We start from the raw sequence: 576,716 nt of genomic DNA, 5'->3' as shown, positions 1-576,716 counted from the left end.
CAGGGGGCCACCATGTTTTCCAAGTTAGACCTGATCTGTTTCACCTGTCCCTGTGATTGTCTCCACCCCCTCCAGGTGTCGCTTATTAACCAGTGAATTTATCCCTGAGTTTACGGTCTCTCTGTGCCAGTTCATCTTGTATGTTTAGTCAAGTCAACCAGCGTGATTTCCATGTACTCCTTTTCTATTCTCTTTTGCTAGTCTTCCCAGTTTTGACCACTGCCTGCCTCTGGACTACTTTCTCGCCTGCCTGATCATTCTGCCTGCCCTGACCTTGGACTCTGAACTGGTTTTGACCTTTTGCCTGTACACTACCATTCTCTTGCCTACCCCTTTTTGGATTAATAAACATTGTAAGACTCTAACCACCTGCCTCCTGTGTCTGCATCTGGGTCTCACCTTGTGCCTTGATACACAGTGGTTGTAGAGGGTGCAACAGGTCAGCACCTCATGAGTAAATGTCAGTTGGCTTTCATAGCCGATCATTCAGAGTTAAAGATAGCAGGTGCGGTAGAGAGAGTGAGTCGAATACAGCATGTTTATCTTCAAGCCTTCTTGAAGATAAACAAGATAATCTTGTTTGGTTGAACAGAAACACACACACACACATGCGCCCAAGCTGGCTGGCTGGCTGTGAACTGATAGGTTTGTGTTGTATTGCTTATGTGTTTTATTACTTATGTCTTTGCTGTTGCTGAAGCTGTTTTTATTAACCTTATTTGAAGGGGTTAGTCAGTGATACATGTTTAATATTGCATAAACATAACATGTCAAATGTGCCATGACTAAACTTGTTTTTTCTTTAAAAACTGCCTAGTCCTTGTCCGATGACGAGCATATCCAAAACATGATGCAGCCACCACCATGTTTGACAATATGGAGAAGAGTGGTACAGTGCCTTGCAAAAGTATTCATAATTTCATGTAATGGACATACACAAAATAGTCGGTGAAGAAAATTGGTGAAGTGAAAAAAAATAACGGAAAAGTGATGCATGCATATGTATTCACCCCCTTTGCTATGAAGCCCCTACATAAGATCTTGTGCAACCAATTACCTTCAGAAGTCACATAATCAGTTAAATAAAGTCTACCTGTGTGCAATCTAAGTGTCACATGATCTGTCACATGATCTCAGTATATATAATCCCGTTCTGAAAGGCCCCAGAGTCTGCAACACCACTAAGCAAGGGGCACCACGAATACCAAGGAGCACCCAAAACAGGTCAGGGTCAAAGCTATGGAGAAGTACAGATCAGGGTTGGGTTATAAAAAAATATCAAACTTTGAACATCCCACGGAGCACCATTAACCTTTCATTGCTACCCATCCCGGATCCGGGAGCATCCTCATCAAAAAAGCTGACTAGCATAACTAGCCTAACGCGACAGGGATATCATATAATATAGTTTTCATGAAATCACAAGTCCAATACAGCAAATGAAAGATAAACATCTTGTGAATCCAGCCATCATTTCCGATTTTTAAAATGTTTTACAGCGAAAACACAATATGTATTTCTATTAGCTAACCACAATAGCAAAAGACTAAACCGCATATTTTCAGCATTTTTCTACCGCATAGGTAGCTATCACAAAACCGACCAAATAGAGATATAATTAGTCACTAACCAAGAAACAACTTCATCAGATGACAGTCTTATAACATGTTATACAATAAATGTATGTTTTGTTCGAAAATGTGCATATTTGAGGTATAAATCATAGTTTTACATTGCAGCTACCATCAAAAATATCACCAAAGCAGCCGGAATAATTACAGAGAGCAACGTGAAATACCTAAATAATCATCATAAAACATTTATGAAGAATACATGGTGTACAGCAAATGAAAGATAAACATCTTGTGAATCCAGCCAATATTTCAGATTTTTTAAGTGTTTTACAGCGAAAACACAATATAGCATTATATTAGCTTACCACAACAGCCAAACACACAAATGCATTTATCAGCAGCAAAAGGTAGCGATCGCAAAAAAACAGCAAAAGATATAACATTAATCACTAACCTTGACCAACTTCATCAGATGACAGTCCTATAACATCAGGTTATACAATACACTTATGTTTTGTTCGAAAATGTGCATATTTTGAGCTGCAAACCGTGGTTATACATTGTGAATATGTAGCATCGATTCACCAGAATCTCCGGAGATATTTTGGACAGTCACATAATCTAATCAAAGAACTCATCATAAACTTTACTAAAAAATACATGTTGGACAGCAAATGAAAGATACACTAGTTCTTAATGCAATCGCCGTGTTAGATTTTTAAAAATAACTTTACCATAACAAACAGCTTACGTTATAGCGAGACAGCGCCCGCAAAAAGGAACGAAAATAGGACTAAACATTTTCCACAGAAATACGAAATAACATCATAAATGGTTCTTACTTTTGCTGAGCTTCCATCAGAATCTTGTACAAGGAGTCCTTTGTCCAGAATAAATCGTTGTTTGGTTTTAGAATGTCCTCTTCTCCTGTCGAATTAGCAACCTTAGCTAGCCAAGTGGCGCGAAGATGTCCATCTTCACCTAACGGAAAACTCCAAAACTCCCGATAAACGTTGAATAATCTGATAAAACTATATTGAAAAAACATACTTTACGATGATATTATCACATGTATCAAATAAAATCAAAGCCGGAGATATTAGCCGTCTATACCGAACGCTTTTCAGAAGCCAATGCTGATGTCCTTCCCGCGCCTTGGTAGACAAAGGAAATTGTGGTCACGTCATTCCAAGAGCTCTTGTTCGACCTCAGATCAAGCTAGACACCCCATTCCACCTCCCACTGCCTGTTGACATCTAGTGGAAGGCGTATGAAGTGCATGCATATCCATAGATTTCAAGCAATTGAATAGGAAGGCCCTGGAACAGAGCCTCGATTTCAGATTTTTCACTTCCTATCAGGAAGTTTGCTGCAAAATGAGTTCTGTTTTACTCACAGATATAATTCAAACGGTTTTAGAAACTTGAGAGTGTTTTCTATCCAATAGTAATAATAATATGCATATTGTACGATCTAGAATAGAGTACGAGGCAGTTTAATTTGGGCACTATTTTTTACAAAGTGGAAACAGCGCCCCCATATTGACAAGAAGTTTTAACTTCTCTGGGAGATGTGGGACGATAATGTCCCACTTGGCCAAAAGCCAGTAAAAATGCAGAGCGCCAAATTCAAATAAATTACTATAAATATCTAACTTTCATGAAATCACACATGCAATACACCAAATTAAAGCTACACTTGTTGTGAATCCAGCCAACATGTCAGATTTCAAAAAGGCTTTTCGGCGAAAGCAAACGGTGCTATTATCTGAGGATAGCACCATAGTAAACAAAGAGAGAAGCATATTTCAACCCTGCAGGCGTGACACAAAACGCAGGAATAAAAATATAATTAATGCCTTACCTTTGACGAGCTTCTGTTGTTGGCACTCCAATATGTCCCATAAACATCACAAATGGTCCTTTTGTTCGATTAATTCCGTCCAAAATATCCATTTATTTGGCGCGTTTGATCCAGAAAAACACCGGTTCCAACTTGTGCAATGTGACTACAAAATATCTCAAAAGTTACCTGTAAACTTTTCCAAAACATTTCAAACTACTTTTGTCATACAACTTTAGGTATTTTTTTACGTAAATAATCAAGAAAATTGAAGACGGGATGATCTGTGTTCAATACAGGATTAAAACAAACTGTAGCTAGCTTTCTGGTCACGCGCCTCTATCTAACAGTACACTTCAAGTTACTATCTTTCTGGATGGCCGTACTTCTTCATTACACAAAGGAGAAAACCTCAACCAATTTCTAAAGACTGTTGACATCCAGTGGAAGCGGTAGGAACTGCAAGAAGGTCAATTAGAAATCTGGATTCCCAATGAAACCCCATTGAAAATAGAGTGACCTCAAAAAAATAAAAAATAAACAGAATGGTTTGTCCTCGGGGTTTCGCCTGCTAAAAAGGTTCTGTTATACTCACAGACATGATTCAAACAGTTTTAGAAACTTCAGAGTGTTTTCTGTCCAAATCTAATAATAATATACATATCTTATCTTCTGGGGATGAGTAACTGGCAGTTGAATGTGGGTATGCTTATCATCCAAACGTGAAAATGCTGCCCCCTATCCTAGAGAAGTTAAATCCATTATTAAAATGTTTTAAAGAATATGGCACCACAATAAACCTGCCAAGAGAGGGACGCCCACCAAAACTCACAGACCAGGCAAGGAGGGCATTAATCGGTGAGGGAACAAAGAGACCAAAGATAACCCTGAAGGAGCTGCAAAGCTCCACAGCGGAGATTAGAGTATCTGCCCATAGGACCATTTTAAGCCTTACACTCCACAGAGCTGGACTTTACGGAAGAGTGGCCAGAAAAAAGCCATTGCTTAAAGAAAAAATAAGCAAACACATTTGGTGTTCGCCAAAAGGCATGTGGGAGACTCTCCAAACATATGGAAGAAGGTACTCTGGTCAGATGAAACCAAAATGTATATTTTTGGCCATCAAGGAAAACGCTATGTCTGGTGTAAACCCAACACCTCTCATCATCCCGAGAACACCGTCATGCTGTGGGGATGTTTTTAATCAGTAGGGACTGGGAAACTGGTCAGAATTGAAGGAATGATGGATGGCACTAAATACAGGGAAATTCTTGAGGGAAATCTGTTTCAGTCTTCCAGAGATTTGAGACTGGGACGGAGGTTCACCTTCCAGCAGGACAATGACCCTAAGCATACTGCCAAAGCAACACTTGAGTGGTTTAAGGGGAAACATTTCAATGTCTTGGAATGGCCTAGTCAAAGCCCAGACCTCAATCCAATTGAGAATCTATGGTATGACTTAAAGATTGCTGTACATCAGCGGAACCCAATCAACTTGAAGGCGCTGGAGCAGTTTTGCCTTGAAGAATAGGCAAAAATCCCAGTGGCTAGATGCGCCAAACTTATAGAGACATACCCGAAGAGACTTGCAGCTGTAATTGCTGCAAAAGGTGGCTCTACAAAGTATTGACTTTGGGGGGGGTGAATAGTTATGCACACTCAAGTTTTCTGTTTTTTGGTCTTATTTCTTGTTTGTTTCACAATAAAACATATTTTGCATCTTCAAAGTGGTATGCATGTTGTGTAAATCAAATGATACAACCCTCCCCCCCAAAAAATGAACTCCAGGTTGTAAGGCAAAAAAATAGGAAAAATGCGAAGGTGGGTGAATACTTTTGCAAGCCACTGTACTCAGTGATGTATTGTGTTGGATTTTCCCCAAACATAATGCTTTGTATTCAGGACAAAAAGTTCATTTCTTGGCCACATATTGTGCATTATTACAAACAGGATGCATGTTTTTGAATATTTTTTTTATTCTGTACAGACTTTTTTAATGTCATCGAGGCAAATTGTCACGCCTAGGCCATAGAGAGGCTTTTATTCTCTATTTTGGTTAGGCCAGGGTGTGACTAGGGTGGGCATTCTAGTTTCTATGTTTTGGCCGGGTATGGTTCTCAATCAGGGACAGCTGTCTATCGTTGCCTCTGATTGGGAATCATACTTAGGCAGCCTGTTTTTCCACCTTAGTTGTGGGTAGTTGTCTGTGTTAGTGGCCTGTATAGCCCTAGTCAACTTCACGTTCGTTTTTGGTATTTCTTGTTTTGTTGGCGACATTTATAACATTAAAAGAAATGTACGTTCACCATGCTGCACCTTGGTCCTGTCATTTCCGTGACGACGTTCGTGACATTAGTATTGTGGAGTAACTACAATGTTGTTGATCTGCCCTCAGTTTTCTCATATCACAGCCATTAAACTCGAACTGTTTTAAAATCACCATTGGCCTCATGGTGAAATCCCTGAGCGGGTTCCTTCCCCTCCGGCAACTGAGTTAGGAAGGACACCTGTATCTTTGTAGTGACTGGGTGTTTTGATACACCATCCAAAGCTAAATTAATAACTTCACCATGCTAAAAGGGAAATTCAATGTCTGCTTTTTTATTTTTACCCATCTACAGCACCACTAGCTGCCCTTCTTTGCGAGGCATTTGAAAACCTCCATTGTCTTTGTGGTTGAATCTGTGCTTGAAATTCGACTGAGAGATTCGACTGAGGGACAATTGTGTGTGCGGGGTACAGAGAGGGGTTAACCCCACTCCCCCCTCAGAACAGCCTCAATTCGTTGGGGCATGGTCTCTACAAGGTGTCGAAGCGTTCCACAGCGATGTCCATGTGGACTCCAATGCTTCTCACAATTGTTTCAAGTTGGCTGGATGTCCTGATCCAGAGTGTTCAGGACCTCAGACTGGTGTGAAGGTTCACCTTCCAAAAGGACAATGACCCTAAGCACACAGCCAAGACAATGCAGGAGTGGTTACAGGACAAGTCTCTGAATGTCCTTGAGTGGCCCAGCCAGAGCCCGGACCTGAACCCAATCGAACATCTCTGGAGAGACCTGAAAATAGCTGTACATCACGCTCCATAGCCAACCTGACAGAGCTTGAGAGGATCTGCAGAGAAGAATGGGAGAAACTCCAAAAATCCTAGACCACATTTAATCCACACACAGAGATGCATACAAAGCTCTCCCTCGCTCTCCATTTGGCAAATCTGACCATAATTCTATCCTCCTGATTCCTACTTACAAGCAAAAACTAAAGCAGGAAGTACCAGTGACTCGCTCAATACGGAAGTGGCCAGATGACGCGGATGCTACACTACAGGACTGTTTTGCTAGCACAGACTGGAATATGTTCCGGGACTCATCCAATGGCATTGAGGAATACCACCTCAGTCATCGGCTTCATCAACAAGTGCATCGATGACGTCGTCACCCCACAGTGACTGTACGTACATATCCCAACCAGAAGCTATGGATTACAGGCAACATCCGCATAGAGCTAAAGGCTGGAGCTGCCACTTTCAAGGAGCGGGAGACTAATCCGGACACTTATAAGAAATCTCGTTATGCCCTCAGACGAACCATCAAACAAGCAAAGTGTCAATACAGGATTAAGATTGAATCCTAGTACATCGGCTCTGACACTCGTGGGATGTGGCAGGGCTTGAAAACTATTACAGAGTACAAAGGGAAACCCAGACACAAGCTGCCCAGTGACGCGAGCCTACCAGACGAGCTAAATGCCTTTTATGCTCGATTCGAGGCAAGCAACCCTGAAGTATGCATGAGAGCACCAGCTGTTCTGGATGACTGTGTGATAACGCTCTCAGTAGCCGATGTGAACAAAACCTTTAAACAGATCAACATTCACAAAGCCGCTGGGCCAGACGGATTACCAGGACGTGTACTCAAAGCATGTGCGGACCAACTGTAAAGTGTCTTCACTGACATTTTCAACCTCTCCCTGACCGAGTCTGTAATACCTACATGTTCAAAGCAGACCACCATAGTCCCTGTGCCAAAGGAAACGAAGGTAACCTGCCTAAATGATTACCGCCCCGTAGCACTCACTTCGGTAGCCATGAAGTGCCTTGAAAGGCTGGTCATGGCTCACATCAACAGCATCCTCTCGGACACCCTAGACCTACTCCAATTCGCATACCGCCCCAACAGATCCACAGATTACACAATCTCAATCGCACTCCACACTGCCCTTTGTTACCTGGACAAAAGTAACACCTATATGAGAATGCTGTTCATTGACTACAGCTCACCGTTCAACACCATAGTGCCCACGAAACTCATCACTAAGCTAAGGAATCTGGGACTAAACACCTCCCATCTGCAAATGGATCCTGGACTTCCTGACGATCCGCCCCCAAGTGTAAGACTAGGCTACAACACGTCTACCATGCTTATCCTTAACACGGGGGCCCCTCAAAGGTGTGTACTAAATCCCCTCCTGTATGCCACACGACTCCAACACCATCATTAAGTTTGCTAACGACACAACAGTGGTAGGCCTGATCACCGACAACGATGAGACGGCCTATAGGGAGGAGGTCAGAGAACTGGCAGTGTGGTGCCAGGACAACAACCTCTCCCTTAATGTAAGCAAGACAAAGGAGTTGATCGTGGACTACAGGAAAAGGCAGGCCGAATGGGCCCCCATTAACATCGACTGGGCTGTAGAGGAGTGGGTCGAGAGTTTCAAGTTCCTTGGTGTCCACATCACCAACAAACTAACATGGTCCAAACATACCAAGACAGGCGTGAAGAGGGCACGACAAAACCTTTTCCCCCTCAGGAGACTGAAAAGATTTGGCATGGGTCCCCAGATCCTCAAAAGGTTCTACAGCTGCACCATCGAGAGCATCCTGCCCGAATGCATCACCGCCTAGTATGGCAACTGCTCGGCATCTGACCGTAAGGTGCTACAGAGGGTAGTGCGAACGGCCCAGTGCATCACTGGGGCAAAGCTTCCTGCCATCCAGGACCTACAATGACCTGAAGAGAGCTGGGACCACAGTCTCAAAGAAAACCATTAGTAACACACTACGCCGTCATGGATTAAAATCCTGCAGCGCACGCAAGGTCCCCCTGCTTAAGCCAGTGCATGTCCAGGCCTGTCTGAAGTTTGCCAATGACCATCTGGATGATCCAGAGGAGGAATGGGAGAAGGTCATGTGGTCTGATGAGACAAAAATAGAGCTTTTTGGTCTAACTCCACTCGCCGTGTTTGGAGGAAGAAGAAGGATGAGTACAACCCCAAGAACACCATCCCAACCGTGAAGCATGGAGGTGGAAACATCATTCTTTGGGGATGCTTTTCTGCAAAGGGGACAGGACGACTGCACCGTATTGAGGGGAGGATGGATGGGGCCATGTATCGCGAGATCTTGGCCAACAACCTCCTTCCCTCAGTAAGAGCATTGAAGATGGGTCGTGGCTGGGTCTTCCAGCATGACAACGACACGAAGCACACAGCCATGGCAACTAAGGAGTGGCTCCGTAAGAAGCATCTCAAGGTCCTGGAGTGGCCTAGCCAGTCTCCAGACCTGAACCCAATAGAAAATCTTTGGAGGGAGCTGAAAGTCCGTATTGCCCAGCGACAGCCCCGAAACCTGAAGGATCTGGAGAAGATCTGTAGGGAGGAGTGGGCCAAAATCCCTGCTGCAGTGTGTGCAAACCTAGTCAAGAACTACAGGAAACGTATGATCTCTGTAATTGCAAACAAAGGTTTCTGTACCAAATATTAAGTTCTGCTTTTCTGATGTATCAAATACTTATGTCATGCAATAAAATGCAAATTAATTACTTAAAAATCATACAATGTGATTTTCTGGATTTTTGTTTTAGATTCCGTCTCTCATAGTTGAAGTGTACCTATGATAAAAATTACAGACCTCTACATGCTTTGTAAGTAGGAAAACCTGCAAAATCGTCAGTGTATCAAATACTTGTTCTCCCCACTGTATATCATAGGCGGTGTCAGAGGAAAGCCCATAAAATTGTCAGATACTCCAGTCACCCAAGTTATAGACTGTTTTCTCTGCTAACGCACGGCAAGCGGTACAGGCGCACCAATTCTAGGACCAAAAGACTCCTAAACAGCTTCTACACCCAAGCCATTAGACTGGTGAACAATTCATAAAAATCGCCACCGGACAAGTTACATTGACCACCCCCCTCTCTTTTGTACACTGCTGCTACTCGCTGTTTGTTTGTTACCTATGCATAGTCACTTCGCCCCCACCTACATGCACAGATTACCTCAACTAGCCTCAACTACTTTTTATTTTAACCTACTTGGTAAATATTTTCTTCTTCTTGAACTGCACTGTTGGTTAAGGGCTTGTAAGTAAGCATTTCACGGTAGAGTCTACACTAGTATTCAGCTTATGTGGCAAAAAAAGTGTGATTTGATTTGAAATACAGGTGTGCCAAGCTTGTAGCGTCATACCCAAGAAGACTCGAGGCTGTAATCGCTGCCAAAGGTGCTTCAACAAAGTACTGAGTAAACTATGAAATAAAACATTAGGAAACATACAGTAACCAAAAAAGTGTTAAATAAATCTAAATATATTTTAATTTGTTTAACACTTTTTGGATTACTACATGATTCCATATGTGTTATTTCATAGTTTTGATGTGTTCACTATTATTCTACAATGTAAAAATAAAGAAAAACCATTGAATGAGTCGTGGACTGGTACTGTATATTTTAATGTTTTTTTTTAATCAATTAATATATTTGAGTTTAAACATAATATTTGTTTTATTATAGTAATGTACTAACCAAAAAAGTGTTAAACAAATCAAAATATATTTTATATTTGAGTTTCTTCAAAGTAGCCACCCTTTGCATTGATGACAGATTTGCACTCTTGGCATTCTCTCAACCAGCTTCATGAGGAATGCTTTTCCAACAGTCTTATGCTAAAAACTTGTTGCCTGCTTTTCCTTCACTCTGCAGTCCAACTCATCCCAAACCATCTCAATTGGGTTGAGGTCAGGTGATTGTGGAGACCAGGTCATCTGATGCAGCACTCCATCACTCTCCTACTTGATCAAATAGCCCTTACACAGCCTGGAGGTGTGTTTTGGGTCATTGTCCTGTTGAAAAACAAATTATAGTCTCACTAAGCGCAAACCAGATGAGATGGCGTATCGCTGCAGAATGCTGTTGTAGCCATGCTGGTTACGTATGCCTTGAATTCTAAATAAATCACAGACAGTGTCACCAGAAAAGCACCCCCACACCACAACACCTTCTGCATGCTTCACGGTGGGAACAACACATGTGGAGATCATCCGTTCACCTACCAAAAATCTCAAATTTGGACTCATCAGACCAAAGGACACATTTCCACCGGTCTAATGTCCATTGCTCATGTTTCTTGGCCCAAGCAAGTCTCTTCTTCGTAGTGGTTTCTTTGCGGCAATTCGACCATGAAAGCCTGATTCACATAGTCTCCTCTGAACAGTTGATGTTGAGATGTGTCTGTTACTTGAACTCTGTGAAGCATTTAGTTGGGCTGCAGTTTAGGGTGCAGTTAACCTCTTGAAGCTAGGGGGCAGAATTTTTATGTTTGGAAAAATAACGTTCCCATTGTAAGCTGCCTATTTCTCAGGTCCAGATGCTAGAATATGCATATAATTGACAGAGTAGGATAGAAAACACTCTAAAGTTTCCAAAACGGTCAAAATATTGTCTGTGAGTATAACAGAACTGATTTTGCAGGCGAAATCCTGAGGAAATCCAACCAGGAAGTGACTCTTATTTTGAAAAATCACTGTTCCATTGCCTGCCTTTCGTCCATTTAAAGGGATATCAACCAGATTCCTTTTCCTGTGGCTTCCTCACGGTGTGAACAGTCTTTAGACATAGTTTCAAGCTTTTATTTTGAAAAATGAGCGAGATTTATCAAAACGCGTCAGTGGATACACGGATGTCCCTCCATTAGTTGATGCGCGCGACACTCGTTGCTCGACATTTTCTTTCTCTCCAGTATTGAATAGTTTACAGTCCGGTTGAAATATTATCGATTATTGATGTTAAAAACAACCTGAGGATTGATTATTAAAAACGTTTGACATGTTTCTACGAACTTTACGGATACTATTCGTCAAGCCTTGATGACCTGCCTAAGGCTGTGGAATACGCGCCAAACAAATGGAGTTTTTTTTATATAAAAAATCTTTATCGAACAAAAGGAACATTTATTGTGTAACTGGGAGTCTCGTGAGTGCAAACATCCGAAGATCATCAAAGGTAAGCGATTAATTGTATTGCTTTTCTGGCTTTCGTGACCAATCTACATGGCTTCTAGGTGTTCTTAATGTTTTGTCAAGTGATCGATAAACTCACACAACGCTTGGATTGCTTTCGCTGTAAAGCATATTTTCAAAATCTGACACGACAGGTGGATTAACAACAAGTTAAGCTGTGTTTTGCTATATTGCACTTGTGATTTCATGATTATAAATATTTCTAGCAATTTGTTTTGTATTTGACGCTCTGCAATTCGGCGGTTGTTGGTGAAAATTATCCGTGCGTCAAGAAGTTTAACTCTAATGAACTTATCCTCAGCAACAGAGGTAACTCTGGGTCTTCCTTTCCTGTGGCAGTCCTCATGAGAGCCAGTTTCATCATAGCGCCTGGCGGTTTTTGCGACTGCACTGAAATTTTCCAGATTGAGTGACCTTTATGTCGTCAAGTAATGATGGACTTTTGTTTCTCTTTGCTTATTTGAGCTGTTCTTTACATAATATGGATTTGGTCTTTTACCAAATAGTGCTATATTCTGTATACCACCCCTACCTTGTCACAAAACAAGTGACTGGCACAAACACATTAAGGAAATAAATTCCACAAATTAACAAGGCACACCTGTTAAATGAAATGCATTCCAGGTGACTACCTAATGAAGCTGGTTGAGAGAATCCCAAGAGTATGCATAGCCGTCATCAATGCAAAGAGTGGCTACTTTGAAGAATCTCAAATATAAAATATTTTTGGTGACTACATGATTCCATATGTAGTATTTCATAGTTTTGATGTCTTCACTATTATTCTACAATGTAGAAGATAGTACAAATAAAGAAAAACCCTAGAATGAGTAGGTGTGTCCCAAACTTTTGACTGGTACTGTACATAAAACAATAGATACTTTTTGTGTTATTAATTAACTATGAAGATTGCCATTATTCTAGTCACTATAATGAGGGATTCTGTTTTCTACACACAATGCCTGCACTATCATTGTCGGCCTTAAACTTCTGTGGCTTCAATGAGAGGGTGCAGTCGTTGTCCCCTGGCAGCAACCAAGCCAATACTGTCACGATCGTCTAAGGTGGAAACAGTGGACCAAAGCGCAGCGTGGTGAGCGTACATACTTCTTTATTTTTAAGATGTCGCCAACAAAACAATAAACATCACCACGAAACCGTGAAGCCAACGTAGTGCTCACAGGCAACTATACATGGACAACTACCCACCAATACAGGTAGGAAAAGGCAACCTAAGTATGGTTCTAAATCAGAGACAACGATAGACAGCTGCCTCTGATTGAAAACCACACCCGGCTAAACACACAGAAATACAAATCATAGAAAAAGGAACATAGAATGCCCACCCAAATCACACCCTGACCAAACCAAAATAGAGACATAAAAAGCTCTCTAAGGTCAGGGCGTGACAAATACACTGGCAAAGTCAATGGTCACTTCCCCTTTCCCAACCTCATCCTCACAACAATGGATGCCTCCCTCACAACCAACTTTCTAATATGTCTATGTTTTTCCTCTTTTTCTCAATGAACACACTTTATCATGACTTTGGGAATAAAGCAGAATTATTCATGTCTTATTGAAATAAGTACTCTACACCATTAATCAGATAGTGGTAACTGCCACTGATGCTGGCACCGCCTATTAAAATGTATGTCCTTTTAATTTGGCTGCACAGAGCCGGCAAAGTGCAGCACACACCACAACATCCTTTAATAGTCTATCATTTACATTCACTGGGACTGGAGTCAAGGGCATCTGTCGCAGTGCTCAAACCCAAGGTCAGTGAGGCAGGCGTCACCCTGCAACAAGAATTAAGGAACCAGGTGCTAGATTGTAAATGGGTATTTGATCTGGCCAGTTACGCACAGTACTGTATTTAGGGCTGTCCCTGACAAAAAAAAATCTTGGCTGACCGAGAGTCGTCTGTTCTTTCGACCAATCGTCTGTTCTTTCGACCAATCAACATTTTTAAACATGTATCTTTCCATATATAGACACACCCTATGTTTGAATAAAATGAACTATATGTAGGCTACTGAGCTTGTCTGATGCTTTAAGCACTGCACTTAAAATTAAAGACACAAATTACTAAAGAGGGAGCCAGAGATCAATATAGCTAAACCAGAAGAAAGAAACCGGTTCCCGACCCTCCTCCTACTGCCCTTTGCTGCTGGCCTTCGCAGATTCTGAAGTTATGCTCCTGAATGTTGGTAATAGGCTACACCAGAGGTCGGCAACCTTTTCCATTTGGAGTGCCAAGGTATCGAACCATTTCTACTGATCTGCGTGCCAGCTATGATTTTCATATGCACATTTGTGGAAAAGTTGAATTTCAACTATAATAAAGTCTTCATATCTCAAAATCAATGGCATGTGGTTAATCAAAATTATATGTAAATTAAAATTATACAAATCTAAAAGTAACTTCTATTGCCATTGCCAATATGTAAAAATAGCCTACATAAAGCCAACAAATATAAACATTGCAGCCCACAGGTAGAAAATATCCGGGTAAAATATCTTATAAATCACATTGGCTATGCATTGCCATATGCAAGGAACTAGTGAGCTCCGGACAGACAGACACAGCTGTAGGCTATTTGCGCAAGGGATAAGAAGTAATCCGGTAGGCCTATTTTACAACGGTTCCACCGGATCAGGCATTACATTTGTTTCCCTTTTCATACTGAGTGGTTATTCAAAGGGAAAGAGCTGGAAATATTTTTCAAATAGGCTACATTGAGGAACTATTTTCATTCTCAATGTATGCACAAACAGATTTTGTTTACTTGCTGTTTGAGGCAAAGAAAAAAATACTTTGAGAAGCTCCACGGTGATGGTGAGTTAAGACAAATCAGAAGATTTGAAGTTTAACTCTAATGAACTTATCCTCAGCAACAGAGGTAACTCTGTGTAACGCTCTTCTACTTCGTCCTCAGACGAGGACGAGGAGAGAAGGATCGGAGGACCAATTTGCAGCGTAGTAATTTGACATGATATTTATTAAAGAATAAAGACAAATACGAAAAACACTTGAGAATTTACAAAATAATAAACGGAGTCAACAGACCTGAACAAACAAACTTACATAACACGAAGAACGCACGAACAGGAAAATAGACTACACAAAAACCGAACGAACAAAACGAAACAGTCCCGTGTGGTGCAAACAGACACAGACACGGAAGACAACCACCCACAACAAACAATGTGAAACCACCTACCTTAATATGGTTCTCAATCAGAGGAGATGAAAACCACCTGCCTCTAATTGAGAACCATATCAGGTCACCCATTAACCAACATAGAAACACATAACATAGAATGCCCACCCACACTCACGCCCTGACCGACTAACACATACAAAAACAACAGAAAACAGGTCAGGAACGTGACACTCTGGGTCTTCCTTTCCTGTGGCAGTCCTCATGAGAGCCAGTTTCATCATAGCGCCTGGCGGTTTTTGCGACTGCACTGAAATTTTCCAGATTGAGTGACCTTTATGTCGTCAAGTAATGATGGACTTTTGTTTCTCTTTGCTTATTTGAGCTGTTCTTTACATAATATGGATTTGGTCTTTTACCAAATAGTGCTATCTTCTGTATACCACCCCTACCTTGTCACAAAACAAGTGACTGGCACAAACACATTAAGGAAATAAATTCCACAAATTAACAAGGCACACCTGTTAAATGAAATGCATTCCAGGTGACTACCTAATGAAGCTGGTTGAGAGAATCCCAAGAGTATGCATAGCTGTCATCAAGGCAAAGAGTGGCTACTTTGAAGAATCTCAAATATAAAATATTTTGGGTTACTACATGATTCCATATGTAGTATTTTTTGTTATCCAAAGGTAAACAAATCATCAGCCAGAGCGTCAAGTGTGCGCTCTGAATGCTCAAAGGGCAAAACAAGATGGGTGGACAATGCTGAATGGGTGTAGACAAAGAAGAGCTTTTCACTAGATACCAAAACATTCAAAGGCCATTTTCTCAAAAGTGAGTTTACAAGTGTATCAACTTTCAAAGCAGAATTACTTCCCCATTGTTCCTCAACAATGCAGTTTGATATAACATGCTGTAGCTCTGAGTCTCTACTTTTATCCAATGTAAAAAACACCATTTCAAATTTTGCTACATAAGACCGAATCCAGGTGGTGAGTCACATATAGGCCTACATTTGCACGCAGACCAGGTAGCCTAGGCCTACTTCTATGCGTAATCAGGTGCGTGTCCTTACTCAAGATTGATAGGAGCTTTCCAAACAAAAGTCAATGAATAAATTGACAACTCGTAAATTAAATGCAATAAACCAAAACTTTTTTCTCACAAGTGTAGCCTTATCACAAGTAACAATGATATTTCAATTAAATGTACAATATCAAACAAGATAATATAAATCATAAGACAGTTAAGTATATTCTTCTGTATATCAAATTATATATACATTAACTTAATTTCCTTTAGACTCAGACATTAGTTAGAATCTAAATATTGCACAATGTCCTCATTTGTGGTTGCCTCAACAACAACGATACAATTAGTTTTTAGTTTGTGTCCTGAAAGTGATTTAACTTGGCAATGACAACATGCTCTTGTTCCCTCAGTCATGATATTTCAGCAAAACAAATGGATATTTGAAGACAGAAATGTAAGATATGTCGTAAAAAAACTGAAATGTAGAATTCCAACTATTCAGCACTCTCTTGTGCTCTCTTCAAACAACCTGTCCACTCCTACAATGACAACGGTAAGACTGTAATAATAATATATGAATGCAATAACAGAAATTACCATAACCAAACAAACACTAAATTAGAAATGATGGGAATTAATGCTAGACTAAATGTACTACTTGTGATACTGGTGTGCCATCCCTGGATTAGTCCACTCAGACAGGCGTGAATCAGTCGTCTCGTGTGCCATACATTTTTTTAAATATATTTGCCACTGCTCAACAACTAAAAAATCTTGGTCGACCAAGAGCCTATGGGCCAAACAATCGACCAGTCGACTAAATGGGGTCAGCCCTAACTGTATTACTGCAATGGTCATGCGGCCTTAGAAAGCATTTGAAAAGTCACTGTAAATGAAATACTGTGTCTGTCTGAACTGATATAAAGTCCTGATAAAAAACAACAAATTAATAAACAAGGTGGTGATACATTGCTCCTTAGCCCATGGAGTACACAGGAGAACACAGGCGAGGACAGCTTGTCGACTTCCTGACAGAGACTATCAGAGAGATCTCTGTGTTTGCAGTCTGGGTGAGGTCTGTGGACCCAGTGTGCAGAGAGGACTGAAGGTATAATATTATGTTATTACCAACACATCACTGTCAGACAGAAATTATACGTTAGGAGATGACTGGTTGAGTGGACAGGTTCAGAGATTGACAAGTCCTGAAGACGAGATGGGGTTCACAATCACAATAACTGTCAAAAAAATTAAATACACACAGTCAACAGAGGCGAGGGGGGTTTGTACTTTTGGGGTTTGTGCTTTTTAACAGATGCGTGCCACTTCAGAAAACAGATGTTGGGATGTCAACAGCCAGAACAGGCTCCACTTGGCTCCAGGAGAGATGGTGGCTTGGCCTTGTGGTGTGAGTGGCAGTAAAAATGAGAGGGTGGGTTTCACACTCTCCTCATCCAAAGCACATTCACAAATGTACATAATGAATACCAAAACATACAGTCTTCTCTTCTGTGGCTTAATGGAGACTTGACTGCATCCTGTATACCCTAAAACTGAAAATTGCAGACACATCCTTGATTAACATACTCCGTACAGTAGTCTGTCTACTTTCCCACATGTCATCAAGCATTCTGGAGAGCCCAGAGCTACAGTACTGTAGAGAGCTGAAGATGCCTCCACCAGAGCTGCAGTTCTGTTGAAGTGTTGATTTAAATGTCATGTGAAAAGCATCTATGTGTTTAACACAATCGGATATGACACACAAAGAGGGGCTGAAACTTCCTTCATAAACCACCACCAGCTGTGCCACGACAGGCCATGGTGACTCTCTGTGTGTGTGTGTGTGTGTATCGATCCTCCCCAGTACACACAGAACCCCCTACCGCATCCCACAATGCAGTGCCAACTCTCCATCACAAAATAGTGGTCCCTCTCAACAGACCCAGTGCACATGCTTTACAATGTTCTTTACGTCTGATTCTGTTGTATTTGTGAATGTGTGTGTGTGCGCATGCACCCGCGTGTGTGTTTCACCAAAGGAATGACAAAAAATGTAGGCAAATCTAGCTGAGAGCTCTGGTGTGTCTTTATCTCCGTGGGTAGGAAGAAGCAAAGGTCTAGTCGAAGACCTATCATTCATTTTTCATCTAAGGTTTTCAAACCATACAGTCCATGTCAGCAATAACACACGGGAGCAGATATTTGTTTTGTTTTCTTCCAAAAATAGGCCAAAACATGTCAGTCAACCATTTAGATGTTACCATCTACATAAACTGCTAAGGCATAAACTGAAACATTTGATAAAAAGGATATATAACTGATATGGTTGATGTCCTGTCATTTTGTTTGCAAATACCGTGCAGTTATGGAATAATATTTTTTTTGTCCAGTTCCATTTCTATATTTGCATGAGCGTATGTATAAATTTCATCATTTTCTTGGTCTCCTCTCAAGTATGAAACAGATTTCTTTCAAATGAATTGCATATAATGAATAATAATGTATCATTCAGATCTCATGTGAAATTCAAAAGCTTGTCCTTCAATTCATAGGAGGGCTCGGAACATCCTTAATGAATGGAATATCCAGTATACACAACCCCAAAACAACCTCAGAAACAAACTTTCTTTATGATTGAAGTAAAAAATTCATCATATCCTATAAAACAGACAAATCTCTCCAAAATGCTGCTTTGTCTCTTTCACTTAATTGAATTCCAGCACGACCTGCCTGGTATAATATTATGGCATTAAATCAATTAATAATCCTATGAAAAACATTCAATATCCGTCTTCTTAATATATTCAATTACCACATATTTGTTCCTTTTCAGTAACTTTACACTTTGAACAACTATTCTAATGCATTACTTATGATATTGGAATTTATTTTATCATTCTTGTTTCCCTATAAAGGATCTGAATAAAGACCGATATGTTTTAGGGCTGATGCCGATACCAATTTTTTGGGGGGCAAAGGAGACCGATTTTATGCCAATGTTCAGTATACTTAAATTATACTTTTTGGATGTCAAAATGTCCCAATGACAGCCATGTATGCAATAATGAATCAATTATACAATCAATTCGACTTTGTTTTTACCAATCTAACTACAAACCAAAGGTTAATAATTTATTAGAATGGTAAATCTCTATTGATAAATGGGGTAAATCAAGATGTAGCCTAAGCCTACTGACAATACAGGTGAATGCATATTTAATAGGAGTGTTTGCATTCAGTGGAGTATATGGGGCTACAGATGACAAAAAAATTGTTTCCTTTCCATTTGGGACTGATATTATACTACTGATCAACAACCTTTGCATAGAAGTAGCCAGGGGCGGACTGGGACCAGAATTCGTCCCTGGCATTTCTAACACACCTACCCATTTTTATCCTTGAGCCCCCCCACACCGACCCATTTCTTTCCGCAAGGCCCCCACACCGGTCATTTTTTCCCCCATGAGGCACCCATTTTTTTGGCCAGTTAATGATAGTTTAATGCTAAAACCCCAAGTTAGGCAGGCCCACTCTGCAAAAAAATTGACCAACCCAGATGGCCAATCCGCCCCTGGAAGTAGTCTAATTTCTTCTTTCATAAAATTGCGGGCTGTCCCTTTCAAAAAACAGCACAGACATTCTGCATGCACAGTCAGACTGAGTGAATTCGCCAAATGTTTTAACCAGTGAATTAACAAAGTTGTTGGTGATAACCAGATTTTAAATCATAATATTTTGCATTATGGTATCACAAATAAAGTTATAGGGTAGTGAATTGATGTTAGCCTCAGCTGTAAACTAGCAAGGAAAGATAGCTTTATGTGAAAGCAGAATGTTGTTTAGTACCTGGCCAGCCCAACTGTCTGCCAGATGGCACTATTATTCCTGACTGGCACTGTTATTCCTGACTGGCACTATTATTCCTGACATTGTTTGTCGTGGGTAACAACTAGGTACCTTACTGTGATTGTTTTCAATTAAAATGGTCAAAACGAAACAAAAATAGCAAAGAGCAATTTCTCAAGCAAAAATGTTGCTAGGACTGGCTGGGAGTGGTCTGAGTGGGAAGGGGAACACTGGAAATTAGCTGTTATTGGCAGAGGGGTTTGGAACTCTCTTTCTTATTGGTCTACTAACTAATTTACCACCTGGTGATTTCACCAGGCAGGCCAAAACTCCATTCCCCCAAAACAGGCAGAAATTTCAGGCGGTCTTTTCAAACAGCTTTTACACTAAAAGGCCATTATTATTAATTTCAGAGTATTATTTAAACCTCATAGTGTGGAAATATGTGACTTACCACCTGGATTCGATCTTATGTAGCAGAATTTAATTATATATATATTTTTTTACATTGGATAAAATTAGAGACTCAGAGCTACAAAATGGTATATCATACACAACATTTTTTGAGGACCAATGGGAAAGTAATTCTGCTTTGAAAGTTGATACACTTGTAAACACTTTTGAGAAAAGGGCCTTTGAATGTTTTGGTACCTACTGGAGAGCTCTCCTTTGTCTACAACCATTCAGCATTGTTCACACCCTCTTAAGCCAGCCCCACCCATCTCTTTAAGGATCCACATGAGGTCATGTGCTAAACAGTGAGTAGTGTAGTAAAGTTTAAGACTAAAAGTGGTAGTAGCCTACAACAAGGAAAAATTCCAGGTAAACAGAAACTGTCCAGATAATAATATTCTATAAATATTAGATGACGGTTACCCAGACACACTCTAAATTGATGGGTCATGTGAAAGAAATGCTTTAACCCCAGCCACATCCAGTGGTGGAAAAAGTACTAAATTGTCATACTTGAGTAAAAGTCTAAATCATTTCAAATTCCTCATATTAAATCAGACGCCACAATTTTCTCTTATTGACGGATAGCCAGGGGCACACTCCAACAATCAGACATAATTTACAAACGAAGCATTTGGGTGGAGTGAGTCTGCCAGATCAGATGCAGTAGGGATGTTCTCTTGATAAGTGTGTGTATTGGACAATTTTCCTGTCAAAATGTAACAAGTCATTTTGGGTGTCAGGGAAAATGTATGGAGTAAAAAGTACATTATTTTCTTTCGGAATGTAGTGAAGTAAAAGTAAAAGTTGAAAATATAAATAATAAAGTAATGTACAGATACACCCCAAAAAACTTAAGTACATTAGACCACTGCCCAAATGCCTTCACACCAGTACATTAGCAAACTTCATATACTGTTACACACGCACTTATCACATAGCATTCCATACATAAGTTAAGGCCATGCAACCTGAGTTGAAACCTGAGTGAAGTGCACATGTAAAGTACATAAACAGATGCATGCGCCATATATTTATGTGGATGCGCCATATAATTATGTGGTGGACACTTGATACGGTCACATGATATTGTTGTGGTATGTCACAAAATCATGTTACGACCACACATATCAACATTTTGCTAAGTCTTGCTAAGTGGATGGGTCTCTACAGAAGGTGTACAGCCAAATGGTTACTTGCATAGTAGCAATATCAGAAATAGATCGTGTCAAAATAAAATAATATACAGTATGTCAAAATAAATAATATACAGAATGTACAAGAACAATATCAATAACGTTTCTGTCTCGAAGAAAGCACCAGTTAGCCTGGAGCTAGCCTCGTGCTAGGCCCTTCTCCCGGCTAGCAGAAGAATTCCATCAGATAATTCCTCTTCTGCCAATTGGCCTGGACCCTTTGCTGCCAACACGGAGCCCCGCCGATCCATCACGACTGGCCTGCCGACGTAATCCGTCCTTGGGGGTTTCAACAGACCCTCCCGTTGCGACGTCCCCCTGAGGCCCATCTGCTAGCCTGCTGCTAGCCCCGGCCAGCTAGCTGTCTGAATCGCCGTGCCTCCAGCTCGCCTTGCTACTCATTGGACCCCATGATCACTCGGCTACACATGCCTCTCCCTAATGTCAATATGCCTTGTCTATTGCTGTTTTGGTTAGTAATTATTATCTTATTTCACAGTAAAACCTAAAGCCCTGCTCAATATTCCTTAGCTGGCCCTTATGTTCCACCCCCCACAAATGCAGAGACCTCACCTGGCTTAAATGGTGCCTCTAGAGACAAAACCTCTCTCATCGTCACTCAATCCCTAGGCTTGTCTGTACATTATGCCTTGAATCTATTCTTCCGCGCACAGAAACCTGATCCTTTTACTCTCTGTTCCGAACACACTAGACGACCAGTTCTTTTAGCCATTAGCCGTACTCTTATCCTACTCCTCCTTTGTTCCTCTGGTGATGTAGAGGTTAACCCAGGCCCTGCAGCCCCAGCATCACTCCAATTCCCCAAGCACTCTCATTTGTTGACTTATGTGACCGTAAAAGCATTGGTTTCATGCATGTTAACATTAGAAGCCTCCTCCCTAAGTTTGTTTTATTCACTGCTTTAGCACACTCCGCCAACCCGTATGTCCTAGCCGTGTATGAATCCTGGCTTTAAAAAAAAATCAAGAAATTTCCATCCCTAACTATAACATTTTCCGACAAGATAGAACTGCCAAAGGGGGCGGAGTTGCAATCTACTGCAGAGATAGCCTGCAGAGTTCTGTCATACTATCCAGGTCTGTGCCCAAACAATTCAAGCTTCTACTTTTAAAAATCCACCTTTCCAGAAACAAGTCGCTTGCCGTTGCCGCTTGCTATAAACCCCCCTCGGCCCCCAGTTGTGCCCTGGACACCATATGTGAATTGATCGCGCCCGATCTATCTTCAGAGTTCGTACTGTTAGGTGACCTAAACTGGGACATGCTTAACTTCTTTATGATAGGGGGCAGCATTTTTACTTTTGGATGAATTGCGTGCCCATAGTGAACTGCCTCCTACTCTGTCCCAGATGCTAATATATGCATATTATTATTACTATTGGATATAAAACACTCTGAACTTTCTAAAACTGTTTGAATGATGTCTGTGAGTGTAACAGAACTCATATGGCAGGCAAAAACCTGAGAAGATATCCAAACAGGAAGTGAGAATTCTGAGACTGGTAATGTTCAACTCATCGCCGATTCAATTCCCTGTAAGATATGGATCTGTTTGCACTTCCTACGCCTTCAACTAGATGTCAACAGTCTGTAGAACGTGGAATGAAGCTTATGCTGTGTTGTGGGGCCGGATGGGAGGGGAATCAGTGGTCAGAGTCAGTGGTCTGGAAGATTTCCAGTTCCTGGTCACGCGCTTTCCTCATGATATCGCCTTGCGTTCCATAACTTCTACAGACATGAAGGAATGCTCCGGTTGGAACGTTATTGGATATATATGACAACAACATCCTGAAGATTGATTCTCTACTTAGTTTGACTAGTTTATTCGACCTGTTATATAACTTTTTGAAGTTTTCGTCCGAGTTCGCCTGCATTTGCGCAAGCGTTTGGACATGTGCACTAAACATGCTAGCAAAAGTAGCTACTTAGACATAAGTAATGGACATTATCGAACAAAACAACGATTTATTGTGGAACTAGGATTCTTGGGAGTGCATTCTGATGAAGATGATCAAAGGTAAGGGAATATTTATGATGTAATTTCGTATTTCTGTTGACTCCAACATGGCGGAGAAATGTTGTTATGTTTCAGCGCCGTCTCAGATTATTGCATGGTGTGCTTTTTACGCAAAGTTTTTTTGAAGTCTGACACAGTGGTTGCATTAAGAACAAGTGTATCTTTAATTATATGTAAAACATGTATCTTTCATCAAAGTTTATGATGAGTATTTCTGTTATTTGACGTGGCTCTCTGCAATTTATCCGGATATTTTGGAGGCATTTCTGAACATGGCGCCAATGTAAACCGAGATTTGTGGATATAAATATTCACATTATCGAACAAAACATAAATGTATTGTGTAACATGATGTCCTATGAGTGTCATCTGATGAAGATCATCAAAGGTTAGTGATTCATTTGATCTCTATTTCTGCTTTTTGTGACTACTATATTTTGCTGGGAAAATGGCTGTGTTTTTCTATGGCTATGTACTGAGCTAACATAATCGTTTGGTGTGCTTTCGCCGTAAATCCTTTTTGAAATCAGACATGTTGGCTGGATTCACAACATGTGTAGCTTTAATTTGGTGTCTTTCATGTGTGATTTCATGAAAGATTGATTTTTATAGTAATATATTTGAATTTGGCGCGCTACATTTTATCTGGCTTTGGGCCAAGTGGGACGCTACCGTCCCACATATCCCAGAGAAGTTAACACCCCACCATCCTACAATCTAAGCTAGAGGCCCTCAATCTCACACAAATCATCAAGGAACCTACAAGGTACAACCCTAAATTTGTAACCATGGGCACCCTCTTAGATATCATCCTGACCAACCTGCCCTCTAAATACACCTCTGCTGTCTTCAACCAGGATCTCAGCGATCACCGCCTCATTGCCTGCGTGCGTACTGGGTCCGCGGTCAAACGACCACCCCTCATCACTGTCAAACGCTCCCTAAAACACTTCAGCGAGCAGGCCTTTCTAATCAACCTGGCCCGGGTATCCTGGAAGGATATTGACCTCATCCCATCAGTAGAGGATGCCTGGTTACTCTTCAAAAGTGCTTTCCTCTCCATCTTAAATAAGTATGCCCCATTCAAATAACGTAGAACTAAGAACAGATATAGCCCTTGGTTCACCCCAGACTTGACTGCCCTTGACCAGCACAAAAACATCCTACGGTGTTCTGTATTAGCATCAAATAGACCCACGATATGCAAACTTTCAGGGAAGTCAGGATTCAATATACTCAGTCAGTTAGGAAAGCTAAGGCTAGCTTTTCAAACAGAAATTTGCTTCATGTAGCACTAATTCCAAAAAGTTTTGGGACACTGTAAAGTCCATGGAGAATAAGAGCACCTCCTCCCAGCTGCCCACTGCACTGAGGATAGGAAACACTGTCACCACCGATAAATCTACGATAATCGATCATTACAATAAGCATTTCTCTACGGCTGGTCATGCTTTCCACAAGGCTACCCCTACCCTGACCAACATCTCAGCACCCCCTGCAGCAACTTGCCCAAGCCGCCCCCCACCCCACTTCTCCTTCACCCAAATCCAGACAGCTGATGTTCTGAAAGAACTGCAAAATCTGGATCCCTACAAATCAGCTGGGCTAGACAATCTGGACCCTCTCTTTCTAAAATTATCACCCGAAATTGTTGCAACCCCTATTACTACCTCTCTTTCGTATCGTCTGAGATCCCTAAAGATTGGAAAGCTGCCGCGGTCATCCCCCTCGTCAAAGGGGGAGACACTCTAGACCCAAACTGTTATATACCTATATCCATCCTGCACTGTCTTTCTAAAAATCTCTGTAAGCCAAGTTAACAAACAGATCACCGACCATTTCGAATCCCACCGTACCTTCTCCTCTATGCAATCTGGTTTCCGAGCTGGTCATGGGTGCACCTCAGCCACGCTCAAGGTCCTAAACGATTTCATAACCGCCATCGATAAAAGACAGTACTGTGCAGCCGTCTTCATCGACCTGGCCAAGGCTTTCAACTCTGTCAATCACCTCAGTCTCAAATGACTGCCTCGACTTGTTCACCAACTACTTCTCAGATAGAGTTCAGTGTGTCAAATCGGAGGGCCCGTTGTCTAGACCTCTGGCAGTCTCTATGAGGGTGCCGCAGGGTTCAATTCTCAGGCCGACTCTTTTCTCTGTATATATCAATGATGTCACTCTTGCTGCTGGTGATTCTCTGATCCACCTCTACGCAGACGGCACCATTATGTATACATCTGGCCCTTCTTTGGACACTGTGCTAACAAACCTCCAAATGAGCTTCAACGCCATACAACACTCCTTCCATGGCCTCCAACTGCTTTTAAATGCTAGTATAACTAGGTGCATGCTCTTCAACCGATTGTTGCCCGCACCCTTCCGCCCAACTAGCATCACTACTCTGGACGGTTCTGACCTAGAATATGTGGACAACTACAACTATACCTAGGTGTCTGGTTAGACTGTAAACTCTCTTTCCAGACTCACTGGGAAAATATGAGTAATCTTAATAAAACAAAAAATTTTCCCTACCATGCTAGAGAGGCTAATCCTACTTCTGGATGTTGCGTACCACGTTCAGCCAATCAGGTTGCAGCAGTCTATTGTTTACTACTGGTCTGAGTGCTGTACGCAACATCCGGCAGTAGCATTAGCCACTAGCAATGGTGAAATTTTGTATTTTTAAAATGTTTAATTTCGGCCTTTGTAGCCTGAATGGAGATTGTTGTATGTACAAGCCGGTCGCAAGGGGGCCACAAATGTATCACCAGCTGGGATCGTGAAGTTTGGACTTTAAATGACGTCGGGAATATTAGCGCCATCTGGTGAACATTTGGGCTCTTACCTGGCTAGCTAGCTAGCAAGTCACCGGTATCTTCTTGCTTTCTAAAGTGTTGTAGCCTGTATGGATTGTTTTTGCCCAACAGTAAATTAATTAGCACTTTCAACATTTCGACATGCCATGTTGCATTATTCAAGTGTGTTAAAGGATGAGCAGATATCAGCATGAGTGGGAAGCTATAGTGGTTCTTCCTTAAAAAGTTGCGGCGTACTGCAGCACAGCTTGCGGGGTGCCGCAGAATTCTATGGCACGTTATTTAAGTGTCACCCACTGTTGCCAGAATGACGCAATTTACCACAATCTGCCACCATCTACCACAAACGGTCACAGCATAAGCTCAAAACTTTTAAAGGAAGAACCACTGTAGCAAGAGATGCATTCCAGAGGTTCCTCAGGACAGGCAAGCTAGCAATGCAGTGAGGCAGCTATATCTTGTAGCAATTTGACACGAGGCATTATAAAGGGGACATCAGCTGCGTGGATAGCCAATAGACTAGGAAAGGGCTAATATCGGCCATAATTATCGTCCGGACCAATTATCGGTCGTTCTCTACTCAAAAGTACTTGAGCAACTGATATTGACAGTTACACACTCTAATATTTATACAGTACTCACCATCCTCCCCTCATGTACATAGCAACCCCAGCAACCCACTCATTGACCCCTCTTATTCAGGCAGTAGTGGAATATGAGCATATGTTCTCAGCCAACTTTCCTGGTAAAATAAGTGATAAATACATAAACAAATATATAAAACTATCTAAAAAGAGACCAACATTAGTCCTATATTGCTGTCTTTGACCCCCACTGCACCAAGCCAAGTCATTATGAGGTTTATTGTTATTTAAGTGCTTCAGCAGTGACACATTGGATTCTCTTTGTGTGGCCCAGCCCTTCAAACTGAGTCTCATTACACTCAGCTATACGCTGCATTCCCCCGCTACCATTCTTCTGCTCACACAGAAACTAATTTACTTAATGGATGACTGCCATTACTTACAACAACCACAACATGACGAAACATAACAAAGTGGGCCAGAGGTTCATTAAACTGATATTTTGTAGGGATTCACTGAATCATTGCGTGGCGTGAGATAATGAGTCAGAAAGACTGGCTTACCGAGAGATAATATAACTTCACCATGCCCGCTTTCCGAAAAATACATCGATAAACACATTTTTATTATAATGAAAAATAAGAACATAACAAGCCTCTATCGAGACTCAAGCTCAACATTGAATGGAGCAACTTGGTTATGGAATCGCACTAAGAAGAAGGAGCCCACTAAAGTAGGAGTGAGTTCATATGAAGCATTCTACTTCTCTGAAGCTGCTCTTAGATCATTTCCGACACCTGGGAAGCTGATGACCCTTTGGTCACTTTGGACGGGCCTTGGAGTCCTGGGGGAAAATAAGTGATTCCAGCTATGAGAGAGTGAGGCCCATGGAACTACTGTGTTCTGTACCTTTCCTACCCTTCAGCCATTGCCTCCACACTGACTATCTTAACTCTAAGTGAACTGTGACACTTCGTAGAAGTCGGAAGTGCTTCAAGTCTAAAGATGATAATTGCAGTAAAAGAGAGAAGACTGCTTTCACCTTGGTTCGGAGAAATCCAAAAGACATTTACAGTATCTCCAACCCATTTTCCCCAGAGTAATCAATTAATTGCGGGAAAGTTGTTGGCAATTACTGATCAAAGTAGGCACTGAATTGCAGACCTTAAGCTTGAGGAAGTTTAATAAGACACCTACAAGCCTAGGAGCATTGCCTGCTTATCAATTAATTTGGGTCTTAATGAGACACTAAGATTCTCACCTCCCCTCTTCGCTCCCTGGAGAAAGACAGAGTTTATGTGCAGAGCTCAAAAAGGACAGACAGATGGATGGGGTAAAAAGCACACCTTCGGTACAGTGGACCTCAACGGCTGCATAGCCACCACCCTACTGTATTTATCTCCATCATTACCTCTGCAGCTCCACGCCTCCCAAACCTTCTGCCATGGGAATGGTAATACCAGACACAGATTAGAAGATACAATTGCATGATGAGGCCTGGGAGGTCATGACAGAGGAGAGACAGAGGGAGAGAAACATCCTGGATGATCATGTCCCTTTCCCCTGGATTGAACTCTCCTTAACCCTTTAGCGTGACAGAGAACCTTATCCTGGTCTCAGAAACACAGTGGATAATTATTGATGTCACAAACAGAAGCTCAGATGGGAGAGGGCCATTAAATGCGACACAGTGCAAATTGCCAATGCTCCAGAAACCGTGGCAACATCAGTTGAATATGACATGTATTCAGACCAATTTGTTCAAGTCACATATGATTAATGTCGGAAGTGGAAAACGACAGCTTGCGCCTTATCATAACTGACAATGGCTAACTGAACAAGCTGACATGACTACATACATGTATTAAGACTAATTAGCAGTTAAACAAAATGGTGGCATATCTTGTGGATGTCATCTACAATGTGAGGTGAGTCATGTCTGTTGGACAGAGCTAAAGGGATGGGAAATGGCTGACAGCTGAACAACATATAGTTGTGACTGAGGTGAAAGAAATAATATCATAAACTATAACATGCGTGAAGAGTTAAAGCTAGTTCTGATCTGATATATGTCACCCGTTTCATGAAGCTATGCATATGTTGCACATCACTACTTCACAAGAGAGGCATTTGAAAGTGTTTTGTCAGAAATGCCTTCTGGAACATGTACCTTGATAACAAACTTGTATACCATCTGTAAATATGAATAGCATAGTTAAATTACAAGGCTAATTGGTTTAGCCAAGGAAAAATACAGGATACTTCCAGCTAGCTATGATTGGCTGAGATAATGGATGGGAGATGAGTTTGGATTGGTCTGCCATGTAGTACGCTTCTGTCTACAACATGAGCTGCTCAGTATGTGTAGATAATCCTTGCTACCGCAGCTTTTTTTTAAAGATATAACGTTAGCCATGGAGAACTGAAAAAGGGTTGCTACTGCTCTCAACAACATTGCGGCCCTGAATAGAGCAGGCTCTATCGGCAAAGATCAGTGGGGAAAAGATGTGATGGACTACTATCTGCACATGGTCAGTGTGAACTGGAGTGACTTGACAATTGTTCCTTACCATGCTAGAAAGGCTAATGATACTTCTGTATGTTGCATACCACGTTCAGCCAATCAAGCTGTATCTAGCTACAAACAAAATTGAAAAGACCCAGGACGTCTTAGTTAACTTGTTATGGCTGCAGGGGGCGTATTGAAAACTGGAAAATATGTGCCCATTTTCAAACGGCCTCTTACTCAATTTTTGCTCGTACAATATGCATATTATTATTACTATTGGATAGAAAACAGTCTCTAGTTTCTAAAACCGTTTGAATTATTTCTCTAAGTGGAACAGAAGTCTTTTTACAGCCCATTTCCTATCCGGAAGTGAGATTTCCAAAATCGATGTCTCTCTTCAAGAGCTTGTCTATAAAAGGGCATGTCACTTAAGACTGTAGAAACACGTCATACGCCTTCCCCTGGGTGTCATGCGGAAGTGAGAGCAGAAATGACTTGATTATCTCGTCCTGGGATTGAACACAACCTCTTGGAGTGAGAGCTGCGCACTTTATTTTTTTTTCTGGGCGCGAAGTAGGACCTGGACTCGGCTCCTGGAAAACCCTCGTTAAAGGTGAATATGATCTCCGGCTTCGATGTTATTTGATACATGTCACAATATCATCCTAAAGTATGTTTTTTCAATATAGTTTAATTATATTATTGAATTTTTTTCTGGACTTTAGACGTGATGCGACGCAAGAATTTTGTCAAGACGGAGAGGTTAGCTCCACACGGCCAGTGTACTTGCTAATTCAAGAGGGAAATCGTTCGTTCTGGATCCAAATAAAGACGGTTCTGAACAAAGGACCCCTTGGAGAACATTCTGATGGAAGATCAACAAAGATAAGGACCCAATTTGGGATGCTTTTTCATATATCTGTCGAACTGTGCTATTGCTACCGTTTGACTAGAATCGATGCTGCTGTGTGCTAGCTATTGTAGTAAGCTAATATAACGATATATTGTGTTTTCGCTGTAAAACACTTCAAAAATCGGAAATATTGGCTCTATTCACAAGATCTTTGTTTTTCATTAGCTATCCACCATATATTTTTCTGAAATGTTTTATGATGTGTAATTAGTAGTTGACGTTGGTGTCTGTATTTTCTCTGGCTACTCCCGTGCGATTTCTGACTGTAGCTATGATGGTAGCAGTAATGTAAAACTGATTTATAGCTAAAATATGCAATTTTTTTGAACAAAACATAGATTTATTGTGTAACATGTTATAGGACTGTCACCTGAGGTAGTTTTTTCTAGGTTATTTAGGTTGGTTCTAGGTTAGTTAGGTTGGCTTGTGCATGCTACTTGCATCCTACTTGTGCTGTGAAAAATGTCTGTCCTCTTTTTTATTTGGTGGTGAGCTAACATAAATATATGTGGTGTTTTCTCTGTAAAACATTTAAAAAATCGGACATGTTGGCTGGATTGACAAGATGTTTATCTTTCAAATGCTGTATTGGACTTGTTAATGTGTGAAAGTTAAATATTTAAAAAAAATAGATTTTGAATTTCGCGCCCTGCACTTGAGCTGGATGTTGTCATAGGTGTACCGGCGTCGGGCTGGAGCCATAACAGGTTAAAGTGGTTCCAGTCTGCCATGAAGCGTTCATCCAAGTATACGGGTAAGAGTCTAGCTACATTTTCAGACATTATACATTTCAAATTTTTTCAAACTCATTTTTATTGCAAGTTAAAGCGTCCTGTTAACTAGCTTGCAAACGTTAGGTTGCTGGCTCGCTAGCTAATTTCACGTGTATAATCTTTGTAGTAATATTATTAATATCTCAGAAATCCATTTGCATGTCTAGTTATAGCCTAATGTTAGCTAGCTAGCTAACATTGAACCTAGTTGGTTAGCTTTAGCTACCTGCAGATTCATACTACAGCATTTCATGCATGGTGGCTAGCTATGGTTATCCGATTGTACTTTAGCTATGGGTTGGGATTATGGTTCATTGTTTAGCTAGCTAGCTACATGTCTAAACAAAAGACTCCACTTCGCCAGATGATTACATGACCCATCAAGTTAGCCAGATGTGCCTGGTTACGACCATCTATTGTATTTCATGAACATGTGTACATGTCTAAGTGGATGGGTCACAATAGTGACCTATCAATTTGGACAAGTGTGTCTGGGTAAGCATCATATAATAATTATAAAATACTTTTATCTGGACACTTTCTATTTTTGATATTGCTACTATACAAGTAACCATTTATGTATCTTCTGTATATTTCTGTACCTTCTGTATCCTGTGCATGTGACAAATAAACTTAGATTTTATTTGATATAGTGTGTGTTTACCAGATACGTTAATGTGAAGAACTTTCAAAGCATTCCCATTGCTTTCCCATTGTTCCTCAACTGCGGTGTATGATATACCATTGTGTATCTTGGAGTCTCCACGTTTAACCAATGTAAAAAACACAATTTCAAATTTTGCTACATAAGACCAAATCAAGGTTGTCGGTCACATATTTCCTAACTACAGGATTTGTCAGATAATTATTGTAAAATGTTTTACACTGTGTGCAGACTTCTAATGTGTCTCCTCAGAACATCTTACCCATGCCAACTAACTCTCCCACCGGCCAAATCTGTCGCCCCCCACACTCACACTGAGTGGCCTCTGAGCAGGATAACTTCATCTCAGATCAGTCCCACTTTAAGACAAGATGTTAACCATACATCCCTTCCTTCTGCTGACTACCATCAGCTAAAAGCACAGGCATGCTTCAAATCAGGTCCTATATGTGTAGCATTTAGCTTATAAGTAGGACTATGGAAAAAGTCCCCAATTGTCAGACTTGAGTAAAATTAAAGATACCTTAATAGAAAATGACTCAAATAAAACTGAAAGACACCCAGTAAAACACTACTTGTGTAAAAGTCTAAAAGTATATATTTTTTAAATATTCTTAAGTATCAAAAGTAAGCGCCAAGCCTAGAACCAAAAGGCTTCTCAACAGCTTTTACCCCAAAGCCATAAGACTCCTGAACAGCTAATCAAATGGGTACCCGGACTATGCATTGTGTCCCGCCACCCCCCCCAACCCCGCCAACCCCTTTTTTTACGCTGCTACTCTCTGTTTATCATCTATGCATAGTCACTTTAACTAATCCTACATGTACATATTACCTCAAATAGCCCGACTAACTGGTACACCCGCACATTGACTCTGTACCGGTACCACCTGTATATAGCCTCGATACTGTTATTTTTTTACTGTTTTTTCTTTTTCTTTATTTATCTATTGTTTCCCTAATACCTATTTTTTTCTTAAAAACTGCACTGTTGGTTAAGGGCTTGTAAGTAACCATTTTACTGTAAGGTTGTATTTGGCGCACGTGACAAATAAACTTTGATTTGAAATGTAATTCCTAAAATATACTTAAGTATAAAAAGTAAAAGTATAAAATATTAAAAATTCCTTATATTAAGCCAACTAGACGGCACCATTTTCTTGTATGTTTTTTATTTACGGATAGCCAGGTACACACTCCAACATTCAGACATCATTAACAAACGAAGCATATGTGTTTAGTGAGTCCACCAGATCAGATTCAGTAGGGATGACCAGGGATGTTCTCTTGATAAGTGTGTGAATTTGACAATTTTCCTGTCCTGCGAAGCATTCCATTTTGTGATATCCAATTGGTAGTTGCAGTCTTGTCCCATCGCTGCAACTCCCATACAGACTCGGGAGAGGCAAAGGTCGAGAGCCGTTGGTTCGCAGCGATTCCTCCGAAACGCAACCCTGCTTCTTGACACAATGCTCACACCAATGTGTCATGACTGTCCTGTGAGGATCCAAATAGGTCAGATCAGCTTTGCAATTAATGACTTTCAACCAGACCCTCTCTCACCCATGGGGGGGGGGGGGGGGGGCGTTGACAGCTCACACCCTGTTGTAAATCAAGGACAAGAACCGCCCCCTTGAGTGAGGTCAGAGAGTGTGTCAGCCTCACAAACCGCCCCTTTTGAACAAACTGTATAAAACGATGGGTTAAGAATTAACGTATCAGACCAGAAAGACGTCGAGCTGCAGCGTCTAAAGTGGTTTAAACTTTGAATCTCAACACGAAGTAGAGACGAACAAGTCACCTCGGTACGGCTGATTAGCTATCCTAAGGAAAGTATCTATAAAATCTAATTTAAGTGGGTCCATTCTAATACTCATCTCAAATCACCGCAATACTCCACTCTCATCACCCAATGGGAACCATCGACACGGATGGCTAGCCTATCTTCAAAGAGGCAGCTTCAGGAGCGAATGGAAAGTAGAATAAACTCTGTAATTCTGTTCAGGACTACACGACAAGTCACCGGATACCGGACGACAGCAGAGAAGAACAACAGTAGAAGATTGGTGGGGACCCCTTTTGGACAATCAGAGCCTTACAAGCGTGCTGCGGAAAGGCCCAACCAACCCTCTTTCTAAGAAGGCCTGGTTCCGACAGAGATACACGGTGAACCAAGGCATTTACACGTAAATACATTTATGATTTCTTACTCCAAACGGGTGGTGGTTTGTGTGCAAAGTACATGACTACTGTAATGTGAGAGTAGATTCTAAAATGTACCAACGTTAAGTGTCCTTGTCTCTCTCTCTCGCCCTCTCCGTGTCTTTTGTAGCAAGCCGCCATACTGTGTAAGTCCGCTAGGGACCTGTTTCTAATGTATTAAGTGTGGTTGTTTATCCTGTGTTATCCTTTAGTTAGCTAGTAAATAAATAATTAAACCAATTTGTGTAGTACTGAATCATAAGTAAGGCTTGGTTTTTTGCAGATGCAAGGAAGCTGCGACTGTTCAGAATGATGATATGATACGAGGTTAAGATTAATAAGTTGACTGTTTATGGATGTAATAGGTTAAGACCTTTAGAGTTTAATTCTGGAGATGGTAACACTTTAAAGAACTGCTCTCGTGGTGCCCCAAATCCTAATGAGTTAATTGTTACATGATTAATTTAACCGGGTAACAATAAAACATTGTTATTTTATTAGATGAATAACAGTCATCGGGTTAATGAAAGTAGTCACAACAAATGTGCTAAAGAAACACCGTACAACTGGCGACATGAGTCAGCGTGCATGCGCCTGGACCGCCACAACAAGTCACTTCAACGTGATGGGACAAGGACATCCCGAGCCGACCAAACCCTCCCCTAACCCGGATGACCCTGGGCCAATTATGCACCGCCTCATGGGTCTCCCGGTCGCGGTTGGCTGCGACACAGCCTGGGGTCGAACCCGGGTCTGTAGTAACGCCTCTAGCACTGCGATGCAGTGCCTTAGACCGCAGCACCCCTCGGGAGGCCCTGTATTTTAAAGTATTTTTACTTAATTACTTTACACCTCTGTTCCTGCAGTAGTCCAGCTAGTTATGTGACTGTATTCTTCCGTGAAACCTCATGGAATAGATTGCTGTAATTGATAAGTGTGGGTATTTCTGCAGCGTTCTTTGGGCGTTGAGGAATAGTTAGCCATGTGTTTCTTTCCCTAATGGTGCAGGTTAACATCCGCACCAGTGAAACCTCATTAAAAAACTCCTGTCATCGCCCATCTGGTGAACATTCAGCCAACGCATCAGAGGAGAGAGAAGAACAAGCTGTCCACTAACTCACTCAGGATTTCCCTAAAAATCCTCTTCCTTCTCTCTCGTCTAGCTAAGCATTGTTTCAGCCTTTCGGCAGCTCATTCTGGGAGCAGGAGTAGGCACTGTTTGCCTTTTTCAGCCATAAAGACAGCAATAATGCACAGAGAGATCTGCATTATGATTGTGCCTTGTTTATGGCTGTGCTGAGAGCAATCCCAACGCCAGCCCTCCAGGAACACAATTCAGAGCAGGCTTTTTCCCAATAGACGCTTTAAAATTCAATTTCCTTTATCAGGTATGCCGTTGCATTATTGTTTTGCATTGCGCCCACTCACTTTCTCCCCCTGCAAGGCCCCTACCCCTTCCTCCCCCATCTACTCCTACTCCCCCTCTCCCACCACATCTCTCCATGATGGGCCATCAGCAACGTCGTTACCTGAGCACCATGGGGAAAAAAACTATCGCTCAGCCACATGTCGCCCCTACTGAATGCTAATTGCATTTCTCCCCCTGCCTTTCATCTCCCCTTTTCTCTTGCGCTATCATTTTTCCCTATCCCTCGGTTTTTCCCTCTCTCATCCCTTACTTTGCTCTGATTTCCCTCTCTCTCGCTCCCTTTTTCTTTCTCTCTACCTGTCCCTCACCACTTTCTTTTCCCACCTTTCTCCCACTCTCTCTCTCCCTCTCTCTCTTTTTTGCTCTCTCTCTGTGGTTGTGAATCATCACCAGGGAGACAGAGAGAGGAGATAAACTGGTTAAATCAAAGTTGTTTTGTACATCATTTCAATGAAATTACATTGAACCAACGTGGAATAGACATTGAATTGTGGTCTGTGCCCATTGGGTTACTTCTGTCAGCAGTCTTGACAGGGTGTAAATAGATGAGGGCAGTGGAGGGTCAAGGTGCTGGGTGAAAGCAGATCTCTAATCTGGCCCCCAGGGCCAACATCTGGGGGACCTGAGCAGTGTCAACCTCGGCTCCCGGGAGCCCCAAACATCCCCCGACGCCCCTCCAAACTTTTTAATGAGACAGTTAGGTCGCTGAGCGATTTGATGAGAGGGAATATTGATAAAGCTGTCAGTGTCTGTCCGACTAGCCGTGTGCTTAACAATCCCTGCCCTGAGAAGGCAGAGAGAGAGGAGCGGAGCAGAGATGTGACTAATGCACGTTACTCTTTCTGTTTGTTTCCCACAGACCCACGTAAACACAACTCACCCTGCTAATGAAGCTTGCTGTCAGCTTGCTTTTCCTGTGTGTGCTATGTTTGTTTGTGTGTGTGTATTTTCTGTGGGCTTGTCATTTCGAAAGCAAACAGAAAATGCAAGAGCAATGGACTGAGACCACCAATATCATGAAACTAATGAACATGCATAACAATCCCACAATCATTTAAATTCATGAGTTATTACCACTATCCATTTAACATACCAAATAACAACTAATGTATTTTGCAATCAATTTTGAGAATACAATTTAAATGGCCTATTTCTGTCCATGATGTGAGCTATGAATGCCAGCATGGTGTGAGGATTGACTATGCACACTACGGGTCAAAGGTTTTAGAACACCTACTCATTCAAGAGTTTTTCTTTATTTTTTTATTTTTTCCCCTTTTTCTCCCCAATTTTCGTGGTATCCAATCGCTAGTAATTACTATCTTGTCTCATCGCTACAACTCCCGTACGGGCTCGGGAGAGACGAAGGTCGAAAGCCACGCGTCCTCCGAAGCACAACCCAACCAAGCCGCACTGCTTCTTAACACAGCGTGCCTCCAACCTGGAAGCCAGCCGCACCAATGTGTCGGAGGAAACACCATGCACCTGGCCCCCTTGGTTAGCGCGCACTGCGCCCGGCCCGCCACAGGAGTCGCTGGAGCGCGATGAGACAAGGATATCCCTACCGGCCAAACCCTCCCTAACCCGGACGACGCTAGGCCAATTGTGCGTCGCCCCATGGACCTCCCGGTCGCGGCCGGCTGCGACAGAGCCTGGGCGCGAACCCAGAGACTCTGGTGGCGCAGCTAGCACTGCGGTGCAGTGCCCTAGACCACTGCGCCACCCGGGAGGCCAGTTTTTCTTTATTTTAACTATTTTCTACATTGCAGAATAACAGTGTAGACATCAAAACTTGAAAAAACACATATGGAATCATGTAGTAACCAAAAAAGTGTTAAACAAATCAAAATATATTTTATAATTGAGATTCTTCAAATAGCCACACTTTGCCTTGATGACAGCTTTGCAAACTCTTGGCATTCTCTCAACCAGCTTCACCTGGAATGCTTTTCCAACAGTCTTGAACGAGTTCCCACATATGCTAAAAACTTGTTAGCTGCTTTTCCTTCACTCTGTGGTCCAACTCATCCCAAACCATCTTAATTGGGTTGAGGTCAGGTGATTATGGAGGCCAGGTCATCTGATTCAGCACTCCATCATTCTCCTTCTTTGTCAAATAGCCCTTACACAGCCTGGAGGTGTGTTGGGTCATTGTCCTGTTGAAAAATAAATGATAATCCCACTAAGCACAAACCAGATGGGATGGTGTATCCCTGCAGAATGCTGTAGTAGCCATGCTGGTTAAGTGTGAATTCTAAATAAATCACAGACAGTGTCACCAGCAAAGCTACCCCACACCATCACACCTCCTCCTCCATGCTTCACGGTGGGAAATACACATGCAGAGAGCATCCGTTCACCCACACCGCGTCTCACAAAGACACGGCGGTTGGAAACAAACATCTCAAATTTGGACTACAGACCAAAGGACAGATTTCCACCGGTCTAATGTCCATTGCTCGTGTTTCTTGGCCCAAGCAAGTCTCTTCTTCTTATTGGTGACCTTTAGTTGTGGTTTCTTTGCAGCGATTCGACCATGAAGGGCTGATTCACACAGTCTCCGCTGAACAATTGATGTTGAGATGTGTCTGGTACTTGAACTCTGTGAAGCATTTATTTAGGCTGCGATTTCTGAGGCTGGTAACTCTAATGAACTTATCCTCTGCAGCAGAGGTAACTCTGGGTCTTCGTGTGGCAGTCCTCATAGCGCTTGATGTTTTTTGCGACTGCATTTGAAGAAACGTTCAAAGTTCTTGACATTTTCCAGATTGACTGACATTCATGTTTTAAAGTAATGATGGATTGTCGTTTCTCTGCTTATTTGAGCAGTTTTTGACATGAAATGGACTTGGTCTTTTACCAAATAGGGCTATCTTCTGTATACCACCCCTACCTTGTCACAACACAACTGATTGGCTCAAACACGTTAAGGAAAGAAATTCCACAAATTAACTTTTAAGAAGGCACACCTGTTAATTGAAATACATTCCAGGTGACTACCTCATGAAGCTGGTTGAGAGAATGCCAAGAGTGTGCAAAGCTGTCATCAAGGCAAAGCGTGGCTATGTGAATAATCTCAAATATAAAATATATTTTGATTTGTTTAACACTTTTTTGGTTACTACATGATTCCATATGTGTTATTTCATAGTTTTGACGCAAGGGTATCGTACTAAACCACAAATTACCTCTAAATCCCACAGCATAATCTCAAAACTTTTAGTTGAGAAACCACTGTAGTATTGATGTCTTCAATACTATTCTACAATGTAGAAAATAGTAAAAAATAAAGAAAACCCCTTGAATGACGACTAGGTGTTCTAAAACTTTTGACCGGTAGTGTAAGCCAGGTGTCTTTGTCTCCGTCTTTGTCAGAGCCTTCACCTCTCTCCAAATCACAACTCTGCTTCCCTCAGGAGAGAACTGGCATTTCACTGATCCTGGCTCCTCTCTCCTCTCATCTCTTCTGCCCATACAGGCTTTCTCCTGTCTAATTGTAATACATTAGCAGGGACTCCTCAACCATCTGGCCCAGCTCTCTCCAGCACAGATCTCTTACCTTCCACAGATTATTACTATAAATCTAGAGTTCACTCTGGGCCGCTACCTCCCGTATGTACACAGCACTATATATATTAGTTTCACACTGAACGTAACACAGCCCACAGACCAATGGGATCTTCTTTCATTAGGAAGCCCACAACCTTTGTGTTTAACAAACCCTGTTTCACTAATGGATGCAGTGGATAAGAGCTCTAATAGATCTGGATATGCTATCATACAGGAACAGGAAAACTATGCAGGGAGCATCTGAGTAGACGATAATCCAGTGTTTCTACCACAAGAGCATGTCACGTGACGATGTGTCTCCTTCAAATAACAACCTATGTAATTGGCTCTCGGAGTAAGCCCCTGTGCACAATCATGACACTTCAGACAACCCTGCTCCTGGTAGAAAGAGAGCATACTGTATTGTACCCCTGAAACTAATGTGACATCTCCCTGTGTTGTTGTCACATTAATCACTGTAATAATCATGATTAAGATAAGACTTTTTAGAATACATCAACATTATTAGTGGGATGATCAAGGCCCTGTGTGGATGTGAGGGACTTATTAATAATGTAGGCTCTCTCTGACTAGCTGGCCCATGGGGAGCTGTCAGATGACACACTTACCAGGTATTAAAAGATGCTATACAGCTACGTACCAAAAGTTTGGAGTTTGTCTATATGCTTCTCCTGCCTGAGCTCGGGGACTACAGGCATCTCAACATACATACAGGCTTTGAGAACAGGATTACAAATGAAGCAGGTGACATCACAGGCGCAGGTGGAAACAAGCACGTAGTTTGAATGATGGCTTGAGAATACCTGAAACTACTAAGGCATAATGAGATCCCATCACTTACAATGGCTTTCATAACATACCATGTGATTAGGAAGGGTCAAAATATTAATGACTACACAATGTTTTAAACATGAAAGCTCCTGAATTGAAAAATGTGGTTTTATACAGTTTCTGTATGAGAATGAGATATGATTTAATAATGTAAAAAAATATATATGTATATATGTGAGTGTAGTATCTAACAATGTTTATTTGTGTACATAATGAATTGAAATGAGAAGTCAGCATCTACAGTACTGTTCTTCACAAATTCTGGGGTGAAACTATTACTTCTAAACTGATGTTCCTGTAAGAAGATCAATCCGAGAGCGAGAGCGATGTCAGTCATATTTCTCCATTTCAAAAGTCATTTACAGTTACAGTATACAATGCATAATGTATGACTAATGTAATACATTTTAAACAAGGGATGACATACACTGAGTATATCAAACATTAGGAACACCTTCCTCATATTGAGTTGCACCCACACACCCTTTTGCCCTCAGAACATCCTCAATCCGTTGGGGCATGGACTCTACAAAGGCGTCGAAAGCACAAGGGATGCTGGCCCAGGTTGACTCCAATGGGCCAGTCTTGATACATATGGGAAACTGTTGAGTGTGAAAATCCCAGCAGTGTTGCAGTTCTTGACACAAACCGGTGCGCCTGGCACCTACTACCAAACCCCGTTCAAAGGAACTTAAATCTTTTGTGTTGCCCATTCACCCTCTGAATGGCAAACATACACAAGACATTTCTCAATTGTCTCAAGGCTTAAAAATCATTCTAACCTGTCTCATCCCCTTCATCTACACTGATTGAATTGGATTTAAGAGACATCAATAAGGGATCATATCTTTCACCTGGATTTCCCTGGTCAGTCTATGTCATGGAAAGAGCAGGTGTTCTTAATATTTTGTATACTCAGTGTACATTAGAGCTGGAGGAGCCTGCCCTCTATAGGTGAATCAGCCCTACTTTTCTCCTTCTCTTCATGGAAGCGGTATTCTCTCCTCCGCTCTCTCCCTCTATCCCTCTCGCTTTTATTCCCTACCCTTCTCTCTATCCTCACTCTTTCTCACTCCCTCCAGTCTCTCTCACTGCCATACATTTCTTTCTCACTCCCTCCAGTCTCTCTCACTGCCATACATTTTGTAGTCTTTTCCCTCATTCCAAACGCTTCCCTGGGAGTAGTCGAACCTGCACTACTAAAACTAGGAGCTATTACACTACGCAACCAAAGCAGCCATCAATCTTGATGTTCTCCTACAGCCACAAATTATTTGTATTGTCTCAGTCAATTACTCTTTCATTCATCTTACTGGGCTGCTGTGTGCTGGCCGGCCGGGCTCACGCTCTCTCCGTGCTCATTACCTAGGATCAATACCGGGAATGCAGCAGGGCTCAGCACAGGCTCTACCACACACCATACACACGTACCGTGTATCGTACCGCGCACCAAACCATTGAGGAGAGAGTGTGTGGAGCCCAGCCGGACTCCTTTAAATAAATGAATGCGGTGGACAGATTTACTCGGTGCCAGAGCTGGGGGAGACGGGGCAGGAGAAGGGGCTTTATTGTTTATGACTGAGCATCATCCCCAGGCGTGCTGAAGCCCCAAGAACAGAGACCATTGCAGGGGAATGGAGAGAAAATCAAATCAGGGGAAGAAAAACAGTCCTGCTGAAAATGTTATTGATCCATGGGCGGCCTGGGAGCTGCAATATGATCGGTTTGGAATGGATGTGAGTGGACTGGGAGAGGGAGTGGTTATTTATCATCCCTGCAATAAGACAAGGGCCATCATCTCACATCAGTGCAGCCATTATGTCTCACTGTAATATTGTGTAAATAATGTGTCCTCCTGCTAATGAACTATGGAATACAATGCTCCATCAACAATAATATTCTCTCTGTTTTCATCACCCCCCTTACCTCTCTCACACACACACACACACACACACACACACACACACACACACACACACACACACACACACACACACACACACACACACACACACACACACACACACACACACACACACACACACACACACACACACACACACACTAAAATATTAAAATAGAGCAGTTTGTATTATTTCTCACACTAAGGATGGTGGGAAAGGGAATCTGCAAGCCGTGCTTTGTCTGTGAAGTTCAAAGAGAAAAGGATAAATCATTCATACAGGAGCCCTGAGAACTCCCTTGTCTTTGGGTTAAAGCAACACAGAAAGCTTGGGACTTAGAAGAGTACAATGCTGTATTAATGTACTGTTTCAACACAAGTTCGAGGAGGTGGACTTACATTTAAGGCCACCGCTTGAAGGTACACTAAGATCATGTGAAATAACAAAATTGAAGCCTGAACCACCACTTGACACAAGCTAAAAAAAAAGCTATTACAAGCCAAATCCTCAGGCTCCTTTAGTATCCAGACATGGAAAATACTCTAGTTCAGCTTGAAGCAGTCTAGCTACAGTACAATTCTCACAGGTGTTCTGAGCACTTCAGTGCTTCTTTTGGCAGTTTGTAGTCTCAAACAATACTATTCAGGATTATTTTGTGCACTCACACACATCTGTGCATGTGTAGTCACGTGTATCGATACAAAGACACAGGGAATTGGGTTTTTCATACTGCAGACTAGGCATGCCCGTTGATTCAGATTCATTTCATACTCAGAAATACCCTTTAGCTAATATACTGAACAAAAATATGAACGCAACATGCAACAATTTCAAAGATTTTACTGAGATACAGTTCATACAGTGCATTCAGGAAGTATTCAGACCCCTTCCCTTTTCCACATTTTGTTACATTACAGCCTTATTCTAAAATTTTATAAATAGATAAAAATCTACACACATCAATCTACACACATTACCCCATAATGATGAAGGGATTTTTTTATTTATTTTTAGATTATTCTTCACCACAATGTCTGTGTGGGTGGACCATTTCAGATTGTCAGTGATGTGTACGCCGAGGAACTTGAAACTTTTCATCTCCACTGCGGTTCATTCGATGTGGATAGGGGCGTGCTCCCTCTGCTGTTTCCGGAAGTCCATGATCAGCTCCTTCATGATGTTGACATTGAGGGAAAGGTTATTTTCCTGGCACCACTCTGCCAGGGCCCTCACCTCCTCCTTGTAGACTGTCATCATTGTTGGTCATCAGGCCTACTACTGTTGTTTCGTCTGCAAACTTGATGATTGAGTTGGAGGCGTGCATGGCCACGCAGTCATGGGTGAACAGGGATTACAGGAGCGGGCTGCGCACACACTCTTGTGGGGCACCTGTGTTGAGGATCAGCGAAGTGAAGGTGTTGTTTCCTACCTTCACCACCTGGGACAGCCCGTCAGGATGTCCAGGACCCAGTTGCACAGGGCGGGGTTCAGACCCAGGGCACCGAGCTTAATGATGAGCTTGGAGGGTACTATTGTGTTGAAGGCTGAGCTATAGTCAATGAACAGCATTCTTACATGGGTATTTGTATTGTCCAGATGGGATAGGGCAATGTGCAGTGCGATGGCAATTGCATCGTCTGTGGATCTATTGGGGCGGTATGCAAATTCAAGTGGGTCTAGGGTGTCAGGTAAGGTAGAGGTGATATGATCCTAAACTAGCCTCTCAAAGCAGAAGTGAGTGCTACCGGGGCGATAGTCATTTAGTTCAGATACCATTGCTTTCTTGGGTACAGGAACAATGGTGGACATCTTGAAGCAAGTGGCAATAACAGACTGGGATAGGGACCGTATGTCCGTAAACACTCCAGCCAGCTGGTCTGCACATGCTCTGAAAACGCTAGGGATGCCGTCTGGGCCGGCAGACTTGCGAGGGCTAACACGCTTAAATGTCTTACTCATGTCAGCCACGGAGAACAACAGCCCACAGTCCATGGGAGCGGGCAGCGTCAGTAGCACTGTGTTATCCTCAAAGTGGGCAAAGAAGGTGTTTAGCTTGTTCGGGAGCAAGACGACGATGTCCGCGACGTGGCTGGTTTTCTGTAGAACCTGCCACAAACGCCTTGTGTCTGAGCTGTTGAATTACGACTCCACTTTGTATCTGTACTGACGTTTTGCCTGTTTGATTGCCTGTTTAACTACACTGTTTGTATTCAACCATATTCCCAGTCACCTTGCCATGGTTAAATGCGGTGGTTCACGCTTTCAGTTTGCGTGAATGCTGCCATCTATCCATGGTTTCTGGTTTGGGTAGGTGTTTATAGTCACAGTGGGAACAACATCCCCTACACACTTCCTGATGAACTCAGTCACCGTGTCCGTGAATACGTCAATGTTATTCTCAAAGGCTACCCGGAACATATCCCGGTCCGCGTGATCAAAACAATCTTGAAGCATGAATTCCGATAGGCGAGACCAGCATTGAATAGACCTTAGCACGGGTCCTTCATGTTTGAGTTTCTGCCTATAGGAAGGGAAGAGCAAAATGGAGTCGTGATCTGATCTGCCCAAAGGGATGGCGGGTGGGGCAGGGCCTTGTAGCCATCCTGGAATGGGGAGTAACAGCGGTCTGGCGTTTCAGCAGTGCGAGTCCTACAGTTAATGCGTTTGATAGAACTTCAGTAGCATTTTCCTCAAATTTGCTTTGTTAAAATCCCCAGCTACAATAAATACAGCCTCAGGATATGTGGTTTCCAGTTTGCATAAAGTCCAGTGTAGTTCCTTGAGGGCCGTTGTGGTATCGGCTTGAAGGGGAATATACACGGCTGTGACTATAACCTAAAATAATTATATTGGGAGGAAATACGGTTGGCATTTGATTGTGAGGTATTCTAGGTTGGGTGAACAAAAGGACATGAGTTTCTGTACATTATCACAATCACACCATGAGTAGTTAATTATGACAAATACACCACCACCTTTCTTCTTTCCGGAGAGATCTTTTATTCCTGTCTGCGTGATGTACTGGCTGTATGGACGGGGACAGTATATCCTGTGAGAGCCACGATTCCATGAAACAGAGTATGTTGCAGTCCCTGATGTCTCTCTTGAAGGAGACTTTATTGTCCTGAGACTGCACATTAGCAAGTACAGTTGAAGTCGGAAGTTTACATACACTTAGGTTGGAGTCATTAACTTGTTATGGCTGCAGGGGGCGTATTGAAAAACTGGAAATATGTGCCCATTTTCAAACGGCCTCTTACTCAATTTCTGCTCGTACAATATGCATATTATTATTACTATTGGATAGAAAACAGTCTCTAGTTTCTAAAACCGTTTGAATTATTTCTCTAAGTGGAACAGAACTCTTTTTACAGCCCATTTCCTATCCGGAAGTGAGATTTCCAAAATCGATGTCTCTCTTCAAGAGCTTGTCTATAAAAGGGCATGTCACTTAGGACTGTAGAAACACGTCATACGCCTTCCCCTGGGTGTCATGCGGAAGTGAGAGCAGAAATGACTTGATTATCTCGTCCTGGGATTGAACACAACCTCTTGGAGTGAGAGTTGCGCACTTTATTTTTTTTTCTGGGCGCGAAGTAGGACCTGGACTCGGCTCCTGGAAAACCCTCGTTAAAGGTGAATATGATCTCCGGCTTCGATTTTATTTGATACATGTCACAATATCATCCTAAAGTATGTTTTTTCAATATAGTTTAATTATATTATTGAAATATATTCTGGACTTTAGACGTGATGCGACGCAAGAATTTTGTCAAGACGGAGAGGTTAGCACCGCACGGCCAGTGTGCTTGCTAATTCAAGAGGGAAATCGTTCGTTCTGGATCCAAATAAAAACGGTTCTGAACAAAGGACCCCTTGGAGAACATTCTGATGGAAGATCAACAAAGATAAGGACCCAATTTGGGATGCTTTTTCATATATCTGTCGAACTGTGCTATCGCTACCGTTTGACTAGAATCAATGCTGCTGTGTGCTAGCTATTGTAGTAAGCTAATATAACGATATATTGTGTTTTCGCTGTAAAACACTTCAAAAATCGGAAATATTGGCTCTATTCACAAGATCTTTGTCTTTCATTAGCTATCCACCATATATTTTTCTGAAATGTTTTATGATGTGTAATTAGTAGTTGACGTTGGTGTCTGTATTTTCTCTGGCTACTCCCGTGCGATTTCTGACTGTAGCTATGATGGTAGCAGTAATGTAAAACTGATTTATAGCTAAAATATGCAAATTTTTTGAACAAAACATAGATTTATTGTGTAACATGTTATAGGACTGTCATCTGAGGTAGTTTTTTCTAGGTTATTTAGGTTGGTTCTAGGTTAGTTAGGTTGGCTTGTGCATGCTACTTGCATCCTACTTGTGCTGTGAAAAATGTCTGTCCTCTTTTTTATTTGGTGGTGAGCTAACATAAATATATGTGGTGTTTTCTCTGTAAAACATTTAAAAAATCGGACATGTTGGCTGGATTGACAAGATGTTTATCTTTCAAATGCTGTATTGGACTTGTTAATGTGTGAAAGTTAAATATTTTAAAAAAATAGATTTTGAATTTTGCGCCCTGCACTTGAGCTGGATGTTGTCATAGGTGTACCGGCGTCGGGCTGCAGCCATAACAGGTTAACCACTCCACAAATGTCTTGTTAACAAACTATAGTTTTGGCAAGTCGGTTAGGACATCTACTTTGTGCATGACACAAGTCATTTTTCCAATAATTGTTTACTGACAGATTATTTCACTTATAATTCACTGTATCACAATTTCAGTGGGTCAGAAGCTTACATACACTAAGTTGACTGTGCCTTTAACATTCCAGAAAATGATGTCATGGCTTTAGAAGCTTCTGTTAGGCTAATTGACATAATTTGAGTAAATTGGAGGTGTACTTGTGGGTGTATTTCAAGGCCTACCTTCAAACTCAGTGCCTCTTTGCTTGACATCATAGGAAAATCAAAAGAAATCAGCCAAGACCTCAGAAAAGAAATGTAGACCTCCAAAAGTCTGGTTCATCCTTGGGAGCAATTTGCAAACGCTTGAAGGTACCACGTTCATCTGTACACACAATAGTACGCAAGTATAAACACCATGGGATCACGCAGCCGTCATACCGCTCAGGAAGGAGACGCGTTCTGTCTCCTAGAGATGAATGTACTTTGGTTCGAAGAGTGCAAATTAATCCCAGAACAACAGCAAAGGACCTTGTGAAGATGCTGGAGGAAACAGGTACACAAGTATCTATATCCACAGTAAAACGAGTCCTATATCGATATAACCCGAAAGGCCGCTCAGCAAGGAAGAAGCCACTGCTCCAAAACCGCCATAAAAAAGCCAGACTATGGTTTGCAACTGCACATGGTGACAAATATCGTACTTTGTGGAGAAATGTCCTCTTGTCTGATGAAACAAAAATAGAACTGTTTGGCCATAATAACCATCATTATGTTTGGAGGAAAAAGGGGGATGCTTGCAAGCCGAAGAACACCATCCCAACCGTGAAGCACGGTGGTGGCAGCATCATGTTGTGGGGGTGTTTTGCTGCAGGAGGGACTGGTGCACTTCACAAAATAGATGGCATCATGAGATAGGAAATTTATGTGGATATATTGAAGCAACTATCTGATCTGAAGACATCAGTCAGGAAGTTAAAGCTTGGTTGCAAATGGGTCTTCCAAATGGACAATGACCCCAAGCATACTTCCAAAGTTGTGGCAAAATGGATTAAGGACACCAAAGTCAAAGTATTGGAGTGGCCATCACAAACCCTGACCTCAATCCTATAGAAAATGTGTGGGCAGAACTGAAAAAGCGTGTGCGAGCAAGGAGGCCTACAAACCTGACTCAGTTACACCAGCTCTGTCAGGAGGAATGGGCCAAAATTCACCCAACGTATTGTGGGAAGCTTGTGGAAGGCTTCCCGAAACGTTTGACCCAAGTTAAACAATATAAAGGCAATGCTACCAAATACTAATTGAGTGTATGTAAACTTCTGACCCACTGGGAATATGATGAAAAAAAAATAAATGAAATAAATCATTCTCTCTACTATTATTCTGACATTTCACATTCTTAAAAGAAAGTGGCGACACTAACTGACCTAAGACAGGGAATTTTTACTAGGATTAAATGTCAGGAATTGTGAAAAACTGAGTTAAATGTATTTGGCTAAGGTGTATGTAAACTTCCAACTTCAACTGTAATTCTTTTTTTTGCTTTTATTTCACCTTTATTTAACCAGGCAGGCCAGTTGAGAACAAGGTCTCATTTACAACTGTGACCTGGCCAAGATAAAGCAAAGCAGTGCAACAAAAACCACACAGAGTTACACATAAACAAACGTACAGTCAATAACACCATAGAAAAAAAAGAAAATCTATGTACAGTGTGTGCAAATGTAGAAGATGTAGAAGAGTAGGGAGGTAGGCAATAAATAGGCCATAGAGGCGAAATAATGACAGTTTATCATTAACACTGGAGTGATAGATGTGCAGATGATGATGTGCAAGTAGAGATACCGGGGTGCAAAAGAGCAAGAGGGTAAGTAATAATATGGGGATGAGGTATTTGGGTGTGCTATTTACAGATTGGCTGTGTACAGGTATAGTGATAGGTAAGCTGCTGTCATGACGTTGCCCTCTTTGGGTACAGCGAGCACCATCCCCCTCTCTGACCCCTACACTCAGGCTGCTGCGACATCAGGTCGTAAATTCCTGGAGGAGATTATCTCCTCATTGCCACAGTATAGAGAGAGAGTGAGTTTTCATAGAGAGAGCAAAGGAATTTCTTCCACCTCACAGAACTTGAGGTCCGAACAACATTGATGTTCTGGAGAAGGTATAAAAGATCGGTGAAGAATCCAGCTACGAACTGGTCCGTTTGGTACAATTTTGTGAAACTCATGGGAGACAATACGGCCACATTACCATAACGCTGTTTATATAATAGCCTCAGATATGAGGTTTACATCTAATTGTTGTATAAGATGAATGAGTGAGGATGATACTGTTTGTGAAATTGTGTAATGTGATTTTGGACTGTTTAATGAAGGAAACTCCAATTCCCTTCAGAGGACCGCCCATGTGCACAGTTAGGACCTGGCGTCATGAGACAGCCTTTTTCTGCTCTTCCGAATAAAACCCCCACCCGGGTTTTCTATCACCAGACCGAGCTTCCCTCAATTACGAGATGGCTAAAGGTTGGAGACCAGCTTTCCTCGATAACGAGGGGACAAAGGTTTGAGAGGAAACCATAAACCTAAGGTTTGAGTAGATGGCTGAATCTTTTAACCATACCACGTGGTTAAACTCTTAGACTATCAATACCGACAGAATAAGAACAAGTCTTTGATATTAATTACTAGTCTGCAGCTAGGAATTCGGTATCATTGAACGCGAAGACCGACAACCGCCGAAACATCTATTCTATAACGACATGAATGAATGTCACTCTGAACTATCCATTCTAACCACGAGAGAGAGAAAGAGGACGGACAGACTCTCCAACAGAAACAAACTTTTCAACAGAGATCCCGACGACACACTGAGCGTAAATATATATATTGATTGCAATTGTTCCCGAATTAGTGAGCGTTCATGTGCAAAGGATTAGCATTTCAATTGTTATAATTATCAACTGTGTGTTGTCTTATCTCAGTCAACCCCCACTTCCCTTTTGTACACCGGTTTATCCCACTAGGGAAACTCCGTTATCATTTCCTTGTAACTATCTACTGTTTGTTTATGTATTTCTGTGAATTACTTAGTTAGTAAATAAATTATTTAAGACAATTGATGTATGGATGACTCATAGTGAAGACTGGGTTCGTGCAGATAACCAAGAATTTACAACTTTCAGATGAGACTGAAATAAGGTGACGATTAATATTGACTGCTATTGATGTAAAATATTACTAGGTCTTTAAGAGTTTATCCTCTTGACGCTAGGGGTCAGATTTTTTTCTTTTTCTTTAAATAACGTTCCCAAGGTAAACAGACTATTTCTCAGGTCCAGATCGTAGAATATGCATATCATTTACAGATTAGGATAGAGAACACTCTAAAGTTTCCAAAACTGTCAAAACATTGTCTGTGAGTATAACAAAACAGATTTTGCAGTGATTTAATTTCCCGTCTTTCTTCCATTTAAAGGGGTATCAACCAGATTCCTTTTCCAATGGCTTCCTCAGGCTGTGACCAGGCTTTAGACATAGTTTCAGGCTTTTATTTTGAAAAATGAGCGAGATTTTTCAAAAGTAGTCAGGTGTCCTTTGATTAGTGCCTGCGCGCGAGAGGGGTAGCTCTCCATTTTCCTTTCTCTCTTTTATTGAATAGGTTACGGTCCGGTTGAAATATTATCGATTATGTATGTTAAAAACAACCTGAGGATTGATTATAAAAAACATTTGACATGTTTCTACGAACATTACGGGTACTTTTTGGAATTTTCGTCGAACGGAACGAGCCTGTAGTTTTCTGAACATAACGCGCAACCCAAATGCCGTTTTTTTGTTATAAAAGTAATATTTATCGAACAAAAATAACATTTATTGTGTAACTGGGAGTCTCGTGAGTGCAAACATCCGAAGATTATCAAAGGTAAGCGATTAATTTTATTGCTTTTCTGACTTTCGTGACCATGCTAATTTGGGGCTAGCTGTTCTAGCATTGATTGATACACTCACAAAAGCTTGGATTGCTTTCGCTATAAAGCATATTTTCAAAATCTGACACGATAGGTGTATTAACAACAAGCTAAGCTGTGTTTTGGTATATTTCACTTGAGATTGCATGATTATAAATATTTTTTTTAATATTTTTGAATCTGATACGTTTGGGAATTTTCTTCTGCCTTTCAGGACCGGAACGAGGCTGTGGTTTTCTGAACATAACGCGCAACCCAAATGGTGTTTTTTGTTTGTTATAAAAGTAATATTTATCAAACAAAAATAACATTTATTGTGTAACTGGGAGTCTCGTGAGTGCAAACATCCGAAGATTATCAAAGGTAAGCGATTAATTTTATTGCTTTTCTGACTTTCGTGACCATGCTAATTTGGGGCTAGCTGTTCTAGCATTGATTGATACACTCATAAAAGCTTTGATTGCTTTCGCTGTAAAGCATATTTTCAAAATCTGACACGATAGGTGGATTAACAACAAGCTAAGCTGTGTTTTGGTATATGTCACTTGTGATTGCATGATTATAAATATTTTTAGTAATATTTTGCGCCCTGCAATTCAGCGGTTGTTTAGGAAAATTATCCCGCTAAAGAGATCCTTAGCGCAGAGAAGTTAATCCAGCATAGCCAAAGACACGACACTGCTCTAACAGCTGATGCTTAAAGGTAAACATAATACTCCAGCTTCAGGTATTTTGCAATTCGTTCCAGTCTGTAAGGAGAGTTTACAGTCTAACCAGACTGACCACATAGGTATTTGTCCACATATTCTAAGTCAGAACCGTCCAGAGTAGTGATGCTGGACGGGCGGGCGGGTGCGGGCAGCGATCGGTTGAAGAGCATGCATTTAGTTTTACTTGCATTTAAGAGCAGTTGGAGGCCACGGAAAGAGAGTTGTATGGCATTGAAGCTCGTCTGGAGGTTTGTTAACACAGTGTCCAAAGAAGGGCCAGAAGTATACAGATGGATCAGAGAATCACCAGCAGCAAGAGCGACATCATTGATGTATACAGAGAAAAGAGTCGGCTCGAGAATTGAACCCTATGGCACCCCCATAGAGACTGCCAGAGGTCCGGACAACAGGCCCTACGATTTGACACACTGAATTCTGTCTGAGAAATAGTTGGTGAACCAGCCGAGGCAGTCATTTGAGAAACCAAGGCTGATGAGTCTGCCGTTAAGAATGCGGTGATTGACAGAGTCGAAAGCCTTGGCCAGGTCGATGAATACAGCTGCATAGTACTGTCTTTTAGCGATGGCGGTTATGATATCGTTTAGGACCTTGAGCGTGGCTGAGGTGCAACCATGACCAGCTCGGAAACCAGATTGCATAGCGGAGAATCTACGGTGAGATTCGAAATGGACGGTGATCTGTTTGTTAACTTGGGTTTCGAAGATTTTAGAAAGGCAGGGAAGGATGGATATAGGTCTATAACAGTTTGGGTCTAGAGTGTCTCCCCCTTTGAAGAGGGGGATGACCGCGGCAGCTTTCCAATCTTTGAGGATCTCAGACGATACGAAAGAGAGGTTGAATAGGCTAGTAATATGGGTTGCAAAAATTTCTGTGGATAATTTTAGAAAGAGAGGTTCCAGATTGTCTAGCCCAGCTGATTTGTAGGGATCCAGATTTTGCAGCTCTTTCAGAACATCAGCCGTCTGGATTTGGGTGAAGGAGAGGCGGGGGGGCATGGGCAAGTTGCTGCAGGGGGTGCTGAGATGTTGGCCGGGGTAGGGGTAGCCAGGTGGAAAGCATGGCAAGGCGTAGAAAAATGCTTATTGAAATGATCGATTATCGATTTATCGGTGGTGACAGTGTTTCCTATCCTCAGTGCAGTGGGCAGTGTGGTGGAAAATTGTCTTAAAAATATAACACTTACAAGAACTTGTGAATTCAACAAGGGCTTTTAATACAGAATATCAGAAGCCGTGCTGGTCCGCGGAACAACCGTTTTCCTTGAGCACTGGCTCTGCTTTTATACACATACAACATATGAGTTCATCCCACATGCAAATTAAGTTACTTCCCTCAGTCCTTCTGCCACCATTATCTTTTAGTTTAAGTTTCTTGTTTATTCACGCGCAATAACGCCCATATCTGCTTTTGGTTAGATTATAATGGTGGCGGGACCCTTTCATGTCCTAAAAATAATATATCTATCATGCTTATGTTCCATCTGTAGGTCAGTTGGCTGGCACCCTCCTTTGTGTGTCCTTCTGGCATTGATATGTCCAGCTGTCCTAAGTGCCAATGGCTTTGGCCTTTGTACTCATGTTCACCTTAATGTGATATTTGGTATGTTGCCCTTATCAGAAATAGCAGATGCACTAGGTGTCATCTTCTCCTCCTATTGTCTGTTTGAAAAAGCTAGCCTTAGCTTTCCTAACTGACTGGGTATATTGGTTCCTCACTTCACTGAAAAGTTGCATTTTGCCGGGGCTATTCGATGCTAATGCAGAACGTCACAGGATGTTTTTGTGCTGGTCAAGGGCAGTCAAGTCTGGGGTGAACCAAGGGCTATATCTGTTCTTAGTTCTACATTTTTTGAACGGGGCATGCTTATTTAAGATGGTGAGGAAAGCACTTCTGAAGAGCAACTAGGCATCCTCTACTGACGGGATGAGGTCAATATCTTTCCAGTATACCCGGGCCTGGTCGATTAGAAAGGCCTGCTCGTTTGACAGTGATGAGGGGTGGTCGTTTGACCGCGGACCCATTACGCACGCAGGCAATGAGGCAGTGATTGCAGAGATCCTGATTGAAGACAGCAAAGGTGTATTTAGAGGGCAAGTTGGTCAGGATGATATCTATGAGGGTGCCTATGGTTACGGATGTAGGGCTGTACCTGGTAGGTTCCTTGATAATTTGTGTGTGATTGACGGCCTCTAGCTTAGATTGTAGGATGGCCGGGGTGTTAAGCATGTCCCAGTTTAGATCACCTAGCAGTACGAACACCGAAGATAGATGGGGGGCGATCAATTCACATATGGTGTCCAGGGCACAGCTGGGGGCTGAAGGGGGTCTATAACAAGCAGCAACGGTGAGAGACTTGTTTGCGGAAAAGTGGGTTTTTAAAAGTAGAAGCTCGAATTGTTTGGGCACAGACCTGGATAGTATGACAGAACTCTGCAGGCTATCTCTGCAGTAGATTGCAACTCCGCCCACTTTGGCAGTTCTATCTTGTCGGAAAATGTTATAGTTAGGGATGGGATAATATACTCGGAAGCGGTGGATGGTGTGCACGCTTCCTGTGTCAGACTATAAGTCCACTCCAAGTACCTCCTCTCCGCCGGCAGTGTCTTGGAGTAGCCTCTAGGATAAGTTAAATTGCCCTGGGGGTACAAACAAAGGATCCAGTTCGGAAAAGTCGTATTCCTGGTCGAAATGCTGGTGAGTTACCGTCGCTCTGATAAAAGTTATTTCCGGCTGTATGTAATAACACAAAAATATTTCTGGGCTATCAATGCGGAAAATAACACACACAAAAAATACTTCAAAGTTGCTGAGGAGCTAGAAGCAGAGCTGCCACATCTGTTGCCACCATCTTGAAGAACCTGAGAGTGTGACACATCTCCTTCGCATAGAGTTAATCAGACTGTTGATTGTGGCCTGTGAAATGTTGTCCCACTCCTCTTCAATGGCTGTGCGAAGTTGGATATTGGCGGGAACTGGAACGCGCTGTCATACATGTCGATCCAGAGCATCCCAAATATGCTCAATGGGTGACATGTCTGTTGAGAAATGTTCCCTTCATTTTTGGGGGGCACTGAGCAAATTTCAGGTCTGCTGAGCGCAAACTTGAATGTTGTAAAAATTCTGTGCAACTTTCAGTCCGCGTTTACTATGAACACTGAGGCTGTACCCACTTTAAGTTACAGTTTTAACAGTGGCCATGTACGCATACTGTGGCTATTTGGTCATAATGTAGGCCTACCAGAGTGGCCTACCATCAAAAACAACGTATAACATGCATCCCATAACATTTTAACATGGAAATAGCTGTTCTATCATTCAGCCTACAGAGGCAGACAATGTGTGGTGTTCAATGTAGGCCTACATTTGACTTGAAAAAAACCATACAGGGCTTGACATTAACCTGTTTATCATTGTGTCCTTCAGACAAGGAGGTGACTGAAAATATTGTTGTGTTGTTTGATGCAAAAACCACTTTACAAAATAAAATGCATTATTATTCCCAAATAATTATTACAGATAATCAACCTCTGCCTATTGGCTACTTAGCTTATTCAAGCCTTTCTCAAAATACAACACTGACCCTTTAAGACAAAAAAAGCTCCTTGAATCATTGCTCTATTGCTGACTATAAATGATCTATAACTGGGCTAATAACTCACTAACTAGCAAAGGATATAAACAAAATGTGAACACGTGGCTACATGCAGCTCCCGGTTTGATCTCAAAACAAGCGCATCTACTCACGACCGCTCACGCTGTAAACACAGTCCAGTTCAAAGTAAACGGCACAGATCTACTGTATGTATGGCAATAGTCTATTTGTGTAGGCCATCATTGTAAATAAGAATTTGTTCTTAACTGTCTTGCCTAGTTAAATAAAGGTTACATTTAAAATAAAAAATACATAAAAAATTGCATATAGGCCTACAGTAGCTCTGATTGTTTAATGCCGCACCGGTCTGTATAGAGTACAGGTTGAGTAGTGCGTGTCAATGCAATAGAATCCTACTCTGATATAACAAAATCTCTTACATAGTTTGTTTTGTTTCGATATCTTGCATTGAAAGTGGCTTACAGTATATTGCGTTGATTTGATCGCAATTGCCACAGTAAAGAGACAAATTGATAGTGTTAACAGGGAAAACTGTAGAACAGTGGTCACCAACCTTTTCTGAGTCAAGATCACTTTGAGTCCAAATGCAAGCCGAGGTCTACCGCTCAGATTTTTTTTAACATGACAAATAAAACTTAATTTTATGCAACATTAACCAATTAAAAACAGTACTGTAGCAATGAGGTTTGTGCAGTAAGCTATAGGTCCAATACATTATCACTGCATATATCACTGCATATTGGCTTTGATTGATTTGCCTTGCCAATACATTGTTGTTCGGGACATTTAAAAAAAAAATATTTCAACATTTGAGGAAGGCTATATGATCACACTGGTAATAGATATGTTGAGTGAACATACATTTAAATTATTTGCTTTTTATTTTACTGGGCTGATGGTGCCTGCATGTGATGGTCAGTCTCAGCAGAGACAGAGAGCAGCAGACTGAGGGCCTGCCTCTCCACATCCCTCCGCTCTCGCTTTCCTCCACTGACACTGACCAAAAGGGGACACCTTCTTCCAGCTGATTGCGAATCTTGAGTCGCAGCGCATCATTTCTGCCTCATGCACAAATTCACCTTGTTACTCCTATGAACCGAGAAAGTGAAATATTGCTCGATATTAAAAAAGACCCAAGCCGCTAATAATAAGAAAAACGCAAGCCTATAGATACATTTTCCTACTCATTCATTACTGCTGCAGTGCTTGTTGTAGCGCTGAGTGGAAATAGGAAGAACGCATATTTTATGGCTTATAAAAGTAATACAAAGTGTTGACAGGGCTGAGTAAGAACTGAAACATGAACTCACTTATAAAAACAGCAGCTCTTTGCTGTATTCGTTGACAGTCTCTCTCTAGTCATGGTTTTAAACATTTTGAAATTTCACAGTATCAAGTTTGCTGTAGCTTTCATTTATGCCTTCTACGTTACTGCAGACACAGTCATCTGAGCCAACCGATTGGTCAGCGGTAGGCCTACAGTAAAGTGCACTTGATTTGCTCTCTGGCCCGCTGGGAAGGCATAGTTCGTACCTGCAGACACATGAAATGGTTCAATGTGGCAACAGTTCACCTACCCGGCGTGCAGGACAGCTGAATCGGGTGCACCTACCGCCAACAGCCTGAGACAATAAAAAAAAATAGGAACACAAGGCTTTATCAGAGTTTGTTTGGTGATCGGCTAGAAATGCCTTGGATATCATTGGTGACCACAGCTCTAGAAAGTTGAGTGTTCAATCTCGTGCTTCTCTCTGTGGGCTGAATGTGCTGCAGTCTAGGGCTACTGCGCGCAGCTTAAAATCAAATCCAATTTTATTGGTCACATACACATATTTAGCAGATGTTATTGTGGGTATAGCAAAATGCATAGAGGGCACATTGCTGGTGAGTATGCAGGCCATGGTAGAACTGGGACATTTTCAGCTTCCAGGAATTGTGTACAGATTCCTGCGACATGGAGCTGTGCATTATCATGCTGAAACATAATGTTGTGTCTTTGGCTATGCCGGATTAAGTGATATGACATGCTATTCTATAAAATCATTTCTCTGTAATTAATATTACCTGATTTAGCTAATCAGGTAAATAATTAACTAGAAAGTAAGGGCACCACGAAATAATGTTAATAGAGCTGTTATCTTCCGAATAAACTCTTAAAGACCTAGTAATCTTTTACCTCAATAGCAGTCAATATTTAATCGTCACTTTATTTAGTCTCATCTGAAAGTTGTAAATTCTTGGTTATCTTCACGAACCCTGGCTAACAAGTTGAATCAGCAATACAAAATTTGGTATAATAATTTATTTACTAAATACCTCAATCACACAGAATTACCTATACACAGAATGTATCATACATTGATTACAAATTATGTCATAAAGGAAAACGTCCCTGGTGGACGGAACAGATACGCGGCTGGTTACACAAAAAGAGGGGGTTGGGTTTGAGTGAAAGAGGGTGAAGACTGAGTAACAAAGGGAGAAGCTATGCTATCGTAAATACAGAATATTATGCATTCTAAATAACCGCCCATTTGAAAAAGAAGAATGCAATAAATATTTACTCTGAGCTGCGCTTCGGTAGATTGGTCGTCGATGGAAGGCCGGTTTGTCCTTTATGGATCTCTGAAGAATGTCTAGTGGTGAACTGGAGTGTGGTAGAATGGATACTCTGTCCGTCCTCTCCTAGCCCACGTTTAGCGGGCGGAGGGGGTAGCACTTCTTTAGTGAATAAGAGTTCAAAGTTCATACCAAGTTGCCATACTTATATAAATATATAACATACTTATATTCTGGCTGGTATAGTCGAAATTCATCCTTTCGGCGTGGAGGTCGTCACCTTCACATTGAAATTCAAAGCTAATTGCGTTAGGTTCTTGCTGATGTTGGCTTAGTTCTGTAGGTGGTCTTTGTCCTTTCAACGTGGGGACTGCCAGTCCGCACGTCCTTGGAACAGGTTATTATCTGAGCCCTTTAAACGTAGGACCGTCGCCCTAACGTCCTCGTAACAGAAAGTAACATTTTTGTCAAGGGGCTTATATAGGATTGGGAGAGAGGGCTGTGTTTCATAGTTTACAACCCATGTCTGTTCACTTGGGCCTCTGAGTGAGCAGAGTGGTGTTCTTCTGACAAACCGTTCTCTCATTAAGAAGCTAAAAATTACATTTAATCTTTTCACAAATAGTTTCATATTTAAACATTTAAATTGCACAACAATTCTATGTGAATCTGATAACTAGAATGTGTAGATTTTCCAAGATACAGTTTATGTCGTCCTATCATCAGTAATCATGTCTCAGACGCCAACTGAACTGACATCATATTCATTAAGTCCCAACGCATATTTTCAACTGGTTGGATTACCGGAATATGGTTCCGTTTCCCATCTTTTGATGTCACCAGACTCTCTCTCAATGTTAATAAAGGGATTTTCAATAGTCACATCGGTAGAGTAGAGAGAGGAAAAAGGGGAAAGGTATTTATGGGGTTCATAAACCTCCCCCCTCAGGCCAACGTCATGACAATGAGATGATGGCTGCTGATGAATGACATGACAATAGGCCTCTGGATCTCATCACGGTATCTCTGTGCATTCAAATTGCCATCGATAAAACGCAATTGTGTTCGTTGTCCATAGATTATGCATCTCATACCATAACCCTAATGCCACCATTGGGCACTTTGTTCACAACGTTGACATCAGCAAACCGCTCGCCCACACGACGCTGTCTGCCATCGGTAAAGTTGAAACCAGGATTCATCTGTGAAGATCACATTCTCCAGCATGCCAGTGGCCATCAGAGGTGAGCATTTGCCCCCTGAAGTCAGCTACGCGAAACTGCAGTCGCGTCAATACCCCAGTGAGGATGACAAGCACGCAGATGAGCTTCCCTGAGACGATTTCTAACAGTTTGTGCAGAATACAATACCCCATAATGGGTTATTCGGTTGTGCAAACCCACAGTTTCATCATCTATGTGGTTGGCTGTTTTCAGACGATCCCGCAGGTGAAGAAGCCGGATGTGGAGGTCTTGAGCTGGTGTTGTTACACGAGGTCTGCGGTTGTTGGACATACTGCCAAATTCTCTAAAACGACGTTGGAGGTGGCTTATGGTAGAGAAATTAACATTTTAGAGTAGCCTTTTATTGTCCCCAGCACAAAGTGAACCTGTGTAATGATCATACTGTTTAATCAGCTTCTTGATATGCCACACATGTTAGGTGGATGGATTATCTTGGCGAAGGAGAAATGCTCACCAACAGGGATGTAAAAAAATAAGCCTTTTGTGTGTATGTATTATTTCAGCTCATGAAACATGGAACCAACATGTTGCGTTCATATTTTTGTTCAGTGTAGTTACCGCAGTGCTCTTTCTGCTAGATCATAGACAAATGAAGAGGGAGTGATAGATATGCTGGACAGAGAGAGAGAAAGAAGCATGGACAACCAAACAAAGATATGAGAGAGCGAGAGAGAGAGAGAGCGAGAGCGAGAGCGAGAGCGAGAGCGAGAGCGAGAGAGAGAGAGAGAGAGAGAGAGAGAGAGAGGGGATTGTAAAGATGACCGTGGAAAGTCCTAACATCATGTCATCTGTATGTAGTTTTGAATTGATTTAAGAATCTGCTCTCTGAGTAACCAGTCGTTATGGATCCAACCCCCTTACTATTCTTTCATAGAGCTGGACAGAGATGCTGGATTCAGAGTCTAGATTCCACAGCCCTGCAGCTGATACACTCAGAGGCGTAGTGCTGGACAGGTGTGGTCCACTCCTGGCACTTTTTAGCCTCCTCTTCTCATAATGAGGGAATGTAGCAACACTTCATTATGGAGCTGTTGTCATTGTCTGTTCTCTCAATCATCCTGTCTCCAGTTAGCACAACTTGCCAATGTAATGTGCCAACCGTATATCATTTGGAGAGACAGTCCTTCTGTCCTTCCCCCATTTTGATTTCCCTTTCATCAGATGATCCCGGAGCAATTTATTTCTGAGAATTTAAATAGAGCTTCAGAGCCAGGATAATCAACAATGTCACTGTTGATAAAAAAAACAACCCAGCACAGCATGGACTGGACCATAAAGAGCCCCCATCCCCATCCCAGCAGACTCCCCATCCCCACCGGTTCCATGGCCCTCCATTAACAGTAATTAGCTAGTGCAAATTGTGTTTGTGTATCGCAGGGAGCCAATCTGTGGCTGGAGGGTCTGTCTTTTATGAGCAGACACAGCTGCAGGGCTTGTAGTGCTTCCCTCCTTGCCTGCCTCCCTGCCTCCCTCCCTCCCTGCCTCCCTCCGAGCCTCCGTGGCTGTTTCCCTGCCTACCAGCCTGAGTGGTCCAGCTTAATACTCTATCCTCCTGCTCCACCACTCCCCATTCCTCATCTCCAGCCCCAAATGCAGTTCCAGTCGCCTCTGTGCCTCCAGCTCCAGCCCCAAACACAACTCCAGTCCCAGCCTAATCCAGAGACAGGGGAGGGAGGGGGGCACCAGGCAGGCAGTCCATCATCTTCCCCTTGGCCCCTTCTGCCACACACTGAGGCTCAGGCTGAGGCTCCGGCTGTGTTTCCGGCGGCGGCGGAGGCCAGATAAGAGCCAGGGCTGTGGCGCAGGCACCTCCTGCATGTGCTCATCAATCACCAGCGCGTCCCCTCAGATAACGAGAGATCAATTGGACAGCCACCGCCGCCGCGCCTGCCGCCGTAATCAGACAGGGATGAAATGCTGTGGGGACACGGGAGCGGACATCCAGATGCACCCCCACTGCCATGTGGGGGAGGAGAGAGAGCACCTGGCCTGTCAACAATGCCAGACACCCAGGCAGTCTACCACACCAGACAAAACCATACCACACTCTCACACTACCCGATAGTGTGGCTCATATCAGGAGCTACTGAGGAAGCAGAGGCAGAGTGTGTGTGTGTGTGTGTGTGTGTGTGTGTGTGTGTGTGTGTGTGTGTGTGTGTGTGTGTGTGTGTGTGTGTGTGTGTGTGTGTGTGTGTGTGTGTGTGTGTGTGTGTTTGCGTGCGTGCGTGTAATCACATGTCTTCCTGAAAGGCTGTTTCTGTAGATTTACTGGCATCCATGTCTGACGTTTGTAGCCTGGAGCGATGTCCACCAGAAACAGACAGGGACAGGGGAGATGGTCTACAAGGACCAGACACAGCTGGGATACAGTACACTCCCCCCACCCATCTACCACTGTGGAACACTGAGAAAACATGGCATTCCAAGAGTGTTGTTCCAAGTGTTTCTCCCTGGTTTAACTACTAGATCAGTGTCCAGAAATCGGGAAAGTTGCTGCTCAATATGCAATATTTGACTAGAATGGCATTCCAAACAAAAGCCAACTTCCTGGGACAGAGATATGTCTTATATGGTCAGGAAGCTTAAATGGTGGTTAATCTAACTGCAGTGTCCAATTTACAGTAGCTATTACAGCGAAAAAATACCATGCTATTGTTTGAGGATAGTGCACAACAACAAAACACTTATCAAGGCAACTAATTTGATACATTCAACTCTGACGGTATATAATGTACTTACATTCAGTAATCTTGCACTGATTTGTCATCCTGAGGGTTCCAGAGATAAAATGTAGCATAGTTTTGTTTGATAAAATCTATTTTTATTTCCTTACACGATCCATGTTGTATACAGCGTTTCACATGAATTCCGACTCTGGCAACAAAACAATCTATGAACTCTAACCAGCTAAACCTCGTTTCACCCGGTCATGTTCGGTTTCTGTGAAATCCTCAGACACTCTAGAAGGCAAGCAAACTTTGTTTAATCATTCTACATTACGTATTGGCTACAAAACCCGTCAATTAGCCCATGAAGGACAGCCATCATTACGCACCAATGATACTTTTGTACCTGTTTCCTCCAGCATCTTCACAAGGTCCTTTGCTGTTCTGGGATTGATTTGCACTTTTCTCACCAAAGTACGCTCATCTCTAGGAGACAGAACGCATCTCCTTCCTGAGCGGTATGACGGCTGCGTGGTCCCATGGTGTTTATACTTGCGTACTATTATTTGTACAGATGAACATGGTACCTTCATGCGTTTGAAGTCTGGAGGTCTACCATTTTTGTTCTGAGGTCTTGGCTGATTTCTTTTGATTTTCCCATGATGTCAAGCAAAGAGGCATTGAGTTTGAAGGTAGGCTTCGAAATACATCCACAGGTACACCTCCAATTGACTCAAATTATGTCAATTAGCCTATCAGAATCTTCTAAAGCCATGACATAATTTTCTAGAATTTTCCAAGCTGTTTAAAGGCACAGTCAACTTAGTGTATGTACATTTCTGACCCACTGAAATTGTGATACAGTGAATTCTAAGTGAAATAATCTGTCTGTAAACAATTGTTGGAAAAATGACTTGTGTCATGCACAAATATGTCCTAACCGACTTGCCAAAACTATAATTTGTTAACAAGACATTTGTGGAGTGGTTGAAAAACGAGTTTTAATGACTCCAACCTAAGTGTATGTAAACGTCCGACTTCAACTGTATATATATATATATATATTTTATCTTTAACTCTGCATTGTTGGAAAAGGACTGTAAGCATTTGTGTTAAATAACATTTTATTTGATTTAGGCGCCACTAACAAAGAAGCATAATTTCAGCGGGAAACAATCCATAATAAGTTAATTAATCGCTGTGTTTGTGGGGAATTAATTAAATGAGCAGCCTTCTTAATGCTTCCCAGTGGGCATACATGTCAGGATCACTTCCTCCAGTTCGACAGACAGCACTGTTCTTCATCAAACCACATTGGCTCTGTCTAATAGACCCATTCTCATGGAGGAACAGCCCTGGAGGAGAACAGAGAATAGCAAGGGAACGAACAATGTGGTTGCTCTCGTTAATTTTGCAAAAACAATGGATGACTATTGATGAGAGACGTGGGTCTGTTTTTAAATCCCTTTGTCACAGAGGTGGCCGATGTCACGTTAAACCATTTAGAGAGAGGCTATTTGCCGTCTGTCTGTGACATCCCCAGATTTGTGCACTAAATTCCGGGCGTTTCCACAAGCAGGCCTGTCAGGAGACGCCACGCCACATTCCTCTCGTTACGTTCCATCTCGTTCTGTCGTGTTACACGAATTAGCGCACTGTCTCTCCAATAATGCCTGTCACACACACAAATGCACGCCCAACCCCTGAAAGCATCCGGGAGGAGGGCTGGCTCTGAAATGGGTCCATCTTCCATAATGCATGTTATACATTATCAGGCATGAACCCCTGGATGTGAGAGGTCACAATTAATAAACAGTGGCTCCTCAGAAGCGGCGCAGTCTCGCTTCATAGCCAACCAACCCATTAACCTCTACAGGCTGAGACAGAGCAGCATTCACATTTAACATTTACATTTAAGTCATTTAGCAGACGCTCTTATCCAGAGCGACTTACAAATTCACACACACCGCTTGTTAGACAGCAGCTGTTGTGGGTTGCACATTTTGCTTACCATGTTGGAGGAGAAAACACAGTCTCTCAGATACCAATTATCCTATCCTAGCCAGTCAGGGGAGAGACAGGGAGGTAAGAAAACAAAGCGAGTTTTGAATGAACACCTGTGAAAGATGATACAGAGAAAGAATACACACAGTCACACAGACACATGAGCAAGCGCATACACAACCTTCTTCAACATCTGACCCATTTAGTTGAACGAATATGCTAGAGAGAAGACCGAATGGTAGTCAAACTGCAAGTACAACCCTGTTTATGTTTTATTGATAAGCCAAATGGATGCTTTCATCACAGAGGTGGTTGATGTAAAACCGAAGTGTAACCTGTTGAGACATCATTTATAATGGGGTGTCTGTGTATCCTAACTTCTCATTCCTGTTAACACCACAGGATTATTCATTAACAGATTATACAAACACAGCCTGATCAACCAGGACACCAGTTCAAACATTTCTTTAAAAAAAATCTGCTAAATAAATAATAGCTATCCATAATACAAGTTAAAACATCTATCATGTATAAAAATGCTCAATTTCTTCCACTATAAGTGGATATATTGCAGTGCAACAGTGCTGCATGGATTCACACAATGCCCAGAGACAGTGAGGAAGGGAGGGTAAACAGGCTTCAACAGCCAGCCAGTCCCATGATGTATGACTACCTGTGGTGCTGCTGTCAGGAAGCAGCCTTTTTAAGATGTAAGCGATTATAGCTCTCTGACCTCCCTTCTAATGACAGTGCCTCATGACCTCTCACTGCTGCGCCACTTACCTCATCTACATGCACCGTGCAGCGGTGGGGTCAAGGGGACACGAGGACCAGACAGCATGCCAACATCCCACCAGCTGCTGACCATTGTAATGACCACCGCCAAGCACAATCTCAGCGCTCAACGCCCCCCCACCCTCCCTCCAGGGGATGCCCCTGAACCCCTCTGCCCCCCTCCCTGTCCCCCTCCGCCCAGCAGGCTGCCTGGCATGGAGTCATGTGGGCCTGACTCTGGGCGCCTCCACTGCACACCCATAAAACATCTCTAACAAGAGCTGTCAGGGCAATTAGCCTGTCAGACAGACTCAGTTAGAAATCTGGAGCTTTGTATAATATCAGCACTAGCAGTATGAGGTGGTCACCGTTGAGCTGGCTAACACTAGGGCGTGTCTCATTGTCAGCTGACAAGTGGCCTTTGTTTTGCATGTCAGGGTGCCAACCAAAATTGTCTATTTGTATTGATCAGTGATGCAATCTGTACTTTGTTTACACTAATCCTCACAATACACCCACCAAGTTTGCTAAGGATCTATTCAGCAGGTTAGATGCAGAGGACTGCAGTGATGCAATGTTGTATCCCACATAACGAAAACAAAAACGTGTAGGCTTTCATGTATGGAGGAGTGTCCTAAGTTTCTATACTGAACATTGTCAGAAACAAATGATTATCTGATTATTTTAACAGTCCTTTCACAATCTTCACAAAATCCCGCTGTGGTCGCTATCTATGATATATTTTTCTAAAATAAAAATACAAATTGTCTAAAAAGTCAGAAAATTATGGTGTCAGGACTAGAGGTCGACCGATTATGATTTTTCAACGCCGATACCGATTATTGGAGGACCCAAAAAAGCCGATACCGATTAATCGGCCGATTTAAAAAAATAATATTTGTAATAATTACAATTACAACAATACTGAATGAACCCTTATTTTAACTTAATATAATACATAAATAAAATCAATTTAGCCTCAAATAAATAATGAAACATGTTCAATTTGGTTTAAATAATGCAAAAACAAAGTGTTGGAGAAGAAAGTAAAAGTGCAATATGTGCCATGTAAAAAAGCTAACGTTTAAGTTCCTTGCGCAGAAAATGAGAACATATGAAAGCTGGTGGTTCCTTTTAATATGAGTCTTCAATATTTCCAGGTAAGAAGTTTTAGGTTGTAGTTATTATAGGAATTATAGGGCTATTTCTCTCTATACAATTTGTATTTCATATACCTTTGACTATTGGATGTTCTTATAGGCACTTTAGTATTGCCAGTGTAACAGTATAGCTTCCGTCCCTCTCCTCGCCCCTACCTGGGCTTGAACCAGGAACACATCGACAACAGCCACCCTCGAAGCAGCATTACCCATGCAGAGCAAGGGGAACAACTACTCCAAGTCTCAGAGTGAGTGACGTTTGAAACGCTATTAGCGCGCACCCCGCTAACTAGCTAGCCATTTCACATCGGTTACACCAGCCTAATCTCGAGAGTTCATAGGCTTGAAGTCATAAACTGCTGCTGGCAAATACACGAAAGTGCTGTTTGAATGAATGCTTACGAGCCTGCTGGTGCCTACCATCGCTCAGTCAGACTGCTCTATCAAATCATAGACTTAATTATAACATAATAACACACAGAAATACGAGCATTTGGTCATTAAAATGGTTGAATCCGAAAACTATCATTTAGAAAACAAAACGTTTATTCTTTCAGTGAACCACATTGGCTCTGTCTAATAGACCCATTCTCATGGAGGAACAGCCCTGGAGGAGAACAGAGAATAGCAAGGGAACGAACAATGTGGTTGCTCTCGTTAATTTTGCAAAAACAATGGATGACTATTGATGAGAGACGTGGGTCTGTTTTTAAATCCCTTTGTCACAGAGGTGGCCGATGTCACGTTAAACCATTTAGAGAGAGGCTATTTGCCGTCTGTCTGTGACATCCCCAGATTTGTGCACTAAATTCCGGGCGTTTCCTTTGTTAGGAATAAATGGACTTCACACAGTTCGCAATGAGCCAGGCGGCCTAAACTGCTGCCTATACCCTGACTGCTTGCACGGAACGCAAGAGAAATGACACAATTTCCCTAGTTATAAGAAATTCATGTTAGCAGGCAATATTAACTAAATATGCAGGTTTAAAAATATATACTTGTGTATTGATTTTAAAGAAAGGCATTGATGTTTATGGTTAGGTATATTGGTGCAACGACAGTGCTTTTTTCGCAAATGCGCTTGTTAAATCATCACCCGTTTGTCGAAGTAGGCTGTGATTCAATGAGAAATTAACAGGCACCGCATCGATTATATCCAATGCAGGACATGCTAGATAAACTAGTAATATCATCAACCATGTGTAGTTAACTAGTGATTATGTTAAGATTGATTGTTTTTTATAAGATAAGTTTAATGCTAGCTAGCAACTTACCTTGGCTTCTTGCTGCCCTCGCGTAACAAGTAGTCAGCCTGCCACGCAGGCTCCTCGTGGAGTGCAATGTAAGGCAGGTGGTTAGAGCGTTGGACTAGTAACCGGAAGGTTGCAAAAACAAATCCCCGAGCTGACAAGGTAAAAATCTGTCGTTCTGCCCCTGAACAAGGCAGTTAACCCACCATTCCTAGGCCGTCATTGAAAATAAGAATGTGTTCTTAACTGACTTGCCTAGTTAAATAAAGGTGTAAAAAAATATATATATATATTTTTTTTAAATCGGCAAATCGGTGTCCAAAAATACCGATTACCGATTGTTATGAAATCTTGAAATCAGCCCTAATTAATCGGCCATTCCGATTAATCGGTCAACCTCTAGTCAGGACTTCTTATGACAAGTTTGCTTGTTTTTGCCATCAACAGGGCTGACCAAAGGCCCTTATGTTGTATCTGAATGCAAACCAAAGGTATAAAAACCAGTCCATTTTTTGAATGAGATAATAATACAGCATTGCAGTAACTGGGTTAAGTGATTAACTCTGAGGAAGTAATGGATAGAAACATGCAAACATGCAGTAGGTACCAGTAGCTCCATTCGTGAAAACAGATTCACACAGCCTCAGGGAGCGAGTGAGACGTTATCGGCTTAGCCCTACATGTATAATTATATTACACTGCTCGTCTGTCTGCTGACAAAAAGATGATTTTGATTCTGGATCATTTGCGGTTTCTCTTCCTCCCGTATCTCTCCTCAATTCAGTAAATAAATCCGCTCCAAGCTCCAAATAAAACCAAGAATCATGTCATTCCCTGTCTTGTCAAATGCTACCTCCTGCTGATATACTTTAGAATGTTTTTTTCTTAAAATCTTCCACTCCCCATTATATCCTAAATAATAGTTGAATGAATAAATGCAGCTCCTTAATGTGGTATCATAAATCCCTCCATTTATGATCAGCTTATCACAGGCATACAGCTTGTGATAATAATTTTGCCCAATAGAGGCATTATGCTTCACCATGCCAAAGCAATCTACCCTGGCACCTTGCATCGGGCTGGTGGCTGAATGCTTTATGTTCGCCATCCAAACAAACCAGATAACACGCGCACAGACACAGACATGCACGCACACAGACAGACACGAACACACACAAAGACACACCCTGCGTGCACACACACGGGTGTCTGGTCAGTTCGGTTTGAAGAGTCCCCTAACTACAAAGTCTCCAGACACAACTCATGTCAACGTCGGTGGTACTTTGTTGACTTTCACAGACAGTGCTTATTAAGGAGTTTCAAAGGCAAATAATTCAAATGGTGTTTTGTATCTCTGCATCTCCCAGATGCTCATGTTTTTCTGGATGTATATCAAAGAACCCTCTTTTCTCAGCAGCTTGAAAGGAAAAGAGAAAAGCAAGAAGAAAGACAAATGAGAAAATCTATAATAAAGCACTTCATTATGGACTTCCATTCTGTTAAGTTGCACTGTATAGCACTTTGAAAAGCTAACTGATTAATTGGAGAGTGCTTGTTGCTGCACATAAAAATGAATTATACTGACATTAGAACAAAATAACATACATTAACAAGAACAGCAGACGGATAGAAATCCATACATGCGTTTTTCAAACCAGTGAAGAGCGAACTGCCAAAACTGCAATTCCTCCGGACTCATAATGAAGAGAGATTACCCTGCATTACACAACACAGTCACAAGCATTTGCATACGTACAATAAACAGCTCTTATGATATCCCATTCCATCTGTGTCATACTCTGTGAAAGGGGCCTTAGCAATATGAAATAAAAAATGACAGATGTAGAATCAGAGCATGGTTGAAAATGTTGCAAATGCACTACTGAAATTTGACAAATCATGCATCCCTGGAAAATGTTAAGGAAAAAGGAGTAAACAGCTAGAAATATTCAGTTATTCACACAGTGAGTTGAAATGCTTCTCTAAAGGAACTATGTTTGTCTGAGGAGAAATAAACCCAACCAGATTGATTTTAATATCCCAGACTGATTTTTATATCCCTGGCACACAGTGGAGCCAGCATGTCGCCCATGCGGTTCTGTGCCATGTGTCAGTTTAATTAATACACAGCCCAAAATACCATTGATTAATGCTACTGTTCCAATCGGCTCCTGCAAAATCTGCTCAGAGGCGAGGCCCATCTCTGGCCCAACACCTGTGTGTGACGGGAAGAGGTTTATTAACCATGTGTTCCCCCCTATAGGAGGCCAGTTTAAGGAGGAGAAGAGCACCTTTATGACAACTGAAAAGGTACGAGATAAGTCCAGCAGGAATACAGGTGGGAGGTTGTTAAACTTCAGAGAAGGCAGTAAAAAGTTTTGAGCACTCTGGTGTTCTAAGTTATGACCCACAACGCTGTCCATAAAAACCTAATTACACGCTGTCACAGTCATATTCATAAGTACTGTACATGGATTCTGTCAAGGGAGAGGGGAGCTTTCACCACTGAGCTTCCCTTTAAAGCTGAACTGGCATCGCAACCTGATCACTTTAAAGATTCTTCCCTGATTACTGGAGACAGGAAAGAGATAACATATAAGCATAGGAGTCACCTATTCATTCTTTCACTCTTTTGCTATAGGGCAATTCCACGGTAACATAATTATGCTGAGACTCAGATGTTTATCTTTAAAATGTATGTCAAACAAAAACCAAAGATTGCAAAGTCAAACAAACCATACAACTCTTTGCACAAGGATGACTTTTAACAATTTCCAGAATGACAGCACAAACCGTCATTCTGTTACCAAACTTTGCATCTGTTCAAGTAAATGTGTTTTTGTAACATTTTCATTGGGAATAGTTAAAACTAGTCCTTGTGCAATCGTTTTTGTTTGACAAACACTTTAAAGTGAAAAATCAGTCTCAGCATCATTCTGTTTCCGTGGACTTGCCCTATTCTCAAACCTTTAATGATAACAGAATGTTGGAAGCTTTTTGGGATTATTTGTACAGGCCAACAGTGTGCCTCATGTGAGACAGAGGGACTAACAGAGCTGGAAGAGTTTTGCCAACTGTGTCCTTTGAGCTTCTGTGTATCCTACTGGTTCTGCCTATTCATCTCAGTTTGGGGTTCATATGGAGCAAAATTATGAATAGGCTAACAGCTGTTCTTTTTAACTCTGATTTGTATGACTTTATTACTTTGCTTCATTATTGATGAATGCGATATCAGTGCTGGTACTGACTGACTCAAACTGACTGTGGCTGTATTAATAACAGGAATATCTGAGACCAGATGGACCTAGTGAAGGGAGTCTGAGTGTCTGAGTGGAATGGTGAAAACCCTGAATATTTAGAATTTCCTGATAAAGAACAGGGGGAAGTGATCCGGTCCTATTACACTAAGAAAATATGCCATTCAACAAAAATGTTGCTATCTAATAAAAAATCTGTATTTTTTATTTAATTTTTTATTTGTATCTAATCAAACATAATGCAATCAGCTAAAAAGCTGAGAGGTCAGATTCATAACTTCCCATCAATAACTGCTGTGACTGCCAAGACTGTCTGTGGCTATTAATATTCTAATCAAACATGGTAGAATCTGCTGGCCACAGGAAGAGCAGGGGGAGGTAGGGGTATGGCTCCACACAATATGAGTTTCACTACACCACACAGTTCTCACTGAAGATAGAAACCATATGCACATTTACTTTTCCACAAACACTAAAATTTGTCGTTGAGGACCGAAAATGTAATATTTACTGTCCATCAGTAAATATGCAGAGGAAGATATGTATTGTGCATTTGGAAAGTATTCAGACCCCTTGACTTATTTCACATTTTGTTACGTTACAGCCTTATTCTAAAATGGATGAAATTGTTTGTTTTTTCCTCATCATTCTACATCATTCTTCTATAATCCCCAGTTTACAATTGGCTCATTCATCCCCCTCCTCTCCCCTGTAACTATTCCCCAGGTCGTTGCTGCAAATGAGAACGTGTTCTCAGTCAACTTACCTGGTAAAATAACGGTAAAAAAAAAAGAAAAAAAAAAAAAAACACAATACCCCATAACGAAAAAGCAAAAACAGGTTTTCATAAATGTTTGCTAAATTATACAAAAATTAAAAGCAGAATATCACATCTACATAAGTATTCAGACACTTTACTCAGTGCTTTGTGAAGCACCTTTGGCAGCGATTACAACCTCAAGTCTTCTTGGGTATGACGCTACAAGCTTGGCACACCTACATTTGGGGAGTTTATTGCATTCTTCTCTGCAGATCCTCTCAAGCTCTGTCAGGTTGGATGGGGAGCGTCGCTGCACAGCTATTTTCAGGTCTGCCCAGAGATGTTTGATCGGGTTCAAGTCTGGGCTCTGGCTGGGCCACTCAAGGACATTCAGAGACTTGTCCCGAAGCCACTCCTGCGTCGTCTTGGCTGTGTGCTTAGGGTCGTTGTCCTGTTTGAAGGTGAACCTTCGCCCCAGTCTGAGGTTCTGAGTGCTCTGGACCAGGTTTTCATCAAGGATCTCTTTTTCTCCGTTCATCTTTCCCTCAATCCTGACTAGTCTCCCAGTCACTGTTGCTGAAAAACATCCCCACAGCATGATGCTGCCACCGCCATGCTTCACCGTAGGGATGGTGCCAGGTTTCCTCCTGACGTGACGCTTGGCATTCAGGCCGAAGAGTTCAATCTTGGTTTCATCAGACCAGAGAATCTTGTTTCTCATGGTCTGAGAGTCCTTTAGGTGCATTTTGTCAATCTCCAAGTGCCTTTTACTGTGGAGTGGCTTCCATCTGGCCACTATACTATAAAGGCCTGATTGCTGCAGAGATGGTTGTTCTTCTGGAAGGTCCTCCCATCTCCACAGAGGAACTCTGGAGCTCTGTCAGAGTGACCATCGGGTTCTTGGTCACCTCCCTGACCAAGGCCCTTCTCCCCTGATTGCTCAGTTTGGCCGGGCGGCCAGCTCAGGGAAGAGTGTTGGTGGTTCCAAACTTCTTCCATTTAAGAATGATGGAGGCCACTGTGTTCTTGTGGACCTTCAATGCTGCAGAAATGTTTGGGTACCCTTCCCAAGATCTGTGCCTCAACATAATCCTGTCTTGGAGCACTACAGACAATTCCTTCGACCTCATGGCTTGGTTGTTGCTCTGTAAACAAGGTATTTACTTAGATTTTTTTTTTATTAGCAAAAATGTATAAAAACCTGTTTTCACTTTGTCATTATGGGGTATTGTGTGTAGATTTTAGAATATGGCTGTAACGTGACAAAATATGGAAATAGGGGTAGGCCTTCATTGTAAATAAGAATTCATTCTTAACTGACTTGCCTAGTTAAATAAAGGTTAAATATATATATATATATCATTTTTTTTAAGTATCTATGCTAATTAGCATGAGGGAGTGTGTTGACAGTAAAGAGTGCCCAATCACCGGGTTGCATCTGCGAAGAGCTAAGAGATATGCTAGTAATAAAGCATACTGCTAGTCTCTCATTATGATCCCTTACCACCTCACGATTCTACTCTAAAGGTCACAGAACCAACACCAAAAGTAGAGCCGAGATGTTAACTTCTGCAAAAACGACAAATCAATGATACAATAAGGCTGTAGAGATTATTTTTCACAGACACATGTCTCAAACAAAATAGCTATACTGTGTACAGTACCTGTCAGGGTTGGGGTCAATTTCAAAGGCTCTAATAACACTCTTCTAATCTGTCAACATAGTTCCAAAGTAACTGTCACTTTTAGATGTCAGACAGTCTATTGTGACGAAGTCATTACTCATATTGACCCAACTCTGCTAAAATAAGACTGTAGCAGCCTGTAACAGAGGAGTTAGCTAGCATGATTAACGAACTACTGGCCCAGAAGGTCTGGGACTGAGAGATGGGTGAGGAGCCTATCCCAGTGAAAAGCTGAAGAGATATATTACAGGCCTTACATGCTCTGACACTATCAAAAAGACTCAATAACCTCAGGCCTCTCTGCTTAGTAGAATCTCCCTGCCGTTGACAGTTGACAAAGCAGACCAGTGGTCAGCTCACTCACTGTCTCATTGACGATAGCACCGGTAAATGGATGTCTGTTTGCACTGCACTGGAATACTGTATGTGAGGAGACATAATGGATCTGTACTACAAATGTTAATAAACTGTACATATCAATAGTAATTAAGTGTAAATCTATAAATGTTATGACATATGAATCGATGATTGATTCACATTTAATGAGTGTCTTGGTTGCGGGGTACAGTATATGGGTTGGATATACTGAGCCAAGTTGACCCCAACATAAAAATCAACACACTGGGTTTGATTCAAACAGCTGCTAAGAGAGACAAGGTGAACTTTCCCTGTGCTGTCCAGAGGGAGAGGAGTTTCAACAAGAGGGGAAGGTTGACATAGAGAAGTGGAGGTCACTGGGCCAGCGTGAGGTCCTCCTGAGGTCCAGCCATGACAGGCTGATGAAAGAGGAGCAATCAGCAGCGCTGCCCCCCACAGACAGAGCCCACTGCGGGAAGGGCATTAGACCATTGCCACACAAGAGCACGTGCAAGCACAACTTTCTCTCTCTCACATATACTAACACACAAACTCTCGCTGGACACACATAACCATTTCCTGCAGTTTCGAATAACACATTTTGATAATTGAAAAGACATGACACTATTAAAATTATTTCTTTCTTTCCTAGGGCTGTGTGCCATGTGCATCATTCTAATAACTATTCCAATGTTCCATTTACATTACAGAGAGAATATCCATAGGTCATTAGTAGAAATTGTCAGTCAAAGTCTTTATGCTGTGAATGTGATTGTTTAAGCCATTTAACAGTCTTGAACTGTAAGATAATTGCTCCGTCTGACCTGTTTATAGTTGTGCCCTGCTCATTAAAAAGCCTAATTACCAGCAGTATTGTATTTCAGACTTGCATTCACTGGCGAGATGTGCCTGCCTGGCAGAATGAATGCTGCAAGTAAGTCATTTAATTTGGATTACAAGAATAAAACATATAATTTGGGACTGTAGGGAGCCAACAGGAAATATATTTATTTAAGGTGCCATCTTAATAGAATTTGCATTATGGAACACATGAATAGAGTAATTTTCTAAAAAAAAATATCATATATTTTTAATTGTCAGTTTAATGAATATCTATATCTTTGGGGGCCTTTTGATTCTTTACAATATTTGTAAAAAATGAAATAACAACATCTATTGGAGCTTATTGTGTCACTCTCTCTTATTAAGAATAATACATGGGATACACCCACAATAACATCTGCTAAATATGTCTATGTGTACAATACATTTTATTTTTATATGGCAACATTCTACATGATAACCAAACGTTGTGGAAATATAATTTCTCAAGTTATTGTACTATAATGTGTTATATTTGGTGTCAAGACGGGAGGGAATAAAGACCCTAGGTATCATATTTACTGAATATATTTTTTTTTATCAAACTTGAGGCAGCATGGTTGGAATGGGGTGTATGACCTTGCTGTAAGTGAAAGGAACAATTAAATAAATATTCTTATACAACGGGTGGGTCTCATCCTGAACGCTGATTGGTTAAAACCGCATTCCAGCCAGTGTCTATTGACAAGTTATGACCGGCTAAATCTATGACATTAAAATGCCTATTTACTCTGTTCCATCTGACTGTGCAATCCACTCATCAGCCAAGCCAGGCAATTTATAGCCAAACCAGGCAACTTTGTTTCTACTATAAAAAGCATCTAGACATTATCTCACATTTCTTTTAGACCAACATTTAGTTTTCAACAGCAGAGATTTGTATAACCCTTGCTGTCTGTCCCTCTGACATTTGCAACATTGTTAATATTCAAATTCGATCTCCAGCTGTCCCATAGTAATGAAGATGTTGGGAGTCGGGAGGAGACAGACAGGCGTTTCTCAGTCAGTTGAACTCAAGAATCAGCTGGCATCGTTTTTATAAGAACGTTGCCAGTCAGTATGGCAATGGAACATTTAAAACGAACGAAAGAGTCGCGTCCATAGATACAGAACAAAAAGACAACGACTGGGACACGTCTCTGGCAACCGAACCGATAGAACGAATGACTAGCCGGCTTGGGTAGCAACCCTAGATTTGTGTCGGAACTAAATCTTGTGGAAGGATGAAATAACATTAATAAATTAATCAAAATAACATGATCATTAAAATATGTAAATCATTATTTGAATAGCTGGTAACCAGTTGTATAAAAGTGATCATGCTCTTGAAGCCGATGTTTGGAGGATCTACGTAAGGCACGGTTTTTCAGGCCCTCGACGAACATCCTCCAAACACCGGCTTCGATTGCATTATCACTCAATTATACCATGGCATTGTTGATACATGTTTCTGATCGGCTTGAAGGGCATTCTAAAGCGTGCATTATTTCCCTATAACGCACAGTATATTTGCATGGTAATTTTCAATGGCTATAGTTAATTCTAACATGTTCGAGCTCATTTTGAAAGCAAAAGTCGAATTGAAAACATCATTGGCATTGTTGAATTAGATGTTCATAATAACAAGCTAGGACTGATGGTTCGCTAAACTAGCAAGTCTGTTTGTTTGGTTACCAAGGCAACTACTGTCTCTATCTAGTAAACCTCCTAGCTACTTCAGTGGATGTTGAACACACTTTTAGAGACAAATTTGAAGTATAGCCATGGTATAAAAGGGATAATCAACTCGTGGCTCTATGCGTTCTCTGAAAAATAATGCAACTCTGTGGAAGATTAGTTTCACTCCGCTAGCACGTTGTGGAACACATCCACATCGTTCATTATTTTCCATTGAACGCATAGCCCCTCGTTGATTATCCCTTACTTACGTAGATGAGAATTCACCACAGCTTGTGCATATGGACCTTATTAGTCATACGCTTAAATCATTATCAGAATGTAGTAAAAATGACCATTGTGATCCTTTGTAATATTAATTTATTGATTACCAGTCATTAGGATGGTACTTTGATCCGAGAGATGGTATGAATACATATTTTCAATTAGCAATGCTTAATAAATGAAATCAACAGGAAAGGATAAAAAAAGCGAAAGAAAGTCATTCAATCAGCCTTAGAGTCAGTGTGGAGTGTGGATCTGTCACGGAGGAGCTTTGTGTTTAGACTGTCTTTAAACAACCAGCTTTATCATCTCCTGCTTTCCCTCGAGGACATCAAATGACACACAACCAGTCATGCAAAGGAAAGTGATCACTCTGGAAAATGTCATATTTTCCAGTAGAGAAAACCAGAAGATTCCATAAACCTGGCAGACAAAAGCAAAGTGTGGTGTGGGGGTGGGGTAGGAGAGTTAACATTTTGTTATTCACCACCACACCAAAGTAAACTTCCATAATTTCCATGAGAATAGAGTGTTTCATTTGCTTTCTGTCCAGGTATCTCCCACCCTTACATTATTTCTCAATTACTCTGCCAATGTGAAATTAAGAAATGAATAATGGAGTCACACAGGGCCTGTTTTCCTTTGTGCGAGCCAAGCACATAATGGGTCCTACACGGAGGAACAAAATCAGGAGGAAGAAGCATACTGTACTGCATGAGGAGAGACCAGACAGCTCTACGCCTCCAACTCTATAACAGATGACCCCACATTTCCTACATTAATATGAAACATTGGACTTTAGAGGACAGTGGAGTAGGGCTATTTTAATTTATAAAAGGCTGCACAAACACTTGGGTTCGATTGTAATGAACAGGCAGAACTTAACTCGCTCCTGCAGGATACCACTGGATTTCTTGATTGCAACGGACAATCCACAAAGATAAACCAGCAGATCAGTTGATCTCTCCAAAATGGTTCTACCTGGAACCACAAAGGGTTATCCCATGGGGCCAGCCGAAGAACCATTTTGGAACACTTTTTCTAAGAGTGTACAGAGGAAGTTGAATGAGGTAGAGCTGGCTCTCTGACACCATATCAAGAACATGCTAAACACAACGACCAGCTACAGTATACGATGCCACCAATGTATTCATTCTCACAGGGTGCATAATCTACATTTACATTACATTTAAGTCATTTAGCAGACGCTCTTATCCAGAGCGACTTACAAATTGGTGCATTCACCTTATGATATCCAGTGGAACAACCACTTTACAATAGTGCATCTAACTCTTTTAAGGGGGGGGGGGGGGTTAGAAGGATTACTTTATCCTATCCTAGGTATTCCTTAAAGAGGTGGGGTTTCAGGTGTCTCCGGAAGGTGGTGATTGACTCCGCTGACCTGGCGTCGTGAGGGAGTTTGTTCCACCATTGGGGTGCCAGAGCAGCGAACAGTTTTGACTGGGCTGAGCGGGAACTGTACTTCCTCAGAGGTAGGGAGGCGAGCAGGCCAGAGGTGGATGAACGCAGTGCCCTTGTTTGGGTGTAGGGCCTGATCAGAGCCTGAAACAGTCATACTGTAACAGTCATACTAATGAGTTTACATGTGATTAATTGAAGGCAAGGTAGGGCATACATCCACAGCAGAGTCTTGACCCTTAAAAAAAAAAAAAAGACAGTTATGGTGTTATGTCCATTGAAATGCATATTGTTTACTGTGTTTGCCATAACAGTTCATTTACTTTACATACTATTGATGGCACCCCTAAAGGCATGCTGTCCTATACAAATCTTTCAAAAGATCAGTAGAGGCCAATATTGTTCTCTGCTCCTACTCCCCTATTCTCTGGCAGTCATGTCCAAACATTAGTCTAATTCAGCCCTGACTGCCTATGGCTCCATAGAATAATAAAATAATCAGTGGTTTCTAATCCTGTATTCAGCCACTGATATGAATCAAAGTGAGTGAGGATGGCGGTACAGGCCAGTGCAGTATATCTTTCAGAAATGTGAATTTACAAGTAGCATAGTTAGTGCTCATAAATTCCTTATTGCTATTTCCACGGATAAGTTCCCAGCGAGACTCACTGAATCATCCGCCAACTACAACTGTCATCTGTCTCTGGGACTGTAATGTGAAGGAGAATAATAATAAAAAACAGCACTTTATCACACACACACACACACACACACAACACATGCAGCACAAACCCATACACACAAAGACCTGAATATATCACATACTGAACACACACAGAGATATGCTAACCACACACATGTGCGCAGGGTTGGGTCATTTCTAAATGTAATCCATTACTAGTTACCTGTACAAAAATTGTAATCAGTAACATAACTTTAAGATTACACAAACTCAGTAACATAATCGGATTACTTTCAGTTACTTTTTGATTACTTTTTCCTTAAGAGGCATTAGAAGAAGACAAAAAGGATCCATCAAACCCATTTGGTGTGTCATCATAGTGATCTCTGAATTGTGGTCAGACTTGCTCAGGTGGAACAAATTAAAAATTGCACCTTTTTCAATGCTGAATTGAATGTCATTGAGAAAACAGAAAGGTGTCATAATGCTTATTCCCCCCTGCAAACAGCTTTTCTGAATTTAACAGTAATCCAATAAATAATCATTTCATTTTTCAAAAGTATCTCTAATCTGATTACAATTTTTTTGTAATCAGATTACATGTAATCAGCTACTCCCCAACCATGCACATATGCACACGCACATATGCAATCACACACACATATGCAATCACACACACATGCAATCATACACACACACATACACACACAAACAATTGTCCCCCCCCCAAAAAAAAAAAGAACTTTGGAATAATAAAGATCGTAGGCACACTTTAAGTGCCTACTTGATGTAATACAAGTTAATTATGAATAATGATGCTTTTGACATGCTAATTGATTGGAACACTACAAGCACCAATCTGTTGCTTTTTAGAGTTCCTTTACAGTTACTGCACTATAGATACTAGACACACTCAAGTCAGATACCATGTTTATTTTAAGGTCCACATACATCTTGAGGGGGTTCAAAATAATTGAAATATGCCTTGGTACCAAGGCCTCTGTACAACATTTAAAGATGTCTAGCTGTCTCCAGCATCTCTCTCAGTGGCATAGAAGAGGCCAGCAAGTTCACTATCACATCTGGAGCAGGCCTATGGGAGAGTGCTTTTAATTATGAAACAAGTCTCTCAACTCAAAAAAGGAGGCCAAACCTCAATCTGCCTTGGCAATCAAAGTCTTTGGGATCCCCACTGTCCTGCACATCAACAAAACCACAGACACAGACACACAGTAGTACAGACAGAAAAAAAGACACACATACACACACACACACACTCATAATGGTCGGTCATGTTCATCTATATAAGAGTTACTCAGACATAATTATCCCCTGTTCTTTCCAGAGTCACTGGCAGTTGATTATTTGGATATTATTTTTTGCCCTTGACAAACTGATTATTTTTCACTTTTCTGTCCACCTTGTCTGAACAATAAAAGAGAGATCTTACAACATCTTGGAAACAAAACATGTGATGCTTTCTCGGATTCCAAGTCAATGCTATTTATGGAAGAAAAAAATTTACAGTTAAATTTGGCCATTTCACAGACTATGCCAAAATGGCACAAATAGATTTATGTTTCATAAACTGTTCCATAAGAGACATGCAAGATCTTCGGAGAAATGACAAAACACAACTGCATTTGTCCATGTCATTGCTGCCCAGCAAGAGAGAATCCAGTGGTAAACATGCTTCTCAAAATGCATCTGCTGAAAATAGGCTACAACTGTTTGATTATAGGCCTATAACCGACTGTTGGGAAAAGTAGCCCACACTGTCCTCTGCCCCACTGTCATCATCCACTCAGGTATTGTCCAATAAAATAATTGTTTCCAAAATGGGTTAAAAAGACTAATTACAGCTCTCAGAAGATAATTGTGCAGTTCCCAAAACAGGTTTTCATAATACACAGTGCCATTTAAGCATACGATGTCAATCAATTGTACTGTAGATATTTAGCAAAACATGTTGTGCAATGCTTGGCCTATGTTCCTGGAATATTGACATTGCAGTGTGGTCTACTTAAAGATGTTCACATGCACTATATTTGCAGCTGTTAGTTCTTATAAACAAATATTTTTACTTTAAGATGTTTACATGCAATACAGTGAACAAAAATATAAACGCAACATGTAAAGTGTTGGTCCCATGTGTCATGAGCTGAAATATAAAATCCCAGAAATGTTCCATATGCACAAAAAGCTTATTTCTTTCTAATTCTGTGCACACATTTGTGATAATCCATCCACCTGACAGGTGTTTTCTGTCTGTAATTAAGCCATTTTGTGGGGAAAAACTCATTATGATTGGCTGGGCCTGGCTCCCCAGTGGGTGGGCTAATTCCCTCCCAGGTCTACCCATGGCTGCACCCCTGCCCAGTCACGTGAAATCCATAGATTAATTCCTAATGTCTATTTATTCTAATAGACTGATTTCCTTACATGAAATATTCCTTGAAATTGTTATATGTTGCATCTATATTTTTGTTCATTATATTTTTTATCTTATAAAATCCTTATTATTCCCTAACATTCAACTAAAACCTGTTAGATTGAAAAGGGCATGTCAGAGGTCAGAACAAGCATGGGGGTGGTTCCATGTGAGATGAGAAAAGAGACAGAGCAAGTTACTACCTTTGAAGTAGTGTTCAGGTGACAAGAATGTACATATGCTGGTGAGACTAAATGCAATGACCACAAATGCATTTAGGCAATAACATCTTCATGTGGATAACAAACGGAAAAGTACAGCTGTTAGACAAACATGAAAGGAAATATTCAATCTAATGGGGCAACGGTTGGGTGGAAAACCAACAGAACAACCTACTTAACATTATGGCCAAACAACTCAGTGATCCTCCAGATGTCAAATGCTTGTTTTTCGAGGGAGAAGTCTTTAGGTGAGAACTTCATTTATTGATAACTAGGGCGGAGAAAGAGCAGAGGAGTATATATTGTGCATCGACCCTAAACAAGACTAAGGCCCCATAGAGAACCATGATGAGGAGCTAGACATGAAACCAGAGCTTTGTGTAAGATAGTACAAGGAATAATTTAGTAAGGCAAGTCATTTAGTAGTGATAATGTACATGAAATAAAACATCTTCAAAGAAAATTCAAAAGAAAAAGAACCTGTGCATACACATGTTTAATTGGAGATGTGTAGTGGCTTGCAATAATTCAGATTTAGTAAAAAACTAAAAAGTAGGCCATTTTTTGTTTGTCTAATATTATATTCAAGAGGCTGACTTTTCTAAAATGCAGGATCCAAAACAAGATTTTGTTTTATTTGTCCCTTCCAGAATCTTAACTGGGTCCCTTTGAAACTATATGTGAAACATTACCTTACTTTCCATGGACAAACATGCATGATGGGATAAATGTTTCATGACTTATGTGTGTTTCTTTGTGTGTGTGAGTATGTGTGTGTGAGTGTGTGTGTTGGATGAAAAGTGGACTGGGAAGACATCCAGACGAGCCGTATCACTGCAGGGTAAAACTCAAAAACCTCCATCTCCTGTCACACCCACCCCCATCCTGGCCTTGGCAGTGCCAGCCGTCGGGGTCCTCTGAGTGGGCTGTGGTGCAGGGGGTCCTGCTGGAGCCCCATTCCCACCAGGCTGTGGATCCCTGAACAGACATGGACGTAAACACGATAGAGATAAAAAGGTTGAGGCTTAGTGCCTCCTGCAGCTCAGAATACTCAATGACCTGATTTCTCTCGTATGGTTGCCGGCGTGGAAGCACAGTGATCCATGCAGCCAGCCGGCTGGACATGAGGGGCTACAGTCGCCAGGAGCATAGAATTTCGCTGCACTATCAGCAGAACATGGGCCTGGAGGAGGGAGGAAAGGAAAGGGGAGGAGAGGAGAGATGATCATAGAGTAGAGTATCAGTTAAGAGGGAGAGGGAGATGTTTTAAAGGAGGATTCTGACAGACAGTCGAGGAATGGGTTAGGAGAGTTGTCAAATGCCATCACAGTAAAGAAGCTACATACAACCCTTTCCAAGAGGAGGGTAGAACCAGATACAGCACAGTGCATCACATAAAACAGAGAAGATAAACCATGGAACCTGGTGACAAATGCATACAGTGATAGGAACTATAGCAGATCCACTATCCATAATGAATAATTTTATAGTCAACACTGTACATCTTCTCGACTGAGCTTACATTCAAATCAAAAGGCCAAATACGCTATGCGATAATGCAAAAGTCTACCTTGTCTTAAAAACAGAAGAGGAAAATGTAGGCCTAACACTCAATGAAGAAGTTGCTTCAACACTTTCACTTTTGTTCTAGGTAATGGAAAAGTTTGTAGAGGGTTAAAAACCCCAACAAGACTTTAATAAATCAATGTCTCTTGTTGCTGATGCATGTTTTATTTCTGGCTATGACGGAGAAGCTTAACTCGTCAGCAACACAAACTGGGGAAAGAAGGATGTCTTTTGAACCTAGTATCTATATTCCAGTATCAGAACATATTTTACGACCTGAAACAACACGTCTACAGATCCCAGATTCTGAACACATTTCTTAAAGCATCAGTGCTTCAATTCTATTCCTGATAACACAGTGAAATGTTCTCTGTCCTTACAAATCAAATTAAAAATCGAAATAGACTAGAATCAATCCTCCTTTTATTGGCTCAATAATGGAATTATACAGAGTATAAAGGCGAGCCAAAATGGTAGAAATATGGCAAATTGTCAAGTCAAAACTGCAAGCTAACAATATGATAGCATTGATTTTGGTCCCCAACGCCAAACCTATTTTATAATAATTATTTTAACCTCCAAACTATGTGAAGCTAACTCTCAGTTGGATAACATAATTGTTCAGAAAGGCAAATCACATCACAGTATTTTGTGAACAGAATAAGCGCTCATCCTGAAAAAATGTCCATTGGATTTTTTATGATGCTAGAAAACACAGGTAATGGGTTCCAGTTCCACAATGCCGGTGATCAATGAGTATACATATCATCCCTTATTGATGTTGTTAAATCCTCTTCAATCAGTGTAGATGAAGGGGAGGAGACAGCTTAAAGAAGGATTTTTAAGCCTTGAGACAATTGAGACATGGATTGTTTATGTGTGCCATTCAGAGGATGAACGGACAAGACAAAAGATTTAAGTGCCTTTGAAAGGGTTATGGTATTAAGTGCCACGTGCACCGGTTTGTGTCAATAACTGCAACGCTGCTGGGTTTTTCACACTCAACAGTTTCTTGTGTGTATCAACAATGGTCCACCACCCAAAGGACATCTAGCCAACTTGACACAACTATGAGACGCATTGGAGTCAACATGGGTCAGCATCCCTGTGGAATGCCTTCGACACCTTGTAGAGTCCATACCCCGATGTATTGAGGCTGTTCTGAGGGCAAAAGGCGGGGGGTGATGCTCAATATTAGTAAGGTGTTCATAATGTTTGGTATACTCAGTGTACATTACCCTGTAGGCCTACGCAACCTTTTGGATATATAGGCTAGCATGCCAAACGCTTGGGGGTGGCATTGGCTCAAAGCATTCTTCTATCGTTGTGACATTTAATGTGATCACATCAAAGACAGGGCTGTGTAGAAAGGCTGTCTGAAATTGGAAGAGATCATTTCAGACATTAAGAGCTCACTATTTGAGAAGGAGCTATATCAATGTACAGGGGCGTCATTGATTATTAGAGCGTGCATGATGTATGTGAGGATGGAGGAGGGGTGGTCAAGAGTGGGCCTGGGCACCTGGAAGTTGGAGAATTTCGAATTCTTTAGCTTTTTCCTGCAAGCTTTTTCCTGCGTAATCGTTATGCCTTATTCTATTCTACACATTCCAGAGGGGGTCATTCTGACTGTTGTAAATCACACATCTCAATATCCTACACTAAAATGCCGAGGATGTTATATCCATATTAAAACGCAGTACATTGGATCATAACACACATCATCAATACATCAATCAATCAACATATTATGGCACCATAATTAATACACACATACTGTAGGTATATAATGAGATCATCGTAAGGTGCCAGATTCTGTATCTTTCTGACAGGTGGTTAAATTGTTTAAGAAACTATGCTTCTCTGCATCTCTGCTAAAATCTAGGTAAAAGATGGAAAGGACTTTAAGTCTTATTCAGTACATCTAGTAATTGCTTGCTTTTCTAAACTCTAGCAACCTTGCCAGCAGGCATGCCAGCTAAGATAGTTAGACAAGCTACTCTAACTTTATTGATGGCCTGAAATGGCTTGTTAGCTAGTTATGACATTGGGAGATTGGGAACCTATCTAGCTGGTTAACTAAAGAAATTGCTAGGTGGCTAGTATTATAGAGAAACAAAACATAGATTTTTTTTTATTCATCAACAACGAATCAATAGGCTACATAGCTTGATCAAATTGATTTATAAACAGATATACCTCCAGCGAGTCCTGCCCATCACCGGCAGCTAAAATCAAAATGAAATGCTGTGTGTGTCACTCTACACTCTCTCCTCCTCCACTGACTATACTGCATTGGAGTATCTAGTGTATATTTTCTCTGTGCAACTTGTAAGGAACCACTTACTAGGGAGAATAGGGAGGAACTCTTTGCCTGGTCCAGTCAGTGTGTCCCCTTCCACAAAATACAGCTGACAAATTTTATTATAAATAATTATGAAAAAAAGTGGTCTTAAAAATGTTTAGAAATTAATTTACCATCTGAAAAAAAAGGATATATCTGAGGTGACATGTGCCCTTGTGCCCCCTATTGGCATCACTGTCAATGTACATGCTACGATCTGAGAAGATGGTGCTGATTGCAAAGACCTAAACTCAGCAAAAAAAGAAATGTCCCTTTTTCAGGACCCTGTCATTCAAAGATAATTTGTAAAAATAACTTCACATATCTTCATTGTAAAGGGTTTAAACACTGTCTCCCATGCCTGTTCAATGAACCATAAACAATTCATGAACATGCACCCGTGGAACGGTCGTTAAGACACTAACAGCTTACAGACGGTAGGCAATTAAGGACACAGTTATGAAAACTTAGGACACTAAAGAGGCCTTTCTACTGACTCTGAAAAACACTGAAAGAAAGATGCACAGGGTGCCTGCTCATCTGCGTGAACGTGCCTTAGGCATGCTGCAAGGAGGCATGAGGACTTCAGATGTGGCATGGGCAATAAATTGCAATGTCCGTACTGTGAAACGCCTCAGACAGCGCTACAGGGGGACAGGACGAACAGCTGATCATCCTCGCAGTGGCAGACCACGTGTAACAACACCTGCACAGGATCCGTACATCCGAACATCACACCTGCGGGACAGGTACAGGATGGCAACAACAACTGCCCGAGTTACACCAGGAACGCACAATCCCTCCATCAGTGCTCAGAATGTCCGCAATAGGCTGAGAGAGGCTGGAATGAGGGCTTGTAGGCCTGTTGTAAGGCAGGTCCTCACCAGACATCACCGGCAACAACGTCGCCTACGGGCACAAACCCACCGTCGCTGGACCAGACAGGACTGGCAAAAAATGCTCTTCACTGACGAGTCGCAGTTTTGTCTCACCAGGGGTGATGGTCGGATTTGCGTTTATCGTCGAAGGAATGGGCGTTACACCAAAGCCTGTACTCTGGAGCGGGATCGATTTGGAGGTGGAGGGTCCGTCATGGTCTGGGGCAGTGTGTCACAGCATCATTGGACTGAGCTTGTTGTCATTGCAGGCAATCTCAACGCTGTGTGTTACAGGGAAGACATCATCCTCCTCCCTCATGTGGTACCCTTCCTGCAGGCTCATCCTGACATGACGCTCCAGCATGACAATGCCACCAGCCATACTGCTCGTTCTGTGCATGATTTCCTGCAAGACAGGAATGTCAGTGTTCTGCCATAGCCAACAAAGAGCACGGATCTCAATCCCATTGAGCACGTCTGGGACCATTTGGATCGGAGGGTGAGGGCTAGAGCCATTTCCCACAGAAATGTCTGGGGAACTTGCAGGTGCCTTGGTGGAAGAGTGGGGTAACATCTCACAGCAAGAACTGGCAAATCTGGTGCAGTCCATGAGGAGGAGATGCACTGCAGTACTTAATGCAGCTGGTGGCCACACCAGATACTGACTGTTACATTTGATTTTGACCCCCCTTTGTTCAGGGACACATTATTCCATTTATGTTAGTCACATGTCTGTGGAACTTGTTCAGTTTATGTCTCAGTTGTTGAATCTTGTTATTTTCATACAAATATTTCCACATGTTAAGTTTGCTGAAAATAAACGCAGTTGAGAGTGAGAGGACGTTTCTTTTTTTGCTGAGTTTATAAACCTTTGTCTCTATAATATGCCTAGAAAACTGACACGGGAGAACATCACCATCCCTTCAGTCTTCCCTCTAAGTGAAGATTTACTGTAGACAGTATATGGTGTGTGGTCCATATGGTGTATGATTCTGTTGTCTTCAAGCGTGACTAGTGTATTCTCTCCACCACAGTGGTCTGTGACTGTCAAAGCAGAATCTCTGATCTGAGTGATTCTGGAGAGGCTGGCAAAAGAAAAGACAAAGCAATATTCAAGGGGATTCACATAAAAAGGTCTGAGAAATCATTGACCTTCTTGGTGCGACCTCCAATGTCTGTCACATTTGTTTGATCTCCTTGAGAATGCAATGTGAAGAACATATCTGTCATCCACTGACATTTACCTCAATGACAACACAGCTCTCAAACAGTTACCTAGGGGCTATTTCCAGAACTAAGCCATAATACAGTGGTAATCCCGGTCTGTGTGTCTGGTAATGTGTGTTGCTAGATTGAACGATAATGAGAGATCATTGTGCCGTGCTAATCACAGCTCTTTCTTTCCCTCCATTTTCTACCTCAGGAAGAGGGGGGGAAATGTTGCTAATTATGCATTTCAATAGGATTACTAGATCTATGTAATCAACTATTCTGAGTATCTCACTAATGACGAATTTATCCAAAAAGAAGATGTTTAATCAAAGGATGTGATTTGTCTTGTCAGGGAGATTTGCATGCCTGTGACGGGGGGATTTGAGCTGTAGCAGGGGCCCTAAAGGGCTTGGCAGTGGGCATGTTTAACGCTGATATGACAAGATATTATGCAGAATTTTAAGCTTGACCTTCAGCCATGTTCTGCCTGAGCAAAGTTACATGACACCAACGGACAACATGATTAGGCTGTCCTATCCGTGGCATACAGTAGAAGGCTGATACACAATTTGTCTTTGATGTTAATTTACACCAAGACTTACTGAGACTTATTCTTTGTAAGTTTGGTCCGGGTTCACTAGATCAAAAAGGTAGATCACTGGCACTGATTAAAAGGGTAATGATGTGTTAAAGGTAGTAACACTCCAATTAGAGTAATGTTGCTATAAACAGTAAACATCAAAAAGGATATCATGATAAATTGGGGGTCATATTGTACCAATTTGTAAACATCTCCGCTTTAAAAATTATTTAATTTACTGTACAGTGTAACTCAGGAAGTTTATATCATTAACGACTACTGTACTACTATGCTATATGCAGTGCAATGCAAAAGTGATTTACTATATGCCAAGCATACAATCTACAAACAGTATACTGTTATTCTAATAGAAAACATAATCTTCATGAGCGCAATTTCAATTTACATAGCTCTGCCTTGTTGAAACATGGTCATTAGAGGCACATTGATAATTTAACTTAGCACACATTACCCAGGCCTGGATGTCACATGCAACGCTAATAGGTAATTTTCCTCATGTTCTTGAGTAAACTTCTCATAGCTGGTCTTGGGTCTAGGAGCTCTGTTCTCCTTCACCTATGCCACTGTAGTTCAGTGTTGTTTACCAGAGCTAATTAAGCAAAATCAAATAATTTTATATTACCCAATACCTGGATCATGTTCCGTAAAAGGTAGTGCACTTTACGGAACATATAGTTCAGATTCAGACTCTTGGACAGCCTTGTTAATTTACCCAGAAAAACCATTGCCGGGAAGCTCTATCAATAACCACGACAGGTAGGGAAACACTGCAGGCCTGACGGCAACATAAAACACATTTTCTCCCTCAAATATCTCACAAAACTGTCCATCTCATCGACTGGAAGTGACACCTGCTTTCTCATTACCCAACATTATTGAAAAAGCAAAGATGTTCTTTCCAGAGTAACGGTGTGACCTGTATGTCAAGTCACATATGCAACGCAGCACGTCAGCTCTCATGGTGTTTGTGTGTGTTCGTGTCCATGTGTGTTTTTGAGAGTGTGTTGCCAGGGTTTCCATTAGGAAAATTTGGCGGCGGATAACGTGACCTGGAAGATTTTAATTTACAGGCCATTTGAGAAATTTCCAGGACCTACAGTACCAGTCAAAAGTTTGGACACACCTACTCATTCAAAAAAACAATTGTTGCTATTTCTACATTCTACATCAAAACTATGAAATAACACATGTGGAATCATGTAATAACCAAAGAAGTGTTAAATCAAAATATATTTTATATTTGAGATTCTTCAAAGTAGCTACCCTTTGCCTTGATGACAGCTTTGCAAACTCTTGGAATTCTCTCAACCAGATTCATGAGGAATTATTTTCCAACAGTCTTGAAGGAGTTCCCACAAATGCTGAGCACTTATTGTCTGCCTTTCCTTCACTCCGCGGTCCAACTCATCCCGAACCATCTCAATTGGGTTGAAGTCGGGTGATTGTGGAAGCCAGGTCATCTGATGCAGCAATCCATCACTCTCCTCCTTGGTCAAATAGCCCTTACACAGCCTGGAGGTGTGTTGTGCCATTGTCCTGTTGAAAGAAAATTATAATCCCACTAAGCGCAAACCAGATGGGATGGCGTATCGCTGCAGAATACTGTTGTAGCCATTCTGGTTAAGTGTGCAATGAATTTAAAAAAAATCACAGACAGTGTCACCAGCAAAGCAAACCCACGACATCACACCTCCTCCCCCATGCTTCACGGTGGGAACTACACATGAGGAGATAATCCGTTCACCTACTCTGAGTCTTACAAAGACGGTGGTTGGAACCAAACATCTCAAATTTGGACTCATCAGACCAAAGGACATATTTCCACCGGTCTAATGTCCATTGCTCGTGTTTCTTTGCCAAAGCAAGTCTCTTCTTATTATTGGTGTCCTTTAGTAGTGGTTTCTTTGAAGCAATTTGAACACGAAGGCCTCATTCACTCAGTCTCCTCTGAACAGTTGATGTTGAGATGTGTCTGTTACTTGAATTCTGTGAAGCATTTATTTAGGCTGCAATTTCAGAGGCTGGTAACTCTAATGGCCTTATCCTCTGCAGCAGAGGTAACTCTGGGTCTTCCTTTCCTGTGGCGGTCCTCATGAGAGGCAGTTCCATCATAGCGCATGATGGTTTTTGCGACTGCACTTGAAGAAACTTTCAAAGTTCCTGACATTTTCCCGGATTGACTGACATTCTTGTCTTGAAGTAATGATGGATTGTCATTTCTCTTTGCTTATTTGAGCTGTTCTTGACATAATATGGACTTACCAAATAAGGCTATCTTCAGTATACCACCCCTACCTTGTCACAACACAACTGATTGGCTGAAACGCATTAAGAAGAAAATAAATTCCACAAATTAACAAGGCATTCCTGTTAATTGAGATGCATTCCAGGTGACTACTGTACGTCATGAAGCTGGTTGGGTGAATGCCAAAAATGTGCAAAGCTGTCATCAAGGCAAAGGGTGGCTACTTTGAAGAATCTCAAATATAAAACTTTTTTGATTCCTACATGATTTCATACGTATTATTTCATAGTTTTGATGTCTTCAATATTATTCTACAATGTAGAAAATAGTACCAATAATGGAATCCCCAAAGATTGGAAAGCTTCCGCGGTCCTCCCCTTCTTCAAAGGGGGTTACACTCTAGACACAAACTGTTATAGACCTATATCCATCCTGCCCTGCCTTTCTAAAGTCTTTGAAAACCAAGTTAATAAACAGATCACTGACCATTTCGAATCCCACCGTACCTTCTCCGCTGTGCAATCCAGTTTTCGAGCTGGTCACGGGTGCACCTCAGCCACGCTCAAGGTACTAAACGATATATAACCGCCATCGATAAAAGACAGTACTGTGCAGCTGTATTCATCGACATGGCCAAGGCTTTCGACTCTGTCAATCACCGCATTCTTATCGGCAGACTCATCAGCCTTGGTTTCTCAAATGACTGCCTCGCCTGGTTCACCAACTATTTCTCAGACAGAGTTCAGTGTGTCAAATCGGAGGGCCTTTTGTTCGGACCTCGGGCAGTCTCTATGGGGGTACCTACCACAGGGTTCAATTCTCAGGCCGACTCTTCTCTCTGTATATATCAACGATGTCGCTCTTGCTGCGGGTGATTCTCTGATCCACCTCTACGCAGACGACACCATTCTGTATACATCTGGCCCTTCTTTGGCCACTGTGTTAACTAACCTCCAAACGAGCTTCAATGCCATACAACACTCCTTCCGTGGCCTCCAACTGCTCTTAAACTCTAGTAAAACCAAATGCATGCTTTTCAACCGATCGCTGGCGGCACCCGCCCGCCCGGATCTGACTTAGAATATGTGGACAACTACAAATACCTAGGTGTCTGGCTAGACTGTAAACTCTCCTTCCAGACTCATATTAAACATATCCAATCCAAAATTAAATCTAGAATCGGCTTCCTATTTCACAACAAAGCCTTCCCTCACGCCGCCAAACATACCCTCGTAAAACTGACTATCCTACCGATCCTCAACTTTGGCGATGACATTTACAAAATAGCTTCCAATACTCTACTCAGCAAACTGGATGCAGTCTATCACAGTGCCATCCGTTTTGTCACCAAAGCCCCTTATACCACCCACCACTGCGAAATGTATGCTCTAGTCGGCTGGCCCTCGCTACATATCCGTCGCCAGACCCACTGGCTCCAGGTCATCTATAAGTCTATGCTAGGTAAAGCTCCACCTTATCTCAGCTCACTGGTCACGATAACAACACCCACCCGTAGCACGCGCTCCAGCAGGTATATCTCACTGGTCATCCCCAAAGCCAACACCTCCTTTGGCCACCTTTCCTTCCAGTTCTCTGCTGCCAATGACTGGAACGAATTGCAAAAATTGCTGAAGCTGGAGACTTATATTTCCCTCACTAACTTAAACGTCAGCTATCTGAGCAGCTAACCGATCGCTGCAGCTGTACATAGCCCATCTGTAAATAGCCCACCCAATCTACCTACCTCATCCCCATATTGTTTTTATTTACTTTTCTGCTCTTTTGCACACCAGTATTTCTACTTGCACATCACCATCTGCTCATCTATCACTCCAGTGTTAATTTGCTAAATTGTAATTACTTCGCTACTATGGCCTATTTATTGCCTTACCACCTCACGTCATTTGCACACACTATATAGAGGCTTTCTTTTTTTTCTATTGTGTTATTGACTGTACGCTTGTTTATTCCATGTGTAACTCTGTGTTGTTGTTTGTGTCGCACTGCTTTGCTTTATCTTGGCCAGGTCACAGTTGTAAATGAGAACTTGTTCTCAACTAGCTTACCTGGTTAAATAAAGGTTAAATTAAAAAATTAAAAAATTAAATGGTGCTCAGAATGACAGAAATCAAATTTAGATGATTGCAATTCATCTTAACAGAACATGCAACTCCTGCAATGAAGCAGCCAATAAAACGTTGTTTTCAAACATTTGCCAAAATGCGATTTGCGGAAAACACACTTCTATACAGCGCACCTGATGCGTGTGGTTCATATGTGACAGAGATGAAAATCTCTGTTAGAAATGTAAAAAGATGGGGACACTAAAGATGCAACAACTAGGATGGTTTGCTAATATGACTAGGATCGTGCCGTTGGTGTCATGCCTGCTCCCGCTCTTCCCCCTTGGCGCTCGAGGGCACCAGGCTGCCCTGCATTACACACTCCTGCCACCATCATTACGCACACCTGCCTTCCCTCGTCACGCGCATCAGCGAATTATTGGACTCACCTGGACTCAATCACCTGTTTATTATTTCCCCTATATTTGTCAGTTCCCCAGCTCTGTTCCCTGCTGCTGCATTGACTGTCTTACGTCTGTGTATTACCCGGTTTTGACACTGTTCTTGTCCTGTTCCATGTCTGTTCCAATTAAATGTTGACTCCCCGTACCTGCTTCTCTACTCCAGCGTCAGTCCTTACAGAATGCAGCAGCAATGAAATGAAGCATCGGGGAATGCTGGCGCCCGTACCTCAGCCGGCCTGTCAGGCTGCCCTGCGTTACACACTCCTGCCACCATCATTACGCACACCAGCCTCCCCTCGTCATGCGCATTAGCAAATTATTGGACTCACCTGGACTCAATCACCTGTTTATTACCTCTCCTATATTTGTCATTTCCCCAGCTCTGTTCCCCGCTGCTGCAATGATTGTCTCTTGTCTGTGTATTACCGGTGTTCTTGTCCTTGTCCTGTTCCATGTCTGTTGTTGAACAATGACTGTACTTATATAAAAGCATGTTTCACTCCAGCAGCAACGAGCTGAGGTGATATTCTGCTCAAAATAGGCTCTGTACTGTATGCTATCCAATCCTTTACTTTAGATTTGTACGCATTGTGTGCACTGTTGTGAAATTGTTAGATATTACTTGTTAGATATTACTACACTGTTGGTGCTAGAAACACAAGCATTTCGCTACACCCACAATAACATCTGCTAAACACGTGTATGTGACCAATAACATTTGATTTGATTTAGTTCCACTAAGTAATGCAAATTAACTTATAGACCGATAAGCATGACGGTCAAGTGTGTTTAGATCGACTGGCATTTCCATCGCTGAATAAAAAGCATTATTTTGCAATGGGATTGTTTTTTCTCCCGGTCAATTTGGCCTGCAACAACTTTATTTATCAGCTTTTCGCTTTTTCATGTTTTTTTCCAACGTTAGCCAATTACCGGCTAACGGAAACCCTGGTGAATGCATGTGAGCATGTACCAGTGGCAGTCGGTGCCATTTAAGATGAGGGAGGACAAAAAACATTTTTGGGGGGGAATGGCCTTATTTCTATTACAGAATATTGGATGACTGTCATTCATATTCCATTCACCCAACTCACGGTAACATCGATAGGTTTAGACTATTACATGATACTAACATTTTCCCTGTACCCATCATCAGGTTGTTACAACCTAGCCTACGAAAGAAAGTTTACAACGAAGGTGCACAGGTTGAAAGATACTTGCCCGGTCAAGGTGACAGACAGTGACACATTCAATACCATCTTGCACACTCTTGCCTGCATCTAGCCTCTAGCTGATCTAGGTTGTAAACATCCAACAGTTGCAAACGAGAGTTTCAATTGAACAAATTCAGGTATGTTTATCCCTGTTTTGTTCCATTTGCTTCCGTTTAAGAAACGTTTTTCAATATTTCTTTATTTCACCTTTACTTAAACAGGTAGGCCAGTTGAGAACAAGTTCTCATTTACAACTGCGACCTGGCCTAGATAAAGCAAAGCAGTGCGACACAAACAACACAGAGTTACACATGGGATAAACAAACGTACAGTCAATAACACAATAGAAACATATATATACAGTGTGTGCAAATGTAGTAAGATTAGGGAGGTAAGGCAATAAATAGGCCATAGTGGTGAAATAATTACAATTTAGCAATGAAACACTAGAGTGATAGCCTGGAGTGATAGATGTGCAGAAGATGGATGTGCAAGTAGAGATACTGGGGTGCAAAGGAGCAAACAAATAATAATAATAATATGGGGATGAGGTAGTTGGGTGGGCTATTTACAGATGGGCTGTGTACAGGTGCAATGGTCGGTAAGCTGCTCTGACAGCTGATGCTTAAAGTTAGTGAGGGAGATATAAGACTCCAATAGAATCGGCAGAATGAATGCACCCCTGATCACATGCAAACACAGAACTAGCAGCCACATAAACAGCATGATCACTTTGCTCGTTGTATATATAATTCCTTCTCGCATCTACGCACTCTCCTCCTCTCACCTTTTCCCTTCGCTTGTGGACTTCAGTTCACAATACAACAGCTATCTATGATGAAAAAACCTTTCCAAGCCAAACCTTCAAACCATAACTGCTAACCGCTACACACAGCCTACATCGTTGTCACCATATTAACATCATAGTCAACATACACTATATATACAAAAGCATGTGGACACTAGGGATGCAACGGTACACAGTATGTTGTCGAACCGTTCGGTACGCCCCCTACGGATCAATACGCACATGTGAACCGCGAAATTACGATATGCCTGTCATTTTCCTATAATTTCCAAAACTTGCTTATTGCGCTGCAGACTACACGCACCTTGTACAATCAGATCCACAGAACCAGATACACAGTTTGTGAACAGGCTTGGCAGGCAACTGCTTGGGGCACAAGGCCGTTAGGGGTCTCCTGAGAGCTGACAAACTTTACTCCACAGCAATGTCTCAAAATGTGGCAACCGCAGTGACCACAACCCCCTCCCCCTTAAACATCCAATGGACAATTTGCAATGACATCTCAGTAGGAAACTTCCCTAAAGGGGACCCATGAAGAGATGGGAAACTAAAAACAAATATTCTCCCAGCTCCAACGTGACAATAGCGAGCACTAGCGAGACAGAGAGAAGCAAATTTTAAGAGGCATCGCCGTTTTTCAAATCCGCTGTGTGGGAACATTTTGGATTCAGCGTTCAATACGATGACGAGGGTAAGAAGACCGTAAACAAACAAAGTACAGTCTGAAAGCATTGCTTTGCCACTGTCGGCTACTCGAGTGGAAACACTTCTAACATGATGTGCCATTTACGTCGCCATCACCCGGCTGTATCCCATGCAGGTGGAGCTGGAGCAAGGAGAGTCCACTCGTTAGTGAAAACACAACAATCTCCCGCTGCTGCCTTCCAACAACAATTTGCGACAAATTCAGAAAAACATAAAGAAATAACGAAAGCAGTGGGAGTATTCATAGCTAAAGATTTGCAGCCCTATTCGGTGGATACTGACTCAGGATTTTGTCACCTGATGAAAAAAATTGAACAGTGTTAAATGTCCCCTCCCGCACACATTTCAGCAGCAAAGTAATTCCCAAACTCTATGAAACATCACGGAGAGAAATTGAAAACTAATTGACACAGACACCCTATCTAGCTCTCTCCACTGATAGTTGGACCTCCAGAGCAACTCAAAGCTACCTCACTGTGACAGTTCACTATGTACTGGAAGCTACCTCACTGTGACAGTTCACTATGTACTGGAAGCTACCTCACTGTGACAGTTCACTATGTACTGGAAGCTACCTCACTGTGACAGTTCACTATGTACTGGAAGCTACCTCACTGTGACAGTTCACTATGTACTGGAAGCTACCTCACTGTGACAGTTCACTATGTATTGGAAGCTACCTCACTGTGACAGTTCACTATGTACTAGAAGCTACCTCACTGTGACAGTTCACTATGTATTGGAAGCTACCTCACTGTGACAGTTCACTATGTACTGGAAGCTACCTCACTGTGACAGTTCACTATGTACTGGAAGCTACCTCACTGTGACAGTTCACTATGTACTGGAAGCTACCTCACTGTGACAGTTCACTATGTACTGGAAGCTACCTCACTGTGACAGTTCACTATGTACTGGAAGCTACCTCACTGTGACAGTTCACTATGTACTGGAAGCTACCTCACTGTGACAGTTCACTATGTACTGGAAGCTACCTCACTGTGACAGTTCACTATGTACTGGAAGCTACCTCACTGTGACAGTTCACTATGTACTGTATTGGGAGATGAAGAGCTACGTGTTGCACACTCTTCCCCTGTATGAGAGTCATACAAAGGCACACTTTTCTTAAATATAAAGATAGTGAAACTGTACCGTGGCCCACAAACCGTGATACATACCGAACCGTGGGCTCACTGTATCGTTGCATCCCTAGTGGACACCCCTTCAGATTAGTGGATTCAGCTATTTCAGCCACACCCGTTGTTGAAAGGTGTATACAATTGAGCACACAGCCATGCAATCTCCATTGAAACACAATGGCAGAAGAATGGCCTTACTGAAGAGCTCAGTGACTTTCAACATGGCACCGTCATAGGATGCCACCTTTCCAACAAGTCAGTTCGTCAAATTTCTACCCTGCTAGAACTTGCCCGGTCAACTACTGTTATTGTGAAGTTGAAATATCTAGGAGCAACAACGGTTCAGCCACAAAGTGGTAGGTCAAAAAAGCTCACAGAACGGGACCGTCGAGTTCTGAAGCGCGAAGCGTGTAAAAATCTTTGGTCCTCGGTTGCAACCCTCACTACCGAGTTCTAAACAGCCTGGGAGCTTCATAAAATGGGAGCTTCATAAAATGGGTTTCCATGGCCAAGCATCCGCATACAAGCCTAAGATCATCATGTGCAATGCCAAGCGTCGACTGGAGTGGTGTAAAGCTCGCCGCCATTGGACTCTGGACCAGTGCCAACTGTAAAGTTTGGTGGAGGAGGAATAATGGTCTGAGGCTGTTTTTCATGGTTCGGTCTAGGCCCCTTTGTTCCAGTGAAGGGAAATCTTAACGCTACAGCATACAATTACATTCTAGATAATTCTGTGCTTCCAACTTTGCAGCAACAGTTTGGGGAAGGCCCTTTCTTGTTTCAGCATGACAATTACTCCGTGCACAAAGCGAGGTCCATACAGAAATGGTTTGTCGAGATCTGTCTGGAAGAACTTGACTGGCCAGCAATGAGCCCTGACCTCAACCCCATCGAACACCTTTGGGATGAATTGGAACGCTGACTGCAAGCCAGGCCTAATAGCCCAACATCAGTGTCCAACGTCACTAATGCTCTTGTGGCTGAATGGAAGCAAGTCCCTGCAGCAATGTTCCATCATCTAGTGTAAAGCCTTCCCAGAGGAGTGGAGGCTGTTATAGCAGCAAAGGGGGAATGAGATGTTCGACGAGCAGGTGTCCACATACTTTTTGTCATGTAGTGTAGCTACTAGAACTAATGCATTAGCAAACCCGCTACAATCATGAAGAACAGTGTACAGCAAGCAGTTTAGCAGTTACACCGGCAGGCCCCAGTGGCAATAAATTAATAAAACCAAAAGTTTACCTTGACTTGGAAGAGTTCAAGTGTTGGATAGCCATAGCCAGCTAGCTAACATAGCATCCCTCTCTGTTTGTATCGGGTGTTTGAGTAGGCTAATCTAGCTAGCTGCATTTGCTAGCTAAGTAAGTGAAAGTGAGCATTTCGTGCAATTCTAAACAGTTTTCAATGACTTATGCCATGTCAATATGATATCTGAGTGAGAGTAACTAACAAAATCTTTGGTGGGCCACTGGAGAGACAGAGAGGAGAGAAAAAGGAAAGAGAGATTTTAGTTTATGTATGTCCGTTGGGTTTTCCCACAGACTTTAATGCATACCGTGTAAACACACAGGGATTGTCCTTTTGCACAAGAGACCCTACATCCCAGCATTCCCTGGAAAGATATCACATAATATCCCTGGGAAGTCCAAGTGCAGACCGACAACAATTTAATGTTTCAGATTTCAGCCAAGTGCTCTAAGTCCTATTTACCTCTCCACACCACAACATGTACAGATATGAATGCAAAGAATAGCGCTTTGATCTAAGCCCTCACACAGCCAACAAAACACATCTAACAGTAGAGCTATGTGCCAATGCATATACAACAACACGGACCCACTGTGGCTGTAGATTCACCTATAGTCACACAGACAGCGACTCAAATACACATGCGTAAAGACAGTAGTATGGCACCAAACACTCACTTGCACGCACACATACAAACACTTTAGGAAACAAAAAGTGCCCTTTAACACTGGAGTGATAATCAGTGTCTACTCAGTGAATTTGCTTTCTGGCATTATTATAATGTTCCCTGTAGGACAAAAAAGTGTATTATTAAATAATGCTAATGTATTCCTCATGGCCTGAGAACCTGAGAACATTTTTCCTTTTCTTTAGACTTAAGGATTATACAGCAATGCCCTATAATGCGGTGAAAAATCTCCCCAAGTCCAAAGTTAATCTAAACACAGAGAAGTTATGCAATGCAGAACAGCACTTGAGGAACTCAAGCACAAAGCCAAGGACTGATTATTATACCAAAAAGAGAATAAGCACATTATTCAAGTAAATCAGCGATGGAAATCATGCAAATTAATGCAAGGTTTGCATTTGCTGGTTGAAACGATGATTAATAGACAAAAATATTGCATTTTTCACCCAAAGAGAGAGGAGAGTGGATGCAAGGCAAGAGCTGACAAAGATTCATGAACCCTCTGATCCCGCTCTGCCTATATCCATTATGAGGTAAACATATGTTTAAAAGTTATGTCGTGACACACACAACTAAACTTTATACCATCTAAAAAATCCATTTGTCCACATATTGCGGGACACTGTTTTCTTTTTTATTCCTTCTGTTTTTGTGGAAAACAGCTGTTTACTTGGCCTATTGTTGAGGTCACACCCACCTTACTAAAGAGACAAACTGTTGAACTGCTAAATTGAGCACAGAATGTTCTTGTGAGGTGAGACAGCGAGAGAGAGAGAGAGAGAGAGAGAGAGAGAGAGAGAGAGAGAGAGAGAGAGAGAGAGAGAGAGAGAGAGAGAGAGAGAGAGAGAGAGAGAGCTGTGACCTACCTGTGTCCAGACTAAGGTTCAGGATGGTTCAGTCGTTTCCTCTCCTTCAGCCCCAGCTAACAAGCAGTGTCCCTGTTAGGGCCTGTTAAAGGGATAATTGAAGGATACGTCCAGGCACCACAGGCTTCCTGTTGACCAGGGCGAAGGACAACTCAGTTTGTAGAAACACTGCTGAGGCCTTGATGACGTGCTGTCCAAAACGGAATGTAGACATGGTGATGACTGCAGACCTGAAAGAGGGAAGAAGTGTTCAAATAAGGTGAACTGAGGCAAGACCGCTGCAGGGCTGTCTGTTAGGGTTCACTGGGTGTTCAGCAAATCACACTGCAGAAAGTATCTAAGGACAATACAAAGTACCACTTTCCAAAAAATCTACCGTTCATGAAACAGCTTTCAAGGTACAGAAGTCTGACAAACAAGCATGAAATGAGTGTCATCATCTAAAAATTTCAAAACGGTCTCTTCGTATCGAAAAGTCTCAATCGTAACAGAAATGAAAGAATACCCTAGTGTGAGAAACACAGTAATGAGCAATACTGAGATACTAAACCATGCGCTTCACTGGAGCCAATTGCTCATTTTGAAGCTAGTTAAAACAAAAAGGATTGTCACTATTTGCAGCAGTTCGCTTGGTGAAATTGCGTTTGTGAAATGATGAGTCCTCTCATCAGAGTGTGTCACAGATATCAAGAGCACTGCCAAGATGACGTCACATCTGACCAAGCCCTCTCTATCGGCTGTCACAGATATCCCTGCTGGAAAAATCTATTACTGCAAACATAAAATATTTGAAAGTTATCTGTCTATGTTTCTGTAAGTGTCTCGTTCTCTTTTCACTTACTTTTTCTTACCACACTAGAATAATTGTTCTTCTTCTACACAGGAATCCAGGTTTCAATTAGCATTGGCCAGTATTCAATTAGACATGGGGGGAAAAACACAAAATAATATATACTTTACCATGAACACTTGCACTTCCCAACAATGCAGAGTTAAAAAATGAATACAAATACAAATAGTAACAGAATAGGAATAAAATATACAATAATGAAGCTATATGCAGGGAGTACCAGGACCAGATCAATGTGCAGGGGTACGAGGTACTTGAGCTAGATATGAAGAGTTTCACAGACATGTACAATCTAATCACTTGATGATTTACTTTCAGAGAGACAAATAATCATGTTATTTGCAAAATGCAATGTATCCACCACACAGAGAAAAAATGTATACTTTTTTATTTTTGTTATTTAACCTTCATTTAACTAGGCAAGTCGGTTAAGAACAAATTCTTATTTACAATGACGGACTACCCCGGCCAAACCCTAACCCGGACGACGCTGGGCCAATTGTGCGCCGCCCTATGGGACTCCCAATCACGGCCAGTTGTGATACACTCTGGAATCGAACAGCCCTTACATAGCCTGGAGGTGTGTTGGGTCATTGTCCTGTTTAAAAACAAATGATAGAGGGACAAAGCACAAACCAGATGGGATGGTGTATCGCTGCAGAATGCTGTGGTAGCCATGCTGGTCAAGTGTGCCTTGAATTCTAAATAAATCACTGACAGTGTCACCAGCAAAGCACCCCCACACCATCACACATCCTCCTCCATGCTTCACGGTGGGAACAACACATGAGCAGATCATCCGTTCACCTACTCTGCGTCTCACAAAGACACGGCGGTTGGAACCAAAAATCTCAAATTTGGACTCATCAGACCAAAGGACAGATTTCCACCGGTCTAATGTCCATTGCTCATGTTTCTTTGCCCAAGCAAGTCTCTTCTTATTATTGGTGTCCTTGAGTAGTGGTTACTTTGAAGCAATTTAAACATGAAGGCCTGATTCACGCAGTTTCCTCTGAACAGATGAGGTTGAGATGTGTCTGTTACATGAACTCTGTGAAGCATTTATTTGGGCTGCAATTTCTGAGGCTGGTAACTCTAATGAACTTATCCTCTGCAACAGAGGTAACTCTGGGTCTTCCATTCCTGTGGTGGTCCTCATGAGTTTCATCATAGCGCTTGGTGGTTTTTGCGACTGAACTTGAAGAAACTTTCAAAGTTCTTGAAATTTTTCGGATTGACTGACATTCATGTATTTAAGTAATGATGGACTGTGTCACGACTTCCGCAGAAGTTGGTCCCTCTCCTTGTTCGGGCGGCGTTCGAAGTCGCCGACCTTCTAGCCATCGCTGATCCCCTTTCATTTTCCTTTGGTTTTGTCTTGTCTTGTCTTGGTTCCACCTGGTTCCAATCCCATTCATTATATGTTGTGTATTTAACCCTCTGTTCCCCCTCATTGTCCTTGTCGGTGATTGTTTGTTTGTAAGCTATGTGGAAGATATGTTCTGGTGTGCGACGGGTTTTGTACCCACTTGTATTATTTTGTATATTTTGGTTTTCTGAGTTTTTGAGCACTTATTAAACTGCTCCGTTTTATACCAAGTTCGATCTCCTGTGCCTGACTTCCCTGCCACCAGCACGCACCCTTACAGACTGTCGCTTCTCTTTGCTTATTTGAGCTGTTCTTGCCATAATATAGACTTGGTCTTTTACCAAATAGGGCTATATTCTGTATACCACCCCTACCATGTCACAACACAACTGATTGGTTCAAACACATTAAGAAGGAAAGAAATTCCACAAATTAACAAGGCACACCTGTTAACTGAAATGCAAACCTCATGAAGCTGGTTGAGAGAATGCCAAGAGTGTGGAAAGCTGTCATCAAGGCAAAGGGTGGCTACTTTGAAGAATCTCAAATATAAAATATATTTTGATTTGTTTAACACTTTTTGGGTTATTACATGATTCTATACGTGTTATTTCATAGTTTTGATGTCTTCATTATGTAGAAAATAGCAAAAATAAAGAAAAACCCTGGAATGAGTAGGTGTCCAAACTTTTGACTCATACTGTATATACTGTATATTATTTTTTATATTGATGTCACAAATGTATCATTTGTACAGTTCTTAATTAAGCATGTAGTTCGTTGTTTGTTACATTTGACTGTGTAAAACCTATCAGTACTACTTATATCTCCGAGAGTGTGGTGGATACATTGCAGACTGCAAAATAACATGATTATTATATATTATTCAATACAATATTATGAGATCTGTATGTAAAACATTTAAAGTTTTTGTCATTTAGCACATGCTCCTCTCCAGAGCAACTTGCATTCATCTTAAGATAGCTAGGTGAGACAACCACATATCACAGTCAAATATACAGGATATAAACCTTCCATTCCAGCTAAACAACGGATATATAGGATTTTATTTAAAAAAAATCTAAAACCTATTAACTACAAATATGAGAACAGTTATATTATACACGCTCATGAAAGTAGCCATAAGCAATCATTTCTGATGAAAAACAAACATAAAAAAATTGGTGTATATAGCATTTTGGAAATAAACTCTTCAAATGTACATAAAGGAAGGGTAAAGTGACTAGGCATGAGGATTGTAATAGCCTTGGTTATAGTTAAATATAAGATCCTTATATTTGTAGGTTCTTTTCAATGTGTGACCACATTTAGTAACATAAATGCCAAGTAACAAACGACATGCAACTGAATGCTAAGTAGCCATGTTCCCAACTTCCCTTATGCTCTTGCGCAGGTATTCCCAAACTGGGGTACGTCGGGGGTACGCCAAATAAAAATGTGATTCACATTTTTTTTTAATTAAACATAAAATCCAACGGGACTATACATGTGGGTGAGGTTTTTGTCTCACCTGAGTAGCCCCGTTTCACTGCCAAAAATAAAATTAAACCATCTAGTGTTCAGCGAAATAAGAACACGTCAAATACAGGTAGCCTAGTCAAATAATGAACCGTTACTCTCTCGTGGGAATTCCACTAACGGTCCGTATGTAGCCAAACGTAGCTGCAGCTCATTCCGTTTGCTCAAAATTGTATTAATTGTTTAAAAAAGGCCCCCGTCCATAGAGACACATACCAGCTCTACTGGTAGTACTGCTACAACCAGCAGTACTACACCTGCATCTGTCGACAACACAAGTTGTTCTGTTTCCACAAGCACATCCAATGCTAGCATCAGTAATTCTACATTTGTTGTTAGCCCACCAAGCATGAACACTTGACAGTTGTGAATCTGATGCAGCCGAAGAGCTACTGTCCCCTTACCCGGGAAAGCACCGAACAACAGACAGGGATGTTGAACTATCGAAGAGGCGCAAATATGATGAGAACTACAGTCGTGGCCAAAAGTTTTGAGAATGACACAAATATTAATTTCCACAAAGTTTGCTGCTTCAGTGTCTTTAGATACTGAAGATTTTAGATTTTAGATTTTTTTAGATTTTCAGATGTTACTATGGAATTCTGAAGTATAATTACAAGCATTTCATAAGTGTCAAAGGCTATTATTGACAATTACATGAAGTTGAAGCAAGAGTCAATATTTGCAGTGTTGACCCTTCTTTTTCAAGACCTCTGCAATCAGCCCTGGCATGCTGTCAATTAACTTCTGGGCCACATCCTGACTGATGGCAGCCCATTCTTGCATAATCAATGCTTGGAGTTTGTCAGAATTTGTGGGTTTTGTTTGTCCACCCGCCCCTTGAGGATTGACCACAAGTTCTCAATGGGATTAAGGTCTGGGGAGTTTCCTGGCCATGGACCCAAAATATTGATGCTTTGTTCCCCGAGCCACTTAGTTATCACTTTTGCCTTATGGCAAGATGCTCCATCATGCTGGAAAAGGCATTGTTCGTCACCAAACTGTTCCTGGATGGTTGGGAGAAGTTGCTCTCTGAGAATTTGTTGGTACCATTCTTTATTCGTGGCTGTGTTCTTAGGCAAACTTGTGAGTGAGCCCACTCCCTTGGCTGAGAAGCAACCCCACACATGAATGGTCTCAGGATACTTTACTGTTGACATGACACAGGACTGATGGTAGCGCTCACCTTGTCTTCTCCGGACAAGCTTTTTTCCGGATGCCCCAAACAACCGGAAAGGGGATTCATCAGAGAAAATGACTTTACCTCAGTCCTCAGCAGTCCAATCCCTGTACCTGTTGCAGAATATCAGTCTGTCCCTGATGTTTTTCCTGGAGAGAAGTGGCTTCTTTGCTCCCTCAATCAGCATGACAGAGTGATCTCCAGCCTTGTCCTCATCAACACTAACACCTGTGTTAACGAGAGAATCACTGACATGATGTCAGCTGGTCCTTTTGTGGCAGGGTTGAAATGCAGTGGAAATGTTTTTGGGGGATTCAGTTCATTTGCATGGCAAAGAGGGACTTTGCAATTAATTGCAATTCATCTGATCACTCTTCATACCATTCTGGAGTATATGCAAATTGAAATCATACAAACTGAGGCAGCAGACTTTGTGAAAATTCATATTTGTGTCAGTCTCAAAACCTTTGGCCACGACTATACATTGATTTGGGGTTCACTTATATTGGGAGTAGTGCCTTTCCTCAGCCACAGTGTGGTATATGTGCAAAAGTACTATCTATCTCTCAACTCGATGAAACCTTCACTCTTGCACAGAAATTTAGAAACAAAACATGCCAATTTGAAAAATAAGGCCCAGGAGTTTTTGGAGTGAGAATTAAGACGACTTTTGAGTAGTAAGACATGTATAAAAGCAACAGATACCATTAATACGAAGGGACTCAAAGCAAGTTATATGGTGAGCTACCAAGTGGCTAGGACAGGCAAGCCCCATACTATTGTGAAAGACTTAATTATTCCTGCTGTCGCGGATATGGCTGGGACCATGCTGGGGGAAAAGGCCCAAAAAATCTATACAGACAATGTCTTCATCAAACAACATCATTTCACAACGCATCAGTGACATGGCAGGAGATGTTTTGAAACAATTACTCCTTCGCATACAAGCCAGTGAATTATATGCGTTACAGCTGGATGAGTCAACAGACGTGGCGGGTCTGGCACAGCTCCTGGTATACATCCTCTTCTGCAAACCACTGGAAACCAGGACAACAGGAGAGGATATTTTTAAAGTACTGGACAGCTTTGTGACATCAAATTGACTTTGGTGGTCAAGATGTGTTGGTACCTGTACTGATGGTGCAAAAGCCATGACAGGGAGACATAGTGGAGTGGTAACGCGATTGCAAGCAGTTGCTCCCAATGCTGCTTGGGTACACTGCAGCATCCACCGAGAGGCTCTTGCTTAGAGTTTTCTTTACTGACCATAATTTTCAATTGTCTGACCGCTTGCATGATGACGAGGTTCTCACACGACTGGACTATCTGAGTGATGTTTTTTCTCGCCTGAATGATCTGAATCTAGGATTACAGGGACTCTCCGCAACTATATTCAATGTGCGGGACAAAATTGAGGCTATGATTAAGAAGTTGGAGCTCTTCTGAGTCTGCATTAACAAGGACAACACACAGGTCTTTCCATCATTGTATGCTTTTTTGCGTGCAAATAAACTCAAGCTTACGGACAATGTCAAATGTGACATAGCGAAGCACCTGAGTGAGTTGGGTGCGCAATTACGCAGATACTTTCCCAAAACTGATGACACAAACAACTGGATTTGTTATCCCCTTCATGCCCTGCCTCCAGTCCACTTACCGATATCTGAACAAAAGAGACTCATCGAATTTGCAACAAGCGTTTCTATGAAAATTGAATTTAATCAGAAGCTACTGCCAGATTTCTGGATTGGGCTGCGCTCAGAGTATCCTGCCTTGGCAAATTGCGCTGTTAAGATACTTACCTTAGAGATCCTTGTTATTCTCTATGTTTGGTTAGGTCAAGGTGTGATTTGGGTGGGCATTCTATGTTCTCTATTTCTTTGTGTTTGGACGAGTGTGGTTCCCAATCAGAGGCAGCTGTCTTTCATTGTCTCTGATTGGGGATCATACTTAGGCAGCCCTTTTTCCCTCCTTCGGTGTGGGATCTTGTCTTTGTTTGAGTGCATGTAGTTTGCACGACAAAGCGTTTCGTTTGTTGTATTGTTTATTGTTTTTCTTGCTGGAACATTTAAATAAAAGAATGTACGCCTACCACCCTGCACCTTGGTCTCCTTCCGACGACAAACGTTACAGTGGTGATCCTAACTGACCTAAGACAGGGAATTTTTACTAGGATTAAATGTCAGAAATTGTGAAAAACTGAGTTTAAATGTATTTGGCTAAGGTGTATGTGAACTTCCGACTTCAACTGTATGTGCATCCTTTCAAGCACACCCTTCTCATTAACCTGTGGTGAATTATTCACAATTTTCGATTAACAAATAAGGTTTTATATGTAAGATGGCTAAATAAAGAGCAAAATTATTGATCATTATTATGTGTGCCCTGGTCATATAAGAGCTCTTTGTTACTTCCCACGAGCCGGGTTGTGACAAAAACTCACACTCATTCTTATGTTTAATAAATGTATCGTATAGTGCGTGTGTTTGGCAGGATTACAATGAAGTCAAAAAAACAATATTTGAGAGTTCACTGACCCTGGTGTTAGAGCAGATACGCAGCTGGAGGTTGAATGTTTGAAGGATTAACCCATTCATCACCCATCTTTAATAAAATATTGCCCAATCGTTTATCAACGGTATGTTTACATTCAAACTCTGTATACTGTTATTACATAATGTATCTATCAAGGGGACAGTTTACAATCACAACTGAACCTTTACTGTGAGCATGACCCATAAAGTAACTTCTTATCTTCTCAAAACTATACCTGTAACTATGTTAAACACCACAGTTAAATTTAACTGTTCTGTCTTTGGCTAGCCAACAAGCACGCTCATAAACAGAATAAACAACATTCAATGTATCTTTTAACCATGTTCTTTTTTTCCCTTCTTTTTTTATTTTAGAGAAGTGATCATTCTTTCAAAGTTTTACAGGTCCAGTCTCCCTACTGGCTTTCTCAATCGTCCTGAACATGTGACGTTAGTCCCTATTCCTGTTTTTGGAAGAGTCACATCCCTGTGAGGAGAAACAGTTTGTGTCTCCCCTGACTCACCAGACACCTCAGAGGTCAGGGGCACATTCTTTGTGATCTGGTCTGGTGTCCTTGTGCTTGGCACTAACTGTAGATGGTGCCCTTTCCTTCTGAACTGCCCCCCTTGGGCAGTTTCCACCCGGTATGACTGTGGGGTGGAGCTGGGGCCTTGAACAACAGCTGGTGTCATCCAGTGTTTTTGTACATCAAGTTTCATGAGCACTGTGTCCCCAGGGCTGTGATGGAAGGTTTCTGACTCCATTCATGCGGTCGTAGTAAAACGCCGGCTTCCGTTTTGCAGCAGCGTCTGCCTGTCTGACCTCCTGGTCAGGCCAGTTTGGTTTCAGATTCTCTTCAAATGAAGGGAGGGTTGTCCTGATGCTTCTCCCCATCAGTAGTTCAGCCGGGCTGAACCCTGTCGATGTTGAGGGAGTGGCTTTGTACGTCAGCAGCGCGAGCAGAGGGTCTGTCTGCTTGAGCATCCACTTGGCTGTCTGTACAGCTGTCTCCACATGTCCATTACTCTGTGGGAAGTGGGGCCGCTTGTCAAATGTATGAAGTAATACTCCTTACTGAGTTATTTTAGCTCTGTACTTGCCAACTAGGGGCCATTATCGCTAACCATGCTGTTGAACTGGGGGCCATTATCGCTAACTATGCTGTTGAACTGGGGGCCATTATCGCGACTGGTTTCCAGTCCTCACCATGCTGTTGAAGGACGCCTCTACTCCGCAGCTGCTGGCATCAGTTAACATTGCTGTGGGCTTCCTGGAATCATATTAAGTTAACACAGGAGCAGTGGTTAGTGAGTGTTTAAGTCTCTGAAATGCTGCCTCCTGTGTGTGTCCCCAGGCCCACTCTACATTTGTTTTGAGGAGCTCGTAGAGCGGCTGTCCCACAGTAGATAGCACCGGAATGTATTTCCCCACATACTGTACCATCCTGAGGAAACGCTTCAGCTAGCATATGGTCTGGGGCTGGGGGAAGTTGCTTATCCCCATGACCTTTTCCAGGTCTGGCCTGATTCTGTTATGTCAATGATGTGCCCCAGGAAGAAAAGCTGGCTTTGTTTGAACTTACACTTGTCGTTGTTGAGCCCCGTCGCGGACCAGGATGTCTTGCTCCCAGACAGACTAAATAACTTCTTTGCTCGCTTTGAGGACAATACAGTGCCACTGACACGGCCCGCTACCAAAACCTGCGGACTCTCCTTCACTGCAGCCGACGTGAGTAAAACATTTAAACGTGTTAACCCTCGCAAGGCTGCAGGCCCAGACGGCATCCCCAGCCGCGTCATCAGAGCATGCGCAGACCAGCTGGCTGGTGTGTTTACGGACATATTCAATCAATCCTTATCCCAGTCTGCTATTCCCACATGCTTCAAGAGGGCCACCATTGTTCCTGTTCCCAAGAAAGCTAAGGTAACTGAGCTAAACGACTACCACCCTGTAGCACTCACTTCCGTCATCATGAAGTGCTTTGAGAGACTAGTCAAGGACCATATCACCTCCACCCTACCTAACACCCTAGACCCACTCCAAATTGCTTACCGCCCCAATAGGTCCACAGACGACGCAATCGCAACCACACTGCACACTGCCCTAACCCATCTGGACAAGAGGAATACCTATGTGAGAATGCTGTTCATCGACTACAGCTCAGCATTTAACACCATAGTACCCTCCAAACTCGTCATCAAGCTCGAGACCCTGGGTCTCGACCCCGCCCTGTGCAACTGGGTCCTGGACTTCCTGACGGGCCGCCCCCAGGTGGTGAAGGTAGGTAACAACATCTCCACCCCGCTGATCCTCAACACTGGGTCCCCACAAGGGTGCGTTCTGAGCCCTCTCCTGTACTCCCTGTTCACCCACGACTGCGTGGCCATGCACGCTTCCAACTCAATCATCAAGTTTGCGGACGACACTACAGTGGTAGGCTTGATTACCAACAACGACGAGACGGCCTACAGGGAGGAGGTGAGAGCCCTCGGAGTGTGGTGTCAGGAAAATAACCTCACACTCAACATCAACAAAACAAAGGAGATGATTGTGGACTTCTGGAAACAGCAGAGGGAGCACCCCCCTATCCACATCGACGGGACAGTAGTGGAGAGGGTAGTAAGTTTTAAGTTCCTCGACGTACACATCACGGACAAACTGAATTGGTCCACCCACACAGACAGCGTTGTGAAGAAGGCGCAGCAGCGCCTCTTCAACCTCAGGAGGCAGAAGAAATTTGGCTTGTCACCAAAAGCACTCACAAACTTCTACAGATGCACAATCGAGAGCATCCTGTCGGGCTGTATCACCGCCTGGTACGGCAACTGCTCCGCCCACAAACGTAAGGCTCTCCAGAGGGTAGTGAGGTCTGCACAACGCATCACTGGGGGCAAACTACCTCCCCTCCAGGATACCTACACCACCCGATGTCACAGGAAGGCCATAAAGATCATCAAGGACAACAACCACCCGAGCCACTGCCTGTTCACCCCGATATCATCCAGAAGACAAGGTCAGTACAGGTGCATCAAAGCAGGGACCGAGAGACTGAAAAACAGCTTCTATCTCAAGGCCATCAGACTGTTAAACAGCCACCACTAACCTTGAGTGGCTGCTGCCAACATACTGACTCAACTCCAGCTCACTTTAATAATGGAAATTGATGGAAATTGATCAAAAATGTATCACTAGCCACTTTAAACAATGCCACTTAATATAATGTATATTTATATATTGTACTCTATATCATCTACTGCATCTTGCCATCTTTATGTAATACATGTATCACTAGCCACTTTAAACTATGCCACTTTTATGCTTACATACCCTACATTACTCATCTCATATGTATATACTGTACTCGATACCATCTACTGCATCTTGCCTATGCCGTTCTGTACCATCACTCATTCATATATCTTTATGTACATATTATTTATCCCTTTACACTTGTGTGTATAAGGTAGTAGTTGTGGAATTGTTAGGTTAGATTACTCGTTGGTTATTACTGCATTGTCGGAACTAGAAGCACAAGCATTTAGCTACACTCGCATTAACATCTGCTAACCATGTGTATGTGACAAATAAAAATTGATTTGATTTGATTTGAGCTTGAGGCCTGTTGCAACAACGACTGAGCACGTTTCCCAGGCACTTGTCATGTTTCTGCTCAGAGTTGGCATAGATCAGTACATCGTCCATGTACAGTGGGGCAAAAAAGTATTTAGTCAGCCACCAATTGTGCAAGTTCTCCCACTTAAAAAGATGAAAGAGGCCTGTAATACACTTCAACTATGACAGACAAAATGAGAAAAAAAAATCCAGAAAATCACATTGTAGGATTTTTAATGAATTTATTTGCAAATTATGGTGGAAAATAAGTATTTGGTCACCTACAAACAAGCAAGATTTCTGGCTCTCACAAACCTGTAACTTCTTCTTTAGGAGGCTCCTCTGTCCTCCACTCGTTACCTGTATTAATGGCACCTGTTTGAACTTGTTATCAGCATAAAAGACACCTGTCCACAACCTCAAACAGTCACACTCCAAACTCCACTATGGCCAAGACCAAAGAGCTGTCAAAGGACACCCGAAACAAAATTGTAGACCTGCACCAGGCTGGGAAGACTGAATCTGCAATAGGTAAGCAGCTTGGTTTGAAGAAATGAACTGTGGGAGCAATTATTAGGAAATGGAAGACATACAAGACCACTGATAATATCCCTCGATCTGGGGCTCCACGCAAGATCTCACCCCGTGGGGTCAAAATGATCACAAGAACGGTGAGCAAAAATCCCAGAACCACACGGGGAGAGCTGGGACCAAAGTAACAAAGCCTACCATCAGTAACACACTACGCCGCCAGGGACTCAAATCCTGCAGTGCCAGACGTGTCCCCCTGCTTAAGCCAGTACATGTCCAGGCCCGTCTGAAGTTTGCTAGAGAGCATTTGGATGATCCAGAAGAAGATTGGGAGAATGTCATATGGTCAGATGAAAACAAAATATAACTTTTTGGTAAAAACTCAACTCGTCGTGTTTGGAGGACAAAGAATGCTGAGTTGCATCCAAAGAACACCATACCTACTGTGAAGCATGGGGGTGGAAACATCGTGCTTTGGGGCTGTTTTTCTGCAAAGGGACCAGGACGACTGATCCGTGTAAAGGACAGAATGAATGGGGCCATGTATCGTGAGATTTTGAGTGAAAACCTCCTTCCATCAGCAAGGGCATTGAAGATGAAACGTGGCTGGGTCTTTCAGCATGACAATGATCCCAAACACACCGCCCGGGCAACGAAGGAGTGGCTTCGTAAGAAGCATTTCAAGGTCCTGGAGTGGCCTAGCCAGTCTCCAGATCTCAACCCCATAGAAAATCTTTGGAGGGAGTTGAAAGTCCGTGTTGCCCGGCAACAGCCCCAAAACATCACTGCTCTAGAGGAGATCTGCATGGAGGAATGGGCCAAAATACCAGCAACAGTGTGTGAAAACCTTGTGAAGACTTACAGAAAACGTTTGACCTCTGTCATTGCCAACAAAGGGTATATAACAAAGTATTGAGATAAACTTTTGTTATTGACCAAATACTTATTTTCCACCATAATTTGCAAATAAATTCATAAAAAATCGAACAATGTGATTTTCTGGATTTTTTTTCTCATTTTGTCTGTCATAGTTGAAGTGTACCTATGATGAAAATTACAGGCCTCTCTCATCTTTTTAAGTGGGAGAACTTGCACAATTGGTGGCTGACTAAATACTTTTTTGCCCCACTGTATATAGCCACACCCTCGAGCCATGAAGAGTTTCCGTCATTTTCCTTTGAAAAATCATGGGGGCACTGGATATCCCAAATGGGAGAAGTTTGAAACAGTATCTCCCAAAAGGGGTGAGTAGTCAGTCAGAAAGTAGTCAGCTTGCTACTCTCCTCATGAAGAAGGATTTGGTAGAACCCACTAGTTGCATCTAACGAGGTGGACACTTCGGCTCCTGACAGTTTTGACACGATTTCCTTCTTTTCACTACTATGTTCAGTGGTTTTAGATCGACACAGATTGGTATGTTGTCATTTGGCTTTAGCACTGGCAACATAGCAGCACACCATTCTGTCGACTCTATTACTTTTACCGCTATGTCCTCATTTTCCATGCAATTTAGCTCCCTTTTCACTTTAACCATTAGCGGCACTCGCCTGTCTGCATGTACTGCGTATAGCTGGGCATACTCTTTTAAGACTATTTTCACTGGTTCAGTTTTTAGCTTCCCGCAGGACCCAAAAACATCACTGACCTCATTTATGCGTTTAACCAGGCCCATATCTACAGCAGTTACACGGCTAAGCAGATTCTTGACACCCCCTCCTGGTATCACATACACAAGGAAACTGTACTGTTGTCCCTTGTAACTAGTGTTAGCCTGAAACTGACCTAGACACTTTAACTCGGCCACTGGGCTGCAATTTTCTCCTCAGTGAGAGTTGGTTAAAAGTCTCTTCACTAATAATGCTTGCGTCTGCGTCTGTGTCTATTTTAATGCTTGTAGGGGTGCCCCCTATGTTGAGCAGTGCAGTCCAGTTTTTCTCACTAGCCTCCTTGCTAACTGAGCCCAGAACATGGACTTGATCTCTCTCTTCTGTGATGTCACAGATTGTGGTTTGCTTTTACACACACATTCCCAATGTCCTTTCTTATTTTAGTTGTTGCAAGTGCTTTTGAACGCTGAGCATTTTCCCAGTTAGCATGTCTGCTTTTATCACATCTTTCACAGTTCCTTGCATTGTGGCTTGTTTTAGTGCCACCAAATCCTTGACTCAAGACCCTTTTCTCCCCATAGCCTGCTCTCGTTCTATCGGAGATGCTACTAGCTACATACTGTATTAGCCCGTGCTGCGGTTCCCCCATCTGCAAGCTAATCTGCTCAGCAACATCCCCCGACTGCCGCACTTTTTGAATAGCCTGTGCTAACGTCAATGTCGGCATCAACTGTAACTTTTGAGAGAATTCTTTGTCTGTGCCCACTACTAAACGGTCTCAGATATGTTCTTCCCTTTTAGCACCGAAATCACAGTTCTCAGATAGCTCATAAGGAGCTCTGATGTACAGTACATTCTGCCTTTTCTCTCTCTCTTTGGCTGCGTTGGTAAAAACATGCACACTCGTTAATGAGATTCCGTTGTGGAATGAAGTAGTTGTCATACTTTCCCAACACTATTTCAAAGTTTGTTTCATCCTCCTCCTGAGCGAATTCAAATGAGCTGAGTATTTTCTCTGCCTCACTGCCCATTTCGTAGATTAGCGAACTGACCTGGACGACCCCATCATCTTTGTCCAGTTTTGTCGCTGTCCTGAAACGACAGAATCTCTGTCTCCACTCCAGCCATTCTGCGGGGCTTTCGAACTTGAATTGCTTTGGCGGGTTTAACTTTTTTGTCGCCCTCGTCGTTAGATTTGATGGTCGGCTACACAAAGTCTACTTCAGACACCATGTGATGGCCTTGGTTATAGTTAAATATAATATACTTTTATTTGTAGGTTATTTTCAATGTGTTAAGTAGTCATGTTCTCAACTGCACTCATGCTCTAGCGCAGTGGTTCCCAACCTTTTTCGGTTACTGTACCACTAACTGAATTTTGCTCTGCGGCTATGGAACCCTGACCTGTTCACTGTGATTACTTTTATTTTGATGCTGGTCATTTATGAACATTTGAACATCTTGGCCATGTTCTGCTATAATCTCCACCCGGCACAGCCAGAAGAGGACTGGCCACCCCTCATAGCCTGGTTCCTCTCTAGGTTTCTTCCTAGGTTTTGGCCTTTCTAGGGAGTTTTTCCTAGCCACCGTGCTTCTACACCTGCATTGCTTGCTGTTTGAGGTTTTAGGCTGGGTTTCTGTACAGCACTTTGATATATCAGCTGATGTAAGAAGGGCTACATAAATACATTTGATTTGATTTGATTTAAAAGTTTTACTCACATCGGTCATGGAGAGCGAGATCACACAGTCATTCCGAACAACAGGGGCTTTCATGCAAGACTCTGCATTGTTTTCCTCAAAGTGAACATAAAAAGCATTCGTATAGTCACTGTGGGGAAGATGTCATCTATGCACTTATTGATGAAGCCCGTGACTGATGTGGTAAACTACTCAATATTATCGGATGAGTCCCAGGACATTTACCAGTCTGTACTAGCAAAACAGTCTTGTAGCCTCGTGTTTGCTTTATCAGACCATCAGACCACTTCTGTATTGAGCGCGTCACTGGTACTTCTTGTTTGGGCTTTTGTTTGTAAACAGGAAGCAGGAGGATAGAGTCATGGTATGATTTGCCGAAAAAGAGGTTGAGGGCCTAGTATGTTGTTCTGTGGGTAGAATAATAGTGGTCTAGAGTTTTAGCGTCCCTAGTGGCGCAGGAGACGTGTAGGTAGAAGTGAGGTAGAAACGCAGAAACGCTGCCTCTGGGTGCGTGGTTTCCTGTTTGTTTATGGCCCAATACAGTTTGTTGAGTGACAAAGTGGTGTTGGCTTGTGGAGGGATGTAGACAGCTGTGATAATAATTACAGATAAGGACTCTCTTTGTAGGTAAAAAAAAGTCTGCAGCTTACCATGAGGTATTCCATATCAGGGAGCAAAAGCTCGAGATTTCCTTCACACTGGAAGCAGTGCACCAGTTGTTGTTTATGAAGAGGCACACCTCTCCAACTTTGGAATTGCCTGAGGCTGCGGTCAACTGATCATGCCGCTGCATGGAGAAACCACTGAGTACTATGTTCATAGATTGAGCCAGCCAAGTTTCTGCAAGGCATATAATATTGCAGTTTTTGAAGTCTCTCTAATAGCAGACTCTCGAACGAAGCTCATCCATCTTATTCTCGAGTAACTGGAGGGGATTGCAACTCTCTCTAAACTATAACTAGGGCCCAGTTATAGTTTCCTGTTTAGACCAGTATGTCAAAATCCTTGGTACACACAGCTGGCTACATACTGTGCTGTGGTATATTCTGCACCAATGGCCTACCTACACAAGTGCATGACTTTGAGGCTGAAAATGAAATTCAAAAGCACAGAGTGTGTAAAATTACCAGAGTAAAAAATAAACAAAAAATCCTCTAGGATGCATCCCTCTCTAAAAACGTTCTAACGTGACCGCTCAATTTAATTACACCTAATGACTGTGAGAAGATCCACTTTTGAAATGTGTGAATTACTTATTGTAATGAGGTTAAATGAGGCCTAAGCGATTACACGGGCCTGTCTCCGAGGGCTCTGTGGCCCAACAGAGGCTGCATGGGAGAGGAGACTAAGGAGACGGGCTGAGGCCTGGAGATAATCACGCCGTGTTTCTCTCTCTCAGCGTCTCCGTCACACTCTCTCCGTTTCCGCACTCTCTGAACTGCAACATGGTGCCTTTGGTACAGTAAGCACACATAGAGAGGAGAGAAGCAAAAGAGAGATGGAACTTGAGAAAGAGAAAGAGAGAAGCTGAGCCCTGGGTGGATTTGGAACTGGTCCCAGCAGATACATTCACACACAAGCTCACCAGCTGTCTCCTGCATTAATATTCCAAATGGACTCCAACAATTCCACAACTAAAAATTTGAATGAAGAATTGAGTTTATTGCACACAGCGATGACCCAATTAACATTAGCTTTCGACCATTTTCATCAAAGTTATTTGAAAATGCTATAGCCCTTTAAGTTTGGCAATATTGAAACCACTGTGTGTGTGTGTGTGTGTGTGTGTGTGTGTGTGTGTGTGTGTGTGTGTGTGTGTGTGTGTGTGTGTGTGTGTGTGTGTGTGTGTGTGTGTGTGTGTGTGTGTGTGTGTGTGTGTGTGTGTGTGTCAGTGGAGGCTCCTCAGAGGAGGAAGGAAATTCACTGAGTGAATTTCTGAAAAAGTTTAATAGTGTAACATTAAAATAGTTGTCAGTTTTATATAAAACTACACTAAATATATTCACGTCACCAAATAATGGATTCATACTCACTGCTTTGCACTGAAGGTCTATAGGTAGCCTCAAATAGTGTAGCCGGGGGACAGCTATTTTTCACCCTCTGGGTACATTGACTTATATACAAAACCTACAGTAGGAGGAGGCTCATGGTTCCCACCCCCTTCCATAGACTTACACAGTAATTATGACAACTTCCGGAGGATGTCCTCTAACCTACAGTATTAGAGCTTGTGCAGCATGAACTGACATCTTGTCCATCCAATCAAATGATCAGAAATTGAATAAGCTACGGCTAGCAAGCACTGCAGCGCATAAAGGGCCGGGTCAGTAGGCAGGTTGGTAGTCATTTAAGAACATTAAGGTAACCTGCCTAAATGACTACTGACCCGTAGCACTCACGTTTGTAGCCATGAAGTACCTTGAAAAGCTGGTCATGGCTCACATCAACACCATCATCCCAGAAACCTTAGAACCACTCCAATTTGCATACCGCCCAAACAGATCCACAGATGATGCCTTCTCTATTGCACTCCACACTGCCCTTTCCCACCTGGAAAGAAGGAACACCTACAGTGGGGAGAACAAGTATTTGATACACTGCCGATTTTGCAGGTTTTCCTACTTACAAAGCATGTAGAGGTCTGTAATTTTTATCACAGGTACACTTCAACTGTGAGAGACAGAATCTAAAACAAAAATCCAGAAAATCACATTGTATGATTTTTAAGTAATTAATTTGCATTTTATTGCATGACATAAGTATTTGATACATCAGAAAAGCAGAACTTAATATTTGGGACAGAAACCTTTGTTTGCAATTACAGAGATCATATGTTTCTTGTAGTTCTTGACCAGGTTTGCACACACTGCAGCAGGGATTTTGGCCCACTCCTCCATACAGACCTTCTCCAGATCCTTCAGGTTTCGGGGCTGTCGCTGGGCAATACGGACTTTCAGCTCCCTCCAAAGATTTTCTATTGGGTTCAGGTCTGGAGACTGGCTAGGCCACTCCAGGACCTTGAGATGCTTCTTACGGAGCCACTCCTTAGTTGCCCTGGCTGTGTGTTTCGGGTCGTTGTCATGCTGGAAGACCCAGCCACGACCTATCTTCAATGCTCTTACTGAGGGAAGGAGGTTGTTGGCCAAGATCTCGCGATGCATGGCCCCATCCATCCTCCCCTCAATACGGTGCAGTCATCCTGTCCCCTTTGCAGAAAAGCATCCCCAAAGAATGATGTTTCCACCTCCAAGCTTCACGGTTAGGATGGTGTTCTTGGGGTTGTACTAATCCTTCTTCTTCCTCCAAACACGGCGAGCGGAGTTTAGACCAAAAAGCTCTATTTTTGTCTCATCAGACCACATGACCTTCTCCAATTCCTCCTCTGGATCATCCAGATGGTCATTGGCAAACTTCAGACGGGCCTGGACATGCGCTGGCTTGAATAGGGGGACCTTGCGTGCGCTGCAGGATTTTAATCCATGACGGCGTAGTGTGTTACTAATGGTTTTCTTTGAGACTGTGGTCCCAGCTCTCTTCAGGTCATTAACCAGGTCCTGCCGTGTAGTTCTGGGCTGATCCCTCACCTTCCTCATGATCATTGATGCCCCACGAGGTGAGATCTTGCATGGAGCCCCAGACCGAGGGTGATTGACCGTCATCTTGAACTTCTTCCATTTTCTAATAATTGCGCCAACAGTTGTTGCCTTCTCACCAAGCTGCTTACCTATTGTCCTGTAGCCCATCCCAGCCTTGTGCAGGTCTACAATTTTATCCCTGATGTCCTTACACAGCTCTCTGGTCTTGGCCATTGTGGAGAGGTTGGAGTCTGTTTGATTGAGTGGGTGGACAGGTGTCTTTTATACAGGTAACGAGTTCAAACAGGTGCAGTTAATACAGGTAATGAGTGGAGAACAGGAGGGCTTCTTAAAGAAAAACTAACAGGTCTGTGAGAGCCGGAATTCTTACTGGTTGGTAGGTGATCAAATACTTATGTCATGCAATAAAATGCGAATTAATTACTTAAAAATCATACAATGTGATTTTCTGGATTTTTGTTTTAGATTCCGTCTCTCACAGTTGAAGTGTACCTATGATAAAAATGACAGACCTCTACATGCTTTGTAAGTAGGAAAACCTGCAAAATCGGCAGTGTATCAAATACTTGTTCTCCCCACTGTATGTGAGAATGCTATTCATTGACTACAGCTCAGCGTTCAACACCATAGTGCCCTCAAAGCTAATCAATAATCTAAGGACCCTGGGACTAAACACCTCCCTCTGCAACTGGTTCCTGGACGTCCTGACAGGCCGCCCCCCAGGTGGTAAGGGTAGGTAACAACACATCCGCCACGCTGATCCTCAACACAAGGGCCCCTCAGGGGTGCGTGCACAGTCCCTCCTGTACTCCCTGTTCACTCATGACTGCACGGCCAGGCACAACTCCAAAACCATCATTACATTTGCAGATGACACAACAGTGGTAGGCCTGATCACCGACAACGATGAAACAGCCTATAAGGAGGACGGTGTGGTGCCAGGACAACAACCTCTCCCTCAACGTGATCAAGACAAAGGAGATGATTGTGGACTACAGGAAAAAGAGGACCAAGCATACCCCCATTCTCATCGACAGGGCTGTAGTGGTGCAGATTGAGAGCTTCAAGTTCTTTGGTGTCCAAATCACTAACAAACTTACATGGTCCAAGCACACCAAGACAGTCGTGAAGAGGGCACGTCAAAACCTATTCCCCCTCAGGAGACTGAAAAGATTTGGCATGGGTCCTCAGGTCCTCAAAAGGATCTACAGCTGCACCATCGAGAGCATCCTGACGGGTTGCATCACTGCCTGGTATGGCAACTGCTCGGCCTCCGACCGCAAGGCACTACAGAGGGTAGTGCGAATGGCCCAGTACATCACTGGGGCCAAGCTTCCTGCCATCCAGGACCTCTATACCAGAGGAAGGCCCTACAAATTGTCAAAGACTCCAGCCACCCTAGCCATAGACTGTTCTCTCTGCTACCGCACGGCAAGCGGTACCGGAGCGCCAAGTCTAGGTCCAAGAGACTTCTAAACAGCTTCTACCCCCAAGCCATGAGACTCCTGAACATCTAATCAAATGGCTACCCAGACTATTCACATTGACCCCCCCTCCCTTTTACACCACTGCTACTCTCTGTTATTACCTATGCATAGTCACTTTAATAGTAACTCTACCTACAGTACATGTACATATTACCTCAATTACCTCGACACCGGTGCCCACGCATATTAACTCTGTACCGGTACCCCCTGTATATAGCCCAGCTACCGTTATTTTACTGCTGCTCTTTAATTATTTGTTATTTTTATCTCTTACTTTTTTAAAATGTATTTTCTTAAAATTGCATTGTTGGTTAAGGGCTTGTAAGTAAGAATTTCACTGTAAGGTCTACACCGGTTGTATTTGGCGCATGTGACAAATACAATTTGATTTGATCTCACCTGTTAGCTGGCGGTGAACTATGTGGCCATTGAGGACAGCAGTGTCAATCAGATGGAAAAATATATTCTTATACCACTTGGTAGTTTTCCAAGCACATTCCACAAATCTGTTTATATCGTCCCACCTTAACTAGTGGTTAAAGCATTGGGCCAGTAACTGGAAGGTTGCTGGATCGAATCCCCAAGATGACAAGGTACAAATCTGTCGTTCTGCCCCTGAGCAAAACAGTTAACCCACTGTTCCCCAGGCGCCAAAGACGTGGATGTCGATTAAGGCAGCCCCGCACCTCTCCGATTAAAAGGGGTTTGGGTTAAATGTGGAAGAATCATTTCAGTTGAATACATTCAGTTGGACAACTGACTAGGTATCCCTCTTTCCCTTTCCCACTGCCCCTATTTTGGGGTTATAGTCAAGTACACAGTCTGGTTAGATTTTTCTCTTTCACGTCAGGTGGTCCACCTTCCCTGTGGCCGACATGGTTACTGTATGGACAATGGAGAGGACATGGACGTCTTGTTTGTCATGCCACTTTACTACCAGCTGTTGATCGTTCTTCTTGAACTCCACCTCCCACTCTGCATCTTCCAGCTTCCGAATGCCGGCATCCCCTTACAGTTCGACCAGACTGTGCCAAAGGCCACTGTGCAGTTGGAGAGCAGAGTCTGGAAGAGTGTGGGGTGGCTGTACCAATTGTCCACATACAAAGTGTGGCCCTTCCCGAGATGAGGAGCCAGCATGATCATCACCATAGACCCAGACATCCCAAACCCCTCATAATGTTGGATGTCAGTGGTGGACCTTGTGTAGACTAGAATGTCCACGACAAATCCTTTCTTCACGTCGCACATAACAAAGAACTTGACCCCAAACCTGTGCCTTTTGGAGGGAATATATTGACAGAATGCCAGCCTACCCTACTTGTCAATGCTTAGGTCCTTGTATGGCACAATGACCCAACCAAATGCTGATGTCAGGCTGGTAAGAACATTTCTTATTTTGTGTAAGGAGTCATTTAGGTTAGCAGTAGTATTGTTGATTAAATGCAGGCATCACAGCAGAACTAGGAAGCGGTCTTGGGGAAAAAAGAGTGGCAAGGAAGGGAGTTGCAAACATAGTATTTCCGTAGGGAGTTCTTCTTCACTATTCACATGAGAAAGACTGTCACCAGGAAGGTACAGTGGGGAGAACAAGTATTTGATACACTGCCGATTTTGCAGGTTTTCCTACTTACAAAGCATGTAGAGGTCTGTAATTTTTTATAATAGGTAAACTTCAACTGTGAGAGACAGTTGTGAGAGACAAAAATGGCTGTGAGAGACAAAAATCCAGAAAATCACATTGTATGATTTTTAAGTAATTCATTTGCATTTTATTGCATGACATACATTTACATTACATTTTAGTCATTTAGCAGACGCTCTTATCCAGAACGACTTACAGTAGAGTGCATACATTACATAAGTATTTGATACATCAGAAAAGCAGAACTTAATATTTGGTACAGAAACCTTTGTTTGCAATTACAGAGATCATACGTTTCCTGTAGTTCTTGACCAGGTTTGCACACACTGCAGCAGGGATTTTGGCCCACTCCTCCATAAAGACCTTCTCCAGATCCTTCAGGTTTCGGGGCTGTCGCTGGGCAATACGGACTTTCAGCTCCCTCCAAAGATGTTCTATTGGGTTCAGGTCTGGAGACTGGCTAGGCCACTCCAGGACCTTGAGATGCTTCTTACGGAGCCACTCCTTAGTTGCCCTGGCTGTGTGTTTCGGGTCGTTGTCATGCTGGAAGACCCAGCCACGACCAATCTTCAATGCTCTTACTGAGGGAAGGAGGTTGTTGGCCAAGATCTCGCGATACATGGCCCCATCCATCCTCCCCTCAATACGGTGCAGTCGTCCTGTCCCCTTTGCAGAAAAGCATCCCCAAAGAATGATGTTTCCACCTCCATGCTTCACGGTTGGGATGGTGTTCTTGGGGTTGTACTCATCCTTCTTCTTCCTCCAAACACAGCGAGTGGAGTTTAGACCAAAAAGCTCTATTTTTGTCTCATCAGATCACATGACCTTCTCCCATTCCTCCTCTGGATCATCCAGATGGTCATTGGCAAACTTCAAACGGGCCTGGACATGCGCTGGCTTGAGCAGGGGGACCTTGCGTGCGCTGCAGGATTTAAATCTATGACGGCGTAGTGTGTTACTAATGGTTTTCTTTGAGACTGTGGTCCCAGCTCTCTTCAGGTCATTGACCAGGTCCTGCCGTGTAGTTCTGGGCTGATCCCTCACCTTCCTCATGATCATTGATGCCCCACGAGGTGAGATCTTGCATGGAGCCCCAGACCGAGGGTGATTGACCGTCATCTTGAACTTCTTTCATTTTCTAATAATTGCGCCAACAGTTGTTGCCTTCTCACCAAGCTGCTTGCCTATTGTCCTGTAGCCCATCCCAGCCTTGTGCAGGTCTACAATTTCATCCCTGATGTCCTTACACAGCTCTCTGGTCTTGGCCATTGTGGAGAGGTTGGAGTCTGTTTGATTGAGTGTGTGGACAGGTGTCTTTTATACAGGTAACGAGTTCAAACAGGTGCAGTTAATACAGGTAATGAGTGGAGAACAGGAGGGCTTCTTAAAGAAAAACTAACAGGTCTGTGAGAGCAGGAATTCTTACTGGTTGGTAGGTGATCAAATACTTATGTCATGCAATAAAATGCAAATTAATTACTTAAAAATCATACAATGTGATTTTCTGGATTTTTGTTTTAGATTCCGTCTCTCACAGTTGAAGTGTACCTATGATAAAAATGACAGACTTCTACATGCTTTGTAAGTAGGAAAACCTGCAAAATCGGCAGTGTATCAAATATTTCTTCTCCCCACTGTATATATTTCACTAATTGTGATTGTCACCCATTTAGTGAGTTTCTCCATCACTCCTGGCTCTCTTCTCTCCTGTAGCTCCAAGGCATAGTGATTGATCTCCTCCACTATCTCCCACCAACTCCTCTGTCAGAAACAGCTTGAATCATTCTGCCTCAGAGGGAGATGACAAGGGGCTTTGCACTCCAGACTAGGACTCATCAAAGCCAACAGCAGGTCCAGGAGGGGTGAAATGGCTGGCGGCCTTCCAGCTACTGCAGACCTCCCGTACTTCGCCTACTGTTGTCCTGCATCCATCGTCAGCATCTTCAGAGGGAGCTGGAACTTTGTCGGTGGGCAAGGAGTCCTCAGATTCAGGTCTCTCAATGGCCACAAAGTTGGGGGGCAGCTCATCACTGTCACTGTCAGAATCTGATTCCTGACTTTCATACTTAGACTTTACTTCTTAGGGCTAAGCCCCTTTTTTCTCCACTTCCTGTCTGAATGACGTGCCCAAAGTAAACTGCCTGTTGCTCAGGCCCTGAAGCCAGGATATGCATATAATTGGTACCATTGGAAAGAAAACACTTTGAAGTTTCTAGAAATGTTAAAATAATGTAGGATAATATAACACAATAGATATGGTAGGAGAAAATCCAAGAAAAAACAACCAGATGTTTTGTTGTTGAGGTTGACGTTACTACCCTGCATGAATCTGCATATAGCTAACCAACCAGGTTCAACCAGGTTTATAGGCTAATGTTAGCTAGCTAACATTAGCCTATAACTAGGAAAGCAAATGGCTCTAAGATACGAATAATATTACTACACAGATCAGCCAGCTCACGTTAGCTAGCTAGCTAACAGTACACTAAAATGAAATTAAAACTACTTTCTGACAAAATCAGAAACGTGTAATATATGAAAATGTAGCTAGCTAGACTATCTTACCCATATACACGGATGGCTACTTCTCACGCTCTGTCACGGATGCTATGGTTGCCCTTAGTTTGAAGATGTAGTCCGGAGACAGGTGTTTTCTACATCTCCTTAGCTATCATATTCTAATTCCACTGATTTAAAAACTTGGTCCTCCAGAAAGTGGAGAGCAACACTTATGCAGTTCTATTACGCAACATAATTTTTTAAAGCCTCATTAGACAGGATAACCTACACATACTGACCAGCTCAAATAAACAGAAGCGTGCAACATGGCAGACCAATCCAAACTCATCTCTCGGGATGTCCAGCCCACTCATTATCTCAGCCAACCATGGATAGCAGGAAGGTTGCTCCCTTTTTCTGTGGCTAAACCAACTAGGCTCGTAATTTAAAAAATGTATTCATATTTACAGATGACATACAAGTTTGTTATTATGGCAAATGAAAGTTCACATGTTCCAGAAGACATGTTCCAGAAATAAATAAAAAGTTTACGTCCTGTGAAGTAGTGATGCATGACATACGCCTAGTTTCCTGAAATTAGTCACATATGTGCTAATGCGTATCTATAGGTACATTGCAACCATATTTGAATCAGCAATATTTTTTTCTCAAAACCATTAAAGTTGTGGAAGGACATTTCCAGAGCACATCATCATTATTATTATCAAAGACAATTTTGCTTTCGACTCGCCAATCAACAACACAATTTCATTCAGAATCAAAAATATCCTTTAAGACATTCACAGAATACTTAATCAACACATCAGCATATCAACAATACTTTTATTGACACACTTCTTAATTTGCCTTTTTTCCCTCCAATCAGCTCCTATCTGCAAGAGTGTAGCTTTAGATCCCACGAGTATGATCTGACCTCTTAAGTCAGGGGGTCGACTCAATCACTGCAACACACAGTTTTACACACTGGCCGGGAAATGGCTATTGATTATCACACTGGAATTGGCTAGATTGGACCCTGGTGCTCATAACAGCAATGCCAAACAATTCAAGCCCTGTAGCGCAATGAAAAGAATGAAACAGACTTATTTCCACGTCTTCAAAAGATACACTGGGATTCAATGTATCCAAGGTAAAGGCAGTTTCAGTAAAGCATGAAATGTAAAACAAGCCTACCAGTGTCATCACAAAGGTATGAAGTAAAGACCAAAGTATTGACTGGTCTGTGTTAAGTCATTCTGGTTCAGTCATTGATATTTCTGAGGGAAATCCAACCTCAAGCATTGACCTGAATGAAATTGGCACAATCTTGAGTGTTACTATGCCCAATAGTAATCCATCAACAAAATAAAAACACCTCAATCTGTATTCTACTTGATGCTTACTAGGTCTTGGGTCCCATATGGGTGTATTAACAGAGGTAAGAGAATGGCGATGGGTTGTGCGTGTTAGTAATGGCGATTGGTGATTCAGAGGCTTTGGTAAAGAATGTATTTGAGACACAGGTGCTTTGACTTCCCTTACAGTAAATCCAGGGCCAGCCTCAATTAAACCCTGGCTAGTTTAAATGGTAGCCACAGCACTATAATCTCAAATTGCTTTTCACAACACATATGCCTCAGTATGAACTTAACACACACGCACACACAGACGCACACATAAAAACGACAATTGTCACAAATTGCTACTCTCTGTTATTATCTATGCATAGTCTAATAACTCTACCTACATGTACATATTACCTCAATTACCTCGACACCGGTGCCCCCACACATTAACTCTGTACCGGTACCCCCTGTATATAGCTCCGCTATTGTTATTTACTGCTGCTCTTTAATCATTTGTTGTTCTTATCTCTTACTTTTTGTAGGTATTTTCTTAAAACGGCATTGTTGGTTAAGGGCTTGTAAGTAAGCATTTCACTGTAAGGTCTACTACACCTGTTGTATTCGGCACATGTGAGAAATACAATTTGATTTGAAGGGGACTGGGAGTGAGAATGACAGCTCAGTTCTGTATCTCGTCTCTGCGGTGCTGTATGTTGCTCTGCGATTCCAGGCTACTGATAGGCTCTGGTTGTTTAAGCACAAGATCCCCACGCTGAAACCAAGGATGTACCTGTATCCATTCCAACGCTTGGCTAGTGATACTCAGCTCAACGCTGCCACAAAGCCTTGTTCCATTACAACAAAGATGATTATATCCAGATAGTTTATGGATTGCAATGAGCTTACAATCACAAGCATACACCATTATTTTTGTGGTTTCAGTTATATGCTGTGCCCTGATACCAGTCCTGATTTATTTTCCTCTCATTGCTTCTTACACCTGCTTTAAATCCACACAGGAAACTTGTTTGCTTTAACAGAATACAGATCAGGCCCTTCATTGTTTTATTTCCCTGTTTAACTTTGTTGCAGACAAACATGTGCAATTCAAGAAACTAAAGTTAAAAGACCAATGTAATCATTGGTTAATGCATGATTTGTCTGAGAAATTACAGAAAAGAAATGTAGCTTGGGCTAAAGCTAGACGGACTGCAGACCTTCGGACATTTGAGAAATACAGTGCATTCGGAAAGTATTCAGACCGCTTGACATATTCCACATTTTGTTATGTTACAGCCTTATTCAAAAATGCATTAAAACATTTTTTCCCTCATCAATCTATACACAATACCCCAAAATGACAAAGCAAAACAGGTTTTTAGCTACTTTTGTAAATGTATAAAAAAATTAAAAAAATAACATCAAATCAAATGAAGGAACTCTGGAGCTCTGTCAGAGTGACTATCAGGTTCTTGGTCAAATCAAATCAAATCAAATCAAATTTTATTAGTCACATACACATGGTTAGCAGATGTTAATGCGAGTGTAGCGAAATGCTTGTGCTTCTAGTTCCGACAATGCAGTAATAACAACAAGTAATCTAACCTAACAATTCCACAACTACTACCTTATACACACAAGTGTAAAGGGATAAAGAATATGTACATAAAGATATATGAATGAGTGATGGTACAGAACGGCATAGGCAAGATGCAGTAGATGGTATAGAGTACAGTATATACATCTGAGATGAGTAATGTAGGGTATGTAAACATAAAGTGGCATAGTTTAAAGTGGCTAGTGGTACATGTATTACATAAAGATGGCAAGATGCAGTAGATGATATAGAGTACAGTATATACATATACATATGAGATGGGTAATGTAGGGTATGTAAACATTATATTAAGTGGCATTGTTTAAAGTGGCTAGTGGTACATTTTTACATAATTTCCATCAATTCCCATTTTTAAAGTGGCTGGAGTTGAGTCAGTATGTTGGCAGCGGCCGCTAAATGTTAGTGGTGGCTGTTTAACAGTCTGATGGCCTTGAGATAGAAGCTGTTTTTCAGTCTCTCGGTCCCTGCTTTGATGCACCTGTACTGACCTCGCCTTCTGGATGATAGCGGGGTGAACAGGCAGTGGCTTGGGTGGTTGTTGTCCTTGATGATCTTTATGGCCTTCCTGTGACATCGGGTGGTGTAGGTGTCCTGGAGGGCAGGTAGTTTGCCCCCGGTGATGCGTTCTGCAGACCTCACTACCCTCTGGAGAGCCTTACGGTTGTGGGCGGAGCAGTTGCCGTACCAGGCGGTGATACAGCCCGACAGGATGCTCTCGATTGTGCATCTGTAGAAGTTTGTGAGTGCTTTTGGTGACAAGCCGAATTTCTTCAGCCTCCTGAGGTTGAAGAGGCGCTGCTGCGCCTTCTTCACAACGCTGTCTGTGTGGGTGGACCAATTCAGTTTGTCCGTGATGTGTACACCGAGGAACTTAAAACTTTCCACCTTCTCCACTACTGACCCGTCGATGTGGATAGGGGGGTGCTCCCTCTGCTGTTTCCTGAAGTCCACAATCATCTCCTTTGTTTTGTTGACGTTGAGTGTGAGGTTATTTTCCTGACACCACACTCCGAGGGCCCTCACCTCCTCCCTGTAGGCCGTCTCGTCGTTGTTGGTAATCAAGCCTACCACTGTAGTGTCATCCGCAAACTTGATGATTGAGTTGGAGGCGTGCATGGCCATGCAGTCGTGGGTGAACAGGGAGTACAGGAGAGGGCTCAGAACACACCCTTGTGGGGCCCCAGTGTTGAGGATCAGCGGGGTGGAGATGTTGTTACCTACCCTCACCACCTGGGGGCGGCCCGTCAGGAAGTCCAGGACCCAGTTGCACAGGGCGGGGTCGAGACCCAGGGTCTCGAGCTTGATGACGAGTTTGGAGGGTACTATGGTGTTAAATGCTGAGCTGTAATCGATGAACAGCATTCTCACATAGGTATTCCTCTTGTCCAGATGGGTTAGGGCAGTGTGCAGTGTGGTTGCGATTGCGTCGTCTGTGGACCTATTGGGTCGGTAAGCAAATTGGAGTGGGTCTAGGGTGTCCGGTAGGGTGGAGGTGATATGGTCCTTGACTAGTCTCTCAAAGCACTTCATGATGACGGAAGTGAGTGCTACGGGGCGGTAGTCGTTTAGCTCAGTTACCTTAGCTTTCTTGGGAACAGGAACAATGGTGGCCCTCTTGAAGCATGTGGGAACAGCAGACTGGGATAAGGATTGATTGAATATGTCCGTAAACACACCAGCCAGCTGGTCTGCGCATGCTCTGAGAACGCGGCTGGGAATGCCGTCTGGGCCTGCATCCTTGCGAGGGTTAACACGTTTAAAGGTTTTACTCACCTCGGCTGCAGTGAAGGAGAGCCCGCAGGTTTTGGTAGCGGGCCGTGTCAGTGGCACTGTATTGTCCTCAAAGCGGGCAAAAAAGTTATTTAGCCTGTCTGGGAGCAAGACATCCTGGTCCGCGACGGGGCTGGTTTTCTTTTTGTAATCCGTGATAGACTGTAGACCCTGCCACATACCTCTTGTGTCTGAGCTGTTGAATTGCGACTCTATTTTGTCTCTGTACTGGGACTTAGCCTGTTTGATTGCCTTGCGGAGAGAATAGCTACACTGTTTGTATTCGGTCATGTTTCCGGTCACCTTGCCCTGGTTAAAAGCAGTGGTTCGCGCTTTCAGTTTCACGCGAATGCTGCCGTCAATCCACAGTTTCTGGTTTGGGAATGTTTTAATCGTTGCTGTGGGTACGACATCGTCAATGCACTTCCTAATGAACTCGCTCACCGAATCAGCATATTCGTCAATATTGTTGTTGGACGCAATGCGGAACATATTCCAATCCGCGTGATCGAAGCAGTCTTGAAGCGTGGAATCAGATTGGTCGGACCAGCGTTGAACAGACCTGAGCGCGGGAGCTTGTTGTTTTAGTTTCTGTTTGTAGGCTGGAATCAACAAAATGGAGTCGTGGTCAGCTTTTCCGAAAGGAGGGCGGGGGAGGGCCTTATATGCGTCGCGGAAGTTAGTATAACAATGATCCAGGGTTTTACCAGCCCTGGTAGCACAATCGATATGCTGATAGAATTTAGGGAGTTTTGTTTTTAGATTAGCCTTGTTAAAATCCCCAGCTACGATGAATGCAGCCTCAGGGTGTGTGGTTTCCAGTTTACAAAGAGTCAGATAAAGTTCGTTCAGGGCCATCGATGTGTCTGCTTGGGGGGGAATATATACGGCTGTGATTATGATCGAAGAGAATTCCCTTGGTAGATAATGCGGTCGACATTTGATTGTGAGGAGTTCTAGATCAGGTGAACAGAATGACTTGAGTTCCTGTGTGTTGTTATGATGATCACACCACGTCTCGTTAATCATAAGGCATACCCCCCCGCCCCTCTTCTTACCAGAAAGATGTATGTTTCTGTCGGCGCGATGCGTGAAGAAACCAGCTGGCTGCACCGACTCCGTTAGCGTCTCTTGAGTTAGCCATGTTTCCGTGAAGCAGAGCACGTTGCAATCCCTGATGTCTCTCTGGAATGCTACCCGTGCTCGGATTTCATCAACCTTATTGTCAAGAGACTGGACATTGGCGAGTAGTATGCTAGGGAGTGGAGCGCGATGTGCCCGTCTCCGAAGCCTGACCAGGAGACCGCTACGTTTGCCCCTTTTACGGCGTCGCATAGGGTCGCCGGCTGGGATCAGATCCATTGTATTGGGTGGAAGGCAAAACACTGGATCTGTTTCGGGAAAGTCATATTCCTGGTAGGAACGATGGTGAGTTGACGTTAATCGTATATTCAGTAGTTCCTCCCGACTGTATGTAATGAAACCTAAGATTACCTGGGGTACCGATGTAAGAAATAACACATAAAAAAACAAAATACTGCATATTTTCCAAGGAACGCGAAGCGAGGCGGCCATCTCGGTCGGCGCCGGAAGTAGTATCACCTCCCTGACTAAGGCTCTTCTCCCGTTTGCTCAGTTTGGCCGGGCGGCCAGCTCTAGGAAGAGTCTTGGTGGTTCCAAACTTCTTCCATTTAAGAATGATGGAGGCCACTGTGTTCTTGGGGACCTTCAATGCTGCAGTAATGTTTTGGTACCCTTCCCCAGATCTGTGCCTCGACACAATCCTGTCTCGAAGCTCTACAGACAATTCCTTCAACCTCATGGCCTGGTTTTTGCTCTGACATGCACTGTCAACTGTGGAACCTTATATAGACAAGTGTGTGCCTTTCCAAATCATTTCCAATCAATTGAATTTACCACAAGTGGACACCAATCAAGTTTTAGAAACAACTCAAGGATGATCGATGGAAACAGGATGCACCTGAGCTCAATTTCAAGTCTCATAGCAAAGGGTCTGAATACTTAAGTAAATAAGGTATCTGTTTTAAATGTTTTATAAATTTGCAAATATTTCAAAAAACCTGTTTTCACTTTTGCCATTATTGGGTATTGTGTGCAGACTGATGAGAGAAAAAAGTTTTTAAACAATTTTAGAATAAGGCTGTAACGTAACAAAAGTCAAGGGGTCTGAATACTTTCCGAATACACTGTAGATGTCTATCCCTGGTTAAAAAAGCAAAATCAACATATTTCTTCAATTGTGTATCAGAGAGTGGTGTTAATCCAGCCAACTTCTGGAAAGTGGTCAAATAGTGGTCAAAGTGGTCAAATCTTTTCAAAACTCCACCCCCTCGTTGCCACAGCAGGTTTTGACAGCCTCGGGTCCATTCTAGACAAAATATACATTTGTGATGCCTATTATAAACATGTTGCTTCAGCTGGCCACCTGCTTGAAAGGATCATCTCTGAAAATTCATCTCATCCCACTAGAAGGACTCCTTTAGTCACCTCAGAACAGATTGTCGAAAAGGATGTACTAACAGACTGACATACTTTATTTTCCTTTCAACCTTTTGATGTCTATGATATACTAAGTGCTTTGCTAAAGATTGATTTAAAAAAAAAAATCATAGGGACTGATTCACTTGATCCCTTCTTTACTGCAGCTCTCTGTCCCACTTATTGCAGTGACCTATATTTTTTACTTGAAAATTGTTTCTGGTGTTATCCCTTCTGACTTAGATAACTACCGTCCTATTACCAAATGATCTTGCCTTTCCAAAGTTTTAGAATCCCTGACTAACTTTCAACTAAGAACTTTAACTTCTCACTCTATTCTTAACGCGCAACCATCCAGTTTTAGACCTTGACATAGCAGTTTCAGCTACTACGCTTGGATCATAAAAATCACTGTGCTACCTTATTTATAGACCTTTCCAAGGCCTTTGATACCATTGACCATCACATTCTTATTCAAAGGTTGACTGAAATAGGCCTGGAGCAGGCTTCTTCCAAGTGGTTTGAAAAGTATCTATCAGACAGGACTCAATGTGTGATCTCTGATGGTGTTAAGTCTAGTTTCCTGAATATTACAAAAGGTGTACCGCAGGGGTCGGTACTGGAACCTGTTCTCTTTGCTATTTATATAAGTATTGGTCTATCTGTTAAAATTTGTAATATTCATCTGTATGCAGACGACACTGCTATGTATGCCATTGCCCCCACTGTTGACTAGGCTATGTTAGAGCTGCAATCTGAGCTTGTTACCTTACAGAAACCCTGGTTGGTTTAAAACTTAATTTACTTAATGTGAGCAAGACTAAATACAACTTGTTCTTTAGTTTCAGATGGACTACATATTTATTCATTGGATGGTTCACCCATTGATCGGGTTCCTGCCTACGAATATCTGGGCATTTTGGATTTACAAACACTTCATGTTAAAGAAACATACTGATGAGCTAGTTAAAAAGCTAAGATTTAAAGTGACTTATTTTGTATTAATAGATCTTGCCTCTCCCTAAATAGCAGGAAGCAGATTGTACATTTAACTTTCCTGCCAGTTCTTGATTATTATGGTGAGACCATTTACCAGATTGCAGCAGCCACTACTCTAAAACCTTTGGATGCCGTCTACCATAGCGCCATTCGTTTTATCTCTGGTGACAGTTTTAATGAATCCTGTAGCAAAAGGTTGTCTGGTCCTCATTAAAGTCCTGTAGATCAGTAATCCCTTTTTGTTTACAAAGCCCTACTACACAAGTTTAGAACTTACCTAACTTTGTTGGCAAAATACATTGAAATTGGACATTCTGATGCCTCTTGGGCAATTTAAAATATTGACTGGGCGAACTATTCACTGAGGAATGTGGCTGTTTTTCTAGATATGTTTGTTGTGCTGTAATTTAGTTGTTTTTTGTACTATCTTATTTTGATTGGTTTGTATCATTTGATTTACACAATATGCCTACCAGTTCGAAAATGCAAAATATGTTTTATTGTGAAACAAACAAGAAATAAGACATAAAAACTTGTGCATAACTGTCACGTTCTGACTCTAGTTCTTGTGTTATTTCTTTGTTTTAGTTGGTCAGGACGTGAGTTGGGTGGGTTATCTATGTTTTTTGTTTCTATGTTGGGTTTCTCATTTGGCCTGATATGGTTCTCAATCAGAGGCAGGTGTTAGTCATTGTCTCTGATTGGGAACCATATTTAGGTAGCCTGTTTTCTGTTGTGTTTTGTGGGTGGTTACTTCCTGTTTAGTGTTTTTGTGTTTCACCTTTCGGGACTGTTCGTTTGTCCGTTTATTGTTTTGTTTCAGTGTTCAGTTGTATTATTAAAACATTATGGACACATACCAAGCTGCATCTTGGTCCTCTTCTTCTCCTCCAGACGACGAACGTTACAATAACTATTCACCCCCCCAAAGTCAATATTTTGTAGAGCCACCTTTTGCAGCAATTATAGCTGCAAGTCTCTTGGGTTATGTCTCTATAAGCTTGGCATATCTAGCCACTGGGATTTTTGCCCATTCTTCAAGGCAAAACTGCTCCAGCTCCTTCAAGTTGGATGGGTTCTGCTGGTGTATAGCAATCATTAAGTCATACCATAGATTCTCAATTGGATTGAGTTCTGGGCTTTGACTAGGCCATTCCAAGACATTTAAATGTTTCCCCTTAAACCATTCAAGTGTTGCTTTAGCAGCATGTGACTTGTTAAGCACATTTCTACGCCTGAAATTATTTTGCCTTGCCATAACAAAGAGGTTGAATACTAATTGACTTAAGACATTTCATCTTTTTATTTTGAAACATTTAAAAAATATATAATCCCACTTTGACATTATGGGGTGTTGTGTGTATGCTAGTGACAAAATCTCAATTTATACAAAAATGTGGAAAAAGTCAAGGGGTGTGAATACTTTCTGAAGGCACTGTACATGGAGAACTTCCGTATGGAGATGGAGGACATCTACTTCCCAGACACAGTCGAGGAGTGAATGAAGGAGAATATCAACGCTAATATGGATCTACTGAGAGAGAACGCCAGGAATGCCGAGCGAATCCTAAAACTGAACGAACAGCCCAAGTATCTGACTGCGTTAAAGGGACTGGTTTTGTACAATCTCCAGATCCGATGCTGTTGGGTTGGAATTTTGCGCAAAGTAGTTGCTGGTATGTCTGAAGGAGTTTTTTCTGACCATGTGACTTGACCAAGAAATAATCTGGGCCATAGTTATACTGGTGCTAGTTGTTGCCTGTAACTAGGTTCCACAATTTGGCTTCACAAGCCATTCACTGTTTGATTGCACTGAATAGTGACGTATCGGTATCCCCCTTTCCCTATCACATGGCTCGTATTTACAGTACATTGCAAATCATGCTCTTTATTACAGTATGGTAAAAGAATATGCACTGAAGTTGTTTGTTTGTAGGTTTGTTTGCCTGTTGCTTTGTGGTGGGGCGCTCTGTTTCGAACAACTTTCTGTTATAACACTGTCTGTATTGTATCATCTTCAATAAGTTTACTGTATATGTTTTTTTATTTCCTCCCTGTTGCCAGGTAATGATGCAACTAAGGCTTGAGCTAATAACCATGGCCTAATATGTTTTATCCTTCATGGAATGTTAGCATGAGTGCACCTGATGGCCTATTAGAGATATTAATTACCAATTATCCTTACTCATTGTATATTTATTTGTAATTGTTTTATTATGTGTTATTACTTTTCTATTATTTCTCTATCTCTGCATTTTGTTGGGATAGGGCCCATAAACATTTCACTGTTAGCCTACACCTGTTGTTAACGACGCATGTGACGAATACAATAGAATAAAGACGTTGGTTATGTAATTAGCCTTTTATCCAAGCATGTGCCTTATTCCAGAGGAAGATTTGCATGGGATTAATTTTTCCAAACTGCCCCCTGGAATTCTTAAATGTTTTCATTTATATTGAACAAAATTATAAACACAACATGTTAAGTGTTGGGCGTGTTAAGTGTTCTTTTTGTACACAAATTTGTTTACATCCCTATGAGTGAGCATTTCTCCTTTGCCAAGATAACCCATCCACCTGACAGGTGTGGCATATCAAGAAACTGATTAAACAGCATGATCATTACACAGGTGCACTGTGTATTTTTGCACAAACTGTCAGAAACCGTCTCAGGGAAGCTCGTCTGCGTGCTCATTGTCCTCACCAGGGTCTTGACCTGACTGCAGTTCGGCGTCATAACCAACTTCAGTGTGCAAATGCTCTCCTTCGATGGCTACTGGCACGCTGGAGAAGTGTGCTCTTGACAGATGAATCACTGTTTCAACTGTACCGGGCAGATGGCCTGCGTGTGGGCGAGCGGTTTGCTGATGTCAACGTTGTGAACAGAGTGCTCCATGGTGGCGGTGGAGTTATGGTATGGGCAGGCATATGCTACGGACAACGAACACAATTGCATTTCATGAATGGCAATTTGAATGCAGAGATACCGTGATTAGATCTTGAGGCCCATTGTCGTGCCATTCATCCGCCGCAATCACCTCATGGTTCAGCATGATAATTCATGGCCCCAAGGATCTGTACACAATTCCTTGAAGCTGAAAATGTCCCAATTTCATCCATGGCCTGCATACACACCAGACAAGTTACCCATTGAGCATGGTTTGGATGCTCTTGATCGACGTGTACAACAGTATGTTCCAGTTCCCGCCAATATCCAGCAACTTCCTTTTGGACCAAGTCCTAAAGCAATGGGACTCCATAAATCTTTCTCAGATTATTACCAATCCCACAAGGTATGACTCCAAACACCCAGAAAATGCTCCCCTCCTGATAGGTATCAGTCTGGTGTTTTCTGTAATGACCTTAGTGATCACTGTTTTACAGTCTGTGTTTATAATGGCTGCTTAGTAAAAAACTTTAATGAGCAAGCCTTCATGACCTGGTATAAAATCAACATGATCCCCTCTGTCGAAGACACTTGGACCTTCTTTTTTGATATGTGGTATTGTTAACAAACACGCCCCCATATAGAAAATGATCATTAAAAACAGGTTCGCCCTTGGTTCGACCATGATCTGGCAGAGTTACTCCACCTCAAGAATTCCATTTGGCGAAAGGCTAAGCACACACATAATCAGACTGACTGGCTCTCATTCAGGCAAATGAGAAATAAGTGCACTCAGGCTATGCAGAAGGCCAAAATTAGTTACTTTAAGAAGCAGTTCTCTCTCTGTGGGTCTAACCCCAAGAAGTTCTGGAAAACGGTTAAAGACCTGGAGAATAAACCCTCCTCTTCACAACTGTCTATGTCCTTTAATGTTGATGATGTGGCTGTTACTGACAAGGAGCACATGGCTGAGCTTAATCACCACTTCATTAAGTCAGGATTCCTATTTGACTCAGCCATGCCTCCTTGCCCGACCAACATTTCCTCATCTCCCACCCCTTCTAATGCGACTAGCCCCGATCCTCCTCCCTCTTTTTCCCCTGGCCCGCTACAAAGTTTCTCCCTGCAGGCGGTCACTGAGTCAAAGGTGCTAAAGGAGCTCCTTAAACTTGACACCAAAAATCCATCTTGGCCAGGTGGATTAGACCCTTTCTTCTTTAAGGTTGCTGCCCCTGTCATTGCCAAGCCTATCTTTGACCTTTTTAACCTGTCTCTCCTCTCTGGGGAGGTTCCCATTGCTTGGAAGGCAGCCACGATGCGTCCTTTATTTAAAGGGGGAGCTCAAGCTGATCCTAACTGTTATCGGCCAATTTCTATTTTTCCCTTTTTATCAAAAGTGTCGGAAAAACTTGTCAATAATCAACTGACCGGCTTTCTTGATGTCTAGAGTATTCTCTCTGGTATGCAATCTGGTTTCCGCTCAGGTTATGGATGTGTCACTGCAACCTTAAAGGTCCTAAATGATGTCACCAGTGCCCTTGATTCTTAGCAATGTTGTGCTGCTATTTTTATTGACCTGGCCAAAGCTTTTGATACGGTACACCAATCCATTCTTGTGGGCCGGCAAAGGAGTATTAGTGTCTCTAAGGGGTCTTTGGCCTGGTTTGCTAACTACAGTGGGGAGAACAAGTATTTGATACACTGCCGATTTTGCAGGTTTTCCTACTTACAAAGCATGTAGAGGTCTGTCATTTTTATCATAGGTACACTTCAACTGTGAGAGACGGAATCTAAAACAAAAATCCAGAAAATCACATTGTATGATTTTTAAGTAATTAATTTGCATTTTATTGCATGACATAAGTATTTGATCACCTACCAACCAGTAAGAATTCCGGCTCTCACAGACCTGTTAGTTTTTCTTTAAGAAGCCCTCCTGTTCTCCACTCATTACCTGTATTAACTGCACCTGTTTGAACTCGTTACCTGTATAAAAGACACCTGTCCACACACTCAATCAAACAGACTCCAACCTCTCCACAATGGCCAAGACCAGAGAGCTGTGTAAGGACATCAGGGATAAATTGTAGACCTGTACAAGGCTGGGATGGGCTACAGGACAATAGGCAAGCAGCTTGGTGAGAAGGCAACAACTGTTGGCACAATTATTAGAAAATGGAAGAAGTTCAAGATGACGGTCAATCACCCTCGGTCTGGGGCTCCATGCAAGATCTCACCTCGTGGGGCATCAATGATCATGAGGAATGTGAGGGATCAGCCCAGAACTACACGGCAGGACCTGGTCAATGACCTGAAGAGAGCTGGGACCACAGTCTCAAAGAAAACCATTAGTAACACACTACGCCGTCATGGATTAAAATCCTGCAGCGCACGCAAGGTCCCCCTGCTCAAGCCAGCGCATGTCCAGGCCCGTCTGAAGTTTGCCAATGACCATCTGGATGATCCAGAGGAGGAATGGGAGAAGGTCATGTGGTCTGATGAGACAAAAATAGAGCTTTTTGGTCTAAACTCCACTCGCCGTGTTTGGAGGAAGAAGAAGGATGAGTACAACCCCAATAACACCATCCCAACCGTGAAGCATGGAGGTGGAAACATCATTCTTTGGGGATGCTTTTCTGCAAAGGGGACAGGACAACTGCACCGTATTGAGGAGAGGATGGATGGGGCCATGTATCGCGAGATCTTGACCAACAACCTCCTTCCCTCAGTAAGAGCATTGAAGATGGGTCGTGGCTGGGTCTTCCAGCATGACAACGACCCGAAACACACAGCCAGGGCAACTAAGGAGTGGCTCCGTAAGAAGCATCTCAAGGTCCTGGAGTGGCCTAGCCAGTCTCCAGACCTGAACCCAATAGAAAATCTTTGGAGGGAGCCGAAAGTCCGTATTGCCCAGCGACAGCCCCGAAACCTGAAGGATCTGGAGAAGGTCTGTATGGAGGAGTGGGCCAAAATCCCTGCTGCAGTGTGTGCAAACCTGGTCAAGAACTACAGGAAACGTATGATCTCTGTAATTGCAAACTAAGGTTTCTGTACCAAATATTAAGTTCTGCTTTTCTGATGTATCAAATACTTATGTCATGCAATAAAATGCCAATTAATTACTTAAAAATCATACAATGTGATTTTCTGGATTTTTGTTTTAGATTCCTTCTCTCACAGTTGAAGTGTACCTATGATAAAAATTACAGACCTCTACATGTTTTGTAAGTAGGAAAACCTGCAAAATCGTCAGTGTATCAAATACTTGTTCTCCCCACTGTACCTCTCTCAAAAGAGTGCAGTGTATAAAATCAGAACATCTGCTGTCTCAGCCACTGCCTGTCACCAAGGGAGTACCCCAAGGCTCGATCCTAGGCCCCACGCTCTTCTCAATTTACATCAACAACCTAGCTCAGGCAGTAAGAAGCTCTCTTATCCATTTATATGCAGATGATACAGTCTTATACTCAGCTGGCCACTCCCTGGATTTTCTGTTAAATGCTCTACAACAAAGCTTTTTTAGTGTCCAACAAGCTTTCTCTGCCCTTAACCTTGTTCTGAACACCTCCAAAACAAAGGTCATGTGGTTTGGTAAGAGGAATGCCCCTCTCCCCACCGGTGTGATTGCTACCACAGAGGGTTAAGAGCTTGATGTAGTCACCTCATACAAGTTCTTGGGAGTATGCCTTGACGGTTCACTGTCCTTCTCTCAGTACATATCAAAGCTGCAGGCTAAGGTTAAATCTAGACTTGGTTTCCTCTATCGTAAGCGCTCCTCTTTCACCCCAGCTGCCAAACTAACCCTGATTCAGATGACCTGCCGATCTATAAAGTAATTTATAGATCGGCAGCTAAGGGTGCTCTCGAGCGGCTAGATGTTCTTTACCATTCGGCCATAAAATTTGCCACCAATGCTTCTTTATAGGACACATCACTACACTCTGTACTCCTCTGTAAACTGTTCATCTCTGTATACTCGTCTCAAGACCCACTGGTTGATGCGTATTTATAAAACTCTCTTAGGCCTCACTCCCCCCTATCTGAGATACCTACTGCAGCCCTCATCCTCCACATACAACACTCGTTCTGCCAGTCACATTCTGTTAAAGGTACCCAAAGCACACACATCCCTGGGTCGCTTCTCTTTTCAGTTCGCTGCAACAGCGACTGGAACGAGCTGCAAAAAACACTCAAACTGGACAGTTTTATCTGTTTCAAGCAGACCACCATAGTCCCTGTGCCCAATAACACCAAGGTAACCTTCCTAAATGACTACCAATCCATAGCTCTCACGTCTGTAGCCATGAAGTGCTTTGAAAGGCTGGTCATGGCTCTCATCAACACCATTATCCCAGAAACCCTAGACCCACTCCAATTTGCATATCGCCCCAACAGATCCACAGATGACGCAATCTCTATTGCACTCCACACTGCCCTTTCCCACCTGGACAAAAGGAACACCTACGTGAGGATGCTGTTCATTGACTACAACTCAGCGTTCCACACCACAGTTCACTCAAAGCTCATCACTAAGCTAAAGACCCTGGGATTGAACAACTCCCTCTGCAACTGAATCCTGTAATTCCTGACGGGCCGTCCCCAGATGGTAAGGGTAGGTAACATCACATCTGCCACGCTGATCCTCAACACGGGTTCCCCTCAGGGGTGCGTGCTTAGACCCCTCCTATACTCCCTGTTCTCCCATGACTGCACGGCCAAGCACGATTCCAACACCATTACTACGTTTGCAGACGATACAACAGTGGTAGGCCTGATCAACGACAACAATGAGACAGCCTATAGGGAGGTCAGAGATCTAGCAGTGTGGTGCCAGGACAACAACCTCTCCCTCAAGGTGATCAAAACAAAGGAGATGATTGTGGACTACAGGAAAAGGAGGGCTGAGCACGCCTCCATTCTCATCGACGGGGCTGTAGTGGAGCAGGTTGAGAGCTTCAAGTTCCTTGGTGTCCACATCACCAACAAACTATCATGGTCTAAACACACCAAGACAGTTGTGAAGAGGGCACGACAACGCCTATTCTCCTTCAAGAGACATGGGTCGTCAGAATATCAAAAAGTTCTACAGCTGCACCATCGAGAGCATCCTGACTGGTTACATCACCACATGGTATGGCAACTGCTCGGCCTCAGACCGCAAGGCACTACAGAGGGTAGTGCGTACGGCCCAGTACATCACTGGGGCCAAGCTTCCTGCCATCCAGGACGACTATACCAGGCGGTGTCAGAGGAAGGCATTAAAAATTAGCAACCTAGTCATAGACTTTTCTCTGTGTTACCGCACGGCAAGCGGTACCGGAGCACCAAGTCTAGGTTCAAAAGGCTTCTTAACAGCTTCTACCGCCAAGCCATGAGACATAAGACAGCTAATCAAATGGTTACCCGGACTATTTGCATTGACCGCACCCCCCCACCCCATTTTTACACTGCTGCAACTCTCTGTTAATCTATGCATAGTCACTTTCCCTACATGTACATATTACCTTAATTACCTCAACTAGCCTGTGCCCCCGCACATTGACTCTGTACCGGTACCCCCTGTATAAAGCCTCGTTACTGTTATTTTATTGTTGCTCTATAATGATTTGTTATTTTCTTCTTATTTATTTTTCTACTTCAGGTTATTTTAGTAAATACTTTAACACTTATTTTTCTTAAAACTCCATTGTTGGTTAATTAAGGGCTTGTAAGTAAGCATGTCATTGTAGGGTCTATATCTGTTTTATTCGGCGCATGTGACAAATACAATTTGATTTGTACTTCGCACAGCCATTGAAGAGAAGTGGGACAACATTCCACAATTAACAGCCTGATAAACTCTATGCAAATCAAATCAAGTTTTATTTGTCACACATGCGAAGGAGATGTGTAGCGCTGCATGAGGCAAATTGTGGTCACACCAGATACTGACTGGTTTTCTGATCCACGCCGATACCTTTTTTTCAAGGTATCTGTTACCAAAAGATGCATATCTGTATTCCCAGTCATGTGGAATCCATAGATTAGGGCCTAATTTATTTATTTTGATTGACTGATTTCCTTATATGAACTGTAACTCAGCAAAATCTTTTAAATTGTTGCATTTATATTTTAGTTCAGTGTAATACAGTCTATGATGGAAGCCTGGTGGTTTTTATTATAGCTGTGAAGATATTTCAACATAATGTCTCGATGATAAAATGCTACAATGATCACTCATGCTTGGCTGACAAAATAGGTTTCCCCATAGGTTTAATTTTTTAATTGAGGAAAAGTCATCGTGATCACTGTTTTAGCGATCCACGTTAGACCCCCATCCTGCTTATATGAGCTGCTGGACAGCGCACTTGTACTTGATATTCGTTAATGGATGAGAAAGTGAACTTGCCATTTCCAAAAAGGAGCTCAGTGGGGAATGGGGATTCTCTTTGTGATCTGTTTCTTACTTCAAAAGCCAGGTTTTTATTAAATAGGTTTTTATTTAAACATTTAATTCAACTGACATATTGGTGATGTTCAACATCAATTCACTGGCACAAAACGTGTCAGAAAACAAAAAAATAGTTGTCTCTGGCTTGCATAACACAGGTGGTGGTCACATATATTCATTGTAGTAGCATACTGTAGGCCTAATATATGGTATAGGATAGCATACAAATAGTGGATAAATTCCCAGTTTATGAAATAACTTCTAATTTATACATCTTTATCTTCACAACATTTCTCTTCTTGTGCAAATCATGCATCAATTTATGCATCTCTGATGGGATTTCCACTGGCCTCTCTCTCTTCCATCCTCTGCATTCCTCTTATAGCTCTTGAACCAGTAGCCTAGTCCAATGCATGTCCTCTGCTCTCCATGTACCCAATGTTTATGTTTACAATGAAATGTATTATGTCAGAATGAACAATGTTAGAATGTTTCCAACTAAATGTATGAATTAAGTTAGAACGTTTTCCTATCAGTCGTATTTACATAAACATTGTGATTGGATGTTGGGTTATCGAATTAGGATCAAATTCTCTGATCTCCTCAAGCTCATTAATGATAGAATGTTCAAATTTGAAGATTGCGAATGGATTAAATGAATGTTTCCCTTATCAATCTGCACACAATACCACATAATTTATTACAATAAAAAACAAAAATACCTTATTTATATAAGCATTCAGACCCTTTGCTATTAGACTCAAATCAAATCAAATTGTATTTGTCACATACACATGGTTAGCAGATGTTAATGCGAGTATAGCGAAATGCTTGTGCTTCTAGTTCTCGAAATTGAGCTCAGGTGCATCCTGTTTCCTTTGATCACAATTGAGATGTTTCTACAACTTGATTGGAGTCCACCTGTGTTAAATTCAATTTACTGGACACGATTTGGAAAGGCACACACCTGTCTACAGTTGTGGCTTTGACAATTACATTGAAGTTGATGCAAAGAGTCAATATTTGCAGTGTTGACCCTTCTTTTTCAAGACCTCTACAATCCGCCCTGGCATGCTGTCAATTAACTTCTGGGCCACATCCTGACTGATGGCAGCCCATTCTTGCATAATCAATGCTTGGAGTTTGTCAGAATTTGTGGGGTTTTGTTTGTCCACTCACCTCTTGAGGATTGACCACAAGTTCTCAATGGGATTAAGGTCTCGGGAGTTTCCTGGCCATGGACCCAAAAAATCTATGTTTTGTTCCCCGAGCCACTTAGTTATCACTTTTGCCTTATGGCAAGGTGCTCCATCATGCTGGAAAAGGCATTGTTCATCACCAAACTGTTCCTGGATGGTTGGGTGAAGTTGCTCTCGGAGAATGTGTTGGTACCATTCTTTATTCATGGCTGTGTTCTTTGGCAAAATTGTGAGTGAGCCCACTCCCTTGGCTGAGAAGCAACCCCACACATGAATGGTCTCAGGATGCTTTACTGTTGGCATGACACAGGACTGATGGTAGCGGTCACCTTGTCTTCTCGGGACAAGCTTTTTTCCGGATGCCCCAAACAATCGAAAGGGGATTCATCAGAGAAAATGACTTTACCCCAGTCCTCAGCAGTCCAATCCCTGTTCTTTTTGCAGAATATCAGTCTCTCCCTGATGTTCTTCCTGGAGAGAAGTGGCTTCTTTGCTGCTCTTCTTGACACCAGGCCATCCTCCAAAAGTTTTCGCCTCACTGTGCGTGCAGATGCACTCACACCTGCCTGCTGCCATTCCTGAGCAAGCTCTGTACTGGTTGTGCCCCGATCCCGCAGCTGAATCAACTTTAGGAAACGGTTCTGGCGCTTGCTGGACTTTCTTGGGCACCCTGAAGCCTTCTTTACAACAATTGAACCGCTCTCCTTGATGTTCTTGATGATCCGATAAATGGTGGATTTAGGTGAAATCTAACTAGCAGCAATATCCTTGCCTGTGAAGCACTTTTCGTGCAAAGCAATGATGACAGCAAGTGTTTCCTTGCAGGTAACCATGGTTGACAGAGGAAGAACAATGATTCCAAGCACCACCCTCCTTTTGAAGCTTCCAGTCTGTTATTCGAACTCAATCAGCATGACAGAGTGATCTCCAGCCTTTTCCTCGTCAACACACACCTGTGTTAATGAGAGAATCACTGACATGATGTCAGCTGGTCCTTTTGTGGCAGGGCTAAAATGCAGTGTCAGAATTTACAGAATTTGCATAATCATAATCATAATCTTTGCATGGCAAAGAGGGACTTTGCAATTAATTGCAATTCATCTGATCACTCTTCATAACATTCTGGAGTATATGCAAATTGCCATCATACAAACCATACAAATGGTGGAGGCAGCATCATGCTGTGAGAATGTTTTTCAGCGGCAGGTACTGGGAGACTCGTCAGGATTGAGGGAAAGATGAACAGAGCAAAGGAAAAAGAGATCCTTGATGAAAACCTGCTCCAGAGCGCTCAGGACTTCAGACTGGGTCGAAGGGTCACCATCCAACAGGACAGCGACCCTCAGCACACAGCCTAGACAACGCAGTGGCTTCGGGACAAGTTTCTGAATGTCCTTGAGTGGCTCAGCCAGAACCCGGACTTGAACCCGACCTAACAACTTTGGAGATACCTCAAAATTGCTGTGCAGCAACGCTCCCCATCCAACCTGACAGAGCTTGAGAGGATCTGCAGAGAACAATGGGAGAAACTCCCCAAATACAGGTGTGCTAAGCTTGTAACTTCATACCCAAGAAGACTCGAGGCTGTAATAACTTACAAAGGTGCTTCAAAAAAGTACTGAGTAAAGGGTCTGAATACTTATGTAAATGTGATATACACACAGTACCCCATAATGACAAAGCAAGTGTCATGACTCTCCTGTGAGGATCCAAAGATCAACTTCTACCAGACCACTCTCTCCCGCAGAGGGGAGGAGGGAACGGTGGAGGTTTTGACACCTCCGTACACCGGTCATACATTTTATGCAGCAGAGGACTCTCTGGCTCCTTTGTATCAACCAAAGGAATGTCTTTATCTCCAGAAGACTTTCGCCAGCCCAAAACTTTAACGTCCAAAAAGTGGATAATGGAACAATAATTCTATCATAAAGAATGTGGGAAATGGTCAGTGGGGAGATGTAGAAAACGAATGTCATATTGCTTTTCATTTAGTGATGTTATTAAAAACTGTACGAACCAAATACTGTAACTTAGGAAGGATACCCCATTTATCTGTCAAGTTTCCATCCAATACATTGTCATTGTCATTGTCTATGATATGAAAATAGATGAAAGTATTTTTGTTAAGACAGGAATGTGATTTTAATTCTCAACACGAGGTGAAGAAAATGAACTTACCAGACCAGGACACCGCCAGTCTGCAGCTGTGTGTGTAAAGTGATTTGGAATTCAGACTATCTACCCGAGGAAGAGGAGAAGAAAACTCCCCTCTAAGACAATCACTGGTATGGCTAAGTAGCTGTTTATAAGAAACAGCCCATTGGACACAGGACAACTAAGAAGAAGGACATTGTGACCTCTGGTGGACAATCAGAGCATGCACAAGTGGCCCACAGGAAAGGCTCACCAAAACAACTTTCCGAGGGCTTGGTTCTGACCGAGATAAACAAGGAACGAACGGCTTTCAACACGTAAATACATGATTTTCTTATTTCAAACGGGCGGCTGTTCGTGTGCAAGGTATATGATTAATGTGAGGACAGTCCTAGAATGTATCCACGATAAATGTCCCTTTTTTCTATCTCTCTATTTCCCCCACCCCCTTCTCCATCTCTGTGTAATAAGCCGTCATATCTTGTCAGTCCACTAGGGATTTTTGTCTCATGTAAGTGTATGTATATTCCGTGTTATTATTTAGTTAGCTAGTAAATAAATAATTAAACCAATTTGTGTAGTACTGGAAAATGCTCAAGGTTGGGGTTCTTGCAGATCCAAGAAAGTTATGACTGTTCAGAATGAGAATTGATATGAGGTAATGATTAATAAATGACTGTTGTCGATATAAAACATACATCTTCTAGAGTTTAATCCGGGAGATGGTAACTAGTTAAACAACTTATTCCGTGGTGCCCCAAATCCTAATGAGTTATTTGTTACATGATTAATTTAAATCGGGTAACAATTAAACATAGTTAGTGTATTACATAAATAACAGTCATCAGATTAATGAAAGTCACGTCACAAGGTATTTCTGTTTTTATATTTGTAATACATTTGCAAACATTTCTAAAAACCTGTTTTCACTTTGTCATTGTGCGTGATTGTGTGTAGATTGATGAGGGGAAAACAAACGAATCAATTTTAGAAAAGGGCAGTAACGTAAAAAGTGAAGGGGTCTGAATACTTCCCGAATGCACTGTTCAGTATATACAAGGAGTACCGAGTACCAGTACCAAGTCGATGTTCAGGGGTACGAGGTAATTGATGTAGTTATGTAATGTAAATATAGGTAGGGGTAAAGTGACTAGGCAACAGGATAGATTGTGTGTTTGAGTGAGTGTGTGGCGTCAGCATGCATTGGTGTACATGTTATGCGTATGTGGGCATATGTAGTGTGTGTGTGTGTTGGGGTATCATGTAAGTATGGTTGAGTGGGTAGAGTCCAGTGTGTGTGCATAAAGTCAGTGCAAGAGAGTTAGTGCAAAATATAGTCAATGCAGGTGGTCCGGGAAGCCATTTTATTAGCTATTTAGCAGTCTTGTTTAGCAGTCTTATGGCTTGGGGGTAGAAGCTGTTCAGGGTCCAGTTGGTTCCAGACTTGGTGCACTCGTACCACTTGCCATCACTCTTCTCTGTAGATGCTACCATATTGTTGCTAATGTCATTGGCATCATAAAACAAGATGTTTTCTATAAATCTTACAAGTATTATGAGTGATATGGTTGTTCAGTGGACAGAAATGTCACCCAGACAACATGTTTCAGGAAATGGCTGTTTGTCTGTTCAGAGGAAACTCCACTTCCCTGTAAATCAACAGGCTTCTGAGAGGGATGAAGTGCTTTGTCAATCTGATGATGATACAGCACAGTCTGTCTAGACAAACCCTGTCAGACTCAGACCTATGAGCCCAAGCTGTCAATCAAAAATCTAAATAAAATATGGGCTCAACCACTTCACAGAAGACCAACAGGAATAATAAGTGGCTTGCATACACCCATCCAAACGTGTAATTAGTGAATGAGAAGTTGTTGGGAACTGTCGAGTGGTCAGGATAATGGTCCTGTAGAGCTGAAAAGGCCAAGAGCACTTCTGCTCTCAACAACATAATAACTTGTCAAGAGTAATTTCATGTGGTGCTGACTATGTTAAAGGCCCTGGTTTGGCTTGCAAAGGGAGTGTATATTTTAAATGGAAACTTTCATATATTTTACGAGTAAACTACCAGCATTTTGGTAACTTTCAAATAAAAAACCAACAACATTATCCTAGATAGAGTATAAACCATCTTTGGCGTTTAATATAAGGGTTTCGGCAATAAATATCATTTATATTTTTTCCCACACACTTTTATGTCAATATTATGTCTTTGTTTTAAATGTTTTGGCACCAAACTGGTGGCAGTTGTGAAAAAAGTCAATAGTTGGAGGAGTTGCTGTTAATTGAAAATAATGACATTGTTGATCAGATGCTTTTTTCATTAATTAGGCAATTTTCTCTTGAACCATATTGTCTATCCACTAGAAAGTTATGAACAATATGGACAAAGTTATACACAATTAATACTATATATGAATAAAAAAAATATTTGAGTATAAATTACCAAAGTCACCATAGATTACCGGTTATTTAGCAAAATTATTTAAGATTCCAGGTAACTTTGGTAATTTACCGGTAGCTTTGCAACCCTGTTACAAGGTCCCTTTCTAACATTGCATGGTCTTTGCTTCTCTCTGTATTAGTCTTGAGGATGTTATCAGAGAACTAAAAGGAGTTCTGGACTTCATCTGTGTAAACTTTAAGTTCTGCATATTTGGGCATGCAGTGACTGGCATTATGTGAAGTAATTGCATTGTTTGGGTCTCACTCAACTCAGCTGTATCCACGCTGTGTGTCCAGTCAATGTACCTCACACCCTCATCTATATGACCCGAACACACCAAACTATTGACTGGTACTGGATTTCTCTCTCTCGGGAGAAAAAAACATAGCTTTATACTACAAAAAGCACATCATTTTTAAAAATGATTTATTTGTGGTGTTACAATTATTGGTTTACTGTATGACGTTTGGGTGGAGTTAACGTCTTATTTGATGAAGACCAAAAGTATACCTACAGTGTTTTTACATGGCACGTGACAACTTACAGTTTCTGAAAGAGTACAACACTGCATCTATTGGCACTGGTGCATTGTATATTTAAGCTATAAGGCACGGGGGGGGGGGGGTGGTATATGGCTAATATACCACGGCTAAGGGCTGTTCTTAGGCACAGCCCTTAGTTGTGGTATATTGGCCATATACCACAAACCCCCGAGTTGCCTTATTGATATTGTAAACTGGTTACCAACGTAATTAGAGCAGTAAAAATACATGTTTTGTCATACCTGTGGTATACAGTCTGACATACCACGGCTGTAAGCCAATCAGCATTCAGGGCTCAACCCACCTAGTTTATAATAAAAAGTAACACGGTTCCATACACATCTACAGAACCTCATCACTAGTCGTTACACATGCTGATTTAAAACCATTACTGTCAGCAGAGTTTCAACCAATTTTATCAAAAACTCCTCCCTAAGTCAGAAGTGTTTGAGAGATCCAATTCGGTTGTGTACATGAATCATTATCATGATGTGCCTTGTCAGCACACCATCTCCCGGAACAGGCATTAGCAGCGGAAATGAGATTAGGTGGGCACAGCATCTGAGGATAAAGGGCAACTAAACAAGCAGGGAGAAGAGTAAGACCAGGGCCAGAGCAGTCATTTCAGGGCTCCCAGCCTCCTCCCAGCAGCACTGTTGATTATGTGCCACTCTGACCTTTGCCATGATAGAGACTTGCTCTAAATAGTATTTTCATATTCAATTAAATATACTGTGCTTACATTAGACCAGAGAGCCATCTGTCATGGAGCAACAGATCCAGAACAGCAGCAACACTGAGACTCATCCATCAAACAAATGGATTTACATGGAACTGGGGTTTTTGTGTGTGTTCACTCTGATGGTGAGACTTGAGATGTAGTAGCATATGTCCACAACACATGGTATAATCGATTGTAAGTGAAATGTGATTCTTCACGAGGGAACAAATGAAAGAGTATTTCATCCCTTTAGTGCTACTGTTATTACTGGTAGGCCGCCATTGTAAATAAGAATTTGTTCTTAACAGACTTGCCTAGTTAAATAAAGGTTAAATAAAACAATACTAAAAGGCCTTGAAAACACAACTATTGTACAATTTCAGAGGCCAAGGCGAAAACAAGTAAATAAGAACTGGTATAACATTTCTTGGAAATGAAAAACAATAACAAATGTTGACAGCAAGCAGCAACATTTAGCCTATCATTGCTAAACATTCAAAATAACCCAAAGCTATTTTTATCCGGCCATAGTAGGCCTGTGTCATGTAGGGCTTCCCCAACTGGAGGTCAGCGTGCCGAATTTAGCTCACATTTGATTTGATTTGGCCCCCCAAGTTTTCAGAGCAAGAAAGTATATATTTTTTCAGTGTTGGACATAAAATACTGAAAAATCAACAGCAAATCAGCTCCAAGTGATTTGAATTAATTTGGGAAATCTGTTCCAAAGTATTCCCACGCATATTAGTGAGATATATTGTATGTGATCGTATACAAATGTAAGCAAAATTTAAAATTATGATGTTTTAGGCAAATATATCTGTTTGGGCTTCTTGCAGTACATTTTTAGTCTACAAATGATTTGTAATTATGTTCCGGCCCCCTGACTATCAGCTCAAGAAACAAATCGGCCCGCGACTGAATCTAGTCGATGATCCCTGATGTAGGGGATGATATACCTACATTCCCCAACCTCACTTTAAACTATTTTCATAGAAAACAATACTGAGTGAAATGATTACCAACCCTTGACAAAATAATTTCAAGCACCTCTCATGTCCATCCATCCCTCTGAGCGTCATTCCTAGTTCAATGCCAAGGAGGGGAAAATAATGGTAAAATATAGTAGATACAGTGCAATACTGTAATGGCCCAAGTTGTAAACGAGAAATGTGCACTGGATCAGTAATCTAATGGCTTGGTATGGCTGTGTATGTATCTGTCCACTCCCTCTCAACCTTTCCTATCACAATCCTATTAATTAATGAATGTGCTTCAGACCAGGCTCTCATTTAGTGCTGCTGTGTATCAATGTGCTGTGGTCCTCTTCATGCCTATACTATGAGAGGCCACTAATAGGTCTTTGAGTCTTTGAATAAACATCAACCTATGAAATATGTTTAATATACATAAGCAATTACCAAAGAGAAGAGCTCTTATGACACTGGGAGCAGTCACTACAGCAAGCTTAATGTGGGTCATAAATCCTAATGCAATGTACAGATCAGCAAATGTAATTTAATTACCATGTCCTCCAAGACATCCGGATGTACAGTCAGGTCCAAAATTATTGGCCTTGATAGAGATGAGCAAAAAATACTTTATAAAAGAAATAATACAATACTGAGTTATATTGTATGCTCCAAAAAATTGGGAAATTAAATCATTTTATACTAATACAATTGCTCAGGGAAATATTTTGTTCAACAGCACCCCTGTTTATCTTACCTTGCAATGATAACAGCACTGAACATTTAAAAAAAGAATTGTATGAGATTGGACAACACATTGGGAAGAATGGACCATTCCTCCATGTAGAACCTTTCCAGATCCTTGATATCCTTCATCTGTGCTAATGGACTGCCCTCGTCAATTCAAATCACCGGTTTTCAATGGGTTTTAAGAACAGAGACTGAGATGGCCATTGCAAAATGTTGATTTTGTGGTCAATTTATCATTTGCTCGTGGATTTTGATGTGTGCTTGGGGGTATTGTCCTGCTGGAGGATCCACTTGTGGCCAAGTTTCAACCTCGTGGCAGAGGCAACCAGATTTTTGGCTAAAATGTCCTGGCATTGGGTAAAGTTCATGATGCCGTTGACCTTAACAAGGGCCCCAGGACCAGTGGAAGGAAAATAGCCCCATAACATCAAAGATCCACCACCCTATTTTACAGTAGGTATGGGGTTATTTTCTGCTTATGCATCCTTATTTCGATGCCAAACTCACCACTGGTGTGCGTGGCCAAAGAGCTCTATTTTCGTGTCATCCAACAAATGTAAATGCTGGGAGTTTGCTAAATGGCATTGACACTTGGATTGGAAATGGTGCTATGATCAGGTGACATGAAAATAGAGCTCTTTGGCCACGCACACCAGTGGTGAGTTTGGCATCAAAACAAGGATGCATAAGCATTAAAAAAAACATACCTACAATAAAATATGGTGGGGAATCTTTGTTGTAATGGAGCTATTTTGCTTCTACTGATACTGGGGCCCTGTTAAGGTGAACAACATCATGAACTTTACCGAGTACCAGGACATTTTAGCTGAAAAACCTGGTTGCCTTTGCCAGGAGGCTGAAAGTGGATCTTCAAGCAAGACAATAACCCCAAACATACATCAAAATCCACAAAGAAATTGTTAACTGGCTACAAAATCAACATTTTGCAATGGCCATCTCTGTCTCCATTTTAAACCTGTGGTTTGAATTGAAAAGTGCAGTCCATATGAGCAGACAAAGTAAAGATTCTGTATGGAGGAATAGTGAAAGATCCCTCCCAATGTTTTCTCAAATCTCATAAAATATTTTAGAAAAAGGCTCTGTGCTGTTATCCTTGCAGGGTGTGGTATTCAAATGTATTGAAAACAGGGGTGGCAATAATCTTTACCTCTATATTTTTTAGAAAACATTTAATATTAGTTCAACAAAATCTCTTTCTCTAAGTAATTCTATTAGTATAAAATAATATACTTTTCCTTAAAGGAGTGTGAGATAAAGTAGGAGACGGGGAGCTTGTTCCAGTAACACAGCTGAACATAGCGCAGCAGCCAATTAAAAAAAGGACACACCTTAAAGACCGCTGAATCTTTCCCGGCAAGGGAGAGGAAGAGGGTACACTGTGAACTCAAGGTGAAATTGACTAAGCAATTATGATGGAAACAAGAATCGGAGCTGAACTTGGGAGGCACCCTGAGGCGCCGGGGTCGCTAACTGTTCCACTAATGAGAGGAGCAGTTCGGCACCCAGGGAGGAGGCTACTACACAGGGAGACAGGGAGAGCAGAGTCAAGGATGGCTCCACCACCGTACAACACCAGTCTAAACTGCTGCTGAATGCATGGTGTCGTCTCAAAGGAGCCTGACCCACAGCACCTATAAATTACATTGAATCAGCACTCAAAATATGAATCTCTATCTATCTATGCCTTTCTATATATATATATATATATTATATATATATATATATATATATATATATATATCTGTATAGCTCACTACCTACTGCATCTTTCTACATAATCGCAATAGTAATAAATGAAATATTACACCAAATCCAACGATGTGCCCTTAAGAAGGGAATTGAATTAGTCATTTATTTAAATTAATTCCAAGCTGAATACCAGCCTCAACCTTAAGGTGTGCAATCTAAATGAGTAAAAGCAATGTGTTGCCAAGGTGAGAATAACAAAGCGTGGTGGTATTAATGGGAGGTCTACTGCACAGCTATAGGAGATGCTCACTACTCCAGGTCCCATTTACTCTATTGGTAAAACCTAAATTATTATAAGAAGAAAGACATTCAAGTATTCCTTAAAACACAAGTCCTAACTCTAATGTAAGCCTATGTAAATATCTTAATGAACACCAAACTGGGACTGTGAACATCATTGATTACAATTCTAAATAAATACAACCTAATATATAATGACATTTTAATTTGCCATTCACAGCAAATGCCAAATGAAAATCAAAACTTGATGTTAACTGACAAGATCATAGACTTCTTGATTGCTGCAGTTTTTTTGTGAATAAGTTTCCCACAATTCATGATGTTTTACCATAATAGTATATGAGACAATTAGGCCTCACCAAATTACTGTGTGGTGATCATTACAACAGCTCAGTTGGTAGAGCATGGCGCTTGTAATGCCGGGGTAGTGGATTTGATTCCCGGGACCACCCATACGTAAAATGTATACATGCATGACTGTAAGTCACTTTAGATAAAAGCGTATGCTAAATGGCATATAGTATTACTATTATTAGAATGAGGAGTACACAACAACAGTATTATTCACTAAATACCTTTTTATTCTCAGTAAATCAAATTAAATGTCACAAAGGAATTTATACAGAGCGTGATTGTTGGCTCCCCTGTTATACAGTACATCTCATTCACACCTTTTTTGCACACAGAGTAAAAATAATAAAATGCTGGCATGAAACAGACAGACAGTTGTTTTAGTAGTTGATGTCACCCCAACCTTTGGAGACAACATTAACTTGTATTCATATAAAATTCTGATGAGATATTTTGACATGAGCACATTTATTCCAGACAGAGTTTGTCTGAGTACTGCTGGGACTGGGTTTGACTATTTTCTGTCTGCTTAAGTAAACAACACAGGTATCTTTAAACATTGTTTTTCAGTTGATAAAAAATGTATTACTCATCTCTGTGCATGACTACAAAGTGAATACTAAAAGCTAGAGAACTGTTTAGGACATCACACCTACATGATAGGGATATACATTATACACGATCATTTACAATTACATCGACCTCAATCACTAGAAGACAATGATGGGTCCCCTAAAATGATATTTATTATAACATTTGCATTATTCTTATTCATTAAGTCTTTGGTATGAGTCATAATTCATAATGTTGATGATGGTTTGCTCATCTTCTATTTGAATAAAACATTATTTAGGGATATAGAGAAAGAAAAAATACAACTCGAAATATTTGATTGTTCTAAAACATGAGGCAGGTACTGTATATCTCAAGATCAGTTGCATTGCATAAACTGAGGAGAACAAAGACTTATTTACACAAAGTGGGTGGATGTCAAGCCATCACATGCTAATACACAGTGTGGGTGTTTAGTTAAATCAATGACTCTATAAAAATAATAAGGACAAAACACATTGGTTTATGTTTCAATTAATTTTCTGAAGAGTGAAAATAAACAACATGAGTCATTCATTTCGAAAGCAATGACAAATCAATGCTGGTCATGGCCTTGGCAAGACTTCCAACAGGAGTCTCAAGTTTCACTGGTGGGGGAGAGCATCTGCTTAACTTGTTGAATATTAAATGGAGATATGGAGCGTGTCTCGGAGGGAAGCTGATGTAACTCCAGTAGTTTGCCAAGATGGAGAAAAGAGGGCCGAGTAACAGTGAAATGTGCTTGGCCAACAGTTTCCCATAGCTCAGCCGTCTGTGGCCTCCCTGTTGGAAGGAGTGTGTGAGCTCGGGGGGATGAGGGGATAGTGATGGACATGTGGGTAGAGTATGGATCCAGCTGCACTCTCTGTCAGCTAAAGCCTCAGTCCAAAGTCAATCCCTGCATCCACAGGCTTCGGACAAGCCTCTAAGGGATCCTCAGCTCTAACCTACAACCAGGGGAATCGGACTAGAAATCAATCCAGCCAACTGGTGCTCCGGACGAATACTGATGATTTGCATTAGAGAGACCAAATGTTTGCCAAGGTCACTTAAATCTAAATTCTACTAGCAACACAGTGTTACACAGTGTATATTGAACATGTACTGAAAGTTCTCTTCAGATACCAATATTAAACATTGAAGAGTTTGCGATTGCTATGGATAACAGCCAATGGAATGGACAAGGTGCACAGACATTCTTCGAAACATAACAAAGTTTGAGAAACTGCTTCCTGTGAATTTTGAATGGGGAATTTGATAGGCTGAAGGTGGTTGAACAAACCATTCTTCTGGGAGCGCTCAAAAAACTGGAGATCTGGACGTCAAGGACTCATCACGAAACATGAGATTAGAAGATGGATGTGTTGGGCAGAGGCTGGTCTTAAAAACCAAGCATAGTAAACTAGCGCCATAACCTTGGGCAGCTTGTTACTTCTGCCTGTTTGTTTTTGATGTTCACCTTAAATGTTTTTTCCATTGTTTATGGCTCCCGGGACGTCAACATAAACCTGGTGATTGCTAACAGCCTCCGTAAATAGTTTATTGCGCAACATCAGCATAAATTAGTCTTGTTATCACCTTGCACACCACTTTGTTCTCTAATATTTACAATCCCTCAGCCCTGACATGAATAATAGGGCCTTTTTAAAACCCAACAAACTTGAGTCTTGGATTTATGGCGCAAATAAAAGCCCAAAGTATTGAAGACCCAAGGAGAGACCCCTTTTTGAATATGGTTTGCTGCCACATGATATTAAATGTGCACCCACTTGCCTCGTAAATATCCATATCCTTGATGTCAGCATTCAAGGGCATGTACAACCAAGAGGGTAACTCCTGATCACTGGCTAGGATCATTCTCACTAAGGCAGGATGCTAAAAGGCATGTGTCAGTGCAGCTATTACAGATGTAGGATCTTAATTCGATCACCCTGTTGCAGAATAACTTTCCTGCAGGAAATGTGAACTGTGCAGTGTATTTGAGGTTTAAAAAAGCTTCTGAGGATTGTATTTTCACTTTGAAATGTCAGACTTTATTTTCCCTTACGAAAAAAATATCAACCTCTACAAAAATGCTCATTAATTATAATCCACATAATAATTAACATATCTTGTTGCTGCAGGATTATTTCCCTGCTGTAGCATGCTGGCTCAAATTAAGATCCTACACATGTACATCTCACACTCTCTTGGTTAGACTGCGATAGCCATGAAACTTGTCAAATTGCAATTATCAAGGTGATTGGTTGACTTTCGTTGATTTTCTCCCTGACTCTACTCTAGCATGAAATTACAGGCTTAAGTATTATTAATTGTGGGCAGTACATTAACAAAACACATGTCCAATAATCCACACACTGATGTAAACAACAACTAAAACTGTTGGTGCATTCCTTACTTTGTAGATATATTATTTATCAGTATACTTGAAAAGGCTAGAATGTCACCATAACACTTCAGTCCACATTTATATATTTTTTAATTGGCTTACACAGCATGCCTTTTGAGCCAGAGGCAAGATGAACAACACAATTAATGTGATTATAGGTCAACAAACCCACCAGGTCAAGGCCGTGGTCAGATTGCCATTGGTTTGTTCACATTGCACAGACCTATAGCAGCATGTTTATTCCAATGCTAAAATTTGTCCGCTTCCGAGTCTGTCCTTCACCAGCATTTGGACTCTGCGCTGCTTTACATAGAATTAGGCCCCATCCCTGTACACACCAAAGAAATGGATAACACGCTTCTTTTCAGTGTGGAGTGTACAAAGTGAAACTATTAAAAACCCTGGGCCCTTGAAAAAAAATTCTGCGTGTCCCTTTCAACAGAGCCCTGTATTTTGGAGCTGTCTCCTTTTCAGGCCTTTAGACAATGGCCATGTGAGCCTCCCATTGGATAGCTGCCACAGCACATTGAATGTGAGACAGAAATAATCTCCTCCTGGTGATAACCAAGCAATCTCTCAGCCCGGGGGAGCCAGAGATGCTCTATTCAGAATGCTGCAGAACAAAATGGGATTGCATGTAATGGGCGGCAGCCCAGGAAGAGAGGGTTACACAAATACACTCTCTCACTGAATACGAAGTATAACTGTGAGTAGATAAATGATCATCAAAATACCTTTTAAAAATAAAATAAAAATGTAATTGGTCACATACACATGGTTAGCAGATGTTAATGCGAATGTAACGAAATGCTTGTGCTTCTAGTTCCAACTATGCAGTAAAATCTAACAAGTAATCTAACAAATTCACAACAACTACCTTATACACACAAATGTAAAGGGATGAATAAGAATATCTACATATAAATATATGTATGAGCGTTGGCGTGCGGCATAGGCGAGGTGCAGTAGATGGTGAAGAATACAGTATATACATATCAGATGAGTAATGTAGGATATTTAAACATTATTAAAGTGGCCTTATTTAAAGTGACTAGTGATACCTCTATTAAGCCTGTTTATTTAAGTGGCCAAAGATTTGAGTCTCAATGTAGGCAGCAGCCTCTCTATGTTAGTGATGGCTGTTTAAAAGTCTGATGGCCTTCAGGTAGAAGCTGTTTTTCAGCCTCTCGGTCCCAAATTTGATGCACCTGTACTGACCTTGTCTTCTGGATGATATCGGGGTGAACAGGCAGTGGCTCGGGTGGTTGTTGTCCTTGATGATCTTTTTGGCCTTCCTGTGACATCAGGTGCTGTAGGTGTTCTGGAGGGCAGGTAGTTTGCACCCGGTGATGCGTTGTGCAGACCGCACTACCCTCTGGAGAGCCTTGCGGTTGAGGGCGGTGCAATTGCCGTACCAGGCGGTTATACAGCCAGACAGGATGCTCTCGATTGCGCATCTGTAAAAGTTTGTGAGTGTTTCAGCTGACAAGCCAAATTTCTTCAGCCTCCTGAGGTTGAAGAGGCGCTGTTGCGCCTTCTTCACCATGCTGTCTGTGTGGGTGGACCATTTCAGTTTGTCCGTGATGTATACGCCGAGGAACTTAAAACGTTCCACCTTCTCCACTACTGTCCCGTCGATGTGGATGGGGGGATGCTCCCTCTGCTGTTTCCTGAAGTCAACGATCATCTCCTTTGTTTTGTTGACGTTGAGTGAGAGGTTATTTTCCTGACACCACACGCCAAGGGCCCTCACCTCCTCCCTGTAGGCTGTCTCGTCATTGTTGGTAACCAGGAGGGTTACAGTGTCGTCTGCAAACTTGATGATTGAGTTGGAAGTGTGCACGGCCACGCAGTCATGGGTGAACAGGGAGCACAGTACAGGAGATGGCTGAGAACGCACCCTTGTGGGGCCCCAGTGTTGAGGATCAGCGGAGTGGACATGTTGTTTCCTACCTTCACCACCTGGGGCGGCCCGTCAGAAAGTCCAGGACCCAGTTGCACAGGGCAGGGTCGAAATCCAGGGTCTCGAGCTTGATGACGAGTTTGGAGGGTACTATGGTGTTAAATGCTGAGCTGTAGTCAATGAACAGCATTCTTACATAGGTATTCCTCTTGTCCAGATGGGATAGGGCAGTGTGCAGAATGATGGCGATTGCATCGTCAGTGGACCTATTGGGGTGGTAAGCAAATTGGAGTGGGTCTAGGGTATCAGGTAGGGTGGAGGTGATATGGTCCTTGACTAGTCTCTCAAAGCACTTCATGATGACAGAAGTGAGTGCAATGGGGCGATAGTCATTTAGTTCAGTTACCTTAGCTTTCTTGGGAATAGGAACAATGGTGGCCATCTTGAAGCATGTAGGGACAACAGACTGGGATAGGGATTTGTTGAATATGTCCGTAAACACACCAGCCAGCTGGTCTGCGCATGCTCTGAGGACGCGGCTAGGGATGCCGTCTGGGCCAGCAGCCTTGCGAGGGTTAACACGTTTAAATGTTTTTCTCACGTTGGCCACGGAGAAGGAGAGCCCACAGGCATTGGTTATGGGCCGTGTCAGTGGCACTGTATTGAACTCAAAGCAAGCAAAGAAGTTGTTTAATTTGTCTGGGAGCAAGACGCCGGTGTCCGCGATGGGGCTGGTTTTCTTTTTGTAATATGTGATTGACTGTAGACCCTGCCACATGCGTCTCGTGTTTGAGCCATTGAATTACGACTCTACTTTGTCTCTATACTGACGCTTGTTTGATAGCCTTGCGGAGGGAATAGCTGCACTGTTTGTATTCGGTCGTGTTTCCGGTCGCCTTGCCATGATTAAAAGCGGTGGTGTGCGCTTTCAGTTTCGCGCAAATGCTGCCATCAATCCACGGTTTCTGGTTAGGGAAGGTTTTAATGGTCACAGAGGGTACGACATCTCCGATGCACTTGCTAATAAACTTGCTCACCGAGTCAGCGTATAAATCAATGTTATTGTTTGAGATTATCCGGAACATATCCCAGTCCACGTGATCGAAGCAATCTTGAAGTGTGGAATCTGATTGGTCAGACCAGCGTTGTATTGACCTGAGCACGGGCGTTTCCTGTTTAAGTTTCTGTCTATAGGCTGGGAGCAACAACATGGAGTCATGGGCTTTGTATGCGTCGCGGAAGTTTGAGTAGCAATGATCCAGAAAGCTACCAGCTCTTGTCGGGCATTCGATATGCTGATAGAATTTAGGAAGTATGGTTCTTAGGTTAGCTTTGTTAAAATCCCCAGCTACAATAAATAAATGCAGCCTCAGGATGTAAGGTTTCCAGTTTACATAGAGTCCAGTGAAGTTCATTCAGGGCCGACGAGGGATCTGCTTGAGGGGGGGATATACACGGCTGTGACTATAATAGAAGAGAATTCTCTTGGAAGATAACGCGGTAGGCATTTGATTGTAAGGAATTCTAGGTCGGTTGAACAAAAGGACTTGAGTTCCTGTATGTTGTTGTGATTACACCATGACTCGTTAATCATAAGGCTTACACCCCCGCCCTTCTTCTTACCAGAGTGATGTTTGTTTCTGTCGGCGCGATGCGTGAAGAAACCGGGTGGCTGTACCGACTCTGACAACATATCCCGAGTGAGCCATGTTTCCGTGAAACAGAGAATGTTACAATCTCTGATGTCTCTCTGGAAGGCAACTCGTGCCCTATTTTTGTCCATCTTGTTATCTAGAGATTGGACATTGGCGAGTAATATGCTCGGAAGCGGTGGATGGTGTGCTCGCCTTCTGAGTCTGACCAGTAGGCCGCTCCGTCCGCCTCTCCTGCGGCGACCACGTTGTTTTGGGTCGGACTCTGGGATAAGATCGCATGTCCAGGGTGGAGGTCTGAACAAAGGATCCGCTTCGGGAAGACGTATTCCTGGTCAAAATGATGGTAAATTGACATCGCTTTTATATCCAATAGTTATTCCCGGCTGTACGTAATAACACTTGAGATTTTCTGGGCTAACAATGTAAGAAATAATACATAAAAAAACAAATAATTGTATAGTTTTCTAAGGACCTGAAGCGAGGCGACCATCTCTGTCGGCGCCATCTTTCTTGGGTTAGTGCTAAGATATTTTAGATAAATATTAAAAAAAAATTGTTTTACTATTTTTTCATAAACTATTTATCAGCAATAATTGAAAGCTATATTTGTATTATTTAATACTTTAAGTAACAGGAAAATTGTGCATAACGGTACTTATACCTTGCCAGATAGCAACAGTAGCGTTAAAATTGGCATTCAAGGACATTGCTAAACCATGTTACGTGAAATAATAAGGGAATCTTCAATGTGTCACTGTCTATGCGGGCATACTATTATTTTTGTTGGTAAGCTAAATCTAGTTGTACTTTACTATTAACAGACAATGTGTATGCAACATAGAGGCACAAATGTAGTACATTCTATAAGATGGGGCAATGCAAGTCCTGAGTAGGGACTAGGGAGAGTATCATTGCTCTGTGGCTGGACTACACAACCCATAATCCAGAGGCAACACCAACACCACTCACCAGGGCCAGGCTAAAACCCAGGATATCATGGGAAGGCATAATGAGTCAGAACCCAGTACATTAGCGCATACCAACTGGGTCAGTAGTGCCTGCTGGGCTATGGTCTAAGAATCTATACGGTTTAATCTGCAGTAACTCAAATTTGGCATGGTCTTGAGACAAGATCTAGACCGTTTAGACAACAAGCAACATTTTAGGTTAGTAAACATTCCAAATAGTTCAAATTATTTACAAAGGTCAAAAAGGGAGGACAACAGATAGATCAAGTAACGTTCATACTATACTGTATTTAATTTGTCAGCTCTGAGTGAGATCATGTTTTAGTGCTGCCAATCATGCATAATAGTATGCATAAACATAAACCCACAAAGACATTAATATGCACTGTTAGCACTGCTCCAACACACAGCATCAATAGCAGATAGATACTGGGAACTTGCTAAGCCTTCCTTTATCAGATCTCTATGTATGCATGCATAAAGTATAGCCAGCGTGGCCAATGCTATGAGTTGGTATAACATTTCTATATTGTGTAGCATGAGGCCCAGGGATTAGGGTGGAGAAAAATGTTTATGTGAAATGTCTGAATGTTAATTGCCTTATTCAATTCTATGCTGTGCGTGAAGTGTGAGAGAAATGGAGATTTATAGAGTAGGGCAATTACTCTAAGCCATACGCTATACCTCCTATTTTTGGATGGATGCTAAGCTTGTCTTGCTTGGAGGAGCACTAATTACTGAAGCTTATATGAGGGCTTACACTAATCTTGATGGAATTGATGAGTGTGATGTGAGATCCTAGCATCAAACTTTTTCCCATTGATACAGTATAAAAAACTGGGATATACAGTTGAAGTTGGAAGTTTACATACACCTTAGCCAAATACAGTGGGGAGAACAAGTATTTGATACACTGCCGATTTTGCAGGTTTTCCTACTTACAAAGCATGTAGAGGTCTGTAATTTTTATCATAGGTACACTTCAACTGTGAGAGGCGGAATCTAAAACAAAAATCCAGAAAATCACATTGTATGATTTTTAAGTAATTAATTTGCATTTTATTGCATGACATAAGTATTTGATCACCTACCAACCAGTAAGAATTCCGGCTCTCACAGACCTGTTAGTTTTTCTTTAAGAAGCCCTCCTGTTCTCCACTCATTACCTGTATTAACTGCACCTGTTTGAACTCGTTACCTGTATAAAAGACACCTGTCCACACACTCAATCAAACAGACTCCAACCTCTCCACAATGGCCAAGACCAGAGAGCTGTGTAAGGACATCAGGGATAAATTGTAGACCTGTACAAGGCTGGGATGGGCTACAGGACAATAGGCAAGCAGCTTGGTGAGAAGGCAACAACTGTTGGCACAATTATTAGAAAATGGAAGAAGTTCAAGATGACGGTCAATCACCCTCGGTCTGGGGCTCCATGCAAGATCTCACTTCGTGGGGCATCAATGATCATGAGGAAGGTGAGGGATCAGCCCAGAACTACACGGCAGGACCTGGTCAATGACCTGAAGAGAGCTGGGACCACAGTCTCAAAGAAAACCATTAGTAACACATTACGCCGTCATGGATTAAAATACTGCAGCGCACGCAAGGTCCCCCTGCTCAAGCCAGCGCATGTCCAGGCCCGTCTGAAGTTTGCCAATGACCATCTGGATGATCCAGAGGAGGAATGGGTGAAGGTCATGTGGTCTGATGAGACAAAAATAGAGCTTTTTGGTCTAAACTCCACTCGCCGTGTTTGGAGGAAGAAGAAGGATGAGTACAGCCCCAAGAACACCATCCCAATCGTGAAGCATGGAGGTGGAAACATCATTCTTTGGGGATGCTTTTCTGCAAAGGGGACAGGACGACTGCACCGTATTGAGGGGAGGATGGATGGGGCCATGTATCGTGAGATCTTGGCCAACAACCTCCTTCCCTCAGTAAGAGCATTGAAGATGGGTCGTGGCTGGGTCTTCCAGCATGACAACGACCCGCAACACACAGCCAGGGCAACTAAGGAGTGGCTCCGTAAGAAGCATCTCAAGGTCCCGGAGTGGCCTAGCCAGTCTCCAGACCTGAACCCAATAGAAAATCTTTGGAGGGAGCTGAAAGTCCGTATTGCCCAGCGACAGCCCCGAAACCTGAAGGATCTGGAGAAGGTCTGTATGGAGGAGTGGGCCAAAATCCCTGCTGCAGTGTGTGCAAACCTGGTCAAGAACTACAGGAAACGTATGATCTCTGTAATTGCAAACAAAGGTTTCTGTACTAAATATTAAGTTCTGCTTTTCTGATGTATCAAATACTTATGTCATGCAATAAAATGCTAATTAATTACTTAAAAATCATACAATGTGATTTTCTGGATTTTTGTTTTAGATTCCGTCTCTCACAGTTGAAGTGTACCTATGATAAAAATGACAGACCTCTACATGCTTTGTAAGTAGGAAAACCTGCAAAATCGGCAGTGTATCAAATACTTGTTCTCCCCACTGTACATTTAAACTCAGTTTTCACAATTCCTGACATTTAATCAGAGTAAAAATTCCCTGTCTTAGTCACTTAGGATCACCACTTTATTTTAAGAATGTGAAATGTCAGAATAATATTAGACAGAATGATTTATTTCAGCTTTTATTTATTTCTTCTGACCCACTGGGAATGTGATGTTTACATACACTCAATTAGTATTTGGTAGCATTGCCTTTAAATTGTTTAACTTGAGTCAAACGTTTTGGGTAGCCTTCCACAAAATTCCCACAATAAGTTGGGTGAATTTTGGCCCATTCCTCCTGACAGAGCTGGTGTAACTGAGTCAGGTTTGTAGGCCTCCCACAAATGTTCTATAGGCTTGAGGTCAAAGCTTTGTGATGACCACTCCAATACCTTGACTTTGTTGACCTTAAGCCATTTTGCCACAACTTTGGAAGTATGCATGGGGTCATTGTCCATTTGAAGAACCATTTGCGACCAAGCTTTAACTTCCTGACTGATGTCTTCAGATGTTGCTTCAATAAATCCACCAAATTTTCCTTTCTCATGATGCCATCTATTTTGTGAAGTGCACCAGTCCCTCCTGCAGCAAAGCACCCCCACAACATGATGCTGCCACCCCTGTGCTTCACGGTTGGGATGGTGTTCTTCGGTTTGCAAGCGTCCCCCTTTTTCCTCCAAACATAACGATGGTCATTATGGCCAAACAGTTTTACTGTTGTTTCATCAGACCAGAGGACATTTCTCCAAAAAGTACGATCTTTGTCCCCATGTGCAGTTGCAAACCGTAGTCTGGCTTTTTTATGGCGGTTTTTGAGCAGTGTCTTCTTCCTTGCTGAGCGAACTTTCAGGTTATGTCGATATAGAACTCGTTTAACTGTGGCTATAGATACTTTTGTACCTGTTTCCTCCAGCATCTTCACAAGGTCCTTTGCTGTTGTTCTGGGATTGATTTGCACTTTTCGCACCAAAGTACGTTCATCTCTAGGAGACAGAACGTGTCTCCTTCCTGAACGTTATGATGGCTGCGTGGTCCCATGGTGTTTATACTTGCATACTATTGTTTGTACAGATGAACGTGGTACCTTCATGCCTTTGGAAATTACTCCCACGGATGAACCAGACTTGTGTAGGTCTACAATATTTTTTCTGAGGTCTTGGCTGATTTCTTTTGATGTCAAGCAAAGAGGCACTGAGTTTGAAGGTAGGCCTTGAAATACATCCACAGGTACACCTCCAATTGACTCAAATTATGTCAATTAGCCTATTAGAAGCTTCTAAAGCCATGACATCATTTTCTGGAATTTTCCAAGCTGTTTAAAGGCACAGTCAACTTAGTGTATGTAAACTTCTGACCCACTGGAATTGTGATACAGTGAATTGTAAGTGAAATAATCTGTCTGTAAACAATTGTTGGAAAAATTACTTGTGTCATGCACAAAGTAGATGTTTGTTAACAAGACATTTATGGAGTGGTTGAAAAACAAGTTTTAATGACTCCAACCTAAGTGTATGTAAACTTCTGACTTCAACTGTATATCTGCACTCTGCATTCAGTTATATCTACTGTGTATGCAGAAAAAGTTCAGTATTTACATTTTCTGTTTTAATTCTAATCAATAGTAAGATTTTAGGTTTAACTCTTCCTTCCTTTCTTGAAAACCAAAAATGCATGGCCATTTGGGTTCAATTTATTTATACTGATTTTGCCTGAGATGTGGAAGTGAGTTATGATGCATGTTCCTGGTTGGTAGAGTATAGTCTGTGCTTGTGTCAGCAGTAAACCCATTCAAATTAGCAGCCATGTCACCATTGGCTCTGCAACTCTGCAATACAGTATCTGACTCTAATCTGAATAATAGGGATCTAGTGCATGCTAATGTATTGGTGGTATCCCAATGAATTGAATGACACTGGAGGATTATAAGAATGCAGTTTATCCAAAAAGCACAGTATCACAAATAAAACTAAAATTTGTATATAAACACACAGATCCTCTTCTTTACACCGTTGCCATGGTTATACAGTACATCAGTGTTTCCACTGAAAACCAAAACACTTGCCTTTCAAATGGTTATAGACGCAACAATAGTCTCCCTACAGTCATATCTAAACCAATATGAGACCAATCTCAATGAAAATTCGCAAATCAACTTGATTGGAGCTACGCAACACACTCCCCGCCTCTAGTCATGAGCCGTCCGTCCGTTACCGTGAACCACATACCATATATTTTAATAGGGTCGTTAGCAATTAAGTTTTATGAGTATTTCTTGCGGCTACCAAGCTCAAATTCTAGACGTCGGATTAAAAAGAGACTTTAGCATCAATAAAGTGACTACTGGACTTAAAAAATTGAGGAATGACTAAGTTTGTAGGTGCAACAGTTTTTAATAAATTGATAATTTATCACTTTCACGTGCACATTTCCATCCGTTAAGAAACAACAATGTGCTACCTTTTTTGTAGCATTTCTGACAATGCTAACATTTTTTTTTCAGCCCAGTTCTATCATACCGGGCCAGCAACTCGGTCGCTCAGCAACTAGACAACACAAACAGCTCGCTGCCTGCACCAGCCAGGCAGCAGCCAGCCATGATAAGAAGTGGTTAAGGACTCCATACAGTAAAATTGGTTTGCTTGCTAATGTTACGTGTGCAACCAGATTTCAGCCCATAACATACCAGCTGCTAGCTAGCTAACCTCGACCAAGATCAGCCATGCCTTTTACAGCACAAACTTGCAAAGAAAAACATTTGCTAGCTAGCACACTAGACAGACACTTTGCTTTTCGACCATACAAAGCAATTTAACGTTAACTAACGTTACAGACCTTAGATTATGCATTAATTCAGTACACTCACTCCTTTCTCAATGCAATAGTCTTCTTGTCATTATAATCAACATTTTCTCTGACTGATCAATGCAGTGTTAAGTTACTTTTCAGTGTCTTTCCAAAAATCTGAATTTGCCATCCACATATGTAGCACTTTGTTCGAGTGCCGATGTGCACCCAGTTAAAACAACATCACCATTGCTTGCTAGCGCAACCGAATCTGTGCACAGTCAAAAGAAAACACCATGCTTGCTAACTTGGTTAGAGCTAACTCTATAAACGACCTAACTGTATGAGACTGTTTAACTTTTTAGACAATTTATTTTTAACCAAGCAAGAGAAAAACACCCAATCAGTACTGAGTGAATGAACAATAAAAACATTGTGCAACGAAAGCTTTGTGTAATCACCACACTGTCCAGTTAAATAGTGTTTGAAGTTGACATGTTTATAACAATGTTCGTAGCATGACGGTAAAAAGCGCTGCATGGTCAGTCCGACGTCTGCATTGGCCGTGCAGCATTTACAGTGCAGATGTCAGGGCATTCATACTTCTTGCGCTCCTTGGAGCAGCGCAGAGCTGTTGTGAATTAAGTTGTAAAGGAAGTGAGTTTGTGTTTGCACAGGACCTCCCGCCCCCACCTACCGTCAACCAAGCATGTCAATGCGGGGTTATACGGAGCCCTCCGCATTGTTACAAAATTTGGGAGGCGCACGGCAATGCGGTACGGAGCCCAATTTGGCCTCTGCATGTCTCTGGATACTCCGCAATTCCATCACACCCTCCATACGGAGCCTCCGACCACATATTCAGATCAAGCATACATTTGAGTGTCTCCGCCTTTGGAACTAAAGGTTCTGGGTTTGAATCTCGGGGGATACATTTTGACCATTCTCTTTAGTGTATAGTTTTGACACATTGCTTATTTGCATTAAAATATATTTTAGGTTCATTGAGCATCATTCAGTGGCAATAGACAGGGAGTGTTGTGTGTGTACTACTGTGCACGTCTTGCTACTACTACGGGGGAGAGAAAGGTGGAGAAACCAACTCTCAAGGAATACATCGTTGCCCTCATCCGTCAGCTGCACTCCATCACTACGGTACACCCAGGGAAACACTGCTTAATGGCAGAGGGGCCAATTGTGTGCATGTCCCTGTCACCGAGAAATGCTTACACCAGCTGATTGACGGCACGCCGGGCCCTCTCTATGCACTTGTTTAACTTCTGGTCCCACTAGAACATCCGCTGCGCGATATCTGAGAAGACCACCTTTGTACCGGGGAACATTCGGATGATTACCTCTAAATCCTTGTGCATCTGCCGCACCAGTGCCATCCCCTTGATGTATCCCAAGCTGTTTCCACCTAGGTGGATGACTACGATGTCAGGGGGAGAAGTACCACAGGCCTTCTGCTGACGCAGAACACTGAGCAATTCATGCCACTTCATGCCTCGCTCTCCGAGCCGGCTAATGTGACAGTCAATAACCGACCCATAGTAGCATTTCAAATCGGTGACGTCACTTGTTTTGAGACCTTGAATTAGTTGTTTCCCTTGCTAATTTTGTGAAGCGATAGGTAACGATGCTTCGAGGGTGACTTGTCGATGTGTGCAGATGGTCCCTGGTTCAAGCCAGGTTGGGGTGAGGAAAAGGACGGAAGCAGCAATACTGTTACACTACCACACCTAATTCTACTACTCAGCTGTTCAATAAGACCTCAGCTGCACATTGAGACCATTAATAGTAGAATCAGATGTAGTAGAACTGGGCTTGAACAAAAAAGCCTGCATACACCTGTAGCTTGTCAAGAGCAATTGTGGCCACCCCGGAATTGTATTTAGCAAAGTTGACTATATCTGATGAATGTACATTTGGTTGCAAATCTTATATTTAGGGATAACTCACTTTGTTTACAGGTAATGTAGTACTAGGTCTTTCTTTAGTAAACTTGAAGGTACATTTCATGTAAATAGTTAATGGGTACATTATTTGTGTATTTTCCAGGAGATTGTTCGATTGTCTTAAGAGAGATCAGGGGGAAAATGTCCAGTTTACTCCATATTGGCTTAAATGGGTTTCTGGATTGTCGCTTTCCTCTGGAAAATCAGCTGTTAATATAGTTAAATACTAACAACTACATTACTTCTCTTGCCATTTGTCTTTATTGTTTACTTTTACTTAACTTTTATTGCTGTGTTATAATGCATTATAATGTTGTATAATAATGTTGCATAATCATTTTATGGTGTAAAAACCATGGAAATTAAAAACAAAAAATATGTTTTCAGTGAGAATCGTCATTGGTCTGGAGCCGGGAAAAAAAAGTTAATTTACATAAGCATCACAATGACTATTCTATTCTCCTTTGACCTACTACAGTAGCTATGTTGGTATTGTACTTCAAACTATGTGTATGCAGGTTGCTTAGGATTCAAACATTCTCAAAAGCCTAATTCATACTCTTCAGAGGGTATAATGGACTTTACAATATCCTGCTATTAAAATGATGTATACCGGTATATACATTACCAGTCAAAAGTTTGGACACCTACTCATTCAAGAGTTTTTCTTTATTTTTACTATTTCCTACATTGTAGAATAATAGTGAATACATCAATACTATGAAATAACACATATGGAATCATGTAGTAACCAAAAAACTATTAAACAAATGAAACAAATCAAAATATATTTTATATTTGAGATTCTTCAAAGTAGCCACCCTTTTCCTTGATGACAGCTTAGCACACTTCTGTTTTTTATTTTTAAAACATTTTCAAATAATTCTAAAAAATGGTTTTCACTTTGTAATTATGGGGTATTGTATGTATGTAAAATGTATTGCAACCATTTTAGAATAAGGCTGTAACGTAACAAAATGTGAAAAAAAGTGAAGGGGTCTGAATACTTTCCGAATGCACTGTAGGGATATTGCAAATGTATATTACTGTTGCATTGCAATCTTTATTGTAAAAAGAAATACAAGTACGAACATAACTTTAAGCTACACATTATTTTGACAGAAGTAATGAACTGTCCATTGATCAGCACAACAATTGATAAAACAGGACCATGTTTGAAACACAAGTGCTTCTGAGCTTAATTCAGTATTATGTAAGCTAACAGTTACATAAATCAGGAATGCAGACAGGCTCTAACTATCTGAGCTACTGTGTCCAACACACCTGTTGATATGTTGGGCACCTACTGACCAAAAAATGATGTTATTATGATACATTTTTGTCAATGATATGCATTGCTAAAATAAAGGTTTAAGGAAATACAGGCATGCATCACATTACTACAAGACAAACAGCTTAATCAAGCCTGATGGTCTTGATTAAGCACATCTTGCTTTCATTTAATACAAAAAAAATCTTGAAAATGTAGCATAATGGGATAATGTCTTACTGTGGTGTGTGAATAATTTAATGCTTTACCTTATATGCAGTACAAATTACATGATTGTGGAAGCACCTCCTCTAAGAGTATGAATTAGTCTGTTTGAGAAGACTTGAATCACAAGCAACCTGCCTACACATAGTTTGAAGTACAATACCAACATAGCTACTGTAGTAGGTCAGAGCTGTGTGCTGGAAAACCTTGGTAGAACATGGGTGAAAAATGCATTGTGGTGCTCATGTGAATTTAATTTATTTTCTGTCTCCAGACCAATGCTTATTCTCACTTAAAACATATTTTTGTGGTTTTTAATATCCATAGTTTAAATGTTTTCGGCTTCAGACTAATGCCTATTGTTACTTAAAACTTACTTCTTAGTTAATTAAAAACAAAAACTATGAAAGAGGATTGTTGATGATGCTACACTGACTGAATCCAACAGATCATACTAAACAAATCCTAAGTGTATGTTGATGCACATAAGGTTTTGGAAGGTGAACATGTGCTACTGTACCAGTGTAATACAGTAGACATGATCGACATGATCGTGCAGTGTTACCCTCAGGTCTTCTTTAACAGTCGCATGTTTGATGGCCAGACAGTGAACCAGTGGCCTTGACTTGTGGTGAATGCTAATATTCTCAAGGTACAGTTAGCATTTCCCACAGACGTCTCCTCCCTCTGGACCTTCGCACTGCTCAGAGAGAAACTCACAAACCCCAATCCCAACCTAAACAAGCATTCACCAAAATATGTGCCCACTACTGAATGCCTCCAACACAGTAACTTGCTTACTCATAAAGCATATAAACGCAGGCTTAAAAGTCATTCTAAAGACAATTCAGTTCAACCCATGAAGAAATCAACAAGCTTTGCAACTACAGTACAATACCACACCCTTTCAAAGGGTTAACTAGCAGTGAAATATATTAATATCCCTAATGTTCTACTATTTTACTATGTAAGCTTGATGCTTGCATCTATATTTGGATGGTATTCAATAGCCCCATCCACATAGGATTAATAATTAGTTCAGTTCACTGAAGGTCAGATGGAACACAATTATTTTTACATATTCCAACACAATTGTAATGGAAAGCACACAGGACAGAGCCCAAGGTTTGTTCAGCTATTAACTACATGGAAAAGGCTTTAACACAATATAGGCCTATGCTACGCAGTCTCAACCATATCCGCTTGAATAATTTAGATACTGAGAACCAAGATAGTTCACGCCTGCCACTTGAGAAATTCAACACAGACTTGAAAGGATGGCTAGAACTTAATTTGACAGTATTTTACCAGGTAAATAGCTGGCTGTACAAAAAAAGCAAAGTGATATGTTCTTATGCACTAGCGGCTGTGAGTGGGTGTTGAATTCTTTCACAAAGTAGGTGAGACAAATCCCTCCCACAAGGTCTGGAAGGAAAACTAATATTGAGACAAACATTCAGAGAACAGTGACATTGGCACTAAAGAGCAACAGCTCTCTCAGCAACAAATAGAACACTCACTCCCTGGTAAACCTGCTCTGCTTTGACACAGGAAACTTTCAATAGTCCCAGTTACCGTGAAAACCAAATCTGAATTCAGATCGGCTGATTCAATTATATGAAACGTTTAAGATATTAATGTCAAAAGAATAGCATGGGGCAAAGCTGTTAATTTCAAATAATAACATTTGTGGACCATTAGGAATTGGGGAGCGATTTAAAAAGAGACCTCTGGGTCGCTTGTTGCTGTTCCAAGTCACCCTGAAAAAATGGTTGAACCGAGTTGGGAGACATAACAATCGCTTGCTGAAAAGAGAGAAAGGATTCAAACAGGCCTTGATGATGCTGCAGAAAGCAGCATAATGACTCTGACCTCTTTGGGGGTAGAAGCTAGTGAGGGGGGGGGGGGGGGGTGTCAGTGAGAGCTGGCAGGATGTATCCAATGAGGATCTGACAAGGGATGAAGAGGCAGAGGGGATACAGACAAACTGCCCAGCACTCGAACAGACAGGTTTATGTGAACCCATCATCCCTATTGCGTCTCCTCTTTCATGGGTAAGGGCTTGATATTGAGTCACCCTGCCTGTTACTGAAGTCCAAACTAAATAAACACGGTGACCCCCTAGAAAATGTTTTAATAAAATAAGCACGCAACAGCCAGGGACAGGGTACTTTCCACGGCCTGAGAAACAAGTAGGCCTTAGAGAGAATACACACTTGTGTCTCAGCGTCTGTCCACATCTGCAAACAAAATTGCCAATTGATTTTGATTATTTTTTTATTTTTTTGATGGTGCAGTGGGTAAAGTAAACTTATTAAACTACAATGCATCTAATGAATAAGTAAAAGGCTTTAATTTCACATGCCTAGGGGCTTCCTAAAAGCATGTCACTGATGCAATTAAATAAATAATGTGTGTGTGTATGTGTGTGTGTACATGCGTGCGTGTTGTCCGTGATTGTATGTGCGTGGATGCCTGTGTGTGCGCGTGTAAATGAAATGCTGTCAGCTCTGAAAGCTGCTCTCTCAGGAGTTTGACTGTGTAAAATGAAATCTAGAGTACACCCACAGGACAACATAACTGAGCAAATACAACAATTCAATTTACTCTTAAATTATGTTCGCATTCAGGCTCTACTCCTCCTTTAATTAAACTGTTTTACACGTTGGTGCAAAGCAACCGCAAATATAATCAAATAAAAACCATCACAAGGGCCAATATGCTGTCTGACAAACTGAATGAAAAGTATGATATTGAAAGCTGTGCTTTAAGTAAAGCAAATCACAAATTGTTAGTGTAAAATGATGTTCAGCGCAACAAACTGAAATTAATTAACACATTGCAAAGAGTTTTTGATGAAAAGAAAGAACATGACATGCATACAAAGTTTTGAAATGTATCATACAGACATTGATTTTTCAACTGTATACACAAGAAGTGTATAACTCTTAGACAAACTCCTGAATTCATATTTTATTATCAAGACTCATAGATTTTCAATTGATTTAGGGTTATGAATGACACACATAGCATACACATATGCAGCCAACACTAGATTCAAAAACAAATAAACACCTGTCAGTGTCTAATTCAATAGAGCAACCAAGTTCAAGATAGGTTGTGAACTTTAGCAGCGCTTGTTCACATGTAAATACTTTAAAGGCTGAATGACATATGTCCGGATTCGGGTGAATTAGCACCATAGAATTAGATTTACATTATTCCCTTTCAAAGCAATGCACCATGGTCAATTGATCGGGGGGGGGGGGGGGGGTTCACTGATCGTGATGTGAAAATATCAGCTGATTTCGGTAAAACAGGATGTCAAGACGACTGCTTGAGCAGCGGAGTGTGTGTGTGGTCCAGTGAATGAAATATAATCCCCGAGCTAAAAGGGGTGAGAAAACGCCTGCACTCTGCAGGTCTGGGTCTGAACTCTTCTCTGCGAGCTTGAGGTGGTCATGGGGATATTGACAGTTTTGCAGTAAAGGTCACAGCAGAATACAAAAGGACGAATGTCACATGACGACGTATGTAATCTGTTTGTCATTGAGTTTGTTGAGGTGAAGCCAAAGACACTTTTCCATTTTACCCATACTGGTAAGTAAAGCTTTACTTGAACTTGTAATGTTATTTGAATCACAGCTAATGAGGGTTTTACCTTACTTAATGATCGTTATTTGACAGAGATAAGAACGCAATACAGCATACGCACAGGCAACCTCTACTGAACATCATATACTGCTGCTAAGTAGACAGATGAAGCACAACAGCATTTTGTCAGGGTGGAGGGAGTAGGTATAACCAAATAAATAAACCTCATCATTGCTATGCAAAACAGCCTTTTACCAAAATCTACCAACAAAAGAGGGGTGACACCTGGCATGAATATGCATGAGTTTATGGCAATTAAAAACTTGTCAGGGGGGAGTTGGAGGAGGAGGAGACAATAATAGCGGAGGTATAGGAGAGCTGCAGTCCATTCATTGGGATGGAGATGTAATTCCAGTCCTCCAGAGTACTTCACACGGCTACTTTATTGGTTTTGTAATTTAGCTTTTTTTTCTCTCTCTCCTCTCCTCCAAGCCCTGCACCTCATACAGAATTGGAGGAGAGTGTGGTGGTGCTTTTGCATAGAGCAGAACGGGTGATGGAGAGCCACACGTCTCAGTTAACTTGGGCTCATCTAATGGTATTCATTGATACACTGGAGTGTGGCACAGCTTGTGGAGCAGAAAATAATTAGTTACACTTTTGCAGAGCTAATCTCCTAGCAGTGTGCTTGTTGTTTCCTCCAAATTTTATGGGCAGCTTAGAAACCGAAAAGCATGCATTCATTTTATCATTGCCAAACCAAAAAGAGCATCTCCTCTTCTCATATTCTTTCCTTCATCCTCTATTCCCCAACCTCCATCTTTTTTTTCTTCTTCTAGCAAGCAGGATGTCAAATGATTAGCATGTAAAACGGGTCATCAAGGTCTGATAAAGTCATGGCTGTATCTGCATCCTAAAGCGCTATAAAACAAAGGCCAGCTAATGTCCAAGCACAGGCTCCGACGCCCACAACAGAGGCTGTTTACTGCCCTCTCATCCACTTAGACAGCTACCAGGACAAAGACATACTCTATTGTTCCCTGTAAAACTGAGGAATCAAAAGAAGGGATGCTATATGATATTATTTTTCCTAACTGGAGGTACAGTGAATTATTTTCCATATTGAAAAAGTGTGTACAATACATTATTCTTTGCTCATGTCTGTGACATACAGTGACCTCCAAAATTATTTGGACAATGACACAGTTTTAGTTGTTTTGGCTCTGTAGTCTACCACGATTATGGATAATCCTGAATGAATCATGAATAATGATGAGTGAGAAAGTTAGACGCATACCCCCAAGACATGCTAACCTCTCACCATTACAATCATAGAGGTTAGCATTTTTGGGGGGGTATGATATTTGTCTGTAATTTACTCACTCCTCATTATTCAAGATTCATCCAGGATTATCCGTAATCATGGTAGCATCCACATTCATGTAGAAGTGTTTAGAAACATATTCGAAATCGTATTTACAATAAAAGTGACTCTAAAATGACATTCATTTATATTGGCACAAAATAATCTGAAAGAAAACCAAAGCCAAAAGCAAATGCATCCAACAAATTTGTAGAGTCACAACCTTGATATAGTCATTGATCGCTATGAATATGGGACCAAATACTTCACTTTTTACTAATGTAATACACATAAGTGAATTTGTCCCAATAGTTTTGGTCCCCTAAAATGGGGACACTATGTACAAAAAGTGCTGTAGTTTCTAAAACGGTTCACCCGATATGGATGAAAATACCATCAAATCAAAGTTGACAGTATGCACTTTAGTCTCATAGTCATTCCATTTAAATCCAAAGTGCTGGACTACAGAGCCAAAACAACAAAAGAACTTGGCACTGTCCCAATACTTTTGGAGCTCACTGTACATCATTAAAATATACACTGTGCTGAACAATCAATTTGCAGATGGATACACTGCTGCCATGAAGGGATGCACCTGATTAGCAATGATGTTCATATATCCTGTGCCATTCAAACGTTGCTTCACTTTTATCAAGGAGCCCAATGTGTGCCATGAAAACACACCCCACACCACCAGCCTAAAATGTTAATACGCAGCATGATGGATGCATGCACTCATATGGTTTTCTCCATACCCTAGTCCTCACATCAGTGTGAAACAACAGGAACCGGAATTCATCAGTCCAGGCAATGTTTTTCCAATTTTACAGTGTCCAGTGTTTCATTCCTTAGCCCATGGGTTGCGAAACTTTTTTTGTTGTTGCAGTTTTAAAGCAAATTGTCTTGCAATTTTATACATTTCGCCATGTCTAATGTGTATTCATGTGATATTTGAGTGACTAAAAAATTATATCTATGGGCTAAAAAACCTAAATAAAAAAATGTTAGCTGACATGGGCTAGTTGATCTGGACATTTCTGACAAGTTACAAATAGATCTCTAAGGTGAGCAATGACTAACCTGACAACTGATGATGTACTACCCAATTTTGAAATTGTGCATTACAACTTCAAGAGTAAGTAAAGCTGGACTGAGTTCCTTTAAAAAAAAAAATTATATATATATATATATATGAAAAGTGGTGCGTACTGGCGGCAGAGAAGTCAGACGCAGGAGAGAAAACTGTGTTTCCAACGGCGCAGTTTATTAAACAAACAAAAAAACACCGGGAAACATAACAACATAATAATAACATAGGTACATAACCCTACGCCAAGACAAACGTGCACCAACACTTACAAAGAACAATCACCGACAAGGACATGAGGGGAAACACAGGGTTAAATACACAACATGTAATGAATGGGATTGGAACCAGGTGTGATACAAGACAAAACCAATGGAAAATGAAAAGAGGATCAGTGATGGCTAGAAGGTCGGTGACTTCGACCGCCGAACGCCGCCCGAACAAGGAGGGACCAACTTTGGAGGAAGTCGTGACAGTAACCCCCACCCTGACGCACGGCTCCAGCAGCGCGTCGACACCGGCCATCGGGGATGACCCGGAGGGCGAGGCGCAGGGCGATCCGGACGAAGATGGTGAAACTGCTACAGCATAGATGGGTCCAACACGTCCTCGACCGGAACCCAGCACCTCTTTTCCGGGCCGTACCCCTCCCACTCCATGAGATACTGAAGGCCCCTCACCCGGCGCCTCGAATCCAGTATGGAGCGAACGGAGTAGGCCGGGGCCCCCCCGATGTCCAGAAGGGGTGGAGGAACCTTCGGCACCTCAGACTCTTGGAGCGGGCCAGCCACCACCGGCCTGAGGAGAGACACATGGAATGAGGGGTGAATATGGTAATCGGGTGGAAGATGTAACCTATAACAAACCTCGTTCACTCTCCTCAGGACTTTAAATGGCCTCACAAACCACGGACTCAGCATCCGGCAGGTCAGGCGGAGGGGAAAGTTTCGGGTCGAGAGCCAGACCCAGTCCCCCAGTGCGAACACCGGGCTCTTACTGAGGTAGCGATCTGCATTAACCTTCTGGTGCGTCACAGCCTGCTGAAGGTGGACACGGACAGCTTCCCAGAACTCCTTCGCACGCCTGAACCAGTTGTCCACAGCAGGAACCTCGGTCTGACCCTGATGCCAAGGCGCCAGAACCGGCTGGTACCCCTGTACGCACTGGAAGGGAGAGATGTTAGTGGAGGAGTGGCGGAGCGAGTTCTGTGCCATCTCGGCCCAGGGCACGAACTCCTCCCACTCCCCCGGACGGTCCTGGCAATAGGACCGCAGAAACCTGCCCACATCCTGGTTCACTCTCTCCACCTGCCCATTACTCTCGGGGTGAAACCCCAAAGTAAGGCTGATCGAGACCCCCAGATGTTCCATGAACGCCTTCCAGACCCTAGACGTGAACTGGGGACCCCGATCAGACACTATATCCTCAGGCACCCCGTAGTGCCGGAAGACGTGTGTAAACAAAGCCTCCGCAGTCTATAGGGCCGTAGGGAGACCGGGCAGAGGGAGGAGACGACAGGACTTAGAGAAACGATCCATAACGACCAGGATCGCGGTGTTACCCTGTGAGAGTGGACGATCAGTAAGAAAATCCACTGACAGGTGCGACCAAGGCCGCTGTGGAACGGGTAAGGGGTGTAGCTTACCTCTGGGCAGGTGCCTAGGAGCCTTACACTGGGCGCACACCGAGCAGGAGGAACATAAACCCTCACATCCTTAGCCAAGGTAGGCCACCAGTACCTTCCGCTCAAACAGCGCACTGTCCGACCGACCCCAGGATGACCAGAGGAGGGTGATGTGTGGCCCAAATAGCTCAACCATTCACGAATAGCAGACGGGACGTACAGACGCCCAGCGGGACACTGGACGGGAGCGGACTCTGCATGTAACGTCTGCTCAATATCCGTGTCCAGCTCCCACACTACCGGCGCCACCAGGCAGGGAGTATGGGAGTGGGATCCATGGGCCGCTCCTCTGTGTCATACAGCCGGGAAAATGCGTCTGTCATCGCGTTCTGGGAGCCTGGTCTGTAAGAAAGGGTAAACACAAAACTACCTTGCCTGGTGAGGGTTCAACCTCCTCGCTGCCCGGATGTACTCCAGATTACGGTGGTCAGTCCAGATGAGAAAAGGGTGTCTAGCACCCTCAAGCCAATGTCTCCACACCTTCAAGGCCTTGAAGGTGTGGAGACACCTTGGTCCCCCACGCCATAGTTTCGCTCCGCCGGGCTGAGCTTCTTCGAGAAGAAGGCACAGGGGCGGAGCTTCGGTGGCGTACCCGAGCGCTGAGAGAGCACAGCTCCTATCCCAGCCTCAGACGCGTCCACCTCCACTATGAACGCCAAAGAGGGATCCGGATGGGCCAGCACGGGAGCCGAGGTAAACAGAGCCCTCAGGTGACTAAAAGCCCTGTCCGCCTCAGCTGTCCACTGCAAGCGCACCGGGCCCCCCATCAGCAGTGAGGTAATGGGAGCCGCTACCTGACCAAAACCCCAGGTAAACCTCCGGTAGTAATTGGCAAATCCTAAGAACCGCTGCACCTCCTTTACCGTGGTGGGAGTCGGCCAATTACGCACGGCTGCAATGCGGTCACTCTTCATCTCCACCGCTGAGGTGGAAATGCGATACCCTAGGAAGGAGACGGACTGTTGGAAGAACAGGCATTTTTCAGCCTTGACGTACAGGTCATGCTCCAACAGGCAACCAAGCACTCTGCGCACCAGGGACACAAGCTCGGCGCGTGTAGCGCAGTATATCAAAATGTCATCAATATACCCTGCCCATGCAGGTCCCTGAAAAGCTCGTCTACAAAGGCTTGGAAGACTGATGGCGCATTCATCAACCCGTATGGCATGACGAGGTACTCATAGTGCTCAGAGGTGGTACTGAAAGCCGTCTTCCACTCGTCTCCCTCTCGGATACGCACCAGGTTATAAGCGCTCCTGAGATCTAGTTTGGTGAAGAAGCGTGCCCCGTGCATTGACTCACTCGCTGTGGCTATGAGCGGTAGCGGGTAACTATACCTCACAGTGATCTGATTCAGACCTAGATAGTCAATACACGGGCGCAGACCTCCCTCCTTCACAAAAAATAAACTCGAGGAGGCGGGTGAAGTGGAGGACCGAATGTACCCCTGACGCAGGGATTCGGAGACATATGTTTCCATAGCCTCCGTCTACGCCTGCGAGAGGGGATACACGTGACTCCTGGGAAGTGCAGCGTCTACCAGGAGATCTATCGCACAATCGCCCCGTCGATGAGGTGGTAATTGAGTCGCCTTCAGAGCCAAATCGGCATATTCAGGGGGAATGCGCACGGTGGAGACCTGGTCTGGACTCTCCACCGTAGTAGCACCAACAGAAACCCCTAAACACCTACCTGAGCACTCTCGTGACAACCCGTGAGAGCCATCTGTGGCCAAGAAACAGTGGGGTTATGGCAAGCTAACCAGGGTAGACCCAGCACTACGGGAAACGCAGGAGCGTCAATAAGGAAGAGACTAATTATCTCCGTATGACCTCCCTGCGTCACCATGCCCAAAGGAGCGGTGACCTCCCTAATCCTAATGGTCGACTATCTAAGGCATGAATGGGGAAGGGCACATCCACGGGAACGTTGGGGATCCCTAAACTATGGGCTAAAGCTCTATCAATAAAATTCCCAGCCGCGCCTGAATCGGCGAGCGCCTTATGCTGGGAAAACTCATGGAAAGTGATAAACACAAAACATATGTGCAACAGAGGGCTCTGGCTGAGAATGGTGCCGGCTCACCTGGGTAACGCCAGAGCGCCCTGCCTACAGCCTCGATCCCCAGAGGAACCAACCCGGCACCGACCTGCAGTCTAACCTCTGCGGCCACGGATGGTGCACGAGCACGATCGGGTAGCCAGCAGGTTGTCCAGCCAGATGGACAAGTCCACCAGCTGATGGAACGTGAGGGTGTTGTCGCTGCAGGCCAAATCCCGACGGACGTCCTCGCACAGACTGCAGCGGTAATGGTCTATCAGGGCCCTGTCGCTCCATCCCGTGCCGGCAGCCAGGGTCGAGGCGCTAGGAGGAACTGCAGCCAGGGTGGAGGCGCTGGAAGAACTCTCTGTCTCTCCCAGCGGTCCATAGTCCGGACAACGCGGTCCATGGCGGTGCCAAGATGGTGAAGCATAGCTACGTGCTCCCGGACGCGCTCCTCCACCCCTATAACCGGGGTACCTGCTCCTGCTGACTCCATAGTTTTGTCGGTGATTCTGTAAAGGGGTGCGTACCGGTGGTAGGGAAGTCAGAAGCAGGAGAGAAAACTGTTTCCAACGGCGCAGTTTATTAAACCAAAAAAAAAGCCGGGAAACATAACAATAGTAACATGGGTACATAACCCTACGCACGCCAGGACAAACGTGCACCATCACCGACAAGGACATGAGGGGAAACAGAGGGTTAAATACACAACATGTAATTGATGGGATTGGAACCAGGTGTGATACAAGACAAAACCAATGGAAAATGAAAAGAGAATCAGTGATGGCTAGAAGGTCGGTGACTGCAACCGCCAAACGCCGCCCGAACAAGGAGAGGGACCAACTTCGGCGGAAGTCGTGACAATATACACTGCTCAAAAAAATAAAGGGAACACTTAAACAACACAATGTAACTCCAAGTCAATCACACTTCTGTGAAATCAAACTGTCCACTTAGGAAGCAACACTGATTGACAATAAATTTCACATGCTGTTGTGCAAATGGAATAGACAAAAGGTGGAAATTATAGGCAATTAGCAAGACACCCCCAATAAAGGAGTGGTTCTGCGGGTGGTGACCACAGACCGCTTCTCAGTTCCTATGCTTCCTGGCTGATGTTTTTGTCACTTTTGAATGCTGGCGGTGCTCTCACTCTAGTGGTAGCATGAGACGGAGTCTACAACCCACACAAGTGGCTCAGGTAGTGCAGCTCATCCAGGATGGCACATCAATGCGAGCTGTGGCAAGAAGGTTTGCTGTGTCTGTCAGCGTAGTGTCCAGAGCATGGAGGCGCTACCAGGAGACAGGCCAGTACATCAGGAGACGTGGAGGAGGCCGTAGGAGGGCAACAACCCAGCAGCAGGACCGCTACCTCCGCCTTTGTGCAAGGAGGAGCACTGCCAGAGCCCTGCAAAAGGCCACAAATGTGCATGTGTCAGCATATGGTCTCACAAGGGCTCTGAGGATCTCATCTCGGTACCTAATGGCAGTCAGGCTACCTCTGGCGAGCACATGGAGGGCTGTGCGGCCCCACAAAGAACCTTTGCCACTTGTGTGGGTTGTAGACTCCGTCTCACGTCTCAGTTTGATTTCACAGAAGTGTGATTGACTTGGAGTTACATTGTGTTGTTTAAGTGTTCCCTTTATTTTTTTGAGCAGTGTATATATACACACAGACACACATATACACACACACAGTCAAAACTTGACACACCTTTTGTGATTTATTTAGAATTCAAGGCACACTAAACAAGCATGGCTACCCCAGTATTCTGCAGCGATACACCATCCCATTTGTTTTTCAACAGGACAATGACACAAAACACACCTCCAGGCTGTGTAAGGGCTATTTGACCAAGAAGGAGAGTGATGGAGTGCTAAACTGGTCCAAGGTGGCTTAGCAGTTCAGACGTCTTTTTCTGTTCCGTATTGTCGTGTCCTGTATATATATATATTTACACCTTTCTTCGCATATCTTTTATTTATTTTATTATCCAAGAACTCAACTACAAAAGCTTTCCTGCAAAAGCTTTCCTGCAACCCGCTTCACCAATTACAAAAAGTATTATTTACCTCAATCTGAAAATCCATCGTGGAAACTAGCCAGGGGCTAATTCAGAAGCTAGCCTGAAAGCTAACCAGAAGCTACTCCGATAGCTAGCCAGAAGCTAATCTGTAGCTGCCCCGAAATTAGCCGGTTTGCTGGCTAGCGTTGGTGTTTCAGCTGCCCACGTTTAGTGGTCATCAGCTATTCCTTTAGCTCGATAATCTACCGGCACTTTTGTGCAACGCGACTCGGACCGGAGCATTCCGTGACTTTTTTTCTCTCAGTTTCCCCGGATTCCAGCCGCAGGCTCTGGACACTTGCACCTTGATTTCGCAGCTAGCTAGCTGCTAACCGTGTGACTATTGGCTTACGTCGACCCCGGAGCAAACTCAAATCATTCTGGAGCTAGCCAGCTGAGGAGTTCCATCACCATCCGGACCCGTCTCTTTTGTTGCTGCTGCAGATACGGAACCCCACCGGGCCTTCACGACTGACTGCCGCGACTGACTGCCGACGTTATCTGCCCGAGGGATTTATCCAACTGGCACCTCCGTCCCGACGTTACCTGAACGCTCATCTGAGGCCCGCTAATCGTTAGCTGTCTTATCGGCTGCTATCTGAACAAGTATATCAGACAACTATTATTATTATTATTATTTATGTATTTTATTTTTTTTTCCTTGGGTCACTATATCTATTTTGCCAATTTGGATTGATCCCCTCTACCACACGGAACCCCACTACACGGAACCCCACTAACCTACCGACGGAAACGCACGAGGTATCTACAAACAGACCTCCATCCTATGCTGCTACCGATAGCCATATACCCGGCCAGCTGTCTGGATCGCCACGACCCCAACCAACCTCTACTCACTGGACCCTTATTGATCACTCGATTAGCATGCCTCTCCTTAATGTAAATATGCCTTGTCCATTGCTGTTCTGGTTAGTGTTTATTGGCTTATTTCACTGTAGAGATTCTAGCCCTGCTCTCTATACCATATCCAACCTCTCAGTTCCACCACCCACATATGCGATGACATCACCTGGTTTCAATGATGTTTCTAGAGACAATATCTCTCTCATCATCACTCAATACCTAGGTTTACCTCCACTGTATTCACATCCTACCATACCTTTGTCTGTACATTATTCCTTTAAACTATTTTATCGCCCCCAGAAACTTCCTTTTACTCTCTGCTCTAGTAGCTCTAGGCGACCAATTCTCATAGCTTTTAGCCGTACCCTTATCCTACTCCTCCTCTGTTCCTCTGGTGATGTAGAGGTGAATCCAGGCCCTGCAGTACCTGGCTCCACTCCTATTCCCCAGGCGCTCTCTTTTGATGACTTCTGTAACCGTAATAGCCTTGGCTTCATGCATGTTAACATTAGAAGCCTCCTCCCTAAGTTTGTTTTGTTCACTGCTTTAGCACACTCTGCCAACCCGGATGTTTTAGCCGTGTCTGAATCCTGGCTTAGAAAGACCACCAAAAATTCAGACATTTTCATCCCCAATTACAAGATTTTCAGACAAGATAGAACGGCCAAAGGGGGCGGTGTTGCAATCTACTGCAAAGACTGCCTGCAGAGTTCTGTTATACTATCCAGGTCTGTTCCCAAACAATTTGAACTTCTACTTTTAAAAATCCACCTCTCTAAAAACAAGTCTCTCACCGTTGCCGCCTGCTATAGACCACCCTCTGCCCCCAGCTGTGCTCTGGACACTATATGTGAACTGATTGCCCCCCATCTATCTTCAGAGCTCGTGCTGCTAGGCGACCTAAATTTGAACATGCTCAACACCCCAGCCACCCTACAATCTAAGCTTGATGCCCTCAATCTCACACAAATTATCAATGAACCTACCAGGTACCACCCCAATTCCGTAAACACGGGTACCCTCATAGATATCATCCTAACAAACTTGCCCTCCAAATACACCTCTGCTGTTTTCAACCAAGATCTCAGCGATCACTGCCTCATTGCCTGCATCCGTAATGGGTCAGCGGTCAAACGACCTCCACTCATCACTGTCAAACGCTCCCTGAAACACTTCAGCGAGCAGGCCTTTCTAATCGACCTGGCCGGGGTATCCTGGAAGGATATTGATCTCATCCCGTCAGTAGAGGATGCCTGGTCATTTTTTTTAAATGCCTTCCTCACCATCTTGAATAAGCATGCCCCATTCAAGAAATTTAGAACCAGGAACAGATATAGCCCTTGGTTCTCTCCTGACCTGACTGCCCTTAACCAACAGAAAAACATCCTATGGCGTTCTGCATTAGCATCGAACAGCCCCCGTGATATGCAACTTTTCAGGGAAGCCAGAAACCAATATACACAGGCAGTTAGAACAGCCAAGGCTAGCTTTTTCAAGCAGAAATTTGCTTCCTGCAACACAAATTCAAAAAAGTTCTGGGACACCGTAAAGTCCATGGAGAATAAGAACACCTCCTCCCAGCTTCCAACCGCTCTGAAGATAGGAAACACTGTCACCACCGACAAATCCACTATAATTGAGAATTTCAATAAGCATTTTTCTACGGCTGGCCATGCTTTTCACCTGGCTACCCCTACCCCGGACAACAGCACTGCCCTCCCCTCTGCTACTCGCCCAAGCCTTCCCCATTTCTCTTTCTCCCAAATACAGTCAGCTGATGTTCTAAATGAGCTGCAAAATCTGGACCCTTACAAATCAGCCGGGCTAGATAATCTGGACCCTTTCTTTCTAAAACTATCTGCTGAAATTGTTGCCACCCCTATTACTAGCCTCTTCAACCTCTCTTTCGTGTCGTCTGAGATCCCCAAAGATTGGAAAGCAGCTGCGGTTATCCCCCTCTTCAAAGGGGGGGACACCCTTGACCCTAACTGCTACAGACCTATATCTATCCTACCCTGCCTTTCTAAGGTCTTCGAAAGCCAAGTCAACAAACAGATTACCGACCATTTCGAATCCCACCACACCTTCTCCGCTATGCAATCTGGTTTCAGAGCTGGTCATGGGTGCACCTCAGCCACGCTCAAGGTCATAAACGATATCGTAACCGCCATCGATAGGAAACAATACTGTGCAGCCGTATTCATTGACCTGGCCAAGGCTTTTGACTCTGTCAATCACCACATCCTCATTGGCAGACTCGACAGCCTTGGTTTCTCTAATGATTGCCTCGCCTGGTTCACCAACTACTTCTCTGATCGAGTTCAGTGTGTCAAATCGGAGGGTCTGTTGTCCGGGCCTCTGGCAGTCTCTATGGGGGTGCCACAGGGTTCAATTCTTGGACCGACTCTCTTCTCTGTTTACATCAATGATGTCGCTCTTGCTGCTGGTGATTCTCTGATCCACCTCTACGCAGACGACACTATTCTGTATACTTCTGGCCCTTCTTTTGACACTGTGTTAACAACCCTCCAGGCGAGCTTCAATGCCATACAACTCTCCTTCCGTGGCCTCCAACTGCTCTTAAATACAAGTAAAACCAAATGCATGCTCTTCAACCGATCGCTGCCTGCTCCTGCCCGCCTGTCCAACATCACTACTTTGGACGGCTCTGACTTAGAATATGTGGACAACTACAAATACCTAGGTGTCTGGTTAGACTGTAAACTCTCCTTCCAGACTCACATCAAACATCTCCAATCCAAAGTCAAATCTAGAATTGGCTTCCTATTCCGCAACAAAGCATCCTTTACTCATGCTGCCAAACATACCCTTGTAAAACTGACCATCCTACCAATCCTCGACTTCGGTGATGTCATTTACAAAATAGCCTCCAAAACCCTACTCAATAAATTGGATGCAGTCTATCACAGTGCCATCCGTTTTGTCACCAAAGCCCCATATACTACCCACCACTGCGACCTGTACACTCTCGTTGGCTGGCCCTCGCTTCATACTCGTCGCCAAACCCACTGGTTCCAGGTCATCTACAAGACCCTGCTAGGTAAAGTCCCCCCTTATCTCAGCTCGCTGGTCACCATAGCAGCACCTACCTGTAGCACGCGCTCCAGCAGGTATATCTCTCTAGTCACCCCCAAAACCAATTCTTCCTTTGGACGCCTCTCCTTCCAGTTCTCTGCTGCCAATGACTGGAACGAACTACAAAAATCTCTGAAACTGGAAACACCTATCTCCCTCACTAGCTTTAAGCACCAGCTGTCAGAGCAGCTCATAGATTACTGCACCTGTACATAACCCATCTACAATTTAGCCCAAACAACTACCTCTTTACCTACTGTATTTATTTATTAATTTATTTTGCTCCTTTGCACCCCATTATTTCTGTCTCTACTTTGCACTTTCTTCCACTGCAAACCAACCATTCCAGTGTTTTTTTAGTTTTTATTTTACTTGCTGTGTTGTACTCACTTCGCCTCCATGGCCTTTTATATTTTTATTTATTTATACATATATTTGTCTGCCTTCACCTCCCTTATCTCACCTCACTTGCTCACATTGTATATAGACTTATTTTTTTTCACTGTATTATTGACTATATGTTTGTTTTACTCCATGTGTAACTATGTGTTGTTGTATGTGTCGAACTGCTTTGCTTTATCTTGGCCAGGTCGCAATTGTAAATGAGAACGTGTTCTCAATTTGCCTACCTGGTTAAATAAAGGTTAAATAAATAAAAAAATAAAAAAATAAAATCAGATGACCTGGCCTCCACAATCACCCAACCTCAATCCAATTGTGATGGTTTGTGTCACGCCCTGACCTGAGATATCTCTGTTTTCTTTATATTTTGGTTAGGTCAGGGTGTGACTAGGGTGGGTACGTTAGTTTTTGTATTGTCTAGGGTTTTTTGTAAGTCTAGAGTTTTTGTAGGTCTAGGGATTTGTATGTCTATGATGGCCTGATAAGGTTCCCAATCAGAGGCAGCTGTTTATCATTGTCTCTGATTGGGGATCATATTTAGGTAGACATTTTCCTTTTGGTGTTCGTGGGTTCTTGTTCTATGTTTAGTTTCCTGTCTGCATTACTCATATTAGCTTCACGGTTTTGTTTTTGTTAGTTTGTTCAGTGTGCGTTCTTATAATAAAGAGGAATGTACGCTTACCACGCTGCGCCTTGGTCTCCTCCTTTGGGATGAGTTGGACCGGAGAGTGAAGGAAAAGCAGCGAACAAGTGATCAGCATAGGTGGGAACTTCTTCAAGACTGTTGGAAAAGCATTCCAGGTGACTACCTTATGAAGCTGGTTGAGAGAATGCAAAGAGTGTGCAAAGCTGTCATCAAGGCAAAGGGTGGCTAATTTGAAGAATCTCCAATATAAAATATATTTTGATTTGATTAACACTTTTTTGGTTACTACATGATTCCATGTGTTATTTCATAGTTTTGATGTCTTCACTATTATTTTACAATGTAGAAAATACAAAAAATAAAGAAACACCCTGGAATGAGTAGGTGTGTCCAAAACTATGTTTCCATTGAGCATCGAAAATCCGGTGCAAAAGTTTCAAATAGTAATAACAAAACTAACATTCTAATGATCCAGAGATGTATAGTTCCCCTGGATAATAGGGCTTTGAAAGTGAAGGAAAGTCCAAGGACACAGACAGGAATGTGCCAGTATGAATGTTACAAGATGACTATAACATTTTACTCATAGTCCAAGAGCCTGTTCAGACACACAGAATGTGTGGTGACTCAAAAGGTATGCATGTATACCAACGGAAGTGTGTTTGTATAAGCGTGACTCACTCACACATGAGCTATGGCTGAAAGTAACCTGGGCTGAGTGACAGTGTGGAATGACTGTGTGTGAGAGAAGCTGCAGTGACAGGGAGATGAGAGACACGTCAATCAACCCTGAGCTGAGCTCTTCCCTCTGCTGGCCCAGTCCGGTATGGACCCCAGACACACAGAACAGAGCTCTCTATGGACTTGTTCTAATAATTTACCATGCATCACGCTTCTTTCCCTGAAGTAATCATAGGTCTGAGAGATGTTGAAACTGTTAAATAAATACATTCTCTTTTGAAAATGTCAACACCTTCATCAGGTTTTCTTCATGTTCATCCATTTATTTTAATCCGTTTATATTTATATACTTTTCATTTTTCCTGCAAACCTTGATAATGCACACAATGGGGAATGTAAAACAGTGGCATGTATTCAGCTGGATTCAGATACATCTAGTTGGTGTGTATGAGGCAGGGTGACTAAATAGGTGAGTTGTACAGTGCATTACAGGTCATTATCCAGGTAGCCAGAGAGCCACTCCACATCCATTTGGCTGATTAGGGCTATGAATAGCCTAAATACTGATGGGCAGGGAAACTCGCAAAGCAAAGGAGGGCCTGCTTAGTCCAACACGAAAGAGTGAATAAAAAAAGTGTTGGTATCTACCTGTGTTTATAATCAGGGGTGTAACTTTCACTGGGGACGGGGACGGGGGACATGTTCCTCCCCACATTCTGAAATTTAATTTTTGCCCTCCCTAGTGTTATCATTGGAATGTGATACCAAACATTAAAAAAACTTTGTCCCCCCACTTCTAAAACCAATCAAAGTTGCACCCCTGTTTATAATGCATGCAAAGTGTATTTGATCCAAGGTTTATTGTGTAACTTGCTCTAGGCTAAACATTCAAGAGTCATAGTGACTTGAATGCTATACATGCAAACGCAATACAAACAGATTTGCTGTTCATAGAACATGGTGCTGCTGTCGCTAACACATACCTTCTTACTACTAAAAGTATCGAAATTGACCTGGTTAAAATAGATGAAATGTCATTGCTAGTCAGACAGTAAACAAGAGGCTAGACAGACATGGTTTATGAAGCCTGAGCATTAGACAATTAAACAGGTCACTAACCAACCTATGCATGTTGTTTGCTGCAGATTGCATCTCTGAAACAACCTTTTTATGGACGCAGTGACCTTGGTGAACATGCCCACATTCAATCTATGATACTTGTCCTGTTCTCTGATATACTAGGCAAGAGCGCATTATGTTGCACAATAAAAGCCTATTCATACCTTTAGAAAACTAACCACATAATTTTGTTGTGGCATGACCCATAGGGCTACTTTCAGTCCAACTATATGCCGGATCTGACGTATATGAAATACCATATTGACACCCTAAAGGGAACAGATACAATACACATGTTCCTGTATTGGTTTTGTCATGACACTCAGTAGTGGATTGATGAGCTTGTATGTTTGAGAGCATAAAAAGTGAATCAAATAAAAAGCATATTCCAGTAACCCTTCTATGAGCCTCTTGTTTATAACGCACAAACACGCTTGCGGCGCCTATCCTAGGACTACTGCCTATCACCTCACGGTGAACTATAAAACATGCTATAAGCATTTATAGTATATAATGGTTCCTTATACAATCACCACCTTCCGGAGACACCTTCAGGAGACACCTGAAACCCCACCTCTTTAAGGAATACCTAGGATAGGATAAAGTAATCCTTCTAACCCCCCCCCCCTTAAAAGAGTTAGATGCACTATTGTAAAGTGGTTGTTCCACTGGATATCATAAGGTGAATGCACCAATTTGTAAGTCGGTCTGGATAAGAGCGTCTGCTAAATGACTTAAATGTAAATGCAGTGAATTCGGAAATGATTCAGACCCCTTGACTTTTTCCACATTTTGTTACGTTGTAAAATGGATTAAACTGTTTCCCCCCACATCAATCTACACACAATAACCCATAACGACAAATCAAAAACAGGTTTAGACATTTTTCCAAATTAATAAAAATAAAACAATACTGATATATCACTTTGCTGAAGCACCTTTGGCAACGATTACAGCCTCAAGCCTTCTTTGGTATGACGCAACAAGTTTGGCACACCTGTATTTGGGGAGATTCTCCCATTCTTATCTGCAGAACCTCTCAAGCTTTGTCAGGTTGAATGGGGAGAACCGATGCACATCTATTTTCAGCTCTCTCCAGAGATCTTCGATCGGGTTCAAGTCCTAGCTCTGGTTAGGACATTCAGAGACTTGTCCCAAAGCCACTCCTACGTTGTCTTGGCTGTGTGCTTAGGGTCGTTGTCCTGTTGGAATGGGAGGTCCTGAGTGCTCTCTAGCAGGTTTTCATCAAGGATCTCTGTACTTCTCCGTTCATCTTTCCCTCGATCCTGATTAGTCTCCCAGTCCCTGCCACTGAAAAACATCCCACAGCATGATGCTGCCACCACCATGCTTCACCGTAGGAATGATGCCAGGTTTCCTCCAGATGTGGCACTTGGCATTCAGGCCGAAGACCTCAATCTTGGTTTCAACAGACCAGAGAAACTTGTTTCTCATGGTCTGCGAGTCCTTTAGGTGCCTTTTGGCAAACTCCAAGGGGGCTTTCATGTGCCTTTTACTGAGGAGTGGCTTCCGTCTGGCCACTGTACCATAAAGGCCTATTGGTGGAGTGCTGCAGAGATGGTTGTCCTTCTGGAAGATTCTCCTATCTCCACAGAGGAACTCTGGAGCTCTGTCAGAGTGACCCAGGCCCTTCTACCCCAAATGCTCAGGTTTTTCCAGGCGGCCAGCTCTAGGAAGAGTCTTGGTTGTTCCAAACTTCTTCCATTTAAGAATGATGGCGGCCACTATGTTCTTGGGGACCTTCAATGCTGCACACATTTTTTGGTACCCTTTACCTGCCTCAACATAATCCTGCCTCGGAGCTCTACGGAAAAATGGGTGTTGCTCTGACATGCACTGTCAACTGTGGGACCTATAGAGTTGAAGTTCGGAGGTTTACATACAACACCTTAGCCAAATATATTTAAAATAAGTTTTTCACAATTCGACATTTAATCCTAGTAAACATTCCCTGTCTTAGGTCAGTTAGGATCACCATTTTATTTTAAGAATGTGAAATGTCAGAATAATAGTAGAGAGAATGATTTCTTTCAGCTTTTATTTCTTTCATCACATTCCCAAAGAGACAGAGGTTTACATACACTAAATTAGTATTTGGTAGTATTGCCTTTAAATTCTTTAACTTGGGTCAAACGTATTGGGTAGCCTTCCACATGCTTTGCACAATAAGTTGGGTGAATTTTGGCCCATTCCTCCTGACAGAGCTGATTTAACTGAGTCAGGTTTGTAGGCCTCCTTGCTCGCACACGCTTTTTCAGTACTGCCCACAAATTTTCTATGGGATTGAGGTCAGGGCTTTGTGATGGCCACTTCAATACCTTGACTTTGTTGTCCTTAAGTCATTTTGCCACAACTTTGGAAGTATGCTTGGGGTCATCATGATTCCTTCCTCATGATGCCATCTATTTTGTGAAGTGCACCAGTCCCTCCTGCAGCAAAGCACCCCCACAACATGATGCTGCCACCCCCGTGCTTCACGGTTGGGATGGTGTTCTTTGGCTTGCAAGCCTTCCCCTTTTTCCTCCAAACATAATGATGGTCATTATGGCCAACAGTTCTCTTTTTGTTTCATCAGACCAGAGGACATTTCTCCAAAAAGTACGATCTTTGTCCCCATGTGCAGTTGCAAACCGTAGTCTGGTTTTTATGGTGGTTTTGGAGCAGTGGCTTCTTCCTTGCTGAGCGGCCTTTCAGGTTATGTCGATATAGGACTCATTTAACTGTGGATATAGATATTTTTGTACCTGTTTCCTCCAGCATCTTCCCAAGGTCCTTTGCTGTTGTTCTGGGATTGATTTGCACTTTTCGCACCAAAGTACGTTCATCTCTAGGCGACAGAATGCATCTCCTTCCTGAGCGGTATGATGGCTGCGTGGTCCCATGGTGTTTATACTTGCATACTATTGTTTGTCCAGATGAACGTGGTACCTTCAGGCGTTTGGAAATTGCTCCCACGGATGAACCAGACTTGTGGAGTTCTACCATTTTTCTTCTGAGGTCTTGGCTGATTTCTTTTGATTTTCCCATGATGTCAAGCAAAGAGGCACTGAGTTTGGAGGTAGGCCTTGAAATAGATCCACAGGTACACCTCCAATTGACTCAAATTATGTCATTTAGCCTATTAGAAGCTTCTAAAGCCATGACATCATTTTCTGGAATTTTCCAAGCTGTTTAAAGGCACAGTCAACTTAGTGTATTTAAACTTCTGACCCACTGGAATTGTGATACAGTGAATTCTAAGCGAAATAATCTGTCTGTAAACAATTGTTGGAAAAATGACTTGTGTCGTGCACAAAGTAGATATTCTAACCGACTTGCCAAAACTATATAGTTTGCTAACAAGACATTTGTGGAGTGGTTGAAAAATGAGGTTTAATGACTCCAACCTAAGTGTATGTAAACTTCCGACTTCAACTGTATATACAGGTGCGTGCCTATCCAAATCATGTCCAATCAATTTAATTTACTACAGGTAAACTCCAATCACGTTGTAGAAACATCTCAAGGATGATCAATGGAAACAGGATGCACCTGAGCTCAATTTCGAGTCTCATAACAGAGGGTCTGAATACTTATGTAAATAAGGTATTTCTGTTTAAAACCTGTTTTCGCTTTGTCATTATGGGGTATTGTGTGTTGATGGATGAGGAATATTTTTTATTTAATCAATTTCAGAATAAGGTTGTAACATAACAAAATGTGGGGGATTTTTTTTTTTATACTTTCGAATGCACTGTTTACTACACAAACAACTACTCTATACTAATATACCTAGTTACAATGCTTTATAAACTTTCTGTGGCTCACAGAAAGTGTTAAGCTAACCATGTTTCTTCAGTGTTTGCTTTTTCTACACTGAAATAAAATATAAACCCAACATGTAAAGTCTTGGTCAAATGTTTCATGAGTTGAAATAAAATATCACAGAAATGTTCCATACACAAAACGCTTATTTCTCTCAGATTTTGGGCACAAATTTGTTTACATCCCTGTTAGTGACCATTTCTCCTTTGCCAAGATAATCCATCCACCTGACAGGTGTGGCATATTAATAAGCGGATTAAACATGATCACAACACAGGTGCACCTTGTGCTGGGGACAATAAAAGGCCACTCTAAAATGTGCAGTTTTGTCACAACACAATGCCACAGATGTCTCAAGTTGAGGGAGAGTGCAATTGGCATGCTGACTGAAGGAATGTCCACCAGAGCGCTTGCCAGAGAATTGAATGTTCATTTCTCTACCATAAGCCACCTCCTACGTCGTTATAGAGAATTTGGCAGTACGTCCAACCGGCATCACAACCGCAGACCACGTGTATGGCATCGTGTGGGCGAGCGTTTTGCCGATGTCAACGTTGTGAACAGAGTGCCCCATGGGGTTATGGTGGGGGCAAGCATAAGCTACGGACAACGAACACAATTGCATTTTATCAATGGCAATTTAAATGCACAGAGATAACTTAACGGGATCTTGATGCCGATTGGTGTGCCATTCATCCGCCACCATCACCTCAAGGTTCAGCATGATAATGCACAGCCCCATGTCGCAAGGATCTGTATACCTGAAAATGTCCCAGTTCTTCAATGGCCTGTATACTCACCAGACATGTCACCCATTGACCATGTTTGGGATGCTCTGGATCGACGTGCACGACTATGTGTTCCAGTTCCCTCCAATATCCAGCAACTTCGCACAGCCATTGAAGAGGAGTCGGACAACATTCCACAGGCCGCAATCAACAGCCTGATAAACTCTTTGCGAAGGAGATGTGTCATGCTGCATGAGGCAAATGGTGGTCTCACCAGATACGGACTAGTTTTCTGATCCACGCCCTTACCTTTTTTTCAAGGTATCTGTTACCAAGAGATGCATATCTGTATTCCCAATCATGTGAAATCCATTGATTAGGGCCGAATGAATTTATTTGAATTGACCGATTTCCTTATATGAACTGTAACTCAGTAAAATCTTTGAAATTGTTGCATGTTGCGTTTATATTTTTGTTCAGTATAGCTCCCTCCCTGACTTTGCAGAGGCAGACAGCCCAGCTGTCGAGGACAGACTCAGACAAAAGGCTTTCACCCAGAAACCTCCAAGTCCAACACACAGACCCAGCTTTGTAATGAGATGCTGTGTGTGTGTGTGTGTGTGTGTGTGTGTGTGTGTGTGTGTGTGTGTGTGTGTGTCTGTGTGTGTGTGTGTGTGTCTGTGTGTGTGTGTGTGTGTGTGTGTGTGTCTGTGTGTGTGTGTGTGTGCGCGTGTGTATAGGGGCTTTTAAAATGTCACTGACAGCTTATAGTACATCAGCCCTCCCTGTGGATGGCCCACTGGCACCTATTTAACCAGGATACACCCTCAGGCACATTCACCTGCCTTTACACTGTCACCTCCTGTACAAGGGTCTGCTATCACAAAGGCTGACAAAACCTTGATGCAATACTAGAACAAAATGACATTTACACCACAACAGCCTCAGACAACACAGAACCTTTCATGGATAACATTGATGCCCAGGACCCTGGTTTGACAAACACTGAAAGTATCAATGATTTCATAGAGAGCTTCTATTCTAGGCTCAACAATTATTATTGTTTGTAGACAATATCACAGAATGAATTTATCGAGAATGAAAAGCATGAAAATGTGAACAAAGTATTCACTGTCACAAAATCAGAAGGATGACAGTTCAGTGGTGGTTAGAACTGTAGGGCAACTAAAGACATAAACAACATCAGTTCAATAAGACCTGTCTGTATGCTGCTAAAAGGCCTGAGGGTGCTTGATAGGGGGCATGGAAACCTTCACCCTCTGCCATAACATACGGTTGTTTACGTTATACACAATAGTAATTTGATCACAGTACTTTTTTCTCTATGAAGAATGAAACCATTGTCTTACAAATATAGAAAGCAAAACGTAACCATAAAGGTGATGCATTTTGAGATCCATTTCCTTTGTGTGTGTGAAGAGACGGTATGAAATGTGTGCAGCCTGGTCTGTACAGACCGTGAAATAAACAGTGTAGTGTGGTGATACAGTGATGCCGTAGGGAACTGGGCCTCAACTACACCTTATTAGCGACCTGTCTGCAGTAAATGTTGAACTTGATCTCCACAGGTTTGTTGTGGAGATCAAGTCAACTGGTCAATCACACCTTTCCCCCTTTAGGACTAGACAACTAAGTGTTTTAGAATCCTATTTGAAATGCTTAGTCTAATGTAAACAGTGCACTGAAATCAATCCAAGGCAAAAGGGAAGCTTAATGTTTGAATGTTCATTTCTGTGATTATCTCTTTCCCTCTGAGTTTCTATTCTCAGAATTCTCACAGAGAATCATGTCAGTCTCCATCTGAGGAAAACCACCGTGGGTCTAAGGGTGGGTGTTACACATTGTTGGTGAGGCCACTTTTCCCCTCACAATATACTATAAAGCGCTTTGAGACCATGTGAAAAGAGCTATATAAATGCAATCCATTATATAGATGCAACCTATTACAAGTGAGAGGCCTAGCGCCTTGACTGTGTGCCTGTGATACCCACTACTCTGTGGGAGGAGACCCTGGGGAACATTCCCGCCTGCCCTCTGTGTCCTTTCCCGTTGAGAAGAGGACAAGGTGGTGCTAAACTATCACCGCTGCTCTTTCTCTCTCAAGTTACTAAGTCTGGAATGTTGCTTTTTTTCTAATACAAATAACATTGCTTACATTGTTGTCCAGACATTACTGTAGTGTAAATTGTAGGGAAAAGCGCATTCCGAATATAACAAGATTCTGTCTGACTGCAGTCCATAGGCTGATACACATTGAGTGGTAATCAATCCATTGGCTGAGTCATGTTACTAAAGGCACACATTACATCAGACAAAGCATATTGATTTGACCTGAGCTGCATCTGTGGAGCAGACCACTCTCTTTACACTTTATATAATTACACATTCACGCTAATTGGAGGAGCAGTTTGGATATTAGACTGAAAGGATCCATATTTGACCATTAATGCAGAGTTTTAAAGCAAATTTGTTTAGCAAATAAAAAAGTGAATGGGAGTCACACAGTGCAAGAGAGACTAGCAGACACTGTCTGAAATGTAAAGATGTGCACTCCATTATTTCACATAGTTCAATAAACATAGTTTATTTCACATAGTTCATCACTGTTTAATTCAAACATGTGTAATGTAACACAGAAGTACCAAGTGCACCAAGAGTCCAACCAAACATAACTACAGTACATTTGAGCATAGTGAGGGATTGTCTCAACCCATCAATCCTCAACAACGAACACTAGAACTGGGTCTGTATGTCTTTAGTCCATCCAGTTAATGCCTAAACATTGTTTAAGTGCAACTTATAACAATACTTGTATTCCTTAAAGGAAAAGTGACATCTTCTGTAGAGTGGAATTCACAACAATGGTAAAAGGCCCTGCTCAAATGTGTTGCATTGAAACAACAGCCACGTCCTCGTCTGTTCTGTAACGAGGAGCTCTAGTGCTGAGGAAGGAACACATTGTATAGTTATCTGCTGAAAGCTGTTGTTTAATATTCATAAAGCCAGTCCTATTTTAACCGCAGCCAGTCTGACAGCTACAACTGCGCTCCTCTGCCAACTGTGCTTCTCATCTTCATACCTCAAGGCCCTGACTAGCAAAAGAGGAAGGACAACAGTGACAGCCTTGACATTTGATGCTAGCACTCAATGTAGAATTTAATCCATGGCATTGTTGAATACTCATTTATAATTGCCTTGAAGGGCATTCTAGAGCGTACATTATTTCCCTATATCACACGGCATATCAGCACGGTAGAATTCAATGGCTATAATTAATTCTTAGGGACAGATCAACATTTACTGGGGGGAGAGGCTGGTCCAACTCAAGCTGTCATAAAAACAAAATGCACCCTCCTCTCCAAAGTTACAAATATTTTCACATGAACCTCACCTTATACTGTAAAATGTATTTAACACCCTCCCCCCTCATATAAACTCAAAATAATGTTTACCATAAAAATAAAAAGTAGCGTCCCTGTGTTTATAAACGTGGATATAGACTTTGCCACTTCAGCATGCTTGTGGCCCAGTCGATGCCACGCAGGGCTACGGGCCAGAAGGTTGAGGGTTCACCGACCACCACAGACGAGCCGGCTGCAGACAATGATCAGCTAGGGGGAATCTAATTTCAACAATTTGATGCCATATTTATATAACTACATAAAATATATGCAACACAATTTCCACCAACAAGTTTCTGTGCCAATGTACCGCACAGCCAATAAACAAAGCATACTGACTTCGGGCACTTCAATATCATGGTTTGTGTTTTCAACACCAAAATAAATAGACTATGTCAATCTCGACAAACAGAAAATATATCCCTCCCTACCTTGTGGGCTTACCCAGTATCGAAGGCTTGGCAATCTCCGAATGTCATTCAATTGACAATCTCCGAATGTCATTCAACTTTTTGGTGTTTTGTAACAGATGTATTTTTTAGATTCTTCAAAGTAGCCACCCTTTGCCTTGATGGCAGCTTTGCAGACTCTTGGCATTCTCTTCACCTGCTTCAACCAGCTTCACCTGGAATGCTTTTCCAACAGTCTTGAATGCTGCAGAATTTTTTTGGTACCCTTCCTCTGAACTGTACCTACACACAATCGTGTCTCAGAGCTCTACGGACAATTACTTCGACCTCATGGCCTGGTTTTTGCTCTGACATACACTGTCAACTGTAGGACCTTACATAGACAGGTGTGTGCCTTTTACCCGCTGCCATCATGTCCAATCAATTGAATTTACCACAAGTGGACTCCAATGAAGTTGTAGAAACATCTCAAGGATGATCAATGGAAACAGGATGCACTTGAGCTCAATTTCGAGTCACATAGCAAAGGGTCTGAATACTTATGTAAATAAGGTATCTGTTTTTGATTTTTAATACGTTTGCAAACGTTTCTAAAAACCTGTTTTCGCTTTGTCATTATTGGGTATTGTGTGTCGATTGACGTTTTATTTAATCCATTTTAGAATAAGACTAACTAAACAAAATATGGAAAAGGTAAAGGGGTCTGAATACACTGTATACAGTGGGGAGAACAAGTATTTGATACACTGCCGATTTTGCAGGTTTTCCTACTTACAAAGCATGTAGAGGTCTGTAATTTTTATCATAGGTACACTTCAACTGTGAGAGACGGAATCTAAAACAAAAATCCAGAAAATCACATTGTATGATTTTTAAGTAATTAATTTGCATTTTATTGCATGACATAAGTATTTGATCACCTACCAACCAGTAAGAATTCCGGCTCTCACAGACCTGTTAGTTTTTCTTTAAGAAGCCCTCCTGTTCTCCACTCATTACCTGTATTAACTGCACCTGTTTGAACTCGTTACCTGTATAAAAGACACCTGTCCACACACTCAATCAAACAGACTCCAACCTCTCCACAATGGCCAAGACCAGAGAGCTGTGTAAGGACATCAGGGATAAAATTGTAGACCTGCACAAGGCTGGGATGGGCTACAGGACAATAGGCAAGCAGCTTGGTGAGAAGACAACAACTGTTGGCGCAATTATTAGAAAATAGAAGAAAATAGAAGAAGTTCAAGATGATGGTCAATCACCCTCGGTCTGGGGCTCCATGCAAGATCTCACCTCGTGGGGCATCAATGATCATGAGGAAGGTGAGGGATCAGCCCAGAACTACACGGCAGGACCTGGTCAATGACCTGAAGAGAGCTGGGACCACAGTCTCAAAGAAAACCATTAGTAACACACTACGCCGTCATGGATTAAAATCCTGCAGCGCACACAAGGTCCCCCTGCTCAAGCAGGCGCATGTCCAGGCCCGTCTGAAGTTTGCCAATGACCATCTGGATGATCCAGAGGAGGAATGGGAGAAGGTCATGTGGTCTGATGATTCAAAAATAGAGCTTTTTGGTCTAAACTCCACTCGCCGTGTTTGGAGGAAGAAGAAGGATGAGTACAACCCCAAGAACACCATCCCAACCGTGAAGCATGGAGGTGGAAACATCATTCTTTGGGGATGCTTTTCTGCAAAGGGGACAGGACGACTGCACCGTATTGAGGGGAGGATGGATGGGGCCATGTATTGCGAGATTTTAGCCAACAACCTCCTTCCCTCAGTAAGAGCATTGATGATGGGTCGTGGCTGGGTCTTCCAGTATGACAACGACCCGAAACACACAGCCAGGGCAACTAAGGAGTGGCTCCGTAAGAAGTATCTCAAGGTCCTGGAGTGGCCTAGCCAGTCTCCAGACCTGAACCCAATAGAAAATCTTTGGAGGGAGCTGAAAGTCCGTATTGCCCAGCGACAGCCCCGAAACCTGAAGGATCTGGACAAGGTCTGTATGGAGGAGTGGGCCAAAATCCCTGCTGCAGTGTGTGCAAACCTGGTCAAGAACTACAGGAAACGTATGATCTCTGTAATTGCAAACAAACGATTCTGTACCAAATATTAAGTTCTGCTTTTCTGATGTATCAAATACTTATGTCATGCAATAAAATGCTAATTAATTACTTAAAAATCATACAATGTGATTTTCGGGATTTTTGTTTTAGATTCCGTCTCTCACAGTTGAAGTGTACCTATGATAAAAATTACAGACCTCTACATGCTTTTTAAGTAGGAAAATCTGCAAAATCGGCAGTGTATCAAATACTTGTTCTCCCCACTGTATATAGCCTATATATGGGAAGAGAAGCTGAGGCCTAACCCCAGAGATAGAGATATGCCGGTGGCATGCTGCAACACTGACATGCATTTCTTTATGTCAGATGGATACTGCGTCTGCTATACAGATAAAAACGTACAGAAGGAGGGTAATTCGTTCATTTTTTTATAAAGATAAGCATTATATTGTTAAATTATAGGACTAAAAACAAGACCTGAAACAGTCTTCCTCACCTCAAACTCAACTGTTGGAGTCAGTCTGAGCGCCGGGACACATTGCCTTCGTATCATAGGGTACATATTAGGGTAATAACAAAAGTAAATAGAGCCATTGTTTACAGAGCTGCCAACTCTCACGCATTGGCTGTGAGACACACGCATTTGACCCTCTTCTCCCGCTCTCACGGCACGCCGCATTGAAAATTACTGCTTTTATTTTTCAAACTCATCCAACTTTTCAACTGTGCTCCAAATCGTTTTGGAATCGGAGCATTTGCGCTTGCAATTTAACATCACGAGCAAAACCTTTATCATTGTCCTGCACTGTGAACTGCGGCACACTGAAGCATATGATTGGTCTAGTTATGTAAGGGATCAATGGGATTGAATGCATGTTTTAAAGAAACACCACTCAAGATAAGAGCCGAGCTGAATGGAGAGCGAGAACGTTCGCTGTGGAGTTTATAGAACTGTAAAAAGAGTCGCATGGTAGGGCTGTTTTATTTACAATGTTGTCAACAAAATGTGGTTGCTTTTACTCCCGTCGCTATTGCAGAATGCAGCCTATTGACAGAATGTGCTAAAGTCAATTTAATCCACACTTACATTAGTCTACTCGTTTGGTGATTGGCATTAAGGTTGTGACAAAGAAACGGAAGCAGAAAGACCTACAGTATGTTTTATCAAGTTTGGTAAAGTGAGCTGATTTATAACTATGAAAATGATTTACTCAAATAGATTGTGAACCCAAAAATGTAAGTTTGATTCCATACAAAGTTTGATTCCATACAATAAATATAGTATGTCATCTTGTCTTCTGGAGATGTTATCTATTTACTTTATTTAGTCTGATCAGTGGAACAATTCTCATTCTTAATGGGGCTAAAATATATGGTAATTACTGTGCTTGTCAGCAAGAACACGAATGTTATTCCCCACACTTATTATTCCACTTCTTCCCAATGTTGCCAGTGTAATCACATATTTGAAATCTCATATGCCTACTTGTGTCTTTGAAAATTAATTATATGAGACTATGTATTTTTGCAGGCCTTCGTGGACAGTTTTGAATATATCATACACATAAGCATTGGATATTAAATTCTCCAGGAATCAAACAATTTTGGACATTTTAGTATTGTGCACATGCTATATATATATTTTGTCTTTGTAGAAGAAGACGATGTCAAGGATCTTTAACTAGTAGGCATAAACCACCGGAATATTGATCCATTAGATTTTTCTTCAAGGTTTGGTGACTTTGAGAAATTAATTGGTTATAACAAGAACATTTTCAAACACCCAGCACTTGGTAAACATAGACCAGGGGTGGCCAACCCTCCTGGAGAGCAAGCAGGAATTTCTTCCAGACCTATTTTAAAGAGATAGTTCACCCAAATTAATAAATACAAAATGTTGTGTCCTTACCTTGAAATCAGTCTATGGACAAGGAGATTGAAATCTATGATTTGGTGACCCTCTGCCATCAACTATTAATATTTCCTGTGCAAAGCACTTTCCACAACTTTCCACCTGAGAACAGGGATTAATCCCTGCTTCCAACCCTCCCACTGTTTCTAGCATTTGCCGGTATCTCCATCTCATTTCATTACTGTCTGAATAAAGTGTTAAACCACCTTAAAAAAAAATATAAGATTTTTGCATACTTTAAATTTCATTCCCCAAAATCGCAAAGCAACAAAGTTGTTCAATTTTGACTGTTCATTTAATGTTCAAAGCATCCTGAATACACCTGACCTGTGATTTTTTCTTTAAAAAATTTCCATCCTGGTCATAGGCCTAAGCCATGTAAAGATATGTAGAACGCATAGCCTCTCGTTGATTATCCTTTGCATAGTCCTCTCCTACAAATAACAACAGTGGGACAATAAAACACACCCAGGACTGTCACGCTCATTATAAGGAGTGGACCAAGATGCAGCGTGGTATGTTTCCATCCTTTATTTTGGAAGAGAAACTAAATAACAAAAACAATAAAGCGAACAAACGAAACGTGAAGCTCAGAGTAGTGCTCACAGGCAACTATACCTAGACAAGATCCCACAGAGCACAATGGGGAAATGGCTACCTAAATATGATTCCCAATCAGAGACAACGATAAACAACTGCCTCTGATTGGGAACCATACCAGGCCAACATAGAAATATAATTCACCTAGATAACCCACCCTTAATCACACCCCGACCTAACCAACATAGAATAAAAAGCTCTCTATGGTCAGGGCGTGACAAGGACAACACTTTTTTAACTGAGTTACAGTTTTCACAATTCTACACATCTAAAATCATCTATGCCACTGAGAAAGAAAAAGTGACTGAATATCAACTCACATCATATGCATGTCCAAAATTGTGGCGTATAAGACTGTATGGTTTCATACCATCTTCTAATGAGCTGACATGGAATGATGCACAATGCTGTCTTTGTTTAACTGCAATTCATGTGCAGACTACTTCTCACAGTGAGTGATCCATCCATATGTTTATAGGCCTACATTCCCTCCGAATACAGAACACAGTAGCTCAGTGGCCGACAGTGGGGAAGATGGAATGAGATGGATTTTGGCCGACATTCTGCAAATGTTCTCCTCAATGAAACATTTGATCTCAAAGTTCTGTTCACAAAACTAGAATCTGTTATGAACAGAGTGAACTAGTTTTGCAGACTTTACCCTTTGCCAAAGTTTTTTTTTAAATGCATTGTTTGTAAGGAGTGCAAAGGCGAATTGAGTTATTGCCCACGCGCACTTCAGAGTAGGCGTTCCCTAACGGAAATATGCAAATGTTTGCTAGAATGTGCCAATAGAATCTCCCTAGCTCGTGACTGGCTCTGCCCACCTACTTGCTTGTTCTGCGCACTATGACTAATATGTTCCAATTTGAAACAACAGGCTGTGGTTTATCTTGGTTTACTTACAAAAATATTTGGTAGTAGTGTGAATAGCACCTGAGGCTCAGTGGAGTCCGCCTGGCTCAGCTCCTTGAGGGAGATGGTACTGACAATGCCTCGCAGCAGAGGGGTGTCCTCACCGATAACACGCAGATGGCGAGAGGACGAACGCCCACTCCTGGCTCTTGCCATTTATCTGGACAGCTCTACAGGTGGGGCTGCGCTTGCATCCTCCACAAAGAGCACCCGCATCAAAGGCAAAGCAGAAAACAATGTGGCCGCTCATGAAAGGGAAGACAGTGATTTCACTTAAGCCGTGGTCAAGAGAGGATACTTCCCTCTGTTTATGAGCCAACGCACCAGAGTCCAGCAACAAAAGGAGACGGGGGGGGGGGGGGGGGGGGAACCACCTTTATGAGGCACAGCCTTGTTTAAAAATGAACCATGCATGCATTGCATGTGGGATGCACTTAGCAAGGACATTTTTATGATCATAAAAAGCTAAACGGAAACCTCAAGTGTCTTATGTATTTCCGTTTGTTTCACACAGATGAACACATTGTACACTAGTGCATGGTTCCCCAAATTTGGCCTGTGGGTGGTTTCAATTTCCCCCCATGTTCTTTGAGCAATTTATATATATATATACAGTACCATTCAAAAGTTTGGACACACCTACTCATTCAAGGGTTTTTCTTTATTTTTACTATTTTCTACATTATAGAACAATAATGAATCAAATCAAATGTATTTATAAAGCCCTTCTTACATCAGCTGATATCTCAAAGTGCTGTACAGAAACCCAGACTAAAACCCCAAACAGCAAGCAATGCAGGTGTAGAAGCACGGTGGCTAGGAAAAACTCCCTAGAAAGGCCAGAACCTAGGAAGAAACCTAGAGAGGAACCAGGCTATGAGGGGTGGCCAGTCCTCTTCTGGCTGTGCCGGGTAGAGATTATAACAGAACATGGCCAAGATGTTCAAATATTCATAGAGGACCAGCAGGGTCAAATAATAATAATCACAGTGGTTGTCGAGGGTGCAACAGGTCAGCACCTCAGGAGTAAATAGTGAAGACATCAAAACTATGAAATAACACATGGAATCATGTAGTAACCAAAAAAGTGTTAAACACATCAAAATATATTTGAGATTCTTCAAAGTAGCCACCCTTTGCCTTGATGACAGCTTTGCACACCCTTGGCATTCTCTCAACCAGCTTCATGGAGGTAGTCACCTGGAATGCATTTCAATTAACAGGTGTGCCTTGTTAAAAGTTAATTTGTGAAATGTATATTCTTCTTAATGCGTTTGAGCCAATCAGTTGTGTTGTGACAAGGTAGCGGTGATACACAGAGGATAGCCCTATTTGATAAAAGACCAAGTCCATATTATGGCAAGAACAGCTCAAATAAGCAGAGAGAAACGACAGTCCATCATTACTTTAAGACATGCAGGTGAGTCAATTCGGAAAGATTTCCAGAACTTTGAAAGTTTCTTCAAGTGCAGTCGCAAAAACCATCAAGCGCTATGATGAAACTGGCTCTCATGAGGACCACCACAGGAAAGGAAGACCCAGAGTTACCTCTGCTGCAGAGGATAAATTCATTAGAGTTAACTGCACCTCAGATTGCAGACAAATAAATGCTTCACAGAGTTCAAGTCACACATCAACATCAACTGTTCAGAGGAGACTGCGTGAATCAGGCCTTCATGGTCGAATTACTGCAAAGAAACCACTACTAAAGGACACCAATAATAAGAAGAGACTTGCTTGGGCCAGAAACACAAGTAATGGACATTAGACTGGTGGAAATCTGTTCTTTGTTCTGATGAGTCCAAATTTGAGATTTCTGGTTCCAACCGCTGTGGCTTTGTGAGACGCAGAGTAGGTGAACGGATGATCTCTGCATGTGTGGTTCCACACCTTGAAGCATGGAGGAGGTGGTGTGATGGTGCTTTGCTGGTGACACTGTTGGTGATTTATTTAGAATTCAAGGCACACTTAACCAGCATGGCTACCACAGCATTCTGCATTGATACGCCATCCCATCTGATTTGCGCTTAGTGGGACTATCATTTGTTTTTCAACAGGAAAATGACCCAAAACACACCTCCAGGCTGTGTAAGGGCTAATTGACCAAGAAGGAGAGTGACGGGGTGCTGCATCAGATGACCTGGCCTCCACAATCACCCAACCTCAACCCAATTGAGATGGTTTGGGTTGAGGTAGACCGCAGAGTGAAGGGAAAAGCTGCCAACAAGTGCATTCCTCATGAAGCTGGTTGAGAGAATGCCAGGAGTGTGCAAAGCTGTCATCAAGGCAAAGGAAAGCTACTTTAAAGAATCTCAAATATATTTTGATTTGTTTAATACTTTTTTGGATACTACATGATTCCATATGTGTTATTTAATAGTTTTGATGTCTTCACTACTCATTATACAGGTATGTTGTGAATAATGTGTAACCAAGCAAGACTTCAGTGACATCCGCAAAAATATGCATGCAAGGCATATGAAATGGCATGTTAAAGTTCGCCTCAGATCAAATGCCTTAAAAAATACAATGCAGAAACGGCGTGAGCTTTTTCTATGTAATGATACTCAGACTCCATTCAGCTCTCCAGAATGCCCCATATGAAGCTGAGGTAGAAACGCACCAGGGAAGCTAGTGACAGTCAACTAATTTCCTTGAACAGGAAGAGCCATCCATTCTAATGTCATCACACTCTGAAAACTCCTCCCCTCCTTGCGTGACAAGTGTTTTCCAAATGCGAGGCACTCTTAAAACCAGCCACCATCCTTTCACAGCAGACACAATTATCTCTAAAACCAATCTGTCTATGTACAGTGCTTTTCCCAGACCCCTTCTGCTCACAGTAATAGTGCTTAGGGGAACTGACTGAAAATAATTGATATTTCCCAGATCTGGCCAACAAAGGTTGGTTATTGTGTTTATACAGTGTCACTTGGCTTTCATGTTGCATGTCAGACATTCCTCTTCCTGGAGTCCTGGTGAGTCACTCCAGATGACTTGTGTATATGTGAGAAGGCTGTGTCAAGGCCATATTATCCTGTAATGTCCCGTCCCCTCCCTCTGCATCTCGCTGTTCTTCCCTGACTCGGCCTGACACTGTTGTATTATTGACATAGAGTTAATAGGATAAAGGCCACAGTTTGGACATTCTCAATACAATTATTCCCAAAACAAATAATTGTATTTTGGGCAGAGAACAGGGGCATTACTGTAACTGCACTCGCAGTGGGAAGGCAGAGAAATCTGATGGTGTCCTCGGTTACAGTACATGACAGAAAGAGACTACTTGTAGGCTTGTTTTTGAACAGATGGGTGTTCCCTGAAAGTAAAGGCTGCCTCCCTGAACTTCAAATGAAAACTGAAAGTATCCACGTGTAAAAGCCTACTAGTTACACATGGTTTAGTTTAAAACAAAATTGCTGAGTACATGCAGTATTATCCGTTCACTCATCTGCAAATACTGAAACCTCTTTGGTAAAATCCTCTACCTAAACTAAATCCCCCAGCTCTAATTTCATGGAAGAGTGTTAAAAATGTTGTTTTCACTAGGCGATGGACAGTTCTATAGAAAATCTGAATTTCTGCTGGAGTTGGAGAAAGCTTTTAGTCGTGATTTAAGTGCTGCAGCCGTTAATGCATAAACCACCTATTTGACACCAGAACCAAGTTTAATCTCCTTTTACTTAAAAGTGGTGATTTTAATAACTACACTTTAAGACATACTCCCGTTTTACATAATGACTTGGATGTGCTTTCAATGTATTATAAGGGAGGTTTAATGGAGAGAAAAAAAATAGATAAAAGTGAAGCCTTCAGAGATCCATTTGAAATAAGTGTGGAATTACCTGCCATAAAGCTGTCAAGCATTCTAATCTTAAGATTCCAAACTAACTTTGAAATAATAACATCTGAGTGAAGTAAAACGAGCCATTGACTGTCCCCAAGGATATTCTTTATCTCTTTCCTAAATGTATCATGACACAGAATAATGTCTATATATGATCTATCACCACTCCAAAAAGCTATAGTGATAAATAACACAACGGAAAGTGATTTTGAATCTGATCATATTCTCAAATGCCTGTGACGGCCATTGTACTACAGTACCTCTAAACACACTTTCTGCCACATCAAAAACACCCAACATGGTGCATTCATGGAATGCTGCCATTTCTCAGTGGTGTTGAATGTCTAGTGCTCTCATAACAGATTGTACTTGGGGCCTGAGTAGATCTATAGATGAGCCTTTTTCCATGCAGCATTACGTTAGAACAATTCGTCCTTACCTAACAAATAGAATTTAGATTTTGGAACATCTACTACTATTACTGACATGACATGCTCTTAAACACATACTTGAAGTACAATCCAGGAATAAAGAAATGGCAGGTTGTGTCAACATGACCTGTTGGAGCGATCAAACAGAACTGTGGTGCACTGAGGCTGCCGTCTAAGAGGTTATTCAAGTGGGTAAAAGTCCCCCTCGATTCCCAGATGTGGGTGTTGCATTAGTCCGGCCCATCACCCAGGCATGAGCAATTACCCAGACATAGTAGAGGGAAAATGATTATCCCCATCATCTCAATAATAAAGGTCAGAGCAGTCCATTCCAGTCAACACACACAGTGAAACAGATGCAAAACACACACAACCAATAATCAGTTAACATTCTGACGCTAACAGAGGTATAATAACAAATCCTTAGCCTTCGCCTTAGTCTCTGATATATATTGCATGGGTAAATAATAGCCTTGGACAATGTCATCTTTCTCAATGCAAGTTTACGTCAATAGACAGAGCGCAGCTCTCCAAAGGGGGATGTACTATAGACTAATCAAAATTAGTCAGGCAGCATTGGTGGTTCCTGGGTAAAGAAAATGTCAGTATGAGGTAGGACACCTTAGGATTATTTGAGCACCTAAACGTGAGAAAGGCAAGAGATTTCTACAGACATTCCAACACATACAGTATAGGCAAACATGTCTTAATCAAAATCTCTATGTCAACCCAAGCTGCACATTATGCTAATAATAATCATATTAATAAACTGCAGCCTATATGAATCAAGCAGTGATGGTTTTCAATCTGGGCAAGAGGAATTCATGGCTATAAAAACCCTAAATATTACAGTGATAGTTAAATGTTTCCCAGAAAGGCATTCCTGCATGAAAATGATTATGCCAATTATGATTTCAAAATGCACTAAATGAGTGATAATTACCCCAGTTAGGGCCCTTGCAGTAAACATTTCGAGAGCCCTCCAAATGTACCACAGCAATCAGTGATTAGTAACACAGGCTATTATTGCCCATTTTTAATCAGTTCTGCTGTGCAAAACACAACCTACAAGACCTAATCTTGTGCACATAACTCTGACTACATTAATGACAATGGTCGATTTGCTTAAAGTTTCTGATGGACTAAGTAGTACATTTTAATCTGTAGTTTAGTCCTGAGGGTAACAGCCTTACAGCCAGATGTGTTCATTTGCAGGTCTAGGCAAATAAAACATTGAGGGAGGTTAAGATACACTGCTGCAAGGGGCAGCAAATCAAACATCTGTTAACTGGGCCTACCCCAGCGCCACAGCTAGGCTTGGATCCACCAGAGCTAGTTTAAGAAATGGCTCCCTCTGGACAGGCATGGGATTGAAGACCAGCTGTGCAGTAGTTAGCACAGGCCACAGAGAGTGGCATATAGCACCACCAACAGACACCATTCAGATGGTGATTTAACATGCTATAGCACCCACCCTATGACACTATTCATTAATAACTTCCCATCCCCAACATCAGATATGCATCCACATTTCTCCCCTTTTTCCTGTGAGGGGAGAGAGAGCACGTTCTATTAGAGCCTGCTATTAAGATACAGGGCTTTGCAAAGCAGCACTGTCACCAGCATGCACATCAGCAAATAAAAGTAATTCAAAGCAAACTGAAACTGGTTTAGTTAAAAACATGTGATTCAATAAAGAAAAATAAAGCATTATTCTCCCTCCTGTGTAAGTGCTGTGTAACTCTACGTAGGAGGCAGCTGAGGCAGAGGATGACCAGAGACACATTGAGCAGAGCAAAAATCCTCTTGGCTGAACTTATCTAGCCCAGTGTTCTCTACATACAGTCAGCAACAAGAAAACAAGACAAGAGGCAACACAAATGTTGCTGTTGGCTTTATCTGTAATCAACATGCTTACATCCCCTGAAAAAACGGCAGGGGAGGAAAATCAATGATCCAGGCCAACTTTATTGTCAGAGAGAAGCAATAAATACACTTACCTTCAACCTCGCTTGCTTCTCACGGTCCCAGGGTCTGGTAATTAGAGAAGGGAGGGATGGAAGGAAGGATAGAAGGACAGATGGAGGCTGGAACACAAGGAGAAGATTACAAGATGATGAGTTTCATTACAGACAGCCTAGGTCTAATGATACTCCTCTGTCACTCAAAACAGTAACTCAAAGATGCCTGTAAGTAAACACATTGGCTGTGAATTGGGATACTGCAGATCTGAATATAGATACTGTATGTGAGAAAAAACACAGAGGTTGTTGGTCTGTATGGTTTGTTATAATAATGCTTATTCTCAATAAGGTATATAGGACTTGGGTTCATGGATGTATGCTTTACTGTCAATGTATCTTAAGGTGTCTGACATTAATTGCAATACCTCTAAATAAAGATGTTTCAAAGTAAATTGAAACGTTGCCATTATGACAATTTTAAACAAAAAACTGTAACGTATAGCTATTTTTTGACATATCATGTCGCAATGTTCAAGTGGTATGCCGAATGAACGCCATAAACAATTAACATTGGATTTGGTTCAGCAGTGGGGCAGATTAAATATTTAGTTTCAGCTACCTTAAGTGTTTCTATAATTCAAATTGCATCAAGATGAATGCATTGTGTTGAGGTTCTATGACAGATCAAACCATAAGGGCATTGGACTAAAGCTAAGCATGTTGGAAAGGACATGTGTAGGAATGCAAAGATAACCTTGGAATATCACTGTTTGTTTAACATGTTAATGACTAGGCAGGGGGTAGTTAAAGACGTAATAAGAGACAAGAACAATAGCTCATATCTACCTGGAACAGTGATGAGAGGGGATGGAAAGAAACAAAGATTATAAAAAGACCTGTGAGTAAAAGACATGTAATTGATGCACAAAATAAATTGTAAACTAGTTAGATGGTGTAACCTTTCCCTGGATGCCTGGACCCTATTTCTCTTTCTGTCTCTCAACTCGGCATACATTTTTAATGAAAGAGACGGCTCAAGCTTGAACTTTGTTTTTCCTTGTAAAAGATTAATTCTATTGGGGAAGTGTTGATTGAACAGAAGCCCAAATACCCTCAGTCTCTCCTCTACTTAAGGGGGCACAGTTGAGCTGAAGCGAACATCAATTTATCACGACATCTCTGGAGCTGCCCGGCGGGCAGGGAGAGATGGAAGCAGGCAATACAGCTGGCGGACCTGCAAAGGCCTGCTATTACCCAAGCACAGGCCTCTGACTCCCTTAGGAGTTTCCCCCTGCTTTGCCTTCGCAGGCAGAATGTCCCAGAGGTGACAATGAGGCGCAGGGCGACTGATAGTGACGGTAATTAAAAGAGTTGATTAAAGTGACGGAAGGCGGACATCCAGGGAGAAAACAAGGTTCGGGAGAGAGAGGGAGTGAGAGCGGTAGAACAGGAATCATGTTAGATCACTTCTAGGAGAGCCAGATAAATACCCTTTTCCGCAAGTCACTTCAATTGGGGCAAAATCTCTAGAGGGCTGCCATCACAGAAAAGCTAGAAAACGGTAATTCTGCAGGAATGATGGTTGCCCATTCGATTCAATGCCCACGAGGTAAAGCTGGAAGTAACTATCTAAATCTGAATATTTGAAGGTGAAGTTTGTCTATTGCATTGGACTCACAAACAGTCACTACCAGCAGTCTAATAACTCAATTCAAGTTCAAATGTATAGATGAAAATGCAAAAGCAACAAAGAGCACAACTGGATCCAGGGACAATTAGGCTATCGGTAAAGAGATTTCAAAGTCCTGGTGTTCGCTGCCCAGATATCTTGTTTATTACCACTGGCCAAGACTTCCCAAAGAGACATCAGAACCAGATGATAGCTTTACAGCCAAACCTGCAGGGGAAACTAAATGAACTCCTGGAGGTTTTTCAACTTAAACCCCTGGCCTCACACATGCACACTGACCTGAGGGAGCCTCACTCTACAAAATCCAGCACTTTTATACATTAGTCTAGCCGTCTAGTACCACTCGTCTAATTTGGGTTTGCCCAGAAGGGGTAACAACTCAAAGACCTGAACTTCAATTGCAATAGCATCCGAAAACTGAAGCCAAAAACAAACATCACTTTTAATGAGGGAGACACTCTGGACAGATCTTAGAGTTAAGTTAATTTGACATTGTGTTCTTTACGTCCAAATACAAACTGACATTCATTAAATTCATACAGAGCAGCTAATGTGATAACTCAAAATGTTAATATTTTGTTGATTCTACTGCTTGTAGTAAATACATTAGATAAAAGGAACTGCCAGTTGCTGTACCCTTGTATAATTCTACAATGACAGTAAGTGCTTTGTGAGATTCCTCTTGGCACACAAAGCATTATGATGCATTTCCATTTTTATCTCTCTGTACATATGCCCTAGCATACACAATGGTAGCTCGACAGAAAGACAACAGCATTTAACCATTTGTACATGATAAGGTTTAGACAGATGGAAGGAGAAGTAACAGCAGGATAACTTTTTGATTTGAACCAACAGAACTCAACCCAAGGCAGCATGAGTCATGTTGGATAGTGGGTCACGTTGATCAAACTTCCAGTCACATGAATGATGGGATGATGAAGGTTGTTTCGTAAACATTTCAGTTGATTGAAACCTTGTTCCTCTACAAGCTGTGAATGGGAATCCACACATTCCCACCCAAGAATCAGAGCACAAGACTGAGGACAGACAGTCCAATGTGTTGTGTCCTTTACTTCAAAACTACTGTAGAAAAGCTGTAGATTCAGAAAGTAGCCTCCCAGAATCAAATTCTTCATGATCTACTTGCATTATAATCCAATTAATAATGGTGTTCTCGCTTTTTTCCTTGTGACCAAATATAAGTAATGTGCACATGTGTACATGCTAGACAGGCTCCATTGTATTTATAGCTTCTGGTTAGGTGTTCCTGACGTGATATAAAGACGTGGCATTTACTGGGGCTAATATTTTTCTATCATTGCTCACGGCACCATGCATATCCACCAGCTGCTGGAGATAATGCACAAATATGATAACAGATCAATTCCCCGCCATAAATTCCCAAGGGACGGACGGCCTGAGCTAGGAAGTTGCAATGGACTGAGACACCAACACACATTACATAATTGAGGTAGGAGAGGCAGAGTGAGAACAATGCGAAGAGCATTAAAAAGCCTAATAGTTTTTGGCCATCATAAATGTCATTATTTATTTCCTAATGAATGACAATTGGTATTCTGCTCTCACTGTCTGTGAACCAACACTGACATTTGAGCTATAGGGCTAGTAAGCCTCCTTGGAAACCTGGGATAGTGGGCTACATATTGAAAATGCAGACTATTGTCAATTTAAGTCACTTAATGTCAAAGCGGGTGAGAAGCATCCAGCTGCAGATGGTGTGTTTTGAGGGCACCTAGTCTGCTAATGTCAAAGCTCACGCGCTCTAACACGCTGAGCCAGAACTATAATATGTCACTAGCTCTGGTCCAGGGCATACCCACTGAATTAGGAATTTAAAAGGATCTCTATGCTACTAGCTAGCTAGCTCTGGTCCAGGGCAAAGCTAGTAGCTCTGATCAGCAGTAGCTTTGGTCCTGGGCGTAGCCAAAGATTTGTATAACTAAGATAGAGCACAGCCTGTCATGTCCAATGGGAATGTTGTGGAAATTCTTACACAGGGACACTCGAAGTCAATCTTAATAGGAATCATTGTTTATTGTCAGTGCGCTGGAGAGGTTCCAACCAACTCCAGGCACCATAGTACCCATGTCAAATCAAATCAAATTGTAATAGTCACATGCACCAAATACAACATGTGTAATAGACCTTACAGTGAAATGCTTACTCACAAGCCCCTAACCAACAATGCAGTTTGTTGGGGGTACCGGTACAGAGTCAATGTGCGGGGGCACCGGGTTAGTTGAGGTAATATGTACATGTGGGTAGAGTTATTAAAGTGACTATGCATAAATGATAACAACAGAGTAGCAGCAGTGTTAAAAAAAAAGGGGGGGGGGGGGCAATGTAAAAAGTATGGGTAGCCATTTGATTAGGTGTTCAGGAGTCTTATGGCTTGGGGGTAGAAGCTGTTTAGAAGCCTCTTGGACCTAGACTTGGCGCTCCGGTACCGCTTGCCGTGCGTCTATGACTAGGGTGGCTGGAGTCTGACAATTTTTAGGGCCTTCCTCTGACACTGCCTAGTATAGAGGTCCTGGATGGCAGGGAGCTTGGCCCCAGTGATGTACTGGGCTGTTCGCACTACCCTCTGTAGTGCCTTGCGGTCGGAGGCCGAGCAGTTGCCATACCAGGCAGTGATGCAACCAGTCAGGATGCTCTCGATGATGCAGAGTTTTTTCCTCTGGTTGCACATTTAACATGCTGATAGAAATTTGGTAAAACGGATTTAAGTTTCCCTGCATTAAAGTCCCCAGCTACTAGGAGTGCCGCCTCTGGTTGAGCGTTTTCTTGTTTGCTTATGGCGGAATACAGCTCATTCAAAGTTGTCTTAGTGCCAGCCTCTGACTGTGGTGATATGTAAACAGCTACGAAAAATGCAGATGAAAACTCTAGATAGATAGTGCGGTCCACAGCTTATCATGAGATACTCTACCTCAGGCGAGCAATAGCTCGTAGATATCGTGCACCAGCTGTTATTACAAAAATACATAGCCCGCCGCCTCTTATCTTACCAGACGCCGCTGTTCTATCCTGCCGGTACAGAGTATAACAAGCCAGCTGTATGTTGATAGTGTTGTCGTTCAGCCACGACTCCGTGAAACATAAGATATTACAGTTGTGAATGCCCCGTTGGTAGATTAAAATAGATGACCTACGCGCAAGATTATTCTCCAAAGATTTCTGCTGGCAAACGTGCATGGATGGAAGTGGGTGTTTATTCGATCGCCTACGAATTCTCAGAAGGCAGCCCGCCCGTTGGCCCCTTTTTCTCCGCCTCCTCTTCACACAAATCATGGGAATCTGGGCCTGTTCCCGAGAAAGCAGTATATCGTTCGTGTCGGGCTAGTCAGACTCGTTAAAGGAAGAAATGGATTCTGCCAGTCCGTGGGGAGTAATCGCAGTGCTGATGTTCGGTCATATTGATCAGGAGCTCTGCTTGGGCTGTCCCAGCAGTTGTCTTAAACAGTTAAAGTCGGAAGTTTACATACACTTAGGTTGGAGTCATTAAAACTCGTTTTTCAACCACTCCACAAATTTATTGTCAACAAACTATAGTTTTGGCAAGTCGGTTAGGACATCTACTTTGTGCATGACACAAGTCATTTTTCCAACAACTGTTTCCAGACAGATTATTTCACTGTATCACAATTCCAGTGTGTCAGAAGTTTACACACACTATGTTGACTGTGCTTTAAACAGCTAGGAAAATTCCAGAAAATTATGTCATGGCTTTAGAAGCCTCTAATAGGCTAAATGACATCATTTGAGTCAATTGGAGGTGTACCTGTGGATGTATTTCGAAGCCTACCTTCAAACTCAATGGCTCTTTGCTTGACATCATGGGAAAATCAAAAGAAATCAGCCAAGACCTCAGATTTTTTTTTTTTTGACCTACACAAGTCTAGCTCATCCGTGGGAGCAATTTCCAAACGCCTGAAGGTACCACGTTCATCTGTACAAACAATAGTACGCAAGTATAAACACCATGGGACCACAAAGCCATCATACCGCTCAGGAAGGAGACACGTTCTGTCTCCTAGAGATGAACGCACTTTGTTGCGAAAAGTGCAAATCAATCCCAGAACAACAGCAAAGGACCTTGTGAAGATGCTGGAGAACACAGGTAAAACAGTATCTAGATCCACAGTAAAACAAGTCCTATATCGACATAACCTGAAAGGCAGCTCAGCAAGGAAGAAGCCACTGCTCCAAAACCGCCCCAAAAAAGCCTGACTATGGTTTTAAACTGCACATGAGGACAAAGAGTGTACTTTTTGGAGAAATTTCCTCTGGTCTGATGAAACAAAAATAGAACTGTTTGGCCATAATGACCATCGTTATGTTTGGAGGAAAAAGGGGGACGCTTGCAAGCCGAAGAACACCATCCCAACCGTGAAGCACGGGGGTGGCGGTATCATTTTGTAGGGGTGCTTTGCTGCAAGAGGGACTGGTGCACTTCACAAAATAGATGGCATCATGAGGCAGGACAATTATGTGGATATATTGAAGCAACATCTCAAGACATCAGTCAGGAAGTTAAAGCGTGGTCACAAATGGGTCTTCCAAATGGACAATGACCCCAAGCATACTTCCAAAGTTGTGGCAAAATGGCTTAAGGACAACAAAGTCAAGGTATTGGAGTTGCCATCACAAAGCCATGACCTCAATCCCATAGAAAATTTGTGGGCAGAACTGAAAAAGCATGTGCGAGCAAGGAGGCCAATATACCTGACTCAGTTCCACCAGCTCTGTCAGGAGGAATGGGCCAAAATTCACCCAACTTATTGTGGGTAGCTTGTGGAAGGCTACCCAAAACGTGTGACCCAAGTTAAACAATTTAAAGGCAATGCTACCAAATACTAATTGAGTGTATGTCAACCTCTGACCCACTGGAACTGTGAGGTAAGAAATAAAAGTTGAAATAATTCATTCTCTCTACTATTATTCTGACATTTCACATTCTTAAAATAAAGTGGTGATCCTAACTGACCTAAAACAGGTTATTTTATAGGATTAAATGTCAGAAATTGTGAAAAACTGAGTTTAAATGTATTTTGCTAATGTGTATGTAAACATCCGACTAACTGTAGACCGCACTAGCACTGGTCCAGGTCATAGCTAGCTACGGTACCAGTCATAAGTTTGGACACACCTACTTACTCATTCGAGGGTTTTTCTTTATTTTTACTATTTTCTACATTGTAGAATAATAGGTTAAGACATCAAAACTATGAAATAACACATAGGAAATTATGTAGTCACCAAAAAAGTGTTAAAGAAATCAAAATATTTTTTAGATTTGAGATTCTTCAAAGTAGCCACCCTTTGCCTTGATGACAGCTTTGCACACCCTTGGCATTCTCTCAACCAGCTTCATGAGGTTGTCACTTGGAATGCATTTCAATTAACAGGTGTGCTTTGTTAAAAGTTAATTTGTGAAAAGTCTTTCCATTTTGATGCGTTTGAGCCAATCAGTTGTGTTGTGACAAGGTAGGGGTGGTATACAGAAGATAGCCCTATTTGGTAAAAGACCAAGTTCATATTATGGCAAGAACAAATAAGCAAAGAGAAACGACAGTCCATCATTACTTTAAGACATGAAGGTCAGTCAATACGGAAAATTTCAAGAACTTTGAAAGTTTCTTCAAGCGCAGTCGCAAAAACAATCAAGCTCTATGATGAAACTGGCTCTCATGAGGACAGGAGGATAATTTCATTAGAGTTAACTGCACCATAGATTGTAGCCCAAATAAATGCTACAGAGTTCAAGTAACAGACACATCTCAACAGCAACTGTTCAGAGGAGAATGCGTGAAACAGGCCTTCATGTTCAAATTGCTGCAAAGAAACCACTTCTAAAGGACACCAATAATAAGAAGAGACTTGCTTGGGGCAAGAAACACAAGCAATTGACATTAGACCGGTGAAAATCTGGCCTTTGGTCTGATGAGTCCATGTGGATGATCTCTGCATGTGTGGTTCTCACCGTGAAGCATGGAGGAGGTGTGATGGTGCTTTGCTGGTGACACTGTCAGTGATTTATTTAGAATTCAAGGCCCACTTAACCAGCATGGCTAACACAGCATTCTGCAGCGACACCATCCCATCTGGTTTGCGCTTTGTGGGACTATCATTTGTTTTCAACAGGACAATGACCCAACACACCTCCAGGCTGTGTAAAGGCAATTTTACCAAGAAGGAGAGTGATGGAGTGCTGCATCAGATGACCTGGCCTCCACAATCACCCAACCTCAACCCAATTGAAATGGTTTGGGATGAGTTGGACCGCTTAGTGAAGGAAAAGCAGCCAACAAGTGCTCAGCATATGTGGGAACTCCTTAAAGACTGTTGGAAAAGCATTTCAGGTGAAGCTGGTTGAGAGAATGCAAAGAGAGTGCAAAGCTGTCATCAAGGCAAAGGGTGGCTACTATGAAGAATATCAAATATATAATATATTTTGATTTGTTTAAAAAAAAAAAATGGTTACTACATGATTCCATATGTGTTACATCATAGTGTTGATGTCTTCACTATTGTTCTACAATGTAGAAAATAGTACAAATACAGAAAAACCCTTAAATGAGTAGGTATGTCCAAACTTTTGACTGGTACTGTAGCTCTGGTCCGCACTTTGTCTGGTCCATAGCATAGCTAGTAACTCTGGTGCAGGGCGTAGCTAGCAGCTAGTAATATCTGGTTCACACTAGCGCTGGTCTAGCTCTGGTCCAGGGCATAGCTAGTAGCTAGCTAGCTCTGGTCCGACCTAGCTCTGGTCCAGGGCGTATCAAGTAGCTAGCTAGCTTGTTATGTAATTTCACCACCCGTGTTGTTGGTCGCGGTAACGCACCATCCTGTCTGGCACCCTTCGGCATCCTGTCTCAGCTCATCCTGTCACAGCATCTGTGCCCTAAGAAGGCATCTGCTGGATGCAGGTAGGCTTACCATGTCTCACTGCCAAGGGAGGCGATAGACAGAGAGGAAGAAGCAACCATCTTTGTGATTGCCTGAGTAGCCACAGAGGTAAGAAGGTGATTTCCTGAATAAAGGTGCAGTGTAATCACTGACGACTGCAATCATGTGCTCAAGACCATAGAAGACAAATTTGACAAGAAAATACACTTCGGCTCAATGTCAATTTGCACTTAAATTATCATTTTTTGGGCACAAATCTCACATCCCATATCATGCACGTCTGTTCCCTTCCTTCTCATCCGAAACACCATCACCAACGAACTTACATACCCTCTGTCAGGTGGCATCAGCAGGTATAAGCCTAAGCCTAGTAGTCTATGTTATTATCCCCACTTTTTTCTTACATTGCCATGTTGGCACAAAATGACTCAAATATGAATGTGTGCCTGACAAACGACATCAAGTAAGTATCAGGAAAGTAAAACATTACAATAAACACTATGATGACAATCAAACAAGCACTCCCTGAGCATGCACATGCCTAGGCAACTACCTGGAGAACAAAGAAGTGATACAGGTGTGAGAAGAGACTAACAGGTAGGAAACACATTTCTTGAATGATAACTCAAATTACTCAAAGTCAGGAAAAATATCAACATCAGCATTACTGTAATGAGCTACTGGAGGTATGGCTGAGGCAAAGATATGTTGCCTAATCGCGGACTGCCTGGATTTTTCCCAGCAAATCAATACAATCAACTAGACACCGCTACAAAACACTCAACAACATGTTTTCAGTGTGGGGCGTAAAGTACACATTTGAATAGTGAATATCCGGCTGTCTTTAGCAATGTGAGAGAGTTTGCATTAGGGAAAATGGCCCGCTACAATCAGAGTGCACACATGATGGCCTCATCCTCACACACATCCTCCAGAATTGTAACGTGATATGTGAATGCCTCCCTAGTTGTTACAGTTTAGCTAGTGTAAAGCACCGGCAGACATTTTTCAACTAACATTTACATGGCGATACTTCATTAATTCTCAATTTGGAAGTTACCTTTTTCTTCACAACTCCCATCACTAGTTGCAGGTGGGACATTGGAATTTAGAAAATGCTCCATTATGAAATGTATACATTTTCTTGCTCCATGAAGTGTATCCAAAACTGTGTCCAATTGTGATCTTCTCTCATTGATCAAGACAGGTTAGTGTTATTCAAAGTGACGCTTGATTTCTGAGTCATGATGTGCAGCACTTTAGGATGGACACTCACCTGTCTTGATCAATGAGAAAAGATCTGAAATAGACAATATGGCGGCATACATATTATATTGTTGGATTATCTCATGAAGCAAAAATGTATTTAATTTCATAACGTTCAACGTTCCTCCTGCAACTAGCAATGGGAGTTGAGAAGATACCAGTGACTTCCAAGGTGAGAATTAAGGAAGTATCGCCATGTAAAGGTTAGTTGAAAAACATGCTGCCAATGCATTACACTAGCTAAGATGTAATAGTATGAAAGCATTCACATATCATGTAACTATTCTGTACATCAAACATATAGGCCTACACAATAGTTGCCTACATTATTAGAAAAAGGGTATCCAAAAAGGTTTTTTGGCTGTCCGCATAGGAGCACTCTTTTGGGTTCCAGGTAGAACCCTCTGTGGAAAGGTTTCTACATGGAACTCCAAAAGGTTCTACCTTGAACCAAAAAGGGTTTTTCAAAGAGTTATCCTACGCGGACAGCCAAAAAACCTTTTGGATCCCTTTTTTCTAATAATGTAGTAAACTATTGTGTAGGCACCTTTTTTCTAATAATGTAGTAAACTATTGTGTAGGCACCTTTTTTCTAAGTAGCCGGATATATGGCAGGGGTATAGACAACCCTGTTCTTGGAGTGCCACAGGTACTCCTACTCCTATAATCCTGCAGTAGCCACACATAATTTAATGTTTCTGCATTGCTGTAACTGCTGTAATTTGAAAATTATTCAAAACATGTAACTATTGGAATATAAGGTAATGCATAGCCTAGAGCAGGGTTATTCAAATCTTACCCAACAAGGTCCGGACTACTGCTGGTTTTCTGTTCTACCTGATAATTAATTGCACCCACCTGCTGTCCCAGGTTTAAATCAGTCCCGAAATAGAGGTGAAGAATGATTTGGTAACCATGGCCCAGAATTGAATTTTAGGGGCCTACAGTGCCTAAACGTTTGAAATTATGTAGGCTATAGGTCTACAGCACACAGCATAAGTGAGAGACAAAATAAAAACAGTGCAGGCAGACATTAACACGTGTAAGCACATCTGTGTCAATTTCTCATAGTGTTTCTGTGAATGGTAATGAGACACATAAGAGATCCCTAGGGGTAGTGTGTAGTAACACAGTAGAGACACCAATTCCCATCACTGGTGGCTTTGGGTGGCTAAACTCTTTGTCAAAGGATTGAAGCAGCACATTTCCAGAGAGGATAAAGGAGATTGAAAGGTGAAATTAGAAGGTGAAATTGAACACATATCTCATTTTTGGAAGGGTGATCCTTTTACTTAGTGGTAAGGCAAAGAATATATCTAAAAGTGGCAGACACATCTCCAGAATTCAGTTCAGTTGTAGGCCTACCTGGTTTAAAGGATTGACCAACAATCGTTCATATCCCCAGGCAAGACGACTAACAAAAAAACAAGGAGCCCCATCATTGCTCAGATGGATCATTGCTCAACTCTCCTTTAGCTCATCCTACTATCTATCTCTTTCCCACCCACTTCCCTCACTTATTTTCCCCAACCCCCTTCCCCCAACTCTAAATGTTTTCTTTTCCCCGCTTCCCCAAATCAGATATGACCAATTATCTTCCAGTATCAGATTGCTGTTGTGCCCAATCAGATCAAGTAAAATTTTTGCTCTTATTGAATGGGATTAAGAGTGAAAGAGACTGAAGAGATGCCAACTGGTTAATGTGATTGGGAATGAAGGCCTTTGTCTCCAATCGGATTAACAGCAGAAATACAGAGTGGGGATAAATGTCATCCACTGGGCACCATGCATTGGAGCTCCGCTCCTTTGTTGCTCTGCCATTGACGTACACTAAGCCCCATGTTGAGACATGACCAGAAACAACACTAACAGGATAGGCAGTGTTGAAGTGCATCACAATAAGCATAGGGGATGATACATTTAAAGGCTTCTACCATGCAACAGGACATATATTGACTTACAATAATCAAAAGGTCATGAATGACTTGATTTATGCTCATTACAATTTTGCTGTCATTAACCAGGTTTCCATCCAACCTTTTTAAGAGAGTAATGTACACATTACATAAAAAAATGTCACGACAGGCCTGATGGAAACAGCAAATTTGTCAGCAAACTTTCCAAATGTCTACAAAACAAATATGCTAGTTGAGGTGGGATCTTTTTCTGTCTGTAAAATTAATTATGCAAGAAATGGCAATGGAATTTCCTTTCTGCACAAATATTGATATAATAACCATCATATCGAAGTAAACTTGGAGTCACGTGATGATATGTTGTGTGGTCCACCCACTACGACTAATTGGGAAATAATGCAGTTTATTAGGCTACAGATAAGTTACGATGAACTTTACAAGGTGGTGAAAGTACACGCTGTGATTGATGCTCCTCTCCAATAAATATCAAGGTTCTTATTATGGAGACATGATGATCATGCTTGGCTGCCTTTTGACAAATAATCTCGCTCTTTTGTCCATAATAATCTCATCACATAGGCTATTTTACACACACTGTATGTCAAGCTGTTGGCTAGAGCGCACATGCCAAGACCAGAGTGGTCACATGCACTATATAACGCACCATTTTTTTTGTTGACAAAACCATCAGTAGAGTTGGAAATGCCATGGAAACCCATTTAACTTTTTTTTATTTTATATTCAGTACATGGGAATTTAACCGCAAAAGGTGGGTCTCCCGAGGGTCTCCCGAGTGGCACAGCGGTCTAAGGCACTGCATCGCAGTGCTAGAGTCGTCACTACAGATCCAGGTTCGATCCCGGGCTGTGCCGCGAACGGGAGACCCATGAGGCGATGCACAATTGGCCCAGTGTCGTCTGGGTTAGGAGAGGGTTTGGCCGGCTGGGATGTCCTTGTCCCATTGCACTCTAGCGACTCCTTGTGGCGGACGGGCGCATGCACACTGACTTCGGTTGCCAGCTGTACGGTGTTTCCTCCGACACATTGGTGCGGCTGGCTTCCAGGTTAAGCGAGCAGTGTGTCAAGAAGCAGTGCGGCTTGGCGGGGTCATGTTTCGGAGGTCGCATGGCTCTCGACCTTCCCCTCTCCCGAGTCCGTACGGGAGTTGCAGCGATGGGACAAGACTGTAACTACCAATTGGGGAGAAAAGGGGTAAAAAGTATATATATATATATATTTTTTTTTTTATATATACACAGTCATCACGCACAGCCTTTTATTCACAACAGGTCAATTTGATGGAAACCCATCTCTGGCAAAATGCAGATTTTGTTATTAATGCAGATTTTTGAATATTCGCGTGAAAATCTGTCACTAATTGGATGGAAACCTAGCTACAGTAGTGAGTACATCCCCTATAACAGGTCACCATCTTAATTCATGTATTTTTAGACACAACCAAATGTATTGCCATTTTACATAACAGATATCCTTTCCCTATGCACTGCAAACTGTCCAAGAGTTTAGTCAGATACTGTACACTGTGTGTTTGTCTTGTTTAATCATATTTACCTGTCTATAAGTGTACCTGGACTCCAGAGCAGATCACAACTTTTAGACTTGATGCAGTGTGAACTCCTCTCTGATCTTCTACAGTACCTCACTTTTCTTTACCTGCAGGGGCAGAGACCAGTACGGACATGAGGCTCCATGTAAATGGAAGAGAAATGCAAAGAGAGTTGATATTCTACTGAGGGTCTGGGCACCTTCCACCGCACTACGGTGGTGACCTTTATGACCTCTCCTTGAAAATCATTCGGCAGGTCTTCTCTCTGCAGCCCTCACACACACAGCCTGACCTCAGAGTGCAAACACGCGCGCACACACACAGAATTACAACCGAGGAGCCGTTGGTTCTGTCAGCATCACCACTCTCTCTATTCCTCCTGCTCTTCTTTTCGGAAAGTATCAAGGACTCAAGGAACAGTCAGAGATGACTGGATGAACTCGGTGTGTTTTTGTAGGTCACTTGACTTTCAATGTGGGAGAACACTGACCTGAATACAGTACAGGGTTGCTTTATAAGACAATGTGAACATGTCATTTTGTTATGACTTTAGGAAGTGACAGTTGTGCTTGTATTCATATCCCACTTCCAGAACTATATTGTGTAACACTGCTATATAACACTAAATGAATGCCAATGAGGACAGGAATACATCCTGGAGCATGGCTGTTATATACAGTACTTTACCTAAATGCTTTTTTAAGTAATTTTCAAATCCTAATTAGAACTTGCTAAATAGATATAGTCCTGTGCATTCTCAACATGATACAAGAGCCTCTGTGTGTGTTAGATGGGCACAATTAATGATGCACACAACACACTGAACAACACGATACACGGTGGACATGCTGGGGAAATACAGCATACAGAAATTAACACAGGTCTATGGCTGTTTAGTTCAACATTAAGCAAAGAGAATCCAATCAATTAAGTATTGCTGTGGTATGAATAAACAAGTGTATCATTGATGCCAGTTCTCTTGCATTATGCATCCCTGTCCATAAATCTCCAAATTAAGTTTGGAACCAGGGAAAGCAGCAGACAAGTATCACTGATATATTGATCCACACTGGTTTTATTTTTTGTTAAAGTGCTATTGTGAAGACAAACTAGAGGGATGTATGGAGAGCCAGGAACATCAAAAGGATGCTTAAAGGAAAGCTCAACTCAAAAATGATATATTTTTCTATTAGTCCACTGTTGATACAGTCCCAAAATGTTTTGCATGTCAGCAGTCAAGTTCTCAAGATATTGGACTTCCAAGAAGCAAAGTGTCACCAACATTTTGCATCATAATGGCTTTTCCTTTAAGGAGGAAGTATTGAAGATATACAGTAGAAGGCTGCATGCAGTAGCATGTATAATTATTGAGCTATCTTGTGATTAAGGTGGGTGAAGTGTGTGTATGATTCATTGAGAATAATTCAAACCAAGCACATCCAAATCCGATGCACATACTGCCATGGACCCTTTTTTTGCATTTGTTTCGGGTTAGGGTTCAAATAACTTGCAGCTCCAAGTCGGTGTACTGCTTAGTTCAGCAGGGGTTCATAGGAGTAGGTGTACTGCTTAGTTCAGCAAGGGTTCATAGGAGTACGTGTACTACTTAGTTCAGCAGGGGTTCATAGGAGTAGGTGTACTGCTTAGTTCAGCAAGGGTTCATAGGAGTAGGTGTACTGCTTAGTTCAGCAAGGGTTCATAGGAGTAGGTGTACTGCTTAGTTCAGCAGGGGTTCATAGGAGTAGGTGTACTGCTTAGTTCAGCAGGGGTTCATAGGAGTAGGTGTACTGCTTAGTTCAGCAGGGGTTCATAGGAGTAGGTGTACTGTTTAGTTCAGCAGGGGTTCATAGGAGTAGGTTTCCCGTGAGTGTTAGACAAGAAGATTTCTCTGTTTATTTAATTATTTATTTTTGCAGACAGATGGTCCACATTAGAAGGAGGAGCCATGTGACATCCCTAGACAGCACCACTGAGAACCAGATCATTAAAATGTATTTAATCATATTCGGCATATTAAAAAATCCATCTGGTCACTTCTGGACTCCCACTGTTTCCACAACCTCCACCTCTGGATGGTCTGAGAAGACTAACGGAGGGTCAGAGGGTGTGAAGTGTCTGAAGTGTCTAGTAACATGAGTCCACACATTCAGACATCCACACATTCAGATGTAGTCAATGTAGTTGAAACTTAGTTAAGGTTAAAGCATAGTTCAAGCAATTACATACAGTGCATTCATAAAAGTAGTCATTTTGTTACATTACAGCCTTACTCTAAAATGGATTAAATTAGCACACAGCCAATACAACGCAGGAGTGGCTTTGGGACAAGTCTCTGAATGTCCTTGAGTGGCCCAGTCAGAGCCCGGACATGAACCCGATCTAACATTTCTGGAGAGACCTGAAAACAACTGTGCAGCAACTCTCCTCATCCAACCTGACAGAGCTTGAGGATCTACAGAGAAGAATGAGAGGAACTCCCAAAATACAGGTGTGTCAAGCTTGTAGCGTCATACCCAAGAAGACTCGAGGCTGTAATCGCTGTCAAAGGTGTTTCAACAAAGTCCTGAGTAAAGGGTCTGAATACTTATGTAAATGTAATATTTAAGTTTTTTATTTGTTAATAAATGAGCAAAAAAAATCTAAAAACCTGTTTTAGCTTTGTCATTATGGGGTATTGTGTGCAGATTGATGAGGGGGGAAACTATTCATCTATTTAATCCACTTTAGAATAAGACTGCAATGTAACAAAATGTGAAACAATTCAAGGGGTCTGATTACTTTCCGAATGCACAGTAGATTTGTAGTGTACCATGTAAATAGGTATAAATTGGCTACAAAGAGTTTACATTAAAGCTGTTATAGCAGCTGTTATATATTCTGTTATAGCTGGTCCTAAGTTGTATAAGATCATTTGTAAACAAACTCATAAGCCCAGTGTTTCTGACTAATTACATCAAACAGTAATTCTAGAGTGAGAGCAGGATTCAACATACTTAATCGAGCTTTATTGCAAATCTAATGTTTGCACTAAATATACATTTGTAAAGACAAACTGAAAACAGGTTTCAGTTGTAATAACTAGGCCTACTTGTACTGTGTTAGAACTGTACATGTATGGTCTATATGCAAGCTGTATCACAACCGGCCGTGATTGGTAGTCCCATAGGGCGGCGCACAACTGGCCCAGCGTCGTCCAGGTTTGGCCGATGTAGGCCATCATTGTAAATAAGAATTTGTTCTTAAATGACTTTCATAGTTAAATAAAGGTTAAATAAAAAAATACTTTGTAAGGACAGGATACAGTATGTTATATAGGGATAGGCCATGCCTATGTGACTAAGTTCATTGGGTTTCTTTTATAAAGACTAAGCTTAATTTAGGAATGACACCGCCTCACAACACAACGTCTACATCAGTCTGTCACACCCAGTAAAATACAATACAATCATTACTGTCCAAGCGTGTAGACTTCAGCATTCTCTCTGACTCTTCCCATACACTGAATGGTGGGACTGTGCCGCTGTTACACTGTCACTTTGTTTTCACAATCGTTAAAAGTGTGCATCCCAGGGTTTGACGCTGAACGAGAGTGAGAAGCCAACTGGGCCTTTTTGAGGAGTTTAGACTGAAAGTGAAGAGGAGGAGAGGGATTCTGTGTTTTTCTGGTTATTCATCATGGGAAAGGTATAGGCTAATATGGCCAGAACAGACCTTCAATCATCCATATTGGAACACATTATATAACCATACATGCTGATAGACTAAAAGCATGCAAAGTTCTGGTGGATCTTTATGATTAAAAGGACCTTAAAAAAAAGAATAATCCATGAAGTTGAGTTAAATATAAAAAAAATGGCAATGTCAAATAGACCTACAATTGTCTATTAATTTCCGTTGTACAATCCCCGTCTGCAATTTCATGTTGGATCTTTAAATAACACTACATGCCCATGAAACGTAACTCTCTGAAAAACTGTTTGGCACATTATTTCGCGCTAAAAATGTGTCTAGAATGAACGGTTCTGTAATGAAACAATGTTAAAGATACCACCGCGTAGCGTGGACAAGGCAACGCTCCATTATATTAGGTTTCACTAGATAGAAACGCATCCGTGTACTAAACGCACGTACAGTTTGCTTTCGCTCACAGCGAAATATTATGTAGGCCTATTTTCCGCAATCAGGTTGTCAGATCTTTTAACTGACCGGTGACTGTAGCCTAATGCACATGCATTGACATGTTTCCTATCAAATAAACATTATTAACGTCGAGTTAAGTTAAATATTTTAGATAATCATCTTCATTCGCTTACAATTCTTAAATCAATACATTCAATCAATACAGCTAAAACGTATAACAATATAGCTGCATTATTTCGTCCTCGTTGCATGAAATGAAAATGACTGGAGCACTCACCTTCCGTGTCTGAGACAGTCTTGATAACCCGAATGATCTATGGGTAGTGCAGTTCTGGTGTTGCACAAGGGTGCTGGAAGTGCCTCTCTAGCATGTTAATGTGACTACAAGTTCCACAATGAGTGTAGCCACATACGCTTATATGCACGTTCTGAATCCCTAAAACGTCATACATTGGGCGCGTTTGAGCGGATCCCTTTTGTCAAGTCATTGACCAACCTTTCAAAGTGGGTTGCATTATGGGGATAAAAAATCCGACTTGCGCCTACTTGTCGACTGCATGAACTTTACAAAATTCATGTGATCAAAGGTCATGAAATTTTGACTGCAAGTTCTGCAGTTGCTCTTCACCAACTTCTTCCTACAGCCATCGCCGCAATGTGTGAAGCTCTATTGTCAACCAATCACAAGTATGAGTAGCTGCAGCCCAATATGGCGACCAGACTATTGGGGAGTGGGTGTGTCGAAAGGAGTGGGTGTTTGGAAAGCGATTCAGATAATTGGGCAGGTTTGTTGGCACCCAAGACCGTTTGCTTGGCTGATTGGGCTGCACTACGAGTCGATAGCAAGCCGGCGACCAGTGCTGAGTGTTGACAAGTCCGCAGGCACATGGTTGTGTCGCCGGCGGTAGATATTGTGGCGATTTTTTTCTCTCACATGATTTTATTTCAAGTAGGATAGCAGTAGGATAGCAGCCTACACAAGAAATAACTAATATTTATAACCGTCTAGACGTCACACTGATACATATATCCTGGACTAACTGGTGCCCCCGCACATTGACTCTGTACCAGTACGCCCGCTATATAGCCTCCCTACTGTTATTATACGGCTGCTCTTTAATTACTTGTTTAAAAAAATATATATATATATATTATCTATTTTTTACTTAACACTTATTTTTCTTAAAACTGCATTGCTGGTTAAGGGCTTGTAAGTAAGCATTTCACTGTAAGGTGAAATACCTGTTGTATTCGGGCATGTGACAAATACAATTAGATTTTATTTATATACAGTCTACTACTCAATGGGGAGGGCATGAACGCAACAACACTGGGACACAGTGCCCTTTGCTCCCCATTGAAAAGCACTACTGTCCAGCAACCGGAGTGGGAAGTAGCTACCTAGTAGCCAATATCAGGGTGACAGTCACAGTAAGCACACGCATACAACGCATGAAGCAACAGTACACCCATCATCAATAGTTTTAATAAAAAATAAACAGTCATCAGTTTTACAACTGAACATTTAAAATTATCTGTGTAAAACTAACACTGAAATACGACTCAGACTCATCCTCTATCTTAAAAACATCAGTCCAAACTCTCACAGTACAGTAGCTCAATGTAATAGTTGTATGGTAAGAAACGGAAGACAAAAACACAGCTCAATCAAAAACGTCTAACCTAATAGCAGAGCACTTTCGACACAACTCCTTTCCACACACCCACTACTTTCCTTTCAACACACCCACTACTTTCCTTTCAACACACACACTTCTTTGCACACACCCAGTACTTTCCTTTTAACACACCCACTTCTTTGCACACACCCGCTACTTTCCTTTCAACACACCCACTTCTTTGCACACACCCACTACTTTCCTTTCAACACAGCCACTTCTTTGCACACACCCACTTCTTTCCTTTCAACACACCCACTTATTTGCACACACCCACTACGTTCCTTTCAACACACCCACTTCATTGCACACACCCACTACTTTCCTTTCAACACACCCACTTCTTTGCACACACCCACTACGTTCCTTTCAACACACCCACTTCATTGCACACACCCACTACTTTCCTTTCAACACACCCACTTCTTTGCACACACCCACTACTTCCTTTCAACACACCCACTTCTTTGCACACACCCACTACCTTCCTTTCAACACATCCACTTCATTGCACACACCCACTACTTTCCTTTCAACATACCCACTTCTTTGCACACACCCACTACTTCCTTTCAACACACCCACTACTGCCTTTCAACACACCCACTTCTTTGCACACACCCACTACTTTCCTTTCAACACATCCACTTCATTGCACACACCCACTACTTTCCTTTCAACACACCCACTTCTTTGCACACACCCACTACTTCCTTTCAACACACCCACTACTTTCCTTTCAACACACCTATTACTATGCACACACCCACTACTTTCCTTTCAACACAACCACTTCTTTGCACACACCCACTACGTTCCTTTCAACACACCCACTTTTTTGCACACAACAACTACTTTCCTTTCAACACACCCACTTCTTTGCACACACCCACTACGTTCCTTTCAACACACTCACTTCTTTGCACACCAACTACTTTCCTTTCAACACACCCACTTCTTTGCACACACCCACTACTTTCCTTTCAACACACCCACTTCTTTGCACACACCAACTACTTTCCTTTCAACACACCCACTTCTTTGCACACACCCACTACTTTCCTTTCAACACACCCACTTCTTTGCACACACCCACTACTTTCCTTTCAACACACCCACTTCTTTGCACACACCAACTACTTTCCTTTCAACACACCCACTTCTTTGCACACACCAACTACTTTCCTTTCAACACACCCACTTCTTTGCACACACCCACTACTTTCCTTTTAACACACCGACTCACCCATACTCCGGTCGGCATACTGGGATGCTGCTACCCCCTTCTCACCAATCATTAGGGTGTTTTTGTTTCACCCATGCGAATGTGATCATAGATATGACTGAAACAGGAACCAACATTGCTGCGATTCATGTATTACAGTGAATATATATACAAATGAATGTGACATTTGAGGCTCTCTTTCACGAATTGATTGTACAATGTACACATTGGATTTCAGTTTGTGGGTGTGTGATATTGGGGGTTGGAGATGTTTATTTTTGACATTATAAAGAAAAACATATAAACAATGGCAACACTGCCATGTTGATCTGAAACTTGCCTTACCAATCAAACGCACCCATAGACTATTCAAAATGTATCCTAACAGTACTATTCTATAATGATATTGAGAAGACCTACTTTATTTTACAAATTGATTGATTTACAAATTCCTAATTCATTGTAGGCTAATTGTAGATAACGTTTGAACTACAGTATGTAGGCTTTACTGTAGGTCTTTATGTACCTTTTTAAAACTGGAAATGGGATATATTGTTGATATGGATGATCCTTCCTGATGATTAGTTAGATGAGTAGCATGATAATAATTCAAAAGAGGTTTATTATTGGAAGACATATTATGACTGATATCTGCTGAAAGTATTTTAATTCACTACCACTAATATCCAATTAACACAGAACATTAACTGGTAAACAGCAAGGTAGACGAGAGATAACCAGGGAAGAGCCAGTCAGTAGAATGTAATATAGAATGTGAACCATCCCTCAAGGCCTATAATTCAACATTACAGCACTACTAATTAAACACTCAGTTAAACTGACAGACCAGGGTGATTTTGGGCTAATCTACATAGGTGAAAGAGAGAGTGTATTAGCAGCTGCAAAGTTTATGAAGCTTTTTATGTGGGTTTTAAATTGGTTGTTAGGAGACTAACCAAAAAACGCTTCATTGTCCATCAGATGCCACTCAGCGGAATACTTTTTGTCATAAAAGTCACCGTTTGGTTGAGTCCACTGTGTGCAGTTGATTGAGAAGAAATGTATTGATTCACTGTTATACAGATGTCAGTGGGAAGATGTCAGGCAGGAATGATCCAACATCTTGGCATGACAGACTGAAATACAGTCAAATTGGTACCCTAGTCAGCAGAGTTTGCTGATTCTCCAATCCAAGTGTCCAATATACTGCCTTTTCTTCCAATCGAACCACCAGTAGAAGTTGTCTAATAATTATATGAAAATATGTAGACTCTTCAGATGCTCATACATGTGTTAAATGAATTGCCAGAAGTTGACACCAGTTGTCATGAATTTTAGTTTCAGTACATCTGTTATGCAATTATTATTATGGAAGCAGGTTCAAGTAGTGTCACCTTTTTGCCTTTACAAGTCAAGGACCAAACAATGTTTTGCTTAACCCTCTACAATCGTGGGAATGGATAGTGCTAAATTTAAATGTTTCTTACAGAAGAAATATGAAATGCATATGCATAACCCTGGTAGCATTTGAAAGGAAACAGTTTGGAGATTATGGGAAAAGTATTAGACCGAAGGTGAGACCTGAGACAAGACTGAATCCAAACATAACACTGTTGATTTTATGTGCATTTTACATTTATTGTACTTTCCACCACATTTGTTGATAATGAAAATACTCTGGATATATTCAGTAACATGATAAGAATATTACTGGGAAATGTGGGGTAGATTCAACATAAGACAAAACAATTACAAGGGTTTGAGTGAGAGGACTAGCTGGTGTCTCCAAGTGGCCACACACCTCTCCAAAGCGTGCACAGTTCCTAAGTAATTTCAATGCACTTTTATGACTCAAAGCTCTCCTATCTGTGCAGTTGAGGAACTACCGCAAGCACACTTGTAGTTGTTTTGTTTGGAACACAAACCTGCATCCTGGCCATAACACAATTACTGTTGTTACCTCAATCCAAAAACAGTCAATTATAAATCACAATCTAGTTCAGGTGGGCATAATTTGAAAGCTTGTTCTATTGCCAACATGACTAGCTAAGTTATAAAATATGATATTACAGTGTTAGGCTTCACAGTTCAAATTCAGGGAAACACATTTTAATTTTGTCATGAGTACGTTCAGGTTTGTGTGCTGTGGCAAATTTTCTTCACAATAGACAAACACAGGCTCATTCTGTTCAGAACAACACAATGCCTTGTCATCTTGTAACGTTACATCAAACATAGTGATCAAAAACGTTGACACTGTATATGACATGAGTTTTATGCTATGAAACTGTGAAGTGCACATTTGGATTCACAGATGTTTGGCTTGTTTGTATGACATCAAAGTGGTAATCATGATAATCCTCAATGTCTCATCTTTCAAAATACATAGAGTCCTCTTCATGTTCAGCTTTTCCCTCACTCAGACAACAACAAATGTGCAAAAGTTGCCCAAGCGCAGAGCCATATCCATGACGTCATACATAGCATGTTACTGTACAGCCACTGCGTTCCAATTTAGGTGTTTATGAGTGCAAAGATCTGCCATTTTCAGGTACGAGTGTAAAGGGCTATGGTATATGTTTGCAACATAATACAGTTTGTCTTTAATGCATCATCTCTATTGTTTAGTCCCCTACATGTAGAGCTCATTGTGAATGAGAATGGTTTTCTACTGCAATTGGCATTGTATGTTGTTGACAGTTTGCCAACATAATCGATTATATGTCAAAGCTGAAGCTGTGTAGCCTTTGTCAAGGCCATATTTGTTTGTTATGGCTTTGTCCTGTGTGTGCTTGTTAGTTTTTACTCCCACACACCGAAGGGGTGTAGGCCTATAACATTGAATAACCAAATACAGTGGGTTTTTTAAGGATCTTTTTTTCAGGTGTGCATAATAATGTATGGTAAAACAGATAGACATATAGACCAATAGATTATAGAACTGTTTCCATTAATACATGTCAACATCAACAGTCAACATCATATGGTAATTCATATTTAATTCAACCTGCCTCTAAAACAGCTTTTTCAGATCGGCTACCATGTTCCATTAAATGGCAATCTGCAGTTGCTACATCCATCTTATAAATGAATGAGTATAGCCTACCCATTGATTCTTGAAGAATATAATGTATTTGTCAGGTTTTGGCCAGGACTGTTTGGTTTTGTTCACTAGATGTCCCCCTTGCACCTTTTTTGTACCTTTTGTTTTCCTTGCCCTAATTATTGTTTGCACCTGTAAGTCATTCCCTTGTTAGTATTTAAACCCTGTGTGTTCCTTAGTTCCTTGCTCAGTGTTTGTAAGTTAGCACCCAGCCCCAGCCCAAGCCTTGTTTTGTTCAGATATTTCTCTTGTTGGATTTTCCAGAGGTTCTCTGGTTTAGTTCTTGTGTATCATTTGAGTAGTCTTTTGAGGTTTGTTTTTCCCTGCTGTTTTTACCACTTTGTGGAGTTTCTTTTGTATTTTGGAGGATTTCCATTTTGTGCCTTTTGGCTTTATTTTTGGACATTGTGGATTTAGTTTCTTTGCCTGAAGATTTTGTTCTTTAATTAAACCACCATCTCTAGTACTGCTGTGTCTGCCTCATCTTCTGGGTTCTGACGATTATTAGTGACTGTTTCTCGCACCGGGTCCTGACAGTATTGATGCCTCAGGAGCTTAGTTCAACTGTCGTACCCCATCAGAACCCAAAATATGAGCTTGTTTTACTCCTTTGTTCATAAACAATTTAAATGTAAACAAACAATGTAGCCTATATCCTCAAAACATGGTTAAAACTATAATATCGATATCATGGATGATCAGTCCCTGTATCCATAGCTCTGTCCATGAGTTTGAGAGTGGGTACATTTTTTTAGCCCCAGCTGTTTACTAAATCAGTGGCGGGTTGTCACTTTCTTATTGTTCGAAGTGCAGATTGCCCCTTTAAACTGTTGGCTATTGGGTTGGGGGTTGATGGGTTGGCGCCCCCCCTTGGGTTGTGCCGTGGCGGAGATCTTTGTGGGCTATACTCGGCCTTGTCTCAGGATGGTAAGTTGGTGGTTGAAGATATCCCTCTAGCGGAGTGGGGGCTTTGCTTAGGCAAGGTGGGTGGGGTTATATCCTGCCTGTTTGGCCCTGTCCGGGGGTATCATTGTATGGGGCCGCAGTGTCTCCTGACCCCTCCTGTCTCAGCCTCCAGTATTTATGCTGCAGTAGTTTATGTGTCGGGGGGCTAGGGTCAGTCTGTTATATCTGGAGTATTTCTCCTGTCTTATCCGGTGTCCTGTGTGAATTTAAGTATGCTCTCTCTAATTCTCTCTTTCTTTCTTTCTTTCTTTCTCTCGGAGGACATGAGCCCTAGGACCATGCCTCAGGACTACCTGGCATGATGACTCCTTGCTGTTCCCAGTCCACCTGGCCGTGCTGCTGCTCCAACTGTTCTGCCTGCGGCTACGGAACCCTGACCTGTTCACCGGACGTGCTACCTGTCCCAGACCTGCTGTTTTCAACTCTCTAGAGACAGCAGGAGCGGTAAAGATACTCTCAATGATTGGCTATGAAAAGCCAACTGACATTTACTCCTCAGGTGCTGACTTGTTGCACCCTCGACAACTACTGTGATTATTATTATTTGACCATGCTGGTCATTTATGAACATTTGAACATCTTGGCCATGTTCTGTTATAATCTCCACCCGGCACAGCCAGAAGAGGACTGGCCACCCCTCAGAACCTGGTTCCTCTCTAGGTTTCTTCCTAGGTTCTGGCCTTTCTAGGGAGTTTTTCCAAGCCCCCGTGCTTCTACACCTGCATTGCTTGCTGTTTGGGGTTTTAGGCTGGGTTTTTGTACAGCATTTTGATATATCAGCTGATGTAAGAAGGGCTATATAAATAAATTTGATTTGATTTTGATTTGATATAGCTGAATAGTAAGCTAATACCCGGCGCTAGGATCCGGAGGAGTGAGCTCTGCATCTCTCGCGCTCCCTCTCCCCCATCTCTCTCCCCTCCTCTCCTCGCCTTTTCTTCCAAGCCTGTTTTAAAGTCTCTGCCAGACTTCGATTCACACGCTACTTCCTGGATGGAGGAATGGAAAGCTTCCAGTGCCGCTCCAACTATTCCCTCTCTGTTTTCGCCAGCAGAACCGTTGCAGCTCTCCGATGCATGGACTAGCCTACTGCCACTAGCGTCTTCTGCTCCTATCCCCTCGATTCTTGTTGAATGAACTGATTCAAGCTCGAAAGCTATATCTCTCCTAACTGACATGTTTTTCTTTGGGAGTATCAAGAAGCTGTTTGGAAGGAGGTTTTGAGAAGTCAAGACTGTTTTCTGGACGTTCCAGACAGCACTGAATATAATTCCACTGAACAGTCACTAGCCTACATTTAGCAGCATTTGCGCTGTTTTTACGCAGCGGACATTAATTATTTGATCAGACGGATAACTCAACAGTTGCCCTTTTTGCTCTCAATGTTCATTTTGTCATGCGGAGGCTACTGCAATCGTGTTGCTGGTGGATCTTGTCTCTGATCTTGTCTGCCTTCGTTCTCTTTTGGGCCGACTGTCATCCTGGTAAGTTTTTCGAAGTCGAACCTCTGTTTTCCAGGCTTGGTGATGACTTGAAAAGCCGTGGAGTAGTTCTAGGGAACATTAGTGCAATATGACTAAACTCAGCTCATACACGAGTGGCATATTAAGGACCTGTAATGTTGACGTGTTCAGTCTATAACATAATGCTGTGCAAATTTGTTCCATGCGCCTTTTTCATAATTAGAATACACATTCAATCAGACACTAACCACGGTCAACTATATTATTTGGGATTATTGAAATGTACATTTCTGACGCCAAATGATTTGCTTTTCCATGGCTATTTTTTCGTGAATCTATTATATCTCCATTAGGTTACAGTCATTCTAAGGTGGTGAAACTCCCTTCCACTTTATCTCCATCAACTCGCGACGCGCATTTATCACCAGGAAAGATCATGATAAGAATTAGTGTAACCAATATAGACTATTCTGTTCCAACAACTATCTGAAATGTATATACAATACTCAGAAATAGACTTGATAATTGACAGCGGATCGCCCATGCAACGAAACCGTTATCTCCCAACCGTGAGGCACACAGATCAGAAAAGACAAATCAACGGCGCTGCAAACATGTAGATTTATCTTTGTATGAGTCTATCTCACATTCCAAATGAGTTTAACTACAAGGTTATGGATTAACATATAAAGCAGATAAAACAATAATCGTTAGCGGGCAAGCAACAACAGGTATTTGACACCCAACTACCCTCATTTGCGGTCCAGTTGACCTCGATACAGAATTGTTTTATAACATATTATAGGTTTAGGCTACATCCTTGAGTCTTGGAACAATGTTCCTATTCTGACTTGCCTAAAAGAAAACGAGAGAGTAACGATGACTACCCGAATCAATGGAAATCTTGCTCGGGGAGAGCTTCGTCATTTGGAATGCTAAATAGAAACATTCCTATAAATACTTGTCGATATTTGACTATGCTCGGACTAATAAAGGTCCTTGGGATTTGCGAATATAGGCTATAACATACCCGCACGGACGCTTAGATGATTCGCACCGCTGTCCCTATGGTTTCTTTGTAGAATTTGTATTTGGGTGACCTTGACTGAGTGGCACGCGAGTTTCCTCAAGCTTTTTGAATTTGATCTGATGACTGCACGTCCAAGAAATGTATTTGTGCCTGCTTGACAGTCCCTTCAGGGGAAGGCGCTCCTATGGACGCTCCTGGCATCTTCAACACAGATTATTTTGTTTTATCATACGCATATATATAAATCCAATATGTGAGATTTTTTTTTTGTAGAATGAAATGATCACAACTTTGAATGAGATTAATTATACATTACGTCTTGTTCTGCTATATAGGCTTATTTGCAAGCCAAGAGACTAATTTTAATTCCCATGTAACCTTGATATGTAATTCAATTATTTTACATGGGATCCAATGTCTCTGAAGAGAGACGACGTAATATCTACAGGGAAAGTATGAAGTGCATTGCAAAGCATAATGGTAATTTACATGCTGGAAATACATTGTGTGTGTGTGTCACATTTTATCTCTCTCTCTCGCTCTGTGTTGGTGATGATTCATTTACCATATTTTCTCTAACTCTAAAATATGAAAATATATATATTACTGTGCTGTGTGCTCTTTGCAAATCCAAAACCAAGTCTAGTCCGTCACCCCTGGTCTCTACCGTTTTGGATTTTGTGAAACAAAACTTAGCCTACTTTACTGAGGAATCCACACTTCATACTTGATTTCTAACTTCTTCTGACATTCCATCATAAAAGCTGAAGGAAACATGGGGATGGATCCTTGTTAACCATTCTGATTCCTTTCATTTTGACTCGTCTCCCTTCTCACATTACATCTGATCACTAATCTAGAGGGAAATCAACCAGAGGGACGGGGGATCAGTCAGAAGTGGGGGTCAAACTGCAAAGAAGAAGGATGGAGGGACAGAGGGAGGGATGGATGTGGTACACACCCCTCCATTTTTCCCCTAAATGGTACTAGATAAGGGTTATTTGGCTTGTAACCATAGCAGAACCCTTTTTGGTGTTATATAGAACTCTTTTTGAAGGTTCAATAAAGAATCATGCTCATAAGGTTCTAAATGGAACCTGTATGGTGCTATAAAGAACCCTTTCCTATGGTTATATTAAGAACCATTAAAAAAAGTTATATTTGGCACCAAAAAAGGACTCCGCTATGGTTACAACCCTCTTTGGGGCTATATAGAAGCTTTGTTTATGGTTCTTTGTAGAACCTTTATGGTGAATGGTTCTATAAATAGTGTTTCTCAATCTGAAAGGTTCTTTGTAGATCCTTTCGAAGAACCATACAGTTTTACATTTTTTTACTGTGGTTAGCCTTGTTATATTGTTAAAATTCCATAGGTGTTATTATTGTGTTAATTGACAAATTGAATGAAGTGAGCTACCTTTGGAACAGCTGGGGGTCCCTGAGAACCACTGACTGATTGAGTCAACTGTTTTCAATTGAAACAAGGCCATACATGAGTCTTTCACAAGACACCATTACTGGCCATAGTCATATGCTGAACAAAAATATAAACACAACACGAAAAGGGTTGGTCCCATGTTTCATGAGCTGAAATAAAAGATAACAGACATTTCCATACGCACAAAACAATTATTTAGCTCAAATTGTGTGCACAAATTTGCTTACATCCCTGTTAGTGAACATTTTATCCTTTGCCAAGATAATCCTTCCACCTGACAGGTGTGGAATATCAAGAAGCTGATTAAACAGCATGATTGTTACACAGGTACACCTTGTGCTGGGTACTATAAAATGTGCAGTTTTATCACTCAACACAATGGTACAATTGCACGCTCCCTCAAGTTTTGAGGGAACGTGCAATTGGCATGTTGACTGCACAAATGTCCACCAGAGCTGTTGCCAGATAACTGAATGTTCATTTCTCTACCATAAGCCACCTCCAAAATTGTTTTAGAGAATTTGGCAGTACATCCAACCACGTGTAACCATGCCAGCCGAGGACCTCCACATCCGGCTTCTTCACCTGTGGGATCGTCTGAGCCCGGCCACCTGGACAGCTGATGAAACTGAGTAGTTTTTCTGTCTGTAATAAAGTTATTTTGTGGGGAAAAACTCATTCTGATTGGCTGGGCCAGGCTCCCCAGTGAGTGGGCCTGGCTCCTAAGTTGGCGGGCCCAGGCCCACCCATAGCTGTGCCCCTGCCCAGTCATGTGAAATCCATAGATTAAGGCCTCATGAATTTATTTAAATTGACTGATTTCCTTATATGAACTGTAACTCAGTTCAAATTTGTTGAAATTGTTGTGTTTATATTTTTGTTCAGTATATATAACATGCAATGGCATAACACAACACATTAGATCAACTGGAATGACACGGTTGCACAAAAGAGCTGTGAGCAAAGCACACCCCAAAATATTCATAAGAACCACCACCTCCACTACATTTTAAAATATCGGTAAAAGAGCAAAGAACCCTTTTGTGAACTGTAAATAAGCATTGAAGAGCTCAAAGGGTTCTTTGAGTCATTATGGTTCACATAGAACCCTCACCCTTCCCAAAGAATCCTTCAGGAATACATTTTTTTTTAGTGTGTAGCTCAGCAGTAGTGCCAGAATTCAGAACAGGAGGAGGATGGAGTTGCATTAGAGGAGTGATGAATGCTTGAGGAACAGGACATTGTCACAGAAGGGCAAATACACGCCCCAAGGACTGGGACTGTCTCTCTCTCTCTTTCGCTCTCTGCTGGTGTGCAGTGTGTCGAACATCAAGGTGTCAGCCTGCTGTATGCAACATTAGGGGTTGGGTGGGACGGGTAGCGAAAAGCTGACTTTTATCGCTTCTGTATGTGTTGCTGGAAGCCGTTGTTTGACAAAAGTGAAAGTTTTTAGTTATGACTATAAGTGATAGTAAGAGAGTGAAAGAGAATGCCAGTTCAAGGATAAAATATGTTATATTTCATCACCAATATTTTCTGTTTTGTATAGTTCAACTAGTTTAACTAGTTTATTGGACTGTAATAGTTTATTACAAACTGTGAACTTTACCCCCTGAGCATTAAACATGCTTTAACTGTTCACAATACTCACACTCACATCTCCTTCAATGTCATGTCAATAGGTGGCAGGTAGCCTAGCGCTTAAGAGCGTTGGGCCAGTAACTGAAAGGTCGCTGATTCGATTCCCGGAGTCAACTAGGTGAAAAATATGATGTGCCCTTGAGCAAGGAACATAACCCCAATTGCTCCTGTAAATCGCTCTGGGTAAGCGTGTCTGCTAAATGACTAAAATGTAAAATTACTTCTGTAATCTCGGTTAACCCAGAACTAAAGTCTTGCATAATTGGATAGCTGCTTGATTAAGTTCTGGGTCCATACATGTTAAGAGAAGAGATGCTAGAACGAGGAACGGAACCGTAACGAAGAGCTTCCCCCTTTCTCTTTGCAAGGTATGGGCAAGTATATGGACCAAATGCCCCCCCCCCCCCCCCCCCTTCCGAAATTCGAAAACCTGTTTTGTCTTTAATAACCGCTGCTCATTGTCCTGCTCATCTCATTCAGTCCTGGCAGATTATTCGGTTAATGTGCAGAATCTGTCCGGGAGGGATGACGTCTTCCACCAATACAGCCTAACACTGTAGACGGAGACGGACAACATAGCAACTCTATTATTCTTGTCAATATTCTGTGAAAGAGGCTTCTGCACTCTTCAGTTTCCCGTAAGGGCCAGTTTGCCGACTGTGCAGTGGGGCCGCACAAACATCTGTTTGGGATATAAAAAGTGCTGAATATCACTGCGGGGTGTCTCCTGCCATAGGGCACCGGCTCCAGCCTCCAGTCCCCAGCTTGGGTGTGAGTGTACTACTGAGTCTAGCCACAGCCAGGCTAGTAATGAAAGACAGAACACATTGCCCTGTCACTCAGTTCTCCACCATTCAGCCCAAGGATACTAAAAGTAAAGATGGAGGGGGAGAAAGAGATCAGTTTGGCCTTCGATCAGTCCCCTTGTCTGTGAAATGAATGTATGTAGTTCACAGAACAAGCTGAACAGAACAGTCATTGTAATCTTATGAGAAGCTCCTGAGCCAGCACATCTTTTCATTTTCCTCTCCTTTTTTATTTATTTATCTTCCCTTCATTGTCATCTGGGGAGAGTGCAATTGTTTGAATCTGATAGAATGAAATAATGTGTTTATTATCCATTCTGAGCCGGGAGCGCCTTCAATTTCAAGTCGCAGTGTGCGATAGTAGGCTAAAGGTTGACATTTAGGGAGGATTGGATATGCTTTTGGCCTCAGTAACAACATTATCATTATCATTATCATCATCATCATCTCTCCCAGCACTGGCTATTATCTGCCTCTCGCACAGGCCGGAGCAGCTCTAATGTCCGCCAGGTCACTTTATCAGTCACTGGGCCTGTCATCGTCGCCAAGCTCCCCCTAATAGATTGATTAAAAGATATGGGGGGAAGCAGACAGTTAACTGCGTGGGACGCTGTCATGTTGCAGTTGCTTAGTGATTTTCTGCAGGGTTCTTGATGAAAGTGTGGTTTGTGGAGAGAGATGCTGAACTGTACGACCACACACTACAATGTGTTGTGTATTGTAGTTATCTGAATTAGCTTTCTGTTAGTCATGCTGTTCATTTACAGCATTAGGGCAATTAATAATGCTGATAATACTATTAATTAATATTTTCACAATAATAGTAATAATAATGATACTTTGACTAAAACATAAGAAGAAGATTTAAAATCTGTGTTTAGAGTTATCATCAGCATTTCTGCTCAGTTAGCCATTCCATTTTTTTTCTGTCGCTCATCAGTTTTTCGCCTCATACTCTGAAACCCAGGAAGCTACTGGGAAACACGGTCTGTGCTGGGACGATTCCGGGCTGCCTTCCCTATTTCTTGCCATAGCGCTTGGGCTTAATGACCTGCTGAATATAAAAGCTGCTTCAGTCAACAGTGGGCTTCGGCGTCGCCTTTTCTATTGTTCCAGCTCATTGTTTTAATCAAGTCTTCACTGGATTATTTTCAATGGGAAGTGGTGGGAGTTTCCCATAATTATTTTCAAGTTTAAGGATTATTTACCGGTCTGCCCTTTGCTTCTTTAAAACTGCTCTTTCTGCTTTCCCTCTTTCTCCTTCTGCTTCACTCCCTTTTAGTGGGTTGGTCTGATTGGTTCCAGTGCGCTCCGGTTCAGTTAATGTGTTTCCTGCCCAGCTCTTTCTCTCTGTGAGAAGCACATCTCACGCTGTTAGATGCAGGTGGTCCATTAACCCTCATCATGCATTGAAGTAGACACTTTTTCAATCACATGTCTTGTGTAACAGTATAACTTTAGTCCGTCCCCTCGCGCGAACCAGGGACCATCTGCACACATCAACAACAGTCACCCATGAAGCATCGTTACCCATCGCTCCACAAAAGCCGCGGCCCTTGCAGAGCAACCACTACTTCAAGGTCTCAGAGCAAGTGACGTCACCGATTGAAAGGCTATTAGCGCGCACCACCGCTAACTAGCTAGCCATTTCACATCCGTTACACTCACCCCCCCTTTCGACCTCCTCCTTTTCCGCAGCAACCAGTGATCCGGGTCAACAGCATCAATGTAACAGTTTAACGTCCCCTCGCCCCGACCCGGGCGCGAACCAGGGACCCTCTGCACACATCAACAACAGTCACCCACGAAGCATCGTTACCCATCGCTCCACAAAAGACACGGCCCTTGCAGAGGAAGGGGAACCACTACTTCAAGGTCTCAGAGCAAGTGACGTCACCGATTGAAAGGCTATTAGCGCGCACCACGCTAACTAGCTAGCCATTTCACATCCGTTACACTTGCTAACTAAGGCTTAATTTGATGTGCACACTGTAAAAAAAAACACCTACAAATTTTGTTGTTTCAATAATTATTATTAAGTAACTGGTTCAACAACTATTTATTTGTTTACTCAACTTTTTAATCAAAGTGTTACCTGAACCTAAAATTTTTAGTTGACCCAAACTTAGCTCCAACATGAGAAAATGTATGCAACAATTCAGTCAACTTAAAATGATGTGTTTGCTCACTATGTCTCATACATATGTACTAATTCAACTAGAAATTATTATTTTGGTTAAAAAAAGTCTGTGGAACTATATTGACCAAAAATAAAACGCAGCAATTTCAAGTTACAGTTCATATAAGTGTCACGCCCTGACCTTAGAGAGCCGTTTTTTTTCTCTATTTGGTTAGGTCAGGGTGTGATGTGGGGTGGGCATTCTATGCTTTGTTTTCTATGTTTCTTTATTTCTATGTTTTGGCCGGGTATGGTTCTCAATCAGGGACAGCTGTCTATCGTTGGGAATCATACTTAGGTAGCCCTTTTTCCCTCCTTTCAGTGTGGGTAGTTGACTTGTGTTAGTGGCACTTAGCCCTCGTAAGCTTCACGGTTGTTTATTTTGTTTCTTGTTTTGTTGGCGTCATTCCATAATAAAGGAAAATGTACGTTCACCACGCTGCACTTTGGTCTCCTTCCGACGACAGCGGTGACAATAAGGAAATCAGGCAATTGAAATAAATTCATTAGGCACTAATCTATGGATTTCAGATGACTGGGCAGGGGCACAGCCATGGATGGGCCTGGGAGTTCATAGGCCTGCAAACTTAGGAGCCAGGCCCACTCACTGGGGAGCCTGGCTCAGCCAATCAGAATGAGTTTTTCCCCACAAAAGGGCTTTATTACAGACATGATTAGTCCTCAGTTTCATCAGCTGTCCGTGTGGCTGATCTTAGACAATCCCGCAGATGAACAAGCCAGATTTGGAGTTCCTGGGCTGGCGTGGTTACACGTGGTTGTGAGGCCGGTTGGATGTACTGCCAAATTCTCTAAAACAATGTTGGAGGGGGCTTATGGTAGAGAAATTAACATTCAATTCTCTGGCAACAGCTCTGTTGGACATTCTTGCAGTCAGCATGCCAATTGCACGCTCCCTCAACTTGACAAATGTGTGGCATTGTGACACAACTGCTCATTTTAAAGTGGCCTTTTGTTGTCCCCAGCAGAAGGTGCACCTGTGTAATGATCATGCTGTTTAATCAGCTTCTTGATAGCCAAACCTGTCAAGTTTAGGGATTATCTTGACAAAGGAAAAATGCTCACTAACAGGGATGTTAACACATTTGTGCTCATAATTTGATAGAAATAAACTTTTTGTGCTTATGGAAAATTTCTGTTATCTTTTAATTAAGCTCATAAAACATGGGACCAACACTTTATATGTTGCGTTTATGTTTTTGTTCAGTATAGTTACACACACAGTGCTTTAAACATACAATGTTTTCATCTTACACATGTTGACATACTGTACATGCTTAGGTTGTGCATGTTCATTTATACAGTAATTATTATTCAACATGTGAGATTTGAACTCGCAATCTCTTGATTAATGGCATTCCAATCTTCCTGCTATGCCACCATGTCTGTGTCAATTAGCATTTAATCTGACTATTCAATGATTTTCATTTACTTATTTAAGCAATTTTAGGTTCAGTTGTCTAATGTTGGTGGGGCATATTACTCTGTTTTTAATGTTACTTCTTAATCACTATGATAGATAAAATAGTTTTTCTTGGGTTTACTATTAACAGACCTTAGATTTACTTTGAAGTGCAAAGTGTGGAAATACATGGGAATTCAGTTATTGGCACAGCCATGGTGGCGTAGCAGGAAGATTGAAATGCTGTGAACCAAGAGGTTGTGAGTTCAAATCCCAGATGAGAACATGTTGAATACTAATTACTGTATAATAAACATGCACAATTTAATCATGTATGGGTCTGAAGCACTGCTTCTCAGTGTAATAGGCATCAATACAGATCCTGAGCTGTATCACAACTGGCTGTGATCGGGAGTCCCTTATGTCGGTGCGCAATTGGCACAGTGTCGTTCAGGTAAGGGAAGGGTTTGGCTGGAGTAGGCCGTCATTGTAAAAGAAGAATTTGTTTTTAACTGACTTGCCTAGTTAAATATAAAAAATGTCAACGTGTGTCAACTATGTAAGTTAAAAGCACTGTGTGTTTGTGTAACCTGTTCCACAGACTTTTTTTAGATAGATGCCAACAATAATTTCTAGTTGAATGAACATAGAGACAAATTGAGCAAACACATGATTTCTGCCTACGTTTTGGGCCAGTTACTTAATAATACTTGGTTGAAACAAAGTTTTTTTAAATGTAATTTTTACAGTGCATGGAATATACTGCCTGCAATGCTTTAATAGAATTGCCATGTACTGTTTCCCATGGATTGTAATACATGGATTAGTAACAATGGTCAAAATATTTTCCTCACAGTGGTTGATGGAGACAAAGAGCAATGCATACATTATGGAAAGTTAATTGCAAGAGTTAATTCCGCACATGTCAAGTAACGATTAAGACTTTGCTGTACATAATGATCTTTCATTCAAAGTACGCTATCCCTGTTTACCAGAGAGGCAGATTAGAGGTTTATAAAAGGCAAGTCACGGCTTTTCCAATGTCCTTTAGGAGCAGCTGAATGTTGGGCTGCAATAGAGTTGACGGCAACCTGCAAAGTAACCTCTCTCTCAGCGGTACTATCACAGACTATCTCAGGTGAAACAGCAGGGATGGGATAGAAACAGGAGGCCAGAGGGCGTAACATGAACGGGATAAAGACCAGAGGATGTACCACTGACAGGCAATACACTCCCCCTCCCATTCTCCCAAACCTTTCCACTACTTTCCACAGGCCTGGGATCTAAATGAAAAGGACAGCCCATTTCACCAGTGATGCCTGCTGTGAGAGGGAGAGAGGAGGGGGAGGTGGTAAGACAGAGAGAGGGGTAAACTCTCACCCCCTCTGTGGCTGTAACGCTGCCTGCCTGCCAGGCTGCCAGACCCCGGAGCATGAGGAGCAGTGTGGTGCCAGGGGAGGATTTCATCTCAGTGGATTGGTCAGTGTTAAAACGCCCAGGACTGACAGGCTGTCGGGTGAGGAGGCAGACAAGACTAACTGACACAGGAGCCAAACAAACACCAGCAGGAGGGGGAAGGAAAATAAAGTGAGCCTGTCACACACTCAAATGAGTAGTCTGTCCTGAGATGGCGAAGGCTAGTTATCTGTTTATTCTCACATATTTCGTTGTTGTTGCTGGATAGATGAAAAGTGGGGTTTTATCACAAAAAATGGAATGGAAGAGCTTAGTTGGAGCTCTTTTAGTTGTTTGCCCAGTGATAGATTTTCTGTCTTTACGGTTGCTATGACAAAAATCCACACACGTTACAGCTCTTATGTTCTCTATCAAGCCATTTGCTTGAGTGCAGACAATCCATTGAAACATTGATTTGTGTCTTCAAATATCTAATAGACTTTTCAGCCTTTTTGAACACTGAAAGTCACCCTTCACTCCGTTTCTCTTAACTGTTTTTGTGATCAAGAGTAGTTTGACATTGAAAGTGTTAAGCGATTAAACTTTCTTCTCAGATTTTTAGTAGACATACACTACCTTATAACATAACATAATATAACATCATATAACATAATATAACGTAATATAACATAACATCATATAACATAGCATAATATAACATAACATCATATAATATAACATAATATAATGTAATATAACATAACATCATATAACATATCATAATATCACAACATAATGTAACATTACATAATATAACACTGTTTTAGTCCTCTGAAAACTATCCCCCATTGGAGTTCTCAGGCTCAACCTTGTTCTCCCTCTCTTTTGCTCTCCTTTTCTCTCTCTGTCTCTACCTCTCTCTCTGGTCACAATTAGCATGGCTCTGTAGCCATGTAGGAGACATTAATAACACATTAAAGCAGCTCAAGCCAGTGCCCATGGACGTAAATGCCATTTTTTTCTGTGAGGTTGTCTAGTGATCTTCCTTGGCCGCTCCTCTAGCAACCATGGAATGCTAAGTACAGACGTCAAAAGGACACACACACAAACACACAGGTCTGAGTGCTCAATGCAGTGTGGTATAAGCAATGGGATAAATTAATGCATTAAACAAGTTAATAATTAAGATTCAGCATGAGCCTCAATGGCAGCATCAATATGCAAACTGCTGAGGACACTTAAGGATATCATTTTGAATTATGATCATCTCTCTGGGATTCTAATGACTAAATGAATACCTTTTGTTTGGCTACCGTACAGTGTGACTCATTATAGCACATTTGAGCTGAACCACTAGAGGGGGTGTTTTATATTGGGGAGGTTTTGTTTTACTTGTTTAACTTTTATTTTAGAAGGAGTTTGAGGGTGGAGTAAGTCTGAAGTTGTTTATACGAAGCTCAGTCAGTTTCCCAATGTGCTTACTTTGGATTATCACTGGCATTATTTCACAGTGTTTGTTTGGTCACTCAATCAGACCCTGGTGGGAGAGTGCTAAAATTCATCCATCACTGTTCCCCTTTCGCAGTCCCCCTCGCCTCCTGGCATGCCTGCCTGCCTCTCTTAAAAACATTTTTCTTTTCACCCCCTTCATCGATTCTGGACACTTTTATTCGCTTGCACCGGCAATTCCAAAACAAAGTCAAGGCTCTCACTACAATCTTCCAGCCACTCATGATTTGTACCCCCATCAAATATTTACAAAGAGAGTACAAACCTGCTGTGAGGCTAGACTCTTTTGGGAAAGCTTTAGGAACTTAACTTTAGCCTTTCTCCATTACTCACTGTGTGTCTGCGGTGCCAGGCTGTAATGCAGTTAAAACAGCTAATACTTAGCTTTTGCCCGAATAGAGTAGAATACATTTCAAGTTGCACGTTTTATTGTCAAGTGCACAAGTACAGTGAAATGCCTCTCTTGCAAGCACTTTCCCAACAATACAGTAATCAATATCAGTAGTACTATAAAAAAGTAAAGTAGAACAAAAACACACAAGAAATAGAAATAAGAAGAACACAAGAAAGTAAGCCACACTACCGGTCAAAAGTTTTAGAAAACCTACTCATTCAAGGGTTTTCTTTATTTTGACTATTCTACATTGTAGAATAATAGTGAAGACATCAAAACTATGATGTAACACATATGGAATCATGTAGTAACCAAAAAAGTGTTAAACAAATCAAAATGTATTTAATATTTGAGATTCTTCAAATAGCCACCCTTTGCTTTGATGACAGCTTTGCACACTCTTGGCATTCTCTCAACCAGCTTCACCTGGAATGCTTTTCCAACAGTCTTGAAAGAGGTCCCACATATGCTGAGCACTTGTTAGCTGCTTTTCCTTCACTCTGTGGTCCGACTCATCCCAAACCATCTCAATTTGTTTGAGGTCCGGGGATTGTTGGAGGCCAGGTCATCTGATGCAGCACTCCATCACTCTCCTTCTTGGTAAAATCGCCTTTACACAGCCTGGAGGTGTGTTGGGTCATTGTCCTGTTAAAAAACAAATGTTAGTCCCACTAAGCCCAAACCAGATGGGATGGCGTATCGCTGCAGAATGCTGTGGTAGCCATGCTGGTTAAGTGTGCCTTGAATTCAAAATAAATTACAGACAGTGTCTCCAGCAAAGCACCCGCACACCATAACACCTCCTCCTCCATGCTTTACGGTGGGAAATACACATGCAGAGATAATCTGTTCACACATACCGCTTCTCACAAAGACACAGCGGTTGGAACCAAAAATCTCCAATTTGGACTCATCAGAGCTGTGCCTGTTACTTGAACTCTGTGAAGCATTGATTTGGGGCTGGTAACTCTAATGAACTTATCCTCTGCAGCAGAGGTAACTCTCGGTCTTACAGCCAGTTTCATCATTGCGCTTGATGGTTTTTGCATCTGCACTTGAAGAAACTTTCAAACTTCTTGAAATTTTCCGTAATGACTGACCTTCATGTCTTAAAGTAATGATGGACTGTCGTTTCTCTTTGCTTATTTGAGCTGTTCTTGTCATAATATGGACTTGGTCTTTTACCAAATAGGGCTATCTTCTGTATACCCCCTACCTTGTCACAACACAACTGATTGGCTCAAACGCTTTAAGAAGGAAAGAAATTCCACAAATTAACTTTTAAGAAGGCACACCTGTTAATTGAAATGCATTCCAGGTGACTAACTCATGAAGCTGGTTGAGAGAATGCCAAGAGGGTGCAAAGCTGTCATCAAGGCAAAGGGTGGCTACTTGAATAATCTGAAATATTAATATATTTTGATTTGTTTAAGACTTTTTTGGTTACTACAAGATTCCATATGTGTTATTTCATAGTTTTGATGTCTTCAGTATTATTCTACAATGTAAAATAGTACAAATAAAGAGAGAGCCTTGAATCAGTAGGTGTTTTTAAACTTTTGACCGGGCAGTGTATATACAGGGCCAGTTCCAAGAGTCAGGGCCAAAACCATATTTACAATGTGAAATAGAATATACTAGAGGCTACTGGTGAACTTGAATAATGTTTTCATAATATTTCATTCCTACTGCTATTGCGGACCAAATCAGAATAATTGTTTCCTTTTGTTGCCCCACTTTATTCTCATAGGTGTTGCATTTCAGTATGCACATAAGGGTTGATAAACTGTGTAATGTGGCCTATTACCGGAGAATATAGTCACAGAGATGTGGCATGCCATTTTCACAGTCCTAATGCATTAATGTTGCACTGGGGTGACTGAGAGGCCTGGGCTGGGCTGGTTACAGCCTTGATACCCACTCCAAAAAAACTATGTAGAGGAAATTAAAAAAGAGAGAATATCACCACATGCCAAGAAGTGTTGTGTCATACAGTCAGCGGTGGGCCTGAGAGTAGAGAACAGTACATAGCCCTCCTCATTAAATTCTCGCAGTGGCGTTGGTTTTTACACTTTAATGCTTGGGAGACGCTGGCTTCCTCCTCTGAGAAATGGGGACATGGGCTGTGGCGTCGGCTGCACAACCTAATTTGTCTTACTTCTGGGGAGGCTGTTTAAACTACAATGCCCTCTCTCGTTGCCCATCTCTCCCCCCCTTTCCCTCTCTTTCTCTCTCTGGCCACTCTCATTTATGCACTCAAGTAATGCATGCAGAGCACCACCAGTTACCCAATGCTGAATCTGCAATGAAAAAGTGTGATGGTCAATGTTACACCACAGTCGTTTGTCATGGCTATAGTGAAAGTCAGCCAGATTAATCCATCACAGATCATTATAGCACAAACAGCCCCAACTACCCATTGTGAGTACTGGATGTACAGAACTTCTCACATCAAGAGAAACACGGCTGGATGGGTCTCTGGGGTGTGTCATGACACATCATTCACAACATCCCTCTCTGTCAATCAAAGTATGAGAGGACCGTTCCCAGAGACCACTTCAACCTTTAAAGTATGCATCACCTTAAAGGTGCAAAATGCAGAAATCGCTCCGCCATTTCCTGGTTGCTTAAATTTGAATAGTTTGCCTAATTTGAGTTTGTGACAAAACAAGTCATCATTGTGTATAGAATCATTGTACCATCTAAACCGCTGTGAAATATATTTTTCATTACCAAAATCTTTCATTTTCAGCTATTTGAAGCTGGCGTACAAAACCCGAAAATAAACAACGCAAAAACTAAACTTAAGAACGGGAAGCATATAAATAGCGCACATAGAACAGACCTACCACTTCTTAAACTTGCTTTCAATGAGAATGACAGATCTATAACTAACATTTCTATGCGAATTTGGTCGGGTTGCCCAAAAAGTTACATTTTGCAGCTTTAAGCGATCGATGCGGCTCATGTCTTTTATTAATAATCTCATACAATTCACTGGCTGGAATTCAGAAGTGGGATTTGAGAGTCAGAGGAGTGTTCTGCTTGTTAAAGTCCTTTTCTTAAGATCACGCTTGGGAATGAGAGGGAGACAATGAAAAAAGGAGGGGAAGGAGGGGAGAGAGAAATGCTTTACTTCTTCCTCAGAGCAGCAGAGCAGCACGAGGAGAGGTAGTGTTTAATGGGAACCCCATGGATTCTTTTGACATGCCACCTTTGGGTAATAAATGTGTTTGTTTTTTCAATAGAAACTTCCACTTCCCTTTCCTTGCGCCAAGCTTTAATTATCTGGCAATTTGAATACGGTGGCCTTTTCCTCTGACACGGCAGCGTTTCTGTGTAGTCATTCACCCCCACCATCAGCACCTGGTGTAGTCCACCACTATCATCAGCATTCCTGTGCTTACACAGTGGAAGTTCATATTACTGAAAAATATAGATTTAAAAAATATACACTACCGTTCAAAAGTTTGGGGGTCACTTAGAAATGTCCATTAAAATAAAATCAGATTGATCAGAAATACAGTGTAGACATTGTTAATGTTGTAAATTACTATTGTAGCTGGAAACGGCTGATTCTTTTTTGGAATATCTACATATGCAACCATCACTCCTGTGTTCCAATGGCACGTTGTGTTAGCTAATCCAAGTTTATCATTTTAAAAGGCTAATTGATCATTAGAAAACCCTTTTGCAATTATGTTAGCACAGCTGAAAACTGTTGTTCTGATTAAAGAAGCAATAAAACTGGCATTCTTTAGACTAGTTGAGTATCTGGAGTTTCAGCATTTGTGGGTTCATTTAAAGGCTCAAAACGGCCAGAAACAAATAACTTTCTTCTGAAACTCGTCAGTCTATTCTTGGTCTGAGAAATGAAGGCTATTCCATGCGAGAAATTGCCAAGAAAGTAAAGATCTTGTACAACGCTGTGTACTACAAAAGGGTTTTCTATTGATCAATTAGCCATTTAAAATGATAAACTTTGATTAGCTAACACAACGTGCCATTGGAACACAGGAGTGATGGTTGCTGATAATGGGCCTCTGTACGCCTATGTAGATATTCCATTAAAAAATCTGCCGTTTTTAGCTACAATAGTCATTTACAACATCAACAGAGTCTACACTGTATTTCTAATCAATTTGATGTTATTTTAATGGACAAAAAAATTGGCTTTTCTTTCAAAAACAAGGACATTTCTAAGTGACCCCAAACTTTTGAATGGTAGTGTGTGTGTGTGTGTGTATGTATGTATGTATGTATGTATGTATGTATGTATGTATGTATGTATGTATGTATGTATGTATGTATGTATATATATATATATATATATATATATATATATATATATATATATATATATATGTTTTGCAATTATGTGCTAAAATATGTTTAATTTGCTAGAGGTGAAAGGTATCAGTACTACCCTCTAACTTGTAGTTAGAGTAGTAGTAGTAGGGTGTTAAAATGACAACCGCCTACGGACTCCAAACCCCTCAGCTCAGCAGCTTGTTGGGACACTGTCACAGGAGATTAGCCACAGAAAGAGAGGTATGGATGGGTGGAGAAGAAAATATAGAAAAATGGCTTTACCTGACTCGGAGAAAAAACTATGCTGGCTTTCTGCTCAACTAGAGGCCGAAGCTCACCGGCGGCATGTTTTATTTTTTCAATCAGTCCTCACTCCCTAGTGTGGATATTAAAAACAATCAGTGTTGCAAAGAGTGGAGATTAAGCCCAAACACTGGCGGGGTGTTTTCAGATAAAAATCAATTCTAAGGTAGATCTTCTTTTTCATTTCTTCTTAACTTGACAAGAGATTGCCTCTCTGGTTGGCCTGATGACAGTTCACTCCAGATGGATGGACACGGAGTTGAAGATGTGTGTTCTTATCTGCTGCTACTACTGCTTCTGTCATCCCGTCTCTCTTGACCCCTTATGTTCTGGACTCACTGGGTGGTGGGTGCTGTATCTTGTGGTGTCACTCCTCTGGTCTCATTCAAGTCTCTTGTTGTCTGATATTTCTATGTCCAATAGCATTGCATGTTATGACCTCTGGTAACAGCTGAAGAACAAAATGTACTCTTAAAATGTAATGTGTTTACTCTAATCATATTTTTGCTCAAAGTCACCCTGATGCGTTTTATATTAATATCTATCTATTGCACCATCTACAATGTATCTCGTTCATCATGATCACAGAGCGAATGTGACACTCTACCCTCTCTGATTGGCTCCGCTGCTTAACTGGAGGTGTTTGGCTCCTCAGTCCAGATGTTAAACAGATGGGCCTCACTAACATTACCCCTGGGGCTCACAGGTTTCCACTCATGCTCTCTTTCCTTCTATCCCTCCTGGTCACTTACAGTTGAAGTCAGAAGTTTACATACACCTTAGCCAAATACATTTAAACTCAGTTTTTCACAATTCCTGACATTTAATCCTAGTAAACATTCCCTGTCTTAGGTCAGTTAGGATCACCACTTTACTTTAAGAATGTGAAATGTCAGAATAATAGTAGAGAGAATGATTTATTTCAGCTTTTATTTCTTTCATCACATTCCCAGTGGGTCAGAAGTTTACATATGTGGCCGATGTGAAATGGCTAGCTAGTTAGCGGTGGTGCTTGCTAATAGTGTTTCAATCGGTGACGTCACTCGCTCTGAGACCTGAAGTAGTTGTTCCCCTTGCTCTGCAAGGGCCGCGGATTTTGTGGCGCGATGGGTAACGATGATTCGTGAGTGACCGTGGTTGATGTGTTCAGAGGGTTCCTGGTTCGAGCCCAGGTTGGGGCGAGGAACGGAAGTTATACTGTTACATTGATGCTGTTGCTGCGGAAAAGGAGGAGGTCAAAAGGTGGGTGAGTGTAGCCGATGTGAAATGGCTAGCTAGTTAGTGGTGGTGCGCGCTAATAGTGTTTCAATTGGTGACGTCACTCGCTCTGAGACCTACAAGTAGTTGTTCCCCTTGCTCTGCAAGGGGCGCGATGGGTAACGATGCTTCGTGAGTGACTGTGGTTGATGTGTGCAGAGGGTCCCTGGTTCGAGCCCAGGTTGGGGCGAGGAGAGGGATGGAAGCTATACTGTTACACATACACTCAATTTGTATTTGGTAGCATTGCCTTTAAATTGTTTAACTTGGGTCAAACGTTTCGGGTAGCTTTCCACAAGCTTCCCACAATAAGTTCCGGGATTCTTCCGATGGCATTGAGGACTACACCACATCAGTCACTGGCTTTATCAATAAGTGCATCAAGGACGTCGTCCCCACAGTGACTGTACGTACATACCCCACCCAGAAGCCATGGATTACAGGCAACATTCGCACTGAGCTAAAGGGTAGAGCTGCTGCTTTCAAATTGCGGGACTCTAACCCGGAAGCTTATAAGAAATCCTGCTATGCCCTCCGATGAACCATCGGCCCAGTACATCACTGGGGCTAAGCTGCCTGCCATCCAGGACCTTTACACCAGGCGGTGTCAGAGGAAGGCCCTAAAAATTGTCAAAGACCCCAGCCACCCCAGTCATAGACTGTTCTCTTTTCTACCGCATGGTAAACGGTACCGGAGTGCCAAGTCTAGGACAAAAAAAGCTTCTCAACAGTTTTTAACCCCAAGCCATAAGAATCCTGAACAGGTAATCAAATGGCTACCCAGACTATTTGCATTGTGTGCCCGTCCAACCCCTCTTTTACGCTGCTGCTACTCTCTGTTTATCATCTATGCATAGTCACTTTAACTATACATTCATGTGCATACTACCTCAATTGGCCTGACCAACCAGTGCCACCGCACGTTGGCTAACTCGGCTATCTGCATTGTGTCCCACCACCCACCACCTGCCACCCCCTCTTTTACGCTACTGCTACTCTCTGTTTATCATATATGCATAGTCACTTTAACCATATCTACATGTACATACTACCTCAATCAGCCCGGATAACCGGTGCCTGTATGTATGTCCTCATGATGCCATCCATTTTGTGAAATGCACCAGTCCCTCCTGCAGCAAAGCACCCCCACAACATGATGATGCCACCCTCGTGCTTCACGGTTGGGATGGTGTTCTTCGGCTTGCAAGCCTCCACCTTTTTCCTCCAAACATAACGATGGTCATTATGGCCAAACAGTTCTATTGTTGTTTCATCAGACCAGAGGACATTTCTCCAAAAAGTACGATCTTTGTCCCCATGTGCAGTTGCAAACCGTAGTCTGGCTTTTTTATGGCGGTTTTGGAGCAGTGGCTTCTTCCTTGCTGAGCTGCCTTTCAGGTTATGTTGATATAGGACTCGTTTTACTGTGGATATAGATACTTTTGTACCTGTTTCCTCCAGCATCTTCACAAGGTCCTTTGCTGTTGTTCTGGGATTGATTTGCCCTTTTCGCACCAAAGTACGTTCATCTCTAGGAGACAAAACGTGTCTCCTTCCTGAGCGGTATGACGGCTGCATGGTCCCATGTTGTTTATACTTGCATACTATTGTTTTTACAGATGAACGTGGTACCTTCAGGCGTTTGGAAATTGCTCCCAAGGATGAATCAGACTTGATTTCTTTTGACTTTCCCATAATGTCTAGCGAAGAGGCACTGAGTTTAAAGGTAGGCCTTGAAATAAATCCACAGGTACACCTCCAATTGACTCAAATGATGTCAATTAGCCTATCAGAAGCTTCTAAAGCCATGACATAATTTTCTGTAATTTTCCAAGCTGTTTAAAGGCACAGTCAACTTGGTGTATGTAAACTTCTGACCCACTGGAATTGTGATACAGTAAATTATAAGTTAAATAATCTGTCTGTAAACAATTGTTGTAAAAATGACTTATGTCATGCACAAAGTAGATTTGCCAAAACTATAGTTTGTTAACAACAAATTTGTGGAGTGGTTGAAAAACGAGTTTTAATGACCCCAACCTAAGTGTATGTAAACTTCCGACTTCAACTGTAGCTCTCTCTCTCTCTCGCTCTCTTCTTCTCTCTCTCATTTGCATTCTCTCTCAGTTTCTCTCGCTTGCTCTCTCTCCCCATTTTCTTTCTTTTTCCTGAGTCTCTCACTCTTCTTTATTTTTCTTTCTCTTCCTCCCTCCCTCTTTCTCTTTCTTTATTCCTCACTCTCACCCGCTCAGATTTGATCTGTGAAATGGCAAGAGTGAGAACGGACTGAGGAGTGAGAGTAGAGATTTCCAGGCAGGATTGGGCCAGGCTCGGTCCCATTCCTCATCGGTAGACAAGCGCCTGTGTTCCACCTGAAACCCCTCTGGGTTTACGCTGGGACCGCAGCCATCTTTCTTCCGTTAATCACCCCGGGGATTGCGCTATCTCGCCCGTCCTAGGGCCGATGGATGACCCGCGGGGGAAATCGAATGGAACGTAGCCAAACCTGACGCTACAGATCACTTTCTAGGTGCCACACAGAGACGCATTCTGCAGAGACTCAGGAAGTTTAGTGATCTCAATGGAGTTTGTAGAATTAGAGCTGCTTTGATATGCAAAAATCATGGTCGGCATCCTTGAGCGAACCTTTTTCTTTTGCATCCAAAAATGGTGTTTAATAGACATCAATGCTTCGTCCAACATATCCGTCATTTTAGATTATTTGTACAGCAGACAATTTCATTCATGTGAAGCAGATGTATTCCTGTGATGTTACCAGAGCTGGGCCTTGAACCTCTAAATACTGAGAGGGCACCTAATTAAAAAATAATAATGAATAATTTTATAGAAAGACAATGACTTACAAAATTCTTAATTCAAAATAATAATGAAATATCTCATTAGTGTAGTTAGATAAACCCCTGAAACATTCCTCCAAACTCTCTACATGCATCCCTATCTCCCTCTTTTTCTCTCATCACTCTTACTTTCTTCCTGTCTACCAGCCTCTCACTCAATGAATCTATCCTCTGTACCTCTCACTCTCTTCTTTCTGCTCCTCCCTTTCTTTCTCTCTCTCTCTTGCTCTCTCTCTATTTCTCTTATTTCTGCTCCTCTCACTCTCTCTCTCTCTCTGTCTCTCTCTCTCTTGCTGTCTCTTTTTTCTGTTCTACTCTCTCCCCTGTGTCTTTCAGGGCCTTTGGTGCTCGGCCAATGAAAAGGCTCTCAGGCGGTGTCACTCTGAGGATCTCCACAGTGACAGAATGTTGACAGGCGTTAGGCGAACGATCCAAAAGGAAAATCAAATTACCATTAAGCAGGATCCGGGCCCCAGCCTCCACATGACTGCAGGGCCTATTACCTCAAATTAACGGAGACACTCAGAGACAGATCCCTCGCTTTCTGCCTTTCTCTGGTCACGAACACAAAGTCCTTGCCTCAAACGCTTTTCACACTTTGCCCAACTAACTTCTGATAGTTATAGATATGTGAATCTAAGCCTTCATCAGGCTGTGAGTCACCCATATGATCTGTGTTTATTTTACTGTGTGACTGGGTTTTTGAGTTGCAGATACATTGTACCAGATTGCTTGGGGACGTTTGTGTTTTCCATTATAGTGTTATGTTGAGGTGTAGGTGGATAAAGATGTAAGGTGATTGACAGGACTACAGAATAAGTGCAGTGCCGTGAAAAAGTATTTGCCTCCTTTCTGATTTTCAAAATGTTTGCATATTTTTGAAAGTGAATGTTATCAGATCTTCAACCAAAACCTGATATTAGATAAAGGGAACCGGAGTTTACAAATACCAAAACAAGTATTTTTAATTATTTTTATTAACCAAGTTATGCAACACCCAATTTCCCTGTGTAAAACAGTAATTACCCCCTTACACTCAATAACTGGTTGTGCCACTTTTAGCTGCAATGACTGTAACCAAATGCTTCCTGTAGTTGTTAATCAGTCTCTCAAGTCGCTGTGGAGGAATTTTGGCCCACTTTTGCATGCAGAACTGCTTTAAATCAGCGACATTTGTGGGTTTTCAAGCATGAACTGCTCATTTCAAGTCCTGCCACAACATCAATTGGGATTAGGTCTGGACTTTGACTAGGCCATTCCAAAACGTCAAATGTGTTGTTTTTCAACACTTTTTTATGTAGACTTGATTGTGTGTTTTGGATCATTGTCTTGCTGCATGACCCAGCTACGCTTCAGCTCACAGATGGATGGCCTGACATTCTCCTGTAGAATTCTCTGACGCAGAACAGAATTCATGGTTCCTTTTTATTAAGACAAGTCGTACAGGTTCTGGGGCAGCAAAGCATCCCCAAACCATCACACTACCACCACCATGCTTGACCGTTGGTATGAGGTTCGTACTATGGATCGCAGTGTTTGGTTTTGGCCAGACATAATGGGACCCATCTCGTCCAAAAAGTCGACTCAAGTTTGCCAAAAACACCTGGATGATCATCAAGACTCCTGGAAGAATGTTCTATGGACAGATGAGTGAAAAGTATAACTTTTTGGATGACATGGGTCCCATTATGCCTGTCAAGTTGACTGGGAACATGGACCCAAACAGGAAAATGACAGTACAGGGACAAAGTGGAGTTGCATTTCAACGGCTCAGACATGAGACATATGTGGCAGGGACTCCAGACAATCATGGATTATAAAGTGAAAGCCAGCCACATCAGAGACACCAACACCTCGCTCCCGGATGAGCGAAACACCTTCTTCTCCTGCTTCAAGAAAAACAGCATTGAGCGGCCGACGCGGGTCCCCAGCGCTTACAAGGACTGTGTGCTCTCATTCTTCGTCGCCGACGTGAGTAAGTCATTTAAGCATGTTAACCCTTGCAAGGCTGCCGGCCCAGATGCTATCCCAAGCCGCGTTCTTAGAGCATGTGCAGACCAGCTGGCTATAGTGTTTACTAACGTATTCAATCTGGACTGGACCCAAGAATACAAAGGTAACTCACCTAAATGACTCCCTGTAGCACTCACTTCTGTCATCATGAAGTGCTTTGAGAGGCTAGTTCAGGACCATAACACCTCCGCTTGACCCGACATCATAGACCCACTACAATTCGCATATCGTCCCAACAGATCCATGGACGACGCAATCGCCGTTGCGCTGCACATTGCCCTATCCCACCTGGACAAGATAAATACCTATTTAAGAATACTGTTCATTGGCTACAGCTCAGTCTTTGACACCATGGTGCCCTCCAAGCTCATCACTAAGCTCAGAGCCCTGGGTCTGAACCACTGGGTCCAGCTCTTCTTGACGGGGCGACCCCAAGTGGTGAAGGTAGACCTCCGCTGATCTTAACCCTTGTGTTGTTTTAAGGGTCAAAAAACGAACCGCCGCTATGTTCAACAGCAGTGACCCCCTAAATTATATTTTTTCAACTTGAAATTGTATGACTTTTCCTAGAATGACCCCCAACATTAGAAAAGTGAAACATCGCCTCTGTTCATATTTCCATGAAAGCTGTATACCACCAGGGTACAAAGATTGTCTTAGGGTCATTATTGACCCGGCAGTTCTAAAATCATTTACACACCACAAAAACCACACACACACACACACACACAATGAGAAAATGAGATGGGTGCTACTGATTGAACTAAACTAAAACATTCTTGTGCATGTGCAGCATCTCCCCTCCACGACCCCCCACGTGACTCAAGTTCATAGACAAAATAAAAACAATTTCAGACAAAATATAAATGTATTGAAAGCATTGTTTACTAATGGGGAATGCAGTCAGAGGCTATAAAGGTGCTGCAGATGACAGTCCCCCCAGTTCTCTCTTTGCTGAAGCCATGAGTGCACGTTTCAGTGCCCAACAGGTCGTAGATCTTTGTTTTTCAGATGTCCAGGAGGAACAAGAGAACAATGATTTATAAGAGGAGGAGGAATCTGAAGAAGAAGATTTTGGAAGAATATAACCCAGAGCGTGATGCATCATGAAGAAGAAATCCCCCAAGCTGAAAGAGAGACATTTTTGTCAAAGATAAGCAAAATAACATGGTCCTTGTCACCATATGATAACCAGGGCAGGATGGCAGCACAAAATGTCATAAGGATGACCCCAGGGCCCACAAGACATGCAGTTGCCCATGACCAGGACATCGCCTCAACATTCTACATGTTCATCACACCAGCCATCGAAAAAATAATCCTGGAGATGACAAATTTGGAGGGTTTCCGTAAATGTGGAGACAACTGGAAAAGGATGGCTGAGATTGACCTGCGTACCTACAAAGGGCTGCTAATCTTAGCAGGTGTGTATAGGTCCCGAGGCAAGGCTACATGTAGTCTCTGGGATGCAGAGAGTGGAAGGGTGATTTTCCGTGCCACGATGCCACTCAATGTCTTTAACACTTTCTCAAGAATGCTACGATTTGATAACTGTGAGTCAAGACCTGCAAGGCGTGTGAGAGACAAACTGGCGACCATAAGAGAGGTCTGGGAGAAGTGGGTGGAGCGTCTGACATACCTATACAACCCTGGGACTGATGTAACAGTGGATGAGCACTTTAGTAAAGAAAACAATTATGACAGGTGTGTTGTAACTACTGATTAAATGCAGTCTTTCTGCATTGTGAAGAGGGAAAACCCAGATATTCACAAAGTTTCTGATGAATGACAGGTTGTTTCTTCTTGCAAAATAGATTTGGGGTTTAAAATTCAATTAAGCTGCTTTATTTTAGGGGTTTAGTGAAGGCGGGTCATTTTTGACCCTTAGGACCCTTAGGACAGAATGTTAAGACTATACGAGGGTTAAACACGGGCACCCCCAAGTGGTGCATGCTCAGCCCCCTCCTGTACTCCCTGTTCACCCATGACTGCGTGGCCATGCACGTCTCAAACTCAATCATCAAGTTTGCCAACGACAACAGTGGTAGGCCTGTTTACCAATTACGATGAGACAGCCAGGAAAATAACCTCTCCCTCAACGTCACCAAATCGAAGGAGCTGATCGTGGGCTACAGGAGACAGCAGAGAGAGCACACCCCCCACCCACATCGACGGGGCCTCAGTGGAGAGGGTCAAAAGCTTCAAGTTCCTCGGCATGTACATCACTGACAACCTAAAATAGTCCTTTCATACAGACAATGTGGTGAAGAAGGCGCAACAGTGCCTCTTCAAACTCAGGAGGCAAAACAGATGTGGCTTGGCCCCTTAGACCCTCATGAACTTCTACAGATGCAGCATTGAGAGCATCCTGTCGGGCTGTATCAACGCCTGGAATGGCAATCGCACTGTCTGGAACTGCAGGGCTCTGCATCACCAGGGGGCACACTGCCTGCCCTTCAGAACATCTACAGCACCCGATGTCACAGGAAGGCCAAGAAGATCAGACTGTTAAACAGTCACCACGAGCCTTAGTCACTGTTCTAGCCGTCTACCACCGTTCTAGCCGGCTACCACCGTTCTAGCCGGCTACCACCGTTCTTGCCGGCTACCACCGTTCTAGCCGGCTACCACCAAGTGACACTGGTCACTTTAATAATGTTTACATACTGTTTTACCCACTTTATATGTATATACTGTATTGTAGGTAAGGCTCATCGTACATAACTATTGCTGTACACACATTTTCGATTCATATACTGTCTATACTGGCTTGACACATCATTATACAGTGCATTCTGAAAGTATTCAGACCCCTTGACTTTTTCCACATTTTGTTACCCTACAGCCTTATTCAAAAATGGATTAAATAATTTTTTCCCCTCATCAATTTACACACAATACACCATAATGACAAAGCAAAAACAATGGTTTTTATTTTTAATAAATGTGCAAAAAATTCTCAAAACTGTTTTCGCTTTGTCATTATGGGGTATTGTGTGTAGATGAAATAAATGTTTTTCCTCATCAATCTCGTTTAGACCATAACCTAAAACACAAGGCCAAATAAGTTTCTTAGTGTCCTAGTTACAGTTTTGAAAATCAATGGCAAGACTTGGAAATGGCTGTCTAGCAATGAATAACAACCAACTTGACAGAGGTTGAATCATTTTTTTAAAGAATAATGTGCAAATATTGTACAATCCAGGTGTGCAAAGCGCTTAGAGACTTACTCAGGAAGACTCACAGCTGTAATCGCTGCCGAAGCTGATTCTAACATGTATTGACTCGGGGGGGTGAATACTTATGTAATTGAGATAATTCTGTATTGAAAATTAAATACATTTGCAAACATTTCCAAAAACATGTTTTTAATTTGTCATTATGGGGTATTGTGTGTATATGGCTGAGAGAAAAAATATGTTTCATCCATCAGGCTGTAATGTGGAATAAGTTGAGGGGTATGAATACTTTCTGAAGGCACTGTACAGGGAGTACCATTACCAGATCAATGTGCAGAGGCATGAGCTATTTGACGAAGATATGTACATGAAGGCAGGTTAAAGTGACTAGGCATCAGGTTAGTGATAATTAGAGTAAAATAAAGAACAGAGTAACAGCAGCAAATGTTTTGTGTAAAAGTGTTTGTGTGTGATTGTGTGCGTGTGTCATTTGTGTATGTATGTGTGTTTGTGTCGGTATGTGTGTGTGTGTGTATGTAGTGCATGTGAATGTGTGTGGGTTTTGTGTGGGAGTGCCAATCTAATGTGTGTGCATGTGTGTGTATACACTGTATATGGTGTGTGTATATATAGTCTTGTGAGTGTACATAGGGTCAGTGCAAGATAGAATTAGTGCAGATCAAGTGTCTTGCAATGTATTCATCCCCCTTGGCGTTTTTCCTATTTTGTTGCATTACAACCTGTAATTTCAATAGATTTTTATTTAGATTTCATGTACTGGACATACATAAAATAGTCCAAATTGGTGAAGTGAAATGAAAAAAAGGACTTGTTTCAAAAAATTCAAAAAAAATGTAAACGTAAAAGTGGTGCGTGCATATGTATATGTACCCCCTTTGCTATGAAAACCCTAAATAAGATCTGGTGCAACCAATTACCTTCAGAAGTCACATAATTCGTTTTATTTAAGTTTCACATGATCTGTCACATGATCTGTGTATATATACACCTGTACTGAAAAGCTCCAGAGTCTGCAACACCACTAAGCAAGGTGCACCACCAAGCAAGTGGCACCATGAAGACCAATGAGCTCTTCAAACAGGTCAGGGACAAAGTTGTGGAGAAATACAGATCAGGGTTGGGTTATAAAAAATATCAGAAACTTTGAACATCCCACCGAGCACCATTTAAATTCATTATAAAAAAAATTGAAAGAATATGGAACCACAACAAACCTGCCAAGAGAGGGCCGCCCACCAAAACGCACAGACCAGGCAAGGAGGGCATTATTCAGAGAGGCAACAAAGAGACCAAAGATAACCCTGAAGGCGCTGCAAAGCTCCACAGCGGAGATTGGAGTATCTGTCCATAGGACCACCTTAAGCTGTACACTCCACAGAGCTGGGCTTTACGGAAGAGTGGCCAGAAAAAAGCCATTGCATAAAGAAAAAAATAAGCAAACACGTTTGGTGTTTGCCAAAAAAGCATGTGGGGGACTCCCCAAACATAGAGAAGAAGGTACTCAGGTCAGATGAGACTAATATTGAGCTTTTTGGACATCAAGGAAAACGCTATGTCTGGCGCAAACCCACACCTCGCATCACCCCTAGAACACCATCCCCACAGTGAAGCATGATGGTGGCAGCATCATGCTGTGGGGATGTTTTTCATCGACAGGGACTGGGAAACTGGTCAGAATTGAAGGACTGATGGATGGCGCTAAATACAAGGAAATTCTTGAGGGAAACCTGTTTCAGTCTTCCAGAGATTTGAGACTGGGACGGAGGTTCACCTTCCAGCAGGACAATGACCCTAAGCATACTGCTAAAGCAACACTTGAGTGGTTTAAGAAGTATTTAATTGTCTTGGAATGGCCTAGTCAAAGCCCAGACCTCAATCCAGTTGAGAATCTGTGGTATGACTTAAAGATTGCTGTACACCATCGGAACCCATCCAACTTGAAGGAGCTGGAGCAGTGTTGCCTTGAAGAATGGACAAAAATCCCAGTGGCTAGATGTATCAAGCTTATAGAGACTTGCAGCTGTAATTGCTGCAAAAGGTTGCTCTAACAAAGTATTGACTTTGGGGGGGGTGAATAGTTATGCACGCTTATGTTTTCAGTTTTTTTGTCTTATTTCTTGCTTTTTTCACACAATTTTTTTTTTGCATCTTCAAAGTGGTAGGCATGTTGTGTAAATCAAATGATACAAGCCTCCAAAAAAATCTATTTTAATTCCATGTTGTAAGGCAACAAAATAGGAAAAATGCCAAGGGGGGTGAAAACATTCGCAATCCACTATAGTTTGGCTACCATTAACTGACTATTTAGCAGTCTGGCTATTTAGCAATCTTTTGGCTTGGGGGTAGAAGCTGTCTTGGAGCCTGTTGGTCCAAGAGCCGATGCTCCTGTAATGTTTGCCGGACGCGTAGCTGGAGCCTTTGGCAATTATTTTGGGCTTTCCTCTGACCACCTGATATAGAGGTTCTGGATGGCAGGGAGCTCGGCCCCAGTGATGTACTGGGCTGTCCGCACCACTCGCTGTAGCGCTTTGCAGTCAAGGGGGTGCATTTGCCATACCAAGCGGTGATACAGCCAATCAAGATGCTCTCAGTGGTGCAGCTGTAGAACTTTTTGAAGATCTTTTCATTCTCCTAAGGTGGAAGAGGTGCTGCTGTGCTCTCTTCACGACTCTGCGGGTGTGTGTGGACCATGTTAAATCCTTAGTGATGTAGACACCAAGGAACTTGAAGTCTCGACCCCCTCCACAACAGCCCCATCGATGTGGATGGGGGCGTGCTGTCCGCTTTATCCTATAGTCCAATTGAATAGGCCTTTGTAGGATGTGTCTTTGTTTAAACAAACAGATTAATCAGAATCTTTAGGTATTCAATATAACAAGAGACTGAGCCCTGCTCCGCTCTCTAATATTAGAGATGGGAGAAGCACATCATAGTAAATCCAGAAAAGATGTATGGATTACGCATCAAAAGGCTGAACTGAGAACTTTTTGTGTTGTTGAAATTATTATAATATTTGTGAGTCATTAGAGTGTGGACTCCTTAATCTCTCTTGTGTCTTGCTAGATCACCAATGCAGAAACATCACCCAGGGAAGACAGAGTTATGGAATTTTTCACAGCAATGTTTATAGATTGTCGTTTAGTTATCCTGTTTCATACAGAGAGAGAGCAAGAGAGAAACATTATCCAAAGCTGTCGTTAAGTTCAGCCCCGGTTGCTGTGGATACAGACTTTATTTTTCATTCACCGTCACATACTGTACGTCTGCTCTGCTCTTTAATGATATTTTATGAGCAACACCTTTTTACTCAGAATCTCATTGTTCTTGGAAGCAGAAGTGATAATTGTCTGAATGCTAATGACAATATCACTTCTAAGTGATCCTGTAGCCCTTTTATTGTTTTGACATCTCACAGAGGATGTACTTCTTAATGGTCCTATATATTCCACTTAACCTTTTTACTGCAGTGGGCTAAATCAAGGTCACATAGTGTTTCTTGGTAGTCTTAAAAACAAATATTTGGAAACCAAAGTATACACTTCACACACATGGTTATGGGCTTCAAAAAAGACACCTGTACCATGTCAGATATAGAGTTGAAAGGTATTCCATTTTGAGTTTGCATCCCAATATTACACTTTATATACACCACAGAAGACTGAAACACTGGATTTTCTTTAAAAAATATATTTTTTAAATTAAATGTCCTAATTAATAATGACAAATATAAAATAACATTCCACCCATGAGGCCACTAGAGGGTGATTTAGTCATTTGACTGCAGGAACTACTATTATACATCGAATAGAGCACATAATGCATAAAAATTGATAATTGTACATCACATACAGTGCATTAGGAAAGTATTCAGACCCCTTTACTTTTTCCACATTTTGTTACGTTACAGCCTTCTTCTAAAATATATTTAATTGTTTGTTTTCCTCATCAATCTACACACAATATCCCATATGGACAAAGCAAAAACAGGTTGTTTGAAATTTTTGCAAATGTATAAAAAATAAACAGATCACATTTACATAAGTATTCAGACCCTTTACTCAGTAATTTGTTGAAGCACCTTTGGCAGGGATTACAGCCTCGAGTCTTCTTGGGTATGACGCTGCAAGCTTGGCACACCTGTATTTGGGGAGGGTCTCCCATTCTTCTCTGCAGATCCTCTCAAGCTCTGTCAAGTTGGATGGGGAGCGTCACCGCACAGCTATTTTCAGGTTTCTCTAGAGATGTTCGATCGGGTTCAAGTCCGGGCTCTGGCTGGGCCACTCAAGCACATTCAGAAACTTGTCCCGAAGCCACTCCTGCGTTGTCTTGGCTGTGGGCTTAGGGTCGTTGTCCTGTTGGAAGGTGAACCTTCGACCCCAGTCTGAGGTACTAGCGCTCTGGAGCAGGTTTTCATCAAGGATCTCGCTATACTTTGTTCCATTCATCTTTCCCTCGATCTTGACTATTCTCCCAGTCCCTGCCGCTGAAAAACATCCCCACATCATGATGCTGCCACCATCATGTTTCACCGTAGGGATGGTGCCAGTTTTCTTCCAGACACTTGGCATTCAGGTCAAAGAGTTCAATCTTGGTTTCATCAGACCAGATAATCTTGTTTCTCATGGTCTGAGAGTCCTTTAGATGCCTTTTGGCAAACTCCAAGCGGGCTGTCATGCCTTTTACTGAGGAGTGGCTGCCGTCTGGCCACTCTACCATAAAGGCCTGATTTGTGGAGTGCTGCAGAGATAGTTGTCCTTCTGGAAGGTTCTCCCACCTCCACAGAGGAACTCTGGAGCTCTGTCAGAGTGACTATCGAGTTCTTGGTCACCTCCCTGACCCAGGTCCTTCTCCCCCAATTGCTCAGTTTGGCCGGGCGGTCAGCTCTAGGAAGAGTCTTGGTGGTTCCAAACTTCTTCCATTTAAGAATGATGGAGGCCCCTTTGTTCTTGGGTACCTTTAATGCTGCAAAAATGTTTTGGTACCCTTCCCCAGATCTGTGCATCGACATAATCCTGTCTCGGCATTCTAGGGACAATTCCTTCAACCTCATGGCTTGGTTTTTGCTCTGTCATGCACTGTGAACTGTGGGACCTTATATAGACAGGTGTGTGCCTTTCCAAATCATGTCCAATCAATTGAATTTACCACAGGTGGACTCCAATCAAGTTGTAGAAACATCTCAAGGATAATCAATGGAAACAGGATGCACCTGAGCTCAATTTCGAGTGTCATAGCAAGGTGTCTGAATACTTATGTAAATAAGGTATTTCTTTTTTTATTTGTAATAATTGTGCTAATATTTCTAAAAACCTGTTTTTGCTTTGTCATTATGGGGTATTGTGTGTAGAATGATGAGGAAAAACATTTATTTAATCCATTTTAGAATAAGCTGTAATGTAACAAATGTGGAAAAAATTAAGGGGTCTGAATACTTTCCGAATGCACTGTATACATGCATATACATATGTAATTGACAACATGTCTTGTTCTTTCCTTTCACTCTCATGTCTGTGTGCGGAAGTTCTGTGCGGTCTTTAAAGGGAGAGTTACTCTGAGTTGTGTGTGTGTGCCCCCTACGTGGGCTGGATTTTGGGATTAGGGGTTAGATCCTGCCCCATGTTGTGTGGTTGGTGTCAGTCATCTGCGGGAATGTTTCATGCTCCCAGATTCTGGACATTGATAGACATGCTGCATTTGTCCCTTTGTTGGCATGATATGCTTTTCATTTCTCTGACTAATCTCTCCAGCTCACGCCTGTAAACTGAACGGCCCAAGACACAGTTATCAATCCAAACAGACAAATGTCATATTTAAGCTGCTTGTCTGTGCTGGATTGTGCACTCTGTCTATAAAACTGCGACCATTTCAGGTTTATCGTCTTAATCTTTGTTTTTCATTATCGTTCATTTTTCCCCTGGGCTCAGTGAAATGACCATTTCACAAGGGAGACTGATATAGGATAGAATCCTCTCTCATAGTAGGCTACATTCTGGAAGTAGAGCAGAGTGGATTTTGACAGCATATGTTGGAACACAAAATGGTGGAAATATATTTTGCTTTGGGAGATTTAAGAGATTTGGGAGTGTGTGCGTGTGTTCGTGTGTGTACGTGTGTGTATGAAATTGACATTTATATACTGACTTGGGTGGGTTTAACATTATCAGGGATCATGAATTGGACATCCATGTGACCAGATCAAAAGTGTGAGCTCATCTCCCCATTTTGGCATCCTCCACACTCAGTTCAGCTCGTCCCTCTCAGCCTTTGGAACTCACTGACAGTGTCTTATCAATTTAACCCAACCTTGGCCTGGCAACAGTGGGTTCCACCAGACTGGCAGAACAGAACTCTTTGGATGTTCTTTATAGAAGCTCTTGTTGTATGATGTGTGATTGAAGCTGTTCAGACACACTAGTGCCTAGCAACAGAGTGTAGCCTGCAGATATGAGGTTCTGGATACGGGTGGGGCACCGGCTAAGAGGGTCATAACTAAGAAGCAGACCAACAAAGCTACAGCCAATTGCCAGACTGCTTCGTGAACCAAAACACACATACTGTAGTTTCAGTTTCAGCTCAAAACACCAGGTTTTCTAGTCTGGTTCAATTGGCTTTATGTTACTCATGAAAACAAAAGCATGATGGCCAAGCTAATGTGTGATCATAGTGGCAGTGATAGAGGAATTTGAATGTAGCCCAGTTATTAGAAAAAGGCACAATGCCTAGTCTGTGAGAGCTTGTAGCCCAAGATAGGCAGATGTTATTCTAGCACTTCCAGCGTTGAGCTGGAGTAGAATGCCGAACAGCCATTTTATTGTGCAGTTTCTCAGCGATAAGACTGTGATTTAATTGAGTGTACTCTGTGGTGGAAATTGAGGACCTTTTGGCGCCACGTGTCAGCTTGAGCCCATTCCTTTCCAGCTGATTAAAAGGAGTTACTTGTTTAAACAAAGGTTTGACATTCTCTCTTAAGTGACAGGTTTAAAAGAAGAACAAAGGGGGGTAACTAAAATGGATGTGAATTGGATTAAATGGGCTGAGCTCAGCACATTAGTACTAGGTCACACCGTTATCACTGTGAGTCTTCCTCTAATCTCTTTAATAAGACATCATCAACAGCACGTCCAGCCCCTCACCGCAGTACTCAGCCCCTCGCCACAGGAACAGGACAGAGGGGACGAGGAGGGTGGGGGAGACGGGGGAGACAACAGAACTGCCCCTCGAGGGGGTGGAGGAGACAAAGGTGGGGAAGGGGAGACAGGGAGATGGGTGGAGAGAGTAAAAGGTTATGGGCCCAAGGAGAGGGTTAAGAAGGATGGATGAGATTGGGTAATAAATGGTGTGTGTGAATGTGGTAGTAATCAGGTGGTCGTCAGATGGTAGTTGGGTGGTGTGTGTGTTTGTCGTGTGTCATGTAAATGTATTAAGTAGTAATGTACTAAGCCCTTTGATCTTAATATCTACTAAGCTAACATATGGAATTGTTTTAAGATGGTAATAAAATTGATAATTTAACCATTTGAGTTACAATTTTAGGACCCCTGTAGGTATAACAAAAATGTATAAACAATTATTTGATGAAACATTGGATTTGGCCTTTATTGCTATAGCCCATAGAAACACATTGAATACCACATTTGTACAAGGCAAATCAGACAGTCAAAAAATAAATCATAAGGTTTTAATGTGTCTGTCCTATATCTGAAAGATATTAAAAAAACTTTAGACCCATGTTTGCTCACATTATTTGTGGCACTTTTTACCCCCTATGCAAATTTTTACAGCCTAGTACTGGGTCACCTTCTGACGACACCCCTGAAGCTTGTGTGCATCGTATAGCAAAACATCCGACACCTTTGTGTTCATGAGAGTATCCCTCTTCGGGAATATGTTTGCAGCTCCAACGGTTCGGTCTGGACAGTTGGTTTTGTGAGAAGACCTCTTAGAAATTAGGACATCCGCAACAGAGAGTTCAGACAACTGCCGTAAAGCTTGTGGATGTCGTATAGCGAAACAACCGACACTGTCGTGTTCTTGAGAGTCCATAGAGAAGGATAGAGTCCTCTAGTGGCAGCGCCATTCAGGGCTTCCACCATGCTTCCGCCATTTTAAAGTAGTCAAAGTAGTCAACTGAGTGGGAATTCCTATGGGTTGTAGCCTCAATTGGGCTGCCCATGCTGTCACAGACTCTACAATGGCACAGATATAAAGATGATTCCTCTATCTATCTCTATGTGAGAGTCTCATCTTTCGATGCTGGTGACTTATTAGTTTGTACCTCAAACGGTTAGTGTTTTACAGATGATTTTGTGATGATTTTCTTGTCCTGATCCTCTCAAGTGTAGAAAAAGAGGGGATTGAGCTCCAACCTCGACAATAAATGTTAAGTCTCTAACATAAACACACAGGGAGCTATTCAGTATTCACACTGGTGTGTCAACTGACTCTAGGGGGAAAGGGTAACAAGGGGGACCGTACAGACATAGGAGTAGCTGCAGATTGCACTCTGCCCTGTTAGATAGACAGGCCGTATAATAACTGCCGTTCTTCATGCCTGGAGAAATCTGTTCCCATGGGTGATTTAAGGGCCGTTACAGTTAATTTATATTATCCACCCACCCCATATATCCCTTCCATCCATCCTCTCTCTCTCTCTCTCTCTCTCTCTCTCTCTCTCTCTCTCTCTCTCTCTCTCTCTCTCTCTCTCTCTCTCTCTCTCTCTCTCTCTCTCTCTCTCTCTCTCTCTCTCTCTCTCTCTCTCTCTCTCTCTCTCTCTCTCTCTCTCTCTCTCTCTCTCTCTCTCTCTCTCTCTCTCTCTCTCTCTCTCTCTCTCTCTCTCTCTCTCTCTCTCCAACCCCATGGATAATAAAGTAAAGAGAAACTCCACTCTTTGCATGATAATGCTCATAGTATGTGTGAGTTTGTATACAGTTGAAGTCGGAAGTTTACATACACTTAGGTTGGAGTCATTAAAACTCGCTTTTCAACCACTCCACAAATTTGTTGTTAACAAACTAGAGTTTTGGCAAGTCGGTTAGGACATCTACTTTGTGCATGACACAAGTAATCTTTCCAACAATTGTTTACAGACAGATTATTTCACTTATAATTCACTGTATCACAATTCCAGTGGGTCAGAAGTTTACATACACCAAGTTGACTGTGCCTTTAAACAGCTTGGAAAATTACAGAAAATGATGTCATGGCTTTAGAAGTTTCTTATAGGCTAACTGACATCATTTGAGTCACTTGGAGGTGTACCTGTGGATTTATTTCAAGGCCTACCTTCAAACTCAGTGCCTCTTTGCTTGACATCATGGGAAAATCCAAAGAAATCAGCCAAGACCTCAGAATTTTTTTTGTAGACCTCCACAAGTCTGGTGCATCCTTGGGAGCAATTTCCAAACGCCTGAAGGTACCACGTTCATCTGGACAAACAATAGTATGCAAGTATAAACACCATGAGACCATGTAGCCGTCATACCGCTCAGGAATGAGACACGTTCTGTCTCCTAGAGATGAACGTACTTTGGTGCAAAAAGTGCAAATCAATCCCAGAACAACAGCAAAGGACCTTGTGAAGATGCTGGAGGAAACAGGTACAAAATTATCTATATCCACAGTAAAACGAGTCCTATATCAACATAACCTGAAAGTCCGCTCAGCAAGGAAGAAGCCATTGCTCCAGAACCGACATAAAAAAGCCAGACTATGGTTTACAACTGCACATGGGGACAAAGATCGTACTTTTTGGAGAAATGTCCTCTGGTCTGATGAAACAACAATAGAACTGTTTGGCCATAATGACCATCATTATGTTTGAAGGAAAAAGGGGGTCGCTTGCAAGCCGCAGAACACCATCCCAACAGTGAAGCACGTGGGTGGCAGCATCATGTTGTGGAGTTGCTTTGCTGCAGGAGGGACTGGTGCACTTCACAAAATAGATGGCATCATGAGGCAGGACAATTATGTGGATATATTGAAGCAACATCTCAAGACATCAGTCAGGAAGTTGAAGCTTGGTCGCAAATGGGTCTTCCAAATGGACAATGACCCGAAGCATACTTCCAAAGTTGTGTCAAAATGGCTTAACTTAACCTGGCTGCAGGGGCAGTATTGAGTAGCTTGGATGAAAGGTGCACAGAGGTGCCCATAGTAAACTGCCTGCTCCTCAGTCCCAGTTGCTAATATATGCATATTATTATTCGTATCGGATAGAAAACACTCTGAAGTTTCTAAAACGGTTTGAATTGTGTCTGTGAGTATAACAGAACTCATACGGCAGGCAAAAACCTGAGAAGTTCCACTTCCTGTTTGAATTGTTTCTGAGGTGGCAGATTTTCAACCAAGCTCTCATTGAAATTACAGCGAGATATTGATGAGTTTTCACTTCCTACGGCTTCCACTAGATGTCAACAGTCAATAGAACTTTGTCTGATGACTCTAATGTGTAGGGGGGCCGAAGGAGACAGGAATGAGTAATCACTGCCACGAGCTGACCATGCTTTCACATGCGCCTTCACATGAGGAGGACCTCCGTTCCACCGCTCTTCTGAAGTCAATCTAATTCTCCGGTTGGAACGTTATTCAAGATGTATGTTATCAACATTCTAAAGATTGATTCAGTACATCGTTTGACATGTTTCTACTGTGTTCATCTGAAGAGGAGGAGCAGGGATTTGACCAAAACGCAGCGTTGTGAAATGACATAATATTTATTCAAATGAAAATGACGAAACACGAAATAACACTTGAATAATATACTACAAAACAAATAAACGATGTAGACAACAGACCTGAACAAACGAACTTACATAACACGAAGAACGCACGAACAGGAAAAATAGACTACACAAAACCCGAACGAACAAACGAAACAGTCCCGTGTGGTGCAAACAGACACAGACACGGAAGACAACCACCCACAACAAACAATGTGAAACCACCTACCTTAATATGGTTCTCAATCAGAGGAGATGAAAACCACCTGCCTCTAATTGAGAACCATATCAGGTCACCCATTAACCAACATAGAAACACATAACATAGAATGCCCACCCACACTCACGCCCTGACCGACTAACACATACAAAAACAACAGAAAACAGGTCAGGAACGTGACATAACCCCCCCCTCAAGGTGCGTACTCCGGACGCACCACCAAAAGTCTAGGGGAGGGTCTGGGTGGGCATCTGACCGCGGTGGTGGCTCAGGCTCTGGGCGAGGTCCCCACCCCACCATAGTCAATCCCAGCTTCCGTATCCCCCTCCGAATGACCACCCTCCTATTCAACCCACCTAAATTAAGGGGCAACACCGAGATAAGGGGCAGAACCGGGATAAGGGGCAGCTCCGGACTGAAGGACTGCAGCTCCGGACTGAAGGACGGCAGCTCCGGACTGAGGGGCAGCACCGGGACAAGTAGCAGCCCCGGGATAAGGGGCAGCACCGGGATGAGGGGCAGCACCGGGATAAGGGGCAGCTCCGGACTGAGGGACGGCAGCTCCGGACTGAGGGACGGCAGCTCCGGACTGAGGGACGGCAGCTCCGGACTGAGGGACGGCAGCTCCGGACTGAGGGACGGCAGCTCCGGACTGGCTGACGGCTCTGGCTGGTCATAGCTGGCTGACGGCTCTGGCTGGTCATGGCTGGCTGACGGCTCTGGCTGGTCATGGCTGGCTGACGGCTCTGGCTGGTCATGGCTGGCTGACGGCTCTGGCTGGTCATGGCTGGCTGACGGCTCTGGCTGGTCATGGCTGGCTGACGGCTCTGGCTGGTCATGGCTGGCTGACGGCTCTGGCTGGTCATGGCTGGCTGACGGCTCTGGCTGGTCATGGCTGGCTGACGGCTCTGGCTGGTCAAGGCTGGCTGACAGCTTTGGCTGGTAAAGGCTGGCGGACGGCTCTGGCTGATCCTGGCTGGCGGACGGTTCTGGCTGATCCTGGCTGGCGGACGGCTCTGGCTGATCCTGTCTGGCGGTAGGCTCTAGCGGCTCCTGTCTGGCGGACGGCTCTGAAGGCTCATGGCAGACGGGCGGCTTTGCAGGCTCAGTACAGACGGGCGGCTTTGAAGGCTCAGTACAGACGGGCAGTTCATGCGGCGCTTGGCAGACGGACAGTTCAGACGGCGTTGGGCAGACGGGCAGTTCAGGCGCCGTTGGGCAGACGGGCAGTTCAGGCGCCGCTGGGCAGACGGGCAGTTCAGGCGCCGCTGGGCAGACGGGCAGTTCAGGCGCCGCTGGGCAGACGGCAGACTCTGGCCGGCTGAGACGCACTGTAGGCCTGGTGCGTGGTACCGGAACTGGAGGTACCGGGCTAAGGACACGCACCATCAGGCTAGTGCGGGGAACAACAACAGGGTACACTGGACTCTCAAGGCGTACTATAGGCCTGGTGCGTGGTACCGGCACTGGTGGTACCGGGCTGAGGACACGCACCATCAGGCTAGTGCGGGGAACAACAACAGGGTACACTGGACTCTCAAGGCGTACTATAGGCCTGGTGCGTGGTACCGGCACTGGTGGTACCGGGCTGAGGGCACGCACATCAGGGCGAGTACGGGGAGAAGGAACAGTGCGTACAGGGCTCTGGAGACGCACAGGAGGCTTGATGCATGGTGCCGGAACTGGAGGCACTGGGCTGGAGACACGCACCACAGGGAGAGTGTGTGGAGGAGGAACAGGGCTCTGGAGACGCACAGGAAGCCTGGTGCGTGGTGTAGGCACTGGTGGCACTGGGCTGGAGCGGGGAGGTGGCGCCGGAAATACCGGACCGTGCAGGCGTACTGGCTCCCTTGAGCACTGAGCCTGCCCAACCTTACCTGGTTGTATGCTCCCCGTCGCCCGACCAGTGCGGGGAGGTGGAATAACCCGCACCGGGCTATGTAGGCGAACCGGGGACACCATGCGTAAGGCTGGTGCCATGTAAGCCGGCCCGAGGAGACGCACTGGTGGCCAGATGCACTGGTGGCCGGCTTCATGACATCCGGCTCAACGCTCAATCTAGCCCGGCCGATACGTGGAGCTGGAATGTACCGAACCGGGCTATGCACGCGTACAGGAGACACCATGCGCTCTACTGCGTAACACGGTGTCTGCCCGTACTCTCGCTCTCCACGGTAAGAACAGGCAGTTGGCACAGGTCTCCTACCTGACTTCGCCACACTACCCTTTAGCCCCCCCCCCCAATACATTTTTGGGGTTTACTCACAGGCTTCCTACCGCGTCGTCGTGCTGCCTCCATTCGCCGGTATCCCTCCTCGCACTGCGCCAGAGAATCCCAGGCGGGCTCCGGCATTCGCCCTGGGTCGATCGCCCACCTGTCGATCTCCTCCCACGTAGTGTAGCCCAGATCCCTCTTCTGCTTCCGAGCTAGCTCCTCAAAACGCCGCCTCTCTGCTTTCGCTGCCTCCAGCTCAGCTTTGGGGCGGCGATATTCTCCTGGTTGAGCCCAGGGTCCCTTTCCGTCCAATATTTCCTCCCAAGTCCACGAGTCCTGGTTTTTTGGCCGCTGCTGCTTGATCCTTGTGAGGTGGGTGGTTCTGTAACGGCTGTCGTCTTCCTCCTCCTCGGACGAGGAGAGGAGAGAAGGATCAGATGACCAAAATGCAGCGTTGAAGGTAGACATAATATTTATTCAAATGAAAATGACGAAACACGAAATAACACTTGAATAATATACTACAAAACAAATAAACGATGTAGACAACAGACCTGAACAAACGAACTTACATAACACGAAGAACTCACGAACAGGAAAAATAGACTACACAAAACCCGAACGAACAAACGAAACAGTCCCGTGTGGTGCAAACAGACACAGACACGGAAGACAACCACCCACAACAAACAATGTGAAACCACCTACCTTAATATGGTTCTCAATCAGAGGAGATGAAAACCACCTGCCTCTAATTGAGAACCATATCAGGTCACCCATTAACCAACATAGAAACACATAACATAGAATGCCCACCCACACTCACGCCCTGACCGACTAACACATACAAAAACAACAGAAAACAGGTCAGGAACGTGACATACTGACTGTTACGGAACTTTTGGACATTTCGTCACGTTATAGTGGATGCGATTTGTGACTTTGGAATTGTTTACCACTAACGCGCTAACCAAAGTAGCTAATTGGACGTAAATAACGGACATTACCGAACAAATCAAGCATTTATTGTGGACCTGGGATTCCTAGGACTGCATTCTGATGAAGTTCATCAAAGGTAAGGAAACATTTATCATGTATTTTCTGGTTTCTGTTGACCCCAACATGGCGGCTAATTTGGCTATTGTTCTAAGCTCCGTCTCAGATTATTGCATGATTTGCTTTTTCCATAATTTAAAAAAATAATCTGACACAGCGGTTGCATTAAGGCGAGGTATATCTATAATTCCATGTGTATGTATTATCATCTACATTTATGATGAGTATTTCTGTTGAAACGATGTGGCTATGCAAAATCACTTGATGTTTTTGGAACTAGTGAATGTAACGCGCCAATGTAAACTCAGATTTTTTGTTATAAATATGAACTTTATCAAACAAAACATGCATGTATTGTGTAACATGAAGTCCTATGAGTGTCATCTGATGAAGATAATCAAAGGTTAGTGATTAATTTTATCTCTATTTCTGCTTTTTGTGAAAGCTATCTTTTGCTGGAAAAATGGCTGTGCTTATTGTGGTTTGGTGGTGACCTAACATAATCGTTTGTAGTGCTTTCGCTGAAAAGCATATTTGAAATCGGACACTTTGGTGGGATTAACAACAAGATTACCTTTAAAATGGTATAAGACACATGTATGTTTGAGGAATTGTAATTATGAGATTTCTGTTGTTTGAATTTAGCGCCATGCACTTTCACTGGCTGCTGTCATATCGATCCCGGTAGCAGGATGCAGCCATAAGAAGTTTAAGGACAACAAAGTCAAGGTATTGGAGTGGCCATCACAAAGCCCTGACCTCAATCCTATGGAAAATTTGTGGGCAGAACTGAAAAAGCATGTGTGAGAAAAGAGGCCTACAAACCTGACTCAGTTACACCATCTCTGTCATTAGGAATGGGCCAACATTCACCCAACTTATTGTGTGAAGCTTGTGGAAGGCTACCCGGAACGTTTGACCCAAGTTAAACAATTTAAAGGCAATGCTACCAAATACTAATTGAGTGTATGTAAACTTCTGACCCACTGGGAATGTGATGAAAGAAATAAAAGCTGAAATAAATAATTATCTCTACTATTATTCTGACATTTCACATTCTTAAAATAAAGTGGTGATCCTAACTGACCTAAGACAGGGAATTTCTACTAGAATTAAATGTCAGGGATTGTGAAAACTGAGTTTAAATGTATTTGGCTAAGGTGTATGGAAACTTCCAACTTCAACTATATGTAGTAATAGTAAAGTGTGACACTGGGGGATTGTGGGGATGGTGATGTATGGTACCTGGGATGAGGATGGAGTTTGTTGAGGGGGTGAAATTGGATTTGGGGGACAGTGGGGATATATAATGATGCAGTCCAAATGGATTTGTAATGGCTATTCATTGGGTGGCCAGCAACTTGGTTTGACACTATATTGACACTAATATTAATGCAGATGGAGTTGCGGGGAGAGAGAGAGACTGGTCCTAGGTACAATCATATATGTGCATATTATGTGTATGTGACAGATTCATACATCTGATACAATGTGTTTGTGTCCACAATAGTCAGCATGGCTATAGGCTTCTACAGGCGTAGGATCTTAATTTGATCACTCTTTTGTTGCTGAGAATTTTCCTGCACTGCAGGAAATTTACATGAGCTTCATGATTTACTTAAGTTCACTGAAAACCCACACTAACAAATGGTTATACACTGAGTGTAACGCTCGTCGTAGTGATGAGAAGAGGAGGACCAATGCGCAGCATGGTAAGTATCCATTTTAATAAGAGTACTTGAACAATGAACAAAACAATAAACTGACAAACGACCGAGACAGTTCCGTATGGTGAAACACAGACACAGAAAATAACCACCCACAAAACCCAAAGGAAAACAGGCTACCTAAATATGGCTCCCAATCAGAGACAACGACTGACACCTGCCTCTGATTGGGAACCATACTAGGCCAAACACATAGAAATAAGACAACCTAGACATACAACATAGAATACCCACCCACATCACACCCTGATCAAACAAAACATAGAAACATACAAAGCAAACTATGGTCAGGGCGTGACACTGAGTGTACAAAAAATTAGGAACACCTTAATATTGAGCTGTACCCCCTTTTGCCCTCAGAAAAGCCTCAATTCGTCAGGGCATGGACTCCACAAGGCGTTGAAAGCGTTCCACAGGGATGCTGTTCCATGTTGACACCAATGCCTCCCACAGTTGTGTCAAGTTGGCTGGATGTCCTTCGGGTGGTAGACCATTCTTGATACACATGGGAAACTATTGAGCGTGAAAAACACGGTAGCGCTGCAGTTTTTGACGCTCAAAGCCATTCAAAGGCACTTAAATATTTTTTATTTCCCATTCACCTTCTGAATGATACACATATACAATCCATGTCTCAATTGTCTCAAGGCTTAAAAATCCTTCTTTAACCTGTCTCCTCCCCTTCATCTACACTGATTGAATTGTATTTAACAGCTGACATCACTAAGGGACCATAGCTTTCACCTGAATTCACCTGGTCAGTCTGTCATAGAAAGAACATGTGTTCCTAATGTTTTGTACACTTAGTGTATTAACAATATTGCACTTTTCATGTAGCCTGCTAATAGCCTAACCACCGATCAAGCAACAGTATTGACTAAACTTTAAAATCTTGTTTCTGCAGGATTAATTTGCTGTGACAATATACTGTAGGTCAAATTTAGATCCTACATCTGTGTGTGTTATCTGTATGTGCTTTGTGCATCCATACAGTACGTGAATGTGTAAGCTACACATATGTTACATGCTCAACCTGTCTTCATACTCATTACTCATTCATCTCTGGTCTATTCTTGGCCACGCTTGTAGGAGGAGACACTAAACAGTTTGAGCCGGCCTTTAAGAGGTGTGGATAAGGCTTTGGCACTGTGACAGACTGTGCTTCTGTTTTTATGAAAGCATTTCTTAAATCTAGTTCATGGTTCCCTCCTGTACCATGATAGTGGCTCTACAGCTCCCATGTATTGATCCCAAAATAACATCAAAGGCTCTCTGACTTTAGAAGTGGTGAGGGAGGGACGGTGGAGACTGGGAGAGGGGGAAGGAGGGGGGGATATCTGGAAGGAAACGTAGCTCAGAGCTGGCAAAGGATAATACACTTCTTGAGAACATGTCTAGTGTAATGTATGTGAGTCTGTGTCTGAGCTTTGGATGCCATTGTGGAGATATCTTCTGTCTTTCTTGCTTCCCATGTCTGTTGGATAAAATTATGGCCAAGAGGTGCATGCTGTTCTTGCATCACCTGTGATGTGAAGTCAGAAGGCTCTGAGAAAGGGTTTCTGAATCTATCTCTCCCACACTAACTGACTCGCCCCATAAGGGTCTATTTGATCACATCTTCATTTCTCAGTCGTTGCCTCTGTGGCTAGATTTGTAAGACAAACTCCCTGTTTTGTTGAAAACTCAATGGAATGGTTTGAGTGTAGGTCAAATGGTGGTTGAGTTATGTTTGGTGCAGTTTTTCTTAGAGATTTGAAAACAATGTCATGTAATTGAGATATGCTTGTTAATGATGTCTTCAGTTGTAGCATTCTACAGCAGCTTTCTCAACCAAATGTGTGCAGCTGTAATTGAAGCGGCGGTGTTGATAAATGTGTTTATATTTTGGTCAATGTGTTTCTCCTAATGGTTATGTGAGAGTAGCAGACCTAGCTGACCCTGTATCCAGGTGAGAGTTGACTTTCCCCTCCTCTCCTCTGGCTGTGAGAAATGGCACTTGGCCTGCTGCTCAGAGGGGAACGGTTTAATCACAAGATAGAGTTTCAGCCGGCTTTGTCTGAAGTGAATTTAAATTTGGAATATGCCTTTTGTCAGACAGCACTTAGTGAGTGTATCGATCCACCAATGAAAGGCAACCGGGAACGATGGGTCGTATAAGTCATGCATAGGAGAGATCACCCATCCAGCTCTTCCCCACCAAAACAGCTCTGTTGTGACTCACACTTGTTTCCTCACTCTCTCTCTCTCTCTCTCTCTCTCTCTCTCTCTCTCTCTCTCTCTCTCTCTCTCTCTCTCTCTCTCTCTCTCTCTCTCTCTCTCTCTCTCTCTCTCTCTCTCTCTCTCTCTCTCTCTCTCTCTCTGTCGCTGTCTAGCTATGTAACTGCCTCTGATCCGCCTCGGTTTTTTTCTCCATCTGACCCCCCCCCCCCCATGTCCTTCTCTCTCAGTTTTAACTTTGTCCTGGTCCTGTCTTGTCCAAGCTGGCCAGAGTTGTATCCATCATGCTTATAATCCTGTGAAATACACGCTGCAAAATGATCCAGAATCGATGAAGAACTGAGAGAGAGTTCTGTTCCTACTAGCCGTAACTCCTCCTAATAGTCGGAGGAGCGAGCGAGAACCCTTCGGAAGGCCCAACCTTCCCTGGACAGCAGGCACATCTCCCCCATCTCCCCCTCCACATAAATCTACCATATGGCGGCCTAATGCATGCACTATGGATTTCTCTCCCCGCCAACGCCATTTGACACAGCACCGTAAATAGACTGTAAATGTTTTTGACAAACGCCCCTGCCCTTCTCTCTAGAGAGTCCTCTGTATAGGTAATCAGATGTTTGACTGAGTAGGAAAGACAGAAATATATGAACGTTGGGAGACCAGCAGTTATTTTACGCACATATGAATAATCCAGCTCGTTGGTCAGCCTAAGCCGTGATTGTTTTAATTGGCTAATGGTGCGGGGGCCGCAGCGGAAGTCCTCTCGCTCCACATCCCCGTCCACTGGCTCAGGCTGTGGCAGTAATGACTGCAGGAACCACAGCCAGCTAATGCCAGACCTAATAGCCCAATTAGACTGTGTGTATTGCTCAGATGCCTGAGAGAAATAGGCCTTGGTATGAAGTGTGTGTGTGTGTGTGTGTGTGTGTGTGTGTGTGTGTGTGTGTGTGTGTGTGTGTGTGTGTGTGTGTGTGTGTGTGTGTGTGTGTGTGTGTGTGTGTGTGTGTGTGTGTGTGTGTGTGTGTGTGTGTGTGTGTGTGTGTGTGTGTGTGTGTGTGTGTGTGATTTTATCCAGTCCAACTGCTTTATACTGTAGTTGGGTAGGTTTTTTAATGAGGTGAGTAGGCCTAGACTTGAGTCATACAAGCTATTCTTTAATAAGCAGGGCTTGAGCATCTCTCAAAATGGACTGGCCCCTGCAATTGTTTTGTCTATCAACTCAGTATCCAAGAAGGTAAAAAGGCCTTTGAAAAATAGCCTTTTTTATCCTATTGAATTTCACCACATTTTTTTATTCTATTTTCTATTATCATCACTGCATTTTTGGAAAGAGTACTGTACTGTTTTACACCTGTTGTATCCTGTGCACATGGCGAATAAACTTTGAAACTTTAAACTGAGTCGTGTCAATTTAATCTCCACCCATGTATCTTATCACTCTACAATGTCACCCGCAAAAATCAATCAGAAACCTTAGCTAGTCTTATCTCATTTGAAAATGTTTAATGCTTCCTCTGGCCGTTAGATCTAGTGGCATGTCAGGAGATTCTTCTGTGAGAGGGAGGGAGTTACAGGATGCACAACACCACCCTAAAAGTCACTCATCCTTCCTGAGACATCTGGATGAGCATGTTGTGGCCTCCTCTGTTAGAGGCAACAGGAAGCGATACATAGTCAGAATGCTTACTGTAACATCTGGATGCACATGTTATCCGTCCTTTCAGTTGGGGAAGGAGACGGAGACAATCTATTGTTGGTACAAGATGTGTAATCTTGATCTACACAACTGAATACCATTGGAAACCTATGGGTGTGAAATCCTGCTTTACATATACACTATATATACAAAAGTATGTGGACACCCTTCAAATTACTGGATTCGGCTATTTCAGCCACATCCTTTGCTGGCAGGTGTATAAAATCAAGCCCACTGCCATGCAATTTCCAAAGAAAACATTGGCAGTAGAATGGTCTTACTGAAGAGCTCAGTAACAAGTCAGTCACAAGAGCTCAGTTTCAACAAGTCCGTTTTTCAAATTTCTGCCCTGCTAGAGCTGTACCGGTCAACTGTAAGTGCTGTTATTGTGAAGTGGAAATGTCTAGGAGCAACAACGGCTTAGCCGCGACTTGGTAGGCCACACAAGCTCACAGAAGGGACCGCTGAGTACTAAATTGTCTGTCCTCAGTTTCAACACTCACTACCGAGTTCCAAACTGCCTCTGGAAGCAACTTCAGCACAAGAACTGTTAGACGGGAGCCTCATGAAATGGGTTTCCATGGCCGAGCAGCCACATACAAGCCTAAGATCACCATGTGTTATGCCAAGCGCCAGCTGGAGTGGTGTAAAGCTCGCCTCCATTGGACTCTGGAGCAGTGGAAACGCGTTTTCTGGAATGATAAATCACACTTCACCATCTGGCAGTCCGACGGACAAATCAGGGTTTGGCAGATGCCAGGAGAACGCTACTTGCTCGAATGCGTAGTGCCAACTGTAATGTTTGGTGGAGGAGGAATAATGGTATGGAGCTGTTTTTCATGGTTCGGGATAGGTCCTTTAGTTCCAGTAAACAGAAATCTTAAGGCTACAGCATACAATTACATTCTAGATGATTCGGTTCTTTCAACTTTGTGGCAACATTTTTGGAAGGCCCTTTCTTGCTTCGCAATGACAATACCCACCGTGCACAAAGCGAGGTCCGTACAATAATGGTTTGTCGAGAACGGTGTGGAAGAACTTGACTGGCCTGCACAGAGCCCTGACCTCAACCCCATCGAACACCTTCGGGATGAATTGGAACGCCAACTGCGACCCAAGCCTAATCGCCCAACATCCGTGCTCGACTTCACTAATGCTCTTGTGGCTGAATGGAAGCAAATCCCCACAGCAAAGTTCCATCATCTAGTAGAAAGCCTTCCCAGAAGAGTGGAGGCTGTTATAGCAGCAATTATGTGGACCAACTCCCTATTAATGCCCATGATTTTGGAATGAGATGTTCAACGAGCAGGTGTCCACATATTTTTGTTGATGTAGTGTATGTGCTGCCCTGCTACTCTGGTCAGTGAGACTGGGATCAGAGTTTATTGGGTCAACTGTGATTGAACTCATGAAGAGGTTCTTATGAGGTCACGAGGTCAGAAGGTATCGGCCATATTGGCCACCATGTGTAAAGAAATGTAGATTTAAAACTGAGGGGTCAGATCTAATGGTTTAAGTTGACTGTAAAGATCTCAGCAGTGTTTCTGGAAGACTTTGCCCTCTCAGGACCCTTCCTGCGGAAGAGCTCTCTCACCATTAACCCCTCCCTACAAAGACTTCCCAGGATATACAGTATGTTCACTAGATAAGTGCACGTTTACAGGATTTAGCTTTGCATTTCATGTGCTCCACAAACTCACACTATGGATCACCAATGAAACAGTGGCAAAGCCAGACAAAAAGAAAGATGCAGCCATTGACATATTGAACCTTTATTTAACTAGGCAAGTCAGTTAAGAACATGCTTATTTACAATGACGGCCTACCCCAGCCAAATCCGAACGACGCTGGGCCAATTGTGAGCAGAACGAATAATGATAATGATTCCAGTTGTAGTTTTGTATTCCAGTTTTTTGGCAGGTTTTCGTGTTTGACTAGCAGGGCTCTGAATTAAATAATGTCATTGGTATCACTGGTGCTCACAGCTTTAAAAAGTTAAGAACACAATCTAAAATTTAGGAGCACCAGAGCATATTTTTACATTGATTGAGACACAGCCTATATTGGGTCTAGCTACTTTGAAGCACTTGTTGTGCCATAGAAACAAATATTGAGATGCATTTTTTAGGTTTACACAGGAACATGACTCCCACAGGTATTGCCGGCACTGCGGAATTCCTGCAGGAACGGGAATGATATTCTAGAGTCATTCTAGAGATTTCTGCGCGTTAAAATGAGCGCAGGACGGGAGTGTTTTTTTATCAATCAAATCAATCAATCAAATGTATTTATAAAACCATTTTCACATCAGCCGATGTCACAAAGTGCTGTACAGAAACCCAGCCTAAAACAGAAAGCAATGCAGATGTAGAAGCACAGTGGCTACGAAAAACTCCCTAGGACAGGACAGGAAAGTTGTCTAGATTATAGAACTGTTGCGGGATCTGGACAGTATGTGAGAAAATTGACAGGACAGGAATACATTTTCACTACAGCGGCAACGCTGCATTACATAGAAAATACTTTACATAGAAACTTGTACACTGTCTCTTTAAGAGCATCAAGTTTGTGAGTGAAAACATGTAAGAGATCTGTCAGCTTGCTATAATCAGTAGGCAGGTTTCCATTGGCCCAGGTTTATTTGACATAATCAATGTCGCAAAAGAAATCTTTGTAACATGTGTAATGGAAACGGCAGATACAGGAGAAGCATTTTTATTCATTCGATGGGTGGATTTTTCTTTTGTTGAACTTCCTGTATTGTGACAAATGATGATGGCAACTGTTTTTCGAATAAATTATGATTGCCGAATCATTTTGAAGGTACACAGGGCACATGATGTCACCGCATAACTATAAAGCTCCACTCTACATTTAACTGTAAATGTCTGCTGTTTGCGAAATAAAACATTTCAACTATAAAAAAAAAAAATCTTTGCAGGACAATGCCTGTATTGTTTCACCTTGTTTTTCTGGTTGGCTGGCAAGTTTCACATTTTACATTCACTAAGCTTAACCTTTTCCTTTATTTCTGTGCCCCCAAATGTTTAGATATACTGGTGAAGTTACCATGTTGTTAGCCAGCTAGCTAATGACGTAACAAGACTGAACGAAGTGTAAACAAATGGTTAATGGCCTGTGAGTAGTTTTAGAACAGCCCACGACATGGTTTGTGAATGTAAAATGTGGCCTGCCAAAGTGTGATAGAAGCACTCGGAAACAGCGGTACAGCGAAGCCTAATGTCACGACTCCGACCGAAGGTGGCTCCCCTTCCCGTTCGGGTGGCGCTCGGCGGTCGTCGTCGCCGCCCTACTAGCTGCCACTGATTCTTTCCTCCCCCTCCTTGTCTGTTTATTGGTTACACCTGTTATGCGTTTGTGGTCATTAGTTGGGCTTTATAAGTCAGCCGGCCCGCCTGTTTCTTTGTGTGGGATTGTTTGTTGTAACATTTGTGTATGTTGGAGATGAACGTGTTTGTTCCTGTTCGTGGGTTTTGCTGGACTGTTTTAGTCCCCGTGTTTGGGGCATTTGTTTTTTAGCACCCAGTGTTTCGTGGGGTGGCCTATGTCCGCCGTGTGTGCGTTAAAGAGCACTACCTTGCACTCTCTGTTTCCTGCGCCTGACTTCACACCCACGACACCCAGATCGTTACACCTAATCATTACAAAAATAATTATCTGGGTGATTTTTTTCCCTAAGCAAACTGGTGCTCCCAAGTAAAAATTCCAGTTCGCAGAGCAAAATATTTAGGAGCATATGTGACCAGAATTGTCACAATTTAGAGCCCTGCTGACTAGTGAAGTCTGCACGACCTAACAGGTATACAGCTAAGCAGACCTGAAGGTGTTGCTTTGTGTGGTAGCTCTACCAATTTAATGAGTGTCTCCTGGGCAGTAGTCTCTGTGTGACTGACGGTGTTGTCTGGTGTTGGGTGATGCTCAGGGGACTCCAGGCCCCATCGGGAAGAGAGGGGAGAGAGGTGGAATGTGAGCGCTAGCTAGACTGCTCTGCGCTCATCTGGGAATTCCAGCCCTAGACCCAAATCCCCGGTGGGACTGAGGCTGCTACTGTGCCGTATGAAGGGTATTTAACCCGAGCTGCTTAAATGGACATTGATGACAGAGAAAAATGGAATCTGTGTAAGTTGACCTGGACAATGACATGTGCGGAATAGATGAGAAAAAAACATGCTAAGCAGAGAAACGAATTCAGAGAATACAACACATCAATACCATATACTGTATATCTCTCTTGTTCTGTCTTTCTCTTTCTATCTATCTCTCTTTCTATCTCCTTCTGCACATCTTGTGGAGATTTCTGAGGCCTGACCCCCAAGCTAATGGCACAGGTTGGCTCTCTGTTTACTTCCTGCCCTGATTAGAGCTCAATATGGGGTTTGGTAGAGTCCGTGTGTGTGTGTGTGTGTGTGTGTGTGTGTGTGTGTGTGTGTGTGTGTGTGTGTGTGTGTGTGTGTGTGTGTGTGTGTGTGTGTGTGTGTGTGTGTGTGTGTGTGTGTGTGTGTGTGTTACTTGTTCGTGCTTGCATGTGTGTGTGTGTGTGTGTGTGTGTGTGTGTGTGTGTGTGTGTGTGTGTGTGTGTGTGATTCAGTAAGATGTTACATCTATAGGATAAAGAGAACATCTGTTTACAGTATTATCAGTAGTATTCTGTTCCATGAATGCCCGGCCCTTCTTATGTGATTAGCGCTGTAAAGATTTGGGGTCCTTGCTGCCTTCCCAAAACCTCAAATAATTTGGGGATTTTAGGGAATGGTTGAAGAGGTGGTCAGAGCACCAATCTGTCTGAAGCTACATCCATACAGCCTCTCTCTGGTCTAGAACTGCATTTCAAACACAACCCACTCAGTCATGTAGAAGAGGCCCACTTTGATAGAAGTGAGAAAGAAAGATGAGATGTTTGTGCTTAAATGCCTGAGTGTGTGTGTGTGTGTGTTGTCTGTCTGTGTGTGTGCGTCATTCCTTCAGTCCATTTCAAGGTGACATTCTCAGCAGCAGAGCTAGAGCAGAGATCCTGGTTAGAGTATTGACAGCTGTGGGTCCATGATCTGACCTCCATGATGACAATTCCAATAAACATCCAGTCATCTATTGAATGCTGCTTGCTGCTCGGCAATGAGGAAAATCTCTTACCCATAACATTTCAATGTCAGTGGAAGGATGTGTGGATGGGTGTGTGTATGTGTATGTGTGTTTGTGCAAGTATTTAAGTGTGTATTCATGTACTGTATGTGTGATAATGTTTCACACTGCTTAATTTTGCGAATACATTTACACTAGTTAATTATCCTGTCTTCAGGTTTCTGCAGGTCTAAATGGACTCAGGTGGTATCCAATTATTTATTTCTGTTAGGTTGGCATATTTGCAGTTGAGGCTGCATACCTTCTCGATTACGTGTCAGCAAGTACACACTTTCATTAAGTGGCATTTCAAATGGTGAAATGGAAAATGCTACATTGATGATGAGTGCTGTGGATGTTAAATCGGTAGCTTTTGTCTGAGTCAAAGTACAGTAAAGTACTACTTAATCTGACTATAGGGACTATGGAATCTCTCTCCCGCTCTCTCTCTCTCTCTCAGTGGGCGGTGAGACTTACAATGGAGACAGGAAATTAGATTCCTTCCGAGAAGCGGCCCTCATTTCAAGTAGAAGTGAGCAAAGATTGTATCACTTAGTGAGGAGGAGTGGAGGAGGAGACTTTATGGATTTTCCCAGGTAGCAGGAGGGCAAGGACAGCAGGAGACACTGTCTGTATGTCTGTCTGATGGTTTATGTGTCAGAGAAGGAGTGCATGCACCATGTGGTGAAGTCTGAGGAGGTGTGTGTTAGTGAGACGTAGTGTTTGTTCATCTTGAGAAGGTATGTATTCATGAGGTGTGTGTGTGGTGTGTGATAAAGCTCCTGTAGCAATGTAGGATAGGTTTGGGTTATCCTGTGGTGATGTCTTAGGAGGTATGTATTTGTGAGCTATGTATTTGTAGATTAACTATGGAGCCCACTCTCAATGAGTGTAGACAGCCTGCTGCCGCTCTGCTAATCATCAGATGGGGGGAGGAGAGGAGGTATGGGCCCCACGTGGGGGCCTTGCCTTGATTGAGTAACTGATAAATAACATTTGTTAAATAAACTGCATAATAAATACATGTGACTGGTCAATTGTGTGAGTCGGGCCCAAGCCCGTAGGGGGTCCAAGAGGAAACATAATAAGTACAGCATTTTATCCAACCATAGGAGCCCGCTCTCAACACCAGAGAGCATCATTTAGCCACAGAGGATCAACAGTTTATAAAAAAGAACTGTAGATTAAGTTTTATCACAGTCACATACAGGTATCTGGCAAAATATAGGAAACACCAACATAAAGTGTCGTAAAAGTGTGTTGTGCCACCACGAGTTGCCAGAACAGCTTCAATGCGCCAATGGGCCTTGGTATAGATTCTACTAGTGGCTCTAAACCATGGCAGGTAAATGCACCCCACACTATAACACTGTGGTTCCCAAACTGTGGGGCGTTCCCCCCCCTAGGGGTAGGGAGGGGGAGGGCGCGTGATGTTCCCCGATGCTGGAAGGGGGGCCCCAAGGGAAAACGTTTGGGAACCCCTGCCATAACATATACTTTGTATCCCTCGTTTACTCAAGTGTTTCCTTTTATTTTGGCAGTTAATGGAATGCCTACAGTCGGGAAGGCCGCAGTTTGGGCAGCATTCGTGCCAAACTAGGTACAGCTTGTTGTGTTGTGACCATAGACATATAATCCATATAAGGGTTTTGTAACCTCTTACCCTATCAATGGATACCAGTCCTGACTTGAATGGGAACTGCCATCTATGGATTATATGTCTATGGTTGGTTGAGGCTGCTGGTTTGCCTTTTGCAGATTTTAAAATGCAATTGTGGGAAAAACGCACAGTTTGGAAAGCAAATGCCTACTGCTGGACAGAGAGGACTAGTCTGTCTGTAGAACTAAAATTATATTTTTCTCAACAACTCACAATTTGTATCTAACAGCAGCACTGTTATCCAAAGTAGCTCATCTTGAGATAGGCTATTGCCACAACGAGCGCATCGGTCATCACAGTGAGTAGCGTATGGCTTCATCATTAGGGGAGTCAGTGTGCCACTGGAAATTGTATTTAGTAGCCTACTGTAGCCTATGATATGTACTGTATATATATATTGCCTTCTAATATTGTACAATCTGTGTGTTGCTTCATTGGCGTGGGCTATTGTTTGTTTGAATTCAAAACCAGATTGATCTCAGTTTGTCACTCATGAGTAGTCACTCATTTTGGTTATTTGCCTATATAAAAAGAAACCCCCGAGCCTATGATTTCTTAATCCGGCTCTGTATGTGGATTTTAATTAATGGAATTTTTGTTGGGATTTATACATTTTTCGTTAGGAGAAATCAAGTTTGAAATTTCATGAAAATTACAGATGTTAGAAGCCTTTTTAAAACTGAAATACACTACTACTGCTTTTTAGGAAAATTCTCAGCAACAAAAGAGGGATCAAATTAAGATACTACATCTGTACCTGTGGTTGAGTGTACAGTAGATAGACAGGGCCTTGAAGGGCCTTGTGTACTGTGTTCTCCCAGAGAGAGGCTGAGGCTGTTGTGTGGCTCACAAAAAACCTCCCACATACACTTACCTTCTCATCATTCCCTGAAACATGGATTTGATTAAATATGCCTCCTATGCCTGCAGATCACATTTCTGGGTGGGCTGCAATAAAGTATGTGTGTGGGTAAGGAAAATGAATAAATATTGCATAAATGTATAGTACAGAAAAATACCTTTGTTAAATCATGGGATGTAGTTGTATTTATTCCTGCAGTCAAAGGTTTTCTACCCTTCAGCTGAGAAGTTAAATCATCAGTGTGACTGTCAAAACACAGCAGATCTACAGTCATGTATCTGCACAGGCTCTAATAACTAGATATATCCCCAGTGGGGAGCCAGTGTTACTCATCTTGCTACAGAGCTCTCTCTGGCTTCTCACATCTAAAGTCAGACCCAGACCCTGCCCTGCAAGGACACAACCCCAGGGGAGTGATGTCATTCCGGGTTGGGGAGGGAGGGGTAGGGAAGGAAGCGGGTAGTGGGGGAGAAGGGGGTGGGATGATTACAGTGGGAGAGGAGGATGAGGAGGAGAGAGGGGACTAGAGTGGCAGAGGGGAATTGGAATGAGGCTAGCTGGGGAGGGGAAGAGAGGGAGTTGGATGGAGGGGGAATGAAACAGGGCATTGTTGTGTCTGTTGTAAATGGTAGCGTTGTGCAGTGTGCTTCTCTCAGGGTTTTATAGGCATGGATAGGAGATGAGGACGAGCAGCTCAGCAGTAAAGAAATGTGCTGTGGTTTTAATCCTCTACATCCCCTTCGTCCTCACATCTGCCCCTGACTCTCACTTCCCACTTCTCTATGTGATTCCAACAATTTACTGCCTTTACACAGACACACAAACACGCACACACACACACACGCACACAAGAACGTACGCATGCGCACCCGCAAACACACACACATACACACACATACACACAGTCTCTCTGACAGAGTGGATGCCACTGTTCACTGCCAGCCCAGATGCGTATCTCTGACCATAACATCTTCAGAACAGGACAACCCGTTCCACCTGTCCCCAGTCTGACTGACTACGCTACATGAATCCCTAACATAGGATTTAGGAGGAAACAGACATTGAGAGATGATAGTTGTCCAATGTTGTGTACAGTATACGTCTTATATTTCATAGATGTGACACCTCCTGCCGACCCCCTGTCCCCTCTGATACCTCCTGGTATGATTGGCCACTTCTCTGCTTTCTGTTTGTGGTCACGCCTTGTGCCACTGTGCCAGCACTCACCAGAGGCCACAGGAAGTATTTGAGAGAGTTTGCACTTCCCTACCTCCTCCATCTGGCATGTCCCCTCTTCCTGCTCCAGTGCCCCCCCCCCCCCCCACCCCCCCCCCCCCCACCCCCACCCCCCACACACACATACAGTATACACCAGCTCCACACACCCACGCTAATCAGGACATGCTTGTTCTCGTCCATTACTCTCACCCAAGCAGCTGCTTCTCTTCCTGTCTTCTCTGTTTCATTAGTTTTTTCCTCTTTTCCTTCAATCTGCATAATCTCCAGTAGTTTACTCAATCTAATATAATTGATTTCTGGAGCTGCTTGGAAACGATAATCAATAGCCACAGCCATTATGGAAATCAAGTTAAATTAGGATTGGCGTTATTGCAGCTCTCTAACTGGCTAACTGTAAATGACGAGTTTTGTTCCAAAACGCTATATACACACATTTTTCACATTTGTGTTTTTACATCAGAAATTATTGTTTATGGGTACCTTTATGTGTGTGTAAAATATTACTGTTCTCAGATTTGTTATTCATAGATTTTAGATGTGTATTAAAATGGGTTTTGTTGCAAAACTACAGTATATATATTCATAATGTAGCTGGAATGGAATGTTAGTATCCTGTATATACAGTAATATTATTTACCCGGTCAAGTCACTATGCCCCTACCGCAAAATACCGCTGACATATATTTTTATCAGTAATTATGATAAAACATGGGCATAAATATAAAGTTTAGTAATTCATTTTTTAAAATACAGTACTAATCTGAAGGGGCACGTGCCCCTGCGCCCCCCTATGGGCATGACACCTCTGCCTACCAGTGGTGATGTATACATTTCTGCTCTGGCATGTAAAGGACAGTGGACGGTCTGTGTGTAGTATCGTATCTCTTTATTTGTGTGTGTGTGTATGCGCGTGCATGCGTGTGTGTGGTGGTAACGACCCAGCGCCACAAGGACACGTCTGAGGCGGATGTGGCTGTGTCAGGTGTCCCTGAGCGTTTCTCAGTGAGGCGGAGAGAGGAGCAGGAGAAACACAAGCTGTGTGGATCTGATGACTATCACTGTCAACCCCACGCCCCACACTGCTCCTGCTGCTGCTGTCTGCTGTTCTGTTCTGTTCTCCCTCTCTCTCCATGTAGTACATGAAGGCCCGTGCCCGGGGCAAGGTGCCGCCCATCCCATGCTTGTCATTCTTGCTGTTTTCATGTGTTTAGTTACAATCCCCCCTCCTCAAGGCGATGGCTGTTGATGTGAGAGTGACGGAGCAGTTGCCATGTCGATGGGCTGAAGCCTTCTTAATCAGTGTTCAGCTCTGTAGGAATGGGTTGTATAAATTGTCTAAGATATGAAGCCCACTCATTGGGATATATTATGTCTGAGTATGTGATTAGCTTATTGTTTGCGTATGCAGATCTTTGATTTGTATGTGGAGATATTTGATGTCAGAGTATTTTTTCTACAATTGAAGATGAAAGCACTAGGCACCTACAGCACAACAGTGTAAAAGACATAATTTATTTAAAAGGTTACCAAGATCAGATTATCTGATTTATCAAGTATTTAGGTCAACATTTTACATAAAATATTCCTGGAAATGGATCCCATTCATTCCAAATTATTTTTAATTTTTAATTTTGTCTCACCCAGTAGAATAATTGACTGAAGAAGCCTGCTTATAAACGTTGTATATGCAGGAACATATACATGGCATAGGTTTGATTGTATTCTAGCTAACAACTTCCCCATTGACAATAATACACGTATTTGTTACACATCCTTTGAAATGGTTATTAGACCCGTCTTTGAAAAGTTTATACTCTTGCTGTTGCCTCCAGTAACTGTCCAGTGTTTCCATTTTTCTATGAAATGAATTAATAATGAATTATATTATAATGAATTAGTTACAATATGAGTGAAATAGTTTTCCTTCTAATTTTTTTTAATTAAGTATGTTAAATAGCAGCTTTTCTGTGTTGGAATGGTGTGGGCGCACCCCAACAACAGAATGGTGTGGGCGCACCCCAACAACAGAATGGTGTGGGCGCACCCCAACAACAGAATGGTGTGGGCGCACCCCAACAACAGAATGCTGTGGGCGCACCCCAACAACAGAATGGTGTGGGCGCACCCCAACAACAGAATGCTGTGGGCGCACCCCAACAACAGAATGGTGTGGGCGCACCCCAACAACAGAATGCTGTGGGCGCACCCCAACAACAGAATGGTGTGGGCGCACCCCAACAACAGAATGGTGTGGGCGCACCCCAACAACAGAATGTTGTGGGCGCACCCCAACAACAGAATGTTGTGGGCGCACCCCAACAACAGAATGTTGTGGGCGCACCCCAACAACAGAATGGTGTGGGCGCACCCCAACAACAGAATGTTGTGGGCGTATACCGTTTATAAAAAATTTGAATGCGAATAGACATCCTCCTCTATGAGGAAATAGCAAGCAGTTTTGAAACGGTCTGTTTGAGATACGAGTTTGAGGTGGAGTTTTTGAGATGTTTTTTTCCCCTCCAATTTATGCTTTGGTCACAAATAGGAGTATAGGATGAGTCGGCAACATTATTTGGGTATGAGTTAACATAATATGAACTTTTTAAAAGTTCAATTTTCACTGTACAGTTACAGTAAGTGGCAGTTCATCAGTGCTTTATGGAATGAGTTTGTGATGACTTTGCTCCCTCTCTGAATATTTTGTGTGGTTAAAATCTTCTATCCCATATGGATGATTTAAATATGTCGGACCTGTCTTGTAAGCCCATGTGGGCCCATGCTTAATACTGTGATATGGAGAGGAGGGTGAAGGAATGGAAAACTTGGGAAAGGAGGAAGGACTTCTACTCTCTCAGTAACACTCTCATCGCAGCGGATGTTCAACTCTTGTGCTCTGCAGTAAAAGTTTAACTCTTGTTCACCCCTCTTATACCCAAACAGTGACTGACTCATTTGAACTTAGGAAGAGAGGAAAAGCTGCTGTGAAAATCACGTTTTTGCTGTCTTGCTCTGTTATTACCGGGTCAATCGCAAACATATTTTTATTTACTGTACTCTATTAACCCGCCCGGCTCTCAGCTGATACGGGGCTCTGATGGATTCAGCTTATTTTCTATGGGTTGGGAGTCTGCTTTGCCTGAGCTACGTGGCAAATTGTCTGTGTTCTTTTTTTTCTTATTCCTTTAGTTCATCCTCTCTTCTCCCTCTTGCTGTAGAACGAGAGAGACCAGGCTGAGTGAATTGAAGGGGCAACACTAATAAAGTAACAGGACTGCTCTCCATCTGTGGCTGGATCCCTGCTTGACCCTTTCGTTTAATTGAGGTCACTGCCTTTCTAAATTGTCATGTGCGCTTGTCACCCTGAGCGTGGAACATCTTTACGCTCATCTCCAAAACCCGGGATAAATTATGCATGAACCTCGGGTGCCCCAGTCTCTCACACATGGTGTGCCAAACACACTTCCTGAACCTGTCAGTCCTCGCTATCTTTACACACACTTTCTCTCCTTTCTTTCCCATCTTTCCTCCTGTCTTTCCCCTCACCTTTCTCTCTCTCTCACGCCTTCATTCTTGTTCTCTTTTTCATGAAAGATACATATATATACTGTCGCTACCTCGGGGCTCCTTTACATGACCTCTGATATTTAGCATGCAGGCTTTTTGGGAGAGCAGAGGGCTGTGTCTTTCCAGTAACGTGCAAGCCTGGCTTCTTTCTGGGTTCTGGAGACATGCTGTCACGATCGTCTTGACTTTGAATGGAGGACCAAAACGCAGCGTGTGAAAAATAAGACATCTTCTTTTAATGAAGGAAAAAACAAACACTTACAAAATGAACAAAACAACCGATCGTGAAGCTAAGAAGAACTAAGTGCACACATGCAACATAGAACATAAACATAGACAATTACCCATAAACGCATGATGCATATGGCTGCCTTAAATATGGCTCCCAATCAGAGACAAATGAAAGACATCTGTCTCTGATTGAGAACCACTCAGGCAACCATAGACTTACATAGACAACTACACTAGACACTGCCCCATACACATACAACAACCCCTAGACACTACAAAAACACATACATTCCCCATGTCACACCCTGACCTAACTAAAATAATAAAGAAAACAAAGAATACTAAGGCCAGGGCGTGACACATGCAGTGCCCTGGTGCTCAAGCTTTTTGCTTGGGAATCGCTCCCCTCCCTATGGGTAGTGTGTGACATGCTAAAGAATAAAGCTGGCTAGGTGATGGTCTGCCTGAAGCGAAACAGTGTTTAACCCTCTTTCTACTGCCTAGCAGAGTCAACCACTGGGCACGGGATGAACAGATGTGGTGGGTTTCTGTTTAGTGAAAATAAAAAATGGTCTCTGTTCTCTTTCTGTGCGCTCAGCTGGGGCTGATGTGACTCCTGAGGAGTGCAGAATGCTGTGTTTGTATCTGGGTAATTACTCCACTTTAGTTCCAGGAAGAAGCCAGCCCATCTACCTGAACTGTGGCTCACCTTGCTCTAACGTTAGTAATTACCCTTTAGAGATTCTCCACCAACCCCATGCACACATCCACCTCTCCTGGGCTAGAAATAGACTCTTCCCCACTGAGACCGTCTCGCTGGTGGAGGATGAGAACCATGGGTAGAGCTAATGAACGTGAAGCGTTTGTGTGCGTGTGTGTGTGTGGAATCCAGGTTTAGTTTAGCTTTCTGGTGCACTGAAAAACCTCTCTGTTTTGGTACAGGTATACACAAAGGAATGGGTTCTTTCACTTTCTCTCAAAGTCTCCCATTAAACCATGTAGCCTACTCATCCAATTAAGTGTTGACTTTGTGCCTTTGTGAAGTCACTGTGCAGCTCCTAACAGAACACACCAGCATTAAAGTCTGCCATCGTCATTGACCCACCAGGCCAGCTCTAATTGGGCAGAATGCATCACCTGAGCTGACCTGCATACTGATTCAGCCATTTCTACCCAGACTGGCCCTCTGGGGCTTCCGTGCCCTTCACACCAGCCCTGACCTCATGACCCTATAAACCCTGAACCATCCACCCATCTCCTCAACCTGATCCAAGGTACCCGGTTGCATTTGACGTTCAATATCCTCCGTCCTGGTTTTTGTTTTCCTCAGCTATAGAGTTACAGTACATGACCTTGAAGAGTTTCTCTACTATCTAGCTGGCCTGTGAATGACCCTGTGTCTTTTTATTGGCTTGATGAATCCGAGGTTGTCTGTGTAGAACTGGGAATCTTTGCAGAGACACAGCTCTGTTCTCAGTAATATGAACCCAGTATCATGGTGTGTATGAGCTACTTATCAGCGGTGGCGCTTTACACCTCTGCCTACAGTTGTGCAAACATCGCAACACACACACACACACACACACACACACACACACACACACACACACACACACACACACACACACACACACACACACACACACACACACACACACACACACACACACACACACACACACACACGTGTACTGTATACACATATACACTGAACACTGCAACCACAAGGAGCAAGGAGAGGTACTCTCAGGGCCGTTAAACGGTGTGTGTATGTTTGCACCTGCGTAAGTCGTTCATCAATCACACTGTAACAAGTCTCAGCAGCGGTTTGTTTATCTGCATTTAGCAGACAAAATGGAGAATCGACTTGATTTAAAGCGCAATTCCACTGCAGGCTTTCCTGCTTCATTACGCCAATCTCCTTACCTCTCCTCTCTCTCTCTCTCTCTCTCTCTCTCTCTCTCTCTTTTTTTTCTTCTCTCTTGTCGTGCACTCCAGAGCTGAAGTTCCCTCATCCTCCCACCCAGTGCTCCTTCTCTCCCCCTCTTTCTTCTCCAGGTAGGCCTTCTCCTTGGTGAGGAGAGGGGGAGCGGAGTGCTCAGAGCTAACTGACATGAAGACAGGTCCCTAGGCAGGGCAAACTGTGCAATAGTGGGAGTCCCCGAGCTGTGCAGCTTGTTTGTGAGGCGTTTTGTATCTGATGGGTTTGGGGGGAGGAGAGCTGATATTGGGAGGTACACAGTGTTCTGCTGTAAATTGGATGTCCCTCGTGCCTCGTGAGGTGTACGTGCTCCCCCTGACAGAGCAGTGTGGAGGGAGAAGGGAGAGAGGGAGACAGAAGGTGGGAAAAGAGGGAGAGGGAGGGGGATGCACTGAGAAATGCCTCAACTCTCTTTATGTCTGACCTACTCCAGAGTGTGCAGTGTTCAGACTGTAAGAGGAGGTATTGACCACTCTCTCAGTCCTTGGTTGTTAATGGTTATTTATTTTCCCAGCGGCACCATATATGACATAGAGGGGTTTGATTACACGTGTGGTTTGAAGAAGACACATTTATGAAGCCTTTTTTTCTGTTTTTTATTGTTGAATGGAAGTACCGAGGTTAAGTATATAATTTACTCTGAAGTCATTTATCTTCTGCTTATTGATTCCATTTAGAATTTAACTTTCAGATCTTACTGACTCCATTATAAAGTAATAACCCCCAGTCAATAAATGGTGCTCTCAAGTAATGTGTATATTGAATGTAGGTTTATTGGAATGTACCATTAAGCCGTGGTAGACGGGGGTGGGGGTGCATATATCATCATGTCTGTGTTCAGTCAGCAGTGATGGGAACAGAATAAGAGACAAACCACTCTCCGTCAGGTCCAGTAAATTCATCATCTTGTTTTTATCCCCCCTCTAATGGGTCTCTCAAGGATGAGTGTATAGCATAAGGGGAATTATGGCCCGGTGTCAATCTGTTTAAACTGAAATGAGATGTAATTTTCTCTTCCGAGGAGAGAGAGAGAGGGAGATTGAGAGGGAGAGGCAAAGAATGAGTGATTTAGATGGATAAAGGAATGAGCGATTTAGATGGAAATCAGGTTAGATATGCACAAGCAAATAAAATGAAAATAGAGGTGAATTCAATGCTATGTAAATGAAGCCAACACTAAATGTGTAGTTACATGTAGAGAGAGAAATGAGAGAGAGAGAGACGGGGAGGAGATATTTTTGAAATAAAGAAAATACCTTTATTTGGCCCAAATACTTACATCATTAAAATAGAAACTTTAATTTAAACAGATGACTAAATTAAAACCAAGCCCCCCTTCTCGTCCACTGCACATAGGACCCCCCACAAAATCCCCAGAAGGTTCACCAGCCCCCCATATACATGCTCCAGTTTCAGCTGATCCAGCCCCAGCAGCACAGCTCTGAGGTCCGTACATGTGTCCTAGTCTTCCAGATGTATCTTTTTGCCTGCTCCAACAGGTAATTTACTAGACTGTCCCTAAGCCTATTTGCTAAACTATACCTAGGCCCTCCAACATACAGGTCTACAGTCAGCCCCAACCCTAGGCCGGTACACCACCCACCCAGGACTGAAAACATCGCTACCAGCCTGGAATAAGAAAAAAACGGATGCTGCACTGTCTCCTCCTACCCACAGAACAGACACTCCCTCCCCACTGATGGATCAAGGTGCGACACATATCTGTTCGTAGCGATAGCCACATTAATAATCCTCCACTATAGATCAGCAATACGCCTCTCTATGGGATGCTTATACAGGGAGTGCCAACATCCTCTCAGAGAAGAGCCCGGTCCCATCCCCCCGGCCACCTCGTTGCCCTCAGCCCGTGCAGATGATCTTCCTGAGCCACTTTCACAGCTTTTTTGCTGGCTGTGCAAAAGGCCCCCAGCTCCGGAGTCTTGAACGATAGGATCATTCCCTCACCCTCCTGGTATTCCTCTGCAGCGGCAGCAATGGTGAAAGGAGGTAGGTCAGTGTCATTTGCCTATTCCCCAGCAGTTCTCTGAATGAGCCTGGTAGTGCAGCAAGGATCCCCTACACCACCTGCTGCAGCAGCCTGGTTGACTTTATGAATGAAGCCTCAGCCATGTCGCTAGCAGATTTACACCCAGCTTCTTCTTGCAGGTCACCCAACTTAGTGAACCCCGCTCTCACAAGCCTGGCCCGCAAGCTGTCAGAGGTCAGCATTCTGGTCTGGATTAGTTGGTTCTGACACAGTGGCCCCTCCTTCTTTTCCATGCTCCTGGTCGTGAAACGTTTCTGTGAACATATAGTATTTTTCCACGCCAAAAGCACAGTGCGGTAGAGTGGAGTAATGGCTGACATATCTACCTGCTCCAGATCCAACAGGAACAAGGGCCTGTCATACCCAAGGTCCCTCCCCTGCTCTCCTCGGAACAGTCCAAGCAGTGTCTTTCCAGCACACCCCCTGCTGGTACAGAAGTCTCTGTGCAGCTTGTAGGCGGAAAGCTGTCACTCTGTACCCAATGTCCACCAGCTCTTGGCCCCCCTCATGCAAAGAGAGGTGTAACACTGCTGGCGTGTCCAGTGTTGGCCAGGCCAAAATAAATCCACCAGCAACCACTCTGTGGGGGGTAAAACACCATCAGCCTGTGCCAGAGCATTGAAGTAGCCAAGTTGTTAGCGAACACGACCCTTCCCCTGAAAGACATCAGTGGCAACAACCACGGCCATTTAGACAACTTAGCCGCAACTATGTCCATCAACCCCTCCCAATTTCTCTCCTGAAACTCTAAGGTCCCCAAGAAAACCCCTAAGAACTTCAACCCTACTCTGTCACACTGTAGCCCCCCAGGAAGACTAGGAGATCCTGCTCTGACCCACTGTAGCCCCACAGGAAGACTAGGAGATCCTGCTCTGACCCACTGTAGCCCCCCAGGAAGACTAGGATATCCTGCTCTGACCCACTGTAGCCCCACAGGAAGACTAGGAGATCCTGCTCTGACCCACTGTAGCCCCCCAGGAAGACTAGGAGATCCTGCTCTAACACACTGTAGCCCCCCATGAAGACTGGGAGATCCTGCTCTGACCCACTGTAGCCCCCCAGGAAGACTAGGAGATCCTGCTCTGCCCCACTGTACCCCCCAGGAGGACTAGGAGATCCTGCTCTGACCCACTGTAGCCCCCCAGGAAGACTAGGAGATCCTGCTCTGACCCACTGTAGCCCCCCAGGAAGACTAGGAGATCCTGCTCTAACCCACTGTAGCCCCCCAGGAAGACTAGGAGATCCTGCTCTGACCCACTGTAGCCCCCCAGGAAGACTAGGAGATCCTGCTCTGCCCCACTGTACCCCCCAGGAAGACTAGGAGATCCTGCTCTGACCCACTGTAGCCCCCCAGGAAGACTAGGAGATCCTGCTCTGCCCCACTGTAGCCCCCCAGGAAGACTAGGAGATCCTGCTCTGACCCACTGTAGCCCCCCCAGGAAGACTAGGAGATCCTGCTCTAACCCACTGTATTCCCCCAGGAAGACCAGGAGATCCTGCTCTGACCCACTGTAGCCCCCCAGAAAGACCAGGAGATCCTGCTCTGACCCACTGTAGCCCCTCAGGAAGACTAGGAGATCCTGCTCTAACCCACTGTAGTCCCCCAGGAAGACTCGGAGATCCTGCTCTGACCCACTGTAGCCCCCCAGGAAGACTAGAGGATCCTGCTCTAACCCACTGTAGCCCCACAGAAAGACCAGGAGATCCTGCACTAACCCACTGTAGCCCCCCAGGAAGACTAGGAGATCCTGCTCTAACCCACTGTAGCCCCCCAGGAAGACCAGGAGATCCTGCTCTGACCCACTGTAGCCCCCCAGGAAGACTAGGAGATCCTGCTCTGACCCACTGTAGCCCCCCAGGAAGACCAGGAGATCCTGCTCTAACCCACTGTAGCCCCTCAGGAAGACCAGGAGATCCTGCTCCAACCCACTGTATTCCCCCAGGAAGACTAGGAGATCCTGCTCTGTCCCACCTCACTCTTCTCCCAGTTCACCTTAGCTGATGCCGTTCGCTCAAACAACACTAATGCCCTGCTAACCTTATCTACATCTACCTCCCCTTTAATAAACACTGTTACGTCATCAGCGTAAACCGACAATGAAGCCGACCTCCCAGCTACTATCCCTAGAACTGTGAACTTGTGTCTAAACAGCCGATTTGCCAAACCCTTGGACAGTACTTTGTAATCCAAGCAGAGCAATGACACCGGCCCCCTTCTTTGGCAGTAATGACAGCACTGCCCACTAGCAGCTGACTGGTAAACAGAGTTCTCAAAGGACTCCCGAAAGACCTCCAAGAGGTGTTTATAAAACTCAGCTGTCAGTCTATCAACCCCCAGCACACTGCCTGGGGAGAGCTGCTGCACAGCCGCTGTTAGTTCCTGAAACTAAAGATCACCCTCCAGCCCAGCACTCTGCTCAGGCCCGAGCTTAGGCAGCCCCTGTAGAATCTCTTGAGCACACTGAGGATCAGTGTTGCTGTCACTGTAGAGGTCTGCGTAGAAGTCCATAGTTATCCTTCTCATCTCCACCGGATCCGACATCAGAAACCCTGAAGGACGCCGAAGATGGATGATCTGCTTCTGCTGCGCTGACTTCCTCTCCAGGTTGAAGAAGAACACACTCTGAGCGCACCCTTCACCTGATCTTGTAAAAAAGACCCCAGCTGTGTCCGCTTAGCTCTCAACTCCCTTTCTGATCCGGAGTCCTACTGCCCAATAAGGCTATTTTCAATGTCTCTAATATCCTGCTCCAACCTGAATGCACTACCAGCGCTTTGAAAAATGTATGTAATTGTACTTTCCTGTGGATATATTGTCTCACATTCCTACTGCCAAAAGGACCACCTGCACGGACAATCGGTAAATTACATTAAAAGACAATTTTATTCAACATTCTGGCTTGTAGAGGTCGTGAGAGGAAACTTTCTTGATTTAAACGCTAATTTCTGCCCGACGTAGAACTCTATGCAATTTCCAGGCAAGCAATTCCGATGTTTGGGGTAGAGCCAGACGCGACAGTGGATCCATCAGTGCCACGCTCGTCTCGCTCCCTGTGCGTGCATGCATGCCTCTTATGTCCAATTTCCCCACACTCAAAACCCTTCAGACTACCTTTGGTTGCATAAACCATGTAGGCTTTCTCCTATACCTCACCTTCTACAAAATATGTAAAGTTTGAAAACCTGCCTTCTAGCCAACATGCGGTAACATTTCAACAGTGTGGTTTTACATCCAAGTAATAACTCTCTCATTGGGCTGGCAAATTTCCTGTAAGGTGCGAGCTCTCGCATCAGGCTGCCATCAAGGATGATGGTGGCACATTGGATATAGTAACCCTCGTAGCCAGGGAGAAAAGTGACGTGATTTGCAAAAGAACATAATTTAAAGTAAAACCTGTCTCAACCAGACGGTTGACATGGCGCTACACTTTCAGAAACACAACCACTGCTTTTTTCATTTGCAAAGCAGTTGAAATATTTTCATGGCCAACCTGTGCTCCCACAGCGAGGAGAACATCCTCCACCGTCACATTCATTCTGGAGCTAGCCAGCTGAGGAGTTCCATCACCATCCGGACCCGTTTCTTTTGTTGCTGCTGCAGATACGGAACCCCACCGGGCCTTCACGACTGACTGCCGCGACTGACTGCCGACGTTATCTGCCCGAGGGATTTATCCAACTGGCACCTCCGTCCCGACGTTACCTGAACGCTCATCTGAGGCCCGCTAATCGTTAGCTGTCTTATCGGCTGCTATTTGAACAAGTATATCGGACAACTATTATTATTATTATTATTTATTTATTTTATTTTTTCCTTGGGTCACTATATCTATTTTGCCAATTTGGATTGATCCCCTCTACCACACGGAACCCCACTACACGGAACCCCACTAACCTACCGACGGAAACGCACGAGGTATCTACAAACAGACCTCCATCCTATGCTGCTACCGATAGCCATATACCCGGCCAGCTGTCTGGATCGCCACGACCCCAACCAACCTCTACTCACTGGACCCTTATTGATCACTCGATTAGCATGCCTCTCCTTAATGTAAATATGCCTTGTCCATTGCTGTTCTGGTTAGTGTTTATTGGCTTATTTCACTGTAGAGATTCTAGCCCTGCTCTCTATACCATATCCAACCTCTCAGTTCCACCACCCACATATGCGATGACATCACCTGGTTTCAATGATGTTTCTAGAGACAATATCTCTCTCATCATCACTCAATACCTAGGTTTACCTCCACTGTATTCACATCCTACCATACCTTTGTCTGTACATTATTCCTTTAAACTATTTTATCGCCCCCAGAAACCTCCTTTTACTCTCTGCTCTAGTAGCTCTAGGCGACCAATTCTCATAGCTTTTAGCCGTACCCTTATCCTACTCCTCCTCTGTTCCTCTGGTGATGTAGAGGTGAATCCAGGCCCTGCAGTACCTGGCTCCACTCCTATTCCCCAGGCGCTCTCTTTTGATGACTTCTGTAACCGTAATAGCCTTGGCTTCATGCATGTTAACATTAGAAGCCTCCTCCCTAAGTTTGTTTTGTTCACTGCTTTAGCACACTCTGCCAACCCGGATGTTTTAGCCGTGTCTGAATCCTGGCTTAGAAAGACCACCAAAAATTCAGACATTTTCATCCCCAATTACAAGATTTTCAGACAAGATAGAACGGCCAAAGGGGGCGGTGTTGCAATCTACTGCAAAGACTGCCTGCAGAGTTCTGTTATACTATCCAGGTCTGTTCCCAAACAATTTGAACTTCTACTTTTAAAAATCCACCTCTCTAAAAACAAGTCTCTCACCGTTGCCGCCTGCTATAGACCACCCTCTGCCCCCAGCTGTGCTCTGGACACTATATGTGAACTGATTGCCCCCCATCTATCTTCAGAGCTCGTGCTGCTAGGCGACCTAAATTTGAACATGCTCAACACCCCAGCCACCCTACAATCTAAGCTTGATGCCCTCAATCTCACACAAATTATCAATGAACCTACCAGGTACCACCCCAATTCCGTAAACACGGGTACCCTCATAGATATCATCCTAACAAACTTGCCCTCCAAATACACCTCTGCTGTTTTCAACCAAGATCTCAGCGATCACTGCCTCATTGCCTGCATCCGTAATGGGTCAGCGGTCAAACGACCTCCACTCATCACTGTCAAACGCTCCCTGAAACACTTCAGCGAGCAGGCCTTTCTAATCGACCTGGCCGGGGTATCCTGGAAGGATATTGATCTCATCCCGTCAGTAGAGGATGCCTGGTCATTTTTTAAAAATGCCTTCCTCACTATCTTGAATAAGCATGCCCCATTCAAGAAATTTAGAACCAGGAACAGATATAGCCCTTGGTTCTCTCCTGACCTGACTGCCCTTAACCAACAGAAAAACATCCTATGGCGTTCTGCATTAGCATCGAACAGCCCCCGTGATATGCAACTTTTCAGGGAAGCCAGAAACCAATATACACAGGCAGTTAGAACAGCCAAGGCTAGCTTTTTCAAGCAGAAATTTGCTTCCTGCAACACAAATTCAAAAAAGTTCTGGGACACCGTAAAGTCCATGGAGAATAAGAACACCTCCTCCCAGCTTCCAACCGCTCTGAAGATAGGAAACACTGTCACCACCGACAAATCCACTATAATTGAGAATTTCAATAAGCATTTTTCTACGGCTGGCCATGCTTTCCACCTGGCTACCCCTACCCCGGACAACAGCACTGCCCTCCCCTCTGCTACTCGCCCAAGCCTTCCCCATTTCTCTTTCTCCCAAATACAGTCAGCTGATGTTCTAAATGAGCTGCAAAATCTGGACCCTTACAAATCAGCCGGGCTAGATAATCTGGACCCTTTCTTTCTAAAACTATCTGCTGAAATTGTTGCCACCCCTATTACTAGCCTCTTCAACCTCTCTTTCGTGTCGTCTGAGATCCCCAAAGATTGGAAAGCAGCTGCGGTTATCCCCCTCTTCAAAGGGGGGGACACCCTTGACCCTAACTGCTACAGACCTATATCTATCCTACCCTGCCTTTCTAAGGTCTTCGAAAGCCAAGTCAACAAACAGATTACCGACCATTTCGAATCCCACCACACCTTCTCCGCAATGCAATCTGGTTTCAGAGCTGGTCATGGGTGCACCTCAGCCACGCTCAAGGTCATAAACGATATCGTAACCGCCATCGATAGGAAACAATACTGTGCAGCCGTATTCATTGACCTGGCCAAGGCCTTTGACTCTGTCAATCACCACATCCTCATTGGCAGACTCGACAGCCTTGGTTTCTCTAATGATTGCCTCGCCTGGTTCACCAACTACTTCTCTGATCGAGTTCAGTGTGTCAAATCGGAGGGTCTGTTGTCCGGGCCTCTGGCAGTCTCTATGGGGGTGCCACAGGGTTCAATTCTTGGACCGACTCTCTTCTCTGTTTACATCAATGATGTCGCTCTTGCTGCTGGTGATTCTCTGATCCACCTCTACGCAGACGACACTATTCTGTATACTTCTGGCCCTTCTTTTGACACTGTGTTAACAACCCTCCAGGCGAGCTTCAATGCCATACAACTCTCCTTCCGTGGCCTCCAACTGCTCTTAAATACAAGTAAAACCAAATGCATGCTCTTCAACCGATCGCTGCCTGCTCCTGCCCGCCTGTCCAACATCACTACTTTGGACGGCTCTGACTTAGAATATGTGGACAACTACAAATACCTAGGTGTCTGGTTAGACTGTAAACTCTCCTTCCAGACTCACATCAAACATCTCCAATCCAAAGTCAAATCTAGAATTGGCTTCCTATTCCGCAACAAAGCATCCTTTACTCATGCTGCCAAACATACCCTTGTAAAACTGACCATCCTACCAATCCTCGACTTCGGTGATGTCATTTACAAAATAGCCTCCAAAACCCTACTCAATAAATTGGATGCAGTCTATCACAGTGCCATCCGTTTTGTCACCAAAGCCCCATATACTACCCACCACTGCGACCTGTACACTCTCGTTGGCTGGCCCTCGCTTCATACTCGTCGCCAAACCCACTGGTTCCAGGTCATCTACAAGACCCTGCTAGGTAAAGTCCCCCCTTATCTCAGCTCGCTGGTCACCATAGCAGCACCTACCTGTAGCACGCGCTCCAGCAGGTATATCTCTCTAGTCACCCCCAAAACCAATTCTTCCTTTGGACGCCTCTCCTTCCAGTTCTCTGCTGCCAATGACTGGAACGAACTACAAAAATCTCTGAAACTGGAAACACCTATCTCCCTCACTAGCTTTAAGCACCAGCTGTCAGAGCAGCTCATAGATTACTGCACCTGTACATAACCCATCTACAATTTAGCCCAAACAACTACCTCTTTACCTACTGTATTTATTTATTAATTTATTTTGCTCCTTTGCACCCCATTATTTCTGTCTCTACTTTGCACTTTCTTCCACTGCAAACCAACCATTCCAGTGTTTTTTTTTTTTTTTTTAGTTTTTTTTTTACTTGCTGTGTTGTACTCACTTCGCCTCCATGGCCTTTTATATTTTTATTTATTTATACATATATTTGTTTGCCTTCACCTCCCTTATCTCACCTCACTTGCTCACATTGTATATAGACTTATTTTTTTTTCACTGTATTATTGACTATATGTTTGTTTTACTCCATGTGTAACTATGTGTTGTTGTATGTGTCGAACTGCTTTGCTTTATCTTGGCCAGGTCGCAATTGTAAATGAGAACGTGTTCTCAATTTGCCTACCTGGTTAAATAAAGGTTAAATAAATAAAATAAAAAATAAACATTCGACTCAGGCTTATACCTGAACCCATGGCGGAGAGACAGGTACGGTGTCTCCACGTGAGACTCCATCCCCACTCTCACCAAACAAATCAATCAATCAATCAATCAAATGTATTTATAAAGCCCTTTTTACATCAGCCAAAGTGCTATACAGAAACCCAGCCTAAAACCCCAAACAGCAAAAGGGAAAAACTCCCTAGCGGAGGCAGGAACCTAGGAAGAAACCTAGAGAGGAACCAGGCTCTGAGGGGTGGCCAGTCCTCTTCTGGCTGTGCCGGGTGGAGATTATAACAGTACATGGCCAAGATGTTCAAACATTCATAGATGACCAGCAGGGTCAAATAATAATATTCACAGTGGTTGTAGAGGGTGCAACAGGTCAGCACCTCAGGAGTAAATGTCAGTTGGCTTTTCATAGCTGATCATTCAGAGTTAGAGACAGCATGTGTGGTAGAGAGAGAGAGTTGAAAACAGCAGGTCTGGGACAGGTAGCATGTCCAGTGAACAGGTCAGGGTTCCATAGGCGCAGGCAGAACAGTTGAAACTGGAGCAGCAGCACGGCCAGGTGGAATGGGGACAGCAAGGAGTCATCAGTCCGGGTAGTCCTGAGGCATGGTCCTAGGGCTCAGAGAGAGAGAGAGAGAGAGAGAGAGAGAGAGAGAGAGAGAGAGAGAGAGAGAGAGAGAGAGAGAGAGAGAGAGAGAGAGAGAGAGAGAGAGAGAGAGAGAGAGAGAGAGAGAGAGAGAGAGAGAGAGAGAGAGAGAGAGAGAAAGAGAAAGAAAGAAAGAAAGAAAGAAAGAAAGAAAGAAAGAAAGAATACTTAAATTCACACAGGACACTGGATAAGGTGAAATAGGAGAAATACTCCAGATATAACAGACTGACCCTAGTCCCTCGACACATAAACTATTGCAGCATAATTACTGGAGGCTGAGACAGGAGGGGTCGGGAGACACTGTGGCCCCGTCTGACTATACCCCCGGACAGAGCCGACCAGGTAGGATATAACCCCACCCACTTTGCCACCCACACAGTCCCCACACCACTAGAGGGATATCTTCAACCACCAACTTACAACACTGAGACAAGGCCGAGTATAGCCCACAAATGTCACCCAAGCGACTAACTCACCCAACAATTTAGGCTATATAACCACTAAATCAAATTACTTAACCTAAAATCATGCAGGGGAAAAAAAGATAAGAAACAAGAAAGAAATTAGCTTAAAAAAGGGACAGTAAACCCTGTCACCACCAACAGCACCCTCACACAACCAACTCCAGAGAGAGAGAAGGAGAGAGAGAGAGAGGTGAGGCCGCCATTGTAAGTAGTTGAAACGCTGTCTCCCATTGATCAAAGTGGGTGGATTCCTCGTCTTGCAACGTGCAGATAATCATGTCACCCGCACCCCCTCTAACTCCATCGGGAGTGGTTTGGTGTGTATAGATAATTTCCTCATCTCCCTGTCTTGATGTGTGTGATCTGCGTGGGTTGAGATAGGTTTGAGTTTGACACACACATACACAAGTGCATGTGCATTTGCACGCAAGCAAACACAGACCCACAGTGATATAGGGTTGGATTTTTGGAATTTCATTAGATAAACTACATATCAAAAACAAATCCCAGTCCCTCAGTCATACAATGTTAGTGACTCTGGGTTCCTTTCATCTCAGGACCTTTTAATATGATCTTTATACTCATTACTCCATTACTTATATAATCCAAGATGGCGTAGCAGTCGGACGTGTGTTTGTATTGTCCTGTCCTGTCGCGTGTAAATAGTAAATAGTAAATAGTCTTCGTATTTTTCGTATACATTTCGTATATATTTTAATTTCACTTTCCATCTAGGAACTGAATATACATTCCTACATTCCGCCTCACCCAATGTGGTACGGACCTGCTATTTTTTTTTTTTTTATACTTTAGAACCGTAACCTCAATCAGAAGCTAGCCAGATAACTAGCTACTAGCTAGTAGTCAGTTAGCCACTGCTGCGGTCTTCACCCTCAACTCGGACACAGCCAGCTTCAATACCGGGCCAATACCTGCCAGTCTGCAAGCGCGATATCAACCCAGAGCATATAGGACTGCTTTTTCTCTACCACATCACCGGATTCCTCTGGACAATTACACCGTATCATCACAGCTAGCTAGCTGCAACCGAGTGGCTACTACTGGCTAACACCTCTGTCCTGAAGCAACCACCAGTTAGCCTTGAGCTAGCCTCGAGCTAGGCCCATCTGCCGGCTAGCTGAAGAGGTCTACCAGCGAATTCTTGGGCTACAATACCAGCTACAAGCTAATTTAGCCATTTTTTGCCGCTGCTAGTAGCTTTTACCTTCTGCACAGACACCAGCCCTGTTATTAGCCTGGATATTACTCACCAATTTACCAGCATCGGACTGTCTCTCGACAACAACGCCGGATTCCTGCCGTAATCCCTGAGCCACTGCTTCTGATCCTCACAGCTAGCTTGCGGCTAGCGCAGCTAGCGACACTGCCACGAAGCTAGCACCAGTTAGCAAACACAATTCTACAATTCACAACCTCTCTTTCGCCATCGCCATCTGGCTTGGATTCTCTGTCGACACGACCACGTCTGAGCAGACCCCCTCCGTCTGAGCAGACCACCCCCCGGGCTACTAACTTTAAACGCCGCGTGCTAGCTTAGTGGAGGCCTCCCTGCTCCATCTACGGCTGCCCCCTGGACACTATGATCACTTGGCTACATAGCTGATGCATGCTTGACTGTCCATTAATTCACGGTACTCCATTCTGTTTATTTGTGTTTTATCTGTCGGCTCTGTGCTTTAACTCAGGATCTGTGTGTAGTTAATCCGACCCTCTCTGCCTAGTCGTCGCCATTTTTACCTGTTTTTGCTGTGTTAGACTAGCACCCTGTTATTGCTGCTGTTATCTTACCTGTTGTTTTAGCTAGCTCTCCCAATCAAGACCTGCAATCACTTTATGCCTTATTGTATGTCTCTCTCAAATATCAATATGCCTTGCATACTGTTGTTCAGGCTAGTTTTCATTATCATTGTTTTGGTTTGAAATGGACCCTGTAGTTCCACTCTCCGTACCTCTGATACCCCCTTTGTCCCACCCCCCACACATGCGGTGACCTCACCCATTGAGACCAGCATGTCCAGAGATACAACCTCTCTTATCATCACCCAGTGCCTGGGCTTGCCTCCGCTGTACCCGCGCCCCTCCATACCCCTGTCTGCACATTATGCCCAGAATCTATTCTACCACGCCCATAAATCTGCTCCTTTTATTCTTTGTCCCCAACGCTCTAGGCGACCAGTTTTGATAGCCTTTAGCCGCACCCTCATCCTACTACTCCTCTGTTCCTCGGGTGATGTGGAGGTAAACCCAGGCCCTGCATGTCCCCAGTCACCCTCATTTGTTGACTTCTGCGATCGAAAAAGCCTTGGCCTCATGCATGTCAACATCAGAAGCCTCCTCCCTAAGTTTGCCTTACTCACCGCTTTAGCACACTCTGCCAATCCTGATGTCCTTGCCGTGTCCGAATCCTGGCTTAGGAAGGCCACCAAAAATTCTGAGATTTCCATACCCAACTATAACACTTTCCGTCAAGATAGAACTGCCAAAGGGGGAGGAGTTGCAATCTACTGCAGAGATAGCCTGCAAAGTTCTGTCATACTTTCCAGGTCTATGCCCAAACAGTTCGAACTTCTAATTTTAAAAATTAATCTCTCCAGAAATAAGTCTCTCACTGTTGCCGCCTGCTACCGACCCCCCTCAGCTCCCAGCTGTGCCCTGGACACCATCTGTGAATTGATCGCTCCCCATCTAGCTTCAGAGTTTGTTCTGTTAGGTGACCTAAACTGGGATATGCTTAACACCCCGGCAGTCCTACAATCCAAGCTTGATGCCCTCAATCTCACACAAATCATCAAGGAACCCACCAGGTACAACCCTAAATCCGTAAACATGGGCACCCTAATAGACATTATCCTGACCAACCTGCCCTCCAAATACACCTCTGCTGTCTTCAATCAAGATCTCAGCGATCACTGCCTCATTGCCTGTATCCGCCACGGGTCCGCGGTCAAACGACCACCCCTCATCACTGTCAAATGCTCCCTAAAACACTTCTGCGAGCAGGCCTTTCTAATCGACCTGGCCCGGGTACCCTGGAAGGATATTGACCTCATCCCGTCAGTTGAGGATGCCTGGTCATTCTTTAAATGTTACTTCCTCACCATATTAGACAAGCATGCTCCGTTCAAAAAATGCAGAACCAAGAACAGATATAGCCCTTGGTTCACTCCAGACCTGACTGCCCTCGACCAGCACAAAAACATCCTGTGGCGAACTGCAATAGCATCGAAGAGCCCCCGCGATATGCAACTGTTCAGGGAAGTCAGGAACCAATACACGCAGTCAGTCAGGAAAGCAAAGGCCAGCTTTTTCAAGCAGAAATTTGCATCCTGTAGCTCTAACTCCAAAAAGTTCTGGGATACTGTAAAGTCCATGGAGAACAAGAGCACCTCCTCCCAGCTGCCCACTGCACTGAGGCTAGGTAACACGGTCACCACCGATAAATCCGTGATAATCGAAGACTTCAACAAGCATTTCTCAATGGCTGGCCATGCCTTCCTCCTGGCGACTCCAACCTTGGCCAACAGCCCCGCCCCCCCCGCTGCTACTCGCCCAAGCCACCCCAGCTTCTCCTTTACCCAAATCCAGATAGCAGATGTTCTGAAAGAGCTGGAAAACCTGGACCCATACAAATCAGCTGGGCTTGACAATCTGGACCCCCTATTTCTGAAACTGTCCGCCGCCATTGTCGCACCCCCTATTACCAGCCTGTTCAACCTCTCCTTCGTATCATCTGAGATCCCCAAGGATTGGAAAGCTGCCGCGGTCATCCCCCTCTTCAAAGGGGGAGACACCCTGGACCCAAACTGTTACAGACCTATATCCATCCTGCCCTGCCTATCTAAGGTCTTCGAAAGCCAAGTCAACAAACAGATCACTGACCATCTCGAATCCCACCGTACCTTCTCCGCTGTGCAATCCGGTTTCCGAGCCGGTCACGGGTGCACCTCAGCCACGCTCAAGGTACTAAACGACATCATAACCGCCATCGATAAAAGACATTACTGTGCAGCCGTCTTCATCGACCTGGCCAAGGCTTTCGACTCTGTCAATCACCATATTCTTATCGGCAGACTCAGTAGCCTCGGTTTTTCTAATGACTGCCTTGCCTGGTTCACCAACTACTTTGCAGACAGAGTTCAGTGTGTCAAATCGGAGGGCATGTTGTCCGGTCCTCTGGCAGTCTCTATGGGGGTACCACAGGGTTCAATTCTCGGGCCGACTCTTTTCTCTGTATACATCAATGATGTTGCTCTTGCTGCGGGCGATTCCCTGATCCACCTCTACGCAGACGACACCATTCTATATACTTCCGGCCCTTCCTTGGACACTGTGCTATCTAACCTCCAAACGAGCTTCAATGCCATACAACACTCCTTCCGTGGCCTCCAACTGCTCTTAAACGCTAGTAAAACCAAATGCATGCTTTTCAACCGTTCGCTGCCTGCACCCGCACGCCCGACTAGCATCACCACCCTGGACGGTTCCGACCTAGAATATGTGGACATCTATAAGTACCTAGGTGTCTGGCTAGACTGCAAACTCTCCTTCCAGACTCATATCAAACATCTCCAATCCAAAATCAAATCAAGAATCGGCTTTCTATTCCGCAACAAAGCCTCCTTCACTCACGCCGCCAAACTTACCCTAGTAAAACTGACTATCCTACCGATCCTCGACTTCGGCGATGTCATCTACAAAATAGCTTCCAACACTCTACTCAGCAAACTGGATGCAGTTTATCACAGTGCCATTCGTTTTGTTACTAAAGCACCTTATACGACCCACCACTGCGACCTGTATGCCCTAGTCGGCTGGCCCTCGCTACATGTTCGTCGTCAGACCCACTGGCTCCAGGTCATCTACAAGGCTATGCTAGGTAAAGTGCCGCCTTATCTCAGTTCACTGGTCACGATGGCTACACCCACCCGCAGCACGCGCTCCAGCAGGTGTATCTCACTGATCATCCCTAAAGCTAAAACCTCATTTGGACGCCTTTCCTTCCAGTTCTCTGCTGCCTGCGACTGGAACGAATTGCAAAAATCTCTGAAGTTGGAGACTTTTATCTCCCTCAACAACTTTAAAAATCTGCTATCCGAGCAGCTAACCGATCGCTGCAGCTGTACATAGTCCATCTGTAAACTACCCACCCAATTTACCTACCTCACCCCCCATACTGCTTTTATTTATTTACTTTTCTGCTCTTTTGCACACCAGTATCTCTTCTTGCACATGATCATCTGATGATTTATCACTCCAGTGTTAATCTGCTAAATTGTAATTATTCGATTTATTGCCTACCTCATGCCTTTTGCACACATTGTATATAGATTCTCTTTTTTTCTACCATGTTATTGACTTGTTTATTGTTTACTCCATGTGTAACTCTGTGTTGTCTGTTCACACTGCTATGCTTTATCTTGGCCAGGTCGCAGTTGCAAATGAGAACTTGTTCTCAACTAGCCTACCTGGTTAAATAAAGGTGAAATAAAAAAATGAAAAAAAAGAAATAAAAAATAAACTCAAGTTTAATGGTGTCACTAGTTGTCATTAATGTACAGCTGTGGTTTAGTGTGTTCAGACATTACATAATTCAATCTGAGACAAATTTCAGTTTGTATAGGAGAGAGGCCTGAAAACAATGCTTCCGTCTTCCTATGCTTCTTCCATAAGCTTTATCGAGATACCATCATTTCATGTATTCTTAATACCAAGCTACACCCACCACAACTCTCCCTTCCCCCCAACCCACACACCCCTTAACCCCCTCACCCTCTCCCTAGTTCCCCCTAATCTTAAACTTAATAATTAGATTTGGTTATCCCTGGAGAAATACATATCCCAGGTATGTTTTATCTCCTGCAAAAAATATGTTCCAGCAGCTCTAGTCATTTATTAGCTGGATTCACCTCACCACTCTGCCGCCTTATCGCAAATTGATGGGAGCCGTTAACACCAGGCATTTTACTTACAAATGTCTAATTTTGGGAACATTTAGCTTCGTCACAGTGAGTCTGAGCGGATGACTTCGTAACCCTGTGTCACGCTGTGACAGAGGTGTGGCTACGCTCTGGAAAATAAGATTTTGTATTTTCTGCTCCCTTACTCTCCACAGAGGGTGAGTTTTGTACCTCGTTTTAATGCTTTTGGAAATGTATCTCAAGCATCTAGCAGAGATTCAGCTCATTTTAGAGTCAGAGTACCTTGCCAGGTGCTTTGGCAGTATTTGACAGGACGTGACAGCTGTTAGACGTGGTGTGGGGGACAAAGTCTTTGGTGGCGTATGGATAGCATGTGCTTCTTCCTGACATCAGTCCAATGCGCTAGAGAAGGCAGTAAGTAGAAGGAGCAGGACAGTAAACACTAACCTATGCCACCGTCAACTATGATGACACTCCTGTGAATAACTAGATGGAATAGGGGAAGAAAACAAACAGAAATTGGACCAACTGGGGACATTTTGTTAGTCCCCACAATGTCAATGGCTATTTCTAGGGGTTTTAGGGTTAAAGTTAGAATTAGTGTTAGGGTTATAATTAGGTTTAGTGTTAGCAGCTAGGGTTTTTAGGGTTAGGGTTAGGAGCTAGGTGTGTGTGAATGTGTGTGTGTGTGTGTGTGTGTGTGTGTGTGTGTGTGTGTGTGTGTGTGTGTGTGTTTATTATTATTTATTTGTCTAAAAACCTGTTTTCATTTTGTCATTATTGGGTATTGTGTGTAGATTGATTTGGGGGGAAAAAACTATTTAAACATTTTAGAATAAGGCTGTGACATAAAAAATGTGGAAAAAGTCAAGGGGTCTCAATACTTTCCGAATGCAATGTACACTGAATAATCTAAAATGATGAATCCCATATTGGTCTTTCACATTCAGGCCAACCCAAGCTGTACTGTGCAGTAGGCTAATAGTAGGCCTACTATTGAAACAGATAAACTGAGTCAGAAATTCACAGGTTTCAGGTTTTCGTTCTCAAAGTCACACCTTTTTTTTTGACAGACAGACAGAAAAACTGAAAGATTCTATGTTCTAAGTACATAGCAATGTTTAAACCACATCAGGAGACCACCTTTGTGGTCTGTAAAAAATCTACGAAATTGATTTTGATTTGACTTTGACTTTGATTTTTGAGAGTAGTTACCCTTTAATTCAAGTGTGCAGGCACCTAGCACTCCAGGAGGGGGGTGGGGGAGGGGATGTGTTTCGTTGAGCCCTAGGAGGGGGAATCACCTTGCCTGGGCGTTAATCGAATTGCACTGTGTCCAGCACTGATCCACATCCCATACCGCAGGATTACTCTCTGCAACTTCTGCTCCTGCCAGAACTCTGTTTATCGGCTCTCCAATGCAATTTAATACACACCCCAAAGAACCCTTTCTCTGGTGCTGGGCTTGCAGCTTTACCATTCAGGTGTCTTAATCTTGTCAGGAGGAATGCATGAATCTCTCAGATCTCAATTTCAATGCTCACCACGGCTGCAACGGTGGCCATATTTGTCAGGAAAAACTGAGAACCAGAACCCAGGGAGAATCATCTCTGAGAGAGAGAGGAGACGGAGACCAATACAAACACACAAAGAAGCATATTAATAATAATTATACTTTACCTTAACCTTGCAGGTTAGGATTGGGTGGGATAAGTAAACGGGTCACAGGTGCCCATATGGATCCAAAGGGAGTTGGAAACGACTGCCCTAAAAAACAGATGGATTCACATCCTGGAACACCTCAACATGCAATGCACTCTGGGAGAGGTCGTAGGTCAGGAAATGGGGGAATGTGGGATTATCGCTGTGCGTCATAGAAAGAGCAGATTAACTATGCTCTCACGATGGTGTATGGGTTGAACATAAAGACCCTGAGGCCGTTTCAGTATTGGAGCTACATTGAGCTGATTTTGACCCCTAAATTTAAGTCTCTGGCTTGCTCGAGCAGTGAAGGTCTAGGCTATTGATTCTGAATTATTCATCAGATGGCATTTGCAAAATGCCTATAATCTCAGAGTCAGACGATGACTCAAGTATGCATTTAATTTGTCTACTGTATACCGTTACTCTCTCCATTAGTCTTTACAGTAACGTGACTTTGACTTCTGTATGAAAATACCAGTATACTAAAACATGAGAGTGATTGGCTGTTATACATTACCCTTTCTATTGTATGCTCTGTCTCATTCAATCTGAAGAGGATCTGCCCTTGTTACCATGAAGCATATGAGCTGGCGTCATCCACTGGTTCCGTATTCATCCCTGACACTCAATACAATGAGTCCTAATAGCTGAAAGGAAGCTATGGCAAAGAGGTTGGATACAATAGGTGCTAATACATTCACCATGCAATGACGCAATGACAGGGTAATGCAGTGTTTCCCAAACTCGGTCCTCGGGACCGCAAGGGGTACATGTTTTGTTTTTTGCCCTAACACTACACAGCTGATTGAAATTATCAAAACTTGATGATTAGTTTATTATTTTAATCAGCTGTGTAGTGATAGGGTAAAATTCCAAAACGTGCACCGCTTGGTGTCCCGGGGACCGAGTTTGGGAAACCCTGAGGTAATGTGTACATGTCAATGACTGCCTATAGTGTGGGGGTGCTCTTTGTTTTATGTCTTCCTTCAACCGTCTCCCTCTCGCTTTCTCTCTCTGGCTATACTGCTCAGTCCCCAGACTACTCACATTATCAATGCGTGTGTATGCCATTGTGCATCCTTGTGTGTTTATATGTGTGTGTGTGTGTGTCTGTGTCTGTGTGTGTGTTTTCCTGACTGCAGAGAGCCCCCGTGCATTAACCTCGAGGGAATGTGCTAGCTGGCTCTGTGGCCCATGCCCAGCTTTTGTATGTAAATGAGAGCAGGAAGCAGGAAGTGCTGTGGTACTTCAGGGTCCCTCTGTCTTTACGCCTCTGCTCTGGGGTCAGTCCATCCTGCCCAGGTACCCCACCCCCCTCAACATAGGTCCCGTGTGGCTCAGTTGGTAGAGCATGGCGCTTGCAACGCCAGGGTTGTGGGTTCATTCCCCACGGGGGGACCAGGATGAATATGTATGAACTTTCCAATTTGTAAGTCGCTCTGGATAAGAGCGTCTGCTAAATGACTTAAATGTAAATGTAAACATTCATTAATGCCCCTTGTCTGGTCAGAGTGGTGTATTACGACTCTAAAAAGAGGAGTTAGCGAGTTAAATTTGGACAACTCTGAGCTCAACTTGGGATAATCATTGGCACAAAGTGGCTCACCTTTTAGCTAGGTAAATTCTATGGCAACGAATACTTCAGAAATAATCTGCTCTGGGGCAGGGTAACTCAGGCCTAACTCCACATATCCTGAATTAAATGTTTGAGCTGTGAGTTGAGGACGAATCAAATTAGATGCCCTGTTGTATGTCTACAGATGAAGGGGTGGGGGTTGTTACAGATGAAGGGGTGGGGGTTGTTGTATGTCTACAGATGAAGGGGTGGGGGTTGTTGTATGTCTACAGTTGAAGGGGTGGGGGTTGTTGTATGTCTACAGATTAAGGGGTGGGGGTTGTTGTATGTCTACAGATGAAGGGGTGGGGTTTGTTGTATGGCTACAGGTGAAAGGGTGGGGGTTGTTGTATGTCTACAGATGAAGGGGTGGGGGTTGTTGTATGTCTACAGATGAAGGGGTGGGGGTTGTTGTATGTCTACAGGTGAAGGGGTGGGGGTTGTTGTATGTCTACAGATGAAGGGGTGGGGGTTGTTGTATGTCTACAGATGAAGGGGTGGGGGTTGTTGTATGTCTACAGATGAAGGGGTGGGGGTTGTTGTATGTCTACAGGTGAAGGGGTGGGGGTTGTTGTATGTCTACAGATGAAGGGGTGGGGGTTGTTGTATGTCTACAGGTGAAGGGGTGGGGGTTGTTGTATGTCTACAGATGAAGGGGTGGGGGTTGTTGTATGTCTACAGGTGAAGGGGTGGGGGTTGTTGTATGTCTACAGATGAAGGGGTGGGGGTTGTTGTATGTCTACAGATGAAGGGGTGGGGGTTGTTGTATGTCTACAGATGAAGGGGTGGGGGTTGTTGTATGTCTACAGATGAAGGGTGGGGGTTGTTGTATGTCTACAGGTGAAGGGGTGGGGGTTGTTGTATGTCTACAGGTGAAGGGGTGGGGGTTGTTGTATGTCTACAGATGAAGGGGTGGGGGTTGTTGTATGTCTACAGGTGAAGGGGTGGGGGTTGTTGTATGTCTACAGATGAAGGGGTGGGAGTTGTTGTATGTCTACAGATGAAGGGGTGGGGGTTGTTGTATGTCTACAGATGAAGGGGTGGGGGTTGTTGTATGTCTACAGATGAAGGGGTGGGGGTTGTTGTATGTCTACAGATGAAGGGGTGGGGGTTGTTGTATGTCTACAGATGAAGGGGTGGGGGTTGTTGTATGTCTACAGGTGAAGGGGTGGGGGTTGTTGTATGTCTACAGGTGAAAGGGTGGGGGTTGTTGTATGTCTACAGGTGAAGGGGTGGGGGTTGTTGTATGTCTACAGGTGAAAGGGTGGGGGTTGTTGTATGTCTACAGATGAAGGGGTGGGGGTTGTTGTATGTCTACAGGTGAAGGGGTGGGGGTTGTTGTATGTCTACAGGTGAAAGGGTGGGGGTTGTTGTATGTCCACAGATGAAGGGGTAGGGGTTGTTGTATGTCCACAGATGAAGGGGTGGGGGTTGTTGTATGTCTACAGATGAAGGGGTGGGGGTTGTTGTATGTCTACAGATGAAGGGGTGGGGGTTGTTGTATGTCTACAGATGAAGGGGTGGGGGTTGTTGTATGTCTACAGGTGAAGGGGTGGGGGTTGTTGTATGTCTACAGATGAAGGGGTGGGGGTTGTTGTATGTCTACAGGTGGAAGGGTGGGGGTTGTTGTATGTCTACAGGTGAAGGGGTGGGGGTTGTTGTATGTCTACAGATGAAGGGGTGGGGGTTGTTGTATGTCTACAGATGAAGGGGTGGGGGTTGTTGTATGTCTACAGATGAAGGGGTGGGGGTTGTTGTGTGTCTACAGATGAAGGGGTGGGGGTTGTTGTATGTCTACAGATGAAGGGGTGGGGGTTGTTGTATGTCTACAGATGAAGGGGTGGGGGTTGTTGTATGTCTACAGATGAAGGGTGGGGGTTGTTGTATGTCTACAGATGAAGGGGTGGGGGTTGTTGTATGTCTACAGGTGAAGGGGTAGGGGTTGTTGTATGTCTACAGGTGAAGGGGTGGGGGTTGTTGTATGTCTACAGGTGAAGGGGTGGGGGTTGTTGTATGTCTACAGGTGAAGGGGTAGGGGTTGTTGTATGTCTACAGATGAAGGTTGGGGGTTGTTGTATGTCTACAGGTGAAGGGGTGGGGGTTGTTGTATGTCTACAGGTGAAGGGGTGGAGGTTGTTGTATGTCTACAGATGAAGGGGTGGGGGTTGTTGTATGTCTACAGATGAAGGGGTGGGGGTTGTTGTATGTCTACAGGTGAAGGGGTGGGGGTTGTTGTATGTCTACAGATGAAGGGGTGGGGGTTGTTGTATGTCTACAGATGAAGGGGTAGGGGTTGTTGTATGTCCACAGATGAAGGGGTGGGGGTTGTTGTATGTCTACAGATGAAGGGTGGGGGTTGTTGTATGTCTACAGATGAAGGGGTGGGGGTTGTTGTATGTCTACAGGTGAAGGGTGGGGGTTGTTGTATGTCTACAGATGAAGGGGTGGGGGTTGTTGTATGTCTACAGATGAAGGGGTGGGGGTTGTTGTATGTCTACAGTTGAAGGGGTGGGGGTTGTTGTATGTCTACAGATGAAGGGGTAGGGGTTGTTGTATGTCTACAGGTGAAGGGGTAGGGGTTGTTGTATGTCTACAGATGAAGGGGTGGGGGTTGTTGTATGTCTACAGATGAAGGGGTGGGGGTTGTTGTATGTCTACAGGTGAAGGGGTGGGGGTTGTTGTATGTCTACAGATGAAGGGTGGGGGTTGTTGTATGTCTACAGATGAAGGGGTGGGGGTTGTTGTATGTCTACAGATGAAGGGGTGGGGGTTGTTGTATGTCTACAGGTGAAGGGGTGGGGGTTGTTGTATGTCTACAGGTGAAGGGGTGGGGGTTGTTGTATGTCTACAGGTGAAGGGGTGGGGGTTGTTGTACGTCTACAGGTGAAGGGGTGGGGGTTGTTGTATGTCTACAGGTGAAGGGGTAGGGGTTGTTGTATGTCTACAGATGAAGGGTGGGGGTTGTTGTATGTCTACAGGTGAAGGGGTAGGGGTTGTTGTATGTCTACAGGTGAAGGGGTGGGGGTTGTTGTATGTCTACAGGTGAAGGGGTGGGGGTTGTTACAGATGAAGGGGTGGGGGTTGTTGTATGTCTACAGATGAAGGGGTAGGGGTTGTTGTATGTCTACAGGTGAAAGGGTGGGGGTTGTTGTATGTCTACAGGTGAAGGGGTGGGGGTTGTTGTATGTCTACAGATGAAGGGGTGGGGGTTGTTGTATGTCTACAGGTGAAGGGGTGGGGGTTGTTGTATGTCTACAGATGAAGGGGTGGGGGTTGTTGTATGTCTACAGATGAAGGGGTGGGGGTTGTTGTATGTCTACAGGTGAAGGGGTGGGGGTTGTTGTATGTCTACAGATGAAGGGGTGGGGGTTGTTGTATGTCTACAGATGAAGGGGTGGGGGTTGTTGTATGTCTACAGGTGAAAGGGTGGGGGTTGTTGTATGTCTACAGTTGAAGGGGTGGGGGTTGTTGTGTCTGACATACAGTACTAGCTTTAACTTGACTGTCCTCATGAAGACAACCCACTAAACCACAGGTGGCCAACTCCTGCCCACTTTTTATTTGTCTATTCATCCTTTATTGACCCAGATGGCGCCTTTGAGCTTAACAACCTCATTTCCAAGATCGCAGCAGTGTGTGGCCATACAGTACATGCTAAAGGGTCATACATTAAAAAGGACAATACTGTAGCAGCACACTTGAGATATGAAAAAGAGCCCAGACAGCATTGATCGCTGTTCATGGTTTGGCGTTTGCATCCCTCTTACAGCGTAGTGTAAGCCTAAAGGACATAAATCCATCCATGATTATCGAATCGTCACATGAGAATTACATGAGTTATTTGCAGAACAACCCATTTCCCCCTGTACTGCAATGCAGAGAGAGAGAGAGAGAGAGAGACAGAGAGAGTGAGAGAGTGAGAGAGCGAGAGAGAGAGAGAGGTGCAGTAGCAGATGTCTATTGTCTGTACTTGGATTTTGCTAAGTGACATGTGTTATGGATTGTTTCATATGCACTGACCTTCAAGCCTCCGTTTAGAAATAAATAAACAGAAAAAAAGAAACGACTGCATCTCATTTATCTTTATTTCCTGTTCTCCATGAATGCCAGAGATGAATGCAGGTAGAAAAATAAAATAAAATGTAAGCGAAGACAACTCCCACAAATCACCTCTCCATCCTCCACCAATCAGCCGGAACATTACTAAAGATAACTCACAGTCCTTTGCTCTGCATTCTTATGAGATAACTGCTCCCTCACAGGGAAGCACTTTACTGTAGATTTGGTCATTGCTATTGGGCTATGCTATAAAGGACTTCTCTAACCTTTACCCTTACCCCAACCATAGCCATAACTCTAAATTAAAAACACAGAGGTCACCTTCTTACTCATGAATTTGTCTGACATCGGCAATCTAGCATGGCCATCTAATGACTACCCTGTAGCGTTATGTGACCATATTATTTACATTAAACCTGCTACTGTAGGTTCCACAATAATCCCCTTAAACATAGGACTTTTTTTGCTTCCAACTATGGCCGTGATTGGGAGTCCCATAGAGCGACGCACAATTGGCCCAGCATCGTCCGGGTTAGGGGAGGGTTTGGCCGGGGGGGCTTACAAGTAGGCCGTCATTGTAAATAAGAATTTGTTCTTAACTGACTTGCCTAGTTAAATAAAGAAGAATTGTGTCTCGGGGACTCTTAAAGGGTATGAACACAAGGGCATCCCGAGGGGCGCAGCGATCTAAGGCACTGCATCGCGGTCTAAGGCACTGCATCGCGGTCTAAGGCACTGCATCGCGGTCTAAGGCACTGCATCGCAGTGCTTGAGGCATCACTACAGCCCCGAGTTCGATCCCAGGCTGTGTTGCAGCCGACCGTGACTGGGAGACCCATGAGGCAGCGCACAATTGGCCCTGCGGGATGTCCTCTAGCGACTTTTTGTGGCGGGCCGGGCGCATGCACACTGACTTCGGTCGCCAGTTGTACATTGTTTCCTCCGACACATTGGTGCAGCTGGCTTCCGGGTTAAGCGAGCAGTGTGTCAAGAAGCAGTGCAGCTTGGCAGGATCCTGTTTCGGAGGACGCATGGCTCTTGACCTTCGCCGTACGGGAGTTGCAGCGATGGGACAAGACTGTAACTACCAATTGGATATCATGAAATTGGGGTAAAAATATATTTTTAATATATACAAAAATAAGGGTATGAACAAAGAACAAAGACAATATCTATAAGGGACTTGGTTCCATGGTGTGCTTTAAATGGGTACAGTATCTGATGGCTGTAGCTACTGAAACATGAATGGGCTATGTCTTTCACAGTGACATCATGTGCCTTTTTGTGTGATAGGAGTATAAAGGAACCCATGGCAGCCCCTGTGTTTGTAATTGCGGTGGACAAAAGGCGATGTTAACTGTATCTGGACTGTATGTCTTCACAGTGGAGGTGTCAGCATTGGCTTTGTGTTTGGCTCAGCGACCTATTAATTAACATTGGTGTGCATGGAGTGACCAGCCGTGGTGCATACTGTCTCCTGTCTATAGCAGATCAATGCAGAGAGAAAACACACAGGGAGACGGGCGCTTGGAACCGCCGTGTGTCTTCAAGTGCATTTTCCACTACACTAAAGACCCATTTGAGTAATGTGCTTCCGACACGCTCTCGTGTTGCCTCCCAGTGTTTCTGCTTTATGGACGATGCACCAGCATTTTGGCTTTACAGCGTTCTCTCACCATATCTCTCTCTCTCTCCCTCTGTGTGCTTCTCTCACTGCCTTTGGCTGAGACTGTAGTGAACTCACCCCATGCTGGGTTGTCTTTTCTCTGGGGACTGATTCCCTCTCATCTCTGCTGCTCTCCCTACCCAGTCTCAACACGGTGCCCTAGGCCCAACCACAGCCTCTAACCTATAGCCCAATGCCAAGACCAACATCCCAGCCCCCATTCCTCACACCCCCCATTCACAGCCCCAGCCCCCTCTTAATCCCTTCCCAAGCCCCTATGCCTGTCCCTCTGGCAGAGGATCTGGTCACCCACCAGAGAGTGTGTGGAGGACTATTACAGCCCTGCAAGGTTTATTTAACGTGACAGCTGTTACTCTCTGACCACCACCATGCAAGTGTTTTGGACTGCCAGTATGTGTGTGTGTGTGGCTGTTTGTGTTTGTATTTCTGTTAGTAGGCTTTAGTGTGTGTGTGTGTGTGTGTGTGTGTGTGTGTGTGTGTGTGTGTGTGTGTGTGTGTGTGTGGTGTGTGTGTGTGTGTGTGTGTGTGTGTGTGTGTGTGTGTGTGTGTGTGTGTGTGTGTGTGTGTGTGTGTGTGTGTGTGTGTGTGTGTGTGTGTGTTTGCTTGTCGCGGATGTCCTTCAGTAGTAAGGATGTATTGGAGAGAGATGAAAATAATGCTAATTAAGTGTATTACAGTAGTGAGGACTACCCTGGCTGACACACACACACACACACACACACACACACACACACACACACACACACACACACACACACACACACACACACACACACACACACACACACACACACACACACACACACACACACACACACACACACACACACACACACACACACACACACACACACACACACGCACACACTGTGCTCTGTGTGTGTGTGTGTATGTGCACCCAACTGTGTGTTTCTGGACACCCCATTCTGCCTCCTCGAACCACTGAAGTGGTATAAAAAAAGCCATTCTGTGTTTGAATGAAGTGACAGCAAACATGCAGCAATAGCTTCAATGGCTGGTCTGCTGTGATTGATGGATTGCAGGAACCAATACTTTCCATCTCTTTTCTCAAGAGGAACTTTTGTGTGATTCGCTCAGTGTGGAAACAAAAGACAGGGTCAGTTAAAGTTTCAGTTTCTTTCTGCTTTATGGAGTTCTGGCAGTACGTACAGCTGGAGCAAGGAAGCACATTTGTTGTTGTTGGCATTCACGTATATTATATTTGCCATGCAGATTTTGCATGGTGTGTGTTTTTGTTGGTGTGTGTGTGTGTGTGTGTGTGTGTGTGTGTGTGTGTGTGTGTGTGTGTGTGTGTGTGTGTGTGTGTGTGTGTGTGTGTGTGTGTGTGTGTGTGTGTGTGTGTGTGTGCGCGTGCGTGTGTGTGTGTGTGTGCATTCTGACCTTGCTGAACACCCCTTTCAAATAGAGCTCTATGTGAGTTCTCTATCCTAGTGAATCTGGGAGTTGACATTGCAGGTGCTGCAGGTCTTGCCAAAAAGAGCTAATCACAACTTCATTACCCTTGTGAAGCCACCAATGGCACCTTCATTCTCTGTTTCCAGGACACTGCGTAACTGTCTACTTCATTCTCTGTTTCACTGCCGAACTGTCTACTTCATTTGGCTTTCTGTTAAAGTCGTGACCTTAGCCTCAGGGAAGTTTTATAGATATAGATATAGGGCTAGGAAGAGTAGCTGCTGCTTCTTCAGCAGCTAATGGGGATCTGAATAAAACAATCATAGTTCTAGACTCGGATCCTTGTTTGATTACATCTCCCCATATCATTGTTTCTGCAGAGATGGCCTGACAAAAATGTCAGCCCCCAATCTCTCTCTCAACAAGAGCACATTTGTCAAATAGGAAATTATAAATCAATTAGGTAAACATTTGTTTAGACCAGCGCAGCAGAATGTAACCTCTCGCAGAAAGACTAGATCATAGGAGACATCCCTAGCATTGCCTGCACTGTTAAACAAGGACTTTCTCAAGTTCCCTCATAACACTATGTGCTCTATGCAATGAGTTTGAATAAGATGCTGTTTTTTAGGACAGGGTTTCTGCGTCATTAGTATGACACATGACTGCTAGTGTCTTTGTGTGGTGGTTTGTATTTGTGCGTCTGTGTGTGTGTGTGTGTGTGTTGTGTGTGTGTGTGTGTGTGTGTGTGTGTGTGTGTGTGTGTGTGTGTGTGTGTGTGTGTGTGTCTGTGTGTGCATGCGTGTGTGGTGTGTGTATTTTTGCTGCTTTCCTGGCTGTGTTGATGTTGATAGTCTTTGACAGGGTCTGGGTGAGCAGGGAAGTGGTGGCTGTTGTGGTAGAAGACACAGAGAGCAGTGGATAGGAGGAGAGAACGTGGATGTGTTGTATGGGAATTGCAGTGTTCCCCCTATGTGCTTTTGTTCATAGTTTGCAACATTTACAAAGTCTTACGCACATACAGTATTCCACGTGTTATTAAACCGGCACTGAGCCCTTGTGATCAATGTTCCCTCTAATTTCTTTCCGCATGGAGCAAATGTCATGTTCTGTGCAACTTCCGGTGTGCATTTCCTGTACCTGCTTTAATGTACTATTCTAACAGTGGCGAAGTAGGCTACTGTGGCTATTGGATCGTAATGTAGGCTACCAGAGTGGCCTACCATAAAAATGTGAAAAAATACATCACATAACATTTTAACATGGAAATAGCGGTTCGATCATTCAGCCTACAGTAGCAGCCAGTGTGTGCTGTTCAAAGTAGGCCTACATTCTATGAAACTTTTGAAAGAAACATGCAGGGCTTGACATGAACCTGTTTATCCACCTGTCTTTCAGACAAGGAGGTGACTGAACATTGTGTTGTGTTGTTTGATGCAAAAATAAAAGTCATTATTATTCCCAAACCATTATTACAGAGAATCAGACAAATTATGCTACCCTCTGCCTATTGGCTACTTAGCTTATTAAAGTCTGTCTCAAAATATAACACTGCCCCTTTAAGACATAAAAAAAGCTCTTTACCTGACTCACTTTTCAAAGATGGCTAGAAATGTATACGTTTTGTGCTCTTGTAGGAAGCAATCACTCCCCTATTACTGACTACAAATGATCTATAACTGCGCTAATAACTCACTAACTAGCAAAGAATATTAAGAAATGTGCCCACTTGGCTACATGCAGCTCTCGCTTTTATCTCAAAACAAGCGCATAATAATCTCGACCGCTCATGCTCACAGTCCAGTTCAAAGTGAATGGCACAAATCCATATATGGCAATGGTCTATTTGCGTATTGGCCTACTGCAGCTCTGTGTAGAGTACAGGCATGTCAATGCAATATAATCCTACTCCAATGTGCACTGCCTACAACAAAATCTCTTGCATAGTTAGTTTTGCATACAAAGTCTTGCATAGTTCGGTATGTTGCATTGAATGTGGCTAATATTGCATTGATTCATCACAATTCCCACAGCAAAGGGAAACGTTGATAGTGTTAACTAACGGGAAAACTCTAGAAAGTTGAGTGAAGTTCAATCTCGTGCTTCTCTTCGCAGGCTGATATTTCTTCTGCACGGCAGTCCTGGGGGTGTTGCGTGCCCACGCACGCGTGCAGCTTAGAGGGAACATTGCTTGTGACTTTTTTAAACTGGCACTACCAGTCGAAGCCTGTTCCCTACTCTCTCCCCCCTCCTTCCTCCTCATCTGAAAACGCATAGAAGGCCTTTGTTCTTTTCTCCCTTCTTTCTTGCCTCCTGCTCTCCTCTCCTCCTGTTGACAGGTTGCCAGGCAGCAGGCTGCCCATCACAGTGACCCAGAGACTGTCGTTAGGAGAGTGGGCTGGGCTGAAAAAAGGGTCCCACCCCACTATGACCCGACACTGTATTACTCTGTCCTCTTCTCTCCCTCTTTCTCTATCTACCTCTCTCCTCTCATTCTACCCAAACGCTGCCATCTATCCCTCTGTAGCCTTTTTCCCCCATCAGCACCTCTTCTCCTCCCATCCCTAGTTCCCTCTCCCCTCCCCACCCCATATTGTCATTGGCACTGATATTTATATTCTTATGTTACAGTGCTGGGGATAGTTTCAGTGCTGGGCTGGGCTTTGGCACTGTGGACTGATTGACTGCTTCAATGGACACCTGTGTAGATAGTGGCTAGCTGTTAAATGACTGGCCACGGCTGAAGTGCTACAGCCATGAGAGGACAGGGTTAACTCCTGGGGCCTCACAGGCATGTGGGGAAGAATGAGATGAGCTTGTACGATGTGTGTGTGTGTGTGCGTGCATGTGTGTTTGTGTGTGTGTGTGTTAGAGAAAGAGAGTCAAGGGTAAGAGACAATGGGAGAGGGAATGAATGACAGAAAGAAAGAAAGGCAAGAAGAAGGATAGTGAGAGAATGGGTTTGGCGTGGATTGAGAGGTTAGGGTGGGGCTGCATAATAACATTTTCTGTTGGGAGAGCATTGGGAATCGATAATGTAATTCATAGAAAAGCCATGGACTGGCCTCTCATTGACATTCACAGGCATGCTCAAGCTTACATCCCCAAGAATTAAAGAAGAGAGAAAAATCGGTCTGTCATTGAAACAAAGAGTCACCCATTGTTTATATCAAGCCCTTAAGTAACCGCAATGCCCAGCGAGCAGCCTTTAAAATATCATTAGGCTTTGATTGACATCTCCGGTGGCCCAGTGTCCTTGGTGATGCAGTGAGTAAGGAGGTAACCACACGGTCAGCCAGCGCTCAGCACGTGTCCTCTTACCTGTGACGCTCTCTCTCTCTCTCTCTCTGTTCTCATAACCGCATGTGGCCATTTTAGGTCAGATAAAATGTAAAATGCCAGTTATTCCCAGGTACTGCCAAAGCCCATTTGTGGCACAGCAAGTGAGGGGCTGGAGTGTGGGTGACTCTTACCCAAAAACTCAGCAGCCCGCAGCTCACATCCCAGAGGCCCCACAGTCACAATGAGCCTGGCATAATCGGATCTGATCTGATCTCTTTACCAATGAGCCACACTATGTATCTATGTATCTGTATTCATGCCAAAGTTTTAAGGAAGTTGTTGTGGCTTTTGTGGTAGGATGTTTTGGTAAGTCATTGTAAGCACTGTTTGACGCACTGGCTGTGTAATTCGGCTGTGTCCAAGTCACAGTCGGTCTCTGTTTCTTAATGAGAATGCTGTTAGCAAGAGCAGTGCTTTTTTGTTTTACCACAGTGAGTGAGTGCAGTGCCATTTTGGTGACATCCTTCTCCTTTCTCTCCCCCACACAGCGCTGACAGGAGGGCAGCCCGGGTCCACGCAAGGGAGCCAAGATGGCCGAGTGCCCGGGAGCAGACTCAGAAGAGCGGCCGAGGAGTCCTACTGGGCCTATTCAGGTGTGTGTGTTAATGCAGAATGGTTCTTACTCTCTCTCTCTCTGTCTGTCTCTCTCTGTCTCTCCCCCTTCTCCTTCTCTCCTCTCTCCCTCTTCCTCTGCCTATCCTCCCTGTTCTTTAGAGCCCTGGCCTCAGGGATTCTCTGGGCTTTTTATTTTATGAATGTTTCTGTGGAGAAAAAGTGACTTCTTTTGTCCCTCTGAGCGATATTTGCAGAGGAGGAGCATTAATATTTTACTGTGCAACCAAGCCTCGGGCAACAAATGATCTTTATTTTTTAAATATATTTCTGTTCCCATGTCTACTCTAATTGTAGCCCGACGCTGCATTAAAGCCAGGGGCTCGTGGCAAAGTAGAGCTGGTGACAGATTCACTTAGCGAGCTGGGTATTGATGCTTAGATCTATTAATGGTGTTTTGTGTCATGGCACGCATAATATTAAAGGCTTATATAAGACTCTGATGTAACTGTGGGTGTAATTTCAGCAAGAAGAAAACAATACAGATTGTGTAGGACAGTCACAGAGATCCCTCCATTTTGTAAAATGTGTGAGTGAGAGAGAGAGAGAGAGAGAGAGAGAGAGAGAGAGAGAGAGAGAGAGAGAGAGAGAGAGAGAGAGAGCTGAGGATAGTAGGTTATGCTTGGTTTGAGAATGCTGATGGCTCCAAACCCTTTCATGTGAATCAGCGGTGGCACTCTGGCGGCCCACCCTGATATTTAATAATCACATCAGTCCCTGTGGGGCCCGGTCACCCACTGCTATTGCTCCTCTCAAACAGCTGAGAGCCTCCTTATACCTCGCTATACTAGCAGCAACCACAGACCTGTCACTAATACTGAACTGCATCTCTCTCTCCTCTCTCTCCTCTCTCTCCTCTCTCTCTCTCTCTCTCTCTGGGCCGTAGGGACATGAAGGAGAGGAGAGGCAGTATGTAGGGCTGTCCCTAGATATTGTCTGAGTTTGTGCACAGCTCTAAGCTCTCATCTCTCTCTGCGTGTTAATGCGTCATTCTCTCTGGCGGGCTGATGGGGCAGTCTGCTATGCCTCAGTGAGGTAGCCATTCTGGAATCTGTCATCTGAATATATACTGGTGGATCTGATTACGACAAGCTAATAACTATTTTACTGTAAGCTCACCAGGTTGCGAAGTGATGACTTCACCAATATTGGATGCCTTATTACGCCAGTGGATATGTTATTATTTGGATGTCTGTTATTCTTTAGAAGTCGTATACATAAATTATGACTTAATCAGTTAACTTGAGTTAACTTTTTGTATTTTTAGTGCACCGTTTTTTTGTTTGTGATTAATCGCATTGTCTGAAAGTCTTCCAAATACAGTGACAACATACAAAATACATAATCTATACAGCTAAAAACAACAATGCAATGTCAAAACAAGTTGACATTGAGGTTACCTGACTTTGTTGACAAAATCAAGATGCTTTTTGTATCAATCAATGCTTTTTGTATAAAAAATCTTAAATTACAGCTACATTTTGCGATTAATCGTAAGGGGTTCAATCGTCAGGGTTTCAAACTGTAGAACCCAGTTCCTACATATGAATATAAAAATGTATTTTATCAAACAAAACTATGCTACATTTTATCTCTGGTGTAACGCTCTAGGTGTCGGGGTGTTTGTGGAATCAGACGCAGGAACAGCAGAGCTTCAATAGGTTGAGTTTAATTCCCAACTCGTACACAAACAATGTCCAAACCGGACTACTGGGTGTCAAATAAACACCTGTCTTCCAACATGAAGACAAAACCAGTACACACACACGAACCACTCCCGAAATCCAAAGAAACAGACGAACAATCCCGCACAAAGAAGCAGACAGGCTGGCTGACTAATAAAGCCACCCTGATTGCTAATTCCCTCAAACCAGGTGATAACCATAAACACATAAGGAGGGGGAGGAAAAAGAGTCAGTAGCAGCTAGTAGGCCGGTGACGACGACCGCCGAGCGCCACCCGAACGGGAAGGAGAGCCTGCCTCGGTTGAAGTCGTGACAGTACCCCCCCTCTGACGCGCGGCTCCCGCAGCGCGCCGACACCGGCCTCGAGGTCGACCCGGAGGACGAGGCGCAGGGCGCTCCGGATGGAGGCGATGGAAATCCTTTACCATAGATGGATCCAACATGTCCTCCACCGGTACCCAGCACCTCTCCTCCGGACCGTACCCCTCCCAGTCCACGAGGTACTGTAGGCCCCTCGCCCGGCGTCTCGAGTCCAGAATGGCCCGTATCGTGTACGCCGGGGACCCCTCGATGTCCAGAGGGGGAGGAGGGACCTCCGGTACCTCACCGTCCTGCAGGGGACCAGCTACCACCGGCCTGAGGAGAGACACATGAAACGAGGGGTTAATACGATAATAGGAAGGGAGTTTTAATCGATAACACACCTCGTTTATTCTCCTCAGGACTTTGAATGGCCCTACACACTCGGGACGTGAACTGGGGGCCCCGATCAGAAACAATATCCTCCGGCACCCCGTAGTGCCGGAAGACGTGAGTGAATAAGGCCTCCGCAGTCTGTAGGGCAGTAGGGATACCGGGCAACGGGAGGAGACGGCAGGACTTAGAAAACCGATCCACAATTACCAGAACCGTAGTGTTTCCCTGAGAGGGAGGCAGATCGGTCAGGAAGTCTACAGACAGATGAGACCATGGCCGTTGTGGAACGGGGAGGGGTTGCAACTTCCCTCGAGGAAGGTGCCTAGGAGCCTTACTCTGAGCGCATACCGAACAGGAGGAGACATAAACCCTAACGTCTCGAGCTAAGGTAGGCCACCAATACCTCCCCCGAAGGCTCCCCACTGTCCTTGTCACCCCAGGGTGACCCGAGGAGGGTAGGACATGAGCCCACCGAATAAGGCGGTCCCGAACACCAAGCGGTACGTACTTACGGCCCGCCGGACACTGAGGAGGCGCGGGTTCCGCCCGTAGCGCCCGCTCGATGTCCGAGTCCACCTCCCATACCACTGGCGCGATCAGCCTCGAGGCGGGGATGATGGGAGTGGGTTCAGTGGTCCTCTCCTCCGTGTCGTAAAGACGGGACAGTGCGTCTGCCTTTACGTTTTTTGAACCGGGTCTATAGGACAACGTGTACCTAAACCGGGTGAAAAACATGGCCCACCTTGCCTGACGTGGGTTCAGTCTCCTAGCTGCCCGAATATACTCCAGATTCTGGTGGTCGGTCCAGATGAGAAAAGGGTGCTTAGCCCCCTCAAGCCAGTCTCTCCACACCTTCAGAGCCCTGACCACCGCTAACAACTCCCGATCCCCCACATCATAGTTACGCTCCGCTGCACTGAGCTTACTAGAGAAGAAAGCGCAGGGGCGGAGTTTTGGTGGCGCACCCGAGCGCTGTGATAGCACGGCACCCACCCCAGCCTCGGAAGCGTCCACCTCCACTATGAATGCTAAAGAGGGATCCGGATGCGCCAACACGGGAGCCTCCGTGAACAGAACCTTCAACCTGTTGAAAGCTCCGTCCGCCGGCGCTGACCACCGCAACCTCACCGGACCCCCCCTCAGCAGTGAGGTAATGGGAGCCGCTACCTGGCCAAAACCCCGGATAAATCTCCGGTAGTAGTTGGCAAAACCCAAAAACCGCTGCACCTCTTTTACCGTGGTCGGAGTCGGCCAATTACGCACGGCCTTTATGCGGTCACTCTCCACCACCACCCCCGAGGTGGAAATGCGATAACCCAGGAAGGAGACGGCTTGTTTGGAAAACACACACTTCTCAGCCTTGACGTATAAGTCATGCTCCAGCAGTCTGCCAAGCACTTTGCGCACTAGAGATACATGCGCGGCGTGAGTAGTTGAGTAGATCAGAATGTCATCGATATACACAACTACCCCCTGCCCGTGCAGGTCCCTGAGAATGTCGTCTACAAAGGATTGGAACACGGCTGGAGCATTCTTTAACCCATACGGCATGACGCAGTACTCATAGTGGCCCGATGTGGTACTAAATGCGGTTTTCCACTCGTCTCCCTCCCGAATACGCACCAGGCTGTACGCGCTCCTGAGGTCCAGTTTTGTAAAGAACTGCGCTCCGTGAAATGATTCCACCGCCGAAGCGATGAGAGGTAGTGGGTAACTAAACCCCACCGTGATGGCATTTAGACCTCTATAATCAATACACGGACGCAAACCTCCCTCCTTTTTCTTCACAAAAAAGAAACTCGAGGAGATGGGTGAGATGGAGGGCCGAATGTACCCCTGTCCCAGAGATTCCGTGACATATGTCTCCATAGCCAACGTCTCCTCTTGGGACAAAGGGTACACGTGACTCTTAGGAAGCGCAGCGTTAACCTGGAGATCTATCGCACAATCCCTACCCGGTCGATGTGGTGGTAATTTCGTCGCTTTCTTTTTACAGAAAGCGATTGCCAAATCGGCATACTCGGGGGGAATGCGCACCGTGGAACCCTGGTCTGGACTCTCCACCGACGTGGCACCAATGGAAACTCCCAGACACCTTCCAGAACACTCCTCTGACCACCCCTGGAGAACCCCCTGTCTCCACGAAATATTGGGATTGTGCCGGGCCAGCCAGGGAATACCCAGCACCACTGGAAACGCAGGCGAATCGATAATGTATAGACTGATACGTTCCCTATGATTCCCCTGCGTCACCATGTCCAGGGGAACTGTGGCCTCCCTGACCACCCCTGACCCTAATGGCCGGCTATCTAGGGAGTGCACGGGAAAGGGAGAATCTATCGGCACAAGCGGAACGCCCAACTCTCGGGCGAGTCCGCGATCCATAAAGTTCCCAGCTGCACCTGAATCGACTAGTGCCCTATGCTGAGAAGAGGGGAAAAAATCAAGGAAAAAAATTGAGACAAACATGTGACCGACAGGAGGTTCTGAGTGAGTTTGGTGCTGACTCACCTGGGGTGATCGAGAAGCGTCCCGCCTGACATCTCGACTCCCAGACAGACCCCCCCAGCACCGATCGGCCGTGTGTCCTCTCCGACCACAGTTGGTGCAGGGGAGGCCTCGTCCTCCGATACCCCTAGGCGCGGCCCCTCCCAACTCCATCGGGATGGGAGCCGGGGCGCTGGGTGGTGGAACGCACAGGACCCTCTCCGAACGCCCGCGGGCAGCCAGCAGATTGTCCAGTCGGATGGACATGTCGATGAGCTCATCCAACGACAGAGCGATGTCCCGACACGCTAGCTCCCTACGGACGTCCTCCCGGAGACTACACCGGTAGTGGTCAATAAGGGCCCTGTCGTTCCACCCTGATCCCGCGGCCAAGGTCCGGAACTCCAGCGCGAAATCCTGTGCGCTCCTCCTCTCCTGCCTTAGATGAAATAGTCTCTCACCCGCCGCTCGGCCGTCTGTGGGGTGGTCGAACACGGCACGAAAACGACGGGTAAACTCCGGGTAGTGCTCCTTCACGGAGTCCGGGCCATTCCAGACTGCGTTGGCCCACTCCAGAGCACGACCCGTTAGGCAGGAGACGAGGACACTCACCCTCTCCGCTCCCGAGGGAGTGGGGCGAACAGTGGCCAGGTATAGCTCCAGTTGGAGTAAAAACCCCTGACAACCTGCCGCTGTTCCATCATAATCCCTCGGGAGCGTAAGACGGAGCGCGCTGGAGCCGGGGGATGGAGAATCCTGGGGAGGGGGAGCCGAAGGTGGAGAGAGGAGCCCACTCCTCTCCCATCGCTCCATTCTCTCCATCATTTGATCCATGGCGGATCCGATCCGATGGAGGACGGTGGTGTGGTGGAGAACCCGTTCCTCCATCGATGGGAGAGGGTTAGCTGCTGCTCCTGCTGACTCCATGATTGGTGCGCGATTCTGTAACGCTCTAGGTGTCGGGGTGTTTGTGGAATCAGACGCAGGAACAGCAGAGCTTCAATAGGTTGAGTTTAATTCCCAACTCGTACACAAACAATGTCCAAACCGGACTACTGGGTGTCAAATAAACACCTGTCTTCCAACATGAAGACAAAACCAGTACACACACACGAACCACTCCCGAAATCCAAAGAAACAGACGAACAATCCCGCACAAAGAAGCAGACAGGCTGGCTGACTAATAAAGCCACCCTGATTGCTAATTCCCTCAAACCAGGTGATAACCATAAACACATAAGGAGGGGGAGGAAAAAGAGTCAGTAGCAGCTAGTAGGCCGGTGACGACGACCGCCGAGCGCCACCCGAACGGGAAGGAGAGCCTGCCTCGGTTGAAGTCGTGACATCTGGGACCCTCAGGATGACAAATCAGAGGAAGATTAGTGAATGTAAGTACATTATTTACCATCAGAGGTGAATGTATCAAACCAGTTGCCATGATAAAAGTTTTTTGTTGTTGTGCACTCTCCTCAAACAATAGCATGGTATTTTTTCACTGTAATAGCTACTGTACATTGGACAGTGCAGTTAGATTAACAAGAATTTAAGCTTGTCTATGTCCTGGAAAGTGTGCTGTTACTTACAACATCATTCTAGTCACATTAGTGCATGTTAGCAACAAGGGACACCGATCCCGTAGATCCTTAAGAGGGTTTACTAACTCTTGCAGCCCTAGACTTGGTACCCTTATGGCCATTCTTTGTATACAGTCAGGTTCATAATTATTGAGCAAAAAAGACTGTATAATAAATCAGACAAATACTGAGCTATATTCCATGCTCATTTTTTTGGTTGAAATTATGTTCTAAATGGCATTAGCACTTGGATTGGAACTGGTGCTATGGTCGGATGATATGAAAATAGAGCTCTTTGGCCACGCACACCAGTGGTGGGTTTAGCATTGAAAAACAGAAGCATATGCAGAAAAGAACCTCATACCTACGGTAAAATATGGTGGTGGATCTTTGATGTTTTTGGGCAATTTTGCTTCCACTGGTCCTGAGGCCCTTGTTAAGGTCAACGGCATCATAAACTTTTCCAGTCAACGGCATCATAAACTTTTCCAGTACCAGGACATTTTAGCCAAAAATCTGGATGCCTCTGCCAGGAGGCTGACACTTGGCCACAAGTGGACCATCCAGCAAGACAATAACCCCCAAAACGAATCAAAACCTACAAAGAAATGGTTAATTGAGCGCAAAATCAACATTTTGCCATGGCCATCTCAGTCTCCTGACTTGAACCCTGTTGAAAAGCTGTGGTTTGAATTGAGGAGGGCAGTCCATAACAGCAGACGAAGGATATCAAGGATCTGGAAAGACTGAACATACGACCTGTCATGGCTCATATCAGAATTACTGCCTCAAAGTGAGGCGGCTGAGGCCTTAATTAAGATATGCAGTATAAACCAAACAAATGACCCCAGGTGAGTTATGCCCTCCAGTCTACATAATTACAAGTGCTTTTCCATATATTTTAAGAGGCCTTTTTTGTGAGCGTCTGACTGAAACACTGAGGCCAGATCAATAGGCCCTCCCTCATGCCTTCTCTCCCTCACGCCGCTACAAAGTTCACATTAAGGTGGATTTGATGGAAAGTTCCACTTTTCCACGTAAAAAAATAATTAGCTCAATGGCACTATAAATCACCCTCCCTCCTGGATATTAATTTTAAATCCCTTGTATCCTCAATACTTCTGGCTTCAATGGGAGGTGTACCCTAATTTATGAGATAGAGAATTCACCACCTTGTCCGTTTCATATCAGTCCTCATAGCCCATTTCACATTCACTGGCAGGCTTGAGTTGAGAGCTCTCTAGGTTTTGTGTGCAGCTTTGAAGAAAATACATGAAGATGGAAATTGATGATATATTGTACTGTAGTTTAACTTTAGAGGATTAAGGGCTGTGACTTAAATAACAACTCATAAAGATAGTCATTTCTGTGAGGATGTTAAACAAAATATATTTTTCTTCTTTAGTATGCTGCTTACTCAGTAGGCCTATGCTTAAATCCACTCTAAGTCTTTGGATTCTAAGAGTGTGCCTTTACTTCTTATGAGTGTTTGTACACGTATCGTTTTTCTGTGTGTATTTCTGAGGACGTGTAAATATGCTTTGGAGTGGATCCTCTATGCATATTCAGTAGTATGCTGTAGTAGGGGACAAAGAAAAACTGCATTGGATCAACCTTGAATCTGCAGTGCTCCACTTGTCCTAAAATGCACTTAAGGGTGTTTCCTAATGGATTAATATGCACGTTATTTACTGAATGAGGTCTTCAGACCAGGTCATTCGTGTAAGGTGTGATGGGTTATGTATTATCCAACACCTTTTAGTGATTGCATCAGCACTCAGGGGAATTACATGTAATTTGAGATCTAGCAGAGTTATGACAATGGTAGGGCATCTGGTTGCCATGCCAACCTTTACAGAACTGCCTGCCATAGAGGTTCTGAAATGACATTAGGACAATCACAGACTTGCCTGTCAACAGCAGTCCTCATCGTATACAATTATATGAAATGAAGATGGAGAAATTAGTATTATTTAATCAGTTCTGCCCACACAAAAAACAGGGAAATAAATCTTGTTAGCACGGGTGGTCATTGGTCACTGATACATCTCTTCCAGGTCTGTATAATTATTTCTTCAAATGAAAATTATGACAGTAAATCTCAGTAAGACAAAAATAATGGTGTTCCAAAATGGTCCAGTTGCCAGGGCCACAAATACTAATTCCATCTAGACACCATTTCCCTAGAGCACACAAAAAACTATACATACCTCTGCCTAAACATCTACCCTTTATGGTTGTGAGGTCTGGGGTCCACTCACCAACCAAGAATGAACAAAATGGGACTAACACCACATTGGGACTCTGCATGCAGAATTCTGCAAAAATATCCTCTGTGTACAACGTAAAACACAAAATAATGCATGCAGAGCAGAATTAGGCCGATACCCGCTGATTACCAAAAAAGAGCTGTTCAATTCTACAACCACCTACTGTAAAAGGAAGCGATTCCCAAACCTTCCTTAACAAAGCCATCACCTACAGAGAGATGAACCTGGAGAAGAGTCCCCTAAGCAAACTGGTCCTGGGGCTCTGTTCACAAACACAACCAGAGCCCCAGGACAGCAACACAATTAGACCCAACCAAATCATGAGAAAACAAAAGAGAAGTACTTGAGACATTGGAAAGAATTAACAAAAAACTGAGCAAACTAGAATGCTATTTGGCCCTAAACAGAGTACACAGTGGCAGAATACCTGACCCAAAATTAAGGAAAGCTTTGACTATGTATTAACTCAGTGAGCATAGCCTTGCCAGGTCTGCCGTAGGCAGGCTACTGTATGTGCACACTGCCCACAAAATGAGGTGGAAACTGAGCTGCACTTCCTAACCTCCTGCCAAATGGATGACCATATTAGAGATACATACTTCCCTCAGATTACACAGACCCACAAAGAATTTGAAAACAAATCCAATTTTGATAAACTCCCATATCTATTGGGTGAAATACCACAGTGTGAAATCACAGCAGCAATATGTGTGACCTGTTGCCACAAGAAAAGGTCAACCAGTGAAGAACAAACACCACTGTAATTACAACCCAGATTTATGTTTATTTCTTTTTCCTGTTGTACTTGCACATCGTTACAACACTGTATAGAGACATAATATGACATTTGAAACGTCTCTATTCTTTTGGAATGTTCACAGTTTGTTTTTATTGTTTATTTCACTTTTGTTCATTATCTATTTCACTTGCTTTGGCAATGTAAACATATGTTTCCCATGCTAATAAAGCACCTTAAATTTAAATGTAATTGAGAGAGCGAGAGAGATGTCGTGTCAAGGCAGCTGAATGTTTAGAGGGAACAGAGGGCTGAGGGCAGCCTAACAGAATGGAAAACAAAGCCTCAAACCTGACTTGGCATGCTGATGAGAGCAGCTTCCTAGTGTGCTGTTCAAGTCCTCTTTTCTCTCACTCCCAGCTCTACTTTTCCCTGTATGTGGTGGCACATCTCAATCTCTCTTTCAAGCTGTTTGTCTTTCACACTCTACTATGTCAGTCAATGTTTGCTTGTATGGTACCCTTTAGCTGGCTTTAGTTGTGATACAGGAATCGGGTCTGGTATCTCTGAATGACGCCACCTGCTCTCAGGGTATACTATTTTTTTAATATCTTTTTTTTCACCTTTATTTAACCAGGTAGGCTAGTTGAGAACAAGTTCTCATTTACAACTGCGATCTGGCCAAGATAAAGCAAAGCAGTTCGACAAAAACAACAACACAGAGTTACACATGGGATAAACAAACGTACAGTCAATAGCACAATAGAAAAATCTATGTACAGTGTGTGCAAATGTAGTAAGATTAGGGAGGTAAGGCAATAAATAGGCCATAGTGGTGAAATAATTACAATTTAGCATGAACTACTATAGCTAATAGATCAGAGGACTGATAGCCTAGCTTTGCTGTAGCTCTCTCTCTTTGTGCTAAGGATTTTTACCTATGCAAATACATCATGTGACATAGTGCTGTAACAGAAACAGGAAGTGGGAATGAAGGTGTTAAAATTAGGGTTGAGGTGGAGGATGAAAACAAGAGTGGAGAATGAAAACAAGATTGCCTGGAGTGAAAGTAAATAAGAGCGATGGAGAGAGAGTAAATTAATTAATGAGAGAGACAGCCCTCTCTCTGACTCTGCAAGGCTTGTTGACTGTCATTCATGAATGTGGCGAGCAGAGCGTGTCTGTGCTGTGTTTAAGTATGTACGGCATCAGAGCAGCATGGCCCATCATGAGGCCGCTCTAATAGAATGACCCAGCTCTACTGACAGCAGCACACTCCTGCAAATGGAGCTGCACATCTGCCACTGTGCTGCAGTAATTGTGCAATTTACTGTACAGCCAATATCCCGCCATCCTAATTGAATATGACTTTGTACTGTTTGAGTAATCTCTCCATTTTAGACCCTGACCTCAGGCATGCTTCAGCTCCGGATACAGCGGATGGGAGAGGAAGACAGAGAGGGAGAGGTAAAGTGAGAGAGGAGAGAAGGATCGAGAGGGAGAGATGTGAGATAGAGGCAGAGAGAAGGATAGAGAGAGGGAGTGGCGTGAGGTAGAGGCGTGAGGTAGAGGCGTGAGGTAGAGGTGTCCGATAAAGCATGTAGGTCACATTGAGAGGCGGTGGGTTCCTGGTGATGACATCACTACCGTCACCATCACTGCTGCTGCTAACACCTTACCAAGGACAAACCATTCACTTGACACATAGAAAAAGGGAAAGAGAGAAAGAGGGAGGCTGAGGAAAAGGAAGAGAGAGTCAAGGGAGGGAAAGGCTGAGGGAAAGATGGAGAAGAGAGAAGGAGGTAGAGAGATGAGACCAAAACCAGATGGCTCTGTTTGGCTGCCTGGCTGAGTGAATCCTGTGTTTGTTTCAAGTGTTTGGGCTTTTGTTTCTACTGGTTTTAGTCCTCCTGACTGTTTGTGGGTGGCTGGGCCTGTAAGTGGGTTATAAAGATCAACATCACTACAATCAGAGCAGAAGATGGTGAATGGATTTGGAATGTAGATGACCCATTGTCCTACCTCCCTCTCCCTCTCCCCTCCTCTACTCCTGTCTTTCCTCAGCACAGAAAATACTGTTCTAGTGTTAGAGAAGGGATGGATGGATGGATGGATGGATGGAGGAAGGGAAGAAGGGGAGGGAAAGTGCAGTGAGGGGGAATTTGAGGAGTAATTAAAGCTGGTTTTGACTTAATCACAGATTATTCATTATATATCGACCAGATACTCAAGTGGCAACTCTCATGATTAAATTAAATGTCTTGAAAAATGGAAGGCAGTTCAGGTGGAGGCAAGATCAGGTGGGAACATTTTAGTCAATGAGAGGGCAGATATGAGTGTGAACAACAGGCATAAATCCGATATAAAGTGTTTTTTTCTCAAAGTTGCCGGGATGTCACGTGTCCTACTTATATCATTAGACTTGTAGCAACCTAAGCATTACGGAACTTATTTTCGATCAAATAAGCCACATGTATCAAATAAGCCATTACATTTTTTGTTGACCAAATTCGACACTCTCATTGACCTCCATACAAAAACTCCTCGCTTGTTGAGGCCAAAAAATGGAATAGACAGATTTTGGGCCTAGTTATCCCTCTCGCTTCGCCTCTTCCTCTCTGACCTAATTAAATCTCTCTTCTTGACGTACACACAGGGGGAGGCTTGGAAGTAAGATTTGTATTACGTAAGATGTGCAGAATAAGATATTACATGGAGTTCTTTAAACACGCCAGCTTATTAGTAATGCAAAGCCTTAGGCTGCATTAGGATGAATTATATAATTGCCATCATTTTCATAAATGCATGGTAACATTCAGCTGTCAGCCAGCAAACTTAGCTGCTCACCAACTATTCATATGGATGACTTTATATACACTATATATACAAAAGTATGTGGACACCCTTTCAAATTAGCGGATTCTGCTATTTCAGCCACATCCGTTGCTGACAGGTATATAAAATCGAGCGCACCGCCATGCAATCTCCATAGACAAACATTGGCAATAGAATGGCCTTACTGAAGAGCTCAATGTGACATCGTCATAGGATGCCACCTTTTCAACAAGTCAGTTCGTCAAATTTCTGCCCTGCTAGACCTGCCCCGGTCAACTATAAGTGCTCTTATTGTGAAGTGGAAACGTCTAGGAGCAACAGTGGCTAATCCGTGAAGAGGCAGGCCACACAAGCTCACAGAATGGGAACACTCACTACCGAGTTCCAAACTGCCTCTGGAAGCAAAGTCAGTTCAAGAACTGTTTGTCTGGAGCTTCATGAAATGGGTTTCCATGGCCCGAGCAGCCGCACACAAGCCTAAGTTCAAAATGCGCAATACCAAGCGTTGGCTGGAGTGGTGTAAACCTTGCTGCCATTGGACTCTGGAGCAGTGGAAACGCGTTCTCTGGAGTGGTGAATCACACTTCACCGTCTGGCAGTCCGTCGGACGAATCTGAGTTTGGCGGATGTGCCAACTGTAAAGTTTGGTGGAGGAGGAATAATGGTCTGAGGCTGTTTTTCATAGTTCGGTCTAGGTCCCTTAGTTCCAGTGAAGGGAAATCTTAACGCTACAGCATACAATGACATTCTAGAGGATTCTGTGCTTCCAACTTTGTGGCAACAGCTTGGGGAAGGTCCTTTCCTGTTTCAGCATGACAATGCCCCTGTGCACAAAGTGAGGTCCATACAGAAATGGTTTGTCAAGATCGGTGTGGAAGAACTTGACTGGCCTGCACAGAGCCCTGACCTCAATCCCACCGAACCTTTTTGGGATGAATTGGAAAGCCAACTGCGAGCCAGGCCTAATCGCCCAACAACAATGCCCGACCTCATTAATGCTCTTATGGCTGAATGGAAGCAAGTTCCCGCAGCAATGTTCCAACATCAAGTGGAAATCCTTCCCAGAAGAGTGGAGGCTGTTATAGCAGCAAAGGGGTCCCCAACTCCATATTAATGACCATGATTTTGGAAAGCGATGTTTTGGTCATGTAGTGTAGTTTCCACAATCATTCTATCAACAGACGATCAAGATTTACACAAATACTATTTCTCTGAATAGGTTGATTAAATTGGCCTCAAGATCAGGCGAGTGAAATAGAATGGAGTGCATGAGATCAGATCAAGTGGTTTGTGTGTGGATAAATGCAGGGGGGTGGTGGGGGCCGAGTGGGGCTCTGTGCAGGCCTGCTTAATGACTCAAAACTGGAGCCTCTGATGAAAGGAAAGAGGAAAATCACGGATAGAGCTAAATATAGGAGACAGGAAGAGAGGGATGAGGGAGAGAGCGATGGGAAGTAGATGGTGATCACTCTTTAGTGTTTAATCTGCAGTTGGAGAGTGGTTGGAGAGAGTGTGTGTGCGTGGGCTGGATGTGGATGCCTTCCAGATGAGTAAGTATAACACAAATGCTTGGTTAGGCTAATCTGATCTGTGGTATAAGGTGGTGGTTAGGAGCTGTGTGTGTGTGTTTGTGTGTCTGCTTGCTTGTGTGTATTTGTTTGTGTGTGTTTGGTTATAGTTTCTCTCTGCTGTGCAGCTGAAAAGCAGCAAATGGATTAGCCAGGGCCACACATTGTGAAATTGATTAAAGTTTATTTCAAGCTTTAGTACTCTGGGCCATTACTCATAACAGGGCTGGTAATATCGCCACACACAGAGACTCTAGGGAGACTGAGGGAGCATCGTATCTCTCTATAAAGCAGAGGAGGGCTGTGTGTGCCCGAGTGTGTGTGTGTGTGTGTGTGTGTGTGTGTGTGTGTGTGTGTGTGTGTGTGTGTGTGTGTGTGTGTGTGTGTGTGTGTGTGTGTGTGTGTGTGTGTGTGTGTGTGTGTGTGTGTGTGTGTGTGTGTGTGTGTGTGTGTGTGTGTGTGTGTGTGTGTGTGTGTGTGTGTGTCTGTGTGTGTGTCTGTGTGTGTGTATGTGGCTTTCAGAGTAAAAGGTGAACAGTGAAAGGAGGTGAGTGGAGAATAAATACAGCATATTTGGCAGAGCAAGGGTGTGAACAGATTAAGTGTGGGAGCAGAGGGGGGAATATGAGGAAGATGTAGCTGAATAAGGGATGAGTGGAAATGCCAAGTTTAATGTGAGCTTGCCTCTGTGTGGTCTGGTAAACATCGCCTTCTGAGGAAGATCCCTGGAGAGGTAACAGTGGTGCACACCAGATTATGAGGTGTGTGTGTAGGTGTGTTCCAGTGGAGGCTGCTGAGGGGAGGAAGGCTCATAATAATGGCTGGAACGGAAACCATGTGTTTGATGTATTTGATACCATTCCACTAATTCCGCTCCGGCCATTACCACGAGCCCGTCTTCCCCAATTAAGGTGCCACCAACCTCCTGTGGTTTGTTCGCTAATTCATGAAAAGGTTTAAGGCGTAAGCATGTTTCAGTTCGACTTGCGGCTAGCCGAAGTTGGCTAAGTGAAACCGAACGAGGTCGCTCGCATACTCCCTTAAAAGACCTTCATTTAAAAAACGAAAAAACCCTCACGAAAGTCCAAAACAAACATAAATGTCACAAAATGTCATCATAATATATGTACGAACCCTTCCGAACTGTTTAAACTGGGAAGCATGCGGACGCCTTTAGACATGAACACACACACACTTTGACAGAGTGTGTGTGTTACTTTTGCCCTTAAAGCGCACACTCTGAGTTGTCGCTCAAACAGTCTGCTATGCTCGGAGCGTGGTTCTGATCCTGGTAGTGCGCAGACAGCATCACCCCCCACACACCACAGTGGCCCATTAGAGCATCCAGTGGTAACCCCCCTGTCCTTCATAGAGGGGATCTGGCCGTTGGTTCCTAGTAGTGTTGATACCCCTCTGCAGAGTGATCTACTTCCCCAGGTCAGGTCTGTGAGTTTGAGGTGGAAGCAGAGCTAGGATGTGTTAGACTCTTGAGCTCTCTGGAACACCATCTTTCTTCCTCGCTGGTGGACTTTATGAAAGAGAGCGAGAGAGAGAGAGCAACGCACGTTACAGCTTACCAATTACCAATACCTGCTTCTCCCTCTTTCCCCTTATCTTCCTGCTACTGCTGGGACTTTGAAAAGAGTGTGTGTGTGTGTGTGTGTGTGTGCGTGTGTGAGCGTGTGTGAAAGCTTTGAAGGGAGGGAGTGTGTGTGTGTGTGTGTGTGTGTGTGTGTGTGTGTGTGTGTGTGTGTGTGTGTGTGTGTGTGTGTGTGTGTGTGTGTGTGTGTGTGTGTGTGTGTGTGTGTGTGTGTGTGTGTGTGTGTGTGTGGAATGGTCGCTGGTGTCTGACTGATAGTGAACCAGGTTCTGCCTTCTGTCTCATTCATCTGCTGTTGACATTCAATGCGATTTCCTCTTTGAGGGGAGTGATGCGTCGCCTTATTAATTATGCCTGAAATATTAAAAAGACTTCATCATGCATGAATTATTAATTCATTTCGCTGAGATCATGTTGGCGAAATATTTCCTGGTTTTGTCGTACATCATCCTGGAGGGACGGCGGGAGGAAGGGGATGGCATCCCAGTAAACAAACTGAGGAGGTGTGTGTGTGCGTGCGTGCGTGCGTGCATGAGTTAGTGTGTTCATGTCTAATAAACAGAGCAGGTTGCTTCACTCATAAAATATTTTTGAGCTTCTCCCCTTTTCCTTCTCTTTTTTCCTCAATCTCTCTGAAGGTCTCTGATTAGATGCTCTATATGGATGTAAACATACAACTTGAAGGTCACATGTCAAGTATAATTTCTTTCAGTTGGAATGTCTACTAATTCTAATTCTATGCATAGCAATTATCCCATATTATCCCATATCTTCATAGGCAGAGTGTGAAAGGGGAACTTCACAAGGATAATGGTTAGGCAAGGTGATAGGGAGGAGAGATGTGAGAAAGACAGAGTCAGAGAGAAACTCATTCATACCTCCAGTAGTTTAACATGCAGCTCAGGCCCAGGAGAGTTTAGAGATGTCATTAGTCTCCTAAAGCCTGATGGTAACTATCGCAGAGAGTGAAAGGAAACACAATTAAAATCAATTGAAAAAGGAGGCGTAGCATCGGCCTTAGACACCCCGATTGATCCAGTATTCAATGTTCTTATGGACGTTTTCCATTACATTGTAATTGTCAGTGTGGCAAGGATGAATACTTGGATAGTTTCGCCCATTCATCTGCACTGGTGTAGCACACACACACACACACACACACACACACACACACACACACACACACACACACACACACACACACACACACACACACACACACACACACACACACACACACACACACACACACACACGCACAGTTTTTTTTTATATCCTTTGGCACCAGTGTGACTTATAGATGAGATGTCGCCCACCATCATAGTAATGACTTTAAATATACACTACATGGCCAAAGTATGTGGACTTCAAATGAGTGGATCCGGCTATTTCAGCCATTCCCGTTGCTGACAAGTGTATAAAATCGAACACACAGCCACGCAATCTCCATAGACAACCATTGGCAGTAGAATGGCCATACTGAAGAGTTCAGTGACTTTCAATGTGGCACCATCATAGGATGCCACCTTTCCAACAAGTCAGTTCATTACATTTCTGCCCTGCTAGAGTGGCCCCAGTAAACGGTGTGCTGTTATTGTGAAGGGGAAATGTCTAGGAGCAACAATGGCTTAGCCACGAAGTGTTAGACCACACAAGCTCACAGAACGGGTATGCCGAGTGCTGAAGCGCAAAGCGCGCAAAAATCGTCTGTCCTCGGTTGCTACACTCAATACCGAGTTCCAAGCTGCCTCTGGAAGCAACGTCAGCACAATAACGGTTTGTTGAGCATGGCCGAGCAGCTGCACACAAGCCTAAGATTAAAATACACAATGCCAAGCGTCGGCTGGAGTGGAGTAAAGCTCGCCGCCATTGGACTCAGGAGCAGTAGAAATGTGTTCTTTGGAGTGATGAATCAAGCTTCACCATCTGGCAGTCCGTTGGACGAATCTGGGTTTGGCGGATGCCAGGAGAATACACAGTGTCAACTGTAAAGTTTGGTGGAGGAGGAATAATAGTCTGGGGCTGTGTTTCATGGTTCGGGCTAGGCCCCGTAGTTCCAGTGAAGGGATGACATTGACATTCTTGATGATTCTGTGCTTCCAATTTTGTGGCAACAGTTTGGGGGAGGGCCTTTCCTGTTTCAGCATGACAATGCCCCCTTGCACAAAGCGAGGTCCATATAGAAATGGTTTGTCGAGATCGGTGTGGAAGAACTTGACTGGCCTGCCTCAACACCATCGAGCACTTTTGGGATGAATTGGAACACCGACTGCGAGTGAGGCCTAATCGCCCAACATCAGTGCCCAACCTCACTAGTGCTCTTGTGGCTGAATGGAAGCAAGTCCCCGCAGTAATGTTCCAAAATCTAGTCGAAAGCCTTCCCAGAAGAGTGGAGGCTGTTATAGCAGCAAAGGGGGGACCAACTCCATATTAATGCCCATGATTTTGGAATGGATGTACATATGGGAGGACAATAGATGTTGCCGTGTAAGGTATGTGTCTGTATTGTGCTGGGCTGTCTGTAGAACTCCTCTCTCTTTGACTTTGTAACTAAGGTAAAGCTCATGGGACTCAGGAGTGCTAATCTACACAGATTACTCTGGTCCCTCCTCACTGCTAGTGATGTTACTCTCTGTAGCCTGTTAATCTCCCCCTGCTGCATAGCCTTAAGTGCTACATGCTCTCTTTGGATGTGTTGTCAGACAGTTATTTGGTAAGATGTCTTCCATTTAGAGTTTGCACCTGAGGCAACTGAAGGGACTCTTGTAGAAATTGAACTACATTCCCCAGAGTTCCATTCTATTCAGTACACTATATCTACATAAGTATGTGGACACCCATTCAAATGAGTGGTTTCGGCTATTTCAGCCAGACCCGTTGCTGACAGGAAGAGTGGAGGCTCCCAGAAGAGTGGAAGGTGTTTTTTTTAAATATATATATTTATTGTTTTTTTACCTTTTATTTAACTAGGCAGGTCAGTCAATGACGGCCTAGGAACAGTGGGTTAACTGGCTTGTGCTGTTATAGCAGCAAAGGGGGGACCAACTCCATATTAATGCCCATGATTTTGGAATGAAATATTTGACAAGCAGGTGTCCACATACAGTTGAAGTTGGAAGTTTACATACACCATAGCCAAATACATTTAAACTCAGTTTTTCACAATTCCTGACATTTAATCCTAGTAAAAATGTGCTATCTTAGGTCAGTTAGGATCACCACTTTATTTTAAGAATGTAAAATGTCAGAATAATTGTAGAGAGAATTATTTATTTCAGCTTTTATTTCTTTCATCACATTCCCAGTGGGTCAGAAGTTTACATGCACTCAATTAGTATTTGGTAGCATTGCCTTAATTGTTTAATTTGGGTCCAACGTTTCGGGTAGCCTTCCACAAGCTTCGCACAATAAGTTGGGTGAATTTTGGCCCATTCCTCCTGACAGAGCTGGTGTAACTGAGTCGGGTTTGTAGGCCTCCTTGCTCGCACACGTTTTTTCAGTTTTTTTGATAGGATTGAGGTCAGGGCTTTGTGATGGCCACTCCAACTACCTTGAGTTTGTTGTCCTTAAGCCATTTTGCCACAACTTTGGAAGTATGCTTTGGGTCATTGTCCATTTGGAAGACCCATTTGCGACCAAGCTTTAACTTCCTGACTGATGTCTTGAGATGTTGCTTCAATATATCCACCTAATTTTCCTTTCTCATGATGCCATCTATTTTGTGAAGTGGACCAGTCCTTCCTGCAGCAAAGCACCCCCACAACATGATGCTGCCACACCCGTGCTTCACGGTTGGAATGGTGTTCTTCGGCTTGCAAGCCTCCCCTTTTTTCCTCCAAATGTAATGATGGTCATTTTCTCCAAACAGTTCTATTTTTGTTTCATCAGACCAGAGGACATTTCTCCAAAAAGGACGATCTTTGTCTCCATGTGCAGTTGCAAACCGTAGTCTGGCTTTTTTATGGTGGTTTTGGAGCAGTGGATTCTTCCTTGCTGAGCTGCCTTTCAGGTTATGTCGATATAGGACTCGTTTTTACTGTGGATATAGATACCTTTGTACCTGTTTCCTCCAGCATCTTCACAAGGTCCTTTGCTGTTGTTCTGGGATTGATTTGCACTTTTCGCACCAAAGTACGTTCATCTCTAGGAGACAGAACGTGTCTCCTTCCTGAGCGGTATGCCGGCTGCGTGGTCCCATGGTGTTTATACTTGCGTACTATTGTTTGTACAGATGAACGTGGTACCTTCAGGCGTTTGGAATTTGCTCCAAAGGATGAACCAGACTTGTGGAGGTCTACAATTCTTTTTCTCAGGTCTTTGCTGATTTCTTTTGATTTTCCCATGATGTCAAGCGAAGAGGCACTAAGTTTGAAGGTAGGCCTTGAAATACATCCACAGGTACACCTCCAATTGACTCAAATGATGTCAATTTGCCTATCAGAAGCTTCTAAAGCTATGACATAATTTTCTGGAATTTTCCAAGCTGTTTAAAGGCACAGTCAACTTAGTGTATGTAAACTTCTGACCCACTGGAATTGTGATACAGTGAATTATAAGTGAAATAATCTGTCTGTAAACAATTGTTGGAAAAATGACTTGTGTCATGCACAAAGTAGATGTCCTAACCGACTGGCCAAAACTATAGTTTGTTAACAAGAAATTTGTGGAGTGGTTGAAATACTAGTTTTAATGACTCCAACCTAAGTGTATGTAAACTTCCGACTTCAACTGTATACTTTTGGTCATGTAGTGTATGTTTCTATTCCTATCCACTCATGAGTGCCCTACAAGCCATTGGTAATGTAAGAGGCCTAATACGTTGGAGAGTTGTTTCATTGAGTGCATTCTTTTAGCACTCAAATTATGTTTTTCACTTATCCTGGACACCAGGCTATGATTGAAAATGTTGTGTAATTGTCTGAATGTTAGGTGACAACCTTACTCGGGCATTGACAGGAGCCCTCTGTAAGGTAGAGATGACCCATCCCTCTCATGCCACACACTCCCACCCTGACCCCTCCTTCCTTCAGCTTGCGATTTACAGCCATATTCAACGTCTGAGATGCCAGCAATGATGAGATTCCAGCAATGATGAGATTCCCAATAGACCATCACTCATAACCACCGTGTTTGTGTGTGTGTGTGTGTGTGTGTGTGTGTGTGTGTGTGTGTGTGTGTGTGTGTGTGTGTGTGTGTGTGTGTGTGTGTGTGTGTGTGTGTGTGTGTGTGTGTGTGTGTGTGTGTGTGTGTGTGTGTGTGTGTGTGTGGACAGAGGATGTCTAAGGGCAACCCAAGCTCTGATCACCTTTCCCCTCCCACCATCAACTTAACTTGCCTCGGACTTGCACAAGTGTCTACACACTAATTATTAATAATGTTGTGATCCCTCTTTATTAATAATGTGTTGATCTTTCACATCCATCTCTCTCTCTCTCCATTCTTATCTTGATTAATCTTGGTTATCATCCAATGATCAGATCAGAAATTTACACTGGCTCGGGGCCCCATCCATCTCTGTCTGAGTGATGTGTCAGTGTGGCTGAGCTACCTCCATCGCTCCCCGGCCCAGGTTCACCTCACACCGCAATCACCTTTTAATTTCCTATGATGTATTAAGCTGGCAGGAACCAATTTTGGAGCTTGAATTGGGCCCTAAATCATCAAATCACTTTCCCGGGCCACCTGTGATTCACCACCCCTGACGAAGAAAGGAAATATATTAGAATGTAAATAAATGAGTAACCTATGATCGCTAAGCTAAATATTGTATCGACAGGGTTTACCCCCCATCTTTTTCTTGAGGGTTGATTGGTGGTGGATGGTGGTAGTGCAGCTGAACCCAACCTGAACAGGTTCCTCTACACTGCTGTGCCTTTCAGCTGCCTTCAAACTGCTTCCTCTCCCTCCCCAGAAACAGAAATAGCCCTCCGGAAACCCCATCGTCTAATTCAGACACTGCCACATACGGAAACACTTAGCGCAGAATCCCCATTAAGAACAGGAGGAAGAACAGGGTATTCCCATCCTAAATTATTATTCTGCTGCTGCTATGTTTAGATGCTCCCTTGTTTAACCTATGATTAGAATAGACTGGATGGATAATAGGGTGTGTACTGTAGCAGGGTCTTTGCTCCAGCCAAGCAGAAGCGTTTAGCCTGCATACAGAGCAGCAGGCTGTTTTGCTGTGTCATGGTGGGGCTCTGAGTAGTGGCTGCTAGTTCAAATACTCATGAGTGTATCTGACGGGGGTATAGATGAGCCACGTGCCTCCCAGAGCTTGAGTCATAACAGATGGCATTGTGGGAGGGACACATTAGTAATGGAATGGCAGTTTGGTGTCTTACAGTGAAGAAGACGCTCTATTAAGGACTGTATATTATTATACCCTAACATGCAGTGTGTAATGATAGCCATGGATATTACTATATAGTAGGATTATTATCTCCCAATATGTTTTGACCTGGAGGTGTTGAGACAAAGCTGTACAGCAGTGTGGATAGTGTGCTGAGACTGCAGTAGCAGTGTGGTTACTGTCCTGAGACTGCAGTAGCAGTGTGGTTACTGTGCTGAGACTGCAGTAGCAGTGTGGTTACTGTCCTGAGACTGCAGTAGCAGTGTGGTTACTGTGCTGAGACTGCAGTAGCAGTGTGGTTACTGTGCTGAGACTGCAGTAGCAGTGTGGTTACTGTGCTGAGACTGCAGTAGCAGTGTGGTTACTGTGCTGAGACTGCAGTAGCAGTGTGGTTACTGTGCTGAGACTGCAGTAGCAGTGTGGTTACTGTGCTGATACTGCAGTAGCAGTGTGGTTACTGTGCTGAGACTGCAGTAGCAGTGTGGTTACTGTGCTGAGACTGCAGTAGCAGTGTGGTTACTGTCCTGAGACTGCAGTAGCAGTGTGATTACTGTGCTGAGACTGTAGCAGCAGTGTGGTTACTGTGCTGAGACTGTAGCAGCAGTGTGGTTACTGTGTTGAGACTGCAGCAGCAGTGTGGATACTGTGCTGAGACTGCAGTAGCAATGTGGTTACTGTGCTGAGACTGCAGTAGCAGTGTGGTTACTGTGCTGAGACTGTAGCAGCAGTGTGGATACTGTACTGAGACTGCAGCAGCAGTGTGGTTACTGTGCTGAGACTGCAGTAGCAGTGTGGTTACTGTGCTGAGACTGTAGCAGCAGCAGTGTGGATACTGTGCTGAGACAGCAGTAGCAATGTGGTTACTGTGCTGACACTGCAGTAGCAGTGTGGTTACTGTGTTGAGACTGCAGCAGTAGTGTGGTTACTGTGTTGAGACTGTAGCAGCAGTGTGGTTACTGTGTTGAGACTGTAGCAGCAGTGTGGTTACTGTGTTGAGACTGCAGCAGTAGTGTGGTTACTGTGTTGAGACTGCAGTAGCAGTGTGGTTACTGTGTTGAGACTGTAGCAGCAGTGTGGTTACTGTGTTGAGACTGTAGCAGCAGTGTGGTTACTGTGTTGAGACTGCAGCAGTAGTGTGGTTACTGTGTTGAGACTGCAGCAGTAGTGTGGTTACTGTGTTGAGACTGTAGCAGCAGTGTGGTTACTGTGTTGAGACTGCAGCAGTAGTGTGGTTACTGTGTTGAGACTGTAGCAGCAGTGTGGTTACTGTGTTGAGACTGTAGCAGCAGTGTGGTTACTGTGTTGAGACTGCAGCAGTAGTGTGGTTACTGTGTTGAGACTGCAGTAGCAGTGTGGTTACTGTGTTGAGACTGTAGCAGCAGTGTGGTTACTGTGTTGAGACTGCAGTAGCAGTGTGGTTACTGTGTTGAGACTGCAGCAGTAGTGTGGTTACTGTGTTGAGACTGCAGTAGCAGTGTGGTTACTGTGTTGAGACTGTAGCAGCAGTGTGGTTACTGTGTTGAGACTGTAGCAGCAGTGTGGTTACTGTGTTGAGACTGTAGCAGCAGTGTGGTTACTGTGTTGAGACTGCAGTAGCAGTGTGGTTACTGTGTTGAGACTGTAGCAGCAGTGTGGTTACTGTGTTGAGACTGTAGCAGCAGTGTGGTTACTGTGTTGAGACTGTAGCAGCAGTGTGGTTACTGTGCTGAGACTGCAGCAGTAGTGTGGTTACTGTGTTGAGACTGTAGCAGCAGTGTGGTTACTGTGCTGAGACTGTAGCAGCAGTGTGGTTACTGTGTTGAGACTGCAGCAGTAGTGTGGTTACTGTGTTGAGACTGTAGCAGCAGTGTGGTTACTGTGCTGAGACTGCAGCAGTAGTGTGGTTACTGTGTTGAGACTGTAGCAGCAGTGTGGTTACTGTGTTGAGACTGTAGCAGCAGTGTGGTTACTGTGTTGAGACTGCAGCAGTAGTGTGGTTACTGTGTTGAGACTGCAGCAGTAGTGTGGTTACTGTGCTGAGACTGCAGCAGTAGTGTGGTTACTGTCCTGATACTGCAGTAGCAGTGTGGTTACTGTCCTGAGACTGTAGTAGCAGTGTGGTTACTGGGCTGAGACTGCAGCAGTAGTGTGGTTACTGTGTTGAGACTGCAGCAGTAGTGTGGTTACTGTGTTGAGACTGCAGCAGTAGTGTGGTTACTGTGTTGAGACTGCAGCAGTAGTGTCGTTACTGTGTTGAGACTGTAGCAGCAGTGTGGTTACTGTGTTGAGACTGCAGCAGCAGTGTGGTTACTGTGTTGAGACTGCAGCAGCAGTGTGGTTACTGTGTTGAGACTGCAGTAGCAGTGTGGTTACTGTGTTGAGACTGTAGCAGCAGTGTGGTTACTGTGTTGAGACTGTAGCAGCAGTGTGGTTACTGTGTTGAGACTGCAGCAGTAGTGTGGTTACTGTGTTGAGACTGCAGCAGTAGTGTGGTTACTGTGTTGAGACTGCAGCAGTAGTGTGGTTACTGTGTTGAGACTGTAGCAGCAGTGTGGTTACTGTGTTGAGACTGCAGCAGTAGTGTGGTTACTGTGCTGAGACTGTAGCAAAGTGTGGTTACTGTCCTGAGACTGCAGTAGCAGTGTGGTTACTGTCCTGAGACTGCAGTAGCAGTGTGGTTACTGGGCTGAGACTGCAGTAGCAGTGTGGTTACTGGGCTGAGACTGCAGTAGCAGTGTGGTTACTGTGCTGAGACTGCAGTAGCAGTGTGGTTACTGTGCTGAGACTGCAGTAGCAGTGTGCAGGCTACCTGTTTGACTCTTGGCTAGTAAACAACACAATGTTGTGGTGTGGTCCAGATCAGAGCTCCCTGGAGCTGGGCTAATGTTAGACCGGCTGACAGGGCCTGACACACACACACGTGTGTTCCCATGGCATGTGTGATGAAGTGCATCGGCATGATGGCGACCCCCCTGTCCTTGTGAGCTGGTGCGCGCTGCTCCCCTGTGTTATTAAAGGCCCTAAAGATGAAAAATCACTCACTATTTATTAATCAATGTGCCTCAGACAGCCAACACACAGGCGAGGGGCCAGACTAATAATAATAATAATGTGTGCGTGTGTGTGTATGTGTTTAGAACACACCGAACACACAGTCCCTTACAGCAGCGCCATACACACATACACACCGCTACAGGTTGCTTCAGCTCTGTTGCCAGATGCTTGGTGGGATTCACCACCCATTGGTACATAGGATTTGGGACTATCTCTCTTGCTCCTACTGTTCCTCTACATGCGGATCAAATGAACTCAATCCCCACTGAGCTAATCCAGCGTGGAATTTGCAGCCCTATGATCTCACTGGGTAAGGATTCAATTTCAACACCTCTGTGTCATCATCTCACCACCCCTGGACCAAAATGTCTGTATTGGTTTGTGGCCAAAATTATTTTCCCATAGTTGCTCATACCTTTACTATATTAATTAGATATATTAACTCTAAGTCATCTCATATATTTGAAGTACCATCTTATACCATCTTATGTTGTCTCCTATTGGCAAAGCACACAGTGCACCAGAGGAGCTGTAATGCCATTAGCTGCTTGTGCTGCCCATCTTCATTGGTACTGAAAACCAGGTAGGGTAACAAATGGGCTATATTAAGTGGAAAAGTAGCTCCTGAAGCCATACAATATACATTTCAAAATCTGCTGCAAAGGCTTGTGGCAGATTACACTCCTACTGAATACACATTCCTGTGGCTTATTGGCTTACAGGGTATTTAATATGCTCCAAACAGCCACATGTGACAGTGTGGAGTCTATGCAACACACACTGCTGAGAGACAGGAGACTCAGGGCAGACATGGGCAGACAAAGCACGATGATGGGGGGAAGATGAAGTAGAGTGTTTCACAGAGAGAAAAAGCGAGTGTAATTGTTTACATTCAGAATGCGATGGCTCACACCATGGCTGATACCAAGCATAGAGAGAGAGCAAAATGGAGAATGTAGACAGTAGGGATGCACAATATATCGGTAAGCATATCGGAATCAGACGATATTAGCTAAAACTGCCAACATCGGCATCGGCCCGATGTCTAGTTTAACGCCGATGTACAAAACCGATGTCACAGCTGATGTGCGTACCTATATAACGTAGGTAGATGACATAATGATGCCACAAAAAATATTGTGCTACACGTGCAACACAGCATTCCTAACCTAGCCCAGAATGTCTGCTGTGTGGATCGAGCAGGCAACAAGCCAAGCAGTCATTTGAAAGAGTAAGAACATTTCAGCGAGACAACTCAAAGGCGAAATCCATTAACGACAAGATAATGGAATTCATTGCCCTTGACAATCAACCGTTCTCTGTCATGGGTGATGTTGGTTTTCGCCGACTGGTCGAGTACCGGTACACTACCAAGTAGGCGCTGTTTTTCAGATGTTGGCCTTCCGGAGTTACACAGTATTGTTGAAGACACACAGACACAAATGGAGAAGATGGAAACAGACACAGTGACAGTGTGCACCGAGGAAGAGAGGCCATGGACAGACAGAGCTGAAACTTTACTGTTTGACATGTATGATGAAATCCTGGTTGTGACTGAACAAATGAACAACGAAACAGCATAGCAAGTAAGTTAAATAAATAGGTTTTGATTATGTTTTACTGATAATGGGGACATACGTAAATGCCAACAAAATAACTTTTTGGTCAGTGTGTGTGTGTGTGTGTTTCAACTATTTAACTGTACTAGAATGTTTAAAAGGCCGCTAAAATGTTAAATATCGGTATTGGTATCGTTTTTTCTTTGGCAAGGAAAATATCGGATATCAGTATCAGCCAAAAATGTCATATCGGTGCATCCCTAGTAGACAGAGATGTAGACAGAGAGAGGGAGAGGGTGGGGGGGAGAAGAGCGAGAGAGATAGTGAGAGAGGGGATGAGGAGAGAGAGAGTGGGGAGAGAGGGGGGAGAGAGAGAAAGAGAGAGGGAGATACAGAGGATGGACCCATTGAGTGAGAGGCTGATAGACAGGAAGAAAGTAAGAGTGATGGAGAGAAAGGGTAAAAGAAGGAGAGACAGTACATTTGGAGGTGTATGTGTGTTGGGTGGGGGTTTATATTCCTCAGTTGACTGAGATGATTGTGTGTGTGTGTGTGTGTGTGTGTGTGTGTGTGTGTGTGTGTGTGTGTGTGTGTGTGTGTGTGTGTGTGTGTGTGTGTGTGTGTGTGTGTGTGTGTGTGTGTGTGTGTGTGTGTGTGTGTGTGTGCGTGTGTGTGTGCGTGCGTGCGTGCGTGCGTGCGTGCGTGCGTGCGTGCGTGCGTGCGTGCGTGCGTGCGTGCGTGCGTGCGTGCGTGCGTGCGTGCGTGCGTGCGTGCGTGCGTGCGTGCGTGCGTGTTTGAGGGAGAGAGAGAGAGTGTGTGAGGCAGGCAGGCAACTGGAGGGGCATTCCTCTTCCCTGACGGCTGTTCCCATGTTATCACACCCATCTACACAGTCGCTATGGTGATGGATCGCACTGCGTCCCCTGCACCCTCTTTATTGCAGATGTTTAGCAGTTTATAATTGAAAATCCGGGGGGAAATTATTGGTCAATCTTTCTTCCCGAATACCGGCACTATCGATCGGCTCCGGGAGCTGCTGGAAGTAAAAATGATGTCATCAGAGAGTTGGACATTGATTATTCCAGAAACGTCTCAGGTTTAGGAGTTTGGAGAAAGAGAGAATAGGCTCAGTAAGACGTAGTACACACTGCCATACTGTATGAATCATGTGAAGATCCAACAGAATGGTGAATTCCTCACTTGGCAACACCCAATTACATGATCGCATTTTGTCAAATTCCATCACAGCAGGGTAACAGAGAGAGGGTGGTCAAGTTAGTATTGGAATCTGAAGAGGCCTACATGGATACAAAAGGCTATATACAGTAAGCTATTATATCCAACAAACAGTGAAAAACGAATTGCATTATTTCATGACCACCCTCACCTCCCTCTGGGTTCCTCCCCATTCCTTCCATGGTTATTCAAACCCTCTAGTCATCAGCACTATGAAACAGCCAATCCTCAGCTTCCAGGACTGAACACTGTTGATATATGATTCATAAGGGCCATTCTGCCCGTCTCATTGGCTATCACCTCATTACCCAGCCCCTCCGCACTGCAGTTATCTGCTGTGAAGTGAATTACACGAGTGCCTATTGATTTTTGTTCTTATTTCAAAGCAGCGGGCATGTTTAGAGAGTAAACCTATTGCTTTCTCCCTAAGCGCTCCATTGTGATGCTTAATCTGCACACTGTCTAATTGGCGTCACTAAAGAGCACCTTGTTGGCTAAAAATGTATTGTCAAGAGCTCAACCAGAGTTAGCAGCTGTGTCTGGAGGTCGTATAGAGGGACAGAGGTGGACAGGGGGAGGGGGAAAAAGGAGGGAGAGAGTGTGGATAGGGAGAGAGAGAGGGAGGTGGGGGAGAGGGGTGAGAGGGGAGTGGGAGAGAACAAATGCAGAATATCAGTCAGTCCCTGATGTTTTTCCTGGAGAGAAGTGGCTTCTTTGCTGCCCTTCTTGACATCAGGCCATCCTCCAAATGTCTTCGCCTCACTGTGCGTGCAGATGCACTCACACCTGCCTGCTGCCATTCCTGAGCAAGCTCTGTACTGGTGGTGCCCCGATCCCGCAGCTGAATCAACTTTAGGAGACGGTCCTGGCGCTTGCTGGACTTTCTTGGGCGCCCTGAAGTCTTCTTCACAACAATTGAACCGCTCTCCTTGAAGTTCTTGATGATCCGATAAATGGTTGATTTAGGTGCAATCTTACTGGCAGCAATATCCTTGCCTGTGAAGCCCTTTTGTGCAAAGCAATGATGACGGCACATGTTTCCTTGCAGGTAACCATGGTTGACAGAGGAAGAACAATGATTCCAAGCACCACCCGCCTTTTGAAGCTTCCAGTCTGTTATTCGAACTCAATCAGCATGACAGAGTGATCTCCAGCCTTGTCCTCGTCAATACTCACACCTGTGTTAACGAGAGAATCCCTGACATGATGTCAGCGGGTCCTTTGGTGGCAGGGCTGAAATGCAGTGGAAATGTTTTTGGGCGATTCAGTTCATTTGCATGGCAAAGAGGGACTTTGCAATTAATTGCAATTCATCTGATCACTCTTCATAACATTCTGGAGTATATGCAAATTGCTATCATACAAACTGAGGCAGCAGACTTTGTGAAAATTTATATTTGTGTCATTCTCAAAACTTTTGGCCACGACTGTAGAGTGCATGTGTTAGAGTATATGTGCATATGCATGTGTGTGTCTCTTCACAGTCCTCATTGTACCGTGAGGGGTTGTTTTATCTATATTTTTCTATCAGATTTTACTGCTCGCTTGAGTTACTTAGAAGAGAGTTCCATGTAGTCATGCCTCTATGTAATACTGTGCATTTCCCAGAGTCTGTCCTGGACTTGGGGACTGTAAGAGACCCTTGGTGGCATGTCTTGTGGGGGTTGTATGGGTGGCTGCGCCGTGTGTTAGCTGTTTGAACAGACAGTTCGGTGCTTTCAACACGTCAATACCTCTCACAAAGACAAATAGTGATGTAGTCAAACACATTGAGCCAGCAGATATTGACATGCATGTTATTGATATTAGCCCTCTGTGTATATTTAAGGACCAGGCATGCTGCTCTGTTCTGGGGCAACTGCAATTTGCCTATTTCCTTATTTGTGGCTAGGACCTGTAAAACTAGGACCTGTAGGACTTGGTTTGTTGATTGTGATGTCAAGATAGCAGAGCAGCGCTTTATCACGGATAGACCTCTCCCCATCTTATCTACCATTGCATCAATATGTCTTGACCATGTCAGTTTACAATCTAGGGTTACACCAGGCAGTTTAGTGTATTCAACTTGCTCAATTGTCACCTTGTTCATTACAAGATTTAGTTGAGGTTCAGAGTTTAGCAAATTATTTGTCACAAATAAATTATTTTAGTTTTTTATATATTTACGACTTGCTTATTTACTTGCCTCCCATTCTAAATCTGACTGCAACTCTTTGTTAAGTGTTGCGGTGATTTCACTCTTTGTGGTAGCTGACTTATAATGTTGAGTCATCAGCGTACAAAGACACACACTCTTTACTCACTGCTAGTGGTAGGTCATTAGTACAATTTTTATAAATTGTGGTCAAGACAGCTGCCTTGAGGTATGCCATACTCTATCTGGTTTTTGAGAGGCTTCCATAAAAAAAAACCTCTGTGTTCTGTTCGATACTGTAGGTAACTCTCGATCCACTGTAAAGCCATGACACATACGTTTTTTCAGCAGCAGACTATGATCGATGAATGCTAATAAAACAGCTCCCACAATTTTCTTATTATGAATTTATTTCAGCCAATCATCAGTAATTTGTTTTAGTGCCGTACATGTTGAGTGCCCTTCCCTATAAGCGTGCGGAAAGTCAGTTGTTAATTTAAAATAGTAGACTGTTTCCTCAAGCTCAAGCTCCAGCCCTTAAACGAGGATAAAATGTGCATTAATGAAAGCACAATGGGCGTGATATCATCATCACCCCAGGAATAGATCACAGGGCTCATCAGCAACCTCTGAATATGCGTGGCGCCTGCTAATGTATTTAAATAGCATGGAAAGCATGGCACAATAGGCGACGAGGGTGGATGATGGAGGCACGCGGGGGGTGCAGGGGGGTGGCAGCGTGCTGAATGGGCTCAATGGTTCATTACCGGGACACCAGGTACTCAGAGCTACAGTCTCTATCCATAGAGAACACTAATCCACTACTGGACTGTTGGCAGCTCTGCTACTATTACCACATTGTTATCTAAATCTAAATCTAAATCTAAATCAAACAATTTGTTTGAACGAGAGCATGTACATTTTAAATAACTACTTAGTAGTAATGGTACAGTATACAGTTCATTTGGCACCAACAGCACCAAACTGAAGCAATTTTGTATGTGTTCCCTCGGGGTTAACTGTCAGTTGGCCACAGCATCTCTGTGTGGTACCAAGGTTGGTACCCGGCTGCCTGTACTATAAGGTGTCAGTCTCCATCTGTGGTTTGAGTTGGAACGTACGTTACAACTGCTGCATTATGCATGAAGAGATCCAGTTATGTAAAGTGACCAGCCTGATGGAGTGGTCTGTTGTGATGAACAGTTGATGGGCATGACTCTGAAATTATTCTGGTTACCCAGGACTTCTTTGCATCTTGAAGATGCACATTGCACACAGTGCAGAGCTGTTTTTGGTTCTCTCACAGGACACATTGATTGTTTTTTGAATTTTTCAATCAAATTACATTTTACAATCAAATCTGCAAATTATGATTCATTTTTGACTGGGCTTGACTAGATGAGCCTCTCCTGACATCTGAAATAAATACTCTGAGAACCAAAAATAGTTCAGGACTGTTTGGGTTTGTTGTTAGATATTCATCAATCTTTTGTTTTTATTATTACATTTGTAATAAGTGACAAACAGCTGTTATAGTCTTTTTCATATGGTCTCTGTCTTGTAGAGGGAAAGAGAGGAAGATAACAAGACTAATCCAGTTCCACAGATGACTGTGTAACTGAAAGCAGCATAGGGATGCTGTCATCCCATCACTTTGAACACGTCCCATCGGTGACGTAATTTTTTTTTTTTTTTCTCCTCCTCCACTTGGAGAACGGATGTGCCAGTCCGTCCATCTGCCCATTACTCTGCTAATCAAAAGGTTAATGTCACTTCTGTTCTTGCCTGATATGTGTCTCGCTGCACACGCCCACCCTCCTGGCTAGTCATTAAACCAGCATACAGTTTGGCATTATCTTTCTCTCATCTGCTAATGAATTGCTTAATAACGTTAATTAATACGGCTTGGCTAGTCGACAACCAGATAGCAGAGTTGTGGCTTTGGGTCAGGAGAAACATTTGTCACTGCAACAGAAAAAAAAATAGAAGTGATCTGATTGGACAAAAGTGTGGAGAGATTTTTTTGTCATGTTTTGTCAAGGAATGTTCTGTGTGTATAGGTAGTCAAATGGATCCTCCTTACATGTTCTTTTTACTTCTACCTCTAGATAAAGTTTATTTTGAGAATATTACTCAACACTTATTCCTGTGTTATGGTTGATTCCAACCTTATCGATCTTTGTGGGAAGAAAAAGCATTCAACAAATGAAAAATGGAATTGGACAAAAGCTCTATTTAGGACTTTATTTAGCAGAGATTGCAACGGAAAGCGGTCAGGTCTGGTTCAAGGAGTTTTTAATGGAAATGGCTAGAAAGTGTGGGGGCCCTTGAGAGAAATGGAGAGGGTGGATAGGTCAGTCTGGGGGAACAGCTCTCTATTAAAGCTAAGAGGGTAACAGAGGCTTGAGGGATGGGGTAGAGAGGGAGAGATGGGGGAAGTGAAATGGAGAATGACAGAGGAAATCAAGGAAAGGGAAGAGAGGTAGAAGTATCAGGGGCTGGTTTGGCAGGGCTCCACCCTCTTCTGGAGAAGGCAGGAAACAGGAAGGAGTGAGGAGGAAAGGCATGTTATTTTGGCTCCTGTCAAAGACCTCTGAGAAAATAGGCCCTGCCTGCTGGAGCTACCAGAGCCATAAATCACATAGAGGGAGCTCCTGCTCAACGGGACCCAGAGGTGACCCCAGAGTCACACGCAAGCACACACAGAGACATGCACACTGCACTCCAATGCACACACCTGGACATGCGCTTGGCAGAGGCCTAATCCAAAGCAGAGTTTCACTTACCAGCCTCTAACATACACATGCGCCTCCAGAAACACAGACACAAGCTGTCTTTTCCTAATGTCCTCCCCGAAGTGATGATGGAGGCAGGTTGAGTATTAAATGTACCTGGCTGGGACTGATCTCTGCTGCTGCTGAGCCCATATTGAAGCAGGGACACATGCTGGGGCTATTATATTACAGCCCTGCTCTTCTCACCCTCTCTCCACATACAACCAGAGCCAAGCCATAGTTGGCTGAGATTAGGGGTTATGCTACTTTGGTGAATTTGCAAGGCATGCAAGACAAGACATTGGGACATGCAGATTACCAAGACATATGCGCAACATGGTTTGTTCTGACTGCCCCCTCCTCTCTCTCCCTTGCGCTGGCTCGCCAGGGGCGTATTCAATACGGTGATTCTGTTGTGAAATTTTTTAGAGCAGAAGCAAATGGAACGAAACGGGGAGGGACTTACCTGAATTTGTCTAATAGAAACTCTTGTTTTAGTTGCTAACTCTTTGGACTAATGACTATACCCCAGCTCTTTCTCTTAGCTAATGATGTAAGTGTGTGTTCAGTCTTCGGGCCTTTTGCGTGTAGAATATCCTAGCCCAGCATCTCCCAAACTAGGGGTGGCGACCCAATGGGGGGTTGCCTGATCTGAAAATGGGGTTGCGAGAGAAGCTCTGTAAATAACATTACAAAAATTGTGCTTGGTTGGGGTTACGTTAGTAACCTCTGGTAGCCACTAGATGTGGTTATAATAAACAGATTGGTTTATGTTTTCTTCCTACATATGTGGCTCTAACTACAAAATATTATGACCCCATCACTGAAAGATAGGATATGTGTCTTCTGTTTCCCTCTACAATGCCCACAGGCCACGCAGGACTCATTAGAACATATTGGACAAGACCAGACACTAAATCAGAATGGTGAATGATGATGTTCTTTTCTACACAGAAGATCATAAAAAAGTATTGCCTGATGATCTTCCGAACTTCCAAATACCTTTCTGCTGCATTTCAGTCAATTCAAACCATACTTCCTTCAGATTGAAATACTGTCAAAAATACTGTCCAACTGATTTGTAATAGACTGTCATTGCCCATAGATAGGCCTAGTGCTTGGTTCTGACTCTGTCTGCCTGGTGGAAAACCTGCATATACTGTGCCCCTCCCCTTTCTTTCCGTCCCTCGCTAGCAAGTATTTGTGTTCTCGGAAGTACGGAAAATAATCAGTCTCTACCGTTCCAAAAAAGACAGAATCTTAGGAGTTGATTCCTGGTGGAATCTAATCTTGACACTCAGAATTGGGAGTCGACGCTCAAGGAATCACATTTTTTGGAGTCAACTTTCCACCCCTTTGTCATTGTCGTTAACAGTTGGCAGAGAAAGACAGCAGCAAAGTCCTGTATGGTAATACTTCGAGAAGTTAAATGACAGGGAAATGCAAACTTTGCGAGGTGGAATTGATGTACAGTAATGGTAGTACAGGTGCAATGCTTCACCATCTGAAAGGGACGCATCATAAGACCCAAACCGTTGCTGGCAGCAGCGCAGCTACATTGTGAATTCACATGGAATTTTATGCATTTTTCTTATCATTTTAACGGAAAACCAAGAAAGAAATATCTGTTGAATGTTGGTCCATTTGTCACATCCTAGCCCAGAGACAGTGAAAACATATCTCCGTCTTCCTATTATTTAGCTTTGTTCCTATATGTTTACTGCATATTGTTGCAGGCCTTTGTAAAGTATGTGGACCTGATCTGGGAAAACATTCAATAGAACATTGCTAACACTATTGGTTGATGATGTGAAAATATTAATATGACCTTCTGTGGTTGGCCTGATTTATTGGTTTCCTTCCGCCTGAGTAAAGACAAGGTAATGTCACATGAATGGGAACAAACTAACAAGCAGCTCTTTTGCATGCAACAGATAGACATTTTGGGCCCGATTACGATTTAGGAAATTACGTCTTTCTTACGCATAAGACTTACCTTCAAATCAAATCAAATCAAAATCAAATCAAATTTATTAGTCACATACACATGGTTAGCAGATGTTAATGCGAGTGTAGCGAAATGCTTGTGCTTCTAGTTCCGACAATGCAGTAATAACAACAAGTAATCTAACCTAACAATTCCGCAACTACTACCTTATACACGCAAGTGTAAAGGGATAAAGAATATGTACATAAAGATATATGAATGAGTGATGGTACAGACGGCATAGGCAAGGTGCAGTAGATGGTATAGAGTACGGTATATACCTATGAGATGAGTACTGTAGGGTATGTAAACATAAAGTGGCATAGTTTAAAGTGGCTAGTGGTCCATGTATTACATAAGATGGCAAGATGCAGTAGATGATATAGAGTACAGTATATACATATACATAAGAGATGTGTAATGTAGGGTATGTAAACATTATATTAGGTGGCATTGTTTAAAGTGGCTGGTGGTACATTTTTACATAATTTCCATCAATTCCCATTTTTAAGGTGGCTGGAGCTGAGTCAGTTTGTTGGCAGCGGGCGCTAAATGTTAGTGGTGGCTGTTTAACAGTCTGATGGCCTTGAGATAGAAGCTGTTTTTCAGTCTCTCGGTCCCTGCTTGGATGCACCTGTACTGACCTCGCCTTCTGGATGATAGCGGGGTGAACAGGTAGTGGCTTGGGTGGTTGTTGTCCTTGATGATCTTTATGGCCTTCCTGTGACATCGGGTGGTGTAGGTGTCCTGGAGGGCAGGTAGTTTGCCCCGGGTGATGCGTTCTGCCGACCTCACTACCCTCTGGAGAGCCTTACGGTTGTGTGCGGAGCAGTTGCCGTACCAGGCGGTGATACAGCCCGACAGGATGCTCTCGATTGTGCATCTGTAGAAGTTTGTGAGTGCTTTTGGTGACAAGCCGAATTTCTTCAGCCTCCTGAGGTTGAAGAGGCGCTGCTGCGCCTTCTTCACAACGCTGTCTGTGTGGGTGGACCAATTCAGTTTGTCCGTGATGTGTACACCGAGGAACTTAAAACTTTCCACCTTCTCCACTACTGACCCGTCGATGTGGATAGGGGGGAGCTCCCTCTGCTGTTTCCTGAAGTCCACAATCATCTCCTTTGTTTTGTTGACGTTGAGTGTGAGGTTATTTTCCTGACACCACACTCCGAGGGCCCTCACCTCCTCCCTGTAGGCCGTCTCGTCGTTGTTGGTAATCAAGCCTACCACTGTAGTGTCGTCCGCAAACTTGATGATTGAGTTGGAGGCGTGCATGGCCACGCAGTCGTGGGTGAACAGGGAGTACAGGAGAGGGCTCAGAACGCACCCTTGTGGGGCCCCAGTGTTGAGGATCAGCGGGGTGGAGATGTTGTTACCTACCCTCACCACCTGGGGGCGGCCCGTCAGGAAGTCCAGGACCCAGTTGCACAGGGCGGGGTCGAGGCCCAGGGTCTCGAGCTTGATGACGAGTTTGGAGGGTACTATGGTGTTGAATGCTGAGCTGTAGTCGATGAACAGCATTCTCACATAGGTATTCCTCTTGTCCAGATGGGTTAGGGCAGTGTGCAGTGTGGTTGCGATTGCGTCGTCTGTGGACCTATTGGGTCGGTAAGCAAATTGGAGTGGGTCTAGGGTGTCCGGTAGGGTGGAGGTGATATGGTCCTTGACTAGTCTCTCAAAGCACTTCATGATGACGGAAGTGAGTGCTACGGGGCGGTAGTCGTTTAGCTCAGTTACCTTAGCTTTCTTGGGAACAGGAACAATGGTGGCCCTCTTGAAGCATGTGGGAACAGCAGACTGGGCTAAGGATTGATTGAATATGTCCGTAAACACACCAGCCAGCTGGTCTGCGCATGCTCTGAGGACGCGGCTGGGAATGCCGTCTGGGCCTGCAGCCTTGCGAGGGTTAACACGTTTAAATGTTTTACTCACCTCGGCTGCAGTGAAGGAGAGCCCGCAGGTTTTGGTAGTGGGCCGTGTCAGTGGCACTGTATTATCCTCAAAGCGGGCAAAAAAGGTATTTAGCCTGTCTGGGAGCAAGACATCCTGATCCGCGACGGGGCTGCTTTTCTTTTTGTAATCCGTGATAGACTGTAGACCCTGCCACATACCCCTTGTGTCTGAGCTGTTGAATTGCGATTCAATTTTGTCTCTGTACTGGGACTTAGCCTGTTTGATAGCCTTGCGGAGAGAATAGCTACACTGTGTGTATTCGGTCATGTTTCCGGTCACCTTGCCCTGGTTAAAAGCAGTGGTTCGCGCTTTCAGTTTCACGCGAATGCTGCCGTTAATCCACGGTTTCTGGTTTGGGAATGTTTTAATCGTTGCTCTGGGTACGACATCGTCAATGCACTTCCTAATGAACTCGCTCACCGAATCTGCATATTCATCATTGTTGTTGTTGGACGCCGTGCGGAACATATTCCAATCCGCGTGATCAAAGCAGTCTTGAAGCGTGGATTCAGATTGGTCGGACCAGCGTTGAACAGACCTGAGCGCGGGAGCTTGTAGTTTTAATTTCTGTTTGTAGGCTGGAATCAACAAAATGGAGTCGTGGTCAGCTTTTCCGAAAGGAGGGCGGGGGAGGGCCTTATATGCGTCGCGGAAGTTAGTATAACAATGGTCCAGAGTTCTGCCAGCCCTGGTCGGACAATCGATGTGCTGATAGAATTTAGGGAGTTTTGTTTTTAGATTAGCCTTGTTAAAATCCCCAGCTACGATGAATGCAGCCTCAGGGTGTGTGGTTTCCAGTTTACAGAGAGTCAGATAGAGTTCGTTCAGGGCCATCAATGTGTCTGCTTGGGGGGGAATATATACGGCTGTGATTATGACCGAAGTGAATTCCCTTGGTAGATAATGCGGTCTACATTTGATTGTGAGGAGTTCTAGATCAGGTGAACAGAATGACTTTAGTTCCTGAGTGTTGTTATGATGGTCACACCACGTCTCGTTAATCATGAGGCATACCCCCCCCGCCCCTCTTCTTACCAGAAAGATGTATGTTTCTGTCTGCGCGATGCGTGAAGAAACCAGCTGGCTGCACCGACTCCGTTAGCGTCTTTTCAGTTAGCCATGTTTCCGTGAAGCAGAGCACGTTGCAATCCCTGATGTCTCTCTCGAATGTTACCCGTGCTCGGATTTCATCGACCTTATTCTCAAGAGACTGGACATTGGCGAGTAGTATGCTAGGGAGTGGAGCGCGATGTGCTCGTCTCCGAAGCCTGACCAGGAGACCGCTACGTTTGCCCCTTTTTCGGCGTCGTGTAGCTTCGCCGGCTGGGATCAGGTCCATTGTATTGGGTGGAAGGCAAGACACTGGATCCGTTTCGGGAAAGTCATATTCCTGGTAGGAAGGGTGGTTGATGGTGCATAATGGGGTTTGCAGGCGTGATTCCCTTGTGCGCACTAAGTAAATGTGAATCAACCACTGAAAACCCTCCCACTTGCTGGCCAACAGATTTTCGTGTGGAGTTTTCATTCAATAGGGTTTTCAGTACATTTGTCTTAAGCCATCACTTTAAATACTGTGTACCTTTAATTAGAATTTTGTCAACAGACCTGAATACATCGAAAAAACGAGTTCAGAAAATAGGGATAAATGAAAGAATGTCATCTCTGCGTCTTTGTCTCCGTTTCAGCATCAACTGGTAGATACAAAAATTCTCTGATCTTGTAGATTATTTAGGAACATTTTAGCATTAGGAAAGTATTTATGAATCATAAAAGAAACTGATTTGGAGAGCATTTATGCACAAAATATATTGATTAATAAAAACTACGGTGGTTTAATTCATCCTGAAAGTTGTCATATTAAAGTTCAATCCATAAAATATTAGAAGGTGGGAAAAAGGTACAATAGGGGTTGAACAAAAGTCCTATAAATCTACCCTAGTCCTCCCTAATTATGGAACTTAATGACAGTAGTCCAGTCACCGTGAACCGTGCACCAGGCTCCAGGATTAACCTGCTACGTGTGGTCTGAGTTCCATAATGATTTAAATAGGTTACATGTCCTAAATTATTGCGCATATATGATCCACTAATATGATCCACTAATGGTTGCGACCCTCAGGAATAACTTCACGGACATGACAAGAAAGAAAGGTAAACAGAATGGAATGACGCAAAATGTAAGATACAGATTGAAGATCTACCACTCAAGTGACAGTTATAAATGTATGTGGGTATTACTGACGGTGGCTTCTGATAGTGGCTAATATTTAACATGATACAATTTGTAAAATAAAATTAAGAAAATCCCGGGCATAGGCTATAATTAAAACAATCTTAAAGGCATACATCAACTCAGCAGGTTCAGCCATATAGAAGCCTGTAGCTTGGGTGTTCAAATTTCATCCATGCAAATTACGAGGGCACACAATTAATATTCTGAATAACAGCAAAGCTGTATATAGCCTATTTCACTGTGGAAAATGGGCCGCAATCATGTCATGTTGATATGATTTTGCTTCCATATATTTGGTTTCACATTCGTCTCCAGGAATCATAAGGGAAAATCATCTAAAACAATTGCTATGTGTATTTACAATCCCCTTCTCCCAACAAATTTACCTAGCTCCTATCAATAGCTTTTATCCATTTATAAATTACAGTGCTGTTATTTCTATCAACAAAAAGTAGATGCTTTTTTCAGTTGGAACCGGCAGGTTCGCGTGACCTTATTCATGGTTTCCTCGTGTGTAAAGGTTGGTGGAATTATTAGGGAATTAAGTCAAGGTCAGAATACGGCTTATCTGTGGACACACCTCCACCACACACACCTTCATTTATTTGATAAACACCCAGAATGAAGAGAAAAGGACAGGGATAGGAGGGGAAAGGAATAGAGAGGAGAAGAGAGGGGGATATTTTAGCACGCCTTTCACTTGGGTTAGCAAATAGACTGACAAATTAATTAAGATAATAACCCATATTAAAAGTAAAGTCCTCAGCTTAGTCATCTGTGTGTGTGTGTGTGTGTGACCACTTCCGTGTGTGTGTGTGACCACTTCCGGCGCCGAAAAGAGATGGCTGCCTCGCTTCGTGTTCCTTGGAAAATATGCAGTATTTTGTTTTTTTACGTGTTATTTCTTACATCGGTACCCCGGGTAATCTTAGGTTTCATTACATACAGTCGGGAGGAACTACTGAATATACGATTAACGTCAACTCATCATCGGTCCTACCAGGAATATGACTTTCCCGAAACGGATCCAGTGTTTTGCCTTCCACACAATACAATGGATCTGATCCCAGCCGGCGACCCTGTGCGACGCCGAAAAAGGGGAAAACGTGGCGGTCTCGTGGTCAGGCTTCGGAGACGGGCACATCGCGCTCCACTCCCTAGCATACTACTCGCCAATGTCCAGTCTCTTGACAATAAGGTTGATGAAATCCGAGCACGGGTAGCATTCCAGAGAGACATCAGGGATTGCAACGTGCTCTGCTTCACGGAAACATGGCTAACTCAAGGGACGCTAACGGAGTCGGTGCAGCCAGCTGGTTTCTTCATGCATCGCGCCGACAGAAACAAACATCTTTCCGGTAAGAAGAGGGGCGGGGGGGTATGCCTTATGATTAACGAGAAGTGGTGTGATCATCATAACAACACACAAGAACTCAAGTCGTTCTGTTCACCTGATCTAGAACTCCTCACAATCAAATGTCGACCGCATTATCTACCAAGGGAATTCTCGTCAATCATAATCACAGCCGTATACATTCCCCCCCAAGCAGACACATCGATGGCCCTGAACAAACTTTATCTGACTCTTTGTAAACTGGAAACCACACACCCTGAGGCTGCATTCATCGTAGCTGGGGATTTTAACAAGGCTAATCTAAAAACAAAACTCCCTAAATTCTATCAGCATATCGATTGTGCTACCAGGGCTGGAAAAACACTAGACCATTGTTATACTAATTTCCGCGACGCTTATAAGGCCCTCCCCCGCCCCCCTTTCGGAAAAGCTGACCACGACTCCATTTTGTTGATTCCAGCCTACAAACAAAAACTCAAACAACAAGCTCCCGCGCTCAGGTCTGTTCAACGCTGGTCCGACCAATCTGAATCCACGCTTCAAGACTGCTTCGATCACGCAGATTGGAATATGTTCCGCATCGCGTCCAACAACAATATTGACGAATATGCTGATTCGGTGAGCGAGTTCATTAGGAAGTGCATTGACGATGTCGTACCCACAGCAACGATAAAAACATTCCCAAACCAGAAACCGTGGATTGACGGCAGCATTCGCGTGAAACTGAAAGCGCGAACCACTGCTTTTAACCAGGGCAAGGTGACCGGAAGCATGACCGAATACAAACAGTGTAGCTATTCTCTCCGCAAGGCAATCAAACAGGCCAAGTCTCAGTACAGAGACAAAATCGAGTCGAAATTCAACAGCTCAGACACAAGAGGTATGTGGCAGGGTCTACAGTCAATCACGGATTACAAAAAGAAAACCAGCCCCGTCGAGGACCAGGATGTCTTGCTCCCAGACAGGCTAAACAACTTTTTTGCCCGCTTTGAGGACAATACAGTGCCACTGACACGGCCCCCTACCAAAACCTGCGGGCTCTCCTTCACTGCAGCCGAGGTGAGTAAAACATTTAAACGTGTTAACCCTCGCAAGGCTGCAGGCCCAGACGGCATTCCCAGCCGCGTCCTCAGAGCATGCGCAGACCAGCTGGCTGGTGTGTTTACGGACATATTCAATCAATCCTTATCCCAGTCTGCTGTTCCCACATGCTTCAAGAGGGCCACCATTGTTCCTGTTCCCAAGAAAGCTAAGGTAACTGAGCTAAACGACTACCGCCCCGTAGCACTCACTTCCGTCATCATGAAGTGCTTTGAGAGACTAGTCAAGGACCATATCACCTCCACCCTACCGGACACCCTAGACCCACTCCAATTTGCTTACCGACCCAATAGGTCCACAGACGACGCAATCGCAACCACACTGCACACTGCCCTAACCCATCTGGACAAGAGGAATACCCATGTGAGAATGCTGTTCATCGATTACAGCTCAGCATTTAACACCATAGTACCCTCCAAACTCGTCATCAAGCTCGAGACCCTGGGTCTCGACCCCGCCCTGTGCAACTGGGTCCTGGACTTCCTGACGGGCCGCCCCCAGGTGGTGAGGGTAGGTAACAACATCTCCACCCCGCTGATCCTCAACACTGGGGCCCCACAAGGGTGCGTTCTGAGCCCTCTCCTGTACTCCCTGTTCACCCACGACTGCGTGGCCATGCACGCCTCCAACTCAATCATCAAGTTTGCGGATGACACTACAGTGGTAGGCTTGATCACCAACAACGACGAGACGGCCTACAGGGAGGAGGTGAGGGCCCTCGGAGTGTGGTGTCAGGAAAATAACCTCATACTCAACGTCAACAAAACAAAGGAGATGATTGTGGACTTCAGGAAACAGCAGAGGGAGCACCCCCCTATCCACATCGACGGGTCAGTAGTGGAGAAGGTGGAAAGTTTTAAGTTCCTCGGTGTACACATCACGGACAAACTGAACTGGTCCACCCACACAGACAGCGTTGTGAAGAAGGCGCAGCAGCGCCTCTTCAACCTCAGGAGGCTGAAGAAATTCGGCTTGTCACCAAAAGCACTCACAAACTTCTACAGATGCACAATCGAGAGCATCCTGTCGGGCTGTATCACCGCCTGGTACGGCAACTGCTCCGCCCACAACCGTAAGGCTCTCCAGAGGGTAGTGAGGTCTGCAGAACGCATCACCAGGGGCAAACTACCTGCCCTCCAGGACACCTACACCACCCGATGTCACAGGAAGGCCATAAAGATCATCAAGGACAACAACCACCCAAGCCACTGCCTGTTCACCCCGCTATCATCCAGAAGGCGAGGTCAGTACAGGTGCATCAAAGCAGGGACCGAGAGACTGAAAAACAGCTTCTATCTCAAGGCCATCAGACTGTTAAACAGCCACCACTAACATTTAGCGGCCGCTGCCAACATACTGACTCAACTCCAGCCACTTTAAAAATGGGAACTGATGGAAATTATGTAAAAATGTACCACTAGCCACTTTAAGCAATGCCACTTAATACAATGTTTACATACCCTACATTACCCATCTCATATGTATATATACTGTACTCTATATCATCTACTGCATCTTGCCATCTTTATGCAATACATGTACCACTAGCCACTTTAAACTATGCCACTTTATGTTTACATACCCTACAGTACTCATCTCATATGTATATACCGTACTCTATACCATCTACTGCATCTGCCATGCCGTTCTGTACCACCACTCATCCATATATCTTTATGTACATATTCTTTATCCCTTTACACTTGTGTGTGTGTGTAAGGTAGTAGTGTGGAATTGTTAGGTTAGATTACTGTTGGTTATTACTGCATTGTCGGAACTAGAAGCACAAGCATTTCGCTACACTCGCATTAACATCTGCTAACCATGTGTATGTGACTAATAAATTTGATTTGATTTGATTTGATTTGATTTGTGTGTGTGTGTGTGTGTGTGTGTGTGTGTGTGTGTGTGTGTGTGTGTGTGTGTGTGTGTGTGTGTGTGTGTGTGTGTGTGTGTGTGTGTGTGTGTGTGTGTGTGTGTGTGTGTGTGTGTGTGTGCGTGCGCATACGCGTTTGTGTGTGCTGGTGCGTGTGTGTGTGTGTCTTTTTTCCCTTTTTCTAGGACTTTTTTTATTAGGTGAGCAGGGGAAAGTATTGATTTCAGAAAAGGGCATAAAAGAGGCTTCTCAGTCTTTGAGCAGCAGAGTCAAAGAGCAATGAGGAAAGAGATGAAAACGATGACATTTACTCAGTAATGTGCTCCGGAGCTCAGGACATCCGAGTGGAAGTAACATTATGGATTCTGGCTTTCTCTGAATTTCACTTTCACAATCTGCCGGGATATGGGGCTTTTGTTTGACTCACACACACACACGCACGCACACACACACACACACACACACACACACACACACACACACACACACACACACACACACACACACACACACACACACACACACACACACACACACACACACACACACACACACACGTTCCTTCCTTCCTTACCTTACAGACTAATTTACTCACTACCTAACATTACATTGTCCCTACTGGGCATTGGTTTGGGCTGTGCTGGTAGTGGAAGGTTGGTAGGTCTAGCATGCGACAGGCCTGGGACAGGGCTGAGGTCTGGGTGGGGCAGCCGGCTTGGCTACAAGAAGCAAGTAGAGAGTGGAGCACCAAAATCACATCTGGCCTAATTGTTGTTTTTGCCTTGAAGCTAAAAGCCTGCTCTCTGGCCCTCCTGTGGCCCCCACTGCCCTCTCATCAGCCTCCATCTGAGGGGCACCAGAGATGGACACACACACTCACGTATGCACGCATGTACACATGCACTCATACACACACACACACACACACTCAAATCAAGGCTGCTGAATAATTGAGGCAGAGAGTTAGTCAGCCGTTAAATGGCATAGGTTCTAAATAAACAGGCTGATCGTTACAGGTCAGAGGTCACACAGGCTCTGGAGAGGAGATGCTGTCACATAAGAAGTTAAAGCTCAGAGTCTTAGTGGAAACAGACAGTTTAGTTCCTATCAAAACCAGTCAATGCCTTCAGGACTATCAGGTACTCTGTGGTTTCCTTTTCCAAATAATGACTTCAAACACATATCTGGATAATATTTCATGAGCTGATGTAATGTTGTAGTGCTAGAACAAGCATGAGGCCATTTTTGGGGCGTCTGTAAACTGACTTATCTGAGAGGTTTATGATCAAGCTGAAAATAAGCACAATATTCAGCCTCTTCACCAACCCAGCCCCACCGGTACACCCTTCTCTCACCATATCTCTCTCTGCCTTTCTCTCTCTCTCTGCCTCTCTCTCTCTCTGCCTTTCTCTCTTTCTCTCTCTGCCTTTCTCTCTCTCTCTCTGCCTTTCTCTCTCTCTCTCGCTGCCTTTCTCTCGCTCTCTGCCTTTCTCTCTCTCTCTGCCTCTCTCTCTCTCTGCCTTTCTCTCTCTCTGCCTTCCTCTCTCTCTCTGTCTTTCTCTCTCTCTGCATCTCTCTCTCTCTGCCTTTCTCTCTCTCTCTGTCTTTCTCTCTCTCTGCTTTCCCTCTCTCCCCCACAACTCTGTATTTTTAAGGGGCTGTAATCGATCGGTGCTCTGGCTCCAGAGAGATAATCTGTTTGTCAAAGCTCTGAATGGGTGTGCTTGCATCATGGGGGTAGGGGGCCATTGTCTACCTGATCTCCCAGCATCAGCTATCTGTCACCAGAGGCGTGTGCTGGAGGTCAATTCAGACTGTCCCTGTGGGAGTCCATGGGAGAGGGGAGCGGAGCGGCAAGGGGAGCGTGTCCCTCCCCAGGTGTCTGTTGTTGGTCCCATGTGGCTCAGTTGGTAGAGCATGTTGCTTGCAACGCCAGGCTTGTGGGTTCGATTCACTACTGTGTCACGCTGGATAAGACCATCTGCTAAATTACTAAAGATGTAAATGTAAAATGTTGGGTTAGAGCCCAGCCAAGCTACCAGAGGACAAACCTGACAGGACATACTTACTATTCCCTCACTATTTGACAACCAGATCAATATAGTGTTAATATATTTTCATTTACTCACTATGTCTTCCCATGTAAATAAAATAAATGGTGAGAGACAGACAGAGCATTTTAACCTATCTCACCTCTGGCATCATCATCACGGCTGTGGGAGTAGCCACCTGCTGTTAGCCTGTATGGATGTGCTGAGTGCTGTTATCCTGTATGGATGTTCTGTTAGGTATGGATGTGCTGTTAGCCAGTATGGATGTGCTGAGTGCTGTTAGCCAGTATGGATGTGCCAAGTGCTGTTAGCCATGTTAGGTATGGATGTGCTGTTAGCCAGTATGGATGTGCTGAGTGCTGTTAGCCAGTATGGATGTGCTGTTAGCCTGTATGGATGTGCTGAGTGCTGTTAGCCTGTATGGATGTGCTGTTAGCCTGTATGGATGTGCTGTTAGCCAGTATGGATGTGCTGTTAGCCAGTATGGTTGTGCTGTTAGCCAGTATGGATGTGCTGAGTGCTGTTAGCCTGTATGGATGTGCTGTTAGCCTGTATGGATGTGCTGTTAGCCAGTATGGATGTGCTGTTAGCCTGTATGGATGTGCTGTTAGCCAGTATGGATGTGCTGAGTGCTGTTAGCCTGTATGGATGTGCTGAGTGCTGTTAGCCTGTATGGATGTGCTGTTAGCCTGTATGGATGTGCTATTAGCCAGTATGGATGTGCTGTTAGCCTGTATGGATGTGCTGAGTTATGTTAGCCTGTATGGATGTGCTGAGTTATGTTAGCCTGTATGGATGTGCTGAGTGCTGTTAGCCAGTATGGATGTGCTGTTAGCCTGTATGGATGTGCTGTTAGTCTGTATGGATGTGATGTTAGTCTGTATGGATGTGCTGTTAGGTATGGATGTGCTGTTAGGTATGGATGTGCTGTTAGGTATGGATGTGCTGTTAGTCTGTATGGATGTGCTGTTAGGTATGGATGTGCTGTTAGCCTGTATGGATGTGCTGAGTGCTGTTAGTCTGTATGGATGTGCTGAGTGCTGTTAGCCGGTATGGATGTGCTGTTAGCCTGTGTGGGTGTGCTGTTAGGTATGGATGTGCTGTTAGCCTGTATGGATGTGCTGAGTGCTGTTAGCCGGTATGGATGTGCTGTTAGCCTGTATGGGTGTGCTGTTAGGTATGGATGTGCTGTTAGCCTGTATGGATGTCCCTCAGCAGCAGGAGAGAACAAATGACAGAGCAGGTGACAGAGCAGGTGACAGGCCAGGTGACAGACCAGGTGACAGAGCAGGTCACAGGCCAGGTGTGCGGGTTCTGGGAGCCCCAGGGGGGAGGGAGGTGAAGGTGGAGGCGGCCTCTGGAAGCTCTACCGGACTGATCTGTCTCTTCCTGTTCCACTGATCCATACATATCACCTGCAAGCCCTGTGTGTGTGTGTGTGTGTGTGTGTGTGTGTGTGTGTGTGTGTGTGTGTGTGTGTGTGTGTGTGTGTGTGTGTGTGTGTGTGTGTGTGTGTGTGTGTGTGTGTGTGTGTGTGTGTGTGTGTGTGTGTGTGTGTGCGTGCGTGCGTGCGTGCGTGCGTGCGCATGTGTGTTTGTCTCAGCAGCCAAGCTTTGATGGGATGAGAGGAGCTTTTAGGATGTATGTGGTTGTCTGCTGAAAGCCTCAGAGAGATGTCTGCTTGCCTTGTAGGTGTGTGTACCTGCTTCAGACAGTGACAGGGAGCGAGATACAGTTTGTGTGTGAGAGAGGAGAAACAGCATGGGAGGACAACACTATTGTGGGTTGTTCATGGCTCTGTTATCCGGGCTAAGTGAATGAGAGAGGAGCGGGTTGACAGCAGGTGTGTATGGCTTGATGAATGACCAATATGAGTGGCAGTGACAGCCCAGGTGAGCAGGCAGGGGATGTGCTCTCTGTGGATACCTTTTAACAGCTGGCCAAGTGCATCATGGGATACTTCCTGTGTCTCTTTCCCTCTGCAGTGAGGAGAGGCATTTATTTTTTGTGTGCAAAGACACTCCCTCCCTCCACTGCATTAGAACACCTGTGGTTTTGTATTTTGGATGGGTTCTGCTGGGGGATGGAGTCACTCTTAGAGGAACACAGAGAACATTCCCCCTGATTGTAATTGATGACATCCCACGGAGATGCTAATTAAAACATTATTTCATTATAGAATTCTGGAAAATAACACTGAGAACATGGATTCAAAAAAGTGTTTCTGGGAAGAAGTGTACCTTTGGGTAGAGAAGGAGGAGAGCTGAAATGCTCTGGCTGCATTCCAGGGGTGTTTAAATATCCTCCTTTTCATGTCCCCTTCCCTTCATATTGATCTTAAAGAACATGATGAGTATTTCAATACGGCTGCAACCTCAACACTAGCTAAACAGTGTATTGCTTTCACCTATCAATTTTTTCCACATCAATGGTAATTGAGGAAAGGGGCTGTGTCCTAACATTCTACCATTACTTCCTCCCTTCATCTACTCCTCTCCAGTCCTGTCTGATTGGAGGAGATCTGACCACAGGACGGGTCATCAGCCAATTACACCCCTGCCTGCCTGCCTTCCCGTCTATCTATCTGCTGTCTCTCCTTCTCCCCCTGCCTCTTAGCCCTCTACCTCTCATTCCTAATCAGAGCACACATTCTCTTCCTCTCCTTCTCTCCAGCTGTACCTTCCAGCCATGTATCGTCTCTTTCTACACCTCCCTCTATCATTCTCTACATATCACACACTCCCCATCCCTCTCCTGCTCCTCTTTCTCCTTTTCTCCTTTTCTTTCACTCTCATTTATCTTCAATATCTTATTCTCTCTTTCATTTCCACTTATGGGCTCTCTTTCTCTCTGTCATTCTCTCACTCTCGCTCTCTCTATCTCTGTTTATTTCTATCTTTCTGTCTCTCCTCTATCTCTCTCGCTGTCTCTCTCTGTCTCTGTCTCTCTCTCTCTCTCTCGCTCTCTCTTTCTCTGTTTCTGTCTCTCCCCATGTAACCTGTGAAAATGTAAGCTGTGAAGATATAGCTGTGTGGCTGCCTCGCTCTCTCAAACACAGCTCTACATTCAAATGCTAATGAAACAGGCCAATTATGGCTCAGTGTGTGGTTGTGTCTGTGTTTGCAGGAGCACTTTCAAAGGCACATTGTGTTGAGAGAGAACCGAGTTATCCAACGCCATTCCCATAGGTGCTGCGGCGGAAAGATAAATAAGGCCTGGCACACAAAAGCAGAAATAAATCATAATATTTGAGCACTGACCCATATTTGTTCATGTGGGGCTCATGGCAGCCTCCATTACTGCTTTTGTAAGTGGTTGAAACGATTGCCCTCGGATAGGGGCTTAATGTGGCGTTTTAGCATGGTTTTGTAGCACTGGCTGGGAGATAGGAGGTGTGTGTCTTCTGCTTTGGTTAACTCTGTACTTCCTCTCAAGCAGTGTATTTGTATTTATTATGGTTTTAATGTATTTATTATGGATACTCTTCCTGGAGTCCAGCAAACAAAAAGGCAGTTTATACAATTTTTTAAAATTACAATACATTCACAGATTTCACAACACACTGTGTGCCCTCAGGCCCCTACTCCACCACTACATATCTACAGTACAAAATCCATGTGTACTTGTGTATGTTATTGTGTGTGTGTGTGTATGCATGTGTCTGTGCTTATGTTTGTGTTGCTTCACAGTCCCGCTGTTCCATAAGGTGTATTTTTATCTGTTTTTAAAAAGTAATTTTACTGCTTGCATCAGTTACTTGATGTGGAATAGAGTTCCATGTAGTCATGTAGCACTGTGCGCCTCCCATAGTCTGTTCTGGACTTGGGGACTGTGAAGTGTGGTTCTCTCTGAGGTCCTCTGGTTCCCTCTGAGGTCCGCACATAGAGCTTGGCCAGGAGGAGGGGTGGAAATCGGCTGTCCGTGGGAGTGCTCTCTGTCCCTGACTGTGATTTACGGTAGTTGGGAGGTACACCCTTCCTCCCTCCTCATGATGGATAGCTGTGATGTCACAACATGTCCAGACCCTAGCCTCTCTCAGCAGAGGGCCAAGTCACCACCTGCCGTTTGTCACCATCCACTTACTCTAACCGACCCCAGGCACCCAGAGTCAACCAGAGCCTGCCCCTCGCTAACGCAGCTGACCCTAAAACATTAGCCCAGGTAGCTTACACACTATCTCTCCAGACTTATATACCTCATAGCACATGATGCCAGGGTAGCCACCAACCACTGTGGGTCAATAGCAAACTCCACATTATGACAAATAAGCATCCATTAAACATCTAGTAGATATGAATTAGAGCAAGCACCCGATTTGACCTAAACAACTTCCACATCATTGGAATTAATTAGAATTGAATAAAAGTATCAAACATAGCGTGTTTGTCCTTGTAGTCTTTACTCCTCACACCTCCTCAGGAGATGTGAAAGTGGAACTGAACGTGTTTAAACTACTTGCAGGGAGTAAACATGAGACAATCATAATATCAGTAAAAAATATCAAACTCCCAGTTTATGCTACAAAACCAACTTTATAAGAGGTTTTAAAAATAGATTATATTTGACTCAAAATTCCATGATTCAAAATTCAAAATTGTTGGCAGAATAGGTGGTAGTTCAATGCGTGATTAATATAATTCACAAATACATTTCATGGTTGTCCAACAAATATTACTCTCAGGTTGTAAATTACAGCTGGCCTGGTACATTGTTTGCTTCCTCCAGCCATTTGGGATGCACTGTTTCAGTTTCAATTACTCAATATTTTGGACAAAAAATGGACGAATGTACCTAAGGCTGGGAATGTCAATATAATCAAACTAGCAAGGGCAATGATCACAAGTTGGCTAATAGGCTAGCTTATCTGTTTATGTAGCTATTTAGCAAGATAAAAACACAGAGCCTAATGTTAGCTAGCAAGCTGCTGGGAGGATGTTGTCATTGGACGAGTGGGTGATTGGCTGACTTTTTCTCCCCATATCGTTTTTCTGTGGCTACAGCTAGAGATGCTGTTGTTATTTGGTTAGCTAGAAAGAAATGTGAATCAATTTGCTAGCTAGCTATGCTGAACATGAACGACTGTTATCCACAGTTAGCATATCGCTTAGATCAATCAAATGGGCGGGCAGGCAAGAACCCATTCAATTGTCAAAACGTGGGTTAGGACAAGCATGCATTGGCAGGCAAGCTGCAGAAGGGTGAGCAGGCTACCATTCCCTATTTGTTTATCAATGCAATTTTGATGACGTACTACAAACTGAAAAGGTTTGAGAGGGTTTATTTACTGATTTTAGCTCATCTAGCTAACATTAGTTGTTGATGTTGTTGTTGATGTGCATAGGCAAATGATGGAGAGAGAGCCTAGCTTTTCATGGTTGTTTGATCAATAGGACTGTAAAGTTCCCAAATGCAAGAGGACATATTTGCATGAATACATTCAGGTGTATTTTGTGGCTTTTGGCAAATGCTTTCATTTAAAAAAAAAATACAATACAAAACATACACATACAAACAGCAACATGCAGTTGAAGTCGAAGTTTACATACGCCTTAGCCAAATACATTTAAACTCAGTTTTTCACAATTCCTGACATTTAATCCTAGTAATAATGACCTGTCTTAGGTCAGTTAGGATCACCACTTTATTTTAAGAATGTGAAATGTCAGAATAATAGTAGAGAGAATGATTTATTTCAGATTTTATTTCTTTCATCACATTCCCAGTGGGTCAGAAGTTTACATACACTCAATTAGTATTTGGTAGCATTCCCTTGAAATGTTTAAGTTCGGTCAAACGTTTCAGGTAGCCTTCCACAAGCTTCCCGCAATAAGTTGGGTGAATTTTGGCCCATTCCTCCTGACAGAGCTGGTGTAACTGAGTCAAGTCTGTAGGCCTCCTTGCTCGCACATGCTTTTTCAGTTCTGCCCACACATTTTCTATAGGATTGAGGTCAGGGCTTTGTGATGGCCACTCTAATACCTTGACTTTGTTGTCCTTAGGCCATTTTGCCACAACTTTGGAAGTATGCTTGGGGTCATTGCCCATTTGGAAGACCCATTTACGACCAAGCTTTAACTTCCTGACTGATGTCTTGCGATGTAAATTAAAATTCCTATCTCATGATGCCATCTATTTTGTGAAGTGCACCAGTCCCTCCTGCAGCAAAACACCTCCACAAAATGATGCTGTCACCCCAGTGCTTCACAGTTGGGATGGTGTTGGGTTGCAAGCCTCCCCCTTTTTCTTCCAAACATAACGATGGCCATTATGACCAAACAGTTCTATTTTTGTTTCATCAGACCAGAGGACATTTCTCCAAAAAGTATGATCTTTGTCCCCATGAGCAGTTGCAAACCATAGTCAGGCTTTTTGATGGCGGTTTTGGAGCAGTGGCTTCTTCCTTCTTCCTTGCTGTCGATATAGGACTCGTTTTTCTGTGGATTTAGATATTTTTGTACCTGTTTCCTCCAGCATCTTCACAAGGTCCTTTGCTGTTGTTCTGGGATTGATTTGCACTTTTCGCACCAAAGTACCTTCCTGAGCGGTATGACGGCTGCGTGGTCCCATGGTGTTTATACTTGCATACTATTGTTTGTACAGATGAACGTGGTACCTTCAGGCATTTGGAAATTGCTCCCAAGGATGAACCAGACTTGTGGAGGTCTCCAATAATTTTTCTGAGGTCTTGGCTGATTTCTTTTGATTGCACAAAATAGATGTCCTAACCGACTTGCCAAAACTATGGTTTGTTAACAAGAAATTTGTGGAGTGGTTGAAAAGCACCCCCAGACCATCACATTGCCTCCACCATGCTCCTCCAGCATCTTTTCATTTTTCATCTTTTCCGCATCTCACGGATGTTCTTCTTTGTAATCCGAACACCTCAAACTTAGATTTGTCTGTCCACAACATTTTTTCCCAATCTTCCTCTGTCCAGTGTCTGTGTTTTTTTGCCCAGCTTAATATTTTATTTTTATTGGCCGATCTGAGATATGGCTTTTTCTTTGCAACTCTGCCTAGAAGGCCAGCATCCCGGAGTTGCCTCTTCACTGTTGACGTTGAGACTGGTGTTTTGCGGGTACTATTTAATGAAGCTGCCAGTTGAGGACTTGTGAGTCGTCTGTTTCTCAAACTAGACACTCTAATGTACTTGTCCTCTTGCTCAGTTGTTGGGCCTCCCACTCCTCTTTCTATTCTGGTTAGAGCCCGTTTGTGCTGTTCTGTGAAGGGAGTAGTACACAGCGTTGTACGAGATCTTCAGTTTCTTGGCAATTTCTCGCATGGAATAGCCTTCATTTCTCAGAACAAGAATAGACCGACGAGTTTCAGAAGAAATGCTGATGCTCCAGATACTCAACTAGTCTAAAGAAGGCCTGTTTTATTGCTTCTGTAATCAGGACCACAGTTTTCAGCTGTGCTAACATAATTGAAAAAGGGTTTTCTAATGATCAACTAGCCTTTTAAAATGATAAACTTGGATTAGCTAACACAACGTGCCATTGGAACACAGGAGTGATGGTTGCTGATAATGGGCCTCTGTACGCCTATGTAGATATTCCATAAAAGAATCAGCCGTTTCCAGCTACAATAGTCATTTACAACATTAACAATTTCTACACTGTATTTCTGATCAATTTGATGTTATTTTAATGGACCAAAAAATTTGCTTTTCTTTCAAAAACAAGGAAATGTCTAAGTGACCCCACACTTTGAATGGTAGTGTATGTATATACTGTATTCTAGTCTACTGTATTTTAGTCAAGGCCACTCTGACATTGCTCGTCCTAATGTTTATATATTTCTTAATTCCATTATTTTACTTTTAGATGTGTGTATTGTTGTGAATTGTTAGATACTACTGCACTGTTGGAGCTAGGAACACAAGCATTTCTCTGCACCAGCAATAACAAATCAAATCAAATTAAACTTTATTTGTCACATGCGCCGAATACAGCCGGTGTAGACCTTACCTTGAAATGCTTACTTACAATCCCTTAACCAACAGTGCAGTTCAAGAAAGAGTTAAGAAAATATTTACCAAATAAACTAAAGTAAAAAATAATATAAAGTAACACAATAAAAGAACAATAACAAGGCTATATACAGGGGGCACCGGTACCGAGTCAATGTGCAGGGGTACAGGTTAGTCGAGGTCATTTGTACATGTAGGTACAAATGAAGTGACTATGCATAGATAATAAATAGCGAGTTGCAGCAGTGTACAAACAAATGGAGCGGGGGGGAGGTCAATGTAAAGAGTCTGGTGGCCATTTGATGAATTCTTCAGCAGTCTTATGGCTTGGGGGGTAGAAGCTCTTAATAAGGAGTCTTTTGGTCCTAGACTTGGCGTTCCGGTACCGCTTGCCGTGCGGTAGCAAAGAGAACAGTCTATGACTTGGGTGACTTGAGTCTTTGAAAATGTTTTGGTCTTTCCTCTCACACCGCCTAGTATATAGGTCCTGGATGGCGGGAAGCTTGGCCCCAGTGATGTACTGAGCCGTACGCACTACCCTCTGTAGCGCCTTATGGTCAGATGCCGAGCAGTTGCCATATCAGGCGGTGATGCAACCGGTCAGGATGCTCTCGATGGTGCAGCTGTAGAACCTTTTGAGGATCTGGGGACCCATGCTAAATCCTTTCAGTCTCTTGAGTTGGAAAAGGTGTTGTCGTTCCCTCTTCACGACTGTCTTGGTGTGTTTGGACCATGATAGTTTGTTGGTGATGTGGACACCAAGGAACTTGAAACTCTCAGCCCACTCCACTACAGACCCGTCAATATTAATAGGGACCTGTTCGCCCCTCTTTTTGCTTTAGTCCACGATCAGCTCCTTTGTTTTGCTCACGTTGAGGGAGAGGTTGTTGTCCTGGCACCACACTGCCAGGTCTCTGACCTCCTCCCTATATGCTGGCTCATCGTTGTCAGTAATCAGGCCTACCACTGTTGTGTCGTCAGCAAACTTAATGGAGTCGTGTTTGTCCACACAGTCGTGGGTGAACAGGGAGTACAGGAGTGGACTAAGCACACACCCCTGAGGGGCCCCAGTGTTGAGGATCAGCTTGGCAGACGTGTTGTTGCCTACCCTTACCACCTGGGGGCTGCCCGTCAGAAAGTCCTGGATCCAGTTGCAGAGGGAGGTGTTTAGTCCCAGAGTTCTTAGCTTAGTTATGAGCTTTATGGGCACTATGGTATTGAACTCTGAGTTGTAGTCAATGAACAGCATTCTCACATAGGGGTTCCTTTTGTCCAGGTGGGAAAGGGCAGTGTAGACAAGACAGATGTTTTTATTAGGTCTTATTTGCGGCAGTGTCTATTAATTGTCCAAACGCACGGCCGCTTTCCCACTCTTTATTGCTATAGAATTTTCACAAATGCCTTACATTCTATGAAAATGACCATATCTAAGTGCTCGGCTTGTCCGAAAATGTTAAAAAAGGTGTCATATTCTTGCTGTGGTTGCCAGCAGCATACCACCCTGCATACCACTGCTGGCTTGCTTCTGAAGCTAAGCAGGGTTGGTCCTGGTCAGTCCCTGGATGGGAGACCAGATGCTGCAGGAAGTGGTTTTGGAGGGCCAGTAGGAGGCACTCTTTCCACTGGTCTAAAAAGTATCCCAATGCCCCACCCTACACACTGCCCTGTGTAGGGTTCTGTTAAACGGGTGTCTTGACTCTCTGAGGTCATTAAAGATCCCATGGCACTTATCGTAAGAGTAGGGGTGTTAACCCCGGTGTCCTGGCTAAATTCCCAATCTGGCCCTCAAACCATCACGATCACCTAATAATCCCCAGTTTACAATTGGCTCTTTCATTCTCCTCCTCTCCCCTGTAACTATTCCCCAGGTGGTTGCTGTAAATGAGAACGTGTTCTCAGTCAATTTACCTGGTAAAATAACAGATTAAAAAAAAATATGAACAGATTTTAATAAGATTTGATGTTACTAAAACACTGTCCGTTCCACTTTTAATCGAGGTTGTTGCTCCTTAGTCGCTCCATGGGTTGTGTATCTCATTATGTCATGGTAAAGCAATGTGGCGTCCCCGGAGTGTGATCGCCTTGTTTGTGACCTCAGCGTTCCCGCCACTAGCACTTCCTTACCCTGGAGGTTATCACATGAAATACTGCTACCTCTGCATTAAGGTCTCTCGTAATCCTGTTGATATTCAGCGAAAACAGAGATGTTGTCAGAATTACAGTAAACTGCTAGGTGATGCAATATGCATGGGTGCGGCTATAGGCTGAAAGGAGAGCTATTGCTCTAACTAGTAACAGGAGACCAGGCAACTGGGAGTCAAGCCTGACTGGATTCCCATTTCACAAGTCAAGCTCCTCTTTTTTCTCCCTCTCATTCCCTGGGTCCAGACGGGCTTTGAACACAACAAGCATGCTGCTGCCTCACCTTCCCCCTGTTTGAAGTAGGAATTATCAAGTTCCAGCTCTGCTTCTCACTCCAGCAGTCTAGCAGCTGCCATTTTGCAGTCTCTATTACTGTTTTTTGTTCTCTTGCTTCCGTCACTTTGATCAGATCAGTGTTGTATTAAGCATGTTAGGCTCTGACACCGGTGTTTGACCTCTCTTACTGTTTTCTGTTCTCTCTGCTTTGCTCTAGAACTCTACAGGATGGCGAATACCTATAGCCCACCAGAACTACAGATTAGATAGACCACATTCTCTGTAATCTGAAGCATAATCGCTGTATGGGTTTTGGTCTAGGTATTTTCTCCTCTCCTCTGCCTTGTGGAGCAGCTGGGCTAAAGTGGCTTCGGTCTAAAGGGATTTCAGTGCAACCTGCGGGCACCAAGGATAAGAGGGGGCACTCTGTGGTGCAGGTTACATCTAGCACCGTGCTTGAGACATTTAGTCTGTATTTGTATCATCTGTGTAAGTGCAGAGAAGGCACTGAGACTGGGGGAGATCACTCTGCTTTTTCACTGCCTGAGGGCCTGACGCCATGGCTTCAGACTCAAGGCTAGGGAAAGCACACACACACACACACACACACACACACACACACACACACACACACACACACACACACACACACACACACACACACACACACACACACACACACACACACACACACACACACACACACACACACACACACACACACACAATGCCCTGAAGGAGACAGGTACCTAGACCCTACCCTAAGGATATGTGCTGGGATAATAATGTTGGCAGAAGATAGCAGTAAAAAGTCTGCAATGACTTATGCGTGGCATGGTTTAATGTAACTTTGTTATTACAATACTTTCATTGTAATACCCTAAGGACCAAAACCAATCTGACATTCATGAGGCTGGAAGAATGTAAACCACTACAGGAAAGTGGTATAGTGCTACGGTAATACTTTTGTCTTCGGGGCAAATGCAAAATCATGCAGCTGCCAAATATACAAAGGGATAAAGCCTGTTAGCTAGCAATGAGACATAGGCATCTATAGACTGTAAATTTCCATTGCCATTCGTTTGTTTATGTTACCATTTGGCTCTTGAAATGCACCTATTCAGCTAACACTTAATGGCTGGGCTCCAATATACAGAATTCCATGCTTTTTCCTTTGAAAAGTAGCCACAGTTAAACTTGGTTAACTTGGCAACCTGATACTTCCTCGTAAGAAGTATTCCACTGGTTTTACCTGCAATGGGTCACTGGCACATATTAACTCCTGCACTGGTGCCAACACGTTATGAGAGTGTTTTTCTTTTATAAGCCATTCTATGTGGATTTTATTGATCGTGAGTGGTTTTAACAGAATCATTTAAAGACACACATAAACATTTACTGTAACAATGTACCTGTTAGGCTATGCAATTCACAATGCATGAAGCTCTAGCCATAAATGATTTAATTCCGCAAGCCGTATTTCTGCCTATGCAGCTGATCGGGGGCATTATTTGTCTTGGATGCTGCACCACAGCTAGCTCTGACATTAATTAGATCACTTTTTCATAGCACCAGAGCCATACCCTTCTAGCCATGCTGTATCCACACAGACAAGCCTGTTTTACAGTCACTACAGACTGAGGTCAGACAGCACGCTTGACCTCTCAATCCCAGACACCCAGCAGACAACCTTTGTGGGTTTGTTTCCGTGGTCCATCTCTGTCGATACTTTAGAGGTGCTGCGGAATGGATCCTTTTCTCGCTTCTTTACCACATGAATCTTGTCAATAGCACTCCGTAACAGCCAAGAGTGGCGCCACCCTTTTATTGAAGAGTATCAGGCTTCGCAGAACACAGAGAAAAAACACAAACCTGGAACCTGAGAAACTCTCCCATCCGCCAAGAGGAGGGTGGCAGAAAACAGCTCTCTCCCTGTCAGTCAATGTATGACAGAGAACAGGACAGAGCAGGACAGAATAGGACAGGACAGGACAGGAGCCATATGCTACTGCTCAGATCATCAAGAACATGATCCTCCATTAATCTATAATATGCTTTCTGCCTCATTGACATTTCGCTGTGTCTGTTTAATTCATCACAATTTTAATCTCTATTTCAGAAAATCAAATTGTCCAGTAAGCAGTTTACACACATATGCTTAGTATTTATGATAATACCTTAATCTATACAAGGTGGGGGAAATCTAGCAACGGCAGGACAGAGAAGGAAAATCTACCATGCCACGCATGATGAATTACAGTACAGTTGGGAGCATTGAGTAAATATGTTGAGTAAATCACTACATATACAAAAGTATGTGGACACCCCTTCAAATTAGTGGATTCGGTTATTTCAGTCACAGGTGTATAAAATCAAGCACACAACCATGCAATCTGCATAGACAAACATTGGCAGTAGAATTGCATTACTGAAGAACTCAGTGACTTTCAATATGGCACTGTCATATGATGCCACCTTTCCAACAAGTCAGTTCTTCAAATTTCTGCCCTGCTAGACCTGCCCTGGTCAACTCTAAGTGATGTTACTGTGAAGTGGAAACGTCTAGGAGCAACAACGGCTCAGCAGGGAAGTGGTAGGCCACACAAGCTCACAGAACGTGGCCGCCGAGTGCTGAGTTCCAAACTGTCTCTGGAAACAAAGTCAGCACAATAACTGTTCGTCGGGAGCTTCATGAAATGGGTTTCCATGGCCAAACAGCCGCACACAAGCCTAAGATCACCATGTGCAATGCCAAGCTTCGACTGGAGTGGTGTAAAGCTTGCCGCCATTGGACTCCGGAGGCATGGAAATGCATTCTCTGGTGTGATGAATCATCCTTTCCCATCTGGCAGTCCGAAGTACGAATCTGGGTTCGGCTCCGATGCCAGGAGAACGCTACCTGCCCCAATGCATAGTGACAACTGTAAAGTTTGGTGGAGGAGGAATAATGGTATGGAGCTGTTTTTCATGGCTCGGGCTAGGCCCCTTAGTACCAGTGAAGGAAAATCTTAACGCTACAGCATACAATGACATTCTACCCAATTCTGTGCTTCCAACTTTGTGGCAACAGTTTGGGGAAGGCCCTTTCCTGTTACAGCATGGCAATGTCCCCGTGCACAAAGCGAGGTCTATACAAAAATGGTTGATCAAGATTGGTGTGCAAGAACTTGACTGGCCTGGACAGAGCCCTGACCTCAACCCCATCGAACACCTTTGGGATGAATTGGAACGCCGACTGCGAGCCAGGCCAAATCGCCCAACATCAGTGTCTGACCTCACTAATGCTCTTGTGGCTGAATGGAAGCAAGTCCCACAGCAATGTTCCAACATGTAGTGGAAAGCCTTCCCAGATGTGTGGAGGCTGTTATCGCTGCAAATGGGGAACAAACTCCATGTTCATTCCCATAATTTTGGAATGTGATGTTCGACAAGCAGGTGTCCACATACTTTGGTCATGTAGTGTATGTTACTATTTTTCCTGACAGTTTCATAGATAATTGTCCACTTGTTTCTTTTTTGGCTGTTTTGCTCAGATTTATTTTATCTTATCAACTACATCCATTTTCATATCGGTCAATACTCATAAAACATAGATAACTATCTTACAACTAGGAAAGCTTATGAAAACTAATTTGGTTTATTAGCATACAGGATATTTTGCAAGACATACTCTAAAGGTATTTATTTTATACCCTAATTAAAAGCAGGGCTACATCCCAGGCTCCTGGGTGGCGCAGCGGTCTAAGGCACTGCATCTCAGTGAGCTTGGGGCAGCAGGTAGCCTAGTGGTTAGAGCGTTGGGACAGTATTTGAAAGGTTGCTGGATTGAATCCCTGAGCTGACAAGGTAAAAATCTGTGGTTCTGCCCCTGAGCAAGGCACTGTTCCCTGGGCACTGGGGATGTCAATTAAGGCAGCCCCCCGCACCTCTCTGATTCAGAGGGGTTGGGTTAAATGCAGAAGATGCATTTCAGTTGAAGGCATTCAGTTGTACAACTGACTAGGTCTTTCCCCTTGAGGTGTCACTACAGACATCCTGGTTTGAATCCAGGCTGTATCACAACCAGCTGTCATTGGGAGTCCCATAAGGGGGTGAACAATTGGCCCAGCGTTGTCTGAGTTTGGCCGGTGTAGGCTGTCATTGTAAATAAGAATTTGTTCTTATCTGACTTGCCTAGTTAACTAAGAATTGTTTAGTTCTACACCAGTTTTTATATACTGTATCTGGCAGGTTGCTCTGTTGGTTCGGTCAGAGAACTCCGTTTAATTTCTGATATGGGGTACACACCAGGGCCATCTTAATGCATTACTATTCTATATTTCATCAGGTTCCCTGTGAGCCTGAGGTCTGAACTTTGGGAGGGAGAGAGGTTGACATGCTTGTGTAATGACAGTGGGTCTATGTGAACAGTGGGTGGTTAGGTGAAAGCCTGGAGCAGCCAAGCGACTAGCTAGCTCCTATCTGTTCTACTCCTCCAGAAAGATCTAACACACTAGCTGAGTCAAGGAAGGAGGCAGGATCTTGAGATGTTTACCTTCTTCCCTCTTTGGATCCACATAAAAACTAGATACTAGAACCAATCAGTAGATTCACCATGTTGTTATTGGCTTCCTTGGGTGATATAAATATACCTCTTTACCTCAACCAGCAGTGTTAGCCAGAGATAATATTGATAGCCAACCCACCGTGATTTTTTTTGTTTCCAGTAAAAGGCATAAATGAAGAAAGTAGTTTTCGTCTGTACTGTAATTTCTGGACAGATTTTATTTCTGTCATTTCATATAGAGGAACAGAAGGGCAGGGAAAGTTCTTCCCTTGAACAGTTATGTAACGGTAGATTACATGAACCTGTGAACAGGTCAGGCCAGTGGAGAGTAGAGCCAGCAGCAGGCCTTTGTTAAACCAGACCTTAATCAGAACAGGGTTTCCCTCAGCCTCAGCAGGAGAAGGTTCCTCTGAAGTGGCTGATTAGAGCCTGGACCTGCTCTCTGAAGTTCACATTGTTCACACCCCAGGACTAAAGAACAAGAGCAAGGCTATACGGGGCTGAGAGGGGCACTTTGCCTCAACGATCAAAGGGAACTTTCTCCAGTGTAGTATAGATGGTGGAGACCAGGGAGCATGAAGTGAACATTTCCTCAACGTTTCACTCAAACCAGTGTACTGCTGAATGTTATTTCACTGTGAGGATGTGAGCCCACTCCCTACAAACAGGAAACGGTCATCTTTGTCCCGCCCCCAGCCGGAATCAAGCAGGAGTTAACGTTGAAGGAGAACAATATATCAGCCTGGAGATAATGTTGAAGGAGAACAATATATCAGCCTGGAGATAATGTTGAAGGAGAACAATATATCAGCCTGGAGATAATGTTGAAGGAGAACAATATATCAGCCTGGAGATAATGTTGAAGGAGAACAATATGTCAGCCTGGAGATAATGTTGAAGGAGAACAATATATCAGCCTGGAGATAATGTTGAAGGAGAACAATATGTCAGCCTGGAGATAATGTTGAAGGAGAACAATATGTCAGCCTGGAGATAATGTTGAAGGAGAACAATATATCTGCCTGGAGATAATGTTGAAGGAGAACAATATATCAGCCTGGAGATAATGTTGAAGGAGAACAATATATCTGCCTGGAGATAATGTTGAAGGAGAACAATATGTCAGCCTGGAGATAATGTTGAAGGAGAACAATATATCAGCATGGAGATAATGTTGAAGGAGAACAATATATCAGCCTGGAGATAATGTTGAAGGAGAACAATATATCAGCATGGAGATAATGTTGAAGGAGAACAATATATCAGCCTGGAGATAATGTTGAAGGAGAACAATATGTCAGCCTGGTCTGATTAGCTCTGCTGATTAGCTTGATTTCTTCACCATTTCCTTCTCTATTGCATATGTGCTCCAATGTACACTTCACAATGTTTATGTACATTAATGTGCATTAACTTCCATTTTATGATTTGTTCCTGTTTTATATATGCATATCTGTGAATCTACCGTATGTGTGTTCAACTATAACACACTAAGTTTCCACTTACATGTCAGTCACTCTGGAAAACGTGCATGCAAACCTGAAACAGGATGGATTGTATGAAGTTGTGGACCAGAGGTCAGTTTGTGCTGCAGTACTTCCTTCACTGGGATCAGAGGGTAATAGAGTCAGTGAGGAGGTGGGCTATGGATCTACAGAGGCTAACAGGATCACAAACACACACGTATTCAGATCATTACAGGTTCAATAGTCTGAAAGGTTATTAACACATCAGCTCCTAATGGAGCACAGAGCATGACTGAGAGACAGACTAAAGCAAGGAGCCACTCAATGGAGCAGGAAAACAGCTGCCGTGATGGATGAATGGTGTCTAGTGTTTCCCCTAACACTATATAATCAGGTCTGGTTCTCGTCCAGACCTACTCCTTCCCTCAGGTGTTACTGCTATAGCCCACACCCAGGCCAGGGTGGTTTCTGATGGGCAGTGGGCCTGAGATGTAGGGGTGGATGAGGGGAAAGTTGAGACTAGACAGGCTCTTATCATTAGAGGTTATGGTTGCTAGAGATATACACTACCGTTCAAAAGTTTGGGGTCACTTAGACATTTCCTTGTTTTTGAAAGAAATTATGGATGAATCATTACACCAGACAATTGAAAATAAGAATTTGTTCTTAACTGACTTGACTAAATAAAGATAAAATAAAATAAAAAGTGTAAAGAAGGCCAGTTTTATTGCTTCTTTAATCAGGACAACAGTTTTCAGCTGTGCTAACATAATTGCAAAATGTTTTTCTAATGATCAATTAGCCTTTTAAAATGATAAACTTGGATTATCTAACACAACGTGCAATTGGAACACAGGAGTCATAGTTGGTGATAATGAGCCTCTGTACGCTTATGTAGATATTCCCTAAAAATAGACATTTATAACATTAGCAATGTCTACACTGTATTTCTGATCAATTTGATGTTATTTTAATGGACAAAAAGGTGCTTTTCTTTCAAAAACAAGGACATTTCTAAGTGACCCCAAACTTTTGAACGGTAGTGTATATGGTTGCACTTTAGGAGAGACATTGAGGGATTTCTATGTGCTCGCTGCAGGGGAAAAAGGCATTATACAGAGATATCTCAAGATAATAATAATGAATGTGCGCTCAGAGCGCCGTGGGGGGGCTCATCTAATGCACCCCTGCTTGTGCTGAAGACCAACTGTGCCAGATCATCCGTGTGTGTGTGTGTGTTATGTGATGTTCTGTGGCGCTTATACAGTATGAGTACAGTTATACAGACAGCACAGCTGTAAGTTATTGGACACATGTCTCCTAGTCAGGTTGTGTAGACTCTCCTGTGTGGGTCTCAATTCATCCCCATTGATGGAGTACACTTATTATAATCCTGGCAAGGGCTTTGGGCCTATTACAGGTCATCACAGCCATCAGGAAAGCTCTCCTCTGTCGCTGTATGTCTGTGGTGAAACAGGTGCCTCTGCTGCCCACACCAGCAGCTGCATCTCTTCTTCCTATTGCTCCAATCCTGCCAACTTCTCCTCTCTCCCTTCTATTGCTGTTAAGCTGACTGATTAGAAACAGATTTCTTTGATTAAGCGGCAGGTAGCCTAGCGGTTAAGAGACTGAGCCAGTAACAGAAAGGCCGCTGGTTTGAATCTGCGAGCTGACTAGGTAAAAAAATCTGTATGTGCCCTTGAACAAGGCACTTAACCCTAATTGCTCCTGTAAGTCCCTCTCGATAAGAGCGCCTGCTAAATGATTTAAATGTATGCTCCCAAAATTGAAGGAGATAGGTTGTCACAGGTTAGAGTGGGAAATGGCAGTTGTTGACAACATTGCATTCATAGCATAAATTGATGAACTATCACCCATGTGTGCCTTGTATCAGGCTGTATAAGGGCTATTTGACCAAGAAGGAGAGTGATGGAGTGATGCACCAGATGACCTGGCCTCCACAATCCCCCGACCTCATCCAAATTGAGATGATTTGGGATGAGTCGGACCGCAGAGTGAAGGAAAAGCAGCCAACAAGTGCTCAGCATATGTGGGAACTCCTTCAAGATTGTTGGAAAATCATTCCAGGTGAAGCTGGTTGAGAGAATGCCAAGAGGGTGCAAAGCTATCATGAAGGCAATGGTTGGCTATTTGAAGAATCTCAAATATAAAATAGATTTTGCTTTGTTTAACACTTTTTTGGTTACTACATGATTCCATTTAGTTTTGATGTTTTCACTATTATTCTACAATGTAGAAAATAGTAAAAAAGAAAGAAAGAAAAACCCTTGAATGAGTTGGTGTTCTAAAACTTTTGACCGATAGTGTATATAACATTTTTCAATGAGTTATCGGGACAGGGATAGAGTGTCCCCTGCATCCTGTCTGTATGTGTCTCTGAAGGTCGCTGCACTGAGTTCCAGTTGCGTAAGTAAGTGTAGTCTCTGATTAGGGCCAATCATGTCATTGTATAACTATGATGGTCTACTGGACATGAAGGCTCTCTACTCCCTACTAACTCTTTCTCTCCTCTCTCTCTCTGTTATTCTGTAAACTTGATTCTATGTTGTTTCTGTACTGTTCTGTTTGCTAGTGTATTGTTCAGAGTAATCTCCTGAATGCATCATGAGCAGTCAGTCAGTCACAGCAGCCTCAGAAGAACAGTCTCCCTCCTCAGTCTTTCCCTCCTTCAGATAAATCACATTGAGACACTCACAGAGCATAGAGGTTACACATCATGTGAATTTCATGGCGGGGTGTGTTCTTGAACGCATACCGGTGGCGGGCTAGCTAGCGTAGATCCCAGAGAGGGCCAGCTGTATGCACCAGCTGATGAACATGAACAGACAGTTTTGGCTGTGTTTGTGGGTGGTCCTAGGGTCTGTGTACGCTGCTCTAGCCTCTGAGTCACCTCAAAATGTTTGATAGCTCTTCCCCTCCCGGGTGACATCACCTCTAGCAATCTGTCCGCTGCTTTCTAATCCTCATTCCGTCTGTGAAACTGTGGAGCAGCGGTTGAAAGAGAGGAGGGGTCAACCTTGCAGGCGAAGGGCTGCATAGGGATCTTCTTGGATCTGACTGAAAGTTAAGGCTTTAGAGAGGGAGGATTGGAGTGGGTGAGGAGGATGTAAGGAGGATATGTAGATTAGGTACAGGGGCCATAGAAACCAAGGCCCTCTGCCGTCCCGCCGCCGCCTCCTTTTTTTCTTTCCACCTAATAGAATAAAAATAAGCCTTTTCTTTGTTTCTGTTCCATCTCCTTGGTGATCCCCACTGACAAATAATGTGTGTGTGTCTGTGGCTTGCTGCAAAATTAGATCAATAAAAAAACATAGTTGATGAATTCTCCTCTGAGATGAGTATCTGTGACTCTGGAGCCTGACTGAGTGGACCAGTGGGCATCTATACAAGCAGACAGGAACTGTGTTCAAGTGTCCAGAGTGAGAGACAGAGGCAGAAGCAGAGGGAGATACACTATACAGTTGAAGTCGGAAGTTTACATACACATTAGACAACTACATTTAAACTCAGTTTTTCACAATTCCTGACATTTAATCCTAGTAATAATTACCTGTCTTAGGTCAGTTAGGATCGCCACTTTATTTTAAGAATGTGAAATGTCAGAATAATAGGTAGAGAGAATGATTTATTTCAGCTTTTATTTCTTTCATCACATTCCCAGTGGGTCAGAAGTTTACATGCACTCAATTAGTATTTGGTAGCAAAGCCTTCCACAAGCTTCCCACAATAAGTTGGGTGAATTTTGGCCCATTCCTCCTGACAGAGTTGGTGTAACTGAGTCAGGTTTGTAGGCCTCCTTGCTCGCACACGCTTTTTCAGTTCTGCCCACAAATTATCTATGGAATTGAGGTCAGGGCTTTGTGATGGCCACTCCAATACCTTGACTTTGTTGTCCTTAAGCCATTTTGCCTCAACTTTGAAATTGTGCTTGTGGTCATTGTCCATTTGGAAGACCCATTTGCGACCAAGCTTTAACTTCCTGACTGATGTCTTGAGATGTTGCTTCAATATATCCACATCATTTTCCTATCTCATGAGGCCATCTCTTTTGTGAAGTGCACCAGTCCCTCCTGCAGCAAAGCACCCCCACAAAATGATACAGCCACCCCCGTGCTTCACGGTTGGGACAGTGTTCTTCGGCTTGCAAGCCTCCCCCTTTTTCCTCCAAACATAACGATGGTCATTATGGCCAAACAGTTCTATTTTTGTTTCTTCAGACCAGAGGACATTTTTCCAAAAAGTACGATCTTTGTCCCCATGTGTAGTTGCAAACCATAGTGTGCCTTTTTTATGGCGGTTTTGGAGCAGTGGCTTTTTCCTTGCTAAGCAGCCTTTCAGGTTATGTCGATATAGAACTCGTTTTACTGTGGATATAGATATTTTTGTACCTGTTTCCTTCAGCATCTTCACAGGGTCCTTTACTTTACTTTACTGTATACTTGCGTACTATTGTTTGTACATATGAACGTGGTACCTTCAGGTGTTTGGAAATTGCTCCCAAGGATGAACCAGACTTGTGGAGGTCTACCATTTTTTTTTTAGGTCTTGGCTGATTTCTTTTGATTGCACAAAATAGATGTCCTAACCGACTTGCCAAAACTATGGTTTGTTAACAAGAAATTTGTGGAGTGGTTGAAAAACGAGTTTTAATGACTCCAACCTAAGTGTATGTGAAATTCCGACTTCAACTGTATTTACAAAAGTATGTGGACGCCCCTTCAAATGAGTGGATTTGGCTATTTCAGCCAGACCTGTTGCTGACAGTTGTGTAAAATCGAGCACAGCCATGCATTCGCAATAGACAAACATTGGCAGTTGAATGGCCTGACTGAAAAGCTCAGTGACTTTCAACGTGGCACGTCATAGGATGCCACCTTTCCAACAGGCAGTTCGACAAATTTCTGCCCTGCTAGAGCTGCCCCCGTCAACTGTCAGTGCTGTTATTGTGAAGAGGAAACGTCTAGGAGCAACAATGGCTCCTAGAGTGATAGGCCACACAAGCTCACAGAAGGGGACCGGCGAGTGCTGCAGCACGTAAAAATGGTCTGTCCTCGGTTGCAACACTCACTACCGAGTTCCAAACTGCCTTCATGAAAGGGGTTTCCATGGCCGAGCAGCGGCACACAAGCCTAAGATCACCATGCGCAATGCCAATCATCGGCTGGGGTGGTGTAAAGCTCGCCGCCATTGGACTCTGGAGCAGTGGAAACGCGTTCTCTGGAGTGATGAATCACGCCTCACCATCTGGCAGTCTGACGGACGAATCTTGGTTTGGCGTAATCCAGGAGAACGCTACCTGCCCCAATGCATAGTGCCAACTGTAAAGCTTGGTAGAGGATTAATAATGGTCTGGGGCTGTTTTTCATGGTTCGGGCTAGGCCCCTTTGCTCCAGTGAAGGGAAATCTTAATGCTACAGCATACAATGACATTCTATCTGATTCTGTGCTTTCAACTTTGTAGCAACAGTTTGGGGAAGGCCCTTTCCTGTTTCAGCATGACAATGCCCCCGTGCTCAAAGCGAGGTCCATACAGAAATGGTTTGTCATGATTGGTGTGGAAGAACTTGACTGCCCTGCACAGAGCCCTGACGTCAACCCCATCGAATACCTTTGGGATAAATTGGAACGCCAACTACGAGCCAGGCCTAATCGCCCATCTAGATGTTCCAACATCTAATGGAAAGCCTTCCTTGAAGAGCGGAGGCTGTTATAGCATGACTTTACCCATGATTTTGCCCACATACTTTTGGTCATGGAGTGTATAAGCCACATTGTGATCCATATACTGTTTGTGTTGTCAGTAGACTGTCCATCCTCACCAGAGTCTGTCTGTGTGAATGAGAGGTTTGCACAACAAAGCACCAGCGTCTACCGTGTTCTCTCAGCCCTGTCTCCTGAGTTTCTCTGTATATCACTCTGAATCCCCCCTCCTCCTCCCCCTTCTTTCTCTGTATGAATGTATATCACTCTGAATCCCCCTTCCTCCCCCGGGCACTTTTAATAATGCATTTTTCATGACGTTGCCTTTACTTGCTGATGTGAACGGCAGTGTAAGTGTTGCTATGATGCATGGTGGAGAATGTACGTCTGTAGCGTAGGTGGATCACCCAGGGGAGTTCTGGTTGGCCCGGGGATTTCAGAGAGGAGAGATGTAACCCGTGCCCCTGCATAGCACATCGCACACACACACATGCCCTGTTCTGTTATTTTCCTCTTCCCCCTTTTAAAATATGTTTAACTTTTTAGGGTCTCTCTCTCCCCTTTCCTCTTTCTCTCACTCCCATCTCTTCCCTCGTGCTGATCAGTCCTGAAGCAGCTCTCCTTTCTTTGGAATCAAAGAATGAAGAACCGTTGTCGTCTATCTCTCTCTCTGGCCCAGCTTCCCCAGGCTCTGTTCCCAAAGTTTTTATTGGAAAATGTCTCTTCCTATGTCTCCTGAGAAACTGCTACATAAAACAAAATGTATAGATCCCCTTTTGCATCCCCCTGCTTTGTTTTCTAAGAGAGAGATAGAGTGGTAGTTAGGAGCGAGAGATGGAAATAGAAAGAAATTAAAAATTGAGAGAAAAAAGAGAGGGGGAAGGACATGAGGGTTGCCTGCGGCTCTTTTCTCTCCTCAGCCCCAGCCCCAGCCGAGTTGTACTCATGCTAATTAGTTATTAGAATGCAGAGATGCGCGGGATCCGGGCTAATTAGGTTAGCGGCTGCTAAAATGAAATGTCTTAATGCACTAGCTTTGCTCTGCTCTGCTCTGCTCGGCCCGACTCTGGATGAAGTTGTGATGGATTGTGGCTGATATGTTTACAGCACAGTTTTACAGAAAGAATGACAGCCAGCCAGACAGAGCTGCACTGGGCTCTGCTCAGTAGCACATAATTATCAGACTGACCTTTTAGTCAGAGCGAAGGCGTCGCTGCTGGATGGGGGAAATTAGAAGGGAGCCTGTCTTTTTGGCAGCCTGAACTCGTAGGGCTATGGCAGGTTGACATTTATTGGGATGAATCTTGTCCTGGAGGCAGAACTGGGGATCCATATTAAATAAAGTACAAATACAATACAACTGAGTGATTTCCACTAGATAGGCCAGCTGCAAAGTACAAATTGTCTGTATATTGTAAAAAATCGTGAAAACAATAAATCGGTTTTTGGTCTTAATTTAAGGTTAGGGTTAGGCATAAGGTTGAGCTGGCATGTAGCCTAGTGGTTAGAGCATTGGGCCAGTTGCTAGATCAAATCCCCGAGCTGACAAGGTAAAAATCTGTTGTTCTGCCCCTGAATAAGGCAGTTAACCAACTGTTTCTAGGCTGTCATTGTAAATAAGAATTTGTTCTTAACAGACTTGCCTAGTTATATTGTGGTTAGGTTTAAAATCATATTTTATGACTGTGCCAGGTAGTGACTGCGCTGCAGATTTTTACCTTGTCAGCTCGGGGATTTGATCTAGCAACCTTTCGGTTACTTGCCCAACACTCTAACCACTAGGCTACCTGCCAGCCAGCACATGCGTCATTCCAATTAATGCCAACCTGCTTTGTGTTAGGCCTTGGGCCTTGATGACTTGCATGATTACAAAACAGAACATTTTACATAACTCATTGTATTCATTGTTCAGACACAAAGAAATACAAAACATAAAAACCATTGTCACACAGACGTGTACAGAATGAGTTGTCTCAGCTCTTGAATGTTGAATGACCTTTAATTCACCAAGCTTTATCTCAGAACCTCTCCACAAGAGAAAATGTTTCTCTCTGTCTGAGTGCCACATTATTGACTAACAGGAAACGGGGAAACAATAATGACACAAGCGACAACATGCTAAAACTCTTCCGTTATTATCCTGTGCTGGTGTTTGACATTTCTGTTTTATGCTCCATTGTCTGTGGTAGAAGGTGTCTTCTTGGAACAGCCAAGGATAGAGCCACAGCGGGGGCAGCATGCTGTAAGCCTGCAACGGTAAGTGCCTATTGATTTCCACATGCAGACCAGAGAAACTGGGCCCTGCTCTAATCCAGGCCTGCGTGTGCCACACTCACTTAATTGCCTTTTAAGACACAGACATCTCTGGCCAGTGCATTTTTAATGAGTAACACAGTGGCATTGGTGGGATTGTTTTATGAGGCAGACTGCAGAGTGGTCAATATGCACCACAGTGTATGTAGCCATGAATGCCCACTTAACAGCAAAATGGCAGCTCAGGGCCAGCTATAAATAAATTATGCTGATCTTAAAGGGTTCTGTGATAAGTGGTTGCGCATGTGCTTTTGTTGATCAGTGTTGTGTTGCATTTGGAAATCATCCCAGACAGGCTGCTAGTGCTTACTCCGTACTAAAGCATGTCTGAATTTCCGTAGACTTGAATCTGTACACTGAGGAACATTAGGAGGGAGAGACAAGGCTGATTTAGTGTATGGGTGGAGCATGCTACTCTTCCTCTCCGTACACTGAGTCCTTAGGGACATAGGCAGTGACTTCCACGGTTTTTACAGAGGCCTCAATTAATCAGTGAGAAAAGATCACCTAAATTAAACAAGTTAATATCTGGTCTTATCGCATCCGTTCACACAGAGTTGCTCAACACCTCCATTGGAATTACAAAACCGATAGTCCACATGTTGCACAATGGCAAAACTCACTGCTCTGTAAGCAGCTGCTCACTGGTTCATTTCTCCCCCCCCCCCCCATCATCCCTAAATAGCTGAGATGTATAATCAAGTCCCCAGTGATGATTTCTAGTGTAAACTAGTGCAGTAAATGGCTGGAACAGGATGGTGGTGGGGACTGGGCGGGGGCTGGTGGCTCTCTGTGAGGCCCAGGACAGATGTGTTATGGCTGGACAGCAGCAGCAGGAGAACCCATGAGATGAGCTGGAGGAGCACAGAGGGTCGCTAATTAAGACTGGCACTGTGACGATAGAACCTCCCTGTAGAGCCCCAATGTGTGTGTGTTTGTGTGTTGCTGACAGGGCTTCAGAGAATAAATTACAGGGTCCCCTGGAGGGCTTGGGGTCTCTGCATGAATTTCACACACAAGCAATCTTCAATTCCTCCTGACACACACACACACTCTCTCTCTCTCTCTCTCTCTGCTACTACCTCCAATGCTCCCTCCAGCCGTAGCTATAGGCCCGAGAACTGGCACTCATTCAGGTAAACCCACAGACCTAGAACAATAGTGAAATCACTGGGTTGCTTATCTAGCAAAGAAAATAAGGGAGCTTTTTCATTATCTCTCTCTCTCTCTCTCTCTCTCTCTCTCTCTCTCTTTCACACACACACACACACACACACACACACACACACACACACACACACACACACACACACACACACCTCATTTAATTGTGCTAGGTTAGTTAAGGTAAGTGTGTTTTGGGGTGAGCATCTGGATGCTTTCTTTACCTCCGTTTATCCCCCATCTGCCAGGATTAGAAACCACCAACGGCGTGTGCATGCCTTCATTATGCAAATGCTCCACTCTTCAGAAATGAGCACTTTTTCATTAGGCTTATCTACTCTTTAGCAACAGAAATGTCTCTCAAAAGCATCCTCCTTTTGCACCCTTTACACCTAGTGAAGCTTTAAAGTAGGGCTGGGAATTGCCAGGGACCTCACGATATGATATTATCATGATACTTAGGTGCCGATATGATATTTATTGCGATTCTCACAATTCTATATGCATTTCGATACGATACTGGGATTTTTTTGCGATTCGATGTTCCAAATATATAGCTCACCATATGTTTGCTGCAGAGGGACAATAGAGAGCCATGAGAAAGTGTTGACCAGTGATGGAAATAAAAGTGCTGAAACAAATACCTTATTCAGACTCCGTATTTAAAAAGAAGATAGAGAACAAGCTATGATGGAAAAGTGATGGAGTTTTGGTGCAGCTACAGCCAACTAGCGCAAAAATGATATCCCGATATGTAACTGTATGGATTTTCCCCATCACTACTTTAAAGTGGGTCTTCCTATCTCTTATGCAGTACCTGATGTGTAACTAGACTGTACGTTTATTAGACTGTTACAGTTTCATAGAAGGGGGGGGAAGGGATGTGCAGATGAGATTCAGAGAATGCCCTAGTTTCCCATTCTGCATCAACCCCATGCACCCTGCTTTATGATATTATACAAGCACAGCCTTGACCTTAGTGGAGTGTTAGTAGGCCCCATTTTTTAATTTTTGCCCTCTTACCAGCCGATTATTAGAAAGCAAGATAGAGTATCCAGTTGAAGTCAGAAGTTTACATACACCTTAGCCAAATACATTTAAACTCAGTTTTTCACAATTCCTGACATTTAATCCTAGTAAAAATTCCCTGTCTTAGGTCAGTTAGGATCACCACTTTATTTTAAGAATGTGAAATGTCAGAATAATAGTAGAGAGAATGATTTATTTCAGCTTTTATTTCTTTCATCACATCCCCAGTGGGTCAGAAGTTTACATACACTCAATTAGTATTTGGTAGCAATGCCTTTAAATTGTTTAACTTGGGTCAAACATTTCCGGTAGCCTTCCACAATCTTCCCACAATAAGTTGGGTGAATTTTGGCCCATTCCTCCTGACAGAGCTGGTGTAACTGAGTCAGGTTTGTAGGCCTCCTTGCTCGCATATGCATTTTCAGTTCTGCCCACACATTTTCTATAAGATTGAGGGCAGGGCTTTGTGATGGCCACTCCAATACCTTGACTTTGTTGTCCTTAGGCCATTTTGCCACAACTTTGGAAGTATGCTTGGGGTCATTGTCCATTTGGAAGACCCATTTGCAACCAAGCTTTAACTTCCTGACTGATGTCTTGAGATGTTGCTTCAATATATCCACATCATTTTCCTATCTCATGATGCCATCTATTTTGTGAAGTGCACCAGTCCCTCCTGCAGCAAAGCACCCCCACAACATGATGCTGCCAGCCCCGTGCTTCACGGTTGGGATGGTGTTCTTCGGTTTGCAAGCCCCCCCTTTTTCCTCCAAACATAACAATGGTCATTATGGCCAAACAGTTCTATTTTTGTTTCATCAGACCAGAGGACATTTCTCCAAAAAGTACGATCTTTGTCCCCATGTGCAGTTGCAAACCATAGTCTGGCTTTTTTATGGCGGTTTTGGAGCAGTGGCTTTTTCCTTGCTGAGCAGCCTTTCAGGTTATGTCAATATAGGACTCGTTTTACTGTGTATATAGATACTTTTGTACATGTTTCCGCCAGCATCTTCACAAGGTCCTTTGCTGTTGTTCTGGGATTGATTTGCACTTTTCGCACCAAAGTACGTTCATCTCTAGGAGACAGAACGCATCTCCTTCCTGAGCGGTATGACGGCTGCGTGGTCCCATGGTGTTTATACTTGGGTACTATTGTTTGTACAGATGAACGTGGTACCTTCAGGCGTTTGGAAATTGCTCCCAAGGATGAACCAGACTTGTGGAGGTCTACCATTTTTTCCAGAGGTCTTGGCTGATTTCTTTTGATTGCACAAAATAGATGTCCTAACCGACTTGCCAAAACTATAGTTTGTTAACAAGAAATTTGTGGAGTGGTTGAAAAACGAGTTTTAATGACTCCAACCTAAGTGTATGTAAACTTCCGACTTCAACTGTACGTGCTATTATCAAGCTGGGCTACACACTCACACACTCACACAAACACACACGCAGCGGCGGACTGGGACCCTGGCATTTCTAAAACACCGGCCCATTTTTTTCCTCAAGGCACACACCGGCCCATTTCTTTCTTCAAGGCCCCCATTATTAGCCAGATAATGATATTTTTTTGCAAAAAAAAGTTACATGCCCACTGGGATAAAAATTGTCCAGCCCTGCACACACACAGCCTAGCGTCCCTACATCCTCAGACTCCCTGGTTGGTCTGTTTGAGTCCCTTAGGCTGGGGTGTATGTCCTCAGGCCATGGCGCTGGCCTATTTTCCAGATCAGGAGCTGGCAGCCTCCCTCCCGTTGTCCCAAAGCACCTCTCTCAACTGACGAAGGCACAAACCGTGAAATGACAGGAGGGGTGCAGACACACCAGTGGGTAGAGAGACAGGAAATGAAATAGGTGAACAACAGCCACACGGCACATGATTAATGCAGCGTTTACACTGGGTGTTGACACCCAAAATAGTTAATCACTCCATTTCCTGATTTGCCAAACATAATGTGAAATGAGCCAAAGCGCTTAGGAGGACAAGAGAAAATAATTCATCATGCTGATGAGAGCAGGCTTTGACAGGGAAATGGTGGCCTGTATGAGGGATAGTCAACCTCATACCATATCGTTACGGAAAAGGAACTACCCCAAGTGAATGTCTGCGTGCGTGTGCGTGTGCATGAGCATGCATGTATGTGTGTGTGTGTGGATGTCCATAAATGAACATGGACATGACCCTGTGAATGTAATTTGGCACAAACCGTTTTCTCTATAACCACTGTTTTCTCAATAGCCATCTCAACCGGTCCATTATCAGCCATCATCTCTCCTCATGCAGCCTTAAGGGAGACATGGGGAGGGGGTGAATGGTTTCTCCTAAAAGGTCTGGAGCATTACAGTGATCTGTGAGAATTGAATTGTGCTGAATGACCACAACATTGTTGTCTTGCCGCCAGGAAGGACTTGGCCTGTGAATCTCCTGTGAGGAGAATTAATGTAATGTAAGAACAGGGGGAAGTGGGGGTGTGACTGTGTGTAGCTGATTACAAGATGAAGATGTGGTAATATGAGGTTCCCTGTCATTCTTCTAGCTAGCTGCAGGTGATAGTCGTGTCAGAACCTCTACAACATCCTCACTCTGAGAGAGATTGACAAATAGTGAATCAACTGCAGCTGTGGCAGGGCTGAGCAGGGTACCACAGAGTCCTACTGCAGGGTCTTCACTGTCCCTCTGCCTGTCTCAGTTATCTGTTTTGGTGTCACATGCTTCCCACAGTTCCCTGCCTTATTATTTGTCTTCGTTGTACAGTATAGTGGCTGGCTCCGGAGCAGGCGCCTGCCAGGGTAATAACTTTGACTGAGGGAAGCAATAACTCCTTTGGCTCTTTCATCAAATCAGCCCTGACTGATGTAGAATAATCAGCAATTGAAATCAGGGGGAGAAAAGCTGAACCAACAAAATGTGAAATGTCATCATAACGGCAATAATAAAGGAATCAGTTAGGTGCAATCGCTCTGGCTTTTTGGAATGTAATAAAAGGGAGAAGAAATGACGTCTTCACTGTTTGTCTTTTGTTCTATTTTCATAGAGAATGAAGGGAGGGAAGGACAGACCTAATTACTTCCATGCATGTTTCAGTGTACAGTCTTAAGGTAATACATTCAGCATCAGAGGGGAAACACAATCGGGATCTATAAACACATTTCAAACTAATTTCCAAAGCTCAGTTGCTGTAGAAAATGTATTTTTGACAAGACTTTGATTTTTTTTTACTCTGATAAGGAGTTGGATCTCGTAACCCATTCTCCCTGTGTCTCCGTCAGCCCCTGATGTGGCAGATGAGTTTATGCACACACACACACCACACGCACACACAGCTATGTCTTACTATACTTGTGAGGACTTTTTGGGGACCAAAAATATATTCCTTTCAAAATCCTATTTTCCCTAACCCCTAAACCTAACCCTAAATCTAACCCTTACCCTAACCTTAATCCTATCCTTAACCCCTAACCCTTACTCCTAACCCTAAACGTAAACACTACCCTTAATTATAATCCTAATTCTAACCCTAACCCTAATTCTAACCCTAACATGCTGACCACATTGCTCTCGTGCTTGCTCCATCGCGTGCATGTTGATTTTGTCCACCCACACCAGACGTGATCAGGACATGCAAGTTGAAATATTTTTTAAAAACTCTGAACTAACTATATTAATTTGGGGACAGGTAGAAAAGCATTAAAAATGTATGGCAATTTAGCTAGTTAGCTTGTCCTGGGATATTAACATAGGGTTGTTATTTTGCCTGAAATGCACAAGGCCCTCTACTCCGACAATGAATCCACAGATAAAGTTATATTTGACGCGCGTGAGCAGTGTGGGTGCTATGATTGAATAACATGTACACTACCGGTCAGTTTTAGAACACCTATTTTAAATTCAAGTGTTTTTCTTTATTTTTACTATTTTCTACATTGTAGAATAATAGTGAAGACATCAAAACAATGAAATAACACATATGGAATCATATAGTAACCAAAAAGTGTTAAACAAATCAAAATATATTTGAGATTTGAGATTCTTCAAATAGCCACCATTTGCCTTGATGACAGCGTTGCACACTATTGGCATTCTCTCAACCAGCTTCACCTGGAATGCTGTTCCAACAGTCTTGAAGGAGTTCCCGCATATGCTGAGCACTTGTTGGCTGCTTTTGCTTCACTCTGCAGTCTGACTCATCCCAAACCATCTCAATTTGTTTGAGGTTGGGGGACTGTGGAGGCCAGGTCATCTGATGCAGCACTAGAGCACTCTCCTTCTTGGTAAAATAGCCCTTACACAGCCTGGAGGTGTGTTGGTCATTGTCCTGTTGAAAAACAAAAGATAGTCCCACTAAGCGTAAACCAGATGGGATGGCGTGTTGCTGCAGAATGCTGTGGTAGCCATGCTGGTTAAGTGTGTCTTGAATTCTAAATAAATCACAGACAGTGTCACCAGCAAAGCACCTCCACATCATAACACCTCCTCCTCCATACTTTACGGTGGGAAATACATATGCGGAGATCATCCGTTCACCCACACCGCGTCTCACAAAGACACGGCGGTTGGAACCAAAAATCTCCAATTTGGACTCCAGACCAAGGGACAAATTTCCACCGGTCTAATGTCCATTGCTCGTGTTTCTTGGCCCAAGCACGTCTCTTCTTATTATTGGTGTCCTTTAGTAGTGGTTTCCTTGCAGCAATTCGACCATGAAGGCCTGATTCACACAGTCTCCTCTGAAAAGTTGATGTTAAGATGTGTCTGTTACTTGAACTCTGTGAAGCATTTATTTGGGCTGCAATTTCTGAGGCTGGTAACTCTAATGAACTTATCCTCTGCAGCAGAGGTAACTCTGGGTCTTCCATTCCTGTGGTGGTCTTCATAAGAGCCAGTTTCATCCTAGTGCTTCATGGTTTTTGCGACTGTTTTTGAAGGAACTTTCAAAGTTCTTGACATTTTCCGTATTGACTGACCTTCATTTCTTAAAGTAATGATGGACTGTTGTTTCTCTTGGCTTATTTGAGCTGTTCTTGGCATAATATGGACTTGGTCTTTTACCAATTAGGGCTATCTTTTGTAAACCACACCTACCTTGTCACAACACAACTGATTGGCTCAAACACATTAAGATGGAAAGAAATTCCACAAATGTACTTTTAAGAAGGCACACCTGTTAATTGAAATACATACCACGTGACTACATCACGAAGCTGGTTGAGAGAATGTCAAGCGTGTGCAAAGCTGTCATCAAGGCAAAGGGTGGCTACTTTGAAGAATCTCAAATCTTTAATATATTTTGATTTGTTTAACACTTTTTTGGTTACTCCATGATTCCATATGTGTTATTTCATAGTTTTGATGTCTTAACTATTATTCTACAATGTAGAAAATAGTAAAAATAAAGAAAAGCCCTTGAATGAGTAGGTGTTCCCAAACTTTTGACTGGTAGTGTATGTGTACATTTATTTTGAAACGCTCACACATGCGACGCGGGCGGTGTGGTCAGCATGTAACCCTGAACCTATCCCCTAAGCTTAAACTAGCCTTTTTTCAAGTGAGGACCGGCAAAATGTACTAACTTCTCTGAATTTTAGTTGGTTTACTATTCTTGAAAGAACTTCTGGTACTCACAAGTATAGTAAAACACAGTGGTGGAAAAAGTACCCAATTGTCATACTTGAGTAAAAGTAGAGATCCTTTATTAGAAAATGACTCAAGTAAAAGTAAACTAAAAATTTAAAATGTAAAAGTGCAAGTCAACCAGTAACATACTACCTGAGTAGAAGTCTAAAAGTATTTGGTTTTAAATATACTTAAGTATCAAAGGTAAATGTAATTGCAGAAAATATAGTTATGTATCAAAAGGAAAAGTATAAATCATTTCAAATTGCTTATATTTAGCAAACGCAATTGTTATTATTATTTTACGGATAGCCAGGGGCACACTCCAACACTCGGACATAATTTTTTAAAGAAAATATTTGTGTTAAGTGAGTCCTCCAGATCAGAGGCAGTAGGGATGACCAGGGATGTTCTCTTGATAAGTGTGTGAACTACGGTAGATCAATATCCTGTCCTTCTAAGCATTCAAAATGTACTTTTGGGTGTCAGAGAAAATGTATTGAATAAAACATACCACATTTTCTTTAAGAATGTAGTGAAGTAAAAGTTGTCAAAATTCTAAATCGTAAATTAAAGTACAGATACCGCCAAACACGACTTAAGTAGTACTTTTTACTTAAGTACTTTACACGAGTGGGAAAATGTGTACACCCACACACAGCTCTACAGACTGGCACCCATACCAAGCACCAAGAAGCTTTCCTCTCCTTGCTCGTGTCTCACAAGATGTTTACAGGCTGACTCTCAAACACGCTCGCCCCATTTAACAAGACAAGCTTGTTCGTAAACTTAAATTTTTTCCATTAACGCATCGCATCGCAGAGTCATCGTCCTGGTTCCTTTTTTGTGGGTCATACTTTTTTCCATCTATTTTTGGGATCCTGGCTTAGTCTGCGTTTTTGCTGGGATTGCATAAAAGAACATAAGACACCAAAGTCTCAGCACTGGTTGGTGTGTGAGAGATTTGTGTCACTAGTAAACATGGCGCTAATACAGGTGAGCAAGATATGTTGTGTGCACAACATGAAAGCACAACCCTATAAATAGTAGTCATCCTGGATTTCTCCTCGTGTTTTTCTCCTCATCTTCTCTTTTTTAGTCTGTACTGTCAGCACTTAATTTAAAATGGATAATTACATTAATTATGAAAGAGGACAAACATGACACAGATTTACTGTAATTAGTTCCACCTGAGCATCGGAATGTTCCCAGGTGTCCGCGCAGGGCAGCATTGTTTCTTGCTTTCCCATCATCCATCTCAGTTGGCCCTGAGAGAGGAGGCCTTGGGCCCAGGCCTCTCAGTCTCTCAGCTCACCTGTAGTCTGGCATCCTCCTCCTCCACTTTGCCAGAACGTGGCCTGTCCTTCAGACCTCATTATGTGGAGCTGTAGCAGCTGAAGCCTCCGATGCCTGGGGAAGCTCCATGGCTCCATGGCACAAGTAGAGATGGGCTATCTAGCACCTGGAGTGGCGTGAACGTTATTAATTATACCTGATCTCTCTCGTCTCTCATCACCATCTTTGGGAGCTGTTAGGATCAGAGTGACAGCACAGGCCCCTCTCGCTCCTCATTTTCATTGAACTAAGCCTCCCCTCCCACTGTTTCCCTCTTTCTCTTCAACCTTATTTGCTTAGTTAGGGATTGGGAGTGATGGGGAAAATCTTTCCCTCTGATACGGAGCAGTTGGGATGCATGGATTTAATGGATAGCTCTTCTAGGGCATCTGAATGACAAAGAAGTGAAGGAGTTGAAGAGGCATGTTGGTTGAGTGCTATTACTATCAACACCTGGAGACATTTTCAATGTTTCATGGGATTGTAAATGGTTTGTTTTGTTAACACCCTCCCTCACTTGATCTTGTTGGGTATTTTTAAATATTTAAGGATCAACTCAAGTCTGTACCCAAACAATTCGAGCTTCTACTTCTAAAAATTCACCTTTCCAGAAACAAGTCTCTCACTGTTGCCGCTTGCTATAGACCTCCCTCTGCCCCCAGCTGTGCCCTCGATACCATATGTGAATTGATTGCCCCCCATCTATCTTCTGAGCTCGTGCTACTAGGTGACCTAAACTGGGACATGCTTAACACCCCGGCCATCCTACAATCTAAGCGTGATGCCCTCAATCTCACACAGATTATCAATGAACCTACCAGGTACAACTCCAAATCCGTAAACACGGGCATCCTCATAGATATTATCCTGACCAACTTGCCCTCCAAATACACCTCTGCTGTTTTCAATCAAGATCTCAGCGATCACAGCCTCATTGCCTGCATCCGTAATGGGTCTGCGACCAAACGACCACCCCTCATCACTGTCAAACGCTCCCTAAAACACTTCTGCGAGCAGGCCTTTCTAAACGACCTGGCCGGGGTATCCTGGAAGGATATTGACCTCATCCCATCCATCGAGGATGCCTGGTCGTTCTTTAAAAGTGCCTTCCTCACCATCTTAAATAAGCATGCCCCATTCAAAAAATGTAGAACTAGGAATAGATATAGTCCTTGGTTCACTTCAGACCTGTCTGCCCTTGACCAGCACAAAAACATCCTGTGGCGTTCTGCATTAGCATTGAATAGCCCCCGTGATATGCAACTTTTCAGGGAAGTTAGGAACAAATATACACAGGCAGTTACGAAAGCTAAGGCTAGCTTAATTTAAAATAATTGAGAATTTCAATAAGCATTTCTCTACGGCTGGCCATGCTTTCCACCTGGCTACCCCTACCCCGGTCAACTGCCCGGCACCCTCCACGGCAACCCGCCAAAGCCCCCACCATTTCTCCTTCACCCAAATCCAGATAGCCGATGTTCTGAAAGAGCTGCAGAATCTGGACCCCTACAAATCAGCCGGGCTAGACAATCTGGACCCTCTCTTTCTAAAATTATCTGCCGAAATTGTTGCAACCGCTATTACTAGCCTGTTCAACCTCTTTTTCGTATCGTCTGAGATTCCCAAAGATTGGAAAGCTGCCGCGGTCATCCCCCTCTTTAAAGGGGGTGACACTTTAGACCCAAACTGCTACAGACCTATATCTATCCTACCCTGTCTTTCTAAGGTCTTCGAAAGCCAAGTTAACAAACAGATTACCGACCATTTCGAATCCCACCGTACCTTCTCCGCTATGCAATCTGGTTTCAGAGCTGGTCATGGGTGCACCTCAGCCACGCTCAAGGTCCTAAACGACATCATAACCGCCATCGATAAGAGACATTACTGTGCAGCCGTATTCATCGACCTGGCCAAGGCTTTCGACTCTGTCAATTACCACATTCTTATTGGCAGACTCGACAGCCTTAGTTTCTCAAATGATTGCCTCGCCTGGTTCACCAACTACTTCTCAGATAGAGTTCAGTGTGTCAAATCGGAGGGCCTTTTGTTCGGACCTCTGGCAGTCTCTATGGGGGTACCACAGGGTTCAACCCTTGGGCCGACTCTCTTCTCTGTATACATCAATGATGTTGCTCTTGCTGCTGGTGATTCTCTGATATACCTCTACGCAGACGACACCATTCTGTATACTTCTGGCCCATCTTTGGACACTGTGTTAACTAACCTCCAAACGAGCTTCAATGCCATACAACACTCCTTCCGTGGCCTCCAACTGCTCTTAAACGCTAGTAAAACCAAATGCATACTTTTCAACCGTTCGCTGCCCGCACACGCCCGCCCGACTAGCATCACTACTCTGGACGGTTCTGACCTAGAATACGTGGACAACTACAAATACCTAGGTGTCTGGCTAAACTGTAAACTCTCCTTCCAGACTCATATCAAACATCAATCCAAAATTTTATCTGGAATCGGCTTTCTATTTCGCAACAAAGCCTCCTTCACTCACGCCGCCAAACGTACCCTAGTAAAACTGACTATCCTACCGATCCTCGACTTCGGCGATGTCATCTACAAAATAGCTTCCAATACTCTACTCAGCAAACTGGATGCAGTCTATCACAGTGCCATCCGTTTTGTCACCAAAGCCCCATACACTACCCACCATTGCGACCTGTACGCTCTCGTTGGTTGGCTCTCGCTTGATACTCGTCGCCAAACCCACTGGCTACAGGTTATCTACAAGTCTCTGCTAGGTAAAGCCCCGCCTTATCTCAGCTCACTGGTCACCATAGCAGCACCCACTCGTAGCACGCGCTCCAGCAGGTATATCTCACTGGTCACCCCCAAAGCCAATTCCTCCTTTGGTCGTCTTTCCTTCCAGTTCTCTGCTGCCAATGACTGGAACGAACTGCAAAAATCTCTGAAGCTGGAGAGTCATATCTCCCTCACTAGCTTTGAGCACCAGCTGTCAGAGCAGCTCACAGATCACTGCACCTGTACATAGCCCATCTGTAAACAGCCCATCTATCTACCTACCTCATCCCCATACTGTATCTATTTATTTCTCTTGCTCCTTTGCACCCCAGTATCTCTACTTGCACATTCATCTTCTGCACATCTACCATTCCAGTGTTTAATTGCTATATTGTAATTACTTCGCCACCATGGCCTATTTATTGCCTTACCTCCCTTATCTTACCTCATTTGCTCTCACTGTATATTGACTTTTTGTTTTCTACTGTATTATTGACTGTATGTTTTGTTTATTCCATGTGTAACTCTGCGTTGTATGTGTCGAATTGCTATGCTTTATCTTGGCCAGGTCGCAGTTGCAAATGAGAACTTGTTCTCAACTAGCCTACCTGGTTAAATAAAGGTGAAATAAAGTAAAATAAAAACTCGCATTAAATATGTATCTCCACTGCTTATGGCTATGTGGCTATATGTAGAGTAGCTTCATCTTTACCGCCTCGTGCCTGCATTTTTTATGATGTCAGTGACTGGATCAGTTTGATTGGAACCCATCAGAGCTTCAATCAAACATGATTTTTCATCTCTATACTAGGGCTTTGATGGCCTGTGAGGAGCCTCCGTGCCTGTGATCAGAGCCTTTACTGTATCTACATGCCTAGCCATCGGTGGTCCATACTCCTGACATCAGCTCTCACTCAATCAAGTAGTCAGGCCACATGCCTGCCTCTAAAGGTGCAAGGCCCTTTGAGGCAGGCCTATTAGACAGGTTAACCATGACTTATATAATTTACTTCAACCAGCAACATGTACCAGGCTCTCTGCTCCCCCCGGCTCAGTCTTTAAGCCTGTGTCCTTTGTAGACGTGTTATTTCGATACATTTTAAAGAGCTCTGGCCTGAGCTGAAAAATGTCAGTTAAAATGGGTGGAAAGGTATAGGGTTTGTTGAGTGGTTTGTCATCACTGCAGACTGGCTAGGTAAGGAAATTCTGGAAAAAATAGATTTTCCATCCATTACGACTACTTGTTGACAGTTTCTCTGTGCAGTTTGAAAACTAGGGCTAAAGGAGAAAACTCACCAGACCAATTGGTGGTATGCAAAGAAGGGGGTTGTTCGTTCACTGTTCATTCAAGTGCTGTTGGCTCTGTGTGTTATAGGGACCACCCGCCGGTGGGTGGGTGACTGATGGCCGTCCTATTCGCCTGTTTTTACATATGGAATCAGTTTTCACTAGGTTTGCAAATTACTCTGTTCAGAGGTGCTATTTACCAGACGCTCGACAATCCTACCGGTCTGTTCATGCCTTAAGCCTAATCAGAGTTGAGGCTCACTAGTTGGATGTTTTAATGCTATTGACTGTGTGATGAAAATCTGAAGCCAGGCCCAGCCAATCACAATGAGTTTTTCCCCACAAAAGGGTTTTATTACAGACAGAAATACTTCTCAAAACTTGAGACATCTGTGGCATTGTGTTGCATGACAAAACGGCACATTTTAGAGTGGCCTTTTATTGACCCTAGTACAAAGTGTACCTTTGTAATGATCATGATGTTTAATCAGCTTCTTCATATGCCACACCTGTCAGGTGGATGGATTATCTTGACAAATAATAAAATGCTCACTAACAGGGATCTAAACAAATTTGTGCACAACATTTTTGAGAAATAAGCTTTTTTTTTGTATTTAACATTTCTGGGATATTTTATTTCAGGTCATGAAACATCAAACAAGCACTTTATATGTTGTGTTTATATTTTTGTTCAGTGTAGTTGTTTTGCAAAGATCACAACCAAATATAATATTAGCAACTGTTCAAGCAAGATTCAAGACATAATTGTAAGCATATGAGAACCTAAAAAGGATATTTTGTTTAGAAAAAATAAAAAACGTTGAATAGGCGCAGATGACGATAGCTTTCTCACAATTCGCCAAAAGCCATCCGTTTTGTTACCAAAGCCCCTTATAACACCCACCACTGCAACCTGCTACATATTCGTCGCCAGACCCACTGGCTCCAGGTCATCTATAAGTCTATGCTAGGTAAAGCTCCGCCTTATCTCAGCTCACTGGTCACGATAACAACACCCACCTGTAGCACACGCTCCAGCAGGTATATGTCACTGGTCATCCCCAAAGCCAACATCTCCTTTGGCGGCCTTTCCTTCCAGTTTGTTATTTAACCTTTATAGGTAAGCTTTACAACTGCGATTTTTGCAATTCGTTCCAGTCACTGGCAGCAGCAGAGGCTGGAGACTTACTAACGCTGAAGCTGGAGACTCACTAACTTTTTTTTCTCTTTTTTTTTCTCCCCAATTTCATGGTATCCAATTGTTAGTAGTTACTGTCTTGTCTCATCACTACAATTCCCGTACGGGCTCGGGAGAGACGAAGGTTGAGAGTCATGCGTCCTCCGAAACACAACCAAGCCGCACTGCTTCTTAACACAGCGCGCATCCAACCCAGAAGCCAGCTGCACCAATGTGTCAGAGGAAACACCGTACACCTAGCGACAGGAGTTCAGGAGTCGCTAGTGCGCAATGAGACAAGGATATCCCTACCGGCCAAACCCTCCCTAACGATGCTAGGCCAATTGTGCGTCGCCCCATGGACCTCCCGGTCGCGTCTGGCTGCGACAGAGCCTGGGCTCGAACCCAGAGTCTCTGGGTGCACAGCTAGCACTGCGATGCAGTGCTTTAGACCACTGCGCCACCCGGGAGGCCCTCCCTCACTAACTTTAAACATCAGCTATCTGAGCAGCTAACCGATCGCTGCAGCGTTACATAGTCCATCTGTAAATAGCCCACCCAATCCACCTACCTCATCCCCATATTGTTTTTATTTACTTTTCTGCTCTTTTGCACACCAGTATCACTACTTGCACATCATCATCTGCTCATCTATCACTCCAGTGTTAATCTGCTAAATTGTAATTACTTTGCTACCATGGCCTATTTATTGCCTTACCTCCTCACGCCATTTGCACACACTGTATATAGACTTTCTTTTTTCTCTATTGTGTTATTGGCTGTACGCGTGTTTATTCCATGTGTAACCCTGTGTTGTTGTTTGTGTCGCACTGCTTTGCTTTATCTTGGCCAGGTCGCAGTTGTAAATGAGAACTTGTTCTCAACTAGCTTACCTGGTTAAATAAAGGTGAAATAAAAGATAAATAACAAAATTACAACTGAAAAGACGTGACTAGACTGTAGGCAGTCAAAACACAGAGGAGAAAGGTAATTTATCCTGAGGGGTTTAGGAACTGTCTCTATATTCCTCCACTAGCTTTAGGATTAAAATTGTCTGCCCTGGTGAACCGCCAGTGTACGCTAGTTGAGTTTGTTTTTCACAGAAAGAATGAGATTGCCCTGGCATTACGGCTGTCATTAGATCTCTTTCATTCTCTCCATGCAGTTGTTTTCAGAACATTTTAATTAGAATTGGTACATTTCTAAGGTTCATTATCCCGCCTGCCGTTACGCCTTTGATCTCTAGACCCTGCTTTCCTGGCCTTAACACTTTTGAAATATTGCATGAGCACTACCCAATTACCCTTTAATGTCGACTAAGTGCCTTTGTCAGTGTGAGTGATTTTGGGAGAGTGGCTGTGCGCATGGTCCCCCCTCCCCTCTAGGTGTTAATGAGAAGAGTCCAGTCTGGTCTCAGGGACCTCATTTGGATGACCGACACGTATCAAAGACTAACTCCCAAACGTTTTCAATGTACACTTTTTGTTTTTAATTATTCACTGACATACACTTCCCTTCATATTTATTTGGACAGTGAAGCTTTATACTCCAGCATTTTTTATTTGAGATCCAATGTTTTCTATGAGGCTACAGTATGGAATGTCACCTTTTATTTTTGGGTATTTTCATACATATCTGTTTTACCATTTAGAAATTAAAGAACTTTATGTATCTAGTGCCCCCAGTATAAAATGTTGTCAAAAGTGTAGTATTTGGTCCCATATTTCTACCACACAATGAGTATATCAAGCTTGTGACTCTACAAACCTGTTTGATGCATTTGTAGTTTTCTTTGGTTCTGTTTCGGATTATGTTGTGCCCACTAGAAATGAATGGTAAATCACTTTTATTATGAATAAGAATATAAATTGTTTCTGCTACCGTAATTATGGATAATCCTGAATGAATCGTTAATAATGATGAGTGAGAAAGTTAAGAGGCATAAAAATCGTATCCCCCCAAAAATGCTACCCTCCCGTTATTGTTAATGGTGAGATGATCTTTGTGCATCTAAGGCAGTAACTTCTCTGAAGGTCTTCCGTGCTGGATGTAGTCATTGCATGCTAGAAATATGGGACCAAATACTATACTTTTGACAAAATGGAATACACTATAATTGAATTTGCCCAAATACTTATAACACCTTCAAATGAAGGGACTAGATACATAAAGTGCAATCATTTCTAAACAGTAAAACAGATATGTATGAAAATACCCTCAAATAAAAGGTGACACTCCATCCTGTAGCCTCATAGAAAACATTGGATCTCTTATTTATTTTTTATTTTTGTATTTTTTACTAAAGTTTATTTTAATAAATACTTTTTTTACAATTTTTTTCTTAAAACTGCATTGTTGGTTAAGGGCTTGTAAGTAAGCATTTCACTGTTGTATTCGGCGTATGTGATAAATAAAACTTGATTTGATTTGAGGGATCGATTTGAGGTGCTGTACTTCTTACTTCTTACTGTCTATATAAACAATGTTGGTCTATTTGCATTTTTTTGATTTTTACATACATCTGTATGCAGATGACACTTGTGTATGCTATTTCCCCCATGGTTGCTTTCATTGCTTTGCAGAAAGCCTTTGTTCAAATCAAATCAAATCAAGTTTATTTTATATAGCCCTTCGTACATCAGCTAATATCTCGAAGTGCTGTACAGAAACCCAGCCTAAAACCCCAAACAGCAAGCAATGCAGGTGTAGAAGCACGGTGGCTAGGAAAAACTCCCTAGAAAGGCCAAAACCTAGGAAGAAACCTAGAGAGGAACCAGGCTATGAGGGGTGGCCAGTCCTCTTCTGGCTGTGCCGGGTGGATATTATAACAGAACATGGCCAAGATGTTCAAATGTTCATAAATGACCAGCATGGTCAAATAATAATCAGGAGTAAATGTCAGTTGGCTTTTCATAGCCGATCATTAAGAGTATCTCTACCGCTCCTGCGGTCTCTAGAGAGTTGAAAACAGCAGGTCTGGGACAGGTAGCACGTCCGGTGGACAGGTCAGTGTTCCATAGCCGCAGGCAGAACAGTTGAAACTGGAACAGCAGCAAGGCCAGGTGGACTGGGGACAGCAAGGAGTCATCATGCCCGGTAGTCCTGACGCATGGTCCTAGGGCTCAGGTCCTCCGAGAGAGAGAAAGAAAGAGAGAAGGAGAGAATTAGAGAGAGCATACTTAAATTCACACAGGACACCGGATAAGACAGGAGAAGTACTCCAGATATAACCAACTGACCCTAGCCCCCCGACACATAAACTACTGCAGCATAAATACTGGAGGCTGAGACAGGAGGGGTCAGGAGACACTGTGGGCCATCCGATGATACCCCCAGACAGGGCCAAACAGGAAGGATATAACCCCACCCACTTTGCCAAAGCACAGCCCCCACACCACTAGAGGGATATCTTCAACCACCAACTTACCATCCTGAGACAAGGCCGAGTATAGCCCACAAAGATCTCTACCACAGCACAAACCAAGGGGGGGCGCCAACCCAGTTGAACTGAAATTGGTACTTAATGCATGCAAAACCAAGTATATGTTATTATCCAAATCACGTAAAAATGAACCTGATGATTTATGCGTATGAACATTAGATCAAAATCAAATCAAATTGAAATTGGCACATGCTTTGTAAACAACAGGTGTAGACTAACAGTGAAATGCTTACTCACGGGCCCTTCCCAACAATGCAGAGAGAAAGAAAATAGAGAAAAGTTAAAACATGTAATAATATACACTGAGTATACAAAACATTAAGGACCCCTGCTCTTTCCATGACATACACTGACCAGGTGAATCTTGGTGATCCCTTATTGATGTCACTTGTTAAATACACTTTAATCAAGAAGGGTTTCTAAGCCTTGAGACAATTGAGACATGGACTGTGTATATGTGCCATTCAGAGGGTGAATGGGCAAGACAAAAGATTTAAGTGTCTTTGAACCGGGTATGGTAGTAGGTGCCAGGCGCACCGGTTTGTGTCAAGAACTGCAATGCTACTGTGTTTTTCACGCTCAACAGTTTCCAGTGTGTATAAAAAAATGGTTCACCACCCAAAGGACATACAGCCAACTTTACACAACTGTGGGAAACATTGGAGTCAACATGGGCCAGCATCCCTGTGGAATACTTTCAATACCTTGTAGAGTCCATTCCTCGACAAACGGAGTCTGTTCTGAGGTGCAAAAGAGGGTGCAACTCAATATTAGGAAGGTGTTCCTAATGTTTGGTATACTCATGGTATACACAATGAGTAACGATAACTTGGCTATATACACTGGGTACCAGTACCGAGTCGATGTGCAGGGGTACGAGGTAATTGAGGTAGAAATGTACAGTACATACTGTATAACTACGAATAAAGTGACAGATAATAAACAGTAGTAGCAACATACAGTTGAAGTCGGAAGTTTACATACACCTTAGCCAAATACATTTAAACTCAGTTTTTCACAATTCCTGATATTTAATCAGAGTAAAAATTCCCTGTGTTAGGTCAGTTAGGATCACCACTTTATTTTAAGAATGTGAAATGTCAGAATAATAGTAGAAAGAATGATTTATTTCATCTTTTATTTCTTTCATCACAGTCCCACTGGGTCAGAAGTTTACATACACTCAATTAGTATTTGGTAGCATTGCCTTTAAATTGTTTATCTTGGGTCAAACCTATCGGGTAGCCTTTCACAAGCTTCCCACAATAAGTTGGGTGAATTTTGGCCCATTCCTCCTGACAGAGCTGGTGTAACTGAGTCAGGTTTGTAGGCCTCCTTGCTCGCACACGCTTTTTCAGTTCTGACCACAAATTTTCTATAGGATTGAGGTCAGGGCTTTGTGATGGCCACTCCAATACCTTGACTTTGTTGTCCTTAAGCCATTTTGCCACAACTTTGGAAGTATGCTTGGGGTCATTGTCCATTTGGAACACCCATTTGCGACCAAGCTTTAACTTCCTGACTGATGTCTTGAAATGTTGCTTCAATATATCCACATCATTTTCCTGCCTCATGATGCCATCTATTTTGTGAAGTGCACCAGTCCCTCCTGCAGCAAAGCACCCCCACAACATGATGCTGCCACCCCTGTGCTTCACGGTTGGGATGGTGTTCTTCGGCTTGCAAGCGTCCCCCTTTTTCCTCCAAACATAACGATGGTCATTATGGCCAAACAGTTCTATTTTTGTTTCATCAGACCAGAGGACATTTCTCCAAAATGTACAATCTTTGTCCCCATGTTCAGTTGCAAACCGTAGTCTGGCTTTTTCCATGGCGGTTTTGGAGCAGTGGCTTCTTCCTTGCTGAGTGGACTTTCAGGTTACGTCGATATAGGACTCGTTTTACTGTGGATATAGATATTTTTGTACCTGTTTCCTCCAGCATGTTCACAAGGTCCTTTACTGTTGTTCTGGAATTGATTTGCACTTTTCACACCAAAGTAAGTTCATCTCTAGGAGACAGAACGCGTCTCCTTCCTGAGCGGTATGACGGCTGCATGGTCCCATGGTGTTTATATTTGCGTACTATTGTTTGTACAGATAAAGGTGGTATCTTCAGGTGTTTGGAAATTGCTCCCAAGGATGAACCAGACTCGTGTAGGTCTACCATTTTTTTCTGAGATCTTGGCTCATTTCTTTTGATTCCCATGATGTCAAGCAAAGAGGCACTGAGTTTGAAGGTAGGCCTTGAAATACATCCACAGGTACACCTCCAATTGACTCAAATGATGTCAATTAGTCTATCAGAATCTTCTAAAGCCGTGACATCTTTTTCTGGAATTTTCCAAGCTGTTAAAAGGCACAGTCAATTTAGGGTATGTAAACTTCTGACCCATTGGAATTGTGATAAAGTAAATTATAAGTAAAATAATCTGTCTGTAAACAATTGTTGGAAAAATGACTTGTGTCATGCACAAAGTAGATGTCCTAACCGACTTGCCAAAACTATAGTTTGTTAACAAGAAATGTGTGGAGTGGTTGAAACACTAGTTTTAATGACTCCAACCTATGTAAACTTCCGACTTCAACTGTATGTAATAAGTCAAAAAAGTTTGTGCAAAACGGGTCAATGCAGAATGTTCCGGGTAGTTATTTGGTTAACTATTTAATTAGCTATTTAGCAGTCTCATTGCTTGAGGGTAGAAGCTGTTCAGGGTCCTGTTGGTTGCATTGGTATCGCTTACCGTGCGGAAGCAGAGAGCACATTCTGTGACTTGGGTGGCTGGAGTCTTTAACAATTTTTATGGCCTTCTTCTGACACCACCTGGTATAGAGGTCCTGGATGGCAGGGAGCTCGGCCCCAGTGATGTACTGGGCCGTACGCCTCTGTAGCACCTTGCGGTCGGATGCCAAGCAGTTGCCGTACCAAGCGGTGATGCATCCAGTCAAGATGCTCTCAATGGTGCAGCTGTAGAACCTTTTGAGGATCTGAGGGCCCATGCTAAATCTTTCCAGCCTCCTTAGGGGGCAGAAGCGTTGTCATGCCCTCTTTACAACTGTGTTGGTGTGTGTGGAAGAGGATAGATCTTTGGTGATGTAGACACCGAGGAACTTGAAACTCTTGAGCCACTCCACTACAGCCCCGTTGATGTGAATGGGGGCTTCCTTAGCCCTCCATTTCCTGTAGTCCACAATCTACTCCTTTGTCTTGCTGATGTTGAGGGAGAGGTTGCTGTCCTGTCATCACACTGCCAGGTCTCTGACCTCCCGCTTTGGGCTGGATGTGTCAATGTGTAGCTGATGCATGCATAATCTATAAGCAGAATTACTGTTTTACCCCAATTAGCTACAAAATCCCTAGTTTGAAATCTACTGTTTTCTGGAAGCTATATGACGCCATTTTTCCAAAGTTTTCCCCCACGTCGGCTAGCCTGCTAGCATTTCGAGTTCTAGCCAATGAGTTTCAGCTCCTCGCCATTGGAATGACAGCTAGCAAGATGCACATCCAGCAGAGCGAGAGAAAGACACCAATGGTGTGGCGCACATATCTGCACTTACTGTATGTGACGTAATACACCATTTTCGGTGACTACTTACTTTCTAAAATGTTTACAAAAGTACCAGAGAATCTCTTTAAATAGCAGAAAATCATTCAGTTGACATTCATACCAGTTATAGACTATGGGATATTATCTATGTGAATGCAGCTGCCACTGTATTGAAGCCATTGAACACAGTTTATCATTGCGCACTACACTTTATTACGGGCGATAAGTTCTGTACACATCACTGCATTCTGTATCAAAAAGTAGGCTGGCCCTCTATGAAGTCTCGATGCATTGCACTCTTTTTGTTTATAAGGCTTCTGCATAAACTTCCACCGTACGTTACTTCATTGTTAACTTATAGACCTACGAGATACCAGACCAGGTCTCAGGCTAACTCTGGATATTCCTTCCACTTTATATGTGGAATTGGTGTCTCTAGGGCATTTCAGGTGGCTGAATACTGAATCATTTTACTGAATAATGTGTCTGGTTTTTATGATTGTGTTTTGCTTTTCATGTGTATTTTAATGTGTATATGGATGTGTAGTTTAATGTGTATATAGTAACTGGAATTTCATATCTGGAAAAGGGACCTTGGTCTCAGCATTGACTCACTGTCAAAATTAAGTTTAAATAAATAATTTAAATAAATTAAACGGTCTTATTGCTTAATGAGGCAGTGGGATAGTGGAGGTTCTGCAGGTGAGATGTTTTCATTGAGATTCAGGGATTTTCTAATTAGATTGCAGAGGCAGTAGCGGTGGTGGAGAAGTGAACATGCTTTCACATAAGGCCTGTGTGTAATAAATCACTGAGCCCTGTCCTTCATCTCCCTGAGACCTGAATGCTCCACACACCGTACTTTTAAAAAATGAGGAGGATTACACTGAATCCTCATCAAGGTCACCCCTGGAGGCATTACGTGTGTTCTTTGTATGTGTGTGTTCTGTAGATGTGCGTGTACATGTGTCTGTGTGTGTGTGTTTGCATGCATGACTTCTTGGGTGTCTTAGCCAGTGTGTATTTTTGCACATTTATAAATTAATTGAGTCTCTTAACGTGTTTACCCTTTCTCCACTATGGGAACACTGCTAGTCTTGGCCTCCTTGGTGATCAGTCCTTGGCTAACCTCATTAATTTGCCACCTTAATCTGAATTATTCAGGGAATTTAACAGGCTCTGTCTCTTGCAGTCTGATTAGTGCTGGGAAGAGTGTGCGCTGCATTGTGGCAGGTGACAAGGCCTGACGGAGGGAACCATTCATGTGTCTGTTATGTGATGATAAAAACAGTCATCCCAGTCTGCCTCACTGTCTGATGGGACATGTTCTCTGGGATGGAACATACATAACATTGCAGATGGAAATGAAGTGTATTGAAGGAAACTGTAGAACAAACAAGAGATGGAGTAGCTTGACTCTAGACATGCTGAATGGCTGAAAACAGAGAGACAGCTTCCTGTATTACATCATCAGCTTCCAAAGCTAACATCATCTGGCCAATCAACCACAGCAGAGACAGTTGGATACAGATGTTAACCAAGCCCATTAAGTAAATAGAAGAGTAATTGATTACAATAAATACTCTTACCTTTCCAGGTATGGTTTGTCTAATGATTGGGAACAGGCTCAGCGGACACATTCTTAGATGTTTACGAGCTTGTATGAAAAAGGAGGTAATTCTTTAGAGGAACGCAATGAATCCTATGTGTCTGTGCTTGATCCTCTGTGTGTGTGTGTGTGTGTGTGTGTGTGTGTGTGTGTGTGTGTGTGTGTGTGTGTGTGTGTGTGTGTGTGTGTGTGTGTGTGTGTGTGTGTGTGTGTGTGTGTGTGTGTGTGTGTGTGTGTGTGTGTGTGTTTGTGTGTGTGTGTCTGAGCCCAGCAGAGCTCTTCAGATGCGAGAGCATGCTTAATTAAGCCCATCATCAGCATGCTTAATTAGGCATGACAGTGTCAGGGCCACAGCACTGATCGATTGGCAGCGCTGTTTCCTGCTTCCTGTGTCTCTGCTCATCTCTGAAATGAGCACCGCAAAACACACTGCATGCTGGGACTGCTGGCAGGGAGAAAGGAACCGGGCTGAAGTGACTTCCTCTCTTCGTATCCTTAGATGTACTCTCGTTTAGATTTTGCAGGCGAATGGGTTGAGACAGGGAGAGGGAGTTGATTTGTACACTATTGAGATGCAACCTTAAATTTAACCTTAAAACTATAGTCATTTATTGTTTTGTTTTGTTTCTGCGGCAACCATGTAGTTCAAATGGAACTGTTAACAAGCATTTGCAGTGGATTATCGTGAATAACTAATGGCTATCAACCAATCAGCATCCCGGATCCAAACTACCTGTTTTATTAAGTGCATTATGAGATATGGAGAAGAATTACTGAAGGTGGTTGAGTGGTTTCAGCTACAAGCGAGCTCTGGAGCACAAGGATGAGTAAGGAGCTTTTTGTCAATGTGACCAGCTCTCCTTGAGCAAATTATGTTAGTGTTTGGAGGTGAAGATAAGTGATAGAGTGATGCTTTGAACCATTTCATCCAATAAACCACAGGTTCAACCTTGGATTATTACTGTTAGTGCCTAAATGATAAGGGCAATCCATTCACACATCCCGATGTAACACGTGTGTTGTGATCACACTCTGAGCAGGGTGAAATCTGTCACATGCTCGCTGACCTTGAGTTGAAACAAGTTTAAACCAAGAGGCCACTTTTTCTTACACTACAATGATGCTTTTAACGTATGTTTTACTTTTAGCAAACCTGTGTGTGTGTGTGTGTGTGTGTGTGTGTGTGTGTGTGTGTGTGTGTGTGTGTGTGTGTGTGTGTGTGTGTGTGTGTGTGTGTGTGTGTGTGTGTGTGTGTGTGTGTGTGTGTGTGTGTGTGTGTGTCTGTGTGTGTCTGTGTGTGTCTGTGTCTGTGTGTGTGTCCTGTGGGTTCTTCCTCTATTCAGCAGGCTGCCATGGCGTCTGCGATCCTGTCATCACTGCTAGAAGCGCATGGCAGAAAATTAATTAAGCGGGTCTGCTGATGGGGGAAGAGCAGGGGCTGTGGCATCACTAACCAGGTCTTCAACCCCTGTTTCAGGGCCCACGCAGGAAAGGAAAGGCCTAACCACTCTGGCCTGACGGGAACTTAATGAAGGTGTCTGCTCCCCTCTTACCAAGCCTGACTCTCTAAATGGGTTTTCTGTACAGGGTCAGAGAGGGACTTAAAATACGCAATTTAGCCAGCAGGGACAGAGCCAGGCCAAACAGGGAACAAGAAGGGCAGGAAGGCCAGGACAGGCCTCACACAAAGAAGACCCCATTGTCTACCTCCCATCTCACCTCATATCATCTTTCTGTCTCTCTATGCATTTCTTTCTGAACGGAAATTAAGACGGTCTTACTTACATTACTAACAGACAGACATGGAAACACATCACCCAAGCAGCCATGCTCACTGCTCATATTTTTGCACAGACCTCACAAAACCATTTCCATATCAGAGCATAATTGGGTCGTTCCATGAAATTAGTGCCTTTTGCATCCCTTTGATATTTTATGTAGAAATGGTGCACCAATATTGAATTTTAAAAGCCTGTTATATTCAATTAAATGCCCTTTAAGATAGACCACATGGATAATTCAATAAATCTGCTTCAATAAAACGACTTGCTAAAGTGCCAAAATGCAGCATTTTGACATGTCCCTCCATCAACCTTGTGTCACTTCTAGGAAGATTTCAACCCACTTAATCCAACTATTTCTACAAATTTCACCATCATTGTAAAGCCCTAGTTATTTTGTTGCTTTGACAAAGTCATTTCTGAAGGTTATTATTTATTTCATATTATTAGTTATTCATTAACATCTGTCCCTCATTTGAAGGTCAACCCTGTTACATGAACTGAACCTGTGTTTCAATATGGTGAAACTATTGCATTTTAAATATTGTTTTCAAAAGAAACATTGAACATCAATATCTAATAGTCAAATCATTGTGTAAAAGCAGTTGAGCTGGTTTGACTCTTTTGGACATTTTCTGGGGTTTTGTGGTGGAAAACTGAGCGGATCGAGCAGAACACGTCAACCCTGTTACCTATTGATAGGCAGGCTCGAAATATTTTAGCTTTTTTTGTTGTGAAGCTTGCATTTAATTGCCACTACATGTTGAACACAGCAAGCGTCCATTCCTCCTGTCACGAGGGCATTTATGGCTGATTTAAGATTTCTATTTATTATGGATCCCCGTTAGCTGTTGCCAAAGCAGCCAAAAGTTTTGAGAATGACTCAAATATTAATTTCCACAAGGTTTGCTGATTCAGTGTCTTTAGATATTTTAGTCAGATGTTACTATGGAATACTGAAGTATAATTACAAGCATTTCATAAGTGTCAAAGGCTTTTATTGACAACTACATGAAGTTGCAAAGAGTCAATATTTGCAGTGTTGACCCTTCTTTTTCAAGACCTCTGCAATCCACCCTGGCATGCTGTCAATTAACTTCTGGGCCACATCCTGACTGATGGCAGCCCATTCTTGCTTAATCAATGCTTGGAGTTTGTCAGAACGAGTTTGTGGGGTTTTGTTTATCCACCCGCCTCTTGAGGATTGACCACAAGTTCTCAATGGGATTAAGTTCTGGGGAGTTTCCTGGCCATGGACCCAAAATATCTATGTTTTGTTCCCCAAGCCACTTAGTTATCACGTTTGCCTTATGGCAAGGTGCTCCATCATGCTGGAAAAGGCATTGTTCGTCACCAAACTGTTCCTGGATGGTTGGGAGAAGTTGCTCTCGGAGGATGTGTTGGTACCATTCTTTATTCATGGCTGTGTTCTTAGGGAAAATTTTGAGTGAGCCCACTCCCTTGGCTGAGAAGCACCCCACACATGAATGGTCTCAGGATGCTTTACTGTTGGCATGACACAGGACTGATGGTAGCACTCACCTCGTCTTCTCCGGACAAGCTTTTTCCGGATGCCCCAAACAATTGGAAAGGGGATTCATCAGAGAAAATGACTTTACCTCAGTCCTCAGCAGTCCAATCCCTGTACCTTTTGCAGAATATCAGTCTGTCCCTGATGTTTTTCCTGGAGAGAAGTGGCTTCTTTGCTGCCCCAGGCCATCCTCCAAAAGTCTTCGCCTCACTGTGCGTGCAGATGCACTCACACCTGCCTGCTACCATTCCTGAGCAAGCTCTGTACTGGTGGTGCCCCGATCCCGCAGCTGAATCAACTTTAGGAGACCTGGCGCTTGCTGGACTTTTTTGGGCGCCCTGAAGCCTTCTTCACAACAATTGAACCGTCCTCCTTGAAGTTCTTGATGATCCGAGAAATGGTTGATTTCGGTGCAATCTTACTGGCAGCAATATCCTTGCTTGTGAAACCTTTTTTGTGCAAAGCAATGATGACGGCACATGTTTCCTTGCAGGTAACAATGGTTGACAGAAGAAGAACAATGATTCCAAGCACCACCCGCCTTTTGAAGTTTCCAGTCTGTTAATTGAACTCAACCAGCATGACAGAGTGATCTCCAGCCTTGTCCTCGTCAGCTGGTCCTTTTGCGGCAGAGCTGAAATGCAGTGGAAATGTTTTTTGCGGATTCAGTTAATTTGCATGGCAAAGAGGGACTTTGCAATTAATTGCAATTCATCTGATCACTCTTCATAACATTCTGGAGTATATGCAAATTGCCATCATACAAGCTGAGGAAGCAGACTTTGTGAAAATTTATATTTGTGTCATTCTCAAAACTTTTGGCCACGACTGTATAGTGCATATGTTATCGTGTGTGTATGTGTGTGTGTGTGTGTGTGTGTGTGTCAATGTGTCTGTGCCAATGTTTGTGTTGCTTCACAGTTCTGCTTGCATCAGTTACTTGATGTGGAATAGAGTTCCATGTAGTCATGGCTCTATGTAGCGCTGTGTGCCTCCCATAGTCTGTTCTGGACTTGGGGACTGTGAAGAGACCTCTTGTGGCATGTCTTGTGGGGTATGCATGGGTGTCTGAGCTGTGTGCCAGAAGTTTAGACAGACAGCTCGGTGCATTCAACAAGTCAATACCTCTCATAAATAAAAGTAGTGATGAAGTCAATCTCTCCTCCACTTTGAGCCAGGAAAGATTGACCTGCATATTATTAATATTAGCTCTCTGTGTACATCCAAGGGCCAGCCGTGCTGCCCTGATCTGATCAAATTGCAATTTTCCTAAGTCCATTTTTGTGGCACCTGACCACATGACTGAAAAGTAGTCAAGGTGCGACAAAACTAGGGCCTGTAGGACCTTCCTTGTTGATTGTGTTGTTAAGAAGGCAGAGCATCACTTTATTATAGACATATTTCTCCCCATCTTAGCTCCTACTGCATCAGTATGTTTTGACCATGACAGTTTACAATCTAGGAATACTCCAAGCAGTTTAGTCATCTCAATTTCCACATTATTTATTACAATATTCTGTTGAGGTTGCTTTCAGTTTTAGAAATATTTAGGGCTAACTTATTCCTTGCCACCCACTCTGAAACTAACTTCACCTCTTTGTTGAGTGTTGCAGTCATTTCATTCACGTAGTAGCTGACATGTACAATGTTGAGTCATTCGCATACATAGACACTCTGGCTTTACTCAAAGTCAGTGGCATGTCTTTAGTAAAAATTGTAAAAAGCAAGGGGGCCAGTCATTGTTTCAATGCAGCCTTGAAATGCAGAGTCCAGGAGCCAAGATGATTTGGATGGACTCCATCATTCCTGTAGAGTATATTCTGTTCCCAGAAAGTGTCAAAGTTATCAATAAAGTGACTCCAGCAGAGCTACAGTAGTCTTATAGCCAGATGTGTAATGCCAGCAGTCTGCTGAATCTTTCACAACCACGGTCCAATGATGGTACTGGACCTGAAATTATTGGCAGTTTTTTGGAGTCTTTTAATGCTAAAATCAGTTCTTTAAATCCATTTTCAAATGTTCCGAGCTAGCCCTCCTGATGTTGTTTGACCCCACATGGACTAAAACAGTGTCAGCTCCCGGCTTCTGTGGTAGAACAGTCGGAAGCAGCCTTGTTATTCGTACTCCTGGGTTTTTGTCTTGGGGACCGAGGTGTTTCTCACCATTGAGCTGCCTGTGATGACAGCTAGTGATGTTGAATGAGCTGGTCTCGCAGGCAGCCTCACAGTCTGGTGAGGCTGGGAGCTCCGAAGATCTGAACCCAAGGTAGAAGCCACCGGAGAGGGAGACAGAACCGAGGACGAAGACGCAGGTACCTCCGGATCCGATCTTGATTGGGAAGCCACCAAGGACGAAGGCGCCGGAACCTCTGGATCCAGGGCGGCAAAGCTGTTTCTGGTCTGTGTCAGTTCCGGGCTCAACATCTCCATGGAGACCCCCGTTGTCAGAGGACGCCTTCTTCGACTACCACGGCGAGTGACGTACCTCCATGGCTGGATAGTTGGGTCGAGAACAGTTCCATTCTCCAGGGAAGGGGGAGACCCCTTCGGGGATAGAACTCTGCTGAGCACTGGCCAGTCGGCTGTGGAGAGCTGACACAGCGGAGAAACCTCCACCAGACCAGAGCGGGATCCGGCTACTTGGGTGGAAGAAAAAGAAAAAGTAGGTGGGCGTGGGTCAGCCAGTAGCTTATGTAGGTTTTATACTTGCTTGCTAAGAGTAGCTACTTCGCTCCTGTAGTCTTCCGCAAGCAAGCAGGTCCACATTGTCCTGGAACAAAGCAAAGTAAACACAGCTCCTGCAACGCTGGAAACTTTCAATAGCGGCCTCCATTTGAGAACCGCCGAGCCAGCTAGGCTTGCTAAAATCAAAGTATATAAAAACCCTGTCAGCTTTTAAACCGAGGTCTTTTGTTCAGTTTTCGGCATTCGACAGCGTTCAACAGCAACAAACATACGTCATGCTCTGATGACCCTGTTATGGTCAACCCTGTTACGGTCAACCCTTTTACGGTCAACCCTTTTACGGTCAACCTTATTACTTTATTTGTCACTTAATAGGCACTTACTATACAGATGTAGGATCTTAATTTGAGCCAGTTTGCAACAGCAGGTAAATAATGCTGCAGCAACAGGAAATGTGAATTATTATGTGCATTTTTTGTAGGGGTTGATACATTTTTCTTTAGCGCAAATCAGGTCTGACATTTTAAAGTGGAAATTACAAACTTTAGATGCCTTTTTAAACCTTGAATACTACAAGTTTGCGTTATCAGCAGGAAAAGAGGGATCAAATTAAGATTCTATTTATATGTAGTATTTTTCTTTCTCTTGTGTAACGCTCGTCTTCGGGTGAAAGAGAGGAGGACCAAGGCGCAGCGTGGTAAGTGTTCATGATGATGAATTTTAATGCTAATCCAACAAACAGAACACTACAAAATACAAAACAACAAACGAAGTGAACAAACGAACAAAACAGTACCGTGTGGCGAACAAACACTGACACGGCAACAAACACCCACAACTCAAAAGTGAAACTCAGGCTACCTAAGTATGATTCTCAATCAGGGACAACGATTGACAGCTGCCACTGATTGAGAATCATACCAGGCCGAACTCAAAACCCCAACATAGAAAAAGACACATAGACTACCCACCCCAACGCACGCCCTGACCATACTAAATAAAGACAAAAATAAAGGAAATAAAGGTCAGAACGTGACATCTTGAGATGGGAAAACGTGCTTTTTATGAAGTTGAACATGTGATCTTTATGACAGAATGTTAAAATAAGCTGAAATCAAAAGTATTTTTTTACCAACTTACACTTCTCAAAAGGTACTGAATCAGTGGAATGACCCAGTTCTAAAGCAGCGTTTTTAAGTCTTCACCATCTTTTATGTATGATTTTCATTTCATTAATGTATGGTTTCAATTCATGATACTCTTAGATATATCTTTAGTACAACTTTCAATGGAGGGGTTGGGGGGACTTCAAAGACCAAAGCTACGGAAGTGGAAGTTTAGCAGGGCTCATTCTCTCTTCCCAATCCGTTCAGGGGAGGAAACCTGTAAAGTGACAAGAGCATTATCTTTTAGCTTTATAATTCGGAGACCGGTGCCGAGGCAGTCTTGTCAAAGGCAGGACTGTGAGGAAACTGTCAGGCAGAAGAGGTGAATTTGATGAGAATTGGCAGGCAGATTATGGATGTGGCATTTGGGGTCTTGGCACAGGCTCGTCGTGTCCACTTGATGGCCGGCCTGCTGCTATTATGTGTCAGAGTTCTCCGCCGGATTGACTGACATTACAAAAGCCCAAGGCGCTTTTTACTTGACAGTCAAGCTTAATTTGTAGCTCAAATACCTCTGCCGTTGTCTCCCTCTCTCGCTCTCTTTCTCTAACTTGCTGTCTCTCCATTTCTTCCTTTTTTTCTTTACTTCTCTCTCCATTGCATCTCTTTCTCTTTCATTGTTTCATCGTTCCCTCTAGCAATTTCGTAATCCCTGGAGACTTCAGTAAAGTGTGCCAAGTGCATTAGCGATGTGTCTTTTAAGAGTAGAATATGGTCAATGGAGTCAGACATTCATGTATTCTTGAGCACACACATGGTGCAGACATCACGGTGTACAGAGGGACTTAACAATACAAATCACATCTCCATTTCTCAAGGGTCTCACTCACTACAGGCTTTGGCATGGCAGATCAAAGACCAGGGAGGAATTGATTATGATGTGTCTTTACATCTTCAAAATAAAAGCCCTTGTAATGAGCTGTGTTTTCTGGCAGCATGCTATAAGAGTATCCCCCAGGAACCAAGTCAAGGAGGAGGGAGGTATTTAATGTGACACCACCCCATCATCCACAGTAACCATGTAGGGTGAGGGGATCTACTTATACTGTATGCAACACCACCCATCCCTAGGAAATATGTGGAGGAGGACGGAGGTATTTAACTCATCACCCCCACTTTGGCCCCCACTGGGCGTTCCTCGTGGTATTTCATGCTACATGAACTGAAGTCCCATAAAGACACAATAGGATCACACAAGTAAGGCACTCAGCTCTCTTTCTCTCTCTCTACCACTCCAGAACAGCACAAAAGGCACTATACCTGACCAAACTCCCACCTTGGGCTCCCGAGTGGCGCAGCGGTCTAAGGCACTGCATCTCAGTGCAAGAGGTGTCACTATAGTAACTGGTTTGAATTCAGGCAGTATCACATCCAGCTGTGATTGGGAGTCCCATAGGGCGGCGCACAATTGGCCCAGCGTCGTTCGGGTTTGGCTGGAGTAGGCCGTCATTGTAAATAAGAATTTGTTCTTAACTGACTTGCCTAGTTAAATGAAGGTTAAAGAAAAATAGTAAAACAATTGGATAGCCAGCTAGATTTATGAAGTTGTATTTGCGATGTTTTAAAATATTTGATTGGTTATATAAAAAGGTGAAAGTATGCCAGATAATGCAGGAGGTGCTAGGAGCAGAGTTGTCAATTGGGGATTTATTCAAGATGAAGCCCATTTGTGGCATTTAGCATCTAAGTTTTACATAGTGGGGCAATTTAGTCCATGAAAAATGTAGGGCAGTAAGATGCAGGGAGTGGGGAGGAGGAGAGGGAGGAAAAAGAGGTGTGAGCCAACAATCTCCAAGACCTCTGTCAGCACAAGTCCAGTGCTCCAATAGGTAGCAAATCAAACAGGGACACCGAAGCGTGAGTAGGCATTAGTGGCCACGAGTGTCACGGATCCCTCTGGAACTTTCATTGCGCACACCTGGCCCCTATTCCCACTAATTGTGTTTGTATATATGTGCCCTTTGTTCACCATGGTGCTGTCCATTATTGTTACTATGTCTGTTGGTGCGTGTGAGTACCTGTGCTGTGTGTTTTGGCTTTCGAGCCATTGTGGATTGCGCAGATGATTATGGGTCTCGTCCCGTGTGATAATCATTGTGCGTTTGTGTATTTATTCGAGGTACTCCTCGCTCTTTTGTTTTGGGTTTCAACCCTGTGTTTTTGTGTACGTGTTTGTTTGGTCTTCGTCTTTACACGGCATGCCGTAATTTGGGCAAAATAAAAAAAACTATTACGCATTCCTGCGTCTGTCTCCCGAATCCATTATGCCAACGTGACAACGAGAGAGAAAGAGAGATGGACAGACAGACAAACACAGAAAAAAGAGAGAGAAATAAAGAAAAAGAGAAGAAAACACCATTCACCAGATCTCTGCTTAAACCTGGTGTCTGTTTGGCACATGTTGCTTTGGGCTGGCTGCGTAGATGTAGAGGTGGAGGCTGCTGCCTGAGAACAATACTAATTGTGGTGTGAGGAAGAAATGTGCTGTGCTGCTCTCTGCTGCCTCTGCTACTGATTCCCTCTCCTCTTCCGTGCTCCTCTCGCCCCAGGCCCAGAACCAGCCAGAGGTCCTCCTCACTGGAGCACAGATCACATTGCAGCCTGCCTTTTGTTCTCTCTCTCATTCTCTCTTCCTCTCCTTCCCTCGCTCTCTGACTCTCTCCTCACTACATTTATCTCATTACGGTTGTGGTATCTCCAATGGCATTGAAAATGAAGTGTTAATCTCTCCTCTCATCAATCTTGGAGGCTTAGGAATGCCAAATCACTCCCCTGAAAATGATGACTGGCACTTTTAGTTGTTTGGAGAAATAAGTGTGGTGCTAAATTGAATTTTAATGGATTGTGCATCTCCTGTGAATGGTTCAATCCATTATTTGATGATTGTAATGTTGTTTGCTGCTCATGTTGATTTATGGTATGTATAGCATGACAGGCCAAAGGTTGCTGGGATTGGGAAGGAAGCGACGTTGTGTTGATTAAGTTTTAAATATATGTCAGAGAGGAGGGCTACACTCAGGGCTCTGGGTAGGGCAGCATTGACAATTCAGTGGTTGTTCTTTCTGTGTCCTGTATGAGCAAACAAGAATGGTCCTTTCCACCTGCATGGCAGAAATACAGTCAATTGAATATGATGCATTTATCCCTTTTATACAACAATATTAGTCCCTGCAAGGCACAAAGAGGCAGGAGTAAATAACGAACGACAGTGATAACAGAGAAAGCGAATGTATGTTCCCTGCTTCTCTGAAGTGGATGTTGTCTGTTATGTCTCTCTTTAATCTGTTTCTAATCAGAAGCTAATTGCTCTCTCTCTGTATCTCATATCCTCCTTTAGGATCCGCCATCCGCCATCTGCTGATGATAGAATATGGAACCTATCAAGAGCAGAGATATTGGCAATGAATTAACCAGATTGTCAGGACTGGAATATGTCATCATGAGGCATCTGCAACGTTACTTTAGAGGCGCAATAGGTTTTACAGTCAACTGTTACTTGAACCTTTCAAGATTTTGCTGTGAATGCGCAATTGTGACGTCCCCTCAGGTTGGGGATAAGACAACATTTCAGAGTATTTATACCTCAACCCATTGTATTGTGCTGGAGTATTGGATCAGAACACTTCAGCTTTTTCACATATGATCCTGTATATGATCCTGTATATCACACTTAGTACAAGACTTTTTAACTTTTGATGAATAATTCTAATGGGAAGTTTGAAGATGAAGATCAGTCAAGCTGTGTAGGTTATAGTTGTGTTGTCCCAGGAGAGCGATTGCCAGGAACAAAAAATCAATAAAGGCAGCTCAAAGGCCATTTTAGGGGCGGTCTCACCGACTCATTCATCACCTTTCAATATGCCATCATACATCCAAACTAATCCTCAAAGGAGCTGTCCCTACGCAGGGAATGACTTCGCATGTGGGGTAAAACATCACAGGAACCTTGAAGAGCTGGTGTTGAAAAAAATAATTGGTGATTTATGGTCTTTGGGTGCGTTACGATGTCAGCTGTTTTCTGTTTCTGTATTATTTGATCAAATGTATAATATTTATATAATGCACTATAGTCAGGAGCAGATCAGCATGAGGTCAGCCATATCATAATGAACGTAGGCCCTTTGTGATATGGAAATCATGCTGTGGTTAATTAACTGTTTCTATAATTAACTCATAACCCACCTGCCTTGCCACACACGCATACACGCACGCACAAAAACTCACCCCAATCACACGTACAGTACCAGTCAAAAGTTTGGACACACCTACTCATTCAATGGTTTTTCTTTATTTTTACTATTTCTACATTCTTGAATAATAATGAATACATCAAAACTATGAAATAACACACGTGGAATCATGTAGTAACCAAAAATGCATTATTTTATCTTTTATATTTGAGATTCTTCAAAGTAGCCACCCTTTGCCTTGATGACAGCTTTGCACCCTCTTGGCATTCTCTCAACCAGCTTCATGAGTAATGCTTTTCCAACAGTCTTGAAGGAGTTCCCACATATGCTGAGCACTTGTTGGCTGCTTTTCCTTCACTCTGCGGTCTGACTCATCCCAAACCATCTCAATTGGGTTGAGGTCAGGTGATTGTGGAGGCCAGGTCATCTGACGCAGCACTCCATCACTCTCCTTCTTGGTCAAATAGCCCTTACACAGCCTAGAGGTGTGTTTTGGGTCATTGTCCTGTTGAAAACAAATGATAATCCCACTAGGAGCAAAGCAGATGGGATGGCGTATCGCTGCAGAATGCTGTGGTAGCCGTGCTGGTTAAGTGTGCCTTGAATTCTAAATAAATCACCAACAGTGTCATCAGAAAAGCACCCCCACACCATCACACCTCCTCCTCCATGTTTCACAGTGGGAACCACACATGCAGATATCATCTATTCACCTACTCTGCGTCTCACAAACACATGGTGGTTTTGGAATTTGGAATCATCAGACCAAAGGACAGATTTCCACCAGTCTAATGCCCATTGCTCGTGTTTCTTGGCCCAAGCAAGTCTCTTCTTCTTATTGGTGTCCTTTAATAGTGGTTTCTTTGCAGCAATTCGACCATGAAGGCCTGATTCACGCAGTCTCCTGTGAACAGTTGATGTTGAGATGTGTCTGTTACTTGAACTCTATAAAGAATTTATTTGGCTGCAATCTAAGTGCAGTTGACTCTAGTGAACGGTTCCTCTGCAGCAGAGGTAAATCTTCCTTTCCTGTGGCGGTCCTCATGAGAGCCAGTTTCTTCATAGCACTTGATGGTTTTTGCAACTGCACTTGAAGAAACTTGAAATGTTCCCTATTGACTGACCTTCATGTCTTAAGGTAATGATGGACTGTTGTTTCTCTTTGCTTATTTGAGCTGTTCTTCCATAATATGGACTTGGTCTTTTACTAATTAGGGCTATCTTCCTCACCTATCTCATGAAGCTGGTTGAGAGAATGCCAAGAGGGTGCAAAGCTGTCATCAAGGCAAAGGGTGGCTACTTTGAAGAATCTGAAATCTCAAATATATTTTGATTTGTTTAACACTTTTTTGGTTACTATATGATTCCACATGTGTTATTTCATAGTTTTGATGTCTTCACTATTATTCTACAATGTAGTAGAAATAGTAGAAATAAAGAAAAACCCTTGAATGAGTAGGTGTGTCCAAACTTTTCACTGGTACTCTATATACAAATATATATAGAGAGAGAGAAAGAGTCTGGTTCACTGATGGCATGAAAATTAACTGCATTAGGGACAGTAAAGGACAAACATATGCACTCAGATATTAACAAGAGTGAAGTCACAATGTCTGTAGCGAGGTTATGATGGCAACAGTAGTGGGAGAGCGTCCACAGAAAGCCCAGAGGTTCTCTGTCTACACAGTTCAAGGCCCACCTACAGTGTGCCATACGAGCAGAGGTCACAGTTAGTGGAGAGGACGATCAACTTTCAGCATCGCTAAACTTTCATGGTGTCGAGCGAAGAACAACAGCAGTAATAGAAGCTGTGGCTTAGCGGGCTCATCCCCTGCCTTAGCAGGCAGATGGAAGGCAGGCGCTGCCCTTGAATGTATTATCTGTGCCATCAATACGGAACACAGCATAGCGGGGTAGAGAAAAACAACAGGATGCTTTCAGCGTGTCTGTCCGAAGAAAACACTGCTGGCCGCCTCAGAATATAAAGCAATACAGACGGAGGTTGAGGGGGGCTGGAAGAAATGGAATGACTCTGGAATATAAAGCAGCTTGTGTCCTTTAATTAAAATCACTCAACATCAATGGGGACCAGAGTTGGTCCCCTGTGTGACTATCTGGCTGGCTGTCTGTCTGGAGTGGAGTGAAGGCCTTAGGGTCTGCTGTAGTTTTGGGCTGCTGCTGGAGGAGAGGGCCAGTTGCGCTCTCGGCAAATTTAAACTGATACTGTAAAGGCGCTGGTTGAAAATGGGTATGTGTGTGGATGGGTGGGTGTTGGAGTGTCTGGAGGAGGAATAGGAGGACCTTCTCAGTTGGGAGGCTGAGAGGAAAGCAGGAGAGAGAGAGCGAGAGAGAGAGAGGTGTGAGTGTCATTTCATAACAGATGAGACATTATGTCTAATGCCTTTATCCTTTTATCCCTGCACCAGGGAGGGGACCTTTTGTCAGCCCCATCCCTCAGGGATTTGGAGGCACATTGAATGTGTGGAGTTTAGAGAGCCCTGCAAAAGTAACACATTGCTGAGGATAACAGAACAGGGAACTCTGGTTGTCAGGAGATGTGTGGTTGCCATGGTGAAAGGCTAACTTGTTAAAGGAAAGAGAGCGAGGAAGAGATAAGCTATAGGCCTAATGAATAGATGCCAATATGTGCCAATTAAGCCAATAAGTGAGTCTTCCACAACCCAGCCACTCTCTGATAATATATCTACTCACACCAGAAAATCTGTATTAGAGTTTGCTTTTCATATCCTAGCTTGCTCTATGACAACAAAGATCAACCCATTGTTAAATCAGTGTCTTCATTTGAGGTCTTTACGGTATATTTTAGTAGCCACAATTTTGATTTGATGTTCTTATCCCCTAAGGCAGAGTTTCCCAACTCCAGTCCTAGAGTACCCCCAACAGCACACATTTTTGTTGTAGCCCCAGACAAACTCACCTGATTCAACTCATTGAGGGCTTGATGGTTAGTTAACAAGTTGAATCAGGTGTGCTTGTCCGCGACTACAACAGAAATGTGTGCTGTGTGGGTACTGGAAGACTGGAGTTGGGAAACACTGCTCTAAGGTATAGTGGTGTTTGTGAGGAAATAACTTTGATGAGTCCCAGAACTTGGAAACTGTCCCCTTTTTCTGTTGTTACAGAAGATACGATCTTGCCACAGGCACTCTATTGCTGGATTTATTGTAATTTCTCCCCTCCCTTTCTGATTCCTCTTAGCTTCTCCCTCCTTCGCTAACTTGTTTAAATCTCTTTGTAGTATTGCTAGAATTACATGTTTCCTTCTGTACTCAAGGGGCTTTCATCATCTTTTATTTATCACAAGAAAAGAAAAGGATCCTACTGGGCACACCCCGTGATTTAGACATGGAATATTTGGTAATATTTGGTTGAAATTTCAACCGTTATTCACCAACTCAAAAAGACAACCAGAAATTTGTTGAATTCCAAACGTGTTATCACTATGCTTTCAACCATCTAAAAGCACAACCAAATTCCATTGGAAAAACAATGTCTGGTTTTTGGTTTAAATCAAATCAAATCAAATTTATTTATATAGCCCTTTGTACATCAGCTGATATTTCAAAGTGCTGTACAGAAACCCAGCCTAAAACCCCAAACAGCAAGCAATGCAGGTGTAGAAGCACGGTGGCTAGGAACAACTCCCTAGAAAGGCCAAAACCTAGGAAGAAACCTAGAGAGGAACCAGGCTATGAGGGGTGGCCAGTCCTCTTCTGGCTGTGCCGGGTGGAGATTATAACAGAACATGGCCAAGATGTTCAAATGTTCATAAATGACCAGCATGGTCAAATAATAATAATCACAGTAGTTGTCGAGGGTGCAGCACCTCGACAACTATGGGATGGGATGGCGTATCACTGCAGAATGCTGTGGTAGCCATGCTGGTTAAGTGTGCCCTGAATTCTGAATGAATCACGACAGTGTCACCAGCAAAGCATCCCCACACCATCACACCTCCATGCTTCATGGTGGGAACCACACATGCAGAGATCATCCATTCACCTACTCTGCGTCTCACAAAAACACGGCGGTTGGAACCAAAAATCTCACATTTGGACTCATCAGACCAAAGGACAGATTTCCACTGGTCTAATGTCCATTGCTTGTGTTTCTTGGTCCAAGCACGTCTCTTCTTATTATTGGTGTCCTTTAGTAATGGTTTCTTTGCAGCAATTCAACCATGAAGGCCTGATTCACCCAGTATCCTCTGAACAGTTGATGTTGAGATGTGTCTGTTACTTGAACTCTGTGAAGCATTTATTTGGGCTGCAATTTCTGAGGCTGGTAACTCTATAATGAACTTATCCTCTACAGCAGAGGTAACTCTGGGTCTACCTTTCCTGTGGCGGTCCTCATGAGAGCTAGTTTCATCATAGCACTTGTTGGTTTTTGCGACTGCAAATTTTTCATATTGACTGACCTTCATGTCTTAAAGTTTTGATGGACTGTTGTTTCTCTTTGCTTATTTGAGCTGTTCTTCCATAATATGGACTTGGTCTTTTACCAAATAGAGAGATGTGTACCATCTCTACCTTGTCACAATACAGCTGATTGGATCAAACGCATTAAGAAGGAAATAATTTCCACAAATGTACTTTTAACAAGGCACACCAGTTAATTGAAATGCAATCCAGGTGACTACCTCATGAAGCTGGTTGAGAGAATGCCAAGAGTGTGCAAAGCTGTCATCAAGGCAAAGGGTGGCTACTTTGAAGAATCTCAAATCTAAAATATATTTTGATTTGTTTAACACTTTTTTGGTTACTACATGATTCCATAAGTGTTATTTCATAGTTTTGATGTCTAGAAAATAGTAAAAATAAAGAAAAACCCTTGAATGACTCGGCGTGTCCAAACTTTGGACTGATACTGTATATACTGTAGGTCTATTCGATTATATATTACTTATAATGTCTGGTTACGTTTAATTTTCTCTGTTAAATCTACCCTTTAGCAGACTTAAATAGCAACAGTGAATCTATGTAGTTATTATTTAGTTATTAAGAGATCTCTTAATAATCATTCTCATGATAGCACATTGGTAGTAGTCAGTCAGTGACAAATATCAAAGCTAAGCAGGACTTCCTTAAAACCCTGGATGGGAGACCAAATTAATAGCTGTATATAGATCAGCTTTCCAGTAGGAGGTGCTGTCCAGCCTATAGTTTTTTTTCTGAGAGTGGATAGAACATTGAAGATCTGACGTTGTTTCAAAGGTACAAATTCAACATATTTTATACGAGCTTTGTCTATGTTGAAAATTGGTTACCATGATTACATAATCCTGTGATTTTAAATTTCTCCCTCAACAGTTGATTACTTTTTTCAAATCCAATGCATTTTCCAACGCAGATTACGTTAAAACAATGTTGATTCAACCAGTTCGTGCCCAGTGGGATGTGACAATGGAGCAATCCAGAAACAATAACACAAAAGCAAACAGAAATGATCTGTTGCCATGGAAGTTGCAAATCCTGACATTTTGCTTTGGCACTACTGTTTCATATGCACGCACACATGTGCTGCAGTCTCTCACATGCACACACACAGAACTCACATATTGGTTGCAGGTGTTGTCAGACAGACAGGAAGGTCAGCAGATACTTCTGAGCTAGGTGAATACAGATCACAGGTACCCAGAGTGCTTTGCCCTGGCCTTTAGTCTGGCCTAGCTGTCTGCTGGCTGTGTGATGTCAGGAACGTGACCTTCTGCTCTTTGACCTATCTCCCATCATCCCCCTCAGGCAGTAGGCTCAGGCTCAGCATAGGCTCATCTCGTATCAGACATGGGCTTTCCATGCCAAGCTGTGGGCTTTAAATCAAGCCTGGACTACAGAACTTAGAGAAATCTATCTTTGGCTCTCATGGGGCAAAAGCTGGTTCACATAAATATTGAGGTTAACATTCAAGACCAATCATTAACTTTTCAAAGTAAAAATTGAAATTAAACCAAAATAATCTATGCCTGTTTTCACACTTTAATTTTAGCCTGATATATATTTAATAAATGCATGCCATGCCACTGCTTGAAATGGATGAACATAAATAAACAACAGAATCACAACACACATATTAAAACTCAAAAACCAGGACTGTCAATCAATGAGAGCATGCCTAATTAAAAGCAAAGAATTAGCTTATGAAAAGCAACTGCAAAACAAATCCGTTTTAGTCCTCTATCAGCCAGACCAGGCAGACAAACAGTGACCTTCACTGTCATCATCATCATTGTCATTATGTCGTCATCATCATCATCATCTCGACAGCAACACTATTACTGTTTTAACCGACCGCTAGCACCATTATCATAGTGATTTGCTTAGCACTCATCACTGCTCTGTGTGACTAGTTGTTCAACTCATGACTGTAGCTAAAAAAGAAGACCAGCAGTTTGTGAATACATTATGTATTCAACTGCATGCCTGAATCGCTAATACATTTGGATGCATTTGTCTGTGGTTGTTCTAAGTGAAGGAATAGGAGATGAAACAAGCACATCTTCAAACTCAATGACAGGAGGCTTAAGCAGATAAATTACACCTTTCTTCTCAGTCAAAGCACTGAGTCTGCCGGGGAGAAGAAGGACCCTTTATTTTTTTGGGGCCTAAAATGACATACCCAAATCTAACTGCCTCTAGCTCAGGTCCTGAAGCAGGGATATGCATATGCTTGATACCATTTGAAAGGAAACACTTTGAGGTTTGTGGAAATGTGAAATTAATGTAGGAGAATATAACACATTAGATCAGGTAAAAGATAATACTAAAAAAAAACATGTGTTTTCTATTTTTGTTTTTGTTCCATCATCTTTGAAATGCAAGAGGAGAAAGGCCATAATATAATATTGCATTTTAGGTGCAATTTAGATTTTGTGTGCGCAAAGTTTCAGATTGATCCAGTGAAGCATTGCAATACTGGACAATATTTTGTATCAAGTAAGCCCAAATGTGCTGAATTGGTCAATTGATACATTTTCAAGTACATAACTATAGAGAACATACATTTTGAATTAACATATCATTTTTGTAAGTTTACACACTCCCAGGAATGTCATACATGATGGATCATTGGCTTATACACTAACTTTCACACATCTAGATGGCCGTGCGGGGTGGGTGTGGAGCCAGAGACAGCAGGGAACCACGTTCCTACATTTGAATATAAAAATGGATTTTATCAAACTACGCTACATTTTTTACTTTGGGACCCTCAAGATGACAAATCATAGCAAGATTACTGAATATAAGTACATTATTTATCTTCAGAGGTGAATGTATCAAACCAGTTGCCGTGATAAAAGTTTTTTGTTGTTGTGCACTCTCCTCAAACAATAGCATGGTATTTTTTCACTGTAATAGCTACTGTAAATTGGCCAGTACAGTTAGATTAACAAGAATTTAAGCTTTCTGCCCTTATAAGACCTGAATGTCCTGCCCTATGTTCTGAAAAGTTTACTGTTACTTACAACATCATGCTAATCATATTAGCGCACGTTAGCTCAACCGTTGCGGTATAGGGACACCGATCCTGTAAACGTCAATGACTCACCCAGCAACTGAAGAAAGGAGTACAGAAACTCAATAATAAGAGGATATTCTAGGGGCAGAGACGCAAGGCAATACCCTCACTTCGAATCAGAATTTTTGGGAATAGCACATTTAAATCGCCTTAGATTGCCTGGTTTATACACTGAGTGTACATAACATTAAGAACACATGCTCTTTCCATGACATAGACTGACCAGCTGAAAGCTATGATCTCTTATTGATTCTACCTGTTAAATCCACTTCAATTCGTGTAGATGAAAGGGAGAATACAGGTTAAAGAAGGTTTTTAAGCCTTGAGACAATTGAGACATGGATTGTGTATGTGTGCCATTCAGAGGGTGAATGGGCAAGACAAAAGATTGAAGTGCCTTTGAACGGAGTATGGTAATAGGTGCCAGGCACACAGGTTTGAGTGTGTCAAGAACTGCAACAGTGCTGGGTTCTTCACGCTCAACAGTTTCCCGTTTGTATCAAGAATCGTCCACCACCCAAAGGCCATCCAGCCAACTTGACACAACTGTGGGAAGCATTGGAGTCATCATGGGCCAGTATCCCTGTGGAACCTTGTAGAATCCATGCCCCAACGAATTTAAGCTGTTCTTAAGTCAAAATGGGGTGCAACTCAATATTAAGAAGATGCTCCTAATGTTTTGTACACTCAGTGTATATCATATGCAGTGATATCACTATTAATACTGTACTGATAAGATGGAGAGATTTGTGCCAGACTTTTCTGTGGTTTTTGTAGACTGTGGTGTAGTGGGGATGACTGAGACTAATGCTGTGTTTGCTTTCCTTAGTTTGGCCTCAGTGTGTTTATATACTCTGTTTATATCCACTCCCAAATGACACGATTGGTTGGACCGGATGGGGAAGGATGGGGTGAAAATAGCATTGTGTGAGGGAAGTGTGATCTTTGCCCATAGAATCGATGTGTGTGTTAATTTTTTTGTGGGAGTATCTTTCTGTGTGACTGTTTTTCAATATGTTTGTCTTGTCAGAAATGATTAATGCTTCAAGTGTATTGTTGGAGTAGTGAGAGTGAGTGGTGGAAGTGTGAAATCAGCTTGTATTGTCTCTGTGCATGTGTATTCATAACATGTATGGATACTCTAAGTACAGATGCTGTATCTTAATTAGATCATCCTATTTTTGCAGGAATTTGCAAACTTGTAGTGTATTTCAGGTTTTAAAAGGCTTCTAAAGTTTGTATCAACCCTCACAAATAATGTCCATTAATTATATTCCACATAATAATTAACATTTACTGTTGCTGCAGGATTATTATCCAGATGTGTGAAACTGGCTCAAATTAAGATATGGCATGTGTTTATCCATGTGTGGCTGTATACTGTATGATGAGTTAGACTTGTGACTTTGCACTACAGTATTTTTGGCTGTATTGGGTTTTGTGTGTGTGTGAGGATGTGTACTGTAAAGTTATAGTGTGTGTATTGTGGCCATAAGGACAGATGTGAAATCGACTGTGACAGCATCCTCACATGCTTAAGGGGCCTGTCAGGGACCCGCTAGCACTGTGGATGCAGCACCGCTCTCCACACAGACACACACACACACACACACACACACACACACACACACACACACACACACACACACACACACACACACACACAAACACAAACGACATCTCTAATTAAGGCTGAGTGACGGAACGGCCCAGAAGACATCCCGTTTTCCCTCCCATATGTCTGTGGGTCTGACTAACACATCCCGCTGGCTGGGAATAATCCCTGTACCCAAGGTGAGAGGAGTCAGTGTGTGAGCAGCTACAGGGATGGATGAGGGCTGTTTATGCAGTCTTTTTGGAAATATATTTGACCGATTCTGTTTCATTCCTCAAACTGTGACTCCCAGTGTAAAAGCATCCTGTGAATTTAATAACACAAGGACAACTGTCACTGATAACGATACTTTTCTCTGAGATGTGTTATGGAGGTCATGTCATGTTTTCTTTCATTGTCATCGCCTAATCGTTGGATGCTGCTGTAATTCCCCTCACTAGCCTGCTTCCAGAAAGCTGGGAAGTGTCAGGTCTTCTTGACACCTCATTGTGAGTGATCAGTGCATTTTATGGCCACAAGGCATGCTTCACCAACTAGATTAATCCAATCCGATAACAACAATACATGAACCACAGCCACTACCTCTAATGCCACCACTGACAACATTCTTCACCTCTCTCTCATCTGGGGGGCAGCAGTGGCACTTTTGGAACACAGTGTACTGTTTAATCTACACTACATTGCTGAGGTCCTTAGTGCTTGGGAACAAGGAGAATTTTTATTTATTTGTATTTTATTTCACCTTTATTTAACCAGGTAGGCTAGTTGAGAACAAGTTCTCATTTACAACTGCGACCTGGCCAAGAATAAAGCAAAACAGTTCGACACATACAACAACACAGAGTTACACATGGAATAAACAAACATACAGTCAATAATACAGTAGAAAAAGACAATATACAGTGTGTGCAAATGAGGTAAGATAAGGGAGGTAAGGCAATAAATAGGCCATGGTGGCGAAGTAAATACAATATACCAATTAAACACTGGAGTGATTGATGTGCAGAAGATGAATGTTGGATGGGCTATTTACAGATGGGCTATGTACAGGTGCAGTGATCTGTGAGCTGCTCTGACAGCTGGTGCTTAAAGCTAGTGAGGGAGATATGACTCTCCAGCTTCAGTGATTTTTGCAGTTCGTTCCAGTCATTGGCAGCAGAGAACTGCTGCAAAGGAGGAATTGGCTTTGGGGGTGCCTAGTGAGATATACCTGCTGGAGCGCGTGCTACGGGTGGGTGCTGCTATGGTGACCTGTGAGCTGAGATAAGGCAGGGCTTTACCTAGCAACCACTTATAGAAGACCTGTAGCCAGTGGGTTTGGCGACGAGTATGAAGCGAGGGCCAGCCAACGAGAGCGTACAGGTCGCAATAGTGGGTAGTATATGGGGCTTTGGTGACAAAACTGATGGCACTGTGATAGACTACATCCAGTTTGCTGAGTAGAGTGTTGGAGGCTATTTTGTAAATGACATCGCCGACGTCAAGGATCGGTAGGATGGTCAGTTTTACAAGGGTATGTTTGGCAGCATGAGTGAAGGATGCTTTGTTGCGAAATAGGAAGCAGATTCTAGATTTAATTTAGGATTGGAGATGCTTAATGTGAGTCTGGAAGGAGAGTTTACAGTTTAGCCAGACACCTAGGTATTTGTAGTTGTCCACATATTCTAAGTCAGAACTGTCCAGAGTAGTGATGCTGGACGGGCGGACAGGTGCTGGCAGCGATCGGTTGAAGAGCATGCATTTAGTTTTACTTGCATTTAAGAGCAGTTGGAGGCAACAGAAGGAGAGTTGTATGGCATTGAAGCTCGTCTGGTGGTTAGTTAACATAGTGTCCAAAGAAGGGCCAGAACTATACAGAATGGTGTTGTCTGCGTAGAGGTGGATCAGAGAATCACCAGCAGCAAGAGCGACATCATTGATGTATACAGAGAAGAGAGTCGGCCCGAGAATTGAACCCTGTGGCCCCCCCATAGAGACTGCCAGAGGCCCGGACAACAGGCCCTCTGATTTGACACACTGAACTCTATCAGAGAAGTAGTTGGTGAACCAGGCAAGACAGTCATTTGAGAAACCAAGGCTGTTTAGTCTGCCGATAAGAATGTGGTGATTGACAGAGTCGAAAGCCTTGGCCAGGTCGATGAATATGGCTGCACAGTAATGTCTCTTATCGTTGGCCAGCTACAAAAGCTCTTTCTCTGCACCAGAACATTCCACTCAGAGAGCCAGGGTCTAATGAATGTGGGCACAATAAATCTAGACATGCTGTGGCTGCCATATCTAACGGCTCCTCACCTGCCCCTCTCAGTACCCGCACCACACTTGTGCGTCACGCTGCTCGTTCACGCTGCTCGTTGGTTGGCTCCTGCTCCTGCCACCTGTCTAACCCTAAATTGTTGACCAGTATTTTGGCTCACGGCCCCGCAATTTACTACTTGTTTCTACTACACCAACTTGCGAGTTGGTCATCTCCCGCTCATGTAGTTTATTTGCATCCTTTGATCCATACAGTGAGCAAGTCCTCCGCTTTCTCTCTGTTTGCCGTACTGGTGTGTGTTGCTTGTGAGTTTGTCATTTCACTGGTTCTGCTTGTTTCGGGAAGCGGGGTGCGGGCTGTATTTGGAAATTGCTGTCAAGAAGAGAGACACGGAAGCCTAGCGGGATGTATTTGCGAACCCACTGTAGCTCATAGAAAACTTTTTGGGAAACTCCTGTCAAGGAGAAAGACACGGAAGCCCAGCTATCCTAGCTAGCCTGTAGTTTCAAATGAAGGTCACTAATGCAGCAGCTGTGTTTAGTTTGCTCTATTCCGGGACAATGTGGACCGTCCAGACTTTCAATGTAGCAACTGTTTGCCTACTGAGGACTACAGGGGTGGGTACAAGTGGGTACTCTTAGTGAACAAGTAGCTAACTTACACAAGCTACTGGGGAATCCATGTCCGCCTACTTTCTCTTTCTCTTCTACTCTTCTAGCTTGACGCCGCTCTGGCCTGGTGGGAGTGTCGCCTCCACAGCCGACTGGCCGGTGCTCAACAGGGATCTCTCCCCGAAGGGGTCTACCCCTTGGCTGGGGAATGGATGACTTAGTGGATGTTCCTATTCTTGACCCTACCAACCACCAAAAGAGGCGCATTACTCACCGTAGAGTCGAAAGAAGCAGCCTTTGGCAATAGGGGCTTCCTTGGCAATGGGAATCCAGAGGTTCCGGTGCCTTCAATCATAGGGGGCTTCCACTTCTAGATCGGATCTTCATCCTCTGTTCTGTCTACCTCTCCGATAGCTTCTACCTTGAGTTCAGATCTTCAGAGATCCCCACTCATCGGACCGTGAGGGTGTCTGAGAGTCTGGCCCCTTCATCAGCCTCAATGGATTCTACGGCTGGAAAGGGTCCATTAGGCCCCACCTCCCATCAATCCTTAAGGGGTCTTCTAAAGCACTTGAAGCAAAAGAATGGCCAGATTTCAACAGCTGTCTCCATAGACGGCTCTATGGTGAGAAACACCTCTGTGCTCTACTGGAGCACAAGTACAGGACATTACAAGGCTGCTTCCTACCGTTCTATGACATCTGCCGGGGGCTGACACTGTCGTTGTCCATATGGGGTCAAATGACATTAGGAGGGCTAGCTTCGAACTGCTGAAAATTGATTTTAAACAAGTTATTCTTTTTTTGGAAGATTCCTAAAAGCGGCCAATTATTTCAGGCCTGGTACCATTGCTGGGCCGTGGCTGTGAAAGATTCAGCAGGCTATTGGCATTACACACTTGGCTAAAAGACTACTGTAGCTCTGTTGGCATAACTTTCATAGATAACTTTGACACCTTTTGGAAACAGAAGATGCTCTATAGGAATGAATAATCTTAGCTCCTCGTTCGTGTCCATGCATTTCAAGGCTGCGTTGAGACAATGACTTATCAGTAACTAAGCCCTGCTCAGATAATCCCTACCATTGTGTTGCTGAGTTGTTGTAGTGCTGCTGCAAATGTACATTGTCCCAGGGCCGTTGGCAGTCATAATGTAAGTAACCTAATTTGTGTCCCTCTAACTCCCCTCAATCCCTCTGTCAATCCTACAACTATTATATGCAGTAAACACGCGCCTATGAACAAGAGTTATACTGTTAGCATTGAAGAGGTTTTCCCTAGTAGAAAGCCCATTGTGTGCAGCTAACCCTGCACTATCAGCTCAAACATAAATATCACTGTCATGTCTACCTCTGATAAGCCTCCCAGTAAAGCAATAAAAACAATCAAGAAACAAGGTTCATGAAAGCTCCAACTTGCCCACTCAAGAAAAAGCTTCAAACTGTAACCAGTGCCTGCAACCTGGTTCAGGTTATCAGTCAATCTGCCAGGGTATTTACAAACAGCACAGGAATGAAACGCTGCAGAAATCTGTTTAAAAGCAGTATCCATATCCATCTGATGTAGTGATCATAATATAGTAGCCATATCTAGAAAAACCAAAGTCAATAAGTTTTGTAGTAATTCCTATGTTGAAGATGTAAAGAATATTTGCTGGTCTGTGGTGTGTAATGAGGAGCAACCAGACGCTACACTTGACACATTTATTAAATTACTTATTCCAGTTACTAATAAGCATGCACCCATTAAGAAAATGACTTTAAAAATGGTTAAATCCCTGTGGATTGATGAGGAATGTAAAACATGGATCAGAGGGATGAGGCAAAAGGAATGGCAAATAAGTCAGGCTGCACAGCCAATTGGCAAATGTACTGTAAATTGAGAAATCATGTGACTAAACTGAACAAAAAGTAGAAGAAAATGTATTATGAAACAAAGGGAAAGGGAAAGGGGGATACCTAGTCAGTTGTACAACTGAATGCATTCAATAGAAATGTGTCCTCAGCATTTAACCCAACCCCTCTGAATCAGAGAGGTGCGGGGGGCTGCCTTAATCGACATCCATGTTATCGCCGCCCGGGGAACAGTGGGTTATCTGCCTTGCTCAGGGGCAGAACAACAGATTTTTACTTTGTCAGCTCGGGGATTCGATACAGCAACCTTTTGGTTACTGGCCCAATGCTCCTACAAGATAAATGATATAAAGAATGATAGTAAAAAAGCTTTGGAGCGCTTTAAATGAACATTTGAGCATAAAAGCAAACTTCGCTCCATAATTAATTGAATCAGATGGCTCATTCATCACAAAACCCACCGATATTGCCATCTACTTTTTTCATTGGCAAGGTTAGCAAACTTAAGCATGACATGCCAACTACAAATTCTGAACCTACACATTCCTGCATAACTGACCAAATTATGTTAGACGAGCATTGTCATTTTGAATTCCGAAAAGTGAGTGTGGAAGAGGTGAAAAAAATATTGTCTATCAACAATGACAAGCCACCTGGGTCTGACAACTTAGATGGAAAATTACTGAGGATGATAGCGTGATAGCGGACGATATTGCCACTCCTATTTACAATCTCTTCAATCTAAGCCTACAGGAAAGTGTGCCCTTAGGCCTGGAGGGAAGCAAAAGTCATTCCGCTACCCAAGAACAGCAAAGCACACTTTACTGGCTCAAACAGCCGACCAATCAGCCTGTTACCAGCCCTTAGTAAACATTTTGAAAAAAATGTGTTTGAGCAGATACAATGCTATTCACAGTAAACACATCACAACAGATTTTCAGCACGCTTATAGGGAAGGGCATTCAAAATGTACAGATGGCACTTACACAACTGACTGATTGATAATAAAAAGATTGTGGGAGCTGTTAGACTTCAGTGCATCTTTGGACAGTATCGAACATAGTCTTCTGCTAGAAAAAACGTATGTGTTATGGCTTTACATTCCATACTATATTGTGGATCGAGAGTTACCTGTCTAACAGAACACAGAGGGTGTTCTTTAATGTAAACGTCTCCAACATAATCCAGGTAGTCAGGCATTCCCTAGGGCAGCTGTCTAGGCCCCTTACTTTTTTCAATCTTTACTAATGACCTGCCACTGGCTCTGAGTAAAGCCTGTGTGTCTATGAAGCTGATGACTCAACACTATACACATCAGTGACCACAGCAAGTGAAATCCCTGCAACACTTAAAGAGCTGCAGTCAGTTTCAGAATGGATTGCAAGAAATAAGTCGGTCCTAAATATTTAAAAAACTAAAGCATTGTATTTCAGACAAATCATTCACTAAACTCTAAACCTCAACTAAATCTTGTAATCAATAATGTGGAAATTGAGCAAGTTGTGGAGACTGAACTGCTTGGAGTGACCCTTGGAGTAACCCATGGTGAAAACACATTGATGCAACAGTAGCAAAGATGTGGAGAGGTTTGTCCATAATAAAGCGCTGCTCTGACTTCGTAAAACCCTATTGAGCTGACAGACATTTTGCACTGTTTCGCTATGGCTGTAGTCATCAAACTAGCAAGAGGGCAATATTTTATTAATGTAGTAGTGTCCCCCCCAGAAAGCTATAACCTTCTTCCAGCCTTTAAACTGGAATTGTTTATATATGTCTGAGAAAGAAAATAATTCAACCCACAATAAAGTTATAATAAAACATATACAAATATGATGATATGATAAAAAACAAAGTTAATAAATAAGCCTTTTCATACTTTATAATATATCCATATATATACTCAGCGAGAAAATAAACATCCTCTCACTGTCATCTGCGTTTATTTTCAGCAAACTTAACATGTGTAAATATTTGTATGAAGATAACAAGATTCAACAACTGAGACATAAACTGAACAAGTTCCACAGACATGTGACTGACAGAAATTGAATAATGTGTCCCTGAACAAAGGGGGGGGGGTCAAAATTTAAAGTAACAGTCAGTATCTGGTGTGGCCACCAGCTGCATTAAGTACTACAGTGCATCTCCTCCTCATGGACTGCACCAGATTTGCCAGTTCTTGCTGTGAGATGTTACCCCACTCTTCCATCAAATCACCTGCAAGTTCTTGGACATTTCTGGGGGGAATGGCCCTAGCCCTCACCCTCCGATCCAACAGGTCCCAGACGTGCTCAATGGGATTGAGATCCGGGCTGTTCGCTGGCCATGGCAGAACACTGACATTCCTGTCTTGCAGGAAATCACGCACAGAACGAGCAGTATGGCTGGTGGCATTGCCATGCTGGAGGGTCATGTCAGGAGGAGCCTGCAGGAAGGGTACCACATGAGGGAGGAGGATGTCTTCCCTGTAACACACAGCGTTGAGGTTGCCTGCAATGACAACAAGCTCAGTCCAATGATGCTGTGACACACCGACCCCAGACCATGACGGACCCTCCACCTCCAAATCGATCCTGCTCCAGAGTGCAGGCCTCGGTGTAATGCTCATTCCTTTGACGATGAACACGAATCCAACCATCACCCCTGGTGAGACAAAACCGCGACTCGTCAGTGAAGAGCACTTTTTGCCAGTCCTGTCTGGTCCATCGATGGTGTGTTTGTGCCCATAGGCACCGGTGATGTCTGGTGAGGACCTGCCTTACAACAGGCCTACAAGCCCTCAGTCCATTCTCTCTCAGGCTATTGTGGACAGTCTGATCACTGATGGAGGGATTGTGCAATCCTGGTGTAACTCGGGCAGTTGTTGTTGCCATCCTGTACCTGTCCCGCAGGTGTGATGTTCGGATGTACCGATCCTGTGCAGGTGTTGTTACACGTGGTCTGCCACTGCGAGGACAATCAGCTGTCCGTCCTGTCTCCTTGTAGTGCTGTCTTATGCGTCTCACAGTAGGGACATTGCAATTTATTGCCCTGGCCACATCTGCAGTTCTCATGCCTCCTTGCAGCATGCCTAAGGCATGTTCACGCAGATGAGCAGAGACCCTGGGCATCTTTCTTTTGGTGTTTTTCAGAGTCAGTAGAAAGGCCTCTTTAGTATCCTAAGTTTTCATAACTGTGACCTTAATTGCCTACCGTCTGTAAGCTGTTAGTGTCTTAACGACCGTTCCACAGGTGCATGTTCATTAATTGTTTATGGTTCATTGAACAAGCATGGGAAACAGTGTTTAAACCCTTTACAATGAAGATCTGTGAAGATGTTTGGATTTTTACGAATTATCTTTGAAAGACGGGGTCCTGAAAAAGGGATGTTTCTTTTTTTGCTGAGTTTAGTTATAATCTTTTTAGTTACATCAATGCAAAATATTTCACCTTCTTTATTACTTCACCAAACATATGACAATAGTGATAGTTAAAATCTGTTAAATTTGTGAACATCTAAATCAAGATCTGGGCCATTTAAACAGCTTGCGTCCGTCTGTCTTGTAGACAAGTGGAGAACGGCTATATAAAGGGATTGATTTTGTTGTTCTGAGCATATGCAATCTGTCTGTCTCCGACGTAAAACATTTTGTTTACTTCCACAAAAAAAAAATCTTTACTTATTTTAGGTTTAAGGAAGTGTGTAGATCACATTCTTTATCGTAGAGCTATAAAAGTTTTGTATTCAGATCTGCCAACACAAGACATATTCAAGGATTGCTTTGAGAGCATGTGCAGACCTGCTGACTGGGGTGTTTACGGACATATTCAATCAATCCCTATCCCAGTCTGCTGTCCCCACATGCTTCAAGATGGCCACCATTGTTCCTGTTTCCAAGAAAGCTAAGGTAACTGAACTAAATGACTATCACCCCGTTGCACTCACTTCTGTTATCATGAAGTGCTTTGAGAGTCTAGTCAAGGATCATATCACCTCCACCCTACCTGATAACCTAGACCCACTCCAATTTGCTTATCGCCCCAACAGGTACACTGACGATGCAATAGCCATCACACTGCACACTGCCCTAGCCCATCTGGACAAGAGGAATACCTATGTAAGAATGCTGTTCATTGACTACAGCTCAGCATTTAACACCATACTACCCTCCAAACTCATCATTAAGCTTGAGACCCTGGGTCTTAACCCCTCCCTGTGCAACTGGGTCCTGGACTTTCTGAAGGCCCGCCTCCAGGTTGTGAAGGTAGGAAACAACATCTCCACCCCGCTGATCCTCAACACTGGGGCCCCACAAGGGTGCGTTCTCAGCCCTCTCCTGTACTCCCTGTTCACCCATGACTGCATGGCCATGCACGCTTCCAACTCAATCATCAAGTTTGCAGACGACACTACAGTGGTAGGCTTGATTACCAACAACGACGAGACAGCCTACAGGGAGGAGGTGAGGGCCCTCAGAGTGTGGTGTCAGGAAAATAACCTCTCACTCAACGTCAGCAAAACAAAGGAGATGATCGTGGACTTCAGGAAACAGCAGAGGGAGCACCCCCCATCCACATTGACTGGACAGTAGTGAAAAAGGTGGAAAGTTTTAAGTTCCTTGGCGTACACATCATGGACAAACTGAAATGGTCCACCCACACAGACAGCGTGGTGAAGAAGGCACAACAACGCCTCTTCAACCTCAGGAAGAAATTTGGCTTGTCACCTAAAACACCCACAAACTTTTACAGATGCACAATCGAGAGCATCCTGTCGGGCTGTATCACCGCCTGGTACGACAACTGCACCGCCCTCAACCGCAAGGCTCTACTGAGGTTGGTGCGGTCTGCACAATGCATCACCGGGGGCAAACTATCTGCCATCCAGGACACCTACAACACCCAATGTCACAGGAAGGCCAAAAAGATCATTAAGGACAACAACCACTCGAGCCACTGCCTGTTCACCCCGTTATCATCCAGAAGGCGAGGTCAGTAGAGGTGCATCAAAGCTGGGACCGAGAGACTGAAAAACAGATTTATCTCAAGGCCATCAGACTGTTAAACAGCAATCGCTAACATAGAGAGGCTGCTGCCAACATACAGACTCAAATCTCTAGCCACTTTAATAAATGGACTTAATAAAGGTATCACTAGTCAATTTTAAATAACGCCATTTTAATAATGTTTACATATCCTACATTACTCATCTGATATGTATATACTGTATCCTATACCATCTATTGCATCTTGCCTATGCCGCACATCCATCGCTCATCCATATATTTATATGTACATATTCTTATTCATCCCTTTACATTTGTGTGTAAAAGGTAGTTGTTGTGAATTTGTTAGATCACTTGTTAGATACTACTGCATTTTCTGAACTAGAAGCACAAGCGTTATCGCTACACTCGCATTAACATATGCTAACCATGTGTATGTGACCAATACAATTTCATTTGATTTGATTTAAGAACGCTATCAGCAAGGTAGGTCCTACAGGCCCTAGTTTTGTCTCACATGGACTACTGTCCAGTCATGTGGTCAGGTGCCACAAAGAGGGACTTTACAGTTGGCCCAGAACAGGGCAGCCCAGCTGGCCCTTAATGTACACGGAGAGATAACATTAATAATATGCATGTCAATCTCTCCTGGCTCAAAGTAGAGAAGAGATTAACTTTGTCACTACTTGTATTTGTGAGAGGTATTGACATGTTAAATGCACCGAGCTGTCTGTTTAAACTTCTAGCACACAGCTTGTACACCCATGCATACCCCACAAGACATGCCACTAGAGGTCTCTTCACAGTCCCCAAGTCCAGAACAGACTATGGGAGGCGCACAGTACTACATAGAGCCATAACTACATGGAACTCCATTCCGCATCAAGTAAATCATGCAAGCACTAAAATTTGGTTTAAAAAAACAGATCAAAATACAGCTTATGGGACAGCGGGGACTGTGAAGATACACACATTCTCTCTCTCTCTCTCTCTCTCTCTCTCTCTCTCTCTCACACACACTCGTTTTTTGTGTGTCTCTCTCTCTCTTCTATTAACTTCTCACTCTCAAATGTCTAATTTCTCTACCACATCCCAATTCCAGTTCAAATTAACCTTGTGTATTTGTTTACAGTGGTGGCCATTGTAATAGGTGTTGCTGGAGAGTGTACAGTAGGCTGTGTATTTTCCTCCAGGTGAAGAGGATTTAAGAGCGGCTTCTGTCGCGTTGGCTGCACTGGGAGATTACATATAATGCCTTGAGTGACTCTATTGGGCCTCTCCTGGCAAGGCGGAGATCACTGAAATACCAGCAGACCTCTCACAGCATTGATTTCTGCAATTTCCCACTAATCTTGATGGAATCACGGCCTTAGGAGAGGACCATAGAGCATCCTGAAATAGGTGCTGGAAAAACGGGTGGGAAATAGAATAGTGGTGCCATGCTTTGTTCTGTTCCTTGGAAAATGGCATATTTTTTCCAAAGGCATATTCCCCCTAAGGTGTGTTTGCTTTTGGGTAACAATGCTGTCTTTGGGCAAACGTTTTATAATTGTGCTCTTTAAGCAGCCTCACACAATCATGGTTTTGTTTATGCAGCAAATTGAAATATGGCATTTTTTCAATATGAAATGAGCAAGGTCGCGAACGCTGAGGCTGTTGAAGAAATCTCTCGTAATTGACTGAAAAGCCTCTAGTCCCTGGAGGGTGAAAGCAACATGAAGGTGTATTTAAAGTGTTCATAATTCGCAGAAATAAAATGTGCATGCTCTCAAGAGAATCATAGACAATTGGCCATGAAAAATGCATAAAACATCAGAAATATAAAATCCTCTTCCTGTTGACCAGAATGTATGATTATTGTCTGTGATTTTCTCTGCTGATATCTCTGCCATGTTCTTTGTTGTCAGGGAGATAAGTATGTATTACCCCTCCACTCTGTGAATGTGATATACATACACTGTGTGCACAAAACATTGAGGACACATGCTCTTTCTATGACGTATACTGACCAGGTGAATCCAGGTGGAAGCTATGATCCCTTATTGATGTCACTGTTAAATCTACTTCAATCACTGTAGATGAAGGGGAGACATTTGAGACATGGATTGTGTATGTGTGTCATTCAGAGGGTGACTGGGCAAGACAAAAGATTGAAGTGCCTTTGAATGGGGTATGGTAGTAGGTTTGTGTCAAGAATTGCAAAGCTGCTGGGGTTTTCATGCGTTTCCCGTGTGTATCAAGAATGGTCCACCACACAAAGGACATCCAGCCAACTTGACACAACTGTGGGAAGCATTGGAGTCAACATGGGCCAGCATCCCTGTGGAACACCTTGTAGAGTCCACGCCCCAACAAATTGAGGCTGTTCTGAGGGCCAACTCAATATTAGAAATTTGTTCCTAATGTTTGGTATACTCACAAGCCTAGTACATTTTAGGTGATTCACAATCCATTTCTTATCTATAACATAAATGTAACGGCAGCCTTCCCTCTCTTCACGAGAAGAGAGGGTGTAACAGGGATCGGACCAACACGCAGCATAGCCAGTGCTCAACATGTTTAATAAAACGATAAACACGATACAAAATAACAAATGTGGCAAACCGATACAGCCCTATCTGGTGCAGAGAAAACACAAAGACAGGAAACAACCACCCACAAACCCCAACACAAAACAAGCCACCTATATATGATTCCCAATCAGAGACAACACAAAACACCTGCCTCTGATTGAGAACCATATTAGGCCAAACATAGAAACAGACAAACTAGACACACAACATAGAATGCCCACCCAGCTCACGTCCTGACCAACACTAAAACAAGCAAAACACACAAGAACTATGGTCAGAACGTGACAATAAAAGAGAAGGCTTAAAGCTTAGATCCGTGATAGGCTAAACCGTGTCACTGGCTGCAACCAGGTGTATTTGTTATTGTTTTTGTTTTGAGGAAATGAGCATCCAGCATCATGCATAAAGAATGTATTATTACACACTCTGCTGTTTTATCACACGTGTAATGATTTCCAAGTGAAAAAATCTGTGTTCGTTGTTTGAAATAACATCTTTGTTGTTGTAATATTGCAAACGGACGTGGCAGTTTCATCGCTATGATTTCCAGCTTTAAAGGGATTGTTCACCCAAATTACAAGATTTCATATTGGTTTCCTTACCCTGTAAGCTTGTTGATTTTGCCTGTAATTGAAAACCAGTTTGTTTGGATAAAAAGGCCATTGTTTAATTATCTCTAAGTATCAATCTCTGGTAGGCAGAGGTCAAAGGGGAATGCAACGTTGATGTGACACCTGGTGACGTGCTTCTGGTTTTAGTTCTTCTCATGCTTGCTCGTCTCAGGAGGAAGGTCAATCGCACCAGGGGACACTGACTGACTGGCCCTGGCATACAAGGTCTAATTTTCTCATTACTGTGTGAGCTCACATAAATTCATGTTCCACTTATGCTCCATCATTATCTTATGATATTTAGATGGGTGTAATATGCTTTTAAAGGGATAATCCAACCCCAAATAAAAATCATGAAACTCCTGTCAATTTCACGAAAGCCTATATTCTATCACTGGGTAAAATAATAATTTTCCCCATGATTTAGCTTCTAAGTGGTCTGTCTGTGAAATTAGGAAATCGTGTAGGAACGCGTCATAGCTACATGGCTCCTCACTGGAGATGGGGATAACACACTGTCACATTTAATAACGCTTTTAAAACAATTACCTGCACTCCAGATTGTCAAATCAGCCAATAAATTGAAAGAACGCATCCATCCGTTTATATCGTCATGACAAAGTATACAGTGCATTCGGAAAGTATTCAGACCCCTTGACTTTTTCCACATTTTGTTATGTTACAGCCTTATTCTAAAATGGATACAATTATTACAACTCGAATCAAGTTGTAGAAATATCTCAAGGATGATCAATGGAAACAGGATGCAACTAAGCTCAATTTCGAGTCTCATAGCAAAGGTTCTGAATACTTATGTAATTACATTTCTAAAAAACATTTTTCACTTTGTCATTATGGGTTATTGTGTGTAGGTTGATGAGGACATTTAATACATTTTAGAATAAGGCTGTAACGTAACAAAATGTGGAAAAAGGGGTCTGAATACTTCCCGAATGCACTGTAGATTAGTATTGTGTAGTAACTACAATGTTGTTGATCCATCCTCAGTTATCTCCTATCACAGCCATTAAACTCTGTAACTGTTTTAAAGTCACCATTGACCTCATGGTGGAATCCCTGAGGGATTTCCTTTATCTCCTTCAACTGAGTTAGGAAAGACACCTGTATTTTTGTAGTGACTGGGTGTATTGATACACCATCCAGAGTGTAATGTCTGCTTTTTTACATTTTTTCCCATCGACCAATAGGTGTCCTTCTTTGCAAGGCATTGGTCTTTGTGGTTGAATCTCTGTTTGAAATTCACTGCTCGACTGAGGGACCTTACAGATAATTGTATGTGTGGGGTACAGAGATGATGTAGGTATTCAAAAATCATGTTAAACACTATTATTGCACACAGTGAGTCGATGCAACTTGTTGAGCACATTTTTACATCCTGAACTTTTTTAGGCCTGTCATAACAAAGGGGTTGAATACTTATTGTTAACTCAAGACATTTCAGCTTTTCATTTTTGTAAATTTGTACAGTATAAATGTCTACAAACATAATTACACTTTGACATTATGGGGTATTGTGTGTAGGCCAGTGACTCAAAATCTCGATTTAATCCATTTAAAATTCAGGCTGTAACACAACAAAATGTGGAAAAAGGCAAGGGGTGTGAATACTTTCTGAAGGCACTGTACTTCACATAGATGGGCTCAATCTAAAAAGTGTACAAAATTATTCAACTCAGTTTCTCTTTCTAGTATCATCTCGCAATGTGCCCTGTGTGTCTGTGGGAAACGTGGGAAAGGGCCGTTGTTGCCATAGCAAAGTGCTCTGCACTCGCTCTGGGCAGAGTTGAACTGCAAGTTGAACTCAGTGAGATACTTCGAAAGGTATAGTTGTTTAGGGATTTTACAGCTAGCTAGCTACATCACATGCTGATATTAACTTTGCTATTATTGTGTGTAGCTATGTTTGCTTACTAGCTACCTAACTAGCTAGCCAGCCCAGAGAAACAACATTGCATTTGGGGTTTTGTAGTCGACTTGAGCTGCAACATATTTCCACAACAATTTTCAAGTTGCTATCAACTTTGTTATAATGGCAGAAATAATGTTTTCATATTACTGTTATAAAACACGGTTCAACACTGTTAATCATAGGAATTTGTGCATTGGGGTTGATTATCCCTTTAAGTAACATGTTCAGATATGCCTATAAAGATTCAACATGTTGAGATAGGACATGGAAGATTCAACATGTTTTGAGATAGGACATGGAAGATTCAACATGTTTTGAGATAGGACATGGAAGATTCAACATGTTTTGAGATAGGACATGGAAGATTCAACATGTTTTGAGATAGGACATGGAAGATTCAACATGTTTTGAGATAGGACATGGAAGATTCAACATGTTTTGAGATAGGACATGGAAGATTCAACATGTTTTGAGATAGGACATGGAAGATTCAACATGTTTTGAGATAGGACATGGAAGATTCAACATGTTTTGAGATAGGCAGCATCTGTATTGCCTTATGCATGGGCCAGATGTATTTCTGTTAGTTTGTTTAGTGTAAAGGTTGTTTACTTGTCCGCTTGTCTCTCTTCTCAGTGCAGCAACTCTCTGCACACATTGGCTGCATTAAAACAATGACTAATGGCTTCACACCAGCTCTCCACTGCATTAATTACAAGTCCGCGGCTGCCTGGATCCATACCCTGCGCTTTCATATATGAAACCCAGATCTCTACAATCAATATACCCCAAGGCTAGGATAAGGGGCAGGAGAAGAGGATGCTTCCTAATTCAATTAAATAGAAATTACCAAATGCTCCGGACGCGCGTGGGGCATGAGTAATCATAGACAAATTAATTTTAGAACCCCGGGAGACCAGTGTAGCTTTCAATTATGGGTGCACTTTAGCCCGAGTGTGCATGCTGCGGACATAGGGGGTAGTAGGAGTGGGCAGAGTGAATAGGAATGGGCCCTGCCCCTTCATTCCATCCTTAAGACAGAGGGCAGCCAAAGCCTTCACTGTAGAAAGAGGACAGGAGAACATAATGCAGGGGAAAGTCAATAGATCTCGAGGTTAGGACACAATGAAGCATATCTATTGGAGATTAGGATTATGATTAGATGCTGTATGTCCCTTTCATATCAAATGCTTACAGCGTGTTGTACAGTTGTAATCATTGTACAAGGTTAAATGATTGATTTCTCAGTTCCTTGTATAATAAATTAAACTTGACATGGCTTGTAGACTGAGTTTGTGTTAAGAGATAGCCACACCCTCTGTTCCTATGTCCCATCATGAGACAGATACTGTAGCACTATTTAGCTAATGCTTCCAATTATTATATACATTAATACAATGCACTTACTAATATCTAAAGTACTTCTGCATTTAAAATCAATTAGGTGGAATGTTTATGGGTGTGGGGTGCTGTTGTATTCACTGAATCAGTTGAATTATATTGTAAATGTTGTTGGGATATTTATGGCTTTGTTGAATGTGTTTTTCTAGTGTGTTATCCACAACCAAATGAATTCCCCTTCACTGGACACTAAGGAATCACTTGACTTCACTTGGCTGGTCTGGTGTTTCATGGTTGGGTGGTTATTGAAGACTGTGACCCCACACTGAGGACACCATGCCTGCTCTGCTTACAAGTGTATAGGGAGAGGAGATTGACTATCTATATTCTCCCTCCTCCACTGTTTCCATGGCATTGACCCTGTCCTATCTCTCTCTCTCTCTCTCTCTTACCCTCTCTGTCCTTCTCTCTGTTTGCTTTATTTGAGGGAGGTGGCAGGAGATTGGTGACATTTCCACCCTGCTCCTCTCCCTGTCTTGACTCTGTGCTACATGGAGGTGTCTGGTCTCACACCGGGACTTGCCATTCATCTAAGAGTGTGGGGTTTCATCTCTGAGTACACTGCCCTTACCTCCTCATGGGTTAGGAGGTGTAGCTTTGTTCACATTCTGATAAAAATACCACATATGTGCCTGCATTATGGGAAGCAAAGTTTAACTGCAGGTCAACATCAGAGGGAATCTACTGGTGGTTCCTTTTTGGAAAATGAGTGCCATTTAAGACTGCATTATTCCACCCAAAAAATGAATGATCACTTTTCTGCATTATGTGTATGAAAATTCACTTTCTCTGCTGATTAGCGGACCAAATGGTTGGCTCTGGTTGGATGGCAAAACCACATTGTATCGTATGGAATACATATATCGTATTCTTTCTTATCATCCAGGTACGTACGGGCCAGAGGAGGGCTGGTCATCAGCCTACCCAGAATGCAGAGAGAGGAACCAATCCCCAATCAACATCGCAGATCAGGACAGCAAGGTGTCCATGGAGTATCAGGAGCTAGCTTTGGACGGATTTGAGACAGAGTCCTCCAACAAGACTTCAATGAAGAACACTGGCAAAACAGGTGAGATTCACAGTTCCCCAATGTCTGTTTACCCTCTCCTTCCTTTGGTTATGTAGATACAGTATAGATACGTCTGAACATATTATGAGGTACCTACAGTGCTTTCAGAAAGTATTCAGACCCCTCGACTTTTTGTTACGTTACAGCCTTATTCTAAAACATATTAGATCGTTTTTTCCCCTCATCAATCTACACACAATACCACATAATGACAAAGCAAAAACAGGGTTTTAGAATTTTTTACAAATTTATACAAGTAAAAAACTGAAATATCACATTTACATAAGTATTCAGACAATTTACTCAGTACTTTGTTGAAGTAACTTTGGCAGCGATTACAGCCTTGAGTCTTCTTGGGTATGACGGTACATTCTTGGCACACCTGTATTTGGGGAGTTTCTCCCATTATTTTCTGCAGATCCTCTCAAGCTCTGTCAGGTTGGATGGGGAGCATTGCTGCACAGCTATTTCCAGGTCTCTCCAGAGATGTTCGATCAGGTTCAAGACCGGGCTCTGGCTGGGCCACTCAAGGACATTCAGAGACTTGTCCCGAAGCCTGCGTTGTCTTGGCTGTGTGCTTAGGGTCGTTTTCCTGTGGGAAGGTGAACCTTCACCCCAGTATGAGGTCCTGAGCGCTCTGGAGCAGGTTTTCATCAAGGATCTCTCTGTACTTTGCTCAGTTCATCTTTCCCTTGATCCTGACTAGTCTCCTAGTCCCTGCCTCTGAAAAACATCCCCACAGCATGATGCTGCCACCACCATGTTTCACCATAGGGATGGTGCCAGGTTTCCTCCATACGTGGCGCTTGGCATTCAGGCCGAAGACAGAGAATCTTGTTTCTCATGCTCTGAGAGTCCCTTAGGTGCCTTTTGGCAAACTCCAGGCGGGCTGTCATGTACCTTTTACTGAGGAGTGGCTTCCGTCTGGCTACTCTACCATAAAGGCGTGATTGGTAGAGTGCTGCAGAGATGGTTGTCCTTCTGGAAGATTCTCCCATTTCCACAGAGGAACTCTGGAGCTCTGTCAGAATGACCATCGAGTTCTTGGTCACCTCTTGGTGGTTCCAAACTTCTTTCAGGTATTTCTGTTTTTTATTTTTAATAAATTTGAAAACATTTCTAAAAACCTGTTTTCGCTTTGTCATTATGGGTTATTGTGTGTAGATTGATGAGGAAAAAATATTTAATACATTTTAAAATAAGTCTGTAAATTAATTAACAAAATGTGGACAAAGGGAAGGGGTCTGAATACTTTCCGAATGCACTGTATTTTTAGTATAACATTAGAGTACATGAAAATCACACTATATACATACAGATCTTAGGATCTTGATTTGATCACTCTTATGTTGCTGAGAAAGTTCCTCCACTGCAGGAAATACAGGTGAGCTTTGTGATTTACATAAATGAACTGAAAACCCACTCTAACACACGGTTATGCTAACAGTATTGTACCTATCATGTAGCCTACTTTTGGCCAGCTAATAGCCTAACCACTGACCAAGCAACATTATGGACTTAACGTAGAAATCCTGACAATATACTGTAGGTCAAATGAAGATCTTACATCTGTACGTTCAAGTAGTTTAAAAGTGACATGCACAGCAGTCTAATACAATATTTGTGGTAGGAGCAGATTCGCACACAAGTGATGCCTCCATATTAGTGAATCTGTCATTGGTACAGATGAAAACCTGAAAAAAACTAAATTCAGCATTTATAGCATTTCATGGATTTTCCCTGTCTAAGACAGGCATTTTTCACAATATCTATCTGTCACAAAGATGGATGTCCTCTCTTTCTGCCTACAAATGGAGTTAAAATGCTTGTGGGAGCAGGGGCCACAGGTGGCTGGCATCCGTATTGACAGCAGTCACAACAGGGCCAGCTGTCCTATTAAGGCTCTCTCTGCAGACCTGGGGAAAATAATGTGACTAGTGTGATTTCTATATTGTCAGATATTTTATTATATTAATCTCTCTGAACATAATGTGGCATGTATGAACTGGTGTTGTCCCTGGTCCATCTCTCCCAAGTGGAGACCCTAAATGGACGCCTGTATGTGCTTTAAAAAAAACATACATCTTGTATACCTTGTAATCCCTCTATCAGTGAGTGATATATTGTGTTCTATCAAATAATGAAGATCTTATAGAGGGAATAGCCCATAAAGCTTTGCCATATTTCTATCAAGGCTAACGCTGATGGAATTTCAAGCTCCCTCTAGTAGGGAGTATGTGAGTCAATAGCCCACATTCCTCACTAGTGGGGGGGGTGAGTAAATGGCTTGTTGTTGAGATTGGAGGCCATGTCTTTGTGAGGCTGAAGGAGAGTCAGGTTCATCTGGTGGGGGACTGTACGTCTTCTCCCCTGGGAATGGGCTGCTTCCCCCCTGAGAAGTGTATTAGTGTCCCTGTCCTGGCATCACTCAGTGATAGAGAGGAGACAGAGAGAGAGAGAGAACGAGAGAGACTCCTTAACTCACTCGGCATGAGAAATGTCTGTCCCTGATCGCATGGTGTTTCTCAGAACCTCTGATGTCCGTAGCCATCTCTTCCAAAGGTCATGGTTTGTTAAAGGACTAGGGCTACTTCTGAGCTGTCTCCTCTACAGGCATGATCGGGGAAAATCAGTGTAGCACAGGTATTATAATGGGTTAGCGTAGCGGTGCCGCAGCCCACCAAATCAAATGAAGTTCTAACACAAACAACAGTAGCAGAACAAAATAGAGCGCAGCTTCTTGACTCTGCGTACTCCATAATGCACGCCTAACAAGACAAACATCCTCTTGTTGTGCAATGCATTATTTATACATTCTCCACTATTTATAAATGACAGCTGAGTATTTCACGGTAATACCTGTTGTATTCAGCGCATGTGACAAATACAATTTGATTTGATTGACATAATCACCTAAAGCGTCTCTGAATAATGGATGCTTCAATCAGCTTCTTTTAAAAGTGCTCCTGCTTCTGTGAAAGCTGTAGCCTTGGCTGAATTCTGACCCTGTCACCTTGAAGCAGGAAGTCATTATAGATGTCTCACGGCCAGAAGAACGGTGTCATGGTTTTTGAGGGGGAAAGGAGGGCGGCTGGAAGAAGAGGGATGAAGGGAGAATACTTTCCCAGAATCATATCAAATAAACCTTTTTAAGAAATTCATGAGGACTTGGAGCCCTGAAGAAATATTTGCATTGATCACGGCTTTATTTTCATATATGCCCCCGGTTTTCACACATTGCTGTCCATGGTCTCGCTGGTTTAGCGTCTAATTCCGGCTCGCCTGTTAGCGCGCCCAAACACTGGCTCCCATCGCTAATTAAACTCCCAGGGCTTGCCTTCCCCTCACACGCTGGATTAGGACTCTGAATCAACAAAAGGCAAAAACAAATGATGAAAAAAGAGAGCAAGATATGTGTTTTTCTTTCTGCATGCTGTGCTCTGAAGACTAATGTAAGCTGCAATTCCATCCCTTCCGCTAGTCTGTTAGCATAAACCGCAACAGCTCAGCCTAGCCACAGTGGAGGAGTGAGACTTAGCATAGCAGCAATACAGTGGAGTGTATTTAAGTTAGCCACTGTGGTAGTCTCCCTCCACTTCAACTTTTTCTTCTTTGAGTCCCATGCAGTAGATGCTAAGAAACCCATTTAGCACACTATGCGTGGTTAATCCCTCATATGCAGTCTCAATGGTAGTATGAGGTTTGCCAGGAAGGCCAGGCTCCCACAGGATGTCCTACTACTCAGTGTAACCTTAGCTTCTTGGATGCAGACTGGTAGAATTTCAGTGGGAGTGCCAACAGTCTTGTACAAGCACCAAGTGACACGTCTCTTAAAATCTCCAATATCTCCCAGAGGACACAACCTACACAAGGAGGGAAATTAACTTTGATAGACCAGCCTATTGTTTAAGGGTCAAAGGCTTTAGCGGAGTCTACGACCTAAGAAATGTCAAACTAAGTAAATGGAATTTAACAGGCCTGGTGTATTTAGTTTGAAATGCCCCAAGTTTCAAACTCTTCTGAAGACGTTGAGATGACAACCAGGCCACTCATTTCACTTGAGTGCTTCTTCTGAATGGGACAGAAATCTCCTCTGAAAGGAGGAGTAGAAACGATTCTGAAATTCAATCACAGTAAGAAATCGGTTTGACAATGGGAGCATTTATTTAAGGTCGTATTAGTTAATTAAATGTGGGTCTATTCAGTCAAATTTGTGAATAAAAAAAATTGCCTCCCTCTGTCAATTTCCACTTTATTTCAACAAGCGTATGATGAACTAACAAAAGATTTGCAGAGGCAATTAGAAGTGGCTGAGGAGATAGCTTTTACCAGACAAATTATCCCTTAATTAGAGACCCAGCCTTGTAGGGAAGGCAGCACAGACGTTATAAAAGCACCACATGTTATATTCAGAAAATGCATCAGCATCCCCTTGGGGAAGCTAAATAGATGATGAACCTCAATACCAAGTGCCTTGAATGAATGTAATTTTATATTGTTTGTAGGCCAAACAGAAGTTTCACACTGTGTGTATGTCCGGTTACTGACCCAACGCTCTTAACCGCTAGGCTACCTGCCACCTACCTGACCCTCATGTAACTCGCTCGCTCGCTCGCTCTCTCTCTATCTCTCTCTTTTTCTCTCTCTCTTCTCTTCTCTCTCTGTCTCTCAGTGGCTATCATGCTGAAGGATGACTACTTCGTTCGTGGTGCGGGCCTGCCCGGGCGTTTTAAGGCTGAGAAGGTGGAGTTCCACTGGGGCCAGAGCAACGGATCTGAAGGCTCTGAACACAGCATCAACGGCAAGAGGTTCCCAGTGGAGGTGAGAGCGAGGGGGAGTCGTCTGGAGAGATAGAGGGGATTAAAGGATGCAGGAAACAAAATGGTTTGGAAATATTGGCGAAAGGAGAGTGAATGGGAATATATGGAGGTGAGAATTCTAGAAAACCCAGTGTATGAATGAGGACCAGTGGGGGTGGGAGTCTGCCCCCTGTCAGAATGGAGAAGAGTAGAGGGTGGTCCCATATCGATCTAAAAATGTGAAGGCCAGGGCCCTGGGGTCTGATCAGTGGATGGCCAGTGATGGTCGATCTCACTCCTAAAGCCTGATTTATCAGTATGGGCGTCTGGTCTGGCGCAGCACACTGCAGCTAAGAGACAGTTTTAGGATCCAGTAAAAATCTCAAGTGATCTCTAAACCCAGCTACCCAGCTGTTGTTCCCTTGAATGGCAAAATCTAATTATTATGTTTTGATTAACGACAACCCCAGCAGCCTCTTTACTGTCTTTGGCGATCAGATTAATATAGATCATTTGACATTTGGTGAGTTTGGCTGGTGTCAGCAGTTTTAAGAAAGGTTATTATAGTATTTATTTTTATACTAGTTTTTATGTTCAGTTAAATTTCAGTTCGTTTTGAGATCCACTTTGCTAGTTTTTATTTAGTTAAAGTTTTATGAAAACATTTCTATTTCGTATTTAGTTTCTGTTTTAGGTTTAGTGTTAGGGACAGAAACGAGCATATGCGTGGGAGGCTAGCAGCCATCTATGTGTTGTATAGTTTTTGTGTTTTTTGGGATGTCACTTGTTGACACTGTGGGACATTAATGCACAAGGTGACGGGTCAGGTCATAGGTTAGGTTAGGCTTAAAGGTAGACTCCGCAAGATGACGTAGATGCATGAAGGAAACAGTAGTAGTGGGTCAATTTACGAAACAACCAGGATCATTGAAGAGTGAGGCTGAACTTCTCCGCTGTTTTGGTCCCATAGCTACCACATTGTAGCAGCATGAAGCATAGATACTCTGTGTGACTGTGTGAGAGCAAAGTCTTGCATCATGCTCATCTCAATGGCCACGTAAGGGTGGATCACTTTTGTCAAGTCAGTGGGCCAGTGTGTTGAATAATGGGGATAAACAATGTCATATTTGTACCTACATGTCAACTGCATGAACTTTACAAAAATTATGTGATCAAAAGTTTTTATTGCAGCCAAACGCAATTTTCTGCAGTTGCTCTTCACCAACTTCAAATGGGTTTGTTAATTATTTAATTTCAATTTACTAAATAGTTTTTTCATGTTTCGTTTTAATTTACTATAATAACCTTAATTTTAAGTATTTCAATTTTATGTTGTCATTTCAGTTTTTTTCACTGGGTGCTTTGTCCCTCCAATAACGCTGATGTGCTGCTTACAAGGCCTTGGAAATTCGTGCTGCATCTCATGTTTCACACATTCACTTTTGCGCATTGCGAAACTGATCAATAAAAGGCCGAACTCCCTCTTCTGTTATATTGATGATTTCTTGAATGATTCATTGTATGATTTGTGGTCCACTCTGTTGATCTCCGTCCTGATGCCTGCAGAATAGAATGTTATTTCTAGCCGATAGGCCAGCATGAAAGATTAACTGGATTTGATTAGTTTGGGTTGGTTATTCGTGCGACTTGGTCATGGCCGTAACTACATAATATGATTGATATATGATTGACATCGGTAATTTTTTCTAATTTGACAAATAAATACATAATACAAATATATGTTTTGCACACAAAGAAAATCAATTATGGGTGAACATCTAAATATGCTCCCAGCGTTGATCAAAGTTCAGAACGCTTATATTCTTGATCTGACTGAGTTCTAATAGTGCCTGCCTCTTTGCGAACGAGTGGAATCATGAACAGTGGTTTGCTCGTTATGTTTGCCTGCGTCCCCCTGATTTGCCTCCCGGATTTTCCTTTTTAGTAGCACATTCACCACTCTCTCAAACAGCTAACTCCGCCCTCTCGTGGCACAGGCCAAGGGCCTGAGACGTAAAACAAACTACTCCAGCTCGCAGTCGGCTTCACTAGAGAACTACAGTAGGCAAAACTAGAGATGCTGCTGACAGTGTGCGAGATGCCGGACAAAAGGCAGTATTGCAGTAACGTTGAAGGGCTCTAGGTAGTTTACTTAGCCAACTAGAAGGATGAAGTAAGAGGCTAACGTTAAACGGAGCCTAAAAACTGTTTACTAAGTTCTCATAATAACTTTGCTTTACAGAGAGTAGGCTACTGAGGCAGACAGTGATGTGGCGCTCAGTGGTGAGACTGAGGCAGGCTGCAGTGTATGCAGGAGGAAGCAGAGGAGACAGAGAGAGAGAGGAAGCAAGCAGAGAGAGAGGTTAGTTTAGTGGTTCCCAAACTTGGGGTCAGGGCCCCATGTGGGGTTCCCTGAAAAAACTGTACTAATCTAATCAAACAAGTTATGAACTTAAATATATATTTTTCAATATGAACATCTCCACATGGCCTCTTCCCTATAGGCAAACAATACAGTTCTAAAAATGTCATACATGTTTGTTTATATCGGTGGTTGTTCGCCTTATCCATTCCCCACTGTTTTTTCAACTACAAAACTGATATTAATACAGAATCGTAAGTAATATTCTAATAATTCATGTGTATGTCATAATATGATCATCTGTGTGCTCCATTCATGTCTGTTTGTGCGGAGCATTATTAGTAATGCCTAGGAATACAAGGCTATGTCATTTGATAAGAGATATAATTAAAGAGTTGATGATTTTATGCAATTATACATCATTACAACTGCCTGAACAGTCACTGATGCTATGTGTCAGTGTGAATCAGTTGTCATATATCCAGGTGAAACATTATAGTTGAATAGCTAATAGGCTTTGTAGAATGACTGAGGTGAATGAACCTACAGCAGCCAAGGTGATAATGGCTGGGGCCATTTTTGCTTGTTTTTGCTCTTCTCCAAATAGCATTTTTACGTATTTTTTTATTGTATAGAAAAGCAGTAAATCAGCTTCAACTTTCCCAAAAAATTCTGGGGAGACCTTCCGGACCTCACTAAAACTCAAACCCTGGTTACAGCCCTGGACTTGGTTGTCTGAGAGTGTTAGTGTGGTGAATGCTAATGAGTGCTGACAACTCCCCCTACTCATGTCCTTATCTGTACAGAGAGAGCGAGAGAGGGAGGGAGAATAAGAGAAAGGTAGGGGAAGGATATAGAACTGAGGGCACAGTAGAAAGAGAGAGAGAGAGTAAGGGAGGAGGAACGCACTGTGGAGATAGTTCACAATTAACATTCTGTCAAGGAGGGCGATTGTGTCTAAGAGGTAATTAAATATGCCAGTGGCAGGGCAGTGTGTGTGTGTGTGTGTGTGCACCCCATTGCCGTCATGCCTTGCTGTGCTATTGATTATGGCTTCCCATCATCTAATGTCACATGACCTCTTTAATGTCACAGGTGCTGTGCTGACCTGTATTATGAGAGCAGCTCTCCATCTCGGCTTTTCTTCTGGTAGGAAAACAGCAGTGTTAATATAAAGTGTTTTTTCATGACAGCCAGCATTGATTTTGTTGAATTATTTGGAAGGCAGACGAATGAGAGACACTACATTGGATATTAATCCACAGGTACAAAGTGGCTTTGTTACTAAATCTGGATGCAATACACTGAGGAACGGTGGGTCTCTCCCAATCTTATTTAGATGTACTGGGAAATTGCCAATGACAAGGTTTAGTTTGGAAAATACCTTAAACCCCGGGTGGTTTTGCAGAGCCATTACTTTAAAATGTGGGTCTAGTTAAATTGGTTAGCGCTGAATCTCTGCTTCTCCCTCTTGAGCTGACCTGAATTCAGTGGCTGTAGTTTCCCCCACTGTTGTTGTCTAGTCTGAGATCATGTATAGCGTTTGATGGACAAAGGCTCAAGCTTTGGGTTTTTTCTTTCATTTTTTAAATCTGTATCAGTGTGCCCCTATATACTTAGCCCATTTAAAATGATCTGTTTTGATCTTCATTATGTATAACCCAATATTTTATTTGATGCCACTGCCCATTTAGAACATTAGCAAAATGCTAACCCCCTAGTGATTCCTCAACACATTACCAGAGATGTCTGTCTGGTGATAAGAGTATGAAGAGAAGAGAACCATCAGACTAAGTCAGACAGGGCTCTCAATTGCAAGGAGATAGACGCTCTTCCAGCAACAGAGAAAAACAACCCCATTGACACAAAGCCTGACATATTATTAAAATAAGTACTTGTAGCTGATTATACGCATTAGTGGTGATCACGCCTTCTTCCACTTCCCCTCCTTATCCCCCTCTCTTTTTTCCCCTAAGTAAATCTAACCACTCTCACTGTGTGTGTGTGTGTGTGTGTGTGTGTGTGTGTGTGTGTGTGTGTGTGTGTGTGTGTGTGTGTGTGTGTGTGTGTGTGTGTGTGTGTGTGTGTGTGTGTGTGTGTGTGTGTGTGTGTGTGTGTGTGTGTGTGTGTGTGTGTGTGTGTGTGTGTGTGTGTGGGGGGGGGGGGCTGAAGCACTTGCTTCTTAGTGGTCCTTTAAGTAGCACTCTATCCAATGGAATGAGAGATCACCTGGGCTGTAAGAGGCATGTAAGCTCTGACCTCGTACGGGAGGTCATTTCTGTGATGTCATTTCTGTTGGGTAGTATGACAGGTGTCAAAGAGAAAAAGACAGGAAAAGAAAGAAATAAGTTAATAGAATGAAAGAAGGATTTTAAACATGCTAGTCATATATAACACACTCTAAAAGCCTTTATCAACAGTAATGGTAGTATGCTTAGTGCTAACAGAGAGACAAACTAAAGCATGTACTGTAGCTGTGGCCAGATGTCCTTGGTGACTGTCACTAACATACCCTGGTTGGTCTGAGCCCTCTCCTATGAATACTCATGAGGACACTGCTGTCAACACAGAGGAGATTTGCTGCAAAATGCCACTTTCATTTCTTAAAGTCCTCTTGAATGATTTATGTTTACAAGCCTTGCCATTTAGTAATTGTTCTCTAATAAGCTTGTGATTAAGTGGGGGACTGCTGCGTTCCTACCTGCTGTTTTAACTGTAAAACACTACTTAATATGCAAAGCACAGCCAGGCAGGCATGAAGCACAGCTCTCCATCTGTATCCATCACCCACGGTGTGTTACCCTGCTCATACTGTACAACAATCACATCCCCACCCTCAGTCTCTGAATGGATTCCGGAAAGATTTGGCTTCAATGATTTATAAATGAATTATGCATGGAGTATGGACTGAATTTATTTGATTGTAGGAAGCTTAACTTCATCGGGGTCATCTTCAGGATAAATTGAATGCTATAGGAATGAGTGGGTGTATCATGGAAAGGATGACACATCATCACAACAGAACTCAAACTCAGTTTAGCATAATGTCAGAATGACCTCAAATCAGGTTATTGCAGTATCATTCCTTGCAGGGACATCTCTCTGAAACTCTCTGTTTACGGTGTCAGAGAGGAAGTCTTCCCACTTTGTAATATCACACATCTGCTCCCGTGTTCTAAGGTGGTGAGAGGAGAGTGTTCCAGCTCTATTTCTCCATGCCCTCTTGACACCCTGGAGTGATTTCACTGCTCTCTGTCTTTCCATTCTGTCCAGCGTAAAGGTGTTCACATGCTTCCCAGCCGAAACAGTTCGTAACAGTTTGAGCGTATATTATGATGACATTTTGTTATGTTTTTGTTTGTTCAGTTGTTCGGCCACACAATTTTTTATTGAGGCCAGCCAAAGTCGTTAGCCGAAAGTCTACGCCCCTTCGACGGTGATTGGTCAACAGTAGGGATTCTTCAGTAGTCTTTGTTGTCATTCAACAAGTTACCATTTTTTTCTTTAGAAATACTGCACCAAACATATCATTTAGATTTAAAATTGCGCGACTAAAATCTCCTCTGCAAAAACGTCAAAATCAATGACAGATATCTTGAGTTATCTTAGATTAATTTGTACTATTTTGAGGAAGTGTTTACTGGTTTAGGCGTCTCAAAATGGACAAACTGTACTATTGCCCCTTTTTTCTCGTTTTTGAAGCGAATGTCTTTTAAGGGAGTATACGAGCACACTCGTTCAGTTCGCCTAGCCGACTTCGGCTAGCCGCCAGCCAAACTGAAGCCTTCTGATGGCTTAACCTGGCCTCTTCCTCCTCCTTCCACCACCCTTGCCCCCTACTCCTCCTTCTCCTCCATGCTCCTGCCCCTCTCCCCCCTGTGGGCCTCAGAACAAGATGGGGGGCAAGGTAGGTGATGTGCACACTCTCACAGACGCTGAAGGTACTGTATCACAAATAATAGATGTCAGTGATGAATGGAATTTTATTTCCGTCAACCTTTTTGCGGTGGATGAAACTGACCTAAATTACCTTGTGCATAGATATTCATTATGTATTTTTTCAAGTCTACCGTATGAATGGTAGTACTGTATACAGTACATTTGTGTCTTGGTGTGTTGATATTTGCACAAACACAATTGATGGGCAAACTACCTGCCCTCCATGACACCTACAGCACCCGATGTCACAGGAAGGCCAAAAAGATCATCAAGGAAAACAACCACCCGAGCCACTGCCTGTTCACACCGTTACCATCCAGAAGGCGAGGTCTATACAGGTGCATCAAAGCTGGGACCGAGAGACTGAAAAACAGCTTCTATCTCAAGGCCATCAGACTGCTAAACAGCAATCACTAACTCAGAGAGGCTGCTGCCTACATTGAGACCCAATCACTGGACACTTTAATAAATTGATCACTAGTCACTTTAAACAATGCCACTTTAAATAATGCCACTTTAATAATGTTTACATATCTTACATTACTCATATCACATGTATACATTGTATTTTATTGTATTTTATACCATCTACTGCACCTTGCCTATGCCGCTTGGCCATCGCTCATCCATATACTTATATGTACATATTCTCCTTCACCCCTTTAGATTTGTGTGTATTAGGTAGTTGGTGGGGAATTGTTAGATTACTTGTTAGATTTGTGTGTATTAGGTAGTTGTTGGGAATTGTGAGATTACTTGTTAGATATTACTGCACTGTTGGAACTAGAAGCACAAGCATTTCACAATCATTTTACTTGCATTAACATCTGCATGTGACCAATTTTTTTTTATTTGATTCTCTTTCATTCCTAAAGTTTTCAGCTCATGTTTTGTCTGTAGCTTTTACTTGAGAAGTTTCATATTTGTACCTGGTCCATTTCCTTATCACTGTGGGCCTAGTGTATCAGCAAGGCTGTCAAATGTTCAGTTGCTACAGGGTTATTTTCCTCCTGTGGGAAACTGGTCAAATTAAGATCCTACATCTGTGCATAATGACTGGTGCGTTGGTTCTATTTTCGGTGCCCGTAGATACTTAGCACAGTTGGTATAACCTTGCCAGAATGCCCACGCTTTAGTTATGCTCGTTCTGTTGTTAAGGTTACTTCCAGGTCTTGACAACGCAGACGCCTATGGTGCTGTGTATGGCTATTTAATGACTTAGCTTTGCGTTTGTATGTGTGGGTTTAGGGGATACAATCAAACAAATATTGATCAAAGTCTATGCCAGGCTAGCTAAAGTTTCAATCTGCTGTCTGTGTAGTGTACAGTCAGAGGAAATGAGTGGCATGTCAATCAAAATATGTCAGGGAGAGGAAAGAAGCGTAACAAGATGTCAAATAAAATCAAATAAAATTGTATTAGTCACATGCGCCGAATACAACAAGTGTAGACCTTACAGTGAACTGTTTACTTAAGAGCCCCTAACCGACAGTGCAATAAAAAAAATAAGAATAAGAGATAAAAGTAACAATTAATTAAAGAGGAGCGGTAAAAAATATATACATATACAGGGGGGTGCCGGTACAGAGTCAGTGTGCGGGGGCACCGGTTAGTTGAGGTAGTATGTACATGTAGGTAGAGTTAATTAAAGTGACTATGCATAGATGACAACAGAGAGTGGCAGTGGTGTGGAGAAGGGAGGGAGGGGGGGTAATGTGAATAGTCTAGGTAGCCATTTGACTAGATGTTCATCAGTCTTATGGCTTGGGGGTAGAAGCTGTTTATAAGCTTCTTGGACCTAGACTTGGCGCACCAGTACCGCTTGCCGTGCGGTAGCAGAGAGAACAGTCTATGACTAGGGTGGCTGGAGTCTTTGACAATTTTTAGGGCCTTCCTCTGACCGCGCCTGGTATAGAGGTCGTGGATGGCAGGAAGCCCAGCTTGTACTGGGCCGTTCGTACTACCCTCTGTAGTGCCTTGCGGTCGGAGGCCGAGCAGTTGCCATACCAGGCAGTGATGCAACCAGTCAGGATGCTCTTTCGATGGTGCAGCTGTAGAACCTTTTGAGGATCTGAGGACCCATGCCAAATCTTTTCAGTCTCTGAGGGGAAATAGGTTTTGTCTTGCCCGCTTCACGACTGACATGGTGTGCTTGGACCATGTTAGTTTGTTGGTGATGTGGACACCAAGGAACTTGAAGTTCTCAACCTAATCCACTGCAGCCCCGTCGATGAGAATACTGTCCTCTCTGTCCTCTTTTTCCTGTAGTCCACAATCATCTCCTTTGTCTTGATCACGTTGAGGGAGAGGTTGTTGTCCTGGCACCACACGGCCAGGTCTCTGACCTCCTCCCTATAGGCTGGTTCGTTGTTGTCGGTGATCAGGCCTACCACTGTTGTGTCATCTACAAATTTAATGATGGTGTTGGAGTCGTGCCTGGCCGTGCAGTCATGAGTGAACAGAGAGTACAGGAAGGGGCTGAGCACGCACCCCTGATGGGCCCCTGTGTTGAGGACCAGCGTGGCGGATGTGTTGTTACCTACCCTTACCACCTGGGGGCGGCCCGTCAGGAAGTCCAGGATTCAGTTGCAGAGGGAGGTGTTTAGTTCCAGGGTCCTTAGCTTATTGATGCGCTTTGAGTGCACTGTGGTGTTGAACGCTGCGCTGTAGTCAATGAAAAGCATTCTCACATAGGTGTTCCTTTTGTCCAGGTGGGAAAGGGCAGTGTGGAGTGCAATAGAGACTGCATCATCTGTGGATCTGTTGGGGTGGTATGCACATTGGAGTGGGTCTAGGGTTTCTGAGATGATGGTGTGGATGTGAGCCATGACCAGCCTTTCAAAGCACTTCATGGCTACAGACGTGAGTGGACGTGAGTGCTACGGGTCGGTAATCATTTCGCCACAGGCTCTATGGTGGTCTGCTTAAAACATGTTGGTATTACAGACTCGGACAGGGAGAGGTTGAAAATGTCAGTGAAGACACTTGCTAGTTGGTCAGCGTAAAGGGCTTACTCACATCGGCTGCGGAGAGCGTGATCACACAGTCTTCCGGAACAGCTGGTGCTCTCATGCATGTTTCAGTGTTATTTGCCTCGAAGCGAGCATAGAACTAGTTTAGCTCGTCCGGTTGGCTCGTGTCACTGGGCAGCTCTCGGCTGTGCTTCCCTATGTAGTCTGTAATGGTTTGCAGGCCCTGCCACATTCGACGAGCGTCAGAGTAGTACAACTCGATCTTAGTCTTGTATTGATGCTTTGCCTGTTTGATGGTTCGTCGGAGGGCATAGCGGGATTTCTTATAAGCTTCTGTGTTAGAGTCCCGCTCCTTGAAAGCGGCAGCTCTAGCCTTTAGCTCAGTGGGAATGCTGCCTGTAATCCATGGTTTCTGGTTGGGGTATGTACGTACGGTCATTGTGGGGATGACGTCATCTGGCTCAAAGAGCGTCCACGGAGGAAATAAAGAACAAATTGATTTATTGTTGAGAGGGTAAAGGATGGAAAAGAATAGTCAGCTTAGAGATACGGTTTTAGTGGACTCTGAGAGGGGGTTTTACAGCAAAGTCATAATATTCTAATTTTCAACAGTTGGTCTATTTTGTGTTGGATTCAGAGAGTGGAAATATTGTGGAGTGGTATTCTTATGTATTGTCATGTTGGGCCTCTCACACGTTCTCTCTTTGTGTCCCTCTTCTTCTCTATTTCTCTTCTCTTTGTCTCTCTCTCTCCCTCACACACTATTTCTATATCTCTCTCTGTCTCCCCCCTCTCTCTCTCCCTCCCTCTGTCGTTCCCTTTCTTGGCAGCTACATTCCATTAAACCTTCAAAGATAACTGATGACTGCCATGCCAAGCTCCTTTTTTAAATGTATTTCTCTATTTTATTTATGATTGGCCTCCCTCTGGATCGGGAGGCGTGCAATTTCTAACATAATGTTATATTTCCTGGCCTGTCCTCAATGACACCGAAAAACACAGCCATTCTTTAAAAGCCCAATGCTACCTAGAGGGCAAAAAGATGTTGTCCCAGTTCTGGGCTGGCTTGATACCATTTTTAATAATCTCGTTGCCGATACAGGCCTTTTGTTTTCTCAAAAGCAATATTTTCCAGATTTTATGAAAAAGCAATACTCCCGAAATTGAAAAAGGAGGGACTGACATTCTAACATTTCTCATGTAATGTATTTTGGGGTTTTAAGATAGATTGCAAAGGGCTCAACACACCAAACATGTTTATTATCCCAGCTATTGCACTTTCGTCCTGTATTGTATACCTGGCTTTTAAAGGCATTGTAATGAGGGAGACTAGAGGTAACTTTGGTGCCACAGGTGCCTATGCTACAATGATCTTTTTGATGGACATCCATTTGTGAGAAATAAGCAGAGCCTGGTCTTAACCACCAATGGAGTGCCCAGCCAGGTACTAAACTCCATGGAGAGCTCTGTTTGTGTAAATCACAGCATCAAAACAGCACCTTGATGTGCTCTCTCCCAACTAGGACACAGAGTGGAGCACATCCTGTATGTCTGTCAATGGTTCCTTCCCAGCTCAAAGGCTTGTGATTCAGCCTCAGATCTTCCATGGTCCCAGGGGGTGATATCACAGAGCCCTTCCCAGTCTTGTTGCACCTCCCCTCTGATGGAACTCTATTCCTCTCAGTATCCACTTCAAAGTGGAAGAACACAGAGGCTACTGTGTTTTTGCTGTCCGACCGAACATTACAAGACTTAGGACGGACACGTGTATGATATATGTGATACATGTGAGCAGATATGCCTCCAAACACATCATATGGAACACAATCTCTTTCGTATACTTTATTATATGGCTTTGAAACCAGTGGTTTATGTATTAGCTCTCTGTCAGCGATCAAGCTCATTAGATATTTGATTAGACTTTTTATCTTGTAGCACGCCGAGTCACTGTTTTCACTCTTTGAAGGAGCATGTTTGTTTTTGTCAAGCTCAAGTAGGCCACAATCTCTTTCTTAATGAGCCAGATTGTCCACATTAATATTTCAGTCCTATTTGCAGAGACAATACACACACACACACACACACACACACACACACACACACACACACACACACACACACACACACACACACACACTCCCCTACCAGTGGTGTAATTTGCAGACCATGGGAGACTCCCCAGTCTCTATCAGCCTCATTATCTATCTAAACAACTTAAAACTAGGGGACAATTCACAAACACTCACTTCCCCTCTCTCTTCCACTCTCTCTTTCCCTCCCTCTTCCATAAACTCTTCCACTCCTTCTTCCACTCCCTCTTCCCCTCCCTCTTCCACTCTCTCTTCCCCTCCCTCTTCCATAAACTCTTCCCCTCCCTCTTCCACTCTCTCTTCCACTCTCTCTTTCCATCTGTCTCCCCGATTCTTTTGCTCCCTCTTCCCAGCACTCTTTCTCTGTCTCCTTCCCCTGTTTTACGGGGCCCTGGGCTGACATAGCGTTGTCACAGAAGTAAATGTGATCTTGAATCTCAGCATGCTGGTTGCTGAGTCATCTCAGTGTAGTGCAGGATAGGGAGGAGCTGCCATGTACAGAACATACAGTACACACAGGTGCACAACCCTGATTAATATTCCTTCTACAGTTAGGCAGATAAATCACACTCATGCCTCACTGCGTTTTGTCTTTTCAGCATTTAAGCCATGCTCTTGAGTAAACATTCCACCTGTGTATATGGCAGACATGCTTGGTGTAGTTGATATGGCCATGTTCTCCTCTTCATTCCTCTCTCTTCTTCCTCATTTCCTCTCTTCTCTCTTCAGTCTTTAGAACAGTGATATTCAAATGTATTAAGCGGGGACCCCATTTTTCCCCCAATAATTTCTGGCGACCCCATCCAAAATCTAATGACACAACCTTAAAACCGGTAAATTTTGATTTTTACCTCAATAAATAACCTTCAATTAATAGCATTTTCATCTCTTATCTAAATGAAAGGAAACCAATTAATGTATTTTTAAAATGATCTTTCTCAGAAATGTTTGCATATTTGTCCCATCCCATATTTGTACTCTTCATTTTTTGTTACTAATAAAAGTAAAATCTTGTTTTATTTATTTTTCTGACCCCTCTGCACTTCCCCCAGTGGGTTTCGCGACTGCTTTATAAGCTCCATGGCCCCTCTCTCGTTGGGATTCTGAACCTGTGTGGTGTTATTTAAGCAATAAGGCCCAAGAGGGTATGGCCAATATACCACGGCTAAGGGCTGTTCTTTAGTACGACACAGCGTGGAGTGCCTGGACATAGTTCTTAGCCGTGGTATATTGGCCATATATCACATACCCCGAGGTGCCTTTTTGCTATTATAAACTAGTTACCAACATAATTAGAGCAGTAAAACAGAATGTTTTGTCATACACATATTCAAGCTCTGAATGCTGATTGGCGTGGTATATTAGACCATATACCACGCCAATCAGCATTCAGAGCTTGAATCACTGTAACGGCTGTCGCTCTCCTCATCCTCGGATGAGGTGAGGAGAGAAGGATCCTCAGACCAAAACGCAGCATTCGGGAAGTAAGCCATCTTTATTTAACAACGAAGATGGCAACACGAAACGAAACAAAACACTTTCAAACTACAAAACAAGAAAACGACGTTGAACGAAACCTGAACATAAACTTACATAACTAAACATAAACTTACGTACAGGAAACGGACGACATCGAAACGAAACAAACAAACGCTACAGTCCCATGTGGTACGAACATACATACAGACATAGGAGACAATCACCCACAACGAACACTGTGACAACGCCTACCTAAATATGACTCTTAATTAGAGGAACGCCAAACACCTGCCTCTAATTAATAGCCATACCAGGCAACCCAAAACCAACACAGAAACAGAAAACATAGAATGCCCACCCAACCTCACGTCCTGACCAACTAACACACAAAAACTAACATAAATAGGTCAGGAACGTGACAGTACCCCCCCCACAAGGTGCGAACTCCGGACGCACCAGCACAAAATCTAGGGGAGGGTCTGGGTGGGCATCTAACCACGGTGGTGGTTCAGGCTCGGGGCGCGGTTCCCACCCCACCATAATCCATCCTAACTTCCTCCCTCCAAGAATGTCCACCCTCTTTTGACCCCCACAAAATTCCCTTAACAACATATCTAATAGGGACAACCCCGGGACAGAGAGATAAATCAAGAAAGAGGGATAGATAAGAATATAGAGATAGATGAAGATAGAGAGGGAGATTAGGATAGAGGGGCAACTCCGGACTGAAAGGCAGCTCCGGACAGAGAGACAGCACCGGGACAAGGGGCAGCACCGGGACAAGGGGCAGCACCGGGACAAGGGGCAGCACCGGGACAAGGGGCAACACCGGGACAAGGGGCAGATCCCGGCTGAAGGACTCTGGCAGGTCCTGTTTGGACGGCTCTGGCAGGTCCATGCAGGCTGACGGCTCTCGACGCTCATGGCAGACTGACGGCTCTCTACGCTCATGGCAGGCTGACGGCTCTCGATGCTCATGGCAGGCTGACGGCTCTCGACGCTCATGGCAGGCTGACGGCTCTCGACGCTCATGGCAGGCTGACGGCTCTCGACGCTCATGGCGCTCTGACGGCTCTGGCTGCTCATGGCTCTCTAACGGCTCTGGCTGCTCATGGCTCACTGACGGCTCTGGCTGCTCATGGCTCACTGACGGCTCTGGCTGCTCATGGCTCTCTGACGGCTCTGGCTGCTCATGGCGCTCTGACGGCTCTGGCTGCTCATGGCTCGCTGGCGGCTCTGGCTGCTCATGGCTCGCTGGCGGCTCTGGCAGATCCTGTCTGGTTGGCGGCTCTGGCAGATCCTGTCTGGTTGGCGGCTCTGGCAGATCCTGTCTGGTTGGCGGCTCTGGCAGATCCTGTCTGGTTGGCGGCTCTGGCAGATCCTGTCTGGTTGGCGGCTCTGGCAGATCCTGTCTGGCTGACGGCTCTAGCGGCTCCTGTCTGGCTGATGGCTCTAGCGGCTCCTGTCTGGCTGACGGCTCTGTAGGCTCATGGCAGACGGGTGGCTTTGCAGGCTCATGGCAGACGGGCGGCTTTGCAGGCTCCTGGCAGACGGATGGCTCAGACGGCGCTGGGGAGACGGATGGCTCAGATGGCGCTGGGGAGACGGATGGCTCAGATGGCGCTGGGGAGACGGATGGCTCAGATGGCGCTGGGGAGACGGATGGCTCAGATGGCGCTGGGGAGACGGATGGCTCAGATGGCGCTGGGGAGACGGATGGCTCTGGCCGGATACGGCGCACTGTAGACCTGGTGCGTGGTGCCGGAACTGGAGGCACCGTGCTAATGATAAGCACCTTCCTACTAGTGCGGGGAGCAGGGACAGGGCACACTGAACTCTCAAAGCGTACTCTATACCTGGTGCGTGGTACCGGCACTGGTGGCACCGGGCTGAGGGCACGCACCTCAGGACTAGTACGGGGAGAAGTGACAGTGTGTACAGGACTTAGGAGACGCACAGGTGGCTTAGTGCGTGGGGCTGGAACTGGAGGCACCGAACTGGATACACGCACTATAGGGAGAGTGCGTGGAGGAGGAACAGGGCTCTGGAAATGCACTGGTAGCCTAGTGCGTAATGTAGGCACTGTAGGTACTAGGCTGGGGCGGGGAGGTGGCGCCGGAAATACCGGACCGTGCAGGCGTACTGGCTCTCTTGAGCATTGAGCTTGCCCAACCTTACCTGGTTGAATACTCCCGGTTGCCCGACCAGTGCGGGGAGGTGGAATAACCCGCACCGGGCTATGTAGGCGAACCGGGGAAACCATGCGTAAGGCAGGTGCCATGTATGCCGGCCCGAGGAGACGCACTGGAGACCAGACGCGTTGAGCCGGCCTCATGACACCTGGCTCAATACTCAATCTAGCCCTACCAGTGCGGGGAGGTGGAATAACCCGCACTGGGCTATGCACTCGTACAGGAGACACCGTGCGCTCTACTGCGTAACACGGCGCCTGCCCGTACTCCCGCTCTCCACGGTTAGCCTGGGAAGTGGGCGCAGGTCTCCTACCTGCCCTTGGCCCACTACCCTTTAGCCCCCCCCCAAGAAATTTTTGGGAGTTACTCACGGGCTTTTCGGGCTTCCGTGCAAGACGTGTCCCCTCATAATTCCGGTTTCGAGCTTGAATCTCCGGCTTCCATCCACGTCTCCTAGCTGCCTCCTTAAACCACCGCTCCTGGGCTGTGGCTGCCTCACTCTTCTCACGAGAGCAGCGATATTCTCCAGTTTGCGCCCAGGGTCCTCTACCAGACAGGATCTCCTCCCAAGTCCAGAAATCCTTGTTGCTCCGTCGAGCATTCCCATACCGCTTGGTCACATTTTGTTGGTGGGTGATTCTGTAACGGCTGTCGCTCTCCTCATCCTCGGATGAGGTGAGGAGAGAAGGATCCTCAGACCAAAACGCAGCATTCGGGAAGTAAGCCATCTTTATTTAACAACGAAGATGGCAACACGAAACGAAACAAAACACTTTCAAACTACAAAACAAGAAAACGACGTTGAACGAAACCTGAACATAAACTTACATAACTAAACATAAACTTACGTACAGGAAACGGACGACATCGAAACGAAACGAACAGCCAAACAGCCCCGATAGTGAATAACATCGAACACAACGAAGACATCACAACGCCTACCTAAATATGACTCTTAATTAGAGGAACGCCAAACACCTGCCTCTAATTAATAGCCATACCAGGCAACCCAAAACCAACACAGAAACAGAAAACATAGAATGCCCACCCAACCTCACGTCCTGACCAACTAACACACAAAAACTAACATAAATAGGTCAGGAACGTGACAATCACCCAGTTTATAATACCAGTTAAATTAAGGGTGTCAAGTGCTATATGCTTGGAACGTGCCCTTAGCTGCTCAAACATATTTTTTTCTCTCTCCTGGTGGACCGTAAAGTCTAAAACATTTTCAGATGTGTCTGTAGGATTCACATGAGGTGCTATCCCCTCTGTCAGGAGCAAAGACTTGAATTGGCTCATTTGTGCTGGAGAAATTGGAAAATTGTGCTGTCTGTGCTGTCTGACACAAGCAGAGGGAGAAAAGGTTGTAGAGATTGAGGGTGGAGAAGAGGGGAGGGAGAACATGTGCGTGTGTTGGCTGAATGGATGGGAAATCTTTGGGAAGCGCTCCCCGGGGCTCTGGCCACTCGTTTATCTGCCTCCTTCCTTCACGTTGATGGCTGTTGTTCTAAAGAGATAAAGTGTGGAGGTGGATAAACGCAGCCTGTCAGTCAAAGCCAACATAGTGAGGGATGGAGGCGCCAGGCCAACCATGGCACTCTCTACCTCCATGAGAGACCACACAGAGGATCCATAATCATGATACATTAACATGCCACCTGCATAGGTCTCATGATTAATCACATAGACCCATTAATGTTGGGGTAATGTTTTCCTTGCTCTCATGCAAGATATTAATACAGTTGAAGTAGGACGTTTACATACACTTAGGTTGGAGTCATTAAAACTCGTTTTTCAACCACTCCACAAATTTCTTGTTAACAAACTATAGTTTTGGCAAGTCGGTTAGGACATCTACTTTGTGCACGACACAAGTCATTTTTCCAACAATTGTTTACAAACAGATTATTTCACTTATAATTCACTGTATCACAATTCCAGTGGGTCAGAAGTTTACATACACTAAGTTGACTGTACCTTTTAAACAGCTTGGAAAATTCCAGAAAATGATGTCATAGCTTTAGAAGCTTCTGATAGGCTAATTGACATCATTTGAGTCAATTGTAGGTGTACCTGTGGATGTATTTCAAGGCCTAACTTCAAACTCAGTGTCTCTTTGCTTGACATCATGGGACAATCAAAATAAATAATTGTAGACCTCCACAAGTCTGGTTCATCATTGGGAGCAATTTCCGAACGCCTGAAGGTACCGCGTTCATTTGTCAAACAATAATACGCAAGTGTAAACACCATTGGACCACGCAGCTGTCATACTGCTCAGGAAGGAGACGCGTTATGTTTCCTAGAGATGAATGTACTTTGGTGCGAAAAGTACAAATCAATCCCAGAACAACGGTAACAACGTGTGTGTAAGTGGCAGGGAAGTCAGGCGCAGGAGAATCGAACTTGGTATAAATGGAGTCGTATAATAAACTTAACTAAACTCCAATACCAAAATACAACATAAATAAAAGTAGGTACAAGAATCCGCCACGCACCAATGCATAATACACAAACATACAAACAAACAATCTCCGACAAGGACATGATGGGAAACAGAGGGTTAAATACACAACATGTAATTGATGGGATTGGAACCAGGTGTGAAGGAAGACAAGACAAAACCAATGGAAAATGAAAAATGGATCAGTGATGGCTAGAAGATCGGTGACGTCGACCGCCGAACACCGCCCGAACAAGGAGAGGGACCGACTTCGGCGGAAGTCGTGACAACAACAGCAAAGGACCATGTGAAGATGCTGGAAGAAACAGGTACAAAAGTATCTATATCCACAGTAAAACAAGTCCTATATCGACCTAACCTGAAAGGCCGCTCAGCAAGGAAGAAGCCACTGCTCCAAAACCGCCATGAAAAAGCCAGACTACGGTTTGCAACGGCACATGGGGACAAAGATGGTACTTTTTGGAGAAAATTCCTCTGGTCTGATGAAACAAGCAGTGTTTGGCCATAATGACCATCGTTATGTTTGGAAGGGGGAGGCTTGCAAGCTGAAGAACACCATCCCAACCGTGAAGCACGGGGGTGGCAACATCATGTTGTGGGGGTGCTGTGGTGCAGGAGGGACTGGTGCACTTCACAAAATAGATGGCCTCATGAGGAGGAAAATTATGTGGATGTATTGAAGCAACATCTCAAGACATCAGTCAGGAAGTTAAAGCTTGGTCGCAAATGGGTCTTCCAAATGGACAATGACCCCAAGCATACTTCCAAAGTTGGTGCAAAATGGCTTAAGGACAACAAAGTCAAGGTATTGGAGTGGCCATCACAAAGCCCTGACCTCAATCCTATAGAACATTTGTTGGCAGAACTGAAAAAGGGTGTGCGAGCAAGGAGACCTACAAACCTGACTCAGTTACACCAGCTCTGTCAGGAGGAATGGGCCAAAATTCACCCAACTTATTGTGGGAAGCTTGTGGAAGGCTACCCGAAACGTTTGACCCAAGTTAAACAATTTCAAGGCAATGCTACCAAATACTAATTGAGTGTATGTAAACTTCTGACCCACTGGGAATGTGATGAAAGAAATAAAAGCTGAAATAAATCATTCTCTCTACTATTATTCTGACATTTCACATCCTTAAAATAAAGTGGTGATCCTAACTGACCTAAGACAGGGAATGTTTACTAGGATTAAATGTCAGGAATTGTGAAAAACGGAGTTTAAATGTATTTGGCTAAGGTGTATGTAAACTTCCGACTTCAACTCTGTATATATAGAGTCCAGTGTGACCTCTCACTTCAGCAAACAATGGAAAAGAGGGGTGCTCAACAACATGACAACAGTGGAGGATGGTGGGAGGAGCTATAGGAGGACAGGCTTATTGTAATGGCTAGAATGGAACCAATGGAACGGAGTCAAACGTGGTTTCCATATGTTTGATCTGTTTGATACTGTTCCATTCCAACCATTACAATGAGCCCGTCCTCCTCTAGCTCCTCCCACCAGCCTCCACTGAATGACAAAAATCATGAGATGGGCTTACCAAGAAAAACTTACCAAATGAAGAGAGGAGTTGGAGCACTCAACAGAAAAAAGCACAAATTGATTTATTTTAGCTCACTTTAATGCGAACAGGATGCGAACAGGATGCGAACAGGTGACGTCAAGCTGACGTCTTCCTCAGAGTGATCTGACCGTTGCACTTAGCTCCTATTTGAGACACAACAATATAAGAAAATAATAATGCTAATATTTCAAGATGTCCTTAGACACTGTGGATCCTAAGGGGATAAACAATTATTTTTCTCTGTCCTCGTTTCTATAATGTTGTTGCCTTGATTTTGGGGGTCTCTGTGTGTCCGGATTCACAGACACCCAAATATCATCTATGCATGTTTTGAAATGGCCGATTGATTAATGAGACACACTATTTCTCTTATTATTACTATTATTTTGTGCAATAATTTGCCATTTACCTTGCAGCATATTATTATTTTCTTACATTGTTGTGTCTCATTGGGCCACTAGGCTAAGTGCAATGGTCACGTCACTCTGAGGAAGACTATCATGTTTAAGTAAGACCCAGATGCAGACAGTGTAGAAGTAAAAAGAGTTTATTACAACCACAGGGGCAGGCAAACGACAGGTCAAGGCAGGCAGGGGTCAGTAATCCAGAAAGGGTGTAATGGGTCCAGAACAGCAGGCAGTCTCAGGGTCAGGGCAGGCAGGGGTCAATAATTCAGAACGGTGGGGTAAGGTACAAAACGGCAGGTAGTCTCAGGGTCAGGGCAGGCAGAACACTCAAAACCAGGTAGGACTAGAAAACAGGAGCAGGAAAACAGGCAGGAGCAGGGAAACAAACGCTTGTAGGTTTTACGAACAAAACTAACTGGCAACAGACAAACAGAGAACACAGGTATAAATACACAGGGGATAATGGGGAAGATGGGCGACACCTGGAGGGGGGTGGAGACAATCACAAAGACAGGTGAAACAGATCAGGGTGTGACAAAGACGTCAGCTTGACGTCAACATCAGTCACCTGTTAGCATCCTGTACAATGGATTAAAGTGAGCTAAAATAAATCAATCTATGCGTTTTTTTACCTCAAAATAGTCCTTTTGGAAGTTTTTCTTGGTAAGCCGTTTTCATATATAGAGTACAGTAATATTTGTTTTTGTCTTGGTGAACACTTATTTGTGATATACATACTATATAGAATAGATGTGGGTGCGTGCATGCTTGATCAGTTGGCCCCATGATGGAGTGAAGTCGAATGATTAGGTTATCTCGCCTGAATAAGTCACGCTCAGTCACTATCACTTGTCTCAGTCTCACGACATATACTGACACCAAAACATGTCAGTCACTCTATGTGATACAAATTATATTTTTTGCTGTGTTTTGTTTGTGCTCATAACAATGTCATAATGTTCCTGGATAGGGCCTTTGTAATTGACGTGGCTATTAGTTCTAATCTCAGTGAGGCTCTTCAGTAATTACCGCTCTGCTCTGGGAGTCACCAGTGAGAGGGTGTCCTGAGCTATGGATCCACTCTAAGCCAGGACATTGAGGAAATGAAAACAACTAATTGGTTAACATTGTTAAGACACTCTGAATGAAGATGAATGGTCATAATGTGTATCTCCCCGAGCACAGAGACAAGCTCAAATTATTGACCAGCCCTTGTCCGAGGCCACCACAGCCCAGGAAGTCAGCTGATTGGCTGTAATGAGTGGTCCGGGTCACTTCCTCTCTCCAGGCCTTTGATGTGAGGGGAGAGGAACTCACCAGAGGAACTCCACCACCCCTGTTCTATCAGTCCCAGACGGCGTGGGAGGAGGGGTTATTTTTAGTGCGACCTTAACCGTGACCCTGCTCCAATGGTTAGCATGTTCAAACCATCTCTGACCATCTCCGGGGTTCTGGCTGCTACTCTAACTTTTGGAGATTAGTGATGATGGACCCCTGTGAGGAGTAGCGTGGGCTCCCTTCCTGCATTCTGGGAAAAGCATGGTTGTTTTGAGTTGAGATGGAGCATGGAGTCTTTACTGTGCACCTACTACCCTGTTTTTAAACTAGAGGAATGGAGAGATGGTGTTACAGACCCCCTAAGGCCATGAAACAAGGCAGATTTCCTCCCCTGTTCTTTCTCTCTAGAAGTATAGTTCTCTTTTACCCAGGTGGTTTTTCTTTGCTGCTGATTTTGGTGTGTAGATCGGTGCTCCCAGTGTTCCCTGCACTGTGTGTGGTGTGTGTGTCATTGCGTCCCAGTCAAGACATTTCTCTCTCTCTCTATCTTTCTCTCTCTCTCTCTATCTTTCTCTCTTAGGCATTGTGTTATTGGAATGATCTCTGCTTTTCTGCTGACCATGGGAAATTTCGGAGGAGATAGAAAAACATTGAGAGAGTGAGAAAGAGAGAGAGAAGAGATAGAGCACAGTAAGGTCTGAATATATCAAGACCATTCTTTGCTTTCTATCTGGGTGCAAATTATATTCTGTCATGGTTTCCCATTTTCTACAGGTTACAAAGGTTCTGCAGGGCATGAATGAAGATTTAGAGAATATATCTTTGTTTATCATTGTATTTCCTTCTGCATCGTCATGCTCCATGACTGCCGTTTCTTCCCATCATCTGCTGTGCTGTTCGTTGTGTGTTGATATCCCACTGGGCACACACTAGTTGAATCAATGTTGTTTCCACGTCATTTCAATGAAATTATGTTGAACCAATGTGAAATTGACGTTGAATTGACATCTGTGCCCAGTGGGATGTGTGAGCAGACCTGTCCTCTGTAATAGCTCACCGTGACCTTTGTGTTAATAGAGCCTGGGATCACAGCTCTCTCTCTCTCTCTCACACACACACACACACACACACACACACACACACACACACACACACACACACACACACACACACACACACACACACACACACACACACACACACACACACACACACACACACACACACACACACGCACACACTTACACATAGGAGAGCAGGAGACAGGCCTGACACAAACCTGCTTGCTCTCTGTAAGCCTGTGCATATTTGTCCAGGCTTTTCTGGGAACTAGGAGAGGAAAATACCTTTCATTTAAACACGTTTGCATTCACTCAGGAATGTCAACAACCAGTCCCCTGGTTCCTTTCTTTGTGTTTGATTATGTGTGTGTAAGCAATCCACGAAAGGGAAAGAGAGAGTGTGTCTGTGTGCATGTGTGTATGTGTGTATGTCTGTGTGTGTGTATATGTCCCATATTTCTTGACTTAATTCCAGCCTGGTATTGAATAATGATGACACAGGGATGACATCAGTCATTGAAGGGAAAAGAGGATGGCATGGCTGGGACCATAGGGTGTGAGGTCTGTCCTTCAGTTGCATGATATACTGGTGACGCACTCAACCGGATCACACTTGGTGTGCTCTGTGTCCAGGACTCCTCCCTCTCACCCCTCTCTATACTGCTGCTAAACCAATGGTCACCAGCCCTAGTCATGGTGAATAATAGGGTGTGCAGGCTTTTGTTCTAGCCCAGCACTAAAAACAGGAGATTCAGTTTAACAAGCTCTTGCAGCTCTCCAGGATCTCTCATAGCCATGTCAATCACACTATGACCCACAGCACGTAGTGCTCCAGTCAAACATGCAGCACAGTAAACTAAGACCAAACACTAATGAAATAGGATCATTCAGGGGTCAGATTGCCCTCTGTGTCTTCCATTGAGTCTTTGTCGAATGTCCATCCTGGTTGCTGAGGTGCTCTAGTATTCTGTGTGCAGTGTGTGTGAAGGTTGTATCTTCTTGTCTGAGATGAGTATGGAGAATGTGTCGCCACCCGCCACTTCTCTTCTGGGCTGAATGCAAAGTGACCAGTGATCCACAGCCCTCAATATACAGAGGTTCAAATATGTAAGACCCTGCTATGCCACCTGCTCTCCCTTATTTAGGAAATGATGTCTCCACTGACTCAGCTAGCACTCTGTGCGTGTGCGTGTGCGTGTGTGTGTGTGTGTGTGTGTGTGTGTGTGTGTGTGTGTGTGTGTGTGTGTGTGTGTGCGTGCATGCGTGCACACAAGTACTGTAGAGCTGCAATGCTGCTATTATTGCCATCAATTATCTGACAGAAGAAGCTGATGGTATTAGGGTCCAGTTTGCTCCGTTCTAAATTCAAAAACACATATTGTACTATGGGCTCTACAGTGGGGTCCAGAATTATTGGATCCCTTGATAAAGATGAGCAGGTTTTTGGCTAAAATATCCTGATACTTGGTAACGCTCATGATGCCGTTGACCTTAACAAGGACCCCAGGACCAGTGGAAGGAAAATAGCCCCATAACATCAAAGATCCACCACCATATTTTACAGTAGGGATGAGTTATTCTACGTATGCATTGGGGTATTGAAAACAGGGGATCCAATCATTTTGATCCCTATCTTTTAGTGATTTTATTATTACTTCTTAATTAAAATGTCTTTCTCTGAGCAATTATATTAGTTTAAAATAATATCATTTTTCCCTGAAAAATTGCATACAATTATTTATTTTATACTTTTTTTGCTCATCTTCATCAAGCCATCCAATAATTTTGGACTCCATAGTATATTAGGAGACCACAGAACTGTTTACGCCTCAAATAGATCAAAGGAGGCTATGCACCCTGCTTTATGTAAGGATTACAGAAGCGTGGAAAATGCAACTGGAATAATATTGACGATGTTGATATTGTGAGAAAATGGATTTTGGCAGGCACAGAATGTGTTCCCCTACAGCATTTATCTCCACAGCTTTCATGTAAACACACACACTCCAGAAGAAGGGAGCTTCACCTTCACACGATAGACCGTGGGGAATGAGAGAGGGGCCTGACGTGCGTGCGTGTTTGTGTGTGTATGTGCGTGCGTGTGTGTGCAGGTGTGTGTGTCTTGCTACATTGAGGCATTGCATTCAACTTGTCATCTTAAACAATAAGGAGGAAATATATTTCATTCTTGCCAGGCTGAAATGTACACACACAAACCCTGTAATCCTACAGTGAAGGACCGCACTTCACACACGTCCCACAACACGCACTTGATTTAGTGATGATACTGATTCTTTGACGCACAGTTGATGATGATGGAGTGTGTGTCGCTGTGGTTCTTTATCATATTAGAGAGAGATGATCCCATCTGAAATACACACACACAGATCCTGGTGATGATGATGTAGCTGTGTGGTTGTGTATCGTGTTTGAGGAAGCTGGTTCTTCCCGTAACATATTAGGATATGCTGAAGGCTCTCTCTTCCCTGATTAAAGACCCTGATCTCTGAGTAGGACACACGCTACATCCTTAATCCCTCCCACCGGATGTGTGTGTGTTTGTGTGTGTGTGTATGTGTGTGCGTCCGTGTGTAGCACATGGAGATATGTAAAATGTACTCCTCAGTCATAAATGTCCATGTTTGCGCCGCCTCATTAGCTAGCTTGTGGCGCAATCGGTAGAGGCGCTTGAGGGAGGACGATCACGTGTGTTTGTGAAGCAGAGGTCCCGGGTTTGAGACAGGTATGTGCCGAATCGGGAGGAAGTGGTATTCGCTAAGCAAGCAGTGTGACGTCCTTTACACGTGCGTGCGTGCATGTGTGAGTGAGCTTTGCCTGCTGCATATCACCATGACAACCGGCCTGATGGAGAGGACCATGTTGGTTGTGCTATATGTGCGTGTGTGTTTATGAAAGAGAGAGAGATAGAAAGGGGGGATCTAACAAGCTATCTGTACATCCTTCCAGTCTTGAGTGGGCTATTTATACTGATTATGTTAACAGCAGGCTAACTAAGCTACAGTACTAGGCCTCTATCTGTCTGGATCAGTGTGTCTGTGCCTGAGAGCAGAGTGGATGACTTACAGCCCATATTGACACTGCTCAGCCCTGGAAGGTCCATGTACGGTCCAGGGTGTCTTTATGCAGCTCTATGGGAATAAATAAGCTGTAAATTATCTATAACCAATGTATTACCTTTGACCTAATTATATATATTTTTGTAGTACTAGTAGTTTATTTCATTTGTACATGTAGGCCGTACTTGGCAGCTAAAAGCTGAACTGCAGTACACAACACATACAAGTAAAGAAAAAAATAATAGAACATTGCTTGAAACGTAAAACAAACAAGTATCAAGTTTCTAGCTTCAGAGGGTGCCTGCGTTTGGTGAAGGCATCTACCGGTATTCTGCTGGCAGCCGACTTGGATGGCAGCTGAGTTGGATGGTAGGGACAGTGTTGGTATTGATGGTGGTGATGGAGTTAGCTCGCTGGAGTTGTTCTCAGACAAGACATTGTTCTCGTCATTCCTCAGCTCTCTCGTACCTACTGGACGACTCCTCCACCATCGATGTGTAGCACCCACTTGGGTGATGCTTCTTCTACTGCCGATTTGTCCGCTAAAAGCTCACCACACATCAGTCCAATGTATGAAGTCACCCTCAACCAGTGCAGGGCGGTGTATTATTCAAGGATTCAGAGAAACACCACAGAGGAGAGAGGAGTCAGAGAGCAGAACACATTCCCATTTATATGTTCTGTGGCTCTGCAGACAGTCATTAAGGATGCAATTTGGAGATCCAAGCTATTCCTTGAGAGAAGTTGAAGTTTTACAGATGGATACCTAACTCTTTAATTCTCTCTCCCTGTCTTTCTCTCGTTCTCTCTCCCTGTCTTTCTCTCGTTCTCTCTCCCTGTCTTTCTCTCGTTCTCTCTCCCTGTCTTTCTCTCGTTCTCTCTCCCTGTCTTTCTCTCGTTCTCTCTCCCTGTCTTTCTCTCGTTCTCTCTCCCTGTCTTTCTCTCGTTCTCTCTCCCTGCCTTTCTCTCGTTCTCTCTCCCTGCCTTTCTCTCATTCTCTCTCCCTGTCTTTCTCTCATTCTCTCTCCCTGTCTTTCTCTCATTCTCTCTCCCTGTCTTTCTCTCATTCTCTCTCCCTGTCTTTCTCTCGTTCTCCCTAATAGATGCAGATCTACATGTATAACTCGGATGACTTTGACAGCCTCAGTGCTGCAATACGTCAGAAGAGGATCATTGCAGTGATGTCGGTCTTCTTTCAGGTGAGAACATTTGTCTCGTATTTCTGGCTTTTCACTCATAGGGTTTTGATGACCCTATAGCAATCTATATGGCCCATGGAACAACACAATGACTCACTCTAAATCAATGCACATATCAGAAGTGAAACACAACATTACTGTTTTACCATCACTGCTGGGGAAGAAACACATTAATAACCTTGGAAAATAAATGTGTTTCTTGTGTTGTCCGTGAGCACTGTGTTTATCTGTGCGACTGACTTGGGTCTGTATTGTCTTAAGTGGAGATATAAGTGTTGGTTGGCCTGAGTGTGTGGGTCTGTTGAGCTAGCAGTGGGCGGGGTCATTGTCAACTCCATCACTCTGAATTGGCAGGATTAAAAGTTCATTTGATGCCATCGATTGCGTAAGTGGGCTTTTACTTGGCCCATTACCTTTCCTTTAATACACCCTTACACACACCGAGAGACATACACACTCACCAACACATGCACACCAACGTTTGCATGGTCCTCCAGTCCTCTTAGGTCCAGATTGGGCATTCTTTACTTGCGTCCACTGAATTACAATGACTGTCTTCCTGCTCTCCCTCTCTCCCTTGCTCCATCTCTCTCTCTCAACCTCTCCCTTTGTCTCTCTCGCTCACCCTCTCTCCCCCTGTCTCTCCTACCAAGCACTGCAACACCCCCCCACACACACACATTATTTTACCATGAAGAATCAGATAATGCACATCTCTACACCTCAGAGGTTGAATTGGAGCTGTGCCCTCAATAATTAGGCAGAGATGTATGTATGTATGTATGTATGGGTCTCCAGAGATTCCACCTATGCATTTGTTCTAATACAAATATGAGTATTTGTGGGTGCGCTCTTAATAATATATTTTTTCTATCTTTGATCTCCTCAAACTCAAACACTTGCTCCTCTCTCAAACAGTAACCTGCACCTGTGTGGGTGGGTGTGTGTCTGCATGTGTAAACATGTGGAATACAGAGCACAGGGAAATGGAAAGACTTAATGTCACACACACAGCTTCAGAACACTTTCCCTAAACCCCTGAAGATAGCAGACAAAACGTTGTCTTCTATAGAGGAGTGTGTGTACCCCTGAACGAGATCACACAGTAATAAACACGTGCAACCACACACACACACACACACACTCAGTGAACCACCAAACTGATTGTCAGAGAGCCAGTATCTGGCAGGCCTGGAGAGTGGATGTATCCCTCGGGGGTGGTTATCGTGAAGAGGTATCCTGTTAAAAAGTGAGGCATTCCTCTATGGTGATAACCGTAAAGCTCCTCTCCTCTGTCTGCCAAGTTACACATCCCCATCAGGCCGCTTAAAAAACAACAACTAACTAATAGCAACCTCGCCTGATTACAGAGAATAAATCAGCTCATAAAATGACTACAGCAATTGACCAATCAAGTGACCTCTTCAAGGAGTGTCATATTCATGTGTGTGTACTGTATATATGCTGAGTGTACAAAACATGATGAACTTTCAATGACATAGACTGAGCAGGTGAATCCAAGTGAATGTTATGATCCCTTATTGATGTCACTCATTAAATCCACTTCAGGCAGTGTAGATCACCACCTTCCGGAGTCAATCACCACCTTCCGGAGACACCTGAAACCCCACCTCTTTAAGGAATACCTAGGATAGGATAAAGTAATCCTTCTAACCCCCCCCCTTAAAAGAGCCCCCCTTAAAAGAGTTAGATGCACTATTGTAAAGTGGTTGTTCCACTGGATATCATAAGGTGAATGCACCAATTTGTAAGTCGCTCTGGATAAGAGCGTCTGCTAAATGACTTAAATGTAAATGTAAATGTAGATGAAGGGGAGGAGACAGGTTACAGAAGTAATTTTAAGTCTCGAGATAATTGAGACATGGATTGTGTATGTGTGTCATACAGAGGGTGAATGGGCAAGACAAAAGATTGAAGTGCCTTTGTATGGAGTTTGGTAGTAGGTGCCAGGTGCACTGGTTAAGAATGGCAAGTCTGCTGTGTTTTTCACGCTCAACAGTTTCCCGTGTGTATCAAGAATGGTTCTCCACCCAATGGACATCCAGCCAACTTGGCACAATTGTGGGATGCTTTGGAGTCAACATGGGCCAACATCCCTGTGGAACGCTTTCGACACCTTGTAAAGTCCATAACCCGACGAATTGAGGCTGTTCTGAGGTTAAAAGGGGATGCAACTCAATATTAGGAAGGTGTTCCACTCAGTGTACATCTGTGTGTGTGTCTCAGTCAGCGTGTGTGTGTTTGGTATTTGGTATTTTATTAGGATCCCCCATTAGCTGTTGCAGCAGATCTTCTTCCTGGGGTCCACACAAAGCATGGAAAATGACATAATACAGAACATTAATAGACAAGGACAGCTCAAGGACAGAACTACATCAATTTAAAAAAGGCACACATAGCCTACATATCAATACATACACACAAACTATCTAGGTCAAATAGGAAGGAGGAGTTGATCCGTGAGGTGTTGTGTGTGTGTGTGTGTGGTGATTAGATTGCTCTCCTCTCACTGTGGCATGTATTAATTAAATGATGTATGTTGCCATACAGGACAAATTGTCCCTATCGTCTCGTGTGAGCTCAGGGCTGCGGCTTCCATTGCTTTTGCGGCCCACTCTCGTGCTGTGCCCAGCCCCCTGATTGAAATAGATTTTAGTAGAAACGTCTATCATTAGAGTTTTATTGGCTTATTTACAGTCCACATGCTCAGTGATGCACCATACAGTCATTCAGATAAACACACGTGTGAGTAGAGCAGACCAGACCCAGCATCGCTCACAGAGGCTTACTACTCACTGGAGTTACTATGGTAACAGGACGTTTACTTCTGATCAACTCAGCCAAGGTGTACAGTACATTAAGGAGAGGCAGTCTTACATGTGATGCAGCCATAGAAAATGTGTTGATGGAGGAGTTTTTTGTCTTCTATTTAGGTGACTCTCCATTTCTCACTAAATCAATTACCTCCAAATGAAGTTAATTACACTATTTGCCAACAGTGCTAAACCCTACAGTGCTGCTTCCAATTCAGCAGAGTACTTGCTACTGGAGGAGAAATTAGTTCTAGCTTTTAACAGAGAAACAAAATTAATTCAATGTAATTTGCTGTAGTTGCATTTAGCCATTTCTTAGTTAAGTGGTAAATTGAGGAGGAGGTGAGGCCTGGTACTGTAGTGTACAGGTAGATTATGCTTTGGCACTCGAGCCAGGGTTGTTGTTGATGAAGCGGGATGGCCTAGCCACTTAGTCTCTGCTTCCTCTCTGTGACACCAGTCGCCCTAGTTACAGAGGGACATTTCTCAGCTTAAAGAATGGACTGCCACCGACGTCACTGTCCTCAGAAACAAGATGGAGCTCTTTACATTTATATCGGCGCAGATTAAGTTTCTGTTACTTCATTAGGTGTGACTTCTCCCTCTTAATTGATCATAGGTGCTATTTTTACATGTATAGATATGATAAAGGTCCAAACGCAATAAGCACACTTGCGAGAAAGTGACACAGCTATTCTTTAGCGCTCACGTCGTTGGGAAGGCAAACGCAGGTGTTTCAACTGCTCTCTGACATTGCAGAGATATCCTCGTTTGTCGAACAATCCCCTCTCTCCGATTCGCCTGCACTGCAATTAAAGCCTCATGGTGCAATGAGCCAAGAGTCTCTTGAAGGTACAGTAGCTTCATTTTCAGTTGCCCTTTATTCTTCACTTCACTGTTTTATGTGACTGTAAGGAGATACAGAGAGATTCAACAGGCCTTTTGGACTGGTGATAGTAAAGAGAAGTCAGGGAGAAAGAATCAGTGCTGTTGGATAGATGATAAAGAGATGAGATGTCACGTGGCACTGGCCTGATCTTTCTGCCGTGTCATTGTAGTGTGGTGTGGTGAGTCAGGCTGCCTGTGTGGGGAGAAGAGAGGGACTGTGCTGTGGTACTGGCAATGCAGAGACAGACACAGTGTGTGACCCCATGGAGGAGGTTCACATGGGACAGAGCTGTGGGTTTAACAGACAATCATTAATAATGAAACTATAATTCCCTTGGTCACGCTCTCCATCGCTCTCTCTCTGCCTCCCTCCCTACCTGTTTTTTTCCTATCACCCCTGTCTCTATCTTTGAAGCCATCTCTCTCTTCCTCTCTCAGTCTGTCTTCGCAGAGGGCTATCTTAAGTAGGAAGATTTAGCGCAGGGCTCTGCTTAAATAAAACCCCAGTGCTGCTACAATCATTCAGTACTCTCTGTGGTCTGCCATCCACCAGAAACACGTTTCTTTGATGTGTTTAAGAATAGCGGGACAGTGGGAGAGAACTCGAAGAAGTGTGGTAGATGTGCGATGCCTCACACGGTGACTGGAAACAGAGGAACAGAGGAAGACAGTAGGTGGTGACGGAGGTGGCTGAAGAATAGACCTGGACTCAGGGGGTAACTGAACAACAGAGGAGTGCCATGGGAGGGTTAGGAAGAAAGGAAGGTAACAGTGAAGGTTGCCCCTGAAACTGTGTGGTTACTCTCTGATCCTTTTCACATTGATGTCCTACAGTAGGGGTCTTCCTAGTCTCTCAATGCAGGGAGACAATGAAAGAAAACCATTGATTGAAGTGTGTTGAAGCTCAGTGTGGGGCTTTATCCCAATTAGGGTTGAAAAGGGAGGGTGTTTTACTTTAAACTTTAAAAGTTTACCAGTAAACTACCAGAATTTGTGTATCTTTCAAGGATGTTATGTAATCTATCACAAGACATCTAGTGGCGATTTTGGGTAATTCAGATTATCACAGGTGTCTAATTATCTTTGGCCCTCTGTGTGGCCTTATCACATGTAAAATATATGAAATAATTATAAAGGATTGTTAAAAAAAAAAAAATAGAATGAAAACATTATCCTAATTATAAACCATCAACTTAGTGAATACAATTGGTGTTTAAAATGAGGATTTCAGCATTTTTTTTATGGACATTTATTTATTTCACTATGGCAATATGCATTTGTTGTCAGTGTCGTGGCGTCAAATCCCATTGTTGATTAGATGCTTTTTTCATTAATTTCACAATTTTATCTTGAACCATATGGTCTATCCACTAGATACTCATGTTTCTAGTGTCATGAACACATATCATCAATTAATACTACACTATAAACGCAACATGCAACAATTTCAAAGATTTTACTGAGTTACAGTTCATATAATAAAATCTGTGAAATGAAGTAAATTCATTAGGTCCTAATCTATGGATTTCACATTACTGGGAATACAGATTTGCATCTGCTGGTCACAGATACCTTAATGAAAAAGGAAGGGGGTGGGATCAGAAAACCAGTCAGTATCTAGTGTGACCTCCATTTGCCTCATGCAGCAAGATACATCTCCTTTGCATAAAGTTGATTAGGCTGTTGATTATGGTCTTCGGAATGTTGTCCCACTCCACTTCAATGGCTGTGCGAAGTTGCTGGATATTGTCAGGAACTGGAACACGCTGTCGTACACGTCGATCCAGAGCATCCCTAACATGCTCAATAGGTTACATGTCTGATGAGTATGCAGGTAATGGAAGAATTGGGAATTGTTCAGCTTCAAGGAATTGTGTACAGATCATTGCGACATGGGGTCGTGCATTATCATGCTGAAACATGAGGTGATGGCGACGAATGAATGGCACGACAATGGGCATCAGGATGTCATCAAGGTATCACTGTGCATTCAAATTGCCATTGATAAAATGCAATTGTGTTCATTGTCCATATCTTATGCCTGCCCATACCATAACCCCACTGCCTCTACCAACCTGTACCCCCCACATTGACTCGGTACCGGTACCCCCTGTATATAGCTTCATTATTGTTATTTTATTGTGTTACTTTTTATTACATTTTAAAAATTTTGTTTATTTAGTCAATATTTTCTTAACCTTTCACGAGCCTCTACCCCGGGTCCGGGATCACCCCCCACCCCCCCCACACACTGATTAGCATAGCTAGCATAGCTTCACAAGTAGATAGTAGCATCTAAATATCATTAAATCACAAGTCCAAGACACCAGATGAAAGATACACATCTTGTGAATAAAGCCACCATTTCAGATTTTTCAAATGTTTTACAGGGAAGACACAATATGTAAATCTATTAGCTAAACACGTTAGCAAAATACACCACTTTTCTAACTCCATCAGTTTCTTACTCCTTCAGGTGCTATCACCAATTCGGCTCAACTAAGATATTGATAGCCAATAACCTATAAAAAACCTCTTCAGATGACAGTCTGATAACATATTTATGGTATAGGATAGGTGTTGTTAGAAAAAAGTGCATATTTCAGGTAGAAATCACAGTTTACAATTGCACCGACCATCACAAATCGACTAGAATTACTAGATAGAGCAACGTGTATGACCAATTTACTCATCATAAAACATTTCATAAAAATAGACAAAGCATAGCAATGGAAAGACCCAGTTCTTGTGATTTCAGACCATATTTCAGATTTTCTAAGCGTTTTTCAGCGAAAACACAATAAATCGATAAGTTAGCATACCACATGTGCAAACGTTACCAGAGCATCGATTCCAGCCAAAGAGCGCTATAACGTAATCACCGCCAAAATATATTAATTTTTTCACTAACCTTCTCAGAATTCTTCCGATGACACTCCTGTAACATCATTTTACAATATACATATACAGTTTGTTCGAAAAGGTGCATATTTAGCCATACAAAACCGTGGTTACACAATACAAATACTAGGAAATCAAGCCTCAATATGTCTGACGTCATCTATCAGAGTGATCTAGTTTAATTGAAAGCTAATCATATACTTGACTAAAAAATACAGGGTTGACAGGAATCGAAAGACAAATTAGTTCTTAATGCAACCGCTGATTTACATTTTTAAAATTATCCTTACTTTTCAATACAGGGTTCGCCAAGTGAAGCTATACCAAACAAAATGGCGAAATATGCGTTTAAAATATTTCGACAGAAACACGATTTATCATATTAAATATTGCTTACTTTGAGCTGTTCTTCCATCATATTCTTGGGCAATGTATCCTTTCTATGTTATAAACGTCTTTTGGTCGATAGATGTCCTCTGTCCTTCGAAATGTCCACCACCAACGACCGACACCCCAAAACGTGTCCAAAGTTTCAGAGTGCACAACAAATAAATTCCTCAAAATCGCACTAAACGGATATAAATTGCTATAAAACGGTTCAAATTAACTACGTTATGATGTTTTTAACAACTATAACGACTGAAAACATGACCGGAGAAATATTGCTGGTTAGACAACGATTTGGAACGAGGCAAGTCCGATGGCCTTCACGCTTCAGGCGCACGACGAGAAAGGGCGGTCCCTATACATTTTGGTCTTTTATAATGGCTGTGAATGTCCCATCGATTTCATTCAAAACGTGATGACGTACAGACACCCAGAGGAAGACGTAGGCAGTGTCGGTTTCTTCATAGCATTCACTGTCGCCTTAAAAACAGACTCCAGATCAGAGGTAAAAATTTCTGAAATCTGAACCCTGTCATGAAAAGTGCTGTAGAAATTGTTCTGTACCACTCAGAGACAAAATTCCAACTTCTATAGAAACTAGAAGGTGTTTTCTATCCAATAATAACAATAATATGCATATTGTACGATCAAGAATTTAGCACGAGGCAGTTTAATTTGGAGACCCAAATATGCTAATGCGGAACAGCACCCCATATAGTTGCAAGAAGTTAACTCCATTTCTTGAACTGCATTGTTGGTTAAGGGCTTGTAAGTAAGCATTTCACGTTAAGGTCTACACCTGTTGTGTTCGGCACATGTGACAAATCACATTTGATTTGATTTTGAGTATGGGGCACTCTGTTCACACCGTTGACATTTACATTTAAAATGTTTGTCATTTAGCAGAAGCTCTTATCCAGAGCGTTTTACAGTTAGTGCATTCATATTAAGATAGCTTTGTGAGACAACCACATATCACAGGCATAGTAAATATGCTGGGCTGAGCGGGAGCTGCCCTCCTGTAGGGGAGGGAGGGCCAAGAGACCAGGGTTGGGGTGTAGAGTTTGAGTATAGCCTGAAGGTAGGGCAGAGCAGTTCTTCTTGCTGCTCCGTAGGCAAGCGCCATGGTCTTGTAATGGATACGAGCTTTGACTGGAAGCCAGTGGAGTGTGCGGAGGAGCGTGGTGAAATGGGAAATCTTGGGAAGGTTGAGAACCAGGTGGGCTGCAACGATCTGGATAAGTTGCAGGGGTTTGATGGCAAAAGCGGGGAGCCCAGCCAACAGCGAGTTGCAGTAGTCCAGACAGGAGATGACGAGCCTGAAATATTTGGTATTTGGTATTTTATTAGTATCCCCATTATCTGTTGCGAAAGCAGAAGCTACTCTTCCTGGGGTCCACACAAAACATGAAACATGACATAATACAGAATATGAATAGAAAAAAACAGCTCAAGGACAGAACTACATCAGTTTAAAAAAGGCACACATACTGTAGCCAACATATCAATACATACACACAAACAATCTAGGTCAAATAGGGGAGAGGTGTTGTGCCGTGAGGTGTTGCTTTATCTGTTTTTTTAAACCAGGTTTGCTGTTTATTTGAGCAATATGAGATCGGAGGGAGTTCCATGCAATAATGGCTTTATATAATACTGTACGCTTTCTTGAATTTGTTCTGGATTTGTGGACTGTGAAAAAAAACCTGGTGGCATGTCTGGTGGGGTAAGTGTGTGTGTTAGAGCTTAATGCATTAATGTTTCTTATAAAAAGAAGTAGTTATGCAGTCAGTCTCTCCTCAACTCTTAGCCAAGGGAGATTGGTATGCAAAGTATTTACAGTATATTAGCCCTCTGAATACAACGAAAACCAAGAAGTGCCACTCTGTTCTTGGCCACAGAAGTAGCTTAACTCGGTCTTTCTTTGCAGTTCTCGACCACACAACTGTAATCAAGATAAGACAAAACTAGAGCCTACAGGACTTGCTTTTTGGAATGTGGTGTCAAAAAAGCAGAGCATCTCCCGAGTGGCGCAGCGGTCTAAGGCACTGCATCACAGTGCTATAGGCGTCACTACAGATCCGGGTTCGAGACCGGGCTGTGTCGTAGCCGGCCGCGATCGGGAGACCCATGAGGCGGCGCACAATTGGCCCAGTGTAGTCCAGGTTAGGGGAGGATTTGGCCGGCCGGAATGACCTTGTCCCATCGCTTTCTAGCAACTCCTGTGGTAGGCTGGGCGCATGCACCCTGACACAGTCGCCAGTTGGATGGTGTTTCCTCCGATCTGGGTTAAGCGAGCAGTGTGTCAAGAAGCAGTGCAACTTGGCATGGTCGTGTTTCAGAGGACGCATTGCTCTCGACCTTCGACTCTCCCGAGTCCGTATGGGAGTTGCTGCGATGGGACAAGACTGTAACTATCAATTGGAATTCACAAAAATTGGAGCAAAAAAGGGGCTAAAAAAAGTATAATAATATATAGTGTGTGTATATATATATATATACACTACGGGTCAAAGGTTTGGACACACCTACTCATTCAAGGGTTTTTCTTTATTTTGACTATTTTCTACATTGTAGAATAATACTGAAGACATCAAAACTATGAAATAACACGTATGGAATCATATAGAAACCAAAAACTGTTAAACAAATCAAAATATATTTTATATTTGAGATTCTTCAAATAGCCATCCTTTGCCTTGATGACAGCTTTGCACACTCTTAGCATTCTCTCAACCAGCTTCACCTGGAATGCTTTTCCAACAGTCTTGAAGGAGTTCCCACATATGCTGAGCTCTTGTTAGCTGCTTTTCATTCACTCTATGGTACAACTCATCCCAAACCATGTCAACTGAGTTGAGGTTGGGTGATTGTGGGGGCCAGGTCATCTGATGCAGCACTCCATCACTCTCCTTCTTGGTCAAATAGTCCTTACAGAGCCCAGAGGTGTGTTGGGTCATTGTCCTGTTGAAAAACAAATGATAGTCCCACTAATGGCGTATCGCTGCAGAATGCTGTGGTAGCAATGTTGGTTAAGTGTGCCTTGAATTCTAAATAAATCACAGACAGTGTCACCAGAAAAGCACCCCCACACCATCACACTTCTTCCTCCATGCTTCACTGTGGGAACCACACATGCGGATATCATCCATTCACCTACTCTGCGTCTCACAAAGACACAGCGGTTGGAACCAAAAATCAAAATTTGGGCTCATGAACAAAGGACAGATTTCCACCGGTCTAATGTCCATTGCTCGTGTTTCTAGGCCCAAGCAAGTCTCTTCTTCTTATTGGTGTCCTTTAGTAGTGGTTTCTTTGCAGCAATTCGACCATGGAGGCCTGATTCACGCAGTTTCCTCTGAACAGTTGATGTTGAGATGTGTCTGTTACTTGAACCCTGTGAAGCATTTATTTGCGCTGCAATTTCTGAAGATGGTAACTTTAATGAACTTATCCTCTGCAGTAGAGGTAACTTTGGGTCTTCCTTTTCTGTGGCGGACCTCATGAGAGCCAGTTTCATCATAGCACTTGATGGTTTTTACACCTGCACTTGAAGAAACTTAAAAAATTCTTGAAATGTTCCGGATTGACTGACCTTCATGTCTTAAAGTAATGATGGACTGTCGTTTCTCTTTGCTTATTTGAGCTGTTCTTGCCATAATATGGACTTGGTATTTTACCAAATAAGGTTATCTTCTGTATACCACCGCTACCTTGTCACAACACAGCTGATTGGCTCAAACGCATTAAAAAGGAAAGAAATTCCACAAATGTACTTTTAAGAAGGCACACCTGTTAATTGAAATGCATTCCAGGTGATTACCTCATGAAGCTGTTTGATTTGTTTAACACTTTTCTGGTTACTACATGATTCCGTATGTGTTATTTCATAGTTTTGATGTCTTCACTATTATTATACAATTTTGAAAATATTACAAATAAAGAAAAACCCTGGAATGAGTAGGTGTGTCCAAACTTTTGACCGGTACTGTATATATGTTCTACTGCTAGACCTAAAAAATTATTGGTCGACCAACAGCCTATCAACCAAACAATCGACTATTTGGGGTTAGCCCTAGTGTGTAGCTGTAGGACCAACGTATGTATAGAGTCTGTTGACATCCTGTGTATTGCTCCTCCAGCTCAGGTCACAGACCTCTGATTGACTCTGATTTTCCATCACCAAGACACTCACTCTCTCTCTCAATTCAATTTGCTTTATTGGCATGACGTAACAGTGTACATATTGCCAAAGCTTATTTACAATATAAAAATGAGAATCAAAATTGTCAACGGGACAACAGTAACAACAATAACCAAATGTCAAAATAACCATACATTGAACAATAACAATAAACATACAGTAGAAGACATGTGCAGGTTGATTGGTCTGTCAGACACTGTCCCTCAACTTATGACAGGCAGCAATGTAGTGCGCTGCCAACCCACAGCTATCTGCGTCCTCCCCCAACAGGACGGGTAGCCTATTCTCATCAGAGAGGTCTTTGAAACCTTGAATAATAGTTTCAAATTTGGGGAAATGACACTCTAATTGTTTTATATTTTTGACATTTTGTCAGGAAATGCAGCTCCGTCTCAGGTTCTGCTGTTGTGCAGTGGTTGCACAGTCTTTCCTCTACAGGGAGCCAGGTTTTCCTGTGTCTACCCTTCTCAATGGCAAGGCTGTGCTCACTGAGCCTGTACTTTGTCAAGGTTTTTCTAAGGTTTTGATCAGTAACCATAGCCACGGTGTACTGTCGATTTAGGGCCAGATAGCACTGCATTTTGCTTTGTGTTTGTGCTTGTGTTTCCCAATAAGCAATGTAGTTTTGTTTTGACTGTGTTGTAATTTGGTTTATCCTGATTGATTGGATGTTCTGGTCCTGAGGCTTCAGTGTGTTAGTAGAACAGGTTTGTGAACTCAGCCCCAGGACCAGCTGGATGAGGGGACTCGTTTCTTTGCTCAGCTCTTGTCATTGCAGGGCTTGGTAGTGATATGAGAGGGGGTCACTGTATTTTAGATGTTTCCAAAACTTAATTGGTCTTTTTTGAGTTTTTATTGTAGTTTTCCTCTGGACATGTAGGAGAATCTTACAGAACTCTGCATGCAGGGTTTCAATGGGATGTTTGTCCCATTTGATGAAATCTTGTTTTGCAAGTGGACCCCACACCTCGCTGCCATAAAGTGCAATTGGTTCAATGACATATTCAATTAGTTTTAGCCAAATTTTAATAGGTATTTGAATTTGCTTTTTAATGGCGTAGAATGCCCTGCGAGCTTTCTCTCTCAGTTCATTCACTGCCTCATTAAGGTGTCCAGTTGAGCTTATTTTTAAACCTAAGTAATTGTAGTGTGTGCAGTACTCTATATATTTTGTACCAATTGAGAACTTTGGTCTAATTCCCTGAGATCTGGATCTTCTCTGGAAAATCATTATTTTAGTCTCTCTCTCTCTCTCTCTCTCTCTCTCTCTCTCTCTCTCTCTCTCTCTCTCTCTCTCTCTCTCTCTCTCTCTCTCTCTCTCTCTCTCTCTCTCTCTCTCTCTCTCTCTCTCTCTCTCTCTCTCTCTCTCTCTCTCTCTCTCTCTCTCTCTCTCTCTCTCTCTCTCTCTCTCTCTCTCTCTCTCTCTCTCTCTTTCTCTCTCTCTCTCTCTCTCTCTCTCTCTCTCTCTCTCTCTCTCTCTCTCTCTCTCTCTCAGTGGAAGTATCAGAGGTGTTACACAATGTCTTACATGTTTTCCAGACTCTAATGTGTATCTCCTGCTCCTCTCCTGTTCTCAGGTGGGACTGAAGGACAACCCAGCAGTGGACCCCATTATCCATGGCCTGAGGGGCGTGGTTCATCATGGTGAGTGACACATCCATCACCCAATCATTCCAGGAGGGAATTCACCAATCATTGGCCTACAACATTTGTTCATTGAGGATCACAACATAATTTTTTCCAAAGTTGCATGTAACGCTGCAATATCTCAGCCATTTTTCATTTCTGTTTGTGTAGTTTGTTGTTGTTGCAAGTACCTAATTATAGAGAACATACCCCAGGTTGCCCCCAGGAGTTTCTACAGACAAAAGAAACTAGGTTGTTTTAAAAACCACTCCCCTAAAGCAGAATTATCTTTTTATCCCTGATGCACCCCTTTCAAACAATAATGAACACAGTCTTTTATAAAAGTTGGCACAACCATAGCATGTAGTTACATGAAGTATTCATGGAATCATCTCAGGCTTAAAGTGACTAAGGGGGCAACATTTTGGGGGGGTTTGCATTGGCAGCAATAACCTCAACCATACATCTGTAGTTGCGATCAAACCGACCTGTACAATGGTCAGGAGGAATTTTGGACCATTCCTCTTCACAAAACTGTTTCAGTTCAGCAATATTCTTGGGATGTCTGGTGTGAACTGTTAACTTGAGGTCATGCCACAGCATCTCAATTGAGGTCAGGACTCTGACTGGGCCACTTCAGAAGGTGTATTTTCTTCCGTTGAAGCCATTCTGTTGTTGATTTACTTCTGTGTTTTGGGTCGTTGTCCTGTTGCATCACCTAACTTCTGTTGAGCTTCAATTGGCGGGAAGATAGCCTAACATTCTCCTGCAAAATGTCTTGATAAACTTGGGAATATATTTTTCCGTTGATGATAGCAAGCTGTACAGGCCCTGAGGCAGCAAAGCAGCCCCAAACCATGATGCTCCCTCTACCATACTTTACAGTTGGGATGAGGTTTTGATGTTGTGTGTTCCTTCCAAACAACTCAACTGTAGTTTCATCTGTCCACAGAACATTTTGCCAGTAGCGCTGTGGAACATCCAGGTGCACTTTTGCGAACTTTAGACGTGCAGCAATGTTTTTTTTGGACAGCAGTGGCTTCTTTCTTGGTGTCCTCCCATGAACACCATTCTTGTTTAGTGTTTTACGTATCGTAGACTCGTCAACAGAGATGTAAGCATTTTCCAGCGATTTCTGTACGTCTTTAGCTGATACTCTAGTATTCTTCTTAACCTCATTGAGCATTCTGCACTGTGCTCTTGCAGTCATCTTTGCAGGACGGCCACTCCTAGGGAGAGTAGCAACAGTGCTGAACTTTCTCCATTTATAGACAATTTGTCTTACCGTGGACTGATGAACATCAAGGCTTTTGGAGATACTTTTGTAACCCTTTCCAGCTTTATGAAAGTCAACAATTCTTAATCTTAGGTCTTCTGAGATCTCTTTTGTTAGAGGCATGGTTCATATCAGGCAATGCCTCTTGTGAATAGCAAACTCAAATTTAGTGAGTCTTTTTTATAGGGCAAGGCAGCTCTAACCAACATCTCCAATCTCATTTGCACCGCTACCTGCCTGCCTCCTGCCTCCCTACGACTGCTAGAAAGCCCCTATTTTACAGCAGAGATATGCTACATATTTCACACCAACCTGTCACTTCAAAAGCAATCAGTGATCTCTGAGTTTCTGCATTTGAACTTTATGTTTATTGTGGTATAGCGTAATATAAGTAGGACATAAAACTAAAACTGAGGGGGCAGAAGTTTCAACTGAAGCCCCCTTTAGCCCCCTCGTGGAGCCGGGTACGTCGGGGGCCTGATTGGTGTCACACTTTTTCCCTAGCCCCAGCTAACACACCTGACTCCAATAATCTACGAATCATGATCTTCCATTTAAAATGCAATTAGCTTAATCAGCTGTGTTTGCTTGGGATGGGGAAAAAGTGGACCGTCACTAGTTACCAGAGCCACAAAGTCATAAACTCTGCCTATTTCAAAAATGTATCTTCTTAAAATGTGATTTTAAACCTAACCTTAACCCTAACCTTAATCACACTGTTAACCTTATATTACATTTTTGTTTTCATGAATTTTTATGATATTGGCCATTTTGACTTTGTGGTAGTGCTATCTAGTGGAAACTGAAACAGTGACACCACTCTGGCCCCCGAGGACTGGAGTTGCCCTTCAGTGTTCTAGGAACTTGAAAGAGAGAGAGCTGTTTAAATTTCCACTCTCATCTGGCTGGGTCTGGTCTTGTCTGGCGGACACGCACCACCACACTGGCTGGCGGTCTTTGTAGTTCACGGCTTGTTGCATTTTACATGAAACCTTTGTTTAACACAGGCCTGGGCAATTCCAGTCCTCGGGGGCTGGGGAAAAAGTGTGACACCAATCAGGCCTCGAGGACTGGAGCTGCCCAGGCCTAGCCTTAACAAATGCCCTCAAACAAGCATAGCAAGCTGCTGGGCTCTCATGAGAAATCACCCTGTAGAGCACACGGTCAAACTCATTCCATAGAGGTTCGAGTGCCTGCTGGTTTTCGCACCTCCCTTGCACTTGATTGAGGAATGAAGGTCACTGTTTAGTAAAGAACTCCCCTCACCTAGTTGTGTAGGTATTAATTGGAAGGATTAACCAAAAACCAGCAGACACTTGGCCCTCCATGGAATAAGTTTGACACCCCTGCTGTAGAGTTTATTCTTCTATTCTTGAGTGGGTTATTGTGTTGTACCTTGGTGACCATGTTTCTGGTTGACCTTTGCTTCATCAATGCCAGTTTTTTTCAATAGAATTGCCAAATAGTTATGCCAATATTAACTTTAAAATACCAATTTAGGAATATTAACCTTGGTTCTGTCACGTTCCTGACCTGTTTTCTGTTAGTTTTTGTATGTGTTAGCTGGTCAGGACGTGAGTTTGGGTGGGCAGTCTATGTTTTCTGTTTCTATGTTGGTTTGGGTACCTAATATGGTTCTCAATTAGAGGCAGGTGGTTTTCATCTCCTCTGATTGAGAATCATATTAAGGTAGGTGTTGTCACATTGTTTGTTTGTGGGTGGTTGTCTCCTGTGTCAGTGTCTGTCTATGTTGCACCATATGGGACTGTTTCGGTTTGTTTGTTCATTTTGTTCGTTCGGTTTTTATGTAGTCATTTCCCTGTTCGTGCGTTCTTCGTGTTACATGTAAGTTCTTACGTCCAGGTCTGTCTACATCGTTTTGTTATTTTGTAATCTTTTCAAGTGTTATCGTGTTTCATTCGTTCTGTTAATAAATCATTATGGATTACAACGCTGCGTATTGGTCCGACCCTTCTCGCTTCTCCTCTTCAGACGAAGAGGAGGAGAGCACCCGTTACAGAACCACCCACCAAACCAGGACCAAGCAGCGTGAGTACGAGCAGTGGCCCACTACACAGGAATCCTGGACATGGGAGGAAATACTGGAGGGAAAAGGACACTGGGCTCACATTGGGGAATATCGCCGCGCTCGTGAGGAGATGGAGTCAGCGAAAGCCCAAGATCGGTGGTATGAGGAGGCAGCACGGAGGCGTGGCTGGAAGACCGTGAAGAAACCCCAAAAATGTATTGGGGGGGGGCTAAAGGGTAGTGTGGCAAGGGCAGGTAGGAGACCTGCGCCCACTTCCCATGCTTACCGTGGAGAGCGGGAGTACGGGCAGACACCGTGTTACGCAGTAGAGCGCACGGTGTCTCCTGTACGTGTGCATAGCCCGGTGCGGTACATACCAGCTCCTCGTATCGGCCGGGCTAGATTGAGGATTGAGCCGGATGTCATGAAGCAGGCCCAACGCATCTGGCCACCAGTGCGTCTCCTCGGGCCGGCTTACATGGCACCAGCCTTACGCATGGTGTCCCCGGTTCGCCTACATAGCCCGGTGCGGGTTATTCCACCTCCCCGCACTGGTAGGGCGACGGGGAGCATACAACCAGGTAAGGTTGGGCAGGCTCAGTGCTCAAGGGAGCCAGTACGCCTGCACGGTCCGGTATTTCCGGCGCTACCTCCCCGCCCCAGCCCAGTACCACCAGTGCCTACACCACGCACCAGGCTTCCAGTGCGTTTTCAGAGCCCTGTTCCTCCTCCACGCACTCTTCCTATGGTGCGTGTCTTCAGCCCAGTGCCTCCAGTTCCGGCACCACGCACTAAGCCACCTGTGCGTCTCCAGAGCCCTGTACACACTGTTCCTTCTCCCCGTACTCGTCCTGATGTGCGTGCCCGCAGCCCGGTGCCACCAGTGCCGGTACCACGCACCAGGCAAATAGTACGCTTTGAGAGTCCAGTGTGCCCTGTCCCTGCTCCCCGCACTAGCATGAAGGTGCGTGTCCTTAGCCCGGTGCCTCCAGTTCCGGCACCACGCACCAGGTCTACAGTGCGCCTTATCCGGCCAGAGCCATCCGTCTCCCCAGCGCCATCTGAGCCATCCGTCTCCCTAGCGCCATCTGAGCCATCCGTCTCCCCAGCGCCATCTGAGCCATCCGTCTCCCCAGCGCCATCTGAGCCATCCGTCTCCCCAGCGCCATCTGAGCCATCCGTCTCCCCAGCGCCATCTGAGCCATCCGTCTCCCCAGCGCCGTCTGAGCCATCCGTCTCCCCAGCGCCGTCTGAGCCATCCGTCTGTCCCGAGCCATTAGAGCCGCCCGTCTGTCCCGAGCCGTCAGAGCCGATAGTCAGTCAGGAGCCGCTAGAGCCATTCGTCAGACAGGATCTGCCAGAGCCGCCAACCAGACAGGATCTGCCAGAGCCGCCAACCAGACAGGATCTGCCAGAGCCGCTAACCAGACAGGATCTGCCAGAGCCGCCAACCAGACAGGATCTGCCAGAGCCGCCAACCAGACAGGATCTGCCAGAGCCGCCAACCAGACAGGATCTGCCAGAGCCGCCAACCAGACAGGATCTGCCAGAGCCGCCAACCAGACAGGATCTGCCAGAGCCGCCAGCGAGCCATGAGCGTCCAGAGCCGTCAGCCAGCCATGAGCGTCCAGAGCCGTCAGCCAGCCATGAGTGTCCAGAGCCGTCAGCCAGCCATGAGCGTCCAGAGCCGTCAGCCAGCCATGAGCGTCCAGAGCCGTCAGCCAGCCATGAGCGTCCAGAGCCGTCAGCCAGCCATGAGCGTCCAGAGCCGTCAGCCAGCCATGAGCGTCCAGAGCCGTCAGCCAGCCATGAGCGTCCAGAGCCGTCAGCCAGCCATGAGCGTCCAGAGCCGTCAGCCAGCCATGAGCGTCCAGAGCCGTCAGCCAGCCCGGAGCTGCCAGTAATCCGGAACTGCCCCTCAGTCCAGAGCTGTCTCTCTGTCCGGAGCTGCCTTTCAGTCCGGAGTTGCCCCTCTATCCTGAGCTACCTCTCTATCCTGAGCTACCTCTCTATCCTGAGCTACCTCTCTATCTCGACCTACCTCGCTGTCCTGAGCTACCTTGTCCCGGAGCTGTCCCTTATCTTGGTGTTGCCCCTTATATTAGGTGGGTGGAAAAAGAGGGTGGTCATTCTAAGGGGGAGATGTAAGCTGGGATTGACTATGGTGGGGTGGGGACCTCGCCCTGAGCCTGAGCCACCACCGTGGTCAGATGCCCACCCAGACCCTCCCCTAGACTTTTGGTGGTGCGTTCGGAGTACGCACCTTGAGGGGGGGGGGGTTATGTCACGTTCCTGACCTGTTTTCTGTTAGTTTTTGTATGTGTTAGCTGGTCAGGACGTGAGTTTGGGTGGGCAGTCTATGTTTTCTGTTTCTATGTTGGTTTGGGTACCTAATATGGTTCTCAATTAGAGGCAGGTGGTTTTCATCTCCTCTGATTGAGAATCATATTAAGGTAGGTGGGGTCACATTGTTTGTTTGTGGGTGGTTGTCTCCTGTGTTAGTGTCTGTCTATGTTGCACCATACGGGACTGTTTCGGTTTGTTTGTTCATTTTGTTCGTTCGGTTTTTATGTAGTCATTTCCCTGTTCGTGCGTTCTTCGTGTTACATGTAAGTTCTTACGTCCAGGTCTGTCTACATCGTTTGTTGTTTTGTTAGTTATATCAAGTATAGTTCGTTTTCGTCTTCGTCTGTTTTGTTTAATAAATTATCATGTCTTATCACAACGCTGCGCCTTGGTTCAATCCATGCTCCTCCTCTTCGGGTGAAGAGGAAGAGGAGAACCGTTACAGGTTCTGACTACACTTTTTTGCAGATCTGCAAGAGACAATTAAAGCCTTGTCTATATGAGACCAGAGGGATATGGGTGTGTCCCTGGTGTAGTGATTATAGTTGGGTGAATGTTTGATGTCAGATAAATCTGACAGGACTAAGATTGTTATTAGGATGAAGGCTTAAGGCACTCGACAAGCTAAGATAAAGACTGTTCTAGCCTTTGATTCACTGAGCTCTCACTGATGTAGAAGGGCTGGGTAACTTTGACATACGGATACATTAACAGCTGTAGCTTACAGACAGCACTATATCTATATTGTAAAGAAAAATCTGAACTATATTGCATGATGACTATGATGATGATACAATCCTCATCATCACGTTACTTTTAGTGTAACCATGTGTTGTTACCGAGGGCGGTGGAGGAGGAAGGGAATGTGGGAGAGGAAAGGAGGAGGAAGGAAATGTGAGAGAGGAAAGGAGGCAGTTTAGGAGAGGAGTGAGGGAGAATTACCGGAGAGGAGGGAAAAGGAGGGAGTGTGTTGGGAGAGGAAAGGAGGAGGGAGGGAATGTGACTGGAGAGGAGAGGGAGGGAGGGAGGGAGGGAGGGAGAGAAGAGGCAGGGAGGGTGAGGCAGGCTGTGGCTTGCCCAGGGCCAGGCAGCATTACGGGGGGTCTTTATCAGAGACAGATATGACCGTGGGGTCCCCCGCCTCCCCAGTCTCCCCCTTCCCTCCCCCGCTGACGGGCCTGTCTCCTGCTGTTGTGAATTGCAGAGATGTATTTTCAGCTCTGTTGCCTCCACACGAGGAGGGGACAGGGAGGGAAGGAGGGAGATGGAGGGAGGAGGATCTCAAGATGTATGGATTTGAATTAAGCATTATCATACACACATGCATACTAACAAACTCACACACAAACTTCCAGCACACAAATAGCAACACACGCTACGTTTTAAACAATTAGACAATAGTTTGAAGAAAAGAAGAAGTGTCAGAGGAGTATTTGCTGTGAGAACATTGTGAAGCAATCCTCTGTTTTCAATGGCTCTGTGTGTTCCCTGTGGCTCAAAGGAAGGCATTTTAATTGCAACATTAGCATCGCTGCGACAGAGTTCATTCTGCTGGTATTTTAAGCACACAGGCCTGTGCGACAGGAAAGCTGTCTGCTCAAGTAATCATCCATTAGGTTCCTATGTTACTTAGTCTTAATATTTAATTATACAGCAAGGGCAGGGACACAATCTAAGCGCAAAGAGACGAATCGGGACACATATAAGGAGATGCCAAGTGCTGAGGGCCACAGTTCTGAGTATCTGTGCATGCGTGTGTACGTGCATGTGCGTGTGTGTGCATGTTTGCGTGTGTCTGTGCGTGCGTGCGTGCGTGTGTGTATATGTAGCTCTCTTGTGCAAGAGGCAGATGTTGCAAGTGGATTTAAGCTGGGGTCAGTCAACACATATATGTAGATGAAATGACCCCCGTCATCTGGCTTTAATCTTTAATAGAACCAGGAAAATCCTTTGTTCCTTCATTTCCTATTTGAAAAAGCACTAGATGAGTGCAGGAGACTGTGTAAGGTACATTCAGTACAGTGGTTGCCCATTTACGCATGCAAAGGCTACATTGTAAAAATGCAGTGAGCCACAGTCTTTTTTCTGTCTAAAGACATGGTGATTTGAACTGTGAAAAGGTACTGGGGCATAATATGAAGACTTAGGAGTGATTCAAGTGTATCTATTAATTTATACGACCTAGCTGTATGATACAGCAGTGTCTCAAGGCTGGATACAGCATAGGAAGGAGGTATAGAGAGGGTGCTGATTGGGTGACATACTGTACTGCCCTAACCCTATACATGTATGTCATTGTATTCTCTTGCATGCAATGTATGTATATGTACATGGCCCAGTGTTAGCCCAGTGTCAGCATCATTGTTTACCCAGTGAACCGTTCCCTCTCAGTGGTCTCCTGTGACAGTACTGAAATGAACTCCCCGCTCCTCAATGGCACAAATTACAAGTCCATTAATTCAGCATCTCACGGTGGCTTTGAAGTCTCCACTGACTCGGCACTCTCCAGCCCTGATTGGCAATTAATTTATAAAGGCTGAAATAGCTTACAGTACAGTAGACTACAGTACTGTATGTGAGTCTAGCTAGTGGTACAGCTGTGGTGGTAACAGCATAGCCTCTTCCCTGCCACTGTGCCTGCCTCTGTCCTCTATTCTGCAGCATTGGCTTTAATCCCCCAGCTCTCCCATTCACTTCCAATCTGATGCGGCTCCGCGACGCATTGCTAGCACGCTAAGCCTCTTTTTCATCCCTGCTCAATAGGATTCAGAGTTTAGTTATGTATTAAAAATGTGGGGCAGGAGGATTCATATAGCCATTCTGCTTTGTTTATTCGCCCCATCTTTTAGGTTATTTATACTGTTATCTCTATTTGGGAGGGAACGCCTCATTCTTATGGCACAAGAGGTTTGCCCCAGCTACATTTATCTTTACCCTGGGTGTGTGTTGGGCTGCCATTGTTGTCTTTGACTGATAAGCGTTGCCATCACAACAGGATTTTGGAGGGAATTGGGTTGGTTTTACCATCCGTTGGATTCACCAGATTTGTGTAAAGCTTCAGTGGTCCATTCCAAAATACACTTTGGGTTCTGATGGAGCCTGGGACACTGGGGACAGATCCAGTGGTTACACACGTGAGCTCTGACTCAGGGCTGGTTGAATAATTCTTAGAGGAGATCAATGGTATTGATTAGTTGCCAAAATGGTTGACTACTTGCATCAGCACTAGAGGGCCATACTATACTCAATGATTCAGTGACAAAGGGAACACATCTTCCCCATGACACTGTTTACATCAATAAATACATTTTCTCATTCTCCAGCATTGCAGTATGGACATTCAGTATGCTACATGTGTGGATTGTATGTGGCTGTGACTGAATGGTTGATACTGATTCTTTGTGTCCCTGTGCTTGTTCTCCCCCAGAGAAAGAAACCTTCCTGGAGCCCTTTGTTCTGAGGGATCTGTTGCCGTCATCATTGGGGAGTTACTATCGCTACACAGGCTCTCTCACCACCCCACCCTGCAGCAAGGTGGTAGAGTGGATCGTCTTCAACAGACCTGTGTTCCTCTCCTACAAACAGGTGAGTCATTGTCTCTCTCAAATGCGCCACGCACGCACACACACACACACACACACACACACACACACACACACACACACACACACACACACACACACACACACACACACACACACACACACACACACACACACACACACACACACACACACACTGATGTCTTTCTTGACTAATGGTCTCCTCCTTCCAGGAGCTGTAATTTGCTCACATACATAATGTGTGATGTCTGTATTTGTGATTGGGTTGGTACAGACATTGTCAGTAATTTGATGGTGCAGTGTCTGTCCTCACATGACCCTTCTCTCCACCCCTCTCCCCATCTCTCCTCCCCAACAGTCCAGGGAACATTTGGCAGACTTACATACTAATGAGGCCAAATGAGTTTGCTTAAGAGTGTGACTGGAGGACGCCAAATGTGGAAGAAGTATTGGCTTTATAAAAGGGAACAGATAGGGAGAGAGGGAGAGAGGGAGAGGGACGGAGAGAGATAGAGCTGTGGTGTTGAGGGGTGGCCGAGCGTTGCCCCCTGTCACCGTGCTCTGTGGGTCTGCATTAAACATGTTTATCTGCCAAAGCTTAGTCAAGGCCCAGACAGCTCTGGAGCTGTGGAAGAGAGGAGCTGCCTGGCTCTGGGCCCACAGAAAGATAGGTCACTCCTAGATACAGCTTTATACCACTTGAATACCACTAGCTTACCGTTAGCCTGCTTCATATTCCCCTTACATACTGTCTGGCCAGATAACATACTGGCTGCTACATAGAGCTCAGCTGAAGATTAACCACCCATAGGCAAGAGCATAGTCCTAGTGCTGAATGCAAAATGGCACACTGGTACATAGGTCTTTGTACCCCCAAATGCTAGCAGAAAGGTGGGCAGTCATAGCAGCTGCATGCACAGTACGACTAGCAATAAGACTATCACATACACATAAAACTCTAAAAGGCCATCTGCAGTTGAAACAATAACGAACTGTCATCCCCACCACTGTTTTGGTAAAAAGTTGAGGGATGGAGCTAGAGAAATCTAACCACTCTCAAATTCATGGACAGAGCTTTGGATGCAAGGACTGACCATACATGATATGAAACATAGTTCTAACAATGTTTTGAGGCTATAGAGTGTTTGTTTACATTTACTTTGTTTACTAACATTGGAGTAAAACAAGCTTTATATTTTGGGTTCTGATGGGGTACGACAGGTGAACTAAGCTCATGAGGCCTTTATAAGTTATATTAGTCAAGAATCAATGGGTACATATCATTAATTAAAGTCCAAAAATAGGTGGACAACTACAGATTGCCCCTTTAAAATAGGGTGTTTATGGGAGCTCACGGTGAATGTTGCTTCCTCAGAAGACAGCAGGTGTCCCATAGCAGGGTAATAGACGGGATTTGTCTGTTGTCATCCTCTGAATTATAAGAGAGCGGAGAGGCAGAGTAGAGAAGATGAAAAGCAGCATGGAGGAACTCTGAGCCTGACCTTTTGGATGATTTGATTTGGCCTGAGATCCAGTCAACAATGAATAATACTCTGAAATGTATATGGAATATACAATGGTGTTATTTCACGGCGACTCTACAGACCTTCCTGGTATAAGAAGTATTGTTTGGACTTTCCTGAGAGGCGGGGAGCTAGCTAGCTACCCTGTGCCCAAGAAAGCAAAGGTAACCTGTCTAAATGATTACCACCCTGTAGCACTCACATCTGTAGTCATGAAGTGCTTTGAAAGGCTGGTCATGGCTCACATCAACATCGTCATGCCGGAAACCCTAGACCCACTCTAATTCGCATACCGCCCCAACAGATCCACAGATGACGCAATCTCAATCATACTCCACACTGCCCTTTCCCACCTGGACAAAAGGAACACCTATGTGAAAATGCTGTTCATTGACTACAGCTCAGCGTTCAACACCATAGTGCCCCCAAAGCTCTTCACTAAGCTAAGGACCCTGGGACTAAACACCTCCCTCTGCAACTGGATCCTGGACTTCCTGATGGGCTGCCCCCAGGTGGAAAGGGTAGGCAACAAAAACATCTGCCACGCTGATCCTCAACACTGGGGCCCCTCAGGGGTGCGTGTTTAGTCCCCTCCTGTACTCCTTGTTCACCCACGACTGTGTGGCCAGGCACGACTCCAAAACCATCATTAAGTTTGCTGACAATAGACAACGATGAGACAGACAATAAGGAGGAGGTCAGAGACCTGGCAGTGTGTTGCCAGGACAACAACCTCTCCCTCAATGTGAGGACAAAGGAGCTGATTGTGGACTATAGGAAAAGGAGGGCCGAACAGGCCCCCATTAACTTCTCTAGGGTATGTGGGACGGTAGCGTCCCACCTCGTCAACAGCCAGTGAAACTGCAGGGCGCCAAATTCAAAACAACAGAAATCCCATAATTTAAATTCCTCAAACATACAAGTATTTTACACCATTTTAAAGGTACTCGTTGTAAATCCAGCCAAAGTGTCTGATTTCAAAAAGGTTTTACGACGAAAGCACACCAAACGAGTATGTTAGGTATGAGCCAAGTCACAGAAAAAGACAGCCATTTTTCCAGCTAAAGAGAGCAGTAACAAAAAGCAGAAATCGAGATAAAATGAATCACTAACCTTTGATAATCTTCATCAGATGACACTCATAGGACTTCATGTTACACAATACATGTATTTTTTGTTCGGTAAAGTTCATATTTATATCCAAAAATCTGAGTTTAGGCAAGACGCTACTGTATCACTTGGCAAAAAGCCTGAGGAAATGCAGAGCGCCAAATTACAATTAATACTACGAATTATTACTATGAAAATTACTATAAAATCAAACTTTCATTAAATCACACTAGAACGATACCAAATTAAAGCTACACTGGTTGTGAATCCAGCCATCATGTTAGAATTCAAATAGGCTTTTCAGCGAAAGCATACGATGCTATTATCTGAGCATAGTACCATAGTAAACAAAAGAGAGAAAACATTTCAACCCTGCAGGCGCGACACAAAACGCAGAAATAAAAATATAATTCATGCCTTACCTTTGACGAGCTTCTGTTGTTGGCACTCCAATATGTCCCATAAACATCACAAATGGTCCTTTTGTTCGATTAATTCCGTCGATATATATCCAAAACGTCCATTTTGGAACACCATGTGTTGGAACACCGGTTCCAACTTGCTCAAACGTGACGACAAAATATCCCAAAGGTTACCTGTAAACTTTGCCAAAAAATGTCAAACTACTTTTGTAATACAACTTTGGGTATTTTTTAACGTTAATAATCGATAAAATTGAAGACGGGATGATATGTGTTCAATACAGGATTAAAACGAAATGTTGCATGCCTTCTGTTTGATTGAAGCGCATGTCCAGGACACTTGGAGTGCCTCGACTTCAAGATGGCCGTATTTCTTCATTACACAAAGGAATAACCTCAACCTATTTCTCAGGACTGTTGACATCTAGTGGAAGCCGTAGGAACTGCAAGCAATTCGCTTAAAATCTGGTTTCCCAATGAAAACCTGTACCCCCGCACATTGACTCGGTACTGGTACCCCCTGTATATACCCCTGTATATAGCCTCGTTATTGTAATGTCCATTTCTTGTGTTACTTTTAGATTTTTATTTATTTTTTACTTTAGTTTATTTTGTAAATATTTTCTTAACTCTATTTATTGAACTGCATTGTTGGTTAAGGGCTTGTAAGTAAGCATTTCACGCTAAGGTCTACTACACCTGTTGTATTCGGGGCATGTGACAAATAACATTTTATTTGATTGATTTTATTTCATCGACACAAAACCAGGGGGATGTTTGAGTCATGCAATGAGCAGGACGGTGACTTAAAGGGGAAGTGACTTCAGCAGATGCTCTATCCATCCAGGCAGCACATCCTTCCTTCCCTTCAGTGGGATCCCTTAACGTTATTGTTCCTATCTTCTATCCTCCGGATGTTTACCCCTGACCATTTAGTCAGTCTTTTTTAACATTTTTAACACGGCTTTGAAGTCTATACCACTTTTTCTGTCATGTGGTTTAAAAAAAAAAACATAATTGGCCAAGATGAAAGAACGTGGAAAGAAGAGACAGTGAACTCCCTCTCCCCTGTCTGTCTATGTCTTTATCTCTCTCTCTCTCTCTCTCTCTCTCTCTCTCTCTCTCTCTCTCTCTCTCTCTCTCTCTCTCTCTCTCTCTCTCTCTCTCTCTCCCTCTCTCTCTCTCTCTCCCTACCTTGCTCTCTCTATCCCTCCTTCAGTCTTTGTCTTTTGTTCTTGATCAGTAGTGGAAGTAGGTCATTGGGAGTGACAGACGTAGCTTAGGGGTGGCTTTTACAGCAGATCGATGCTCAGCTATTCCACAGCGACAGCGCCGCCTAAAATGCTTCCATTTGTAGCATCTGGATCGTGTGCGTGTGCGTGTGCGTGTGTGTGTGTGTGTGTGTGTGTGTGTGTGTGTGTGTGTGTGTGTGTGTGTGTGTGTGTGTGTGTGTGTGTGTGTGTGTGTGTGTGTGTGTGTGTGTGTGGACATCCCACACCAGGCTGTAACGGCTGTTACCATGCCAGGCCACTTAACCCCTGCTCTCCACATCACAGAGGCCTTTCTCACCACTCACAGAGGCCTTTCTCACCACTCACAGAAGTGTGTGTGCACGTGTGTGATGGCGTTCTTGCGTGAGTGTGTGCGATGTCACTTCTGGAAGGATTAGTCTCCAATCGCGCTGTGCTTTCCATACAAAGAAATCTTTTGGCAGACCTGGAAGTGATTCAAATCCCAATAACCTGTTTTTTAAGGGGGTGTTGCCATATTAGGGATAAGCAGATTGTAGTCTGAGATTGTAGAGATTTGGTGGAGAGCAGCGTATTGCTTTGACACGACCTGGCGTGGGCTGGTCTGTGCCAGGGCTGGAGGCTACCATATTCAACAGATCAGCCATGATGGCTAATGCAGCCTGTAGATTAAAGGACATGGCCGACTTTAGATTACAGGTGTCCTGCCAAAGAATAGAAGGTACAACATGTTCCATTCTGCTGGAACACACCATTTCTATAGTGTCAGATGAAAGAGATTTGTGGTGCGCACACACACGCGCACACGCGCACACACACACGTGCACACACTCACACACACACACACACACACACACACACACACACACACACACACACACACACACACACACACACACACACACACACACACACACACACACACACACACACACACACACACACAGACTCTTACCCTCCACAGCCACTGTGAGGGGCAGTCATTGAGCTGAGTATTCCCCAGGCCTCCAGTCTCAGTCTGCTTAGTAAACAGACAGAGAGCTGAGCAGACAGGGAAGTGTTCCAACCATAGAGTTAGGAATTAAAATTCTTTAATTGATAGGATCTCTATGATTCCAACCCTCACTCTGTAACCATACCGACTGCTTGTGTATCCCACAACCTCTCACACACTCACTAAGGAAATGAGACCCTTCCTCCGTACATCTAGCCATCTATCTATATATCTTTCTTCTTTCTCTCTCTCTCTTTCTCCACCCGTTTTCACTCTAAATCGACAGTTTTTTTTTACATGTGCAGTCTCAGCTCACACTGTTTCTTTAGCCGTTAGCATGCCATCATGATGTTGAAGGACAGATACTCCCAGACATTACTTTCATCATCTGAAACAACAGCTATTAAACCGTTCGACAGATTATTATGATTATTCCATGGGTTCTAGCACCTGGTCAGAAAGAGTGGTTATTCTGGGTTGAAGAGAGGAGGGGGACAGCTGGTCATGTTTTTATGTTTGCCTCACGAACACTATTCCCCTGATTAGGCTGGGCTATCTTGGCCCTGCATGCCTCTCAGCCTCTCAGCCCCACAGCCCCACAGCCTTACAGCTAGCAACAAGATCACATCACATGTATGGGCAAAGGATAAAAGGAGCTGCTAGAAAGATGCCATGAACAAATTAACAGTTCAAATGATGTCAGAGGTTTTAATATCCTCAAAATGTAGTATGGTCATTTCTCTCCTCCCTAATGTGTGTGTTTTCCTTCGTCCTCTCTCACTCTCTCTTTCTCTACCTCCCTCTCTCTCCCTCTCTCTCTCTCTCTCTCTCTCTCTCTCTCTCTCTCTCTCTCTCTCTCTCTCACTCTCTCTTTCTCTACCTCTCTCTACCTCTCACTCTATCTTTCTCTACCTCTCTCTCTCTCTCTCTCTCTCTCTCTCTCTCTCTCTCTCTCTCTCTCTCTCTCTCTCTCTATCTCTCTCTCTCTCTCTCTCTTTCTCTACCTCTCTCTACCTCTCACTCTCTCTTTCTCTACCCCTCTCTCTCTCTCTCTCTCTCTCTCTCTCTCTCTCTCTCTCTCTCTCTCTCTCTCTCTCTCTCTCTCTCTCTCTCTCTCTCTCTCACTCTCTCTTTCTCTACCTCTCTCTACCTCTCACTCTATCTTTCTCTACCCCCCCCCCCCTCTCTCTCTCTCTCTCTCTCTCTCTCTCTCTCTCTCTCTCTCTCTCTCTCTCTCTCTCTCTCTCTCTCTCTCTCTCTCTCTCTTTCTCTACCTCTCTCTACCTCTCACTCTCTCTTTCTCTACCTCTCTCTCTCTCTCTCTCTCTCTCTCTCTCTCTCTCTCTCTCTCTCTCTCTCTCTCTCTCTCTCTCTCTCTCTCTCTCTCTCTCTCTCTCTCTCTCTCTCTCTCACACACACTCTCTCTTTTAGCTGGAGGCGTTCTACTCCATCTTCACCACAGAGCAGCAGGACCATGTGAAGTCTGTGGAATACCTGAGGAGTAACTTCCGGCCAATCCAGAGCCTCGATAATCGTGACGTCTTCAAGTCCGCAGTCAGAGACGCCTGGCTACCTGACCTGATGGACAGCCTGGGAAACCCGTATGGAACCGAGGCATCCAAAGGTAGGGCGGGACCTCACACACCATTGGATACTGCGCATCCTTGTTACAGTCCAATCCAAGTAAATTTTATTCTAAGTAAGACTGAGGAGAGAAACATAATTGTTTTTGTTTTCAGAGTCAAATTCAATTCACGGATTGGAGCACTGCACATTGTTGCTCTCCAGTGAACTCTTGGTCATGCCAAAATGCGGATGCCTCAGAATCCCTAAGGTACAATCCAACATATCCTGACTCTGCCGTTTTGGAATATTCTCTGGTGGTTTAGAAAAAATGAGGAGTGTTACTCCCCTACCATACAGTACTGGGAGGCCCACCAGTGGCCAGTCTTTTACTGGCTCGTTACTGGTTCTAGTACACCATGTCTTATAACATGGCACGGAGTGTGTGTGGCTACATGCCTGAAGTCTCCTGCGACCCTCTCACACAGTCAGCTAGCATCTGTCTGAGCTGCATGACCACACCAACCAGGCTGCTTTTTTGTCCCCAACCTCAGAATTTAATGTCAATATAAAAAATAAAGACGCGCACACACACACATTGTACATGGACCCACACACATTACTGTAATGCACACAGGCAATATGGGTTGTCCTTGAAAGCTGCAGTTGTGCACATTTGCTGGGGGTGCATCTGTCAGACTGAGGGGAGAAATGAACAGAACAGGAGAGAAGAGAGGAGAGGAGAGGACAGGAGAAGAGAGGAGAGGAGAGGAGAGGACAGGAGAAGAGAGGAGAGGAGAGGACAGGAGAAGAGAGGAGAGGAGAGGACAGGAGAAGAGAGGAGAGGAGAAGAGAGGAGAGGAGAGGAGAAGAGAGGAGAGGAGAGGACAGGAGAAGAGAGGAGAGGAGAGGAGAGGACAGGAGAAGAGAGGAGAGGACAGGAGAGGAGAGGAGAGGAGAAGAGAGGAGAGGAGAGGAGAAGAGAGGAGAGGAGAGGACAGGAGAAGAGAGGAGAGGAGAGGAGAAGAGAGGAGAGGAGGGAAAAGAGTGAAGACAAACAGCGTAACGATGGGCCATATGCCACCTATTCACTCCACTACACAGCCTGCTGCATTACACACAATGACTTTCTGTGTGTGGGTGTGGGTGCGTGTGTGTGCGCGTGCGTGTGTGTTCGTGTGTGTGTGTGTATGTGTGTGTGTGTGCGTGCCTGTGTGCACTTCAATGTGTCGAACACTGTTCGTAATGTAAAATATCATAATTTTTCTCAAAGTTGAGGAGCCCTGTAGAAAAGGGACATTACAGTTCAGCAATGTTCCTCATAGCTTGAGTGTTACAGCTGACAAATGACTCAATCCCATCAAATGAAGAACAGACTGTAGCCTAACTCTACCTCCAGCCCAATGAAAAGCACTCTGGGTGTGTGTGTGTGTGTGCATGCGTGCGTGCGTGCGTGTGTGCATGCGTGTTCCATCAAATCAACAACAGACTGCAGCCTAACACTACCTCCAGCCCAATGAAAAGTGCTGTGTGTGTGTGTGTGTGTGTGTGTGCGTGCGTGCGCCGGAAATCCTTTACTTCATCCCCTCTACCCTTGAAACACAAAGCAGAAAGGTATGCAATGCAGTGAAGGACTGGCTACTTGTAAGCCTCTGGTAAAAGAGATATTCTATCCTGTCACCTGGACACAGCCCGCTGGCCTGTAGGAAGGCTGCTAATGAAACAAAGGGAAATCAGGAAGCAGTACTAGCTCCTGGAGAGCCCAATCTCTCAGTAATAATCACAATTATAATTAATTGAAGTGCTCTGAAATAACTATTGTTTAGGAGATTTTCTTTATCATCCATCAAACGAGTTATTTTATTATTTTATGGGTGTGGAGAATTGATTGGCGGCACAGTGATGGAATGGAGGGAGGGGTGGATGATAATTGGGAGGGAGAGTGTGTGATGGCTGTCGTTCCTTCCAAGAATAGAGGCAAGGAATTGAAACCTAAGGAAGTAAATGAGCACCCATGTCTTTAGCTGGGGTGAATTAACCCAGAACTGATCAGTCCCAGAAACACAAGGGTTTGGAGTGGGCTTAGAAGGGGATGGAGGGTCTAGGGTTGGATCCATTTCCCTAGTTAGGATTTGAAGAGACGACAAGGAAGGGGATGCCAAGCCCTGGAGTAACACATACGCAAGTCAGTGTTCATCATCACTACACACTGAGTAGGGTTTCTGACCATGGGGTTAAGTCAGGTATTACGTCCCACAGGGCACAGACTGTCCACTGTAGACTACTGTATAGTTATTACACAGTTAACTCACGGTTGTGTGAGTAACCTCCTGAAACTCTATGAGGTTATGAAGTCACCAGGTAGCTGGCTCTCTCACTCCTTTCTATTGGCCATTCATCTACCAGCATGGTCCACAGATCACCTTCCTCCTTTAAACTGCCTCTCACATCTCTTAAGAGACCTCCTCTCTTTTTTTGGTGGCCAGAACGAAAGAATGATATCCTTTGCCATCGCTACCTGTCCCCTGTGTGTGTGTGTGTGTGTGTGTGTGTGTGTGTGTGTGTGTGTGTGTGTGTGTGTGTGTGTGTGTGTGTGTGTGTGTGTGTGTGTGTGTGTGTGTGTGTGTGTGTGTGTGTGTGTGTGTGTGTGTGTGTACTATTTTGTGCTAACGCTCCCATCTATCATAGAGTCCTGAGGGGCTTTGGGGCCTGGGAGGGGTGATGGATATATCCTCTTATGCCTTTCATCACAGAGACACCCCTTACCTACTACCTCACATTCACTTCTCTTTCTTTCTCTCTCTCTCTCTCTCTCTTGCTCTCTCTCTCTCTCTTTCTCACACACTCTCTCACTCTCACTCTCACACTCACACATACACGTGCGTGCACGCAGAGAGAGTGACAGTGCAGGCTGACCCACCACAGCTGGGTGTTATCTAGAGGACACCATGTGTGTGTGTGTGGAGGTCAAACAGGTTCCATTGGCCCATCCAGCCAGGCAGCAGTACAGGGGGAGAATGGAGTGACTAATCACTTTAGTAATGCCAAACTACATGGGACTATTCATCGGGATATTCATTGATAACCGCATTGCTGCTATTTATGACTAATGAATTTAGTCACACATAATAGGCTATTGTTATGCGTACTTTATCATTCTACAAATATAGTGTACTCACACATATCAATGCTGTTTGTTTAGATCATGTGTTATATTCATCCTCGGGGTATTAGTAATATTGATGCTGATGATTCAACTGTAGGCAGGATTTGGTTCCTCAGTCCCATCCATCTGTCTTTACTAGGTGTGGATGACATCTGTTAAGGTGAGGGGATTATCGGAGAAATAGAGCAGATCTCCATAAAATGTATCTTTGAATAAAACAGGGTTTGATTATTGAAGTGATTTCTTTAGCTTGCTGACATGTACAGTGATGAACCCCTCTGCTGTGGAGACTACAGAGCCATGGAGCTGCCTGTGACGCCATGTTAACGCCATGCAGAGCTGAGGACTGGAGGACTCTGCTCATACTGGTCAAACAGAGACATCTAGTTGCCACATGAGGAAACAACACCACTGCTGAGCAAATCCACTACATGTTGTATGGAGGCATAGGGAATAGGGAGATATGAAACCAAGATGGAAGGCCTGGAGGATGGTATATATGAGTGCCTGTGTTATGTTAGCCCTCAGACCGATACTACTGTCTGGTGGAACGACTCCATGACTCCATGACACAACTGCCTCAAAGCACTGTTAACACACAAATCTCTCTCTCCTCAGCACGTCTCTCTCCTCATCACCCTCGGCTAAGTGTCTACATGTACCGTATGTGTGTGTGGAGAGTATACAGTACATACATCTGGGTGTCCATTGTGTGTGTGTGTGGTGGGTTCTCCTATCCTCATTTGTCTTAGATTACAGATTGTTGTGGGACCACAGTCTCCTCTTTCTTTTTTCCCATCTCATTTCTCTCCCCTCTCTCTCCCTCCCTCCCTCTCTCTCTCAGTGTGCAGCAGTGCTCCCATCAACATGAAGGTGCAGCATCTGAACCGCACGGCCCTGGGGGTGCGATGGACCCGGCCAGAGTTCACCTACCACCCGCCAATCATCTCCTTCCTCATCTCCTACAGCTGGACTAAACACGACGAGTCCTACGAGGAAACGCACGTCACCGACAGCCAACACAAACTGGTCAGTTACTCTACACCACACCCGCACACACACAGGCACATACACAAGCACACTCACACAACTTTACCACACACAGTGACAGTACAGAAACTGATGAGATCGACTGACAAATGATGGTAAATTGGCTGCATATTAGACTGCATGTGGAGACTTACTGTAGTGACACTGTTGGTAGTTTGACCTTGAAACTAGCACTGTGAAACATCAACGTAAGGCGCAGAGCCACCCCCCAGAGCAGCAGCGCTGGCATTTTAAACACCCACAGCTCTTTTAATATCCTGCCATTGTGTTCCAATGGTGGCTGGGATTTAATGAGCAGGAGGGAGGGATTCCTGCCTGCTGATAGAGGGAGGGAGAACAAGGGACAGCGGAAAAGAGAACAGAGGAGAGACTTGGCGGTTCTTTTCTTTGAGGGCTGCCCGTTATTAACGGAATATCATCTCCTCATGTACCACAGCCGCTCACGTCTCAGCCATTCTTCCTCCTCTCATCACTCCTTCCTGTTCTCTCACTCTTTTATTATTTCTCTCAAGCTCCATCTATTTCTGTTTCATTCTCTCTCTCTCTCTCTCTCGCTCCCTTTCTCTCTCTCGCTTTCTTTCTCTTTCTCCATCATTCCCCTCCCACTCATTCTCTCTCTTGTTCTCTCCCTCTCCCCCTCCATCTCTCCTCCTTTTCTTTCAGATTGTCATTTCCATTTTAATTATCTGTCTTCTCCCTGGGCACTTCCACTATGCGGGTCACATTAGGGAGCGCATGGCACATCCAGGCTTTATGAAACCTGTCGTCAGAATCCATGGAAAGGCCCACTAAACCACTCCAGCCCTGCCTGCCGTTGGTCTTTACAGCCCTCTCCACTTGTAATAACCGCCGGGAACAGAGCACTGAATTAAACTGTGCAGAAATTGCATAAATCATGGAGGAGATGGTGGTGGTGAGGGGAGAACAAACGCATTTACTTAATGTAAAATGTAGTTGTGCGGCGAGCCCTCCCTGGCGATCGGACACCGGAGAATGTGACTTATGATAATAGCCATTCCTCATGCATTTAGCGGTGGATTGGACCGCCATCTCCCCGCCGTGGGGATAATTAATGCGTGTTATCTGGAACGCGTCCACCATAAAGAGAAAATAGGAAGGGAGAGAGAGGTGAGGTGTTGGCTAACTCAGGCCTGTCTCAACCGCCCAAACTGCATCCTAATTAAAAATAGGTTATACATTGTTGCCCAGGGTGATTTACATTGCATCCTAATTAAAAATAGGTTATACATTGTTGCTACAGTTTTGCTACAATCGTACCACTCAAGACTGTGGTAAACTCATTGTTTGTTGTCTAGAGAAAGCAGGAAAGGAGAGGGAGACAGAGGGAGAGAGGAAGAGGGAACATTTATTTCTCCCATCCTGCTCTAACCTTCATTCTTTGACCACTGCCCTCTGTGCTGTGTTTGAGTCAAGGGGCAGGCTGTGTTGTGTAGGATTCTAGACTAAGGTGTGTGACCTCTCCAGGAAGGTACCCAGAACTCATCTAAGTATGTGTGTGTGTGCATGTTTATTACTGTGTGCTCTCGCCACCCGACCTAAGTGTACAGTAGGTGTACACACACTCCTTCTCTATAGCAGACAATGGTGTGTCTGCTAGCTGGATGGGTTTATGGGAAGTGTTCTGTAGACGATTCCACATCCTGTGTGTGTGAGCACGGACGTTCGCTATGTAAGTGTGAGCATGGATGGTCTCTCTGTGTGTGTGAGCACGGACGTTCGCTATGTGTGTGTGAGCATGGATAACATGGACAATCACTATGTAAGTGTGAGCATGGATGGTCTCTCTGTGTGTGTGAGCATGGATGGTCTCTCTGTGTGTGTGAGCATGGATGGTCTCTCTGTGTGTGTGAGCACGGACGTTCGCTATGTAAGTGTGAGCATGGATGGTCTCTCTGTGTGTGTGAGCACGGACGTTCGCTATGTAAGTGTGAGCATGGATGGTCTCTCTGTGTGTGTGAGCACGGACGTTCGCTATGTAAGTGTGAGCATGGATGGTCTCTCTGTGTGTGTGAGCACGGACGTTCGCTATGTAAGTGTGAGCATGGATGGTCTCTCTGTGTGTGTGAGCACGGACGTTCGCTATGTAAGTGTGAGCATGGATGGTCTCTCTGTGTGTGTGAGCACGGACGTTCGCTATGTAAGTGTGAGCATGGATGGTCTCTCTGTGTGTGTGAGCATGGATGGTCTCTCTGTGTGTGTGAGCACGGACGTTCGCTATGTAAGTGTGAGCATGGATGGTCTCTCTGCGTGTGTGAGCATGGATGGTCTCTCTGTGTGTGTGAGCATGGACGTTCGCTATGTGTGTGTGAGCATGGATGGTCTCTCTGTGTGTGTGAGCACGGACGTTCGCTATGTAAGTGTGAGCATGGATGGTCTCTCTGTGTGTGTGAGCACGGACGTTCGCTATGTAAGTGTGAGCATGGATGGTCTCTCTGCGTGTGTGAGCACGGACGTTCGCTATGTAAGTGTGAGCATGGATGGTCTCTCTGTGTGTGTGAGCATGGACGTTCGCTATGTAAGTGTGAGCATGGATGGTCTCTCTGTGTGTGTGAGCACGGACGTTCGCTATGTAAGTGTGAGCATGGATGGTCTCTCTGTGTGTGTGAGCACGGACGTTCGCTATGTGTGTGTGAGCATGGATAACATGGACAATCACTATGTAAGTGTGAGCATGGATGGTCTCTCTGTGTGTGTGAGCATGGATGGTCTCTCTGTGTGTGTGAGCATGGATGGTCTCTCTGTGTGTGTGAGCACGGACGTTCGCTATGTAAGTGTGAGCATGGATGGTCTCTCTGTGTGTGTGAGCACGGACGTTCGCTATGTAAGTGTGAGCATGGATGGTCTCTCTGTGTGTGTGAGCACGGACGTTCGCTATGTAAGTGTGAGCATGGATGGTCTCTCTGTGTGTGTGAGCACGGACGTTCGCTATGTAAGTGTGAGCATGGATGGTCTCTCTGTGTGTGTGAGCACGGACGTTCGCTATGTAAGTGTGAGCATGGATGGTCTCTCTGTGTGTGTGAGCACGGACGTTCGCTATGTAAGTGTGAGCATGGATGGTCTCTCTGTGTGTGTGAGCATGGATGGTCTCTCTGTGTGTGTGAGCACGGACGTTCGCTATGTAAGTGTGAGCATGGATGGTCTCTCTGCGTGTGTGAGCATGGATGGTCTCTCTGTGTGTGTGAGCATGGACGTTCGCTATGTGTGTGTGAGCATGGATGGTCTCTCTGTGTGTGTGAGCACGGACGTTCGCTATGTAAGTGTGAGCATGGATGGTCTCTCTGTGTGTGTGAGCACGGACGTTCGCTATGTAAGTGTGAGCATGGATGGTCTCTCTGCGTGTGTGAGCACGGACGTTCGCTATGTAAGTGTGAGCATGGATGGTCTCTCTGTGTGTGTGAGCATGGATGGTCTCTCTGTGTGTGTGAGCACGGACGTTCGCTATGTAAGTGTGAGCATGGATGGTCTCTCTGTGTGTGTGAGCACGGACGTTCGCTATGTGTGTGTGAGCATGGATGGTCTCTCTGTGTGTGTGAGCACGGACGTTCGCTATGTAAGTGTGAGCATGGATGGTCTCTCTGTGTGTGTGAGCACGGACGTTCGCTATGTGTGTGTGAGCATGGATGGTCTCTCTGCGTGTGTGAGCACGGACATTCGCTGTGCCAAACACATCCTCCTTTAGTTCTGTTGGATCAATCACTCAGTGTGCAGCAGGAGCCATGCACCCCTGCCCCGACAGAATTGATATTTGAATGCGTGTATGCGCCAGTGGCATAGCGCAGTTTCGCGGCGCCCCCTCCCCCTCACACGAATTGAGCAAAGGTCCACCCCCAACCCAATAATTTTTTTATTTTGCCATGGAGCAGAGAATTTTTTTTGTAGCTAATCTCATGCAATTTGATACATTTTGCTATTTTAAAGCTCAGGGACAATCTCAACTTTTTTCCCGCTAATATTTGTCTTAATATTAGCAACATTTTAAATACAGTGCATGTATTCAGACTCCTTTACGTTTTCCACATTTTGTTACGTTACGACCTTATTCTAAAATTGAGGAAATTGTTTTTTCCTTATCTACACACAATACCCTATAATTACAAAGCAAAAACAGGTTTTGGAATTTTTTGCTAATTTATAAAAAGTACAAAACTGAAATATTACATTTACATAAGAATTCAGACCCTTTACTCAAGACTTTGTTGAAGCACCTTTGGCAGGGATTACAGCCTTGATTATTCTTGGGTATGACGCTACAAGCTTGGCACACCTGTATTTGGGAGTTTCTCTTATTCCTCCCTGCAGATCCTCTCAAGCTCTGTCAGGTTGTATGGGGAGCGTTGCTGCACAGCTATTTTCAGGTCTCTCCAGAGATGTTCTATCGGGTTCAAGTACGGGCTCTATCTGGGCCACTCAAGGACATTCAGAGACTTGTACCGAAGCCACTCCTGCGTTGTCTTGGCTGTGCGCTTAGGGTCGTTGTCCTGTTGGAAGGTGAACCTTCGCCCCAGTCTGAGTTCCTGAGCACTCTGGAGCAGGTATTCATCAAGGATCTCTCTGTACTTTGTTCCGTTCATCTTTGCCTCGATCCTGACTAGTCTCCCAGTCCCTGCCGCTGAAAAGCATCCCCACATTATGATGCTGCCACCACCATGCTTCACCGTAGCATGGTAAAGGCACAGCTTCCTAACTTATTTATATTTTTAAAATGCAATTAACTGGATTTATTTCAACTCCATCAAACACTGTAAAAAAAAAACATTTGTATGTGTTTAAAGGCCTTGCTTGTTTAATTCTAACATTATATTATTAAAATATATTTTTTTTAATTATAGCTCCAGGGCTAATTTCGTTAACATTTTGCCATGTTTTTTAGATTTAGAACATAAAACAACATTTATAAAGCAAACATTCTCTTAGGTCAGCACAGCTAATACTTCCATTGTTTAAGCATGTTGCAGAACAGTGCTAAAAACTTGTTTTTGAATATTGACACAAAAAAAGTGACAGAGCTGACAACAGATACTCAAACAGACATATATTTGCCTCAAAAATTAATTAGTAAAATATGGAAAATGATTCAATTGAATCCCCATTTAAAAATAACCATTCTGTCAGATCTTCTAGAACTCTGACGGAGTTGATGTAAAAGAAAGTCTGATGCAGTGTAGTTTTCTTATACATTCAAGTGGTATACAATGGTAGCAATTGTGTTTTTCCTCAGTTGCTTTATAACTCTTAACCTAATTATATGTAACATTTTAACAAAAATTCATATTCTATGAAGCAGATGGAGTTGACAGTTTATGGTTGTGACCATGGTGATTCCAATAGTGTTTGTTTAAATCTATCAAAAGTAGAGAATTTTACAGACCATGAGTGGTCTTGCTGCACTACATGTATTGAGGACATGAATAAGGGGTCCTTATAGTATAGCTGACTGCATATTCCTGATTAATTTAGGATTTTAGACAAATCTGATGGAGTTGACCAAATCTCTGAACACATCTTTTAAGAATCACAGTTTTGAGATAAATATTCTTTAAAGTTACAGAGCGCTACTGCAAAAAACTACATGAGATAATTGTTCATTTAATGGTGTGTTCATATTATATCTCAAAGCTTGTGGGCCCCCCTGCCTTGCGATGGCTGCGTGGGGGGGGGGGGGGTTGTGTGTTACAGGAAGCTGTCATCACTCCAGTGTCTCCTGATGTGCTGTATCTGTTCCGGGTGCAGGCTGTGTGTATGAATGACATGCGCAGTGACTTCAGCCAGAGCATGCTCTTCAGAGGTGACTCTTCCTCATTATCATCCTCCTCATCATCCTCATAATCCTCTGTCCTTCATTTTTCCTTTTCACTTTTGTAAAAATAATCTGTAAATATTTTCCTCAAATTTCATCACAGTCTATATTTATCTCAAATCTCTTTGTCTCTTGTTTTGTTCCCTTATTGTCTTGTTTAGTGATGCAGAGCTGCCTCTTTCCCCTCCTCATCATGATATCTCTGTCTGTCTAAATGCCTATGCCGATTTGTTGCAAAGCTAGAATCAATAGCGCTATTACACTGTCTATACAGTAACATATATTTTGTGTTATCATTGGTTAACAAGTTTCATGTTATGTTCTCCTTTCAGCTAACACAACCAGGATATTTGAAGGGACGAGGATAGTGAAGACTGGGATGGTGAGTGCTGCGTGAACACTCTGTAGTACTACCTCTTTCCAACAGGGAGCAGCACTGTCTCATTATTAAACCTCTGTGCTGGAGAGCATGCTCTGTCACTCCGATACTGTCAACTCCAAAGACATTCATTTTAACTACAGACCACAGATATAAATGAAATGTCCTATGTCAGTAATGTGCAGATAACAGATGATGTACTTGGTTGCTTTTTATTTTAAATTGATGAAACAGTTCCACATATTTATTATGTCACATGGCTATTATGTCATTACATTTTTCAATCACTTGTCTCTTTTCCCTCCCTCTCCTACCAACTCACCTTTTTTTCCGCCTCCCCCTCTCCCTACTTTCTCTTCCCAGCCCACTGTTTCCCCAGCCTCCTCGGCAGACATGGCTCCCATCAGCTCCGGCTCCTCCACCTGGACCTCCTCCGGCCTCCCCTTCTCCTTTGTGTCAATGGCGACAGGCATCAGCCCCTCCTCCAGTGGTAGCCAGGCGACGGTGGCGTCCGTGGTGACTAGTACCCTACTGGCAGGGCTAGGGTTCAGTGGTGGGGTCATCTCCTCCTTCCCCAGCTCTGTGTGGCCAACCAGAGCCCCATCCTCCAGCCAGAATCCCACCGCTGCCACCCCTCGTCAGCCCACCAGCGAACCAGCAGCCTCCCAGAGCGCAGACGCAGCCAAAGACAATGGAGAGGGCTCCAAGGACAGGGAGAAAGGTGCGAAAGGGGAGGGAGAGGAGGGAGAGAAAGAAGGAGAGGAGGATAAGGAGGAAGACGAGGAGGAGAAAGAGAAGGAGACAAAAGAGAAGAAAGCGATGGCAGACAAGGTAGAGAAGCAGACGAACAGCACGGTAGTGAAAGAGCCGCCCACGGCAGCACCAGCCTCGACTGCCAAAGAGAAAGAAAGAGAAGGAGGGGAGAGTGAGACTGAAACTAACACAAGCAGCACTACGCCCTCTAGTGCTGAGGAGGACCAGCTGGTGACACACACACAGAGTACGGTGGAGACAGACACAGTGGTGCCCCCTACCTTGGAGCTAGGGAATGACACGGCAGAGTTCCCAGACCCAGACAGCCCCTCCCCCACCCTCCGGCCCAGCACAGGAAGGGACAAAAGCCACTGGCCATTCTCCATACACACAGGTGAGCACAGGCATTATAGTACCTTCTCTTTTTTTATGTAACATTTATTTAACTAGGCAAGTCAAATTCTTATTTGCAACTGCCTACCCTGGCCAAACCCAGACATTGGGTCAATTGTGCGCCACTCCCAATCACGGCCGGATGTGATGCAGCTTGGATTCAAACCAGGGACTGCAGTGACGCCTCTTGCACTGAGATGCAGTGCCTTTGACCGCTGCGCCACTCGGGAGCCCTCTCTTCAGTTCATTATGAGAAAAATAATGAAAGGGCATCAGAGCTGGACCAAGTTGTACTCCCTGTCTCAACTTGTGATCTTTTTCCTTTCTTCAGTATGTGATTCCTCGTATTACATTTGAATTATTTAGCAGTTATCCAGAGCGACTTACAGGAGCAATTAGGGTTAAGTGCCTTGCTCAAGGGCACGTCGGCAGATTTTTTACAGAGTCAGCTCTGGAATTCAAACCAGCGACCTTTTGGTTACTGGCCCAACACTCTTAATCGCTAGGCTACCTGCCGCCTTATAATAAGACTTTAAAGTGGAAAGGAATATGACAGCCTTGTATTAGACATACTTTACCATGGTTCAGTTGTAATGTTTTTTCATACCCACACATACCCACTTACACGCACACTAATGCCTACAATCCCTCTTGTGTTTGTACTGAATGACATACTGTAGGTGTTGAGCAGTGTTAGGGTGCTAATTAAAAAAACTTTTTTTTGTTGAGAAAACCATCAATAGAGTTGAAAATGCGATGGAAGCCCATTTAACTTGGATTTTTTATTCGGTACATGGGAATATAACCACAAAAACTATACATATGTGCACTATGTCATCACGCACCTAGTTTGATCTGCAACAAGAAAATTTGATGGAATCACAACTCTGATGGGAATATGCACATATTGTTTTTATGCACATTTTTGAATATTTGCATGAAAATCTGTCACCAATTTGAATGGAAACATAGCTCATGACATGTCAGATTTAGATTCGCCTGAGCAGCCACTAGTGGGCGCTATGGATCTACAGCACCCACTAGCTGCTGCCCAGGCTAGATTTAGATATGATAATTTTTCACTAAGTAGTTTGGATGTTGTGAACTACTTTTTTAAAGTAACTTTAGTTATGTAAAATATATTTTTCTTAAAGGTAGCTTTAGTGTAGCTTAACTTCTTCCAGTGTGAAGTAATTGGTAGCTTGGCAAACTATATTTTCAGAGTAGCTTCCACAAAACTTGTGTTGAGTAAAGTGATCTGCCCAGGAAAGCTCTCTACATACTGAAAGACTGTGGCTAATGCTGAGATACACTGCTGGAAGGAGGCTTCTAAACTGCCACTGCCTTGCAGACAGCCTTAACTACAATTTGCCATGTACAATATTGATTAGGTCTGCTGGGTTATACTGTAATTTACATTTTATGGAAAACCATAATATTACACAGTGACATTATAGCTATTTCTGTTACCTACTTGGTTTACAATTTGATGATTAAATATGAGTGACTCCCAAAGACAAGGACTCAAATGAAACATGTGTTTGATAGACATTTCTGGGGGATAGGACCTTCCCCTCTTTCCTTCCTTGTTTTCTGTTCCACCTCTCTCTCCTTCATTATCTCTTCCACTCCCCTTACCCTCCTCTCTCATCTTTCCCACTTTCTCTCCTTTCCTATATTTCCCTTTGCACCTCTGTTTTTCCCTACACCTCTTTCGATCGCTCTCTATTTATTTCTCTCTCACATTGTCTTTCTCACTCCCCTTCTCTCCATCCTTGTTGTTTCCCATTCCTCCTCTTCCTCCTTCCTCCTCTCTCTCCCTCCTTGGTGTTGTCTTTAGGCTGAGTGCTGGCCTACTTTCAGACCCAGCGAGATGAGCTCGGAGCAGAGACACCGCTGCAGGGGAAAAACCTCTGCTCCATTTATAACTCCCTGCCTGGCACTAGAGTCATGTAGGCCTTGTGTGCATTGGTGTGTGAGTCTGTGTGAGTGTGTGTTTGGCTGCATGTGTGTGTGGTGACCCGTGTGTGTATCCTTCGATGCAGGTTTGTGACTGGCTGTGTGTGCATTATCGCGTTTGTTTGTTTGCCCCTGTTCGTCCGTGTGCACTTCCACTGGCGCTGTGTTTTGGGACGACTCGTCTTCGAGTGAGAGGCAGACAGGAGAGAGCAGAACAGAGCAGAGTGGAGCAGCACACGATGGTTCCCCTGCCAGTATGGTGTGTGTGGATGGTAGGGAGAGAGAGAGCGGCTGTGGTAGTGGCTGGCTGTGCTGCAGTGCAGGGGACTGCTGTCTCGGCCTCCAGGGCTACCCCCACTGTGCCACTGCTGCTACCACCCGGGCTCCTGCTGCAGAATAAAGCCATGGGGTCCGGGAACAGCACAGCAGGAGAACCAGCCCTGGGTAGGTAGGGTTGGGGGTTAGCGTGGAGGGGGGCTGGCTCAGGATGTTTGGGATCTAAGTGGAGCACTTATCTGGGTAGCTAGATAAACTGGCTTTGTAGCACCAGGGTTGCCTTCATAAATAAACAGATTATGATTTGATTACTGATGTTCTAATAGTCTCCAATATCAATTCATCTTTGTCGTTTTTGGTTGTTGTTGACCATGTTTTCTCCTGTGTGTGTGTGTGTCTATTAAATATGATCCAGGATTGGATTGTTCCTGTCTGTGTAAAGCACCAGTCTAGATATAGTAGGTTAAGGGGCTGATGATGATGTTGATAGCCACACTACCTGCCAAAATCTAACTTTAGAATACTTGTCTTTGATAGAACAGGAATGTCTTGTCACTGGTAGCATTTGGTATGAAGAGAGGCTACTGTTTCTTTGGTAAGCACTGCAGAACATTCTCCAGCACATTTTTTGGGGTATTATAGTATAGTTTCTTAGCAAACATTCTGCCTGATCATGTATCCAGCATTTTACCAAGGTAAATTAACCTGTAACATGTGTCTTCAGTTGAGAAGATGGCTAGTGAATTTGATCACATCATTGTTTATTATTATTTTGTGGTTCATTTTGTACCTTTGTGAAGCTCAGTTAAACCTGGCTAAATGTGTCTTTGTCCTCATTCCCCACCTCTCCTGTTCCGGATCAGCATCCCCAATATGTCCAGTAAATGTTGCTGTTATTCTGACTGATTGTATGTCCTCTCCCCTCCTACAGAGAGGACTAGCATGTCCAACCTGACCCAGCAGGGTCCCCCAGGGGTGGGGAGGGTGGAGTGGATCATCCCCCTGGTGGTGGTCTCTGCCCTCACCTTCGTCTGCCTCATCCTGCTGCTGGCTGTGCTCGTCTACTGGAGGTGGGTACTATAACACACTGAGACATCACACTCATGTAGCTGAATAAAACCTTTCAGGAAGAATGTTTCCCCAAATCCTGTTGATATAGTTTGAAGAAGGGTAGGGCTAGCACGATTACCGTATAATCGTGTAACCGATGATTATGGAGGAAGGCCCTCATGAAAAAAATATAAATACAATTGACTTAACATGGGAAGGCCGGACATTCCTGGGTTGAGTCAGTTTCCACGGTAACATGGACTCTTTACAAAGTGATGAAACTTTGTGTTGCAGCAAACAAGTATTTGGTTGCCTAGGCAACACCCCCCTCTCTGCAGCTGCAGCATATGCAGACAGAAGTGGAAGAGAGGAGAAAATGTGAATTTTTAAAAACTATGAATAAATAACATTTGCTATTCAAGCGATTATAACGGTGGCTGCAGTCATTTGGCTGACCAATAATTACAGTATGACCAGTCATCCAAAATTCCATGACCACCACAGCCCTAAAGAATGGTGAACATAGAGCAACATACACAAAGACAGCCAGGTATAGGCTACACACCAATGGCGGTCGGTGTCGTTTAAGATGAGGGAGGAAGAATTTTTTTTTTATGAGCATGGGCTTATTTCTATTACAGCATATTGGATGACTGTCATTCATATTCCATTCACCCAGCTCAATGTAATATCGATACGTTCAGGCTACTACATGATACTCAAATTTTCCCTATACCCATTATGAGGTTGCTACAATCTAGCATACAAATGAAAGTTTACAACATAGGTGAACAGGTCGAGAGAAATTAGGAGTAATCAAAGTGACAGACAGTGACACATTTAATACCGCCTTGCACACTCTTGCCTGCACATGTAGGTTGTAATCATTAGTCCAACAGTTGCAAACGAGAGTTCCTATGGGACAAATTCAGGTATGTTTATCCACATTTCATTCTGTTTGCTTCCGTTTAAGAATCAGCAGAGTGAATACATTTATAAACAGCATGATCACTTTGCTCATTGTATATATTATTCCTTCTCGCATCTACACTCTCTAATCCTCTTACCTTTCCCCTTTGCTTGTGGACTTCAGTGCACAATACAACAGCTGTCTGTGACCAGGTGGAAAAAACTTTCCAAGACAAATTTTCATACCATAACCTCTACACACAGCCGACAGTGGTGTCACCATATTAACGGAAATTTTTACCTAGCTACTAGAACTAACGCGTTAGTAAACCCGCTACAATCATACAGTACAGTGTACAGCAAGCAGTTTAGCAGTTACACTGGCAGGCCCCTGTGGCAATACATTAATAAAACCAAAAGCTTATCATGACTTGGAATAGTTCCAGTGTTGGATAGCCATAGCCAGCTAGCTAACATAGCATCCCTCTCTGTTTGAACCCAGGGGTTTAAGTAGGCTAAACTAGCTATCTGCATTCGCTAGCTAAGTTAGTGAAAGTGAAAGTTTAAAAAATCTATACAGTACCTGTCAAAAGTTTGGACACCTACTAATTTTTCATTATTTTTACTATTTTCTACATAGTAGAATAATAGTGAAGATATCAAAACTATGAAATAACACATATGGAATCATGTAGTAACCAAAAAAGTGTTATACAAATCAAAATATATTTGAGATTTGAGATTCTTCAATGTAGCCACCCTTTGCCTTGATGACAGCTTTGCACACTCTTGGCATTCTCTCAACCAGCTTCATGAGGTAGTCACCTAGAATGCATTTCAATTAACCTCTCTGCACTATGGATCCCTTTAGCGGGATCATTTTCCTAAACAACCGCTGAATTGCAGGGCGCCAAATATTACTAAAAATATTTATAATCATGCAATCACAAGTGAAATATACCAAAACACAGCTTAGCTTGTTGTTAATCCACCTATTGTGTCAGATTTTGAAAATATGCTTTACAGTGAAAGCAATCCAAGCTTTTGTGAGTGTATCAATCAATGCTAGAACAGCTAGCCCCAAATTAGCATGGTCACGAAAGTCAGAAAAGCAATAAAATTAATCGCTTACCTTTGATAATCTTCAGATGTTTGCACTCACGAGACTCCCAGTTACACAATAAATGTTATTTTTGTTCGATAAATATTACTTTTATAACAAAAGAAATGCCATTTGTGTTGCGCGTTATGTTCAGAAAACCACAGCCTCGTTCCGTTCGACGAAAATTCCCAAAAGTATCCGTAATGTTCGTAGAAACATGTCAAATGTTTTTTATAATCAATCCTCAGGTTGTTTTTAACATACATAATCGATAATATTTCAACCAGACCGTAACCTATTCAATAAAAGAGAGAAAGAATATGGAGAGCTACCCCTCTCGCGCGCAGGAACTAATCAAAGGACACCTGACTAGTTTTGAAAAATCGCGCTAATTTTTCAAAATAAAAGCCTGAAACTATGTCTAAAGCCTGGTCACAGCCTGGAGAAGCCATTGGAAAAGGAATCTGGTTGATACCCCTTTAAATAGAAGAAAGACGGGCAATGAAACACAGATTTAAAAAAAAAAATCACTTCCGGGTTAGATTTCCTCAGGTTTTCGCCCGCAAAATCAGTTTTGTTATACTCACAGACAATATTTTTCACAGTTTTGGAAACTTTGGAGTGTTTTCTATCCTAATCTGTAAATTATATGCATATTCTACGATGTGGACCTGAGAAATAGTCTGTTTACCTTGGGAACGTTATTTAAAATAAAATAATAATAATCTGACCCCTAGCGTCAAGAAGTTAACAGGTGTGCCTTGTTAAAAGTTTATTTGTGGAATTTCTTTCCTTCTTAATGCGTTTGAGTCAATCAGTTGTGTTGTGACAAGGTAGGGTTGGTATACATAAGATAGCCCTATATATATATATTATGGCAAGAACAGCTCAAATAAGAAAAGAGAAATGACAGTCCATCATTACTTTCAGACATGAAGGTCGGTCAATCCGGAACAAGTGCAGTCGCAAAAACCATCAAGCGATATGATGAAACTGGCTCTCGTGAGGACTGCCACAGGAAAGAAAGACTCTGCAGAGAATAAGTTTATTAGAGTTACCAGCCTCAGAAATTGGCAATTAACTGCACCTCAGATTGCAGCCTAAATAAATGCTTCACAGAGTTCAAATAACAGACACATCTCAACATCAACTGTTCAGAGAAGACTGCATGAATCAGGCCTACATGGTCGAATTGCTGCAAAGAAACCACTACTAAAGGACACCAGTAAGAAGAAGAGACTTGCTTGTACCAAGAAACACGAGAAATGGACATTAAACCGGAGGAAATCTATCATGAGTCCAAATGTGAAATTAATGGTTCCAACCGACGTGCCTTTGTGAGACGCAGAGTAGGTGAACGGATGATCTCCGCATTTGTGGTTCCCACCATGAAACATGGAGGAGTTGTTATGTTGTGGGGGTGCTTTGCTGGTGACACTGTCAGTGATTTTTTTAGAATTCAAGGCACACTTAACCAGCATGGCTACCACAGCATTCTGCAGCGCTACGCCATCCCATCTGGTTTGCGCTTTGTGGAACTATCATTTGTTTTCAACAGGACAATGACCCTAAACACACCTCCAGGCTGTGTAAGGGATATTTGACCAAGAAGGAGAGTGATGGAGTGCTGCATCAGATGACCTGGCCTCCACAATCACCAGACCTCAACCCAATTGAGATGATTCGGAATGAGTTATACCACAGAGTGAAGGAAAAGCAGCCAACAAGTACTCAGCATATATGGGAACTCCTTCAAGACTGAAAAGCATTCCAGGTGACTACCTCATGAAGCTGGTTGAGAGAATGGCAATAGTGTGCAAAGCTGGCATCGAGGCAAAGGGTGGCTACTTTGAAGAATCTCAAATATAACATATATTTTATATTTATATATTATTATTATATACACTGCTCAAAAAAATAAAGGGAACACTAAAATAACACATCCTAGATCTGAATGAATGAACTATTCTTATTAAATACTTTTTTCTTTACGTGCTGACAACAAAATCACACAAAAATTATCAATGGAAATCAAATTTATCAATCCATGGAGATCTGGATTTGGAGTCACACTCAAAATTAAAGTGGAAAACCACACTACAGGCTGATCCAACTTTGATGTAATGTCCTTAAAACAAGTCAAAATGAGGCTCAGTAGTGTGTTTGGCCTCCACGTGCCTGTATGACCTCCCTACAACGCCTGGGCATGCTCCTGATGAGGTGGCGGATGGTCTCCTGAGGGATCTCCTCCCAGACCTGGACTAAAGCATCCGCCAACTCCTGGACAGTCTGTGGATGGAGCGAGACATGATGTCCCAGATGTGCTCAATTGGATTCAGGTCTGGGGAACGGGCGGACCAGTCCATAGCATCAATGCCTTCCTCTTGCAGGAACTGCTGACACACTTCAGCCACATGAGGTCTAGCATTGTCTTGCATTAGGAGGAACCCAGGGCCAACCGCACCAGCATATGGTCTCACAAGGAGTCTGAGGATCTCATCTCGGTACCTAATGGCAGTCAGGCTACCTCTGGCGAGCCCATGGAGGGCTGTGCGGCCCCCCAAAGAAATGCCACCCCACACCATGACTGACCCACCGCCAAACTGGTCATGCTGGAGGATGTTGCAGGCAGCAGAACGTTCTCCACGGCGTCTCCAGACTGTCACGTCTGTCACATATGCTCAGTGTGAACCTGCTTTCATCTGTGAAGAGCACAGGGCTCCAGTGGCGAATTTGCCAATCTTAGTGTTCTCTGGCAAATGCCAAACGTCCTGCACGGTGTTGGGCTGTAAGCACAACCCCCACCTGTGGACATCAGTCCCTCATACCACGCTCATGGAGTCTGTTTCTGACCGTTTGAGCAGACACATGCACATTTGTGGCCTGCTGGAGGTCATTTTGCAGGGCTCTGGCAGAGCTCCTCCTGCTCCTTCTTGCACAAAGGCGGAGGTAGCGGTCCTGCTGCTGGGTTGTTGCCCTCCTACGGCCTCCTCCACGTGATGTACTGGCCTATCTCCTGGTAGCGCCTCCATGCTCTGGACACTACGCTGACAGACACAGCAAACCTTCTTGCCACAGCTCGCATTGATGTGCCATCCTGGATGAGCTGCACTACCTGAGCCACTTGTGTGGGTTGTAGACTCCGTCTCATGCTACCACTAGAGTGAAAGCACCGCCAGCATTCAAAAGTGACCAAAACATCAGCCAGGAAGCATAGGAACTGAGAAGTGGTCTGTGGTCACCACCCGCAGAACCACTCCTTTATTGGGGGTGTCTTGCTAATTGCCTATAATTTCCACCTGTTGTCTATTCCATTTGCACAACAGCATGTGAAATTTATTGTCAATCAGTGTTGCTTCCTAAGTGGACAGTTTGATTTCACAGAAGTGCGATTGACTTGGAGTTACATTGTGTTGTTTAAGTGTTCCCTTTATTTTTTTGAGCAGTGTATATTGTATATATATTTGTTTAAAAAAATGTGGGTTACTACATGATTTCATATGTGTTATTTCATAGTTTTGATGTCCTACAAATAAAGAAAAACCCTTGAATGAGTAGATGTGTCCAAACTTTTGACAGGTACCATATATATATTTTTTACTTTCACTTTCACTAACTTAGCTAGCGAATGCAGCTAGCTAGTTTAGCCTACTTAAAAAACCCTGAATGACCATGCGATACTTTTGGGTAAGCTGTCGTCAATAGGACTGGGGTTGGATGTCTGTTGTTGGTTTCATGACTATCTAAAGGATAGAAGTCGGGCTGTTAGAGTCGACGGCTTCCAGTCGGAGCCATTGGAGTTGGTTCAAGGGGTCCCACAAGGTTCTATACTTGGTACATTATTGTTCACTCTCTACATAAACAATATCGGTGATGAGATAAAAAAAGTTTCAAATTCATTTATATGCTGATGACACTGTCATGTACTCTATCGCTTCAACGGCTGACCAAGCATTTTACGATATTACAAGGGTATTTTATACAGCTGAAACTTGTTTTAAATGCAAAGAAAACACATTTTATGATTTTTAATAGGTTCAAAAAGTTGGTTGAAATACACTTGCACTTACGAGCTTAGATGGTTCTCGAATTAATCAGGTATCTGCATATAAATACTTAGGGATATGGTTGGATGATAAACTGTCTTTTAAAATGCATATTGACGAACTTTGTAAACGGCTAAAAATCAAGCTAGGCTTCCTCTATAGAAACAGTACATGTTTGTCCGCTACAAATAGAAGACAAATTGTGCAAGCTACTTTTAAGTCTGTTATAGATTATGGGGATATTATTTACATGCATGCTACGGCATCAACAATTAAATCGCTGGATTCTACTTATCATTACACACTTAGGTTTATTACAGGTGCTAGCTACAGAACTCACCACTGTGTTTTATATCAAAATGTGGGTTGGACTTCGCTGTCCGTGAGACCAGAACAACATGCTCTCGTGTTTGTCTATAAAGCACTTCTGAATAAACTACCTTCTTATTTATCATCACTCATCAATATTAGAATTAGAATTCCTAAAACCAGGTCTCAACATGGATTACACTTGAGGCCCATGCGATTTCCACAGAGTTGGGTATGGCTGCCTTTTCCTGTTACGCTCCTTGCTTATGGAATAGCCTGCAGACTAAACTTAAACTTGAGACTCTTGTCCCCCTTGCCCATTTTAAATATTTATTGGAGGATTTTTATTTTTGTATTGCTTGTAACTGTTTCGGGTAATGTAAGTTCTTGTGCTGTTAGGGGAATAAGTAATCTGCTGCTGTATTTTTTGTGTTATCTGTGATCGTTTTGTTTGTCATGTTTAGTTTCTTAATCATTGTACCTAAACTGTATGTGTAAAAATGTATACGCAGGGCCCAGCTGTAAAAGAGACCTCGGTCTCAGTCTGTGTTCCTTGTTGAAATAAAGGTATAATAATAGCATGTCTGTTCATGCCTCAAGAGCTCTGATATGTTGGAGGATGTCCTCTGGAAGTTGTCATAATTACTGTGTAAGTCTATGGAAGTGGTTGAGAACCATGAGCTTCCTAGGTTTTGTATTGAAGTCAATGTACCCAGAGGAGGAGAGAAGCTAGCTGTTCTCCGGCTACACCAAGTCTACTCTAGACCTTCATTGCAAAACAGTTTGTTTTAATCAATTATTTGGTGATGTGATTATATGTAGTATATCTTTATCTAAGAAGGATAACTTTTTTTATGTTTCACTATTTTAATTTTTATGAAATTCCCTGAGGAGGATGGTCCTCCCCTTCCTCCTCTGAGGAGCCTCCACTGCTACACACAGTGCTGGTCAACAGACGTTGTGAGATTTCTACACTCCAGTGCTAATTCAATCACCCACCTGACTAACCTCTGTGGTCTCTCCATGTATTAGTGCAAGAGTGGAGCTAGGAAGTGGAGGCTCCTCAGAGGAGGAAGGGGAGGACCATCCTCCTCAGGGAATTTCATAAAAATAAAAATAGTGAAACATTAAAGTTAAGCTGGCTATGGTCCCTGCTATCCCCATCAGCCCCAGTGCCCTATAGTAGCCCCCTGCCCTCCTTGCCCCAGCCCCTTCATGGGTTAAGGCCCAGGGGCATGACCGGCCATCTGTGTCACTTCCTAGCTCCACTCCTGCGAAAATCAGGACTCAGACATGGGGGGTTAGGAGTGAGAACATACACACACACCAAGCACCCACTGGGAGACAATGACACAGAGATATATCACAGAGGGTTTTGCATCTGCCAAAGTAGTGGAGGGCATGCACATTTTTATTAATTCAACAACTAGCTTGTTTACATACATAGATACTCACCCATTTGTAAATATTGTCACACAAACAGCATCACCAAGAAAGCATTGAGGTTATGAGCACTAGTTTCCTGCCAATATCTCTTACTGTAAGATTTATATGTTTCCTATGATGCTGAAGAGAGCATTTTAGTCCTCAGGCCTTTATCATCAAAGTGCATCCATCATAGCACTTCAAACAGGCGTTTAATGCCAGCCTGGGTTCAAAGAGCTGTTTTCGTCTGAGTGAGGGCTGTGACCTCTCTGGTTCTCACCACCCCCGGCTCCTTAAAGGTCAGCAGCCACGACCAGATAATTAGCCCCTCACTGAGACCCAGCAGAGCAGGAGGAAGCTGCCCATAGATACTGATCTCAGGTCATTTTGATGTCTCCACCCTAATTGTAAAGTTTGTAGGATTTCAGGAGGGTAAGCTGCTCATAGATCTGTGCCTAGAGGGCAACCTTTACCCACATTTTTCATAGCTGTCTGTCACAGAGGCTAATGGAAGTGCAGCACCCCCTGAGGCCTGTAGGGGGCCTCTGGGGAGAGAAAATGGCAGAGATCATGGCTGCAGCAACAGGCTAGGGAAGATTAGGCTGGCTGTTTGAATTAAACTACCATTTAGACTCAGTTTAGCCCTCCTAGCCTTAGTGTGTCCTGTGAAACAGACGGCAGGGTGTGTGTGTCTCTGTCTGTCTGTCTGTCTGTCTGTCTGTCTGTCTGTCTGTCTGTCTGTCTGTCTGTCTGTCTGTCTGTCTGTCTGTCTGTCTGTCTGTCTGTCTGTCTGTCTGTCTGTCTGTCTGTCTGTCTGTCTGTCTGTCTGTCTGTCTGTCTGTCTGTCTGTCTGTCTGTCTGTCTGTCTGTCTGTCTGTCTGTGTTTGTATCTGTCTGTCTGTGTGTGCCAGAGATAAAGTTCCTGGTGTTACAGAGATGTCGTCTGGATGGTGACAGCCCCCCCAGACACTGTAGCCCCAGGGGATCTGTCAGAGTAGAATATTCATTCACACGCGCACACACACACACACACACACACACACACACACACACACACACACACACACACACACACACACACACACACACACACACACACACACACACACACACACACACACACACACACACACACACACACACACACACACACAGAGAGAGAGACAGACAAACAGGTGGTGGTTGAGCTCGAGGTCTCCTGGGCAGTAGCAGGTGTTGAAGGCGTGAGAGGGTTGGGTAATTCTAATCCTATTGCGTAGCAGAGCTCGGGCTCAGGGCTCAACCCCCATGTTGCCCTGTAACCCCTCCCCCATCGGGATCACATTGGCTGCCCGTAGACAGTAAGCCACCCGTGAGTAATTACTGGTCTGAGATCAGGTCAACCAACCTTGAGCCTGACTCTAAACATAGGATAATTACTGGAGAATGATCCAGGAGCTGTTACTAGACATGTGAGTGACAGGTCACTGCTCCTCTGGCTTGTTAGTGCAGAGAGGACAGGGGAGTCCTCCCTCTCCCTGCTCTCCTACCTCTACTCCTCCTCTCTTCTCCTCCCTCTCTCCGTCTGCTGGTCTGGTTCAGTAGCAGCATGCAGACGCTGCCTGCTAAGGCTGTTCTGTCTCTCTTCTCCTCCGCTCTTCTCTCATCTCTCTAGGATGACCAGTTTCTGCAATCTACTCTGCATAAAATACAGGTAGGAGTAGGACCACACACTCACATATACACATTTCCACTCACTCAGTAATTTTACTCTCTATTTGGTAGATAGCCTCTTGCTCAAGCTCAGATATCCGCCTCTCTCTTATGGAAATGATTTATCTCCCTTCCCTTTCTCACCTATATCCTCTTTTTAAGGCTTGAAGTTCATGACAGGCTTATTGTCTGGAGTGCTGTCATTGTGGTGAAAGAAATAAGCAATTCTAGTTTTTCTTTTACTTTGAGAATTTTAAATAGAGGAACAGGTTTTGACTGTTAACGTTGTTTCCATATTGTAGCTTTAATCGCTCTTAGAGGAGAGCTCTTTGATGAAGCGTATAGTATAATATGTTTATTACGGTACACTTCCCTAAAGGTATGTGCTTAGTCCAGAGCTGGCTGTCTTTTCAGACACACTTCCTTTGAGCTTTACATAGCCTGCGCTTGCAGCAGTCTGTTTGGCCACAGACTAGCCCTTGATCATGACTCTCCGTTCCATTACATTACACATAAGAGTTATTGGACGAAGGCGTCTTCTGTACAGGGGACTTTTGTTAAGAGTCCCGATGCTCGGTCTGAACATGAACACGAATCACTTGCGGTACGATTTTGGAAGCATAAGGACCATATCTTTCATATCAGCGAGAAATAATACAAATATATACAATTGATACACACCTTTACAGGGTTAGGGTTCCCACACGGCCATATGTCCATGTTACAGTGCTTGTTTACGGAAAACAGACGGAAGACACATTTGTGGTGTCCATCTTCCGTTTACACACAGGTGTTTGGAGACGCAGAAAGCTAATTAGCACAGGTAGTCCATACGTGTGCTAATTAGCTATCTGTGTCTCCGAACACCTGTGTGTAAACAGAAGACGGACACCACAAATGTGTTGTCACTGAAAAACACTGTTGGTTGCAACTGTGTTAAAACCTGTTAAAACTGTGTACAGTAAGCATGTATTTTGCATTTGTGAAATAATTTTGATATGATATGAAAGTAGAGGTATTTTTGTTTCTAGATCCGTACTGCAATTGAGAATCAATGTACTTTCAGATGGAGTATTTGGCTGTTTGGTCTTCGCCCTCTAAATAGAACATGTAAGGTCCTTGGACTATAAGGAGTAATGTTAGGCTTTAGTCCATTATTTGGCTAGCCATAGACATACAGTATGTCTCTGCTTCATAGCTCGAACTGAAAACAAATGGATTCTGATCCTCATAGTGTTTATGTGACTCTTAACTCTGACGGTGTGTGAGCTGTGAGAGTCTGTGGTGGGGACTGCGTGTTTATGCTAATGTTTGCCTTCTCTGGAGGAGTTCAAAGGACACCTTGATCCTGTCACGTGTCTCCAGTGCCATCTGTGTTTACTTTGGGGGAGATTGTCACCTGTGGCATTGCTGATGACAGCGCTGATACATTATTCTCAGGGCTAATGTGCCACTGACTGTCTCTCTCTCTCTCTCTCTCTCTCTCTCTCTCTCTCTCTCTCTCTCTCTCTCTCTCTCTCTCTCTCTCTCTCTCTCTCTCTCTCTCTCTCTCTCTCTCTCTCTCTCTCTCTCTCTCTCTCTCTCTCTCTCGCTCTCGCTCTCAGGAGGTGTTTTCAGACGGCTCATTTCTACGTGGAGGACAGTAGTTCTCCCAGAGTGGTGCCCAATGACAGCATCCCTGTCATCCCCATCCCAGGTAAGCACCAATCAGAGCATCGCTTTGGCCCCATAGTACCCCAGAAGGAGGATAAAATCCTTGTCAGGAATGGGTGAGTTGATTGCAGCAAAATGGCACCTTTTCTCTGAAGTTTACCAAATGTTCACTTTCTGTCTGTGGTCAATGTAATAATTCACAGTCAGGGTCAAGGGGAATAGTCTTGTTCCATATGTCTGCTCCTCTCTGTTTCCACTGGAACCCTATAGGTACCAATCATGTACAATCTGTACAGATACATCACACACATACAGTAGACACCATATGACCTTTCTCCTCACATGAGACCACTTCATTATCCATCCACCTCTGTGTGCTCTGTTGAAGAGTAAACAAACAGTTCATTCAAAGATGTTGTTTTTCTAAAGGAGCTGTACTTGATTTATAGTGTGTGCATTGAGTTTCATGTACTGGACAGTAACCTGTCATTCCATTTTATTGATTAGACATTATTGATCCCCAAAGGGAAGTTATTTTTGCCACCAGCAGCAGACCCCGACAGGCATACATTTCAACACCGAAATCGACATTAGATTATTCCTAGAGATGATCTTGAAAAGTGTTTAAATTACTAAAGGGGAGGAGAGCTGAGATGTCTCTCACACTTAATATTGAACACTTTACTTCCCCTGATTACTTTAACCACTCTTCAGATGGGAAAATCCATACACACATTGATTTTTCCATGAAGATCTCATGTGAGATCAAGGTCTGAGTCATTGCATTAGCAGCCTACATTGATGTTTGACCACCAGTGTTATCATCTGTGAATGCTGTTCAAGTGTTAAAACACTTGGGAGGGAGAGCCTGACTCTGTGAGACAGGACTCACTCAGCCATGGTTTCAATGGGCTGTTGCTTGGCGATGAAGGTGCCAGTGGCCTCAGGTGGTTGGTTTGTTGGGGTGCATGTGTGTGATCAGTATTTACAAGATTAGTGTTCCAAGAGATACCCTTAGCTGGTGTTGTTTTGCTAGAACACACTATTCCGTCATAATCATGTGATGTGTGTGAACAGGTGGGTGTTTGCACTCACTAGTGTTACTGTAGTGTTTAACACGATTTATGAGAGTTCCCTGTCGGCATTGGTTTTGTGCTCTGTGCTTACTGGTTCAGCCCAAATGCACCATGTTAAAGGAGGGTGGAAGGGGTGGGGGGGGTAGAGGAGGGCTGGATCTCTCTCTCACTCTTTCGAGCCAGTGGATCAAACATTAAAGGCATGGAGATTGGCCCTCAAAGACCCAATCTTCCATATCTAACATCTCCCCTCACATACAAGATTTTCCCCAGCATCCAAATCCATTTGGACTGACTGAGTGTCCTTCACAATGGACCTTGGCACAGAGAGCTGTGTCTGATGTGCCTATTTAAACCAATGGCACAGCACTTCCCAGCACAGGGACAGGGAAGGCTTATAAAGTGGGCCCCATTCGACATCTCTCCTCCTCCTCCTTAAAAGGCCGTTAACTTTGAGAACTGACTTCAGTACTCTACATTCTCCCCAGCAGATTGTAACTCCTAACCAGATATCAAAAGGTTTGTGGCTTATGAGACTTTATACCATGGCATTGTTAAATACTTCTTTCTGATTTGCTTGAAGGGTATTCTGGTGCCCTTCAAGCCACAGTATATTTGCATCGTAAAATTCAGTGGCTATCGTTCATGCTTACATTTTCAATGTTTGAGCTGCTTCTGAAAGCAAAATTCAAATTGAAAACATTATTGGCATTGTTGAATTAGATGTTCATAATAACAAGCTAGGATGAATAGTTTGGTTAGCTTAACTAGCAAGTCTGTTTGGTTACCATGGCAACTACTGTCTCTATCTAGTAAACTTGCTAGCTACTTCAGTGGATGTTGAACACATTTATACTGGAAAATGAACACATTTCTAGCTGTGTTAAATTATAGCCATGGTATAAAGGGATAATCAATTCGGGGCTCTATGCGTTCTATGGACAATAATGCAACTCCTGACCTCCGCGTCATTCATTATTTTCCATAGAACGCATAGCCCCTCAGTGATTATCATTTACATATTGACTATGATGTAAGACAATGTTTCTAGAATAGCCTAATGTTGATTGGAGTGTTGTTTGAAGGTTGTTATCTATCTTGATCATAGGTTTGGAGGACTGAAATAGGCATACTTTTTCTTAAAGGTCCAATGCAGCCATTTTTATCTGAATATCAAATCATTTCTGGTTAACAATTAAGTACCTTACTGTGATTGTTTTCAATTAAACTGGTCAAAAAGAAATGAGCAAGAATTGTACTAGGACTGTCTGGGAGTGGTCTGAGTGGGAAGTGGAAAACTAGCTGTTATTGGCAGAGAGGTTTGGAACTCTCTTATCGGTATATTAACTAATTTACTGCATGGTGATGTCACCATGGAAGGCCAAAACTCCATCACACCAAAACAGGCTTACATTTCAGGCGCTCTTACACTAAATGGAGAGGCTGTGTGTCACGGCCGTCAACAGAAGTAGACCAAGGTGCAGCATGGTGAGCGTACATATTCCTTTATTTATAAGACGCCGACAAAAACAATAAACAATCCAAAACAACCGTGAAGCTAAAGGGCCACAAAGACAGGTGGGAAAAAGTGCTACCTAAGTATGGTTCTCAATCAGAGACAACGATAGACAGCTGTCCCTGATTGAGAACCCTACCCGGCCAAAACATAGAAATAGAAATAATAGAACTAAAGAACATAGAATACCCACCCCAAATCACACCCTGACCAAACCAAATAGAGACATAAAAAGGATCTCTAAGGTCAGGGCGTGACACTGTGGTTCCGGATTTTCTGGACTCCCGATTTACCATGGCAAACAATACGAAGATTTATTTTTACGTAGCTGCTGCTCAGTGCTCCGCTGTCGCTTACATCAACGATGAACGCCTTTGTCTGGTGTAGCCTACACACTTCATGTTGTAGACAAAGTACACGGTCGACGTGTTCCAACTATTGCATTCCAAGCCTCAATAGGCTGTTAAGGATAAACACGATTTAATGTCCTTTTTTAAGGAGGGAAGTTAGGCTACAGGCAGCTATTTACATGTTGTACACTAAAGACATGATCAACATGTTTGTATAAACTCGCAAATAGTTTTTTGCCCCAATGCAATACTCAAGTGAGGAGTTACATGCAGCTATCTAGGCAGCATATCAAACACAAACAAGACACAGACGCAGTCTAATTAGCCATTTAATGTGATTTTTCATCATTGTAAACATTGGCTGAGCAGGAGGCAGACAGGCAGGCAGTCAGTCAAAGTAGTAGTATTATTTTTCAGCAACTCTGTGTAATGGCTATGATATTGCAGCAACTATAAAGATTAGCCTACATCAAAATGCTGATTGTTTTTGCTCCAATGCAATGTGTAGGGACTGCATTCTGTTTGTGCAGTTGCAATATCCGTTACAACAGACAGAGAAGGTTGTAGCCTTCATAATGGCCTTGAATGTTAGTTCAAATCGCCGCATGGTTTTTATTTCAGCTGTCCAGAAATATGAGGCAGAGACATAGGCTACATCATCATGGTTCAGAAGAGGGGGAGTAAAGAGAGAAATGTGAATGGAGGTGGAGTGTGAGCAGCAGCTACGGCATTTTTTTTTGTTGTTGCATAAAATAACACATGCGCAGAACCTGATCCAGATAAGTGGCTTTGAGAAAGAGGTTTCCAGAGGGGTGTGTGCAAAAACTTGGTGTGGAAATATACATAAAACACATTTAAAATAACGTAAATCACGTTTTTGACTGCACTGGGCCTTTAAAATAGATTCATTTGTGAAATAATGGAGCTAAAGATTACTAGTTGATTCCGCTCAGATAGAGCTGTGAAAACAGTGGACTGAATCATACTGTGTTGCCATGACTCAGTGTGTATAGGGCATCTAAGGCAGAGAGTTCTTAGGCCCAGTGGGGCTGTAGAGACCTATAGGAGAACGAGCAGCAGTGAGGGGAGAGCCATATGTGACCATAATGACAAGCCTGCTTCTCACAGCGCTAATTGTCTCAACTGACACCCCCCCCCCCTCTCTCTCTCTGGGGATTTGAAACCTTATGAAAACGACCACAAGAAAAACACCCCACACACCTAACTACCAGAGACATACCACACACCACAGTATATTACTCCAGTGTATTTCCAACAATCATTTTCAAAGCCAATTATGTCTAATACATTTTTCATGAAGCTGTTTGACAATTTGAACCTCATCCTTGTATCTCCATATGTTGTGTTTACCATAGGCATATGATTAGTGGCATTTGTATGCATAAATATTCCTCTCTGCCTTGTATGCGTTAATATTTAATGAGAAGAAGGGGTAAATGGAAGGATTTGGGTGCTTTCAACAGGCACTGTAGTTAACAGCATGTCCTATGAAGTACCATTATAATTTGGGCAAAGATGTAAAAGTACAAGCTGCCATTTCCCTTAAGTTGGCTCTATGAAACATTCATTGTGTGTGTGTGTATTTGTGCGCGTGTGCGTGCGAGTAAGTGTACGTTTGTAAGTGTGTGACGTGCGTACAGTAGGCATTCGTACACGTGTTTGAGTGTGTGATTTCCCCTGTGGATGAAGCGTTTGTTCAGCCCAGCTCTCCGTATGTCTCACTAAATGAGCGTTTAGAGTGGTTCCCACAGGCACAGTTAGGACAGAACATCCACCAAGATGAGATCTGTCCCTCTCATCACTCTCCACCATCACACTCTTCTCCCTTTTGCTATCTTTACCCCCTTCTGTGGATAAAACCAGGACCAGATTGAAACTGTGAATCATTAATGACTCTGCTTGAGATGAAAGCTGTGAACTTACTTCACCTATATGAAACATAAGCTGATGGACATGAATAACACATGCTTTTTGTCTTGGTGAAATATTGAACATGGGATTGTGATAGAGTGGAAAAGCAATCTCTCACCTCTCTCCTCCTGTAGCGTCCTGCTGCTTCCCTGCATGTGTTACATCACTCTGTCTTTTTAACACACATATTCAACAGGTATTACAGGTTTTTAGAGATCGTGTAGAGTTATAGTGTAGAGATGTTTTGTACATGCATTGTACTGTACATTAAACATGTTGATGTCTTGAGTACGTATATATACGTCAGTTCCTCTGGTACATTGCCCCATGTCTTCCCTAGACACAAGTGTGTGCCGAACTCAAACTGTTTGTCTGTATGACTGTGTGTTTTTGACTAAGTGTCTAATTCTATGGTCTCCCTTCCAGATGACATGGAGGCCATCCCTGTCAAGCAGTTCATCAAACACATCTCAGAGCTCTATTCCAACAACCAGCATGGCTTCTCAGAGGACTTTGAGGTAAAGAACTGCTCTCTTTGTTGCTGTAATATAGCAGTCTTAACTCTTAACCCCACGATAGACTGGCTGGAGTTGGACTAGCATAGCATCCCAGCCAGGTGGGTTAGAGTCAGAGTTAGCCAGGTGACCTAGCTCTAACCACTGATTGACTTTCCATGTTCCTGTGTCGTGTTTGGTTTGCCATGTGAGTGAGGGCAGCATGTGTGTGCGTGCATGCTTGTGTGTGTGGGGGGCATTTAAGGTTTCCATAATGCTGCTAATGGTCTTGGAGCAGATGATGTACGAGAGGTCTGTTAGCTGATTTAGACATGTGTCTCCTGACTGGGCCGGCTGACTGAGAGCGAGAGAGCAGATCAGGCTGGAAACCTGTGTCACATGTCCACTACACTGCCTTACTAAACCAATATTTACCTTGTGTTGTATGTGGATCAGACACAGAGGATGTAAGATCAGTAATGCTTTGTGCCTGGGTGATAGCCCTTAGGACAGCCATGGTTTTCACGTTTCATTCTGAGTAAAATATATCTGAGGGCTCAGTCAGTGATCCTACAACTTATTTTGAGGGGGATTTTGATCACATGCTAACAGATATATGTGCTGTAAATACCTCTCCTATTTCTATCGCTGTAGTTTGAGAAACCCACTCTGCTGCCCTCTTTCTCCCTCCCTTCACCTACTCCCACCCTTACTTTCTCAGCCGTTAGCCAACCTCTCAGTATTTCTTAGTGACCCTCTCCCCAGAAGAAGGATGGGGGAGCAGTCCAACACTGGGCCCTGCTAATGAGTTTCTTCATGGGGCTAGCAAAACTGCCACTCCCCCACCACCACCCGCTTGTTGTCCAGGCCAGTGTGATGGACACTTGGAAGTGGTTTAAGGTTTAAGGGGGGCCCCTCTCCTGAGTGAATGGAGTGCTCCTTGCACTCCACATCTCTTTATTCTGCCCCAGAAAGGAGGCAGGAGAAAGGGGGAAGGCAGCGGAGCGAAACCCCTTTGGGTGGAGCATCCTCGGGCCCTGACAAGTGGCTTTGTCCCGACAGGCCCCAGGGAGACGTGGGTAGGGTGCGTAAAGACAGGGGGAGAGGCTGGGGAATGGGTTTGGCTGGGCTTGGATTGCTGGGCACTGTGCAATGGGAATCTTTGGGGCGGGGGGAGAAGAAGGCTAGAATGCATGCTGCATACAGATAGAGTTACAGGGAGAATATAGTGAAATATTCAGAGGATATGTTAGTTACATGACATGACTTCGATCTTGGTGGCTAAATGTCCATTTGCGTCATGTCTCATAGATTTACTACTGTAATTCCAGGGAAATAACTATCTGTACCCTGATGCCCTTTACACCATATAGACAGACAGGGTTCTGGGGTGATTTATAAATACCTTCTTCTCATTCTAATGTCTACATATGTCCACCATGGTTGAATTCTCCCTGGTGTTGGCTGGAGATCTGCTCATTTTTAGGATCTCATTCTGTAATGCCACTACTCTCCTTGGCATACACACTGTAATTGGAGCCAGTGGGCAGCTGTGTGTGTGTGTGTGTGTGTGTGTGTGTGTGTGTGTGTGTGTGTGTGTGTGTGTGTGTGTGTGTGTGTGTGTGTGTGTGTGTGTGTGTGTGTGTGTGTGTGTGTGTGTGTGTGTGTGTGTGTGTGTGTGTGTGTGTGTGTGTGTGTGTGTGTGTGTGTGTGTGTGTGTGTGTGTGAGCGTGTAAGCGTGTGTGTGTGTGTGTGTGTGTGTGTGTAAGCGTGTGTGTGCAGGCGTGTGTGTGGTGTCTGTATAAGCCATCTGGTGGTCACATCAGCCAGTGGCTTTACAGTCAGTATGTACCCAGTCTCACTGTCCCCAAGTGTTCTTACCCATGTACACCCCACCTCCACAGTCACCCTTCCCACATATATATCTATCTATCTATCTATCTATCTATATATATATATATATATATATATATAATTCAGAACCCTCATACAAGTCGGATATATATATATATATATATCCGACTTGTATGAGGGTTCTGAATTCTTCTGCTGTGCCCAGAATAAATGAGTATTCCTGTTTGTACCATGGAGAGAGTTTTGCTAGAAGGCCAGATAACTGTTGTTGGTTGGTCATAATTCGTGTTGCTAGAAGGCCAGATAACTGTTGATGGTTGGTCATAAAACATTGACTATGTACTGGTTGCTATGAGACTACACTGATTGATAGAGTAGAATGGGCATGTGTTCTCTGGTTTCATGATTGTATCGAGACACACAAAGAATGCAAGCATATTTGGCATGTTTTCTGCCGTGGCTTTAAAGTACGGTTGATAAAAGTGATACATGAAACTTCTCAATGGATGGCATACTTTATGGTTCCATTGGGGGTGGATTTGGGAAGATTGCGTGATGGTTAGCTTAGTGTGTGACAGCACTTAAGGGGAGAGAGCCAGAGTTGGACTCAAATCGAATTGAAGGCAGTCTATTCAGAAAGTAAACTGAAACGACAATTCAATAATAGAAAAAGGGCATTTATTTTCAATGACTTCTCAATAAACTGAAAAGTAGAAGCTATTTATCACTTCCTGAACTGACTGCCCTTTGATTTGAATTGAGCCCAACCCTGGAGAGAGCGTGTCAACTTCTGCTCAGAGAGAGAGCGAGGAAGAGAGAGAGAGAGGAAGAGAGGGAGGGAGACAGCTGCCCTGTGTCTGTCACTTTGTCGACCGCATCTGACAGCAAAAAATTGCTTAGATGTTACCAGAAATGCCTCTATAACTGTCAAAATCTCTCTTTTCACTTCGTTCCAAAATGTTACCCTTGGTGTGTGTCTCTCTCTCCCCCACAGGAGGTGCAGCGATGCACGGTGGACATGAAGATCACGTCGGAGCACTCCAACCATCCAGACAACAAGCACAAGAACAGATACATCAACATCGTGGCCTGTGAGTAGTGCACACCACACATCACAATACAGGAGCATGACAGGCTGTCACACCACTGCACTGATGCTTCATGTCATACAGATCCTGCTTGTAAGAGTACAGCTCTCATCATCTAGGCTACTGGTGTCTTCAGAGCTAACAGAATATGTAGTGTGGGGAATGTGAGACGCGCGCGCGCGCACACACACACACACACACACACACACACAGAGCTAACTGTTCCTGTCTCTCCTCCAGACGACCACAGTCGGGTGAAGCTACGGCCTTTAGCTGGGAAGGACACCAAACACAGTGACTATATCAATGCCAATTACGTAGATGTGAGTGTTGATTGGGGTATCTATTTTGGGTCGTGTGAGTATGTATTTGTAAGAATGAGTTTTTTGTACTGTGTATTGTAGGCGTGTGTGTACAATATGTGTTACGTATTGTACAAGCATGACAATGTCTTTGAATATTGTGTAGGTTTTGTTCATGGTCTCTCACCTTGTTCCCTGTGTATGGTAGGGCTATAACAAGCCCAAGGCATACATCGCGGCCCAGGGCCCTCTCAAGTCCACCTTCGAGGACTTCTGGAGGATGGTGTGGGAACAGAACACTGGCATCATCGTCATGATCACCAACCTCGTGGAGAAAGGAAGGGTATATACACTACAATTCAATAGATCCTTTTAGTAATCATATAATAACCTTTTGTTTTTTGTGATTCATTGAAACAAGACTCCCTAACCCTGTGTGGTGTGTCTCTGCAGAGAAAATGTGATCAGTACTGGCCCACAGAGAACACAGAGGAATATGGGAACATCGTGGTCACGCTAAAGAGCACCAAAGTGCACGCCTGCTACACGCTACGACGCTTCACTGTGCGCAACACAAAAGTAAAAAAGGTCAGTGACAGTGTTATAGGTCTGCAGTGGAATAGGTCTGCAGTGTTATAGGTCTGCAGTGGTATAGGTCTGTAGTGTTATAGGTCTGCAGTGGTATAGGTCTGCAGTGGTATAGGTCTGCAGTGTTATAGGTCTGCAGTGGTATAGGTCTGCAGTGTTATAGGTCTGCAGTGGTATAGGTCTGTAGTGTTATAGGTCTGCAGTGGTATAGGTCTGCAGTGTTATAGGTCTGCAGTGTTATAGGTCAGCAGTGTTATAGGTCTGCAGTGTTATAGGTCTGCAGTGTTATAGGTCTGCAGTGTTATAGGTCTGCAGTGTTATTGGTCTCAGTGTTATTGGTCTACAGTGTTATTGGTCTACAGTGTTATTGGTCTACAGTGTTAATGGTCTCCATACCTGTCTTCTGAGGTGATCCTGTTCTACTGGTCTCAGTGTTATTGAAAAGTGACTAACATGATATCTCATCTGCTTCTTATCATGTAGAAAGATACAAATCAATGTGTTTTCTCTCTATCTCCCTCCTCCCTCTTCCTCCCTCCCTCTCTCCAAGGGTCAGAAAGGGAACACTAAGGGGTGTCAGAGTGAAAGAACGGTGGTGCAATACCACTATACCCAGTGGCCTGACATGGGCGTCCCTGAGTACACTCTGCCCGTGCTCACCTTCGTCAGGAGGTCCGCTGCCACCCAGACCCCGGAGATGGGCCCTATGCTGGTCCACTGCAGGTATTGTCTCTGTCACTGTGCTGCTCAGGGGTTCATATGGGGGAAGACTTACTAAATTAGAAGGGGTGCACATTTTGCAAACTGTGTATTCAAAAATGTATCATGCATGAGAGGAAGAACAAAAGGCAAAAATAAAGATTATGAGAACTAATGAGCCCCCAAAAATAGTCAATATTAGACAGTTTCATGATTTACTGTAGTTTAGTTTATTATTTATTTTCACCAGTGAAGCATCTGTTGTGGTGTCAAAGCTTGATACATAAGTGTTTCGGCCAATAAATGGGTATGATTATTATTATTTTTATTTATTTTTTGAGTTGTTTGTAACACATTTTTGTTACTTATTTTGTACATAATGTTGCTGCGACTGTGTCTTATGACGGAAAATAACTTCTGGACATCGGAACAGTGATTACTCACCACGAACTGGTAGAAGCTTTTTCCTTTAACGAGTCCGACGTGAAGGATATACTGCTTTCCCGGTAACAGGCCACAATCCTTGTCATTTGTGTGAAGAGAAGATGGAGAAAAAGGGGGCGGAGTACGGGCTGCCTTCTGAGAATTTGTAGGTGATCGAGTAAACTCCCACTGCCATCTGTTCTATTGGCAAATATTGGAAAATAAAATTGATGACCTACGAGCAAGATTAAACTACTAACAGGACATTAAAAAATGGATATCTTATGTTTCACCAAATTGTGGCTGAACGACAACATTCACAAAATACAGATGGCCGGTTTTACACTGTATCGGCAGGATAGAACAGCAGCCTTTGGTAAGACAAGGGGTGGCGGTCTATGTATATTTGTAAACAGCAGCTGGTGCACGATATCTAAGGAAGTCTCAAGATTTTGCTCGCCTGAGGTAGAGTATCTCATGATAAGTTGTAGACCACACTATCTACCTAGAGAGTTTTCATCTGTATTTTTCGTAGCTATCTACATACCACCGCAGACCGATGCTGGCACTAAGACACACTCAATGAGCTGTATACCGCCATAAGCAAACAGGAAAATGCTCATCCAGAGGCGGCGCTCCTAGTGGCCGGGGACTTTAATGCAGGGAACTTAAATCTGTTTTACCAAATTTCCACCAGCATGTTAAATGTGCAACTAGAGGGAAAAAAACTCTAGACCACCTTTACTCCACACACAGAGACACATACGAAGCTCTCCCTCGCCCTCCATTTGGCAAATCTGACCATAATTCTGTCTTCCTAATTCCTGCTGACAAGCAAAAATTAAAACAGGAAGCACCAGTGATGAAAAAAAGTGGTCAGATGAAGTAGATGCTAAGCTACAGGACTGTTTTGCTAGCACAAACTGGAATATGTTCCGGGATTCCTCCGATGGCATTGTGGAGTACACCACATCAGTCACTGGCTTTATCAAAAAGTGCATCGATGACGTCGTCCCCACAGTGACTATACGTACATACCCCAACCAGAAGCCATGGATTACAGACAACATCCGCACTGAGCTAAATGGTAGAGCTGCCGCTTTCAGGGAGCGGGACTCTAACCCGGAAGCTTATAAGAAATCCCGCTATGCCCTCCAACGAACCATCAAACAGGCAAAGCGTCAATACTGGACTAAGATCGAATCGTACTACACAGGCTCCAACGCTCCAACGGCAAACTATTGCAAACTTTTACAGACTACAAAGGGAAGCACAGCCGAGAGCTGCCCAGTGACACGAGCCTACCAGATGAGCTAAATTACTTCTATGATCGTTTTGAGGCAAGTAACACTGAAACATGCATGAGAGCATCAGCTGTTCCGGACGACAAAAGATTTGGCATGGGTCCTCAGATCCTCAAAAGGTTCTACAGCTGCACCATTGAGAGCCTCCTGAATGATTGCATCACCTGGTATGGCAACAGCTCGGCCAGTGCATCACTGGGGCCAAGCTTACTGCCATCCAGGACCTCTATACCAGGCGGTGTCAGAGGAAGGCCCTAAAAATTGTCAAAGACTCCAGCCACCCTAGTCATAGACTGTTCTCTCTGCTACCGCATGGCAAGCGGTACCGGAGTGTCAAATCTAGGTCCAAGAGGCTTCTAAACAGCTTCTACCCCCAAGCCATAAGACTCCTGAATATCTAATGAAATAGCGACCCAGACTATTTGCATTCCCCCCCTTTTACACTGCTACTACTCTCTGTTATTATCTATGCATAGTCACTTTAATAACGCTACCTACATGTACATATTACCTCGACTAACCGGTGCCCCCCGCGCATTGACTCTGTACCGGTACCCCCTGTATATAGCCTCGCTATTGTTATTTTACTGCTGCTCTTTAATTATTTGTTACTTTTCTTATTCTTACATACTGTATATATATATATATATATATATATATATATATATATATATATATATATATATATATATACACATGCAGTGCTGTGAGTGACCTGGCATAGAACCATGCACTCTAAAAAGTAAAGGTTCCTGGAGTATCCTTTAGGGGTTCTTCAAATTGAAACTGTGGGGGAAACCCTAGAAGTTATTTTAAGAACCCTTGAAAAAGGTTATTCGAAGAACCTTTTGGGGTTAATTTTTTTAACTCCCTGTCCTCCCTCCCTCCATTATAAAAATAATATTTGAATAATAACAATATTGACAATATTGATTTAAATAATACATTGTTTATTTAGTGGCACCACAAATGTGAATTAATATTTACAAAACAATTTTCCAAACAAAACATCTAAAAAAAATGTCTGCAGACATTTCATTTCATTACATTTTTTAAATTAAATAATGATGTACAATAAAAACATACATTAAAAATGAATCATAGGTAAACTAACAATATTGTAGACTTGATGCTAAATACAGTTTTTTTTTGCGTGTGTGTGTGTGTGTCCAACAACCGCTTGCCCAACAACCACTTAGTTATGTTAGGGAGTTTGCCATCTTTATGACTGGCCCTGGTAACTTCACCCCGACTTCTCTTATCCCCAGAACACAGTAACTTTAAGAACATTAGTGTTTTTCTGACATTTTTGGGAAATTTTACTGAAAATAAAAAAATACAGCCCTAGCAGAGCCCCAAGTCCCATGGGGACGTCCTCTAGGGCGTGGGTGTTCTCCCCATCAAATACCAGGGTGATTTCACTCTCATGGTGAATTGGATTCCCACCGATGTGCAGTAAAGGAGTGGGGAGTGGTGAAATCTGTGTCACCATAAGTAAGAAAAGATTAATACACATACAATTAACAAAGAACATAACAAATGTTCAGCTGTAGTTTTATATAAGCATGCACACATGTTTATGAAGAAACAGATTATTTGAGCATAGGCATACCTTCTCACGGCCATAAAGGCCACTCGGGTCCTCATTGAAGAGGTAGGGCAAGAGCAGGATTGCTGCTGTGGTCTCGAGTCCTAGTAAAGCAATGATCTTACTACACTTGCTAATTTTATTGCAAAATACATTATAGAAAGGGAAGGAATAACAGCAAATACCCCTGTGTGCCTCTTCTGTATTGTCCTCCAGGAACTGTCGAAATAGCAGGATGATGTCCTCACCCCTGCCTCGCCTCTCTATCTCTGCTAGTCCTTGAATTATCTTTTTGTCTATATCCATTTCATGGACTTGATTATTAATTTCTGAGAAGATCTGAAAAGTTCTTTGCCGACATTTGTATGCTAATAGATTTCAGTTTGTATTGACTGCTATGTAGGTTAAATGTACACTTCAAATGCAGCTGTTCTTGGTTGCTGATAATTGGCCTCTGTATGCCTATGTAGATATTCCATAAAAAATCAGCCGTTTCCAGCTACAATAGTCATTTACAACATTATCAATGTCTACACTGTATTTCTGATCAATTTGATGTTATTTTAATGGACAGAAAATGTGCTTTTCTTTCAAGGCCATTTCTAAGTGACCCCAAACTTTTGAACGGTAGTGTATATATTAAATAAATATTGAAAGATAAATGGCATCGACATACAATTGAATGCAAAATAGAAGAACATATTAGAGAAAGCACTAACCAATACAGTACAGCCATACAGTAAAAGTACTGCCAAACAGGCCTAATATCACATTCCAAGCTATCTTTGTATACAAATTGTTCAATATTTTATCAGGCTGACTTTTTTCTGCGTGGCAATACTGTGTTTGGATTCTGAAGGGCATGCATTTATACAAAAGAGGTCTAGTCACTGTATTAATACCATCATGCATTTGAATACCATCTATATCTACCATCTAAGTTATTAATTTCCCTCCATTTCCAAAATGGGATAGTATTGTATATGTAATGTTATGCCCCCTTGTGAGTTCATAATATTATTGCATGCTGTAGCAGGCTATATAAAGAGGAAGGCCTCCACTGACCGATTAAGTTCATTGCAACATCTCGTCTGGCCAGGTCACCGTCCGTCCTTAGTTAATTAGTTAGTGAGTGTCAACGAAGCTAACGTTAGCTAGTTCATTCTCACAAAAGTGAGAACTGCTCTAGATTGGAAACGTACGTTAATGAGTGTAAAACCATGTTGGCTTTATGGAAGTGATATACAATATATGGGACAGAATATAGTTCAGGAAATAATACAAACCTAGTTCTGCATACTTAGGACATTACGTTAGCTAGCTAACGTAACTGTACTGTAGCTCATACAACGCCAACAGTCAAACCCGGCTTTCTAATATTTATGTTAATTAATCTGAACTAACGTGACAGCTAACGTTATGGAAGATACTCATAGACGACCATAATTGTCTTCGTTATTCATTAGTATTTGATATTATTATATCAATTATTTCGATACATATTCAGAGCCAAACATCAACCCAACTTAACATTACCCTTTTAACTGTTAAACTTGGCACGAGCGTTTTCACTTGCAATTGCGAAGTTCCCCGAAGAATTCCAGCAACGATGGGGGTTCCTCGATGAACCCCACCTCCTAAGAAGTTATTTGAAGAACCTTTTTGGGGCTGTTTTTCATTGCCAAGAACCCTAAGGTTCTTTGAGGATCTTAGAACTCCAGTTGAACCCCTAATTTAATTTTTTGAGTGTAATATGCACTGCAGTCTGAAATATACACTATAATTTTCCCTACAGCTACTCTGCACTTCCTTTGTTACCTGAGAGAAAGGAATCCCAGCTGTGGCTAGCTAAGCATGTGTTTAAGGCAGGGAAATGGACTGTAATTGTCCAGTGAAAGTTCCCTCCTCGGTAATGAGAGTAATGGTCTCTAATGTCATCTGTCCTGTGCTGTTCGATAATGACCCTTCACAGGCAGGACCTGCTGTGTCTACACACTCAACTATACAGCTTTGCCAGACACACACACCACAGGTCCTCTAGCCAAGCTTATTACTGTGTCCTGGGTGGACACAGTGACCTGGGTGGACCTTCTCTCAGTGCTGCCGACTGGCTTCTCTCCTGCTGAACATGGATTTCTTTTAATGATACACACAGGACCTTGACATGAGGAGAGGGAAGTCCACCTATGAGGTAGAAATAGCCCTGTTAAGGGTCAGAGGTGACGTTAAGGCATGTTTTATAGGAGTTTGTACTGTATGACTTCTCCAGGAGGGCTTGGATGCATTAGAGCTGCTCTCCCCAACTTCAGTCCTTGAACGTCATTCATCAGCAACTGGTTTAGATCTGGAAAATGACGTGTCTGGACTCTGGCCAGCCAATGACATGAATTGATCGATTAAGAACCAGTTAGAGGAGAAAATGAATGCAGCATACATGGACTGGGTTTGACAGCTGAGTTAGAAGATGAATTAGTCTGCTGCTCTCATGGACCTCTTTGTCCATATTCCTGAAGACCTAAATGCCAATATGAAACCCTGTATGAATATCCAAGTTGTGTGTTCTTGTGTGTGTGCAGTGCGGGTGTGGGCCGGACAGGGACCTACATCGTCATAGACAGCATGCTGCAGCAGATCAAGGACAAAAGCACAGTCAACGTCCTGGGCTTCCTCAAACACATCCGGACCCAGCGCAACTACCTGGTACAAACAGAGGTGGGTTGTGTGTGTGTGTGTGTGTGTGTTTGAGTGTGTATGAACATCCTGAGTGACTCATTCCATAATCACCATGTGCCATTCTATTAACTTGCGCATCTGCTGTAAAGTCCCGAATGATCAAACTCCCTGCAGCTAGTCGACAGCTACAGTAGAGCATAACGTTAAACTTCCGTCTTTCTTATCTGTCTAATGCAGCTGTGTTTAAGTCTGTCCATGTCCCTCTTTGTAAATATAGGAAAGGCATGCATCACACAGCCACTGTTGTCCGGGACCAAGGGGACCATGGTCATTGTCATCATTTATCTGCTCTAAAAAGAGCTGCACTGCCACTTTGTCTGCATGTCTGACTGGTGTTCTCTCTTTCTGTCCTGCTTGGCCTATAGGAGCAGTATATCTTCATTCATGATGCGTTGATTGAGGCCATCATGGGGAAGGAGACGGAGGTGTTGTCCAGCCAGCTGCACAGCTATGTCAACAGTATCCTTACGCCTGGGGTGGGCGGCAAGACACGGCTGGAGAAACAGTTTAAGGTCAGAGCACCTCCTTCTCAGTCTTACTGAACACTCATTCCCCTAGATCTCTTTCTCTATCTGCCTATCATGCTCCTCTCTCAAACATCTTTTCTCTGCATCTTTCTTTTTCTGCCACATCTCTCTGTCTCTGTCTCTCTCGCTCTCTCTCTCTTTCTCTCCTTACCTTTCTTTCTCTCTCTGTACCTCTTTTTTTTCTCTCTCTCTCTCTGTACCCCACTCTCCCTCTATCCTCTCTCTTCTCTCAGCTCTCCATCGTTCTCATGTTTTCCCAGAGCAGGGACTTCAGGGTCCTGTCTGTCTCCTTAAAGACGTCCCTCAGCATCACAAATTTGTGATTAATCTCCCTCAGGGCCCACTACTGGAGAAGTGATCGTAATTTGAATGGAAATACATTTGGGGGAAGAGTACTTATCTTCCTCGGGTGCCCCCTTTGACTAACCCCACTCACTGCTTGTTTCCAGGGAGATGTGCACTTTCCTATAATGGTGGGGGGTCTGGGTTGTTGCCTGGTTTGATGAAAAGCTCACAACGTAATTGGCTTTCATTATTCTCCTCCACGGTGTATTTGATTTAGCCCAGGGTTGAGCGATATTGAGCGTGCTCTTGCGAGACAATGGCAGCCATTGGGATTTTAATGCAATTAGCCTCAAGGCTGGATTTAAAGTTAATAATATTTGGGAGAGAATATTTATTTTGTTTTTCAGAGCCCCCAAAAAAGTCTGTGTTAATTTCTGCTCTACAAAGAATTAAGCAGTGTTTGTCTTTTTGTGACATGCAATTTGGCATGAGTGTTATCTGCAATATTAAGATGAGCAAACACTTTTTTCAGTCAGCAGAATTTGATCTGAGACTTGACTATAATTTAATTAACTGTTGAAAGTCGGTGTTGATGGGAAGCAGCACATGGTTGGGCTGTATTATAAACACACGTTTAGACTTTAGCTATGTTCTGAACCCCATGTTCAGGGCCATAACAGTAGAGTGGTTAGTGTCAGAACTCCTGAGGTCAGTGACTCTACGGAGAGTACTGCAGGCCATGAGAGTTTGTTTAAATGACAGAGTAGGGAGGGTATGAATGATCAAGGGAAGCATGTGTCTTTATCAGATACTCTGGTGTATTGTATCATTGTTATCTAACCTCTTTCTCTCTGTCTTTCTTCCTCCCCCACTTTCATCCACCCGTCTGTCCCTCTTTCTTGCCCTCTCACCTCCTCTCTTGTTGCAGTTGGTGACTCAGTGTAACGCCAGGTTTGTGGAGTGCTTCAGTGCTCAGAAGGAGTGCAACAAAGAGAAGAACCGCAACTCCTCGGTAGTACCCTGTAAGTCAAATTATATTCTCCATGCACCACCTGACAGCGATATTCAGATTTCGTATTGGCTCCCGTCTAGACTGCTGCTTTCCACAGTTTCCTGTTTCTAATAACCTTAGGCTCTATTCATGGTCATAGGAAATCATTCATCTACAGTAGTTAGTTACATAACCAGTTGTTTATGGTCCATGCTCATACTATAGTTCTTTTAAGTGATTATGCTGTGGCTGCTTTCATAAAAATGACACACTCTGCTTTGTAAACCAATAAGAACATGTTTGCTACTTAGCTCTATGATCACTTTGCCTTGATTGGATCTCTCTTTCTCTATGGCAGCGGAGCGAGCGAGGGTGGGGTTGGCACCTTTACCCGGCATGAAAGGCACAGATTACATTAACGCGTCTTACATAATGGTGAGTACCACCTCCTGTCCCTCCTCTGTCAATCATTCACTGTCCCTGTCACACACCCGGCTGGACCAACTGAGCTAAGGAATATTATGATATAAGATCCCTTTGTCTCATAGACATTGTTCATTGCTATCAACTGAAAGGAATAGACTTGGATTTGTTGTTGACCTATGTGAATCCTAGGTTTGTGTCGGGACATAAAAAGGTAGGCCGCTAGATCTAAGGTGTTTTGAGCAGTGGTAGTCTACTGCTGTGGCAGGTTTCATCTGACACACACAGGCTTGTTTTCATCTTTGTGTGTAACCACAACACAACCCTTGCTTGGACCCTTGACCTCTGTTGTGACACCACAGGGCTACTACAGGAGCAATGAGTTCATCATTACCCAGCATCCCCTGCCTCACACCACTAAAGACTTCTGGAGGATGATCTGGGACCACAATGCACAGATCATTGTCATGCTGCCGGACAACCAGGGGCTGGTGGGTCTCTCACACGCATGCACATACGCACATGAACAAATGCACATGCCTGTGCAAGCATGCAGGCACACACACACATACAGTACATGCACACACACACCACCACTAAGTGTTGTTGGCTTCAGCCTTATCTCTGGTCTATTAAAGGGCTGTCTTAGCACGCTAAGCTTAGTCTCTCCCAGCCTTGGCCCAGTGTTCACACAGGAAGCCACTCGTTTGGGGGTGAGAGGAATTGAGATGAATACTGAAGGTGACAGCAGCTGTATTAGTCGCTCCACTCAGCCATATGTCTTATTAAGATTAAGATCAAGATTAAGATCACTTTATTGGTCAATTGCACGCAAGGTCCAAACGAAATTTGACAACCACTTTTAACCCGACCCCGCCAAAAAACACACATTCATACAGTGCCTTCAGAAAGTATTCATACCCGTTGACTTATTACACATTTTGTTGTGCTACAGCCTGAATACAAAATTGATTTAATTTTTGTCCTGTCCTCAACTGGCAGCTTTATTAAATAGTACCCGCAAACACCAGTCTCAATATCAACAGTGAGGAGGCGACTCCGGGATGCTGGCCTTCTAGGCAGAGTTGAAAGAAAAGATTAAGATGGGTTAAAGAACACAGACACTGGACAGAGGAACTCTGCCTAGAAGGCCAGCATCCCGGAGTCGCCTCTTCACTGTTGAAGTTGAAACTGGTGTTTTGCGGGTATTATTTAATGAAGCTGCCAGTTGAGGACTTGTGAGGCATCTGTTTCTCAAACTAGACACTCAAATGTACTTGTCCTCTTGCTCAGTTGTGCACTGGGGCCTCCCACTTCTCTTTCTATTCTGGTTAGGGCCAGTTTGCGCTGTTCTGTGAAGGGAGTAGTACACAGCGTTGTACGAGATCTTCAGTTTCTTCGATATTTCTCGCATGGAATAGCCATTATTTCTCAAAACAAGAATAGACTGATGAGTTTCAGAAGAAAGTAATTTGTTTCTGGCCATTTTGAGCCTGTAATCGAACCCAAAAATGCTGATGCTTCAGATACTCTTTTTTTTATTGCTTCTTTAATCAGAACAACAGTTTTCAGCCTTGCTAACATTTTTTCAAAAGGGTTTTCTAATAATCAATTAGCCTTTTAAAATGATAAACTTGGATTAGCTAACACAACGTGCCATTGGAACACAGGAGTGATGGTTGCTGACAATGGGCCTCTGTACACCTATGTAGATATTCCATTAAAAAATCAGCCGTTTCCAGCTACAATAGTCATTTACAACATTAACAATGTCTACACTGTATTTCTGATCAATTTGATGTTATTTTAATGGACCAAAAATGTGCTTTTCTTTCAAAAACAAGGACATTTCAATGTGACCCTAAACTTTTGAAAGGTAGTTTATTTTGATTTGTTTAACACTTTTTTGGTTACTACATGATTCCATATGTGTTATTTCATAGTTTTGATGTCTTCACTATTATTCTACAATGTAGAAAATAGCAAAAATAAAGAAACATCTTGAATAAGTAGGTGCTCTAAAACTTTTGACAAGTAGTGTAATTATTCACACCCCTGAGTCAATACTTTGTAGAAGCACCTTTGACAGGGATTACAGCTGTGAATCTTTCTGGGCAAGTCTCTTAAGAGCTTTCCACAACTGGATTGTGCAACACTGGCCATTATTGTTTTCAAAATGATTCAAGCTCTGTCAAACTGGTTCTTGATCATTGCTAGGCAACCATTTTCAGGTCTTGCCATAGCTTTTCAAGTAGATTTAAGTAAAATGTCGGCCACACAGGAACATTCACTGTCTTCTTGGTAAGCAACTCCATTGTGGATTTGGCCTTGTGTTTTATGTTATTGTCCTGTTGAAAGGTGAGTTTGTCTTACAGTGTCTGGTGGAAAGCAGACTGAACCAGGTTTAGCTCTAGGATTTTGCCTGTGCTTCGCACCATTATTTTTTTATCCTGAAAAACTCCCAGTCCTTAACGATTACAAGCATACCCATAACATGATGCAGCTACCAGTATGCTTGAAATATGGACAGTGGTACTCAGTAATGTGTTGTATTGGATTTGCCCAAAACATAACACTTTGTATTCAGGACAAAAAGTGAATTGCTTTACCACATTTTTTGCAGTATTACTTTAGCGCCTTGTTGCAAACAGGATGCATGTTTTGGAATATTTTTATTCTGTACGGGCTTTTCACTCTGTCAATTAGGTTAGTATTGTGGAGTAATTACAATGTTGTTGATCCATCCTCAGTTTTTTCCTATCACAGCCATTAAACTCTTAACTATTTTGAAGTCACCATTGGCCTCATGGTGAAATCCCAAAGCAGTTTTCTTAATCTCAAGCAACTGAGTTAGGAAGGACACCTGTTACTTTGTGTGATGATACATCATCCAAGATGGAATTAATAAGGGATATTCAATGCTGTGTTTTTTTTTTTTTACCCGTCCACCAATAGGTGCCCTTCTTTGCGAGGCATTGGAAAACCTCCATGGTCTTTGTGGTTGAATCTGTGTTTGAAATTCACTGCTCGACTGAGGGACCTTACAGATAATTGTATGTGTGTGGGGTACAGAGATGAGGTAGTCATTCAAAAATCATATGAAACACTATTATTGCACACAGAGTGAATCCATGCAACTTATTATGTGACTTGTTAAGCAAACTTTTACTCCTGAACTTATTTAGGCTTGCCATAACAAAGGGGTTGAATACTTATTGACTCAAGACATTTCAGTTTTTCATATTTTAATACATTTGTACAAATTTTGAAAAACATAATTCCACTTTGATGTTTTGTATTGTGTATAGGCCAGTGACAAAAATCTCAATGTAATCAATTTTAAATTCAGGCTGTTACACAATAAAATGTGGAAATAGTCAACGAGTGTGAATACTTTCTGAAGGCATGGTACATATACAGGTTTTGAAGCAATGCAGGGGGCTGCCACACTGGGCACCCAGGAACCTGTTGCTGTGGGGGTGTTAAGTTCCTTTTTCAGTGGAACGATAGCATGCAATGTCCTCTAGGATTTGATACCAGCAACCCTCCGGTTGCCAGCTCATTTCCCTTCAGATTTTTCCTGTCGGACCTGGGATTCGAACTGGCAATTCTCCGGTTGCTGGCTTACCTCTCTACCTGCTGCCCATACCAGTCGCCTCTCTAACTAACTCTGTCTATATATCTATGATTTCACACACTGAGTAGTGGCACTTCTGCACTCATACTCCAGTTCCTTTAACATTTTGATGTTTTTGTTTTAGGGCTAGTCCTTTGCTCAATATGAACTGTCAGTTCTTATACTAAACTACAATGTCTCACACTCCCCTTCCTTGTATTTCTCATTTTCCCTCCCTTCTTTCTCACCCTTTCCCCTTCTCCCTTTTCCCTATTATTTTCATCCTTGTTTTGGTTTGGCTGTGTCTTTAGGCGGAGGATGAGTTTGTGTACTGGCCAAGCCGAGAGGAGGCCATGAACTGTGAGGCCTTCACTGTCACGCTCATCAGCAAAGACAGACTATGCCTTTCTAACGAAGAGCAGATCATCATCCACGACTTTATCCTGGAGGCCACACAGGTACGATGCGATGTGTGTGCCTGCGTGTCTGGGTGTAAGAAGTCCTCTGTGGCTTAGTTGGTAGAGCATGGCGTTTGCAACGCCTGGATAGTAGGTTATATTCCCAGCACTACCTATACGTAAAATGTATGCACGCATGACTGTAAATCGCTTTGGATTAAAGTGTCTGTTAAATGGCATATATCTGTATTATACACTGAGTATACCAAACATTAGGAACACCTTCTTAATATTGAGTTGCACACCCTCCCCTTTTGCCCTCAGAACAGCCTCAATTTGTCAGGGCATGGACTCTACAAGGTGTCAAAAGCGTTCCACAGGGATGCTGGCCCATGTTGACTCCAATGCTTCCCACAGTTGTCCTTTGGGTGGGGGACCATTCTTGATACAGACGGGAAACTGTTGAGCATGAAAAACCCAGCAGTGTTGCAGTTCTTGACACAAACCAGTGTGCCTGGCACCTACTACCATACCTCTTTCAAAGGCACTTAAATCTTTTCTCTTGACCATTCAGCCACTGAATGGTACACATACACAATCCATGTCTTAATTGTCTCACGGCTTAAAAATCCTTCTTTAACCTGTCTCCTCCCCTTCATCTACATTGACTGAAGTGGATTTAACAAGTGACATCAATAAGGGATCATAGCTTTCACCTGGATTAATCTGTTCAGTCATGGAACGAGCAGGTGTTCCTAATGTTTTGTATACTCAGTGTATATTATTATATTATGTGTGCAGTGTTTTAATGGGCCTGCGTCTGTGTGTATGACTGTCTTTACCTGCATGAGTGTGTGAGTCAGTCTTTGTGTGTGGGTGAGCATCTTTGTATGTACACCTACCTTAAACTATGCCTTCTTCTGTCTTTCTTTTCCCTCTACCCCAGGATGACTATGTGTTGGAGGTGCGTCACTTCCAGTGCCCTAAATGGCCCAACCCTGATGCTCCCATGAGCAGCACCTTTGAGCTCATCAATGTCATCAAGGAGGAGGCCATGATCAGAGACGGACCCACCATAGTGCACGATGAGTGAGTGTGTCACATCATGCTCCTGATGAGAATCATTATCTCTGCTTTTAACCTCTAAGTAAATCATTTAAACTGTGTTCTGTTTCAACAGAACATGTAATTATTCACTCTAACCAGGTTTCCATGCAACCTTTTTATGTGTAAAGTACATGTGGGCTGTGCATGTCGGATTAAACATTTCACGAAAGGCCTGATGGAAACAGTTAATTTGCTGGTAAACTTTCCAAATGTTGACAAAACAAAATACGCTAGACAAGGTGAGATCTTTTTGTGTCTGTAAAACGAATTATGCGAGAAATTGCAGTGGAAATGCCTTTATGCTCAAATATCGATATAATAACCATCAAATCAAAGTGAACTTAGTCACGTGATTATATTTTGTGTGGCCCTCACACTACGACTCGAGAAACCTATTAGGCTACAGAAGAACTTCACAGGGTGGTGAAAGTGCAAGGTGATCTTGATACTCCTTTCAAATAAATATCAAGGGTTTTATTCTGAAGACATGATGATTGATGCTTGATTGATGCTTGATTGATGCTCATGCTCTTTTGTTCATAATAATCTCATCGTGTAGGCTACACACACAGTGTACCTGCCAGCTGTTGTCTAGAGCGCATGTGTCAAGACCAGAGTGGGCACTCTCACTATAGCCTTTAACACAACATTTTAGTGACAAAACCATCAGTACAGTTGAAAATGCGATGGAAACCCATTTAACTTGTATTTTTTATTCGGTACATGGGAATTTAACCGCAAAAATGTTTTATGTGCAATTCGTCATCACCCACAGCCTTTAATCCGCAACAGGTTCCACCCCCATGTACCCTGATACTCCATCCAATTAGAAATAATGAACGTCTATTAATGCTGACAGACATTAGCGGCAACGAACAACACTCCCAACGACGAGACATGCAGCCTCAGTCATGTTTATTCATTAGGAAAATGAAGATTGCTTGTCTCATCCCAGAGAAAAAAGGGACTAATTGAGCATTTCAGTTCTGTATCTGTACTATGGAATCCCCCCCTAAGAGGTTTTGGATAGACGGCTGTCGTAATTGTCTGCATATTCATTAGCTGGTGAGACGTGGTAGTTAGCTTCTGTATCTCCATCACATTTGACATGGATGTTAATAGAAGCAGCAACCTTTTCCTGTGAGCGTCCCTCTTTTTCTAAGGGGCTGAACCGCTCCTGTAGTCTCACATGGAATTAATTTGACCCTCTGGGCTCACAGGGCTCTATGCTCATTTGTGACCCTGTGTGTCCCTCAGTCCCTGTCCTGTTTTAGGGTCTATAAAGTAACCCTGTTTGTCCCTCTCCTGTCTCCCAGGTTCGGGGCAGTGTCAGCGGGCATGCTGTGTGCCCTTACCACCCTGTCCCAGCAGCTGGAGAGTGAGAGTGCCGTGGGCGTCTATCAGGTGGCCAAAATGATCAACCTCATGAGGCCTGGAGTTTTCACAGACATAGTAAGTAGACCAGTAGAGCATGATTATGGGATTAAATGTAAAAACTACATAATTGAACATTTGTAGTTTCCCCCCTCTCTAAGACCATGTTCCTCTCCCTCCACAGGATCAGTACCAGTACCTTTATAAAGCTATGCTCAGTCTGATCAGCACCAAGGAGAATGGCTCTGGCCTCACGTCCATGGACAGAAACTGCACCATGGCCATGTCTGATGAGTCAGACCAGGCAGAGAGCATGGAGTCCCTCGTCTGAAGGGCCCACCCACCAGGTCTGAGGGGCCCAAGGCCCTCGCAGACAGAGAGCCACTTACTTTGTAAAATGTCAAGGACTATAAGACAAGACTTTTTGAGGCCTTTTTTGCCAGACTCTTGGTTAAATGAATAACCTGATTACTTTTTTACACTGATAAAAAGTTTTTGATATTTATTTTTTGCCATTTTATGTCTTAATGTTATCCTACTGAGCGTTTGCACCTGCGTTTTTGAGTTCACAACAACAAAACATACTTCTGTCTTTCTTGTTTGCACTATAATGTCAGTTACTGCCTATACTAAGCTGATGGACTCTACTACACTTAAGCTCTGATTTCAACATTCCATGGCAAAGCCCTCACTCAACTGCTTTTGAGAAGTAGGAAAAAAAGCATTGCTCTGTTTGCTCTCTACTAGCTCATGTAAGGAAGAGGAGTGAGAGTGTCATAGCTCCATGTTCATATGAATAAGCTGTCCAACCTGAGGTTCATTACAGTAGACCACCTCTCCTCTCCTCACCCTTGTGGCTCAAATATCACTCATTTGCTGCAAGACTCAACAGTCTGGTTTCTGTTACACCTACAGGCAATAGGGTCAACAGTTCTATTTGTTGTTTGATTTTCTTTTGTTTATATGACCTTTATCTTCATTGTGCATCTAATTAGCAATTAAAACCCATATTTGAATATTGAAGGTGGTATTATAACAGCTACGGTGAACTTGTATTATTTTTAGTACGATTCATATTATGCTTTTATATATATATATATATATATATATATATATATATATATATATATATATATATATATATATATATATATATATATATATATATACATATATATAAATATACTGATCATTATAGCTTGTGATTTTGTAGATGTCCGATGGCATGACATGCCTCAGCCGCACTGACTCCCACTTGATCCAACAGTTTACCACTCTTATTCAATGCCGGTGTTGATTTTCTGCACATTTACAACCCCTTCTGGCTCAGTTGGTTTTTGCTTCTTGCTGCTAATAGTCTACACACAGTCACAGAAGAGTCAAATGAAGAAATGATAATGCACTTGTGTGAGCGGAAACTTCTTTGAGAAAATGGATACTATTGATACAGCCAATTGCTATTTTTTGTGTCATACCCTATTGAATTTATTATTGGGGTAAAGGACTTATGCTCCCACGTCACACAGCCTTGTGTACATCGTTTCTAATCCTCACTGTTGCTTAACTCTGCTTGTGTGTGGTATGATTGTATGCTATGACTGTCGTATGGTGGCCTAAGCAAGGAAAGATTTACTGGGGTTTTTGAGTCCTAGAGTGATTCACATAAACTCATTGACCCTGTTTAAGTTGTTGTCATACTGCCACCTCTATATTTCCTGTTAGAATCACTTTGATAAATACCTCCCTTAGTTATCTGAAGGAAAGAGAGACCACCTGTGATTTACATTTGAAATAAAATGTGAATTCATTATACAGCACAATGACCATGCTATTAGAATATTTGTATTTAATTATCACAACAAAGCATCGAGGATACCTATGATTTGTAACTTTTACCAAAGACTTATACTCATTTCCGTTAATAGAACTATTAGAGAGAGGGAGAGCAAGTTAGTTGCATTTGTGTGTGATTTCCTTTTTTAGTGATATGTAGGCTGTTGAGTGAGGATAATTCTGTTTACTTTTTCTTCTGCTTCTTTTGGCATCTTTTTGTTTCCAGGCTGGAATTTCTGCATCATCTCCTCATCACTTGTGTTAGTTTAGGAATTCCCTTTGCTACAGAAGGAGTTCATTGCAATTGTATTATATTTAATTTCTCACTCAACTCATAGAATTACAAAATTAAGTGGAGAGATGCATCAATTATTAGATTTTTTTACCCGTCATGTTTCATCTCCTTCCAAGGAGGGCTTTTGAATGAAGTCATAACTCTCCAACATTTGGGGTAGACAGCTGACTTTTGTCCCTTTGTCAGTGAAGGCATTTTGCATCATTAAGCACTAGCTTTTTTCAGTTTTGTCTTGTTCCATCAGGTTAACTCTTAATTTCCTGACTGAGCCTAGTGTCCACTGTCAGGTGTGTTTATGTGTTGCAAAACACAAACACTAGTGTGTCATGAAAACAATGTACATATTTTGTTGCTTCTATAACCAACCGTTCTCTGGAAACTTTGTATCTATGGTATATAATCATAGAATTTATATTTTCATATAAAGCAATTTTTCTTTCTCTCGTTTCAACTCTTTCGTTGCTTTGCTTTTGTGGTGAAACGTGGAAACCAAGTCTCTGTGCACTGAGCTAGTGGTTGTCATCACATTCCAATACAATTCCACGCCTCCCATTAACTTTAAATCAGTGATTGTGATATCATTATTGTTATTACTTTGTTTTTGTCATTTTTTTCTGAGTTACAATTCTGTTGTCAAAGTGTAATAGAATAGCTCTAGTAAGTCACTGAATAATTTTGTCCCATTGACCATTTTGAACAGCTGGGCGTTGCTTCTTCTTTTGTAACCTGAAATAAGAAAGAAATAAGGAAAAAGTGTTTTGTTTCGTTGAAAGCTATATCAGAGCATTCTATTATAGTGTTATTTAATATGTAAATTGTATTGCTATACTTAAAATAAAATATGGGTTTTGATGTACTTTGTTGAAAACCTTGTGTGGTCCATGTTTCATGCCTTTGTGCATTGAATTTACTAGTTTGTATCATATTGTGAATAAAGTGTTATCATTCCACTATCCTTGTATTAATATCACATAATTAGATATGAGGTTGCCATCTAGTGGTAAAGTAGTGAAGCCCAGAACACCCAAGTAAACTCAGCAAAAAAAGAAACGTCCTCTCACTGTCAACTGCGTTTATTTTCAGAAAACTTAACATGTGTAAATATTTATATGTACATAAGATTCAACAACTGAGACATAAACTGAACAAGTTCCACAGACATGTGACTGACAGAAATGGAATAATGTGTCCCTGAACAAAGGGGGGGGGTCAAAATCAAAAGTAACAGTCAGTATCTGGTGTGGCCACCAGCTGCATTAAGTACTGCAGTGCATCTCCTCCTTATGGACTGCACCAGATTTGCCAGTTCTTGCTGTGAGATGTTACCCCACTGTTCCACGAAGGCACCTGCAAGTTCCCTGACATTTCTGGGGGGAATGGCCCTAGCCCTCACCCTCCGATCCAACAGCTCCCAGACGTGCTCAATGGGATTGAGATCCGGGCTCTTCGCTGGCCATGGCAGAACACTGACATTCCTGTCTTGCAGGAAATCACGCACAGAACGAGCAGTATGGCTGGTGGCATTGTCATGCTGGAGCGTCATGTCAGGATGAGCCTGCAGGAAGAGTACCACATGAGGAAGGAGGATGTCTTCCCTGTAACGCACAGCGTTGAGATTGCCTGCAATGACAACAAGCTCAGTCCGATGATGCTGTGACACACTGCCCCAGACCATGACGGACCCTCCACCTCCAAATCGATCCCGCTCCAAAGTACAGGCCTCGGTGTAACGCTCATTCCTTCAACGATAAATGCAAATCCGACCATCAACCCTGGTGAGACAAAACCGTGACTCGTCAGTGAAGAGCACTTTTTACCAGTCCTGTTTGGTCCAGCGACGGTGGGTTTGTGCCCATAGGCGACGTTGTTGCCGGTGATGTCTGGTGAGGACCTGCCTTACAACAGGCCGACAAGCCCTCAGTCCAGCCTCTCTCAGCTTATTGCGGACAGTCTGAGCACTGATGGAGGGATTGTGTGTTCCTGGTGTAACTCGGGCAGTTGTTGTTGCCATCCTGTACCTGCCCCGCAGGTGTGATGTTCGGATGTACCGATCCTGTGCAGGTGTTGTTACACGTGGTCTGCCACTGCGAGGACGATCAGATGTTCGTCCTGTCTCCCTGTCTTAGGCATCTCACAGTAGGGACATTGCAATTTATTGCCCTGGTCACATGTGCAGTCCTCCTGCCTCCTTGCAGCATGCCTAAGGCACATTCACACAGATGAGCAGGAACCCTGGGCATCTTTCTTTTGGTGTTTTTCAGAATCAGTAGAAAGGCCTCTTTGGTGTCTTAAATTTTCATAACTGTGACCTTAATTGCCTACCGTCTGTAAGCTGTTAGTGTCTTAACGACCGTTCCACAAGTGCATGTTCATGAATTGTTTATGGTTCATTGAACAAGCATGGGAAACAGCGTTTAAGCCGTTTACAATGAAGATCTGTGAAGTTATTTGGATTTTTACGAATTATCTTTGAAGACAGGGTCCTGAAAAAGAGACGTTTCTTTTTTTGCTGAGTTTAGTTTTCGATAAGCCTACACATCCTGATCTCATGAGGTTAAATTGTTTTGCAAGGCCTAATTAAACAGTGTTTGTGAGAGTATGAGTACCATAATTATTAAAGCATAAATTATTGTAAAACTGTTTGATTAGCCTTAAATTACACAATAGAAAGTGTAATTGTCATCGAAGCAATAATTACAGAAGTAGGGAGGTAACTGAAAGTTGCATGATTGGATTGCTGTCAGATTCACAAAGCAGACAAACGTATTTGTTAGAGATTGTTTTGATTTGGTTGTTCATGCTCCACCTAAGACTATTTTAATTAGTTTATACCGCTCAATAATGCAGTGGCCCAGCCAGTGAATGGTGGAACTTTCACAGTCCTATGAGACAGAGTAGTTTTTATTTGGATTTCCACCTTGCAAATCTATGTTTTCGTCACTTTCAGCCTGGCCAATGCATTGTGTAAACACCTAAATATATCAGAGAGAGAGAGAGAGTAAATATATATAGAGATAATATAAAACATTGAATGTGACAAAACAACTCTGGTTTAGCTGACACATTTTTTTACCCCCTTTTTCAATCTTGTCTCATCGCTGCAACTCCCCAACTTTTTCTCAAGTATGGGTAACTGCATAGTTGGAGTGTGGGTGAAAGTGGGTGTTGCAAAAGAAGTGGGTGGACCAACAGCGATGGGTGTAACATCAGCACTCCATTATTGGTTAGACCGGCCATAGCCAGGTGCACCGCGGGTCAGCTTTGTGTTTACATAACAGGTTAAGAGAACTAACGTAGCAGGTCAGGAGAATTAACATAGCAGGTTAGGAAAATTAGGTTACGGTCAGGAAAAGGGTTAGGCTTGGCAGAAATGTGTAGCAGGTTAGGATAATTAACATGGCAGGATAGGAGAATGAGGTTAAGGTTAGGAAAAGGTCTAGGGTTAGGCTTAGCTAAAATGCTACAGTTTTCAACAATCGACTCATGGTGCAGCCCATTCAGCCACGTGAAATGGTCTTGAGGGGCAACAAATCTGCCCAATTACCTGAATCGCTTTCCATACACCCACTTCTGTTGACATGGCTACTTTCAGACAGCTCCAAGTATCCAGTTACCTTTTCCTAATGTTAACCTCATTCTCCTAACCTGCCACGTCAACTCCTTGAGAGCAAACATATGAGTCATGGGTAACTGTATGTCTGGAAGTGGGCGTGTCAACAGAAGTAGGAGGATCAACAGAAGTGGGTGTATGGAATGCGAATCAGCTAATTGGGCAGATTTGTTGCCACTGAAGACAGTTTCGCGTTTTCAAACTTTCAGTGTGTGTGGTCTTGGTCGGCAGAGATGATGGTAAGGAATGTTCAGGTAGACTAACATTTTGCCATTCACTTTGAGGTGTGTCTTTTGTGTAGCTACCTACGCTACCTGACCAAAAGCTCATTGAACATCTCATTCCAAAATCATGTGCATTAATATGGGGTTGGTCCCCCCTTTGCTGCTATAACAGCCTACACTCTTCTGGGAAAGCTTTCCACTAGATGTTGGACTTGCTTACATTCAGCCACAAGCACTAGTGAGGTTGGGCACTGATGTTGAGCAATTAGGCCTGGCTCGCAGTCGGCTTTACAATTCATCCCAAAGGTGTTTGATGGGGTTGAGGTCAGGGCTCTGTGCAGGCCAGTCAAGTTCTTCCACACCGATCTTGACAAACCATTTCTGTATGGACCCCGGGGACATTGTCATGCTGAAGCAGGAAAGAGCCTTCCCCAAACTGTTGCCACAAAGTTGGAAGCACAGAATTATCTAGAATGTAATTGTATGCTGTAGTGTTAAGATTTCCCTTCACCGGACCTAAGGGGCCTATCCAGAACCATGAAAAACAGCCCCAGACCATTATTCCTCCTCCACCAAACTTTACAGTTGGCAATATGCATTGGGGCAGGAATGTTCTCCTGGCATCCACCAAACACAGATTCGTTCGTCGGACTGCCAGATGGTGAAGCGTGAGTCATCACTCCAGAAAACGTGTTTCCACTGCTTGAGAGTCCAATGGCGGTAAGCATTACACCACTCCAGCCAAAGCTTGGCATTGCACATCTAAGGCGATCTAAGGCTTGTGTGCGGCTGCTCGACAATGTAAATCCATTTCCTGAAGCTCCGGACAAACAGTTATTGTGCTGACATTGCTTTCAGAGGCAGTTTGGAACTCGGTAGTGAGTGCAACCGAGGACAGACAATTTTTAAGCGCTATGTGCTTCAGCATTCGACAGTAACCTTCTGTGAGCTTGTTGTCCTACCACTTCGTGGCTTAGCTGTTGTTGCTACTAGATGTTTCTACTTCACAATAACAGCACTTACAGTTGACGGGTCAGAAATTGGACTTACTGACTTGTTGGAAAGGTGGCATCCTATGATAGTGCCACATTGAAAGTCAATGAGCTCTTCAGTAAGGCCATTCTACTGCCAATGTTTGTCTATGGAGATTGCATAGCCGTGTGCTCGATTTTATACACCTGTCAGCAACGGGTGCGGCTGAAATAACCGAATCCACTAATTTGAAAGGGTGTCCACATACTGTTGCTTATACAGTGTATGTTCTTTGTTGATGTATACTAGCTTTTTATTGCTATCTAACATTAACTTGGCTATAATCTACCAGATAACGTTAGCTAGAATAGCCTGTTAAAGTAACTATCATCACCGAGAGTCCTGTTTGCTGTGAGAAAATGTTAGCTAACATTATCAACTCATCTAACTAACTCGCTAGCTAGCTTACTAAACCCTTTGTCATTTATGTTTGTGTTTTACAGAATATCACAGTTTTTAAAACTGCTGGTGTCCTCATGGCTTATCTCAGTGCCAGAAGAGCCAATTGTATCATCTGCCAGTCGTCTGTTATCAAGCCCCAAGACTATACCAGTTTGTGGTCACACATTGAGTCTAAAATGTTGAAAGGTGTGCAGCATAGAGGTAAGCACATATATCTTCTGTAATTGTGCCAAAATATATATTTAAAATGAAAATGATGATTTCCCAGTAGGAGGGAATGAATAAAGAGGTTTCAGATAGCTACACATAGGCCTACTAGCCACATGAAGCCTACCATTAATTAGATTAGGTCAGCATCTGTCATCACATGATACAATGATCAATACAGGCTAGCCAGACAATTTGCCTCCCATTTCATGAACACTTATTTCATGATCTGTGGTTGCTGTTGACATTTCTGCATCTGAAGCCATTTGACGTGAGATAGTGGTGGAACAGAGTCATACAGAGACCTGTCACACAGGGGGACAGGACTGGCCTTCAGAACCTGCATTAGCAGGTCCCTTTCGGAACTAAGTGGATGTTCTGGCCATCCTGATCAGGCTGAGACATTTCTGCTGCCACCCTGACCTACTGTGCAAGACCACTACACATACAGGTGTGGTAGCTGTGACTCCTTTAGAGTTATGAGAGCGTCTGAGGCTGGTGCTGGGCAGTGGCTCTGATGAGGAATGTGCTGTGTCTGGACTGTCCGTCTGCGCGTCATCACACACTGTGTACTGTGCATCGCAGAGGTCATACATACTGAGCAGGAGCAGGCGTGGTGCCTTCTGTGCAGAGGCCAGATCAGGAAAGGAAAGGGGCATACCTAGTCAATTGTACAACTGAAAGCATTCAACTGAAATATGTCTTCCGCATTTAACCCAACACCTCTGAATCGGAGAGGTGCAGGGGGCTGCCATAATTGACATCCACGTCTTCGGCGCCCAGGGAACAGTGGGTTAACTGCTTTACTCAGGGGCAGAATGACAGATTTTTACCTTGTCAGCTCAGGGATTCAATCCAGCAACCTTTCGGTTACTGGCCCAACGCTCTAACCACTAGTCTACCTCAAGGCCAGTGAGCTGGTGGGTTTTCCTCCGGAAGAAGAGGAGGAGGAGGGCAACATCTCAGAGAACTGGAGGAGCAGCTCCAAGGTGGAGGATCTGTCTAGCCTGCTCTGACTGTGCAGTGAGCGCAACAGCAACAAGAGTTGTCTCTCAGGTCAACACGCTTCCTCACTCTACTGCAGAGTCCCACTCAGGGAGGATGTTTTTCAGGTTTGTGCGTCTGGACGGCACTGAGCCAGAAGAGGCAGGCTCAGGTCATCAAGGAGTTCCAGAGAGATACACCTGACAGCCCATTAATCGTGCTTCTGTCACTCTAAGCCGGAGGGGTGGGGCTAAACCTCACAGCTGCCTCACGCATCTTCCTCATGGACCCAGTCTTGAACCCAGCAACAGAGGACCAGTGTGTGAACCGCTGTCACCGCCTCGGCCAGAAGAGAGACGTTGCCATCACTAAGTTCATAGTGAAGGACTCTGTGGGGGAGAACATGGTGGGGATTGAGGCAGAAGCAGAGGTGTCTGTTTCTCAAACTAGTCACTCTAATGTACTTGTCCTCTTGCTTAGTTGTGCTCAGGGGCCTCCCACGCCTCTTTCTATTCTAGTTAGAGCCAGTTTGCGCTGTTCTGTGAAGGGAGTAGTACACAGCGTTGTACGAGATCTTCAGTTTCTTGGCAATTTCTCGCATGGAATAGCCTTAATTTCTCAGAACAAGAATAGACTGACAAGTTTCAGAAGAAAGTTCTTTGTTTCTGGCTATTTTGAGCCTGTAATTGAACCCACAAATGCTGATGCTCCAGATACTCAACTAGTCTAAAGAAGGACTGTTTTATTGCTTCTTTAATCAGGACAACAGTTTTCAGCTGTGCTGACATAATTGCAAAATGGTTTTCTAATGATCAATTAGCCTTTTAAAATGATCATCTTGGATTAGCGTACACAACGTGCCATTGGAACACAGGAGTGACGGTTGCTGATAATGGGCCTCTGTACTCTTATGTAGATATTCCATTAAAAATCAGCTGTTTCCAGCTACAATAGTCATTTACAACATTAACAATGTCTACACTGTATTTCTGATAAATGTTATGTTATTTTAATGGACAAAAAATGTGCTTTTCTTTCAAAAACAAGGACATTTCTTTGTGACCTCCAACTTTTGAACGGTAGTTTATTTTGATTTGTGTATGTCCTGTATGTACAGTGTGTAGGTCTGATTAAATCATCTGTGATCTGGTGGGCTATGTATGATAAGGACACAGGCAATGTTTGTGATTGAATATACTTTCATGTTTATATTGTTACTGTATGCATCAGCTATGTGTGTCCAAGACAAATTTCCCCTCGGGGACAATAAAGTAGATCTTGAATTACCTTTGGAAAAACAATCTGTCCTGAATGATAGGCCTATTATTCTGATATACATAGCCTATTAATCCTGGCAAACCTGAAAAAAGGAATCAAGTTTGACAAATCTTTTTTTCACACTGATATACAACTTTTTTTTTTAAATATGTTTGATCTTAAACTTTTATTCCCTGGATTTATTGAGACATTTAAATGTGTTTTTTTTTTAATGATGAATTGCACGATCACTGTGAACGATTTGACACATGGTAAAATGTGTCTGTATGTCCTGATCTATGGTTTTGAATATCTGTTTGTACATCATTTTCTTCATGTTTATATGTTCACCTGCCTGGGGACTGCAGATGTAAATTAGCTGTCAGCTGAATCTGGTGCAACGCATCACTTCTCATTTTCTATAGTTATCTTTTGTTTGTTTTTAGTTCCGTCCTTCAGCTACCCTCAACCCCTCTCATCTATCGCTGAAGACCATCCAGTTTTGATTTCTATTTGCCATATATTTTTCAACTGTGCTGTTTCACAAAAGGTCTGAACCTATATACATTTTACGGACACAGTATATTTTACATGAGTTATCTTATTTTTAGTTCCACCCTTCAGTTCCAGACTTATTTTTTGTTGTACATTGTCCCCGTCAAATTAACATAATAAATAAATAATACATATTGCCTATTCAGCTCAAGCTAAACAATCCTGAACCACATATTTTAGATGCAGCACAAGTAATGATAGATGGACTCTAAAAATGACACAGATGTGTAGCCTTGTCTGATGGTTTTCCATGTGAACAGCATCCAAACGTATCATGTAGGACAATCATGAAAGACAGAAGGAAATTATGAAAGAGGTCATTTTAATTTGAGATGTTCATCTAACAAAGTATAGCCCAAAAATAATGGCATTCGGAGAATACATGAGGAGGTACTGTAGGTCTTGACTTGGAGGGGTGTCATGATGTTACTATGTCAGTGTTATCATGACTAAACCAGTTTGACATAATTTGATCCTAGATTAACGCGGACTTGGCCTTTTACCAAATAGGGCTATCTTCTGTATACCACCAATACCTTGTCACAACACAACTGATTGGCTTAAACACATTAAGAAGGATAGAAATTCCACACATTAACTTTTAACAAGGTGTAACCTGTCTGAAATGGCTAGCTAGTTAGCGGGGTGCGTGCTAATACCGTTTCAATCGGTGACGTCACTTGCTCTGAGACCTTGAAGTAGTTAAGTAGTTGTTTCCCTTGCTCTGCAAGGACCATGGCTTTTGTGGAGCGATGGGTAACGATGCTTCGAGGGTGACTGTTGTCGATGTGTACAGAGGGTCCCTGGTTCGAGCCCAGATTGGGGTGAGGAGAGAGACGGAAGCAACACTGTTACAAAGGCACATCTGTTAATTGAAATGCATTCCAGGTGGCAACATCATGAAGCTGGTTGAGAGAATACTGAGGGTGTGCAAAGTTGTCATCAAGCCAAAGGGCGGCTACTTTGAAGAATCTCAAATATAAAATATATTTTGATTTGTTCAACACTTTTTTGGTTACTACATGATTCCATATGTGTTATTTCATATTTTGCTGTCTTCACTATTATTCTACAATGTAGAAAATAGCAAAAATAAAGAAAAACCCTGGAATGAGTAGGTGTGTGCAAACTTTTCACTGGTACTTTATATATGTATGTATGTATGTATATATGTATATATATGTATATATGTATATATATATATATATATACAGTCGAAGTCGGAAGTTTACATACACCTTAGCCAAATACATTTAAACTCAGTTTTTCACAATTCCTGACATTTAATCCTAGTAAAAATTCCCTGTCTTAGGTCAGTTAGGATCACCACTTTATTTTAAGAATGTGAAATGTCAGAATAATATTAGAGAGAATGATTTATTATTTACAGCTTTTATTTCTTTCATCACATTCCCCCTGGGTAAGAAGTTTACATACACTCAATTCGTATTTGGTAGCATTGCCTTTAAATTGTTTAACTTGGGTCAAACGTTTTGGTTAGCCTTCCACAAGCTTCCCACAATAAGTTGGGTGAATTTTGGCCCATTCCTCCTGACAGAGATGGTGTAACTGAGTCAGGTATATTGGCCTCCTTGCTCGCACACGCTTTTTCAGTTCTGCCGACTCATTTTCTATAGGATCGAGATCAGGGCTTTGTGTTGGCCACTCCAATACCTTGACTTTGTTGTCCTTAAGCCATTTTGCCACAGCTATGGAAGTATGCTTGGGGTCATTGTCCATTTGGAAGACCCATTTGCGACCAAGCTTTAACTTCCTGACTGATGTCTTGAGATGTTGCTTCAATATATCAACATAATTTCCTTCCTCATGAGGCCATCTATTTTGTGAAGTGCATCAGTCCCTCCTGCAGCAAAGCACTCCACAACATGATGCTGCCACCCCCGTGCTTCACAGTTGGGATGGTGTTCTTCGGCTTGCAAGCATCCCCCTTTTTCCTCCAAACATAAAGATGGTCATTATGGCCAAACAGTTATATACTTGTTTCATCAGACCAGAGGATATTTCTCCAAAAAGTACGAGCTTTGTCCCCATGTGCAGTTGCAAACCGTAGTCTGGCTTTTTTATGGCGGTTTTGGAGCAGTGGCTTCTTCCTTGCTGAGCGGCCTTTCAGGTTTTGTCGATATAGGACTCGTTTTACTGTAGATATAGATACTAATTGTACCTGTTTCCTCCAGCATATT

At 43.4% G+C, this 576,716-nt stretch overlaps 2 protein-coding genes across 5 annotated transcripts in view; one reads left to right on the top strand and one right to left on the bottom strand.

Moving 5' to 3' along the window:
* LOC139557661 (bis(5'-adenosyl)-triphosphatase-like) overlaps positions 1-223,999 on the bottom strand; it is a 341,590-nt gene extending 117,591 nt beyond the window's left edge. Inside the window, exons 1-4 of one of the 3 annotated variants that reach the window (XM_071372762.1) lie at positions 223,614-223,999; positions 219,202-219,303; positions 205,861-205,947; positions 98,092-98,213 (exon numbers count right to left, since the gene is read on the bottom strand). In XM_071372762.1, coding sequence (XP_071228863.1) covers positions 98,092-98,197 — 106 coding nt within the window. In that variant the 5' untranslated portion in view covers positions 98,198-98,213; positions 205,861-205,947; positions 219,202-219,303; positions 223,614-223,999. The remainder of the gene's footprint in view (positions 1-98,091; positions 98,214-205,860; positions 205,948-219,201; positions 219,304-223,613) is intronic. The other 2 variants (XM_071372748.1, XM_071372754.1) reach the window with 2 other exon arrangements.
* Positions 224,000-231,254: 7,255 nt separating this feature from the next.
* On the top strand, positions 231,255-567,100 carry LOC139557651 (receptor-type tyrosine-protein phosphatase gamma-like). Of its 2 annotated transcripts, XM_071372725.1 has the most exons (30): positions 231,255-231,793; positions 323,263-323,367; positions 453,480-453,662; positions 458,335-458,483; positions 484,457-484,552; positions 497,344-497,410; positions 506,471-506,628; positions 513,337-513,529; positions 517,479-517,663; positions 523,382-523,490; positions 523,835-523,884; positions 524,245-525,028; positions 528,194-528,332; positions 537,758-537,796; positions 539,400-539,491; positions 544,749-544,840; positions 547,665-547,761; positions 547,999-548,081; positions 548,269-548,403; positions 548,514-548,648; positions 549,199-549,371; positions 555,239-555,374; positions 555,761-555,907; positions 557,136-557,229; positions 557,557-557,633; positions 557,984-558,112; positions 561,549-561,695; positions 562,582-562,724; positions 564,059-564,194; positions 564,301-567,100. In XM_071372725.1, the coding sequence occupies exons 1-30, from the start codon at positions 231,706-231,708 to the stop codon at positions 564,445-564,447; spliced, it is 4,308 nt and encodes a 1,435-aa protein (XP_071228826.1). In that variant the 5' UTR covers positions 231,255-231,705; the 3' UTR covers positions 564,448-567,100. The 2 variants fall into 2 exon arrangements, with proteins under 2 accessions (XP_071228826.1, XP_071228835.1); XM_071372734.1 differs by lacking the exon at positions 537,758-537,796.
* The last annotated feature ends 9,616 nt before the right edge of the window (positions 567,101-576,716 follow it).

This window comes from Salvelinus alpinus, chromosome 2, assembly GCF_045679555.1.
Source record: "Salvelinus alpinus chromosome 2, SLU_Salpinus.1, whole genome shotgun sequence".
Classification (NCBI taxonomy): Eukaryota; Metazoa; Chordata; class Actinopteri; order Salmoniformes; family Salmonidae; genus Salvelinus; species Salvelinus alpinus.
This window is presented reverse-complemented; position numbering and strand designations above follow the sequence as displayed.

Bases quoted from the DNA above. Each gene is read 5' to 3' on its own strand.
- LOC139557651 (XM_071372725.1), top strand. From the start codon at position 231,706: ATGCGGAGGCTACTGCAATCGTGTTGCTGGTGGATCTTGTCTCTGATC. The intron at 323,368-453,479 runs GTGTGTGTGTTA...CTTATCATCCAG, and splicing joins GTCCTACTGGGCCTATTCAG to GTACGTACGGGCCAGAGGAG. The intron at 562,725-564,058 runs GTGAGTGTGTCA...CCTGTCTCCCAG, and splicing joins CCCACCATAGTGCACGATGA to GTTCGGGGCAGTGTCAGCGG.